This window comes from Cucurbita pepo, chromosome 18 (genome assembly GCF_057944985.1).
Source record: "Cucurbita pepo subsp. pepo isolate OVF chromosome 18, ASM5794498v1, whole genome shotgun sequence".
NCBI lineage: Eukaryota > Viridiplantae > Streptophyta > Magnoliopsida > Cucurbitales > Cucurbitaceae > Cucurbita > Cucurbita pepo.
In genome coordinates, this window is record NC_141815.1 from 11,213,421 (window position 1) to 11,730,323 (window position 516,903).

The following is a 516,903-nucleotide window of genomic DNA, read 5'->3' on the forward strand; positions in this document are numbered from 1 at the left end:
AGGAGGCTAAGCTCCGAAGGGGGTGGACATGAGACAATGTGTCAACAAGGACGTTGGGTTTCGAAGGGGGTACATTGAGAGGTCTCACATCGATTGGAAAAGGAAACGAGTGCCAGCGAAGACGCTGGGTCTCGAAAAGAGGGTGGATTGTGAGATCTCACATTGGTTAGAGAAGAGAACGAAACATTTTTTTTTATAAGGAAATAGAAACCTCTTCCTAGTAGACACGTTCTAAAAATTTGGAGAGGAAGTCGGAAAAAGAAAGCACATGGATATATATACATATGCATATTGAAAGGAGCCCTCAATGCTTACAAAACGGCTCCTTGAATTTGTCAAGTGCCTCATCCACCACTTGTTGAATTTTCCCATTATCCGATTATTAAAAATATCATCGTCCCATTATCCGATTATGTTAGGACATAGGTTTCCGAAACAAATAGTAGGGCCATTCTGTCCAATAAAAAATGTCATTGACCTGTCGGCAGTTGGAGCTTAATTTAAATATATGTTTTATTCTGTCTACCCCTATTTGGCTCTCACAATGTCCACCAACTATTATGACAGTATATTCAAACATTATATTGACTGAGTTACCCCCGCATGTTCATCCAAATTACATCTTTAATTATTCCTTTGCGTGCCCATATTTGTAATTTGACATTTCTTTGGTTTTTGCCAGGGACACAAATGCGTAACCTCCGGGTAATTTTAATCCTTTCTCACATATATGTTAATTTTTTATGTACTCTATCCATAAAATAAATGTTAAATGATAGAAAATATCAATAAATTTTGTAATTCGTTTTTTTTTATTCTAAAAGTTTCGTTAATTCATGTAAATTTTATAAAATTAAAACTATCTTTAAAATTACCAAATATATATATATATATATATATATATTAGTTTAATTTAAACAGCAAAAAAATATTTTTATTAATATATTCAAAAAATTGAAATCTCGACATCGAGGTTCAAAATCCTACCATTAAAGGACACAGATGTAAAATTTTATCCAAAAGTTCCATATGAATGGTTTTATGTCATCATACAAATTCATGTGAATGTATTTTTAAATGGGTAAGTATATTATTTCTTTTGTATTATATATAAATATTAAAGAATATTATTACAGTACGACAAAAATCATATTAGTTTGGTCATAAAACATGACTTTCATATATATATATATATATATCTAAGTCTATATAAAAATAAAAAATAAAAGGAAAAAAGCGTAGAAATTATTTAGAAATTTAAAACCAAATAAAGATTTAATTATTAAAAATTGTTTATTTGTTCTGGTTGGTTGTCCTATTCAAAATTCGCCCCTACACACGTGGAGGAAGGCACCAAAAATGGGGGTTGAAAAAACGCGGGTGAGATTAGGATCCCCCAATAACTCTACGAGCGCCCATCGCATCGACATTTGCCTCCTTTTCTTCCCACCACGCTCCCCCCCCCAATCTGTTCCTCTCCACTTGGTTGGATATTTCAAACTTGACTCTGTTTTTCCTTCAAGCAACAGCATCTGGCAAAGGTAGCACAGTAGCGAGGACCTGGATTAAGATATTGTTGTTTGAGAAAAGAGGAGAGAGGGGGGGCTTCTTTCCTTTTCCTTTCCCTTTCCCGACGGTGGAAACAGACCCATCTATCTCCTTTTACTTCAATTCAATCTTTTCCTCACTTTACACCAACTGATTGCGCATCGGGGGTTAGAAGCAGAGACGGGGATTGAGAGCTTCTGGTCCACCTTCATCATTTTTCCTATTACACCCAGTTTCTAATTTTTCTTCTTTTTTCCAATTTGGGTTCTATTCTTTTCGATGGTTTGCACGATGGGTCATCTGGTTTTTGGGTTTTGAGGGGCGTGTCGAAGAGGGGTGGAGGCCTGTTTGAGGTAAAGGAAGTTAGTGGGAGGAGGAATGACTTGGAGGAGAGTGTTGAAGTCTGTGCAGGCACTTTTGGCCCACGGTTTACTCTTCTGTTTCACGCTGTTGCTCGTTCTCAAGCTCGATCATTTCGTCTCTTACAGTTGGTGGTACTTTATTTACTTATTTGTTTCCTTCTTTGTTCTTCGATCTCTCTGTTCATCAAATTTTGTTTTTATTTTATGGGTCTTCATATTTTTCAGGTTCCATTGCGGTTCACTTGATTGTGGTTTTTTTTCCATTCCCCTCATTTTTAAATTAAACTATCGTGAAGTGGGGAAGGGCTAATGCGTCGTGTTAATTGTGGATTGTTTCTTTAATTCGTTGGGGGATATCAATTAGGAACATGAATTGCTAATCGGATATTTGGTATTAAGATACTGAGGTGATCGTAGAACATGGCAAGAGTTTTGAAAAATTGTGGAGATGGTTTGGCGATTGAGTTCAATGGTTGTCGGCGGGTGTGTAGTTGGTTCCTTTCTCTTGAAGTGAGGAATAAATTGAAACTTAGTCCAAAGTTTATTACTGTGTGATGCTTTGAATTGGCTTTTCATTCTCATCCGACAGTTCATACTGTTTCTTTTTTTACTTGAACAAGAAAGAAAGAAAAGAAGAAAGAAGGGGTCAATTTAGGCTCCTACCCTTCCACTGCGTAGCTTCGCTATTCTGTTCCACTCCCATCTATCCTGTTCGTATGATTTCTGTAGAGTAATTGTGTTCGAGGTTGTGGATGCGCTGCAATTCATTCTTTTCTAAAAACATATAGTTTCAATCTAGGAGTGCACTTGCAGCTAGAAATGTTGTAGACTGTAGGGTAATGAGTATAAGAGAAACCACTATGTCCTCTTTCTTTCCTTTGAAATTTTATAAAATTTGGTATGCAGGGTTATATTTTTTCCACTTTGGGTGTTTCATGTGGTTGTTGCTCGAGGAAGGTTCTCATTACCTGCCCCATCTCTTCCTCATAATCGTCATGTAAGTCACTAATGGCAAATGGATTTTCGTTGAGATTTACTCTGTTTGGTGTTTTCTTATTAGATGGTTTCTTTTATATGACATAAATCGTAAATCTGCCATGTGTCTCTGTTGAACAGTGGGCACCGTGCCATGCTGTTGTTGCGACACCTTTGCTTATAGCATTTGAGTTACTTCTTTGCATATACCTCGAGAGCCTATCTGGTATGCCATTGTTATGGATGTGTTTACATGTACATGCCAGTGTAGTTTTCATTTTCTTTATGCTGTTGATTTGAAATATGACACCTTCGAATGATTTGTAATTGTTTAAGAATGTTGGTGCATTATTTCCAGTGCAACGGTTTTTGTTCCCGAATTTTCAGTATTCGTCAGGGTATTGTTCTGTATGCTTATTGAGGCAATTCCATTTCTGCCAGTTTATGGTTTTGCTGCTGTGAACTTGAAGATTGTCTTTCTACCGTTGCTGGCATTTGAAATCATTATCTTAATAGATAATTTCAGGTACTTGTTTCTTGAAGTTTTCTCTGCATTAAATGTTGTATATATTGAGATATCTGATGCTTTAGTCTTTTAACAATTATCTTTATGGGTTGAATCCTTCTTGACCTTTGTACTTTTTAGATCCCACATTGGTTGAAGAGGGGAATGAAACATTCCTTATAAGGATGTGAAAACCTCTCCCTAGTAGACGCGTTTTAAAACTTTGAGGGGAAGCTCAGAAAGAAAAGCACAAATAGGACAATATCCGTTAACGGTGGGCCTTGGGCTGTTACAAATGGAATCAGAGCCAGGCACCGAACGGTGTGCCAGTAAGGATGTTGGGCGCCCAAGGGGGGTGAATTTTGAGATCCCACATTGGTTGGAGAGAGGAACGAAACACTCCTTATAAGGGTGTGGAAACCTCTCCCTCCCTAGTAGACACGTTTTAAAACTTTGAGGGGAAGCCCGGTGGGCTTGGGCTGTTGCATAAACTTTCTTATGTGGATTTGACATTTAAATTATTAATTTCTTTCCCCCATATGACCCAATATAATGATTGGTATGTCTGCTGTTGTGCTGGATCACCTTTGACCCTCACCAAATTATTGTTGAGACTTGGGACCATTTTGACGAAATTCACGTATTTTAGAAATAGGCTTCTGAATTTAAACCATTTTTTTTATTTATTTATTAACGGTGTTTTATTATAGAATATTGAATTTAGTAGCCATATTGTACATTCTTTCATTGAAGCTTGATTCCCATAACTTATGATTTCCTTCTCAGTTTTGTTTTCTGTCTTTGGCCTGACAATGTTATTTCCTAAATTATGATGTTAGGTTACGAGCTTCTATTTCTTACCAATTTATTGTGCGTTTCTCAGTGCCAAATATGATTAGATTGGGTAGTTGCCTCGTGATGTAAACACGTTTTATGCGTGAATAGTCTCCATTTGGCATTTCAAATAATCCTGCTCAAGAAGCTTGCCATGCTCTTAAGAAATGTGTTCGGATCTCACCCAAGTTAGTGTGAGTTGGTCTGACCTGCCGTTATCTTTTCAGAATGTGTAGGTCACTGATGCCTGGTGACGATGAAAGCATGAGTGACGAGGCAATATGGGAGACGCTGCCTGTAAGTCTCAATAGATTTTTATCAATGAACTTTTCACTGTGAGGCGATCCCTTATCTTAAATTAATATCTTAAGAATGCTAAAACACGTGGCCTATGGAAGTTTTTTGAGTTATATGTTCCCAAAAGAACTCAGCCTTCTGTATTTCTGAGCTGAGAGCTACAATCTTCTGGCTGCTAGAATTTGACGTCTTGTAGTCTTTGTTCTATAAACTGATCTCCCAAACTTGTTATTATATGGTTTGTTGTAATGTTAAACTGTTCATGTAAAAAGCTATTAAGTTATGATCATTTGCAATATTTTGATAACGTGAAGCGGGAAAACAGTAAACTGGCTCTAGTTTTGGTAGAGGACATAGATGTGGCTGAGTCTGGATGTTTTCATACAATTTGACAGTTATTAACTAACTTATGAGATAAAAACAATATCCATAAGAGTGTTGGATTATATGGTAACCAGTTTTCTAATAATACCAAGGATTGGGTTTGGCCCCAAGGATACTCTTGGGTTCAACTACTATGTGGTTTTTGAACTCCTTGTTGCCACCTTCACTATATGTCATGGATTCTCTTACTGGGTTTCTTACAATAGTCATCAATTTTCTTATTAAACATCGAGAAAGGTTGGAAATTCTTACTTATAGAAAGGCTACACCTATGTTCTAAAAAAAGCTAATTTTTGAGACAGAGATGACAATATCACGTGAATATAATCATCCGTGGAGTGTTTTTGGACAAAAAGATTGTTGTACTCTATTAGGCATTCGGATAAGTTTCTTGTGGGAGACGAGCTAATTTTCTTCTCTATTTCTGTAGCACTTTTGGGTTGCCATTTCAATGGTCTTCTTTGTGGCTGCTACAATATTTACTCTATTGAAGCTATGTGGTAAATTTTTTTTTATTATTATTTTGCTTCTCTTTCCCTATTCTTTATATATGAAACGTGACCCCAGTTAACTGCATCCAGTTCTGAAAATCACCACTGTTGTTTAGATCCAAGTTTTATTAACTACATTTTAGATGGCATCGTTCTTTTAGTTTGATTTTAAATCATATGTAGCTTAGATCTATTTAATTGTTAATATTCTAGATTCTTAAGATCAACCTTTGTTAACATGCTGTAGAAGACAACACAATTTTCAATCTTCAGAAGGATTAATTTTTTTTTTTTTTTTTTTTTTTTTTTGATAACTTGATGTTTACAAAAAAAAAAAAAAAAAAAAACTTCCCAATCTTCGATGAGGGAGGTATGACTATAGGAAGCAAAAATATTAGACAATTTACACCAAAATATAGCGTGGTAAATAACATTGTCGAAAAGTTTTGTATAAGTCTGTATCTTCTCTGTGAATACTCTTTGATCTCTCTCCTTCCACAGATTCCAAAATATATATCCATGATGAGATTTTTCCATAGTAAGGCTTTTGCATTCTTGAAAGGGTAGTATGTTAGAGCTACATCTAATAAATCCTTTACCTTCCTAGGAAAAGTGAGATGCCATCCGAAAATATTAAGAATCTGTCATGAAATTTTGAGTGTATGACGTGACTTTTGTGATACGTTGTCTTTCTTGCATAATTGGCACAAACTTGGGAATAGAGTCGTATAGGGTGTTTTTGACTTTACATGCTATTTTCCAAAAGAAAATTTTCACCTTTTTAGGGTAATTTCCTTTCCATATTGTCTTTGCTAGCATGGGGTTTATTGCTTCTACCTTTTCCCCTATGTCTATCCTCCAAGATTTTGTAGAGAAGATCCTGTTAGTGCTAGGAAGTAATGTCAATGAGTCTGCTTCTTTTAACAATACGACTGGGGCAATATCGAGACTTAATTTGGCTCAATACATTACCATTACGAAAAGAACAGGGGATAGTGGATCCCCTTGTTGAAGACCCCGTGAGTCATGGATCTTCCCTATTCCGTTGATGATGATGGAGAAGTTTGTGGATGAAATGCAACCTTTTATCCACCTTGCCATTTTGAGCCAAAGCCTTTTCCTACCAATCGACCTTGTCCAGGGCTTTTTCCAAGTCAAGTTTGATGACTACACTTTTATGTTTCGTTCTTTGCATTCATCTATAAGCTCATTTTCCATGAGGGATGCATCGAGAATCTGTCATCCCTCTACAAAAGTTGTTTGCTACCCAATAATAGTGAATGGGAGGACCCTCTTAAGATGTTCTGATATCACCCTTGCTATGATTTTGTATAGTCGGGTTGTGAGACATATGGAATCAAAGTTAGCGAGAATGCGGGCATCCATGTTTTTTGAGACTCAATAGATGTATGTTTCATTTAAGTTGTCATCGATCCCTCCATTCTAAAAAAAAATCTAGGAACACTCTCATGACATTAACTCTCGGTATGTTCCAACATTTTTTAAAAATTTCTAAGGTAAAACCATCCAGTCTTGGAATTTTGTCAGAGCCCAAGGCTGTATCGCCTTTTCTACCTCTTCTTCGGTGAAAGCAACGTTGAGGGAGGCTGCTTGCTGATGATCAATTAGGGTTTAGGGTTTAGGAAAGTACGAATGCTAGATTGTTCTTTTCTAAATATATACGTGACTGAAAACATTGAGCTTATCTTGTCAACTTATTTTCATCGTGTTAACTTTACAGGGAATGTTGGTGCTCTTGGCTGGTGGGACTTGTTTATAAATTTTGGGTAACATTCACGCGCCTTCCTGTGTTAGAATGTCCTGTTTCAGTATTATGCTTATGTCTACCATTATTGAATCAATATTGTGACGATGTATGACTTGTTTGCCAGCCCAATTTAATTCTATGCCTTCTTTTCCCTGAATACTTTGGTTGCAGCATTGCCGAGTGCTTTGCCTTCCTTGTATGTACAAAGTGGTCTAATCCAGCGATTCATAGAAATATTCAAACAAGAGAAAGTTGTTCATCATCAGCAGTAGTTAGATATCTAGACTGGAACAGTGGTCTAATAGCTTATTCAGAGCAGGATCAGCATCAAGACAGAATGTGTGGCCTTCAAGACATTGGAGGTCATATCATGAAAATTCCCATAATTGTTTTTCAAATCCTACTCTGCATGTATTTGGAGGTATGCTGCACGTTCAATGCACATCTCTTATGCACATGCACTTTCAACTTCTCTTTGCATTGGATCTACACCTTTAATAATCATGAACTTCGCATGTTATGAAATATCATTTCAACTAAGGGAAGTACTAGATTATCATCGCTATGCATGAAACGTTAAGAAAGATCGTCGGCTAAATGAAATGTTATGAAATATCACGAGCATTTTCCAATATTTGATCTAGTCATATCCGCATTTCAGGGAACGCCTGCGAGTGCAAAAGACCTGCCAATTCCTGTCCTTTTCTCGCCCCTTCTATTATTGCAAGGCGCCGCCGTTATTTATGCTATATCTAGGCTGTTAGAGAAGGCTGTACTTCTCTTAAGAGGCGGATCTAGCACAGCATTGTATTTCAGTTTTTCTACTAGGGCTCATGCCTGTTTGGAGTTCTTTCATCATGGTTCAAGGTGATATCCTTATTATGATTCTATTCCTTTCGTTTCCTTCCACGCCTTCTGAGGTTTTACCTCTTTAATGAAGATAATGTCATCAAGTCTACATGGTGTACTTGAAGCTTATAATATGCTTCATGAAATATGAACTTACTTGATATTGTGGAGACAGGCTATTGGGATGGTGGTCAATTGATGAAGGCAGTCGAGAGGAGCAGGCACGATTGTACCATGAGGGTGCCTCTGGGTCGGTAGTTTTTTTCCCCCTTGCAAATAGTTTTGTGAGAACACTACTACATAGATACACTACAAACTTGAACGCATATAACAACAATAATAAGAAACCCTGTGTCACTGTTTGGTTGGCATGCATTTATATCTTCTGTTGATACTTTGATGCCATCTTCGTTGATTTCTCTTGTTTTTGATTAGCTGTTAAGAAAAGTTCATGGTTTGCTGCAAAATTCGTAAGTCAAGATACTCAACCATCTTATTGGAGCCACATTCATGGCCTAGTTTGATGGAGTGCTTAAAAAAATGTTTTTAATGCAAACAATTGTTCATCAAGAATTCATATTTCTACTCGAATCATAATTCCTTATTTGTACAAACTAAGTGAAGCTGCAGACTTCCTTCCTTCTTGGCTCCGCTCATGCCGTGTTTAGATAAATTTAATTCTGATACGGTTTGTTCACTTGTCTGTCGTAAGTTTATACATACATTTACATTTTGCATCCTGTTTGACCTCAGGTACAACACTTTTAGTGGATATCCTCCCGAGATTGTGAAGAAGATGCCCAAGAAAGATCTTGCTGAGGAGGTGAGCGTAGTTATTGTATACGACAAGTTGTCGCGATGACCTTGTCGATGCTGCTACTAGTTTTATTTGGCCTGTGTTTGATGTTCTATGTCATACAGGTCTGGCGCCTTCAAGCTGCACTTGGGGAGCAGACAGAAATCACGAAATACAGCCAGCAGGAATATGAAAGACTTCAAAATGTAAATTCTCCCCTCTTTCTTGACAGATTTGAACAATCCAAGATAATGGCTGAATCGACATGTTTCTATCATACTTGCCAAGGCTTCCTTTTATTATTAACTGTTATTCATGTGATCTCATTCTATCTTCCCTCAACTGGCATATCATTATGTTGAACTCATTGGTCCACCCGATCCTTTTAACAGGAAAAGGTGTTATGTCGGGTTTGTTTCGAGGGAGAAATTAGCGTGGTTCTTCTTCCGTGTAGGCATCGCATACTATGCAGGTACAAAATACCCCATCTTATCCTATGCTATTGAATTACTGTTGTCCTGAGAAGGAGCTAAGCAAGCATATATATAATTACCTCTACTTGTGAATGAATATCATTGCAGTTCCTGCTCTGAGAAGTGTAAAAAGTGCCCAATATGTCGTGTTTCTATCGAAGAACGGTTACCGGTATACGATGTATAGATCCTTAACTAATCTAAAGGGGAATCAAAGTGCATCTTGAGAATGACAAATTGATAAGAGTTTTGGTGATAGTGAAGAACAGGAAGTGATGGGGTGGTTCATGACATTACTGATACAGGAAAGATACTCTTGGGTCTGCTTCAAATGTAAATAAGTGGTTTGTGTGAGGGTAATTAATTGATTAATGATATTAGAATACGGGTGAGTTGCTGTTGTTACTGTGTTACAATTCAGCTTGTTTTTCTTAATTCTCTCTGTATTCAATATTAACTTCTAACTCCAATTATAGTCCCAAAGTTGATCCTTTGATTTGAATTCTCTCTGTATTCTCTCTGTATTCAATGTTACAAAAAACTTTAAATTTCAAGTCGAGGCATTAGCGTTTTAGAAAGAAAGGACGTTGAGGCTTGACTAAGAATCTTGGTAAAGCTTTTGAAGCTTATTCTGCTACATTGGATCGTTAGGTTAGCAGGGTATCCCGATTTGGGGGTTTGAAGGTCTTGGCGTCATGACGAGGGTATCAAAGCCAAAGGTTTGGCCTAGCCATGAAAAAAAAAATTATAGGCTAGTGTCATCGAAGAGGCTGAGAGCAAACTTGTAGTGTGGACGCCATGTTACACAACTACAGGGACAAATTTCGAGCGATCAGGTTGCTTCTCTGGAGAAAGATGTTCTGGTTAGACGAACCAAAAGACATAAAGAATGCGGAACGTGAAGTGCAATTGAATCCATTTCGTGGACCAGTTTCAGGTAGAATGGAGGATTTCGGTTGTGGTCCAACATGATGAACTTGAATCAGACTGGGAGCGAAACACGGCTGGCACGGCTGGCCTACTAGATTGATACTGATTGAAAGTATGAAGTTATTAACGGATGCACTTTTTGATAATTTTATATATTTATCAAATTTAAATACTCATATTTTTGCTTTAATTTCGAAGATTTGAAAATTGATATTTAAAATGGGAAACTTTAGGGTGTAATTTAATAATTAGATATGTCGTCGGGATTAAAATAAAATATCTTTCTTTTTTCTTTCCCTAAAAGAAATGGGAAGAGAAAAGAACAAAGGACTCTGTTCTTTGATAATCAATCAATGGAGGTAAGAATTATGAATGTTTTCTTCCTGGAAGCGACTCATTTCTGCAACTTGGAGAACAAGATTGATTACCCGATTACATGTTACATCACGAACAACACTTCATAGTGCCCGCAGCCGAAGAACAACAATCTCACCCAAGGAATTTTACGCTCTCTACGATTAATCCGTAGATTTCATCAGTTCCAGCCCTGTTCCTTTGGCATTTCTCAGTGAATTCGGGAGTCCTTGGAGGAAGGAAGGTAGATGCTTCAATCCAATTCCCTTCCTCATTTCCCCTATTGAAGTCCAATCCGGATTTTAGATTTTCGGTTCTTTCTTCAACCAATTGTAGAGCCTCCGTATTCTCATGCACTCTCATAATTTCTGCTTGCTTTTGGACCTCTCTTCCCGCTATATTATTATGTTACATTTCTTCTTTTTTCGGTTGTTGTCATGACCCGTTTGTTCTTTTTCGTTCAGATACTTGTTTCTCGTCGATCCAGATTGGTTCAGGCTGGAATTTCGTTGTTACTGGGCTCGTCAGTTTAGGTAAATCGCGACCCACTTGTAGATAGATCTCTGCAAACTACTTTGTCGCGTTATTTTATTCTCGTTTCTATTATTTGTGGAAATCTCGTACCAAGGGTAATGTTAGCAGTGTAGCTCACTCGTGAAATTTTCATGTGTTTTCCGAAGATCATTTGGGTATCTAGGATCCGTTTCTTTTACTTCTTTTTCATGCCACTTTTCAGTGTTGCTAAAGGATTATAGTTTTTCGGCGTCTCCTTTAATCGGCATATAATGCAGGTTTTCCAGTACATTGTTTCGCGCTGATTTGATTCAGTACAAGTGTCCAAATGGACGAAAACACATGAATTATTAGGTTAGCTGTTCGGCCTGGATCTTGATTATTGGTTGAAATCTCTGAAATTTTGTGAGGGAAGTGGATAGTGATGAGTGAAGATTAGGGGGAATGGTCCTGGAACTGATGCAACAAAATGAGCAGGTCCCCTTCTTTTTCTGTGAAGTCTGAAGTTAATGTGAAGTTGGATCCAGAATCTCTCCAAAAATGGGTTGTGGCCTTTTGCATTATAAGGTTTGATCTTGAACAAGGTCAACTAATTGAGGAGTGCTACCCTCCAGACTGTCTTACACAAGATGAGGAACTTGAAGTTGCTTTTAGTTCATTTCCTGATTCAATTTCACAGCACCAGAATCGGTCGAGCATTCACGATTGTATATTCTTTTTCCGGGTTCGAAGGAAGGAAATTTCTCAACCAAGAAATGTTTCCTCTTCTGAGATAGCAGAAGTGGACGAGCTAAGATCAAAAAGCAGCGTTGCTAGAAGGTCTAAGTACATGTATGGTTTTGTTTTTAATAGGCAGAGACACGATGAGAGGTTGAGAAGAGGTGGAGAGCAGAAGTCTGTGGTAATTTTGTCTCATAATCCTTATTCTACTGTCTTCAAACCTCTGTTGCAAATCATGGGTCCATTATATTTTGACATTGGGAAGAAGGCTCTTGAGCATATTGCTGCTTTTGTTTCAATGTGGCCTGCTCCTGTACCTGGTAAACAAATGGAGCTTCCTATAGGAAATGCCTTGCTTAAAGCACACTTGCCACCTGCTCATAGTTTGCCAATGGATGGTGAGACATTTTCCGAAGAGTCTACGTCCTCTATGGCTCCTTTTCTTCCCAATAATCTGTCGGTTCCACAGGGTCTTTTCCATGATTCCGATCTCTTTGGTACGTTCCGGAGTCTTCTTTTGCAGCTCTGGCTGTTGTGGGAGTTGCAACTTATTGGTGAACCTATTCTTATCATTGCACCAACGCCTCCCCAGTGTTGTGAAGCTGTTGCTGGTCTTGTTAGTTTGGTTGCTCCTCTTCTTTGTAGTGTTGATTTTAGACCTTACTTCACTATTCATGACCCTGAGTTTTCATACTTAAACACACTTCAAGATGGAGCTACTTTCCCACCAATGGTTTTGGGGGTCACAAATCTCTTCTTCCTTAAATCCCTTCGTAATATTCCTCATATTGTCTCAGTTGGGACCCCTGCTGTTAGTCGGCTTGCCCAGACGTCCAGGTCCTCTTCTGGCAGCGTTTCTGGCGCTTCTGAAGGGCTTGGACTTCGGCAGCTATCCTTGAAAAAGTTCTCTCCGTCAAACTTTCTCAATGCTGTCAAGTTGAGGAGAGATGGTCCACTATGCCTTATGACAGAACATAAGGAAGCTATCTGGAGCACTTACCCTGCAGTAACGAAGCCAGACACGTCGATCTTGAATCGGCTTATTGATGCTGGCTTATCACCAAGGGTTGAGGAGTCTATGTCTGTCGTTAACAATGAGATACTGCGCCGGCACTTCCTGGAGCTTACAACCAACTTTTTGGCACCTTTTGGGCCATACTTCCGAACCACCACCCCTTCAGAAGGATCTTCTCCATTTGATGAGCCTTCTCGGCCCGAATTTAGTGCTGATGAATTTCTTGCCAGTCTATCGACAAGAGGACCGGGAAAATTTCTGGCCAAGCGAATGAGATCTAACTGGCTGGATTTGTACAGGTAATGTGGGTGTTATATTCATATTTCTATTGTATTCTTCTCTTTGGTTGGAAGTATTCATCACCCTTTAAGGATGGTTGTATTGAACTTTGTTATCATCATATCAAATGACCTGTTAAACTATTCCTTCCAGGCGGTTTCTCAAAGGACCAAACTTTATGCCTTGGTTTCAGAGAAGGCGTGCTGTTGCAGAACAAGAACAGCATAGACTTTGGAGGCAAGCGAGAATGAGTGCTGATGTACCTCGGCTTGTCTCTAAACTGCCTGAATTGGAAGTTGTCGATTTATTTAATGCTATTGAAAGACATCTTCTAAAAGAAATAGAGGTATTTCTCCCAACAATTCCTTCGTCACTATTTTGATTCCAAATACAGCTTTTTTGTTCTTTTGGAAGATTTTTTATACATTCTTTTGAAAGGTATAGAATGACTTCGATGAGGATAAGTTACTTTTTTGGTGGATTTCTGACCCCTATGAAAGATATTAGGACAATACGTGATGTTTTCATGTGATTTTAAAGAATATTTTGGGCTTGATGAACAATAGATGGTGATGAAGGCAGAACTTGTTGATATCATTGAATAATCTGTAGGAATGTGATATTGGGAACCATTTTAAAGGATAACATTTCTCCTTGTGTTACTATGCTTCATAGATGTGCAAGTTTTTTCTTCTAAATATTTAGTATATTGATTTGTTTGGTGGTTTATGTTTTCCTTCCCTTCATGTTTTTATACCTTGTGCTACTTTTTAGCTGATATTTCTTCTAGACTCTTACTGACCCAAGTGACTATGCGGCATATTTCATTTACAGCCTAGCATTTCTTGTTCTTGCTTTTCCAAAATCATTTCTTAGTGTTCTCTGTGGCACTGAGTAGACTTATAACCCGCAAATAGGTGTTCAGCAGATAAGTTTATGAGTCCATTGGAGATACTTCAATCAAAATTGTTGAGGAACTGAGGTCTAGGCTTCAATGTCATTCGAACTTTGGCAATGATTGAAGTTAGCTTACTGAGAAAAATAACGATAACTATGATTGAAATGCATGTTCGACGTCATAGCAAGTGACGTGTTATTTAGTATTTTTTTATATGAGAAATCAGGAATGAGATAGGTTAAAAGAAAAGGAGGAGGAGGAATGCCAAGTCCCAAGCCCACCTCTTTGAGCTTTCCTTTATAGGCTTCCCCTCATGCTTTTAAAATGCGTCTGCTAGGGAGAGGTTTTCACACTCTGATAAAGAATGTTTCGTTCCTCTGTGGGATATCACAAAAGAATACCAAAAACTCTTTCGATTTGTGCATTGATCATTTTAACGGTAGTGGTTGAAGAGGATCTATAATTTGCAATCGACACTGCAAGTTTGTTTTTTTTCTTGTTTGTAAGAGGTTGTGCAGGCATATATTGAATGTTTCAAACCCCATCTTCAGCTGCAGGAATCCAGGAGGGCTTATTCAGACTCTGCGGCAACTTGCCAGAAACTGAAAGGGGATCTGCTGACCGTTTTCAATGTGCTTCCTAAAGACATGCATCAGCTTTTGCTTCTTAATCCACAGAGGGCATCTCTTCTTTGCGGAAGCCCCGAATTAACTAAACTTCCAGGGCGGCCATTTGTACAAGTTGGTGTTAAATCACCAAGATAGTACTGAAATACACATGTTGTGAATCAAGTAGCCTCAGGCAAAAAGGGGTTTCTTCTGACATCTAGAGGCAGCCCTCGTTAGTTTGTACACTCCATCACTGGATGGGAGATTTTCTTCCCCCATTGTGGCTGCTGCAAATGTTTTAGGAAGTACCACTTTATATTTAAGATCCATCCTCATACAGTGTTGGGATGAATTATATGGCATATCATGGTGTTAAAAACATGTTTCTACAATCAAACAGATGGCCTAGGCTGGTAGATATGGCGGTGTCGTAACCTTTCAGTCATCCAATTTGACATCTACAGCCTACTGTGAACTTATGGATCATCAAAAATTTTTTCAGGAGATGATAGTTAGCTTTTCTTTTACTAGAGTTTCTAATTCTGTACCGTCTTCATCACTTCAAAGGGAGCATAATTTCAACCTGTAATATGTATATTATACTTTTGTACCGTTAAAGCAAATAGTTTCAGCTCCAAAATTCTGAGACAGTGGCAACAGATGTTAAACATCGTGGGATTTCTTTGAAGTGTTTTGAGTTTTTTAACAAATTTGAAAATCACTTCCCTCCCAAGAAAGTTAGCATACCAACTGAACTCAAGAATTTCATTGTATGCATGACTTGAATAACACCAAAAATACCACGCAGTCTGTAAACAACCACAAAAATTGACAGAAACTCCATAATAAGCAAAATTGATGCTTTCAAAACTCCATTCAATAACTCATCCAGTTCACGTATTCTGCCTTAGAACCAAATGTCTTGGACACACTAATCACTAGAATCACACAAATAGGGGAAAATGAAAACAGCCATTCTACATTCAACAATTGCAAATCGGAGAACTGGGACCTTGGCAGAGTCCCCCATCAACGCAACCTTCTAGCTTCCCTCTCAGACTCCAGCAGGGTAAGAATGTCTCCTTCCCTCACTGGTCCCTTGACATTCCTCATAATATAACGATTTTGATCATCGAGAAACTTGACTCTCACTTGAGTCACCTGCCCTCTTGATCCAGTTCTACCCATCACTTTCACCACCACAGCATGCTTGATCTGCGATTCCATTCCTACACAAAAGTACCAATAACAAATCTTACAATCCAAAAAAAAAAATTCCTTTACAATTACCCCTTCTAAAGACACCAATTGCTAGTTATACAGCTCCACTTCTCAACTTGAACAACCCAATGTTAAGGTATAGGAACGGGTAAACTAGTGAAAACAGAAAAGCTTATTGATGTCAGTCCAGAACAACCTAATGTAAAGTGTGGAAGAGAACAACCTAATGTTAAGTGTGGAAGAGACCAACTTTCAGAAACAATACTAATTACTTCAATATTTTCAACCAAGACATCGAGGAATATGCCTGCATAGCATAGCAAGGTTTTCAACTCGTAAACAGGCTCCTGCAAGACTAAGATCTGCAATGCTAAACAACCCCAATCTCAATAATTATCTGCCTAATACGAAACATATAGCAACATTACTACGATTCATCGTTCAATAATTACTCGAAAATCTTCTTCACGGTAAGAATTCTATCGTTTAAAATGAAATCATAAAAGCAACGACCGAAAGATTCACTCTAGTTAATGAAAACACTGACGACTAAAGAAAAACAAAAAAAAAAAAAAACAAAAAAAAAAACTGAAAAATAAATAGTCCTTTTTCAACCATCTCGTAACACGAACTGCAAATGCAGTGGACTCTGAACAGAACAAAGAACAAGAGAGATCAACACGGATCGAAGAATGAAGTCGATAGATACCTTAAACGAGGGAGGATGAGATCAGAGAAAACTACGAAGAATAGTAGACAAGCCGCCGGACTGCAGAATCGACCAATGCAAATGGGGAGGAGAAAAATGCGTATCATAACTAGGGCTTCTGATCGTGTGTGAAGACGGATATACCCCCATGACTTGTTAAGATGTGAGGGTTGTTTTGGTCATTTAACCTTTCGAAACCCTAGAGCTTGTTTGGATACGGTAAATTCCATCACATATAAATATATTACAAGATTGAACATATATTTTTTATTTAAGGTTTTTCATAAAGAAAATTAATAATTAGACAAGACATCAAGCTTCATCTTTTCCTTTTTTCTTTTTTCTTTTTTTTTAAAAAAAGATTTTTAAAGATACTACAAAATTGTAAATCAATTAATTGTGAATCAGTAGACTTTCTAGTTTATTGAAAAGACACAATGATGATAAAGAAAAAAAAAAAAAAAAAAAAAACTTACCATACTGATGTAGAATTTGGATCCAAACATTTGAATTCTTAGTTGTATATAGTTAAATTATGTTAAGGTTGACACCTTTTCTCGGTTGTATATAGTTAAATTATGTTCGGGTTGACACCTTTTCTCGATTAATGATCCAACTTCTTACCTCCATGCTCATGCACATATATACTCGTATCCTAATTAATAGGAAAATTTTGCCGCTCTTTCCGCATTTGAGACGTAATTAAATGATATCTTATCTTATTTCATCAATCTCACACTTTTCTTCATAGAAAAGTTCCAAGTTCGTAGTTGGAGTTCATATGGGGTGTTATTCAAACTTGAAGCTAGAGATTATTGGGGCGAGTTAGAAAAAGAAAAATACCTGCACGCTTCCGACGACGACGACGGTCGTGTGGCAAACTCTTGTTTCTTCTCCTTTTCTTTTCTCTTCTCTTCCTTCTGTAGGGAACTGCAAAAAGAGAGAAAGATTATGGTTTAATATGTGTTCTTTTTTAAGATTCTCACTACCTACTCCATGATTGATTGCTGATGTTTGACCATAAAGTCTCTCTCTCTCTCTCTCTCTCTCTCTCTCTCTCTCTCTCTCTAAAGCTTCTGGAAGTATGATTATTGATGGAGTATGGAAATGACAAAGAACATGTCACTTCAACTTCCAAAAAGTGGTCCTCTCTCAATTCATAGTTTCACCACTCACCACCTTCCCTTGCCCTACACCACATTCCACTTTTCTCTCTCCCTTTTATCTTTTGGCTCAAACCAGACTCGACTCTTCCCCAGAAAACTAAACACAATTTCCCCTCTGGTTTTAAATAACATCACTGCACCATGTCAACTGGATCAGCTACTACCTGGACTAAAGAAGAAGATAAAGCGTTTGAAAACGCCATAGCCACGCATTGGGCTGGAGAATTGGAAGGGAATAAGGCCTCAGAAGAGATGTGGGAAAACATTGCTTCAATGGTTCCAACCAAGAACATGGAAGACTTGAAGCAGCACTACCAAATGCTGGTGGAAGACGTCGGTGCTATTGAGTCCGGCCAAATTCCTATTCCCAACTATGATTCTGTTGCAGAAGAAGCAACTAAAGCCTCTACCAAGGCGAAGGATCATCGTCTTCATCCTCATGGAGCTACTGGTTCTGATAGTAATAAAATACCCAATTCTGGTCTTGGAAGTGGGTTTTCTGGGCTCTCCCACGATTCATCTGCCCATGCCACAAAGGGTGGATCCAGGTCTGAACAAGAAAGAAAGAAAGGGATCCCATGGACAGAGGAAGAACACAGGTTAGTGTATTTTCAACAACTTCAGCCATGGAATAATTACTTCGAAAACTGGGTCTTTTCATTGAGAGCTATATAATTTATCAATCAATTTAGATTTAAAAAGTAACAAATAAATAAATACCTTGTTCTTGTGTTCAGTTCTGCGCGAAATGAACTAGGAATGGCACCATCTTGCCTCCTCTATACGGAGATTCTGTGTGCACAACATAATTGAGAGAGATTCTTAACTATTGCTATTTTCAGGTTATTTCTACTGGGGCTAGACAAGTTTGGGAAAGGGGATTGGAGAAGCATTTCAAGAAACTTCGTTATATCCAGGACACCGACACAAGTGGCCAGTCATGCACAGAAATACTTCATACGATTGAACTCAATGAACAGAGATAGAAGAAGATCAAGTATTCATGATATAACCTCAGTTAATAATGCCGGTGGTGACGTCATGTCCCATCAATCTCCGATCACCGGCCACCAGACAAATGACCCTAACCAGAGTAATCCGCCGGCTTTGGGGCCACCAGGGAAGCACGGGCCTCAGCAGCATCTGCCTGGAATCGGCATGTACGGGGCACCTGTTGGACATCCAGTGGCGGCTCGTCCAGGGCACATGGCGTCGGCGGTTGGCACTCCAGTGATGCTTCCTCATGGAATCCATCCCCACCCTCCTTATGTCATGCCACTTGCTTATCCAATGGCACCTCCACCATTGCATCAATGATGATTCTTTTTTCCTTTTTCTAGTCAGATTTTTGGATTCATGGATCAAAATAAGAAATTTGAGGCATAACAAAGAGAAAAAGGTAAAGTTTACATTTCAACTTTTCCTTTCGCTTATGATCCATCAGGCCGTATGACGAGAATATACCAATATAACACAATAACGAGACCTGAAAAGTCGCCCTTTTTCAGCATTTCAAGGACGAATATATGAATATGAAATCCAATTTTCATTCACCCACGTTTATGACAGTACAACTGCGATGAAGTATGAGCATTAATCGAGAGCGCTAAGGATCCATTAACTAATAAAAATTCTGAATTTGACGCCACGATGGACATTCACCAACAAATTCAAGCCATAAAAAAAATTCTAAGGTAGTGGTGGAATGGGGTATATACTCGCATGATTTCAAACGCCCTGCCACAAGAAAATGCAGGGCATTGAATAGTGACAAACTCAAACAGCTTCAAATTTTGAAGGGCAAAGCCCAGTTGACAAAAAATTTCCCAAACTTCCGAGAGACTGCAGCATCAGATAATGTATCCCGCACCTGCAAAAACACTAATTTTATCAACACCATTTAGAATTTCTCTATACTCAATTTATTTATGTTAATCAAAATTTATAGGTTAATAAAATGGTAAAATATTGATAAAATAATATATCCTAAAAGTGCAAAAAAAAAAAAAAAAAAAAAAAAAAAAAAAAAAAAAAAAAAAAAAAAATCAGTTTATTAAGTTTTGATAGTGACAGGTCCATAACTTCATACTTGAGATCAAATATATATTAAGTTAAAATTTAGCCCATGAACATCTAGATTTGTGTTTATATTTTGGTAAAATTCTGAGCTTTTTTTACTTTTGTGTTTACATCTTATAGGCCATGAACATCTAGGTAATATGTATTTTAATAAATCTACTGATGTGGCTAAGCCACTTAAAACAGGAGATGAAAGTAGATCTGTTATGAAGTCTAGATCTCTGCTTCTCATACAAAAATTAAATAAGAAGAACAATCTTAATCATGATTCAGATGATGAAGAACAAATAAGGACCATAGGAACCACATCAATTTTGCCCTGGCAACCAAAGCAGCAGAGAAGAACCCATAAACCAAACACAATAAGCTAGACAACAATCAAACATAAATCATACACACAGAGTTACAAAGAATTTCATGAATTATCAACTGTCAAACAAACCTTTTCCTTTATCCAGATATACTATCCCTTCATCGTTATAGCTAAAGCATCTAAAGAAATAAAGTTCATGAAACAAGATTAAAGCCTATCATATACATGAACATGGGGTTTCTTCCAAAACTCCGCTTGACACTAATCAGCTTAGATTTACATTGGAAGTTCAAAGAAATCAATCATAAACCAATCACACAACAAAAACACAGGGCGTTTAGTCAATGAAAAATTTAGAAATGAGAAACATAATTCAAACCAATTCTTTCCCTTTCAGCCTACATTATTTTATTGCCAGATCCATTCTATACTCCGGTGACCTAATTTATATGGTTTGGGGAACGCTTAAATGGAATGTTTTAAGCAACAAGTTACAGATGGAGTGTTCTTATGAGGTCAATTTCTAAAGCCGATGCAAACAGCCTCCGAACTTCAATTTTAACTCTATAATCATAAAATCCAACCTGCGGGGCAGATAGGAAAAATGTACGACACTCACACTATGACGAGTCTTCAAGTTCTTTCATTTGCTCTTTCTTCTTTAGTTCGATTTCGTATTGTCTTAATCTTTCTTTCATCTTCTCCTGCATCAGCACCCAAAACAAATCAAAACAAAAACGAAAAGAAAGTAAAAGAAATCCACAATCATAGCCGCGAGCTCACCTTATAGCCAACTTCAACGCGATGCATTACATAGAAGCCAAGAACGCCGCCGACAATGGTACCGGCGATGATCCGCATATAAGCCCATGTACGGGAACTGCCCATCATTTTCCAAATTTCACAGCTCCCTTTCCCTTCTCAAATTGAGATCCTTTGGAAGTGTACTGCGGACAACAAACTGGTAAGATATGGATATGGAAATGGATATGATCCGGAAACCCGATTCGGTCTGATACTATTACTGGTTTTAGGGTTTATTTATTTATTTATATTTTTTTGAGTCCCAATAAAGATTTGAACCTCAGATACTGGTTTATTGAATTGAATTTCTTTTTTTTTTTTTTTTTTTTTTTTAAAAGAAAAGAAATTACAATCTATATAATCAAAACTTAACTTGTAAAACTATTTAAGCTTTCATTAATAACAATTTTCTTTTTCTTTTTCTTTTTTAAATTAAACTTATAAACATTACTTTTACAAATAAATTTCTTGGTTTTATTATCACAGACATTCAAATTTGTAAAAATAATTTATACAAAATAGTTGATAGTAAACTTTATTTGTTACAATTTAATATTCTATTAAATAAAATTTAATAATTGTTGATGCCATGTTTGAAAAAAGCAATATTAAAGGAAATTCTAAATTTAAAGTTTATGTAACTGTAAACGTAGTTTAAAATAGTTGGTATGAATGTCATCAAAGTACCCATCTAACTGTATTGTTGGGATGAAACTCGAACTTTCTCAGGATGATGAAAGTCACAAATCGACTAATTTAGGGAAAGATCATGGGTTTATGATCAAGGAATATTCTCTCTTGGGATGAGGCGAACTTTCTCAGGATGAACCAGTCAATTTTGTGCGAACTTTCTCAGGATGAACCAGTCAATTTTGTTGGATGATGAAAGTCTAAAATCGACTAATTTAGAGAAAGATCATCGACTAATTTAGAGAAAGATCATGCGTTTATGATCAAGGAATATTCTCTTAGTGAAAGATCATGCGTTTATGTTCAAGGAATATTCTCTCCATTGGGATTAGGCTTTTTGGGAAGCCCAAAGCAAAGTCATGAGAGTGTTCAAGGTAGACAATAGCATATTATTGTGGAAAGTAGTTGATTGATTCCTAACATGGTATCAGAGTCATGCCCTAAACTTAGTCGTGCTAATAGATAGGTAAATCCTCAAATATCGAACAAAGAACTCCAGAAGAAAAGGAGTCAAGCCTCCTCGAAGGTAGTAAAAAATGACTAAGACTTCAAAGGAGTCGAGCCTTGATTAAGGAGAGGCGTACTTTGTTCGAGGAGAGGTGTTAGATGATGAAAGTCCCGTATCGACTAATTTAGGGAATGATCATGGGTTTATAATCGAGGAATACTCTCTCCATTGAGAGCTTATGCTCAAAGTGGACAATATCATACTATTGTGGAGAGTCGTGTTCGTCTAACAAATTTTACAATTATGTTTCGCGGATAAACTTAAATACAAATTCAAGAGACTAAGATGACAGATGGGCAGAATATAAATACAACATAATCTAAGTCTCGAACTGGAGCTGTTGAATATAATGATCTATAACTGCTTCACCTATAGTTTACAAAGAATACCTGCATGTATTATTTCCAATTCTCTATCTAAATACAAATGAGCAGAGTTCATATGTATGTATTAAGGCAGTCCACCAATTCTTTGCACTTACTTTGATAACTATTTTGCTTTTAAGTCTGGACCCTCACTTACATGTAGTTATTGGCTATTGGTATTGCTTTCATCTGATGTTTTTGTAAAGGCAATTTCAGAAACCAAGGGTAAATGATCGCTGCCCACCTTCTGTAAAAGGAGGATCAAATTATGTTAGACTACGATGGTTATAAATTTTGTTTTCAAAATAATTATATTAAATTACAATAAGGTATTTTCAGTATGTTAGCGGAAAAATGAATGAAGAACACACTTAATGGACTATTAACTTTCAACTACCTCGCATGGAAGGCCGCCTGTTCTCAGAAGAATATCAATGGGAACGGTATCAACAACCCGTGTAGGAATAAGACCATCAGAGTACCTAAATGAAAGGCAATAAGGATTATCACATGAACAACAGCAGCAACATTACAAGTTAAAAACTACCAGCTTACCAAATATAGTCCACAGTTCCAAGAAACTTGGAGTGGTAGGAAGTAGCCAATGGTTCTCCAGTGGCTCCTCGTGTTGTAGTAGGACCCTGGATGATATATGATGTTTTGTTTAAAAAGGAGATCCTAATTTCAGGCTTTGAGGCAAGAAACCCGAATTAAAACAACTAACTAATAGCCAATAAAATATTGTATCTAACAACTCTGGAGGTTCAGATAAACCATACCTTCAGTGTAGCATATGAGCTGGTAAGCCTAAAGGGATTCCCCACCACTTGGGAGTCGGCACTTCCAGCAGCAACTTTCACCTCTTCTTCAGTCCAGAAACCTTTTGTTTGACTAAAAAGGAAGCCATACAAGTTAACTAAATAGACTTGAGTGGAACTAACAAAACATTAGTCTAGAAACATAATCTTGTATGTCATCAGCTGTATACGAGAAAATAATTAAAAATGTGAGAATGAAGCCATAAAATCCAATATATTATCCTGAATATTTTGTACCTTCCCAAGCAGAAAAAAGGTCTCCAGGATTCCTTTTTTACACCCAGAACTTCAGCAGGATGGCATCCTGATTGCCCGGATAACTCTCTTCGGTCATAGGACATGAAGTTTAGCTGTCAATGACATGCTAAATCAAACTACTAGATCCAACACTAAAACATATAATTACTAGAAGTAATACATTATTCTAGCGCATGAAAGACTATATTTAAGCAATCATGGATTAAAAGGTGCACCTCGGATGATGATAAGAACTTGTATATTGCACTCTGTCAACAAGCAGTAAAGGGTTAGACCTTCGTGTTAAAAGTAAAAATTTGAGAAACCAAATGATACCTAACTATAAGTAAAATTTTGGTATGAAACCTCTGGAGTACTATTGAAATCACCAGCAAGAACAAAAGGAAGATTGCTCCATTTCTCTGAAAGAATCTCTGCCCTCGACAACAGATAACGAATCTGCAATTTAGTCTCAAAACAAGAAAAATAAGAAAATCTTTCATTTGCTATCTATCATTGTCAAAGAACAGCTAAAAACTTGATGTGATTCAATATTGACATAACAAGCAAAACTGTCGAGTAAAATTCCTTTTCATAGCCTCCACTAATACGGCAACTTCTCTCTGCTTTATGCCAACACATAGGAAATCGTTACCCAAAAAAAAAGAAAAAAAAAAAAAAAAGGAAGAACTAACTAGATTCTAACAGAAAATAGCTCCCAAGTTCCTGCTTGAATATCAAGTCTTGAAGGAAATTATTTTAATCTAAGAAAGGCATAAATAAAATTTAAAACTTTTAGAACAGTATTTCATCGCCACTTTGAGGTTTGATCTTCATATTCCCAGTTCCATATGATGGTTTTTATTCCCCTTCAGTGTTTGGAAATAAAGAAACTAAATACAATTTGAAATCACAAAAGGAATGTGTGGAAACACTAGAGCGAATGGCATTAGCTTGAATGCAAGCATTTAATATGTCTAGAATGAAGATTCACAATCAAGGAGTATCGATATTGTTCTTATTTTGCTTGAGACTTACTTGACCTAATTTGACATCCCCCCTGCTTGGGTTGTAAAGCACGTGGATGTTACCAATCATTAATTTTCTTGATTTAGCTTTGGACATCTGCCTGCATATAGAAAAGTTATGTTTGGAAGTTGATCTAAAAGAAATTTAAATCTGCAATTTCAGGTGAATATCATAAGAAAACTGGAATACATGCTACCTCAAGTTGAGCTTTCTGAGAAAATTTAGAGCGGTATATACAATACTATATGAAATTGAATCTTCTTCGATAAATAATATTTCACGACACATTGATACTTCACAAATTACAAATGACGACAGCTCAAGCATACGGCCAGATGATAAGAAATTTTTACCTCTAGCACGGAAAGTTGAGCAACATTGTCACGAAGATTGAACCTCTTGAATTCGATGCTCTCTTCATCTATCAGTCGAAACCTTACCAAATGAATAATGGATGTTATATCATTTACATAAGCCTATAAAGTAATATACTTGAGATGTTTCATACTATATATATCATAAAAGCCATAGCTTCCTCACTTGTGAGCTTTCCAGAATATAGCACATCCATCAATAGCATCTCCAGTGCGTCTCTGCCATTTCAAATTATTCTTTAGCACCATATACAATAAGCAGCAAAAGTACATGGAGTACAAGTGGAGTTTGTAAGTCCCAAGTCAAAATATGGAGCAAGGTACAATCGTTAATCATGTGGGTAACACATTACTTTCACCTAATCATTCTAGTGGATGGAACGCATCAGATTCTGAAAATGAACACTAACCGTGTATGATCCAACATAGCCTGCTTTCTCCATGATTTCTGAAACATCAAAAAACTTGTCCACTTCCTAACAGCATTTGAAAAACAAGTACAATTTTCAGCTTTCATTACAGTAATCTGTAGGAGCGTGCAGAGACACGGAGATGGAGAAGAGAGAGAGACAGAGAGAAGAAAAAGCTCACCTGCAAGCAGATTATATCGGGGTTCCACATAAGAAGTTCCTCGCATATAACTCTCTTACGGTGGTTCCATTTCAAATACGGTAAAGGAACGTTGGTGTATAAACCTCTGTGTTTCCATGCATATCTTTCCGCCAATATGTTGTATGACACTACACTAAATTTTTCTGGAACATCAAATTGCATAAAAGAAATTATTGACATGCTAGATTTGAAATACAGATCTCCTTTCATAAAAAATAGCATTCCCTAATACATTTGACCACAACTAAAGCAAGTCAGCCAGGTGCTAATTCCATGAAATGCTATAGCCTTCTTGTGGTTCTACCCTATTTTATTCATCAATTACCATATTGAATTTCTAGAATCTATGTTGCATAATTGACAAAGGCTGACCACTACACTTCTTTCATGTTACTATAGTCCAATCCCTCTGAACCTCTCTCCTTGATCCTTCTAAATCTCTTTGTTTCTAATTCTAGACCAACTTTTCTTCTGATATTACTCTAATCACACATAAATAATGGGCTTATTTTTTAACTAAACAACGTAATTTATCAAGAAGAAGAATTACAAATGAACATAAGATAAGTTGCGCAAAACAAAAGGAGATTCTAGCCGATCAGATTAGATACCCGGAACCTCCATATTTGACAAGCATACCGCTATTCTTATCAATTTGAAAGATACATGTTCTTCGTCTAAACCTAACTCTCTTTGAAATGAAAACCTGAGAATTCCGGCCAATATCGTTTGAGTAGGAAGATATGCTAATTCTATAGCATGTGAAATCCTAAAATCCAAGATATTTGTTTTCAATAATTTAGGGATATTTGCAATGGAGTTAGCATTCCTCACTTATAAACCCATGATCATTCCCTAAATTAGTCGATGTGGGACTTCCATCATCCAACACCTCCCCTCGAACAAAGTGCGCCTCCCCTTAATCGAGGCTCGACTCCTTTGGAGTCTTAGTCATTTTTGACTGCCTTCGAGGAGGGGTTTGGCTCCTTTTCTTTAGGAGTTCTTTGTTCGATATTTGAGGATTTGAGGATTTACCAATCTATTGGCACGACTAAGTTTAGGGCATGGCTCTAATACCATGATAGACGAACACGACTCTCCACAATGGTATGATATTGTCCACTTTGAGCATAAGCTCTCATGGCTTTGCTTTGGGCTTCCCCAAAAGGCCTCATACCAATGGAGTTAACATTCCTCACTTATAAACTCATGATCATTCCCTAAATTATAGGTCATCCTGCCATTCAATCTAACACCAGCTATTAGCATAACGGTGATGATGCTTGGTTGTTACTTCACTAACATAACTTATACAATCACTGGAGGAATAACAAAGGTAATGAGTTCATTGAAACGCGGGAAGAGTATGCGAGAACGCCAGTAAGATCGTATTCATATGATTATATGAACAAGGAGTTAGTGATCCATCCTCATTGAGGAAACAAGAAATTCAATCCAAGAAAGAAACATTCGAAGTATATAGTACTAAATCAATCAGTGTTACTCGATTATCAATCCCGCCCTGCAAATAATGGCGAAATACCAAATAGCATCGCGTTTAAGGAGTTTCGAGACTTGAATAGATGTACCTTCAGAAGCGGAAGGTTGATCCGCCTCAATCCAATGGCGCACAATTTCAACACCTACGTTCAATTGCCTTGGGACGGAGGGGTTGTACCATCGACGGGTGTAAGAGCAACTAGTTGATTTCGGTAGTGACGATGTCGATGAAGCCTCGGCATCGTTGGAGCAGCAAAAGGAGGAGGACTTGCGAAAAAGAGAGTGGTGGCGCAAGAACGGGCAGAAGCTGAGGAAGGTAGTGGCCATGGAAGCGCGCCACAGCAACAGCCACAACGACGAAATATTTGGATGGATAACTCATTTCTTATAGCAGTTATTTCTTGTCCATAAATATACATTTAATAACGTAGCTCAATTATAGGTCATATTTAAAACTTGATGGTTGCCTTTCTCACATATGCAATTGTTGGATTAAAAAAGGATGGTTTTAAATATATTATTAATCATTTAAATAAAATAATTACTGCATCAAATCAATACAATAATGTATGATTTAAACATATTAATAATCATTAATATCAAATAATTAGTGCATCATTTTACTACTACCCGACTAGACACACAAAGTGTGGCTATGATACCAACTGTCACGATCCTACATTTTTTATTGTGCGGCATCATGATCTTGACACGCTCAAGACTAGTCTTAAGGAGAATTAAGATTTTTTGCCCTGGCTTTGTGGCAGTCGGACCTTAGGCGAGGTTCGTCTTTACCAATCGAACATTGCTTGTGCGGAATTCAAGCTTGTTCAACCACATACGCCGCCTACGCGTGCATGTTCAATCGTCTGCGACACATCCGACTTGCCTCTACACTAGGCCAAGTCATTCGACTCGACCTTACCTCTACTTGGGCCAAGGTCTCTCAATGCATGTTCAATCGTCTGCGACACATCCGACTTGCCTCAAAACTAGGCCAAGTCATTCAACTCGACCTTACCTTTGCTTGGGCCAAGGTCTCTCAATGCAACGCCGCATCTCATCTTGTCATCTCGATCCCCATCGACAGAATCCATATTTCTTGACGCCACCCCGAGTCTGGGGATGACGCCACCCCGTTCGAATTTAATGGTTAGCTTTTCCAGCACTACAATTGTTGATAGCTTTTTCCATCCTCCTATAAGTTTTGGAGTATTAAAACCGACGATTTAGATATATTATTAATCATCCGTACAAAACAGTTAGTACATCAAATTACTACTGACACATTAATCTCCAATCCAATTCAAATGCGTGTTTAGTAAATCTTAATATTAGTTAAACTAAGTCTCCAAAGAACATTTTGCAAAAATAAAAAATCTAATATACTAAAATTTTGGACTAAAAACGAAGTGTTTGATTCATAAGGCTTCAATAGTTCGATAGTTCATAGGCGTTGGCATTAATTGGATGCAATAGGTCATTGGCATTCATCCAGATATCTTGTCAACACTAATTTTGCCATCTTTTTAAAGGGCAAATGGCTTGTGTCACACAGTTGAAGACAACGTCGTACTATTGAAGCTAAGCTGCCTGAAAGGTCAGAAGTTCAAATATACAAATAAAACAGCCAATTATGTAAAAGATGGGAGTGAATTTCAAACCTATCTACTAGCATTGTATAACAAGGGATAGATGGCGTTTTATCCTGCACTGCAAACAAGTGACTGACTGGGGAGTTATACAATAATTTCTACAGAAGTTGCCTAATGAAATTAAAAGTTAATGACCTGTTGTCCCTGAGAAGAAACCTACATTCGGATCAAGCGTCCGGAACAGCTGGAATCATAGAAAAGAAAAAACATACAAATTTAGGATAAAATGAAACCTGCTAGTTTGAACCTTTGACAAAACAGCTAGCAAGATAATCTTTGTTCTTCCGTGGAGCAGGAAATGAACCTTTCGTAATTTATCATTTCCAAGGATGATATCTAACATCTACGGGCATTTTCTTTGAATATAGGAAGCCCCATGTTCTTCGTACCTGTTAGAAGCACACAATGGAAGTGGCTATATTAATGATACCAAAGCACGAGTTTAATATGATTTTTAATTGCTTGGAAGTGAAACCTATTAACATGAATATTTGAGCCTTACTCGGATTTGGAGAACCACATTTGCTGAAATGAACCAAGAGAGGCCAATATACTCCCTCCTATCCAGACGCTGCATTGGATTTTATCACCAGAATTCAGAAAGATAACATAGCAGGAAAGTAAAATATGCAAAAATATCACGGGACACAACAACTCCAATTGTTATTCTCATATTTTGAACAACTTTTCCTTGTAAAATTATCGGTACAACTATTCTGTTTAATCATCATAGCTATGGCACACTGAATCATTGACGTAGCATATACAAGAAGGTTGACCACTATTCCTATAACCATAAGAAACGAGGGGCATGATCATACCTGAATCTTCTTTCAGTTGCATTTCCACTCGCCAATACTTTAACCCTAGCAGCTTGAGGAGACTCCTACAAGTTCGGGAAAATTTTCGTCAGTGATTGTCTCAAACGTGTGCCCACCTCCCTCCCAATTCAAGTACACGGGAATCCCTACTCATTAATTGATATACCTCTAACAAATCTTTCTCAAGTCGTTCTTTGAGCTGTTGCATTGAAGCTGTTCCACCAGCAAGCTGGATAAGGTAGAAAAAGAGATCAAGTTAAGTGAAAGAAAATGACTGCAGTAACCACACTGGTTATGACGACGAATATGCAAAAAGAAGGCAAAAATAAGTTGAAAGGTTAGAGGAACGCTGCCCAGAATGAAAAGTCTTGTTTGCCACATTGAAATGTTTCAAATGCATGAGCCATACCAAAATAAGATGAACTGATTTTATCGTTTCTGGTCATTTAAAATAAAAAACAGACAGAAACAGAAACTAAAAAATGTGTAGCATTTTCGCCAACCAGATGCCTCAAAAAATGAATTAAAAAAATAATAAAAAGAGAGATAAATGAAACTAGAACACTGAACTATACCAGTATACTACTAAACAGTTCTCTGCGAATATCCACATCACACTTATTTATACTCTCGATTACCTGCAGAAATAAAAAGCATAGTTAAAAGTTATCTTCTTGACTAAAGATACATGATTTTACTTAATTAGTATAAAAACCCCTAAACAAATCCTTGAGCAGAGCCTAAAAATTTAAAGGATTAAGAATGTGGAAATAATTATCAAATTAAGTGAGATTAAAGCATTACACAAGTGTAAAAGTGTGCATAAAATCATGAAAGCTGAAGAACCAAAAATGGAACTAGTTTGATCCAACTTTTACGCTATATTTGGTTCTTCAATTTTCAAAAGTGCAACTATGTGAGAATTAAGAACTCTAGATTTAGTTCGGTTTACAGCTTATAAAGGATCAAACCAAGAATATTGATTTTTTTTCTTTTCTTCTTTTCTTCTTTTTTTTTTTTTTTTTTTGTTTTTTGCAGAATAGCCTCAATTAACATAAGGACAAAGAATGTTGGAAATTCTATTGTAGTTAGGAGTATGGATTCTTTTAAAAAGAATCTAAATTCCAAACAACTTGTTGAAAAAGAAAAAAGATACCAATTACTTGGTTCAAAATCCTTCGAAATTTGAATGCTTATTAGAAATTTAAGCTCAAAATAGGCAATGAAAAACTAACTCAATAGACCCAGAATTGGGAAAACCAAACCGATCATTTTAGTTAAACTGATTTTCAATAATACCTGGTTCATATAAATAGCAAACCAACCATCACTATTCAATTATTGGCTTAAGTCTACAATTAAACCAACCTATGCAAATATACCTCAGATAAAAGACATAACCAAACTCGATTTGTACTCGTGGTAGAACATAATTGATGTTTTAGAAATTAAAATGGGAGGAGCAACAATATAATGATGCTTATCAAATAATGAAAATATGGTAGTAAAAACACAAATATACCATATGTGGCAATCCCTGAACTGAGCGACCTGTCTCGGTGAAACTTTCCACCCCAGGAATAGTCTAGTAATAATGACATAAGAGAGCGTAAGAGCAAGAGGAGCAACAATATTAAGCAGCTATTCATTAATCTAAGGATCAAGATGACTGATGGCTCAAGAAAGGGCGTTGGTTAAGATAACACAAGTCGGATAGTTTTGAGTTATATACCTATTCTACATGCATAGGCAAGTATGAGATGAGACTTGTCAATCAAATAGTGAAATATTTTTTAAGAAAATATGAAATAAAAATGGGAAGATAAAAAATTGTCATTTTCCATTCATCCAATTATGATAGAAATTAATAAGCCGTTGATTTATTTGAACATAGAAGTGAAGGACGGAAGCATCATATAGGGTCTTTATAGGATCATCATTATGTAGCTTATAGCCATTATGCATTCCACTCGATCAATACTCAATTTCTGCAAACAATAGTAATAATTTCTGAGGTCACATAATCTGTATTTAATGGTGCTTTGAAGAACTTGTTGCTCTAAGCTCATAAAAAATGTGTATGCTGGACGGCCTACATTCAACATCAAATCAACATTCCATCCTCATAAAGATATGGAAATTAAGTCGCTCACCTGTGCCAACGAAGGGTTAAACAGAACATCGGGAATCTTGAATCTATCAGCCCCAATTTCAATTGTCCTGTTTCAAGCATGAAGGAGAACAAAATTACTTTCTAAAGAAGAAAAATAATAAAAATAAAGTACTGAGACTAGGAGAAGTTGCATTGCTAAGAACCAAAAGTTTGCAATGCAGGAAAAGGGGAAACCATAAGTGAAGGCAATAAAGCATCGACCTATGCTTGAAAATATAATCATCCAAAACCCTATTGAGCGACTTACTGGCCATCAGGAAGTTCATATGGCGTCATTGGGATATTTGAATATGCACTTTCTGCATAGATAGAAAAATAATACAAGACGAATTAGCACAAAACATGCAGAAGCCTATGAAATAAATATGATGCAAGAATGGTAAGCTGAAACTTAATATAAGATATCCCCTCAAGCTCAGAAGATTAAACTAGAACACTCCTTTAAAGAAAAAGATGACTAACAATATATGAAAGCTTATATATGAGATGTGCAACAATACGACAGACATGAGATGCTTCGCGGCAAAGATAAATGAATAGACAAAGTCAATAAACTCTAGTAACTAAAGAAAGTAAGGAAGGGCAAACCATCATAAGGAGTATCTGGTGCTCGACATACGCATTCTTTAATATCACTAGCAATTACCCTCTGTCATTCATAGAGCATCCGACTCAAAATTGAGCTAGCATTCAAGATAAGTGAGATTATTTATGATCAATAAAATACCTGTGAGTATAATTTGTAACTTTCAGTTGTATTAGGGAAATCAAGTTCCACAATCTACAACAGAGATAAATGAAATGTCAAAGAAATAATTACCAACAACAATTAAAAACAGTAAATAATAACTTGAAGTAAGATTTCTACAACAGAGATAAATGAAATGTCAAAGAAATAATTGCCACAATCCAAAGATTTCTATTATTTTATAAAATGAATAGTTCAAAGGTAATGCCTGAAATTCTCCTGGTCGTATTTCCTTTCTCTTGAAAGAGTATCTTGGCATTATCTGAGAGCATAAAGGAAGGTAAATTTCAGCGGTTATACACAGTAAATTAGGGATATACTTTATCTGATAATTTCATTGATAAATGAAATGGCCACCAAAGGTGGGTTACAAAATGGACTGCCATTGAAAACAAAATAGGGATATTATAGAATCAGAGTTATTGTCAACTGTACCTTGATACCTTTGCTCTCCAAACTTTTTAACAAACAATCAGTGAGATATTCTCCACCAACAGGAGAAGATACAACAGCCTGACATGAAAACATAAGTCTGAAACATTAATCCTTTGATTGTCCCATATTTTCATAACTAGAGCATAAGACACATAAATAAATAAACAATATTCAACCAAGATTATGCAAATCATTTTATCCACTTCAAAATACCTTTTGTAGAACATAGCCATCATGTACCGGGGCAACAGTTGTTGATCCACCACCACTGCATATATCAATCATTTAAAAGCCAATTGCTCATAAGTCGCTTACAGCCAGAAAGCTTTCCCACTCTAACGTTATCATATATAATAACTCAACCTAAATGGAGTGGATGTTTGGTTATCCAATTAAAATTCAACGTAATCTCTATTGAGAGATATAAATATCCCATTATTCTCGATAACCTTGAAAACTGAATCAACAAAAAACCCCTTAAATGTTCCACTGTTTGTTTTAAAAACTTGAACCAATTCCAGAATCAATTTGATTTTGATAGATAACTTTACCATACACTGAACCATTTTTTTCTTACGTTTTGAGGGGCGCTCTATCAAAATAATCAGCAAATAATTGAATTGATAAAAGAAATTCAAGAACTACTAAGAAGAAAATAACAGAGAAACTGATTAAATAAAACATGTAGTTTTAAAATAATAACAATAAATTCTGAAGAAATTTGATCACTGAAGTCATTTTTATGCAAGCAACTATTATTACTCTAGCCTTGGCCTCTGTTAGATTGAATGGCACGATGACCTATATGGGTCACGACCTCATGTATTTATAGATGCGTATAATGAAGATTACATTCCAAATCTATGATTTGGTAACAAACCATAAAATCATAGATTTGGTAACAAACCCTTCAAATCATAAACTAGTAAATCTTAGACTATTTTAGTATATACAGTTATGATCTATTTTAGGTTTAACACCCCCCCTCAATCTGGACGATGTACTACTAAGTTCAGATTGCGCCTAAAATAGCTAAAAGAAGGAGCTGGCAGTGGCTTTGTCATGATATCGGCGAGCTGATCCTTGGAAGATATGAGTCGAACATCAAGCTGACGAGTCGATACTCGTTCACGAACGAAGTGATAATCAACCTCAACATGCTTCGTCCGTCGATGAAAGATTGGATTGGCGGATAGGTAGGTGGCACCAATGTTGTCACACCATAGGCTAGGCGCTCGCGCTTGCGAGATCCCGAGCTCACGCAAGAGAACTTGGATCCAAATTAATTCGGCAGTGGCATCAGCAACCGCCTTATATTCGGCTTCCGTACTAGAACGAGAAACTGTCGATTGTTTCCTCGAACTCCAAGAGATAAGATTGCCACCAAAGAAGATCACATAGCCTCCAGTGCTTCGACGATCATCAGGATTCCCAGCCCAATCAGCATCTGAAAAGGCACTCAACAAATCAGTGCTGGACTTTGTAAGACACAAACCCATATCAATAGTGTCATGTAGATAACGGAGAATTCGTTTGACTGCCGCCCAATGTATAGAAGTCGGAGAGGACATGAACTGACACACTCTGTTGACACAGAAGGATATATCAGGACGTGTCAGAGACAAATATTGGAGAGCACCAACGACACTTCGATAGCGAGTAGTATCCTCAGGTGAGAGCTTTTCACCACCATTCAATAACAACTTCTCACTGGGAAGCATAGGTGTGGGCACACCTTTGGAGGTGAGCATATTGGTTCTGGCTAATAAATCTCGAATGTATTTATGTTGTGTCAGAATAAGTCCACTAGAAGTATGGCGGACCTCAATCCCAAGAAAATAACTCAAAATACCAAGATCCTTGACGGCAAAATCATCCTGAAGCTGTGTAAGAAGTTTCTCAGTAGCCGTAGAAGATGAGCTGATGATAATAATATCATCAACGTAGATGAGAATATACATCTGAATGCCCGTTTTGTTAAAAATAAAAAGAGAGACATCAGCCTTTGAAGGTGTAAAATCCAGCTGTAATAGTTTGGAGCTAAGGCGAGAAAACCAGGCACGCGGAGCTTGTTTAAGGCCATAAAGCGACTTATCCAGCTTGCAGAGATAACCAGGGTGTTGAGAATCCACAAATCCAGGGGGCTGCTTCATATAAACATCTTCATTAAGAAGGCCATGAAGAAAAGCATTTTGAATATCAATCTGCCGAATAGCCCAACCACGAGAAATAGCAAGAGATAATAAGAGCCGAATGGTAGTGGGCTTAACAACTGGACTAAAGGTATCATCATAATCGACGCCATACTGCTGTTTAAAACCTTTAGCAACCAGGCGTGCTTTGTAGCGATCAATAGAGCCATCTGGCTTTTGTTTGAGTTTGAAAACCCATTTGCAATCAATAACGTTAAGACCAGCACGAGGAGGAACTAAGTGCCATGTCTTATTTTTTTGAAGTGCCTGAAATTCATCATTCATTGCCTGACGCCAGAGGGGATGCTCCATAGCAGTAATATGTGAAGTAGGTTCAGAGGCAGAAGACCGAGCTACAAGATATGTTACTGTTCCATCTGTACGCACCTTGGGTTTCTTGATATTGTGCTTCAATCGAGTACCATACGGATGAGTAGTAGGTGCAGAATCCACATTTGAGGGGACGGCCGTATCAGCCGTTGTGAGGGGAGCAACCGATGCTACAGCAGTTGGTTGACCAACGGCCGAGGATTCGACCGGGCATTGCGCAATATCATCTGCTGGCGGAGAAGCCGATGCCTCAATCATTGGCGGAACAACCAACGCCGATTCGAATGGCAGCGACGCGGAGGATTGTTGCGGCAATTCCGAAGCTGATGTAGACACCAAATTTTCTGCATCCAAAGAGTTAGTAGGCCCAGACATATGCATGTGATCATTCTCCAAATTAGTACTGCTATTACCCAAATGCAAGGTGCACAAATCAGGGGCATTATGCGTCGACTGCATGATTGGGGAAGAATTAGGTGAGGCTCTCTTGAATGGAAAAACATTTTCATCAAATATGACATCTCTAGACATATAGACACGACCAGAATCGGTGTCAAGACACTTATACCCTTTATGTGAAGAACTGTAGCCTAGAAAGACACATTCCTTTGATCGAAAAGAGAGCTTTTGTTTGTTATAAGGACGAAGATGAGGCCAACAAGCACACCCAAAAATTTTTAATAAGGAGTAATTTGGTGGGGTATGAAAAAGAAGCTCTAAGGGGCATTTTTTATCGATGACACGAGTAGGAAGACGATTGATGAGATATGTGGCTGTAAGAAACGCGTCGTCCCAAAATTTAATAGGTACATGAGCATGAGCTAGAAGGGCTAGGCCAGTTTCAACAATATGACGATGCTTGCGTTCAGCAGACCCATTTTGTTGATGTGTGTGAGGGCACGAAACACGATGACCAATTCCAAGGGAACGAAAAAATGTGTTGTGAATTTTCTGATATTCCCCACCCCAATCAGATTGAACCCACTTGATTTTAGTATCTAGGAGGCGCTCAACATGAGCTTGGAATTGCAAAAATATACGAGGAGCTTCTGTACGATCATGCATCAAATAGATCCACGAAAATTTACTGAAATCATCAATGAAACTAATATAATATTTAAAACCCCCAACAGATGGAGGTGCAGGGCCCCAAACATCCGAAAAAATAAGTTCCAAAGGTGACGAAGACCTATGGGAAAAACTAGTATATGGTAATCGATGACTCTTTGCTAACTGACACGCATTACAAACTGACAAAGATGACTCACTAGCACACGAAATATTATTTAGACGCAAAATGGATTTTATTACTTGAGATGAAGGATGTCCAAGACGAGCATGCCATTGGGCGTGAGTAGTAGATCTGCTCACCAAGGCGTGCTTGAGATTATCGACATCGGATGGCTTAATAGGATAAAGACCAGATTCACACCTCCCATTTAGGAGACTTTTCCTCGACTGTCGATCCTTTATAGAAAAATGCCAAGGATGGAATTCAAAAAATACGTCATTATCACGAGAAAATTTATGAACAGAAAGAAGATGTTTGGAAATTTCAGGCACATGCAAAATATTACGCAACGCAAGAGGACGAGTAGCAGTATTAATTAGAGAATGACCAGTATGCAAAACACGCAAACCTGCTCCATTGCCGACTTGAACTTGTTCACCTCCATGATAACGTTCACGCACAGCGAGACGATCCAGGTCACTGGTGATATGGTCCGTAGCGCCTGTGTCGCTGTACCAATTTGGGTCAATCTTGTAAGAGGAAGTAGCCGCCAGTGCCGTAGGAGGAGCAGAAGAAGGTTCATCTTGATAGGACTCATCCATCCTATGCCAGCAGCGGATAGCAGTATGCCCCACTTTGCCGCAGATCTGGCAGGAAGGACGAGCAGAAGGGCCACGACGATCACCAGCAGGACGAGAGGGTGCATAACCTTGAGAACGACCACGACCGCGATCCCTACGCCCACGATTCTTCTGCTGACCACCACGACTAGCATAATTGGCAGAAGATCCAAGATTTAACTGAAGTTCAGCCTGGTGTTGTAGTTGGCGAGCTTCATACGTCATTAGATGTGCAAACACATCATCAAGGGTGAGGGCTTCACTCTTGGTAGTCATTGAGGTGACGAAGGGATCATAGTCAGGGCCAAGACCAGCGAGAAGATACGCGATCACATCATCATCCTGCAAGGCAGAGCCGGCGGCGGCCAGCTCGGTGGCTAGCCCTTTGATCTTGCAAAAATAATTTGCAGCAGATTGATCTCGTTTCTTGGACGTGGCAAGCTCAACACGAATCTGAGTAGTGCGAGCACGAGTTGACGATGAAAACATCCGCTGCAGGGTATCCCACGCCTCCTTGGACGTAGTAGCGGCAACCACATCATGAAGAATCTCCTCAGACATGGAGGAGAGAAGGCCGCTAAGGACTTGTTGATCCTGATCATACCACTGATTATAGGCCGGATTAGAGACCAGCTCAGCACCAGCAGCAGTTGAGGAAGGGATCAGCTTGGCAGGTGCAACATTGGTGCCATCGAGGTAGCCCATAAGCTTCGTACTCCGTAGGTAGGGGAGGAGCTGGGCACGCCATATGATGAAGTTGTTTTTGGTTAGACGAATTGTGACAACATGGTGTAGAGGGATTGGATATTGTTTAAGGCCAAAAGTCGCCATGGTAGTTGAGACGGTGTTGGAGATGGTGGATGGAGAGGAGGAAGAAGACATGGCGAGGAGTTTAAAAAATAAACCTTGGCTCTGATACCATGTTAGATTGAATGGCACGATGACCTATATGGGTCACGACCTCATGTATTTATAGATGCGTATAATGAAGATTACATTCCAAATCTATGATTTGGTAACAAACCATAAAATCATAGATTTGGTAACAAACCCTTCAAATCATAAACTAGTAAATCTTAGACTATTTTAGTATATACAGTTATGATCTATTTTAGGTTTAACAGCCTCCACAAGCTTCAAATCCAGTATAGTATCAGCTCATACCTGTCAACAACAAGTGATGTAGCACGACCTGATGCAAATGACGTGAGAACCTGGCGTTTAAAATTAATTGAGTGACTTTACAAAATCAGAGAGTGATCAATCTATGTGGACATGGACAACAAAGCAATAAAAAAAAAACAGTCTGAGCAGGGAAAACATACAGCATTTTTTGCCAAAAACAATGCAGGAACTTTGTACTTCTCGAACATAATCTCAGCCGTCCTGCCAGAATTTTTTTTTGAAATTGATGCAACTCAGCATAAATCCCAAAAGACACAGAAAAAGGAGCTCGTGTGTGACTGATTACCTTTCTCTCTGTTGTTGTGAATTAGAAGATGGTTCAGCAAGTAGCATGGGATGTTCTTGAGCATCAATCAGCAGACATTCCCTGAAAGGATTCAAAGAAAATCATAAAAGTTATTATGAAGTCCACGTAAATTCTAAAAGTTTTCCCACAGTGCCTTTCATTTAAATATGAAAAAATTGGCCACAAAAAAATTCTTCCAAAACTCTCTAGAGGATGTGACTGACGTCAGTAAACATATAATATGACAAAAATTCTTCCAACCATCAAGAAACAAAATTGCAATGGACAAAGAGGAGCATAACAAAAATTCCAAAAGAAATTATATCATGTCAGTAAGGCATGTGCAAATAATAACATTGATGCCATCCATTTACAAATTTCTTATATCTGTTAGGTATTTAAAACTTTTAAAAAAGAAGAAAAAGATTAAAACACAATAGAGTATGGCAGAGTTAACCCAAGTTTTGGTCTTGATAAGATGAACAAATTGGCAAACCCAAAAATCACATGAGCAAGTCAAATGCTGTACATACTTCATAGCATTTAGAGGCCTGAAAACAAAGGGTATTACAATGATTGTGTCAATTACCTGAATGCATGATCCCATATGCTATCGACCATATCCCAGTCAACAACAACTCCATCCTTTATAGGTGAAAGTACCTAATGAATAGAATAATTGATATAACTTTTTATTCTTTAGAAAATTTAGAATACGTACAGAAAGCTCCAAATAACTGTCAATGAAAGCAAACATACTTACCTCCATATTATCACGGCGGAACCCTAAAGCTTGAGAACCGACGTATAGTTTGCGTTTTCCCTTTCCTTTGTCAGTATCGAGACTTTTAGCATTACTTTTAGATTCTCCAGCAGATCCAGAATTCTTTTCAGTACTTGTGGTGTCATCAACATCCATTTCATCAATACATCCAACAACCTTAACAAACAAAGGTAAAGGGCTGAGACAGATGCAGCTTGATACCTTTAATCATTATAGCAGCGATAGCAGCCTACGACCAACATCATATAAACTGATCCATACATTGAAGTTTACATAGAAATAGTGCTGTGCACACTATCTCTCATATGGTCAATATATGGGCTTTCCTTCCCGTAAAATTATTCTACGACACTCCTTCTCATGTTCGGTTCAGTTGATGTCAATTAAAAGTAGAAAAAAATCATGAACTCCTCTATTACCGCAACCAGGAACCGAATTCACAACTATAACAGATACCAATCTCAAATTCTCCTGATAATAACGTAACATTGTTACACTAGCACAGGATTACATTGCTATCAGGTCTCCCAAACAAAGGAATATCCTAACACGAGAGTCTGAAATATGATGAAATTTTCAACTCATAAGAAGCCAAATCTTTTATTTCTTAATTAAGACTACCAATTACCAAAGTCAGAGAGGTAGGACTGGACTCTAAAACTCTCAGGTTTATTTACAGAACCTAGAAGACTTCAGAAATGACCACGAAAAAAGTCAATAGCACCATCAATACTAGAGTTAAGAAGTTGGAACTGAAAAGTGGTAGGCATTCCCATGTTCATAAAGAACCACATTGAGCACTTCACGTTTTCACTCGACATATAAACTGGGCGCAGGCATCGAATGCAGCTAGAAATTCTGAACAGAACACATCCAAAAGCTCAAAAACTTCAACGTTGCGAGCAGTTCAACAAATCTATCTCACTCTTACACAACAGTGGAGACACGAGTAGTTGATAAAATCAAGACCACGAGAATGTAGTAATAGGCATGAGTAGTTAATATATACAGAAGAAGCTAAATGCAGGAATACTTACGGAGGGGAAAACAGCCTTGGGAGCATCTTCTCCGGCATAACCAGCTTTGCAAGTGTGAGAACCAAGGTCAATAACTATAGCGGATACCTCATCTGTCGAAAAATGAACAATGTAAGGGAATTAACGCCGGACAGAATTCATGGACAAACGCAGAAGAAGAGGCCAGAAAATTGGGTATACTCACCACCACCATACATGGCCGAAGTATTCGGTAGAGGAATGAGAGTGATATTAGGGTTTTCGAGTCTTCCCCTAAAACCCAATTTTAGGGTTCGGGAACAGAGTACCGACTTCCGACGCCGAGCAAGATAGAACAACGACGAGATTTAAACCTCAACCAACAAATGATCACTATCTGCCTGCAATCGGCAACTCTTAAATAATAATACACGACGAGGAAGAAAAATGAAAATGCTTTTAAAACTAAACTTTCAGCACATAAATCCCACTTTACAATTAAACGCTATTTACAATAATAATAAAAAACAAAAAAAAAACAAACATAACGCCGTTGCCGGGGATCGAACCCGGGTCACCCGCGTGACAGGCGGGAATACTTACCACTATACTACAACGACTTCTTTGCTACCGTTAACAGAATTAATTAAATCTAATTTAAATAATAACTATTACTTTAAAAATGAAAAAGGAACAAAATTTGCGCCGTTGCCGGGGATCGAACCCGGGTCACCCGCGTGACAGGCGGGAATACTCACCACTATACTACAACGACTTGTTTGCTAATTTTAACAGAAAATAGTATCTAAAGCTATTTATAATAATAATTAAAAAAGGAAGGAACTCTAAAAATACGCCGTTGCCGGGGATCGAACCCGGGTCACCCGCGTGACAGGCGGGAATACTTACCACTATACTACAACGACTAACTGATAATTTTAACATATATAGTATATATTTTCAATTATTCAAGACTTTCTGCTACTATAATTGGTTCTATCCTTGGGCATCATGCAGTGGAGAAGACATGAGCCCAAAAGAAGGCATAGCTTGAGAGAAATAGGAAGATTTCATTCAAGGAATCAACATCATAAGCTTAAGTTAGAAGGGAAGATTTTATTACACTCCCCGTTACTGTTTGTATTCATATTTTTAACTTTATATAATCTAAGCTAACTCTTCAGGATTCATCCTCTCAACATCTTTGGCCGACTAACACTACTATCTAACACTCGGGCGCTTTCGATGTTTCCCGTTCCATAGGGTCCTTAAACTTAGCTTTCTTACTTAGCTCTTCAAAAGAGTCGACAACGTTTTGCAGCCTTGCAACAAATTCAATCAACAGGGAAGTAAACGTAGCTAACGACAATGCGCTCGCATTTTCGTATGTTTTCGATTCTTCTTCGTGGATTACTCCATTCGGTTTGTTTGAAACCTGTGCTGGCCATGACCCCAGTTTCTTGAACATTTTGTTCGTGGGGGGAAATGCAGCAGCTTGTACAGAGTTGATGTCTGATGGCATAGGGTCATTCCAAGTTTTAGGGACTGGGAAGGCCCTTAGATCAAGCACAGCTTCACTGAGGGACCTGTATTCATGAAACCTTGTTTCCTCATCGTCCAAGTTCAGCAATTCTTGGGACCGTCCTACGTCGTCGTCGTCGTGATGATTGCCAATTTCCCAGCTCTCTGAATTCACCAGAAGATAGGATTTTGCATCGATCTTCTTTTGCAGCTCTTCTGCAGCATCATGTACTTCAGAGAGTATGGTTGCTGAATCTAATGTCTCCATCTTCTTTAACTTGTTTCCAAGCTCATGCAAGACTTTAGCGCCTTCGTAGCTTACCCTCCGGAGCTCGTTTCCGAATACATGTCGTCTTTCAGCTGGAGCCTGCACATCCAATACCAATGGAGGGCAAAATAAAACTATAGCACACAACTATTGTTAATACAAACAAATGAAACTTCTGAAAAACAGAACTTTTCAATAACAAATTTGATAACTTCCCAAATGAACTTTTCAATAACAGTACCTGTATTTCTGATAGAATACATCCATGCAATCCCATGATAGCAAAGGCACAATGCCTCAGTGCACCAGCTACTTCAACATAGTTTTTCCATGGATATTTAAGCATTTTGTACCGACCGTGTGGCGGTTCCCAGATTGCAAATCCCATCTGTATTTGTGTTTGTTCTTATTTTTCTTGAATGTGAAGTAAAAAAAAACCAGCATAATGTCCATGAAACTCACCAGAGACTCCTCTTGACTCATAGATTCCATAGCTGACCTGTAGCCTTTGTACAAAGGATCATCAGAGGCTTGGTAGGTAAGGATTTTCGAAGGTATTCGCTCGTACTCGACACAATTAAGGTAGCTATCAACACATCCTAAATGAAGGGAAAGTAGCTAAGCAGAAACATTCGCAAGAGATTTGATATCATAAGTAAATTTTAGTAATGCAAGCAGCTAACCAACCTTCTAAGGATGCTGCAACGCCTGCAAAGTTTTTCACTACAAGATTGTGTAGATCCTCGCCAGCCCAAATGGGGTAAATGCATATGTTTACAACCAAACACACTCCAGCGCCAAGCGCAATGAGCAAGAATCTTGTGATGGCTGTATGGATAAAATCTCTAGTCCTATATCCCGACACCATTATGAAACAATACGTTAACAAGAAGACCCGAAATCCATATTCATAAGGCTTCATTGTGGGATATAGCTTAGCATAAGTAGCAAAGAATCCTGCAAACATCATAAAGCCACCAAATGAGAGATTGAAGCATAAAGTATACTCATGATATTGTCCACTTTCAGCATAAGCTCTCGTAGATTTACTTTTGGTTTCCCCAAAAGTCCTTGTACCAATGGAGATGTATTCCTTACTTACAAACCTGTGAAATTCTACACTGGTTGGAGAAGAGAACGAAACATTTTTTATAAGGGTGTGGAAATCTTCCTTAGCAGACCGTTTTAAAATTCTTGAGGGGAAGCCTGAAAGGTAAAGCCTAAAGAGGACAATATCTGCTAGGGGTGGGTCTGAGCCGTTACAGATTGTATCAGAGCCAGATATCGGGCGATGTGTCAACGAGGAGGTTGTTCCCCCAAAGGGGAGTAGACACAAGGCGATGTGCCAGTAACAATGCTGGGCCCCGAAGGAGGTGGATTTGGTGGGGGTCCCACAACACCGAGCGATGTGTCAGCGAGGAGGTTGTTCCCCCGAAGGGGGTCGACACGAGGCGATGTACCAGTAAGGATGCTAGGCCCCGAAGGGAGGTGGTTTTGGTGGGGTCCCACAACACCGAGCGATGTGCTAGCGAGGAGGCTGTTCCCCCAAAGGGGTAGACACGAGGTGGTGTGCCAGTGTAAGGATGCTGGGCCCCGAAGGGGTGGATTTGGTGGAGGTCCCACATCGATTGAAGAAAGGAACGAGTGCCAACGAGGACATTGGGCCCTGATGGGAGGTCAATTGTGAGATCCCACAATCCCACGTTAGGTTGGGGAGGAAAACAAAACACCCTTGATAAGGACGTGGAAACCATTCCCTAACGACCTTTCCCTAGGGGTGGGTCTGGCCATTACAAAACCCATGCTCTAGTGGACGTAGGAGTTCTCTCCCAATAATCATGATATCAATTATTAGAAAAACAGACCTATGATGAAGATACTGATAGCAACCACAAGCTCTTCCCACTCTCCAGCAAGAACTGATAATCCAGCCATTCCCAACGCAAGACCTGCAGCTGAAAGCGTGCCCAATCCACGGTTCAATCCTTTGCTTAGCGTTGCTCCTGCAGACAGAATCGTCATTTTGTTCCAATAAGCAAACAGATTGTGGCCGAAGGGCGCAAAGAATTACGTTTAGAGTACTCAACACAGCATCAAATTCAGAGCAGGAGATAGAACAAGAGGGAATAAATCAATTAATTTAAACTAAAACTAAGAACGCCAACGACATAAATCATTCAAACAAAATTCAGAGTACCAATGCTAAATTCAAAGACAACGACGACAGTAAGAATGGCCCAGACGGAGTAGCGGCTGAGCTCCTCAACGGGCTGCTTGAAGAAGATCAACAAAGAAATAAGCGTGAGAGCAAGAGCCATCTTGGCAGAGAAAACAATCTTCCTCGGGTCGGACACGCCCATCTGCCAAGACTTGTAAAGAACATCCTGAACGGAGCTCCATAGATTAGAGATTCTATACGGAACGGAACGAAAGGAGGAGCAAAAGGAAGGATTGTCCTGGAGAGTTCCATAGATTAGGTCAGGGAATTCCTTGGCCGAAAGAAGCCGCTCCCTCTTCTCGGCGAAGCTCTGCTTGAACGAACCATATTTGGCGACCTTCATTGAAAACCAAAGCTTTTGAAACGTCACAGAAATGAGAACTCAAATAGCAGAGTAAAGGTGGAAAGCGGTGATTCCCAGAAAAAGGGCTAGAAAGAGAGGACAAAAAAAATAAATAAAAAAAATAAAAAAAAAAAATTCTATAGTCGTGGGGTGCGTCAGACAAGCGCTCATGTTTTTGCTTTCAGCTTCACCAAAATGCCCCATTCGAGTTAATATTCCTCACTTATAAACCAATAATCATTCTCGAATTAGTATTCCTCACTTATAAACCATTAGCCTACCGCTTCCATCCTCTAACAGGTTCAACAGCTCCAAATTATTCTTTTAATTTTAAAAATACTTTACACGTTCGGAATTTTGTATTACCATAATTTTCTTGACATATTATAAAATTTTTAAAATTAATTTATCTATAAAGTTAGAATTAAATATTTTTACATAGACACAAAATTGAATAAAAAATTCTAAACCGTCGTAATTATTATTATAGATTTAGTTTTATAATTTCGAAACTATCTTAATATCAAATTTTAATTTTATATTTAATAGGTTTGAAAATTTTAATTTTTTAAAATGAATGGATGTATTAAATACAAATTTAAATATTTTGAATATAATAGATCATGATTTTTAAAAAAATAATTACTAATGTAGGTAGTTTTGAATATTAAATAATGGCAAGTGTGTGTGGTCAAATGACGTGTCTCTATTTTCTTTTTAAAATTATATTTTATATTTAATAAATTCATAAATTTTAATTTTTTTTAATCTAATATCACGTTGATAATATGGCACTCTCTCACAAGTATTGAGGGAGGGAAGAACAAGGAGTGTGTGGAATGGCACACAGGCTGCATGGTTCAACTCACTTAAACAGTGTCCATCCCTCTATTTCTATAGAGTCAAAATCTGTATTGTCTCTGCACCATGGCATCTCTTCCATATCTCCCATGCCTAACCTTGCTCTTTCTCCTGCACGTTACTTTACCGATTGCCGTTTCACAAGATCCGACTCTCTCGAGCCCCACCATAGCTCAATGCACCGCGAGTCTTCTTCCATTGGCATCGTGTGCGCCTTTCGTGCAAGGTATGGCATCGATGCCACCGATGACATGCTGTGGTAACCTGAAACAACTCTACACCAGTGTCCCCAGCTGCCTTTGCCTCTTGCTGAATGGCACTACCTTGAGTTCTTTCCCTATCAACACTACTAGAGCTACCCAGCTGCCTGATCTTTGCAGCCTTCAAGTTAACATCTCCACATGCTCAGGTATCACTATAATCCTGTCATCCTAAGGCCTGTTAAGTATCTCCTTCTACTTCGTTCTAACATTTATAACTCTCTGAATGGTCATTTGAAGCTCTCCTTGAGCCACCAAGTCCTCCCAGTTCTCATGTTTCTCCTAGAGTAAACACCAACACCACAATTACCAATGCTACGGTTCTAGGTATAGTTTTTGGTTCAGCTCTACTACAAGCACGACATGTTATACATTGTGACACTACTTTTATGGATTTCAGCTACTCCAGTGGGTCAACCAACGCCAAAACCTAGCATGGTGGGGTTAGGATTGGGCAGCATCAGTGCTAGTTTCAAGCCAAGGGCGGGAATTCAGCTCAAAGTAGTGATTGCTATGAAGACTTTTCTGTTTCTTCTAGTTCTTCATTGAAACCAATTATCTAAAATCTGTTTCAACATTATATGCTCTTCTTTATTAGATTCCCCGTAGGTTGTTTTGGTTCAATAACGTTGTTTCTCTTAGCAGCTGACAGAAAAATGGTTCCCTGTTTTCAGATAAGTCTTGTTCCTTTGTCTCCCTAAAACAGTCAGCCTAAGGAGAGAAATCTAAGTAAAAGGCCATAGCAGATAGACAGAATGAAGTAAATGAGAATGGCCTAAAAGAAGAACAATATGCTGACAAGAAAACTAAGACATGCAAAATCAAAATCTTTACTAGATTCAATAGAATAAGGTTTTCATAACATACCTAGAAAGCTTATGGCATTACAAATTGACACAGTATTCTTTGTTTCCTTTTCATTTCTTTAACTGGTTACGAGGATGATAATGGATTCAAGATGTGGGGTCTGTTTTTGATATCGAAATATCAAGATCATTCCAAACTAGGAGCCACCTCTGTTGGATTAGATTCAAAGACATCTGGGTTTGATGCCTCTGGTTCTTCTAATATCTCTTGAGTTTGAACTGATTCTTTGTATGCAGGCGTGTCCTTGAAATCAGTGGCTCCTTCGTTGTATGTAGTGACAGCAATCCCACATGCAATTACCTATTGTAATGATGAATGAATTAGTGAATCCATTTGCGAAAGGATAACAGAACATGAGCTATCTATTTTATCCTTTTCTAGAAAAACTACCCAAAAGAAAACATCTAATTGATGTTAGATCATGATTCTGTTCTTGTTATGTTGAAGAAAAGGCTGAGTTGCTGGTTAATTTAGTGTTTGGGCCTCGCTTATCTCAAATCTCATCTGTCAATTACAGAAGCAACTAGATTTCTGGAACTAAGTTATTAATCTGAATCTTTTGCTGAATGCTATCTAAGATTAGAACAGACAACAGAATCAATCAAATAATTATAGGACATGATTAAAGGTAGGGAATAATCGAACCGCGAAAGCGATGCCAAAGGCCCACAAGTACTCGAGGAAGAAGCCGAGGGGATCCCACTGCTGACCCTCCCAGAAATCAGGCTGGAGCCCAGGCAATTCTGGCAAATTCTCATCCACATCAAACGCTACACCGGCATTTTCAGCAATTTCGGCCATCCGATTTCGTTCATCTTCTTGTTGTTCTTCCTGTTCCTTGGTTGGCGTCGAGCTCCTCCGGTTCTTACTGTCGATTCGGCCAATTCGGAAGGAGGATTTCTTTGAATGAACGACATGGAGGGTGCGGGCTTCTTTAGACGGCGAAAAGAGCGCGTTGCGACGGAAAAGGAATTGGTTGGAAGGAGTTCTGGTGGAGGTTCTATAGAGAATTCCCCCGCCGGTGCCACAAGCGGCGCCGCCATTGGTTATGGTCAGAGCCATTTGAGTGGAGGAGAGTGAGCTCTGAACACCCAGAAAAATGGAGGAGGAGGATTGTGCGGATAAGGAGATAGAGAGGAATTTTTTTATAAAATAACATCATTTTTAATTTATATATTCTAGGATATTTGGGAGGCCAAAAGACTTTATTACCCCTTTTAAATAATTTCCTAAACTTATAAATCAGAAAAATCGAAAATGCATCATTTTTGGTTTCTGAACCAACCTGATTCATATTATTTATTAAAGAAATTACCAAATTAGTTCACTTTTATTCAAAATAAAATAAAATAAAAATAGAGAAGCTAATTTTTTTTATTAAAGAAAATTTTGACTAAATTGATTCGTTAAATTTGATTTGGTTCAATTCATCGAGCCAAATATTCAAAGACGAACATCGAAAATATTTGAAAAAATGGGAATATGGGATATGGTTTGCACATTATTTTCTGATATAGTTTGAAATATTTCAACTCATTTGGAACATTTGGTAGCAATCTAGTCATTCCAACTTGTGTTCTAATAATTAGTAATAAAAACGAAGCATTAACAAAATGGATCGAGTTTTATCAAAACACTCTGTCAAGGTATGTGATTCCGTCTTGCTGCATACTACAGTTGAAGAACAGTTGAAGAGGAGATCGAGCTAGCACCCAAATTTTGCTCTTTCTTTTTGTTAGCAGTGTGAAACATAGATGAATTCAAATTCTCTTTACTAGTTTGTTCCTCTGTTCTGAAAGAAATTCCACAAATTCCGTTTTCTTCTTGTCTGCTTTTTCAATTTCTCCGTCTCAAAAAAAATACAATTCGGTTGATAATTATAAACAAGGCATGGTCTCCGGTCGATACGCCAATTCCGTCGCCACGTCTGTATGATCGAACAATCCACCCAACACCACCACCTCTTCCTCCTGCTCTCGACTCCATTCCTTCTCACTCCTCAAATTCTCAAGCCAACAGTAATTCGGAACACTTTCATCCTCAAGCCCTAAAATTCCTTTCATACCGCCGCTACCTAAAAACTCCGCCGCGAAGTTAACGGCCTCGGTCTCCTCTTTCTCACCAGCCGGCGGAAGGCCTAATTCGACGTCCGACGCTTCCAGAAGGAATCCAAGTTCGGGCTGAACAGAAGGAACCGGCACCTGAATTTCCTTCTCGAAGCTTCTAATCACCGAGTCGAGATCTTGAATCTCCGACTCGCGATCTATGTAAGCATCGACGTCGTCGAGAATCTTCAGCAGGTCATCCTGAATTAAGTTTGCCTGAAACGAATCAAGGCCTGAAGAATCGATCGATTTTGCATCCGATGAAACGGAAGCAATCGGCGCATCATCCACATCCAAGTTAGCGGAATCAAGTCGGACGAACTTAGAGTTAGATCCGACAAAATTGAAGAGAGAATCATTGGATTCATCCCGTAGCCGCTTCCTGCTGTCAACACAGGCTTCCATTAGGAAGAAGAATGGCGCAGCGGAGAGTTAAAGGGAAAGAACTTTGGTTTGGGAATGGGAGAGGAAAACAGAGCTTGCGATCCCAATAGTTGCAGAGTTCGTGACGGAGAAATGGAGGGAAGTCGCGGGCATTAAATAGTGAGGAATTCGTATAATTCAAACGCACTTAGGCGCGTACAAATCCTTATCGCCTCGCTCCACGTCATTCTATATAAAAATAAATAAATTTAATTTTTGTTGTAGAAAAACTCTACTAAAAAAACTAAACCCCGTTTAAATAGAGTAAAAAGAAATTAAAAGAAAATAAATAAAATTAAAAAATAATTAAATTTAAACGGAGTATTTAAAGTCCGCTCCGAAATATGAGGTGGGCATGAAATTCACGACTTTTGAATCAATACCGGACCCACACATACGTATTTGCCACGTCATCCCACAAAAGAGTATCAGACGCGTGGCATCGGCAAGACGCCTTCGTTGGTCCTTTGTTGTCGTGGACACGTCTGCGGAAGACACGTACGCACTTACCACGTGATCGGATGTGTGAATCGTCAATTTTAGTACTTAAAATTTCCCCTCAAATCAGCGAGCTTCCACGTCAGTTCCAGATATTTTCATGAAAGGTTCAAAAAAATTAATTTAATTTAATTCAACCACTCATTCATTAAAATATTTCAATGATTTTCTAAAGAGTTTTCATTTACTAAATTTATTTATTAGTTTAAAAATTTTAAATCAATCTTAGCTTAACTTAATTGTTGTATTTTTGCTTATATAACGCTTATGGTTGTTATTTAATCAATTTTAAGTTTCATTAATTAATGTTATTAATTTATTTAAATAAAACACGTTCTTATTTTAAAAATAAAATAAAATAAATACTTTTATCGATATTACCATATTTAAAATATATTCATGATCTTTCGAAATTAACATTAAAAAGTTTGAAGATAATCTATAAAATGTCGATATAGGATTTTCGTCAAAGATAATAATAAAAATTTTAAAAATTTTGATACATTTAAAATACTATAAAAATTTTAATATATTTTTTGTTTTTTTGTTTTTTTAAAAGTATTTTAAAAATAAATGACAAAAAATTAAGAATATTTTAATTAATTTTTAAAAAATTTAATAACAAAGGGAGCTGGAATGAGTGGAAAATAGTACAATAAACGGAAGGAAACGACACAGTATAGGGGAAGGATGGGCCCACAGAAACATTAAGGCGTAGCAACATCACATGGGTGGGACCCAGTAAGGTATGTGGTGGGGTCCACTACACTCTCGTCCACTTGATCTTCTCGATTCGCGTGGGGCCCTTCCAATTCTCTACCGCCGGTTACACGCTACAAATACATCACCACAACTTTTCCTTTTCTTTTTCATTTTTCAAAATAATTAATTTTGAATAATTATGGTTGTGTTGTGACGTAATAATTTAGACGGTAACCAATTATTTTATTATCCACTTCCCACCCAACTTTCCGGTTGCCGGTACCCTATTATTATTTTCTCACCTTCCTTTATAATTTTAAATATATTTTAATTTTCCTTCATTCATCTTATTCTAACCGTCCAACGAATCACCTCGACTCCTCTCTTCTCGAAAATTTGTAAATTTCTTACCAATATACGGTCAACAATCTCTCGAGCACCAGTTTAGATTTGGTCTTATTAAAAAAAACAAAACGGAATACTTAATAATGTATATTTACAGATTAAGAACTAAGAGACTGTCTCTTTCATTTTAGGGTGACGGAACCTCTAGCCATTTTAATTAATTTATAATATTTTAGTTGACCTATTTACACCCGTTCCATTACTAAAACAACATCGAATGGTGGTTGCGTTCAAAATAGGAAATAATAACATTGAGGCCCACTGTCCACTAACGAGTTGGGTTTCAATTTTAAATAATATTTTTATTTATGTCATTTAACGTTTTTAAGGTATCGAATTCTTATAAGTTTCAAGCTTAAAAACGTCATATATTCGAATCGTTCACATTTTCGTGGGTTAAAAAATGATATATAAAAAATCGGCGATTCGACACGAACCACAAAATGAGAATCATGACATGTTTGATTCGAAAGGCCAAAAGCATTTTACTTTTCTTGTAAATGCCTATTATGTCCTCTAAGTTTTAACCCCTACCACTATAGCATGGACGGCAAAAACCATATATATATATAAAGTTATAAACGTAAAGGGTAAAAAAGTAATTTTGAGACTGAAACGAACATTGAAACTAACTCATAGGTTTAAGAACCGACATCGAAGACGATTGTAATTTTTCGGGTGGAAGATTTGATATAATGTGAAATTAAAGTTATTTATGATATTTAAATAAGAAAAAGTTACATATTTAGTGTAGGAATATTGATTTAGGTTGCATTTTTATTTTGGGTGAGTTTTGAAAATCAATAATTTTATAAGTAAAATTAGATGTCACATCAGACATAAAAATAAATTTGGGCCCATTGTGTTCTAAGCCCATCTTTCCATTTCTCTCTAAATTTCTCCATTTAATTTTACTAAATAAATAATTTCATTTAACTTAATTTTATTTCAACCACGCTATTACTTTTTCTCTTAAAAAAGAAAAATAAATAATTTCAATATTTTAATTAACTAAAACATGACTTCTTACCGACTAACGTCAATCATATTTCAAATCACCGAGATTTAATCTTCTTATCTGTAAATTGATCATAAATTTTCTGAGTCAATTAATCTTCTGATCGGCAAGTAGATCATGATTCGAGCAATTTTCTGAATCGATTGAATCTTCTGATCTATAAGTTGATCATGATTTGAATAGTTTTTTTAAGTCGATTTAATCTTTTGATCTATAAGCTGATCGTGATTCAAGCGATTTCTTGAGTAGATCGGGTTTCTTATCGATATGAAAATGGAAATATATATAAATATATATATATATATATTATTATTATTATTATAATATTGGTAATATTTTTACAATCCTAGGAAACAAATTAAAGAGAAAATTGAATTAAACTTGAAAAAGTTGTATATTTATGAGATCTTGATCACCGCCGATGATTCCGATCTTGACAGAAATTCTCGATCACCGGCCATCGCTCTCAACCGCCACCGCTATGTTCAAATCCAACCGCAATCCATTTTCCGCCACCACTTCCTTCCCCTTCCCACCCTGTTTCATCCGCGCCACATCGGTCTCCGCCTCTGCTCTCTTCACTCCCTTCTTTTCCTCCTCTTTCTCTTCCCGATCCGCCGCCGCAACAGCCACCTCCCTTAAACTCTTCGTCAACATCCCCTTTTCCACTCCAAAATATTCCGCCGCTCGCTTCATCCGCCGCAGTATCGAATAGAACTCCTCCACCTCCTCGTCGGTCGGCTCCTTCTCCGCCGCCGCCGCCGTCATCTCATCATTCTTGGTTTTCTTTTCACAGAATTTTCCGTCGTTCTCCGACTGGCACTTTCTCTTTTCCCTTACCATTTTCAAAATTTTCCTCGCCGGAAGAAGAAAAGAAGAATGAATTCGTGTTTGGAAGAAGGGGGGAAGGAGGTGGTCTTTTAATGTCGAATATAAAGAGTTACGAGCAAATAAATAAAATAAAATAAAATAAAATAAAATAAAATAAAATAAAAAAGAGGAAAATAAAAAGGAGAAATGATTCTTGGAGAAAATTTTGAAACCCGTAGAGTGGTGCTTTTTGGTAAAGCGTGTTAGTGCATGCAAAAAAAAAAAAAAAAAAAAAAAAAAAACCTGGTCTCCGACTGAAAGTTGACTTTTTTTTTTTCTAAGCATTTCAAATATTTATTTATTAAAAAATGTATATTAACGTGAAGATCTTAATTTTCTCTATACTTATTAAGTCAATTTTAATATTTAATTTAAATGATAAATATATATTTGAAAGGTAGTGGTAACATTACTATTATTATTATTATTTAAAGTTAAAATGAAACAAACCCTAAATTGGATGAATAATTTGAATCGATGATTTTAGGCCGTTGGATTTAGGGACTTGGCATATAGTGACGTCATAGGGATGCAAGTATCTGACGTCACTGGCAGAAAAGGAGGTGTCAGAACCTATCACGGATAAAGTGTGAAAATAAAACTTCCGTGACATTTTTTTTTATTTTTTAAATTTATATATTTGATTATAGTTTATAGCTTTTTAATATAATTATTTACATAAGAAAGAATCCGGTTCAAGATGATAATATATAATTTATTTAGTTAGAAATAAAAGGTGGGGGCTAATAATTTTTCCATGTTCAGAAACAGACAAATTAGGCTGACTTCGGACAGTGAGTCAGCTTTTTCTATTGTTTTGGAAAATAAAATATGAAGACCAAATGTGTTCTTTTTGGGCTATTTTATTTATGGGTTCCAAAAAAAAAAAGAAAAAAATCTATAATACATAAAATTTAATTTTTTTTTGTTGATATCATTGACTTTAACACAGTAAAAAGGCTAAATGGATGGATGTTATCAATAGTTAAAACCAAGTTCCTATCAACATAACAAATCCAAGGAGTTACACGACAATTTTTCAAGAACAAATCTGTATCTATGACGTTACTTGGAAGGTTCGACGCAGTTTCTTAAAGGATTGATATGCTATTTCCCCAGAATAATACAAGTAATTAGTCAAAAACTACAAAAAGGAAAGGAAAGGGAGAAGAAACAACCTCCATTCAACCAAAATTAAGGAGATGCTTCAAGCTGGTGCGGCTAATTAGTCAAGTCACATTGTCTTCGTCATCAAAAGCCAGTTCGCAAACAAGAGCAAGATGATCGCTGCCCCATTTCTGCATTGACATAACATAAACTTCGATAGAGAAAAAGAAAGAAAAAAAGATGATAAGATGAATGATCCTATTTTTTAAAGAAGGAAAAGAGATTTTGTATTAAACAATGAGGATTCCTGTTCTTGGTCGTATCTATCAACAAATTTGATGTATTTGAGGGGATAAGACCAAAGGAAGTCCTTAATTCTTTTTGGGGTTTTGCCTCCAAATTCTCTCCATCAGATTCTTAGGGATGATTTTATGACTCTTAATTCACAGTACAAGGAAATTTTGAAGCGAAAATAGCCAATAGACAGAACAATAAAGAGCCTGTCTAATGAAATCTTCCCTATCAGGAGAGTATCAATGATTTGAGTAAAAGCCTGACCCAATAAATCTCCTAATCTAAGATTCCACCCACACCCAGCTCTACAATGTAACAAAGTTGTCTTACATCTCGGCCGTGGTCCTATAAAAGTATTGGTTAACTCGTTGATCTCTCAAAGGTTTTATAAAAAAATTGGAGGAAAAGATGAGAAAAATAGGTAGAAATTTGAAAACTATAATAATGGTAATATATCTCGAGGCAAATCGAGAGTTGTCCTGATACGAACAAAACACGACTTAACGAAGAGATGTTTATACAATTACTGGTTACATTTCATAAGTACCTCATTAGGAAGTCCTCCAGTCCTTTTTAATGCATCAATAGGCAATGTTTCCAGAACCCTAACAGGGGCAAGTTTTTCTGAGTGCCTGCGATAATAATCAAAGCAAGTAACTAAAGTTCTTAAGGCCAAAGCATGACAAAAATTGCTTTCAACAGTAAAATCTGATACCATATATAATCGACAGTTCCCATAAAGTTGGAGTGGAATGAAGTTACTAAAGGTTCTCCATTAGCATCTCTTGTTTTACAACTTCCCTGAAAAATTTAACCGACTTGGATGAGAGAAAGCAAACGAAACTAAATAGCAGCAAATAACTCTGCCCTCTATTTCAAAAACGATATAAAGTTAATATCATGAGTTGAAAGCACAAAAACAAATCTTAAATAGTACCTTTTATTGTTACATATAAATCATATGATACTACGTATACATTTTTGTGACAAAAGGGAAAAACTTAACATAAATATTAAAAACTGCGCCGCCCTCTTTTTTCATATAAAAAACCTAAAGTTAGATTATTTTTATTTCACACTTCAAAATATTAGATTTCTTTGCAGCCAAAGCATCTTACTTTATTACAAAGCTTGACGGAACTAACCGTCCACTTATTTAACCCATCTTTATACTTTTGACTTTTCAGCCTTTACTTATTCCTCATAAGTTCCTTTCACACATAAAGCAGTCTCCGTACCCTACCATTTACAGTAACTGAAACAAATTTCCAAAGAATTTGTTACCTCCATGGCAGTGCAGTTTCGTCTGTATAACTTCTTTCAAATTCCTTTGGGGTGATTCTTTTTTGAATATTTAATTTGGATTCATCTCTGATCAATGGCATTAACCCTTTCTTTGAAAAGTCTAAACTTCATTCTTAAGTTACTAAATTCCATGTTTACATTGGTGATTTGCTTTTTAAAACGTACAAGTCAATGAAACTCATTCAAACACAATGCTAGTCAATCACCTCATTCTCCATTTTGACTTGTACCTTATGCACCGAGCTACACTAGATAAATAATGAGAATTTAAGAAGATTAAACATCTTACAGGAACCCCATAGTATGCACTGGAAAGCTTTAAATGGTGCTGAAGACAGGTAACGTTCTCGATACCAGATGCGATCCTTATTTCCTCACCACTCCATCTGAAGGACCTTGAGGCTGAAACATTGGACCTAGCAAACAAATGAAATAATACATAAATGGAAAGCTACAAATTAATCTCTACTCATATCTGCAACATGGTCCACCTTTTTTAAACACTTCATCGATCCTCTACAATTAACAGTAAAACATAATTTATGATGTCAATACCATGCATGATGTTCTGCTCCTAACAGTATGGGCGTTGTGTAGTACTTAAAACATGCAACGCTCAGTAGCATACTTACAGTAGATAGAAGTATCAGCTATAATTGATTGAGAAATTAGATTTCAAATAATTAAAAAATAAAAAAAAGAACAAGAACAAGAAGAAGGAAGATATTGTATTGAAGTTTAGTCATACCATTTTGTACCCTCACTACAAAATCTGAAGGCTCCGCGTGATGATGAAAAATCAAGCTGCCCTGAAATCTTTCTGCGGTCATGCAGTTGTATATCCAGCTGCTCAACCACCAAAAGAACTTGAAATGAAATTCCAACCATGGAAACACACAGAAGAGGAATTCGAGAAAATCATGTTCAACAATCCAGAAAAAGATAATAGATCATAAAAAATTACAAAGTAAAAGTGAACTGACCTCTGATGAAGCCAAAAACTGATATATTGCACTCTGATCATTTGAAAAAATGAAAGATACAAGACAAGATCAATGGCTAAAATGGTCGAAATTGCTACCAAGTATAATCAGGTGAATATATTTGTTGTCGTGGTAGAAGAATCCTCTCCAGTGAAAGAGAATTACCTTTGGTATGCTATTCAGATCCCCGGCCATAATAACAGGTATGTTTCCCCATCTTTGTGAGAGGCTATGAGCTTTTTCAAGAAACAGTCTGACCTATACGAGCATTATGTAATAAAATTAGTGTACTGAGATGCCTAACATTTTTTTCTTAAAGGACAATTCAAATAGATGATAAAAAATATTTTCTAACTACCTAACCATACCGGAAAAAGGAAAAAGGAAAAAAGAAAAGAAAAGAGAGAGGGAAATAGCCAGGAGATTGCAACTAATGCTAGGCTGATATGCAAGAAGATTCAGACAGAAACATAGTTGGCGCAAATCACATAAAATTATTAACCATGCAACAAAAACTACAAACGTTCAATGATTACAGTACTCGATACCTGCCCAAGCTTAATGTCTCCTCGATTTGGGTTGAAAAGAACGTGTATGTTCCCAATCACAAAGCTTCGACTACAGTTAATAAACACATGCACGAAGTTAAAGAAAGAACAAGTAGCGAGACTAAGATTATTATAATCAACAGCTTTTATCAAATATTATATAATTTCTAAACATGAAATACATGCAGAGGCCGTGAAAACAATATCCCAAGAAAATATTCCTCAAGATAATTTTTTTTATGTAAATTCAAAAAGCAAGAAAACGTTGCATGTAATTCTTTTTTTACTAAATCCATGAAATTTGTTTCTCATTTTCAAAAAAGAGATCAACGAAGAAATTTGACATATCATACCAGATAAAAACAAAATTACATAAATGCAGAATGTACCTTGTTTTGGACCTTGATTTAGATTTATTCATCTGTACAATTTAAGGAGTAATAGAAAATGTAAAACGTTCTAAAAATCCATAGATTGATAATAAATCATCAATTTGAAGTACATACGATGATCTTCATTATCAAGGAAATATGCCTAACATACAAATAAAAGATAAAAAATAAAAGGCAGCACTATTCTTCATGACTTGAAGTTGAAGGTAGCACAAATTAAGAAGAAATTGAAACTAAACATCTACTAAATTTACAAGAATGAAAAATACATTTGAAAATATATCTACCCAACCAATTAAAGAAGTTATGACCTTACTTGAATGGGATCTATTCTATAAGTTGTACAAGTACGTCCTTGTGTTCTAAGGAGACGACCAACTACAGAAGGTTATCCTTCCCAAAATATTTTCCCCTCCCCATAAAAAAAAATAAAAAAAAATAAAAAAATAAATTAAAAAAAAGGAAAAAAAAAGGAAAAAAAAAAAGAAAAGGAAACCTCCTAGCCATTCAAAGCATCCTATGATTAAGTGAATGATGGAAAATTTTGTACACAATTAACAGAATTAATACACGAAAACAATTGAAGTTATTAGTTTAGCACGGTAACTTCCCAAAAGAATAATAAATATAGCAGAATGATATAAATGAATTCTTTTATACCTTAAAAACACATAGTTTCCGAAAAGAATAATAAATATAGCAGAATGATATAAATGAATTCCTTTATACCTTAAAAACACATAGTTGAGCAACATTGTTACGTAGCCCAAAACTCTGGAACTCTATACTTTCTTGATGCAAAAGGGTAAACCTGTGACCAGAAGAAAGGCCTGTAAATGTGCTGAATCACTATTCACAGAGATACGGATAGTTAGGGGCAGCCTAATAGAGAAAGAAAAATCTGATTTGCGACAAATCTAACTGTCCAGTATGCTTATAATAGGAAAAATTTTCAATTCTGACATTACAAGCCCAATCAACATCTCTCATACATATCAACAGAGTTACAAGGTACCGAGTCAGTTAAAAAATTCAGGAGCTCATTCATCTATTCTGTGATCTTATAAATCAGCTACTACAATTCAAAGATACCAAGAAGGATGAGAGACCTTACAGTTTTTCGATCCAAAATAAAGCACACCCGTCATTTGCTTCACCAGTTCTAGCCTATAAAAGATCGCCACTAAGTTTTCTTGATGCAGTACAAATTATCCACAAGTATTCTATTGACAACTGACTTAACACAAAATATATCTCAAACACACCTTGTAAACACCTTTGTAGCCATAATTTTGGAAAAGTTCATCCAAATCATTAAAACGGTCAACCTCCTGCAGATATATAGTTCCATTTGCATGAGTAAGAAATTATTCTTAGCACCTATGAAATATCATGGTTAAAAGAGACTTGATAAACAATACGACCTCAAAAACAAGGGAGCATGAACAATTATTATTTAGTAACTACACGAATAAGAACGTGTCCCTCACCATTAACAGCAACTTGACCCTTCCTAATTTCTCATGTTTTCTATTTGATGCATAAAGTATTGCCCCTAAATTGGTAAGCAGGCTCACGCTGTATTGATTTGTATTTTATGCCTTCAGAGCCCCAGAAAACCAAGAGTAAACCTTAGAAGCCTTTAATATAATAGGTCCTTAGCTTGCCAAGTCTCTAAATTTTGATATCTAGTTTTGCTTTAACTACAACAAAAGCTAATACCTTCAGAAATTTTGCAATTTGAATCTAGTAGGAAAAGTATTATGAAATGTACAAATAAGAACGACAGTTGTAAGGCTGTATTTTATTATTGTAGGCATAAACTAAATCTATTTCTTATTAGATTACGTTTCTCATATTTCCCATTTCTATGAGCAACTACTGCAGTTGCAGAACCATAAAAGACATCAAAGGGTAACTAAACATCGTTTAAATTGTACAATGACATCAAGCTATGAAATTTTAATGAGCAAAGATATAACTGTGCGTCGGTGCCCCTTAAATGAAATTAGGGAACACGTGAGAAGGACAGGAAATGAGGGTTGACCGGTTTTAGAAAGGAAGGGTCTAACAAATTACCTGCAAGCATAAGATGCCTGCATTGTAAAATTTAATTGCATTGCATATAAGCTCTTTCCGGAAACTCCAATCCATGAATTTGGAAGGCACTCTATGATACAAATCTGGATGCTTCAATGCATTTTCCACTCCTAGTATATTATATGAAGCAACCATAATCTTATCTGAAATAAAGGCAATATATTGTTAGGTATGCAAAGGTAAAAACGGCAAAGTATGCAATGGCAATACCCGCACAAATGGAAATACCACTTACTGCCATCCTATATTCATTATTGTTATTTTTCTCCCTTTTCCTTCAGGTCTTTAACGGGAAATGGGGTGCGAAGAATGTTACTATCAAGTGCCTTTTGAAAGTCCTCCAAAACAAAGGGGGGAGAAAACTAACCATCTTGATGGTGAGAAGGTTTCTGGATTTCAGGGCCTGTCAACTAACGAAAGGAACCAGAATCTAAACTCCGAACGAATTCCAAGTTTCTCTAGGGTAATCAAAACAGACATCGGACTAGGTTAAGTAGCAGCTCTCTAAATATTTACCAAGGCCGCAGGACATCAAAAGCAGGTAGCATTTGGAATGCCCTAATTCTTCCCATGAAGGTATTCGAATATCATGAGCCGGATAAATTGGCTTCAACAATGAACATAGAACATGAGGTCCTAACTATATGCCTGTACAACATTCTGGCATAATAGATATCGTCGAGCAAGAGCCCCATAAGTGGAAGAAAACGTCAATCAGTTAATTCTAGATTAAACAATAACACCTTCGAAAAATTCTCACAGAACTGATTACAATCCATTACCTATAAATCTTGAGCAATCACGAGTAGAGTACACCCATCGACGATGACCATCCGACTCACTGGACCTCCTCTTCTCGTACTTTCGTGAAGTTCGAGAGGGAGAACGAACTGGCTTGGACCTTTTCGATGAAGGAAGCTTCTGAGGCTCGCTGGATGTTGGAATTGTGGTTTCTGAACTGAATGCAAATCTCCGCCTCTTCTTCCGGCCATCGTTGTGACCGCAGTGTGCCGTGTTCACCGAGCGTTCGCGCCTATTCTTCCCTGTTTTGGCGCGAACGTCCATGAGAGACTGTTCATCCCGGCTTTCTTCGATCATTATCCAACGTCACAGAAGCTGTCTCAACTTACACGGCGATCGTATTTAGCCTTTGCCCTCCGCTCTGCCTCAGATACACAAACTTACAAAATTAATTTAAGGTTAAATTACCATTTTAGTCAGCCAACTTTACCCTCCTTTAGAACCAACAAAATTAAAATAAAAAAGAAAAATATACATATTTTTTTATTATATATATATATATATTTTTACTTTGTTTGAAACGAGAAAAGTAAAAAAAAAGTTTAAGAAGTTTGTTAATATAAACTTTTAATTATGGTTTTGTAAATGGAATATCACAAAGGTTAAATTGGTAATTTAACTCTAAATTTATTAAATTCCATAAAATATAACTAATGATATGGGATTACCTAAAAGCTACGGAATTAGTTACATTAGGACTAGAATTAAAAGAAAAGATGTTGAACCGGTTTAGTGGGTCTCTTTGGGTTGATTGTGAGCATGTTAAGATCAAGATGCCACATAGTTAAAAAAGTACAACCATGACACCTGGTGCCTAATTGAGCGTTAGACACAGTTGGATGGATTTGGATAATGAGGGGGGTTGGTTTAAAGGCCAGTCAACCATGAATTTGATCGAGTCATGTGCTATTTCCGGGCTTTTTTTGAACTCTTTGGTGCATTCAACTACGATAATTTTCTCAAGTAATACCACTGGGATTCAAATCTCCAGTTGGACGAGTTCCTTTCGGAAAGCATTCGTAAGTGAACGAAAAGAAGGAAAGTTACACATTAGCCAGAGAGTTGTAAGTTGGAAGAGGTATTGGATGGCGGAAAATGATTGGGTAATAGCCACAAAGAGGAATGTATGGAGTGAGAAGGGAGGGAATTTTGAGGAGAGAAGAAAAAAAAGAAGCAGCACCACAAGAGGTCCCTGAAAGCGCAACAAAACGGGGACCATAATTCACCGCACCAACAGGGCCGACTCAATTATTGATCGCCTCGGTATAAAGACAAGCCATAATTGAGAGAGATTTGTGAAGTGATTTGGGAATGCATGGAATCCCCTGCAATGGACACCCCACCAATGAGATTCCAGGGAATAGGATGGCGTTGAAAACTCCAGCCAATCAACGCCCATAGACACCAATTTTGTAGGCCCCAAAAAGCGCAACATCCCCTCGTGACCCTCAGCCCCCACTTCGGGGTTAAAAGGCTTTAGTCCAGTCCACTGGCTACGCCAATAATTGACAAACCCCACTTCGGCTATGCTGCGAAGCGAGAGGAAGGCAGCGGCGGCGGCGGCGGCGGCGATGATGGGAGGGAGGACGGCGCGTGTATGCGATGCTTGTTTATGCAAAAGGGCGCATTGGTTTTGTGCGGCGGATGATGCTTTCCTTTGTCAAGCTTGTGATGTGTCGGTCCATTCAGCTAATCAGCTTGCGAGAAGACACGACCGAATTCGGTTGGAAACGGCGTCGTTGAAGTCCATTCATCAAGGTCAACCTCAATCTCAACCTCATCTCCCTCCATGGCTTAAGGGCTTTACTCGTAAGGCTAGAACTCCACGACCCAACAAACAAATTTCTTCAACTAAAGCTTCCGTTTTTTCTCTTGTTCCTGAGATTAGCAATGATGAAGGGTTCTCAATTGACGACAACGAAGACGAACACCGCCAATTTCATCATCATCATCATCATCATCATCATCAACAAGTTCCCGTGTTTGATCCATTATTCGACGACGAAAAATTCTCACTAACCCACGAATTGGACGATTTTGGAGATGGGTTTTTGCCGTCGGAGGTCGATCTTGCGGAATTCGTAGCGAACGTAGAGAATTTGTTAGTAGGACAAGGACAAGAACAAGAACAAGAACACGATCGAAGTACAATAGTTAAGGTCAAAGATGAAAAAGAAGAAGACGAAGAATTAGTACAAGATTGGAATTTTAAAGGGGAGGAAATTGAAGAGGAAGAGATCAATAAGGTGGAGGATGAAGTGAAGAAGAAGATCAAGAAGAAGAACATATTCTTGAGGCTAAATTACGATGCGATTATTACCGCTTGGGACACTCAATCTTCTCCATATACTACAAGAGATCGGCCGGAATTCGAGCTCGATGATTGTTGGGTAAAATTCTATCAACTTTCCTTCTTCAAAATTCATTCAAATGCACGAAAACAAAAACGATTCATAACCCTGATTCGATCAATGCGATCGAGTTTAGCTACTAAAAATGCTAACTTTTGGTTCGACCCATAAATTGATAGCAATTGGGTGTACTCGTGCAGGAGGAGGAATGGGGTTTGCATGAAAATGGAGATGGAGAGAGAGGAGGATGGAGAAACGATGGGGAAAGGGAGGCGAGAGTGTCGAGGTACAGAGAGAAGCGAAGAACACGGCTGTTTTCGAAGAAAATAAGGTACCAAGTGAGGAAGCTCAACGCTGAGAAGAGACCAAGAATGAAAGGTCGGTTTGTGAAGAGAACAGCAACACCATTGTGTTAATCTTTTTTGGAAGCTTTGGATTTTAGGGTATAAGAATGATTGTAACATAATAGTACTTTGATGGAACGAACTTGTTTAGATTACAAGTTCCTTTCTCTTTCTCTTTCTACAACAACTGTGAGGGAGTGACAATATTAAAAGGACCTCCTTCTCCTCTATCTGTTTCTATTTTTATTAATAAACTAAAACCAAACTTATTACTATGTCTAATTCTTATTTTCTTATTCTTTTTCTTTTTTCTTTCTAAGATATAAAGATATGAGACATTGAAGGAGGGGTTGAACCTCTAATCTTGTTGGGTTGAACCTCCGACTTTGTGGTTAACCGCCACATGCTTTAACCCACTGAGCCATTCTAGCCCATATAATTTTATAATTATGCCAATTAGGAGTGAATTAGAGGAAATTTTTTAACTACTATTGTTTTGGGGAACAGCTGGAGATCCAAAAATAGTAAAGGAAAAACAGAAATTAAATTAAGAAAAATAAAACTTGAGAAAGAAAAGGAAAGATAGAAAATTCCGAAATAAACGCTAGAAGGAGGGCTTGAACCTCCGACCTTGTGGTTAACAGCCACACGCTCTAACCAACTGAGCTATTCCAGCAGATAGCAATATCGATAACTTTTTAATAATAATATCTATAAATTAAAATATAATACAATAGAAAACGAACACAAGCGCTAGAAGGAGGGCTTGAACCTACGACCTTGCGGTTAACAGCCACACGCTCTAACCAACTGAGCTATTCCAGCAGATGCAATTTCATTAATTTTATATTTTAACTAATTATTTCACTCTGTAAACTGCTTGACCTTTAATACTGTAAATAATACAATAAGATTATAAAATAGCGCTAGAAGGAGGGCTTGAACCTCCGACCTTGTGGTTAACAGCCACACGCTCTAACCAACTGAGCTATTCCAGCGGCTTCGATGAAAATATCATAGAAAATTAGTTTTTTAAAAAATAGAAGACAGGATTAATATTTTTTAAATCCATATTTTCTCTAATAATAATTTTTCTAATTTTTTTTTTGTCCCTTTTCGAAATAGAAGAAATAAAATACAAATCAACACTATAATTTAAATTTTGAAAATATGAAGCATAAACTAAATTTAATTTGATATCAATATTTTAAAAACTTCGGTGATTTTGGCAAGTGAATAATGTATCATTATATTAACCATTCACGATTATTATTATAATAAAAGATAATTTTAAAAAAATTGAAATTTTATGATTATTATTTTAATAAAATTACAAAGTTGAATAATAAAAAAGTAAAATTTCAAAGTATTGAAAATTAATAAATATGAGAGGGTATTGTGTATAATTTAATCTGTGATTCAATATATTTGTGATTTTTTAGTAATACAAATTTGCTTTTGTACAATATTTCAAAATTCTCGAGAGCAAAATCATCTATCTCTCTTTACACGTCAGCATCCGACCGTGCCCAAACCCCAACGTAAGTTCCAACTCCACGCCACCACCCTGGCCCACCGAAGAAGCCTCCGCGGTGTCCACCGACAAGCACTCGGTATGTTCGCTGCCGCAGACCTTCTCCGGCGACACATGGCCCGCTAGATTGTCCAACTCAAACTTGAAACACCGGGGCTCCGATGAAATCCGGGTCGGTCCATCCACTACGAACTCGGGTAACATAACCGGTTCCTCCTTCGGCTTCGGCTTGCGCTTGAACCTCCGCCGCTTCTTTATCTCACTGAGACCGGAGCCTTGCTGTTTGGACACATGGCGGATGTCGCAGCCTTTCAAAGGTGGGCCCATGTGGGACGTCGCCATCTCGTAAGAAACCGGCGGAATCGGTGCGCCATTTAGAACGGCTTCCACGGCGTCCTGACACAGCTGCCAACTCCCGGACCACAACAATCCGGCCGACCCGAAGATCGGATTGACAATCCGGCCACACGCCTCGAACAGCAAAGATTTAAAAATAGCTGAAGGACCCACAAAACAAAAATCCAGTTATAAGTAATTGAAACAGAGTAATCGAAGACAGAGCAATCGAAAACAGAGAAACTGAGAGAGATAAGAAATGGGTAAGTAAAATACCAGGGCGGAGATGGTCGGGGCCGGCATTGATGAGGTTAAGGAGGCCAGCTCGGCCGTAGAATTTGGCGAGGAAGAAAGTAGCGTTGGCTTGGGATTGAGGGGTTTTGATCCATTGAAGACAGGGTCTGATGGAGCAGCTCTCACTGCAGCCTTTGCGAAGAACTCGGCATCCGTTGCAGCTCATACGCATGGCCGATGATTGGATTGCGAAGAAGAGAAAGAAAGTTGTGTCGTAATGGGGAAGGAAACGAGGGTGGGTTTTGTTTTTGTATTGATGGGCGCTAATGGTTTTCCAGTTTTGGTGACTCTCTGGTTTTGTTACCCATTGGGGAAGTGTCTGTTGACGGCTGCGAGTTCTCATCCAATTCCACTAATTATACTAAACAAATGGCTCAGAAAGGCGTAGAAGAACAAAGGGAGGAAAGCTGAGGGCGAGGAAGGAGCGCCCACAGTCTGAGACGAGGAGGAGACTTCAGATGCTAAATCCACACGCTTGCTTTTCCACGTTTCAATCAACTCAGACTTTTAGCATCTCGGCGGCGGCTATTCCCACCTTATCTTTATCCGCCTATTTACTTCCAATTTTATTTTATTTCATGGGATGCAATAGGGACAAAGAACGGTGACGAAGTACTAATCGGAGTAGGGCTAGACCCTCTTCATAGTAAAGATGTTTTAAACATATATAACGGATCAAAACGAACAATATAAGAACTGGTCAGAGTAAGGCCAAAACGAGTTTGTTAGAAATAGATTTTCACACCCTTATAAAAAATGTTTCGTTCTCCTTTCTAACTAAGGTGGAATCTCATAATCTAACCCCTTAGGGGCCAACAAGGACTCTTGCCTACCACTCACACTCAGTGTCAGTGTCCGGCTCTAATACCATTTGTAATCATTCAAGTCAACTGCTAATAGATATTGTCCTCTCTAAGGAAGCCCAAGAAAAACCTAAAGCCTATTTGGTTCCCAAGTCTATTAGAGGTTCCTAAAGTTCAAGGATCGAATATGTCCAAACTTGGTCCAAGGACTAAACTTCAGCCCCGTTAACATTTTGACTAATATAGATAAATGTAAGCATAGGAGCAAGAATGTTTAAAGATTTCGTTCGACGAGGAAATAGAATTTGGTCTTCTGAAAATGAAACGACAAATTTCATAGAAATTTTAACATGTTAGCTGTGAGATTGAGACTATCCATCAAGAATAAGACGAACAACAGCAGAAAAAAGAAGGAAAAGAAAGCGATGAAGCATTACAACATGTCGGATTCTTGGTTTATCACACTGCTGTCTAAACTCAAACTAAAAGACAAGTTTCACATTCAAGGTATTGGGAAATGGTTCCAAATCTGCGGCTCATATTTTATTCCCAGTTACCATCTTTTGAACTCTCAAAAACCATCATCATCCCATTTGCAGTAGAAAAAAATGGCCACCAACCCTCCATCCCTTTGTGGCCATATTTTCTAGTCCCTCCTACACCCTCATTTTATGCAAAATTATGAAAGTGACCCCCCAAATATGTTAATATTGAGAGTGCGAGGGTATAGAAGTAAAGAAAACATGAACAAACAGAAACAAAATTGAGAAAGTTCTCTTCTTTATTTCCTCGGATTAGATTGTCTAAAACATCATTAGTCACCTTAATTACAGAGACATCTCTTTGAGATTTGATGAACAGCAGCAACAACAACAACAAAAGGACTCAGCATGAACATCCATCATGCATTTGATTGACTCTTCTATATACAACTTTACACATTAGTGAAAAGAAAGAAAAAAAAACGCATCAGTTTCAACTCAATTCCCCTATCTCAAATCTCCTCCACTTAAAAAACCTAGGCTGCCTCCCTTTTGGTTAAGCCACAACAGAAATGCTGCAATTTCGGGCATCGCGGTCGAGACAGTCGAATCCTTCGATTCGGACTGCTGCAGGTCGATGCCCAAATTTCATACGGGTGCATCCACCTTTATGGGTTGATGGAGATGGGGGTTCTTCACAAAGTTGGTAGATATTGTTACCATTACCAAATTGCTCATCTTGGACTAAAGGGTTGGAAGTCCTACTTGGTGGAGACCCCCAAAAGAATGGGGGAGATGTTGCCAATTGGTGGCTTAAATTTTCACCAAAACTTTCCTATGATATAAAAAGAATCACATTTAAAAGTTTGTGTTGGTAGTAGTAACTCTTCAATCTTACACACGACAGAAATAAGTCATCAATCAAGATAAACACTGAGAGAGAGTAATTAAGAACCTTAGCGAGGATCATATCAAGAAATTCAGCTCCTGCTTTAGAATTTCCAGTCTTGGCATGGCTGCAAGGAAGCATATTCATATATCAGAAGTTTATTCTCAGAGATTCAAGTTCATATCCACATAATCAAAAGCAGAAAGGTCCTAATTCTAGCAAAAAGAAGTTTAAATTGGGATTAACAGACCCGATGGGCCATCTATGGGCAGTGATGGGGTCATTATCAGGAAGGGTTTGAAGAACCAAGCGGCGTGGCTTAGGACAAACCACAGATTCCATCCTCATCTCTTGGCAGGCAGCCATGGCGTTCTGCTCGTAAACCCACCTGTTCATTCTCTTTGATATTCCTCCTTACAACTTAAAGCTCTACAACAAACAAATAAACAAACACCTTTCAGGCAACTTAGATTTTTCAGCAAAGTGGATAGAAACAAATCCCATTTTGAACTCTCATTACGTGCAACTCAGGACTTCTTTTGATCTCTTAACAAATTAGAGAAGGACATCGATATGCACAACACAAAAGCTCAAAGACTCGATCAGCAACAACAACCCGCTAAAAGTTCGGGAGATCAACAATGGGGGAAAATTGAAATCGGTAGAAATGTAAACCTTATTCTCCCATTAATCCTCCTCTCCAGTGAAGGTTATTGTTCAATTAACATTCGAATCACGTCCCGAGGCTCTAAACAAGCAATCCGACCAAAATTTGAAAACTAAAAAACAAGCCTAAAATTCTTGAAGAATCGAGCAGAAAACAAGCAATCCAAACCGGAAAACAATCACCACCAGAAAATGTTGTTAAACAAATAGATAACCAACCAACACAGACACAGAGAGAAAGAGAAGATACCTGAAATGGCGGCTCCTCCGCGGAAAGAAACGTCTGGTGAAGGAAGAGGAGTAGAGAGAGAGAAGCAGAGAAGTTAGAGTTTCAGTGGTTAAGAGAGAGAGAGAGGAATTTGAAGAGAAATGGAGGAAGAGGAGTTGCAGAGGACTTTGAGTTCACTATTCATAGAACAGGGATGAAGATGATGGGTAGGTTGGGAATTGGAGATGAGACATTCTAATCTGCGCCAACGAGCATCAGATACTGTATTTTTCAACCGTTGATTTTCTCGTTAATTCACGATGTCGGATCTCCAGCCGTTCATTCAGTTCAGTGGGCCCCACTCTGGGAGATTTTTTGGCCACATGATTCCGGATGCCACGCATTTATTAATTTTAATTTGTAGATCTGCAACGTCAATTAAAATTAAAAATAAAAAATAAAAATAAAGAATAACACATGCTCTTTTTATTTTCCTGTTCTTTTTTTAAAAGAGAAATTATAACGCTAAGTCCAATAAACTGAGTGGTTTTTTTTTTTTTTTTTACAATAACTCCCATCTCTCCAAAATTAATTTAATTCAATATATATTTTGGAATTTTTTATTCTATTATTTAATAAATTAGGTTAAATTAGATTTAAATTCCAAAAACAAAACCTATAAAATAAACACTTTCTCATTATGGGCCCAAAAGTCCTCAAGCCCAGTCCAAGGTCAACGGTTGATCAGCCCAGCCCAGCCCAACCCAACCCAACCCATGAACCAACCCATCCAAGTCGAATTTGGATCTATCCGTTGAGTTAGGCCCAATCTAATATAACAATATTAAAATAAACAAAATTATAAAACTAATTCAGAATTAAAATATAAAACTTTATTCAATTCCATACAATTACATGATAACTATAAAATAATAATTAAAATGAATCCGTTATTAAAAACTTGGTCATTTTTATTCCCGCTAAAACCTATTTATTCTTGATCCTTCGAAATAAAAATAAACCCTAATTCAAAAGCTGCCCTGGTTGCTAGTTCGAATCTCGTCTTCTCGAGGGCCTAAGTATTTTTAACCTAAAATGGGAGATATCCACTTTTGGTCGAGAGTGATCTTAATGAGCTGGGAAGAAAAGAGGCGAGGAATCTCGTTGGAGTTTCCCATCCAAAATTCGAACTTTGCTCATTTTAGCCTCGCACCAATGGAGCTGTTCTTCGGTTAAGTCCGCGGTTCTTAGAACCCTAGAGACCACTCTTAGGTCTATAAGAGCCATCAAGATCTCCATTTCTTCCTCCACGGTGAGCTTCCTTTTCCTCAAGCACTTCCCAGCACGACGAAGGTCTTTAAGCTTTATCCTCTTCTAAACTCATAATTATAACAATTAATAAGAATCTTGAAGTTGTATGAAGTCATGTTTTTGGATGATTTGCTTACTTTTTGGTTAACTTTCTTCATGAGTTGGAGGAGAGTTGGATCAACAGCAGCCCTTTTCTTTCTCTTGAAAAATGAAGCTACGATCTCGCATGGTCTCTCTTTATCTGCTTTCAAGAAGTTCATGTATGTTCTTATTCCATCCTCCATGATCATTAGAAAAGATGGCGACGATATTCTTGACCCGTACCCGCCTCCTTCCTTTTCCTCCTCTTCTGAATCTTCAAAATTCACGATCAATACCGTTAGTACTTTGTTTTAAAAAAAAAACATATTATTTATGAATTTTTAGAAGTAGTATTAACCTACTTTAATCTTTATAACAAAGTTATTATATGTCGAACGTATCAACGAAAACCATTCATCTACATCTTATAAATCATTTCAATCTTTCAATTTTAAGGGTACCAAAAATGGTGGTACTAGGCGTTTCATCTATTGTGATATCCCACATTAGTTGGAAGGAGAACAAAACACCGGGTGTGGAAATTCCCCCCCCCCCCCCCCCCCTCAAGAAGGAAAGCGAAGGAGGACAATATCTGCTAGTGGTGGGCTTGGGCCATTACAAATGGTATCTGAGCCGGACACCAGATGATGTGTCAACCTTCTCGCTATTCCCCAAAGGGGTAGACACGAGGTGATGTGTCAGTAAGGACGCTAGCCCCAAAGGATGGATTTGGTCAGGATCCCACATCAAATAGAGAAAGGAACGAGTGCCAACGAGATTGCTGGGCCTCGAAGGGAGGTGGAGTGTGATGTCACACATTGGTTGGGAGGAGAACAAAACACCTTTAGGGGGTGGAAACCTTCCCTAGCAAACGCGTTTTAAAGCTTTGAGGGGAAGCCTAAAGAGAACAATATGTGCTAGTGGAGGGCTTTGGGCGTTACAAATGGTATCAAAGCTAGACAGTGGACTATGTGTTAGCCTCCCCGAAGTGGGGGTAGACACGAGGCGGTGGGCCAGTAAGGACGCTGGTCCCAAAGAGAGTGGATTTAGTCGGGGTCCCACATCGATTGGAGAAAGGAACGAGTGCCAGTGAGGACGCTGGCATCCTTTATAAGGGTGTGAAAACCTTCTTCTAGCAGACGCTAGACGCCAGACGCGTTTTAAAGGTTATGGGAGAAGCCCAAAAGAGAAAGCACAAAGATGACAATATTGGCTAGAGGTGGGCTTGAGCCGTTACATCTATATATATACGAACAACAAGAGTATTTTGGAATTTTAAACAAAATTGTACCTATAAATTCAGGGACTTGGAGCAAATTAGGAGCCAAGAGTCTCATACGAGCATAAATCTCAGGGCGACGGCCATGTTCATAAGGCTCATTCTCAACATAACGTTGAAGAAGAACTTGAAACTGTTGAAACTGTTGAGCAACTTTGCCAGGACATCCACCGTCCAAATCTCTCCTGCAACAACTCAATTTCTTGTTCACAAAATTCTTATAGTTCCAATTTAGAGCCTCCCATGTCAAGCAAATTTGTGCTACATAGGCAGCCTCCAGTTCATGATATGGGTTCTGCTTCACATCAGAAGCCTTCTTGTTCATGTTCATGCTCCCAAACTTATGAACAATCCTCTCTGATAGCGATCTTGGGCACACTTTAATTGACCTCAGTGACTCTGTGTCAAAAAATTTACTCCAAGATAGAATCTTTTGGTTACTTAAGGTGGAAGGAATTAAAGTATGAAATGGGTCAAAAAGTAAAGACCTGTTTCGTGAAGCTTTTGGGCTGTGATTCGATCAAGAAACATCATTTCTTCATCATATTTCTGGAAAACAGTGAAGGATTCCCATTTGGGGCAGCTTCTCCTTGAAGAGGAAGAGAGTGGATCTTCAGTTCCTGAGTGGTCTCTACCGTTTATTGAGCTTCTCCACTCTGATGAGCTCTTTGATGTTGATCCAATTGTGCATGAATCCCTAAATGCCAAATAATTTCCATTCTCATCTCTTCTTTTATCATCCTCCACCAAGATCTTTATCTTTCTCACGAGCTGCTCCGAGTCCTGCACCGACGTTACTTTCCAAGTTAATGTCGAAGATGGTTAGGAGGGAGTCCCACATTGGCTAATTTAAGGAACGGTCATTGATTTATAAGTAAGGAATATATCTTCACTAATATAAAACCGTTTGGAGAAACAAAAAACAAATATATTTTTTTACGACTAATAAGATAGTATGAGGCCTTTTGGGGAAACAAGAAGTAGACCCACGAGAGTTTATGTTTAAAGTGCACAATATCATACTATTGTAGAGAGTCGTGGTTTCTATCAGCTAAAAATGTTTGTTTACTAGTAAAAGAATAAGAAGTCATTTCAAACTCACTGTAAGTTCTTTTGGCATCGGGTCATCTTCATCGTTATCGTCTTCTCGTTGCAACGGTTGTGGGGACTCATAAACCGAGCTACTAGTTTTGATTTGAGCAAGTGGGTCAGAGGATTCCATGAGCCAAGGCTCCTCCAAATCTATGAACAACAACTCTTCTTCATCAGGAAGCTGGCTTTGCCACCGGCTCATCCTAGTTTCAGCTTCTTTATCAAGAAACGTTGTCCTTTCAACCTCGGTACCACCCGCTTCTTCTTCTTCCTCTTCCTCTTCCTTGTCGTCCTCGACCTCGTATCCATATTCGTATTCATTCCTGCAAAAAAAAAAAAGAAGAAATACATGAAGAAAAGAGAGATTAAGGGAGAAAAAGAAGGGTTTTTGGGCATGAATATGACCTTGGGAAGAGAGGAGAGCCAAGGAAGTGGAAGAATTTGAAGAGGAGAATAGAAGAGAAGGAGAAGAAGAAGAAGAGAAGGAAGAAGGAGGAAGAGAGATTGTAGAATAGCCTTAGAACACCTTCTTCTTCTTCTTCTTTAGACCAATAATATTGCATTTTGGATTATTGCTCTAAAATCACCTCCTAACAACACATACATACACATTTTATTATTATTATTATTATTATTATTATTATTATTATTATTATTATTATTATTATTATTATTATTTTATTAAAAAAAGAAAAAGATAAAAGAAAAAAGAAAGAAGAGTGAGATATACAAAGGAGAACGAGAGAAAGGAAGAATGTTTCCTTTGTCCATAATCCCATGTACGAAATGACGTATTTAACCCTTAAATGATCCCCTTTTGTGAAGGATGAGAGGGGTAGATTTGTAACTTGCCAAGTATATACTTTTAAAATAATATTGAACCCATTTTTACTTTACCATATATATATATATATAACTTAAGCCATACTCTCAATTTCCTTCCTCAACAAACTAATTGGAATCACTTGTAATTCAATGAATTTCATATATATATAAACTTAAACTAAAGTACACGCATTAGAACAAATGAAATAAGATGCCTTTTTCAAATAAATATCGAAATTTAAATAATTATAAAAATATAAGATAAGACTGCTAATATATCAGATATATCAGTTCGGTTAGTGTAAATTTAGTTTCCATTGTATTTTTAAGATGGGTAAAGACAAAAGATAGGGACAAAGAATATATTAGAGATTTTTATTTATTATTTATTTTTATAATTTTTTAGGCAGCTGCATGCTTGTCCTTACCTTTGCCTCTAAGGTTTCTTTTCTGAAATTTTAAGGAAGTGTTTTGGTTTAAAGTTGATGTTTAATAAAATATTTTATTTCAAAAAAAGTATTTATATTTATATTAAGATTGAAATTTAAAAAATAGTTAGAAGTTTATTTTATTTATATTTTATTGGAATTGCTCTCAAATTAATAAATAAATAAAAAAATATAAAATTATTGTTACCTTGTATTTAGCTAAATTTGTGAATTATAAGAAATTAGAATATATAGTAAGTATAAATAAGCATGTGGGTGAGTTTCTAGAAGGCTAAGAGATTTTAATTACGTAGTGTATTTAAAATTTAATCAAAATTGTAGTTAGGAAATTGGATTTTAATATTATTTATTATTTTTATTTTATACGCAGTCCTGTGGTTTGGTCACCCTTTTAACCACTCTTACTAAAATAATAACCTTAATATATATATAATCTTACGTTTTTACCGTTTCAAACTACTTTACATATAGAATGTTCTAACAATATTAAATTCTTTAATTATAAATTAAATGTAATCTAACTTTTTAATTACAAACCATTTCTTCCAACTCTAAATAATTACCATTTACTCCCTTTTAGCAAGAGTGGATAAGAACGGGCGTAGGTGGTTGAAACTTAGATCATTTGTAACAATTCAAGTTCACCGCTAGCTGATATTGTCGGTTAGTCGAAATTAAGCAATGGCATTATGGTAATTTTGTAAACGGTAGAAAACCCCATATTTCCATGCACATCTTTGTCAACGTGTTAGCTGTAATAAAGAAGATAAAAGAATCCAATTTCGTGTATATATATATATATATGTAGTTGTTGTTCTTCAAAATAATAGCTGATCTTAGGAGTTGTTGAATGGAGGAGGAAAATCTGCCACCTGGATTCAGATTCCATCCTACTGATGAAGAACTCATTTGTTATTATCTCAATTACAAGCTTTCTGATTCTTCTTTCACTTCTAAACCAATTGGGGTTGTGGATCTCAACAACAATGAGCCTTGGGATCTCCCTGGTAATCTCATGTTTTTTCGGGTTTATGTTTGTTAAGGGGTCGATATAATTAGATTGTTTTTACTGTAACTCATCAGCTAAAGCTTCGATGGGAGAGAAGGAGTGATACTTTTTCAGCTTGAGAGATCGGAAGTACCCGACTGGGCTTCGGACCAATCGAGCGACCGAGGCGGGTTATTGGAAGACGACGGGAAAAGATAAGGAGATCTTTCGCGATGGTGTTTTGGTGGGAATGAAGAAAACTCTCGTGTTTTATAAGGGAAGAGCTCCGAGAGGTGTGAAAAGTAACTGGGTTATGCATGAATACCGCTCACTAAACAACCATTTTTTCAAACGCTCGAAGGTAAGTTGTTTTTGTGAATATTTGATGATATTTAGTCCTCCGTTATGATACTATATTTGACTTTTTATTATAGACAAATTGTGATGTCCCACGTTGGTTGGGAAAGAGAACAAAACACTCTTTGTAAGGGTGTGGAAACCTTCCACTAGTAGATGCGTTTTAAATCCTTGAGGGGAAGCCCAAAAGAAAAAACCCAAATAGGACAACATCAGCTAATGGTGGGCCTGGGTTGTTTCAAATGGTATTAGAGCTAGACACCGAACGATAGGAAACCTTCCCCTAAGACGCGTTTTAAAGCCTTGAGGGGAAGCTCAAAAGAGAAAGTCCAAAGAGGACAATATCTACTAACAGTGGGCCAGGGTCGTTACACAAATATCTTGCATCCATTTATTACTCGGAGTTAGCTTCTTTTTTTTTTACTCTTTTTCAGGAAGAATGGGTAGTTTGCAGGGTGTTTGAGAAGCAAAACACAGGAAAGAAGGCAGAGCAGTTGTCATCATGTTGTGAGACAAACTCAAATATGAATGAATTTGGAGACATTGAGGTATCAAATTTCAGTAACTTCAGCAATATTTCAGCTCAAACATATGAAAACAATTGCATGGTTGATATGATGAACACGAATTGGGGTGCACCAGCAAATGAAGCAGCTTCTATCACTGCTCTTCCTTCACCTTCATCATGTCCACTTAATTCCAATCTTTCCATCAATTCTCTTCTTCTCAAGGCATTGCAAATTCCAGCCTTCCATCAAAGGGGTGTTGATGCTCGATTTGGAACTCACCATTTGAGCTGCTTCCAACCTTCTTCCTCTTCAAAAGTCTTTGAGTCTTCAACGCAGCAGCAACAGCAGGAGCAACCATTTAACTTGGACTCCCTATGGTGACAGAGAGATGACCCTCTCCTTAAACTTCCTAATATGTCAGTTTCAATAAGCCAAGTTTTAGGGATTAGTAGACCCTTTGTTTCAAATCAGATCTTAGATCGGTGGGAGAGGAGAACGAAACGCTTTTTTTTATAAGAGTGTGAAATCCTCTTCTTAGTAGACGTATTTTAAAATCATGAGGCTGGCGACAATACGTAACAGATCAAAGCGGACAAGATACTAATAATATATTGTCGCTGAAATTTAGTGCCTCTGAACTTACCGTTTACCAAGCAAATATAGTATCTCGATACATAAACAGTTGACTTATAAACCCTCCAAATTGAAGTTTCTTAAAAGTCAAAGTAACATGTGGTTCAAAAGAAAACCTAATTGTTTGACTTTGACTTTCATGTCACATTAACTTCACTTGCACGTGCGTACTGTCCCATATAGTCTAAAATGTTACCATCAATGTTCTTTTACTTTGTGTTATTACGAGCTAAATCAAATGCCGACATGATATCCTATTACAAAGATGATTAATCTTCTATCATTTCAAATTGACACGCTATGTTCGTACAATTTAGGATCATTTCATTCATTCAAACTAAAATCTACGATACAAAATTGCAAATCTCAAAAGATGTGCTTTTTCAACGTACAAAAAGAAAAGAAAAAAAAATTAGTTCTCAATAATTAAGAACAAACAAGTCAAACAACGAAGCTTTCAAAGTTTTGAGTCCCTCGAACCCAAATTGTGTAAGGATCCCACTTTATGATCCTGTTAAAAAAATCATTAAGGGGGCCTCCTATATTGACCTTCTTTACAAGCAAGGAATAACAGATACACAATAATTTATCAAAAGGAGCCATTTGGAAGTGGCACAGAACCAGATACTGGTTAGAACTTGGAAGAAAAAATTTGGATCATTGGCTGAATTGATACATGAATCTTGCACTTCACTTCAGCTGCAGAAGAGAGAAGGAAACAATGAAGCCTTGAGGAATCCGTTGCTCCATTGTTCCTGTTCTAACGAGAAAATGAGTGATTCACAGGGAAAAATAGATCACACCCATTTTGGCTTGAACTTGAAGCAAATTTCTGAGTGGTTCTTCTTATAAATTACCCAGCAGGCACAGTTTTGAAACCAGCTTTCATTGGAAAATGGCACGGTCGACTTCGGCAGATATCGGGTCTGGGGTTGGTGGTACGTTTTCCACATCGTTCAACCTGGTACGGCCCGAAATGAGGAGGTTCAACAGAGTTATGGATTGGACTTAGTTGAACTCTTTCATGGCAAGGGTAGAAGAAAGACGGGTCATTTCTGATTTGAGTGAAGAATCCTAGACTGAACAGTACTATAAAAGATAACGATGGATCTAAATATTTAGTAGTATTCTCACATTTACTTGGGAAAACCCGTTACCAGAATCATATAACCAGGGCTGTTCGCTCATTAAAGCGGTACGTGAGCTGGGTAGCACCTAATGTAATATCTTAAGCCACGAAACAACATGCTTTAAGGGAAAGAATAAGGTACCTGAAATATGCAATTGTAAATAAGAACACTCCATCTGTTCACAACTTGGAAATACTCTCCCAACCTAGTTCAGAGGATCATCGGTGCTTTCCGGAGTCGGAAAAATCAAAATCTTTATCTTCTTCGAACTCACTGTCTTCATCATTGCTATCTTCATCACTGTCATCGTCTGAAATTGCAGACAAAGATGCTTCCTCGTCCTACAGATCATCACACATATTTTGACTTTAAACTTCTATTCAATTTTTATACAGGGAACAGAGGAAATAGCAGTCAGAAACTCACTTGGAAAGATTCTGAGACAGGTCCATCCTGAGACGACCAGTTATTCTCATCATCTGAATCATCAGTGACACCCTATGATTGGCAATCAACAATTACCTCAAACAAAGAATCGGGCGATCCGTGACAATATCCATTTTTTTGTGGTGGGGTCGGTATGGGGAGCTAAGGCCACCCCTTTCCACTCGAACCCGACAACCCCACATATGCAGAGAACTCATACGAGACGCTCCTATAGTTTCTATCCTATGTAACATGGAAGAAAATGTTATGCAGAATTTGAGAAGTTTCAACTTACAATTTCTTTCTTCATTTCCTCTATGTTCTTCTCGAGTTCAGATATATGCTGACTGAGAGCCTACAAAGTTCCAGATAGATGATTCAAGGTGGACATCAGGGGTCAAGAACAGTAGATGATTAACACCAAAAAGATGGAAAAAAAATGAAACCTCATGACGCTGCATGGCAACCGAACGCTTCAATGCTTTTGCCTTCGTAAGCAAGTTTCTTGGCCTCAAGGCAATGGGTCGACGATAATTCTTTCCTCGATAGTAAATAAGGGTATATCCTTTTGGAACTCGATCAATCGAAACTAGTATCCCACCACTCTCATACTCTAACAATCTTGCTGTTTCTTCCACAAAAGCAAGTGTCTTTTGCTTGCTAATTAACTTAACCAGCTCCCTATGCTTCCAGTGTAAATGCATGTTTTCAACCACACCATCGAAGACACCACGAATGCCTGGAAAATCATGATTATTGTGTAAGAAAGAATATAGAAATTTAACTACATTTTCAAATTAATTTCACTCACCTATGGGTAAATATGCTGTCATTCGTAACCCAACTTTTCGAAACATGACCCGTTCCTCATCCGTTATTGTTTCCTGGTCATCATCAGGGCCAGAAAGAACCATGGACGCTTCAATTCTAGATAGCAATCTTTCTGCTCTAAGTTTCTTAGCTTGGGCCTAACCATCAAGTTATGAAAAGATCGAAGTTGAGTATTCTATGAGAAGATCAATATCAGCAATCGAACATTCTCGGACCAAATAAAAGAAGATAATACTTACAACGCCTAGCTTATGTTCAATTCGTCTGACAAGTTTTGCAGTTTTTGCTCTCGAGCTTTCTTCGATCATTTTTTCACGCTCTTCAGCAGATATTTCCCTTCCCCACCTGGACTGAGCCTCATAAAATTCAGCCAAGGTACCTGCAGGTGCCTGTCCATCATCGCTTGATGAAGTAGCCTCGACGACTTTACTTCGAGCTTTCTCTTCCAAGTCTTGAATCTGTTTTGTTAATTCCTGCCGTTCCACCAATGCTGCAGCTACACTTGTTGGGAGAAAATCCTTCCCACGATATACGACGATAAAATACTTGTTTCTCAATAGTAACATACCTCCTGTTAAATTCTGCAGCCATGTGAAAATGATATTAGTACAAGCAACAAATAACATGGCAGTTTGGTTCTAAACTTCTGCTTAAAAAGAAACTGCATTCATTATAGAAATATGAAACGCACCCTTATCTCCTCAGCCATGAGTTTATTATTGGTATTCTGTATACCTCTTTTAACAGCAATTTTAGCCACTAGGCTTTTCTCCCAAAGTTTAAGTATAGCAACAGCCAAGCCCTGATGGTTCCTGTTTCTCCCTGCATATACAGATTTGGAGGAAAAACATCACCAAATAGTATGTTCGTAACAGAATCATGCAGCAAAGTTAGAGGGCATTAGGAAATACCAAGAGCAAAATGACAAGGCAAGGATTTCGCAAGCTTCCTCATCTCAGTCATCTCTGCATTGGTAAGTCCCGACCGCATTCCGGTTGGGAGAAGCCTGAGAGGAGTTTTGTAACCGGGAATACTCGGAGGAAGCTGATCAGCATCAATAGGAAGCACTCCTGTGCCCCACCATTCAACAAAACGAGGACCTAAACCATCTAGGAGTTGGTTGTATTCAACCTCTTCCTCTGACATCTTGGCCGTATCTGGAGCTGAAGCCGCAACACTGCCACTCATTGTTGAAATGGCAGCAGAAGAAGCATCTGGGATGGATATCCCTTCCCTCTCCCTTGCAAGGGGCTTAGTTTTCGATGGCGCTTCATAGTTACTACCACGATAAACTACCATAACACTTCCAGACCTCCACAGAACCAATCCTCCAGTTCTTCGCTGGTCATCAGATCATTCAAGTATTTAACAAACACATAGTATACTAATAATGGAGTGCCAATAAGGAACTTTATTTAAAAAAGCTAATCAAGAACAAACCTCTACAATTTGGTGCGCTGTCTTCATGTCGTGTGCAAGCTCCTCGTGAAACTTAAGCCTTACAAGTTCCTCCTTCCTCCATTTCCCATGAATCTTCTCTAGCACTGCCTGTGTAATCCCCGCTTTCGGTATGTTAATCCGTTCTCTAATGAACATCCCCATTCCCCTCAGTCGCCTCAGCTCCTCATCTTCGATTGTCAATTCAGCTAATGTCGGAGGTTTCATCTTTCTCCTTTTCAACCCTCTTCCACCGCCCTCCTCTTCCGCCCTTTCCTCCTCTCTCTCCCATGGTAGAACCATTTCATCCAATATGGTATCCGGTCGAATCCATTCACGTTGAAGTAAATCCCCAAATCTTTCCTCCCCCGTCACCGGCATTGGCTCGAGAGAATCCAATTCGTTAGCCTCCTCTAACCCTAAATTTCGTAAGCGAAGCACAATTCGATCAACTGCACTCTCCCCTCCGTTCTTATCGAAGAATTGCGTCTGATTCTCCGCTCGATCAGTTCGATCATCTCGGGTCGTTTCGGCCAAATTCTTCTCGACTTTACGATCGTTACGAGAGCTCCCAGGAGGCCATTTGGAGATCCAAGAAGAAGAGGGTCCAGAATTGTGGGAGGTTTTAGGGATTCTCTTGCCGCTGTGCTCAGTGGGGGTTCTGAGAGAAGAAAAGGTCTTTAGAATCTGCAAAGACAAATTGGGGGTTGAAAGAAGAGTACGCGAGTGGGAGAAGAGTGGAAGTGAGTTCTTCAATGGCAGTTCCGATAGTTTGGTAGTCGCAAAAGCCATATCTGTAAGGTTAATCAACAACTGAGTCTGGAATGCATTGTTTCTTTGATTTCGTCAGCCATTGGAGGCAACCAAAGAAGCAGAAAGAAGAGGAAACCAAGCTTGAGGGTTGCAGAGTGGAGGAAGAGAAGCTTCAGCTGAGAGAAGAAGATGGATAAGATTTTTCTATAAAAGCCAGGATTTTTAATTCAAAAACTAAAATTATAATTTAAAATAATTTATACTATAGCATAAGAAAAGAAAATTGATATTAAGTTAATTTTTTTGTGAAAATTGTGAATTATCACAAATAATTTTATATATAATCAAATTTAATATATAAAATTTGAAAGATCGGTCACAATTGCACTCTTACAGCAACAGGAGAACGATTATGCAACATTTGTTCTAACACAATGAATAAGTCAGACGTGTGAATTTAGACTTCATGAACAATGTTGACGTATGCACAAGTCTTGGATCACGGTTGAGAGAGATCGTGAGATCCCACATTGGTAGGAAAGAGAATGAAGGATTCTTTGTAAGGGTATGAAAACTTCTCTCTAACAATATCGGGAAAAACCCCAAAAAAGATAATATCTGCCAAGGGTGGACTTGGGCTCTTACAGGAATGTTTTAGAAAACGTGCTTAAGAAAGCAATGTTATAGGCTATAACCAAATAAGCAACCACGACTTTAATAACATATAACTTGGATAGAACATAAAGTAAGAACGTATCCTTAAACTATACATGGCATCATACAAAGGCAGGCATCACTATGAACCAATCAATCTTACAAAACTATGTACCTATCTGAACTGGTCTCTATGGATAATCATAACTCAAGAATGCTTCAATTTCCAGAAGATCTCCGACTAATTGAAGGAGTATTAAGAATCTCCTGACCAAGCTCCTTAATCTTATTTATGAGAAGCGTTTGTTCAGTTTCAAGCTGTAGTATATACTCCTGCTGCACTTCCTCCAGGCTTTCTAGTTCACTCAACGTCGCCGAAACACCGTCGAGATTAGCCTCCTCGAATAAACTGCGAAACTTGCTGATTGTTTGCTTCATCTGTTTAAAATGGTGTATTTCAGGCATGAATCATGAAGTTTGAGCTTGAACATAAAGATGGGAAGAACAGTAAAATACATCACCTGACTTGAAACTTGATGTGCCTTGGTAACAGCAGATGATTCAGAATCTAAACTAAGCCTTTTCTGTTTCTGTGGATCAGGAACTTTTCTTGTGATATGGATGTGGATCTCTCCTCTTGTCACCCCTTGAAGAGGTATCCATTTGTCAGCCATTTGGTTCGGAGGCAATCTTTGATACTCAACAACACAGTCTCCAATGCTTGATGTGGGTAGTAAAGCATTATGATCCTTTACATACAGCACTAAAGGGCTCCCATTATCAGGGAACTCTAACGTCTGGTTCCAGTGAGGATTTAAAGTTTTGAACATAACCTGCTACACATATCATCATTGTAGTCAGAAGAGTTCATAACAGTTGCAAATAGTATATTTAGTTCGAGAACCTTTGTTCGTTTCTTCAAGTCTCCATAGTGCACTCTCACATAAGGGTCGCTTGTTCCTCCAATATCAGCAGCAACCAAATCTTTAGCTTCTATGATAACAAGTTCGATCCAACCATTATTTGAGCCTGTGTTTGAACCCTGAAAGCAGAAAAATATCCCCAAATAGGCTTACAAATTAAGTTAATTTAGCATATGCTGGTACCAGCTTTCATGGAGATTCTACTCCATAAGAAACTATGAGATCCCACATCGATGGGAGACGGTGGGCCTCAAAGGGGGTGGATTGTGAGTTCTTTATAAGGGTGTGGAAATCTCTCCCTAGCAGATGCGTTTTAAAAACCTTGAGGGGAAAGCCCAAAGAGGACAATATCTACTAGCGGTGAGCTTGGGCTGTTACGAATGGTATCAGAGCTAGGTTCCAGATGGTGTGTCAGTGAGAACACTGAGCTCCGAAGGGGGTGGACACCGAGCAATGTAATAGTGAGGATGCTGGGCCCCGAAGGGGGTGGACACCGGGCAGTATGCCAGTGAGGACGCTGGGCCAGTATGCCAGTGAGGACGCTGGGCCCCAAAGGGGGATGGACACCAGGCGGTATGCCAGCGAGAACACTGGACCTTGAAAGAGGGTGGATTGTGAGATCCTACATCGGTTGTAGACGCTGGATCTCGAAGGGGGTGGATTGTGAGATCCCACATTGGTTGGAGACACTGGGCCCCGAAGGGAGTGGATTGTGAGATCTCACGCCTCGAAGGGGGATGAATTGTGAGATCTCACATCGGTTGGGGATGCTGAACCCCGAAGGAGAGTGGATTGTGAGATCCCACATCAGTTGGAGAGAGAAACGAAACATTATTTATAAAGGTGTAGAAACCTCTCCCTAGCATACGCGTTTTAAAAACCTTGAGGGGAAGCCGGAAAGGAAAAGTAAAAAGGACAATATATTTTCAACAACAAGAATACAGAAACATCATGATGTGTTGTACTGAACCATACCCTTGATCCTTCATAGTCATCTGCCTTGAGTGCTTCTATCAGAAGCCTTAGTTCTCCAGAATTTACTTTCTCGAGGGGTACCCATACGTCCCTGACTGTTCCTTCAAGAAGTCCTTCCAAATTCACTCGGGCAGTACCTATGTTTTCATCACCAAATATATCTACGCCAAAGCATTTTATCTTGAGGTATTCACCACCTCCAATCTCATCAAATTCGAACTTTTGATTCCAATTAGGATTTACAGAAACAGCAGTTTTTGTTTTCTGGAGAGCCTGAAAGGAAGTCTGCTGAGTAAGTTTTCAACTATAAAGCTTATGTTATTGATCTAAGCTTCCTGTTCTTAAACTTGAATAGAAAAAGGGTATAAAGATTTACCTTCCCATATTCCAGTTTTACATATGACTCACTCTTAGCAGATTTATCCTTCAAACTAAGATCTTTTCCTTCTACAATGGTAATGGCAATTTTCCTTCCAGTTCTTGAAGGAAAGCTTGAGGACCCATTAACCGGCTGTTCAGGTCTAACATGAAGATTAAGCGAGCTATGTGAACCATCAGAAAATTGCCATTCTTTAGTAACAAGCTTCACTGTTAACTGCAAAATAGGTTAACGAAGTTTGAGATGGACATGAATGTAGTAAGCTAATGATCGAATTTTCAGGCACCAACATCATACCTCCCCACAACCAACGCCTTCAAACGGGACAACCATTTCAACCTCTTTTCCACAAAACTCAGCATGCTTTGCTATCACTTCAGAGTCAGATCCTATTGCCCAAAATGTTGTGGAATCATCAGCGGCATACTTCATCTGCTCAATAAGTAAAAGAATATGATTAGGTGATACTAAGATTGTGTTGAGGATCGTTGGGAGGGAGTCCCACATTGGCTAATTTAGGAAATAATCATGGGTTTATCAGTAAGGAATACATCTCCATTAGTACGACGCTTTTGGGGAAACCAAAAGCAAAGCCATGAGAGCTTATGCTCAAAGTGGACAATATCATACCATTGTGGAGAGTCGTGATTCCTAACAGATTGTTCATATCTTATGAGTAATGGTTTCAGGAGAGTACCTTTACTTCACAACTGGCTAGATAATCATACTTGACATGGCTTGGGTTAGATTCATAAAGATTGAACCGAAGAGTTCCTGTATCTTCATGCAAAATCATATTGAACGTTGAATTCCATACAGGGTTGGAGCCTGATCTTAGAGTAGTTTTCCTACTTAGCTCTTCAAGTTCCACCTCGACAAATGTCTGCAGTTCTTCCTCATCAGTTAAGTTTTCTTCTGGGGGACTATTCATATAAGTACTCAGAGGCTTTCTGGAAGAGGTGCCTCTTGAGTAATTCCTGGAAAGCTTACTGGCTGAGATGACTGTCACATATAATGTACCACTGACAGCCTTTTTACCCAGGTCAACTGCTGGCAATGAGAGACAGCGGCGTCGAGGTTCAACCATTGTCTTTACTATGATGTCTGTTAGAAGTTTAACCTGCAAAAGAATGGAGCAGATCAACGTGGCATGACCAAATAAATGCATTTCCCAATGAAAAGATTTTTTGGTTTCAGGAAGGGAATGAGAATTGAAATATTTTACCAGCCAAGAAGAGACACCAGGAAGCTCTGTTGCAGGTAACGACTGGCTACCGCCGCTTCCGAAAGCTACTCCTATTCTCACTTCTGGAGTGCAAACAAATGAATACAAAATGGCTCTCCCATCCAAGATTGGCCTAAAGAGAAGCTGCGTCAAGAAGGCCAGGTAACCAACAAACTCTTTGAAATTGCTCAATACTTAACAGAGATTGTATTCAAGTCAAGCAGATACATTTTAAGGGGTATAAGACAATTGAAGGAAAGAGGGATTAGGTAGCTACTTCACTTACATCACCCTTTATGTGAATGCTGTTGATAACAATCCGTGCAGTTCCAGTAAATGGCATGGCCAACTTGGCTTGCAACATGATACTTATTTCATTTGTGTCCCAATCAAAACCCAAACGCATGATTCTCTGAAAAAGCGTACACAAAGAATAATAAGTGCCTAGCTGTTGAGGCATTGGTTGACTGTTTGCAGGACAACAAAACTAACTCTATTGTTAAGGCAGCATGTGCTTCCATTTATGCATATGAACAAGCAAGTGGCCAAACATCAAGTGTTGTAATTAAAGCATATACATTAAACATTGGGAATTTTCCAATTTGATAGATGATGAGAGAAAAGGGAGAAGAAGAAACGGGTCTGAACATTTGGTCTATAGTAGGAGATGAATGTTCACCAAATAGGTTTCTTAGAAGATAATATATTCTAGCTAAGGTTGTGAGATCCCACATTGGTTGGAGAAAGGAACAAAGCATTCCTTATAAGGTTGCGAAAACCTCTCCCTAGTAGAAGCGTTCTAAAAACCTTGAGGGGAAGTCCAAAAGAGAAAGTCCAAAGAGAACAATATCTGTTAGCGGTGTGCCAACAAGGACGCTGGCCCCCAAGGGGGGTGAATTGTGAGATCTCACATCGGTTGGAGAGAAGAACAAAACATTTCTTATAAAGGTGTGGAAACATCTCCTTAACAGATGTGTTTTAAAACCGTGAAACTAACGACGATACGTAACGGCTAACGCGAACAATAACTACTAGCGGTGTACTTTGTGCTATTACAAAGGTTGACGAAGAAAACAAACCTGATTGCCAGATGTTGACCATTGAGTCCCACGAAGGCCCAAGCCAGGAGGACATGAACCTAGAGAAAAGGATGATAATTCTATTCTATCCTGCATGGATATAGTCAGCCTTCCTCAATATGGACATTCATGAGGCTAATCAACTCTATAAAAGAACATTACAGAACACAATAACAACTTACAATAAGTGTTGGCTTCCGGTGTTTCAATCGTTTCTGCAGGAAGCAATTTTGAGCATACTGAGTTCAGTTACAGCTAAATTCACCTCAGAAACAGCATAGCAGAAAAGGAGTTTCACCTCAACAATAGAAGAGAACTTTGAGGAAAGTTTTGGGTTGATATAGCTAGGCCAAATTTCAGTCAACAGCTTATTCAACCATTTACAGTGCTCCAGTGGTGTAGTGGGCTGAAAATTTGAGAGAGATAGAGAGAAGAAAATGACATAGAATTGATGAAAACCATCATCCCAATGGTAAAACAGTACAAGCAATGAAAACCATCAAGAATGTTACCGAGGTTTCCAATACAATTTTCTTCCATTTTTTGTTCAACTCCTCTACAACTAGTTGCCGTTGAAAATTCCCATACTGCAAACACAAAAAGAAGTACAAGATTCATCAGTTCCAGTTGATAATCAGATAAGGAATCGGCATTAAATCAAACGGGTAATGGGTTGCAAACATTATGAAGAGAAATCAAGTATAGAACTACCTGTAAGGTCGCCCACACGGCAATAGCTAGAGGGATCCAATTAGAGAAAGAAAAAACCCATTTCTCGAAAGCCCAAGCAAGCAAAAACAGAGGAGCCAAATATAGAAGAAAGGGCTTCTCCATAACAGCATGGCGCAAAAGCTCAAGGGTTTCCACAACGTTGGATCTAAACGGCTTCATTTTTGCACTCTTCCAGTGCACCAGCTAAACAACTGGAACAGAGCTTCATCCATAATTTTGGAAGGGCAGAGGAAGCATGAAAGTAGGCATGGGGAGATTCACCGATTGGTCCAGTATGGAATCAACGCAGATGGGCACAAAAACGTGGGGAGGACGATCGGGTTCAGGCATGGGAATCTGAGGGAAAAACGCATAGAATTGATGCAACACTCAACAAGAAAATGGAAAGATGGGGACTGGGATTAGAGCCCACGAATAAGGGAAGAGAGAGGGGAGAGAGAGGGGAGAGAGAGAGAGTCAACAGGAAGTCAACAGTAGAAAGCAGAGAATGAATTGGGGAATTCCGAAGAAAAAGCGCGAGTGTCTGTGTGTGGCTGTCACCGTAGCCGTAGGGAAGCTCGTTAAAAGTTATTTGTTTTATTAAAAAAATAAAGTTATATGAGAAATACTCAAAAACGTTTTCAAAGGAAGTAATTAATTAATCCTTTTAAAGTACTAATAACTATTAAAAAAATAAAGAGGAACGTGTACCTTTATTTTCAATTTATTAATTATGTTATGCTTTTCTTAATTTCATTCTAAGCATATAAATAATTCAATATTCCTAAAAAGGGTTTACTTGCTACACAAGTTTTATCCAAGGATATGCTAAAAATATATATAATTAATAACAAGTAGATGAGTAAATTATAAATTAAAAAAAAATTAATTTAAAAGATGAAGAAAAGGAATATTTTTAATATACAACTCCAGAAATGGATTGAGTTACTTTCCCTTGCAATTATTATTAAAAGTGAAAGTCAAATCAGGGGAATTTACACTCCTACCCTTCTAACAACCCAACGTGAAATGAAACCCAAAAATACAAATACAAATACAAATACAAATACAAATACAAATACAAATACAAATACAAATACAAATACAAATACAAATACAAATACTAATACAAATACTAATACAAATACTACGGCTTCTCTACATGCAAATTACAAACGAAGGATCATTTCATTTCAATTTCATTTCATTTCATTTCATTTCCCCTTCTTGTCTTCCTTTTCCCTGTCCAGGATTACAGGAGCTGCTGGAATGCTGAACCACCATTCCTTTACTCTTCTTGTCCATCTCTCTGTGCTTGCTTTTCTTGGGGGTGAGTACCTTGTAAATGCCTCCAAGAACACCATTAGAAGTATGTATTTTGTGGGAAGGAAGGCTAGAGTTAAGGCTATCACTAGCAGAGACACTGCAAACTTCAACGTCGCCTGATCGTTTCGAGGGTGGTGGAAGATGTTAAATCACATACATATCATACAGGTATTGGTAAGACACCAATGAAACAGATTCAAACCTGAGGGAAAATGGCGAGCAGCAGAGCGCGTAGCTTGAGGAGAACGATATTCCCGTCTTGGATCAACTGTTCCACTTGAGAAATCGTGTTCTGAACGGCTAAAAGCTGCTCCATTGCATTCATTGCTGGAGGGGCAACGACCTTAACTTCGTCGACCGGGGTACCTCCTTGGTTGAAAAGTCGTGTAACCATCATGAAAACTGCCATGAATGCAAGTAACAGAGCGATGGCATAGGGCAGCCAGTCCCTGTGAAAACAATGTCCAAGTTCATTATCTGACATTTTTCCATAGGAATGCTTCAACTTAACTTGAAGCTCAATGGTAAAGAAGAACATGCAAAGATCCCACGTCTTGGAGAGGAGAACGAAACATTCTTTATAAGGGTGTGGAAACCTCTCCCTAGCAGACACGTTTTAAAAACCTTGAGAGAAAGCCTAAAGAGGACAATATCTGCTAGCAGTGGGCTTGGGCTGTTACAAATGGTATTAGAGCCGGACACTCGGCATTGTGCCAGTGAGGAGACTGAGCCCCGAAGGGGGGTGGACATGAGGCGGTGTGCCATCAAAGACGCTAAGCCCCGAAGGAGGGTGGATTGGGGATCCCATATCAACTAGAGAAGGGAGCGAGTGCCAGTAAGGATGCTGGGCCCCGAAGGGAGGTGGATTGTGAGATCACCCATCGGGTTGGAGAGGAGAATGAAACATTTTTTATAAGAGTGCAGAAACCTCTTCCTGACAAACGCGTTTTAAAAACCTTGAGGAAAATCCCGAAAAGGAAAGCTCAAAGAGGACAATATCTGCTGTATTATAAATCAAATTCCAAACCATAATGATGGAACTGGCGACCAGACTTCATGGGATCTTACCTGCAGATTATGTAACTGGAGACCAAACAGAATGCCAAAGACTTCATAGGATCTTCCCATAGTGCCAAAGAAACAAGGTACATCCCAAGTTCACTCACTGGCAGCATTAATTCCTGCAGCACAACACAGCAAAGTAGATAATAGAGGCTAAGATTACTAAATAGCTACACAAGAATCCTCTAATAGGCAAGGCAAGACTAATACCTTCATCACTGCCAAATTCGTATCAATCCCATCTACTTTCGCTCCATCGACCGTCTCTCGAGCCATCACCACCTTTTCATAATTGTTTCTTGATTCCTTGACCGCTCTTTCCAAAGGGGTCATTTTTCCAACAGCAATCTCACCCACAACAAGCTCATTTTCGTTCGAATCGCTAAAAGCTGTTCCCATTCCAAATCCCAAGTGAGAAGCAACGTCGAGTGCTGAGATTGAATACATTCCCTTTTCGTGACTAGAATTGTTCGTCCGTTCATTCTCCTTCATTTCCGACATATTCGCAAGGGTTTCCAATATTAAGTCCCCACCTGGGAGCTGATCACAAAGATTAAACATGAGAAGCGACTCGCATCCAAGCGATGGTGTAGAACATATATCTTGAATGGCTTGTAAACGTAGAATTCCAAGTACAGCTTTTGAAAGTGCTTCACTCCTTTGAATTCCCTTGATCTGAAACTTGTTGATAAATCTATGAACATACAAAACCTCACGGATGATTGCCAACCAAAAATCTCGACGAGTATGGCCTTTAAGTTCAGGAAACTCGACCACTACTGGTTCAGATCTAAAAGAGTGCACACATTTACCCAACAAAGAAAATTGGTGAAAATCAAACTTAACAGCTCTTAATATTCTTATTGTTCATATACTAGACGTTTGCACCATTAACCCCAATCAATCCCAGCCCTGCCAACAAGAAAGGAATGATCTACTTACAAGGAAATGGATTTATATAGAACCGCCTTATCGAAAAGCCGGGTGCCCCATGGTCCAGTCAATTCAGGTTTGACAACCTGCTTCAGATCATCGCATAAGTCGTATCTTTTTGCCTTGTCAAATGACACGACACGAAGAGCTTCGAAGTAAAGTGCATGATCTGTCAGAACCAACCTACCTGCACACATGAAAAAATAAAGGTGAAATAGAGATGTAATGAGTAAACATGCACCAAGAGGAACAAAGAAATTACTGAAATCATTTCATGACTCACCAGGCCAGGTAGAAATTCCAACATGTTCAAGAACTGGTTGTGTGGTGACTGTTCCATCCACTTCTAAAATCTTTTCTTCTCTTAACGATCTTTCAGACAGAAGAAGGTTTGACTGTGATAGGTTTTTCATTTTTTTTATCACTCTATCAAGATGAACATGTAATATTAGACTGAAAGTACGAAACAAATAGATAATTTGATGTATACAGTTTCCTTCATCGGTACTGAAAGGAAAGGTACCTACTTTTCTAGCCCGCTCAGGTACTTGTCGTAAACAGAGAACTGAAGTCTAGCACCGGTTGATGAAGTCAGCGCCTCGAAAAGATTTTCACTAACAATCACGTTTGAAATTATGGGGACTGCTGGAGCGATTCGTGAGAAAGCCTCCACCCCAACTGATGCCTCTTCATCAATCTGTAATAAAGGTCAGCTACAGATGAATACTGAAAACACTAATATCAATAATTTCAAGAACAACAAAGACACATAATCTTCATATGCTCCATCTTCCATCATTTTACCGAAGGCGTGGAAGCAAGACATTATGGTCAATCAAATAAACATGCAGAAATGGGACAATATACGTGTCCGTTAATGAAACTATTCAGTCCGAGTCCGAGCATCGTATACTTAAGTGATTCTACGAGAATTTACAAAAGTAATATGAAGTAAAATGGTAAAGTAACCTGCATATTGGTGGGTCATCTCAGATAAAAGGAAAGTCAGTAGAACCAGAGATAAACCTCGGAGCGATTTAAAGGGCATTATCGATATGCAAACATCATAGGAAACTTGTAATTTTGGTACAAATGGGATCAAAAGAAGCATCTTAATGATCTAGTAACATTCATTTTCAAATTTCAACTATCTATATTTGAAGGATCAAGACATGTGCAAAACGTATAAAACCAAGAACTTACATCAAGTAAAGGCTGGCTAGAACTTGCTGGGGCTTCCCAAGCTATCATCATGTCGAAGGTCAAGCGTCGAAATTTTTTATCACCCAAATAGCCCGTATTTTGCGTACATAGTGCAAGTGCCCTGAAACAGCAATACTCTAGCAAGTTTCTTGCATAATTTGAGGTAAGCTTTAGTGAATCAATTGCCTCCGTATTAAAGCTTTGTTGAAGTTCGCTAGCAGAAACACCAAGAATTCTGTATATTTGACATTGTAATTGATTGAACATCAATTTATTTAAATCCTTGAACACTAATTTACTACAAGGACAACTGAAAGAACAAGACATGCTATTAAAAACTTACTTAGTACATCTCCGAACAACCACATTGGCAAATGGAGAGAGCTCGCTTAGCCAATTTCTCTGAGCAGAAGGAAACTTTTCAATCTCTTCGATTTCTTCATCAAAAAAGCTTCGCTTCCCTAACAACCATTTCAATGAACTGTCCCTAACAAGCCCCTCGAGCGTACTTTTGGTTTTGCTGAGCACAGCCATCTTATTCAAAATCTTGCAATATTGTCAAGCTGATAGACACCCATACCCAATTAAGCACCGTGCCAATCTCACACCTCCCCAAAGCAATATAGCAGGCGCCCAACACCTGATGAATTCACCCGACAATGTCACTTAAACAAGCAAAAGACTCCTACCTCGTACAGAACTAGTAACTATTACTGGATTTCAGCTAATTACCCCCAATTTAATAATCCAAACAACTGCTCTGTTCGTATCAAAAACGAAAATAAATCAAGCAGAGTAATTACACTCTTGAGGAATCGTTACCTGAACACTGTAGCGATACCCTTCAATTGATTAAACACACGAGCAGAGTATCAAATTTAGTCAGCTAGGCAAAAACCCACCGCGTATAAACTTCATCGAAAACCCAAAACCCAAAACCCAAATTCTATTAATCGATGACAACCATACCAAACAATAGCAGCTTCAAGGATTAGAACTTCGGAACCTTATCGCTCAAACGCAAGGGGTAACTCTCGTAATCCATATGCTACAAAACCTCGCATCACGAACCCCAAAGCATTTATCTACAGGCCCACAGCGCCGATTCGCCGGATTCTGGGGAATGAAGCGTGCTGACAGAGCAGCAAGAGTCGGTTCAATCAGTCGCCGATATCGCAAGGAACGTCAAATATTCTGTGATGGGTCGGGATCTTGATTCTTGCTGAAGATCAAGAAAATAAAATTGAAAAAGAAATTAAAATTCCAATCAGATGGGTGTGATTGTAGAGGGAGAATGATGAGCCTTCGTCACATATGGCATTATCAGCTTGATGCTTGCCGCGAACACTTTGGAGAGTGTCCTCCATCGATGGGTAAACCTTTGTTCAGATGCGGGCACGTACAACGTGAACAACGAGCGCTCTAATCTCTGATTGGCTAAAGCTTTTCCGAGTTGATCCATCTATCTACACCGCTTGATGGAATGACTTTTTAAAATACATAGGACTATTTTCTCAATTAAATTTCCAATTATACCCTTTTCATTTAACATTTATTTCCTTACTACAAATTCTCCGTATATGTTATGGGCCCAATTCGTATTGGGCCGGCCACATCGTTGCTATGGAAAAGCCCATTTGGGTTTTCAAGGCCCATATCTCAACTATCTTTGAAGCCCAATATGAAGATAAAATTAAAATATTTGAAATTGAAAAGAAAAGAGAGAATATTAGGTAAGCAATTGAACACAAGCTGACCCTCAAATCTTAGAAAATGGCTACAAAATGACACCAAACTTGACCACATTTGGACCCACTTCTCTTGCTTGTTCATGCATGTTCCAAATTAATGTAACCATCCCTGGGACGTAAGTAGAACCAACTGTAATAGATGAAATTAGTTTAAAAATGAAATTAAGGTACGACCCATATAATTAAAATATATAATAAGATTAAAATAAAACTTAATTTAAAAATATTTCTTGTTTTAGATTTAATTCTATTATTAAAAAAAAAAGGGGTATTTTCGTCTAATAATTTATTTATATATAAAAAAAAAATGGATATTTAAATTTAGTTATTGGATTTATTTTAGAAGTGTGTAATGATATTGGGTTTGGTTGGAAGAGGCCACCATTGCCCCATCTTTGGTTTGGGGCATCCACTGGCCCATTAAAAGCTGTCTCTCTCCCATTTTCATGGATTCATTGCATCTGCCTACACAAACACACACAAATTAAATTATAATTTTTTTTTAAATTAAAAAATTAAATCCCAATCATTCAAATATTGAATTGCCAACATCCAACCGATCTTTAAAACGATGTCGTTTTTTATTTCTTAAATTTTCAAAATTTTATTAAAATTTTCAAATAATTTTAATAAATAAATAAATAAATAAACAACAAATAATTATGAAAACTATTTTAAATTACGAGTATTTGTTGAACTGTCACAGTCTGCCCAACTGTTTGAGTGTACCAAACAGAATTTTGTCATTTCCCTTACCTATTTCTTTTACTGCTGATTTTATTTATTTTTTTAATTTTAATTATTATTTTCACTAATTTTAATTACACATCTTGTTTTTTGGTACGTTAAGGTCTAGTTTCATAACCATTTAAATAAATTATTTATTTTTATTTTTATTCTATAAATTGCGTAATAAATTAATATTATTTTATTATTGGAATTATAGAAATTCTATTATATGTACTTACTTATTCATCCATAATTGAATATTTGATTGGCATATATATGAAATAAATAAAAATTATTAAAAATAATAATAATGGGAGACAAAGTGAAAGATTTAAAGTTGGGAGGATGACAAGCAACTATAGTACAATTATTTAAAACATTATAATAGTATATGTCATGTGATTTCTTCATCAATTTTTTTTAATTAATTAATTAATTAATTAATATATTGGTTTACATTGGAAAAGTAAAGATTTATTAAAGTACATTTAGCTCGGCCGACTTTAGAATATTTTGATCAAAATCAGTGTGGGACAATACTCATGCATTTTGACCATCTCTATGCATTAACTATATAATATATATTCATGTGAATTATTATTATTTTTATCATTAAGATTCGTATAATTATGTATTTAAGACACGATTACTCTAAATTCCGATATCAATTTATTTAAAGGCGTTTTGAATCTTGGTTTAAAAGAAGCTCTACACTTGGACCTGTTAGATGGTTCCTCGTGTAAAGGGTATGCTTTGCCAAAAGTTTATGTTCAACCAATTTGTTGATTTTGAATTTATAATAAAATGACACGTCGACTAAAATTAATAATTTAATTGAACTATACTCATGTTGATATTAAATTTGTTATGTCATGTGGGATAGTGTGAGGTCTCACATCAATTGAGAATAAAATATTTCTTATGAGGGTGTAGAAACCTCTCCCTAGTTGACGTATTTTAAAATCTTGAGAGAGCTCTTATAAAATCTAAAGAAACAATATCTGCTAGGGGTGAGTTTAACTTCCATGTGCCAATATTATCATTGGTCATCATACTATAAATGGCCAAACACCACGCGAGTACAAGATTATGTGATCTTGATGACTAAGACTCAACTCGGATATCACATCGATAACCTCCAACGTCAAGATTCATGCATCAACGAAAACTCTGATTTAATCTCGACTATTATTACTTTAGTTCATGTCAAATTCTAAAAAGTGCTCTAAAATTATCCGATCATATTAGAATTCCAAAATTTTATTTTATTTATTATTATTATTATTTATTTATTTATTTATTTTGTATTAGGAATTTTTAATATTCTTTTCTAAACACTCCACTACCACTCTATTATCTTTTTTTTTTTTTGGTGGAAAGATTTTTAAACATAAAGAATAAAAGGAAAACTTTGAAAGCATTTTTTTTTTTCAAAAAAAAAAAAAAAAGAGTAAACTTTTTAGGGTCGTGAATAAAATTAAAAGATGATGTAACACACGTTGAATCGAAACCAACCACATCTAAATTAAAATGATTATCAATATACAAAATTATGGTCATGACAGACTTAAAAAAATCAATATTTTTTATACTAATAAGGTATAAATTTATTTTTAGTGGCTTAGTTATACGAGCTTCAAAGTTAAACATGTTACCTCCAAAGCAGCACGAGCGAAGATAAAATATGCTAAAACGAGTCGTGTTAGAATTAGTTTAAGTCAAATAGGTAATAGGATCATATCGCACGGAATCATCATGTGTCAAATCCTAAACATGGGTATTTATAATTATTGTTTCTTTGAAAAAACAAAACAAACAATAATTTGTACGCTCGAGATATTTGTACATGTACATTTTTTTCTTTCTTTCAACACAGTAGAATTATCCATTGGAATAAGCTCTTTCTATTAAGTACCTATTATAAATGGAGAACCAAATTTATCTATAAAATCATAAAAAGAAAAAAAAAAGCTGAAAAATGGATGATCTTCTAATGTTGACTTCCAGAAATAAAAGTCAAAGGGGCAAATTTGAGTGGAAGCAACCTATTCCTCCATATCCTTCTCTCATCAATCTCTCCAGTTCTTCTTTTGCTTCATGTGCCTTCGCTCTCTGCAACAATACCTACCATTATTATCAACCCGAGCATAGCACTGAATAGATAAGACATCAATTACCATCGTAATTTACCTGTAGTTTTGATATGGCATCGACCTCCAAGTTGAAGTCATACAAAGAGCTAGCTGCAGCCAGTTTCATAGACAGGAACTGAAATTAAACAAAAAAAAAAAAAAGGAACATTTAGTTTCAATCCCTTTTGTTCTTCGTTTATATGTATAATTTGAAGAACTCACCTCCACTTGATTCTGCAGAGATTGAACATAATTAATTATCTCATCCAACATGACTGCCATCCCCATGGTCTGTTATTCCATTAAACATTTAGTTTCAATCCCTTTTGTTCTTCTTAAAATTACCCACAAAAAGAAAGAACAAGATTCTTGAAAGAAAAAAAAAAAAGGAACTTTTTTGACAAGAATATGCTTAGGTTCTTGTTCTTACCTTGTAGCATCCTGGGACAATGTCTTTCAAGCATCTTAGTCGTTCATTGATTTTTCCTCTTCTCACCTGATTGATTGATTGATTGATTGATTGATAGCAATTGTTTTGATTATGATATACAAAGAAGAGGTATTTTTGCAGATGATTAGTAATGATTTGAGAGTTACCCTTTCAGCTAAACTGTGGCTATCAGTGGCTTGCCCTCTTCTGGCTCTAACATGAACCACTTCTCTTCTTGATTTCTCTTCTTCTTCTATCTCTGTTCTTTTCAGTCTCTTCCCTTTTCTTGAATTCTGTAAGAAAACAAAGGAAAGCTTCATTAACGCCATGGATTCAAATGAGTAGGAGGTGAAATGGATTGGTTTAGTTGGTGTACTTGTTTTGTGTTGAACCCTTTTTCAGAGAGTTGGGGAGTTGAGATTCCAGAGCTGCTTTCTGAAACATCCATGGATTTTCTCTTCTTGATGTCGTGGAATTCAGAGAGTGGTGGTGGGGGAGCAGTTTGGGAGGGAAAAAGTGGGAAGCTGGAGGTGGGTTCGGGCGGATTTGGTGGTGGAAACTGCGGTGGTGGTTGGTGGGGGAAGAAGGGGTCGCCGGAGAATGGGAAGAAGTTGGTGAAATTGGGAGGTGGGTTGGGTGGAACAGAGTAGGGAGGAGGGAGGAGGTGGAGATTAGGATCCTCCATTGAATGAGGGGAGATGAAGGTCTGGAAGTGGGGAGGGAAATCCGCCATTGATGGGAAGGAAGAAGAGATGGGTAAGGATTATATATAGAGGAGAAGAGAAGAGAAGAGAAGAGAAGAGGATTACAGGGATTGTAAGTTTGGAGTTGATATCAGGAAACTGTTACATCTAAGAGAATGAAAAGGAGAAGCATTTGGTGGGTGGCCACGTGGTGAGACCAGCTTCTATGGTTGTGTTCCCTAAGTGGACCCCACACCTCAGGAGATATAATCCAACAACAAATACGGGCCCACGTCATGCCCTTTAGTTTTTCCTCTCCCCCCTCCCCCCACACCCCATATATCCAAAAGCCTTTTTTTTTTCTTTTTCTTTTTTAATTTATTTAAAGTTGAGTCCTTTCAAAATCATTTCTAAAATTGTTCCCATTCATTTGGATGGATCGTAACTACCTAATCAACAGTTGTAATAAACTATCACTCACGTTCTTCTTCCTCTATAGCTACAATACTAATTTAGTTTCTGATCGGATTAAGACATTTTTAGACTTAACTCTGTTCTTGAACTTCTATTTTCTTTTTTAATCTAAACAAGTTGTTTTAGTAGTCACAAACAAGTAATAAAAATAAAAGGTTAATTATATATAATTAAGATTTACGACACAATTTCAATATATTTTTTTGAAAAATTACCTTATAAATAGTTGAAAATTATATTTAAGAGTTGTTATAGAATAATTCATAAAAAATAAAAATAAAATAAAATAAATAAATATATTTCTAAAATTAATAATAAATTTGGATAGAAATTCATGAATGAATGAAATTCATATAAAGTTTGAAATCAACTCAATCCAAATCCAAATCCAAATCAATTCATAACTCGATTCAAATCTAAGTCATATGAGTTGAGTAGGGTTGATCAGACTTTTTTGAACCCTCCTACTTTGAGACTACAAAACCAGCAAGAACAAAAATTAAAAGACAATACGTTTCATTTAGATAACGCGAACCATATAATATTTTATTCTAGAAATAAAGAATTGATTCCCAAACAAAATCATAGATTCTAAAGACATTTTCTTTATTCTAAAACAGCTTAATTTGCTCAAAATGAGCGGTCCTCAAACTTGGACATGCAAAGGTTTCAACTTTGATCTTTGGGTCACTATCTATGAATGGTTCTTGGGAGTAGAATGAATGAGAATAAAGGATCATTAATTTCACTGTAATTTCGTATTCAATTCAAACTTTAGTGTCTTCTAAACCTGTGGCTTCATGAACCAGCTGCTTGACTGCCCAACTTCACAACAAAAATGGTGGGAAACAGAGTAGAATGGGGATGAAAGTTATGGCTTACATATGGGTTGTGTGGCAAATCACAACTTTTAAAGAATAATTGAAATTTCTCCCTTTTGAATCAACCATAAGAAGTAATGAAGGGCAAATACGAAAGAAAAAAAGAAAAAAAAAGAATTGAATCTCTCTTTTGCCTAATGTATCCATATTAAGAAGGGGCATATAGCAATTCATGTATAGTGTGGCACCACTATTTGCAAATAGTGCTTTTGTAAAGGACTATTTGTTAAATAGTTGGGTTATAGGGTTAATTATGGGAAGGGCCTTGAATATATTGGAATGGTATGGTAAGGTGTGCTTGGATGAGCATTAAAGAGTTTTTGTTTGGTTTCTACCAATATGAAAATGAAATTGATGGGAATGGGTATGGTTTATGATTGAGATGTTTTGAGGGAATTAATTATTGTGGGTATCAATCCCAATTCCCAAATGATGATCCTTAATCAAACTTTAGGGAGTTTTGTGTGATTAAGGAAGGGATTATGCATGAGAAATGCATTAAATTTCATTAATGTTTCCTTAATATAAAATCAAATCAAATCTATGTGACAAATAGTTGCCTAATTTGTCTGCAAAAATTAAGTTTTAATGGCTGGAAAAAAACACTGCACCAACCCTTCACTTTCTCCAGAAGAAGAAACAGCTGTGGTTAGATTTAGTCGTTAAGTTTTAATGTCTGTTGATTCCGACCATAAACAACCACCACCATCCCATAATCTGTATGAGAATTAGGGTCAGAGTTCTAACAAACCTGTCTTCTGTGTTCGTATGGGCGCCCATGTCGATCAATCCACGAAGTAGAATCACAAAGCTTGTTCTTCACTAGCTCCATGTCGATCAATCCTCTTAGGATAGGCTGACACGAATCTCCTCACTAACTAATTCAAATATTTCATCTACCCTGCAATGTGAAAAACTCTTATTAACAAACTTCTATGCATACCACAACATGCCAGTTTTGGGCTCTTCAAATATATAAAGCCAACTGCTCAAAATTTTACCTGCTTTTCTCTATGTTTCAACTCGAGGGAAGGAAAAAAAAAACTTTAGTTCTTACCTTTTTGTGTGTATGTTCACGTCTGCAAGCCATGCAACAAGATAGACCTGTTTCAACTCGTCTTATTAGTGGTGTGATAACCAAAGGGCAAGTTTCTGCATGGCTAACGAATATTGAAATAGAAAAGAAAATGATCTTAGTTCCATGGATGAACTTCGGAAGGTGATAGGCGAAGGGCGAGTTTATGCATGTCTTATGAATATTAACTACTAAAGCACTGATGTGGATAGCAAAGAGTTCAAGACCTGCAAAACTTCTGGGTTTGGCTGATGGTTACGACTAACCATATGTGTATTGGATTCATGACCCTTCAAGGTTGGATGAAGCGGCATGCTAGTTTCCTCAGAGAGCAAGTTGCACAAACGCAAGTTGTCGAACTCCCCCGAGTAAAGCTCTTCTGACCAGACCAAGCTGTATTGTGAGGATCCAGAACTAATAGAAAGAAGTTCCATCAAAAGCTGCCGCTGCATCAACCAAGTAATAAAAGGAAAATTTATTGTACAAAGAATATCATGTTGACGAAGCCTCAAAGCAGGCAGCAAGTCATTCAATTACCTTCAGATTCAACTCCAACCCAAACATTTGAACAAGCTCCTCTGCCAATTTCTCTGAGTTCATTTTAAGGGGGAAAAACTCGTAATAAGTTCGTGTCAGATCCAAATTCTTTCCTACTGTCATCAAAATAAAGTACATTCGATAACAAAAGGCTTATTTTCATTCTTTCCTACTGTCATCTAAGTTTGCGTCAGATCCAAATTCTTTCCTACTGTCTTGAGAAAATTTCATTCATTGTGAACTCGAAGGGTTATAACTAATTTTCATTCATTACGAACTCAAAAGTGCAAGCCTGATTAATGAGGTCTTAGAAACTTCATACGCACCAAAGCAAGGGATTGTCAATGATGTAAATACGGAGATGCCACCACCATCTCCAGCATCCTCACTTTGATTGTCCTCAAAGCTAGTGGAAAATTGTATGAGCGTGCTACTACTTGTTCCCTTGAAATAACATCTCATCAATCTGCAAGTGTTGACCATCTGAACTACAACATCAACCTGCGAAAAGCTTTTGAAAACACATATGTTACAGAACATCGGTTGAGTAGAGAACCAGCAGAATTATGTGAAAGGAGACAGAAACTTCTAGCTTTTGGTTGCTCAAGTTATTATTGACATTAATATGATCAAACATATTTTGGTGGCTAATCCAATCTGTATAAATTTTTGGCTAAACAGAAGCTTCAACTCCATGTGAGTTACTCATTTCGGGGACGGGGAAAATAACTTTGGGTTATGCCCGACAACTTCCTCAGATTGGATAATGATCATATCAGTGTGAGAAGAAAATTAAGACAGTTTTTATAACGTAATGGTTTTGGCCTAATTTCTAATGGATTAACAGAAAAAAAAGGGGAAAAAAAAAAACCCTGTACCATGTCCTTGTATGAAGATAAGAGTTTACTTCGATAAAGTTCCTGAAACAAGATTGAATAGTACACAGCGTGTTAGTAAAAATCATGAAAGATTGTTTTCATCTCTCCATGCTTAAAAATCATGAATAAGCAATTGTCTAGAGCAAAGTTGGAACAGAAAACTCCTTGGTCTTTGACTCTTGTAGCATACTAAATCGCCAACAGACTAAAAAAATTAAGCTGATAGGAAGATCACAACGAGAAATTCAATTCCAAAATCAAACAGGCAAGGATTAATAAGCTCCGCCAAAGATTATGACATCCAGCAAACTATCAGCTAGTATAAAAAATCACCTGCTGCTTAGACAATTTTAAACAAGCTTTATTTCGTATATCAAGCATGTCGCTGAGAGAACCTAGCTCCATAGAAGGCATATACCTGAAAGTTAAACCACAAAACCAACAATAAAAATCCCAAACAAGCAAGACCTAGCAACCATGTTAGACCAGAGCAAATAGAGGAGTTTATGGAAGTACTTTTGTGATAGATAGGCATTGACAACAGATGTAGCATGAGATCGCCCGGTAGAAGAAGAAGAAGCCCATTGTTGTTTGAGTGAAGACAACTTCGACCACTGATTCCGAATGTTCCTTTGCGCTGATGGCCGCCATAGCCTTATTACCGAAGGAAGTAGAGGCGACGAGCTTGGTGTCGTAATGCTGCCAGATTTCGAAATAGCTCCTTTAGAAGGAGGCGTAGAGAAATGCTGAGCCTCCATGGCGATCAGGCTTTTTATCCGGTCGTCGAGGCAATTGAAGTGGCGGCCGGCGGAGGAAGACAGAATGCTGTTAACTTGGGGGAGCGAAGAAAAGAGAGGAAGCGGTTTATATATAATATAACATTTAATAAAATTAAAATTATAAATTAATAATAATATTTACCACTGTTTTGACTTCATTTACATTTTTAAAAAAATCAAAATTATTTAAATAACACTTTATATTCTCAAAATCTTATTAATATATATAAAAAAGAAATATGGAAACTATCCATTTAATATTTGATGGGTTCAGTTCGGTTCAACTGAACCAATCGCCTCCTTCACGCGGCCTGAAAATCCAACCCGGATAATAGACCGGAGCTGAATTCAGTTTGGTATAAGCTTAAGAACCGGATTCACCAAAGCAATCGTATCCAGCGAGTGGAAGAGGCTGAGTCGTCCAGACTCGAGAGTCAGTCAAGCGATGTCGACACAAGCGAATGATCCACGGCAGCCGTCGGCGGCGAAGCCTTTTGTTTCTCCGCCAGTGAATCCGCAAGATCTGCCAGTCGATTATTCCGGTTTCATTGCCGTAGTTTTCGGCATCGCAGGTGTCATGTTCAGGGTAATTCTGCTTATTTTCGAGCACTGATACGGTAGCTATGGCGATCTTACTTTTTACTCATGTGACTCTCTTGGTTTTGGTTGAAATTGGGCAGTACAAGCTTAGTTCGTGGTTGGCCATCATATTTTGTGCCCAATCGCTTGCGAATATGAGGAATATTGAGAATGATCTCAAGCAGATTTCCATGGCCATGATGTGAGTTTTCTTCCCCTCCCGATCTATATTTTCTGTTAGTTCATATGTATTATTTGTTAAATTTGGGTTGGTCTGAGATCTGAACATTCTAAATTCAGCCTTAGGTGGCCTTTTCCGCGCTTTGTAAATGCAACAATTAATATTTATTAGCTAGGGGATCGAACCAACATCCAAGAATATATAAGTTGAAGTAAGGATAGAAGAGATAGTATTTACAGTCTTTTACACTAGCAATATTGTTTTGTGATCTTTCTGATTCAGAAATGATTGCGTCCTCAACACTTGAGATTTAGGAACCTTGAATCTTAGTTACGGACTGGCATCTATCATTGTAGTTTTAGTTTACCTCATGTCAGCCTCAAAACGTTGTGTGCAAACAATGAACATTCTCCCTTGGCAAATTTCCATTGCCATTTTTATTTTTCCTTTGTATTCTTGCTTCTTATCCTTTCATTTATGCATGGATTTAGAGTCATAGATCATGTGACTTGTAAATTTTAATTAATCATCATAAAAATTACCTTTCTTGCGAACAGGAACCAGAGAATTGAAATAAGATTTGGATTAAGAACTTGCAAAATAAGAAATTGTTGTAAATTATCTCAAAGTAATCTGAGGAACTTGAACACCTCTCTCAAGCAAACTCAAGTTTAGATAACTACATAAATGTTGCCTTCACCTGCTTCCCATTCACTCTATTTATAACCACCTCTCATTAGCAAACTCCTTAGCTGATGATATCAATCTGTCCTTGGATCCTAATAACATTTCTAATATCTACCCTGTTTGTACTCCTGACGGTTACTTGGGAAAGAAAAATACAGCAGAGACTTAGTTATGAGTGTGTAATGAGAGTGCCATCTATTGGTTGTTCTTCCGTTGATTCAAAATGCCGTCCAACCTGAGTTGGGGTGAGTTGTGGCATGACGACTAAAATGCGCACGAGGTCAACTGACCTGTGAAACTGCATCTCTTAGTTTCTCCCTTTGATGATGGGTTAAGAACTTTAAGACAAATGACAGAGGGTAGCATGATTGTCTGTAATGTTAACTAATAGTTTGAGGACAATCAGGGCGGAATACAAAACTATAGAGGGTAGGTGATGTTCATAAAATTTTCTTCGGTAAAACTCAGTCTAGGCAGGTCATCTTGGGCTTTCAAATTGGTTTTCAAGTTTAAGCAGATCATCTTGAGTCACAACTAGCTTGAGTGATTTTTCTGTTAACATAGTCAACATTTTACTATGATTCATTAGCATCGGTTTATATCCATTTGTGGTTTTAACTCATCTTTGGTCTCAAATCCAGGTTTGCTATCATGGGATTAGTAACCAATTACTTGAGTCCTACGCGACCAGGAACGAAGAGTTAGACTCCTCGCTTAGAATGTTCACGACGTTTTTTCCTTTTTTTCTTTTACGTAATTTACTTTAGGAGCTTTTTAGGGTTGGTGACTGTTTTTATATTATGATGGAGAACGAACATAGGGACCAACTATATGTTTTTTTTAATTAATATCGGGTCAGTTTGCGTGCACCTTGACTATTTGATAAGTGATGTCGTAGTATCTAGATGAGCTTACTCCTCCCATCAAGAAGATACCCAGTGTGGAGCCAAGTGAGATGCTACAATAAATAGATTTTTCTTTAGCATTCATATTAACTCGAATCCCAAACGGGTGTTCAAAAGATTTAATGATTCAAAAAATTTCGTATGGAGGGGGGAGTGGGTTATCTAAGCTCGAGGTTGGTTTTGGTTAGATTTGTTTAGTTGATTTATGAGGTTGGAACTTGGATGATTTAATTCGAATTTATTATGAATTCAAAAGTATTGTTATGGAAGAATTACTTATAATATGTGTGACTCCTCTCAGCCTCATCTTGTTTGTCAATTCTCAATTCTTTTAGATTTTTATTAATGGAAAAAAATGAAAATAAAATTTCTCTTTTAAATAACAAGTTAGTAATTTAACTTAAATTAAATAATTAGAATTCATTCCGATCATAATTTTCATTATATATATGTAAAATGAAAAAAACTTGTGTATGGCAGCATATTGATAAAGCTTATTTATGGTCAGTTTTGTACATTGATCATATTTAATCTTGAGCCTAGACATAAAATTTATTATATGTTTTTAAATCTAAAAAATAACTTGTTTTTAATCCATGTAATTTTTTCAATAATCAAACTAGGACGTTTTTTTTATACTTTCCCAAATTCAACTAGGTGGGTAGAGGAATTTCACACATAAATGTAAAATATTTTAGTAATCTACTAGACACTTTTAAAAGTTTTATGGACGAAATGGATACCGACCTCTAAATTTCGTGACTAAACTTATAAAACCATTACTTCACATCTTTCTTTGAATTAATACGGGCTAAGCTTTGCTTAATTTGCTTCCATAACTTTCCAGTAAGTGAGGTCGTTCCTTTGACCATCTCTATTTTTCTTTTATGTTGACAACCTGAACATAATAAGATTGATCGGCTACAAAGTTAGAGAGTCAAAAGTTCGAGAATTAGAACTAAAAAGAAGGAAGGGAAGAATATAAATCACCTTGGCACGTGATCCTCTTAGTTGAGCCAACGCTACTTTGTTTATAAATTTGATTCAAACGTTGGCGATAAAATGGAGAATTGATCAAATGGTTAGATAAAAGATTGGGACTGAAATGAGTGGCTTTGTTGATGTGACCGATCATCGCTTGAAACTCTTCATAATCATACAAATCGCTCTTCTTTTTATCCCCATCTTTTGAGCCTCTTGATTGCTTTTCTTCCATACCAATTCCTTGCTTTCTTTTTCGATTTCTCAACCTCTTTATGGACAAATTATTATTATTATTATTATTATTATTTGTATTTCTTGTTAATAACGTAAGAACAATATACATTTTTATTGAAAATTTATTTATTTTCCTTTGTTTTCAACGTCACTATACCAAATCAAATATTTTTAGACGAAAACAAAAAATAGTAAGGCTATTAATTTCTTTTAAAGCTTTTCAAATTTAAAATAAATTTCATTTTTTATTATGCGATGTTTTTTAATGTTAATTTTTTTAAAAAAAATTTCAATAGGAAAAAGAAAAAAAGAGTTAAAAGTAAAAAAGAAAAGAAAAGTTTGATAGTGTTCAATGAAACAGTATCTGTGCTGTGTCTCTGCAAAAAGTGGATTTCCATTTCCAAGGAAGGAAGACGAAGCGTTATTCAAAGCTTAAATTCCTTGTCGATCATTCATGGCGTTCTGCAATGCAACAGCAACGCCCTCTCTCTCTCTCTCTCTTCACGTCGAACTCCTTCCGTTGCGTCTCAAATGAATAAACCCTTCGCAGTGCATTTCACGTTTCTTCCATCTTCTGCTTGATTAATTACAGGGCCGATTTCTGAGGTAAATCTCATTAATATTCAATTCCAAGCTTAATCTCTCAGAAATCTCCTTGCATTACTGCCTCATTTCTCTCATTTAATGACTCCCTTCATAGCTTTGATCCCACTCAAACCCTCCCCGCCCCCGCCCCTTGTTTTCGGCAACGCCCTGCATTTATGCCTCCATTTATGGTCTACAAACTGTAAGCTTACCCCTGCTTGCTTTCTTGCACTTTCTCTTTCTCCCTTAATAAAAGCCTTTTTCCTTGAGGCTTCGTTTCTAACAATTTCTTGCTGTACTTCTGAGATTACCCTAGTTTTCTAGAGGTGGGATTTGCATCTTTGAATGTTATTACACTTTCTTTCCATCTATACCAGGGTTGGTACATAGCCTTTGACCAATGGTTTTTTCCTCAATTTATTTTTGGGTTTACTTTTTTGCCTAACTAATATAATATTACCAATGGAATATATGGAAACAATGCTTAATTCTTGGCATGGTGTTTCCTTTCCTAACTTGGTAAAACTCATACAACTATGTCTGTCAATGTGTAATTCTCAACCAACTAGCAATTATAGATTTGTGAACTTTCTGTTCTTTTCCTTTATTATAGTTTGTTGTTTTCCACGATTCTTCAGGAAAACGAAAGGACTGCTCTGCTTCAACATGATTTTGGTGGTTTTCCTTGTTGGGTGGATTCCTACTTTTTCAAGATAAAATTACAATAATGATTTGAATCCCCTTGTTTGTTACTTCCTGCAGAGTTGCTTTCTCTAAACGTGTTGAATGTCCTCCCACAGCTTTTAAAATCTGACTTTGCTTCGCTTTGCTTTGCTTTGTGAAAGTTGCACAGGTACAGGCAGATCTTACTTACTTTCTTGGACTATTTAAGGAGGTTGTAGGCATCTTATTTTCTTATAGAAATTTGCTCTCATTTGTTTTGAAGACTCAGCTTCAGTGGGCCTCCTAACTTGACCATCTTATTCACTACTCAACATAACCCCTTCAAGTTTACAGAGGTACTGCATCTATCAGTTCTAGTTCTTAAGTGTGTGCATGTTTTTCTTCATAACTTGTTTCGAAATAGGTTAATATCTATAGCGTTTTGGATGTGTTTTCTGATTGCTATTTATCTAAAAAATGGATATGCATAAAGGGTTCTATTTGTTCATAACTTGCGGGTAGGATGTCACCAATATTGTAAGTTTATGCTCATTGTGCATAATCTCTTATTATATGCAATATGCATGAAGGATCTTGAAAATATATGACAGTTCTTGATTAATACCTGGGAAAAGAAAAGCTCTTTGGTTTGATTGTCTGTTCCTCCATTCAGGCTCCAACTGAGGAAAATGGTGAAGATCTGCTGCATTGGAGCTGGGTATGTCGGTGGGCCTACGATGGCAGTGATAGCATCAAAATGCCCCACAATTGAAGTAGTAGTTGTTGACATCTCTGTTTCCAAGATCTTAGCCTGGAATAGTGACCAACTCCCAATATATGAGCCCGGTCTTGATGATGTAGTGAAGCAGTGCAGAGGAAAGAACCTATTTTTCAGCACAGATGTTGAAAGGCACGTCTCAGAGGCTGACATAATCTTTGTTTCAGTCAATACTCCAACAAAAACTCGAGGCCTTGGAGCTGGCAAAGCTGCAGATCTCACATATTGGGAGAGTGCAGCCCGAATGATTGCCGATGTATCAAAATCAGATAAGATTGTTGTTGAAAAATCAACTGTTCCTGTAAAAACAGCAGAAGCAATAGAAAAGATTCTTATCCACAACAGCAAGGGAATCAAATATCAGATTCTCTCAAATCCAGAGTTCCTTGCTGAGGGTACTGCAATTAAAGATTTATTTAACCCCGACCGGGTTCTCATAGGAGGGAGAGAAACTCCGGATGGTCTCAAGGCAGTTCAAGCTTTGAAGAGTGTATATGCGCAGTGGGTGCCCGAAGAAAGAATTATCACCACCAATCTGTGGTCTGCAGAGCTATCAAAGTTAGCTGCCAATGCATTTTTGGCTCAAAGGATCTCATCTATCAACGCAATGTCAGCACTCTGTGAGGCTACTGGTGCAGATGTGTCACAGGTATCCCATGCCATTGGAACAGATACTAGAATCGGACCCAAGTTCCTCAATGCAAGTGTTGGTTTTGGTGGATCATGTTTTCAGAAAGACATTCTCAATTTGATTTATATTTGTGAATGCAATGGCTTGAATCAAGCTGCTAGCTACTGGAAACAAGTGATCAAGGTCAACGACTACCAAAAGAACCGATTCGTAAACCGGGTTGTCTCTTCAATGTTCAATACAGTTTCAGGCAAAAAGATAGCGATTCTCGGGTTTGCTTTCAAGAAGGATACAGGTGACACAAGGGAAACTCCTGCGATTAGTGTCTGCCAGGGACTTTTGGGGGACAAGGCAAAACTGAGTATATATGACCCACAAGTAACTGAGGATCAGGTTCTAAGGGACTTGTCTATGAACAAGTTTGATTGGGACCATCCAATCCACTTGCAGCCAGTGAGCCCAACTGCGGCAAAGGAAGTCAGTTTCGCTTGGGACCCCTATGAGGCAACTAAAGATGCTCATGCAGTCTGCATTCTTACTGAATGGGATGAATTCAAGACTCTTGATTTCCAAAGGATTTTTGAACAAATGCAGAAACCTGCATTTGTTTTTGATGGCAGAAATGTTGTTGATGTTCAAAAGCTGAGGGAGATTGGATTCATAGTCTATTCCATTGGAAAACCACTGGATCCATGGCTCAAGGATATGCCTGTTATGGCATAGAAGTCCCAATGATATAAAAAGATGGAGTCTAACCACCAAGAGAAAAGTTTGATGATTAGTTCTTTCTCTATTTTTCATTGCTTTTTCTTACCTGCAAGTTGATTCACATTTTTATAATTGTTTTCAGAACTAACCTCCACGGTTATATAAAATTTACTTCGTTTTAAAGGTTCTGCTATTTAATTGTTGATTAAGTTTTTGTGTTTGAGTATTTCGATCCTCTACCATATGATCGTTGATTTAAGTAGAAAGTTCAAAATTTTTTATTTTTTATTCATTGTATGAGAACATCATTTCACACCATTTTTCGGGTCAATAAACAGCATTAATGTTAGATGACCTCGAGTGTTCGAGTCAAGTCAGTCTCTGCTTATGTTCAACAGATTTGCATAGGATTAGTATTAGACTGGTGTAAAACCACGAGCTATATATTATCAAACTTAGATAGAATGACCAAGTCCACATTTTCAAGCACTGTCAATGGAGTTTAGTTCACCAGCTGGATTCCATGTTAAATTACAGAAAACAACAGTCTTTCGTAAGTTTTCTCCCCAAAAATGAGTAAAATCAACGCGTGGTGAATTCTTATAATGTAATGAATCACAATCATTAGAACGCACCAGAAATATGGGAGAGACTACAATAGAAACCTCACATGAAATGAAGAAATCCGAATCCACAGTTCCCGCGAAGTAGATATCTGTGATGCTGTAACATCGTATAGCATCATTATAACAGCATGGCTAGTTAATTCTTTTGAGTGTGTTGACATAGGTATAGCTGGAAAAGGTAACGAAGAGCTTCCTAAACCTGCCAAACAAAGAGTAGGGCAATTAAAGCAACAGGTAAAAGAGTTTACCAGCCAACCAAATCCAGATGTCCTTATGCATGGAATGGGAAGGGGAATGAAATAACCATGACGTGGAAAGCTCTCAAATGTGGAAACACAACTACGATAAGAGACTAATCTCAAATAAAATTCACAAAACAAACATACCAAACCCATTGGCTTGCGTGCTGTGCCATTGCGAGGAAGCTTTGCCGTGGGCGTTCATTTAACAAGCAATGCATCATTCCACTTGGGTGCTCTTTGGAAAACATACTAGATAACCAGATATCAAATGGACCACTATACTTGCGCAGTATATTGGTACTGACCTGAGAATAGCCAGGGAAAAGTAAACATAAGTTCATGGAAAAGGGAACACAAAAGTTGATCAAGTGTTAGAAGTACCAATTAGCTAGAGACTGGGACTCCAAAGACCCGAAGAAGATCGGTTACACAGACATGTCATTAGTAGACACTGGCATGCATGTGACACAAAGAGAGTCTAAAAGATGGTGCTAAGTTAGCTATACATAGGAACTCTGAAGACCTGAAGACAGATGGGTTGTAGACACAGACATGTTATCGATAGACGCTATGCCATGCATTGGTCGACAAAGGATGGTGATAAGTTATGGCACCGAATTTCCTTTGAAATTGTCACATATCAACAAGCCGAAAGTCATTTATGAGTTTAATCAATTTTAATAATTCATTGAGCCATAACTTGGCTTCCATCTCATTCCGTAGCCTCAACACAGATAAGGAAAGATTCCTGCTATTTAAGTACTAAAATATCTATAGAATTACGGATCCCTGAACAGCTGAACTTCTAGGCATTTACAAATGGAAATAGAAACTGAATGTGATGGCACAAGTCCGCCACTAGCAGATATTGTCTTCTTTGGGTTTTCTCTTTCGGGTTTCTCTTCAAGGTTTTTAAAACGCGTCTTTTAGAGAGAGGTTTCCACACCCTTATAAAGCGTGTTTCGTTCTCCTCCCCAACCGATGTGGGATCACACTCAACGTAGGAAGAACAAGAGTTCTGCAAGTGGGATCCTAAAATAATGAGTTAACCAACATAGAAACGTGATTGAATGAGAATCGAATATGTAGAAAAGGAAAACTTACTAGTTCCCATGCCTCAAAACTTTGTGGAGCCTTATTGTGCAAGAAACCTCTGTTTACAGCATTTGGAAAAAGAAAAGTAAAAGATTTTTTTTATTAGAGCGGAGGAGAAATACATCATTGATTATACTAGACATAGAGATGATAGTAAGAATTCTCTTTTAATTGACGTTAAGAAAATCAAAGTACAAAAGTTTAGAAGGCAGCCTACCGCACCCCATTGTGCACATCACGATGATTACAGTGACCGGAAACTCCATAGCTATCAAAAGTAATAATCTGTTAAAAGAAGTGAAAGAACTGAATGTAAGACATATCAGATAGAAACTGAAAAATATAGATAACCAAAATTGAATGCAGATATGATATCAGTATTGCACCAGTAACCAAAATTGAACAGATACCAAGATATTACCAAGTCAATCCCATGGCTTGATATTTCCTGTTCGATAATCTCTGCCAGCAATTTATGATCCCACACTTTGCCAAAACCATCCTGACGGCATCATTATATTGGATTACATTCTTCATATGATATGTCGAGAAGTGACAGTATAATCAAACTCAGCCAGACACTTTAAAAGTCACACCTGCAAATCTGGATGATCCAGGATCTTCACTTGATTGAGGGGAACCTAGATTTGAATAAAAACAAAAGCAGATTTCGATAAATAAAGATCAAAATATTATAGATATTATCTTCTCTTTTTTTTTTTCTTTTTTTTTTATAAAAAAAAATACCAGCTTTGTCAAACACCTTAAGAACTGTGGAAGCTTTGTATAGCTCTTCTCTTCTCATGGTTCCCATGCCATCTGCATTACCTATATGATAAATGAAGAAAAAAAAATAGAAAATAATTGGTCGTTTGGGAGCTATTTCAAAAAATATGTTCGAATAATTGGTTTTGAAGTTTGTTGTTATGGCTATGAATTACTTGTTTTCTAAGACAATTAGAGTTGTAATTTCTATGAAAAATCATGTGTTTATGGATAGCGATTTAAACATAAAATAATGTTATCATTTATAAGTGGTTTTAAATGTAAACAAAACAATTCTGTACACAAAAACACAAAAATGGTTTTGAAAGCAATCCCCCAAACAAGCCCTAAGTTGTGAAATTGGGATTCACACGATGAAAGTCAAGATTTTGATACATAAATCAATAAAAGAAAGAAGGCCAACAAGTGAACTGCTGAAGTGCAATACCAATTGACATGCATAAAATATAAAGTTTATGGCCCCTTGATGTAAGGAAGTTCATTGTTGGAGAAAAAAACCTGCAGGGGGTTGCAGAACCGCATCAGGAGGCGTAGATAAAAAGGTATAAATTGCATACATATTGAGTTATAAAGAAAAAAAAAAATAGAAACAAAATTGTACATTCTAATACAACTTGGTGAGCGACCAATTTTAAAGTACAAAATTGACAACTCCAGAAACTATTAAGGAACTAAGTACATTTGAACATAATGAGAACATCAACAACTGATATGATGGAGCCAATTCCAATGATATAATAGATCTTAACAAATATCAATTATTTCTAAACTCTTCTGGTTGTAGATATTTTTTTTTTTTGTTGAACAAACGTTCGCAGATTAAATTTTGAAGTCCGAGTTGAATATTTGATCTATGAGCAAATTAAATGCTGTTCTAATCTGAGCAAGTATAAATGGAAGAAGTAGTTAACATTAACATTATCAATTCAATTTTCAGCAAGGAGAACTGTAAGGACTTTTCTTTTCTATAGGTAACAAAGATTTTCATTCAGAACTCAAAATAAACAATGGGCAATAAGATAAAACCACTGCAAAAAAAATTCTGTCGTAGGAGCAAGATATAAACACAGCAAGCAAAATAAAGAATGGCAGCAAACAACTTACATAGACTCATCATCTGGATGGGCAATGACCAGCAAGATATTTCTCTTCTGAGGAGTGCCATCTATATGTCAAAGGATGACAGAGAACAGTATTTTAGTGTTAAAGAAGAAAGAAAATTTGAGAAAACAATCCGTGATGATCCACCATTTAAGAAAGCACTCCTGGAAGATGAAACTGATGCATGAAAAATTTTGCATAACGAAGCAATCCAAATTACAACGAAGGCAGTAATAACCAACAGCCAAGCCATCAAAGAACTCCCCTGAAATCATTTACAGACAAATATATGCATTATTAACTCGAGAATGCCAAAAGAGAACAAACAATAAGCAATAAAATCCATCAAATTCCATTTCCTGATTCTCAGAAGTCATATCCGAGTTAAAGAGCATGAGAAAAAGAAAGCTAATACGCAGTTGACATAAACAGATTTAACAACTTAGTTTCAGAGACGTAAAATTCATTGGAGACAGATTAGGGGAAATGAGCTAAATGCCCATAGAAAAACCTGATTCGAGAAAAATCACTCAAATAAGAAAACATTCGTTAAATTACTCTCTTTGATGAATACTCACTCTTTTCTTCGTCTCCTTCCCGGAAAATTTACGGAGCATACAGCATGAGCTTTCAGCGATTTCTGAAACTTCCGGCGAGAATTTCTCGACGATTTGCCGGGAATTTTCCGAAGTTTCTACTGGAGGAAGCTAGAAGAGTGTGAGATCGTGAAGGAGACGGTGTATTGCTTTGCGGGAACTGGAAACCAACTCCGGTGATGGGTGGGAAATTTAATATTTGGTGAAAAGAAAAAAATCCATTGTTTTACAGGAGTCGGCTAAATTTTTTAATTTTGTATTTAATAAATATTTAAATTTTAAAAATAATTTATTGCGTCCCTTTAATTTGCTATTCTTGATAATAATTTCGAATATTTTATATATTTTTGTAGTGATTTTCAATGCAATAAATAGTTATTCAGATTCTCTGTTCGGATAGACGGAGAAACTGGAAGCCGATTACAGGCTTACACCCGCGCAATTTGGTTCTGATCATCTTCTCCGTCTGATTTCAATTCAACGGCTTCGATCCTAAGATCGATCTTTATTTTAAGCATTTCTTTTAATATCCGCCTCGATTGTCTTCTCAAACTATTCACCTGGTCAAGGTTTTACAGAGAAATTCAATGATCTTCTTGTTCATTTATTATTATTTTCATCTCTGACCTGCAAGCCCATTTTGGCTGTTCTAATTTATTCTTTACGATCTTCGAGTTTCTGTTCATCAATCTCTACTATTTATCCTTCTGCAGCTGTTCAATTCAGGAATTTTGGTCAATACTGTCTTCTCCGAAGGAGGGATACCATTTTTGTTTGGTTCCAGTTTGGGTTAGTCGAAACTTCTTCGGCATCTCTGTTCATCGATGATCGAAGCTGCGGTCGTTTGATTGTTCAATTTCTCTGTAGAGGCACGGAGACGTATATCCGAGGTACGAAGTTTGAGAAGTTTTATGTTTCTTTTCACTTTTTTCGCGTTCAATTTATCTGAAATGTGACGGAAAATCACTTGATCAACGATGTGTGAGGAAGTAATGCATGATTTTATCGTATGCCAAGCTTTAAGGACAATGCGTCTCGCCATTAGAAGTCAAACCTGATACAAATTTATGAATGAAATGTAATACGAACCTTAAGAACACCTAGTTGGACGGTCTCCGCGACTTTCTAACAATTGCAGTAACACGCTATTAATTTTTGCTCATATTTAATAGGCAGCAAAAACCATTGGAAAGGTATAATAAACCAAAATCTTAGGTCTTAGTATAGTTGTGAAGTGCTTGACCCGTTCCAAATTCTGTGAAAGTGCTGCATTTCAGTTCTGCTATTTCTGATTGTTTATGTAACAGAAACGGATTTAAAAGGCTTGTCATCGGTATCATCCTTGTTCCTTTCTTGGAAGGCTGAGTTTTTCTCTTCTGCTGGCAACATGGGGTGCTATCCTAGCAAGGACGCAGATTCAAAGGCCAGCCGAGTTGCGCGATGGCAAGCTACTGGCATAGTGGCTTTGCGAGACTCAAAGTTGAAGGTTATCTTTGTTATTATTTTTCTATATGAATTTTATGTTATTCTTTTGCTGGGTTTGGCATCTTTTTATGCATATTCTATTTGAATTCGAGTCATCCATCGAATGGATACATGGCTTTCTTTGTAGGAGGTTATAGGTTACTATTGACTGTTTTTAAGATTTATTTTGCTCTATTACGACCATGTGCTTATTTCATAGTTATTTTTGTGTGACTCAATGTGGTGGAGCAGGTGAATTAGGAATGTACATAGCTAATGGAATCGTTCGAAATTATGAATTAGATTTTTCAGTTAGGAAGAAATCTCATCAAAGGAGTAAAATATATCTTACAAAACCGACGTACTAGGGGATTCCAAATAGTTCTTCCTGTTGGGACAATCAAAGAAAGATTACAGTTGCAAGTCCTGTATATGCATGTTCTTTTTGTTTGTATTTTTCAGAAAGATATTGACAAAGGTACCTTAATGCTCAACAGATAGGAGCCTGTAAATAGGGTCAAATAGGGTCATCTGGAAATTTTAGCCATATGTGGACCCTTGCTTTTCAATAACTTTTGACTATATTGATATTGATGGTATTTGGAGTGTTTGGATCCAGCTTTCGCTGCATAGAACAATTAGTCATTCTGAAAAGTACTATATGAATTGATGAATTCCAATAACTCGTGTCATTCTTTGGAAATGCTCGCACCATAGTCAGTTTTATTGGCCATATACTCACACATCTACTGATGTTGGAACAGACATTTCCTGATGAAGTTCTTGACCTGGACAGATCTGTCCGCACCCTTGATGTAACAAACAATAAAATAGGTGTGTCTTGCACTCTCCTTTCTTATGACTTCATGGTCGTGGTCACAATTATGCTTGAAAAGCTATTTTCTGACTGTAATCATCCTTGCATCTATTATCTAATTAAAATTGGCGGTAATGAGACTACTAATTACCAATGAATAAGAATTTCAATACTTGTATTAACTTATCTCTTCTAACTATTTTGCAGTTGATATTCCTATGGAAGTCTGCAAATTAACAAACATGCAGCGTCTGGTAAGGATTGTATTTCATTATTGCTCATCTGATGCATTATTGTTTTGCAAAAAAATTCATCAAAACACATATTTGTAGAGCTTGGTACTTCGCTCTCACTAGTTGAACATGGCATATAGAACCTTTGAATCCTCTCTTTCCTTTATCTTTTAGATTTATAAAATTGATTAGAAGTAGAAATAACAATTAAGATACTTTATCTCACATTTTTCATTTTCCTTTTCAGATATTGGCAGATAACCTTATTGAGCGTTTACCAATGAATTTGGGGAAGCTCCAATCTCTAAAAGTTATGATACTTGATGGAAATCACATTACCACATTACCCGATGAATGTAATTTTCTTATCTAATTTAACAAGAGATTAAAAAGGAATGCAAGAAGCGATAAACTTTTCTGCCCCACACTACTGCAACTTCTGTTAGTCTTTGTTACAAACTTCTGTAATACATTCCTAATGAATGTCAGTTCTTGTGTGTAGTGGGTCAGCTAGTAAGGCTTGAACGTTTAACTGTCTCCCGAAATTTGCTATCATCCTTACCTGAAACCATTGGAAGCTTGCGGAATGTAAGTGAATTTTATTCTCAGCATTTTAACTGATATACCTCCTCTGTAATCTTTTATTTGGTTGCATTTGCAGAGCACTTCAAGTTATGCTGTTTCTAACATTGAATCAAAGTATTGGATTAGTAACCTCTTTGTAGATCTAACAAGGTTCTACTCATGAGATTAATCTTTTGTTTTTGTGGGAAATGACACGCCCTTAACATGGGGTGAGACTGGGCAAAGTTTAATTATCTATCCAGGGGAAGCACTTCTATTGAAGCGTAATTCCCGAAGACCTTGAGATCTTGAAAGCCTCAACATCATAACACTTGTATTTATAGTGACGTTAACAGTAAACTTCATTGCATGTGGACCGAAATTGATGCTAGTGTCTATCAAAATTCAATTAGGAAGATAATGCTCTGAACTTTTTTTAAATGATATAATTCCACATTTAACCTTTTATTTTGATGTGGTAAAACTTGCGGATCATCAACTTTCAGGACTAATGCGTGGTTTGATGATGCAGTTATTGCTTATCAATGTATCAAACAACAAGTTAATGTCACTCCCAGAATCAGTAGGAAGTTGCTTCTCCCTTGAAGAATTGCAAGCGAATGGTACATGAAATTCTTGCCTGTCTTTTTACCAGGCAATGCCTATATACTACTTTGACAGTTATTTGGCAGAATGAATGATATGGAACTTTTAACATTTGCTCCCTTCTAGACGTGCAAAGATTTTATTAATTGAACAAATTATTGTTAGCTGGCCTCCTGCTACACTTTGGAGAATTATTCCAAGAAATTAGTGTATGACCGGCCATGTTCCGGCTTAGTTTTCTTTTTATGATTGCATGTTTGGAGACCTATAAGGTGTCCCCTAACTTGTAGTTTTGTAGCAAGGAATTAGGATTCTATTCAATGATCTGTTTACATTTGAACAAATTTTCAGACAATCTCATGGAAGGCCTTCCCTCCTCTTTGTGCAATCTGATTCACTTGAAGTCGTTGTGTTTAGACAATAACAATATCGGCCAGGTAGACTTTTTAAACTATTCGTCCATGATTTAACATCCTAAATTTACAGTTCTGATTGTAGTCGTGACCAAGTTGCTATTTAACATAAAATGAATATCTCCTTGAGTTTTTGAGATGTATCTGGAGGATTTTAGTCCTTGCTAGATATATTGAATTTTAGTCCATAACTTGCTAACCTGGAATTGAAATCCATATGCCGAGGATCTTGATTGTTGAGTTGAACGTAATGAGGAAAAACTAGTTCCTTAGATTGGAGATCTGTCGCTTGGTAGACTTATCCTCCAAATTTCTCATTACTGATAATCCAAGATCCATTTGCACAGCCGACTGATATATTGTCTGTTGCTACAAAATTGGGTCCCAAATTTGCATGCACAAAGTGCTCTTTCTCTACAATTTGGGCATAGTAGCCTTAGTAATTAGTGTTTCATCTAGCATAAATATATTTGATCTGTGGTATTGTATTTCTATTTCAGTTACCGTCAAACCTGTTGAAAGATTGCAAAGCATTGCAGAAGGTATCTTTGCATGGTAATCCAATTTTAATGGATCAATTTCAGCAGGTGTGGTCTACTTCTTAATCGCACTTCGTCATAATGAACCTTATTCAGAAAATAAGAGGAATATGCTTATTTATTAATATTGCTTGTTTCTCCCATGGACTGCCAGATGGAAGGATTCGAGGATTTTGAAGCAAGGAGAAAAAAGAAAATTGACAAACAAATTGATTCCAATGTCATGATTAGTTCCAAGGGCCTCGATGAGGGTGTCGACCTATAAAAACCATTGCACTGGCTTTATAAACAATTTGTAAGTTTCTCAACCTTTTGTATGAACACTTCAAAAGATTTCATTCCAATATTTTGAACCATAAAGAAATTCAATCGCTCTTTGTATAGTGCTAGTAGTTAGTATAGTACTAGTAGTATGTTGTAACAGTTCAAGCTGACCGATAGTAGATATTGTTCTCTTTGGACTTTTTCTTTTGAATTTCCCCTCAAGGTTTTTATAACGCATTTGCTAGGGGGAGATTTCCACTCTCATAAAAATTGTTTTGTTTTCCTCTCCAACCGATGTGAGATCTCACAATCTACCATCTTTCAAGGCCCAGTGTCCTCGCTGGCACTCATTCCCTTATCCAATTGATGTAGGACTTCCCAATCCACCCCCTTCGGGGCCCAGCGTCCTTGCTGGCATACTGTCTCGTGTCCACCCTCTTTTGAGACTCAACCTCCTTGTTGGCACATCGTTCGGAACCTAACTCTGATACTATTTATAACAGACAAAGTCCGCCGCTAGCAGATATTGTCCTCTTTGAGATTTTTCTTTGGGGATTTCCCTTTTGGACTTCCCCTCAAGGTTTTAAAACACGTTTGCTAAAGAGAGGTCTCCACACCCTTATAAAGAATGTTTTGTTCTCCTCTACAACCGATGTAGGGTCTCACATATACTGTAGCTATTGGTCTTTTAAAATGGCACGTAGAAATATATCGACTTGTTCCCTGCCTTCTCTTTTGCTACATCTGTCCTCTGAACTTGCTCATTTCAACTTTGACTGCTTCTGGACAGATTCATGGAGATGGGTTGCTTGTTTACTTGTTGGTTGGTTGCCGTAAATTCAAAATGGTGAAAGAATCTTGAGATGGTGACTTCAGACTGGAACTGGGACTATTGTGCAGTGTTTTTGCAGAATAAAATTTACACAGGACAGGACACCAACGCCAGCACAGTGGCATGTATAAAATCATAAGCCTTTCTATCTGTTTTTTTTTATTTAGATGCCTGATCATTGAGCAGCCTTGTATAAATTTGAAATCCAAATCTCAATACTATTTTGGGCCCAGGCCCAATGCGATATATTTACTCGAATTATTTTTCTTCGTACAATACATTATTTAGTTTAAAATAATAATAACAATAACAATTGCATGTGATTTAAAAATTAAAAAAATAAAATAAAAAATTTCATTGTCTTCTTATTCGCATAATTCTTTAAAATTATTAGTCTAATTTCAATGCGAATTATTGCTTTTCCGAATTGTTAATTTTAACTGATTTTTCTTTTTCAAATAAATACAAAATATTGAAATTGTAAATATCTGGATACAGTTTTCTCTCTTTTCTGTGGGTGTTACGATACAGTGGGTGAGAATTAATCATTTATTGTTAAGACTTTTGACGAATCTTTTTACGTCACTTTAAACTTTTCACAATAATGCCAAGCTTACTTTTTCATTTTTTCATTATTTATTTATTTTATGTACGATAAGTTAAAACCCATTGACCGAGATAGTGGTTTTTTCTATGAGTTGTGATGGGAATAGAGAAGAAGTTTTGATGCTCGGACCGTGAAAAATATTGAAAATAATTTTAGGATACGACATTGTTTATAGTCTAACTAATTAAAATATATGTCGATAGCTAGATAGTCAATTTTTCAATATAGACGTAGGAAATAAGTTAACGGCATATTAATCATTAAGTCGTGTAAGAAAAAAAAAAACGAATTTGTCATATAACTCAACAAAATTTATGTAATTTAAACTATCTAATATAAACACTACATTACCAAACAGTTAAACCTTTAAAGTGGCCCAAGACCAAAATTAATTAATTTAACCAAAATAAACTATCAAATCTATAATACAAAATTTATTTTATTTTAATAGAAGTAGTGGAATAAATAAAGGCACAAACTAATCATTATTAGGGGTAGGACTGGTATTTTAAAATCAATCACATGACAAATTAATAAAAAAATGATCATCAACCACCTCATTACCACCTCTCTCAATCTAGCATATATATATATATATATATATATATATATATATATATAACCATATAGTAATAGTCCCTTGAATATTTTGGTAATTTGTGGCAATTGAATGATAATAAAATTCTTAGAAAGAAAAACAAATAATTTAATACGGCCATTATTGCTCGTAGTTTAATATATTTATTTATTTCGTATATAACAATTAAAAAACTAAATTAATAATTGTAATTTATAAAATTAGTATTGAAAAGATTTAATTTACATTTTAGAAGAAAGTTTGTCACTTAGGGCCTTGAAGGATGCCACGTGTCGAGGATCCGTGAGGTTGGATTAAAATCCAAATCACTACCACGTTGTGCGATTGTATTTCACATATATAGCGATTTCATCCACGTTCAAGAGCCCCTAACAAAGCAGGGGCTTTATCCGTAATTCCATAAAGATTCGCGCCCCTTTTAGTTATATTCGATTTTTCGGATAACCTTCTTCAAAGAAAAACCAAACCCTAGTTTAGGTCATCGTCCATCGCCGCCGCCTCTTTCAATTCCCACCTTTTTATCCTTTTTTCGCTTCATCCGTCTCTATCCAACGCCTCGATCAGTTTTTCGTTATTAGATCTGGTTTTGTTTCGTCTTCCTCTACACATCGATCCCTATTTTTTCCGTTTCCGTCTTCTTTTTACGTTTCTCACCGTAGGTTTTCATCAAAGCACCGATCCTCGTGGTTAATCGGAGATCTGTCATCTCCGATTCTGGTTTTGGTTTTGTTTGTTTGTTTGTTTTTTTTTTTTTTTTTTTTTTGATTTTTTTAAAATTGTAAAATATTTTTTATCACCTGAGTGTCTTAGATCTGGAATTTTTTCGTTCTTCGTTTGGAGTCGTTTATTCCATCAATTTACCGGAAATCGCTGTTCCCGATTTGCTTGATTTCGCGCTTCCGGTGGATAAGCGAAATTTAGGGTTAGGGTTTCTGTGTATTAGGGATTTTATTTTATTTTGACCAAATTAAATTGGGGGTAATTCAAATTTCTCGGAATAACCGCAATTCTTCGGCCAATTACTGTATACCCGAGCTCCGTTTTTCCGATTTGTCTATTGCTTCGTTGGTTCGACGACTGTTCTGAGGTACAAAGCTAATAGCTCTTAATTTTTAGGGTTTCGGTTTTGATGTTTAATCGATGAATATATCTAACTATAATTTTTAATTTATTTCTCATCGTTCTTCAATTTTTGTCTTTTTAATAAAGCCAAGTCGGCCCCCCCTTTTTTAACGGCACATATTTACATTTATGTCCTTTCCCTTAGAATACTCTAAAACACGACCGAGTATTAAAGCAGGGCGTTGTTATATTGTGTTGGCATTGCTAGAAGGCTGGAACTAAACATTTGAAGTATTGATTACAGGATATTCTCACTATCACCAGTTTCCTCTAATTAATGATTGACTTCGAAAATATGGTCTCTTTCGGGTCTCGTGTTTCTTCGAGAATGCTTTTGAAGAATATTCTTTCCTTCGTATGTAGCATAAGACTAGCTAACCAAGCATGTTAGACACTCTTGTTTCTTATAAAGGGTCAAGTTTTCGTATTCTAGTCGTGGGATTGGCATGTCTTGTTTTAGAATTGACTTCAACATGCATGGGTCACTTCTCTTTAACTGATTATATGTTGTTTTGACTAAGCCCCTTCCTATTGTTATTCCTTCTCACCAAGAGGTTAATTTGTTTCGTTGATTCTAGAATGGAACATACTATTATCAATAGGATATGTTTGGAAGAGTGTGTCATACACACACATGCACCCCCGTCGTGATAGAGGATTGAAGGAGAGACTTCGAGGATTCTCTCTAAGAGATTTAACAAAGAGAAATTGTCTAATTCTACTAGTCTATGAATTTTTCCTGACCAATTACTCTATTTGAAGATTGACTGGTTATCTACTATATTTGGGAATTAAAAATGCTTTTGTTGGGAAGCATCAAAAGTATTTGATTAAGATCCTTTCAAGATTTGAGCATTGATTTTCCCTAGAATGCTTTTGGTTAAAAGAAATTGGGGAAGTGTGGAAGATACTGTGTTCTGCCCTTCTTACTTTATGATTGAAGTAATATTTGTTGTTCATGTTGGCTCGATCTGTTTCTTGATTTGTCGATGGGAGTTCTGAAATGTTTTTTCAATTATTTTTTTCCTCCTCAGATCACAATCGGTGCAGCTTTTAAAATGGTACAGAATCAGCCGTTTGATGATGGGGAATCAATGGAGATCTCTTCCAAGCACTTGAAACAAGTGGTTGAACAGAGTAACCAAATACTGTCATTTTCAGAATCTGTGATCCCTGAAGATACTCTACAGTATCATTATGCTCTAGGTGCGAGTTTGGCCATAATTATTATGTTGAAGTTTTTAACAGGGGTCTTAGACCAGTAGTTTGTAAAATTTGCTATCTTGCAGGATGGTAACATGGCAACTGCAGATTTTGTATTTCCATGATAATTGCTTCACTAAGATTAGCTGCAAAAGAGATTTTATGTGATTGTTTTCTATTTTGAGCTGTCTGAATAACTCTCATGGAAATTTCATTTTCCGTTGTCATTGTTAGGGGATGAATCTCAAAAGAATGACACAGAAATTGACGAAAAACATTCAAGTGCAGTTTTCTTAGAGCCGCACGGAAGTGACTTCGATACTAGCATTCCTGGCTGCATATCCTTCTCCTCTGGCGCGAACAACAGCAAGGCCCCTGAAGAGGGGTCCCCATCTAAATCTCCTCGACATTATTCTATTTCCTCAGATTTTTTTAACCCTGTAAATCATCAGCGAAGAATATTGACGTACTGTGAAGAAATATATTCTTTACTATTGGACCACCCTCCTCAAAAATCTGTTTCTATTGGTCCTGATCATCAAGCTATTGTACCACCTTGGAGATCACGGGATGTGGAGGTTATGTCATATGTGTCTGGATCAGATTCAAAGTCTTATCTTACAGGCGACGAATACGAGAAGAGGTTGATTGGCACCTGTGTTATTCCAATGCCGGATGTGGATTCACCCATCAGTTGTAGTCAAGAATTTGGGAGTGGAAGAGCAGCTTGCAGCTGTGAGGATGGTGGGTCCGTGGGATGTGTTAATATGCACATTGCAGAAGCAAGAGAGCAGCTTAAAAGTTCTATTGGACAAGAGAGATTTGTGGAGCTAGGGTTTACTGAAATGGGAGAGCAAGTAGCACAGAAATGGAGTGAAGAAGAAGAACGATTGTTTTATGAGGTTGTCTTTTCTAATCCAGTTTCAGTGGGAAAAAACTTCTGGGGTGATCTTTCGGTCGTGTTTGCTTCCAAATCTAAAAAGGAGATTGTTAGCTATTACTTCAACGTCTTTATGCTTCGGAGACGAGCAGAGCAGAATAGATGTGACTCATTAAACATTGATAGTGACAATGATGAGTGGCAAGGAACTGATGATTATGGTGATAATGAACCTGGAATGACAGAAGAAGATGATGATTCTGTTGTTGAATCACCACTACATGATGTTGGATCTGGTTTTAATCGTGGCAGGGAAGATGATTTGCAAGAGTACGACGAGGATATCGCTGATGAAAGATTTGATGATGATGAAAGTGGGGGAATTGGCAATTGTTTTAATAATTGCGGTTCCACTCCAACGCTTCCGAACAAAATTCCCTGCGACGAAAGGGGAGAACACGAAGTGCAAGATGATTCTTGCACGTCATCTGACACATGTCCTACAACTCAAGCACTTCCAGCCAAGACGGAGCATTGTGATCAATGGCTGGGTAGTTTTACGGGGCCAAACAATAGTGTTGGACTTGGACATGAGCCGTCAACAGTTCAGGAGCATTGTGATGCTAAGGTGTGGGACGTTGGATACTTGACTTGTTCGAAAAGTGAAGTTGACTTCTTACCAACTAGCAGTATGATAGAAGAAGTCTTTGGAGATGATTCGAGTCATTACAAGGCAATGGATGGAAAGAACTTGAGTTAGTTGCAGCCTGAGCTATCGTCATCATGAATGGTAAATTGGAATGGGAAAAAAAAAATTCCTTCTTTTTACCATCATGGGGTGAATCACCCAAAAATTTTCTCCTGCATATAAGTAGCGGTAGGGAGAGTTGCAATTTTTCTTTCTCATCAAGCTATAAGATGGACAGCTAGCTACCTTCCCTGTAAGGAGATGATATACTTGAAACACAATTGGTTTCCCTTCAAGATATCGTCGCTTGATCATAAATGAAAAGTAATGGACTCATGTTACCTCATGTGCAGAAGAAAAAGTGAGTTTTTGCTCATCCATTTTTTTATTAGCTCATTATCTGTATATAGCCGTGAACATGAATAATTGATACATAATGGTTAAAATATGTTGAAATTGCTTCGGGGACGTGTTTACCTAATAAACTAAGTTGTCAAGTATTATAGCAGGGGGCCTGTTGTTCATGTATTCATATTTGTCCTTTCCTCCTTAAATGATCCGACTGCAAAGGATCCAGTTCTGTGTAGATCATTGGCTCTTAGTGAACCAACCGTAATCATTTGCTTTCATTGAATCTGCATCTATGTTGTTTTTATCACCTATCTTGACTCTTCTTTTGGAACCCGTATTTCTTTTAGTGCCGAAAGTGACAGCAAACTATTTCATATTGGTTTGTGCATCATGTTAGTGCCATAAAGTTTCACAAAAGTTGTGCATAATTCATTATCTGTCATTGTTGGTTTCCGAGTGACTTGAATTTGCTTTATGAGTGGTTTATTTGCACTAAATATAGAAAAAACCCAAACCCAATGTGGATTTTTCCAAAGCATTTTTGGGAATCTAGAGGGAAAAAGCTGGGGTTATGGGTTTGGGTGGTGAAAAATAGGAGTCAAAGAGGTTGGGAAAGCAGCATAAAGGCAGTGGCAGGGAGCATCTTATCCTCCATTCTTGTTGATATGTAACAGCTAGGCTTTGTTAGAGAGACAGCGATTGCCCAGTCTTTGCTCTATAAAGGGTTCCACTTTTTTAAATTTGAGCCATCACTTTTTTTGGAGCTCCCCTCACTTCCAAGTCAAGTCCTTCCAGACATTAGCCCGCACCATATGCAAAAGATCCACATTATCATATCATCTTCTTCTTCATACGTGCTTCCAACTATCCCAATTCTCTTTTCTATCTTTTTTAAATCTCTGTAGCCTTCGGTCAAACTAATCACAATTTGTATTTGATAACCCGTACGAATCTCCCTAAAAAAATTTAAAAAGGGGCATCCCCGTGTCCCGTATCGATCCGTCCTATTCCTCTGTCTCCCTTCAACAAGCTTAGTTTATAGAAATCATCACCATTTGTTATCATTTTCCTTACAGCAGCAGAGAATCAAACTGGATTGGATGTGGTTGGCGAACAATGCACATGTTGCTTAAGATTAAACATAGACTATAGTTTATTTTATTCCAAAAGAAAGTTCGCGTAGTTATATTATATATTGTGGTGAATTGAAATGAATAGTTTGTGTCTGTCTGACACATTGTGGAGGAAAAAACAAAGGAGAAAATGGAAGGCAATTACAGACAAGTCACAGCTAAAAACCGTACCAAAGTGCTGGGAAGAAGGGAACAACCAAATGGAAGGTGCCCCTTAATCATAGTTCACATGTGATTAGCAATCCTAATCAATACATTTACCCTTTCCTTTCCCATTCATTAGCTTTGTGTTTAATCACCAACTTTGGCCGGCACCGCACCTCCTCTCTCCTTGGTTTGTTCTCCTTCTCTTTCCTTTCCTTTTTCTTTTGTGAAGAATCAATCAGTAAGATCCCATCAACCGAGAGGGAAACGAAGCATTTCTTATAATGGTGTGTAAACCTCCCAACAATTGACGACGAAAGATCGAAAGTGGCAGTGGGGTACGAAGGAAAAAGAAAAGAATGGGGCGGAAAATGAAGAAAGAAAGTAGAAAAGAATAAGGAGCAGATGAAAGTGGTAGATGTGGGAAATTCCTTAAGGAAGGAATAGTTTTTGAGTATGGCAGTTAGGTTTTGAGTAGGTTCCTCAACCATCATGGCCCCATGGGGATGATCGCCTTCACCAATCTCAGCCGTCAGATTTGGGGAAGCGTAGAACTCTCACTTAAATACACGTGCTGCTTTCTCTTCTCATCCATCTCTTGCATGGATTTCTCCTCTAAATATAGTCAAGCTTACACTCTAAAACAGACACACAAGCTCTCACAACACAACCTTCCTTACTTCATTTCCTTTGCTTTCTTCGTGTACCTATTATTAGTATCACAGGTTACTCATCACACCCAATTCCTTTAAACCTCTCTTACCTTCTTCTTTCTTCTTCAACAACTCTAAAGGGAAGGTTAGTAGATACAGATGTTTACTGGGTCTTCTTCTTTTCCACTTTTCATGCTTCGGATCTTGTTCTTGCTCCTCAATTCTTCAATTTCTGAGGTGGGTTCATTGATCTGTTCCTGTTTCAGCTAGGATTTTCTATGATCTGGGTTCTGTTTGTTTTTCTGTTTTCATTGGATCTTGTTTTTAGTGTTGAGAGATCAGGAACTGCCGCATCAATTCGAGCTCTTGGATTGATTTTGTTTCTTGTAAATGGAAGCTAATCTAGCCTCAAGACATGTTTGCAAGCTCTGTAATAAGAGCTTTGCTTGTGGGAGATCCTTGGGAGGGCATATGAGGTCTCATTTGACCAATAACTTAGTTGATTCTGATGAGAAACATAGCAGAACAAGCCTTCAATTTGCTGATTTCAGTGCTGGAAGCGTATCAAACATGGAGGAGGAGGAGGAGGTAGATTTGGAAGGTGGAAATCTAGCTGGGTTTGGTTATGGTCTTAGAAAGAATCCCAAAAAGACTCAGAAACTTGAGTTTTTAAGTGAAGAATCTTCACTCCAAGACAAGTTCTGCAGGGAATGTGGTAAAGGGTTTCAATCATGGAAGGCTCTGTTTGGTCACATGAAATGCCATTCTGAAAGAGTTGTTTCCAGTAGTCAAGAGCTGGAAGAACCAGATTCCCATATCACTGATGCTAAACAGAAGCTGGTGATGGATATCCAATCTGATAATGAAATTGAAGCTCCTAACAACAAGAGAAAGAGATCAAGAAGAAGAAGAACAGCCCAAATGGGCACGGAAAATTCAACGACCTCCTTCTCTTTTGCCACTGATTCCTCTGTTTTTGAAATCCAGCAAGAACAAGAAGTTGCCATCTCCTTGATGTTGCTTTCCATGGACGTGGGGAATTGGGTTGGCTTCAATTCTCCAGTTGAGTCCTCAGATAACAATTCAAAGTTTCTTGATACCCCATCTGCCGTTGAGAGCAAAACCTCTGTTTCCAATAAACTCAAGGTGAAGAAAATGGAGTCTGAAGTGAAGAAACCAGAGCAAAGTTGTTCTGCGTTTATGAACAAGGGAAAGATGATAGATCAAAGAGGTGGATCTAAATCTTTCCCCCCAAAAAATGACCAAAACCAAGCTAGATTCAGCTCTGATATGATCGCAAAATCCGGAAAGAAGACATTAGCAGAGTTTTGGGATTCAAAAATCTGCAAGAAACCCAAAAAGAGAAGCAAATTTGAGTGTGATATTTGCAATAAGATCTTCCACTCATATCAAGCACTTGGTGGGCATAGAGCAAGCCACAAGAAGCTAAAGGGTTGTTTCGTTGAGTCAGCCATGGAAGAATACGAAGAAGAAGAAATAGACAGCGAGCGCAGTGCAGAAATGGCGATTTCTGCATACCCAACAGCCGAAAACAAGCTTTCGAAAGGCCTCAACAATGGCGAAATGGGTTATCAGATTCCAAAAAAGAGCAGCAAACACAAATGCCCAATTTGCGAGAAAGTGTTCGCATCAGGTCAAGCACTTGGTGGGCATAAAAGATCTCATTTGATCAGTGGATTCAAAAACAGAGCAACAATTCAAATTCAAAAACAAGTCCCAGAAATCAGGAGGTTTCTGGACCTGAATCTTCCTCCTGAACCAGTCGAAATAGAAAACAAGAACCACAATTTAGCATCATTAAAGCACCCATGGTGGGCTGCAGCTAATGAACACAAGCACGAGGCTCTTGTGAATGTGGGATTTCATATCTAAATTGATAGAGACTTGAGAGATTGTATAGTGATCAATACTTTCTGGGTATCATTTCATTTCATTAATTCTTTTCATTTTGGTTGAAGATCTTGTTCTTGTTCTTCCTGTTCTTCCTGTTCTTCCTGTTCTTCTTGTTCTTGTGGTATAATAAAAAAGACAATTGGGTATCTGATCTCATTATTTTATCTTGGCATCAAAGAGAAATGAGTGATGCCTTGAAAAATGGGATTGGTATAAGAAAGCGATGAAGAGAGGATTAAAAGCAAGATTTAAGACGGCATGTGAGCTCAAAGTGGTTGTTTAGTCACCTACCCAAAACATCACAAACCCATCTCACTTTCTATACAAGTGCAAGTGGTGTTGCCATTAATATCATATACTATACTCTACTAAATGCCCCATTTTAATCTTTTTTTTAGAGAGATACAACTCCCACTCTACAAGAATAATTTCCTATTAACCTATAAATTTAACCCTTTTAACTTAGCCGAGACGTATTCAATTGGATAGATATGTCACATCAACTTCTCGTTACATGCGTCGGGTCTACTTATAATTCAACATTTAGGTTTGTGTTTATCCGATACTTGAAATTTTAATTTTGTCCTATAAGTCTTGTATTGTTTAATATTTTTTTAGAACTCACCGACCCACTAACACACAAAATTGAAAGCTTAAGACCCTCTGTTACTTTGCCTGTATTTGAATACGAGCTTTGTTCAACTGTGCCCACAAACCTATAAGCCCTCAAGGCAAGGCAAGGCAAAAAGTAAGAGGTGCTATGACTTTCTTTGATCTTGAACTCACTCCCGGACATGCTTCTTTTGTGTGCATAATTATCTTTAGCAATGCTTGTTTAGTACTGAGCTCTTTGAGGGCCTTTCTTTATCTATTCACGCTAAAAGGTAGTGTGTAGAATTAGACACAAAGTGATCCTCAGATGTCGAAATCAGCTATGTTCGATCTTCGGTTGAAATGGTGACTCACCAGCGACATTAAACACAAAATTAAAGCAGAAAAGTGAATTTACCATTTTCCACTATTTATTTTCCCTAATTTCACTTAATATCCGATTTGAGATCACTATTTTTGTTTTGTAGTGTTTATTGTATTGTGATTGTCCATGAGAAATAAAAAAATTAATAAAATTTATCAAGTTTATTTTGCATTATTTATTTACGAGGATGTTATATTCTATTATATAACATGGGTATTTTGAAAATAAAAAAAAATCAATATTTAATTTTTTAATGACATGAAAAAGTTAATAAGGTTTTTATTATGTTATTAATTTATTGAAATAAAAAAAATTAAAATAAATAGACTAAAATGGACGAGAGGGTGATTGTTTAAGCCCAAGGGAAGTTATGGCGGGAGGCCCAAGAATTTGGTGAGCTGAGCCCTTTGTGTTATCGGTTTCGTAGTCCACGATCCACGAACGCTATGCAAAATCTTCCCGGCGCGAGGCGAGGCGAGGCGAGGCGAGGCGAGGCGAGGCGACGAGTTCCATCGCAATCTCCACCGTGTTGGAGAGACTTGAGAATCAGAAGTTGGGAGTTCTAATTCTGATCCTAAACTGAATTTCTGCTTCGTTTTTCCTTCTATTCCTCCGTCCTGATGTTCCATCAGCAGCAGCACCCTGCTCCTCCTCCTTCCTCTTCTTCTTCTTCTTCCGTGCCTTTTTATTTCCCTCCTCAGCCTCACATTGTGAATGGTAATCCTTCTTCTTTCGCTCATTTTCCTCAGCCTGTTTTACCCCCCGGAGTCGCTTCCGAGCCGGTCCTGCATCCTCCCGGCACCGAACCTTATTCCAATTCCGCCATATTAACCTCGACCTATGTTGGATTGGAGGGCCAACCGCAATTTTATGCTGACCCAACTGTTGCTTCTCATAATTGGGTCGTTCCGCAGTCTGACCCCGCTGGATTTGTGAGTGTTTTTTTCTTTTCTTGTTCCTTATTTCTCTTGTTTCAATATTCTACGTGTCAATTTCCTTGTGTTTGGTGGTCTATCTTCTATTTAGTTTGGATTGTTTCAGGGTTTGTGGAGGCTGAGGTCCTTTTGTCTCTGTTATTTGATTCTTGTGTTCTTAGTGGGAAATTTGCGCGCACAAGACAGTGAATTGTTCTGCCGTATGAACTGGGTTCTCCCATCCCCACGCCATGGATTCCTTTTAAAATAAGCTTTGTTAGTAAGAAAGTGTGTGATACTAAATCATTTTGATGTTTCATTTTACATACTAAGTGGATGCTTTTGATATCTTTTTTCGAAGTACTTTTGAAAATTTAGTGTGAAAAGTGCTTTTTCGTGTTGATAAAAGTGATTTTGGCCATACCAATTCAATGTCTTTTCAAGCCTAGTCTATGTGATGATGTATCTTATTTATGCATATCATCTAAACTCTATTGCTTGAAAATTTTCTTAAGTTCTTTTGGGTCAGAGTCAAAAACTAAATTGAGCTTGGTCATGACTTAGACATCTGTCCTATGGTAATATGTTCAATTTTTCCATCCCCACGTTGTTTGAATTCAAAAAATTATTCTTAAACATAACATAAGTGATGATGGATCTTATTTTTGCGTCTACTATAAGCTCAATTGCATGAATGGAGATAACTTTTTTCTCACAACAAATTTTATGTGAGTGATGGCTTTATATTACAATCATCCTATGCATCAAGACTTCTCAGAAGTTCATGACGAAGATTTTTAAAAAAAAAAAATTTGTCTTTTTGTGTAGGCATTCATATCTTTGCTTGAGAATCAGATAGCTTCCACGAGTTCTAATTCTGTACTGGAAGGCAATTGGGCAACTCAATCCTTGGCACACAACGCAACTAGGACGAAACATGTGAAATCCAAGTTCACCCAGCCTGTGCGATGTGAAGTTTGCAAAATTAACTGCAACAGTAAAGATGTTTTTGATAAACATGTAATGGGGAAGAAACATAAGAAGAATTTGGAAGCACAAAACAGTTCCTTGACGGGAAGTACTTCCTCTGATAGGAACATATATATGCTAAACCAAACGGGCAGTGTCAGTGGTCAAGTGGCACAGGGGGCTCCGGATGTGCCTGCTGCTATTAAAGGTCTAAATACAAAGAAGCGAAAACTTACAGATAGCAGTACGAAAGCTGATTCTGCGAGGGTATGTACTGTATGCAACGTTGTTTGCAATAGTCAAGAGGTTTTTGATAAACATCTGAGTGGGAAAAAGCACGCAGCTCAGGTGAGTTACACTGGTGTTTTCGGCTAGTATAAACTGTGGTACTCTGGTCATCATTTGCATTTTCTTAGAGTTTTTTTCTTTCAATACCTGTTTACTTTTATTTATCCCTTGAATATAAATATGAATGCATTATCTAGTGGTAGAAAAAGCATGAAATAGAAATCATTGTCCATTTCCATGGGATTATTGGAAGGTTTGCTTTGTTTCTTTTGTGATCCTTATTTTTTAGACAAAAATGCAGTATTCTTCAATCAAACAACTTTCTATCCAGGGTTTTTTTTTCCAGATCTATAACATTGTCTTCCACTAGATAATTATTGATAGGATAAGCGTTAGTATATCGAAACAAAGGATTCAGAGAAGTATTTGGAAAAGCAAGGGGCGATGGGTATTGTTGAAAGTTTTTTGCCATATGTAAAAATAGATCCATATGTTGAATGGTACAAGGTGGTTGGGTTGTTTAATTTTAGTTTTTGTTCTTATTTCAATCTATTTATGTCTTTCTGGCTATTATTCACCACCTTGGCATATGTATAGGACACTTCTGTTGCATCCCTTTCATCATTGTAGTTGAAAGGTGTCTTCAATTAGGGGTCTTAGTTGTGAAACATCGTTCCTCTGTGCATCGAGTCAGCTCAGTGATGATGGTTGCTTCCTTAAGTGATCAAGACTACGTAGTTGTTTGGTGCATGGTACTCTACTGATCACAAATCTAATATGCTATACAATCAGAAGCTGCTGCTATTCTTCTAGTCATTGTCAAGTGAAAACCATGAGCTTTGGTGGGATTGGTTACTAAGTTAGAGCTGTTGCTTTCTGGTCATATATCTCTTTATTAAAACTTCAACTTTCCTGCTGAATAGGCTGTCTTAACATCCCAAAATCCCTATGCTGCTGCAATCCGGTCTCAATATGATGGCAGCTCGAAGAAGAAACCGAAAAAGAACAAGGTCGTTCAGTTTGCCTGGTGTGAGGTTTGCAAGATCAGCTGTAACAGCAATGAAATCTATGCCAAGCACCTATCAGGAAAGAAACACTTGAAGAACATAGAAAAAGCAGAAAAGGGATGGAGTGATGCAGGTGCTTCGAACGCTCTGCAATCGGCAACAGAGCCAATTATCGGGCCAACGGAAAACCCATCTACCAACAACCCAAGTAGTGATGATATACAGAAAACACAGAAGAGTTCAGCAGCTCAAACACCAGAAGATCTGGAGACGAAGAAACGCAAGATTGTGGAAAGTGGTACGGCTGCAGATTCTGTTAGAACCTGCAGCATTTGCAATGTGGTCTGCAATAGCCAGACAGTGTTTGATTCTCATCTGTCTGGCCAGAAACATGCTTCCATGATGAAGAAACAAGGTGTCTCTGGAATGTCAATGCTAGTTCCTCCTTTAGTAACTGCACTTCCTAACTAGTCTCGTCGGAAAAATCCATTCCGTTCTCGCACCAAATCACTGTGTATTTGTTTTCTGATGTTCCCATATGTTCTTCTCTGTGCTGTGTATTCTTCTACTCCGAGTTGTGGCGCTAAATCGTCGGTAGGGGGCCAGGGATATCATAGATTTCTAATTACAGACAGTGATTTTGCAGTTGTAAACTAAAGCATAGATCATGCTACTTGGAAATTATGACCAAGTCTCTAATTCCTTAAGAAATCATATTCGGTGAAACTTGATCTATCAATTATATATCTCCTTCCACTCTATCTTCTAGATGATTATACCCTCAACTTAAATTTCACCAATCACCTTCTTAAGCTTATGAAAGTTTTGTAAATATACAGTCTAGAACTGTAAACTTTGTTCAAATCAAGCTCCCGGATTATTGGATCGTTACGCTCGAACCTTAATTCTTGATACAAATGAATTATAATAAGAAATTATATTTGTATATTTTATGAAGTGGGTTAAATTTTAGGTAGTTTACTTTCATATTCTAATTTGGGTACACGTTTGGGGCATTCAAAAGTGTCGTCCTTTATATATTCCTAAAACCCTAAGCTGCCCAACTTGCCAGAAGTCTTATTTGCCACCAACTGGATAATGGAGGATTTTTTTGAAAAAAAATATATGTTTCTTCACGTTGGCTGACTTTTTTCTTGTTTGACTTTTATTGTGTTTGAACAAGTCAACTTTTGTAATTTAATCGATTTTAAATCCACTGAAATTTGTGCTTTGTTTACCTTCAATCATGTCAATACATATTTGACGGGATTTGATATGAATCGCATGATATTTATGTTTAAAAAAACTCACATTCGACTTAATCATGAATGGTTCAACAATGGCGGGAAATGGAATGAAGAAACGGCCATTTCTGGGAAGATTTTAAAATTTTATTGGATTCGTTGGATTTGTTTATTGATTCGAAGCGTTCCTCTACTTTCACGCCATTTTCCACAAGTCATTTTCTCAAACACTTCTTAATCCCCAAGTTGTTCCAATCCCGGCTGATCCTTTTGGCCCAGGTCTGCCTTTGACTCCTTCCCTCTTTCTATTCCCTTATTTCCTTCAAAACCCACCATAAGTCTTCGCTGATTCATCAATTTTTCTCTTGATCGTCTAGGTTCTTGCATTCTGAAGGTACCTGAACTCCCTTTCTCTCTGATTCTATCTGGGTTTTCTCTTGATTTCTGAATGATTGTGGGTTTCTCTGAAAATTTTCTTTTAATCGGCGAAGTCCCGCTCGCTTTCCATAGAAGCTGAACACTCGACGCTGTTTTTGCATTGATTCTTAGTCTATTTTTGGCCAAATCTTATGCGATTTTCGAACGGATGATTTCACCACTTCACCTATGCCTACTGGGTTTCTGAGAAAATTGAGCGAAATGTAAAGAAATGGGGTAATTCTAGTTCCATTATTGATTTATCTCAGCGATGAGTTTGGTTTATGGATAAATTTCGCCAGAAACTGTGTTTTCGATTGCAAACTGTTTGATTAAATGCCATGATTCCTGTGGAAATATGGTACCCTGTTTATGTTGTATTTGCCTGACTAACTTGATCGCAAACTGTTTGATTAATTGCCATGAGTTCTTATGCTGACTTGTGTAATTTGGATTCTTCTTTTTCATCGAATTCTTCAAAACCACAGCTGAATTCTGCGTTTACATTTCCAGAAATGTCACATTTTAGGAAATCCCCCATACGTTTTGCTAGGCACGGCTCATCCCAACCTGCTAATCCTGCTCGTTCCCCTTCACAACCAATTGATTCCAATGATAATTTAGACAAGAGGCAAAAACACAAGTCCTCAAGAATCACCTCTTCTCATCAAGCAACTGTAGCACCTAATCCTAGCTCCAACCTTTTCGATGATCATCTTGAGAAAGAGACCGATTCTTCTTCACATTCTTCATATTCATGGTCATCAAGAAACAGATACAAGAATGATTTCAGGGACTCTGGTGGGCTTCAGAGTCAGACAGTGGAGGAGTTGGAGAATTATGCTGCTTACAAGGCTGAGGAGACAACTAACGCAGTCAACAACTGCCTGAAGATTGCTGAAGATATGAGAGAAGATGCAACCAATACCTTAGTTGCTCTCCATCATCAGGGTGAGCAAATCACTCGCACCCACATGGTTACTGCCGATATCGACAACGACCTCAGTCGGGTACGTGGGATGAACGATTCATCTTCGAGAGTAATTTTGAAATAATCAAAATCCATGTCGAAACATGCCTTTAATCCTTACTTTGGAACTGCTGTGGCATTTCTAAGTCTTCAATTATGGATGCTTTTGGGTATTAATCAATGTTTAATGATGTTGATTTCAGGGTGAGAAACTTCTAGGAAGCTTAGGAGGAATATTCTCCAAGACTTGGAAGCCAAAGAAGGGTCGTCAGATAACAGGCCCCATTATCTTTGAAGGTAACATTTTCAAATTTGGGCACAAAAGGAAGATAAGAATGTTATGAATCACGAACCTTCACAATAGTATGATATTGTTCACTTTGAGCATAAGCTCTATGACTTTGTTTTGGGCTTCCCCAAAAGGCCTCATACTAATGGAGATATATTCCTTTACTTGTAAATCGATATGTTCCCCAAAATGCCTCGTTCTCTAAATTAGCCAATATGGGACTCCCTCCCAACCATTCTCAACAAAGAACGGGCCCATTTGGTTAGGTTTTTGGACATCACTAACTGATAGAACCAAGAAGGTTTCAACTTTCCCACTAATCAGATGGATTAGGTAGATAACCAATGTATTTTAATGAATAAATTTGATTTGATTTGGTTGCAGGCGATCAGGCTGTGATAAGCAAGGGCAACCATTTGGAGCAAAGGGAGAGGTTGGGGTTAAGTCGGGCACCCAACCCACGGTCCTCGCGCGCCCCACATCCTGAGCCAACCAACTCACTTCAGAAAGTTGAGGTTTGTCTATTTACAGAAAAAGGCACTTCAATTGGAAGCACTTTCCTCTAAGCATATTTGTTAATATTTAACAAGAGATTTTTGTAAACCAGGTGGAAAAGGTGAAACAAGAGGATGCTCTTTCAGATTTGAGCAATATATTGGGAGAGCTCAAAGGAATGGCTGTTGATATGGGAACTGAACTCGACAGGTGCGTTCTTATATTCTTAGAGAAAAACATCATGTCGTTCACGAATACAATTATATCTTCCGTTATTAAAAAAGAAATGAAATGAGAAACAAGAACCGAGAATGTTACTAAACGGGTTGAAATGCTAATTTTTCTTCCTCTGAGATCTAAACTCCCATGATGTGGTAGAGGGAGGATATTAGACCACTAAAAGCCTTTGTGGCACTAATGTTATACGAAAGTTATGGGTGAGAATTGGTTTGATGGTTCGGGAGAAACCTATTCCCATTCTCTGTTCCAAACATTTCTTAAAAGTAGATGACGAAGTTTTAAATGTTAATGGGACAAGACTCATCTTTGTTGAATCATTTTTATTTCTATTGAACTTGGTTGGGATCTATGTTACTATATTCCAGGCAAAATAAAGCTCTGGATAACTTGTTTGACGACGCGGACGAGATCACGGTTCGTGTTGATAATGCTAATCGGCGAGCACGGCACTTGCTTAGAAAGTAGATTTGAAATTTGTAAGGTCTCATCTGGTTTGGCATCAGCAAATATGATGGTATATGCTTGACTGACCGGCTTTAGCTTCTACCCTTTTGGTTCTCAGCGTCTTCCTGTCTGTCTGTCTGTCTTCATCCAAAAAGAAACATAAAATTTCCACTCTTCTTTGCTCAAAACAGTTGTCTGGTTGATGATGTAATTTGCACATAACTGCATGTTTTTCTTCTAAGTTTCTCTTATGGCTTATTTAAACTCTTTTGATGGATCCCAAACTGTTCATAGTTAATTTGGATATATACAAATATATTTATATATGAAAAGTTGGACAAGATTTGGGAAAGGTAGAGATAGATTTAATTGCCAATTTGAGATTGGTCCCCTCTTAGGCGTGCATAGAGACCTAGATAATATCCACTTGTATGATATTGTCCCATTCCCAGGAGGGGCTTCCTCAAGAGACCTCATACCAATGGAAAAAGTATTTTTTTTATTATAAACTCATGCCCATTCCCTAAATTAGCCGACATGGGACTCTCATTCAACAATTTCTAACTTTCATATCTATTTTACTTTAATGAGGTGTAAATTAGGAATATTTATCCACAAAAATAATTAATAGTTTAGAGATGATTATTACTCTTAATAAATTTCAAAAGAAAAACAGAAATAAATTAAAAATAAAAAATTAACAAAAATTGGGATCGCACCTCACGCATAGATGACAAATAAAAATAAAAAATAAAAAAAAATAAAAAATAAAAAAAGGGGGTATATATTGTGTGTCGCGGTGGAAATGAACAGAGGTTCCGGCACGACGGAGCACCGCCACATTTCGAGGATGACTGATCGTTTTCTGATGGCGAAAATCTTTTCATTTCAAAGGAAATTTGATTGAATTAATGAAAAGTTGTTTCATCATTCTCCTCCCTACTCTTCAATTCTTCGTCTTCTTCGGTTTCTCTGTCATATAATATAGATTTTTCCCAACGACATTTCCCTCCTTTCTTGTTTGTGTTCTCTATCTATTGCATAAATCAAAGCCCTTCAAGGTCCATACACATCCATTGAACTCAGTTTTATTCCAAACCTGCTTGATCATCCTCAGATTGGTCTTCTGCTTCTTGAGTCTTTGTCCATTCTCGGCCATTTTGCTCTGTTCCATCCTGAGAATCAACAAGTTCTTCGCTGGGGAAAGAGCCCTACCATACTCCACAAGGTTAGTATACTGCCAAACCGATCCCATCCCTAGTTTCATATTCGGATGAAATTCTTGTTATGGGTGTGAGCAGAGCAAGTCCGTTGTTCTGCAGGAACTAAGCATAGACATGCTGCTCTCGTTATTGAGATCCTGCAAAAATAATCCGCCAGTGTCAGCTGTGCAATCCAATTCAACACAAGAGAACGATGAACGATGAATCGAGTCTAGAAAACCTCAAATGGACGGAACCATTAGAGGCAGCCGCAATGTCAGCATAATTACAACTTTCCTTACTACTACTAGTAAAGGAGCTCTTCGAGCAAGGAGACATCCTGGTAAGAAGGCCGACCACTACATAAGCTGCTATCCATCCAGGAGAGAAGCAAGCTACCTTTCTTTGATCCATCTTTCCGGGCAGGGAAGAGAACGAAAATAGGCATTCATTAATTTTTTTAAAAGGTGCACAAAAATATGTAGAAAAAGAAATTGTTTGTGAACAGTATTTATTGCTTTTAATAAAATGAAGAATCTAGCGTTTATAAACTTTTTAAGAGGCTTTGGAACTAATACTTCGAAAATGTCCAGAATTCAGACCAATCAAGCAATTACATTAAATAGATCTAAGTTACAAGAACATGTTACAATTCTAATATGGGAACAAGCAAGCATCATTGACTTGCAAGTTCAAACAATGGGTAAGGTTGGAATTGAGCAACAAATTGGATCGTGCATGTGGTTACAACATACAGCACATATTTTCCAGCCGGTCAAGTCCGGCGGAATGCAATTGGCCGCTACTTCCTTTGGCGCATGTGTTGCAGCTGGGTTTGAGTCGCCGATTCGGACTGTAAAACACACACAAAACCCAACCATGGCAGACAAATATACAACAATGTGGAGCGACGAGAATTATTTTGCTGTTTGAAGAATGTAAACCAAAATATTTTGACCTCTAAGCTGCTGTGGACTCTTCGGGACCCTCTGTATTATTGTCCAAGCAGTCGTCTTTGGAGTAAGCACTTCCAGGAACCTTCACTAAGATTAGCTGTTCATCAAGTACATTCTCTTGCGCATCGTGCACTCGATTCTGTGATTTGTTTTGAGACTATCAGCTATCTTTTCACAAGGTTCCCTTTAATTTTATAAGGTAAATTTGTTAACTAAACTACGTAGAAAACTGATACAACAAGCACAAACCTGAATGTCGTTATCTATCCTTTCAGTATTTTCACTTTTCTTGATATCAGTGATAGTGTCTCTAAGTTGCTTCTTAGCTTTGAGCCGAACTAATCGTCGTTCAGCACGTTGCTCAGCGGTAACATCAAAATGACATCCCACACACAGGGTCCTCATATTCTCTAGCCTGCATTCACCTTCAGTGGTGAACATAACTCAGATTAATCACTCACCACTAATTCATATACCCAGTAAAACGACCAAATAGAAAACTGAGAATGCAAACTATTTAGTGCTTCAAATGGTTTGGTTATTATAAAACTATAGCATCCTGAAATTATTCCTGGGCTTGAAACATGGACATGCATGCATTTCAATTCTAGAAATGCCACTACATTATGGAGACATGAGTATAATTATCCATAATTCTCACCTTACTTTGACTACTGATATTGAGATATTTAAATGTACAGCTTGGAGATGAGCATGTTGGGAATTAGCCCATATTAGTCATACGCTGTATAATTTTGAAACCTAAAAAAAAGCGTAAATACGATATCTAATACATAAATTTCTAGGTAGAATGTTCCATACCTCCACCTCGGTAAACAGGAACAATGTGGTCAGCATGCCACGCGTTGCCCTCAGTTGGATTATTAACAATCTTTTCAAGCCTTCCAGACATGAAGAGATAACGTCAGAACTCAGAAAATAGAAACCACCCTTTGTTATTCACTGCATACTTGCCTACCAAATAATTTGAAACTATAGACTTACAAATTTTTCCGGCTTGCCAACTTAGGTGCTACTTTCTCAATATAATCGCGCCGCATCTCCACGGACAATGGTCTTATGTGCTTTACGAGCTTATGACAGTCCAAATGACAATTTGAGCAGACACCATGCTCCATTTGAAACAGTTCCTGGTAGTTCAAGCATTTGATAACAGATATAGCTAAACAAGAATCATATGAAAATAAAGGAAATGGCATACAGAAACTACTGAAATGAGATTAATGTCCAAAGATACTGGACTGAGCCCCAAAAAATCAGAACAAGAACCACCGAACCCAAACCACAAATGCAAAAGAGATATCAAATTTCAACAGTGAATGCTTTGGGAATTGAAAGGAGGAATTTCACGCATCTTGAGACTAGAGGCTTCAATAAGAGGAAAAAAATTGCTAGGCTTCAATCAAATTTCACGCATCTTGAGAATGGGGAATATTTTTGTGATTTTTTTGAAATAGTGATACTAAATTATCACTAAAAGAATCTTCAGCACCAATATCATCAATAACAGTTTTCATTAGCTGAAAAGTAGATTCCACACAATGGTAAATTATAAACTATACATTCCCCCTTTATATATGCATGACTGTAGATATTCAGAATTCAAAAAAAAATCATGATGAAAGTTGGACTTTAAAAAACAAAGACACGCACCACATATCATTATTTTGAGGTGCAATCTTTGTCGAGCCTCAACTCTAGCTTAAAAAAATTGGCTCGCCAAATCATCATTTAGAAAGTTTAACAAGATATAAAAGAATTCATATATCTTATTAGTTATTATCAGTTGGATGACCTAGCATAAGGGTTCTTGTGCAACTTGTCGTCAGGTCTCAACCCATGCGACTTGCACAAACACGTGTCTTACTAATAGTTTATTAGCATGCCAACAGACATTTTACTCCACTACTACATACACATGTTGAACTGTAAAACATTGATGGAAAAACATGAATGATTGATATTCTCACCCGACGGAGGGATGTGCTACTAATCCTAACGCGGTATTCTTCATAACAGCCAAGATTACAGAAAAGATCTTCAAAATATTCAGGTGTCTTTGCATTGATGCCCCTGAAAGTTGAGGAAACAATTGAAGTCTGATCAAAGAATTTACAACTTACAAAGATAAAGAAATGGACGTACTGGCATGGTGTTTGACAAAGTTTACAAAGAGGTTCATCTGTCAGTGTCCAACCCTGAGAATATTCTTTCTTTCTTTTTCCAGAGCCACAGCACAATTGGACCAGTTTCCATACAGCAGAAGATGGTAATGGTCGGCTAATGTCATCGATTGGTGTTGTCCGCCGCAAACTCTTACCCTTCAACACTCCCTGCATAGAGAGATGCAATTATAAATGTTGATATAGTCATGATGGACTCATCCCATTCTGAACTGAAGCATCCATACTTACTAGTTAGCTATAGGACATAAGAAAAAAACAATATCTTGCCCTATGACCACTTTGTACCAATTAAATCAAGGGTAGATATTAAGCACCTCATTATACTCGCATTGTATCATAAGTCCACAAATAAGAGGCATTGTAAAATAAATAAATGATAAATTAGCCATACCAATTGGCTAATTCCAAATTTATATCTAGCTCAACCGTTTAGTACCAATTAAATTAGGGGCTATATATTAGGCACTTCATTATACTCGTTGTATCATAAGTCCACAAGTAAGAGGCATTGTAAAAAGATATAAATGATAAATTAACTCTAAATTTAAACAGGATAAAAAAAATCAATAGTACGATATCTAGCCTTCTTATATAGGAGAAAGACTCGATGCATAAAAGTAAATAATCAGAATAAGAAAATATAATTAAGGATTACACCTAACATATTTGCAAATATAAGATGGAGTAGCTTATTTAAGCAAGCCAGACTACATGAAGGGAGTAGGCATACACTGAACTACATCTTGACCCAGGAAAAATCTTACTCAAATTAAAATCAACATACATCAGCGTTGTGGTTGATGCTTTCCTTCAAGTAGCACAGTTCAATATCCAAAGGAAGTTGCAGTGGTTTTCCATATAACTTTCTTTGCTCAATGGGTCTCAACTTACGCCATTCACTGAGAAATTCTTGAAGAGCTAGTTTGTAGAGTGTGGCGTCCAAATTGAAATCTGTTTTTTCACTGTCATCGACAGAACAGTCTATCAATTCAACTTCTTCTGGTCGAAAATTAAGGAATAGTGGCCTTGGTCGCAAGTCTATCCCAGGAATGCATCTATACAAGTGGACCCTTCCTGTATACTGACTAATCTGAAAATGAAGGTAGATCATTTTGCTATCAGTTGTCAACGCAAGATCCAATGCAGCAAGAATAAACTAGGGAAGCAGCAAATATGTTGGATATAACAGCTCTTGTCAAACCATTAAATGGAATGCTGAATCTGGTAATAAACTAATTTTTTTATCTGAGGATATAACTATTTCCAGTCAAATTTGACCGATCTACCACCATGAACATGATATTGGACACATCGAAGAGAATTAAAAATCAACTATGAGTCATTGTCATAAGGTCCTAAATGCAAAAATAGATCGACATGTCATTGTCAGCAACGTTTGATCTGTTTGAGAAGAATAGAACCACCAACCTATGGATTAATGCGTTTAAACAATCTCTACCAAGCCCACCTCAAGAGAAGCTTAAGATAATGTTAACCATGACTCTGATCCTAAATTTCACGGTTTCATTCTCCCTTTAACAATTATAATCTTGAGCCGGCTTTTTTTCTTTTTGTAATCTTCCTTGCTATGGATTTGACTTTCCTCCCCCTCTTTGTAGAATTTCTATATTCATTATTATCTCCGTGGCCAGGGTTTGACTTTAATCCCCTCCTTTTGTAAAATTTCATTATTACAATATTTGTTTCCCATTATTCATTAAATCACTGATCAACCTAAAAGCTTACGTCGATAGGTTAAAGTAAATCATATCAATCTTTAACACTCCCCCACACTCGTGGGTTGAACTTTTGTAGAAGGTCCAACAAGTAAAAATCAATATTAATTAGGGAGAAAATTACATTACTGGAGTTCAAACATAGGACCTTTTGCTCTGATACCATATTAAATCACCAATCTAACCCAAAAGCTGAAATTTAACTATATAGATGTGTTTAACAGTTTCCATACTCAAAGATGAGAGAGCACCCATGCATCATAGAATAGCAAACTTTTCTTAATGAAACTTCTGATGAAGAGAGTACATCCCCCCTTCTTTGGAAAGGCGTTTTAATGCTTAAATATCAACAAAGTTCTGAGCCGAGTAATCAATATGAAAGAACAAAAACTTGAGCAGTTTCACTTGTTGGCCAGAACACCCAGGTTATCTAAAAAAAATCAATTATTAAACACAACCGAAGTACCTCAAATCGCAGAACATGAACATGGTTCAAGGAACTTTTTTCAGGCTCAGTGATCAGATGGGGTTCACCATTATCAACTTTTGATGTCCCAGAACATAACTTCTCTTCCTGCATTCTGAAAGTCATTAAAACTCTACAGTGAAGATAAGACATACAAGTGTCTTGAGAATTCCTATCAGCATTCTACCTTCTCTGCTTGATCCTTTTCTCCACCTTGCTTTTCCAATGGAGGACAGGAAGAACTTTCAAGACTTCTATTGTCAACTGTAGTAAGATTCTCTTCTGATTTTTCCATCGAGAGAGAATCATTGTTCAGTTGCCCGGACAACATTTCACCCTGTACTAAGAAGGTATATTTAATATCTCAGAAATACGAACTCTGTTTACTTCCTATAGTTATACCTCCCTCATTGCAAATTGGGAAGGTCTTTTGTAAACATCATGGATTATACATCCCTCTTGTAAATTTCACTCATCAATGAAATTGTCTCTTATAAAAAAAAAAAAAAAAAAAAAAAAACGAACTCTGCAATAGAAGCTAAACTGAATATTGAAAATATGTGTTGAAATTTTGAAATTGAAACATGCAAGTAGGAAGCTTATTCCTCCTTTTACTCAATGACAAATTACCTTAATGGCTACTTGATCTGTTTGAGTTGTAATGTCGATGTCATCATTTTGGTCAGGTGGATAATCAGTCTTAGCATTCAACTCATCTTTTACTAAAACCTTAAAAGAGCCATTCAGCTCATCATTAACTTCAACCTCCAAAGAGCCATGGCCTTGAGCTCTCGCGATTTTTGAGGAGAGTTTAATGCATGTTGCTGAGTTCATCTGACTCTCAGAACTTGTACCACTTCTGCCACATGCTTCTAGATAAGAAACACGTTCTACCTGTTCATTATCATAAATGAAACTTCATAGCACATTTTAACTTATGATCAGATTGCTTAAAATAATAAATGAAAACAAAACCAGGAAAAGGGTTTATTCTATACCATTTTTCTTCTTTTCTTTTTTTTTTTTTTTTTTTTTTTTTTTTTTTTTTTTTTTTTACTTATGAAACTATTTCGTTGAATTGAAGGTAACAAAATAACAGAAGGGAGTCAAGAAAACACCGTCCAAGTGGCATATATAAACATGTTGGAGAGATTACAAGAAAGAAAGACATAAAGAAAGCAGAAAATAAAATAGAATTGCAAATGATGGCATCCGTGAAAATATTTCAATATAAAAATGTCAAGAAGATTGATAGGCTACATACTAATAAAAGCTTTTAACAAAACACTTGGATAATAGGTTCACTAAGAGCCCTTATCATATCAATGCCCCTTCCGCAACAGACCACACGTCCTACATGGTTGCCTTTATTCATATGATATGAGGCCAATCTCAGCGGGAAATTATAATTTCTCAAGGAGAAGGTTGAGAAAAGAAGGGTTTAGAAAAGAAAACAATGTCCTGAATTCAAAACATATATATGAAACATGATTCAACATATTATGTAAAAATATAACAATGTACCGCTATTTCTTGAATTGCATCATATTTTCCATCAGTAGTTGAGGTAACACGGCGCAAACTCTTGTTCAATTTTCGCCAATGAGACTCATCTATCGTATCCTGTGTAACATAAAATAATCAGCAAGAGTAGTTAATATGATTCTTGGGGAAAATCATTCACATATATTGAAAGCATAATGAAAACCTTAGCACAGAAAATGTATATGTTGACTGCCTTGGTCTGCCCTCGCCTGTGAGCTCTATCCTCGGCCTTCAGGTCAATCAAAACATAATGTCATGAGTAGTTGAGCGGAGACTTGTTTATCTTCTCCTTTACGAACTAGTGGAGACTCAAGAGACATGTTCATAGGTGAAACGTGACAGGTCAAGAGAGAGAGAGAGAGAGGAAGGTAGAGACGGGAGAGGGTTCATACATTATCTCCATTTTCTAGCACTTTCTAATGCTTATTTTATGTACGGTTTCTTACTTGTTCTCAAAAATAACAGTTGCCAAAGACATGGATATAAAAATGGGTTTGATGAAAGTAATTTTTCAGAGGTTAAGAAGAAGGATGAGTATCCAGACCTGAAGCATCAACGACGGTGACTGAGGCAATTCCAAAAACACAACATTTTGTGCTGAAGAGAAATCAAGTCCAACTCCACCAGCAGTAATACCTATGATAGCAATTTTAACCTGATGCATGGAGAAAATTATTGTGGCCAATATGAGCATGAAGTTAACCTGATGCATGAAGTTATCTTAGTTTATGTTTTATTTGATGATTAGAAATAAAATAAACTTTAGTTCAACATTTGTGTTCTACCGAAGACATTTTACTTTCTATGTATTTAAATTTTATGGACAATAGTAATTTTTCCGATTTCAAATTTATGGATTCCAACTGCAACCAAATGCAGTTTCAAGTTCAAGAAATACTCTATTTTCTTTTATCCTTGTTTTCAAGAAATTCAACTATTTCTATATGAAAGTTGCATCAATCCCCATTTGTTAGTTATTCTAACATTCAGCAATTGTTTCACACTGGCTATATGAGAAAAGCACGACAATGTAAACAATGAATGTGAAGGTTACACAAGAATAAGATCAAACCTCGGATGACGACTGGAATAACAGCACAGCTGATTGCCTGTCTCGAGCAAGAGTTGTGCCATCAATGCGAACAAACTGGATTCCCTTTTCACACATGAGTTCCTATGGGAAATCAAATGACGAAAGATTTAAACAGAAAAAAATAGAAGCCTGAAGACACAAGGTGTGCGCAAAAAATTGGTATGCCCCTAGTTGCCAATGTGAACTTACGCGTATGGTAAAGCAACTCAAAAAATTGAAGATGTGAATTTAATTGAAGCTGATGTCTTTATGCAAACTAGAAGAAGAAAAAAAGCATTTTCCGGAAGAAGTAACCACGTACAAACAAGAAATTAAAAGAAAGCTTCTGGAGCAACTACATCAATTCCATTCAGAAAAGCATAAACATATGGTAAAGCTCCATTTACAATATAGACCTCCTATAAACAACATCGTCAGTTCTCCATAAGTTGCACTTTACTGTCTAGTGAAACATCGTCCAATTTTGTGGTATTTGCAACCAAAAACTTGGAAAGAGAAAAAGGTCTGAATAACAAACGAGCAACATCACAGTAACAAAAATTTCATAGAAGAAATTAGAGAGAATCTCACTTGTACTCCATCGAGAACTTTATGATGATGAGCAAAAATGATCATCTTTTGGGAATCGGTCTTCAAATCCAAGTCCATCAAACCATCTGTTTCAGAAATAATTGGATGAATAGAAAACCATTCACGAAAACCAGATAGCTTTGCAACACCCAGTTCATGAAAGGAAAGTTTCCCAGTTCCGCAAGCTCCACCATCTGAAAAATCGTGGGAAAAAATCAATGAAAAAAGAGATGGGAAGTCCAAAAAGTAGCTGAAATGGTGCTCTTGCACAGTCTTTCATCTCTTCCACATCTCACTTTAGTATGTAGATATATATATATATATATATATATATATATATATATTTTTTTTTTTTTTTTTTAATTTATTTATTTATTTATTATTATTATTATTATTATTTTGTGTGGTCATACCCAAACTTTAGCTTCTTGGTGGACTAAGCATAAAAAGTCTTTTGTAATTACAGCTTGTCTATGATACAATCAAACAACAGAAAAAACAACCGAGTCCTGGTGATATATGATGATCCTTTTAAAATACTTTCAATAAACTATATTCCATGGTACAGTGAAAGTGAGTTACTCATTAGCTCATACAACAATTTTTACATACTAAAGCCACCAACATTGTCATTATATAATCGTTGACAAGAGAAATATCAGACAGCAGCCAGCCAAAAGAAGAGCAATGTCATCACAGATCTAAAAATATATAATATGATACCTGATACACGTAAATTTCAACCGGAAAAACAACTTTTAGTGCACACAGTTTTTTTCACTACAACACAGGTTGAATATCAAATATGACCAACAGGAATAATTTCTGTATTAACAAACTTAATTAAGACAAAGAAAAGCAACAAATAAAGAATAATTCATGCTTACCATCAGGTTCCTCTTCCCCCAAAATATCGTCTGTATTGTTTTCAGCAGCATTTCTATCCTGATCACCATTGATCACCTCCCTAGTAGCCGCCTTTGCTCCAACTATATCAGAACTTTTCAACAACAATCTTATGATCTGCCTGCGTTTGGGTGGTAGTTGAACCAATACATGCTCTTTCAAACGTCTTATCTACAATGGAAACAAATAAATTAACTAATCAAGAGAGGTGCTAAACAAATTAACAACCATTGTTCTTTAAAGCACAATTACTTTGTAGGGTTTAAGCATGAAGCGAACATAGAAATAAAATTAAATTTATTTATATTAAAGATATGGTATTATGGATAATTAGATATGAAAAATCAAAGAAAAGTTTTAGGCAACAAATTACCTATTTTTTCAAATTTTGTAATTATTAAAAACTGACAGAGGGTGCCTGCAATTATGGCCTATCTTTTAAAACAACACACACAGAAGCGAAGACTCTTAATTGCATAAAATTATCTAAGAAAATGGAAATAAAAATAATAGAAATTCTCCCATGGAGAAAGAAAAAATTCCTAGTGCAGAAACAAAAAGGGCTTTTACCAAGGGAGACAACTTATTTGCGGTTGCTGACTAAAAATCTTACTACGATAAGGATAATTTTTCTAATCTCAATCCCAATAAGCACAGTCCAGCATCCTCTATATTTGCCTAAATTTAAGATGATAATATTTTTGAGAGAAAATAACGATCCAGCAATATGACAAGTCTGTGTCCTCATACATAAGTAACAGAGAGAATGAGCGCACACCATAACAGTTTGCTTGAGCAGCACATTCAACTCATCTAATCGAATGCCTTTCGAGAAGTCCTGCAGCAGAAATTCCATTGAAGCTTAAACTTTGTAACCTTAAGATGAAACATAGAAATTCAATGTAAACAAAAGCCAGGACACGGTTGAAATATAAAACAATACTTCTGATCGCTGATGTTCTTGTTTTTCTTACTTCTTAGGCTAAGATTCACAAAAATACTGTATTATCCAAAAAGGACCAACCATTTTAGTTTTTCCTTTCTTTTTGAACCTTTCCCACTTCATTCACAATAATTTTTAGACAACACCACATGCAGATTCTTAACATTGAGAAATAGGAAGATAGAATGCTCTTCAACAAACATTCCAAATCCAACTAGTACCTTAAAAGTTTTCCCCTGAGAAGTACGAACAAATTTGACATCGCAGTAAGTTTTTGCAAACTCATACTTGGTCTTTCCCAGCAAACCAGGCCTACAGTAGATACACAATTGAGCACATGAACTACTGACATAATCAGATGATTAGAATATGTCATTCAATTCAGATCTAAGATGTAAAGGCTTAAGAGAGCTTGCCATAGCATGTCTATCTGATGAAAAATGTCATATGGCCTATGATCACCTAGGAAAAAAAGTGAGATGTTATAATGAATAGAAACTAAAAGGAAAAATATAAGATATAATATGATAAAAATATCCTGAATGAGAAAAGACATCATTTTCACAAGACCATAAAAGAATTCGCTTGGAGAAATCCATAATGCAACCTTGATAAAGAAGGAGTTCCAGATAGAAGAATAATATGCTGGACCTTTGTTGATAAATCAAGAACTGCCTTTATCTGAGCAAAAAAAGCAAGAGGTTACAACACATTTCCCTATGCAAGCATATTAGTCCTTTGTCTTAAATTAAAAACCACGATATATCATAAATGAAAAAAAAAACAATAGAGGACCACACACACACACACACATAAATGTCAAGGAAAAGGAACCCACTACAACAAAACAAGGCAATTACAAGAAGTGACTCCAATTATTACAAATCAAAACAACAAGAAATTACAGGTAACTTCTATATGCAACGCCCAATACACCTCTACACCCTTGAAGGTTCTCTTGCTTCTTCCTAGCCACACATATTAATCCATATTGCATGAATCTTCTGGGCCGAAAGAATGTAGCTTCCAAATCTACAGTGAAGGTGCTATACAACATACAACAGTGATTAAAGGAACTACACACAATGATGTAGCATAGGGATCTGTCCCCCTTTTACTTTTATAAAATAACAAATTATTGGAAATTTAAAAAATAATAATAATAATAATAATAATAATTTAAAACTACAGGTCTGGAAGAGGAGGAGAAATCCTCAATCTAAACCTTTTTTTTTAAAAAAAAAAGGGAAGTGGTAAAAGAAGAAAAGGAAAACTCACCTTCAAGAAGAATAAGTGCAATAATAATATAGTTATACCCTAATTTCTTCATAAAGCATTAGAAATGTGGTTCAAATTGACAGTATTGATCAGGACTTTAAGGGCTCCAATACAAAGTCATGAAAATCACAATATAGCCATTACAGAAATAAAAGCAGAAGCCCCAAAGAAATGATAAAAAAGGATCAAGAAGATCACCTTCAAGAAGAATGTGCCCAATAATACAGTATCACAACATTAATGACAAATGGATCTATAAAGTGATCCTCCTACCTGAGTCAAAGGAAGGGAACTAACTTGATATAATTGGAATACTAATAAATGAATAAAAGATTCTTCAAATAAGTACATTTCCAGAAACATATCTGAACACTATAGGAAAATTAATATGATTAAGCCATCTGTTTCACTGAAAATACCTCATTAGTTCCATCAGGAGTTATTTTGTTAGTTTGTTGCAAGTGAATCACTTCAAAATAAACCAGCAAATAATAGAAAGAAATTTCTACCGAAGTGAAAGAAAAAAATAGCATCCAACCAAAATATACTGAATATAATATGAACTTTTACCTCTTCTGATTCAGATGACTTCTTGGCACATCTTACGTGATGAGATTCATCAACAATCAATAAAGACCACTTCTGCTGAAGAATGCTCTTACATAAACGGTGAAGCATCGTATATGATATTACCACCACTTTCGGGAATTTTGATAAATGGCAAGGATTGTCCAGATGACCAAAAACTGGAAATAATAAATTGCTAAGTTGTAAAAAAAGACAATATTCACATTATACATGAACATTAGTAATGTGAAAACAAAACTTATTAAAGAAAATAAAAGAACCAATGGTTCGACCGCATTTTATTTTATTCTTTTTTTTTTTATATATATAAGAAACGTGAAACTTTTCATTTGAAAGGAAGGGATCATAAAAAAAAATGTTAGGGAGAGAGATGCGGCATCCCTTCCAAAAAGGAGGGAAATACCACGAATTCCTCCTATATAAATAAATTGTTAATGGTGTAGTAAAAAAAAAAAAAAAAAAACGTGCAACTAAAGGTTGTATACTGGACAGTCTCCAGAAAACTGCAGAAGCCATAGTAACGGTTTGATGACAATTCCAAACTATAAATTAAATTTTTAAATATATTAATGCCACCTAAAATTGAATTCAATCTATGTCTGAGAAATTATAGCTGCTGAGCGCAACCGATCTCTTAACATGCAATGATGGTAATAGTCTTATGCATATCTACAAGTACAACCATGGATCTCACTCTAAATTTTAAAAACATCAAACAATCTCTCATGTAAAGATATAGCTCATTTTGATATTTTATATTATATCAATAATGATCAATTGAACTTTTCAAATTAAACAAGGGGGAGTATCAAGAAACGAACTTTTCTAGCTTGACAAGATCAGTACTGTTAGAACAAAGGGTGTCAAATTATTTAACAGGAAAAAAGAAAAGATATACAAGAGTACAATACCAAGATGAATATCAGAAGGCAAACAAAATGGAAGCCAACGCTCTAGTTCTTCAGCCCAAGAAAAACGTAAAACAGCAGGGCAAACAACGAGCATTGAACCCTCTTCATCCATGAGGCAGCTAGCAATTGCAATAGCCTGTAGACAATCAAGCATACAGAGGTCGTTTATCTACCTTTGTGATAGCAGAGATGGTAGATGCACAAGATGCTACCTTGATTGAGATCAAAACTTCTAAAATATATGGATGGGCTTCGTAAATAAACAAAATTGATATCATGATTAGGCTATGTGCTACACACGGTTGTGAGCATGCGGTGTTAATGGAAATAGTTACAGCAAGAATGTAAAAGGATGCATGTCAGCACCGAGAAGTAAACAAGGAAGACCTGTTTGACCTTCCCTCAAAATCTCTTTCAAAGTTGTTTGAGAAAATCTGTATGTGTGTCCATGAGTACTCAAGCCAGCTTACACGTACCTCGATTATTCTCACAAAACAATTGCCAAACCTTACTACATTGGATTGTCAAATAGTTTCTTGGTTAAATGCGAATGTGAATGTGGGTGACTCAATTGGAAACCAGATAATCCATGCCGAGAAGAACTTTTAACAAATAGAATTATGTAATAGAAAAAAGGACATGCCAATAGCACCATCGACTGGAACTAATAGACAAAACTGTAGATAAGAAGTGCAGAAGTTCATTTGTATATAATTTAGTACCTGCAGTGTTTTCCCAAGACCCATTTCATCAGCTATCAAACATCGGCCACCCCTCTGCAAGCCAAATCTTACACCATCAAGTTGGAAAGGTAAGAGTCTATTCAGTAACCGATCAGGTAATTTCTGCATTAGTTCATCGACCTTCTCATCTGACAGATGCTCTGGCCTGCATGGCATCCATCGCCCTAAAGTAAATGAATGTGAAAGTCTCTCGACCACATTAAATGTAGTCCATGGTATCTCATAAACATCAATGTCCTTGGAGTTCTTTAAACATTTCAAAACAGGACAATAGTCCCTCAGCTTATAGACACAAGCCTTTCCTCCGCCTATAATTTGTGTGTAGTGAGAATGAGTGACCTGAGAGTATAACAAACGGATGTCAGAATTATTAAAAGAACTCAAACGTTCTAAACACAGATTGGTCAAAGATGTGATGTAATTAACTCGGACTTCATATGCAATCAGACTAGGAGCGAGAGAGAAATTTGCCGCTCATATTCCAAATATTGTCAAATGGGCAAATTTCAAGATTTCAAATTTGATGCTCTGCGATGTGATCCTTCAAATTCTACAGGTAGTGATTTCAAAGTTGGTGATATATTCATATAAAATAAAATTGAATGAAAATAAAGTCGAATGAACATTGTAAGGAGGGAGAGAATTAACAAAGAAAAAAATTTAGCATTCATCCTCTCTAAGATGAGCAGAGGAACTGGGTAAAACCGGATAAGCCACGTGATCAAGAAGGAAGAAAAAACATAGCTACTATAATCACAAGTTCCCCCGTTGAATACTAATTTAAATGAAAAACGCCTACAAAATCCAAACGTCATCACGTTTCTCCATTGAATTCTTATCTTCGAGACGTGCAAAACAAAGACGGTAATAAGAAAATTCCAGAAACTCATACATTGAATAAAAAGTCGCTCAATTTCCTGAAGCAATTCTCCTCTCCCGGGTAAGAGTATCCTTCCACGGCTTCCGGCGTGATCGAGAACGAATCAGGGGAGGAAATTTCCAGCCTTACTCGAAACCTTTCAGGCAAGTGGGTATTGTTACAGGATAATCTTTTCGAAGATTGGACTGCACTGGCAGCACTTAGCTCAGTGGAAAGCTTGCGACATTTGAAAAGCTTCCATGGGTCCTGGCGTTGTAGTTGGCCATTAGAAGATTCAACCAGTGCTTTGCGTTTGGCTATGGCAGCTAAACGGTTTGCTTCGGCTCGCTTTCGTTGCTCTTCAGTGATATCCATGCAGCAACACTGAGAGTGAATTGATTTAGGGTTCGAACGAAGACGAAGGTGAAGAATGGAGGAAATGCAATTTGAGTGACAAAAGCGCGGGCAACGACGGAAGGACGAACGAAGGAGAAAAATGCGCACGCGTGTCGTTTGGCGCCTGTTGGTACGCGCCTTAATTTTCCTATATTATTTCTTTTTTAAAAACGATTAGAGATGCTGACGGGGCTGGGACAGGTAAGCTTTCCGTTTCTATCCCATCAATTATTTCATTTCCAATTAAAAATATAATTTTTACGTTATTATTCTTTAAAATAGTTATTTTAAAATTCTAATTTTTAATATAATATTTATTAGAAAAAAAAAACTACTAAATTAATATTTTCATGAGTAATATTTAAATTTAATATTATTATACCGTCTTTATAAAATTATTTTTATACTAATTGGAGCGGAGACAAAGACAGAAACGAATAATATAATCTCGTCTCTGACCTCATTTATCAAACGGGAAAAATGTTTCCATTTTCTGTTTACATGGGAACCCTCTTCCCGTTTGGGGTAGGTTAGCGGAGATAAAGACAGAAACGAAGAATATAATCTCGTCTCTTACCTCGTTTATCAAATGGGAAAAATGTTTCCATTTTCTGATTACATGGTATCCCTCTTCCGTTTGGGGTGGGTTATCGCAGGGCTGGACATCTCTAGGAACGATTTTGATATTCACAGTTTTTTACTTGTGTCTATTTGTAATATTTTTTACTTGAATATCATAACATAAGTAGCTCGGTGCTCTTTAGGAGATATATGAAACCAAATGGATAAAAAGACCTTTCGTTGCTTGTTCCAACTAATTGAGCTCATTTGACTAAGTTGTAGCTTCCATACGTACATTCTCGCAAACGATCAATAGATACGAATGCTATAAAATTCAATATGTTTATTTTATAATATATGGGATTTGTTGCATGAATTTTCTAGGATACGTTCGGTTTCACTTTTTAAGGTTGCCCTCTTTTGAAATTCCAATCTCGAGAAAATGTCGTTACAACAACACAACAATACATCGGTCCCAAAGAGATAAGGATGACTAAGAAAAAACAAAACCGAGTTGGAGACAAGAAAATGATAGCTCGAACAAATGTTGGAAACTAGAACTCAAGGCAATTCTCAGTCACCAAAGAATGGAACAGTCTATTCCCAACATAATTTCAGTGCCTCCTTTTGCTCCGACGGGGAAAACTACTCCTCCAAATGGAACAAATGATGGGCCACATGCTCACACATGCTACTGTGTTCACTGCAATAATGCTGTTCATTGAGGTAAACAACAAATTCAGAAGAAAAAAACCAGTTTTTACCTTTAAAACTTGACAAGCTGTAATTTTTGTATCGAGTATTATTCATTCAAACGGAACTTTTAGTCGTTTTACGTGAGATTCCACATCGGTTGGTGAGTGGAATGAAACGTTTCTTATGAGGGTGTGGAAACTTTTACCTAGTAAACGCGTTTTAAAACCTTGAAGGAGAAGCCCGAAAGAGAAAGCTAAAAAAAAACATACACGCTAGTAGTGAGTTCGAGCTGCTACAAATACTATAAGATATGGAGGTGTGAAAATTTCCTTTATTTACCAACCATGAACAGCATTTGGTAAGCTGTTTATGTTGTGTGTTTCATGGGCTACAACGAGCGAGCATGGATTCGTGGCCACAGAAGTGTGTGTCCCCTGTGACGAATGTTTCTCTGTCTCCATCGCAATCCTGCAATCGGTTGAGTATCAATTTGTCGGCAGAAGAAAATGGAAGAGGCCCAAAATCATTCTTTCACAACAGCTTGCATTTGATTTGCTCAATTTCCACTCTCATCAACCAAACATTTATTGCCAGTTCTGCACCAACGTGCAGTTCTGATGGGGCTCCATGGTTAGTGTCTATCCACCAGTCATTAAAAAACGACCCTTGATCATAATGGATAAGTGCTTACAAAAAGAAGCATTTCAATTCAAAATACTTTTTACGTACAAAGACTTAGGAACTAGATCTCACATCGATTAGAGAGGATAACGAAACATTCTTTACAAGAGTGCTGAACATTTTCTCAGCAGACACGTCAACCTAAAAGGACAAGTCCAAAGAGAACAATATCAGTTAGTGATGGGCTTAGGCGGTTACTAATTGTATAAGAGTCAGGCACCAGACGGTGTGCCAACAAGGAGACTCAAAGGGGTGGACACCAGACGGTGTGTCAGCGAGGATGTTGGGTCCCAAAGAGAGGTGGATGGGGGGGTTTTACGTCAATTGGAGAGGGAAACGAGTGTCACCGAGGACGCTGGGCCTCAGAGGATAAGGATGTAGAAATCTCTCCATAGCAGACGCGTTTTAGAACTTTGAGGGGAAGCCCAAAAAGAAAAATCCAAAAAGAACAAGGACAATATCGATTAGAACGTGCTGGCACCCACCTGTACATATTTTTCCTTGCATAAACACCCCCTCGTGGGAAAGAAGGGTTGAGAAGAAGTTGAGAGTGGTCCATTGATTGGAACCCAAAGCTGAGAGAGACTTAAATTCCCTTACAATATTCTTTCTGCTATCTTGGTTTCATACTGTGACATCTCTCTATCATGTAACCATTATAAACATAGCTCACGACACACAGAACAGCAAGAGAAAGAGAAGAGAGCCTCAGAGTGGCTTCACCCTCAACCTCCTGATAGCCTAGCTTCTTCTGTCAATAGCAAAACAGTACATATTATTTAGCATGAACCAGTGGATAGTCCCAAAATGGAACCAATCACAACAACATGAAGATGCTAGCAGATCTTCCCATGTCCATTTCCCCCACAAAAACACTACTTTCAGCCACAATCTTGTCCCCATGTAAGCACTAATTGAATTAGCCAAGCTCATTTCTCTCTTTGTTTTTGTGTGTTTTTGGTCGTCATTTGCGAGAAACAAACTCATTTCTTGAGTTCTAGTACTTATGCTAAAACTACTCATTTAAAAAGTGCTTTCATACCCTCCATTGATGTCTTTTTGGGGTGAATTGGTGCAATATTTCAGGGCAAAGGACGGCCATGGGGAGGTGCTTCTTCAAATGGCTCCAACAAAGCACTCATGGGGCCAATCCGAAGACACCCTCGAGTCCCTAGTCCATAGTTCACTGTTGAGGAAACGGACACGATCCAACCCAGAAGGCAAAGATGAAGCTTTTATGAGTGGGGCTTTTTTAGAATCTCATAGGAGCTTCAAAGCCAAAAATTCCATCGAAGACTTAGCTCCAGATGATGGCTCGGTGATTCACAAGCTCCTTTGTTTAATAAACTTGTTTTGTTGTGCTACTTTGGTGCACTTTTAGTGGACATCACTGGCAGTTTATTTAGTTGTTTGTGGCGTTGAAATCAGGACGAACATAACACGAAGAGGAAAACAAGTGGGAGCTGTTCAATTAGACGAACTCAGTCTGAGAGAGTAAATGACTATGAAATGACTTTTTACTTCTGTAAATACTTGAAAAATTAACATAACAAGAAGATTTTAATCAATTTGAATACTGGGGAGTTGAAATCTTTTTTCCCTTTTTTTTTTTTTTTTTTTTTTGTAGAGACGAAGAGATCGGATAAACCAGAAGTTAAAAGATCTTCAAAAGTTGGTGCCAAATAGGAGTAAGGTGAGAAAATTCATATATATTTTTTTTAAGGATATTTGAAAAACTCGTATATAACTATAACCTAAACTCAAATTCAATCGGTTGGGGAGGAGAACGAAACACCTTTTATAAGGGTGTGAAAATCTCTTCCTAGCAGACGCTTGAGGGGAAGCCAGAAAGAGAAAACCCAAAAAGGACAATATCTACTAACAACGGTGGGTCTGAACTGGACAATATCTGCTAGCGGTGGATATGGGCTGTTACAGTCCCCGAGACTATAAAACATGTATTCCATGATTGTTTATAACAAGTTTTAAGAACGATAAATCCTATTCTCCAAGAGCTTCACTTGTACAGACTGATAAAAAGGGCTAAAAACTCTCCTTTTACAGACTGATAGAGCTTCACTTTTGGACGACACGATTCAATATTTGAAGCAACTTAAAGCACAAGTTCAGTTCATGTGCAGCATTAGATCAGATGTGCCACAGATGATCATACCTCTAGGAATGCAGCAGCAGCAGCTTCAAGTGTCACTGCTCGCAGCTCGTATGGGACTGCTTGACACTGCTTCAATGGCTCCCAGTTCCAGTTCCTTCCCTTGTGCTGCTGCATGTCCTCCGACTCTACTGCCTTCCATCATCTCATCAACAAAGCCAAAATCTAAACTTTCCACCTCTGCTTTCGTCCCTCCAACCGATCCTTTCTGCACTCTTCTGGCACAAGTAAGTCCAACACAAACTATATCTACATGAGCAACAAAATCCTAAAAAAGCAACCAAACAGATCAAACTACCAGTTTAGTTGGTTTTAGTAACACATCGATCAGAGTTCAAATTGTTGGGATAGTTGGTTATTCTAATAGCCTCAGCTCACTGCTACCGGACATTGTCCTATTTATGTTTTTCTTTTCGGGCTCTCCTCAAGATTTTTAAAACACGTATGCTAGGGAGAGGTTTTCACGCCCTTATAAAGAATGCTTAGTTCTCTTCTCCAACCGATGTGAGATCTCACAATTCACCACCTTGTTCGAGCCTCAGCGTCCTCAATGGCACAAAGCTCGGTGACTGGCTCTAATACCCTTTGTAATGGTCCAAGCCCAAAGTAGCAGATATTGTCTTGTTTGGATTTTTCCTTTCGAACTTTCCCTCAAAGTTTTTAAAACACGTCGATAAGAGAGAGATATCAACACTCTGATAAAGAATGCTTAGTTCCATTCGACGTGGGGGTGGTTCAATTTTCTAACTTTAAGAGTCAAGAGGGTTAAGAGTAAAATTTGGATGTTGAGCATCCTACATAAACTCCTAACATGAATAGAATGAATGTGCAGCCAACTATACTAGTTTAGTTTAGTTTTTTTTTTTTTTTTTTTTGGTATCGAAGTGCTGATTTTTTGTTGCTGCAGTCAATGGATATGGATTTGTACAGTAAAATGGTGACACTATATTGCCAAGAAGTGAACAGGACACCTCGGCAGGCAAGCAAATTAATGGAATCACAATGTGTAGAAGGGATCGAGGAGGATATGCATCAGAGCTAGCCAGAATAAGCTCCACCATTTGGTTGACTCCAACAAACACTAGTTTAGTTGAATACTTAGATATGCCTCAGTTCAACCAAATGTTCAAGGCTTTCTCTAGTAATTTTGGTCGATAGAAATGACACATTCTATTGTTCTTGTATTTTTTCCTTTGGAATTCCAAGGACAGTATGCGCAAGTCTAAAGTAAGTAAAAGCAGATGTAGAAAGCTAAAATTAAATCAACTGATGAGGATCTTACATTGGCTAATGGCTAATTAAGGAGAAGGTTGTCGCTATGAGATATTTTGAGAAAATTAAAGGTAAAATAATGAGAATTTAGATTTAAAGTGAACAATATCATACCAATATAAATTCGGTTCCATGCTCGTAGATTGGATCAACTCTAGAGCTTCCTCCAACAATCCCACTCGATCTGTGACCAGACCTTGGTGACAACATGCGCACAAAACACCTAGAAAGGTATCCTCATCTGGCTTGAAAATTTCCATCAACATCATAGAAAAAGCCTGCAAAGCTGCACCGCCTTGCCCATTCATGACATGTCCAGAAATCAAGACATGCCATGTATAGATGTTTTTCTCTCCAATTTTTTCAAAGACCTTCTCTGCTGTGGCCACATCTAGCATACATATCAGTAAGTGCTGTGCCCACAAACGCGTTCGGTCTCAAATTTTATTCTGATATGTAAATCCATAGATCCACTTTCCCTGATTTAAAGCTCCCAAATGAGAACAGCCCGATAGAACTACCACCCGGTTCTTTCACTCGGTTCAGTCCCAGCTGCCAGCATTCCTCTGAAAGCATTGATAGCTTCCATAAACTTTCTATTACGAGTATAACCAATAATCAGAGCATTCCAAGTAACCGAATTTCTCTTGGGCATTTTGTCGAACAGCTGATGAGCATTCCAAAACCATTCATCAACATTTAAGATGATAATGGATGTATTTATCCAGATAACGATTTAACACACTACTTTAATTACTTATAAGATTTGATTACATAAAAAAAAAAAAATATATATATATATATATATAATATATAAAAATTTACGAGTCACTTGGCACTAAGAAGTGTCATGAAGCAACTCTATTGGGGTGTGGACATTCGGGTAACGACTACAAGTGAAAAAGAGAAAAGAAAATTGTACCCGATCAAGAATGAACGTAAACTCGCAAGCTATGGAAGGTGTGAATAGGTATTTTGATCAGTGAAACAAAAAAGTTGTCCCACCACGATAGGTGGGTTGATTCCTCTCCATCTTCCATCTTTTACCCCACAATAAAAAAAACATATTTAACTTTGGATGAATTCTTCGCATCAAATCATGATCTATACGAGTCATATGGTTGTTATTGTTTTGTAATATAAGTAAGATTACCAAACATTAATACTTTTGGGTAAGTAGTTAAGCAATTTACCTAAGACATTTATTTTTAGAATATTAATTAATATTTTTTTCAGTTGAACTATACTTAAATTGATAGATACATTTTTTTTTTAATAATAAATAGATTTTTCTTAAAAGTCGATAACTTGATTTCTATTATTATTATTATCGATGCATATACATAAAAACAAATATATATTAAAATATAATTTTAATTAACCAACAATGGTCCCATTTTATTTTCAATATATATTAAATTTAATCCTTTGAAATTCAAGTTTATAAAAAAAAACTAGTTTAATACTAATTATAATTTTAATGTTAGAAAAAACACAATTATGTGAAGCTGTATCCATATTTTTTTTTAGAGGGAAAAGTAATAATAATTTTAAATTTATTTTTGCGTGGAAAATTGAAAAGGAGAATATTTAAAGAATAAGAGCGGTGTGAGTATGAGTAAACTGAGACAGATCTCCGTGCATATCGATATGAAGCAGAAACGAGTACAGAAACAGAAAAGCAGCGAAGGAAGGAAAGAGAAGGGCGCGAAGTTCATGGAAGCGCGCGCGCGAAAGCGGCGACAGGGTACTTGTTGGCATTTTTGACGAGCTTTGAGAGAGCGGCATGGCCCAAATCAAGGCCACACACATCGGCGAGACGCACCAAATAGAGTAACACATCAGACACCTCTTCTTCCAAATGCTCTCTCTCCGCCGCGCTCCAGTTTGGCAGCCCCCTCTCCACCTCCCCCTTCCACTGGAATATCTCCGATAGCTCTCCGACCTCACCAACCTGCAAGCAATTGCAATTCCATCATCATCAACAACAACAATAGCAACATGTAAGATTTTTCATATTCTATACTGATTGTGTTTGTTTTTAGGTCGAAATTGGTGATCGAGTTGTTAATTTCAATGTGTTTTTTTTTTGTTTGATTGATTACAAGTGCTAGGAGAAGGTTTCTTGGGCTGTGGTATTGTTCCCATCCTCGTACTCGAGCGAACTCTGCGAGCATGTCTCTGAGTTCCTGCAGTGAGACGTCTTTGGCGGTTTTCTCAGGTTCGTAAGAACGATTCTCCATTTCTCTCTCTCTTTGATCTGTTTTTATCTGCTTGTGGTTGTGAATGTGATCTCTGAGTTCGGTTGGGCCATAAATTTATAGAAGTCAGTTCAGAGAGAGAGAGAGAGAGAGAGACAGAGAGACAGGGGGAATTTGAGATGATAGTGGGAGGTGCACTTGAGGTGTTTGATAAAAAGATAAAACAGTAATTAAGGCATGTGAAGTGTGGGAAAGCATGTCTCCATCTTTCCATTCATCACTTCAAAGTTCAAATCACCTATCTGCTGCTGCAGCACCTCATGCCATGCCATGTCTCTCCACTTCTCTCCACCACAAAATACTTGCCCACTTCATTCAAGCTTTAGAATTTGAAGCTTCTTTGGACTTGTTTTCTTGAATTCAACAACTGAGAGGGAAGCTTCAAATCTTTGCGGTGCCATGCCATGTCTCTCCACTTCTCTCCACCACAAAATACTTGCCCACTTCATTCAAGCTTTAGAATTTGAAGCTTCTTTGGACTTGTTTTCTTGAATTCAACAACTGAGAGGGAAGCTTCAAATCTTTGCCACCTTGGTCGAAGACACGTCTTAACTAATTACTAGGCTTATTTAGCTTATTTAGCAAGCTTGTGTGACGACTTTGGATCCTAGTTCCTAGTTCATTTATTAATATGCAGTGGATTACTTTCAGTTAACTTTAGGTTATACGTCTTTTTGTTGGGCGAAAAATATTTTTTACTAAAAATGAAGAAGGCAAAAGATACCTTCAATTAGGGTAAAAAAACACTTGTGGGGCAATGTTTTCCTCTTGATTGATAGCATTTCATAGCGTTTCTAAACCCTCAAAGTCTCTTTGGTAATGTTCTGAAGAACGAAAAATGAAAAAGGAGAAATAAGGAATGCTACCAAACAATTGCTGAACTTATATAATGCTCTACGAGTTATTAAATGTTTAATCATGAGCATCTTTGTAGTTAAACGATGGTGTGTGAAGGTACAACTCGTTGAAAATATTTAATTACGGAGTTTGGAGAATTGGATTTTATGACTTCTGTGCGATTCAAGATCATGGGGGGCATTTGGATCTCTGTTTCGAAATTGGAAGTGTTTCATTTTCATTCCCTTCTCCCATCTATTTAAGTAATCTCTGTTTCGAAATTTGGGAAAGATCGGGAGAAAGGAGGAGGAAGAAGAAGAGGAGCGAGGAGAAAGACATGATCAGTAGACGGCGGTGGCACTGTCGTAACTAAACTGGAGGATATTGGTTTTTCGCAACTGTTATAATTTTAGGGATTTTCTTTTAATTTTAATCTCAACTTCAAAGATTATAGAGAAAGAGAAAGGAGTTGATGTGGAGAGTGAAGTGAGAGAAGTTGGAGGCGGAGGCACGTAATACAAATCCCGGAAATTGCGATTGAAGTCTAGAGAATTTATGAAAATCTTGAAGTTTGCAAGGGAAAGCAGACAAATTCTGTTTAAACACCCATTCTTTTCTTTCATTTCATCATCTTCTATCTCCCCAACCATGGCCTCTAGTTCTTCTCGTTTCCTTTTCTTTTATTCTTCTTTTCCACTTACTTTTCTGGGCCAATAATAACTAGTTGGAGTTTCAAAAAGGAGATTAATTCACGAAGTACTATTAACTATTAGGATATATACAAGTTTAAGTCTAACCTAACATCATTTAGACCTCTATTTAGCATCGAGGGTTTGAGTTAAATCAGTCTCATTAATATATATGTATATATTTTAACTTAGGATTAGTTTGTGAGTTTGTGACACCAACTAACGGTGGATAATCATATTTCTTAGAGGTACTAAATACAACTCCTCCTTGACCTGATCATCCTATTCGCTCCAAGAGCAGGTTGGGATCGTGGAACTCTCGTTCGAGGAGTAAGTAAGCATACAGTGAAGTATCATCAAAATGCACACTCCATCTCCGTCTATAGTCTTGTTCATTTCCCTATCCTTTACCGTCGAGTTGTTTCGTCCCCTAATCAAGTATAGTTTGCTACTGTTCGAGTTTGAAATTTCTGATTTTTTTCCTTTCTTAAAAGGCATCATAGCATTGCTAATTGTTGTTGATACAATAGTTTCACGAGCCATAATGATAGTTCTATAAAAAGGATTAGGAAATTCTGGAAAAGAAGATGGTGGGGGGCTTTATGCTCACCGTATGAAGTGCAATCAAAGCAGCTTACTAGCTGAGGGTTGCCTCAGGCCATGAAAGCTATTCAAATAGCTTGCTTTAAAGCATCTGATATTTTTGATTTCCCAGCTTCAAATTTTGCTTTAATAGAAGAAAAGAAAAATGAAAAGGAAAAGGGGAAAAAAAAATTTGTCGTAGAGAACAGAGTTAGATGTTAATGATTGCAATGCAGAAAAGGAAAGTGGAGATGAAAATGGACAACCAATTATTGCTTCTAGACTCATATAACATTTTTTATTTGTTATTTAACCTATCCATTAGAAATTCTACTCATAACTTCGAATTGTGGGTTGTGTGTCTTCTTTATTTTAAATATATATTTTACTACATAATGTATATAATTGTTAATTTTTTAAATTAAGGAAGAAAAAAACTCTAATTATTAAACGTGTTGGTGTTCGAGGGGGGATTGTTGGGAGTGAATCACACATTGGCTAATTTAGAGAATGATCATGTGTTTATAAGTAAAGGAATACATCTCCTTTGGTACGAGGCATTTTGGGGAAGCTCAAAGCAAAGTCATGAGAGCTTATGCTCAAAGTGGACACTATAGAGAGTCGTGATTCTTAACATGGTATCAGAGTCATGCCCTAAACTTAGCCATGACAATAGAATTTTCAAAATCGAACAAAGATTGTGAGCCTCTGAAGTGTCGAATAAAGGGTGTACTTTGTTCGAAGGGAGGATTGTTGGGACTGAGTCACACATTGGCTAATTTAGATAATGATCATGTGTTTATAAGTAAAGGAATACATCTCCATTGGGATGAGGCCTTTTGAGGAAGCGCAAAGTCATTAGAGCTTATACTCAAAGTGGACAATATCATACAATTGTGTAGAGTCGTGATTTCTAACAAAAGGAACCAATGAAGAGAGAAGAAAAATAAAAAAGAAAACTGTCCTTGTTGCACTATGTCATTCCATAATTAGTAATCTTACCGTATTTTTAATTTCTTTTTCTCAACTTTAGGATTTTTTTTTCTTTTTACTCGCATCACAACTACGATTCAACACAACAATGATTTACATATTTGATCTATATATTTCCCACTAAGTCTTAATGTATAAATAAAATAAAATAAAATAAAATAAAATCTCTATAAGAATAATTAATCTACCAAAGAATGCTACGGTAGAAATTAAAAAAAAAAAAACTTTTGAAACACTCTTGATATTGATATGCTCCACTATAAGTAGGATTGACAGTATTTGTGACATATATTTAAGTTTATAAACTTTTTTAATACTCTGAAATGGAATAAATGATGAAGATGTTGACGTTGTATATGTCTCTAATAATTTTGATCTATTACCTATTTTATTTAATATAATGATTAGTGGATAGGGCGTGTGCTAGAAATTCTCCCAAAGAAAAGTAAGGAAGGTTTTGTTTCCTAAGAAATTTGGACCAAAAAATCAATTTTAACAATAGTTTATTAATAAATTAGTTATTTTCCTTTATGAAATCATTAAAAAAAAAAAAAAAAAAGAGAAGTTTAATAAATCAGAATTAATTGGATGATTGTATGAGCCATTGTGAGTTAGAAACGTGGAAGCTGAGAGTTTACATCACTGAAGTTGGGGCCACAAAATGAAGGCATTAAAGTTCTGGGGGAAATGGCTTTCAATATTCTTCCGCAAATCAAGAATTGACACCAAAATCTATCTAAGATTTGGGATTTTTTTATTTTATTTATTTCTTCCATTACAAGACTTGTAGTTTTGTCCTGTCTGATTTAAGTGCAACATGATCTCCAACTTCCTGCAAAAATAATCCATTCTCCATCATTTCTATCCAATAACCACAATTTAACTATATACACACAAAGTTACTCCTACTCCTAACATTAATCTAATCAACACAGTGAGCTAGAGAGTATGAAGATTTAAACATTTCAACTTCTTTATTGTTAAAATACGCTCTCTTGAGAATTGTTGGGAGAGGAGTCCCACATCGGCTAATCAAGAGAGAGGTTGATCATGAGTTTATACGTAAGGAATACAACTCTATTAGTATGAGGCTTTTTTGAGGAAAAAAAATAAAGTCATCGGACCCGTATGCCTAAATTAGATAATATCATTACACTTTTTACATTCTATTAGCCAAATAGAAGGATTTGTTGCATTTTGTTCATGGGTCTCTACTTGAATGTTTGGAAAGCCCACCACAAGCAATCAAGCTTTAAATAATTGAACCAACAAAAGCAGAAACTGAGCTCATTTTCAGCCATCTTTTTCCCAACAAACCTGCTCTGCCCTGTTGTTCAAATGGCAGCCTCATCAACCAATTCTTTGTGAAAGACAGAGACTATTAAGAAACAAGCATTTTGGTTCCAGTCCAGATGTAATAAAGCTCTTTTATTCAATCAACTTGGGCCATAGGAGATGAGTTCATTATTCTTGTAAGGAAAGCAAAAAAACAAAACAGAGAGGAATTCTTTCTTCATTTTTTTTTTCTTCCAACATTTTGTGAATGATGAATGTTTTTGTTTACAAGATGAATGGTAATAAATTGAAGTGTGTAGGTATCAGTATTATCTTATGTCTATCAAACACTATGTAACAACCTAAGGTTATGCACATTTCTTCAATCAAAATCTTGATCAATGCATGGAGTAGGGGAGAACATCTGGCTGAATTCATCTCCCCCTCTTAACCCTATGATATTGATCAACATAGCTAGCACTTCCTTCATGTTCGGTCTCGCCCCTGGTGCTTCGTTTGTGCACCTCACCCCAATCTTCAGTAGCTCGCACATCTCGTCCGCCCCGTCGACGAGCCCCGACCCCAAAACTGCCACTGGTATCACTGCTCTACTCAACCCTTGTCTTCCATTTCCCATCACCCTTTTAGCCCATTCAACTAGACACTCTTCCCCTCCATCCAGTGCTCGTCTTGCCGTAGCAAGTTCCATTGCCAAAACTCCGAAACTATACACATCGCCCTTTGTTGTAGCTTTCCATGTCTGTCCATACTCGGGTGCTACATAACCAATGGTTCCAGCCACCATGGTACTCACATGGCTGTCTCCTACATCCATAATTCTAGCCAACCCGAAGTCTGTCACCCGTCCTCGACCGTCTTTATCAAGCAGAACATTACTTGCCTTCACATCACGATGCACAATAGAAGGAAAGCACTCGTGATGCAGAAATACCAATGCTCGTGCCACATCGATCGCAAGATCGATACGTCGCTGCCAGTTTAGTCTAAGTCTGTCTACTATAAGATCTTCCAAGCTCCCTCCTTCCATGTACTCATACACCAAAATCTTCTCCGACCCATCAAGACACCATCCGTAAAGTTGAACAAGGTTCGGGTGCGGCCAGTTGAAGCCATTTCCAGTAAGAATCTTCATTTCAGCTTGGAACTCTCTTTCACCTTCATTCCCTTCTCTCTGAAGCTTCTTCACTGCCACTTGCCTTCCATCAGGTAACATTCCTCTGTAAACTGTTCCATATCCTCCTTTACCAATCACCCTATCCTCTGAAAAGTTTCCTGTGGCTTTTAGAATATCAGCATACGTAAAGACCGTTTTGTCAAGTCGAATCACGGTTACCGAATCCGAAAACCACGGCGACGAGGTGGGAGAACTCGAGCCGAAGTCTTTCATATATTTTATATCGTCCAAGAGATATCCTCGTGATTCATCCGAGTTCCTCACCATTAAGAACACTATGAGAGAAAATGCACCAAATATTAGGAAAGCAAGGATCAATGATAAGGAAGCCAACATCCCAATTAGCGTCGAGTTCCTTTTGGATGATCCTGCCATTCTTGGGTTGGCAGGTGACTTCGGCGGTGTTATGTTGAAGAACGATGGTAGGCGCAAAAGAGGATTGCCAAGATATGAGTCCTTGTCAAACGTTGAGAATTGCCCACTTGGAATGACTTCACCAGTTATGAGAGGATTATATGAAATGTTGAATTTGTTAAGCTCATTCAAGTTCAAGAAACTTCTAGGGAACATGCCAGAGAAGTTGTTGTATGATAAATCAAGGTTCTGCAAGCACTTCAGGCCTCCGATCTCGGTCGGGATCTCGCCCGAAAAACGATTTTCCGAGACGTTTAGAACAACCAGTGGCAGATTCCCCAACTGTGGAGGGAGTTTCCCACTGAAATTGTTGCAACTCAAATGCAACATACTGAAGTTCTTCATCATTCCAATCTCATTTGGTATCTCACCACTGAACTGATTCCCAGTGAGCTGAACATAACCAGAGATTTGCAGTGTTCTAATTCTGCTGCAAAATGGGAAAAGGCCATACCCTTTCAACAATCTATCCCAAATGCTTCTACAACTCTTCCTTGTAAGAATTGTGTAAACAAATCTGAAAGGAGGGTAGTCTGCTGGTATCCATCTCTTCATAGCCAAGCACTCCCCCGATCCAGCAATGAACTTCTCGGTTCGTCGATTCATTTCGAATGTCGCCGTGGCGTTCTTTCCAATGTTCGAAAGCTCGGGCGGGATGCGTCCATGTAGCTTATTGTTCGCAAGATTCAGCCATAACAAGCTCGAGCAACTACCAAGCTCCCTGGGAATTTCACCAGTCAAGGAGTTGTTTGCCAGCATTAGCCACAAGAGTGAAGTCAATTTCCCAAAGCTACTTGGGATCGATCCATTTAAGTTGTTGAATGAGAGATCAAGAGCTTGAAGATTCAGCAAGTTCCCATATTCCGATGGAATCACTCCATTGAACTTGTTATATGCAAGAATCAAGAACTCTAAGCTCTTCATTTCAGAGATTTCTACAGGCAATGAACCTGAAAAGTTGTTGAAACTCAGATCCAAACGAGCAACTCTTGGGAGCTTAAGAATCCCAGAAGAATAAATCCCTCCGGTGTAAGAATTCCCATGAAGAACAAGGAATCTCACCTGTGTAAACCTCCCGAAGATTTCTTGAATGTCCCCTCCGAAATTGTTCTTGCTCAAATCGAGGAACACCAAGTTGTTCAAACTTAAGAGCGATTCAGGAATTTCCCGGGAAAAATTGTTCTTTCCCAGATATAAATTCTGCAAACCCGAAATTCGTCCGATTTCCGCCGGAATTTGCCCGGAAAATTGGTTCCCCCATAGATTCAAAGAAGACAAATTCCCACAATTAGAAACCTCCACTGGAACTCCGCCGGCAAATTTATTCTCTGACAGGTCCAACACCTCCAAATTACAAACCCCAGTAAATATCGCCGGCGATAGCTCGCCGGAAAGTTCATTCTCCGACGCTGAGAAAAAACGAGTCCTCGCCAACCCACCCCACAATCCACCATTGAATCTGTTGGAGCTCAAATCCACATGCTGCAAATTCCGGCATTCGTCAAAACAGTCATCCGTCCGACCAGTGAGATTATTACCGGAAACATTAAAGAACATCAAATTTCTGCAAATGCCCGGAAAATTCAACCGTATGTCTCCCCAAATCCGGTTGACCGACAAATCCAGAGTCTCGATATTGACCAACCCCGACAAGTTCAACTTGTCATCGATGATGTTGTGCGACAAATTCAACCGCCGGAGATTTCTGCAGTTGTTCAAGTCGCCGGGAATTAGACCAGAGAAAGTGTTTCTAGAGAGGTCGAGGTCCGTTAGCGCCGGAAAGGCAGAGAAATTATGAAAAATTGTGCCGGAAATATCTTCATTTGAAAGGTCAATTCCGGTCACTTGGGAATTGATTTGATTGCAGGATATTCCAGACCAAGAACAGGGCGAGTTCTGCAAATTCCAAAACGAATATTTTCCTCGTTTAATGGGATTATGTTTTTCTAAAAAGAATTTCAACTGTAACAAAACTTCTCTGTCTCTCTGCAATTCTTGTCCCTCGACAATTGTACCTAAAAAAAACAAATAAACATGATTGAATCCGACCAGACCCTCCTCGTAAACAACGCAAAATTACACACACAAGCCACACAAAAAAAAAAAAAAAAAAAAAAAAAAAAAAAACTTGTCTAGAATTTTAGATACCCAGATGAGAAAAACCAAAAGGGATTTGATTTTGTGGTGAATACCTGTGATTAAGATGAAGAAAGTGATAATTGGAAGACGCCATGAATGATTATCAGTGTCTTTCTCCTTCATACTATACTGTAATTTTGGTGTGTGTTCCTTGGGCAAATGGGCTGGAGAAATTTTCAGAGAGAAGCCATGAAAGCAGAAGAGAAGAAGCTAAATTTGGAGTAAAAAAGGAAGAAATGGGGAGAAAAGTAGAGAATGGTGAAACGTAAACGAATTGGCTTTGAAACCGCACGCAGCAGCAGCGCCCGCACAAGACCAAACAAAAGTTTGAAACTCAATTTAGAAAAAAAAAAAAAAAAAAAAAAAAAAAAAAATTGTTTGTGGAAAAATGTTGGAGGGTTTAGATGAGGAGGAGATAGCAGAAAAGAAAGGAAAGGAAAGGAAGTGAAAGAGGTTTGGTTTGGTTAGTTTAATGTTGGATGGTTGTTGGTGGGAAAGTGGGGGTGAGGGTCACAGGCAGGGGACGGTAGCGAGCCGCTTTGCTTGACCTTTTGCTTTCGTAGCAAAGTGTTTGACTCAACTATTTGCAACTTTGAATCTTTCATCAAAATTCTAAATCTTCCTTAATAATTTCTTTTGTTTTTTTCGTTTTATTTTTAATGAGTTTAATTAAATTCATTACTTATTATGATATATAATTATAAGAAATTAAGAGATATTAAAAGAATAATAATAATAATAAATTTAAAAAAAAAAAAAAAAAACAAAAACAAAAAATTTGAGCAAAGAAACAGGAAGGGATCAAAGTCTACAATGTTGTCTGGATGAAATCCTTTGATGGCAATTGGTCAAACCAAGAGTTGTTGGGTCTCTCTCTGCTGATGTTTTTTTTTTTTTTTTTTTTTTTTTTTTTTTTTTTTTTTGGAATTTATGGGTTAGGCTAAAATCACATTGCCCGTGCTTTCTTACGTACCATACAAATTAATATATATATATATATATATATATATATATATATATATTAAAGGAAAAAAGAGAGAAAAAAAAAAGAAAAAGGAAAAAGCAAGACAGTCAAAAATTGGATTCCATTTGTCAAATTTGGTGTGGTGGATATTGTGTTTTTCTTTTGTTTTTAGGGATAAATAATTATATTAAATAAATAAAGAAATTAGAGAATATTTAAGAATTTATTTGACATTTAAAAAAAAAAAGGATTGTTATTGGACACAAAATAAAAAATTCGGAATTTATTAGATAATTTTGTTAGCTCAAACCCTCATTAAACATTTTCTTTAAATTTTTTAAGAACTGAATAAACCTATAAAATCCAAAATTCATTATTTAGTTTATAATTTTTATTAATTTAGTTAGTTCGGATGGTTACTAGGTAATGGTCACAACTTTTTTATTGTCATAATTAAAGGGTGAAATATAATTAAAAATATGAATGTTAAAAGATATATTTTACCGAACTCTGTAAAAAAGTAAAAGTAAAAGTAAAAAAGATAAAATTTGAACGGAGCTAACTTATTGATGACTATTTAAAGTGCATGTATGAAGAGACGTAAATAAATGTAGCGGGAAATTTGGTTTAACTTTGCCTTCACCCTTCAATTAATGTAACCAAAATTGCATTTTCCTTCCATTGATTTACTTCCTTTATTGTCATTAATAGTTAACTAAATTACTATTTTTCTTGTAATGAGAAGAAATAAAAATTAGCTAAAGTTTTATCATTTTTTATTCATACCTAATTTTGGAATGTTTAGTTTATGGATAATGAGAAGAAATACTAAATAAACATACCTAATTTGATGTTGAATTATAGATTAAATTGAATTTTAATATATATATATAATCTCTAATAATATAACAACTTAAGTTTATCGCTAATAAATCTTGTCCGTTTTGGCTCATTGCATGTCGCCGTCAACTCCACAATTTTAATAGTTCATTTTCCTCTCAAACCGACTTGAAATCTCACAAATAACTAGTAAGTACAAATTTAAGATATTTTTTCTCTCTATGTGAAAGTGTAAAAAAATCGTAAGATAAAGGTTTTTTTCTCTTTACATGAAAGTGTAAAAAATCGTTAGATATAGGTTTTTATTCTCAACCACTTATGCCCGATTGTTTCTTCGAGGCAGCCTACTCCTGCTCAAAGTGCCTTGAATGATGTACACGAGATATTATCTGCTTTAGCCTGTTGCATATTGTAGTCAGCTTTACGGATTTAAAACGCGTTTACCAGGAAGAAATTTCCACGTTCTTATAATGAATGTTTTGTTTCCCTTTTCAACCAACGTAAGATCTCACAAATAACTACCAAGTATAAATTTAAGATATTACATCAAAGTGTGAAAAATCGTTAGATATAGGATTTTATTCTCAACCACTTATGTCCGATTGTTTATTCGAGGCAGCCTACTCTTGCTCAAGGTGCCTTGAATGCTGTGGATGATGCTTGTAATTTCTATATAGTCGATGAAGTCGAGTTATAAACGTCAATGATGTTATTTTGGCTTATTAACTCTTAAATGCATAACGTGAGAAAACGAGTTGATTATTCAAAAGGAAAGAAAAAGAAATAATAAAAATGATTGGGAAAGAGAAAAAAAAAAAAAAAAAAAAAATCACGTGTGCGTGAATTTAGAGCATTATTGCTGCGAGTCATGTTCCTCAAAATTAACAATAAAACAAAAAGCAAATCTCAATCTTAATTTTTCCTTTTCAAACACACAATTCCATTCAAGAATAATCTCCACCTATTGTCCCCCACGTGCGTCCTTTTTTTTTTTTTTTTTTTTCTAAATAATCACAATTTAATATATATTTTAATTTTTATTACAATAATAATAATCTCATTTTGTTAATTCAATATATATATATACGAAAATATACTCTTTATATTTGGTCATAATGAGAAAAAAAATGTTAATTAGAAAAGTACATGGGTGTACTTGCAAAATATAAAATCAAGTTTTATTTAAAGGCTTTTATTATTATTATTATTATTATTATTATTTAATTTTAGTTGTTGAAAAATTCACCTTTGCTTACAAGTTATTTTAAAAATTAGTTTACAATAAAATATGGCAGGCAGGTTTGATATTTAATGAGAATTATTTTAATTTATATATTTTTTTATTTGAATATTTCATTTTTTATTACAAAACTAGATTCAAGGCCTAATTTGGTAAAATTACAGGCTGGAAACCACAATTATGGTATTTAATAAGATTTTTTCCTTTTTTTTTTTTTTTTTTTTAATTTACAAAATGAATACACTGAAAAAAAAAAGGAAAAAATAAAATTTAAATAGAAGAAGTCTAATTTGTTAGATGTACCATTAATTATAGTAGAGATCTTTTTGAATAACTATTGAGATTGCAAAATTATGGTTGCACGTGGAGGTTCCATTTAGTATTATTTATTAAAATAATAATAATAATAATTTAAATTTTGTGTTGAAAAATATTATTGTGTGTTAAAGTGAATTCCATTAATGAAATAGAAGATGAAAATTGATGATGAAATTAAATGGTAACAGTTGGAAAGCACAGAACTGAATTATTATGGAAGCTTCAAAATCAATGATCCTTCGGCTTCCAACTTTTTTCCCTTTCTTTTCTTTTAATTAATAAAAATACACTTAAATTTTATTTTTTTATCTCATAAATACTCCGCTACTTTTAAAAGTTTTAATAATACTCTTACACTTTTAAAAATACTCTTACAATTAATTTTGGATACAAATTATAAATACATTTCACAAACAATTTTAAAAAATACCATTAAGTTTTCAAAATTTTATACATACCCTTAAATTTTTTCATAAAAAAGTAGATACTCTACGAGGTGTCAATAGATGATTTTAAGTTATATATTGACAATAAAAACTTTTTTTTCTTTAAAGGTGAGCCGTATTAAAGGTATTTGTTATACTTTTTTGAAATTTTAAAGGTATTATTGAATTTTTTTAAAGTTTAAGGGATATTTTTGTTAATTTAGCTTTTTATTTTTTAAAAAAATAAAAATAAATATACATAATAATAATTAGTGATTTAAACAATTGGATTGAGTTTTGAGTCGTTTGACCAAACCACTAATTTTGGAAAATAAAAATATCATTCAAAAGAAAAGACAATAAAATTTGCTCCTTTTTTCTCCATTTTCTCTCTTTCCAATCAATCAGTGTTCGCAACAAACCATACTCACTTTTCCAAAAGCAAATAGTTTAACCATTCAAGCAGGTTGGTGTTTTTTTTTTCCCCCAATTCAAGAAAACTAAAAAAAGAAAAGAAATTTGAAAAGATTTAGTTTCATCTACCTTGCATAATTCAGCTAATTGATGAGTATGATCGAGTTAGCTCGATGAACAAGACTACACTCATTACACATCAAAACATCAACTTTTTTTCGAATGTGTACCTATAATATACTCTAGATATGTGAAAAGTGTCATAATGATGCACAGCTATAATTTTAGTCTAAGAGTTCTACATATTATTCTAACAAAACAGTAATTTCAAGGTAGACTTGATGAGTGCGAAGCCAGAGAATTCAATACGAATCTGAATCTAGTGTACATAATTTTTCACTTTTCCTTTTTCTGATTTGATATTAATCAAAATGAACCGAATCAAAAGCAGAAACTCAAAATTTGGTGGATTAATTTTTAATTCCTACTTTGTTATTCCATAAAAAAAAGGGGGGGAGCTACATTAAGATTGGTACCTAAATTAAAGCAGTTTCAATAAGGTGGAAAGTTTTCTTCATTCACTAGATAACAACAAAAAGTAGATTGGTTACTTTGTTGTGATAGAATGGGAAAGTGGTAAAGGGAACACAACTTTGTCAAAATAGAAATAGTTATGTTGAATTGTAAAAGCCATGAGGTCTCAAGATTCAAACTCATAAAGCAAAGTGATAGAGATGCCGAGCACTATTAAAGTCTTTGGTGATTGGGCGTGGGACCTTCCCTTTATTTAACATGGACGTGTTTATCTATCATTTCAACCCAACCAATGGTCCAATGGGTCGAAACTGGTCCTGCCCCATTATCCACATTCTGGGCCATGTGGGCTTGATTATTGAAGTTTTATCATATAAATCCTATAGGGTATTATTCCTTTGGGTGCATTGGACAATACTATTGGCCTTTCCAGATATGTTTTTCCTCATATATAATGCTAAGGCATAGTAAAATTTCAAGTTAAGAGCTTATAATTTCAAGTTAAGAACCTTACCTAAAGGCTGGTACGTTGTGGAGCTGCCTTCATGCATGGGAGGCTTGAATTTTGGCGGTGCAGATACTTCCTTCATGGCAGCAAGAGCAGCCTTTCTCCTTTGTTTATGCTCTCGCCATTTTCTCAGCTGGTCTTCAACGGCTTCTTTTGCTTTCTCAGCCATCTCAGCCCTGGTGGCAGCCTGTTCTGCACGTGACCTGAACTCCCCAATTCTTATGCTTGCTGCTTCTAGTTCCTTCTTCAACTTTTCCAATTCATCCGTGCACTCCGAACCGATATGATGGGAAATTTTGTCTGCGGAGAGTTCAGAGGCTGAGTCAATATCCTTAATCGATGACTGATATTCCTCTAAAGTAATTGTCATGGTGGTACTTTCATTTCTTCTTTCATTGACTTCAGGATTCAAATCTTCTTCCATGCTTGAAGAGTTACTCTCAACAAGTGGCTTGGCAAGTATGGAGTTCTCAGTTTCTTCATAGGCCCCGAGTGGTTCCTGTTTTAGCTTTATGTTCTCCTTCTTCACTTCGACTGATTCTGCAGCCAAGTCCTGAACAGCAAGACAAAGACCAGATGTTACACTCTTGGCTTTGGCTTCAGCTGCTTCTGCAGCTGCAACTTTTGACCTTCCTTTATGAAGCTCAGATTTCAGCAATGCAATCTCAACCTCCGCATTAGCTTCCCTTTCTCTCATCTCATCCATTTCAAGTTTCGTCTTCTCCAACTGATTCTTAAGTGTTTCGATCTCGTCCTTGAATTTTTCGATTTCTTCATTTGTAAATTTCACTTCGTTTAATTGATTCCGATCCATCTCTATTTCTATTTGCTGGCTCATTTCTTCTAATTGCTTGTGCAACTCAACAACTTGCCTTTTAGCCAGCTCTAGCTCGGCCTCCTTCGCAGATAATGCAGCAGACTTCTCCTTCTCTGCTTCACTAGCAGCAAATTTTGACAAACGAATTGCTTCATTTAGTTCTGAAATGCGTCTTATGAGATCTACAGTAGTCTCCTTTTCCAAGTGGGCCTTATTTTCCAGCAACTCTATTTTTATAATACCCTTGACCTCTGATTCTCTAGAGGCAGCAAGTTCTGTTTCAATCCCAAGAAGCTCCTCTTGTCTGAGCTTCAACTCATTCTCGGCAGCCTGAAGTTTCTCTCGGAAATTTTCGGTCTCCAAGGATTGTTCAGTCATTTCATTCAGTTTTTGTTCAAGTTCACCCAGCAGAAATCTAGCTTCGCTGCATTCATTGACGTATTTATCTCTACCAGTTTCCGCAATTTTCAGCAACTCAGACAGTTCGTCGATGGCTTTCTGTTGTTGTTCCAGCTTGAGAAGAGCCTGCATGTATGCTGCATCCTTTGCTTCAAGTTGAACCTTGTAATTAGCCAAATCCTTTACTAACTCTTGAACCTCTCTTTCCTTCTCATACCCCTACACGATGATAAAAAGTAATAACAATAATACTGATAAAATTAAGATGATAAACGGTCGCTTGTAGTGCTTGGCAAGAGAATGTTTTATGAACCAAACTTGCCTAGAATCAATAGAATCAATAGAATCAATAGAATCAATAGAATCAATAGAATCAATAGAATCAATCTCATTTCTTTATCTATTAAGTATTATAAAACTTGATCAATATAAATAAACTACCAAAGAAATGAGAGTTTAAAAATTGATAAACACAATACAAAGAAACAAGATCATTCAAAAAATCAGTAGGAGCTTAAAAACAGAACAAATAAATAAACCATATCAAAATTCTATAGTTGTACTTCTGTCGCTTGTAAATAAATTCTCAAACCGTCTCATCTTACATTATTGGCTGTGAGCTTGTGTTTGTTCTGATCACCTATGGCACCAAATAGAGAGATACCGGCTTGTACAGAATCAATAGGTTTCGTATCAATCTCGCCCATATTTTCCATTTCCAGAACTCACCTGATCAAAACGAGATTCAATCTCGAGATTTTAGAATCATTCACAGAAGAATAATCAGAGAGAATCAAAACTATGAATGAAAAGTATATCGTTCAAACAACAAAACAGCAGGCAGAAACAACCGAAGATTTCGCGAGAAAACTATAGGTAAACCTCTCGGCCACGGAGATCAAAGAGAACATGCATGTCCTGATTTCCAAACATCCGAATGAATTACAATGATAAATGGAAATGAAATGCAAGTACCAGGAAGATTCAGTAGCCAAAATGTGATAGAAAGCAAGCTGGAAAGATAACACGAGGCAGCGCGGAGAACGATGGTAGATTTGGGGGGATTGTGCATCTTGTTATCGGAGGAAATAGTAATCTCCGTCTCGCATTCGGAGGTCCCAAGGCCAAGGCGATGGAGATCGTCAGAAACGAAGACGATGCAAGCGTTGGGAAGTGATTGTCGGACGAATATACAGATCGCTCGATGCATTTCCTCTATTCCGTATTCTTGACGCTTTGGTAAAGACAAATTGCAGGTTTCAGAACCCAATTTTCGGACAATTTTGTAAACGAATAATTGGCGGCAAAAAGATTATAAGATATTTATAGCTCTGTTTCTTTATCTTGCAATGTTAGCCACACAGAATGGACCTCCCAGCTCCCTCTTAAAATATATACGTGAAAAAGAAAAACAAAATGATTTTCAATGTACTGTTACATTTAGGGAGGGGCACCAAAAGTCAGACACGACAGGGCCCAATTTAGGAGCTCGTCCCAAAATAAGGACACCCTATATAGTCCATTTTTCTCCTTCCACCCACGTCCTCTAATTAGCACCTAATTTAATAAATTAGCACTAATACCCTTATTTATCCAACAAATTAAACTCTAACAAACATTTTTAAGTCAGATAATATGACGTTTATTTAAATGTATTGTTTAACAATACTCCTCATCCTATCATATTATATGGAATATTTTATTTATTATTATTTTTTCACAACTTCCTTTATTCCTCTATTATATATTTGTCCTCTTTCCCTCTCCCAAGTCTACCACTAGCATATATTATCTTTCATGAGTTCTTTTGGTTTTTCCTTATGGATTTTTCATCAACGTTCTAAAACACATCTATTCGAAAGAGATTTTCACGTCATTGTAAAAAATGTTTACATGAAGGGATCTCACAATCCACCCCACTTTGGGGCCCATCGTCCTCGCGGCACACTAACTCGTGTTTGACTCTAATACTATTTGTAGTAGCCCAAGTCTACCTCTAGTAAATATTTGAAATACCCATTTAATAAAAAATTTATTTATATGTTCAAAAAAAAATAATGTTGGTTTTTTTTTTACTTTTCATTTTACTTGAAAATACATATAAACTCTTTTGAAAAATTAAATTTATGAATCCTACTTTTTTTTTATTATATAGTTTTAATTTTTAAAACATTTTAAAATAAAAAGTAATAAAACAAAACAAATATATTGGTATAGTTAGTATTTGTTTATATCTATATTCCACATTTGCTATTTTTTTTATTTTTTTTAAAGAAAAATTCGTATATTTATTCTTCTAGTTTTAAAATCAATTTATTCGGATGAACCACATTGGGATGATTATGACGACGCAGGGGTCCTCACATGCCATGCACGGACTGGATGGACTCAATCATTCCATGGTCCCCACCGTACCTGATCACTTACTTTTCTCATCTAGCCGTCCATCATATTGACTTTCGTATTTTGACGTTGATCAGATGCCACGTCGATTACAGCAGGACCCACTTCTCCTTTCCCTTTCCTTTTCCCATAGTGCACGACACGTGATACGCACGTGGGTGTTTATTTATTTATTTATTATTATTTTTAAATAGTCGACTGACAATTTGACAATTATCTTAGCACGATGTGTTCACACGACCTCGCACGTGAAAGGCAATTCATTTATTTATTTCTACTTAAATCCTAATAATTCCATACATACTTCCTTTAATAATTTTGTTGCATTTTCTTTTGTAAAAAAGTAAAAATAATAAATAAAGTCTTTCAACTTTCCCAATATATTTAGCGTCCTATTTAATTGATTTAGAAATATTTAGTATACCTCTTTTCAATTTTTGTGCTTGATAGATTTTAATTACATTCACATTTTTCAAAATTATGTACTATTACATTCTCACCCTTCAATTTTACATTTAATAAATTTATAATTTTAAAATAATAGTGGAATAATAATTTTTAAAAAATTAATAACTTACTTAATTTCTAACCTTAATTTAATTTATTTAATTTTTTTAAGACCTATAAAATGCAAAATTTAAAATTTTGAAATATATTATAAAATATTTGAATTAATGGTGTAACAATGTTTTTTTAAATGTCAATTTTGTTCGTAAATACAAAAGGGTAAAAAAAGTTTATAAATATATTAAAATCTTGTGCCTATCATAATTATTAGCTCCAAATTTTAAGTACACATAGCACAACACATTATTATCACTATGATATAATCCTTCGGACCCATTACAAATTTTAATTTTAGTTGTATATATATATATTTTTTAATTATCTTTGTCTCGTTTCAATTATTTTATTATAGTTTTATATTTATTGAAAAATGTTATAATTAGTAGTTAAGTCCATTTTGAAACCACAATTTTTTTTTTTATAAAAAAATAATTTGAAGCTTTAGAACATTGAAAAAAGTAATTAACAAAAAAAAAAAAAGAAGTTAATAATGAATGGAAGACGTGGCCGTCTGCTGAATTTCTAAAAAAAAAAATAAAAAAGTTATTACCTAAAAAGTAAAACATTAAAATCATAATTATAAAGTCCATTTAAAATATATTTATTACAAAAGCCAAAATTCGAAACAGAATATATTGTTTTATTTGGATTGGTATATGGTTAAAATTTAATTTTGTGGTTAAATTTTTTTAATATTCAAGGATATATGAATATAATATTAATTGAGAAAGTATAAATCTCCCCGACAGTAACTATACAAACACAAGAAACAAAATTAAAAAACATGGTAAATTATTTAATCTTCCATTTGAAAACAATAAGAAACTAAAATTAATTTTTTTTATTTTTTTTTAATGTTATAGAGGTGCCACGTGGGAGCCACGTAGGGCGGGGAGATAGGTGGAGTGCCAGCGGTAAAAGCAAAAATTGTCGTAGTGGACGTTGAAGGGGTTAGCTGTGAGGGAAGGAAGGAGGAGAAGTATCCGGGTGTTTTATCCAGTCTAGTCTACGCGCCTCTTTCTCTCTCTCTTATTCTTTTCGCTCTTTCTTTCTGAATTCATATTTCCAAGTCCTTCCCATTTCTCTCGCCATTTTTTATTTTTTATTTTTACCCGGGTTTTTTGTTCTTGCTCCCTTCAATCTCTCTCTCTCTCTCTCTGCCCTACTGTCACTTCTCTCTACTCTTTCAATTCTCATTCCTAATTCTTCAACTTCTCTTCTTCCATTTTTTTTGTTTGTTTTGATTTTCATTATTTCGATTTTTCGTAGACCGACTTCGATTGTTTTTCTTTTTCATTTGGACTTTTTCCCCCACGGTTGGGGTTTAATTGCCGGGAAGTACTCGGGATTTTGTCTTTTTAGCTCGCTAATTTTCTCTCTGGTTTTGAATTGGTGGATTTTGTGCTGAATTTCGAAGGTTTTGGCTGTGATCGGACCTTTTAATTCTAAGATCTGTTCTGCTTCGGTGGTCAATTTTGATCTGGTTAGTGTTTTGTTCAGCTACGGGTTTGGATCAGATCGAGGAAGAAACAGCGCCATCCGATGGCGCTGTTCAGAAGGTTCTTTTACAGGAAGCCGCCGGATCGGCTTCTTGAAATCTCCGAGAGAGTCTATGGTAAGCTTCCTTACAATTTTTTTTTTTCCTCTCAATTTCGTGCTGTTTGTTCCTTTCATGCAGCTTCCCCAAATGCTAAGCTATTGCAGAATGTTAAACTCCCAGCATCATTTGTTTAATGTGCGTAGTTAGGCGATTACTTATTTTTCCAGCTGTATGCGAGCTCAATGCTCGACGTTAAATGATAATTTGGACAGTGCCGCAATAAACCTTTGAAGTTTAGGTTTAGCTGCTTCGTAATGCAATACTTCTGATGCAGACTATCTTGTGTACTTCATTCCTTCTGGATTTTATTTTTGCCCCCTACTTCTATGCTTTTCGACCTGAGTAGTTGTGGAATGTGATGGGAACCAGCCTCCCATCTCCGTTGACATGCTTTCTCTCTTCCTTGCACTCACTGCTCTTTATGCATTTCCTGTGTGATTCTTGTCGAATATGAGTTCAGTTGCCGCAGGACCTACTGATATATCAAACACTTTATTTAGATTAAGAATCTATAATAATTTCTACTTAAGAAGGGAAGATTCTAGACTTCAACTAAATGGTAGTGCTAGAGAAATGTACGGTCATAATGAGAATAGTTTTTTTTTTTTGGGATATGAGTTGAAAGAGAAACTAAATATAAGATATAATAAATGAAAATGACCTAGAGGAGCTGAATGAATGGCAAGCACACAGCTCAATAAGATCATTATGGATATTTTGATAGCAACTTGGAAGATGGTTTTTAGTGGTGGCACATGGTAACTTATCATGCTTATTGTTTGTGCTCAGTGTTTGATTGCTGCTTCTCCACGGAAGTGTTGGAAGAAGAAGAATATAAGGTCTACTTGGATGGCATTGTAGCACAGTTGCAGGGCCACTTTCCCGATGCCTCTTTCATGGTTTTCAACTTCAGAGAAGGTGATAAGCGTAGTCAAATTTCTGATGTACTGACTCAGTATGACATGACAGTTATGGACTATCCTCGGCAATATGAGGGGTGTCCTTTACTGTCATTGGAGATGGTTCACCACTTCCTTCGATCTAGTGAAAGCTGGTTGTCGGTGGAGGGTCAACAGAATGTTCTATTGATGCACTGTGAAAGAGGAGGATGGCCTGTTCTTGCATTCATGCTAGCTGGTCTTCTCTTGTATAGAAAACAATACAGTGGGGAGCAGAAGACCCTTGAAATGGTCTACAAGCAAGCTCCTAAGGAACTTCTCCATCTTTTGTCTCCTTTAAATCCTCAGCCTTCCCATCTGAGATACCTTCAATACATTTCCAGGAGAAATTTAGGTTCCGATTGGCCTCCATCAGATACACCTCTAGTTTTGGATTGTTTAATACTTAGAGTTCTACCTCTTTTTGACGGGGGAAAGGGATGTAGGCCTGTTGTGCGTGTTTATGGTCAAGACCCCTCAACACCAGCAAATAGAACTTCAAGGCTTTTATTTTCAACATCAATCAAAAGAAAACATATCCGCAACTACCTACAGGTAATGACTCAGCAACACAAACCTGAAAGCTGAAATTAACCAACATTTAAGTTTTCTTATTAATTGTTGCCACAGGCAGAGTGTATGCTGGTGAAAATTGATATTCATTGCCATGTCCAAGGAGACGTAGTTCTTGAATGCATCCATTTGGATGAAGATCTAGTGCACGAGGAGATGATGTTTAGAGTTATGTTTCACACAGCATTCGTAAGATCAAACATTATGATGCTGAACCGTGACGAAGTTGATGTTTTATGGGATGCAAAGGACCAGTTTCCTAAGGACTTCAGAGTTGAGGTAAGTTTTTGGTCTTCTTTTGTGAATGCACTTTGTGGAGTTATAAAAGTTAATGCATGATTGCATTTATGTCAGGCACTCTTTTTGGATGCTGATGCTGTTGTCCCCAGTCTCACCACAGCCTTAGACGATGAAGATGGTAATGAAACTGGAGCTGCTTCTCCTGAAGAATTTTTTGAGGTTGAAGAGATCTTCAGTAATGCAATGGATGGGCAGGAAGCAAAGGGGTCCAATGATCCTCAAGTGGTCAAGCATATCAACCATAACGAAGATTTGAAGGAGGACTTGGATCCTCCTGCATTCCAAGATTGTGCATCTGACGATGGAAATCATCTTAGGCATGATAAGAAATCAGATTTTGATGCAGTGAAGGACATTACTGTGGATGATGTGAGGTACAAACGGGATGAAAATATATATCCTGATCTTAATGTAGTTAAGGACATTGGTGTAGATGATGGGGATATGAATTCAAATTCCTTCATGGTTGCTGCTAATGTCCTGACCCATGTGGAAGCCCAGGGTTTGGTGGATGATGCATACGAGAAATTTGAAGATATAGAAGAAAAGGATGATGGTAGATATACAACTGAGAAATTTGAAAACAAGACTCTGCAGAAAAAGTTGAGTGCTGATGGTTCAGAATCTGAAAAATTGCAAAAACCGATTTCCAAGAAACAGCCTATTTCAAGTGCAGAACCGACCACTGATATGGGTTTAACTGAACAGAGAGTCGAACAACAAGAGGCTCAAGGGTTTTCTGCAAAACAAGCAAGGCCAAATATAGTTTCTAGGTGGATCCCACCTAACAAAGGCTCCTATATGAATTCTGTGCATGTTTCCTATCCGCCTTCAAGATATAACAGTGCCCCTGCTGCCACTCTCAGTTCCCTAGTTGCTACAGATGTGAATAATGACGTGGATTCTGTAAGGCCTTCATACTCTGCACTTGGGGAACTCGTGCTTGGCCCATCGTCTCCAGTTGAGTCGATAGAGGAGACATATTCTTCCTCTGAAACTTTAAAACCATCACACTGCGATCCACAACTTGAAGTACCTCCTCCCCCACTGCCCACAAAGCCTCCATCTCCATATTTTCCATCACCCCCCCGAGCAAATGCAATACCTCCTCCACCACCTCCACCACCTACTTCATTTCATCATATTGAGTCAACGTACTCTCCTCCACCACTTTCTGTGTCTTCAGCACCACCACCCCTAGTTAGCTCATCAAACACAGTGACTACCCCTTCCCCTTCCCCTCCCCCTCCTCCTCCCCCTCCCCCTCCATTCAGCAGGCAGAGTAGTGTTTTTCCCCATTCTTCTACACAACCATCATGGGAGCAAATATATTCTTCCGTTTCTATTGCAATGGTGGCTGGTTCTATACCGCCTCCACCTCCACCACCCCCACCCCCACCACCACCTTTCTCCTCTCTCTCTCTGGTTAGGCCATATACATCAAAGAATATTGTAAGTACTCCTCCAGCACCTGTTTTATCCCCTCCCCCACCTTCTGTGATGAATGAAACACTTGCTTCACCACCTCCACCATCCTCACCTGCTTCAGTATATGGTGATAAAGCGTCACCGACTCTAGCATCTACAGCACCCTCCCCTATTACTTCAGTTCATGGTGCTTCTCCACCCCCACCCCCACCCTCATCCTCACATATTAGTTCAGTTCATGGTGCTTCCTCGCCCCCGCCTTTAGCACCTCAAACAACCCCACCTATTACTATAGTGCATCGTCTGCCCCCGCCCCCACCCCCACCCCCACCCCCACCCCCACCCCCATTAATGTATGAGGCATTTCCTTCAGCATCTCTAATGAAAAGCACACCACCTCCACCACCTCCACCCCCACCCATGCATGGTGCATCTCCAACACTATCTTTATTAGGACCACCACCTCCTTCGATGCATGGGGCTTTTCCACCATTGCCTCCTCCACCACCTCCGCCTCCACCAATCCATGGGACTCCGTCACCATCACCACCCCCACCACCACCGCCTCCACCAATGCACGGGGCTCCTCCCCCACCACCACCTCCTCCATCAATGCATGGGGCTCCTCCACCACCACCACCTCCTCCACCAATGCACGGGGCTCCTCCACCACCACCACCTCCTCCACCAATGCACGGGGCTCCTCCACCACCACCACCTCCTCCACCAATGCACGGGGCTCCTCCACCACCACCACCTCCTCCACCAATGCACAGAGCTCCTCCACCACCACCACCTCCTCCACCAATGCACGGGGCTCCTCCTCCACCACCACCACCACCACCTCCACCAATGCATGGGACTCCTCCACCCCCGCCACCACCTCCTCCTATGTATGGGGCTCCTCCCCCACCACCACCTCCTCCAATGCATGGGGCCCCTCCCCCGCCGCCGCCACCACCCGGTGGAGGGAGAGCGCCTCCCCCGCCGCCGCCACCACCCGGTGGAGGGAGAGCCCCTCCCCCGCCGCCGCCACCACCCGGTGGAGGGAGAGCCCCTCCCCCGCCTCCACCACCACCCGGTGGAGGGAGAGCCCCTCCCCCGCCTCCACCACCACCCGGTGGTGGGAGAGCCCCACCCCCGCCTCCACCACCACCCGGTGGTGGGAGAGCCCCACCCCCGCCTCCACCACCACCCGGTGGTGGGAGAGCCCCACCCCCGCCTCCACCACCCGGTGGTGGGAGAGCCCCTCCACCGCCTCCCCCACCCGGTGGTGGGAGAGCCCCACCACCACCTCCCCCACCGGGTGGTGGTGGAGCCCCAGCACCCCCTCCCCCTCCGGGAGGTCGTGGAGCCCCACCCCCTCCTAGACCTCCTGGTGGTGGTGGACCTCCTCCACCTCCACCACTAGGTGCAAGAGGAGCAAACGCTCCACCTGACCCTAGAGGTTTGTCCTCTGGAAGAGGGCGTGGGCTATCACGCTCAACAGCTACAGCACCTCGAAGGTCCTCCTTAAAGCCCCTACATTGGAGCAAAGTAACGAGAGTTCTGCAAGGGAGCCTGTGGGAAGAACTGCAGAGATATGGAGAACCTCAAATGTATTCTGAATTTTCTTTTAATTTATCTTGCTTATTTGAATTTGAAAATCACTCTCTGCCTTACTATCAGTGCTTTAATAATATTTATGCTATTTGCGTCTTATTGGTGCTTCCTTTTTCTCCCGCCTCTTCAGTGCACCAGAGTTTGATGTGTCTGAGTTGGAGAGCCTCTTTTCTGCAAATGTTCCCAAACCTGCTGATGGAGGTAAATCTGGAGGGCGAAGGAAGTCTGTTGGATCCAAAAGTGACAAAGTTCACCTGGTAATTTTATCGATAGAGTCCTTTGTAGGAAGTCTCATTTTTATGATGGAAAGCACTTCAAGGATTAATATGTATATAATCTTCGTCTGTTGATTATTATTATAAATTATTTGAAACTCGATACAATTAACATTCAGAGTGAGAGTTTTTAATTTGTATTTGTGCGACTTGAAGAGCTGAACCCTGTGAAACAATAGAGAAATTAGTTCAAACCAATTTGTAACAGTAGGTCAAAATCTAGTATGACAAAGTATTGGAAAATTCAGTGAGTTTAGAAAACCAACACTTTGAGGAGTGACCTTAGTGAAATAAAGTGACCTGTGAAGTTTTCCATTCTCATATTTAAAACAATTATAACATCAATTTGAAGGTGCCTTCTGAGATTCTGCATTCCTTAACGAATTACATTTTATTATCTTCTAATATATTCTTTAAATGATGTTAAAAATTGTAATTTAGCTTGGGATAGAGGCTTTTTTTGATTGACATACTTTTCCGAAAGAGCAATGTGTTCATTTAGATGAGCATGTACAACGAGAAAAGAATAAGCATTAATTTTTTTTGGTGTATGCTACAGTGATTCAGTGAGTATGTTAGTTGGTATTATAGTAATTATCATGGTTTTATGAGTCTTTAGTCAATGTGATTTACACATATTCTCTCTCAAAACTCTCTGCATTAAGATAGGTTGCACGGTATCAGAGTCTAGGGCTGTTTAGGGTTTCTTGGGTTGTTTGGTTTTTTTTTTTCCTTCAAATGAGACTAAGATTTGCAATTTGATTTACCACTTTGGAACAATGGTGGCCCGCCCACCTCAAGAAGATGTTCCCCACACGGGCAATTGTGCCATTTTTGCAAGTCCTTGTATTCTTCGAAATAAAGCACGAGCATGGTTTGAATGAGAACTTTGGATTGATGAAAAGCACATAAGACCATTCTTTTATAAAGAGTTTAGAGTTATTCTGTTGGTTGTATAGGCATCTTATTACTATTGTTATTACTACTTTATAAAGAATTTAGAGTTACTTAGGGCTCCTATGTATATCATTGTGATAATTTCAACGAGAGAAGTTTGGATGTTGAATTATTTTCGCAACTATTTTTTGGCATAGAGGTGGTAGGATTGGTAAGCTTGGGTGTGTGCCATTGTAGGGATGCTTTGGGATGGAAGGAACCGTAGAATTCTTAATAGAATTTGTAAAGGGCTTGAGAGGCTATGAATGAGACTTGGTACTTTATTAGGTTAAGTGTGTCCATCTGGGCGGTCTGTGACAAATTTTTTTTTTGTAATTATCCATCAGGTCTTATTTGGCTGATTCGAAGCCATTTTTATAGTTTGCCTTCTTTTTGTGGGGTTTCCTTCTTTTTTTTTATGCCCTTGTATTCTTTCATTGAAAAATGAATGTTCGGTAGTTCGTTCGGTTTTTTAGGAAAGGGATTCTTTAATTTCAAAGGAAATATGCACTTCCTTGTTTGAGACAAGGAAGTTTGTAACGCTCTAATTAGCCTAATGCATGGACAACTTATTTAAGGATATTGAGGATTCTGGAAAGCCTGAACTATCTAGTCAAGATGTTGCGTATTCAATTAACATTATAGGTCAATACAATACATCACAATTTCCAGCTTGAAAGCTAGACCTTGTTTGTTGTTCAACTTTTTATAGGATTTTTGCTTAGGGTAATTTAGTTTAGTAGAGAAGTAAGAAGTAAAATGTACAATCATATGTGGGTGAAAAATCAAAATCAAGAGCTATGACATAATTTGTGTGTGAAGGTGTGTGGATACATTAACTTTAGACTGAGTTAGGTTTCAATATCACAATTCAGTCAAACTGCAAAGTGATAACCGAGCTCCTTTTATGATTAACTCCAATATGATATTTCATGAGTGAACCATGATTCATTATGTTAAACCACCAGATATGTAAAATCTGAACAACAGGTTGGGACATTGTTACTAAGGCTATAATTAAAGCATGTTTTAGGCTTGATTAACATATATACTCCACCATATGGGTTGTTGCCTATTTCTTGTAGAAATGAATACTGAAATTTTTTATTATGTACATGATTTTGTTTCTTTAAAACATGTTGAGTAAATGATAATTTTGAATATATTTATATTTTTTGTAGATTGACCTCAGAAGAGCTAATAACACTGAAATTATGCTCACCAAAGTAAAGATGCCTCTTCCTGATATGATGGTAAGTCAGACTTATTTCTTATTTTCAGTACATCTACGCGTCTACCGAAACCATGTATGTTTGAAACTGTCTGCTGCAAAGACATTGAATATTATACATGCTCAATACCATAATTTTGTTCTATATTCATGATGATTAAAGCCCCTGCAACAATTGAAGACTGGAGTGATTATAGTTTAAGGGAAAAAAATTGACTGACCCGCAACAGCTATTCCTATGTTTTACCATCACTATCTATCGTCGCCCTTTACCTTCCAAGGCTAGAAAAACGATCAGCAAGTCTATTGCAAGCTATAAAAGGTACTTGTGAACTTCAAGTTCAGACACACTAGGATGATCCATGTTCCTTGTCTGGAAACCACCAATCCTCATTAACTTGGAACTATAACACGATGAGAATGTATTGCAGTTCTAGTATGAATTTTAACAAAATGAAAAATTTTTGCATCTGAAAAACTGTAAGATTATTAGGTTTTTCTACTTCCAGATTACCAGGTTGAGCACATGGCGTAGTCTTAAGTTTAAATCTTGCTCTTGTTAACAGATGTCTGTTGAGAAGGATAACGCTATATTGGAGACACTGAGTTGATAAATACACTTTCTTTTCTCGTTTTACAGAAACTTGTTTTTAGCGTTAGTCATGTATTTTATTTATAATAGTGAACGTAATTGATGAAAATTCTTGCTTTTAATGTATGATATCTCAGGCTGCAGTGCTAGCTATGGACGAGTCAGTATTAGACGTTGATCAGGTGGAAAATCTCATAAAATTTTGTCCTACGAAGGAGGAGATGGAACTTCTTAAGGTGAATTTTTGAATACTTAGAATTAACGGCTGGTGGAAGAAATAAACTTGACTATGAGCACTTTTTCATAGTTTCTCAGAACACTAATAATTCTGTAGTCTCTTGTTTTGTATTTTTTATTTTTCTTCGTCCTTTTATTATTTTTGTTGACATGTTTATTGTTTATTATCTATCTAGGGATACACTGGTGATAAGGATAACCTTGGAAAGTGTGAACAGGTATTCTGTTTACTTTGTTGCACATAATAAATTACTTGATAAAGCCATGAAACCTGTTACACTAAGCGTTTCCGTGAATGAGTGATGCTTTAGAAAATTAGCTTGCTGTTGCATTTTCCTGATATTGATTTCTAATATTGTTCATTATGATTGACCACTGCCTGTCAAATAATTCATGTCATGTAGTAGGGTAAAAAATGACGTCTCTCATCTGGGGCTAGGGATGTTATCTGGATGGGGTTGTTATAGCTTCCTCCTCCCCATCCTTGCAAAATTTCCATTAAATTTTGTAGAGTTCGGGGGGTGGAGATTTCCATCTGGGAGTTCTTTCAGTATTGGGTTCCCCGTGGGGAATTATTTTTAAATTAAATGAACCAAGGAAAATTCCCATTAAAGAGATATTTCTTAAACCACCTAATAGAATCAAAATAATATTCCATGTTAAATCTCTAATTATCCGTACACACAGAATCAAAATAATATTCCATGTTCAACTATATTATATGTATAAGAAGAGGCAAATGGGCAGGAACGGGAAACATTTAGCTCATGGGGAATATTTTCCTCCACTCATTCCCGGGGGGGATTGGGGGAAGCACCCCTATGTGGGTCTCTTTCTCTCTTATTGTTTTTTTACGAGTTTGGTGAACTTCCCCTGTTTGATGTTGATAACCATTTTATTTCTAGTTTTCTGTTTTTGAAATTTATGCATGTTTTCTCTCCATGGTTGTACTAAGGTTTTCATCTTTTGTTTTTAGAAACTCTGGAATTCCTAGTCAAATTCTAAAAACAAAAACAAGTTTTTGAAAATTACTTTTTTTTTTTTTTTTTTGGTTTTCAAAACTTGCTTGGCTTTTGAAAACATTGGTAGTAAGTGGATAATAACCAAACAAAGAAACTTATAGGTGAAAGCAGGGTTTATAAGCTTAATTTTTAAAGCAAAAAACCGAAGACCTTTGATTATCAAATGGGGCCTTAAATTGCTGGTATTCACTTCTGCTTTAAGATTATTTGTTAATTGGATCCATTTGAATAGCTCACTTGCCTAACTTATTGCTTTGATTATCATAGGTAAAAAGTCATTTATTTATTTTGTCGTCTTTTGTATCAGTATTTTTTGGAGCTGATGAAAGTGCCTCGAGTAGAGTCAAAGTTGAGAGTGTTTTCCTTTAAGATTCAGTTCGGCTCTCAGGTTTGGTGGTATCTTCAATTCAAACTAATTTTGTTGTTTTAATATTTCTAGATTATTGAATTACATCTTTTAACTGGCATTTTTGTTTCCCTTCTCCAGATATCAGAATTTAAGAAGAGTTTAAATACTGTCAACTCTGCATGTGTCGAGGTTGTTACTGCTGAGAATAAAATTTTGCTGTAGTTTTGGTCTGTCACTTCAACCTTTCATGCTTCCACCCTTCTAAAATTAACTGTTACTGCTTTTTAGGTTAGGAATTCTGCCAAACTGAAGGAGATTATGAAGAAAATTCTTTATCTGGGGAATACACTGAATCAAGGAACAGCAAGGGGTAAGGCCTTAGTTACTTATTCGTATATGGGAAGTTCATCTCCATTCTCATCTATTTTGATACCTAGCTTGGAAGGAAATATGACTATAACTTGCATATAAATAGAAATATTTATTGAGTAATTCTTTCTGTGGTGTGGAATTAAATTTTTTTTTTGCAAGGATAAACTTGAGTTTGTTTTACAGTCTCGTGGGACAATGACTAAATGTACTAAAATAATGTTGTCGCTTATGTTACCATATGGTGTCATGCTATGATTTGTGCATTTATTTACTGATGAGTGGCCTAGTTGCTGATCCATACTATTTCTAAGCAACATGAAAACAGTCGAACTATTAAAAAAGACACTATTTTTACCTGCATCTTGCTGCTGCTCGATGGTATATGCAACTATGCTTCTTCTTCTTCTTTCTTTATTTTATTTTATTTACAATTTTATAGTTTATAATTTTAAAATTAAACTCATGACATGTTCAATGAATGGCTAATAAAGCTCAGACCTCATCCCAGTCTGGTTGAATGCTCACATGGTCCCATCTTATCATTTATCTGCCTAGAACTTATTGGCAATTTTGAAGAGGTTTATATATTGGATGTCTTAGACTTTGTCCATTCATTTGCTTGGTTTGTGTAATTGAAAAAACTATAAATTATGAACTTACAGGTTCTGCAGTTGGCTTCAAGTTGGACAGTCTTTTAAAGCTTGCTGATACACGTGCTTCTAATAATAAGATGACACTCATGCATTATCTTTGCAAGGTTTTTTAATCTGATCATCCCTTTGCTTTTCTCTTTCTATTGGGTTATTTATGTTTATTTCCTTCATGGTTGATTAGAGAAGTCACACGTGCATTATGCCTTCACATGTTACATGATATGTAGTTGTAGATATATTAGTGCATATCCAGCCTGTTCCTGTTCATAGTGAGAAATGTCTGTATAAGCACTGAAGCTGGTCTAATTAAGAAGCTGTATTTTTTTTTTCTTGGTCACTTTCATCAGTAGGAAAATAATTATAAAATAATTGCAGCGGAAAAGGAGAGGGAGAACCACAAAAAGTGAGAACTGTTAAAACCCTCATGGAGGATGTGGGCCAAAAGGGACAATAGACCGGTAGCCCCCACCCTTCCAAAAAAGATGTCTTCAGCAAAAAAAGCCATTTACTAAAAATTCCTCGAAGAGATATTTTCAAATGTGCCTTCCCAAATATTGATATGAGATGAAAATCTTCATAGGAACTTGCATTTGAGTTGATATATTAGAGCTTGGATATGTTCAATAAACCTCACTAAAACGGGATGGGTGGTTGTCTTGATAGACTTTTTTTGATGCAACACATTGTGTTAAAGAATGTGATACCTAAAAGCATGAAACTATCAGAATACCTGAAGAAGTTTTAGTATACTGCACTAGTGGGCCTTTGGTCATGCATGTTGTTCTGATGTAAGGAGATGATTTGAGTTATCAGATTTCGCGGTTTGAGTACTATGTTCATAGATCTTTTAATTAGTTTGCATCTCTGGAAGGAGATGAACCCTTCTATACTGAAGGTTGGTTTGCAATCTCAAATTTTTTAGGTCCTCGCTTCAAAGACACCAGCTCTTCTTAATTTTCATTTGGACCTGGGTAGCCTAGAGGCAGCAACCAAGGTACGATTCTTTGGTTTTTTCTTCAATGTTTGTTAGTTGGTTTATACTTTTGACATCTATACATATATATTTATAAGAAATATAAATTTTCATCAAGATAACGAAATACACAAAACATTCCAATAAATTTTTTATATGCACTCCAATTTCTGTGCTAGGAGAGTATAAACCTTTGAGAAACTCCAGAAAGAAACATTGCAAGTAATGGCCTCCCAATCTTCCCCCTGTTCCTTTGTCATTGAAGAGTTTCTTTGCCGATGTTCCTGAAGAATTTTATTCTCTTTGTTGCTCCTGAGGAATTTTCCTTTCCCTTCCATCCAAGCATGCAAAAATTGTTTAAATGGACCTTGGTTTTTGTTAACTTCATATTTTCTCTCTATGTAGATACAATTGAAGTCTTTAGCAGAAGAAATGCAAGCTATAATTAAGGGGTTAGAAAAGGTCAGGCAGGAGCTTGTTGCTTCTGAAAGTGATGGTCCAGTCTCTGAAATTTTTCGCAAGGTACATTGCTTTTTCATATGTTCTTCCCAAGAACTTTTTGGCACTTTTATTCTTCCATCAATTTTGCACTTTTTTGCCTTTTCATATATATCTGTTTCTTATAAAGAGGAACAAATAAATAACTTGATTCAATTTTCTTTGCATGGCAGTCGTTTACCTATGGAAAAATTTCCTGTAACATGCATATAGTCCTACATTCAATTACTTTGGAAGGATAATTCCAGTAAAACTGTGTTCTCAATTGTCACTTGAAAGAATTAATCATACATCAAAACGGCACTTTAATAATTTGTTTAATCATATGTTGATTGTGATATTGAACTTGACAATCATGTTTTTGAACTTTCTAGGTATTAGTAGATGTTATTAAATTTTGAAATAATCAGGATAAAAAAGCCAATTATTTGCAATCTCCACTGAATTTGAAGTATACTAGATCAGAAAAGAGAATTGGATTCACACAACTGATCAACATCTCACTTTTCACCCACAAATCTTCCAATTCAGAAAGATCCTCAAGCAAACATTTTGATGCAAACCGGGACCATACTTCAGCAATCTTTGACGTAATTTAAATAAGCAAAATAAATATCATGTGAAAAACTTGAGATCTTCACCAAGAAAAATCTTATTATGTAATCATGCATTTCTTTTCTTAATATTTGGTTTTGCTCAACAGCCCAAAACAAAAACGATAGTATCATTATTTTGAAGACTTGGTGAAATTTGATTTGGTACCCTGACAACCCTTTTCTGTACTTTATTGTCCTAAAATTAGACGCTGAAAGAATTTATTGCTATCGCTGAGACAGAGGTGGCATCAGTGACAAATCTATACTCTACTGTGGTAATTTTCTAGATCGCACTACTATTTTGAAATGATTAAATGATGTCAGGGAAAGAGAGCGATCTTATTTTTCATTCTGTTCTTTGGTGGACAGGGTAGAAACGCAGATGCACTTGCACTATATTTTGGTGAGGATCCAGCTCGTTGTCCATTTGAGCAGGGTACGCTATGATCCTTTTGGTTGTGCTATTATCTTCTTTCTACATGTTTACTTGTTTCGCATACTTGAATCAAAGTTAAGCCTCAGTTCTTCCAAATTTTTGTTCTCATTATTAGTTCCCCACCTAATAATTATTATCATGCGTGCTTATGGTCAATTTTTCTGGCTTGAAAAGCTGGGTCACTTTGTGTTGACTCTTTGGCTAGGAAATATTGCATAATGGGGTTTCTTTGTTTTGTTATGCAATGTTTTTTAATTTTCCCATTCCCTCCTTGTCTAGTTTTCATGAATATGGTTGGAAGAAGAGATGTAGAATCATGAACCTGAACTTGTCCGACAATGTTATTCTCGTTATATGCATGTTCTTGTTATGAACCTCAAAACTGTTTGAATCGTACAATTATGTATTGTTTAGGGAATATTGTTGTTGTTTCTTTCTATTCTTGCTGTTTGTGATATATACATGGTTAATTTTACACCAATTGGGCTGCAGTTACAGTGACATTATTGAACTTCATGAGATTATTTCGGAAAGCCCACGAAGAAAACTGCAAACAGGCCGAACTGGAAAGGAAAAAGGCGGAGAAAGAAGCTGAAATGGAGAAAGCCAAAGGAATTAGCCTTACGAAGAAGAGTGTGAAATAGGTGATATACTTGAGTTCTCCTTAGCACGGGAGATTGAGCTTTTGTCCTGCAATTGCAACTCGGTTGTCACCTTGGGGCCGAGGGGAAGCATGCTTTGTGACCAGCTTCAGAGAAAATCCAATTTGAGATACGTTCTGCAGTGCTAAAACCTCGATGAACATGGATAAACACATGGGCTGTTTATTTATGCCTGCAGAACTTCTGAGTTGGCCAAGTTGTTTATTTGTACATAGTTGACGTGCTGCTACCTGGACCAACAGAATCGTGTCCCAACTCAACCGGTCTTTCACACTTGAATAGACATATCAACCATGGAGATAACATTGGGTGCTGACCATCTTCGCCAATCAAAGGTATTCCATGTGCTGGTAGCTTCAATTCTGATTATGGGTTTGGCTCCTCCCGGCAGATTTTTTCAGAATAGTGTTTTCAATCCTAGATCAGTGTTTGGATTAAAGTAGGTGATCTGGTTTCGGCTTTGACAATGAATGCATGTGGCACAAAAGTTTTGGGCAGAGAATTTGCATCCTTGAAATCCAGCCGTAGCACGAAGCCATGTACAGAGCGAGCCTCTCTAACCATTCCATACATTAGAATGTAAATTTTTTTGTTGTTTGATGATGTATCATGAAAATAGTCGCTCCCTCTTATTTGTAGATTTTTTTTGACTCAAACCCGTCCTAGAGATGTTGTATAGCGCAGATTCAGAGAGTAATTAGAAGACGGGTTCTCCCACCACTGTAATTGTAATATAAATCGAAAATATAGGCCACGTTTGAAATCCTCTCGTTTCTCTCACCTTTATTCCTCCACATAAAAAGTTCACTCATTCATCTATTTTTTGTCCTGATTTTCCTCCAGGCGTTACCATAATGGGACATTCCTTGTTTGTCTTCGGTGGGAAATTTCAGACAAGGATTATCCACCACACAGCTCATCATTGAGAATCGGTTCAAGTGCCTGAAATTTTTTTGTGGATGTTGCATCACTTGGTTCAAGGTACTTGAGGAAATTCTCTTAGGTACTTGGTGCCCGTTAATAACGCTATTGAAATGGGCTTTGTAATTGGAAGATCAACTCCTCGTGGCATTAGAGATGTTTTAAAGGAGCACTAGATGTTATACGAAAACACTATTTTTTGGAGTTTCGAAGGGATCCAGAGAAGAGAATGAGGAATATATACGAAAACTGATTACATAATTTCTTATAGCATAATAATGTTTCAATATTTTCTCCATAAAATCTAAAATCTAAAATCTAAAAACAAACGAGCATGTAAACCCAAGTATACTATGAAGAAAACTAAAAGAGAACTTAATCCATATGGATATGCCCATCCCAATGTCCTGAAAGATTGGTTATTTACAACTTGAAAGTAATAGGAATTTGAATGCAGAGCTTAAAAGGCTAAAGAGCTGATTCCCAGTAATTCTAAGCAGCTAAACGAATCATATTTTTGCAAATATTCATGAGTTCCAGACTCCCTAGAGTAAAAATTAACAAGAGAGTCTGTTTCAATTCTCTCATGGAAGTTCTTCAAAACCCTTCAAATGCGGGCGACCTTCATTGTCCTTCTCAGCAACACTCATCCAAAGGCAAAAAGAGCTCTTGATTTCCGGACCCATCAGAGAACCCACTCTGCAACTTTTGAAGAACATGGTGTTAACAATGGCGTCCAGGACAACAAAAACCGAGTACAAATAGGCAACAAACATTCCTTCCAGCACCATGGAAGGCCCCAATCTCCCCCTGGAATGGTAATCTCGTACTATTCTGTATTGGAATAGAGCTTCAGTGACCGCCATTCCCAGATTGAAAGGCAGCGCCACCAATAGCGCCGTGGCGCTTCTCCCCTGAATCAAAACACACGCCTTAAGAATCGCCATGAATCCCCCATTCCTCTCCATGCCCGACAAAACCCATGCCAAATTGCATATTATGATGGCTTTGGCAATTGCTACTGAATACAGAAAAGCCCCAAAAACTGACACCAACAGGAGGCAATTGGGAGAAAAATACCCAAATCCCTCGAGGCAATTGAAGGCGAAAAATAGCATACAAAACACGGTAGCGTTTGCAGAGACGTAAACGCATACATTGCAGACATGGGTCAGAAGGAGGGGATTAAAAAGGGGTATAATGGATGAAAATGAAGGCACCGAATTGGGTTTCTGCTGATTGAGAGCTTGAATTACACAGGCTTTTGAGATCAACAGGAAAGTGAGAGAAAAGGGCAGAGAATAGATGGAGGAAACGATGGTTTGAGAGAGCTTTTGAATGAGAATGGAGAAGAATTTTGAAGAAGTGGGGAATCCAGCCGCATCAAATAGAGTCCTCAAGTGATCAAAAGTAAATGGAAGAAGAGAAGAAGAAGAAAGAAGAAGAGCTTGTGAAAGAAGAACAGAGATGGCATATGGAAATGCCAGAACAGCTACAATTGAGGTGAAGTACTGATAATTCTGAAGGAAACTGTAAATCGATCTTCTGACGAGCTTCCTTGGTTCCTCCATTGATTCAAAATGATGGGTTTTGGATTCTGGGTTTTGAATCAAATGGGCATCTAACAAGTTCGCTGATTTGTGGCTGTGCATTTTTCAGCATAAGAAGAAGTTATCGATTCTTCCATATCTAACAAACAAGCAAGAAAATGGAGAAAAAGTTACCTTCCTTTTTGAATTTGCTTGAGGCTTGAGGATTGGCTTTCATTTCACCCTCTTTGCTTGATGATGCAATTTCAGTTCCTCCTTTAAATTGCTTCTAATTCACTCCTTTCGCCATTTGTTTTATAATAGTCGCACGCAACCTTCCTTTTTCTAAGTCCATAAACAAATAATTTTCAATAATTATCATTTGGGAGAACTTTGAAAGCAAGGGATCCAGAGAGAGATTGATCACCTAATGCTTCATCTATCTATCAACCACAGCCTATAAGGTTATAATTAATTGCTTAATCAATCAACCATTCAATTACATTTATGAGTTCTTCTTCCAATACCCATTTTCATCCAATTTATGTGGTATTTATTTCAGTGTAGTTTCGAATTGGTTAACTAACAAAAACTACGACCCTTTGGGAAATTTAAAATGTTGTGTAGATAGTGTTATACTAGAATAGCAAATAAACAGGGAAATTTAAGTAAATCCACTGAAACCCCAGAAAGTGGCCCCCTGCAAAAAAATAATAGAGGAAAAAGCCATCGGCTCTGTCCATTTATTAAAGTGATTCCATAAATGGAGCCAAGACCGTAGCTAAACTCCAAGCAACTTCAACATTCCTTTCATTCTTATTTATTTATTTTTATTTTCATAAAACTTATATTCATTCATATTCATTATTAAAGGTGTTAATAGTTTTTTCTTTTTTGGTATTTTGGCTTTTAAAATGGAAGATGTATTTGTTAAAAGGATGTGAATGGCAAGCCTTTCTGACCTAAGCTTCCATGGCGGATGGTAGATGTAGATCTCAACTTATAAAAACAAACAAAATTTAAAAAAATAAAAAATAAAAGTTAGGCACTTTTTTTTATTTTTTTATTTTTTAATTTTGCTTAATTTTATTATCATTTATATGGATCTAGTTGATTACCAAACATGGGACAACCCCTTGGTTCCTTTTTTTCATATAAATTAATGTTTTATAATAAAGTTTTGGTATTTTATCGCCATCATGCTTCACTTTCCTAAAATTTGTTTGCAAAACTTATATTTTAAGATCTATTAACTTTCAACCGAATAAGGAATGAGAATAAAACTTTTCATTTTCTTTAATGATGTTTATTGAAATTTTAGAATTAAATAAAAAGTGAGTCTCACTTTCAAAAGATAAAATAAAAAAAGAAAAAAAATATCTAAATCTTAGTTCCCCATTTTAATTTCTTAAATTTAATTCGTTTATTGTTAATTTTTCTAATTTTTTTAATTAAAATGTTCAAATATAAAGTTTGGAAACATACTTGCAAGTATTTTGAGGCACAAAAAGGCATTACCTATGAATCCAACAGCCACCCAATTGTTTACATGTTGGGGAATGCCTGAATAAACACAAGAAGATTCATATACACAGAGGATGTGGAAGTGGCAGAAGATTCAAACTAGAGTGAAATAAGCAATGGAGAGAGGGAAACGAAATGCAGCAACCACGAGATCAATCGACTGAAATAAGCAAGAACGGAAAAACTAATGGCCACAAAGGAGTTGTGATGGAACCATAAAGAAGCTTAAGACAAAGGGTGCAATCAAAGTCAGCACTACCATGGTTCACATTCTCGGCATGCACTTAGTTTTTCATCCATGTATTCAAAATTTTAACTGGGCTAAATCATACCAAATATCCTAATATCCTTTAAACTTTAGAGTGTGTTTGTGATCTTAAACTTTAAAAAGTTACAAACTTAAGAGTGTGTTTGGGCTAAATCATGCACTTATACGGTTTCGGTGGTTTTAAGTTGTCGGCAGAAAAAGGACGATGAAATTGGGAATTACAGACAACAGGGAGTAGCGGGAGCCGGAGGATGGCACATCATTGATGCCGCCGAAACCTCCCCTTTCGGATTCTATTCTATCCATCTTTCTTTCTTTGTTATCCACATTTAGCCAAATGTTATGACAAATATGCCTGCCAATGTCTATTGGGATGCGATTTCCCGCCTCGGATACTATCCTTACCCTTACCCTATCAACTTTCCTCCACGAATGTCTCATCCGCAGGCCCTTTTCCAGGTGCAGCCTGGGGATTGTCTAACATTTAAACCATATAACAAGCTCGGTATACCCTTACATCAAAATATATTCTAAAAAGACCTACCAATCCAAACATAGTTCCCTAGATAAAACATCCATTGACTTATCTGAAGTTGAAATGAAAGTTCGATCTCACCTCTAATCCAATCCTACTGCTGGGGCGAAACAAATAAGACAAATAAATATATAAAATGATGGTGATGAAGCCTAGGACTTATTGATACTCCATTTCAATCACCTATATACTTCGCAAAGCAGGAGAGTGAGTGTGGGTGAGCATACTTCGGGAGATGGCTCTGTGACACAAGACTGTGTTTGGTAGATGGAAACTAGAGGAAATTTGTGTTTGACCCAAGTTCTGGCTCAAAAATGAAGTTGATTTTGATCCCAGTTATAACCTGAAGTAGAACATCAAAAAGAAACAAACACTTGAACTCACAATAGACTTGTTCCACACTTCTCCAAAATACAGATAAATGCAATCCCAGATCTTTTAACTGAACAACTGCAAGCATCTAACTTACGCTTCAAAATTCGACATATACCATGTCATTTTCAACAAGAAACTGCAGGAGGTCCAGCACTAGTGATACCGGTTGTTCGAAGCACACTCTCCTTACAAAGGATTCTGGCTTAGTAAATTCTAACTAAATCCTCAAGCTGCTCTTGCTTCACCAGAGATGCTGTTTTATTCTATGAAGGCTAAGGTTCGTTGCAAAGTGATTCTTTCGTTATCATATCCAACTTCTGCACTAGGATTCATGGGGAAAGATCTCATCACATCCAAAACCACTCACCAAATTGGATTTCCATTATTCACACCGATGAAATAGCCAAGAGTTACAACCCCATAGTAACCAAACTGGTGTCATGATGGTCATCGTTTAGGTCAAACATTGCAAAACCATACTGACATTCAGTTACCCAATGTATCAGGAATCAATCGGAAGAGCAAAAATTCATATACACTATTCTTCACTATTCTTGTAGGAACTTAAGGCCTAAGAATTGTGAGTGATTTTGAAAGATTTAAAATTACTTTTGACATGTCCAAAATCACTCCAAAGCAAGTCCTTAACCATTCAAAATCAATATCAGTAAGTTCAAAAATGATTTGAAGTATTTCAAAATCACTCTCAAACACTCCCAACATATGTAACTACAAATCCATATTCTCACAGCATTTAATGGTATCAGTTAAACAAGTGTCGGCCATTAGAACTTGAATCATAAGAGCCATACAATAGAGTTCTCCCTATTCTTCTTCCTTGGGAATTATAACATGCTGACCAGCTTTTCTCAGTAACATCAAGGTTCTGATCTAGGTTTGACCACATAAATTGATACCAATAGGATCAAGTCTAAATAAATAGCAAGAATAGTAACGTTTCAACTTCTCAAAATAAAAAAACAAAAAAACCGTGAAGAGAGGGAAATAAAGTACCTATACTCATTACTGAAACACTGTCCTTTTAAGTTAATGAAAGAATTAAACTCTATCCTCCTCAAAAGCAGGATTAGAACGACAAGGGAAGAAAGACGGACTTGGGTATGAACTGTTACCAGCCTTTATCTGCTGTGAAATGACGTATAACACCATCACCTACAGGTAAATCACACAACGAAGTAATTTGCTCACTTGGTTGGAGGAGCATTGTTCCGATGAAGAACGTGCCGCCGAATATCGTTTTGATCAACCAACTCCAATGGAGTGGCTGTCTCGTTCCTGATCCGCTTGATTTTGGGGCTCAAGAGGCCCCTATGCCCAAATCCATACAGCTTCAAAACTTGATTGTCGGCAAAATTGAAAGCCCTCTCCATGCTGCTCAAACACCTTTCCACTGGATAGTCTCCATAGCTACCACAAGGCTTGCAGCCCACAAAATGCGTCACGAAAGGCCACCTCTCGTCGCCCAATCCAGGGTGGTACTTCTCAATCATTTCCTCATACCTATCCACTAATCCAGCCCAGTAACCATGCAAATAGTATGAATTCTCTAGAAACACCTTATCCATCCACTGATCTTTCTGAGAAAGCAATAGATATATCAAAGCTGACTGATCATCAGCTTCAAATGCTGGCCTTCCCTTCAAGTATGCAGTCAAAATCTTGCCGGCCTCTTCCCGGATAGGACCCTTTGGTCCCATTGGAGCCCAAGCATCCAGCAAATCCAAAGACCACTGGCAATTCCGAAACAAAAAGCTTCCTGTGTTGAGTGCAATCCAGGACTTCTGGTCGAACATCAAATCAGGGTACCCGTGAACCACCAAATTATAGTTATCATATTTGTCCAGAGGAATTTCGAACACCATATCAGTAAATAATGCATCACTGTCCATCCACCAAATCCACTCCACCTCAGGGTGTGACAGCATCAATCGCCGGATCAACGGCAACTTGGCCCAATACCCAGCAAGTTCCTTGTCTAAATGAGCCAAATTGTATACTATTTCAATCCCATGAAGCCTGCAATAGTCAATCTTATTCTTGATTGCCTTCAACAAATAATGATCTCCAATTGCATTATCGCAGGGTTTTGGAGGCGAACCGGTAACAAGCAAGATCCTAGCTCTTTTATTAATATAATTGGGAAATTGTGGGTTCTGATCCAGCCAAACCTTTCTCTCCTGATTCCAGTTCGCAATCTTGGGACCGAGTGTGTAAGTGACATTAGGGTTGACTTCTGCCTCGGCAGGATCATCCGGGTCGTTGGGATCACTGTCAGATCGAATCTCGGCGAGGATCCGGTTGGTTTCTTCGATGATATTCTGGTTTACAGCGTCGGCCTCGGAGCTACCAAGGTTTCCGATGCCGATGGTGCCACGAAGAACAAGAATGGTGACGAAGCCACAGAGTATGGTAATCTTGATATTGTTGAAAGTCTTCTGGATCTGACGGCCACGGGGAATTCCGGGGAACGCACGGCTTCTCCTGCCATTGGCGGTGGCAGCAGTGGTGGGCAAACCATTCCCTCCACTTCCGGTTCTCTTTTGAGCTGAGATATTGTCTAGCCCCATGTTTCTTCTTCCTTCTCTGACTACAAAATTTTAACACTCGTATACAGAAAGATCTAAATCAATTGTTCTTGTTTCTATCTTGTTACCACGATTGGAACTATGGGTTATGAGGGAAATGGCCTACTTCCCTCTATCCAATAGCTCTCTCCACCTCCCCCACCTTGAATTCAAGTATGTCAGCTAGATCGGCGATCGAAGAGATGGAACCCAAAATGGGAAGAAACAGAAAGATAAACAATCATGGAGAGATGAGGGGTAGGAGAAGAAGAGAGCAGTAATGGATATAGACTAATGCCTAATGCTTAATGAGGGGTCGATTCACGGCGTTGATGGTTGAGGAACAGCTAAGAAGGAAAGAAGAGAGTTATCTCAGCAAACAGCACCGACTGTCTGTGGATTGAAGGGCCTTATTTTAATGATTCGATGTTTTAAGTTATTGAGGGGGAAAAAGAAAAACAAACAAACAAGCAAGCACCGGATTTGATGTAAATTATCATATGCATTTGTCTAATTTGTGATTGGGTCCATTGCTTCATAATAATTATTGGGATTTGTTTTTTTAAATTTAGGGAAAATCTCTACCCTGCCAGTATATCCATATTTTACGTATATTGTTTTAGAAAATATGGCTTTCATCCCTATTTTGTAAAAAAAAATGTCCAATTAATTTTCACACTAATTAAGGTTTATCCCTAATTTATGGTTATTTTTTCAACCAAAAAAATAAAAAAGAACTACTTAGCTTCTATAAACCTTCAACCTTCTATATATATATATGAAAATGAAATATGTAATTGACATTTTTTTATATAAATTTTTAATTTCTTCCTGAGGGCCCTTAACATTGATAAATATTCAATCTCTTGCCATAAATTGGAAATGGCACGTCAGTTTTTGAATTTTTATTTTAAATTTTTTAAAACAAATATAAACTATTTTAGGCCTTGAGTAATTATAAAACAGATTTTTCAATGATCGTGTAAAGGACTTGCTTTTTTTTTTTTTTTTTTTTTTTTTTTTGTTGTTGTTAAATTTAGTAAGTTCGGCGGATTCTTACATATTTATTTAATGAGAGAATGAGTTTAGTAGAAAATTTTTGGGTTTAATTCGGTAGAACTAAAAAAAAAAAAAAAAATTGTTGTTGTTTTTTTTTTTTTTTTCTGCCAAATTTTATTACAAAAATTTGTCCTTGCGGCTTGCTTCAAGTTCTGTCAAATGGCCTGGTTTGTACATATCCTAAGACAATTGACAATTTTTTCGGAAGACATAATTCTAATTGCGAAATTCCTTTTAAAAAAATGATACTTGTCTATGTATTTCTCTAAAAATAATTTTCCTTTTTCAGCTCTCCTAAAGTTTTTATTTAGTTCTTTTATGTGTTTTGTTTTTAATATTGATGAACTGATTTTTGGTTTAAATCAAAAAGGTAAAAAGGGAAAAAAAAAAAAAAAAAAACTAAGAATCAACCTCCTAACAAAAGTTTCATCGGTGGACTCATCAAAAGATCTTGATTCTAATCTACGCACCTCTATTGTTGCAACCAAAAAAATTCAAATAAACCAACCAACTAACTAGAGATTAACATAATTCAAAATTATAGAGGCAGGGATTAACTAGACAAAATCACACAACCTAGCTATAGATCCAACAACACTAGTCCTAGAGACTCTACATTTACATATACGATAAAAAGATGATCAAAATGGATTAACAAACAGGATTTCCCCAAATCAGTAGAGATTTGAACGATTCAACGAGAAACGTGCAATTAACTTATGGAGAATAAGTTACAAATGAAACAACTGACCTCTAGAAAATCGACAGCCTCAAGAACTTCAATTCCTGAATCCCTGAAATTGTAAATAATATAGAAATGTATCATTATTTTATTTCTCATGGAGCGATCCTCTATCAGACTTGAGATTCATAGCAATCAGTGAACGAACACTTTGGCATTTCAATTTCAAAATCAAACGTTATGTATAATAGCATGAAGAACACAAATAAAGAAAACTAAAGCACAAATTACCACTCGAATGAGAGCTACTTTCATGCTTGTTTCACTTCATCAACGGAACTATACCTCTTAATTCCCTAAACTACAACATACAGGCCACAGAACAATAATCGAATTTCAGAAAAAAAAAGTAATCGAAATTGCCGTTGTAGTGAGAATAGGGAAGTAGATAGGAAGAACAACAAGCTGATAAAATACGGCTACGAGAAAAAGAAACAGAGGCAGGGAGTAGGTTTTGATGGTCGACACCATTGAGAACATCGGCACAGACGATTTTGATGGAAATTTATCGTTCATTCACGAAATACAACTTAAATAGCCTCGGCCAAAAAGGAGGAGATGATGACTTACCGGAAAACAATCAGTTCCCCCGCCGCATAACAGTACGACTGAAGCAGTCACAGCGATCGAGAGCGCGCTTTTGTAAAGAAGCAGTGAAAATGATCTATAAACGCGAGCGCAAGTGTAACAGAAATTATCGTGTATATATATATATATATGAGCGACAATGTCGGCAATCTCGGTAACGGACTGGGCTGGCGGCCCAACTGAACTCTCTTCTTTTCTTTTTTCTTTTTTCAAAATTTTATTTATGGTAAATTAATATAAAAAAATAATCCTAAAATATATCCATTTTAAAATTTTTAATAATCTCTTAAGAAGTGTTATATTTTTTAATTAATATTATTTGAGACAAAATATTTTTTAAAACATTAAGTATATATATATTTTTAAAGAAACAGCAAAGTTGAAACAATCTCCCTCTTCTTCTTCTTCTTTGGGAACTACTTCGTCTCCCTTGGGAACTACTAGTATAAGATGGATGATGAAAGTCACATCGACTAATTTAGAGGATGACCATGAGTTTATAATCAAGAAATACTCCCTCCATGGTATGAGTTCTTTTCGGAAGCCCAAAGCAAAGCCACGAGGGCTTAAACGCAAAGTGGACAATATCATACCATTATGGAAGGTCGTGTTCATCTAACTATATCAAACTTCTCCACGTCTAACTTTGAATGTACACCATTGATATCAATATGGGCAACTCTAAGAAGATCAAAGCAAGAACAGGAAATTCTTAAGTTAACGAAAGAATTCCACTCTATCCTTCTCAAAACCAGTATCAGAATGACAAGAAAATGAAGCAAGACAGACTCGGGTATGAACAATTACCACCCTTTGATCTATCTTCTTTGAATTCACGTATAATAATACCATCACCTACAACAGGTAAAAGGTAAATGACACAAGGAAGAAGTTTGCTCACTTGGTTGGAGGAGCATTGTTCCGATGAAGAACGCGACGCCGAATATCGTTCTGATCAACCGACTCCAATGGAGTGGCTGTCTCGTTCCTGATCCGCTTGATTTTGGGGCTCAAGAGGCCCCTATGCCCAAATCCATACAGCTTCAGAACTTGATTGTCAGCAAAATTGAAAGCCCTCTCCATGCTGCTCAAACACTTTTCCACTGGATAGTCTCCATAGCTACCACAAGGCTTGCAGCCCACAAAATGCGTCACGAAAGGCCACCTCTCGTCGCCCAATCCAGGGTGGTACTTCTCAATCATTTCCTCATACCTATCCACTAATCCAGCCCAGTAACCATGCAAATAGTATGAATTCTCTAGAAACACCTTATCCATCCACTGATCTTTCTGAGAAAGCAACAAGTATATCAGAGCTGACTGATCATCGGCCTCAAACGCTGGCCTTCCCTTCAAGTATGCAGTCAAAATCTTGCCGGCCTCTTCCCGGATAGGACCCTTTGGTCCCATTGGAGCCCAAGCATCCAGCAAATCCAAAGACCACTGACAATTCCGAAACAAAAAGCTTCCTGTGTTGAGTGCAATCCAGGACTTCTGGTTGAACATCAAATCAGGGTATCCGTGAACCACCAAATTGTAGTTATCATATTTGTCCAGTGGAATCTCGAACACCATATCGGTAAATAACGCATCACTGTCCATCCACCAAATCCACTCCACCTCAGGGTGTGACAGCATCAATCGCCGGATCAACGGCAACTTGGCCCAATACCCAGCAAGTTCCTTGTCTAAATGAGCCAAATTGTATACTATTTCAATCCCATGAAGCCTGCAATAGTCAATCTTATTCTTGATTGCCTTCAACAAATAATGATCTCCAATTGCATTATCGCAGGGTTTTGGAGGCGAACCGGTAACAAGCAAGATCCTAGCTCTTTTATTAATATAATTGGGAAATTGTGGGTTCTGATCCAGCCAAACCTTTCTCTCCTGATTCCAGTTCGCAATCTTGGGACCGAGTGTGTAAGTGACATTAGGGTTGATTTCTGTCTCGGCAGGATCATCCGGGTCGTTGGGGTCACTGTCAGATCGAATCTCGGCGAGGATCCGGTTGGTTTCTTCGATAATATTCTGGTTTACAGCGTCGGCCTCGGAGCTACCAAGGTTGCCGATGCCGATGGTGCCACGAAGAACAAGAATGGTGACGAAGCCACAGAGTATGGTAATCTTGATATTGTTGAAAGTCTTCTGGATCTGACGGCCACGGGGAATTCCGGGGAACGCACGGCCTCTCCTGCCATTGGCGGTGGCAGCAGTGGTGGGCAAACTATTCCCTCCATTGCCAGCTCTCTTCTGAGCCGGTATATTGTCTAGTCCCATGTCTCTACTTCTGCTCTCTATCCAGTAATCAGAATTTGGAGCTATGGGTTATGAGATAAACAGCCTATTTTCCTGTATCCAGCAGCTCTCTCCACCTTCAACTCAGCTATGTGACCAGGAAAAGAAATCGAAGAGATGGAGCAGAACAAAGGAGGATCCGGGTAGGAGAAGAAAATAGCAGTAATGGGTAATGGTCAATTCATGGTGGAGATAGTTGGGGAGCAGCTAAGAAAGGAAGAAGAGGAGAAAGCGAAGGAGAAGGAGAAGGAGAGAGGCGTCTCAGCAATACCACCGACTGTGGAGTTGAAGTATTGAAGGATCTTCTTCGAATGATTCGAAGTACAATTCTTCCGACGCGTGATTGGATCCATTGTTTTTCTTAATTTTTATAACACAAATTCCTCCTTCCTACCTCCTTCCTCCCTCCTTTCTGTCAAATGGCGATTGTGCATATTAGTTGGACACCACCCTCAAATTGTTATTTAGCCGTCTTTTTTAATCAACCGTTCACACCTAGCTAATAGATATTGTCCTCTTTATACTTCATTTCTATACTTTTCCTCAAAGATTTTAAAACGTGTCTGTTATAGAGAAGTTTTCACACCCTTGTAACGAATGTTTAGTTCTCCTCTTCAACTGACGTGGGATCTCACAATCCACACCCTTAGAAGCTAGCATCCTCCCTAGCACACCACACGATGTTTGTTTCTAATACCATTTGTAACAGTTCAAGCCCACTGATAGAAAATATTGTCCTATTTTGTCTTTCCCTTCCAGACTTTCACTTAAGGTTTTAAAATGAGTTTGCTAGGGGAGAGATTTTCGACCCATACAAGGATGTATGGTTCTTTTCTTAATAAGGTAAAAATGGATAGATTTGGAAGGTTTGGTATTAAAAACGGAATATGTGAAGATTTGAAGGGAGAAAAGTTTGAATATAAAGCATATTACATTTCAGCACATTATGCATAGATATATCTCATGGAATCAATAAATTACTAGAGAAATCTTGAATAAGAAGGCCTATAGAATGATTTGAATTCAAGACAGATTCTTACTTTTCTTTCCCCTTGCCTTTGATTTGTCAGTTGCAGCTTTGTTCTGCTTCTCAGCTCTACTGGATTCTTCAAGACCTTGATTGTCAATCTTTCTTGTTGGCTTGAAAACCTTGGTGATTGAAGGATCCAAAACATCGCTTGAGCAGCGAAGCGTGAGGCCCATAGCCATGGCCTCCTCCCACAGTTGCCTCCCCATTTCAAAATCACCTCCCCTGCAGAGCTTCGGTATAAGCACATCATAAACTGGACCATAACCCCCCAGTGAGCTTCTCTTCATCTTCTCAAACAGCTCAAGTGCATACTTCTCACTCTCAACACCACACAGAATACCAATCAAATCATAGTAGAATTTTCGATCCGGGATCAGCCCCTCCTCAATCATCTCCTCCACAATTCTGCACCCTTTCCCAAATCTTCCAGACAGGAACAGCACTCTCGCCACAAGATAGTAGCTTATGCAATCGGGTCGACAACCGGTTCGCTTCATCGTCTCAAGGATTCTACATGATTCCTTCACTCTCCTGGCTCTGCCCAGACATGACAGCAGTATATTATAACTGATTGAATTGGGAGCAATGTTGTAGGATCTCATTTCCATCATCACATTCAAGGCTTCAGGCACGAGACCTGAAGGATTTTTCTTAAGATTCTGCTCGCAAAGGCACCTGAGGAAAGTGTTGAAGCTGAACAAATCTGGCATGGTTCCATCTGACTTCATTTCTTTGAGTATCCTTCTTGCTTCTTTAGTGTTCTTCTGAATGGACCATCCATATAGAAGGCTTCTATAGATGCAACTCATTGTGCCAGAGATCTTGTCCTTGTGGTGCAGGACTACCCCTTCTGCTCTTTTAGCATGCCCTTTTGCACAGAGAGCAGTGATAATAGCAGTCACAGTGAATTGGTCGTGTGGGCATTTGTACTTGTCCAAGTTCTTGAACAGACCTAGGGCTTCATCTTCTCTGCCCATTTTGACTAAAGCCTCAGCCACAAGACCGAAGGTCTGGCCATCCATTGCGCGGCGAGCTTTCTTGAGATCAGAAAGTAAAATATCAATGGCAGTGTAATCCTTCTTCTGAGCAAATAAGCGGATGGCATAATTGAAATCTTCATCTTCCAAATCGTGGTTTAATTTCTTGAGAGACCATGAGAAAAACCTAAGCAATCTTCTATTGGGAGCTTCATTTTTGCAAGAATCAATAACCTGGGTAACGAGTGAAGATGTCAAGGATACTGGGAACTTGTTCAGAGTGCCTTCCAATTCATCTAACCCTCCGATCGTGCATGAAACCACTTCACACAATTTTGACACAGAATCTCCGTTTCTTACGGTGGAATGAAGGGAACAAAAGCGATGCCCCGTACAGACGGATTGCACGAAGAAGCTAGCCCATTTTAACTTGAACAATGAGACGCATCGTCTCAGCGACATTTCATCGAACATCTGGCGTGCGTGCATTGCAATGTACAGAGGAAACATTACTCAAAGGAAAGGCAATTTCATTTCTCTGATATTGCTCCAGCCTCCCTGCTACCTTGCTTTCATAGCTGACCAATCTGACCATAAACCGCGTAACTTCTCGTAGTCGGTGTTCAGGGGATCAACTTACCTCAATTTCTTCGATCTTCACTACCATAAACCGAAGTCATTTAACTGTAAATGAGCCCCCCCCCGATTGAACGATGAAACTCGAGTATTTTGATTTGGATTTCGAATGCATTCTCTGATATAAATTTGTTGGGCTACTTCATTAATTTGGAATCGAAGCTGTTCCGATACTTCCAAGCCATGAAACTCGGTGGCAGGGGGCATTCGAAGTCAAACTTGTTCTTTAGTAAAGTGGTCGAGGGCATTCTGCCCCAAGACCAGGGTTCGAATCCTACAACCGTAACCTTTTCTTTTAAATTTTTTTTTTTAGAATTTACCTTATTGATCCCTAAGATAGAGAGATTTTTTCTAAAGATATAATAATAATCAAATAATTAAAGAAACAAGCATTTTATACAATCAAACAAAACAGACAAAGGGAAAAGGATGTTTTTTTTTTTTTCTTCTTTTTCTTAAAATAATGAAAGGGGATTTATTGACTATTTGAATGTTAGTCAGTGAACTATGTATAATAACGACATCAGAGCTAGTTCAATAATGGGACAACTTGATCTCCCATTTCTAGGAATGGATGATCAATTTTTTTGCTACCAATCTAATGCCTGCACTCTGTTGATAATCATATGTATCCAAGGAAATGAATGCATCTATGATGCCTCCTGGATTGATCAGGCTATCAAGCTCTACAGCGTCGAATTTACTGAATATCAGCCTTTGTGCACCGCCTGATGCTTCTTTTTGATACATCTCTGTAGCGTAAATCGCCATGTCTCCACTTACAGCAGTTGGAATGCTGTGAAAGAACAAATTTAATTCCATTACAAACTCATCAAGAAGAGGAAATTTATGAACTTACAGAGCAGATGACTCGATTCAAATGGCAAGAAACGGAAAAAAAAAATAATAAAAAAAAAATAATAATAAAAAAATAAAAATAAAAAAAGATTGAAGCAAGCAAGCATGCAGATCATATGTTGGACTAAACTTCCTCTGGTTTTGTTTTTCTGTTCCTTTTCCCTCATTTCATAGTTCAAATCTTTCATCAAAATGTTTGTAGATAAGATATATATAGTCAGTTTGCATGTCAAGCGATCAGGTGGAAGGAAGTATGACTTACTGTAATCTCATTGTCGGGTAGTTGAAATAGCCATTCTTTCTCATCACCACAGGCCTCCACTCAGAACCGCTGCCAGATTCGGAGAATAATCTCTGAGCCACGCCATCAGATGCTTCAAGAACCCTGCATAAACTTGGTGGTACATCAACCACAAAATTCAACCTTGGACGGCCAGCATAATCAGTGAATTTTGTGCTTATGCCAAATCGAACTCTCAGATTATTACAAAGAAGCTGTAAGCAGTCATCTTTGTGTGATAATTGTATTCTTTGACTCCCACGAAAAAATGGCACGAAAGATGCAGTGATGGACGAAACAGACACCTGATCAGGCTCCAAAAATTCAGTAGCAGCACTAAGACTTGTGGAAGTATTCTCTGTGGGAGATGCTTCAGTGGATACCGGGGCATGTTCTTCTTCCATGCTGGAATATGTTTCAAGCGATTCACCTGCTATTTGGTCACTGAGAGTGCCCATGTTAAAAGAATCTGATTCAGTTGCATCAGAGTCAGCCACCAGATTCGAGGCTCCATCCTCAGAGCTGCAAGTTACAAGGGATAATATCGGATGAGCTTCCCCTTGTTGATCTGTTAGAGATATGGGGCTACCACCAATCCTTGAACTTGACGAACGAGTATTACTATTTGCATTAATCCCCTGTGGGGATGATTTTGCAGCACTATTATTTGCATTAATCCCCTGTGGGGATGATTTTGCAGCACTATTATTTGCATTAATCCCCTGTGGGGATGATTTTGCAGCACGACGCCTAGTAACAGCATTTGGAGAAATCCAACTGTTCTCTGGGAAAACTTCGGGAAGACTTGATTCCTGTAACCAGACAACCGTTTTAATCTAACCCACCATACTTTTCTAACATAAAGTGGTCATTATAAGAGAGCTAATACAACTATGCTGATGTCAGATTAAGTTAACTTTAAAAAGAAAACGAAAGAAAAAAGCTACTACAAGAATGTATCCACATGGCAGGTAAGCAAAATGGAGATAAGTATTGTCAATTGATATAAAAACTTACAATGAAGCAACTGGAACCTATTGATGATCTAAATTCGAAAAGAAATGCAGAGCTACCAAGGGCATAGATCCAAGTGGTCAATATTCAGATAATGCAACAAAAATTCTTACCAGAAACAAGACAGTTGCACAATACTTCAGAACTTCGAGATTCATCCTGACATCATCCAAACTCCTGGAGAATCACACAGACAAAGTCAGATACAAAGAAAGCGATCCTTTGATTTATGTTCAAAATTGCTAGCAAGTTTGAAGAGTTGCCTGTGTGTTTGTTGTCCTATCCCGAAATAGGAAGCAAGAGTAGCCATCTACAGGGAGAAAAGGAACGTCGAAATCAAATAAATAAAAAGTTACCATAGCTTCTATAAATCAGAACATGTATGAAGATTCATTATATAAAGCAAGAATGTCGGGTTGAATTCAATAGAGGAGCTCAGTGCAAGGATCTGATGGGAAATATCATAGCAATAAGCCTATTCTCACCACTTTATGCATAATTTTTAGAATTCGAATCTCTCATCATTACAGTTCCTCCCCAAAAAGAGGTTTTTCCAACCCTTCGTTAGCATAAAATTTACCGGTGATATATTAAATTGGCACATATCCTAGTGCCAAATGTTAACTTGGTTTAAGTCTCATATTTAGAGAGGTCAATCCCAAAACTTCAATTATTTCTACAAATTCCTGCTTGACTTCTGAATGTTGAAATCTCTAAACAATTTTGCTGAAGGCACCATCCAATGGATACTAGTTTACAGGTTTCTTGGGATCCCCTGAAGTTTGCATGAACACAAGTAGAAACATAGCAAGCATGCAACAGAGAAAGAATTCTGTTACCTTCATGTCGCCAGCTCTCCTTCCAAACTTTTGAGTTAACAATGCCAATGAATCAATTGTACCTTTCGGCTCTGGTGCTGGCATACCAATTTCTGCAAAAGCCTCCCTTATGCGAGCACAATCAAATCTCAGTATGTTATGGCCTGCCCATATCCGCCCTACAGAACAGTATCACAGCAGAAAACTCAAACGCGGCCATATAATAAAATTAAAATAGAAGACGCATGGACCATTCAGAAAGGTAATCTAATTGAGATAAAACATTTTGCAGCTTGGTTTCAATTGGCGGGCAGTAGAGAATAATTAGAGAGTACCGTGAAGGATATCGTAAACCCTATCAGCAATTTGGGCGAAAGTAGGAGCAGAAATGACGGCATCTCTAGTAATTCCATTGCATCGCACAGATAAGGAGGAAATGAGGGAGAGATCAGAGGGTCGAACGAGAGTGGAATAGCTCTCCAACTCATCCAGCTTCCTAGGGCACACCAGAATGGCTCCAAACTCCAAAATGGAAAATCTCTGCCCTTGGCGGGTCGGAACGGTGGTCTCCACATCAAAGAAGGCAATCTCGGATCGGTCCCCCGTCGGACCCATGATTGAACAGAGAGAATTTTGAATCAAGAGAAGAGAAGTAGATTGGCGTTGAGATTGAAAAGTGGAAGGCGCGAAGAGGTGAAGTAATTATAAGGATAAGGACCGCCGTGGGTTTGGAGGTTGCTTCGCGAAGTGAACTTTCAACGATCGGGATCATCGGGCTGATTCTGAAGCCCATTTCAAATAACCCAACCACTTCCATGGGAAGGAGCTTATTTTATTTTATTTTATTTTATTTTATTTTATTTTTTAATGTTTTATTTTCAACTTATAATTTAGTCCAACTTCCACTAAAAATAAAACTAATTTAATTTCTCAATCTTTTTAATATATATATATATATATATATATTATTTTTTTATTTTTTATTTTTTATTTTTTATTTTTTATTTTTAATAATATTGAGTTTGATGGAATAGGGTACGGCAGGTATCTGATCCCAAGGATGGGAGTGGAAGACTGAGTAAGCCATTTCCTGAAAGACAAGTTATGTGCCTAAACTACCAACCCCTAACTTCCTCCTCATTCCCAAGTTTTCCCTCTCAATTTTTATTTATTTATTTTATTTTTTTTAAGAATTATTCAAAATAATTCTAAATTTTCAATTTTATTTCTACTAAAAATTGAAAAATAAAATAAAAAATGCAACTCAATTACGAGTCAACGAGAGACTGAAGTGCATGGGCCAAGTGAGTAGGAATGCAACTCAGTGGACCACTTGCCGAGCTTGATAGGTGGTGGTATCACACTTTTCTCAAATGAATCGTAGGTGTCACTCTTGTCTCATACGACTTTGTTTCGATGTCAGGATCTCTCTTTTTCTTTTTACTAATATGACCAATATATTTATGCTTTCTTTTTATATTATATTAAACACAATTTGCATGTGTGAAAAATGAAGCGATGTTGAGATGAAACGGTGTTTAAAATTTTTAAAAATCATATGAAATTATAAAGTTGGCCATTAATTTCTTATTTTTAATTTATAACATTTTAGAGTGGAAGAAGGCTTAGAAAAAAGTAAAGGATAAGATTGTCTTTTTATTTTTTAAATATGGAGCATACATTTAGATCACTCAGTTTATTTTTATATCATAATTAAACTAAATTAATATATTCATTCCGTCATAAACAACTCTATTTAATTAACTATATTTATGTTTTCCATTTACATATAAAATAAACTCTATTTAAATGGTAATTTATTTTCAACTGAAATAGAAATGTTGGATTTGTTTTACTTTTTCAGTAATAATCATCCAATATTTGGAGAGAGACAAAATTATCATCAATTCATAACAATTTAGTAAAATTAAAATAATGTATAAATAAAATAATTTTAGGTATTTCAAATAAAAATAAATATTTAATGTCATATACTTTATAATAAAATTCAAACAATATAAACTAACTTGTTTTTAGGGGAAAAACACGTCAAATTAATATAAACTTAAATCATAACGAAAAGACACTAATATATTATTTAATTATTTTAAATTTGTGTAAGACATTTTCATTAAAAAAATCTTACAAAACAAACATAATTATTTAAATATTTAAATATTTTCGAACAACCTAGTAAATTTTCCAACAAGACAAACATGTAAAAATATTAGACATATGTATTTTCAAACTTAGGAAAATAAATATGCTTCACAGCTATTATTTACTGTGCTTTGGGAGAATCACAGCTTCATTGCTTATGGGACTTGTATTGCACTTAGGATTCATATTTGGGTTCCTTTTCATACGTTGCTATCCATCAAAAGTAATTATTAATCGAATAAAATTATTAATTAATTATAATGTAAAGTATAGATGCATAAATAAATCGAGACTATAATTAAACTAAGATGATCTTGAAAATATGAAATTATAATTAAAAAAAAAATCTAAATTATTAATAGTTAAGATAGAAACCGACTGTTAAAGCATTAAGACAACGACTCTCTACATTGGAATGATACTGTATATTAATGTAATTACAGATTTTCTTTTGAAAACCCTACCACGTAATTGGAAGAAAAAATGTAAAAAAAGAAAAAACAGTATTTTTTATTAAAAGAAAATTGTAAAGAGTATTTGAGTATGGACGGGGCGACTTTCTTAGGAAAAAGACAGCTGGAATGTGGGAGCCACATAAAAACGCGGTGACGTGGCTGGTTACAGCCGACGGGAAGAAAAACGACGTATTTTGACGGCATGGTGGTGACGGCAGCAACGACCTGAACCTTCCTCCTCCAATTGGAGATGGGCGGGTAAAAGGAAAGTGGGCCCCGCTGATTGCGTGTGCACCCAAAGAAGGGGGTGTAATTGTAAATGGCCAAACTCCGTCAGATATCCAGGAGTGGTGGTGGACCCCACCTCCAATTCCTGAATGACGCTCCGCCGTTCGCGGTTTCCTTTTGCTTTATGCATCGGCGGAGTCGGAGTCGGAGTCGGAGTCGGAGTCGGAGTGGATGCATGAATTAGGACATGGTTGCGCCTTTAGAAATTGACAAAATACTCCTTACACTTTCAAATAATAATAATAATAATAATTTATTCAGACTATTTTTAGTTTGTTTCATGAATCTTTTTGTTCCTGAAAAATACATTAATTTGTTTTTTTTAAAATTTTAATATAAAAATTAAATCATAGAAATTCTCTAATTTTGTGAATGAGGTCGAGACAGGAATCCAAAATGGGAAATTTTAAATCTGAATTATAATTCTTCAAAATGGGAAATAAAGGCAATAATGGGAGATGGAGCCAACATTTCTATATTTACACGTCTCATTCTTTATTTATAATATTAAACTAAATAATTAAAAAAAAAATAAAAATTAATATAAAAACAAAAAACAGATTAGTTATCCACCGACTCAAATCTTTATTCATTTTCCCAAATATCCTCAAATCATAAATTCAACATAAAACCAACCCCACCTTCTAATTTAATTTTCATTCACCATACAATAATAATAATAATAGTAATATGTTTAATTTTCATACATTTTTTTTTTTTTGGTTTCTGATCATCTAGACAAGCACCCACATTCTCGAGCTAATCAAAATCCCAAAATTCCCATTTATTAGTTTTTTTTTTAATACTTCATCCTCAACCTGTCGTTCGTTTTCAGTAATTCCAGAAGTCGTCGAGGTCGATCGGCGCCATAGGAGCCGGCGGAGCTTCTTGAGAATTGTCTAATGGTCTGCGACCCATTTCATGATTGGGAAGAATCGATGATATTTCGTTGTTGACATCGGTGGTGAGGCACGTTTCTTGAGAGATACTGATTTTGTCCGTCTCTGGTTTGAATGATTCTCTAATGTTTCCGCCATTGACGTTCTGAATCAAAGCTCTGAGGAGTGATTGTTGCTCTTGCAAAAGAAGGGCGCTTGGGAATTGTAGATTTGGAGTCTGATTTGGCGGTGGAAACACTGAATTTGAATGTGGGTTTCTAGGAAACGAGTTGATTGAATTGGGAATAACAGAGAAAACAGAGGAATTGTAAGAAGAAGCCATTGGTTGGAGTTTTCTTTGAGAATCCATGGCGATGGAGAAGCAGGGCACGTTATTAGGCAATTGAACAGCGCATTTAGTTTCTCCATCAAATGAAAATGAATCCGTTAATGGAGGAAGATTCGAGTGACCAAACTCGTTCCCGGAGATGTCTACCTTTTTCCCAGTGGAGTTCTTCTCAAACACCCTGCAAATCACCCACTCATTCTGCAGAGAAAACAGAGTAAACGATGAGATAAACTAAAAACAGAGGAAGAAACAGAGAGTTATGAGGATGGAATTCATACCCTGGCAGCTTTGGGGAGGTTTAAAGCAGAGAGTTTACCCTCCAAACGATATTCATGCATAACCCAATTAGATTTCTCCCCTTTTGGAGCTCTTCCACGGTAAAAAACCAAGGTTTTCTTCATACCCACAAGAGATTTTCCTCTGTAAATGTCTTTATCTTTCCCTGTAGCTTTCCAGTAGCCAGCTTCAGTTGCTCTGTTGGTCCTCAATCCAGTTGGGTATTTTCTATCTCTCACACAGAAAAAATACCATTCTTTTTCTCCCATTTTCGCCTTCCCTGAAAACCCCAAATCATCAGAATCAAAAAGAACAAAGGAGAAAGAGTTGATAAAGAGAGATTATTACAAGGCAAATCCCAAGGCTCCGACTTGTTGAGATCAACATCCCCAATCGCCCTGCAAGAGAAGCTGCAATCCATGACCTTATGGAAGAGGTAATGAGAAATAAGCTCTTCATCAGTGGGATGAAACCGAAAGCCAGGCGGCAATTCCAAATGATCTTCTTGGTTAAGAACACCACCACCAGGAGCAGCAGCAGCAGCAGCAGCAGGCATGTTAGCAGGCATGTTAGAAGGCTTAGAAGTGTTCATTTCTGGGCAAGCTGCAGAGGTTTGAAGGTTTTAAAGGAGTTGAGTAAGAGAAAAACAAAACGCAAGAAGAGAAGAAGGGGAGGGAGAAAGAAACGGTTAAGAAAAAGGTGTGGAAAAAGGTAGGGAGGGAAAGGATGGATATTGTGTCATGGCAGCCAAAAAGGCAGAGTATGAAACAGAATGAGCCCTAAATAGTGGGTTTTTATGAGCAACACAAACGTGGTCTGTAAGCCAAACGCAGCTCCCTCGCCAGGTTTGTTAGTTTCAAGCCCCTTTCACTTTCCTTCTCCATTCATCCATCATCATTCAACAATTTCACTAACAAAAATAAATAAATAATACAACTCACTTCTTATTATTATTAATTTTATTCTTTTTCTCTCTAATCACAGCTCATCTCTCACAAGGACATTTCAGTCATTTCCCAACTCATAATTTTCTCTTTTTTCTATTAATCACTTAAGTTGACCTACTTATTAGATTAGACCAATAAATAAATAAATAAATAAAAAGATTTTGAAAGGATGAAGTTAAATTTTAGAATGGTCACCCACTTTAATATTAAAGTCAAATTACAAATGTGATCCCAATAATTTGGAGATAATTATTTCGTATTAAACTAAATAAATTTTACTTATTTTATTCACTCCCAACTAATACAATTAACTAAATAAATAAAAAAATATATATACGCTCGTTGTCACGTTAAATAAAATGTATTAATATCGTAACGACAACATTAAATAAAAAATTTATTAATATTAAAAGTTTTAATAAATAAATTTAGGTTGAATTAAGGAGAGAAAGGAAGATGCTTTTGAATGATGTATAGCATAGGCGGCCCCTAGGTTAATAGGTAGGATGAAGTATAGCCAATTGAAAATCAAACTTAATTCCTCGCGATGAAAACAAAACTATATGGTAGATGAATATGTATGACATATAATAAGGTACAAAATTATTTATTCAAACTATATACTTTTTTTTATTATTAATTATTCCTGGGACCATACTAAAATCATCCATCAAACCTAGTTTGTTTTACTAAAATAAAAAATTAGTATGAAATAAATATTGTTTCCTTTAATTATTGGACCTCATACCATAAATCATTTTCTTATTTTATTATAATATTCAGATTTCAAATACCATATATTAATTTTTTAAAAAAATAACAATGAAAATTTATTATTATTATTATTATTTGAATTTAATATTTTACAAAAGTTGAAATATTATGCAATGGTTCAAACATTTTGATTGTATTAAAATTTAAATGAAACAAAAAGATAAAAACTGAGAGAGGATAAGAGATTGTCAATCAAATCTGGTGCGCACGAGTGGGGGATATCCCATTGCAGAAATGGTCAAAGTCTTGATCTTCCACGTTCGACCATTGACCAGTCTACTTTTCTGCCCAATCAGAACGCTTCAAAGCGACAGCCGCATCATTACGTGGCACTGCCACCTTCCATAATTTTCTTTTTTACTTTTTTAATATTTTAAATATTAGAGTTTAGGTTTTCTTAATATTAATTTCAGTCTTTTATTATGTATTAACATAGAATTTTAGATTATTTTATTAAAATTAATAGTGAATTTTATAATATGTCTGTAATATCTTAATTAATTGAACTATGTTTTTCGTGTAAGATTTTTTTTGTTGAAATTGATATAAATGATTTAAAAAATATATAATATTTTTTGCTTAGAAGAAATGTAATGGGTAGCGTATGATCCATTTTCTAACATTTAAAATTATAATTCGATGTATTGATTAGTTTATTTCAAATAATATATGCATCGTTATCAAATCTAAAGAAATTGTTTGGTATACTTTTGTTTCATTATTCATCCAATAATTGGAGTGTTATTATGGTGGAGAAAAAGCAACACCCACCGTCCACGTGTCTCTTCTTAAGAAGCCAACTAAAACTCAAGTAGGAAGAATCGACAACTAGTCACATCTCCCCGTATATTTTGTGGCGTTTTAAATGTGGGGTATAGCCATAATTTCAGTGACCAGTCATACATCTCCGTATTCATTCAACAAGAACACACCTTAGTCAAACATAGCCATAACATAGAGCAGGACAACACAAAATCTATATTAAAGATGTTTGACTCACCAAGTTACTTCCACCTTGATTCCATCACGTGTTAGAATTACATATTTCTAATATTTTTATCTAACAATAACGATTAAATTCTCTTTTAACTCTGATAAACGATTGAATATGAGATCAGGTAAAATTATGTTTTTATTTATTTATTAAAGAAATATTATTTGGTTGTCAGCTGAGGTTATCAAATTGAATTGAGACAAAGGAATTGGAGTAGGCATATGATATTAGCAAAAGAAAACAATGATTAATATTATAAACAAAGTTAGGGTGGGGCATGTTTGATGGATTTCAAGCATGCAAACTTGGAAGGGAACAAGCATATGGCAGAATATGATTGGGTAAAATAAAGCTTATAAAAAAGAAGGGTATATTAAAATTAGGCAATAGTCGGCTTTCTTTGAAGCGTATATATATTATATATTAATTAACATTATCTCATATTATTTTGTTTCAAACATTGCCTAACTTGGGATGTTATTTCTTTCATAACACCACAATTATTTCAAATTGTTGGATGATGGAAGTCCCACATCGACTAATTTAGGGTGTGATCATGGGTTTATAAGTGAGGAATACTAACTCCATTGGTTTGAGGCCTTTTGGGGAAGCCCAAAGCAAAGCCATGAGAGCTTATGCTCAAAGTGGACAATATCATACCATTGTGGAGAGTCGTGTTCGTATTTTTTATTTTTGGAAGTTTGAAGATCTTGTATCTAATTCTCTTTAGAAGTATGTCTCTCGAAGCATTTCTTACCTCAAGGGAATGTATTGTAAGATCTCACATCGTTTGAGAGGGGAACAAAGTATTCCTTATAAGGATGTGAAAACTTATGCTTAGCAAATATGCTTTAAAATCGTGAGGTTGACGACGATACGTAACAAGCTAAAACGGACAATATCTACTAACGGTGACATGAAGTGTTACATATGATGAATTTGAACGAGATTTAGCTTGGAGGGAATTATTTAGCTTCAACTTCGAGAGTTCAAGAGATTAACAAAGAGGGATTTAGCAAAATATCATCGAATAATAATATGTATGAAAGATTGCAACTTTATGGGCTATATTCATTTGGGTTTGTGTAAGATGGTTTGAGAATTCCATACCAAAAGAAAAGAGAAGATGGGTTGCAATGGATTGGTAAGATGGTCAATTTTGTTCAACATTTTGGGCTAAACGAGTGTGTCTACCCAACATGGAAATAAAAACTGAGCTAAAGAATAGAGGATCATAAACTTCTGTGCTGACACGCCGGGATTTTGCAAGCCTTTGATTGAGCTTGCAGATCGAACACAATTGTTATGATCGTTCTCAACGGTGGAAAATCCAACTTGGCACGCTCTCTGTGCTCCCGAGTTGAGATCAAATTTCCACATTTTCAATTGCTCCTCCCCAAGTTCATTTGGAGTTCAGATCGAAAAACACCCACTGAAGCAATACCCAATGGTAGCTATTTTTCCAAGGAACAAAGATTTCTGTCTCTTTTCAAGCAATGCTCCGCCGTGAAAGACTTGAATCAAGTCCATGCTCGTACTATCCGGTCGGGTTTCGATCAGAATCTCTTCGTTCTTGGCAAACTCATTGAGTTTTGTGCGGTTTCGGCCCATGGCGACATGAATTACGCTGTTGCTGTTTTCAACCGAATCGAAAATCCAGATGGGTTTCTTTGGAATACAATGATAAGGGGATTTGGAAGAATTAGTAATCTGCCTAAAGCGTTTGAGTTCTACAAGCGAATGCTAGAGAAGGGAATAGCGGCAGACAATTTCACTTTTTCTTTCTTGCTAAAGATTTCTGGGCAGTTGGGGTCAATTATGTTGGGCAAGCAGTTACATGTCAATATTCTGAAACTTGGCCTCGATTCCCATGTGTATGTTAGGAACACGCTTATTCATATGTATGGCAGTTTAAAAGACGTCAAACTAGCACGCAACCTGTTTGATGAAATGCCCAAACCAGGTTTGGTAGCTTGGAATACAGTAATCGACTGTCATGTCTCTTGTGGGATGTACAACGAAGCACTTGCCTTGTTTCTTCAAATGTTGCAGAGTGGTGTAGAGCCTGACGAAGCCACACTGGTTGTGACGGTCTCAGCATGTTCTGCACTGGGTGCACTGGACTTTGGGAGGTGGGTTCATTCCCATGTGAAGCATAACGATAGAGGAAAGACTATTGCCGTTTTCAATTCATTGATCGACATGTACGCCAAGTGTGGAGCAGTTGAAGAGGCCCGTGAGATGTTTAATGCAACAAGTGGCAAGAACATAGTAACATGGAACACAATGATCATGGGATTAGCTACACACGGCGATGTAGAGGATGCACTGACATTATTCTCAAACATGTTAGCAGAGAAGATTGTGACTCCTGATGGCGTGACATTCTTGGGAGTATTATGTGCTTGTAACCATGGAGGAAAGGTGGAGGAAGGGAGGAGATATTTTGATCTAATGACCAAACACTGCAATATCCAACCCACAGTTAAGCATTATGGATCAATGGTGGACATTCTGGGACGAGCTGGGTTTGTAGAAGAAGCTTATCAGCTGATACGGAGTATGCCAATGGAGTGTAATGCTGTTATATGGAGAACATTACTTGCAGCCTGTCGGATGCATGGAAATGTTAAGCTCGGGGAGAGAGTGAGGAGCCATGTTCTTGAGATAGAGCCAGATCATAGTAGTGATTATGTTCTTCTTGCAAATATATATGCAAGCTCTGGTCAATGGAATGAAATGATGAAGGTCAGAAAATCAATGCAACGAAAAGGGGTGCAGAAACCAGAGCCTGGTAATAGTTTTTTGGAAATTAATCCATGCAGGAAGTTGGAGATGGACACTGTTGAGAATTATAACAATGCTGAAAGAAACGAAAGTTATATCTGAGTTTACAGTGTGCATTCGTTTGGAGTTCTTATTTAACAGGTAAGTCATCGCACCTGTGTCTTCTTCATTCATTTTATGTACTCTGTTACATTACAAACCATTGTTGAAAAGCAAAACATCGTAATATTGTCGAGGATTGTTGGAAGGGAGCTTATGCTCAAAGTGGACAATATCATACTAGTGTGGAGGTTCGTGATTCCTAACATGGTATCAGAGTCATGTCCTTAACTTAGCCATGTCAATAAAATCCTCAAATGTCGAACAAAGAAGTTGTGAGCTTCGAAGGTGTAGTAAAAAAGTGACGCAAGTCTCGAACAAAGGGTGTACTTTATTCGAGGGCTCCAGAGAAGAGAGTCTCACATCGACTAATTAAGAGGATGATTATGTTTATAAGTAAGGAATACATCTCTATTGGTGTGAGACCTTTTAAGAAAACCATGAGAGTTTATGTTCAAAATAGACAATATCATATCATTGGTGTGAGACCTTTTAAGAAAACCATGAGAGTTTATGTTCAAAATAGACAATATCATATCATTGTGAAAGTTCGTGATTCCTAACCAATATCACATCAAGATTTCAAAATGTTCTTCTCTTCATGCTACTACAAAGGGAGATCTAGGCAAGAGTTGTCTTGAACTTTAGGCAATTCAACCTATGTCAGCTTTTCCTTCTGTTCTTTCCACTCTTTGATATCTGCTTTTATCTTCTCTTGCACACTCGCACTAATCCTGGGTATGGTTCATATTTGAACAAACTTTGAACAACCTGAAACCAAACATCAGAAACAACAAAGTTGCTTCAATATCGACACTGACAAGTAACTCTCCGAATAACCAGAGAAGAAATACCTCAAAAAACACAAAGAATGGAATCATTAGAAAGGGTTGAGCAAGATTGTCAAACAAAGCCGGTGCTCGTTTCTATCAGAAAGATGAAATTAAATGGCTTAAGAATCATGAAGAGATTCATCAATTCACTGAGATGAAGTAACCTGTCTAACCTCAAATATTCCATGGCCTATAAACTGATTGGTCCAACAGAACAACTGAGCAGCCAGTACTATCTGATGGACAACAAAAATGAACAAAATTTTAGACAGACAAACTCTCGTTTGAAATGGCCCCAACTTGCTCCCACCAAGATGTCAAACTTTAACACATCAACCAAACTCCAACTAGATTATATCAGATTGAGCTGTTTTTCAACGCTTGCCACTAATCCCATTCAATTCACTCAACAAGAGGATTAGAGATCGAAGTGGGTAAGCTATAGGAAACAGATTGATTTACTGCAAACCAAGGCCCCATAAATTAAATTGGAGAGAAAGCGGGGAATTACCTTCCAGGTCTGAGAATAACCAAGTCTAAAGGCGAGTATGCTTGCTCCAACCCAACAAATCAAGCAAAGCAAAGCGGCCATGGACCCCGCTTTCTTATCGAAGGCCACATAAGATGCAGCATATATTAAGGTGAAAAGAAATCCGAAATTCAAGGCCAGGCCGTGGTCAAACCCACAAGGGGATTTGGGAATAGTGTAGAAAGATGGGGTGAAGTACAAATACTGAGGGTGGTAAAGAAAATTGGCCACACAAACAGAACATGAATGAAAATGTTGACTGGGTTGCTGTGATAAGCGCCATAGAAGGCGAAATGCCTCTCCAGATCAAACAAACCAGTCTTCCCCATAATTAAATTTTCCGGAAAAATAGACAAATAACCCCAACACGAAACGAAACGATTGCTAGAAAAGGTTCTCAGAAGAGGCGAGACGTGCAAGCTGAGGTGACTGGAGAGATTATGAGGGTTGGGAAAGGAATACTGTCCCCTAAGGCAATCCCATTGATTGGAGAAGATAAGCAGTTTAAAGTAGAGTAATTAGGTGGTACTTTTATAAATTGACAAAATTTGGGAATGATCCTTTCAGTCTATTTTACTTGGATCCTTTTTGTTTTTTGGACAAACAATTTACATAATTTTTCCATTATAATAAACGTTTCATATGTTTATGTTCTTCCAAAATTTTCAATTTTAATTTTTAGAGTTGAAATATGTTCCAAATCTTTTTTAGTCTATTAGAATAAATAAGGTAAATTGTCGTGACAACAGATATTGATTGGTATAAATTTGTCGGAACTTATAAATGATGTAACCAACAGAGCTAAAAACTTTTCAAAGGGATGTATCATCTACAAGGGTGGACAGAAATGGTTCCCTTATCCTATCTTCCTTCTTCGTGCACAAATAAGAATCCAAAATCCAGGTAATAGCGAACAGTTCCATCTTTTCATCTCCAATAATGGCCAAGGCTATTGCAGGATTCAGCATGATCAACCCAACACTGCATAGCTCAAATCTCCACCCACACAAATCAACCCTCATCCCACATCCCAAACTGGTATAGTGTCGTCTTTTTTCTTTCTGCCTCTAAACTCCATCCATTTAAACGTGCTCTATTTTTTACCATTATATTATGATTGTTGCAGCCTTCGAACTCTGGTATTTTCGGTCATCAACAACTGGTAAGTTCCTCTGATTTCCACATACAATGAAAGTAAAATTGATTGACGAATTCATTATACGGGAGTAATCAGAAATTCATGGGATTTTGTGGAATAAATAGATTGAAGATACAAAGCGCCAAAGAGGCTCTATGGGCAAGGTGAGTGCTTTCCCAGATTGGCAATTGATGGCAGTTCTAGTTGATCACTTGGACGGCCAAAGAGACCTTGTTACCCACAAATCTATTGTGCATCTTAGCGATGAAGCTATAAAGAATGTCTGTAAGTGCTTAATTAGGCTGACTTTTATGGACAATTATTATTGTAGACCGCAGACAGAATTAGGCCATTCAAATGAAAACTAACCTTCACTTCAACCATTGTTTAATATCAGACAGTCTTTACATCATGTTCACATGTTGGGGATGTCTGTTCTTTGGCTCCATGAAGGTACCATACATTCACTTTCAATGGGTTTGGGTTAAGCCAAATAGTTGAGTACTGAACAAGATAATGGCTACAGGATCCATATTATGACTCAGAGGTGTACAGGAAAGATGGAGGAGATGGAACAGGACATTGGGTCTATGAGAAGGTGAAGTTCTTTTGTTGGGACTTGAGATCTTTAACCATGACACCACGTTGAAGGTTTTGTCTTTGTAAATGTCTGATCTTGCAGCAAGAGGACATTGAAGAAGCAGCAAGAGCAGACCTTTGGCGGGAGGAGCTGATAGAGGAGATTGAGCAGAAGGTTGGAGGGCTTAGAGAGTTGGAAGAAGCTGGAAGGAAATAAGAGCTTAACAAGGGATATTGGCATCCATTTGTGTCATTAGTATAATATAGCATAAACCAGTCTGTGTATACATTAAAACACTTCAGTTACAGTAGCTGTTGGCAATATAGGGATTGTTTCAGTAAATTCTTAGTTCTTTCCTTGTAGAAAAGGGAAACAAACGTAAACCAGCAGAAACCATCCAAAAGGTAAAAAGTATCAGTTCTTCTACCATCAGAGGTAGTGACAATCTTGTATAAAAATCATCACTTATGGGTCTGATAATTGTTTTAGGTTCATAAACAATGAAAACTAAGGATAAGTGAGCATCAGAGAGATTCCCAAAAGACGATCATCATTCTCAAGCTGAGATCTGATGTCCCTGTCTGTTTCATCGTCACTTGCTCAATTCATCAACAGAAAACTGGAATCCATAACTAAGCAAACAAACAGTAAAAGTCTTGAAGAAAAAGCGAGGATAGCAATGAACTTGTTCATCAAGTGAACAATAAGTATATTTAAAACCATCACAGGCAAAGAGAATTGGAAAACTTCCTCCAGTGTGGAGACGACGAGAACAAATAAACAAACTTTGAAACCATTGGCGATAGATTCACAAGAAACATCAGAATCCAGAGCCACTGGGGCGAATGAGACTAGGGTTTACAGAACGAAGTTGTATTATAGATAAGGGCATCAGCACCAAGTGGCCGAAGGAAACGAAGATTTGTGTATGAAGGCTCCAGCCCAGTATGAAGGCCCATGATTTGGTTTGAACGGGCTGCTTGTTTTGTGATGGGCTTGAATGTGCTGATCAAATCAAATATTGGGTTAGGTTACTTCTCTGCCCAATGACTCAATAATTATAGTCCTTGCAGTTCTAAAACCCAGTAAAAAGTGATCATCTGATGCAGTGAAAGGTAAAGCAAGTAGTTTTGAATTCAAAATGGTGGGAGTAAAGGGCTCTGTTTGAAAAGTCGGATTGACAAGAGAAGAGTTGTAAAGAAATTGGCGGGATGGGAGGCGCGCATGCAGCATTCAAATATACCTTTAAATTTACTGCTAACTTTTTCGATGGACGTTGGGAGAGTTATTGGCAGACATTAAATGGGGTTCGTTTGTTGCTTAGGCTCTGTGTGCTTTCCATTTGAAAGAAAAACATATCTGAACAGAGAGAAAATGAAATGACCAAAACAAAAGGAGAGAAATAGAGAGAGAGAGAGAGAGAGAGGGTTTTTATGATATCGAGAAGAACAGTAAAGCAGGGCAGAGTACAAGCTGCTTGTGCAGTAAACAGAGCAAAATGCAGTTAGCACTGCAACAGCCACTCGCGGCAACGTGCCACTGGCGGAGCATCCCCATCTGCTTTGACAGATATGAAAAGGCGGGTGGAAGGCATGGCCTGGGAACTCGATGAACAAATGGATGGCCTAGGGGTCCCGCATAACATAGAATCCAATACAAAGTTAAAGGACTTAGTTGCTTATTTGTGGTTTCAATGCAAGCAGAAACACAGTGTACGTGGGCTGTTCATCCTTACATCATCCATGTGATTGCCAATACTGCAGCTTTCCAAACAATGTTCCAAACAGAGCATTAGGGTTTCACAAAAAGTTTGATGGGTTATTGTAAAGATTTGAATTTTGTGTGTTTTTGGGCATCCAGTGATGGAATGACACGAGAGGAACAGTAAAGTGAAAAAGGTGGATTCTTTTGATAGCTTGTTCACGAGGGTTATTCATGAAAGTAAATGAGGCGGCTTTTTGAATTTGGGGTATGGATTCACCATTTGTATGAACCTTAATTAATTTGCTTATTCATTCCGTCCAACTTTTTGGCTGTAAAGTGATGATTTTAAAAAGAAACAGAGGGAAAACAAGAACAAGTTACAGAGCATAATGATGTCCAAATTCAAACATTTCTTTTTCATCTTTTGAATTGATTTTGGCTCCACAAACCCAACATTCAACCCATTTAAACATTTGAATGGAGTCCTACTTAACCTTCCTTTTGGCTTTCCCATGCGTGAATGCTCCAAAGAGCACGCCTAAACAGGTGCAGCTAATGCTTTAGAACTAAGAAATGATAGCAAAATGCCCAAAAGAAGGTTAAAGAAACGGCAAAAAAAGAAGGGTTAAAGTCCTTTTAGGAGGAGAGGATAAGGAAGTGAAGGATCTGTCAATGGCATTAGTAGAGCAAAAGGGTATGGGTCTAGCAGCGCGCTTAAGAGGGTCTAACTGTTATTAAAGGCAAAAACAGATAACTTTTTGGGGTTCTAAACGTTATTAAATTCTTTGGAAGGTAGAATCGTTCACCAAATTTCTGGGGAAAAAGTGATACTCATTCAAAAAGATTTAGAAAACCACGTGATTTCATGAAAAGATGTTATTCCCCACCACAGAACAGACAGCAACTGTATGGACATGGCAGTTTGATGCCCCCACACGTCGGTTATTATCCCTGGCGTTGGCTAAAGCAATGGCCAAAGAATATTTCTCGCCTCTCCTTTTCTCTATATATGCCCCACCCTCCTCCCCTGGCCTCACCAAAGCAGCCCTTCTGCCTCCTCTGCCTCTTTTCTTTGTCTTAGGCAATTTCACAAACACATCGTAGACCTTCCAAACAGGTACGTTAATCTCTCTAATCCCCATCATTTTAAGGGTGTTTTAGATTCGTCTTCGTGAAATTTACTGTTTTTTTTTGCAGGCAAATGGCGTTTCTTGGATTAGTCTTGGTGGGTCTTCTTCTATCTTTGGGATGTGATTCTGTTCATGGCAACAATGGAGGAGGAGGTTGGACTAATGCCCACGCCACGTTCTACGGTGGGGGCGACGCTGCTGGTACAATGGGTATGTAAAAAGATTAAAACTTGCGCATTTTTATAGAAACCCTCGAGCTGAAGTTAACAACCACAGGCTTTTCTGATGTTTCTGTTGTTGTTGCAGGAGGGGCTTGTGGGTATGGAAACCTATACAGCCAGGGATATGGGACGAACACAGCAGCTCTGAGCACAGCCCTATTCAACAATGGACTGAGCTGTGGGGCTTGCTTCGAAATCAAGTGCGTAAATGACGCAAGATGGTGTCTTTCAAGCTCCATTGTGGTCACTGCCACCAACTTTTGTCCACCAAACAATGCGCTCCCCAACAACGCCGGTGGCTGGTGTAACCCTCCCCAGCACCATTTCGATCTCTCCCAGCCCGTCTTCCAGCAAATCGCCCATTACAAAGCCGGCATTGTCCCAGTGGCATACAGAAGGTACTAAATTTGTTTAACTCATCGCTAAAGTGAAAAAGAGACTAAGCAGATATACAAATGCAGGGTTTCTTGTCAGAAGAAAGGAGGCATCAGATTCACAATCAACGGCCATTCATACTTCAATTTAGTTCTTATAACCAACGTAGGGGGAGCTGGGGATGTTCATGGAGTGTGGATCAAAGGGTCGAAAACAGGGTGGGAAGCAATGTCAAGGAACTGGGGCCAGAACTGGCAGAGCAACTCGTATCTGGATGGACAAAGGCTATCGTTCAAAGTAACCACCGGCGATGGGCGGACGGTGATATCCAACGGCGTAGTGCCAGCTGGGTGGAGATTCGGTCAGACATTTAGTGGGCTGCAGTTCCCATGAGCCGGAAGGCAACGTCAGAAGAAAACAGAAGAGAGTTTATTTTCCTTGGTCTTTTTAAGAACCTTTTAGGAAGTTGTGCTAGAAATTTGCAGTGTTGGAGTGGGCACTGTTTTTAATGTGTCCTCTTTCTCCTTTTGCTTTGGTATTTAGTGTTTTAGAGGGAGTTTGTGGGTTTGGGTTAGGGTTTGGGGTTCTGCTGTGTGTTTTTAAGGCAATGGCAGTGTGAAAGATGGTGGCAGCGGTAGGCATTTGACACCCGCCACTTTGTTTCTGCGTTATAGCTTAGGACATGGGAGTGTGTGGGGTTTATAATATGTAGTTTAGTATTAGGTTGGTTAACTCAAGAGGCTGTATTAAGAGATGTCTGTAACTACAGCTCTTTTGATACCTATTATGTCTTAAGATATATGTAGTTTGCTTCTATGTTCTTATACATTCGGTGTTCTATTTTCATGGAGGAATGTTTTAAAGAAAAATGGTGAGGATTCCTCATCGATCAGAGATTAGAACAAAACGCTTTTTACAAGGGTGTTGAAACTAGCTACAAACACGGAAAAGTATTTGACTTTCAAACACCAAAAACTCTGTAGCTCGAGTTACAACAGCAAAGAATATAAGAACAACTCTCTGGAAGAACGCTGCAATGTCACGAACGTGCAGGGTAACACGGGTGCATTTGTTCATTTTTTTACTGAAAGGTGCATGACATCTCAAGGCCACAAATGCATTTGTTTCAAGCTCCCATGAAATCCTAACACCATTTAGGTTTAGTAATCAACTCAAGCCACTCCAAGTTTGGTACAAAAAAAGTGACACCTTTAGGAAATAAGCATATTACCAAAGTGGTCAATTTGAGGCCCAACTATGTTGCTACCCAATTTTAGGCCCAACTTTTAACCAAGCCCACTGGACCTCGCAAAGGCCCAGGTCAATTTAAGCGCATTTTTTTAAAAATTGTTTAAAGTGGAGATTTCTTCTGATTGGAGGGCCACTTGTCATAGTCCAATTGGCAAGGTCAAGATTCCACGTGGATATATTCCTCAATCGTATCTCTGGCAGGAGACCCGCCCACGTAGGAAAGGTGTGGCCCCACATTATCATTTATCAACCAATGGAAGCATAGAAACAGATTGAAGATATTACTCAAAGGATAAAGCGATAAGGCCCCGTCGTCCCCTTCGGGCAGTCCAGAACTCCCGACCAATTTCCAGCCGTTAGATCGTGAAAATCTCGTGAATGAACCCTCAGATCTGAAGAGCGAACAAGAACCACAAACTTAGCATGGAAGTGATGTTACAAAGGCCTCCAAATTACTCCCCCATTTCTTCCTCAATCTCCCCCACACAAAAGTAGATCGTTCAGGAGAGATGGCCACCGTCACTACTCAAGCTTCCGCCGCTGTTTTCCGGCCATGCGCCGCCCGATCGAGATTCCTTACTGGTTCTTCCGGCAAACTCCACCGTATGCTGTCGGTTAAACCAGTCGCTGCTTCGTCTTCTTCATCTTTCAAGGTTGAAGCCAAGAAGGGAGAGTGGTTGCCTGGTCTGCCATCTCCGGCATACTTAAATGGCAGGTAAAACCATACACTAAAAATCTACTCTTAACTTGCGTTACGAACTAGAAGTTATTGGAAAAATTGGGTTTTCTCCTAAGCCAATGATTAAACGAAATGCAGTCTTCCAGGGGACAATGGATTTGACCCACTGTCTCTAGCCGAGGACCCAGAGAACTTGAGGTGGTTCGTGCAGGCGGAGCTGGTGAACGGCCGGTGGGCTATGCTGGGTGTCGCCGGAATGCTTCTGCCGGAGGTTTTCACGAAGATCGGAATCATCAACGCTCCTCAATGGTACGACGCCGGAAAAGCAGAGTACTTCGCATCGTCTTCGACTCTGTTCGTGATCGAGTTCATCCTTTTCCATTACGTGGAAATCCGAAGGTGGCAGGACATCAAGAACCCCGGCAGCGTGAACCAAGACCCCATCTTCAAGCAATACAGTTTGCCGCCAAATGAAGTCGGTTACCCCGGTGGGATTTTCAACCCCCTCAATTTCGCTCCCACTCAGGAAGCCAAAGAGAAGGAACTAGCCAATGGTAAGCTCTTAGAACTAAACCTCTAGATATAAACTCCAGATTTGTCTTATGATATGAATTGGTGTTTATTTCTTGTACAGGGAGGCTTGCGATGTTGGCGTTTTTGGGGTTCATTGTGCAACACAACGTGACAGGGAAGGGGCCGTTTGAGAACCTTTTGCAGCACATTTCTGACCCATGGCACAACACCATTGTGCAGACGTTCAGTGGCAACTAGATTTGGTTTGTAGGAAGAGAAGGTTGGTGTGTTAAAAGTAAATGGTTGAGATTGTTTTGAGAGCTTGTTTTTGGAATGTGATATGAAACAACATAGTGGATCTCAGTGTACAGTGGTGGGAGGCTTCCCATGTAGCTTGGATGTTGTTTAAATGACATGATCCTTCCACTTATTACACATTCCATGAACATGAATTGCCTTTTGCAGCTTCATTCAGCCTTCAAACTCTAAATCATCAAAACTTTCTTATAATTCTAACGAGATAGTCTTTAACTAGTCAAGATATTATAAACATCTTACAAAAGATCGAAGAACGCGTCGCCCCTTTTTCGAACTTCAGCTTTGAAGTACACTGAAAGGATAAAAACTGTTCCTTAGCTGATTATCGTTGATTGTTTTTCTTGAACTTGGGATCTGCTGTTCTGGGCTGGATTAGTTGATGTCTGTTAATGCTTCAAGAGGGACCAATCAGATACAAAAATACCACGCTAACTGTCTTCCATATTTCATAACAGTTTAAATTATATATTTGGAGTAAGCTTTTGTTGCAGAAAAGGGAAAATGAACATTATTTCATGAAAGAATTCTCCCAAATTCATAATTTCACCACCTTCTTGACTATTTATCTTTTGATGGCTGTAAATCATGCAACCTTGGAAGTGATATTATATGGTCATTGTGTTTAAATAATCCATAGGTCGGGAAATGGATGTTCTTGAACTGTTTGCCAATGGTAGTGTACATCGTGAACAAGACTCAAGAAGGTGTAGAATTGTAACAGCCAAAGCCCACCATTAATAGATATTGTCTTGGCTCATTACATATCACCGTCAACCTCACGATTTTAAAACGTGTTTTCTAGGGAGAGGTTTTCACACCCTTATAAGGAATGTTTCATTACCTTCCCCAGCTAATGCGTGATCTCACAATCCACCATCTTGGAGGCTTAGCGTCTTTGCTGGCGCACTGTCGGGTGACTGGCTTTGATACCATTTGTACTAGCCTAAGCCCACCAGTAGTAGATATTGTTCGTTTTGGCTCATTACGTATTGCCGTCAGTCTCATGGTCTTAAAACCCATCTGCTAGGGAGATGTTTCCACACCCTTGTAAGGAATGTTTTTGTTACCCTCTCCAACCAATATGGGATCTCACAAGAACAAATGACCAATTGAGTTATTATAGTATAACCGGTAGGTAGAATCGATTCAAGTATGAGACGTGGAAACTTAACAAAAAAAGATTGAAATGTTCTTCTTATGCGAACAACAAGCTCATTGGCTGCATACAGTATCATGTAGAAGCGTTGCTTTATGCCTTCATGAGTGATCTGTGTAGAACCTATGATTGAAGGGTCAGAGTTCAAAAGGAAGTTCAACGTATTGGGAAGGAAAGATCAAAGAAGTGAAAGAAAAAGCATAAAATGGAAGTGAAAGAGGAAATTGGGAATACATTTGTAAAGTTAAAATTCTTAGCAATCCCACTATCAGAGAAATTGGATGTTCCTTTCTTCTTTTTCTTTGGATTATGGGGAAGTGATGCTTCACATCCACACTTCTTTCTTGTGGATGCTTTCTCAAACAACGGAATTTCTACCTACTTTGTTCGACCAAATGTCAGAGGAACACCAAAGAAACTGGGTCATTAAGTAACTTAGTGGATGGGATTCATTACTTTCACCCGTTCCAATCATTTCCATGTTGAGGATCCTTAGGAGGGAGTCTCACATTGGCTAATTAAGGGGATTATCACGAGTTTATAAGGAATACATTTCCATTGGTAAGAGGCCTTTTGGAGAAACAAAAAACAAAGTCACGAGAGCTTATGCTCAAAGTGGACAATATCACACCATTGTAGAAGTTCGTGGTTCCTAACATTTGATCTTTCTTTTCTAATTAATCAAGATTTCTTATGGGTACTAAACACTAACAGCTACTGCTACGATGTAGTTTGGCTATTAGGAGCATTTAGACTTCTAAAACAATCTATAATATGGCATAGAAAGCATAAGCAGAAAGACGTGTTATAGTGGGAAGTCGACTCTTAATCCCTGTGAGCTTTGGGCCATTTCTTCTGAACAAGTCAACTTTGGCTGAAAAGCCAATAATTTAGGGTGGAGATGGTGGGATTTCATGGAGTAAAAGCTTCTGACCATATTGATAAAAATAATCAGATTACATAAAAGAAAGGCCTTTCTTTTCAGATATTTGAAAGCATGCACTTGAGATGATAGTGGAAATAGCACTAATGGTTGGATTTTACTCCTCGCACAGTACAAATATAATACAAGTCACAGTGTAAAGTTGATAACCCATTCTTTGGGTTTAACTTTAGTGATTGAGACAGAGATTTCAAATTGTTTAACTGAAGATTGAAAAAAGAAAGAAAGAAAGAATAAAAGAAAACTGAAATGTAAGCAGAAAGCCATTTGAAATCTATGTTTCTTTCACTGAGTGAGAGTTTCAGTGCAAATGGACAACCAGGCTCACCAGAATTGAACAAACAGCAATAAATTCAATTGAACAAATAGCAATAAATCCGCTAACTTCCCTCAGAACTAAACCAAAGATAAGCTTATGGATGTGAAGCAATGGACGGTAGTTTTCACATGGGAGAGAAAACAGCAAAAGGAAAAATAGAGAAATATCAAGAGAAATCCCAAGAATGATTTGTGGCATTAGCTTCTGGGTCCTACAGCAGCTGATTTTCTGCATAATATGTGGTTTATATTTCATCCTACTAACAAAATATCTACATACTCCTTTGCTCATCAATCACGGACGACAATGACGTTTATCACTTCTGTTTAAGTGAAAATACTAGTTTTTGTGTGACATTTTGATCATCTAACATCTTTTCTTCCACAAAAGAGGGAGGCAAGGGAAAAGGATTTGGAAAAGGAGAACCCCAAGTTTATCACTTCAGATCAAGGGCCAGAAACCTTCCATCCAAGTTTGTATGTTTTACCAGTAGAAAGGGAAAAGAGTGGAAAAGAAAGGTGTTTCTGTGATCCAGTCTTTTGAAGGAAGTTTTTTTGGTTTTTTGTAGGGATTGAAGGGGAAAGGGACTTCGCTTTTCCTGTGTTATTTTTGGTTGGTCTGATATCTACTGAGGGTTCAAACTCAGACCTACCCTTCTAGGGAGCCTTTTTGGTGCTCACCAATTGACACTCTACTTTTGACATGCTTAGCTGTGTGGAATATTTCATCTTGTCCTGGCAGTTGGCATTATGTTGAGATATTGAAAGACATTTTCATCCTTTGACAGTGACAGATATGGGTCCTTCTGCTATATGGTTGTTTGTATATTTCCAGGTGAAAGATGACACTCATTTCTTTAGATCTTATCAATACAATGATTTGAAGTTTGGGTTTGGTTATCCAGCCAGGAGGAGAATGCAAAGGGACAGCCATCATCAAAATTGAAGCAAACTTTAACTGCATTTTATACATCTGAGAAACTTTTGCTGCAACTCTACTTCAGCTATATTCACATATGTAAAGATATGTACAGCAAAAGGATGGCTAGCAAACCCACAAACTCAAGACATTAAAAAAAGAAAGAGAAAAAAGAAGCAATGCCTGCTACTCTTTCTATAGAGACAACGATACCAGGATTCTTGAAAAACCGGATGGCTTCTTGGGCAGAAGAAGCTTGAGATTGATGCTTGTCTCCACTTCATGCTTTAGCTTCTGAAGTTACAGAGGTTTTTACAATGAACCTGAAAAATTAATTATACGGAGGAGGAAGGAAAGTGACCCCTAAGGCAGATTAAGGGAGAAAAAATCCAACTTCCCCTTATAAAGTGGACTAAAATTTTACATCACTAAAATACCATTCACGAATGCTCACGGAAAGTAAGAGATCTTGAGAACGCTGCAGGGTTGGCTTGCAAAACAGGAGATGATAACACTTCAGATACACTATTCTTTTGACCACCCTTTGATTGGAAGATCTTAGACAGATTAACAGCTTTGGTTGAATCATTCTTAATACCAAGTGTCTCCCATATCGAACTCTTAGCCGCTTCATTTGGATCATCAATCCTTAAAGTTTTGGGAACCAAAACAGATCCATTTTTCTGTTTTGGAGGTTCTTCCCTCCCAGAATTATCAGCCTGGAGTTTGTCACCATCTCTGGAATGCTTCCCTAGTATAGGAGAAATTGGACCAGAGTTTGGAGAACAGGGATGTGGAGAGAACCAAGGTACATTCCAAGCACCTGGAACGCTACAGCTCCAGTATGTCGCAGGATAGAATGATAAAGGAACTCCAGGAGGGCAGAAAGCCGGTGGAGGTAGTGGTGCATTCCATGTACAAGGCCAAGGAACACCGGGAAGATATGGGATTTGAGGGAAACCATTGATGTTCTGCATCTGTGGTTCTTGAGGGCACCTCCTAGCTCCTTCCTCCGTTGAACTTGACACAGTCACTGAAGATGCACTGGAACAATCATCGCCAGTTTCCCCACCCTTACAAGGTGCTTTAATTCCTTGGTCTTCGAGTCTATGAAATTCATTCCTAGTTCCATTCAAGACCGTTCTTTCCGGAGGATTGAGGACAGTGGCCATAGATTCACACACAGATGTGTTTGCACTAAAATTGAGGACTCGGCCATTGCTTTTGGATGGTAGGTGGTTGACCCCATTGGGAATATCCATTTGTGCAGCTTGAAGAGCCTCTGAGATTGTAATATGACGGTAATGTGAGGCAGAGTTCTTGTTCTTTCGGCGGCCAGCTCCAACAGGGACATTTCTCCTATTACCGCCTTCAGTCCAATATCTTTGACAGGCTTTGCAAAAATGGCGTGGCTGGTTGACATTATAATTATTGTAATAACAAAACTTGGTTTCCATGCTATTGCAGCGGGGACATGGAAGTATTTTGTCTGGCTTCTTCAATTTCTCTTTTGAGTTGGGTGCGTCATTTTGTTCCTTGTCTGGTTTGTCATTCTCATCCATTGATATCACTTCAGGATTCATGTGTGCCTCATTGGCCGTTTGTACACATGCAGAATCCTCCGAATCATGTAGAGTTTCTTCTTTTGCAGCTGAATTCTCAGTGGCTTTTCCTACATCCTAAAAATTGAAACAGTTTTTAATACTCTTTAGCTACTACAGATACCATATAACTTCAAAATTTATATATCAGAAATCAGTCATGTCAGCGAGAAAGCTCCACCTCACAAATCAATAGCAGATTAAGGACACTAGAGTTGGCAGTATAAGAACGTATAAGAATTAACAGTAATGATCTTTAGTTCACACTTCTTTTCAAATCCTGAGTATTGCCCCAATATTTTCTTCTTCTTTCTCTCTTTTGGGTTGGGGAGGTTGGTGTATACACTGGTTTATTATCAAAGTACAAAGTCAAACAGCTAACAAATTATGGATTCCACCGAAACCTGAGAAAAGCCATATAAATTTGAAGACAATAGAGAACATCTCACTACTAATTGCGAGGAATAGGATATTCCAAGGAAACGAGAAACAAGATGAATGACAATTTCAAGTTTATAGCTCGAACAATAAGAACAGTAGCTTGTTGAAACCATGCTAATTTTTGTTTTAAAGAGTGGAAAATCATCGATTTGCCGTTTCAAATGGGAAAAAAAAGGAACCTAAGACAAGATAGATTGATGCAGGGTTCGATCTTTGAATCCAAAAGAATTGCGGGTTCAATTTTCCCCCTTTGAACGTTCCTAATCTTCAAACATGAAAACCAAAATTAATATCAATTGGGACCCCCAAAATGCCAGATTAGGGTACTTAGCAACGAAAGAGTTCAAAATCTGCTTGAGAAGGCGTTTACAAACAACCAATCAAAAACCGGAAACAGTAAAATCTGAAGAACATCTAAACGGTCAACACGCGAACCGCCCTGTCAGAGTACCGTAATCACCAAATAGGAAAAAAACGGAAAGAGGGAAAAAGCAAAAGAAGAAGCTCAGAAGCACAAGCACTGGTACAAAATTGGGTAAAACAAACAGGAGGAATTCAGGTCTGAGTGTACAAAATGTTGATTAACTGAACTGTACCTTTTCTACTGCCTCATCTCGATTTTCTTTCTGAGAACTAGAATCCGAATCGTCACTTTCGATCAACGGAACTTCACAGTCCGCCGGAAGTTGAATCTCCATGCCGAAAATCTTAATCGCAGGGTCCTTAATTTCCAGCATTTTTTGAAGACGAAAAGAACAGGGAAAGGAAGAGAAAAGGAAACGAAAATCGAGAGAGAGAGAGAGAGAGAGAGAGAAAGGAATTGGATATTGGATGATATTGGATGATATTGGATATTGGAGGCAGTCTGGGCTGGCATTGGGCAACTCGGTCCTCGTTTTTGATCCGTTTAAGCAAGAGGTGGATGCCACGTCATCGTCCCATTTTCATTACCAGCCACAAGTTCCTTCGTATTCTGATTCTCGGTTGCACGCACATTTTGGTGCACCCTTCTCCCTTTTTTCTTTTATTCATTAAACTATTATATTATTTAATTTCTCCATTTTCCCCTTTTTTATATTCCCTTCCCTAATTATTTTTAAGTGTATTTTGACTAATTTTTTCCTCATATTTATTTTTTTAAAAAATCACCATCTATTTTTCGACGAATTAAAAGTACATAAATTTTGGATCAAATTATTGGAAAAAGAAAAGTAAAGAAATGAAAATAGTAAAAATTCCAACTTTTTATTTTCCGACGTGGCCCACGCATGGAAAAAGCTTCCCAACTTTTTCCCAAGTAGTTAAACTAATACGTCTAATCCTCCCTCCACGTCTTCAAAATTCGACACGTGGGACAAATCTACAGCTTTTACCTTTCACTGCACTTTGTCCCCGAGTTAAATTCTCTTTTACACAACGCGACACGTGTCCCACTAGTGATGGCTTTTAAATATACAAATTTATGCTATTGGACCACGTAAGAGTAATTAAAAAGCAATGCAAACAAAACCCTCTTTTGTCTTTCGGTGTAAAAAGAGTCAACAGTTTTTTAATTAAAAATAAAATTAAAATGAAATTAATTTAATAATAAAACATAAAACTAATTAACATGTCTACTTCATGGGTAAAGTTTTTCCAATTACATTATCTTAATAATAAGGACGGTCGCGTGGGCGGTTGGAGGATAATTAACCAAGTATTTATAATTAAAGACTCCTTAAGTTGACGTGGACTGGATTAAAACAATGTATTAAGGTATTGATTTAATGTTTAATGTTGGAGCATTAATTTGAGGGTGTGACACTTGGTATTAATGCTCATTATAATAAGCTCTACTTTTCTTGTTTAGAAAATATACCAAAAAAAATCTTCCTCGCTTCTTGTAATAATTTAATTTCTCATATCTTTACGCTTACGCCTTTGATGCAACTATTTTAATTGTAGACATTGTTTTAATTAAAAAAAACATTTATTATTTTATTGCATATTAGAAATTATAAAATAATACACGTGAGATCCTAGTTATTGGAATGGGGAACGAAACATTTGTTATAAGAGTGTGGAAACCTCTTCCTAGTAGACATATTTTAAAATCGTGAGGCTGACGGTCATATGTAACGGGTTGACTATGAGATTTCACATTGGATGGAGAGGAGAATGAAACATTACTTATAAGGGTGTGGAAATCTCTCTCTTGTACGTGCGTTTTAAAACCTTGAGGCTGGCGATAATATGTAACGGGCTGACTCTGAGATCTCACATTGGTTGAAGAGAGTAACGAAAAATTCCTTATAAGGGTGTGGAAACCTCCTCCTAATAGACACGTTTTAAAACTATGAGGCTGACGACGATACGTAACAGGCTGACTTGGAGAGGGGAACGAAGTATTCCTTATAATGGTATGAAACCTCTTTCTATACGTAACAGGGCAACTCTGAGATTTCACCTTGGTTGGAGAGGGGAACAAAGTATTCCTTATAATGGTATAGAAACCTCTTTCTAGAAGACACGTTTTAAAATCGTGACGACAGTACGACACAGGTCAATTGTGAGATCCCACATTAGTTGGAGAAGGGAACGTTTTAAAACCATGACAGAGATACGCAACGCGTCGACTGTGAGATCCCACACTAGTTGAAGAGGGAAACGAATCTTTCCTTATAAAGATATAAAAATGTTTCTCTAATAAGCGTATTTTAAAACTGCGAGGATGACGATGATACATAACAGGTCAAAGTATACCATATTTAATATAGATGAGCTTGAAGGATCATGACCCATGTCTAGAATTATCAAAAAAAAAAAAAAAAAAAAAAAAAATTTGGAGAGGTGTAGAATCTTGTTATTATTGCAAGCACCAATTTTTTACCATTGTTAGCCAATCAGAATCGAAACAAAAATCGCATAGTACAATGATAATAATAATAAAAAGAAGGCACAGAAGAAGTATTGGAAAAGTTCTTAAGACAAAGATCTGTAAACAAGAGAAAATTTTGAAGTCACTGTGGGGATGGAGAAATCAATGGAGAAGGAGATGGATCCGCCGCCGGAGCTGGGGCTGGATCCGCCTCAGCTTCAGGGGCTGGAGATGGAGCTCCGTTTTGATTAACTCTTGAAAACCCAAATTTCTTAATGAGTTCATTAGCAATCAACTCGTTAGCCTTGTCCGAAGGGTGATACTCATCCCAAAACACATATTTGCTTCTATCTTTGCACAGCACCGACGCCGGAATGCATGTAAGGGCCGGCCGGATCCTCCCAAATGAGCAACATGGCGATTCCGAGTTACTAAACCCTGCACAAAACAAACAATGTCCATTTCCTTTTAAAAATGTCGAACCGTTTGGTAATTCTGTTTGTTTCTTGTTTCTGTTTCTTGTTTTCCATACCATATTTGCCGGGGTTGCTAATAACGTCGGCGACAACATCATAAGCATCTCCGAATTTGTAGGTGGCATTTGGAAGCCTGGTGGCGAGGCCATCAAGAAGGCTACTGGCAGCTTTGTTGAAGCTGAGGGCCAAATTGTTGGTTCTGTCTTGGCAATCGCCGGATGAACTGAGTACCCTTTGCAGCGGAATGCAGCCCATTGGACCCAGCCCAAACGCCATCAATTGCCTTGCCCCCAAACTGTATAACAACTGCAAAACAAAAACCCATTACAAAACAGAGATTTTTAATTTGAAGTGGGTGTTTACTTTAGAAATTAAGAACCTTGAGTTGATCGCGAAGGGTTTCCATCAAGTAAGTGATGAATGTTTGATCGTTGTATTTCCAAGAATCGGAGTAAACGGGCATGAGATAATTGTTAATGAAATCGTTGCTTCCCAAAGCAACCACGTATCGAGCTTCTTCGAAGAACTCCTTGGCTTTTTCTTCCCCGATTTTGGCTTTGATCAGTTCTTGCGTCCCTCGAAAGAGCTGAATTTGTTTGTACAGACCAAACCGCTGAATCTGCAGGTTAATTCAATCTAAATCTTAATAAATTGCTTCTTTTAATTTGTTAATTTGGGTATGACTTCGAAACTCACGAAGTAGCCGCCAGTTTCGTTCAAGATTCCTCCACCCCCAGATGCGTAATTCACTCCATTTTCCAGAATTACATCTTCACTTAGCGAGGGATCGAGAAAAGCCGGTGGTCTGGGTAGACCCATTTCATCACCTGGGATAAAAAGATTGGAGATTAGTAAAAAAAGTAACCAATTAATGATATAATTAAAGGGGAGGGTGGGTTAATTAGGATACCGATAATGTCTGCAACAGTGCGGCCATTGCTGAACCTTCCATTAGGGAGTCCATTGCCAAAATCAATGCCGTACCAGGGCAGGTTTGCCTGAGCTAAGCTCCTTGAAAGGTACATATTATTTCCAACGTCGGAGAGTGAGTCGCCGAATATGAACTGCACCATCTTGGAGTGGCAGCTGGGAATGGCGGCGGCTGCTAAGAGGGTGAATAGCAGGAAACAGAGTGATGGTGCAGAGGATTTCATGGTTGATGAAGAAGGGTGAATTGGGCGTGGGCATGGTGGTCGATTGTGAAGGTTTTAAGAGAGGATAGGATGTTGTTGGGTTGATAAACAAACAATTGGTGATTCAAACCTACTGCAGCTACTTTGGTTTTTGAAAATTCTGGGCTCAGATGGTGACCTACTCGAGGTTGCTTCAACCGTGGGCTTAAGAATTATTAACATTCTTTCAAAAAGAACTTTAGAAGTGTTATCTCGCACCCGATTGCAATAACGCTATCGGCTAGTGTTGGGTTTGGACTATTATACTATTATGAGAGGTATTAAAGCTAGACACATAATCATGTGATACTAAGCTTTGGAGTGGGGTGAGATGCATTTTATAACGGTAATGGCAATGGACAAACACACAACATCCACTAACGAAACAGACAATATCTACTAGCGGTGGACTTAGACTCTTACAAAAGCATCAATTAAACAAACGCTTTTTGACGTTGTTGATGCTCGATGCACTCGTTTGGGGAGTCAAAAAAAAATGCAACAAAAAAGGTACCTTTTTATAATTCCACAGGAGATTTTTCTCACAAAACCAAAGGGTGGCGTATGCATTCATTGATGTGTAGATCGAAATGGGTTTATTTTATTTTTAGTCATAATAAAAGTGATATTTTTTAAACAATTTTGTTTTTATTGTTTTTTTTATGGAGGCAAGGACGGTAAGCCACGACACGTAGGTTCGTAGCTGAGGTGGCGTTAATTAATTGGCTGCATGAATGATATCTTTTCTCCCGTGGAAGAGCTACAAACAAAGCTAAAAGAGTGGAAACGTGGCACAATGCTAGTCGAATATTACCAATAATAATTAAAAATATTAAATATATGAAAAAGGGTATCCTAAGAATCTAGTACAATTATCCATTTCTAATATCCATCGTCCATTCTCTCCATCCAACGGCCAGCACACACTCATATCTCAAACCATATCCGTTAAATATATAAAAATCACGCAGCGCACTCCAACCGCCATTATTCCATTTCGAGCTTCACTCCCCTGCTCGACGAAATGGCCTCCGTAGCGCTCAAATCCTTCACCGGACTCCGTCAATCGTCGCCTGAGAAGCCCAATTTCGTCACTCAAACGAAGGCCACCTCGAACCCCCAATTTCGGCGTCGATTTTATGTTTCCGCGGCCAAAACTAGCCCTAAAATCGCCGGCCGCAACCTCAGAGTTGCGGTGGTTGGCGGCGGCCCTGCTGGAGGATCGGCTGCTGAAACTCTCGCCAAGGGTGGCGTTGAGACTTTCCTGTTCGAGCGGAAGCTCGACAACTGCAAGCCTTGCGGTGGGGCGATTCCGCTGTGCATGGTTGGTGAATTCGATCTCCCGTTGGATCTGATAGACCGCCGTGTCACGAAGATGAAGATGATCTCTCCATCGAACGTTGCCGTCGACATCGGCCAGACCTTGAAACCTCACGAGTACATTGGGATGGTTCGGCGAGAGGTTCTGGACGCGTATCTTCGCGAGCGAGCCGCTGAGAATGGAGCTAATGTGATTAATGGCTTAGTCATGAAATTGGACCTTCCGAAGGAACGAAATTCACCATATGTCCTTCACTACACTTCGTACGATGGAAAGAAAGGAGGCGTCGGAGAGAAGAAGACATTGGAGGTTGACGCCGTGATTGGTGCCGACGGAGCCAATTCTCGCGTCGCCAAGGCCATTGACGCCGGCGATTACGATTACGCCATCGCATTTCAGGTAAATCGATTTTAGGGTTAGGGTTTATTTAAGGAGAAATTACTGAGCGGCATTTTGTAGTATTTACTTGCCAAATAGAATGAACTGTGTTAAAGTAGAGTATTGGGGGTTTGCGATTGCAGGAGAGAATCAAAATCCCAGATGACAAAATGGTGTATTACGAGAATCTTGCAGAGATGTATGTAGGTGACGACGTTTCGCCGGATTTTTACGGGTGGGTGTTCCCAAAATGCGACCACGTCGCCGTCGGCACCGGCACCGTGACTCACAAGGCCGATATCAAGAAGTTTCAAATAGCCACACGAAACAGAGCGAAAGACAAGATCTCAGGGGGGAAAATCATCCGAGTTGAAGCACATCCAATCCCAGAGCACCCCCGTCCACGGAGGCTGGCCGGGAGAGTGGCACTGGTAGGCGATGCAGCCGGGTACGTGACAAAATGCTCTGGCGAAGGCATATATTTCGCAGCGAAGAGCGGGCGAATGTGTGCAGAAGCAATCGTGGAGGGGTCGGAAAACGGGAAGAGAATGGTGGAGGAATCAGACCTGAGGAAGTACTTGGAGAAGTGGGATAAAACATACTGGTCGACTTATAAGGTTCTGGATGTGCTGCAGAAGGTGTTTTACAGGTCGAATCCGGCGAGGGAAGCTTTTGTGGAGATGTGCGCGGACGAGTATGTGCAGAAGATGACGTTCGACAGTTACTTGTACAAGAGAGTGGTGCCTGGGAATCCATTGGAGGACTTGAAATTGGCTGTCAATACCATCGGAAGCTTGGTGAGAGCCAATGCTCTGAGCAGGGAGATGGACAAAGTCAGTTTATGAGATGACTGTGTCTAATTATAAGAAAAAACATAAATCTTTAGCTTCCCAAAGCACCCAGAGATCATCGTTTCATGTTAATGAATCCTCATGCTTCACTTTCGTGGAGTTGATTTCCTTTACTCAAATCTGTGTGCGCAATGAAAGAGACCATTGTTTTCAATATTAAGAGCCACCCTTCAATGGTGTTGAAAAGGCAATTTGTTAGAATAATTGAATTTGGTTCTATAAAGCATATGTAAGCAATTAAATCTTATTGGTTGACATTTAGGTTGCGTGTTAAGTAAGCCTTCCTACTTTTGATTCAAATTACTAATTTAATACAGAATTAGATCACAAATTGGCTACGAAGAACTATTATATGAAAAGGGATGCGAAAAGAATTAAGTAAACTAGAACTTAAACTGGGTATTAATTTATTCAGTGAGAGAGAGTGAGTGGGCAATCGGGAACGTTGAAGCGATGGAGAGAAGTAACGGCTGAGATTGGGGGATGAAAATGCTTGAAAAAGGGACAGGATTCGCATTACGGCGGTGTATTCGGTAGATAGTAAGAGAAAGAGAAACAGTATATATAAAGCTTGGGTATTCAAAAAGAAGTGCTACGCCCAAGGCTTTCAGGCGGAGATTTCTGCGACCCACAATTCCATTTTCGGGAAATACCCTTTTGAGCCTAATAAATCTCCGAGTACCCACTTTCCTCTCTTTCTGGGTTTCAAGGTTCCATTTCTCTTTCTCCTTTGTTTGTTTGTTTGTTTGTTTGTTTTTCACTTCCTCGGGAGTGAACTCTGTTTTGGGTGGAATGTTGATTCATTATTTATCATAGATCGATTTGTTTCTGTCTGTTGGTTTCAAATGCTATGGATCTGACTGACTATTGCGTGATTTTGTTTATACAATCGTTTCTGGAAGCTCACTTCTCTGTTTTTGAAGCTGGGTTTTGGATTAGGAACTCTTTTATCCTTTCATTTTGGAACATGAGCTAAAGGAAGGTAGTGGTTAGAAATTTTCACTTTTGTGGAGTTCTCTGTCTTGGTTCCCACCCACCCCCTAGAAGGGTAGATCTCAAACGATGTTTCCTAGGATTCAAACTTTACATTTATGTTGTTTGCGTAGAACGGTTCTTGTTTTCTTAGGATCTTTATTTTTCTGAAGGAATCATATGAACCCACTTGTTGAAATTGGAGCAGTTGTCTTAATTCTTCTTACTAGAGTTGAATATCTATTCTCCTGATTGCTGTACAAAAAAGATGAATTTACTTACCCTTCTCTTACCAGATTAGCATTTCTGATGGTTTTATATTGTTGGAGATTCACCAGATTATGGAAATGACTGACACTTCCCCTGCCTCCCCTTGATAGAACCAGATATGGCAGCAACATCGGCAGCTACTTTGTCCATTGGAGCAACTGCATCACTTAATACTAAACTCAACTCATTTTCCCAATCAAAGTCTGCAGGCTTGAGGGTCAATTCACGAGAGTCTCTTCCAAGCTTCTGCGGCCTCAAGGCAGCTTCGTTTCTTCATTGCGACTCGCAGTTATCTTTCCTAGGGAACCAGAGCAGTACCGCCCTATGGCGTCGTCTTGCTCCGTCAGCTCAAAGAGTGAACCAGAATGTTTATAAAAATCTTCAACCTCAAGCCTCTTACAAAGTTGCTGTTCTTGGAGCTGCTGGAGGTATTGGTCAGCCTCTGTCGCTTCTCATCAAGATGTCGCCGTTAATTTCGACCCTGAACCTTTATGATATTGCAAATGTCAAGGGTGTTGCTGCTGATATTAGCCACTGTAACACTCCCTCAAAAGTTCAGGCTTTCACTGGACCCTCTGAATTAGCCAATGCTTTAAAAGATGTAGATATTGTGGTCATACCTGCTGGGGTTCCAAGAAAGCCTGGTATGACTCGTGATGATCTCTTCAACATCAATGCTGGCATAGTGAAAACTTTGGTCGAGGCAGTTGCCGATAATTGTCCCGATGCATTCATTCATATCATTAGCAACCCTGTGAACTCAACTGTACCTATAGCAGCAGAAGTTCTAAAGCAGAAGGGCGTGTTTGATCCAAAGAAGCTTTTCGGGGTTACTACATTGGATGTCGTCCGGGCAAACACGTTCGTCGCTGAAAAGAAGAACCTTAAACTGATCGACGTTGATGTACCGGTTGTTGGGGGGCACGCGGGTATAACAATTCTTCCTTTGCTGTCAAAGACTCGACCTTCAGTGAGCTTTACAGATGAAGAAGTTCAAGCACTGACTGTTAGGATTCAAAATGCGGGAACTGAGGTTGTGGAAGCGAAGGCAGGGGCGGGATCTGCTACCCTTTCGATGGCATATGCTGCGGCGAGATTTGTCGAATCGTCTCTTCGTGCTTTGGATGGAGACAGTGATGTGTATGAGTGCACATTTGTGCAGTCTGATCTAACTGAGCTTCCCTTCTTTGCATCGAGAGTTAAGCTTGGGAGGAAAGGAATTGAAGCCTTTGTAACGTCTGATCTACAGGGTTTAACCGAGTACGAGGAGAAGGCTCTTGAAGCTCTAAAGCCAGAACTGAAGGCAAGCATTGAGAAGGGCATTGCTTTTACACAGAAGCCTTCAGTGGCTGCTTAAAACGACCTTGCTTTTCCGGAACATGCTTGGGGCGCAGCAGCATTGAATCCCAAGCACTTCCTTTTGTTTGGTTTTCATTTTACCCCGTCTGTCTGATGGAGAACTTCTTTTTGAGATATTAATTGCTGCTGTAGAATATCAAAAAAAGAATGTAGTCCGTTCAATAAGAGTTCCTAGTGATTGAAAATTTTGTAATAACATGGTTGGTAAGACTGTGCACCTCATCTTAAGACTCTTAAGATTGATTCTTTTTTGGGTTAATACCCAAATGATATAGAATCTGTTGGTTGGTAAAGTTCTTTCAAGAGAGAAGACCATTCACTGTTACTCCTTGTGTGTTACGAGCCCAAGTTCACCGCTAACAGATATTGTCTTTTTTAGCTTCCCCTAGAAGTTTTTAAAACACATATCGTTCTCCTCTCCAAATGATGTGGGATCTCACAATCTACCCTCCTCTCCAACTGACGTGGGATTTCACAATCTACCCTCATAGTAGCCAGTGAAGGAGAGATTTCTACACCCTACTTTATAAAATGTGCTTCGTTCTCTTCTCTAACTGATGTAAGATCTCGTAATTTTCATCGACCAAGTCACTTCCTAAACTTTAGTCAAGCAACTTATCTCCTAGTGTATGACTTGGGTTGCTCGTTTAGCTTCATCACAATCTGTCCCGGAAGCCTACAAAATGTGGTGAAAACTAGTAGCTTTGACATCATCATTCTCATGGAATTTAAGACAGCAATGAGTGGACAGAAATAGTGAATGAGAAATCGAAGAAGGAAGTTTGTAATTAGATTCATTGTCTAATAACTTAAAAGAGATTCAGTCGTTAACTCATTTTCAATTCCAACCCGAAACTCATCTGTAGAAGCAACTCAAGCTATTTTTTCCAACTTTCGATTCAACAGACAAAATCCAGATGATCAAAAGAGCTTAGTCGGACACCAACTTTCCATCCAACAGGCAACTGTCATCCAGTTTCTGTTGTAATATCATCCTCCCGCCTGTGACAACAACTCTCCCATCTTCAGAACGAGCCTGTGGCCATTAGAACAAGCTGCATGCTCTGGGGAATTTTTCCTTGTGGGTCAGTCTATATTCTGAGAATCTGAGAATGGACGGTGTTGCTACCAATAATCATTGCAGGAACACCGACCCTCTCGGAAATGATGGAACCGACTTCGGTCCCTAACAACCACTTTTCTGTTATAAACACTTGAGACATACTTAGCAAAGTTATGACAATCCATGCAAGTACGAAGATTGTTTGCCACTCTGATGGTTCTTCCTGGCGGGGTTGCAAGAACCCCAAAGGCTATGGCCAATTTCTCGCTATGGAAAGAAAGCGCATACCCCTTATCTTCTGCCTTCAAGTTGTGTAATTCAGATGATATTTCAGCTTCATAACCTGCAATCTTTAGCTGCTGGTTGATCTCATCCAGCTGCTTGTAGATCTTGTCCTTCATCGGATGCGAAATATCATCCACAGCAAACTCATGCACCACCCCATTCAGTTCTATTGTGGTGCAGCCGGGTGTAGTATAGATACCCCTTTCCTTCATGAATTTCCTCAATTCAGTTACCTTGTCCCAGTTCCCAGCTGAAGAATAAATGTTCAGCAGCAGCACATAATCACCTGCTTCTTGAGATTTGAGTTCAATCAAATGCTCAATTATGCGCTCCCCAAGGTTCGCATGACCGTGAATTCTGCAAGCTCCAAGAAGGGTCCTCCACATTGTCGCATCTGGATTCACCTCCATTGACATTACGAGCTGATAGGCTTGGTCGAACATTCCAGCACGACCCAAGAGATCAACCATACATCCATAATGATGGACGGTGGGAACTATCATGAACTCTTGTCTCATACGATCAAAAAACGCCATTCCTTCATCAACCAGGCCACAATGGCTACAAGCAGAAAGAACTGCAGTGAAAGTATGATCATCAGGCTCAACACCCTTCTTTTGCATTGCCCAAAACGCTTCAATAGCTTCTCTTCCGTGTCCATTCATTGATAACCCGGAAATCATCGCACTCCATGAAACAACATTTTTCTCAGGCATTTTATCAAACACTTCATAAGCCTTATCCACACGTCCACACCGCGAATACATGGATATCAGCGAATTGCACAAATTACTCTCTGTATTATAATCGTTCTGTTGAATATAACTATGAATCCTTTCGCCGAATTCCAATGCATTCAAGTCTGCACAGGCTTGGAGAAGAAGTAAACAGGTAACTTTATCAGGTTTGCAGAGATACGTTGGACTCTGCATGATCTCAAACAAACCCAAAGCATCCCTTGTTCGTTTATTTCGAGTTAGACACGAAATCAAAACGTTCCAAGCAACAACATCTCTTTGAGGAATTTCATCGAACAGTTTGCATGCATCCTCAAGTTTGCCACAATGAGAATACAAATCCATCATGGAGGTGAGCAAAAGACTATCCGATTGATGCCCATTTCTAAAGATCCTTGCGTGAATCTGAATCCCACTAAATAATGAAAGCATTCTTATACACGACTTAACGGCAAAGGAAGAAGACAAAGGATCAGCATGAACACCTTGCCTCTCCATATCTCTGTACATGTACAATCCCTCCAGAGGTGAACGGCTCAACGAGTAGGCTCTCAACAGCGTATTGTAATGAGAAACAAATGGGTTCGTCAGCTGAGAGAAGAATCTTCGCGAATAGCCCAATTCGCGAAAAGGCGCGGAAACGATGCGAGTCAAGAAGCGGAGGGAAACAATGGGGTCTTGAATGAAAGAAGTGCGGATCATGTGGGCATGGATTTGCAGCAATTGTGATTTGTGGGTGCATGACTTTATGAGAGAAATCAGCGGCTCTCTATCGAAGCGAAGCGTTGAGTTTTGTTCACGAAATTTGGAAGAAAGCAGAGAGATCGGAGAGTGAAGGAGTGAAGCGGTGGATGCGAAACGAGGAAGGCGAAGAGAATGAAGATGCCGATACGCCGAACAACGGCATCGCCGGAAGATCACAGTCATCTATCAATGGCCGCTGAATCGTTTTCGTTACGCTCGAGCGGCAATTCAGCAGTCGTTATATACTTATAATGCATTTAATTTATTTTATTTTTCATATTACGAATAATAAATTAAAAAAAATAGAGAAAATTAAATTCAAATTAAAATTTGTATTAAAGTCCTTTGCCTTTTCTTCTATGATCAAATGTTCATCAAACCCTACAACTTTACTGTGTTCGATCACAACGACCAATCAAATCCAACGAACATTAATGTTTTTTATTACATCAATGGGCTGCCAATACTCGACGAAAACGAGCAACCCATCAACAGATATTTTATTTCTTCATCGTCTTCGTCGTCCTCCTCCTCCTCCCCCTGTTCTTGATCATCTCTGCAAATCATTCCACCATTAATGGAGAAATACTGGGAGCCATTGTTGGTTCCTGAAAGCTTTCTTTTCTTGTAGTTGGCCTTGAAGCAGGCTTGTCTAAGCCTCTTTGTATTGTCCTCCAACTGCAAATCTGGTCTCTCCTCCATTAATTTCTTCTCATTCTCTAATATCTTCAATACATTGCTCAATTTATTCACTCCCTGATCTCCATCTTCCTTTTGAAGCTCCTGCATTCATTTCCCAACAAAAATTTGTCAAGAAAATCATAAACCTAAGTACAGCCTACTCGGCTCGATTCTTTTCTGGAGCCCTCGACTACAATACACTTTGTTTGACCACGAGGATTCTATTGGCATGACTAAGTTAAAAGCATATCTCTGATACAATGTTAGAAATCATGATTCTCGGCAAAAAGGCTCATACCAATAGAGATGTATTCGTTACCTATAAACTCATGATCATTCCTAAATTAGCTAGCCAAAGGACTTCGTCCCAACAATCCACAACAATCCACAACAACGTTAAACAAAATATTTAGAAAAAGACATGCCTTGACGTTCTTGATTAGGGTCTGCAGGCTCATGAGCTTCCTATGAGGCCATCTTCTTATACCCAATTCTCTGCATCTCTTCTTCAACAGAGTGAGTCCGACATTGAGCTGTTTTGCCGCCTGAGTTATGGGCATGTAGAAGTACTCCGATATTGCTTCTCTTGACAACGTTTTTGTTGATGCACTGCCACTGCCACTGCCATTGCTCGTTTCTCTGCAGCACTTTCTTTTGGCCTTCCTCATCATCGTCCCCTCGTTTCCCATCCCTCCATTACCATTTTCTCCGCCTCCTTCCTCAACCCCAAATGCTTCACTCTCCAATTCACTCCAAATCCCAACGCCCCCATCTTCTGCAAAATCAAAACTTTTCAATCTTTAAAAAAAATATGAACAATCACAAATGGGTATATCATGAATCAATCACCTGATATAAAACTGCTAATAGGATCTATGTCCTTGGGGTCGAAAAACGAGTCATTATTTGTGCAACTCTCAAGCAAAGGAACAACGTCAAAAAAGCTGTCCGGAAACCCAAAATTGCAGTTCCAATCCAACGCAGAATAATTGTCGGTTCTACATAGAGTTAAGTTAAATTATGATGAACAGAGAAAGAAATGGTTAATTATGAAATGAAATCAGAAGCTGTGAAACTTGCCTACAATGGAGAGGAGAAAGATGACATGATAAAGGAAAAGGGTCTTCAAAGGCCATGGCTTCACACTTCGGCCTCCAAGTGGCGCCCATTCGTCGCAATCGATCACCAAAACAGAGAGAAGAAGTGAAATATGGAAGGAAGGGAAGAAGAAGAGGCAGAAAATGGGGGATATATAATGCTCAGAAAATGGTACGATGAATTGGGGAAGGGAAGAATTGGAGAACGTGCGCCGCCAAAGGGGCATAAAAACCACAGTCCCCATGCATGAACAGATAGAGATATCATAATTTCTTATATGTTTATGATCATCAATTTTCATTTATTGCATTACGGTGTGTGCTTATGAGAGTTACAAGATTTTATAAACTAAAACAAAATATATATCAGTTTTGGATTGTTAATTAATGATGAACAGTAGTGGAATCTGAGCCGTGTTCTTGGCATTATTTATTTATTTATTTTCTTTTTTGTTGATAGAACACATAATAGTTAAGATAACCAATAGAAAGAAGGCACTAAAAATTTTTTATACTATGTATCATAGTAATTATCCTTTTTCAATTTGGGGACCAATAGAAAGAAGGCACTAAAAACATAAAAAAGAATGATTAACAAGAATCTAAGGCTTTTGAGGCGTCTTAACCATGTATGTCAGTCTGGGATTTAATCATTACAATTCCACTGACTGCAGTTTAGAGGACTGAGTTGGCTCATTGATGGATGTGGATGTTAGTTAAGGTAGATGGGATGGTGATTGTAATGGAATGTTAATGAAATGTAACGCATCGTCCTCATAAATCATTGGGGAATGTGGGTATTTAATCTAAACCCATCTCATTAATTGGGATTTGAGACAACTTAGTGAGGAACAGTTACATAACAACTTTAATTACGTTTTATTTCTTCAAACTGTTGCTTAATTATTTGGATTTATGAACCCCTATTTGTACTAAAATAGTGTTGAGTTTGAGATATTGTGCTCTACCAAACACATTCGGAGAAGAACAAAGCATTCTCCGGCCAACCATTTTGTTAGGGAGCAGACCATTTTGTTAGGGAATAGACGTGTTTTTTCCGGAGAGTCCAAACAAAAGACAATATTTGCCAATACTAGATTTGGCCTGTTACAGTGAGACTGGTTTATACATATGTTCGACTGGTTTATACATATGTTCTCGACCAAGAAATTAGAATTTGAATCTCTCTAACCGAATTTAAAAGAAGAAAAATATCATTAAATTAAAGAATCAAAGGAACCACTATTCAACTACAAAATTAATAAAGAATCTTAGATAATATTCAAGAGAAAGCATTTAAACAAATTATTCCTCGAACTCAAGGCCAAGGGCGACATTGGTTGGGATTTTCTGGGGAATTCTTTGCAGGAAGACGACTGGGTCCAATTGTGGTGAAACTCAAAAGAAGTTAGCAAAAACATCAGTTTCTCCACCTACCCCCTCCTCCTCCTCCTCTTCCACGGCCACCACCACCCCCGCCTCGTCCTCCACCGCCACCGCGGTGCTTGCCACCGCCGAATGCCTTGTTTGCATCAGATCTACCTTTGAGGTTTTCAGGAAGGGGAAGGATATGATCCACACACTTTCTGAAGCTGAAGTCATCAACAGACTCGTCCTCCCGAATGAGGAAGAAGCACTTGTTTTTCCAAATAGGATGGTTTCGAATTTGGAAAGAATGAATACCACACCCTATCTTTTTCTCTGGTTCTGCATGCCCCTTCTTCAGCAAATCCAGCAACATCATCTTCTCGTACTGCCACACAAACAAATATCAAATATTGAATCATCAACAGAATCAATGCCTCCACAATATGCAAACATGAATCAATTTATTATTCATCGTGTAAATTTGTTCAATTATAGATGTTTTAAATGACTCTTGGGGGATAAAATTAGTAGAATTTTTCACCTTAGAATGGCTGTTGACTAAACGAAAAACATGACCGAGAAGATAATACTGGGGGCCCTAAAGAAATACACTCTTTTTCTTTTAAATATTACTATTCAAACATAGAACAAGAATACAAACCTACAAAAGATATTACTAATGTTCCATTAAAGTTATAGTAAAGTAGGCTATAAATGTGAGGTCCCACATCATTTGGGAAGAAAAAACGAAGCATTCTTTATAAGAGTGCGTAAACCTCTTCCTAGTAGAGGCGTTTTAAAACCTAGAAGGGAAGCCCAAAAAAAGAGAAAGTCCAAAAGGACAATATTTGTAGTGGTGGACTTGGGCTGTTACAAATGGTATCAAAGCCAGACACCGGATGGTGTGCCAACAAGGACGCGGGGCTCTAAGGGAGGTGGGATTGTGAGATCCCACATCGGTTAGAGAGAGGAACGAAGCATTCCTTCTAAGAGTGTGGAAACCTATGAAAACTTTGAGGGGAAGCCTAAAGAGGACAATATCTATTAGCGATTGGTTTGGGCTGTTATACTAATGCTAAACGTAGACTTTAGTAGTACTAATATTTGCTACGGAATACAAATAATAACACCCAACTGCCTTTCAATTTAAGGACTTTTTTCATAACGATGCGATCACAGCCTGTACCGGGCATGAATACATGGATTTCTAAACACTAATTATTACTTCCCCTTTTGGACTGCAAAATTATACCATATAAGTACATGCTCAATAATTTGCTACATCACAGGATATGCCAGAAAGAAATCAATAAATAGATATAGCATATCCGTTCCTTCCACTAACATCAATCAAGAATAAGAAGGGAATCATAAAGAATAACAGCAAAACAATGCAAAAAAAAAAAAAAAAAAAAAGCAGCTAAAAGAAATTCTTCAATGAGCAAATAAGGTCAAGAGAGTAGATTCACAGATAGAAATAAACTTTATTCATCCATGGTGGAATTCTTTGATTGATTGTGTTAACATCTAAATCTGTAAATGGATTTTGAGCAGAACTGATACCAACCATCATTAATTTCATGAGAATATTGAAGAATGTCACCTCTCTGATTCTATTATGTACACAATTACAACAGTTTCTCAAACAAGTGACTAGAACAAAAAGTCCTGCTAAAATTGTTCACCATTCCTGAGGATCAAGATACCTAAATCTACACCTCCTTTTGCAATTCGTTTTCCCTTCAGACAGATGTAACTTTCACAAAATAAAATAATGATGATGATAAACCATAACAGCAATATTGGGGGAAAAGAAAATATTTCAATCAAGTTCCAGCTCTGCGTTCTAAAACTAACATAAAATTTCATAAGCATCATTCTCAACTCAACCTTTCAATTAACAAAACAGAGGACGATAGCAAATTAAAAAGAAGTCCATAATATGAAACCTGGTTCACGTTCAAGTAGGCAGGCCAGTGGTGGAGGAACTTATAGAAGTGATCAAACAATTCCCTCGACGATCGAAAGCTCTTAGGGCCTATAGTCACAGGACCGGGCTCCTCCTCTCCCTTCCCGTCTCCTTGCGCCTTCTCATCCCTTCCCTCTTCAACTGACTTCTCCATCTTCTGCTTCTTCGCCTCTTCGACGCTGCCATCGGCGCTTTCTTCGTCCCTCTCCCGCTTCGAATTTGCATCGCCATTAGTCACTTTTGCAGCCTCATTTGCTTCATCATTTGATCCTTTCGGCTCTGCTCCGGGCTCTGTGTTCTCCAATTCCATGTCTTCGGCGTTGGTCACCTCCTGATTGTTGCCAGCCGGTTGAGGGATTGTTTCTTCTGCCATTGTAACTTGCAAGTGTGCTCTGAAACTTCTAAACTTCGAAGTAAAAACCCTAAGAAAATAAAAGACAAGATTTTATATTCTTCCGTTCTTTAAATGGAAGGGCCGTTTAATTTTTATTAATTTTTGGATTATTTTTCCTTTTAGAATTAGGAAATCAAGTCAAAGAGATTTTGATATTGATGTTTAAAATATTGAAATAAATATGATTTAGTTTTTTTCTAAGTTTAAATTAGTTTAACAAAATAAATGGATTGAAAATTTTATCAAATAAATTTAAATCCAATAAAACAACTCAACCCAATAATAAAAAGAAAAAAGGCCTTTTATTTTAAATAAATTGAATATGAAATATTATTTAAATATTATAAAACCTACGAACAAAAGTTATATACAAATTTTAAATTTTTTATTTTTCATTATTTTTAATTATTTAAACGTAGTTCAACGAATGAGACGTGTATTATAATAATACTAATTTTATTTTTTAGTATAGGTTTATAAAACATGTTACAACGTGAGTTATTAAAATAAAATAGAAAATAGAAAATAAATAAATAAATATATATATAAACGATTCAAACTTGAATATTTCTTTATTAGGGTTTAGAGATGCATGTGTGACCCATTATCTTTGCATAGAAAAAATCTTTTAGAACAATTTAAAAGGCTTTTAAACAAACTCAACATCTAAATTGATTATCGGGTTTGTTTCTACCACCTGCAATGGCCTTAGTCGATTGAGTAATTCGTTCCTACACCGAAAGACTTTCAGACAAACTCATCATCTGAATTGATTGTCGAGTCATATGAACACCCTAAATTATTTCTTTTCTCAGTTAGAACATATTTTAGACGAAGACATGTCTCAATCGGGTTCCCTCTCTCTTTGTTTGTTTTAGAACAAATTTGTGTTGTGGGTAGAAAAGTGAAACCCAATATTGGGTTGATGAAAAGACGGTGGTGGTCTTGATTGATAAGCGAGGGAAGAGGCAACAACAGCGCCATATCCATATCCATATCCACCCCCCAAACAAACGCACACATTCAACACTAATGTAATGCAATGTGCACTTTAGAAATATAAAGCTTTTGAGTTCATTGGAATTGGAATTGGAATTGGAATTGGAATTGGAATTGGAATTGGAATAGGAATTGGGTACCAAAAGCATAAAGGAACTCCATTTTGCACACCAAACCAGGACGACTCCCATCTTTTTGCATTGGAACATCCTTGCTTAAGTTTATAGAATGCATAAAAACAGCAGAGGATGCATAACAACACTTCCAAAAAGATACTTGGCTTCCTCAGTATGCCCTTCCCCCTTCTCTTTTTGTTCAAACTTGGACAGAGTCTTCTAAAACACCCCTTTTCATTGCTCAATCTCTTCCTTTCCTTTCCTTTCCTTTCCTTTCCTTTCCTTTCCTTTGTTTTTACCTCTTTTTGCCCCAATCTCATACCCCGCAAACCCCATAATAAAGACATTAACTCCCACAGGGAAGGGAAGGGAAGGGAAGGCAAGGGAAGGGAAGGGAAGGGAAGGGAAGGGAAGGGAAGGGAAGGGAAGGGAAGGGAATGTCCCATACAGACACAATGGGTTTCTTGTTTTGCAGGAAAGTTTTGTTCTTTCTGTTTGTTCTTGCTGGTTTTGTGTTCAGTCTCCAGCCTCAAACCGCATCTGGGCTCGCCACCATTGATGTTGCTCTCAAATGGGTGGCCTTCAAATCCCCTGCTATCCACACCCACAAGGCTGATGATTCTGTGAAGAAGTTGAACATGAACGTGGCTCCCTCTCCCGCCATGAACTTCGACCCCAACCAATCCAACAAAAGAAGAGTCAAGAAAGGATCCGACCCCATTCACAACAGATGCTAGGTAGGTGTTAGCTACCATGGAGGAGGAAGCTGGGTTGGTTCAATTTCCATATAATATATATATATATATATATTATATAATTTTCTCTCTTGGGTTTGTTTAAATCAAATAGTTCTAAAGCTCAAACTCTTTTCCAACATATACAAGTAGAGACAGCAACCATTCACTATTTTTTTGGTTTCTTTGCGTTCTAGTTCTGAGTTATATACTTCCCCTGTTTTTTTCTTCAAATTTAGTGAATTATTTTCCATACCCGTTTTCTTTCCGTACAAAATTTGGACCATTTCTCCATTGGGCATGGAACCATAGCATCGTTCCAACTTTGAGCATAAGCTTTCATGGCTTTTGTAACGACTCAAGCAGATATTGTCCTCCTTAGGTTTGACTTCCCCTCAAAGCTTTAAAACGCGTATACTAGGGGAAGGTTTTCACGCCCTTATAAATGGTATCTTTTCTGTTCTCTCCCCCAACCAACGTGGGACATCACAACTTTGATTTGGGGGTTTATAATCAAATAATACTATCTCCATTAGAGTGAGCTTATGTTCAAAGTGGACAACATATACCATTGTGGAGACTTGTGTTCGCCCAGCATGGTATTAGAATCATGCTCTAAACTTAGTCATGTCAATAAAATTCTCAAATATCGAACAAATGACTCCAAAAGAAAAATAAGTCAAGGCTCCTCGAAGGCAAAGTAAAAAATGACTAAAACTCCAAAAGAAAAAGGAGTCGAGTTTAGACTAAGGGGAGACATACTTTATTTAAGGGGATGAGTTAGAGGGAAGTCCCACATGGCTAATTTAGGGAATGATCATGGGTTTATAATCAAATAATAGTATCTCCATTGGTACGATGCATTTTGGGGAAGCCCAAAGCGAAGCCATAAGAGTCTATACTCAAAGAGAACAATATCATACTATACGTACGTGTGGAGTTGGATTAACCTAGGCAGACCAGGAGAGGATTTTTAGGGTTTATTGTCTGTGTGGATTGAAAAGAGGTGGGCTAGTGATGTGGCCCGGCCCCAAACAGGTTCCTAATATTCAGGGATTGTATTAGAATTTACATTAAGAGGGGAGCCCAATGCCGAATTACTAATTAAATAACCCACGTGTTGTTTTCTTCAACAAAATGACGTGGCACTGGCGGCTCCTAAGACGGCCACCTTCAATTCCCACCCTCAATTATTCATCCTCCCTATTCCCTCCCCATATACGCTGCCGCCAACTGTTCATTTTTTTCCCTTTTAAAAAATTCAATTTACATTAAAATTTGTACATTATTATAATTTTGAATAATATATAGATTTTTAATGAAACTTTAGAAAACATAAAGGATATTTTAATTTTTTTTTTAATTCCAAGATAATTTTTAAATAAAATGGAAAATTTAAGGATATTATTTTATCAATATTCCCCAAAGATTCATTTTTATTCAAGAATTTTAAAATTTGTTCAATAAAATTCTTAGAATTTTTTTTTTTATTTTAAATAACATAAAAATTGACACGAGTTTTCGTGTAAAAATTAAAAAATTAAATATTACACTATTTACAACATAATTCACCAAAATTGACGTGCAACTTTGCAAAATCTAAGCATCGTAATTGAAACCTACCCCTACGAGAAATTTCGTATCATTTAACCTCTTAGTTATATATATTATCATCTTTTTTTCCAAATTTTGAAAATTTTAGGTTTAAAACTTCAAATTAAAAGGTAGAAATGTATGTACGACCCATGATTCAAGCATGATTCGATTAAAAAACGTGTATATCAGAGAATTTGTGTATTTTAAGGAGTTTGGGGGAAAATATGATTAGACGTATGAAATGTAATGTAATGTTTTGGTGGTGGAAAATCAAATAAAGATATAATAGATATTAATGAATTGATTGAATTTTGAGAACAGTGATCTTGGACATGATTGAACTATTAGTGGGGTTTTGATCATTTACAGCACCATTCAATCATGTCTTAACTTGTTTGGTTTCCCAGAAAATAATGAACAATATCAAACTTAAATTATGACTCGAACTATGAACAACAATATCAAATTTCATACCCAATTTTATGTTAGGGTAAAATCCTTGATCAAACAAACATTTTTGTTTCCCAATAATCCAAGTTTGTTACCGATTAGATTTACATGAAATGCAAACTAAAATTCAAAACAAGAACACAGAAATTTTATTTATAAGAACAAACCCTTTTAGTCAATTCGAAGATCGATGATGATGATGATGATGGTGATGATGATGATCCATTCGATTCGATCAATGATGATCGGAGTTTGTAGGAGAATACTCGAAAACAACTTCAGCATCCACCTCTCTTCTATGAAAATTCCGGTGGCAGCCACAAGCAGCACAGCTGAGAGCCTCCTCAGTCCCCTCCTCACCTCTGGCCATGAACTCACGGCAACCGTCCACCGCGAACCCACCAAGCTTCGCCGCGTGATTCTTCTGGCACTCGGCGTAGCGCACGACGGAGCCCGAACCAGACCGGTTTCCTCGCCCCCCAGACCCATCGGATTTCTTCACCACCACCACCCTTTTCTTCATGGCTTTTGAATCCCAGGGAGCTCTAAACCCACCAATCTTTGCTGAATTTGGGTATTGATCAAATCCTTACCCAAACCAAAAAAAAAAGCCTTCTTTTTTTGAAGCAACTGCCTAATATAACCCTAACCCTAAGAGAATTATTTATAAAAAGGGTTAGCTTAGTGGGCAGAGAGGCAATCTAATATGGAAAATTAGATTGACCCTTCACCAAATTAGATTGACACTCCTACACAATAGAACCCTAGTTTTTCTTGTTCTTGACACAATTGGTTTGGTTTGGTTTGGTTTGGTTTGGTTAACATTCTGTGGGTGTAGAGGTGTTTTATTGATTCAAATAATGCATCATCCACTGGTTGAGAGTCAAAGGAAGGAGGGAATGAACATAGAAGAGGCATCATTATGTTCACTTTAATTCCAATAAAAGAGATCAAAATGAGGTGCCTTTTAGGCCTAACATTATAATTAAGCGGTAATAATTAAGAATAGAGAATAGATGTGTAGCCCAAAGATGAGCTGGGGGATGCTATTTTTGAGTAACAAAAGGGGTCCGAATGACGCTCAAAAGCCAGCCTGCAATGGCTCCATTATCAACTCCATCACACTACCTAAGATTCCAATAATTAAAACTTCAACCCCTCTTCCTTCCCTTTTGCATCAAATCATCCCAAATAACATTAACATATTTCAACATCAATTAGATATGCCTTTACACCTCCTCCCTAATTATGACGATGGTGACGGCCTAAGCTCACCACTAGCAGATATTATCCTCTTTGGACTTTCTCCTGATCGACGTGGGATATGACAAAATTGAAACTACCCCACATTCTAATATGCCAAAATAATGATGGGTCTTCATCAAAGTTTTAATTTTTCTTTTTCTATGTATGGAATTCAAGATGAAATTGGTACCATTTTCATCCAAAACTTGTAAAAAAAAACTAATAAAAACCCATGGGAAATGGACAAAAAGAGAGAACAGTGGAGAGAAGGTGAGAGTTTGTTTGTGTACTTATAATTTGACATGTTATGCAAGTAAAGGGAGACAAAAACACATGGTTGTCCATTTTATTATGCTTTTTTCTTTTGGTGTTGAACAGATTTGAGCTTGTTCATTCTTCCTTGCCGATGATCACTTGAATCTCTATAACATAATATTACATAACAATCTCCAAGAATCAAGGACCGTGTTTAAGGTTTTACATGCTTCGGTTTTAAAGCCAATCAATCCACTCTTCCTCCTCATTCATTCATTCATTGCAGAAGAGAAGAGAGCTCTTAAGGCTTCAATCTTTGTCATGCATATAATTTTGTTTGTTTCTACCAACTTTCTCCTTCCATTATTCTTTATTCTTCTAAACATACAACTACACCCAATATTCCCCCTTTGTTCGAGTTTAAGATACAATTAGATGAACTATGCTCAAATTGGTATAGGTACACGGGTAGACAAACAAACAGCATCTTATGGTTATGGTTGGTTATAAAAGGAAAAGCCCAATGGGCCCATCAATAAATCCAAATGCCAGCACTTACAACCCTGTCTTCCTTCAGCTACAGCGACCGCTTTTGCTATCCGACAATTTGGGCCTCTCTCCTTGTTGGGCCCATTGTCCCCTCCCCTTTACTCATTACATCTCAATCTCTCTTTTCCTTCTCATCATTGAGAGGACCATACACCCACCCCCATCTTATTTCCTTCCTCATTTTTTGGGCCCATCTCAGCCACACTTATGTCCCTTTCCCTTTCCCCCGCTACTTTATTCTTAACCGAATTCCTCCACTACTACCTTCCACAGCCATCCAATATAAAATATATTTATATTAATATGGTGAAACAGATAATTGGACGGGGAATATAATCTCATTTCTGACTTCATTTAACAAATGGAAAAAAAAAATGTTCCTTATTCTCGTCTAAACTGGAAATTTCTACTCCATTCAAGATGGGTCCGTGCACGTAAAGTAGATATATCAAGGTCATGCGCGTAAAGTGAAATGTCGGTTTTTTTCTTTTTTTTTTTTTTCTTTTTGGGAAATGGGAAATGGGAAATGCCCCCATTGGATATTGGATACTTTTAGCACGTCATCTCACACCCTATAGTAGAGAAGAAAGTAGACCTACCTGGCTATGTTCCTGCCACGTGTGCATACCCATATATCCAAATGACCGAATTAACAACTGATTTGATTCTTGCCTGCCCACTTGCTAAAAGTCTCGAGGAATTTTTGTATCCAAGCCCCCACGTGGCGTTGCCTTCTGAAGTGGATTGTAATTCGAGTAAGCATTCTGGACCGGGCCTCAAATTCTGGTAAAACAGTGCAACCATGAACAGGTTTGGCCCATCTTCAGGCCCATAGTATTAGGCCCAATAAGGGGTGGGGAATAAAATAAAATAAGAAAATAGATTTAAATTGTAATTGATTAGTTTTAATTGAAAATTAATTATTGTAATTAAATCAAACATTTATTATAAACCTAAATTGACAGCTTGTTTGTTAGCGTGGCAAGGAACATTTCTAGTGGAATTAATTATGGCAACCAACTGTATGTTTCTTTCCACTAAATAAATCAAAAGAACAAAATAATAATAATAATAATAATTTCCAAGAATTTTTTAAGGAGGTTTTGAATAAATGACCTAACTCGAATCGTCTTTGACCTGACCTGACTCAATACCACACTCCAGAGACATTACAAAAGCAAAACACGATGTAACAAGATTTGAGTTGACGTTTAAGATAAGGTAATTTTTTTACACTCCCTTCTATCAAAAGAGAGCGCAATTCCTCACAAGAGTACACCTTACACACTACTTTACTCAAACTCTACTAACTTGAATGTCGGGGGTAGATAGTCGCAGAGAGTCGAGCCCTCTACGCTCATGTACAAAAAAGTCGTTTCTATTTTAAAACTTTACTTCTTATAAAATAAAGGAAACTGAGTGAAGTAAAGCACAGAAATTGATTCGAGGAAACCTTTGAATTGGAAGGGACACAATACACCAAACACCCTGGATTATAAGAACTTGGTTGAAGAAATGCTATCATAAGAACTAGTATAAAATGCAAACATATCATAGAAGAACTGAACTCCGGAGCTAAAATCTGGTTCCTCCCAAAACCAACTTTAAATAATAATCGATAAAACTTCAGCATCAAGTCAAAGAAAGTCAAAATTTCTTCAATTTTCTAAACCACCAACACAACTAATTTAGCTCTTTGATGCAAGCTTTTCCTTGGCCTTCTGGATCTTCAATACCTTCTTCACAATCTTTTGCTCTTCCACCAAAAAGGCACGAATGATCCTATCCCCAGCAAAACAAAGAAAGATTAGGAAAATGAACCAATCAAACGGATGAAATATTGAGCGATGAGAAAAAATGGGATGCAAACCTCTCTCTGACGGCACCGCCGGATAAAACGCCACCATATGCACGATTCACAGTCCTCCTGTTCCTAGCTAGTCTAGACCTCTTATACTCAGCTGGCCTCAAGTGAGGAATCTGCATGATCGCACATTTACCCGGATTAGCTAAGTCAGCCATATAAATTCAGAATTTTTCACCAGATTATATACAAAAAACCAAATACCCATCTCTTATTGACCAAATTTAAACTTAGAAGTCTGTCACTAAATCCAAAAAAACAACCAGCAACGTACATAGAAGATTCAAACATATGAATAACAAATGTATATGAATGTATCTACCAATATACAAAGAATGCATGTAATGAAGCACAAATTTACATGCATGCACCTGCCAATGTACATAAATTGCATGAAGTAAAGATAGACATGCTCGAGCAATAGAAAGGACACAAACAATTAGGCAATGAAAATGCAAGGATTTTAAATTTCTAATCGAATGATTATTCACAAGTTTTGCAGAACAAAATTTAGTTGTCGTTGCAATAGGAATATAAAATAAATGAAAGGATATTTTGCAGGAGCGTCATTAGGATGCAGTTTAAAATAATGAAGCGTAAACCCTTTCTGAATTAAGTTTAAGGCAGTAAAGGGTCCATCCGACAATAAAAGATAAGTATAGAACAGTGTTTTGTTTAAGAGGTAGATTTTGGACTGTATAGTATATCATTGATCGTTCTCGATGCCAACATATTGATTACTCATGAAACTTCCACTCATTAGAACGATCACGGCGTAAAAAATACCACGAGTCATTAAACTTCCACTCATTAGAACGCAGCCAGAAACGTAGTTAATTTATTTCCAAGGGCGTAAAAAAACTAAATTTGAACTTAGGCAAAAGGCTGGGCTCCTTATAAAATCTAGTAACTGGTGGAGTCTCGGCAGGGAAGATTTTGGTGCCCAACGACCAAGGAACAAGCATTTGTGGGGACTAGCCCACTTCCCATTACTCAAGAGAAAAATTCATTAAGGGAGGAATTGATAGGTGGCTGAAACGCCCAATGATCACAAAGAACCGAAATTTAGACACATGGATAAACTTTCAGTATCGAAAGACCAAAACTTTTCTCTAATGCACCACAAATGCGGCACGCGACTAAAAAAGGCTATCTGCGTCAGTTCTTATTTCCTCTTTCCTTATCTACTAAATAAGTCTCATAGGGATTTACAGCAAAGATCTAATCTACAAGGTGATAACATGGCCATCATGAAACAGCCAGCAACAATCAAAACATCGAGAAAATCAAAATGGAGAATGAACGAGTACATCAATAAGATACGTTATTTGTGAAATAACTACGAATAAGGGATAAAAATGGACAGAGAACAGTGATCGAAGACATACTCCCTGAATCCTTTTGCCGGTGACCGGGCATTTCGGTCCACTAGCTCTTTTCTTGGTGGTCTGGTACACAAGCTTCCCGCCTTCAAACAGAAGAATACAAGATGATAAGAGCAAGAACAATAAATGCGCAACAAAACAGAGACATAGAATGGAGTGGTATCAGAAAGTTACCTGGGGTTTTGACGACACGGTGCTGGTTAGACTTGGTAGCATAGCTATGGCGCTTGCGGTACGTAAGACGCTGAACCATCTTGGACGATTTTCCTCTCTTCCTCCCTCTGGGTGTCCTGTCCTGGTAAAGGAGGCTGCTGCAGAGATTTTACTAACCTTGGGAGAAGGAGATAAAAACACCAAGACGACCCCCGATGCCCTAGATCTAACGGCTCGTACATGTTCTCGTCGACGATTAAGTTTTAATCCCGTCCATTAAAAAATCAATTTTCTTTTTCTTTTTCAATTGGTTCGTATCTATTGGGCTGGGCCGTAGATTGGCCCACTATCCCAATGAATTCGCTCGGGTTAACTACCCGTTCTGGTGTGAACGTCGAAAATCCAAAATAGGCGATTGGAAATATATTATTAATTCCAAATATTTGTTATTATTTTTGGAAAGTGAGATATTTATTTTTTCTTTTTTCTTTTAATATTAAAAAATTAAAGGTACACATTCAAAGTTGTAGCTTTACTGTCAACCTGAGTATAGCTCAACAAACATGAAACATATATTGTTGATTAAGAGATAAGAAGTGAATCTCTCATGTCCAAAGTGGACCTGTGCTAGGTGAGTATGTTTGTTGCTCCTATCAATTAGCAATCAATGAAATCAAACGAGTGGTTTTTCTTTCTCGAGTTTCGAGTCAACCAAACTAGGTTACTCTGTTTTTCTTTGTATGCCTTCACCATGTATAGCATAAGAGAATACGTGTAAGATTACACATCGGTTGGAGAGGAGAACGAAGCATTCTTTTAATGATATAGAAATCTCTCCCTAACAGACACGTTTTAAAATCATGAGAGGAAGCCTTAAAAGAAAAATCCAAAAAAAGACAATATCGGTTCGCAGTGGAAATATGTTATTGTTGTGGGTGCGAGGGATGGAGGTGATGAAACATATGCGAGTGGAGATGACGTTAAGTTGGATGTGCAGGCTGGCCCCTAAAGGCAACAAGGCCTGTAATAAAGCAGGTAGCTACTAGCAGTGGGCAGGTTTGGAGGTTTGGAGGAGTGTTGGAGTTAGGAGAGGGGCAGGGATGATATGCTAGGAGGGCCCTCAGTATATCCAACATCGCTCCAAATAAAACCAAGCTCAATCAATCAAATGACGCAGACACAAAACTCGTATTTTGATACATTCCTTCCCCTTTACACCCACGCCACGCCATGCCACGCCACGCACGCCCCATCCTTCTTCACTTCACTACTCACAAGCATTCATGGCGTATACCGCTTACTTAATTAACTAATCTAATCAACTCTCTTCGCCCTCCTTTGAGTTTGTGTTTGAGTTGATTGATTGATTGATTAAGGGCAAACGTGTGGTTTATTTGTGGTGTGTTCTTTTCGGGATTCACGTTCCACTACTCCATCTCCTCACCAATTCCCATTCTCTTTCAAACCCAAACACCAAAAAAAAAGCTGCCTTTGTGTCATTCCTTTATCTTACTCAAAAACAACAAGGATATGGGCTACAAAACTCAGCTTTCTTTCTTTTCCTTTTCACTCTCAAACCAAAATCTTTCAACACAACACCCACCAAATTTGTATCTCACTTCAATCAAAAGTGAAATCCCAGATAAGATAGTGAGAATCTAGGTTCCCTTAACAACAAATCTTACTCACCAACCCATAAACCAGTTAACAAACTTATTTTGATTTCTCGAACCGAGAGATCCATGAATCGGGATCCCTTTTCCTTAAAAGTGTATGAAAATCTCTCCCCATTTTAGAACCGTGAAGCTGATGACAATACATAATGGGTCATAACAGACAATATCTTTTAGATGAAGTTGGGTTGAGTTAAGGACGCTGAGCCCTAAGGGGATAGATTGTGAGATCTCACATCATTGAAGAGAAGCGAGGATGTGCAAATCTCTCAATAGTAGACACGTTTTAAAATTGTGAGGCTGACGACGATATGAAATAGGTCAAAACAGACTCAAATCCGTAGCTTAACGAAGAGTTGTGGTTGGACGTTTGGTTATAAAAATCCAAACTTGAAAGAGATAGATTAGATGTTGTTAAATTGTTGGATCCTGCTTAGTTGGAGCGATGCGATTGGTTGACTCAACAATGCCTTGTTTGGATAAGATTTTTTATTTTCTCTGCTCCAACTTGCACGACATGCAAAAATAAATAAATAAATAAACAAATAAATAAAAAAGAAAAAGGAGGGACACTGACTTTTCCCCATTGGTAACAGTGAAAGCTACATCTCAGAATTCCAACTACTTTATCTTCTACCTCACAAAAAATAAACTTATTTTTATTCCAAATAATAATTATCCAAATTAAAATTAATTTTCCTCCTCATTTACTTATTTATTATTATATCCATGAAATTAAAGTTAAAAAATAAACATAATTAAGTTGGAGATATTTGATGTTTACGTAGAAAAATAATGTGTTGTCATGTCAAGCTCAAGACACTAAATTCTGTGTTTGGAGGCAAAGATTCCAACTGTCTCAAATAATAACATGTTGTTGTGGTTGTAACAGTCCACATCCCACCCAGCAATGCAATGCCATTGGAATCAACTGCAAATACAGCTATCATTTTGTTTCCCTTTTCTTCCATTATATTTATCCACACCCAAAAATTCCATCTTTTTCTTTTTAGCCCTCCGTCTCGTTTGATTTGAATTTGATTCGAGGTGTCGAGATATATATATAGATGGATAGATAAAATAGGAAAGTCATTCCATTAATGACTTCCCTCACGGGATTTGTTAGATGGTATATTGTGTCGAAAACGACGTTGGACCATATTTAAAGCAGTAGCAGTGGCATGTGAGTGTGCAATGAGATGGGGATGAGTCTGTTGAGAGAATTCATAAGCATGCAAAGTTGAATGAAGGTTGGTTAAAATGTGTTATAAGTGGAGGGTAAAAAAGGTAGATTGGGTAAGGGGAGGATGAAACAATGGGAGTTATTGGACTGGTTGAGCTGGTTTGAGTTGACCTGGACATGCTGCTGCTGCTGCTGATGATGCTGCTGAGTGGCATCAGAAGCAAAGTTTTGAAGCATAGTGTTGTTGGTTTGATGTCAGAAAAGGGTTGAGAGTGAGGCCAGAAATCGTGGGGTTTGGCCCCATCTCTCCTCTATTGCCTTACTTTTACTGCCTCCATTCACTATTAAAGCTGCAACCTCAAAAAAACCAAAAACTCCACATTTCTTAACCTTAACAACACATCTTTCATACTTTTCTGCAAACTAAACTCTTCACAAATTCTTCTTTTGGACCTTAAAGTATATATTCGTTTAACTAAAAAAAAAGAAAGAAGAACCCATTTAGATTTAGATACTCCGGTGTTTGAGTGAGTGTGTGAGATCTCACATTGGTTGGTTGGAGAGAATAACTAACCATTTCTTATAAGAGCGTGGAAACTTCTCCCTAATAGAAACCGTGAGACTGACGGGCATACGTAATGGGCCAAAGCAGACAATATCTACTAGCAGTGAGCTTGAGCTGTTACAAATGGTATTAGAGTCAGACACTAATCGGTATGCCAATGAGGACACTGCGGTCCAAGGGGGTGGATTGTGAGATCCCACATCGATTGGAGTGAGGAACGAGTGCCAGCGAGGACACTGGGCCTCAAAGGGGGGTGGATTGTGAGATCCCACATTGGTTGGAGTGAAGAATAAAGCATTTCTTATAAGAGTGTGGAAACCTCTTAAAACCATGAGGCTGACAACGATATGTAAAGAGGTAAAACGAACAATATCTACTAGTGGTGAGCTTAAACTGTTACAAATAGTATCAGAGCCAGACATCGAGTAGTGTGTCAGTGAGGACACTAGGCCCCAAGGGAGTGGACTGTGAGATCCCACATTAGTGAGGCCCCAAGGGAGTGGACTGTGAGATCCCACATTAGTTGGAGAGAGAGGAAACGAAACATTTCTTATAAGAATATTGAAACCTCTCCCTAACATATACATGTTAAAACCATGTGGCTGACGACGATATGTAAAGAGGTAAAATAAACAATATCTACTAATAGTAGACTTGAGCAGTTACAGAAACAGAAAGAGAGAGAGAAAGGTTTTCACTAAGTTTGAAGTAGAGAGCGAGAAAAAGTAGGAGGCATGGAAACAAAGAAGGATGAAGGATGTTATATATATAGAGAAACAGAAATGAATGATTGTGGCAATGACTAGAAACAGGAAAATATGAAAATGGAGAGTTTGAAGAAGAAGGCAAAGCTTGATGGGTTTGAACCAATTAATTTAAACAACAAAAGATTTGAAGAGTGATAGTGGTTTGGTTATGCAATGAGTACTACAAACTGGGTTGATAATCACTAAGATCTTAGCCAAATTAGAGGGTAAGCTGTCTCCTTCAATGCCATACATAAGTGGCAAGCGCATGTGGTCTCAGAAAGGGCAGCATTCTCTCATTTCTGGTCCACATTTCTTCCCCTAATAGGCCCCATTTCCTCTTTCTTTCTTCTTTTTTTTTTTTTTTTGCCTCTCTTTAAAATGAAAATTATTTCACAGTACACTGCCACCCATTAGATGCAGTCACATGCTTGAATAGACTCCATGTTTTTATCAGACCAGACCAACCCTAATAAAACCCTAAAAAAAAACCAAATTCAAATCCATGAAACCCTTCTGAGACCTATATATTTATTACCATTCATAATTTAAAAAGCACAAACTACACACACAGCTAAGTGGGTGATTCTGATTTGGAGTGTGAAAGAGAGCCATGTTGTGGCGCCCATTCAAGGTCCTTAAATGTTGGCAATTCAGTAACATGTAAACTAGATCATTTATTTGGTGCATACCCCAAGTGTTTTTACCATTTTTTTTTTTTTTTTATTTTTTATAAAAAAAGTACTGTTTCCTTCTCTCTGCAAATTGGATTGTATTTATCATTTTTACTATGCAAGTGATGAGAGACACTTTTGCTCCTTTCTTTTGGGGAAAAATATAAAAAAAAAAAAATAAATAAATAAAAGAGGATGGTGGAGAGCAAAAAGGACTTTATGTTGTTCATGGCCATTGATTGCTGCTAGATCATCCAAATACTTTCACTTTAAAAATCAATATAAACAGCTTGCTTTTTCAAATCCTGGTGGGTTAAAACAAATCAAACCACAATTACTTGTAATTTAGCTCTATATTACCACTTTCTCATGGTCAAAAGAAGCTGCTAATTCATTCATGATATCAGCACCAGCTTCCCCACTTTTGAGCAGTGATTGAACAAACAAAAAACCCTAACACTAACACAGTCCCTACTCTAACAAAAGAAAAGAAAAAATGATGTGGGGGTAACCCACGATCTGCTGTATCAAGGGACACCAAATTCCCCTGAATACTCAACCCATGATTTTGTCCCTTTTGCCATTTGAAACCCGTCTATTGCTAGCAGACATTGTCTCTTTAAAACACGTTTATTTTCACACCCTTTTAAATAACGGGGAAGGAAGTTTAGTTGTTTGAGTTGGGAGGGGAGGGGAGGGGAGGGTCCAGGGCATAGCCCACACTTGTCCTTCTGGATTGAATGATAAAAAGAAAGCACCTCACGTGGAGTCTGAACCAAAGGGGCTGTCTAACCACAATAAAAAGGCCTTAGCTCCTCCCTCCTCCCTCCTCCCTCCTCCGCCTCCTAATTCCATCTCTTCCCTGTATAATTTGGCGTGTCATCATAAAAGGGTTTTCAATTATTTAAAAAAAGAAAAAAGAAAAAAAAAGAAAAAAAAGAAAAAAAAAGGGTTTGCCTTTTAAACCTCCCCCTCCATATAATTCCCTCTCATTATCATCTTTGTTGCTTAAAACTTTCCCCTTCTGCGCCTTCTTCCCCTCCCTTATTATGCCCTTATCTTCTTCCTCTTCCCTCTAGATGTGTCCCCAAATTCACACACACACACCATTCATTTCATTAACCCCCTCCTTCACACTTCCTTCTTTCTTCCTTTCTTCAAACCCATAACCACTCACCCTCTCTTCCTTCATTCTCCTTCATTCTCCTTCATGCCATCATGGAAGGAGGTGATGACCTCCACCACCACAACAACCACCACCGTCCCACCTTCCCATTTCAATTGCTCGAGAAAAAAGACGACGACGCTGCCTCTTGCTCCACTTCTCCTTACCCTTCTCTCGCCATCTCTCCCGACCCCACCACCACCACCAACGCCACCGCCATCGTCTCCGTTGCAGAGCCTTCTTCCAAGAAGCCACCAGCCAAAAGAACCTCCACGAAAGACCGTCATACGAAAGTCGATGGTCGTGGTCGACGCATCCGAATGCCAGCCCTATGTGCAGCTAGGGTATTTCAACTCACCCGAGAATTGGGACATAAGTCCGACGGCGAAACCATCGAATGGCTCCTTCAACAAGCGGAGCCTGCCGTGATTGCCGCTACCGGAACTGGTACCATCCCGGCTAACTTCACATCCCTTAATATCTCATTACGTAGCTCCGGCTCCACCATGTCTGTCCCTTCGCAGCTTCGGTCATCTTCCTATTACAACCCTAATTTCTCCCTGCATCAACCACGCCGAACGCTCTTCCCGGGATTCGGCCTCTCATCGGAACCCTCCTCCACTGCTCTCCTCAATTTCCAGTCCACCAACATCGGTAACTCTCTACTCCAAGCCAAACCTGAACTCAGAGACAACACTACCTCTTCATTAGACCTCTCCGACGCAGCGGAGGAAATCAGCATAGGGCGGAAGAGAAGACCGTCCACGGAGCAGGAGTTGTCGTCGTCGTCGTCGTCGCAGCATCAAATGGGAGGGTATCTGCTACAATCAAGTGCCGGGTCGATTCCAGCGAGCCACGGAGGAGGTCAGGTTCCGGCGAATTTTTGGATGCTTACAAATACAAATAACCAAGTGATGGGGGGTGATCCTATATGGACGTTTCCATCGGTTAATAACAGCGGGTTGTACAGAGGGACGATGTCTAGTGGGTTACATTTCATGAACTTCCCAGCCCCAGTCGCGCTAGTGCCAGGTCAGCAATTTGGTTCCGGCGCCGGCGGAGGGAATCATAGTTCCAGTGAGGGACACTTGAATATACTCGCTGGTCTCAATCCGTATCGCTCGGTTTCCACCACCGGCATCATGGAACAACAGGGAAGTGGATCGCACTCACATCACGGCGGCGGTGGAGATGATCGCCATCATTCAACCAGCCACCACTCATAAACGGAAACGGAAACGGAAACGGAAACGGAAACGGTCGATTGGCGCTTCACCCACATGTGTGGTCGTTTGATGTGTTGAAACACACGTGAGGTTTGATTTTCCATTGAGAGAAAAAAAATAAAATAAAATAATAATAATAAAAAAACAGCAAAAAAAAAAAAAAAAAAAAAAAAAAATCGAGTTTCTTTGTTTCCTTGTTTTTTTTTTTTCTTTTTTTGGGCAAAATTAATTTTTTTTCGTGTGATTAATAAATATTGGAGGTTTTTTTTTTTTGAAGGGTTTGAGGAATGAAATAGAGAGAATATTCCTGTTGTTATTTATTGTAAGATTTGATTAATTTGCATGATAATGAGAGATTTAGAAATTAGATTAGGAATGAAACAGTGAGAATAAATGGATTAAGGTTATGTTAATTATGGAGATTAATATAAGTAAGCAAAAAAGGGGTATGTGGGGCCCTGTTCTTATCAGTTCCAGGTGTTGGCTCAGGTGGGTGGCTCCCACTGCCTGCTCTTTGCCTTAACCAATGTACAATGTCACTGACAAACAGGTGGATCATTCTCTCTTCTTTTTTTTCTTTTTTATTTATTTATTTATTTATATTTTGGTTTTTTAATTCGAAGCTGCTGAGGTGGAAATTAGGAAATTAGGAAATTTGGAGTCACCTTCTGGATGGGTCCCACCGGATCATTTATCTGTACCGTTCATTTCTGTGTGGGGCCCACTCCTTTTCTTTTACACATGATTGAGTCTGGTTTCCGTAGGGCCGGGAAGCAAAAAAGAAAATGGAATCTGCAGAGCTACAGCCTAAAACCATTTTTTTAATTTACTCTCTCTACTAATTATGTTCTTTTTTATTTTTTTTAATTAATTAATTAATTATATTATTATGTTACACGTAATATTTGTCGGCTTGTTTTTTGCGTCAGAACATAAGATTTTCCCTCTCTCTCTCTCTCTCTCTCTCTCTCTACTTTTAGGGGAAAAAAAGCCGCCAATATTTACATACAAAATTATTTTCTGTATTTATTGCTAATTTGAATGTTATTTAAAATATAAATTAAATAAAGTTGTTTGTATTAGGACAGGTGTCGAAAGAGGAAGGCATTTGAGGGGTTCGTCAAAATAGACGATACAAGGACTTAAATATTTTTGGTGATGTAATGAAGAGTGTGACAATAACATTTCGGAAATTAAATTAAGTGTTGGAATAGAATTGTCAGGATAAATTAGATGGGTCTCCATCCAACATATGAGGCACATGCATATGTGTGTTCATATGGTCCCAAACCCAAAATCAATACGAAAAAAATAACCCATAATTCTTCAAGGCACCATCCTCTTGGATTGAACGAAGTTAAGATCTAAGATGGCTTGAATCTTTACTTTTCCGTCACATCGATTTGAGAGCATAACAAAATATTTTTTATAAAAATGTGTAAATTGACGTTTTTTAAAATAAAACTTAAACGATTACAAATGGTATAGAATCACTGTACGTAGGCAACCATAGCTGGATTGGTCAGAAGAGAATAAAGAACCTTGAAAAGGCTCCGTTAAGCGTGACGGGGAGATGAGTTCATGGGCGTTTGGGCTGCGCATGTGTGGGTGGCACGCTCCTCGATGGACGCTCTATTGTTTCTTTTGTATGCGCCTTAATGCATTTCTGTTTATCCTCGTGTACGCCACACGTTGGGTTTCATCTTTTATTTTAACCATTTATACCAACTCCAAAATTATATCTTTTTACTACTTTTGTTTAAATATCATGTACATTTAATACTTCGAGTATAGTTTAGTCAACCCATACATGTATATTTATAAATTTCAACAACATAAAATGTGAGATCCCACAGACGTGAAATATTTCTTAAATTGTGGAAATCTCTTTCTAATAGACGCGTTCAATAGGTAATGAACTAAAACGGACAATATATGTTAGTGGTAGACAATAGATAGTATCAAAGTCAAACACTAAGAGGTTATCGATGAGGACATCGAACCCTCAAATGGGTGGATTGCGAGGTCTCACATCGGTTGAAGAGGGGAATGAAACATTCCGTAGAATGTAAAAACCTTTTCCTAGTAGACATGTTTTAAAGATAATATGTAACGAGCTAAAGCGGACAATTGATTAGGGTGTATTTTGATATTAGATGCATTAGTATTTATTAGTATTTATGGTAACATGAGTGTAGCTTGGTTATTGGGTTCAAATATGGGATGTTTAGATGTGTTGGAGTAAAAGATTAGGTTAAATGAAGTAGGTGAGGTGTGAATGAAGCATGGAAGAAGGCCAAGTCATAGGCCAGGCAAGCAAGCAGAGGTGCATGAAAATTGAGATGGAGAGGAAGCGACAAAATGGGAGCGTGTCGACCATGCTACCGGTAAGTCGCCGGCCACGTGCTCTCCATGGTCTAAAACCTCCCCGCCACACGCCCAGTTGAGATCAGGGTGTGCCAGCCCTAATTTCCCACCATTTTCCTCTATTTCTTTCTTTCATAATCTACCAGTTTCTCCCCTTTCTCCCTCTCCCTCTAGCAATTCCCCTGTTCCAAACATCGCCTGCTTCTTTGGTTCCTAGGTATTGTCTCCTGTTCATCCAATGATTCTCATGAATTTTTCTCTTCCTCCTACCTCTCTTATTGCGTATGATTTTTTTTTTCTATAATTTTCTTGTTGATTTGCCTCTTCTTTTATGTCGAATGTGGATTTTCCATGTCCATTCATGTGATCTTTTATGTCGAATGTGGATTTTCCATGTCCATTCATGTGATCTTTTATGTCGAAAAGGATTTGTTTGATCAGGCCTTAAGTTTAACATTGTTCATCTGGAAATTGGAACGTGTTTCTGGCTTTAAGCTGTTTGCTTCGATTGTTGAGATATATTCACGGCGAGTATTATAATTGCAGAAGTCTGTAGAAGATCATGGTTTCTGAAGTTCCTTCACAGCTGGTTGTCGAAACTGATGGTACAGTTGTGCCTTCGATATCTAGGTAACTCCTGATGATTCTTGATTGGAATATTTACATTGTCAATGTTCTTAATGTTTCAAATTATACTGCTTCTATTGTTGTATCAATCGTTTAAAGCAGCGAATTAGTAGTTGATTATGGCTATATAGAACAAAAAGATGGAGTTCATTTTGCAATAAGGTTTCAAACTAAATCATTTAGCAGCATTGAGGTTAAACTTTGAATAAGCTCTTTATGCAGGAATTGTCCTGGTAAGAAAAATAAGGTGAAAGTTCCTAAGAAAATTCACAAGGCTGAGAGGGAGAAGTTGAAGCGCGAGCATTTAAATGATCTCTTCCTTGACCTCGCAAATGCACTTGGTAATCTCTGTTTCTGTCAATTTATGATGATATTGCTTCACTGATTCGTTTAGTTTTTACCCTTTGGGGCAAATGTCTTTTTAAGGTGTACTCCTATTGTGACACATTGTCAGCTTTTCTCATGCTTGGAATGATGATCTGCAGAGCTGACAGAACCGAACAATGGAAAGGCAGCTATATTATGCGAAGCAAGTCGACTGCTCAAAGACTTGTTTGCTCAGATTGAGTGCCTCAGAAAGGAGCAGACATCGTTATTATCTGAATCCCGATATGTAAGGCTCTTAAAAGGAACTCATATCTAACTAGTTGGCTTGGTTTCTTTACCTACATGATGATAAATTGCATGAATTATTGCACAGGTCAACATTGAGAAGAATGAGCTGCGAGAAGAGACGTCTGATTTAGCATCTCAGATTGAGAAACTGCAAAGTGAGTTACAATCAAGAGCTGTACGTTCTAAACCAGACTTAAATATTCCCCCACCTGCAGAATTTCTGGAACGAGAAACAACAATATCAAATTTCTCAGGGGAATGCCTTGGATTGCCTGTTATGGAACCCACATTACAGCAAACACATGCCGTTTTTATCGTCCCCGTGCAGCCAGATCTCCCATCTTATCCAGCAACGGATGCAGCTCATGCCCCAACAATGCCTACCTCACATGTAAGCAAACCACATCCCAGATATCCAACGCCAGCCGACTCGTGGCCTGCTGGACTTCTCAAATTGTCACAAACAAACGAAGCAGGTAAAGAGGTTTTAGGCATTGGTTGCAAGAGCATTGCAGATATGGGAGAAAGAGGTTCTGACAGAAGTGAGAGCTGATTTTTTGTAGTGACCTCTTGTGTGTCTATAACTCAGGTGCCCTCAGTAGATGATTTTTGGTATAAGTTTAGAGTGACCAATGGATTCACCTGTGTTTTAGGAACTGTCTATTAGTAGGATGTTAGATTCGAGCAACGTTCGAAACATGGTCTGGTTTCTGGCTTTCTCCCACATCCTTAGATCGAATGGCATACTTTAGAATCTTTAGTTTTTGACCCTGAAACAAGTTATCTGTACCAAAGCTGGTAAGTTATGAAATAAAAGAAGATATTGGGATGATGTGAACAAAATTGCTGAGATCTTACGTTATCTCGGGGAATACGAGGCTGACCACCAGTTTCACTTTGTTCGGAGCTCTTGGAATTTTCCCAGTCAAGCTTAAACCACAAGCTTTTTGGGAATCTGAGACAAAAAAAGGCAATATTGTGAGTTCGAGAAGGCTTACTTTACCTCCCTTGTCACTATGTGGAAACTTTTACTCGATGGACCCTTTGCTTTCACCGCTCCCAAAGGACCAAACGAAGAACAGTTCTTAGCTTCTCAAGTATTCAAATATCGAGATTCAGTCATGTTTTTTGAAGTTATTTCATCTGTAAAGTGGTTGTATCAAACTTTGTAATAATAACATTCAAGTATGTTTTTTGAACATTCGTATGATCATTGCCACCACCAAATGTTTATTGAATTGTAATATTTTATATAGTTCTACCGTGGATAAGAGATTAAACCTTAGAAGGTAATTAGTATATCTATTTGTATGATAACTTCAAGTTAAAGCTAACATTCTTTCGTATTAAGTTTGTAACACTACACGTTGTGCATAAAGTAAACGGATAGATTAGATGGTGAGAGTTATACCAAACCTCCCATTGGTTTATCCGCTAATTTCTTTTGATCACTTCACTTCCAGCACTCGTCTAATGATTAGGCGCAGTCTTCCCAGACACTCTCTATCTCTCTCTCTCTCAGGATTAACGAAGTGGACTGAACGCGAGAGCTTTACGAGAAATCGATTAGGGTACTGGTCCACAATCATTCGACGGTAGCTGGTAAATTTTCCGAAATGGGATCTGGAGCGGCCAGTTTTTTCAAGGTCTTCCTAAAAAACTTCGATGTTCTTGCGGGGTATGTTTCTCTCCTCGTTCTTTATTTTGCCTCTCTGGGTTCTGATTACTCCATGTAAGGGATCATTTTTTCTTAGAGGGTTGACCTTGCCCTGGCAGACAAGAAAACTTCTGAGGAATAGACAAATGTTCTACCTGTTTTCAAAACGAAATGGCGGATTTTGTGAAAAGAGAGCTGCCCCAATGGTATCATAAGAGTACCCGTGTTCTCTGAAGAAAGATTCCCAAGTATTGTGATACTATTCTGGGTTGTGCCGCCAATTTGTGCTTGCCAGGGCTCCAGGTTAGGAGGATGGGTCCTAAAATATACTGTAGCCACTACTAGAAAGTTGATATCAACTCTGCTAACTCGGTCAATATCTGAAGTCTGCACGATGCAGTTGAGATGCTGCACTAAAACCTAAAGTAAAGTGTGCAGTTTCTTGCAATTACCTAAGCAATCTTTTACAATCCTGCCAATGAGTAGCAGTTGGGGCACTGAAAACTGACTTAGCTTCTTCACTTTAGATCTGAGGCCTTGTTGTTAGATATTGTAGGCTGTAGCCCACTAAACCTACCATGTAATAGTGAAGAATCTTTGAAAGGAACTCTCCGTCTAGCCCCGTTGGTATAAGACATGGTTTTGCTGTTGTCTTTCAGTTTTTGCTTATGGATCTTGAGTATATTTGGTCTGAGAAAGATAAAGAACATTCATCACTGCAGTGTAGCTCAAGACCAGGAATGTAGCTCACTGATCCAATACTTTTTAGAGCATTAGTCTTCTGAGTTCTGAAATGGTACCTTGAAACATAGCTTGTGAGATCCTAAAGCAATCAAACTAGGTTTTAGTTATGACCTTGACAATGGCCTTGTGTAGCTTACTCATAACACATGTGTCCTGTCAAGGGACTATGAAACCAGCTGGTTGTTTTGTTTCATATAAACAATCAAGCTTATTATTCAAAAGTAAACAAGACTCTCGTCGTAGAGGCTTCACAACAGGACTAATTATGTAAAATTAATTCACACCTGGAGTTTGTTAATCCCCTTTGGTAACCAAACAAGCATTGGATCTATTAACCGTTTGTCCCGTCGACATTCATTTTAACCTCAGACAACCAGCCAAAGAAACAGGAGGCTTTCCATATGCATACCTCAGCTATTTTCTTTCCCACTCAATTTAAACTATTTTCTGATTAAACCGGAAAATTCTCAACTTCATTCCTGGGTTTCATTTGCAGGCCTCTGGTGAGTCTTGTTTATCCTCTGTAAGTGGTTCTGCTTCTTTGTTTAACTTTCTATCCTTTTCATCAATGAAGCCTTTGGACTTAGTTGTAATCACAAAATTGTTGCTCTGATTTTTGGTAATTGGCAGATATGCATCAGTTAGAGCCATTGAAACAAAGTCTCATGTGGACGATCAGCAATGGCTTACTTACTGGATTCTGTATTCTATGCTCACCCTCTTTGAGCTTACATTTACAAAGGTTCTTGAATGGTAAATTTGCTTCTTTAGTTTAGAAATCACATATTGCTTGTTTTATCATGTCGTTCTGTGGTTTTCAATTTGTGAAAATAAAAGCATTCTCAAGTATATATGTGAGTTATTTTTTCTCATTATACTCATGTTAGCTAATTTGTTAGAGGTCATAAATTGAAATTTCAAATCATCCCATGTTGGTTGGAGAGGGGAAAACATTCCTTATAAGGGTGTGGAAACCTCTCCCTAATAGAGGTGTTTTAAAACCTTGAGGGGAAATCCGAAAGGAAAAGCCCAAAGAGGACAATGTTTGCTAGTGGTGGGTTTGGACTGTTACAAATGGTATTAGAGACGGGCACCGGGCGGTGTGCGGACGAGGACGTTGGGCCCCCAAGGGGGGTGGATTGTGAGATCCCACATTGGTTGGAAGGGAACAAAACATTCCTTAGAAGGGTGTGGAAACCTCTTCTTAGTAAATGCGCTTTAAAACCTTGAGGGAAATCCCGAAAGGGAAAGCTCAAAGAGGACAATATCTGCTGGTGGTGGACTTGGGTTGTTACAAATGGTATCAGAGGCAGGTGCCGGGCAGTGTGTTGTTGAGGACGTTGGGCCCCCAAGGGGGTGGATTGTGAGATCCCACATCAGTTGGAGAGAGATAAAGCATTTCTTATAAGGATGTGAAAATCTCTCCCTCGTAGACGCATTTTAAAACCTTAATGGAAAATCCAAAGAGGACAATATTTGCTAGTGGAAGGCTTGGCTATTACACATATGGTTATGATAATTTTCTTTCTGAACCAGACATATATTGGTTCTTTTTTGGTGTACTTTTGAAATGCTGGTATTCATATTTATTATTATTTGGTGCATCTAAATTTGAAGCTAGTTTGTTTTGTTATCTTGGGCATGCTCTGAATGCTTTTATTTAAGTCCATTTTGAAGATTATCTGGCTCTACTTGTTATGGTCTTTTACTTGTTTTAGTTTTGGCTGATGACTCTCAAGAAGGCCTCTGATGAATTTCCTTCCCCCCCTTAAATCTTTACAATAGGATCCCTATCTGGCCATATGCAAAGTTAATTTTGTCCTGCTGGTTGGTCATTCCATACTTTAGTGGTGCTGCATATGTGTACGATCATTTCGTGAGGCCTCTATTCATCAACAAACAGACAGTTAACATTTGGTATGTTCCAAAGATGAAGGACTTCTTCAGCAAGCCCGACGACATCCTAACTGCTGCCGAGAAGTACATCGCCGAAAATGGTACTGAAGACCTCCAAAATATCATCAACAGGGTATAATACACTCTCATGACTCAGACTCAGCTCTCAAATGGTTGCTCAAATTATGAATTAGTGATTGTATGAATGAATCAATGCAGGCGTACGCAAGCAACCCATCAATTAGTTTAACTGACTTGCTGATAGATACGAATTTCTTTTCATTTTGTTTCTGTAGGCTGATAAGGCTCGGACAAGTAATCGTTACATGAGCTATTCTGAGGACCTCAACCATGACCATGACCAGAACCACGAGTACTGGCACTAGTCTATATCAAGTGTTGGAGGGGGGCCGAAGAGGATAATGTTTTTGCTGCCATCAGTTGAGGCTGTGTGATAGAGTTTGTTTATATGCTTGTGGTAAAATGCTTTGTATTGTTCATATGAAACACTGAAAGATATAAATTTCTAACTGGATGGTTTATATTAGTATGACTTTTTGAGCTTTGATGTCCTTTTTTGTTCTGCTCCTCACATTTAACTTAAAGAGTGTTCATTCGCTTGGGTTGAGTATCTTTTTAGATCACTACAATTGTTTCAGTATTAATTATAAGAGTCTAAGTCTACTTCTAACAGATATTGTTCTCTTCAAATTTTTCCTTCCTAGCTTCTCTTAAAGCTTTTAAAACGTGTTTGTTAGAGAGAGGTTTCTTTATCCTGGTAGAGAGTGCTTCATTCTCTTCCCCAATTGATATGAGATCTCACAATCCACCCCTTCGAGATCTAGCGTCCTTACTGGCACTCATTCTACTCTCCAATCGACGTGAGATCTTACATTAAATTTGTTCTATCTAAATAACTCTAACTATAAAACGTTGGAGTGGGTTTCATTTTAGTTCATGTTATTTTTAAAGAAAAAAATAGCTTTTTTTTGGCATTTCATTTATAAATCTTTAATATTTACATTTTTTTTTTTTTACTTACATAAAAGTTAAAATTTATTAAAGATACATATAAAAAAAAGCACAGCAGCACAGCAGAAAGCTACCGTCAACAAATATTATTTGATTTAGTTCTCTATCAACCTCTAACTTTAAAACACATTTATTAGATAAATTTGTACGCTCTTATAAGAAATATTTCGACATCTAAAAAGAATATAACAATTATAATGCTATTTTAATAAAAGTTAAAAAAAAAAAAGAAGAGAAAAAATGAAACGTTACCTCTCTAGGTTAGTGGGTTTTTATCCCAACCCATTTGCACGTATTTGCAAAGAAACACGAAAAATGATTTGTTTTATAGGTTCAAGACACAAAAAAAGATGCCCTTCCTTTTAATTAATTAATTTATTTATTTATTTATTTATTTATTTATTTATTTAACTGTGTTCCCACGTGCAACTCTCTCTTCTTTCTAAGCCTCCCTTTCCACCGCCCACTTAAAAACATTAATTTTTAATCACACAAATCCTGTCTCAAAATCCCCAATTAATAACCCATCTTTTTATTTATATTAATCTCTAATTACCTCACTATACATACATATATACATATTTATATACTCTACTTCAAATTATATTATATGGTATAAACTATATTATATATCATTCTTTTTTCGGTGGTCTTTTCGAGTATACTTTTTGTTTCACCGAGAATTTTAATTAAAAAAAAAAAAGATAATGTTATTTTATTCATATTAATGAATTATATTTATTAATAATTTGAAATTTTAAATAAGGTATATTCCTATGAGTCCAAAATAATTTTGAGAGACAGGACAAATATAATATAATGTTTTGAGAGTAAGTAACATAATTAATAAAGCTTATTAAATTAAATTAAATTAAATTAAATTAAATTAAACCCTAAATCCTGACACACTCTTGGCTGTCCATTTGCATCCAATTCATGTGCCCCGGGATGCTTGCTGAGCCACTTCTATTCTATTTCTTCCTTTTATTTTTATTTATTTATTTTATTTTAACTCTAAAATCTGAAAATAAGATTTATGAGATATTTAATGTGATAAGATGTAGATGCTACTATATCTCTTTCTATTAAATATATAATATTACATTTTATTACTTTATAGTTGACTGGTCAACTAATTAATTATCAATTCACTCGCATACATCCAACACTACCCACTTTAATATAATATTATTATTATTATTATTATTTTCCAAAATACTATATATTATTTCTTCCAATATCTATGTTCAAGTTTCACATTTATTAAAATTAATTGCATTACACCAATCAAAAATTACCTATAAAATACCCTAATTCAATTCTTGTGGAATTTTTTCCTATTTAAAAAACTTTAATTTATTTTAAAATTTTGCTTCCTATGTCTCGAATATGGTATTTGTGTGCGAGTTCGGGAATAGGAAACCAACATATATGGTAGTAAAGAATTTCATACATACCCTTAACATGTTGACTCTCATATGCTCTTAGGTTACCTTATTGTATTAGCACACTGCCTATGACATAGTCTGACTTCAATCGGGCAACTGCAATACGTAGTCATCAATCATTGATTGCTTGTTCTCCTCAAAAGCTCTTTGACACTTTTCCGACTAGTGATCGGTCCGTACGTTCTTTAGTTTAGGAGATTTTGTAGTTGAACAACCCTGTTCGAGTAACTTACAATGAATCTTTGGTAATAGTTCACAAACCCTAAAAACGGTCTTAGCTCATTCTGTTTCCTGCCCATTTATCGTGGATGGAAAATCGTTCTGAATGTAATAAAAATTTAAAAATCGTGATATCATTTTAGATCCAATTTTTTCGTTTGAATTTAAAAGTATATAATATAAAAAAAAAAAAAAAAAAAAAAAGAGAAAACAAAAAAAAGGTGAGTTGATTCTGTGTGTAATCAGTGTGGAAAAGGGCATTTAAAAAGAGGTGAGGGGTGTGGTTTTTCCCATGCAATTTGTTTTTTGCAGTCTTCAAAACAAACCCCATTTCATTACTACCTCTAGTTGAGTGATCTACACACTTTGGTCTCATCTTTTTTAGTTCTTTTTTAGTGTTCTTCAGTTCATCACATATATATACACAAGATGTCAAGCAGAAGATCCAGATCTAGGCAATCAGGCGGTTCAAGGATCACCGATGACCAAATTAACGATCTCGTTTCCAAGTTGCAGCAACTTCTTCCCGAGATTCGCCACTCGCAATCCGATAAGGTGACACAAAAATAAAGCTTCTCTAATCTCTCGTCTTCTTCATACTCCATTCTATTCTGATACCATTTTAAATCGATAGGTTTCGGCAGCAAAAATATTGCAAGAGACGTGTAACTACATAAAGAACTTACACCGAGAAGTGGACGATCTAAGCGAGAGACTATCGGAGTTGTTGGCGTCGTCCGATACTGCTCAAGCTGCCATCATTAGAAACTTACTGATGCAATAGAGACAATGATATTTTCATATGACAAGACAAGAACACATGAAAGTAGCTTATTAGTTTTGAGGTTTTTGCTATGTCTGGTTTTCGACGTAGTTGCTGTTTTCAATGCTCTTTCAAAGACATACTCATTAAGCTCTTCTCAATCACGCCTTTATTATTATTCATCAATAAAAATTTATTCTCTCTTTTTTACTTTATTTTTATAAATAATAAAGTAATTCCGATAACATTTAACGAGGAGTTTTAGTTATCTATAAGTTTGTAAAACATAATGGAACGTCTGAACGTGTTTATCATTACACTGTATGGTGTATGATACTATGATTACACGGTGAGATCATCACGATCCATCACTACAGATGTGTACTATGATTATCGTCTACAATTGTCGAACAACGAACTATTTCATCCACTTGTTTATGTAAATTGCAACTTGATATATTCTCAAATAATGAAGAAAACTACCTATCGAGAAATGTTGGGAGTAGTCTTACACAGGCTAATCAAGGGAATAGGGTTCCAACCTCAACGGTTGGCAACTAAACACGAGGGTTGCGCTCGTTGCGGGACTTAACTCAACACCTTACGGCACGAGCTGACGACAGCCATGCACCACCTGTGTCCGCATTCCCGAAGGCACCCTCTCTTTCAAGAGGATTCGCGGCATGTCAAGCCTTGGTAAGGTTCTCCGCTTTGCATCGAATTAAACCACATGCTCCACCGCCCCGTCATTTCTTTTGAGTTTCATTCTTGCGAAGGTACTCTCCAGGCGGGATACTTAACGCGTTAGCTACAGCACTGTACGGGTCCATACGCACAGCGCCTAGTATCCATCGTTTACGGCTAGGACTACTAGGGTATCTAATCCCATTTGCTCCCCTAGCTTTCGTCTCTCAGTATCAGTGTCGGCCTAGCAGAGTGTTTTCGTCGTTGGCGTTCAAAAGTTTATAAGTAACGGATATATCTTCGTTGGTATGAGACGTTGATTTTATGCTCAAAATAGACACCATTGTATCATCGTGAGTCTATAATTCATAATCCTATGTAATAGTAAAAAAAAAAAAAAAAAAAAACAATAAATTTATCATCAAACAAGTTGAAAGACATTTGTTTGGGCATTTGAAATAATTTTTACCGGAGGGTAAAAAGAAAATTCACATATCTAAACACATGCTTTACAAAGTTGAAGAGGTGGGTCAGTTTTGCAATTACTTTGAAAATGAAGGGTATTTTTGAGAAAACGTTTTCCAGGGTAATGTCAAGAACAGCATATCATAGTATCGTGATTTGACCTCCTCCGGTACCGATTCTCACCCCCCGATTCAACATTTCCCTTCGCAATTCCTATTTTCTACGTGTTAATCACGAAATCGCTCCGATTGCAGACTCGTAAACTCTTGCCCAGGCACCAGAAGGGAAGAAGCAAGAACAAGGAGAAGGTTCCAGAAGCCAATCGAGAAGCGACATTCAAGAGTTACGGAGAGGCATTTTCATGCCAGCTTCCGCCAATTAATCAAACCCCTCTGGTATTAATGATCGGGAAATTCTTTGTGATTCAGATTTTATGCTCAATTTCTCAGACGATCAGCGTCTTCGTATGTCTCTCTTCGCTGAAACATTAATTTTTTTTATTTTTTTTTATTTGACAGAATTGTAGAAAGTGGGTTTGGAGTGAGGATGGTGTTGGTGTTGGCTTTGGGGGATTTACATATACCGCATAGAGCCCCTGACCTCCCCGAGAAGTTTAAGTCTATGCTTGTTCCTGGCAAGATCCAGCACATCATCTGCACTGGAAACCTTTGTATCAAAGTATGTTCAAATCAAATCTTCTTTCTGGATTTTTATCTTTCCAGCGACTTCTATTGTGGTACTTGGTGTCCTGAATTGTTCTTCTTTTCGGTCGCGGAATGTAATATCTTACTGGAACTTTTTATCTGCCTCTGTTGGTGCATCTGGAAGACCATTTAGAATCAACTTCCAATACATGTTAATTGACAGAAACACCATTAGACTATGTTTTGAATTACTAAATCCACTATTGTTTTCTATACGTTGTCGGGTTACATTGTGGCTTATGAACTCTAGGAAACGTGTATTAGATATATAAACTACGTAGACTAATGTGTCACCCCCTTAATTGTCGAACTCTAACTTTTCATGTCAATCTGTCATATCCTAGCATTGATTCTTCCCCATAGCATTAATCCTACTGATGATCCTACTTATTCTTGGGTCTGATTTCAAAATTTTTTTCTTCAATTAGTACGTAATTCTTCTGTTTTTTATTTGATGCTGACCATATCATATTTAAGTCTCCCAAGGATCCATCATCTAAGTAAGTGAAGAGGCTACTGTTAACATCCTTTTGTACCATTGGATTTGTTCAAGATTTGGATGACTTTCTAAGGGAATATGCAGTGAACTGCACAAGTATCTTAGTATTCTGTTATGGTGGTTGTAACAACACTAACCTAGGGTAGCAGTTCAGTCACCTGTTTATCTATTTATTGAAGTGCTTAGCTAACCAGCATTTAAGCTCACCCCAATCTTGTACTTGAACTGCAATAACCAAAGTTTCTCCATTGTGTGTACTGGACCCTTGGTTATTCTAGTTTTCCAACGAAATTTTTACAACTTTTAACAGTGAACTATGTTTAATATTTTCTCGTGCTTTAAGTCCAAATGTTAAGCTTAGTGATAACTCATAGAAGATCTTAGATGTAATGAAATAGAAAACTGTGGATTCAGAAGCCTATTTAGGGAAACTTGCTTGTACTATATATCTCATGGCCTCTATTTGGATCTCTGTTCATCATATATGAGTTCAGACTTTTGGGGATTTGATCATTTTGTTTAGCACCAACTTGCATATAATTTTGTTTAATTTATTCGTACAAGAAGTGGAGCTTTGTTGTTCAATTGGTTTATATTTCCTTGGGAGAAAAATTGTTTGATGGTACAAAGTTTTCTAATGATGTTTCCAGGAAGTTCACGACTACTTGAAAACTATTTGCCCTGATTTGCACATTACACGGGGTGAATATGATGAGGAGACTCGGTATCCCGAGACAAAAACTCTGACTATTGGACAATTTAAGTTGGGTCTGTGCCATGGGCATCAGGTATGGTTTGTTGCACTTTTTCATAATCATCATTCCGTATTTTTTGTTTAACAAATAACAAAATCCATGTTACTAGCCAAAAAATTATGTTTAGATTTTCACTATTGTGAGGGATCATTATGAATGGTTCGGATACAGTGCTTCTATTACTAATGGGATTGGCTTGAGATTCTGTTAGGTTTCCAAACGCAGAAAACATAAGAAAACACCAAAAACTAAAGTGTAAACAAGTAATGCAAGATCCCTTCCAAGCCCTAATTCACCCACCAAATGCTTAATACCCTCTATTTATAACGAAACTCGATATCCACCTCCCAAATTAATGTGTAACATACCCTTATAACATTCCTAGTTGCATTCCTAACACATTCCTGCTTTCTTCTTTCCGTATCTAGAATCATAAACTTAAGAGCCTGAATATTGCAACTTCTGATTCATTCTCTAGTAACCATGAACACAAAGTTGTTTTTCAACTAGGTTCAAACAAAACTTCTGCTCTACAGTATTTTCTGCCAGAAGTCAACATTAGCAAATAGGTGGTGTAACATTGTAGAATTCTGCCTACTCTTTGTGGTAGTTCACATCATGTCCATGAATTCTATTTGTTACTGGCTGGCTAGGTTATTCCATGGGGAGACCTAGACTCACTCGCCATGATGCAGAGGCAGTTAGACGTAGACATCCTTGTCACTGGTCATACCCATCAATTTACAGCTTACAAACATGAGGGAGGTGTGGTGATTAACCCTGGATCTGCAACAGGTGCATATAGCAGCATCACATATGATGTCAACCCGAGCTTTGTCCTCATGGACATCGATGGCCTTCGTGTTGTGGTCTACGTTTACGAACTGATCGACGGGGAGGTTAAGGTAGACAAGATTGATTTCAAGAAGACAACCACGCCAGCTCATTGACCGGAACAAATTGGCATTTATATAAAACATATGAAGTTATTTCTTTTCTGGAGTTGTGATGCATGTTAAACCATGCTTAATCATGCTGCAAAGATGCTGTTTCTGGGGTGATTGATCCCAGAAAAGAGTTTTAGGTCTTCTGTTCTGGCTCCTTGTGACTTTTTGTGATAGGTGATGAGGTTTGCACAGAAGTCCTTGGTTGTTCTTGTTGTTACCCTGCCTCCATTTCTCGGTTTTGAACTCAGTAAAAAATTGGTTTAATCCAGTGAATTCTGATGGAACTACGAGTTCAAATATCATTGTCATGTGTTTGTGGGATTAAATTGGGTATTATTCCCCTTCCTTAGATAAGACTGATTTGGGTATATCCAAATGTCTACATATCAAAATCTAGCGCCAGAATTATGACCCTTGGCTACTTAAGAAAACGAAAACGATGCCCTCCCAAAACGATTATTTTCATTGTCACCATACATCGGGACCCAGTCTTTCTAATCATCCCTATAGGTATTGGTCAACTCCGACTTATATATCGAGCCTACATTTAAACACTAGAGGTTGGGTTCTTGTTGTTTTTTTTTTCCTAATGAATTGATTTACTTAAAAAAATTCACCTTTCTATAATTTTTTTTTATGAAATATAGGGATCTTGAAGAAAAAATAAAAGGAATTTACAAATATTAAGAACTGTAAAGATAAAAAAAAGTAGTGAAACGAAAAGAATTTTATATTGAAACCATTCCATGTTAAGAGTAAAGAAAAAGTTGAAACAGGGCTCAAACTTAAGAATTGAAAAAACATGAATCCAAATCACAGCAGAAAAAGGGCCTCAGTCAGAATGAGTGGTGAACCTATAAACCATAGCATGCATGTAACTCTGCCCCGGGGTCACAATCTGCGACGGAAAGTTAGGATGGTTCACTGAATCCGGGAACCCCTGAGTCTCCAAGCACAGCCCTGCATATTCCTTATACACAGCACCATCTTTCCCCTTCACCTCTTTCAGCTGATTCCCAGTGTAAAACTGAACCCCCGGCTGGTTACTCCACAGCTCCATCTTCCTCCCCGACACATTCCCCCAAACCTCTGCCACCTTCTTGAAATGCTCGCTCCCTGTGTCGTCCACCACGTAGTTGATGTCGTATCCGCCGGGGACATTCTTAATCTGCGACCCGATCTCTCGTGGGGTTAAGAAATCAAAAGGGGTTCCTGCAACGGGGACGATTTCGCCGGTGGGAATGAGCTCGCCGTCGACGGGAGTAATCTTTGAGGCAAAGAGTTTGATTTTGTGTGACAGAATGTCGCCGCTCGAATGCCCGTCTAGGTTCCAGTAAGCATGTTGGGCAATGTTTACTGGGGTTGGTTTGTTTGAGGGCTTGGCTTCCATTTTTACTCCCAATTTGTTGGTATCGATCAACATGTAGGTTACTGACACCGGCAGATCGCCGGGAAACCCTTGTTCGCCATCGAAACTGTCGTGGGTGAATGTAATGTGGCTGTCGTTCTCATAACTCTCCACCTTCCATATCACATCTCCAAACCCTTTCTCCCCACCTTAACAGCCACAAAATCAAAATTATCAATGAATTTGATCGCAACACATAAAAATGTTGAAAGAAGAGGAAAATGAGAGAACAGAGACCATGGAGCAGGTTCTTTCCATCATTAGGAATGAGTTTATAAAAAACGCCATCGATACCAAACTGAGCTCCTCCGATTCTATTCGCCACACGTCCAACAATGTTCCCAAAGTAGGTTCGATCACTCTGCCAAAACAAGCAAAACAAAATCAACCCCTCCATTCATTTCCCTACAAGAAAATGACCCACAAAAGAACAGAATTGTCTCACTTTAAAGTCATCAACCGATGGGAAAGAAAGAACAACGTCGTCCAACTTCCCTACAACAAATCAAAAAAAACACAACAAAAAACATGAACAATATCATAAAGTTTGAATGCAATGAATGGTCTGAATCAGAACCCAACGAACCATTTTTATCAGGGAGGATAACAGAGAGAATGGTTGCACCATAATTGGTGAGCTTAATAGAAAAATCTCCCCTTCTCAATTCGTAAATGCCAACTTCGTTTCCATTAACAAACCCAATGGCTGCAAAAACTGTGAGAAGGATCAATGGGAGAAGTTTCGCCATTTTCCCTTCCTGTGTGTTCGAAGGGGAGAAATGATGTGCTGATTGGGTGAAACGAAGCTCTCAGGATGTTTATATACAGCGATTCATCCAATTTTGGATAAGTTTGTTGGTGATTTGCTGATTTTCTTTACTATTTTGTGGATTGAGATAGAAACTAAATCAAGTTTTGAGTCTTTGTTTCTATCTTTTTTCGATTCCAATCCAATCTGACCTATTCTTCCTGCTTTTTTTCCATCTGTTCTACCCATATACGTTGTTGTTGCCATAAATGAAACGGGTCTTACCTGATTTTGGATTAATTTCCCGAGTTTAATTAAACTGCATTTTAAGTTATTTATACAAAAGCTATTGTTCCAAACATGCCATTAATTTTTTTTTGGATTGTTTCACATCTTTCTTTCTAAATTCCATTTACTAATTTACCATAAATGTTATTGTTTAAACATCTATTATCAATATATTATGGATAAGAACTCCATATCATATATATAGATAAGATTTTAGGGTTTAAGATTGCAAATTTGTAGTAAAACCCTAATTGCTCATCTTATTTGGTTTCTATGCAAATCATTTATTTGAATGATTGATATATCATTTGAATTTTGTATCTAAAGATGAGAAAATGATTCATGGGCTCCTCCAGCGACCTTGATGAACACATCCTCTAATGTTGTCTCTGCATTCTCCACTGCTTGAAACACGTCTTCTCCTATTCGGACCTTGTGTTTAGGCACTTCGAATTTTTGAGTTTCTGAGATGTGGTAGATCTTGCTTTGTGCACTTCAAATAAAGTTACGAACAATCGTTACCTAGTGTAACAACTCAACCCCACCGCTGAAAAATATTATCCGTTTTTGCTCATTACGTATCAAAACGCGTCTTATAAGGAGAAATTCTCACACTCATATAAGGAATGTTTCGTTACTCTCTCCAACCCTATACCCTAACAACTAAGATCCTCATCGGACCAGAATGAAATAGTGCGGAGCCTCGTAGATTCTTCAGTCCTCCATAGAAGAGTAGGTGCTCTCTTCCTGTGAATTGTTCCCATAGCTTGTTGTTACCTAACGTGCAACCATTGGCTTCCCGGAGATCTCTCTCTTTGAGATCAACTTCACCGAAACGACGTCGTTTTTCCCTTTGTCCTGCTTTCAGTATGTGCATTGTATATTTTTAAATTTTATACTTATACTTCATAGTTGAATGTCTATTTTAAAGTATGGTTTGTTCTAAAAGAGTCCAAAATGACATGATTGGAACTTTGGTGCAAATAGGTGGGCCATGAGTGAGTGGGTTGCAGAGTGGGAGATGGGCCACACAACCTGAGGGGTCCGCATCCCAAGAGGTCAGTCCACTAGTCAAGCCCAGAGGAGGCCCATTAGACGGAGCTCATCTTCGCATCAACCGCAAAGCCACGGTTTCAATCTCAACGGCTTATAATTTTAAATTTGAAATTCGAATTTGTGAGCGTATGTTTTTTGACCTTTTCTCTTTAAGCATCAACAAGTCGCAGTGGGGCAGGTCAGGTAGCCGTTCGACACCTTCCTTTCTTCATCACCACCGTCCGTTTTCTTCTTTATTCCCGCGCCGCGGTTAGGAATTTTAATTCCTCTCTTAATCCTCCTCCACGTGTCATCATTAACGTTTTATAACCAGCGTTTACTCGAACATTTACACGTGTCGTTTCCACAGCGCGAGTACACACATGAAATATTTGAGTTTAAGATATGGATGACAGTTTCCTTACTTTCCCGCCTAATTCCTTTTTACTGTTTATTTCATTTTCTGAATTTGACTATAAATTCCCCATTCCAAGAGCTCCACTCACCGCAAGGATTTGTGTATACCAACTAGAATCATTGTCGTTTCAATCGGAGCGGGGGAGAGAGAGCGGAAAATTCGACTTTTCAATCCCAGATTAACAGAGCCATGGAAGAATCCATCAAGGAGCAGCAATCCACTCCACTTCCTGGTTTGATTTGCTGAATTTCCTTGTAAATTTCTATCTGTTTTTTCTAGTTTTCCTTTTTTTTTACTGAACTTTTGTGGTTTGAATGAGTTAGGAAATTCAGCGAGACCGAAGCTTCAGCGCTATACTTTGCGATCGGGGACCAAGTCGAAGGAGGAGAAGCCTCCTGTGCGTGAATTGTCGAATCCTCCTTCTTCTGCTTCAAGGAGGTGCTTTCTTCTGTTTACTTCTCTGATTTCTCATTGAGGATGTTTATCTGTTAATTGATTAGATATTTTGAAGCCTTCTGTGGATCATCACTTTTCAAATCTTTCTGTTGAGACGAATCTTCTGATTTTACTGTAATTTCCGTTGATCATGCTTGATTACACTCTCAAATAGCTGTTCTGAGATCATAATAAGAACTTCCCTCATTTATATACTCGTTTCTAATAGTTAGAATGAATGTTTGGAAGAGATTAAGAGAGAGAAGCTTACGTTTTTAATGAGTGGAAGGAACGTGAAATTTTTTCATAAGATTTAGAAATGCAACTTTACAGTAATCTGCTGAACCTGAATTATTACATGATCCAAGAAACAATCATAATTGCCTGTTTTATTTCCTTTTGTATTTGACGTTTTTTTTAAATTCTATTTGATTTGCCTTTTGGATATGTCATTGCTGTGGCCTGCATGCTAGTAGAACAATGTTTCATTTTGAATGTACTTTTTTTCCGTAGTAGTTTCCTTTTTTTGTCTACCTAAGTTCTTCACTCAGAGATATACATTGGAAATTGCGTAGTCTGAATTTTCTTTCCGTTTCTAGTTACTGTCTTCATCTTCAACAAAACTTTGTGCAGTATCTAACTGTTCTGTTCGTCATTAATTCCAAATTCTTCCCTGTTTAAAGCACTTGAGATTAATTGTTCTTTGATTCGAGTTCAGGGGAAGATCTGTGTCCAGTGTGAGTAAAAGTGTTGGAGTCCTTGATCTGTCTGCCAAGGACAAATATGCTAAACCACCAAGAAGGCTGTCTATTCCAACTAAAAATGTAAGCCCAACTCGAAAATTAGTTGGCAACATTACGCCAATATCAGAGGTCCGAAGGACTGCCAGAAGCCAGGGGAAAAGTGACACACCTGTTTCTGATGTTTCACGGTCAAGCAAGAAAAAATTCAACCTATTGTCTTCTACATCATATTGGCTATCACAGATCAAGCTCTCTGAAGCTGCTTCTAAGCATTCTGTGTCGCTTGGATTTTTTAAACTTGCATTGGAGGCAGGGTGCAAGGTAATAATTCCGTTTTCTTTAATTTTGCCTTGCTCTGTTTTGAGTCTGAAATTTTCGGATTACTGAAGTTGGCTCCTCTAGTAATTATGAAAGCTGTTCTTTTGGTTAACCCTTTATTAGTTCTTAAATTTTTCTTCGCTCTGTAATTATGAAATATAAAACCAGCCTCTTCATCGGATGCGTGAGGAACTAAAGTCCTACATAGATCGTTGCAACCTTGATGAAAGTGAACAAACGGTGAAAGATTTGCTTGAAAGCTACAATTCAGCCGAAGAAACAGAGCAACTGCAGGATTCTGAAACCTTTTCTCAGGGACCTGAATTGGGAACAAGGTCTTCAGATGAGGAAGTTCATAGCTCTTCATCCACAGTGGAGCCTAGGAAACTCAAACCAAAATCCTTGAACACCGATGTCACCAAAACTACTACCCCGGTCACTGGGGTCAAGCAGAGAAATCTTACTACAACACCCACGAATAGGGGATTTTGGAATAAAAATGCTGCCCCAAATTCAACTTCAGAGACAGCGAAAAGATCTGTGAAGAAACAGCCTCATAAGCCAAACAAGCAAGAACCCATTCAAGTAAAGGAAAAGGCCAAGAAACATGGAAAGAAACAGCTCAGCAACAAGGGTGAGTGCAAGAAAATCATTTTATTTTAATCATTTGCAACAATTTAACAGATTGATATTTTATATTTATCTGCAGCTCCAGGCAGCACGAGCCCTGAAGAAGATTCAGTGCAATCAAACAAAGAAAATTTGGTATTTCTTTTAACCTCAAGGTCCACAACACATCTTTAATCCAATTCGTCCCATCATGCATGATGAACTCTTGCCTTTTTTTCTCTCTCTTGTCCTTACAGGAGTCTCCACCAATTGAAGTGACATCGACAGAAGAAGTGATATGAAGAAGATTCTAGTGTTTTGTCCCTGTCTTAGTAGTTTGTGTGTGTTTTGAAGTAGGGTGATTTCTTTCAAGTACAGGAGAGATGAAGTGAAAGTGTCAGCCTGTGGTGTGTGCTTTCTTCTTGTCATAAACATAATAGTTTCTAAGTCGTGTCCTCTCTTGCTAGATACATATACAGGAGGTATTACTGTCATCAATTGTATTGAAATCTTTGATAGTTGATCCATTGTTTTTAAAGTGTTTCAGCTTGGAATTTATAGAATCAATGTGCTCTGATAATGATTTTAAACACTCTTAAATATATGCTTGTCCATGACATGCCTCTCACCCTTTTTCTATCTTCCCGAAGCCAACGATGTAGGCTTGCTTGATTTCTGAGATGATCTTGCAGCTGCTGGGGCATGGTGAAGTGTAAAGAATGAATAAAAGGACAAACTACCCTATAAAAATATTAAAAGGACAAACTGCCCAATTGTGTAACATCCCGAGTCACTCCTAGCAAATGTTATCTATTTTGATCAATTACTATCAGCCTCACGGTTCTAAAAATGTGTATGGTAGGAAGAAGTTTGATGTTGGATCTCACAGTCCACTTCCATGAAGCCTGGTAACTTGGTACATTGCATTGCTGGCTTGGTACATTGCATTGCTTGGTGTCTGGCTATTATACGAATGGGTTATTTCATTATGTTGAATATTTCATCATCCACGCATTTTCACTTGCCATTTTCTCTACTATCCCCAGGAGATGAGGAAGGACTCTTGGAGGTGGAGCATGATAATGATTTAGCTGCCTCAAACCCCATACTTCCTTGTTGAGAGCTTAAACTTGATGCACACACATTTCCCTGAGGTTCTTCAACATAGCTAGCCATTGGAGGAGCTGTCTTGCTCCCATTCCCGCCGCCGATGATCGAGCTCAGGGCAGCTGCCAATGCCGAATGGAAATTCGGGTCAGACGTAATCGCCTTAGTTGCTGCTGCAATCGTGTCCGGTAGAGGTGACGACAATGGCGGGGGCGGAGTTGAAGATTTGGAAAATTGTTGATGACCGGCTTGATTGGCATTGCCATAGCCATAGCCACTGTTAGTATTGTTCCAAGGCATGAAGCTGTATTGAGAAGAGCCAAAATCAAGAGGAAACTTTGGGGGATAATTAGTTGAGGGAGAGTTTGAAGTGAGGTCTAAAGTGATTGTGGGATGGTTGAGGGAAGAAGATAGCATTGAAGAGTTTGGCAAGTAGAATCCCTTTGAATTTGTGTTGTTAGAGAGATACGAGTTCAATCCATGGAGATTCGCCGCAGCGGTGGCGGTGGCAGCGGTGGCGAATGAAGAAGGGCCCGAGAGGAGCATCGAGGCGGCAGCAGAGGTGGTGGAAGCCATGGCCATGGCTGAAACAGGTAGAGGATGGTTGTGAGTTCCTTCATAGGTGGTGATTAGTATGGAAATATCATCAACACTCCTTTGCACCTGCACATTTTCATATATAAACACTCCTTTTTTATGAAATATATTTTAATTTTCGTTGGCGTGGATACGATAGCATACGAAAAACGATATTGTAGCTTATATTATTAAAAGTCTGTAACTTTTTATAGCGTTTTTTTTATAGCTATAATAAATGTTATAATAGAGTATGAAATTTAGAGTAAATTACCTGTTTCCTAACGGGACATGAGGGTGCACCTGTGCAACGATAATAAGCTCTAGGGCAAGGATTTCCTTTTGCCGTCTTCTGCCCGTATTTCCTCCATTGGCATCCATCGTTCATCTGCACCAACTGGAATCAAGGAATGAGAATAAAAATTTTACGACCCACTTCATCTCGTTGGATGATTGTTCATCGAAATTAAGAACGAGAATAAAACGTAAAACTCACTCTTAAGAATGTAGCGGTTTTTTAAAACATATGAACCAAATGAAAAGTTTAGCTGATGAACCAAAGACACGTGCAACTAAGTTTTAGGACGACTAACCGGGGCATCACACCGGGCTCTCACAGAAACCCTAGGTTTCTTGGGAGGATTGTGCCGAGAAAGTTTTTCTCCGGTGGGGGGCGCCGGCAAACCCAGAAAGCCCACGTTTTGAGGATCTGATTTTGTTGGTGAGGAAATGTTGTTGAACAATCTTCTTCCTAATGTGAGTGAAACCATTTGGTCCATTTCTTCAACCTCATGGTTACGTATGGCAATTGCAGTTGTTTGTGTTGACTTTTTTGGTTCTCTGAGTTGACCCATTTCATGGAGCTGGAGCTGCCTTTTCAGTGTCTCGTAATTCTTCATTGATTCATCCAAACGTTTCTTAAGTCTCTCGTTTTCTTCCCTTACTTCCCTCATTTCTGCTTTCGTCCTTTTCATTCTTTCTTCATCCTGTCCATTAAAAAAAAAAAACATGTTTTTTAGAACTAAACGACATGATACGATGTAACCCAATTATGGTAGTGGAAGCAGAAGTGAGATCGATTACGCTCACACTCACGTACCCACAAACAGAAATCAAACAAAGAGACAAAATGATTTATGTGGTTTAAAGAGAAGAAATTGTTATTGGATGATAATTACTGTAACCAAAGTGTTTATAAGTGTATTTTTTATACTTTTAAACTACAAAATCCCTCTTAAACAATGACTTCAACTAAATACAAAATACAAAATGACAATCACTTCGCATCTCAAAAATGTTAAACAGCATTTATATAGCATAAGAATACTCATGTTCATACATGAATATGAGTTATGAACGAAAAGGGTTATAAACTAAATAATGAAGCAAAAGGATTACAAAATTAGCACGCTCAACATATCAACACAAAAGATTCCATTATAGAGAAACTTGAAGCATGAAACATGAAATTTTGATTGGTTTTTACATGAAAAAACTCTTAATTACTTCTCCATGCTGGTCTATGCTTTTGAAATGGTTGAGATTGTTGGATCTATTACTTAAACGTAATCCTAATCATCATATGTTGACCAAATATTTGTTAAATACCAACATGCCTTATACCATTGCGTATTTCACTTCACAAACAAACTATCTTTCCATTTTTCTATTATTATTATTTCATTTATAAAACTATATACAAATATCTAATGTCGGAGTTGACTTTCATGCCGTCAATATCATTTTCAACCTTTCTATAATCAACAACCCACTTGTTGAATTACAAAATCACCCCTTCTTTATTTTTTATTTTTTTTTATTTATTTCCTCTTTTAATATAAATTCACTTCTATTAATTAACCTAAAAACAATAACACTAATTAATTAATTAATTAATTAATATACTTAACAAAAAAAAAAAAATTAAATTGCGGTTTAGTCAATATTCATTATCTAATTGAGTTTAGTTGACTAATTATGCTTCCATTAATAACCTTGGGCCAAGTATGAGGATATGGGCCTGCTACTTATTCATAATTTAGGCCCAATGGGATGAGAAAGCAGGCCGAAAGGCCCAATAAATTAAAGGACAGGGACGAAACTACCGTCGACCACAAGGTCATGGCCCGTGACAAAGGCTGAGTCATCAGATGCAAGGAAGAGCACAGCGTCAGCGACATGACTCGCCTTCAACGCTACACCTTCCAGCCTCGACATTCCTCTGTACGCTTTCTCGACGTCCTCCATTCCCATTCCCAGCGACCTACATGTCGCCGCCGTCGCTACCCCACTCGGCGACACGCAATTCACCCTTATTCCCTTCCCTCCAAGCTGCACGCTCGCCGATCGCACCAACCCTAACACTGCGTGCTTCGACATACAGTAGTCCGTCCTCCGTCTACTCCCCTTCGCTGCCGCCACACTCCCCGTGCACACGATGCTCCCTCTTACTCCCCCTTCAACCATCGCCCTAGCCGCGTGCTTCACGCACGCCGCCATCCCCTTCACGTTCACCTCGAACAGTTTGTCTGAGGCAGAGAGATCCAGGTCCAGGATTGTTTGGTCTTGGCTGCTTAATACTCCTGCGTTGCTGAACATCACGTCCAATTTTCCGTACTTTTTCACCGTTGATTCCACCATTGATTGCACTTGATTTTCGTCTGTTACGTCGCAGCGGATGTAGCTACACCTTTGGCTGCCGATTGATTCGGCGACTTGGCGTCCTCGGTCGTCTTGGATATCGGCGATTACGACTACTTTGACGCCGTTGTCGGCGAACAGACGTACGGTGGACTCGCCGATGCCGCTTGCTCCGCCGGTGACAATAGCTACCTTGCCTTCAAGTTTGAGAGGCCTGGACGTGGACTGCGACATTGTGAATGGTGATCTCTACCAGGTATTCCACGAAGGCTTGACTGAAGGGGGTGGGGGTTTATCTATAGTGTGTGATCCTAGCTTCTTAGACAACTCCAATTGACCTTCAGCCATGATTAAGATAATGTTGCATTACAGTAATAATTATACAAATAATTGCCATGAGTTGTAAAGATTGCTGCGATTTGACGGCCTTTCAATAACTTTTTCTTTTTCCAACTCTTTACCTCTTTGGATGCAATTTCTCGTTTTTCGGTTTTTTTTTTCTTCTTTCGTGTCAATAATAAATACACATGAAGAAAAAATCGTACTCACGGTGTGAAATTTCACATCGGTTGAAAAAGAGAACGAATTGAAGAAACTTTTCAATAATAGATCATTTGTAGCTTGAACCGAATGGTATCAAAGCCTAGAAGGGTGGCCCCAAAAGAGGTGGATCGTGAGATCCCGGTCGGTTTGAGAGAGAAACGAATGTGATATGTACTGAACCAAAATATAAATAGTAGAAACTTTTCACTAGTAGATCATTTGGCTTGAACTGAATGGTATCGAAGCCTAGGAGGATGGCCCCAAAGGAGGTGAAACTTTTCACTAGTAGATCATTTGGCTTGAACTGGATGGTATCAAAGCCTAGGAGGGTGGTCTCAAAGGAGGTGGATCGTGAGATTCCAATCGGTTGAGAGAGAAACGAATGTGATTTACTAAGCCAAAATAGGAATGGAATGTGATATGTACTAAAACCAAAATAGGAATGTGATATGTACTAAGCCAAAATATGAATGTAATATGTACTAAGCTAAGATAAGAATGAGATATGTACGGAGCCAAAATAGGAATGTGATATGTACTGAGCCAAAATAGTACAAGCGGATGTGATGTACCGGGTCGAATAAGATAGGAAGATGGCACCAAAGGAGATGGATTGTAAAATCTCAAATTGGTTGATTGGAGGAATACATGCAACCTGAAGACTTTGCCACATTTTGTTATGTACGACCGTGTCAATGCTTGCCGTTATTGTGGAGCGACTACATGATTCATCTTACAAGGTTGGCAGTCGATTGTGCATTTGGGATAGCACTGCACTTGTTGTTGCAGCACGTAAAGCCATCCCTCAGTCAAAAGAACCATCGCCAGAGGAAGAAGTCGGGGGAAGGCAAATAAGAAGGAAACCCAAAATCACAGGAACTGTCATCAATAGACTGAAGAAACTTCCATGAAACTCAACTCCCTCCCAACAACAACGTGGGTTGATGAAAACTATTTGAAGGGAACTTTGTTAGACCTCAAAGTTGCTTACATTCATGAATAATCCGAGTGAGACTCGGAGTAATCGCTCGGGCAGGGCGACATAACCTCTCGCTCTAGCAGCTGCAGTACTTGGTTCATTGTAGGCCGCATAGCCGGGTTGCCATTAGTGCACCTCGCCGCTATTTCGAGAATCGCTTCTAATGTTTCCACATCTGCATTCTTGCACCTATTATCCACTATGTTCTCCAATTGGTCTTCTCCTCTCAGGGTGTTCAACTATAAGGCCATGCTCATATTTAGAGGTTGAAAAAATGCAAGAACTTGAAAATGGTGCAGAGATTAGCTTACCCAACCAACAACATTTAGGCCCCTCTTTGAGAAAAATGCATCACTTGGTCTCTTCCCTGTTACAAGCTCCAGCAACAGCACTCCAAAGCTATAAACATCAGATTTCTCAGTTCCTATCCCACTTTGCAAGTATTCTGCTCAAGAACATTTAGTTATAATTTCAGAATTGAAGTTGAATCGCCATTGTTGCTTATAAGAACGATAGAGGAAATTGAACCTGGAGCCAGATAACCAAATGTGCCAGCAACGACTGTTGTGATATGGGAATCCCCATCAACCGAAAGCTTTGCAAGACCAAAGTCAGCTACGTGCGCCTCTAAGTTCTCATCAAGAAGAATGTTGCTGGATTTTATGTTGCAGTGCACAATCTTTGGACAGCAATCATGGTGCAAGTATGCCAGTCCTCGAGCGGTGCCGAGCGCTATGTTTAACCGAGCACTCCAATCCAAACACTTTCCAGCTCCATGTTCTGCAAATAATGAAAACATAAGATTACAACGAATTGAAAAGAACAATAAAGCTTCCACTTTCTAGAGTTTCATACTCAAGATATGACCTCTCCGATTTTGTTCCCCTCTCCCACCGATATAAAATCTCACAAATGATATCAAAGCTAAAGCGGTGTGCCAACGAGGACATTGAGCCCTCAAGGGATGGATTGTGATAGCCCATATCGATGGGTGCGGGGAACGAAGCATTCCTTAGAAGGATATGGAAACCTCTCCTTAACAGACGCATTAAACCTTTAAAAAAAAAAGTCTAAAGAGGATAATATCTATGGACCGGTCAAATAAGAAAATGATACCGTGCAAGAAATCATCCAAGCTACCCTCTGTCAGATAATCATATATCAGAAGCTTTGAAGAAGGAAGCCTGCAATAGCCACGCAATTTCACTAAGTTTATGTGTTTAATGCTTCCCAATATCTCCAATTCTCTTTCAACTACTTGCTCTGAACCATCCTGAGTCCTATCTATTTTCTTTACAGCAAATGTTCCACGATCATTCATGACCATCCGATACACAGTGCCTAACCCGCCCGAGCCAATAACATGTGTCTCATTAAGGCCCTCCAGCTTCTCTATGATCTCACATGTTGGATATGGAAGATTGCCATGGAATGTAATAAGCTTCTCACCTGCATTGTGTTGTGAGGGTTGTCAATTGCGTCATGTATTTTTGAGATAAAACTAGAAGAACCAGATTTGAATAAACCCAATAGCTCACTTGGTTCGTAGTTTCTTTGCTTCTTAACTTCCATGTAACTCTTTGCAGTTCGTTCTTTCTTTGACAGCAAACGAGTCCACATGAACACAATAAGTACGATCAACACGAACCCCGCTGTCGATATTGCACCAATCAACAGTCCCTTCAAGTAATGAGAGGATCGTTTTGCAGGAACTGTAACATAAAAAAAAAAAAACTAAATTAGTATCCCATTCTGTTGATGAAAACAAGGTCACTGATTCATCTGATTGCAATATGATTGTGGTAATAACTTCTTTAAAGTGAAATGAGAAATTGCCTGCAGCTTCATCACTTTCAGCATGTGGTAAGACGGCAGGAAATCCCAGTGAGGTCTGGCACGGCTTGTTCACTTGCCGGCCACAAAGACCTTGATTGTCAAGGAACCTGCCACATCAAGAAACCATCAACATGAAACCATCCACTTGCGTAGAGACCAAGCAGTATAATAATATTATCTCCTCCTAACACCCAACTTCTCTTTGGAATGCCATGAACAAGCCTACATGGCCACTTCGTTGATCCATTGCATACTCCTAAACCATGCTTGTATAAATCCTAAAACTAAATCCAAACCCATAACCTAATTGTGAGATCCCATGTCGGTTGGAGGGGGAAACAAAACATTTTTTTATAAGGGTGCAAATCCTCTCCCTAGCAGACACATTTTAAAGGCCAAAACGGATAATATCTGCTAGCGGTGAGCTTAGGCTATTACAGATGGTATCAAAGCCAAACATCGGGCGGTGTGCCAGCGAGGATGTTGGGTCTTCAAAGGGTGTGGATTGTGAGATCCCAAATCGGTTAGAGAGAGGATGTTAAGTCTTCAAAACATTCCTTATAAGGGTGTGAAAACCTCTTCCTAGTATACGCATTTTAAAACCGTGAGGCTGACGGTGATACGTAACGGGTCAAAGCAGATAATATTTGCTAGCGGTGAGTTTAGGCTGTTATAGATGGTGTCAGAGCAGACATTGGGAGGTGTGCTAGTGAGGACACTGAGCCCAATGGAGGTATATTGTGATATCTCACGTTGTTGGAGAGGGAAACAAAGCATTCCTTATAAAGGTGTGAAAATCTCTCCCTAGCAAACGCGTTTAAAATCATGAGACTGGCGGTGATATGTAATGGGCCAAAACGGACAATACCGGCTAGTAGTGAGCTTACACTAACCTAACATAATGGCAGGAAACTAGTTATTCCAAGTATTTGGCATAGACAAAGGATTTCAACATGTATATTAAAAGAGTGGGCCTTGAAAGTGTACGTACGAGTCATTCCCAAAGGTGCTAAGAACTCCAATATCTGGGATTTCTCCAAAGAAAAAGTTGGTAGATAAATTCCTGAAATGAGTACCAATTAGCAAGAACCACAAGAAGGATATAATACTTATACCAATATGAAGAACTGTAGGCATGGAAAGTTGACGTCAATGCAGCTTAAAAGATTACAACTTACAGATTGCGCAAGTGTGTGAGACGACCAATTGATGATGGTATGCTTCCCTTAAAGGAATTGCTTGATAGATCCCTACAGTTAAATACCAGTGATAAAAACTGAGTGGCAGAGGTAAAAGGTTTCCTACATGGCAAGGTAAGTATGGAGTTTCTTACAGTATGGCAAGGTAAGAAAGGTTTCCAATATTTGATGGAATGCCACCTTCAAGATAATTAGCCCTCAGGTACCTGAATCAAAATAATGTATGATCTCCTGAATATACAAAAATGGTGGAGGGAAGACGCTACTTACAGTGCTCTAAGTTCAGAACAATTAGCAAGTTCATTGGGGATGTATCCATGTAAGCCGTTTTGGTGGAGAGCCCTGATTTGACATGAGAAAGAAGAGACACTTAAGTGAAGTGTATTACTCGGTGATATCAAAATAGAGAAGTAAGGTGGTTGTAGAGATGCTTACAGTCTTTGCAATCTGCTAAGTTTACCAATGCTGGGAGATATAATCCCTCCTAGTTGCATGTATGGTAGATTACTGAAGACCCCACAAACAAACAAGCATACACAAAGATTATTAAATGAATGGTCAAAAGATGGGTTAAAAGGGAATGAAGTGACATACATTGAGCTGACACGAGAGTCCTGGGGATGGCAAGAGATACCAGTCCATTGGCAGGGAGATTCATCTGAAGGGCTCCAATTACTGAGAGCGTTCTTAGTGTCATTTAAACCACTTTTGATTTCCAACAATGTTAAACCTAAGACATACGACAAAGTGAAACCAAACCCCTTTGAGAAAAACATAAACCCAGAAGAAAACAGGGAAGAAGAGTAGGGATTACCATCTTCAGTGAGAGAAACAGAGCAGTGGCTTAAAAGGGTTGCTGCTACAACCATGGAGAAGACACAAATGAAGAGACCCATTTCGAATGACTTTCCCAACCCGTTTCAAAAAGTGAACTACGGATTATGAATCTCTTGCAGAAGGCAGTCACCGGAGCTCATTCGTTTTAGGCGAAGAACCAGCTTCAAAAATGGTTAAGACGCTTGACAATACAAAGCTTTATGATCTGACATTTACAGATGACGAGGGAAGACAAGTTTTTGAATGGGCATGGGAAATCGTGGGGAAAAGCAGTAGCTGTTTGTCCTAAGCTGAAATTTTTATTAAAAAGAAAGTCTTTGAGATTCAAAATTCATATTGAATGACGAGATATCTGTACTGTTCCATAATCTCTGGTCTTTTTTCTAAAGAACATGACTTTTTTAGCATTTACAAGTTACAACATCAGGGAAGTGTTCACTTTTGAAGTGGGATTATTTAGAGATATAATGGGAAAGGTGGCGTTGGGTGCGTTTGTTTCAAATCAGCTGACCGATTTGAACTTCTTAGTTGCTTAGCTAAACAGTGTTTATTCGGTTTCAGCCCAGATAACACAGCCCACTTTTCCCCTAAAAGCCAAGTCGTTCAAGTCCGTGCAGCCCAGCGGTAACACCTAGCAGCAGACTTCCCTTCCCCTCCCCGCTTTAAAACACGTATGCTAGGAGAAGATTTCCACACCCTTTAAAACACGTCTGCTAGGAGAAGATTTCCACACCCTTATAAATGGTGGTTTGTTCTCCTCCCCAACCAATGTGGGACATCACAATCCACTCCCTTTGGGGCCCAGCGTCCTCGCTGGTACTGTTTCCTTCCTCCCATCGATATGGGACGGCCCCCAAATCCACCCCCTCTGGGTCAGTGACCTTACTGGCACACCGCCTCGTGTCTACCCCTCTTCGGGGAGCAGCGAGAAGGCTGACACATAGTCCGGTGTCTGGCTCTGATACCATTAGTAACGCCCTAGATCCACCGTTAGCAGATATTGTCCTTTTTTGGGATTTTCCTTTCGGGCTTCCCCTCAAAGCTTTAAAACGCGTCTGCTAGGGGAAGGTTTCAGCGAATATGTTGGGCCCCTAAGAGAGTGGATTGTGAGATCACACGTCAATTAGAGAGGAGAACTAAACATTTCTTATAAGAATGTAAAAACCTTTTAAAATTATGAAATTGACAGCGATACTTCGACAATATCTAATAGCGACATCTCCGAATGCATTTATATAAGAATTGATAGCGTGTACAATGAAGAAAGCAAAAGGTTAGTGTTTTCCACGCCATTATGAGATCTCTGACTTTGTTGTCAATTATTTGAGATAGGATTGAACTGCGACGTCTCAAAGCTTTAGACTTTTTAAACGTTCCCACTGCTCACACTTCAATTTGTTGACCACTTTGTCTTTTGTTTTAACCCAATCACAGCACCTGGAGCCTCAAGAACGTCTCTTTGAGCACCTTTCTGCTATAACACCAAAATTACATTCAATATCATTCCTTATCACCCAAACTAATCTTTCAAATTTGGTTCCTTTAGACCAATACTGTTCTTCATATTGGGAAGGTGACCAAAATCTCTATTCATACGAGACTTATAAAATTCAAACCAAGAACGAAGTTATGTACCGGGAGAGGTAGTCAAAAGAAAGGAACAACACCTCTATTATATCATACCATTGTGGATACGTAGAATCCGTTCACGTGCTCATATTAATGAGTAAATAATATATCTCCAATTATAGAACTAGAAATCTAGTTGGATTGAGATGCTTTTACTTTTATCTGCATGCTGATTGAAAGGGATATTTTGTCACTTTCAAGTTGAATTTTATTTTCCATCCTTTGAAAAAAAACACTCTCATTTAATAAGCATACTATCTATAATGTGACTGGTTTTTAGTGATGGTTTCACATCAGTCTACTTTGGCCTCCTCTCCTCGTAAAAGTTTCATGCGAGATCCTACGTCATTTAGAGAGGGGAACGAAGCATTTCTTATAAAGGTGTGAAAACCTCTCCCTAACAGACGTATTTTAAAACCATGAGGCTGACAACGATACGTAACATACCAAAGCGGACAATATTTGTTGGAGGTGGGCTTAGACTATTACAAATTGTATCGGAGCTAGACACCAAGCGGTATACCAGCAAGGACGTTGAGCCCTCAAGGGGAATGGATCATTGTGGGATCCCACGTTGGTTGGAGATGGAAACGAAGTATTTCTTACAAGGGTGTGGAAATCTCTCCCTAGCAGATACGTTTTGTTATATCAGTTTCTCTGTTTGGGACCATCAACCTCTAGGAAATATGGCATTTTATGTGCTTCAGAAAACTGAGGCAGGCATTAATGAAGCCCCTCAACTCAAAATCTACAGTACAAATCATTAAGTTACAATCAGTTGAATGTGGTAATTGAATGGTCCATGCAACTGTTCTTACGGAAAACAACAGTGCTTCTTGTATGAGCTAAAAGCTGTCCCATTAATTCAGCACTTTTGAAACTTTGAGAGGCAATGGATTGGTGTGTGTGCAGGCCAGGAATAGCAGTTTCACAGCCTGTGCCTTCCTTCACTGTGAGGGGCTTTGGCATTAACTGGGATTCCTGCAAAACAGCACTTACAATAAGGACATTCAAACAACTTCATCTGATACCATTTTGAGCTAATATTAGTCTAACAACTTTGATAATCCTACACACATTTCACTTTCTCATTACATCTTTGTCCTTACTACTATTCAGGGAAGAACATATCACAAATCTTTGAAAGCTAACAAAAAGTAGTTATCTGGATCCAACACTTCATATGCTGATACACCACATTCAGAATTGACAACTTATCACCGATGCAATTCTGGAAGCGTACATGTGAGATCCTACGTCAGTTGAGGAGGAGAACAAAACATCATTTACAAGGATGTAGAAACCACCCCCTAGCAGATGCGTTTTAAAATCTTTGAGGGTGAGCTCAGAAGGGAAAGCCCAAAGAGGACAATATTTGTTAGCGGTGGGTTTGGTCTGTTACAAATGGTATCAAAGTCAGACACCAGGCAATGTGCTAGCAAAGAGGTTGAGCCTTGAACGGGGTGGACAAGAGGCGGTGTGCCAGCAAAGATGCTGGGCCCCAAAAGGGGTGGATTGGGGGGTCCCACATCGATTGGAGAAAGGAATTGGTCCCTAAGGAGTGGATTGTAAGATCCCACGTCGTTTGGAGAGGAGAATGAAACACCCTTTTTAAGGGGTGCCAGCGAGTACGATGGACCCCGAAGGAGATGGATCTTGAGATCCCACATCGGTTGGGAAGGAGAACGAAACACTTTTTATAAGGGTGTGGAAACCTCTCCCTAGTAGACGCGTTTTAAAAACACTATTGAGTTTACTTAATACAATTATTAAGTAAACTCAATAGTGGATCACAGTATAAAAGAAGTTGTGTCGAAGAGGGTAAGAAGAAGATCAGAGAGTGGTTCTGAGTGAGAGGCATGGAGAGAAATAATGAAGATATTCACAATCTTGATGAGGCTAAGGTGAATTATAAAGGAGTCAAGGCCTTGCCATTTGTAGTAGGTTGGTAACATAACTCAATTTGTTTGGTTTTGATACTTGTAATGCTAATTAGTACGTGGGTTTGTTGATTTAGGGAATGAAACTTTTGAGAAGCTGGGGACTACGGGCACTTCTTCAAACCTTTTGGTGTATTTGACAGATGTATTTCATATGAAAACCATCACTGCCACAACTCTTATGAACATTTTCCATGGCAGCACCAACTTTTCCACTTTGTTTGGAGCATTTCTTTGTGACACTTATGTTGGACGTTACAAGACCTTAGGATATGCCTCCATTGCTTCATTAATGGTACGCCTGCTGCTATTGTTTCACTTTCTCTTATAAAAAAACACATATAAGGATTGAATAATTTGGTTGCTTTCATGTCCCTGATCACTCGCACAGGGGATGGTTGTACTAACACTGACAGCAACAATTGAGAAGCTGCACCCACCAGATTGTGGAAAGGGCAGTGCCGCAGGCGGGGCTTGCCTAGAGCCAACGCCATGGCAGATAGCATTTCTGTTATTTGGATTGGGACTGCTCATAATCGGAGCTGGGGGTATCAGACCCTGCAACTTGGCGTTTGGAGCCGACCAATTCAATCCCAACACAGCCTCCGGGAAGTTGGGAATAAACAGCTTCTTCAACTGGTACTACTTCACCTTCACATTTGCCATGATCATATCTCTCACCATCATTGTGTATGTCCAAACTGAAGTCAGCTGGGCTTGGGGATTGGCCATTCCTGCGTTCCTCATGTTCCTGTCCTGTGCACTTTTCTGTTGAACACAACTCACTGTGGGAAACACTCGCACTCTTTATTAACATCAATCGAGAAGAGAATACAAGACACTCTAGAATACTTCTCCTTTTTATTGTTTTTGGATTTTTTTGGATGAATAACCTAGGTAGGGTGGAGGGGTATTTATACGGTAGCCTACGCAATCTAGACCTAACAAATCTGAATCTTTTTCCTAAAATATCTAGATCTCTTTCTCCTCAAATCTCGAGATATTTTTCCTAAATCTCTACTAAAATAAATATATGATGGGCTCGTACAATTATTGGGCTTGACTCTATTGGGCTAGTGATGATATTTCAACACTCCCCCTCAGCACTAGTCCTCATTCACTGCACCATGTTGAGCTGACAGCGAAAGCTCTCATGTTTGCCAGTATTCAGCGCTTTTGTAAACAGTCTTCCACTTGGTCATCTGTCTTGATCTGCTGCATCTCGATTTCTTCCTTTAGGGCCTTCTCTCTAATGAAATGGTAGTGCACCTCCACATGCTTTGTTCTAGCACGAAACACCAGATTTTCTGCTAGGCGAATCGCAGATTGGTTGTCGCAATGAAGTGGTATTGGATACTCAATTTTCTGGTGCCAATCTTCCATCAAAAGTTTTAACCATGTATTTTCCTGAGCTGCTCTATACTCTGCTTCTGTAGTTGATAATGATACTGTTGGTTGTCTCTTGCTACACCAAGAAATTGATCCTGAACCAAACTTGAACACATACCCAGTGGTTGGCCTCCAAGTATCATGGTCTCGTGCATAGTCAGCATCACTATATCCAGCTAGCTTCCAGTCTTCGCTTCTTTTGTATAAACGATCGTAATTGATTGTACCTTTGACATATCTCAAGGTTCGTCGAGACGCATCCAAATGAGCCTTCTTCGGATTTTGCATATATTGATCAATGACACCAACTTCATTTTCGAATTTCTTCGGTTGGTTCATGTAGAACTCTCTGTTTAACTCTCCATGCAAGAAAGCATTATTCATATCTATCTGCCATAATTTTCAATCTTTATTTACCGTAAGTACTGGAGGAACTTGTACGATAATGATCTTTGCCACTAGACTAAACGTTTCATCATAGTCTAGTCCATATTCTTTAGAGAACCCTGAATCTATAGTCTGAGCTTTGTATCTCACGATTGATCCATCCGGGGTACACATTATTTCGTAAGCCCACTTGCAAGAGATGAGTTTGGTATCTCTTGGTCTTGGCACTAACTCCCAAGTCTGATTTTGTTCCAGGGCTATAGTTTCTTCCTCCAATGCTTTCTACCAAGCTGAGTTTTGTGATGCTTCTTCATATGTCTCCGGCTCATTAACTTCGTCTTCTACTGCGTTGGCATACTCTGGATTTGCCTTTAGGATTATTTCTGAATGTCTGAGTTGTTGAGGTGTCATTTCATTTTCACTAGGCTCGCTTGGTTGAGTCACTTCTTGCTCACCAACACTACTGTCACTTGAATCTGTAGGCACATCAGCACTTAAGCAAATGTGTACAATTTGCTCCCCCGTCTTTTGTGGAAGAATCTCTTCAGTTTGCTCCTCTGTGTTCTGTAAAAGAAATTTCTTCAGTTTGCTCTTCTGTGCTCTGTAAAAGAATTTCTTCAGTTTGCTCCCCCGTGTTCTGTAGAAGAATTTCTTCAATTTGCTCAAGGCCTGATAATACATCCTTCTCTGAGGGCCACCCCTCTTCTATTGCACCGCTTTGATCGTCAATCATGTGGTTTAAGCATCATGAATCAATGATCCAGTCATCCTCATAATCGATATGCTCTTCCATTATTGCCATGAGTGTTAGCTCGTCTTCTACTATTGAACATAGTACCTCTGCATCCCATTCATCCTCTATCTTCTTTTTGGATATTACCACATTGCTTTCAACAGACTTTTTCCTAGACCAACAATCTCTAGACATGTGGCCCTTTTTCCCGCAATTATAGCAAATACCTCAAAATCTCTTTTCTTGGAAACTCTTGTTGTCGTTCTTATGAGCTCTCTCAGGTTGTGCAGTTCCTTGGTGGCTTCTTCTTTTGTCACCATTGTATCCACGTTTGGTAGAAGGCCTATTATTGCTCCGACTTTCACTTGTGTAGAGTGCTTCTTCTTCACCCTTCAATGTGATCCCTCCCATTTGTTTAGCCATGACTTCTTGGCTGGCTAACAAATTTTCGAACTCTATATGTCATGGTTGAGTGGGCCATCCTTGTACAGCAGTAATGAAGCTTCGATAGTCCGGTCGCAATCCGTGGATTATAATCCTCTTCATTTGAGATTCTACAATGGCGGACTTTGGGTCTAGTTCAGTAATCTCCCGACAGATCGATTTGACCTTGTGGAAGTACTGAGCAATTGTCATGTCATGTTGTGAAATTGACAACAACTCATTCTCCAGAAGTTGTAGCCTCGTATCGTTCTTCTTTGAGAACAACATCACAACGTGTCCCATGCTTCTTTCGGTGTCTTGTCGTCCCAAATATGTTCTAACATCTCTTCTTCGATTGTGGTCTTCAAGGCAAATATTGCTTTGCCTGCTTTGATTCTCCATTTGCGCAATGCGCCGTTAGAATCCTCCTCTGGTGGCGTAGTTTCACACCCGCCAACGATCTCCCAAAGATCTTGTCCTTGTAAATAGGACATCATGCATGTTGCCCACGTGTTGTAGTTGTTGTTGTTGAGTTTCTTGATTCCTCCAACGATTTGGAAATCACCCATCGTGTTGGCCATACCTCAGTAATACCAAACAAGCTCTTTCGACACAAGACTTGCAGAGTCACAGACTACTCACGACACAAAAGAAACTCACTCACTACTAATCTCAAGAAATCGTTTCTGATGTGGAAGATCAGACAGAGCTGCAACCACAGAGCATACTAATAATTCCAAGAGATTAGATAACCTACACTAACCTCGCTCTGATACCATGTTAGACGAACACGACTCTCCACAATGGTATGATATTGTCCACTTTGAGCATAAGCTCTCATGGCTTTGCTTTGGGTTTCCCCAAAAGGCCTCATACCAATGGAGTTAGTATTCCTCACTTATAAACCCATGATCATTCCCTAAATTAGTCGATGTGGGACTTCCATCATCCAACACCTCCCCTCGAACAAAGTGCGCCTCCCCTTAATCGAGGCTCGACTCCTTTGGAGTCTTAGTCATTTTTGACTGCCTTCGAGGAGGGGCTTGGCTCCTTTTCTTTAGGAGTTCTTTGTTCGATATTTGAGGATTTGAGGATTGGCACGACTAAGTTTAGGGCATGGCTCTGATACCAAATGTTGAACACAACTCACTGTGGGAAACACTCGCACTCTTTATTAACATCAATCGAGAAGAGAATACAAGACACTCTAGAATACTTCTCCTTTTTATTGTTTTTGGATTTTTTTGGATGAATAACCTAGGTAGGGTGGAGGGGTATTTATACGGTAGCCTACGCAATCTAGACCTAACAAATCTGAATCTTTTTCCTAAAATATCTAGATCTCTTTCTCCTCAAATCTCGAGATATTTTTCCTAAATCTCTACTAAAATAAATATATGATGGGCTCGTACAATTATTGGGCTTGACTCTATTGGGCTAGTGATGATATTTCAACATTTTCTTCATGGGTTCTTGGATTTACGTCAAATTGGAACCCGAAGGGAGTCCTTTCACCAGTGTGATGCGAGTCCTAGTGGCTGCTCTCAAGAAAAGGCGCCTGCCTTCGCCGGACCAGCAATGGCCATCTCTTTTTAACCACATTCCCTCAAACTCCATCAATTCCAAGCTTCCTTACACTGATCAATTCAGGTGGGTCTCCACTTTCAAAGTTTGAGTCTTTGGTTAAAAGACAATAACCCCTTTTTATTGCTTTCAGCTTCCTAAACAAGGCGGCAATCATAACCCCAGAAGACAAATTCAAGTCAGATGGCTCTGCAGACGATCCATGGACACTCTGCAGCACACAACAAGTGGAAGAAGTGAAATGCTTGGTGAGAGTGATACCAATATGGGGTGCAGCCATAATGTACCATGTCGCCACCACGCAGCAACAAACATACGTGGTCTTCCAAGCCCTCCAATCCGACAGGCGCTTGTTCTTCGGGAACACCCATTATTTCAAAATCCCAGCCGCCTCCTACACCATATTCACAATGATTGGCCTCACCATCTGGATCCCTTTCTACGACAGAATCGTAGTCCCTTCTCTGCGCCGAATCACCGCTAGAGAAGGCGGCATCACGCTCCTTCAAAAAATGGGGATTGGAATGGTCATTGCCATTGTAACCATGTTCATCTCAGCGTTAGTGGAGCAAAAGAGGAGGAATCTGGCCCTCACACAGCCCCTGTGCGAAGAAACAGGGAGAAGGGGTGCAATTTCCTCCATGTCTGCGCTCTGGTTGGTACCTCAACTGACGCTGATTGGGTTGTCCGAGGCGTTCACCGTGATTGCCCAAGTCGAATTTTACTACAAGGAGTTCCCTGAGAACATGAGGAGCATTGGGGGGTCGTTTTCTTTTGTGGGTCTTGCGCTGTCGAACTATTTGAGTGGGTTCATGGTGACGGTGGTGCACAGCCTCACCACCGGCAACTGGCTGCCGGAAGATCTGAACGAGGGGCGATTGGATTATTTCTATTTCATGGTATCGGGATTGGAAGCCGTGAACTTGGGGTACTTCGTGTTGTGTTCTAAGTGGTACAAGTACAAGGGGAGTGGAAGCCATGGCGTTGATGAGATGGACTTTGGGAAGACAGAATTTGAGAAAACTGTGGTTTATTGATTGATGACTGCGATTGTGTCGTTATTTGCAGCTTCCTTTCCTGTTTATGTTTATGAATGAATATTGATAATGTAACGTCAAATCGGATTTTGGCTGCGATTATGTTCTTATATGGACCTTCCTTCCTTCTCTTATATGAATGAACATCGTAATGTAATAACCTCCCCAACCACTAAATTTAAATTATAATCTCACGTCGGTTGAAAAGGATAAAGAAACATTTTTTTTATCTCTAGTATACGCGTTTCAAAAAGCGAATAATATATGCTAACAATGAGCGTGAAGTCTCACATTGGTTGGAGAGGAGAACGAAGCATTCATAGTAGACAAGTTTTAAAACTTTGAGGGAAAGCAGGGATATTGTGATGGACTTGAGCCATTACAAATGATATCAGAGTTAGACACTGCCAGTGAGGACTTAGAGTTCCCGATAGATTGTAAGATCTCACGTTGGTTTGAGAGAAAAAAAAAACGTTGATTATAAGGGTGTGAAAACCTCTACCCTAGTAGGTTTTAAAACTGGGAAGAGCTGTAATAGTTAAGCATTTATAGAAACTCCAACCTATCTCCAAGTCTGAAGCTAATAAATAAGCCTCAAATTATGAGTAACATTTTCCAAATTTCTTATGGAAAAAACTTCCTTAAATAATCTGTACGAACAATATTATCTCAATAATTTCATCTCTTTCTGTATTTAAATTAAATGCAATCCACTCATTTTGTCATTAAATCTTGACTTTATAGCTTTTTAAAGTAAATACGTATAATAAGAGGACTGCATTTTTTCTTTTCTTTTACTCTTTGTTTTACTACTTTAAAAAAAGGGTATGTGACGTAATTATGTCGTATTAACTTATCTTTACTAAAAAACAATTTTTTTATAATATGGTCGAAATATATTATGTGTTTTCATTTATGTGCACTAAACGTGTTTAAATTGATTATTGGTTCACCTTTTCTTAGTATCACAAATTTTGATCAATCAAGAAAGTATGTGGGGACGAATTGGTGAGAGGTCATCCTCGTCATTTTACTTTTTCTACTCTTAGACTATCGCATTATGCTCTCTTTCAATATATACCATCAATTATTGATCATATTCTAAAAATATGTACATGAATGAAATTGATATATATATATATTTTTTTTTTATATATATATTGCGCATCTTCACCTTTTGATTAGGTTCTAAGTTTTTTTTACGATAATTAATTTGTATGTTTTGTTCTTATAAACTTTAAAAAGTGATTAATTTAGATACCCGACCTTTAATATGGTAATTAGTAGTTTTTTTAAAATAAAAATTACCAAGTGTATAGCAAATTGGTAAGATGGAACATTCTAAATCTGAGGATTTGGATTCTATGTTGGTTGGATAGAGGAACCAAATTTTTTTTATAAGGGTGTGGAAACTTCTCCATTAAAACATTCCTTATATTCCAAATCAGATACAAAGAATGTTTCGATTTGATAGGAAAACAAAATATTCCTTATAAAGATGTAGAAACTTATCGATAGTAGACATGTTTTAAAACAATGAGGCTGACTACGATACTTAAGGGACCAAACTGGACAATATCTGCTAGCGGTGGGCTTGGACCGTTACAAATGGTATTAGAGTCAGTCACTGAGTGGGTTGCCATCAAGGACATTGCGCTATCAAGGAGAGTGGATTGTGAGATCCCACGACGTCGGTTGGTGAAGGGAACGAAACATTTCTTGTAAGGGTGTGGAAACCTCTCTCAAACAGACGCGTTTTAAAACCATGAGGCTGATGACGATACGTAATGAGCCAAAGCGGATAATATTTGCTAACGGTGGTCTTGGGCTATAACAAATAATATCAAAGTTAGACATCGAGTGGTGTGCCAGCGAGGATGTTGGCTCACAAGGGGGTGGATTGTGAGATGTGAGATCTCACGCGGGTGTGAAAATCTTTTCCTAGTAAACACGTTTTAAAACCGTAAGGCTGACTGTAACATGTAACATGCCGAATCGGACAATATCTCCAGGCGGTGGCCAAAATTCTAAATTAGAAGGTTGAAATGGTTGAATTAAAAGAAGATGACATAGAAGCTAGAATTAGATTTGCAACAAAGTAACAGTAGGGAGCAACCACCAATTAGAAGGTTGAAATTGTGTGTGTAAAAGTGAGTAGAGTGGGTTGGATTAGATCGGTGGCAGCAACCACCAATCAATCGTATCGACCGAAAATGTCCACATGTTATTGACAGAGTCGTGACCAAATTTTGTGGAAATGATCGGAGTTTGTCCTGAGGTTGGCAGTGGCCGCACTGTAGTGGCGTGGTCCAATTTCGCTACGCAAGCTGAGTCCTCTTGTTTAGGCCTTCATCCAGACAAGCAGTGTGAATTGCATTTCCTAAACGACACCATACCATTGAAGTAAGAGACCCCTGTTTTGTATTCTAATCACACTTCAACTTCATCCACAAAAATTGGGATAAATACCCCAAACTCAGCACTCCTTCCAAGCTGCAAAACACACACACAAACTCAAACAACATGGAGAAAAATGAAGCAGCAGCGCTTCCACAAAATGATGGTGGGGAGACCCAGAAACATTACAGAGGCTGGAAGGCCATGCCTTTTGTCATAGGTGAACTTCGGCTCTGTTCTGTTCTGCTCTGTTCTGTGTTCTGTTCTGTGTTCTGTTCTGTTCTGTTTCATGTCTTATGTTGTTTATGTTCTTTTTCCTACAGGGAATGAGACCTTTGAGAAGCTGGGAGCTATTGGAACCTTGGCGAACCTCTTGATTTATCTGACGTCGGTCTTCAACATGAAGAGCATAACAGCTGCAACACTACTCAATATCTTCAATGGCTGCACCAATTTGGTCACTTTGTTGGGAGCTTTCCTCTGTGATACTTACTTTGGGCGCTATAAGACCGTGGGGTTTTCAATTGTCGCTTCTTTCTTGGTACTTTCCAAGATATCCAAACGTTAATCCTTTTCCCATTTCCCATCTTCAAAATTTGTATCATTAACGTTTGTTTTCAATTCAAGGGGTTGCTTCTAATTCATTTCACAGCAGCATTCAAGAATTTGCATCCACCGCACTGTATAGCAGATGTGTGTAAAGGGCCAACAGCAGGGCAGATGACTTTCCTAATGGCTGGATTTGGGCTGATGATAATTGGAGCTGGTGGCATTCGACCATGTAATTTGGCGTTTGGAGCTGATCAGTTCAATCCAAATACAGAAGCTGGGAAGAAAGGAATCAACAGCTTTTTCAATTGGTATGTTTTCACCTACACTTTCGCGATGATGATATCACTGACAGTCATAGTTTACGTGCAAACGAACGTCAGCTGGGCTCTGGGATTGGGAATTCCAGCAGCTCTTATGCTCATTGCCTGTATACTCTTCTTCGTGGGCTCTAAAATCTACGTGAAATTGGAAGCCACTGGCAGTCCAATGACCAGCGTTGCACAAGTTTTAGTGGTTGCTATTAAGAAAAGAAAACTCAAGCAACCAGACCAACCATGGCTTTCCCTCTTTGACTACACAACTCCAGGCTCCATTAACTCAAAACTTTCCTATTCAGACCAATTCAGGTATAAAACCCTTAACCCTTTTTACGCTTAGAACATAACCTCACATAACTTGACTTAGAGTCGATTTGGAGTGACTTTTTAAAACACCCCGTGAAGTAATTGACAACACAAATGGGTGTTGGTGAACAGATTTCTGGACAAAGCAGCAATTATAACAGAAGAGGACCAAATAAAGGAGGATGGATCAGCAGCAGATCCATGGAGGCTTTGCAGTATGCAGCAAGTGGAAGAAGTGAAGTGTTTGATGAGAGTGCTACCAATATGGATGGCAGGAGTTCTATACTTTGTTGCTCAGTTACAACTACAAACTTATGCAGTATTTCAAGCCCTTCAGTCAAACAGGCGCCTAGGAAACATCACAATCCCAGCTGCATCCTACACAGTCTTCGCAATGCTAAGCCTCAGCTTTTGGCTCCCCATCTACGACAGAATCATAGTCCCTTTCCTTCAAAAAGTCACCAAAAAAGAAGGCGGAATCACCACTCTCCAAAGGCAAGGGATTGGCATTTTTTTGGCCATACTCACAATGCTTTTGTCTGCCATAGTTGAAGATCGAAGAAGAATCATTGCTCTTACAAAGCCAACAGTGGGAATTGAGCCACGAAAAGGGGCAATTTCGTCGATGTCAGCTTCGTGGCTGATTCCTCAGCTCTTATTATATGGGTTGTCTGATGGGTTTGGGGCAGTGAGCCAATTGGAGTTTTACTACAAGCAATTCCCAGAGAATATGAGGAGCATTGGAGGGTCAATGTTCTTTTGCGCCATGGCAGTTGCGAGCTATTTGAATGGGCTGTTGATAACAGTGGTTCATAGGATGAGCAGAGGATCCAAGTATGGAGATTGGTTGCCTGAGGATCTCAACAAGGGGAGATTGGATTACTTTTATTACTTCGTTGGTGGCATTGAGTTACTCAATTTGTGCTACTTTCTGGTTTGTGCAAAGTGGTATAAGTATAAAGAGGCTCCCCAAAATGCCTCTGAAATTCACTTGGCATCAAAACAACCAGAGAAAAATAGTGTTTAGTATACAAATATCTTCAGGGCTTAAGCAACGAGCTGACTAACCCTGTGTTTCATATGTAGACCTTAGAGGTCATAAATTATTAAGAGTGGCATGGCAGTGTAGGGTAAATCTTCCAAAACCAGGTGACTGTGGAGGGCCATCCTTGTCTGACATCGATCCACACAAAACAAGAAAATATGGAAAAAAGAATTTCGTAGCTTTGTTTTGGCTTTAGTTTGCCTTTTCAAGCTTCAACACCACAAACTTTGATGGGATAATCCACCAGAATATTACTAAGTGCGGGAATGGATTGAGCGAGACTTTCAAAATTTTACGCGTGATATGGTTCACTTTTGATATAATTCAAGTCGTCATTGCTTTGGTTTGATTTCACTCAAAAGATTACGTGTTAATAGAGATATTGTCCTCCATTGTATAGATGTAGGTTTTCCTTGTCGGACCAAAGTTCGCATTCCCAATAATTATTATTCTATTATCTAATGTCGAATCATTCTATAGTCTAGAGGTACCTTAACCAACTCAAACTGGCTCTAGAACATGCTCATATGAACATATTAATGCCGATTAGGTGGGTACACATTCAAACGTCGAATGCATTTAAAACCAAATTAAGATGAGTAGTTGAAAATAATTGAGGTTTATTGAGAAGTTAAGAATTCAACACGTTTGCCTTTTTCGATAATTTGATAGCCATTTTGTTGTAAAGTGACGAGGCCAGATTGTAGGCTGGATATCCTAGCCATATATAGAGTATGGACCCAATTCATCCTAAATGGTCAAACGTATCCATTTCAGATTGCTGTATGTGTTCCTCCATCTTTAGGGGTAGCAATAGAAATGGTGTCATTATCAACATTATCAAATCCAGCGAGCATACATGTTTAGTGTGATTGGTGGCCTCAACTTAGGGATTCATTATTCTTATCCTAGTTGTGCACTGTTAATAGTATTATTTGAGTCATTTCGAAATCTCCAAAGTTCTTTAGAGTTGGAGCAGGGAATTAAGATTTGTAGGTTGATCATAAATATTGATCGTTATGAATGTGTTCAACTCAAAAAAAAAAAAAAAAAATATGGCTATTCTAAAAGTTATAAGATCATTTTGCTTTTGAGCTCAAGAAACACAAAAATGCTTTCTCGAGTTAACTACGTGATGGAAAAGTTTCGGTAAATTAAGGACGGGTGGAGACAAGTGAATTAGGTATTCGTTAATAGATATTAGGACGATTTAGAATAATATTAAAAACGAAAAACTTTGTTGGGTTCGTACAGCAGTTTTCACTTTAGAACTAACGCAGTTGCCATAATTTACAGCTAGAGTTTTGTGTCACACTGTGTAAGCTTGCTGAATTGTATCAATGTCAAGTCCTTTCAGCCTCACCACTGATTCAACATGGCCTTTCAGGGTGTGTAGTTCCCTCAACCTGAAACAAATAGCCCAAGAAGAACACTGAGAAATGAAGCATATTGATGCAGAAGCTAAGCCCTTCTATTCTAAATATGAAATACATCCATCCTGAGAGGTTTATAATCGAACCATCTTGATGTTGTGCCTTGCAAAAGAAAAATGTATATCTAAAACAATTACTTCCTCAGGTTCGGTGCATACCTTGCAATTTCTGCTCTCCTTTTGGCTTCTTCAGCCATCTGATTGAGCTCAGTGAAATGGGTCCGGTCATGGAACATCTTGGCATCAGGTGCTTGCAATCCATGTAGTGTTCTTTGAGCATGAGCCCATTGGAGCTCCCGTTGTTCCTTCCCGAAGTCCTTTTGCCTCGTAAAGGCAATCTACATGCCAAGACACGACTTGATCACGACACAAGTAACAGGAAAATCACATGATGTAACTCAGCAGGGAGAGAGAAATACCCTTTGTTCAATAACAAGGTCCCAAGCCCTCCCACTCAAAACATATCGTATAAAGAACTTAATAAGATCAAGTGGGATGTAAAAGATGATGTTGTAAAGCCAGATTACACCAGCCCAACCCCATCCAATTCCTTCAATGGCAGCAAAGCTCCAGTTTGCATAAACAGCAATTAAAGTAGCAATCTGTTCAGGAAAAACCAGTTCAGTTCTAATCATAACCTTGGCAAACAAATTTCTGTACTGAAGTTTATTCGTAGTCCACTCACCAGCTGTGCAACCAGAAAAGCTGCAACCAGTAATAGTCCAGGACGTTCCACATAAGACCAACTTCGAGAGCGTGTAACAAATATAAGAGCCTGACTTATAGTGCTTACTTGCAGATAAATAGCGGAGGCAAGTTTCCTAATGTCATCGTGAGCAGTTTTCTCAAGAGTTGCCACCCCAAAGATTCGCTGAAAAAGAGCAAATAAATGGCTAAACAACCTCATAGAAGATCACTAGTTGTAAAAACAATTGACAACATAACACTACTGTTGGCTGTCAACACGAATCATAGAGTTCTAATGCAATTTTTCAATAACAAATGCAGCTATCTTACTGGAAAAAAGTCGGTCTTATAGGCTGCCCAAAAGAAGATGACAGTCATCATTGCCATGTAGCCGCCAAGTATAACGCCAGTTGTAAAAATTTCCGCCAGCTTCCAGCTATCAGGCAAAGGAGATGGTTTCACTCTGTCCTTAGATATAGTCATTATTGTACCTATTATCAAAGTTCCAACAATTAATCGAAGAATGTTCTTAGTTGTTAAAAGTATGACCTTGAAAAACATTTGCAATTTTCTCTACGACAAGCCAATTATCTTTTAAGAAATTCATACTCTAACCAGAAGCTGCAACAAGTAATATTTATAGCATTGAAGGAAATTGCTAGTTTCACACATCTTAACAAGGAGATATAAGTTGGTTGGAAACTTGCAGTGTTTACGACTTAACCTAAGAGGAGACTCACGATGGGGCTTATATGATGCTAATGGCAACATATTTTAGAAAAAAAGAAATAGAAGAGGAAGTACGAACCATCATTGAGAATGGCAATGATGAGCACCATAAAAGGTGGAAAGTCAAATTTCCATATGAGAGCCAGCAACATGAAACCAAGCTGTTGACAAGCAACATACAAGATGAAAACATTTCTAGACCATAATATCAGAAAACACTTGAATGAATATTAACAGAAAGAATATAGAGATGCCAGGAATTCGAATGTGAGCAGAACCATCATTTACTTACCACTATACGAATAGTGATTGAAACTGCATATATCTGCCACATACAGAAATTCAGTAAGTATATCATCAAATACCTCTTCCATCTTTTATATTAAAAAAAAAAAAAAAAAACAGAAGAAGAAGAAGAAGAAGATTACTACAATACAGTAATACATACTTGTAAAATTTGTGGAAGTGAAGTTGAAGCAACATCAATAGTAACTTTTCAAGCGAGAATGGAGAAAGCTAAACATGAGATACAAAATGATCTGCTTACAGTGTAATTTTTCATCCTCTGAAAGATTGCTCGGCTGGTCAAAACAGCACTAATGATAACACTCAAACCAGGCTCTGTGAGGACTATGTCTGAAGCACTACGAGCAGCATCGGTGGCATCAGCAACAGCAATGCCTATGTCTGCTTTTTTAAGGGCGGGGGCATCATTTACTCCATCGCCGGTCATACCACAGATATGTTTCCTTGCCTGCAGGCGCTTTACAATCTCATATTTGTGCTCTGGATTGAACAATAGCAATGACACAACAAGAGCATGTTACTTGTATGAATGTCATGACTTCAAGAACTATATATCTTAGAAATGAAGAAAACTCATTGGAAGATAGAAAATATACCAGGAAAAACACCAGCAAAGCCATCAGCTTTTTCTATCAGTTCATCAACAGGTAAAGCAGCAATAGACTCATCCTTGTCCTGACCTAATAAAGCAGATGAGGGATACATGTTGGTTCCCATCCCCAAGCGACGTCCTGTTTCCTTTCCAATAGCCAGCTGGTCACCTAAAAAGCAAAAACGGTCAGAAGCACATAAGCTAGGGCATACTACTCCCAGGTCCATGACAACGAACATAATAAACTAGTTAAACACGTTTTAGGATTTTTCTTAAATGGAGAAATCAACATATCCGTCGCCTAACATTTATATTGTGTTCCCCTCTTAGTCTTTCATTTATAGCTTTACTCTCAATCAAACAAATAGGTAATAGCCTGACGCTCCAACCAAGGTTAAATTGAAGGCATACAAAAAACAGAGGACAATGGCATCCAAGGTAAATCCATGCCTTAGATAAAAACTATATGCAAGCATATTTAACCCCAGTTCAGAGGTTATGATATTCAGTATATTCCCTACATTAACAGAATGGCTATAAAAAATATACGTACCAGTAATCATCTTCACATTCACTCCAAGGTTTAAGGCCCTCCTTATTGTCTCTGCACTATCATGCCTTGGTGGGTCAAACAGTGGCAGAAGGCCAACAAACTGCCATGGACCTCCAGCACTCTCCTTCCTACCATCTGGAACTTCCTGTGTGTATAAATGATAACAAAAACAGTAAAAATATAAGATAAAATTAAATTAATTACAAGTAACAGTCAACAATTGAGACACTAAATACCTGGTATGCGACAGCTAGAGAGCGTAAACCTCGTTCTGCAAACTTGTCTATCACAGCATGAACTTTGCGCTCAATCTCCGACTTATTGTGCGCAAGGTTCAAAATCTAGGATCATAATCAACAAGAAAACAGTATTGTGCGTTGAGACTAATCATTTTTCTCATTCTAATTGGAAAAAAAAGAAACATCAAAATAACCTAAAAGGCAGATATATACCTGCTCTGGTGCACCTTTGCTGACTCTATGCATTTTACCCTCATGGTCTATGTAAGTCAATGCAGTCCGCTTATCAGTAGGGTTAAATGGAAGGAAGTGTACTTCTTGAATACCGGCACGAGCCTTTCAGAAACAAGAAATAGACGAACATATTACACTCAAGAGTAGTTACATACGAAATGAATACTTGCAACAAAACATGTACAAGTCATTGAAACCTCTTTTGGGTCAGCAAGCATCCCAACAATAGCAGTATCAATAGCATCTTGATTCTCCATTCTTGATGCCCGGGCTGCCATTAGAACCACAGTATCCACATCCACTCCTTTAGCAAAAACCTAAAGTTTTCAAGTCAGATATCCCATTTTGAATGACCTAGTGTTAGTGGGATGAACGATATATAATTAAATACGTTGAACAAAACTACATTTCCTTACTGACCTCAACAAGATTTTTGTCGACAGTTAGCTTGTTTAATGTAAGTGTTCCAGTCTTATCACTGCAAAGCACATCCATACCTGCCATCTCTTCAATTGCAGTCATCCTCTTTGTGATAGCACCCTAAAAGTAGTTATTACAATATCTCGATTATTCATTTTTCATAGTTGAATTATACAAAACAGGAAATCTTGGAATCCTAGCGAACCTGCTGAGATAACCTATGAGAGCCAATAGCCATGGTCACAGAGAGGACTGTGGGCATGGCAATGGGAATTCCTCCAATCAGAAGCACGAGAAGATTGTCAATTCCAGGACGATATTCACGATCTTGAATTGGGTACATGACAATAATTTCTGTAATCATCCCCAAAGCAATTGAACATATGCAGAAGTTCCCGATTGCAGTTAAGACCTACAAGACAAGGAATGGGGGAAAATTAGGATTGGTTTCGGTATAATTCTAAAACTTCCTCAAAATGAACTGTAAAATATAATATAAATCATGTTATACTTGATAACAAAATCCTGCTGTTTTTGTAATGAAAGTCGTTCTTGAAAACTATCCTACCAAATAAGCTTCAACATAAAATATAAAAAATTAACTGCGTTGATTTATGTTTCTAAAGATGACTTCTAAACATACCCTTATTCAACACAAAAATAATCTAAATAAATAAAATAAATCTACACGGAATATAATTTACCAAAAGCCTTCTTTACCTTCTGGAAGTGTCCCACTTGATTAGTGGTGTCAACAAGGTGAGCTGCTTTGCCAAAGAAAGTATGAACACCAGTGGCAATGACCACCGCTTCAATCTCTCCCTGTTTACAAGTAGAACCAGAATATATGCCATCACCCGGACCTTTCGTAACAGGAAGAGACTCGCCTGTAAGAGCAGACTGCAAAATTCGAAGCCGAATTTAGAAAATTTAGTTTTTTGGGAAAATAATACCATAATGAAAAAAGTGTATACATTAAGTCAGCAAACATGATCTTACCTGATCAATTTTCAATGGGTCCCCTTCTAGAAGACGAGCATCAGCTGGAATTATATCCCCAAGTTTGATACTTATAATATCACCAGGAACTAAAACCGAAGCATCTTGCACACTCCACCTTCCATCTCGGAGAATCTTTTATCAACATACATCGGAAAGAACAAGATTAAATAAGACATATAATAATTTGTCGGAGGAGGAGGAGAAGTAGACCCATTACTTGGACATATGGTTGCACTACCGCTCGAAATAATAAAGGAATTAGAAATACCTTGGCTTGGGGAGCTAAGCTAGCCATTAGAGCAGCTGCAGCGTTACCGGCATTGTTTTCCTCAATAAAACTAATTGTTGAGTTGATAAGCAACAGGGCGACAATACCAACAAAATCTTGCCAGTCAGGAGGCTTTCCCTGCGCAAGAACGTATCATGTAATCTTTGTACAAGGAGAGAGATGGTAAATATCTTCCAAAAACATTCCAAGATGAGATATACTGAGAGAAATGAATGTTTAAACCAAAGAGATAAACACTTACTCCACCATTTGCGAGTGCAATGGCCATAATAGCAGCAGCTTCCATAACCCATGAGAGGGGATTCCACATAAACCCCAAAAACTTCAAGAATTTACTTTCCTTGAAAAATATCAGGATGAGAAGCAAAACGTGATTAGCACTTCAATTGCTACATAACAAGATAGTCAATATTAGAGGGGAGACATTGATTACCTTCTTCTCCTCAAGCTTGTTGTGACCAAAAATTACAAGCCGTTCCTCAGCAGCCGCTGTGGTAAGACCCTCTTTGCTACATCTCAGATTATCAAAAACCTCCTCGATGGGTATGTTTTCCTGCAATCACATGGTTCTGAAAGTGAGCGATAGGGAATTACTCCCAGATAATAACAAGGAATGGTGAATAAATTGTTTAGATCTGTTACCAAGTCCACAGTTTCCTTCAACACAGCCTCCAAAACCTCAGGCTTCTCGCCCTTTTCTTCCATTTTCCTTTGAAATTATAACCTCTATTCAAAATCACTAATTCACTCTGCCCACAAACATAAAATGGTCACCAGACACTTCAAACCAAACAACCGAATACAGGGCAAGAAAGTGTTTTCTAAAGTTACCTAAAGCAACAAAAGGACAGCAAACCAAGCTGGAAAAGTTAGCGAGAGTTTGAAGCCTATCAACGGTGAAGGTTTCTGGAGGAGAAAATGAGAAGTTTCCCACCAGCTTCCAAAAATCACAAATTTGCAGCAACAGAGAGCAACTGCATGTAGCGTTTAGAGCAGGAGTAGAATCAGTTGATTAAGATAATATTAAAGCACCCATTAAGTAAGCTTTATAGAAAGTCCAAAACTTCAAACCTTACCAGAACTCTAATGAAAAAAAAAAAAAATGTCATTAATATATCCACTCAATGTGGTCATTTTGATGCATTCATCTTCTCTTTTCCCTTTTTTATTCAAGTGGTAATTAAATTAGAGCATTTAATGAGAATTATTTAGAACTGATAAAATAGAAATGTGAGTTTAATATCAAACTTAAAAGGAAACTAAAGAGTACGAAATGAATATGTACTGGTCAACATTAACGGCAATTCTATTTGGTTCGCCCAAGAAAAATTATTGGAAGGATGAATATAATTTTACATTCACATGAAAATTCATTGTCTTTTTTTCTTTTCTTTTTTTCTTTTTAAGTATGAGCATGAAAATTTAAAACTCGAGTATATGTGAATTAAAATTCACAATTATTTTTTTAAAAATAAATAATACAAATGTTTTAATTTATATTTTTAATCTGCAGCAAATTCCCATTCCCCTTCGAAACTCGAAAAGGCATATTTCTCATTCTCAATAAACCCTACAATATTTTATCATTTTAGTTCGACCAGAGGTTTCGCGCCCTGCACAATATATTTTTTTATTAAAAAAAAAAGTTACCCCTACCCATTTCTGGATTGAAGTTTTATTTCAGATTTTAAAATACGACAATTAAAAATGCAAAGAAAAAAGGATTATGATAATAATAAAACACGAAAAGCAGAAGATATCTACGGAATTGAACTCAGAATTGATAACAGTTCAGAGTTGAAGCCCTCAACAAGAACTAAACAAGCAAGGCGCGAAGGAAGAAAATACCCACACTGCTATGTGAGACTCAAATCCGAATGCCAGATATTGATTTGCAGCAGCAATGGTGAGAAAGATTGAGATGCCTTCAGTTCCGGCTTCAGTATTTGTAGTCGAACACTCTGGTCCAGCTTTTCGCAGTTGAATCGCAGGAACTCGACCTAATCTCTCACCGGAAGAAGATGAACACACTCGATTCAGGCCCTAGTTTAGGCATCCACAGGATAAGAACTTCAATCCGGACAATCACTGAGTAAAGTAAACCAAAGGCATGCGACTGGTAAGGCAGAGAAGGAAGAAACTGAAAGTGGTTATGTTGCGTTAATGGAGGTAATGGAGGAGAGAGAGAGAGAGAGAGAGAGAGAGAGAGCACGCGCGCGGGAATGGACGAATATGGAGAACGTGAAGGGATAGAGAAGAGATGAGGTACGGTTGGGTGAGAAATAGAGAAAGGTGTGGAGTGAGGGGAGAAAGAGAATGAAGGGAAGAATGTAAAGATATGGCCAGTCGTGGGCTGAGTGAGATACAGAAAATGACATGTACGTAGGACTCTCTAGGCCACAGACAAAAGACAAAAGTGGACAATATGTGTTAGCGGTGAGCTTGAGCTATTACAAAAAGTATTGGATTAAAGTGGCTAATAACTAATGAATGTGTTTTTTTTTTTAAGAACACCGAAAACAAATATAATTATTTGATATTTTAATTAGGTACTAATTAGGTAATATATTAAATTAAGATGGTTGGGAAATAGGGAGATGTCATGCTTATATTGCAGTTTGGTCATCTAAGTCATGCATATTTATGGTTGTACCTACCCTTCTAATTCAACCACTATATTTATAAAATGGGATCATCATCTTTAATGTGTGACATTTTGCTTTCCCTAAGTTCATTTAATTATTATTTAAATAGAAAATTATAATAATTAAAAACCTACATAGATTTTATTAAAAATAAATAAATAAATATTGTAGAATTTAGAAGGAATAGATATGGATAAAGTTTCTTATAAATATTTAAAGTATCTTTTAATTAGCTTGGAAATGCGAAGGGGAAATTGATTCCAGTGGTCTGTGTGTATATCGAGGCAAATCTAAAGGCGTCCTCCAATTTCCAACGTAAACTTTAGGGCTCTTTTGAAAGGCCGCCCATACTCGGCGGTGGTGCTTGCATTATTACTGCTTTCCAGCTTCCTCTGTCCCTCTCGCTTCCTTTTCTTAATTTAAATATTAAATGCAAACAAATTAATTCCATTGTCAAAAACTCAAAAGGCCAACACGATATGGAGACATATTTATTATATACAGTCTATTAATAAAAAAAGTTAATTTAATAAAAAATACTATTTTGTCTCAAAATCTTCCATAAACTAAAAAATACATTCAATTTTAAAAATAATTTCATAATTGATGAAAGGTTGATATAAGGTTTTCATATATATATATATATATATATATATATATATATTAATAATTTTCTTGATTTTTTTTTATGAAGGGGTAATTTTTAAAAATAACACAAAGGGTAAGAGTAATTTTCAATTTTTAAAAAATATAATATTAATGAAACTCTTAAAAATTTAAAAGAATTTTTTAAACAAACTAATAATAACTATCATTGAAACTTGTCTGAAAGTATCAAATTTAAATGTATTTAATTAATTTATAACCATTTTTTAAATACAAATGATACAATTTCAATAATTATATATATTTTTTTTAAGAATACTGTATATTAAATTTAAAATAAAAGAAAGATATATGATAATTCAATAAAGCTGGATGGTTTGGACAAATGGTCAAAGACGTGTTGGACTGGGTATGACCTTGAAGTCAAAGACAGAATTGAGAAATTTAGGAAAATCCAATTCCAATTATTTATATAATACATACATATATATAATTCCACATTTCAAGTCGGTTGCAATTTGAACATTTAAGATGAAGTAAAATAATTTTGTTGAAATTAATATTTGCTATGGAAAGATATTGGATGTATTTTGTCTTAAATTTTGAACTGAGATTTCGAACCTAAATTATTAAATAGACATCAATTATCGTTCTACTAATAATTTGATATTTAACGTTTATAATTGTTAAACTAATAATTTTCATTATAATTTAAATAATATGTTTACTTTACCGATTAATATAATCTATATTCCACGGTTAAGATTTACAAATTTATTAAAATAAAATTGAAAAAGAAAACATCAAATGAAATTTAAAATCAATTACCCTGTTGAGCGTTATAGTTTATTAATTTTTCTAAATTATAAAATTTGAAAGTAAAACTGATATAAACAAATTCATTGAAAAGTATTATCTTAATCGAAAATGGCAATAAAAAGGAGAAGAATAAGGGAGAAAGAAAGGGCAAAAGAGTGGACCCCGGAGCCACGTGTTTGGATTTGATTTGGTAGGATAATGTGTCCGGTCGGAAAAACCATATAAAATATTAAGTAAGCGACAAATAAAACAGAGGATTTTCACGTGATGGCGCTAGGTTCCGTATCCAAACACGCATCTCCCGTACAAGACCGTGGTACCTGCTTCGCTAGCAACAAACGACAGCACGCGGTCCGTGATCCCGTTGGCCTTGGTTGGCGCGGCGCCGGCCTTTGCCTCCGCCAATCGAAAACATTCGCGCTTCACGAGCGTGAAATCCACGCCCTACTCTATTCATAATCTTCTTAAATTCTCTTACGAAATATATCTGTAAAAATATATTATACGTCAATATTTTTTTACCTAGAGATTTAAATTTAGCGGGTTAGGAATTGCGAATCTTCACAATAGTATGATATTGTTCACTTGGAGCATAAGCTCTTATGACTCTACTTTAGACTTCCCATAAGGCATGCCAATGGAGACATATTCCTCTCTTATAAACTCATAATCTTCCACTAAATTAACAAATGTAGACTCACTCCCAATAACCCGCAATGTAGCTTCCCTTGTAAACCCATAATCTTCAACTAAATTAACTCACATAACTCACTCCCAATAATCCTCAACATAGTTTCAATTTAGGTCTCGTAAGTTAAAATTAATAAATAAATTAAATAATGAAATGAGCTTGATTTTACATTTAATTGTGTGTGGGCTTATTTCACTCACTAATATTTATCATCCATTTGTTTTGTATGTATATTTATATTCAACTTGAGGGGCGTAAAACGATTTTCACGTAGGCTTAGCTTCTTCTAGCTAAATCAGTTATTTTCTGTCTGATCCTAAATTGGTCGTGTCATGTTAGATTGATCATGGACTTGTTGGACTCGCAATTGATTCAACTTAATTTAACTTTTCATTCTCCTATAACACGACTTATTCATTCATCATCGTTTATTTTGAAATCATTCTAAACCATCTTTAAAAAAATAAAAAAAAATAAAAAAAAAAAACCTTTTTGAATTTAACAAAAAGGGCATTGGAAACAACAAAATTAAGATATTTAGCATAAAAGGGGCATGAAAAATGGCGTAGTAGCCATAATGAATGGAGTTGGTGTGTTGTATGGCTTAAAAAAAGGGCAAAAGAAAGGTGATATGTTTGGTAATTGTTGGTGGTTTGTAGCATGCCAACCTGGGCTACTCCGCCATAAAGTGCGTTCTGATACAACCACACCTAATCCTTCCACCTTTACTAACGCCACACTTTATCTCTTTATCTTTTTCAAACATTTAAACTGTAAAGCTCACTGCTCCCTTCCCCCTAAATTATTCATAAAATTTAGGCTACCTAAACCCTAAGATTCTAATCTTACAATTATGGACACATTTAATTATATTTTATATTCTACCTATCCATTACTCCCATAAAAACTACGATCATATATGTATAATATTCGGTTTAAATACCCTTTCTAATCTCGAGTTCCTTTTTATTATAGTGTAAAATTTTATTTTGTGTAATATATATATTTCACATATTTTAATGTATGTTAAATACAAATTTCAATTTTATTGGATGAAATAATAATTATTATTTTTTTTTTTGAAGGCGTGACACAAATATAAAATATAAAAGTTGGAAAGTGAAACTTATAATTTTACTCAATTATTTGGAATCTTATCTTGAGAACCGTTTTCCTTTGTCATTGGACAAAAGTGCACAGTGCACGAACTTGGTTACTTTAATAAAGTAGATTGTAAATCTACCAAATATCAACAAATAATACATAAAAAAACGTTATTTTCTCACCAAAAGAAACTCCACCAATTAATACTTCTCGACGCTAATTATTTATAATTTTTTTTAAAATTATAACTCATTTCGAGTATAAAACTCTCGTGACTTTACTTTTAATTTTACTGTCAATATAAATAGTATTTCATATATCTTTTCTCTTAATTAGTCAACGTGGGACTCGTCCCAACAATCCATAATCCGATTAGGTCTTAGGATTAATCTAATAGAACCAACAAAATTAAGATAATGTCAAACAATGGAGTTCACATTAATTTGGGCTTTTTTTTTTTTTTTTTTCAATCATTTTTTTTATTTTCGGTTATTTTTCAAATTGGGCTCTACTTTTGGATACTCCAATTTCCCAAAAATGGGTCATGGGAGTTTTGGGCCCAAATTGGGCCGTAATTGAAATATGACGCAATATAGAATTTTAGAGATAATTAAAGCAAAATAGAAGGCCACTAGGGTTAAGACAAGATTAATGACGTAAATATCAAAATTACTCATAAAAAATATATTGCTAATAGTAATTAATCAATAAAATAAAATAAATAAATAAATTTATATTACGCATTAATTAGCTTTTAATACTCAAATTGAATAATTTACTTTAATACGTAAAATAAAAATAATTTAATAAAATATTAATAGCAAAATAATTAAAATAATTGAAGATATTCATTGTAAGTGTATTAGTTAAAATTTGTCAAACAATCATATTAACAATTAATTAAAAATAATTACGGGACCGCGTTTTTATGTGTCTCGTCCGGTCTGACCTCACAGTAATTACGTTGGGGGTGCAGACACCGAATAGAATCCTTGCCGAATGAAAAATCCCTTTCTCTTGTTTACTTAAAAATAACTCGCGTAAATTACTAACAGAGTTTTAATCCAGTGTCCGTGCACCTGACGTGAGGATCGTGAACACTGACACGTGTCACATGATCAAATTTTGTGAACAGCCGCGAACCACATCAGGGTTTACATTACGGCCTGACGCGCCCGCGCCCCCTATTTTCCGTCCAACTTCGTAGGAAAAAAGCTGGACAGGCTGAGGTGAAAAAAATGCGGAGATGGGTGAAGGTTCAGCCACCGCCCTCTCACTTCGCTCCTCAGCTCTAATCCATGGTTACCCATTCAAGTTTCAGGTTCTCTCTCTCTCTCTCTCTCTCTCTCTCTCTCTCTCTCTCTCTCTTAGCGCTCTCTTCTTCTGCAGAACGAGCTTATTTGCTTTCTACTTTTGCTTCGTTAATGGCTGCTCAGTACTATTTTAGGTCGTCTTTGGTCCCATTTTTGGATTTGGTTAGATTGGTTTGATTATGCTTTTTTAATTTGTGGTGGGAAGGGTTGGTTCATGTTTCAGTTTGTTCGTATTTGTTTTCGATGAAATTGAATTACGTCTGTTGAATTTTTATATTCCTAGGCTGAATTTTTATCGTCAATTAGTGGTTTTCTGAAGAACTCGTGACAGATCGTCAAGTAGTGATTATGTTGCGAGCAAAGCAGATTGACAGTGTTTCAAACCGGGACAGATCATTTTTTTTTTTTTTTTTTTTTTGTGGTGTTACGGGGTGATCTGTCGAACTCGCTCGATCAATTCAATTTAATCCATATGGTTAGGTTTGAGTTATCAATTAACTTAGGTTGGGATAGGTTCAAATAAAAAACTCAATGTAGGGTACTCTATAGATGGGTTGAGCCGAACTAATTCAAATTTATTTAATTTCATAATTATTTTTTTCTCTATTTGGAAGGTAGTTTTTCAAAATATATATTGAAATTAAGTGGTAAGTCTTGACTCAATATTTGGAAATAAACAATGACCCTAACAACTCGAACTAATCCAATCTAAATGTTTTCTAGTTAATTTAGGTATGATTTATTATTTAATAAGGTTGCTTAGGTTGAAAATTTTGTTTGGAAATAAATAATGAACTTAACAACCAATCCAATCCAAATATTTTATAGTTAAGTATGATTCATTATTTAATAAGGGTTACTTACGTTCAAAAAGAAGATTTACGACCTGTACAATTGGGTTGGGTCTAAAAAATGTTTCAACCTGACCAAACTCAACCCGTGAGCATCCTTTATTTTTCTTAGTAGATCACAATGTAATGCACACGGGTCTTCATGCACATGCCCTGAAGACGAAACTTGTGTTTCCCAGGGACAAAATGGTAGTAGTGAAATTCTGCCCTCACAAAAGCATGCACCTTGATAGCCAATAGTTCAGGAAGCTTTAACTGCAGAAAATGCATCAAAAGTAATTATGTCTCATGAAACTGACGATGTTGATCTCTCAGTTTCCATACAACAAGTTACAAACACCGGCCCCAATCTCCAGAGGGGAACAAAATGTATAAGGTATGCCAGTAGCCTTAGCTCTGTTTTGGATGATGAGTGCATTTCACCAAATATTGACACTCAGATTGTTAAGATGGGTACTATGGTTGTGAGCTTCTTCTCTGACTTTGTGAATTCTAAAGCCCCCTTATCTGACTATGATTGAACATTTAGCTCATTTAAAATTTGCATGGTTGATCTTGCCCGGTCCATTTCTTCTGTGAAACCTTAAAAATCAAACATCTAAGAAGAGAGAACATTCCTATAGATTTTAAGCCTCAAAGTAGTAGTAACCATCATGGTCCAAATTGCAAGGCTGAGCAATTCAATAATTATGTTAAAGGCTCAAAGCAAGTTCCAGAGGCTAGGATGCGAAAGTCAGTGGTATTTCATAATATCTCCTCAGAAAATTGTGATAAATTAAAGGACTATACCTAAGAGAACAAGAGTTTATTCAAACAGCTTTGGCCATAGGTTCCATAGTTCACAAAGTCTTCCAAGAATTTGAAAAAACTTGCAGATAATTTTAAAAGCTCAATAAGATGAAACCAATCGCTCCACTGTTTTTTAATGCCCCATATGTTATGGAAAGTGTTTTTTTGCGTATTGCAACAACTTGGCTCTGTTTCTGAAGAGGCTCTTGGAAAATTGAACGATTCAATAGATGCATACCAGGCCAACCAAATTCTGAAGTGGGTAGATTACCACTCTGTTGCTCTTGTTTTCTTTTTTTTTTTTTTTTTTTTTTAATTGATTAAAGCGCATGGCTAGGTTTAGACATGATGGACACACTTGTACTAGTATGATTGGCCTCCTTAGTCGTGCCAAACAGTTTGGTGCAATAAATAGACTGCTTTATCAAATGATCAAGGATGGGTGTCATGTCAGCGCAATGTTGTAACATGTAATTGTATAATTCATTGTTATGATTGTGCAAACTACTTGCAAGAAGCTGTTGATGTATTCAAACAAATGCAGGAAGCAGGGAGTGAACCTGATGGAGTCACCTACTGCACGCTCATTGACATTCATGCTAAATCTAGCATTCTTGATATTCCATGGGAATGTATGAGAGGATGCATGAGGCTGGCCTCACTCCGGATACATTTACTTACAGTGTTATGATCAACTGCTTGGGGAAGCTGGCCATTAGAAGTTGCATATAGGCTATACTATAGGATGGTTGATCAGGGTTGTGTTCCAAATTTGGTAACCTACAATATCATGATTGCTCTTCAAGCAAAAGCAAGGAATTACGACATCCAATAGTCGAGCTTTGAGCTAGATAAAATGACTTGCTGCATAGTTATGGAAGTATTAGTCCATTGTGATTTACTTGAAGAGGCAGAAGGTATATTTTTTTAGATGCAAAAAGAAGAACAGGGTCTTCTATGAACCTATTTATGGTATGGGAATGATATCATGCTATGCTTAATGCCGGTTTACAACCCAACGTGCCTACTTGCAGTTCCTTGCTTAGCGCTCTTCTAAGGGTACACCAACTATCAGATGCCTATTAGTTGTTACAATCAATGCTGACTATCTATACAAACTCATACCTTGCTTCTCAGTTGTTGCACTGAGGCGCAAATGAATGACATGGGATTCTGTTGTGAGCTCATGCAAGTCACTGATCACCCAACTCACACATTCCTTGGTCGAAATGTGCGAGATCACATGAACAATTTTTGGACCTTATGCTTCTTGCGGGTGTCTGCCCCTTCGGAATCGATATTGTGATTGAATGGGGATGGCGATGCAGGGTCGCGAGATCTTGTCTAGTGAGGCAGGCAGTCCAGGACACGCTTAGCATTTGTAGCTTACCTTTCTGGATGTTCTGGTGCGGTGTAGGGAGGTAGATGGTTGCACCAATCTTATGTGGAGAGGAGGCATTTGTTATAGCAATACCTCTTCTAACTCCATTCTAAACTTAATATTTACAGCCAAAATTCAGTTCCGTATGAATTGTATTTAAGATTACTTTTTGGATCAGTCAGATATGGGAAGAAATCTGTCCATATTCAAGTTGAAAGCACAAAAATTCAGTTAAAAGCTGTGGAGTTTGGCTATTTGCTAGTGATTATAAGGAAGGAGGTTTCAACTTTTCCAAAAGGAACTATTTTTTGATTTGTAGCAGACAAAATTTTGTCTTTTCCATCGTGGGCTACTTTTGCAAAAGATGGAAGACAACTTATCTTAATGTTGTTATTTTATTTATTTTCTTAAATTATGAAATTATTAACTATTTACTTTTTTTTCTACAGTTAATTTTATCAATTTTAGGGAAAAAAAAAAAAAAAAAAATTTCTATTAATTAAATTATAGTTAAAATGAAAATGTTTATATAATTAAATATAGTTAAATAAACAGGGAGCGACGGCAATGACAGAAGTGGTCATAATTTTGGCTGAAAATAATGCATAAATAATAATTTTGTTAGAATAATTATAAATAATATACTTGTGGTTTAAGACTTGTTAAGTCATAATTGAGAGTCTTAATCTTAATCAGAATCCCCAAAGAGTGCATATAAATACATTTCTCCGCCATTAGTCCACTTTTGATGAAATTGTTTTCTTTACTCTCTCTCCCTCTCCCTCTCCCTCCTCGAAGGGTATGTGTCTGTGCGTCCACAAAAACACACAGACCACTCTACTTGTTTCCCCGCCCAATCCATTTTGCGCCTTTTGATTTCTTTGACGATCCATCGTCTTCTCCGGTGACGGCAATCTCTCTGCATTATCCGCCACCGGAATCTGTACGTGTACGACTGTGTTCCCTTCCTACATCTTCTTCTACCTTCAATCTACGAGTTAGTTTCTTTTACTCATTCTTGTTATTCTTGGTGTCTTTGCTCATTCTTGTTATTCTTGATGTATCGGTAGACGCATGTGTAAACTTTTCTATATGCATGTCCATTGGATCACTATAGAGGTTCTTGATGGGGCGCAAGAAGAAAAACATTGATCCGCGTTCTAAACAATCTCCGTCGGTTCGTGGAGTCGCCGTTGATGCTTCGAGTTTACCAAACGCCGCCGACAAGAGTTCAATACCTGATAAGGCAAGTTGTAACAACCAAAGTAGGATCGAGTCGGTGTCTGTCAATGAATCGGATGGCTTCTCTTATTCCACAATTAAACTCGAATGCGAGCGGGCTCTTAACGTGCTTCGGCGCGGGAACCACTCTAAGGCACTTAGGCTTATGAAGGAGTTGAACTCCAAGATTAATAACTCTGTTCACTCTGCATTGATTCATCGGGTTCAAGGTACTATTTGTGTCAAACTAGCATCGGTTATTGAGGACGTGAATACGAAGCAGCGGCATTTGAAGAATGCAATTGAGTCTGCTCGCAAAGCAGTCGAGTTCTCACCAAACTCGATTGAGTTTTCCCATTTTTATGCAAATTTGCTTTACGAGGGTGCAAATGATGCTAAGGAGTACGAGGAGGTGGTGCAAGAGTGTGAGCGGGCCCTTGGCATTGAAAATCCAATCGATCCCGCTAAAGAAAGCTTGCAGGATGAAAAGGATCAGAAAATACCTACTGCAGAAGCGCGAATTACACACGTTCAGACTGAATTGAGGCATTTAGTTCAAAAATCAAACATATACTCGATATCATCTTGGATGAAGAACTTGGGTAATGGGGAGGAGAAATTTAGGTTGATTCCGATTAGAAAAGTGACAGAGGACCCAATGGAGGCAACGTTGGTTCAGGCTAAGAGGGCAAATGAAATCAAGAAGGCAACGAAAACGCCTGAGGAGCGAAGGAAGGAGATTGAAGTCCGTGTTGCTGCTGCAAGGCTGTTGCAACAGAAGTTTGAGTCGCCTCAAATGCAAAACGAAGGAGGTAAAGCTGATCGGACCCTGGATTCATCTTCAGGGTCTAGTACAAAAGTTGGTGAGCGGCGGAAACACGCCAATGTGCGGAAACATGGCTCTTCACGTGAAAGTAGGGATTGGGTTTATTCTTTTTGGAATTCCATGAGTACAGAATCAAAGAAAGAGTTGCTTAAGATCAAGATAAGTGATCTTAAGACTCATTTTAGTTCTTCAAAGGATACCTTGGCAAATGAAGTTATTTCAGAAGCTGTGTCCTTTTATGATGCCAATAAAACATGGAATTTTTTGGTGTGTTGCAAATGTGATGAGAAATTTGTGTATCCGGAATCCCATATGCATCATGTGCTTCAAGAGCACATGGGTAACCTTTTGCCGAAAATGCAATCTATCATGCCACAGAATGTTGACAATGATTGGAGTCAAATGCTTCTAAATTGCTCTTGGAAACCATTTGATGTTTCAGCTGCAGCTAAAATACTCATAGGTCAAACAAAATGCAATGACTCGGAGTTGGTTAAGGATATCGACTTACAGCATCACTCAGAATGTGAAGAGTCTCTCAAAGATGCATGTGGTTCATCTCCAGAGAAGCATAATCATGGGCATGGTTTAAATGAACTCAAGCTTTATGAAAAAATTAGCAACAGCGGATTTGCATTATCTGATAGTTTTCCAGTATCTGATGACTCTGAGCGAACAACGCTTCTTGAAAAAATTCATGCGGTATTTGAGTTACTTATTGGACATAAATGCCTTGCTGCAAGCCATCTAAACAAGGTGATACAATTTGCAATGGATGAGTTACAAGGCATTGTTTCTGGATCTCATTTTCTAAAGCGGGGTCTGGACCAAACACCTCTATGTATTTGCTTTCTGGGCGCTTCTCAGCTTGGAAAAATCCTCAAGTTCTTGCAAGAATTATCTCAGTCTTGTGGTATTGGTAGATACTCTGATAAAAGTACTGGTCAAGTTGAAGATCCAGAGAGTGATAAACAAGCTGTTGATGTCAAAGAGAAACTTGTTCTCAATGGAGATGCGTCACTTCTCCTCCTAAACGAGTGTTTTCTGTCGTCTGATATCCCTCATGCCAATGATCAGGTTGCAGCCACAGATCATATGCCTGCTGCAACTGTTAAAGATACTACTGCAAATGAGGTTCTTTCTGATGTCGATTCTTTCCTATCTTGGATATATGCAGATCCCTCTAATGGGGAACAGGTAGCATCATGGACAAAAACAAAGGAAGAAAAGACAAAACAACAATTGGAAATTTTTCAAATGCTTGAGAAGGAATTTTACCTTCTGCAGAACCTTTGTGAGAGAAAATGTGAGCATTTGAACTATGAGGAAGCGTTGCAGTCAGTAGAGGATCTCTTCTTTGAGGAGAGCAAGAAGGAGGAAGCTACGGCTGAATTTATCCCCAAGAGTTATGTGTCAGTCCTGAGGAAGCGAAGAGAGGAGCTTCTTGAGACTGAAAATAATGTGATGTATATCGGCAGTAGGTTTGAGTTAGATGTTGTAACTAATATTTTGAAAGAAGCTGAAGCTCTGAAGGTTAATCAATTTGGATATGAGGAAACTGTTGCCAATGTGCCTTCTCAGTCATGTGATCTGGAATCCGGTGAAGATGAAAATTGGAGGGCTAAGGGTTATTTGCATCAAGTTGATACTTGTATAGAAATTGCAATAAAGAGACAGAAAGAACAATTATCTATTGAGGTATGATTATCAATTATGGTTGCTTTACATATAGGTATTTGCTGTTTGCTCATTTTATTTGATCATGCAGGTTAGCAAAATCGATGCACGTATCATGCGGAATGTTTCTGGAATGCAAGAGATGGAACTTAAGCTCGAGCCTGTTTCAGCACATGATTATCAATCAGTATTGTTGCCTCTTGTGAACTCATACTTGAGGGTCTGTGTCAATTAGGTTAATGTTAACTAATATTCCTTGAGCCTTTTGGGACTAAATGATGGATTCAAATATCAAATTATAACATTCAGGCATATTTAGAAGATTTGGCTGAAAAAGATGCTACGAAGAAGTCTGATGCTGCAAGAGAGGCATTTTTAGCTGAACTGGCACTGGATTCAGAAAAAGGTATCAAAGGAGGAAGTGATAATTCGAGACATGCACATGAAAAGCCAAAGGAAAAGAAAAGGAGCAAGGAGTTTAGGAAATCCAAGGACTCTAAGGTTGTTTTGTCATTTTACCATTAGAAGTTTAGGTTCACGATTTTGTTGTTTTTGTAACTTAGTTGTTCCTGGTGAATAATGATATTTTAATAATTTTATTTCTGCAGGTGGTCAGTGGTCCTGAGCAGAATGTGTTTCATGATGGGGCTGTCGATGGAGTGTAAGTATTACTGTTGACTTCCCCACTCTCTGGGACCTATTAATCACTTTTAGGCATTTGTTTTATTATAAAATCATGAACGTCTGAAATCTTCTAGCTAATTTTCTGTTATTGGTGGATGGTTTGGTCAATAACTTGTTGCAGTCCCGTTCAAGTTTCACCTGATGGTGATGTGGCAAAGGTAGACGTTGCTGCTTTTGAGAACTCTGATGCTTTAAGACTACAGGAGGAAGAGCTTAGACGCAAAATTGAGCTGGAAGCAGATGAAAGAAGGCTAGAAGAGGCTCTGGAGTATCAAAGACGGGTTGAGAATGAGGCTAAACAAAAGCTTCTGGCTGAACTACAAAAGAAATCTGCCCAGACAAATCTAGAGGACAAAGTTGCTCTGGCAGAACATGATAATCCCATTGAACTCGTCCCCAGTGTTGAGGGTGCTGAAGAGCATTTTAAACCCTCTGTTGTGGTAAATGTTATTTTCTTCGTCATTCTTTTCCTTCTTGGTTATTTTAGTGAATTATGGAACTCCCTAGTTCTACATGTATCCAACATTCAAAGTTTAGAGAATACGTCAAGGATCTTATAAATTGCTATTTTAGGATCAATTGGCAGAAAGTGAATTGATTCCCGGCTTGTCTAGGAATTTTCCTGCAATGCCAAATGCTGTTTCAGGTGATTATAAGTTAGTGGTATACATTGATGGAAAGTTACTTGGCAGCAAGATGCTGTGGCTTTTAGTGTTGGGTTCATCATTCTCTTTTTCTTTAGCAGGTTCATACAATGCAGGAATTGTGGAGAATACCCCGCCGCCTTCTGATAGGAAGAAGGGGAGGAAAGGTAGACGACACAAGGTTGCAATCAAACGAGTTGATGGAAATCAGCCTCCACAATCTTATAATGATAATGTAGCCTTTGACAACCAATTGAATGAGCAAGTCAGAGATCATGACAATCTCGTAGTAGATAGTGGTGAGTGCATATTCTATGTTGAAAATCACTATTTATTTTCTCCGCATTGATAAATGGGGATTGTGAATGATGGATGTCCTGGGTTTTATCTCTTTTAAATGATTCATGCAGAATAATGCTGGGCGTGGAAGCATAAACCGTTAATAATCAAAATCCATTTTCAAAACTGATGAATTTTCATTGATCAAATGCCACAAGTTCTAATGTTCTGTTTTCTCCTTGACTTTTTCCCCTTAAGGTCTATTTGGAACGAAAGGTGTAGGTTATTCCCCTTAAGTACTAATTTGGAAAGAAAGATATGGGTTATTCCTCTTGAGGTTTAGTTTGGTATGAAAGATATAGGATTCCAATTTAAAGTAGTTTTTTCTGTCCCAAATTAAATTGCATTGAAAAAATAAAAAATTCCTTTTTTCAGGTCTATAGTCAATTTCTCCTTGCATGATATGTTTGTGCAAATTTGTATTCTCTTGCTCACTTATTGAAGATATTGAAACTACTAAACATTAAATTTTGCCATTTGTACTCGATCAATTGCATTCCTGTGCAAATCTGCGGCATGAAACCGCTGTTCATCATCTTTTTGTTTAGACTGGACTAGCATTATCTTGTACTCTGATTCAATCAGTTAATCCACTCTCTGAAGAAAATGGTACAAAGACTTTGGGACAACAACATGCGGAGGATGATGAGGAAAGATTTCAAGCTGACCTTAAGAAGGCTGTACGCCAGAGCCTTGGTTAGGTTCCCTTCATGTCTTTTTTTTTTTCCACTTTTAGTTGCACGCTTATGATTTTAATTTGGTTAATCTGTATTTGGCAGGAAACTATTAAAAAAGGCAAAAAAAAAAAATTTATGGGATACCTTTTTTTGACAATCTTTATCTGTATAGATTTGCTCCTTTTTATTTATTTATTTATTTATTTTATATTTATTATTATTATTATTATTATTATTTATATGTATTAGAGCTCCGTTGTCTCTCTAATATGCTTGATTAGTTGGAACCCTGGTTAATTAATTTTTTTATTATTTATTTCTTATTTTTAATTTTAAACTCTGTAAGTGTTTAGTCCCCGTCTCATGGTTATACTGAGTTCTTTGGATTCAGTATGCGTTTGTCTCAAAATGTCGCAATATAATTTTTTAATAACTAAAGAAAGCCATATAAAGTATTGTAACTTTTTCATTGTTAATCTTTAATCTGGTTTGATCTGGATGAATGATTAGATTTCTAGAGATTTCCTGCATTTATGGGCTCTTTGTTTCTGTTTCCTTTTTTGTATGGTAACTGCAATATTATCTGACTATATTTTTAATGTTTGCTCAGATGCATTTCAAGAACAGCAGGAATTGCCATTGATTACAAGTTCCAGTACACCATCGATCAGCTGTGGTGAAGTAGATGGTAATGATCTTCCATCAAATGAACTCAACGTAGAGAATGTGCAGGAAGCAGATGTATTTGGTACAGGACTTAAAAATGAAGTTGGTGAATATAATTGCTTTCTGAATGTGATTATTCAGGTGAGTGAATGACAGAAGAAGATTATATATCACTTCACTTTGCTAGATCTTTGTTCCTTTTTCTGCCTATGCAGTCTAAAAGGTTGTCATGTTCTATGTGAGCTCAGTCCTTATGGCATTTAAGACGGTTTCGAGAAGAGTTCCTGAGAAGATCTACGACTGAACATGTTCATGTTGGGGATCCTTGTGTTCTTTGTGCATTATATGAAATCCTTGCTGCCTTGAGCACGGCATCTGCAGATTCTAGAAGAGAAGCAGTCGCCCCCACTTCTTTGAGAATAGCTCTGAGCAATTTTTGTCCTGATAGTAATTTCTTCCAAGAGGTATTTTTGCATACCCCTGGTTTTTGACGCCTACATCTTTTAAAAAGAAAGAAAGAAAGAAAGCTATATTACTCTCTACTTGATTTTTTGTAGTGTTTATGAGAAAATCTACAACTAATTTTTGGCGGTTGTTCAGGGCCAGATGAATGATGCCTCTGAAGTGCTAGCAGTCATTTTTGATTGCCTACACAAGTCGTTGACTCGTAGTTCGGGTGTTTCTGATACAGAATCAGTGGAAAGCAATTGCATGGGGTCGTGGGACTGTGCAAGTGACACTTGTTTGGTTCATTCCATCTTTGGTATGGACATTTTTGAACGAATGAATTGCTATAGTTGTGGCCTGGAATCTAGACATCTGAAGTACACTTCCTTCTTTCACAATATAAATGCCCATGCCCTTCGAACAATGAAGGTAACAGAATCTGCCTTTCCCTAGCGTTGACGATCATTCATTTTGGAACGGTGTTCTTTTATATTGTTTCTCTTATTCAATTTTCTTCACTATCCAGGTTATGTGTACAGAAAGCTCCTTTGATGAACTTCTGAATGTTGTTGAAATGAATCATCAGCTAGCTTGTGATTTGGATGTTGGTGGCTGCGGAAAGCTCAATTACATTCATCGCTTTCTCTCTGCAGCACCACACGTGTTCACAACAGGTGATTTATATAATTTTTATCCGACTCCTACCACCCTACTTCCTCCTGCCCGTTACCCTTGATCTACTATTCATGATGTTTTACTTGTATGCAAATTTTTTATTGTAGTCTTGGGTTGGCAGAACACTTGTGAGAGTGCTGATGACATCACAGCGACATTAGCTGCTCTGAATACTGAAGTAGATATCAGTGTTCTTTATCGGGGTCTAGATCCAAATACTACCCATAATTTAGTATCAGTGGTATGTACTCTTCTTTCTTCATTCTTTGAGTGGTTTGGCGAATTTTCATGGGTATGTAGTGTTAATTTCTTATTCATCATGACCCGTGGAATTTGAGGTTACCTCATAGTCATTGATATTTAAAACATGTCGACCTGGGGTTTTGAGTATTCCTGGGCATTCATAGACACGATCACCTGGGTTTCTTACTATTATGCATGACACGATCACCATGGATTTTGTAGGTTTGCTATTATGGTCAACACTATCACTGTTTTGCCTACAGTCACGACAAGAAATGCTGGATAATGTACGATGATAAAACTGTTAAGGTAAGTTCTGACTTTCCTCTGCCTCTTTTTCTTTTTTGGGTGGTGTGTGTGTGGGGGGGTTGCTTTTTCTTTTTCCCTCTTTTTTCTCATATGACATTAACTGTGCTCATGCTAAGGTAATTGGCGGCTGGCCTGATGTTCTTACCATGTGCGAAAAAGGACACTTGCAACCTCAGGTTCTTTTCTTTGAAGCTGTAGATTAGCGATGTTTTGGAACTGTCTCCTTAGCCGTACTGGTGGAACGTGGTTTACATTTGATTTCTGTCTTGGCAAGGAGTCGTTTTAGAGAAGACTTGCCATATACATCCACAGAATTCAGACAGTACGTATAATATTGGTTTGTGAAGAAAATTTTGATCGGCTCATAGCATAGATCTTTGAGTTTTCTGATACAATCGACGAATTTTTTGGGAAGATCTGGCCCTCGAGGAGAAAAAATATTGTAAGTATGATAGATTTCTTCTAAATTGAGGGAGCCAGATGATTGGAGAGCCTAATGGTGAGATAGTAGAGATACCCAGGTTCCTGCCCTTGGAATTCCTTTTTGGCTTTGATCCTTTAAATAAGGAACGATATTAAATGGGGTGGTCTCTTGTTATATCTTACTTGAGAGGTGTCTTGGATGTTGTATAGTTCCAATTAAATGCGCTCAGGCCTCCCAGCTATTGTCACTCAAATATTTTGTAATCCAGATTTTGGTGATGAATATGAACCGATCTTCAGGTTCTTTATTCTGGATTATTTCAAGTTGCTGAAAAATAGAGTCTGTCAATGCATGGATGGTTTTATTTAATAACGTAAAAGCATTTTCATTGAGATATAATATATAAGCTTTTGGTTTTGTGGTTCAAAAATTTGCAAACCATGGATGGATGGTTTGCACACGACAAGCATGCCGTGTATTATTTCCATTTAATTTATTTATGTTTCACTCCAGACAAGCTCATCCTTCTACAATGTGCTTGGAAAGAATCGATCGATTATTCAATATCCAGTAGAATTACAATACCCTAGTATTATATGAACCGCAGCAGGGACATTTATGGTACAACCAGTGGAATGCTGCCATTCCACGCTTCTCACAGTCATTGCACAGTATGACCTGCAAATTTCATCTATGTATCAGTCCACATTTTGTTTTGGCTAAACGTTCAAAAGGCTTCAAAAATATCAATTATTAATTAAAGACGAACCTGAGTTTTCCCAGAATACTCATCTGGAATTTTCTCTTCAGCCAACAATGCATCCAGCATCTCAAAGTACACCTGCATGGCAAAGGGTAATTAAGTGGTTGAAGATAAAAGAGCTCAAAAACTAGCTACAATGCAATAATTTCTAAGCCATAGGTTGTAACCAACCTGCATGTCTCCCAGTGACTTGCTACAGATAGGGCAGGTATAATGTGTGTAGGTGTATTCCTATGGACAACAGAAGGTTATTAGTAAATTCATCGAGTGTTTCATCCTGTGCAAAGCTTCTGAGAGACAGAGGGTACCTGAAAACATGCTGAATGCATCAAATGGCCACATGGGAGGGACTTGACTGGAAGGGTGGAAGTGAAGATGTATTCGTGGCAAATAGGGCAGTTGTCTTCAAGGCACTTCTCTCTGCAAACATGAACTGAGAGTGCACGGGACATGCAGGCATTGCAGTTCATGCAATGGAAGTAGTCAATCCCCAATCCCTTTCCCACTCGGCACAGGTTGCAGTATGGACAATGGTAGATATCTCTATTCAACAAAAACTCAAAGCTTTAATGATCCAATGCCTAATTAGACAGCTAGAAAGGAGAAAAGATAATCACATGAATCACGTCATTAAGATAAACATACCTAGAATCGTCAAATAGTTTGCAGATCTTGCAGAAATATTTTCCCATTGACAAATTGCCACAAGAGACGGTTGAACATGTCTTGCCAATAGGCTGAACTACCAAGCAGTTCATGCACATCATCTTTGTGATGGATTTTCTATAGATGAATGTCAAAATGATAGAGTGTAAGGACCTCTTTAACTAACTAAAGAAATAAGAAGCAAACCGAGATCATGCAGGTCATTTAATTACCTATCCAACGAGTGATCGGTTGTCTCATCATGACAATGTATGCATGTGTGTAGTTGGTTGCAACATGGAGCTAGAAGCTTGCAGTTTCTTTTGTAATGTTTGCAACCAAATTCTTTCTTCAAAGAATCCTTATAGGATGGATACTGACCTGCAAATCCTTGGCTTTCCGTTGTAACGTTCGTCTCTAATTGGGTATGGTGCTTGGCATTCCAACGGCTGAGACGGTATCAAAATAGTGAACTTTGAGTCAAATTTCATCAGCAGGTAGAAAGCACAAAAGCTTATTGTAAATAGAGACCATGGGAGGGGAAGGGGGTACTCTCCTGCCAACCACTAATCGAAATTGAACGAGCACTTCTTACCAACCTCATTAGCAAATTCTGTATCATATAGGATTTAGTTTTGGGGTCTAAGGATGAGTCTCTCGAGACCCTTCTTATTGCTGCTTCCAGATCTTCTTGACTAATTGTAAGAAGGTGGTCATGTTGGATTGATTTCTCATGTTCTTCAGGTCGTTCTGTATCGATCATATGTTCTGTTATAACATCAGCATCCCTATCAACATCCCCATGAGAAACAAGTTTTGTGCATTCTTCAAATGTTTTGTTACGTTGGCTGCCATCAAAATCTTTTGTTTCATCATTCAAGTTGAATATTACCGCCTTCTCGACATCGGTTGCATGCCATTGACCTTCATTCTGTTCTGAGGTGATGGGTTCTCCAAAAACATTTCCTTCACATACATCAGTTACTTCCGTGGAAAGATATTTTGAGATGATTTCCAAGGGATCTGAAGTCAATGAGGGAGTAGTAGTTGCCACCTCAGCTGTCACTCTCTCATGGTCATAACCTTCCCACCACTCTCTTAACCATTCATTGAACATTGTATTCCTTGTAACCTTGTGGAACATAGACATCATGTCATGTTGATCAGAAGGTGTTAAATATGCCATTTGCCAAGGTATCATATCTTGCAATATTTCAGCTTTTGTTCTGCCAAATATTGCTCCAATGAGCTTTTCTTGCTCTTCGATTGAGAAGAATTCTCTGAACAAGGGCCAAAGCTCAATTTCTTCACGATCAACATGGTCAGAGAGCGACTTGTGCAGCGATTTGCACATATCATGGAGTTCCAGACAGAGCTGCCGGTGACCAAACATTTTCCTATCAGTATTGCCATAAAAAATCGAAGCGTGCAATTCAGACATTTCATTAAGAATGAGGGATATTGTACTGAATTGGTGTACTTCAAGTTTATGATCAATGGAGTAGGAGTAGCTAATATTTTGGAACTTTCCCTTCTTCTCCAATGCTGGAAAAGCAATCTGGTCCTCAGCATCCGTATGGATTTGGTATAAATATTTTACCAATTGGAACCGCCTGATAAACTCTGTCAAGATCCCAACATTTTCAACCATCTTAGCCGAACCAAGAACAAAGTAATCCAATTCTTTCTTGAGAGCTTTGTGGAAGAAGAAAATGAGGTCTATTGGTTTTGGCTGATTAGAAGCAGAATGTGGTCGTTCCTCATAAAGATGTTTAGTGTAAGGACATGGCACCTTCACTGTTCCTGGAAAATGTATCTGCAGATTGATTCCACTAGAATAAGATGTTCCATACACTGAAGCAGTGCAAGAACCATCAGGTGAAGAATGCGACATGAAACCCTTGTTCTTGTTGTTGGAAAGTAATCCAATTTCCTCAGAGTTTGAGCCCTTATGAGATTGAACATTTGAGCTCAAGGATAAAGTTCCAACAACTCCCTTCGTTTGATCCACCTGTCCATGCAACAAATAGCTTCTGGTTTGAAAAATTTTCTGCAATTCTTGTCCAAATTGTTCGACCGAAGTTTTGCCCGAGTAGCCAATTCGTAACCACTCATGTAAGAGGGCAACAAGCGCATTGTTGACCCGAAGATCTCCCTTCGATTTGGTGTGAAGTACAGATCTCATTTCTTCCTCAGATAAGTGAGTTGAAAACCAACCAACAATACACTTCAAGAGCCCAAGTGGCAAGGTGCGGAGGCTCATATACAGAAGCTGTTGCTGTATTTTATGGCTGCAGCTCCTTCTAATCACTGGAAGCACCTGACAAATAGCTATTAAGAGTCAAACGGCAATTAAAAGGCCTGCAGGTTATTCGTTTTTGAATCAAAACCGAGGGGAAGCCATTGATCAATGTTGTTCATTATCTCAGTAAAGTAAAAAAAACTGACGAAAGCAGAGTTCATACCTTCGTTTCTTGAAAAATGAACTGTTTGCTAACTCGTACAACAAACGACTCCATGTCCCAGCACAATTTTTCCAAAAAGCTGCTCAAAGGTATAGTGTCGTGGGCACCATGCTGCAGCAGCCGTTGTAAGGCTTCAATATGACTATCACTAAGAAATGCCTGTTCGGAGGAGATTAGGTATGCGTCGGAATATTGATTGAACACTGGACGAAAGAATTTCTCCAATGCCTTTCTGTGAACCAGAAATCCTCATAAGAAGAAACATTCAGAAATTCTAGGGCTGAATCTGATTGAGTATCGAGTGTTCGAAGGGAAGTTATAGTTACCGATAAAAAAGAATTACATCAGCCAGGAACCTTATTTGGACAACCAAGGAATCAAGATTAGAAAGAGCTGTTGACGAGCAGCTCTTGAGTTGGAATAGACATTTTAGAACTTCCTTCAGATCCTTCATAATGGCACCATGCCAGAGGTGGAGGCTATCGACGGGGCTCTGTCCACTGTCCTGAGATGAATGCACCTTCATACCTTCTGCTTCTACATCTCTACAAGGCGCCTCACTGTTGCCAAGCCAAGACATTATCACCTTCACAAAGAAACATTAGGTTTGTTATTACTGATGCTTTCGGTAGGGGCGACATGGAAAACCTAGCCAGCTCGCAGGCTATACCTCTTGCAGAAGTTTCTCGTTCGGCACTACATCTCGTAGGCAGATTACGACTTCCGATTGTTGCTCCGATGGAAGAAAAGACATCATCCATGGCAGAAGCTCCTCCAATAGTATCATCGGCACACTGCAAATGAATTGCCACACAAGTGACGCCTGTTCTCTTGCAGAGAACTGTTTCATCAGCAACGGAAAAACCTGGAAATGGACGGTCGTATATATCGATGAACGCCGACTACATTAAATTAGGTAGATGAACATAAAAGGAAGAGGAAGAGGAAGAGGAACTAAAAAAACCTGTTGTTCTTCTTTGATCATATGCTGGCAAATGGTGGTTTGAATTGTGCCCAAACAGAAAACCAGTTCCTGAAATGGCTTGGAGATATCTTTGTTCTCTGCATTGATTTCTTCACAGTGTTCAGAAATGGAGGCGAAGAGGCCATCTAAGCTTTCATGCTCCAGAGAATACGTGGAGATTACATTTTTTGTGTGTACATCAAGAGCTGGGAATACAACCTGCCATTTAATCATATCATAACAAATCGATATCGATTTATCATTGTTTATAATTAAGGAATACTATCTTCATTGCTATTAAGTTTGCCATTATACTCAAAGTGGACAATATGATCCTCTTTTAATTTTCTTTTTCTCAAACTTACCCAAATTATAAAAGCAAAAATGATTAATCATAATTTAATATTTCTTAGGGCTTAGGGTTTATATCGCTATCTATATTTTTTTGAAAAAAAAAAGGAATATATATAAATTATTGTAACATTATATAACCCTAAATCAAAATATTAAGGGATTATTTAATAATGATTTCATTTTTTATTTGCTATTTGAAAATGATTTTCTCTGAAACATTTACATTTCTAGCTAAAAATTTTATTTAAAAAATAAACAATTTTTAATTTTTTTTTTTAACTTCAATTTTGAAAATAATTTTAGAAAGGAGATAGAAAATAAAGAATTAGATAGATATTAAATATGACCTAAAATCTTCTATTAATGACAGTAATTTTTTGTGACCATTTTTTCTTTGTATCAATTAAAATTTTAAAATGATAACTAAATCAATTTGAACTAAAAAAGTACGGAAAATATTATTTTTAAGATATTAAAAAAAGTCTAATTTAAAAATTTGAACCTTAATCTTAATCCATAGTATATAATTTTATTACTAATAATGAGATTTATTCTGAATGGTTATATTAACTAAAAGATGGGACAAAAAGGTAATTTGATTTGTATTTTAAATAAGTATATAAAAATTTGTAGAATTAATATTTGGAGGAGTTATGGCGCATAGATTACCAACTATTTTAGTTTTTAAGTATCAACTAAATTTAAAATTATTAAATCATTTGATGTTTATTATTATTTTATCGCCTTAATCTTCCTCCACCTCGTTACATTGTTCCGACGTGGCTCCATTATATGTCCACATTATCATATTAACTCACATATTCAAACTTAAATTAATTAATATCTTATTCAATTAATTGCAACATATTTATCAAAATAATTACGTGGACTATACTTCAAAAAAAAAAAAAAAAAAAAAAACGATAAAAGTCAAAGTGGCGAATCCAGAAGAAATGAAATACAAAACATAACGCAAATTTTGGATCGCAGTTTTTATGAGTAACGAAACGATACGTATAAGTAATAGATGGAAACCCTTACCTCATCCTCGGCGGCGCAATGATACTTATAAGCAAGTTTCAGAAACTCAACTCTCCGGATCAACTCCGACACGAACTCCCGGCCATAACACCCACTCTCCGCCGCGGCCAACGTCACGCGCCGTAAATCCGCAAGCTCGGATCGCAGCGCTGTGTGGAATTTAATAAGCACTAGAACCGGAGCCTCGGCCAGCGGAAGATGTGAGAGTCCGGAATCGGAGTAGAAATCCTCGGGCGCTTCCGGCGTTTCATGATATTGATTTGCGTGGGAGGAGCGATCAAGAGAGGCGGCGGTGGCGCCGTCCATGCAAGGAAGATAAAGGTCCGGTAGGTCGGAGGGGGAATCCGACGCCCATGAAAGAAGAGGAAGAGAGATTTGGCATCCGGAAGGAGGGGAGGGGGTGAATGGGGGAGGTTTATGAAGGAATCTCCCTCGCAAAGTCTTCTCTCTCTCTCTGCAGTGGAACTAAAATTTTTTTAATGCCAGTTTTTGAGGTTTTTTAATTGGAGGCTTGATCGGTTCGAAAATGGATTGGTTGCCCACGGAAAGTGAGTGATGGAGACGTTGTACCTAACGCCCAACGGGCCAACCGCCAATTCCTTTTCATTTCCTTTCTCTCCCCCCTCGAGTACCAACTCGATTAGAGCCGACTTGCAATTGCGCAGCACTTACTTCACACTTCACAACAAGTGAGTTAAGTAAATTCATTATCGGCCAAGCAACGTAGGCTCGAGCCTCTGGTCTCAGTTCAAGAAGAAAGTTTTAGAAAACGGGAGCGCAAATATTTCGAAATTCATTCTCGCATCACCTACAGCTAAACGACGTATGCTCGAATCTCTAACCCCAGTTCAAGAAAAAAATTTTAGAAATCAGGGGCAGGAAAATTTCTAAAGAGAGTTTTGAAATCGAGATTTGAAATATTGAAATTGATGTTATATATGATGCAAGCAAAAAGACAACAACAATTGCTTACTTCATGTAACTATGAGTAGAAAAATGAAAAAAGAAAATAAAAACAATTGCTTACTTCATGTAACTATGAGTAGAAAAATGAAAAAAGAAAATAAAAGAGGAAAATATTGATAGCTAATTTTAAATATATATTAAATATACAATGAAAAAATAAATAGGAGAATTCAATCCCCAATTATTATTATTATTATTATTATTTTGTGAGAAATTTTGGCAAATGACTGCAAAAATAAATGAAAATTTGTGTAGGGATAAGATTAAAACAAGTGACGAGGGCGGAGACAAAAAAAAAAAAAAAAAAAAACCTTCCTCGTCTTCGCTTTATAAATCTCGCTAGTAAAAATTAAAATTATAAGGAATATATGGAAGGATTATTGGACTCAGAATACATACACCTACTATGTTATTTAATAATAAAACAACTCCAATTATATAGTATATAAAGATAGCCCAACTTTTCTTTTAAAAATAATACATACCCATTCGATTTCAAAATGGCCCAACGGAACAAATATGGATTAAAAAGAAAAAAAGAAATTCATAAATCTTAATTTTAAATAAATAAATTATTTCAATTATTCATCAAGACCTTAGTTAATTTATTTATACAACAAACCATATGCTTCAAGCTTCGGAATATATATTCAAAAAGAATTAAAGGGATTTTCAATGCATAACATAATTATATATATATATATATATATAAACCAAAATATTACTTTTTTTAAAATGCATCACTTTTATTTTTTGACTATTGACTTTTTTTAATTAGTATTTTACATTACATTTGAATCTGAACATCGTTTTGAATTTACATCAATTTTTATATTTAAACAAAAAAAATCAGATGTTTTATTATATATTTACATTTTTCCTTCAAATTTTATTGGGTCAATTACGTTTTTATTCTTTAAAATCTCACCGAATTTATTTGGCATATAAATTTTCTTTATCAGTTTTAAAATACAAACAATATGACGTCAAATTAAAAAGTAAACTTTGAATCTTTTTATTTGTGTTTTTTTTTTGTTAAAAAAAAAAAATATATTAAAATAAATCTTTTGTCCCTCCTCGCCCTTTCAGATCTTGGTCAAGGATTTAAAATTTTATAACTTATATATAATATGGTTTACAATAATAATTCATAGTTGTATTTCTAAATTATAATGTATTTTTAGGAAATTAAATGCCTATTAAAAATAAATTAAATGACAACTTCCATGTTCTCTTATATGAAAATAGGTTACATAATTGAACTATAGTTTTTAGTATATAAACTATGGTAAATTTATATATAAATAACTGTGCAATGTAATTAGGATAAACTTAATTAAAATTTTAAAGTTTTTTCCTTCTATTTCTAATATTTGGACAATAATAAATTTAAGGTCAACCCGACATTATATTTTTAGAAGAATTTGAGATTTTAATATATATATATATATATATGAAAAATATATAAATTTGAATGGGAGTTCTCTTCAAGTAACAAATGTAGCCAATTATTCAATGTTCAATTAATCATTTAAAAAATAAATTAATCTAATTAATCAGACATCTAATTTTGAAAGTGTGGAAAACCACGTGCGAGAGAAGCGCGTGGAGTACATGTTGTCAATCATTTGGGGTTTGTTTTGGACGTAGACTTTCTTTAAGGTAATTGATTTACAAAAATAATTAGAATAAACAAAAAAATGTCGGAGGAAAACTAAAAAGGGCTATGTTCATGCCGTCCGTACCTTGTCATCACGTGTGGTGGGGCCACGTCAGTGTTTGTCCAGATCTGATTGCGTGTGTCGGGATGGCCTCATACGTGCTTTGCTCGTGCCTCCACGTGCCTCGCCTCCCATTTTCATTTCTATAATCCCGTTTTTTGCTTACATTTAATCATGTTACTTCTCTAAAGTGTGCTCTCCTCACGTTTTATTCTTTAATATAAATAATAAACTTTTTATAACAGAATCAAATATAAATTTTAATGTTTTAATTAATTACTAATTAGATGGGGCTGCTGGCCCACCGGGTCGAGCCCATTTGTATGTCCAAGCCCGTTTTCGCCTCTACTTGGGCTCAATTGTGATAACTGGGCCTGACAAATGAAGACAAATGTCATACTCCGAGTCAGACTTTCCTCCAAGAATATGGGATGGGATCGATTTCACCAATTTTCCGACAAAAGTCAAAATAAAAAATTAAAAAAAAGACCAAACATGAGCCACACAATCAAATCAATTCCTGACCGAACACGTATACCGTCTACAACACTGAAATGCTTCTACTTTACAACGAAGAACGAGAGCCAGAAGAAGAACCCACCGCCGGAGATGGAAGCTTCGGGGTTTATGGCCAGTAAATGGATTGCAACGGCGTTTGCGATTTGGATCCAATGCAGCTGCGGTGCTGCCACCTTTAGCATCTACTCTTCGGCTCTCAAGTCCTCACAGGGCTACGACCAATCCACCCTTGGCACCGTTTCCGTTTTCAAGGACATCGGCACCAACGCCGGCATCATTTCTGGCTTTCTTTGCTCTGCCGTCACTTCCCCCTTCCCCCGCCGACCCTTTGTTGGGCCATGGATGGTGTACGCGGCGGGAGCGGTTCAGTGCTTCCTCGGATATATTTTCATGTGGGCCGCTGTCTCCGGACTGATCGATCGGCCGTCGGTTCCAGTGATGTGCTTCTTCATGTTGCTTGCTTCACATGCGCAAACGTTTTTCAGTACGGCGAATGTGGTAACTGGCGTGCACAATTTCAAGAACTATAGCGGCACGATTGTGGGCATCATGAAGGTACCAACCCAAACCCTTAGTTCTGAATCCTTCTTACCCTTGTCGTATTATTCAATACCGTAGAGTATCTACTTTCCAATTTATGCTCATAATTACCTGTAACCATTGGTTTTGTACTGTTTCCCCTGTTCTCCTCCCCCAACCCCTAACTAACATCTCCAGCTCACCTGAGATCTCACCATTCACCTACTCAGGATCGAGCGTCCTCACTGACACAGCTTAATTTAGCTTCCTCGCTTGTACATCGGCTGGTGTTTGGCTCTAATACCATTTGTAACATAATCTTTTGTTCTCCTTCTCAACTAACATGCGATCTCACAATTTAGCCTCACTGGTGCTCAACCTCATGTCTACCCCCTTCAAGATTTAGCCTCCTCACATGAGATCTCACAATTCACCCCTCCAGAACCAGCGAGCTGGTTCTCACTGGCACACAGTCTCATGTCTACCCTCTTCGGGCTTTGGCCTCCTCACATGGGGTTTCACAATCCACCCCTTCGGGAACCAGCGTACTCATTGGCACACAGTCTCATGTCTACACCTTCGGGATTTAGCCTCCTCACATGGGGATCTCACAATCCACCCCTTCGGGACCCAATGTCCTCACTGGCACATAGCCTCATGTCTACCCCTTCGGAATTTAGCCTCCTCACATGTGATCTCACAATCCACCCTTTGGAACTAGCGTTCTCACTAGCACACAGCTTCATATCTACTCCTTTGGGATTTAGCCTCATCGCTGGCACATCGCCCGGTGTTAGGCTCTGATACCATTTGTAACAGTTGAAGGAACGGTGTTAGGCTCTAATACTATTTGTGTTGAAGGAACTCTTTGAATGTGTGCGCTTTTTGTTGTTGTATAGGGATATCTTGGTCTAAGTGGAGCACTGGTAATCCAAGTTTATAACACGATTTGCAATGGAGAACCAAGCAATTTTCTCCTCTTGCTGGCGGTTTTGCCCACACTTCTTTCCATCATGTTCATGTGGTTTATCAGAATTGACAGAACAGAGTCTAAAAACGAGAGGAAGCATTTGGACTCATTGTCAGCGCATGCTGTGATAGTTGCTTTTTACCTAATGGCTGTCATCATTTTGGACAACACTTTCTCCCTTCCATCATCGACTCGTTCCTTCACATTCTCCATACTCCTAATTCTTCTTTCTGCTCCTCTTGGAATCGCCATTAATGCTCGGAGGGAGGACTTAAAAGGGACCGAAAAAACCCATGTTCTTAACAAATCTAAGTCAGTGGATACAGAGGATCTTGTTGAGTATCACGAGTTGCCCAGGGACGATGGCCAGATAATGGCTGTTGCAAGCTCTAGTACCCCACAAGCCATGAATGTGTTGGAAGCTTTATGCACTATAAACTTCTGGCTGTTGTTTACAGCCATGGTGTGTGGAATGGGTTCTGGATTAGCCACAATAAACAACATGACACAGCTTGGCCAGTCTCTTGGCTACACAGTAACAGAGACGAAGACATTTGTTTCCTTATGGAGTATATGGAACTTTCTTGGACGTTTTGGAGCTGGTTACGCCTCTGATTATCTTCTCCACTCATACGGCTGTGCCAGGCCATTGCTAATGGCGATCACTCTACTCATAATGAGCGGTGGGCACCTCGTGATCGCCTCAAGTTTCTCTGGAAATCTTTACGTGGGTTCAACTCTTGTTGGCATATGCTACGGCTCACAGTGGTCGCTCATGCCCTCAATTACTTCGGACATATTTGGGATAGAGCATATGGGGACTATTTTCAACGCCATAGCCACAGCCAGCCCTCTGGGGTCGTACGTTTTTTCTGTTAAAGTGATCGGTTACATCTACGACAGGGAAGCTGCCGGAGAACATGGGTCCTGCTCTGGCACACACTGTTTTGCGGTGTCTTTTCTAGTCATGGCCGTCGTGGCTTTCGTGGGATTTCTGGTAGCTGCTGCTCTCTTCTTTCGAACCAGGAGATTTTACGCTTTGCAAAGTAGAGCCGAACGTCTCAGTTGAAGTTACCAGAGAGAATGAGGATCATAAGATTGCTTATAGAATTAATTTTATAGAATTATGGAAGGAAATTTGCGGTGTATTTTGTCTAAGCTTTTACAATATTGTTATCTTATTGACCCCACATAATGTTTTTACCCATAAATTGAGTAAAAAATCTTAAATTTTTTAATTTTTAATGCTAAAATAACCACATTTATTTTAAATTTAGCTCTAATTTGATGAAAGTGATGATTTTTATAGGGTAAAAAAGTAATATATAATACGAGACCGATCAAAATTGGTTTCTTGTCCTAAAAGAAGTCGAAAAAGAAAGGAATCAGAACGGACAAGATTTTAATCTTTGATCCCACCGCTTGAAATGGCGGTTTTCTATCCCTTTTGGCAGAGTAATTCGCGGGCAATTACGGTATACTCCGAACTGGATCGAATCGGAAAATTCCCAATCGAAGATGATCCAGGCTGAATTGAAATCAACTTGAGATTGGAGTTTGTTAAGCCTCAAGCGACGACCAGAGAGAGGGCGGGGGGAAGAGGAAGTTGGCAAAGCATGTTCAATTCAATGGAACTGGAATCGGAGACTTCCAGGTGAAACATCTAATGAGTATCAACAGAAGCTAGCCTATGGATTCAATGCACTAGTAGGTCGTCGTTAATGATGGTGGTCGTGGGCCGTGGTTTGTTCCCTTGGCCGGTGTAATTCAGTGATTCTTGGGCTACTTTCTAACCTAGGCTTCCGTTGCTGGGGTCTCCCTTCGGCCGCCGGGTCTCGCTATGTGCCTTTCCATGTCGGTGGCTGCTCATGCTCAGAGCTTCTTCGACACGGCTAACGTTGTCACTGGCGTTCGGAATTTCCATAGTGGGAAGGTAAATCTTCCCGAGTTTGAAATTCAATTAACATGATTATGGGTAATTTATTTATCTTGAATACGTAATTAGGGCATTCAGCCCTAATTAGTGAATTATAGTTCTTCTTGTGGAGTGATTTGGTCTGGCTTAGAAAGCGCCATTACATTAAATCGCATTGATAGTAAAAACTGAGATTGACATGAACACACACACACACACACACTCATGTTCAAGTGACATCTTGAAGGACGATAAGGTTCAAGAAACGAGCAAGTAATTTTACCTTGGATAAATTTCTACAGAAAATCCTGCATCTGTTACTTTGGTCTAAATGTATGACCGAAAACTTTGTGCAAAATTTAGAAGTTGTGTAGGTTGTATAATGAACATTACAAAACTCGAACTCAATCTCAAAGAAAACTGGAGTCTCATTCCTTTCTTCCAAGTGGGATTCAGCATCACTGGTCCACTGCTTTCAGTAGTTTTTGCAGGGTCTTGTGTGAATCTGCAAATTGAAGCTCTAGCACTAGTGCCTCCTGTTCTTCCAACCTGCAATTATGCCTATCATACTCATCTATAGATTCATCAGCCAATTACTTTGGCAACTGAAATTTGCTTCTAATATATCATGCTTATAGAATTTTTTGTGTACACGATTGTAATACGAGAGACTACACCTTTATCGCGTCTGAGCCAATTTGTTTGTCAGTTCTCTTTAACTTTATAGACAGTAGAGTTTTCTAAGATGTCCACAAGGGGTGGGGATTCTGAGGAGGGATCCAGTAATTGGAAATGTCGAGTTATTCATGATTTAACTTGATACTACGGAGTTATCCATTTTCAAAATGATTATCGACCCGTTGCTGGAAGCTGGATAGATTTCAGGTGTGTATATTCTTGGTGCATCTTCATCTTTTTTGAGTTTCTGCATTAACTTTCTTATATCCTTATGAGGCCCCTTTTTCTGGAAGGTTTTAGTTGTATGTACTTCAAGGTGGTTGATCTATTGTTCTTGAGGTTTGCGAGAGTTACATTTTTACTCCAATCTGGTTGCCTCCTAAAACTCTACAGAAAGCAAAATCAAGTTTGTCTCTGCCAATGTCTGCAGCGCCCGTCAGTCCTACAACATATGCTGTCGAGAAGCAAGAACCAGCCAAAATGGATGACTCTTACATGGCTACGTGGAGGACATGAAAGCCTCTCGTTCACTTGATGGAGAACAGAGTTCAGGGTTGGCTATGTTCAACTTTTGTTCGCTGCTCGGTTCGTTCTTCGAGCCCTGCTTCTCCCTTCTCCCTCTCGCTCGATTTACTGTCGAGTTTATATAGTTGGCTACTATATTGCCTGATACTGTGAAAAGTTAGAGAAAAATGTGTTTATAATGTTTAGGTGTATGATTGCTGCACCAACAGTGTACAAAAGTTGCATTCAAATTCTATTTGTTTTCTACGGACGTATTGCATTCAGTGTTCATACATTATCCGCAAACAGACAAATGAAAAGAGTGAATGATTGACGGTCAAAATTACTCTGAGCCACAAAAAATAATGGGAAAAATGGAGAGAGACTAATAATAAAGCAGCTCCTATCACCAAATGCATAGATGTAAAAGTGAAACTCTGATTGCAGAGGTTTGTTCAAGCCAAATTTCATCGACGTTGATTGATCGAAGCCAACAGAGGTGGCCTTGTCAGTTCATCCTAAAAATGGCATTTCATCATTTCATTCTAACAAATGCATTTTAGAACCATGAGGCTGAAAGCGAGATGTAACGGGTCATAGCGGACATTACCCACTAGCGGTGGGTATAAGGAGTGTGAAAACCTCACTCTAACAGATGCGTTTTAGAACCATGAGACTGAAAGCGATATGTAACGGTCATAGCGGATAATATCTACTAACGGTAAGTTTGAGGTGGTACGCTCAATCTAAACTCGTGATTATGATGGGATTTGAAAGCAGATTCAAGGTGTGGGTATTGGGCTTTCATTTCTGTTCATGATGAAATCCCAAAATGATTGCAACCTGACTGCTACAGAGAGCCTCTACATTAAATTCCAACATAAAAGGAAGAATCTTCAAAACAAATATATTTAATTGATCTTGCTGAAGTAAATCCAGGATTTAGCATAAAGTTGACTCATTTAGATCAGCTGCTTTTTTGCTTAGAATGTTTCATTAAGCAGCTTAATTCCTTAATTAGCAATGTTAACTTTTAATACAGCAAAAACCCCTCAAAAGGGTAGAAGGTAAATATAGAAAAACCCAGAGAGCCATACACACCATTGAAATTGAAAATGATAATCAAGAGAAAAATGAAAGGGGTTTCTATTCCTTTTTGTTAAAACCAAACCCAAAGTTCTAAACTTTGTTGGATCAACAAGTTTGATGGGTGAAAAGAAAGGACATTCAAACAGTAACCCACCAATGGGATCACAAGGGTGGAGGCAGGGGAGAGGAAAACCCTAAAATTATCTTATTATTTCCCCCTTTCTTTTACATCCTTACAAGCCACAGCAAACATAAATGGTTGGGTAAGCATAAAAATTCGATCTTTATGATAGATTTATTAAAGGGGGTTGTTTGAAACACATGTTCAGGGAAAGGAATTTACTGATACGTTAAAAACAAATTCAAAGGCTCTCAAATCCAATTTCCAGGTAGTGTCCTTAGCCCTTCAATCTCTTTATTCCCCCCATCTTCCACAATTTCTGTTTCCTCTCCCCTTCTTCTGTGTTTGTTGTGTTGTTAAAATTTCCCCCATTTGGTTGTGGGGGGGAAAAGGCAAGGAAGAAAACAAACACGTTTAGCATAGAAATACAAAAACCTAACTCTTTTCCTTCAATGATGGTTTGGACCTTTGGTCCTCCATCTTCGTCTTTGCGCTTCTGGGTTCTCTGTTAACAATTAAAACTAACCCTTTTTGTTGTTTCTAATTCGTTTCTCTTTCAAATGCAAATATCCCCAACTGGGTTTCTTTTACATGTAATCTTCCTTCTTTAACTCGCTTTGTCGTTCGTGATCTCCCCGACTATGTCGCAAGATTCTTCTTCTCCTCCGATCCCTTGTGACCGATCCTCCCCTGAGCCACTTTCCCACATCGAAAACCCCAACCCCAGAACGGCTATTGCCGAGAACGAGCCCACGACCACGACCACAACGACCAACACTGAACAGCCAACCACGAGGAGGAACCGACCCTCTCGCGCTTGCACTATTCGTGCTGCCCAGCGGCTGTTGGCGGCTCAGTCAGTGGTCGAGCGGAAGCCGAAGCCTAAAAAGGAGCAGCAAAACGATGAGTCTCCAGAGCAGCAGCAATGCAGTAAGATCGTGACGCCGCTGATTGAGGAGCCTTCGCCCTCACAGTTGCCGCGTTGGAGCCTCCGGTCCAAGTGGGAACTGGCGTCAGTACTTAATTTCTTGCATGTAAGCTTCGGCGAGTTATGTCTTCATCACCAAATTTTGCATATTGCTGCGTTTATGACTTCAATTTCTCTTTTGTGAGCTGCAGGTCTTTAGGCCATTACTGAATATTCATAATGAGTTCACAGTGGAGGAGTTTGAGACGGCCTTGATTGCACCCAACGACACTTTGAGTGACATACACATTCCATTACTAAAGGTTCGAACTTGAATTTTAACTCCAATGTTTGTGCTGAGCTTGTACTTCTCTGATTGAAAAAAGAGTGTGCGTGAACCGTTCATGATGAAAATTAGTCTTTTGCAAGTGTTTTTACTAGACAGGGAATGCTATTGTTGGTTTTTCTTTTCGATGATCGATGTTTTGTTTGGTTAAAAACAACTTTTAACTGTTATATCGTCGATTGCTTTTATGCTAATGTATCGGCTTGGTTCGTAAAATGCTCTCGTGTGCCAGGTAAATCTTTTAATACTTTGAAACTGTTGGGTGGATATGTATTGTAGATGATTGGCCATCCCATTTTTTGTTGCTAGCCTTCTGATGTTTAGAGCTTTTCTAATTTTTTGGAAATCGAAAACTTAGAGCACCTGATGAATTAAACAATGTCGATTGATAACTTGCTCACCACAGTTTTAGTTTGTCAGGTGAATTAAGCTTTTCCCCTTCTTGTTGGCTGTTAGATGATATTTCAATATTTAGTTCTCAGAAATGAACTTTAGTTATTGAAGTAGGGCGCATGGCCCGTTTGCATGCTCAAAGCTCTTCTCTCGGATCATGTGTTCAAGGCCCTCACCATCAAAATGTAGTGTGAGTTCCCACATTGGTTGGAGAGGGAAACGAAGCATTCCTTATAAGGATGTGGAAACCTCTCCCTAGTGGACGCGTTTTAAAACCTTGAGGGAAAGCCCGGAAGGGAAAGTGCAAAGAGGACAATATCTGCTAGCGGTGGGCTTAGGCGGGAAAAAACTATACTTGGCTTGACCTCCTTGGGTGTCACATGTTTTCTTTGCTTAGCATCACGTTACTTCGATTTGAAAATTTTACCCTTTTGTTTTGTTCGTATAATTTGTTTTTCGGTAATCAATGGAATATTTTATCCTTAGATAAAGTTGCCACCACACCTCTATGTTAACCTTGTTATCTAATGCAGACTTAACTATGTTGCTAGTTCATTTGAAAATGTGTTTCTCTTGCTCTCAACAAGAGCTCCCTATAACTTTTACTCTGTTTTTCAGGCAATTCCTCCTATTACAAGAATGGCCCTCACTCGGGATACGTGGGTGACGGTGTTGTGCAGAAAATTACGGGACTGGTGGCACTGGGTATCTACCCTATTTTTCTTATTTAGCCATATATTCCTTTCTCGTGACCGTCGTAGAATACTATATTTCCAGCTTCCAATCTGAACCACAGTCCTTGGTCTATTATGCAGGTTGCTGAAGGGGATCTCCCTATCGTTGCTTCACACGGGTGAGTACTTACAGATTTCCTGTCCCATATACAATAATGTTCTTCATTTTCATGTGCCTAATCGTCGTGAGTGTTCAGTGTCGAAATAGAAGTTTATAAAACTCTTGATCCTGGGATGCGTGTGGTCATCTTGAAAGCGCTATGTGACATTCGAGTGGAGGTACTGTTGTTTTCTTAATAACATCAAATTTGTTATTCATTGCCTTTTTCTCTGAGCTTTCAAGTAATCAAGGTTTAAGGCATTGTTATTCATTTTTGCTCTATTGTTTGTCGCAGCAAGAAGATATCCGGAGCTACATCGAAAATTCATTAAAACATGGAGTTCAACTTTCAGCATTTCGCAAAGAACGAATCGGTGGAGATTCACATGGAACTTATTTCTGGTAATGTAGTTTTGTTTTAACCTCATCATATTGTGGCATGTTTTTTTTGACGGTATAAAAGATCCCGACTTTTTAAATGCGTTATTTTGTGTGTTGACCATGTGGCAATTGTTATTGCAGGTACGAAGATGATCCCATAATTGGTCATCGTTTGTACCGTGAGATTAGGAAAGTCGAGTTGAAAAAAGCCAAGAAAGGTTCACAGGTCCTCCCTTGTACAACATATCAGTGGGAATCTGTTGCAACCAGTTTTGATGAATTTCAAGATGTATCAGTGAGTCTCTAAACTTGATGAGTATCCATTACTCACTTGTTCTTTTTCCATCTTTTATTGGATGAGCTTTGTTCCTTACCTTTTCTGTTCTTGTGTATACCATTTAACGGTTGTTTTCTGGCCGCCGCGTCGTACCGAATCTTTGAACTCTGTAATCCAATAGCTTGTTAGAACTTCTTTCTATGAATGATGCTGCAGGAAAAGCTTTTCACGAGTAAAAATCGATCAGAGGCTTCACTTGGGAAAAAGTTGAAGATCGACATGCTTCCCGAGATCGAGAAAGTTCATAAGGTACTTGATCTGTTACGACTTACGCGTGCTGCATTTACTTGGTCTGGATGTGATTTTATCCTCAGATCCTTGCTTATTCTTGCTCAAGTGCTGCATTTACTTATTCTAACAGAGAAAAGAAAGGTTGCTGAAAAAACAGCATAGACAAGCTCTTCTCTTGGATAATTTTGCACTTGTCGACGGGCTTGGTCCAGGACGCTCACTTCGTGACAGAAAACCCGTCACTTATACTTTTGGTATGCAGATTTTAGTTCGGTCTTTGTTCTTTCGTTTTCGGGAAGTTTTTAGCTATTTTAGTTCGTGTTTTTTATACGCTTTTTCGATGAGAACTGAACAAGCAAACTCCTGATATGCTAATATCCCAGTACTCATTTTGCAGATGATTATGACCGATCAATCAATGAGGCTATCAAGACAACCAAGTATGGATTTAGTATCTTTCTCCTTTACTATGAGATCCTCATCTTCTCCCTAGGCCTTACAGTATCATCTTCGCTCTTGTGTCAGGCGTAAGCCACCATCTCCAGAACCTAATCACAGAAGAGAAGCTGCTGTAAATCTCGAACCTTCTGCGAACGGAAAATGGAGCAGTCCATCATTTGCGTCTCAAAACTTCAATTTCAGTGCACTATCTCCCAAGTCGCCTGATTATGACGACGTCGATGAAGACCATATGTCCGAACAGTTGGATCGCAGGTATAGAACATGGTAAACTTTGTGTTTCTGTTACCTTAAACTATTACCAGGTTCGTTCTAAGTTGTTGATTTTCCATTTAGCAATAGGCGAAGACAAAGGCCACAACGGTATTCAGAAAAGGATTATGTGGAAGCATTATCAGATAATGATGCAGATTTCGACAGTGATGATGACATAGTTGGTGAAGCTGTATACGACGAGGAGTATTTACGAAAACGCAAACAGAGGAGGAAGACATCGAGCAGTTCAGAAGGCGATGAGGAGTATCACTATGAAGAGGAAAACGAGGAAGAGGAGGAGGAAGAAGAAGAGGAATCGTTGAGCATTAGTGAAGATAGCGACCAGCCACGAAAAGTAAAAAAATTGTGGGGACGTACACGGAGGGAAACAAAGTTAAGGTCGTCTGGCGAGATTCAGTCCGGTCTTAGACGTAGTAGAAGGGCGACTCGAAGCAAAATAAATTATGGACAATATGATCTATCAGAATCAGAACCAGAGAATAATAAAGTTAAAAAGACCAATGCCAATGTGTCTGATGAGCACACAGATGCTAGTGAGAATGAGAATGAGAATGGGGATTATTCAGTTGAAAGTCGAGAGTCTGACAATGAGGACGAAGAAGAAGAAGAAGAAGAAGAAGAAGAAGAAGAAGACGACGACGACCAAGTAATGAAAGTCGATCAACCTGATGAAGTGTATGCAGAGAACATAGAGGAGAAAAATCCTCCTCCTGAAAAGTCGAACGGCCCAGATCAAGATGAAACCGATGGTGCATCAAAAAGACTTCTCGACCTAAACGAGCTTGCTCCCGGCTCTGGTTTCGACGATGCTCCAACCACAGAAACGAAAGATGATACAAATGAGTTCTAATACAAATGAGTTCTAATAAATTTTGTGGTAAGTGCCTGCAGAAGATATTAGCATCGGAGTTCCTTCTTCCTGAGGCCAATTGGAGCAGTCAGTCATCTTGGTGCAGTTAGTGCAGCAAGGAGCAAACGGATGATGATGATAAGATGATAGATTAGAGAGTCCATTTTTTTTAAGTAATATCCACATTCAATGAAAACCCAACAAAAGATGGAAGGTGCTTCTATACTTTTACCCATCATTGTACAATAACCTTTTGATTCATATTGTAACCCAAAGAGTTGGGTTTTAGATGTATTATGATACTCATTTTAAATCGCCCTCTACATATAATGGGTTGGATGGGTCTGCCGCTTATATCACTTGCAGATATTGCTTATATTATTACTTAGATGCAATGCACATGACTGAGTATTAAATACGAGCAATTAAAAGAATGGTTAACCGAATAGTTCACCTGATTCAAACCTGCTCGAAATATTCCAAGACACAGAAAGGTCATTATTTCTAGTTTCTTCTTAGACTCTGTTGTTGACGTAGATGATCCACACTTATCATACCTCCTAAACAATATCATTTCTTCCTCCCATTCCCTTTAAGGACCATTTTCAAACAACGTTTTTTAAGTCAAATTTCGCCCCTTGATTTCATATTTTTTTGACGTGTTTTCAAGGAGGAACGGATAAAATATGGTTAGAGTTCCTTGCTGTGACAAACTAAACCTCAAAAGGGGTCTCTGGACTGCAGAGGAAGATGCAAAGATACTCGCTTATGTATCGAAGCACGGGACGAGTAATTGGACCTCGGCTCCAAAGAAAGCAGGTTAACACTTGAACTTCTGATGATTTTGGTTCATTTTTTATACGTAGATGCTCCTGTGAACTTGGATACTGTGTTTGAGATGTTTCATAGGATTAAGGAGATGTGGGAAGAGTTGCAGACTTAGATGGACGAGTTACTTGAGGCCTGATCTTAAGCATCACAACTTTACACCACAAGAAGAGGAATTGATTATCAGGCTTCATGCAGCAATTGGTAGCAGGTACATTAGTAACAAGAAGGTGTTACTTAAGAGGTCTAATGACTGTTCTCACTATTTTGTGTTATTCTTGTGCGTGAGTGCAGATGGGCTATAATAGCTCAGCAGCTTCCTGGAAGAACGGATAATGATGTGAAGAATTACTGGAACACGAAGTTGCGAAAAAAGCTTTCTGAAATGGGAATCGATCCAGTTACGCACAAGCCATTCTCCCAAATCTTAGCCGATTATGGAAACATTGGTGGCCTCCCAAGATCCACCAATAGAATTGGGTCTCTTAATAGAGACTTGAGAACTTCACCCTATATGAAACCAGAACAACACTCAAATTCAGCTCAAGAACTCTTCAGAGGCATCGATGTCGTTATGTCGACACCGACGATGCTATTGCCAGAAACTGAACCATCGATAGACAAGTTCATGAATGGCAACGTTCACCAATTAAACACCAACCCTTCTTTGAATCTTCTGGCTCAGCTGCAAGCAATGCAGCTGGTGACAGAAGCCTCACATTGCACTTCTAATGAACCAATTCAACCCCATTTCAATACTCAAGGCTATTTACCATCTTCATCTTCTTCTTCCTCTACTACTACAGCTGGTGGTCGAAACTCTTCCTCAGCCTTTATCTGGCAGGATTTTCTTCTCGAAGACGCGTTCTTACCTTCCGAGCCTCGAGAACACGAAAGTGTAGCTGAGTTTCCGTTGAATCAAAATGCTTTCCAAACACAAAATGGAATATCAAAAGACGAGACGAACAAAGAGAAATCTGAGTACCAATACGATAGATTTGAAGCAATGCATTGCTTGACTGAAAACGATGATATTGAAGCTTCATCATCTACTGAAAACACATTCATAGAAACTTTGTTTCATCAAGAGGATAAGATTTTGTTGGACTTCCTCAATCTCTTAGATGAACCCCTTTACGACTAATTGTCATTTATTCAGTTTTTTTTCCGACATTCCCAACTAAATGAAAATTTAAAATATTTTCAATAATTTAGCTAATTTTACAAAAAGAACATGAACACAAACAATAATAACGGATCCTATAAATTGAAAGAAAATTGTGACATAGATTCACTTTTTTTTTTTTTTTTTTTTTTCCTTTTTGGAAATTTGTAAATTTGTAAATTTATGAAATTGGAGGGAGGGAGGGTCGTAAACGGAATCCGAGATTGAGCAACAAGAGCTCGAGAAGAATCCATGGTGGCCATTTCCCTTTACAGAGGGAACCTCCACAGGGTCTCCGATGTGCCTCGTCGCTGGCTTATGCCGATCCACAACATTTCTATTAGAGACTTCAAATCCCTTCTGCACCGTCGTTCAAAAGCCCTCTCTCGCCTCTTCGCCACCGCCTCTTCTTCTCCGGCTAAAGTTTCTACTTCCCCTAACTCTAATCCTAATTCGAATTCTTCAATTAAACCAGAAGGTGAAGGACTCAGAAATAATGTTAAGAAGAGGAAGAAGTCGGACATTGGCGATGGTTGTTTGGGAAAATCAGCCGAAGAATTTGATTGTGTGAATGGCCCGAGACCTTGTTTTGCCGAGCAAGGTTCTGATCCAGTGGAAAATGGTGGCGCGCATTCTAACAAGGAAAATCATGCTGTATTAGAAAACCCTAACAAAGAGGTATGGATTATGACCACCTCGATTAATTTTCAATTTTTGTTTTCCATTTCATTTTGTGTATGCTTCTGAGTTCCAAATTTTAGTGGTCGTATGACAGTTTTTTTGGCTCGTCCTGAATTTTGGCGCGGTTGTGTTCTTGTTGTTATTATCATTATTGTTCTACATGGTGAGTTAGTTTTGTTACATCTAAAATAAAGTGATTACCATTTAACGAGTCTTTGAGATATTTGGGAATGTTTTGAGATCACCATTGCTAACTGTATGCGAAGCTTGTAATGTTGTTGAGTGTTCTTGTTGGTATAAGAAAGTTGAGGTAGATGGAAGTAAAATCAAGAGCATTCTTGTTTTCTTTAACTGTGGCATTGAAGGAAGAGCTTCCGAGATTCTTGTCGATATAGGTCTCGTGCCTCGATACCAGCCTCGGGTTTCTTTCGTTTTACCTTCTCCATTATTGTGTGTCACTGTGTTAGGCAAATGAGGAGGATTTGTTAGATGTCGAGGAGAACAGGAAAAAGGAAGTTGAAGAGAAGCTAAAAGTTTTGAATGAGACAAAACATAATCTTGTGCAAGTGTTAAAACAGGTATGTTACTGATCCTTCCACCTTGCCCGTCCGCTACCAAAATCCCCTTAACTACCTATGGGATTGATAAGTGAAGTAGGTCATTTTCTTGGTGTTGGTTGACAGATCTTCCATGTGGAAGAGGAAGTAAAAAGGCGTAGGAGTTTGCAAGGGACAGAAATTCGCGCTTCTGCTCCTCCTCTTCAACTGGATGCCTCAGCCGATACGGGGTCGATGACCAGACCGCTTGCTCCTAGGGTAGCCACAGAAGTGAATGCTAATGGAGATACTGAAGGTGGAGAAGCTGATGATCTTTTGAACCAGAATGTTCTTTCTCGTCAGATGCTTCGGAACTGCAGTACGTCGCCTTCTTCAGAGTCTCCTCTTAGAAGGCCTGCCCACATACAACCTAATATGGTAATTGGTGTCACTATGACTTGCGTCCATTTCATTATAGCTTTATATGAGTTCATGATCAGTATCCTTGTTTTGTTGACTTTATGCCTCTGGAACGTAAGAATAATTTTTATTGATATTTTAGTTATTTGAATCACTGAACTTGCTCATACAAGATTTTATTTCTTTCTTTCTTGTGGGGGTGAGGGGTGGCCAGGTAAGAATGTACAATTCCCATGACTTATTACAATGTTAATAAGTAGAAAAAAAATATAATCAAAGGGCTCGGTTGGAGAGGACGTTGGGCCTCTAAGGTGGGTGGATTGTGAGATCTCACGTCGGTTGGAGAGGAGAACGAAACATTCTTTATAAGGGTTTGAAAACCTCTTCCTAGCAGACGCGTTTTAAAATCTTGAAGAGAAGCCCAAAAAGGAAAACCCAAAGAGGATAATATCTGCTAGCGGTGGGCTTGGACGGTTTATAGAGATGCTTTTGAATTCTCCTTAGGAAGAAGGGCAAAGTTTTAGAATAATAGATTTTTTAGAGAGATTGAGAGGTCGGGTGAGGAAGTTTGGTGTCTGCCACTCGGCTTTTTCTCGACCATGAGCTTGGTCGTGTTCTTTTGAATTGGGGTCATTTTCTGTAGTTAATCTGAGACTTTTTTTTTGCCTTGTTGGAGCTTGTTCTTTTATATGGCCGGTATGACATCAATAACATTTTTAGTACCTTTAGATTCATTATTAAACTTCTTTGGAATTCCTAATGATCTTTTACATTAAACTATCAGCTTCAGAGTTGTAGGCGATTCTTTGGTGGGTTGCATTCTGTGTCAGAGTCAAGATGTCTACCGAGAAAAAATGTATCACTCAAGTTTAAACCATACCATCTCCTCTATGCTTGATGTGAAAAATCAAGCCACATTCATCTGTTTTATCATTTTTCTAGTGAAGTAAAATTCCATCATGTGCAGGGCTCGCATCCATCCCGAACAAATTTTAGCGTTACTGGTAGTCCGTCGTGTTTACCTCCGGCCGGGCAATCTGGGCTTCCTCCAAACCTGCCCACACTATCTGTATCTGGAACCAACTACATTGCATCCTCACATTCTCCTGCAGCATCTGGGGGCACTTCAGTTCTCAGAGATGCTCGGCAGCCTAGCCCTTGGAATTAGAGGTCGTCTCTGTAATTCACATTGATGAGTTCGTTTTGATTCTCGACTTCCTGGTTCAGCAGAGCAAAGTGAGTTCTAAGACTAGTTTCATGATGTATAGTCGTTCTCTTGTGAAAATTAGGTTTGATGATCTACCCAGCTGCAAGTTTGCATTTGGGATAACTCGTAACATCTTCCCGCTGATGTTTTTGTATTTTTATCAAGTATATCACTCGTACAAAACTGTAAGGATGCTTCGCTCCTTCGGTTTTGACTTCTTGAACCTATTCTATTGGTAAAGCCCAAACTCACTTAGATGAAGGTCCTGAAGATCGCTCCATAAGATCAACCTAACCTAGTCTAACCTATTTAAACAGCCTATAGGTTTGACTTGGTCTGAAGTAAGAAGAAAGTAAGATAAAAGAGTTGACATTGTATATCCGAAAAATTTCAATAGGATTGGATGACCTTAGCCTCAAACATAGTTGTTCATGCTCAGTTTTACACTTGGTGGTGTTCTTTTGGAGTAATACTTAACTGATTATCACTGTATGAAAACTTTTGTTTTAGAATTCCTTCGTAATATCATCCTTTCCTCTGCATGCATGAAGTATAAAATATTATATTTTTTTTATGGAATTCCATTGTTTTTTTTTTTTTTTAATTTAAAAACTAAAATAGAACAATAAATTCAGTGGTCAATTTCGATAAGGGACTGTGTGTGCAGAAGCAGTTAAGTTAGATTGACCATCAACAGCGCCATATCTCACCCACACGACTACCCACCACCCTCTGCATTCCCAAGCTCTCAATCTCACAAATCCATGGCTTCTCACGAAACTTCCTCATCCATCGACCCCAACCGTAGAAACCATCCCGCCGCCGCCGCCTCCGTCGTCACTCTCGCCGCTGTCTCTCCCAACCCAACATCACCAAAACTAGATCCCATAACCCCTTTGTCGGACTCAGACAAGTTGTCAAAATCACATCCACCTTCCCCCAAAATGGTCGGCCCCAGAACAGTGCAAATGGTAGCCAAAAAACCCAACGAAGCCCCTCAGGAACACTCTACCACAGAGAAATTCAACGACTCTGAAGAGAAATTCGAACGCATGATCAACTGTATCACAGCCAAAGAAAGGGAAATGAAGCAGCTCCTAAAGGAACACGAACATCTCACTCGCAGGCTCTCTGTTTCTCTTTCTTCATCACGGAGTGGAAGAAGAAGAAGATCAATCTGTGGCTCACAGATTGAATTAGCAGACGTGTTTGCTAACAACGGTGTCAAAGTGGTTTCGGCCGATATGCCGCCGTTTATGCAGATCCACGCCGTCGATTGCGCTAGAAAGGCCCACGATAGTATGGAAAAGTTCACTTCCAAATCCCTTGCATTGACTCTCAAGAAGGTACACACGAATCGATTACCCAACTTCTTTTTAGAAAAAAGGTCATTTTGTTCAGAATGTTGATTTGGGTTGGCTGAATTTGGCAGGAATTCGATGGGGTTTACGGGCCGGCATGGCATTGTATTGTGGGGAAGAGTTTTGGGTCATTTGTGACACACTCAGTGGGTGGATTTCTCTACTTCTCCATGGCTCAAAAGCTTTACATTCTGCTCTTCAAAACCACTGTACAAAGAGCCAATTAGAAACACTCAATCGCTGATCATGTTTAGGCAGAGCAACAACTCTGTTCTTTTCTTGTTTCAACTCTGTTTAGTTATAATTTCGCCATTGATGTTCATAATCGAATTGAAGGTGATGGGTATGGCGATAATGGTGAATGGTGTGGAGTGGTAGCTGCAGTAAATGCAGATTGAGATTTGAGTATTGAGATACATTTACAGACGATAATGATTGCAGAGTCGAAGGCCCACATCATTCATTTTCTGGGTTTGGATTTATACTCTGTTCTTCAATGTTCGGACATAAGGATGTGCAGATGATAAGATTTCTTTTTCCTTTTTCTGGGGATATTTGTTCAATCCTTATTTACCACGTAATGGCTCCGATATTTACACGGACTTTCTTTGTCTACACTCATTATGAGTCGAATCTAAATTTCAAATTCTAATCGGTATATCGAGCATGAGACAGCGTTGGTAACTTTTTTTTATTGAAAAATGAAGTAAAAAATAAAGGAAAAGTTGATTGGAAGTGGTAGGTAAGGTGAGTTATAGAAGATTCCAAATTAATGGTTAATGATAGAGTGAGAGAGAATGGCAGGGTGGGGCTGTGGGAATAGTAACTTAAAAGAGTTATCTTTTCTGATAGCTCCTATTCATAGGGCTAACCTATGTCATCCCCACTGCCCATTCAAGGACTCTGACTGACTCATCATCAACCCCCACTCCCCACACCCTAACCCACCCATGGTTATCTAGTAACCTAAGCCTGGAATTGGGTTGGGCCTGTGGGAGTTTCAAAGTCCATTTGGGCCGAACTATGGGCTTGGGTCAGGCCCAAACAAACTGGGGAATCAATAAGATTAGGGTGACAAGTGGCAAAGCAGACAACACAGGGTGGATGTGGAAGGATGAGTGATGAATCAAAAGCTTGCATTTTTTTATAGCATCAAATTGGAAGTATCTATATGGAAGGCAAGTGCTAAACCAACTTTCTGAATTTGGTTTAAATTTTGAAGTATTTTATCATCTTATTTGGAAATGACAATGATTTTTGCTTTATTTGGCAACTTTACCTAAAATTCAATTTATACACTTTTTAATAAGCCTACCAAATACTTCAATTTCAAAGTTGATTGAGACACGTGCCAATTAATTATTGATACATCACAGGAAAATATTTCTTGAATAAACTTTATTCAGTAACTTCTTCAACCTAACAATTTAAAACATGTTTGGAAGGGATTATGAAATTATTAGAGTTTTCTACCGGAATACTTGTTTGTTGCTTCTAAGAGTCAAAGCTACTATAACCAACCCGACTTATTTTAACATGATTCTTCCTAAAAAGTCACCCAACATAGAATTTCTCTAAGTAAGCATACTTAACTTTAGAGTTTCTAAGATTGAACTACCAAAAAGGGATGTATATCTTATCGAGTTAGGTAGTAACTTCGATTCTTTTAAGTTTTTCTCAACAATACTGTTCTTAGGATCACTTTTTCCGAGGGAGAGAAAAAAGAGGAATTGGTCACTTTGGAAGGAAATGAAGATGAGGAAGGGAAGTGGGGTAAGAAACCATGTAAGGAAAGCTTAAAAGATCCTTTATGGGTATCAATTACTTGGGTATGGCTCAATGTTCATTTATGTGCTAACCAAGTTAGGCCTTGACAGTGCCCTTCGGCCTTAACTTTGCTGCACAATCCAATTTCATTTTCTCAACTTCAAGAGCTACAGACATAGCGTTAGGCAATTGATAGATAGTTCTCAGAGAGTTGGGAGCTATCTCAACACATATGTAGGGAGGAAAAAAGCAAAGTCTCGTCCCTGCTAGTTTTCTTTAGTAAAATGTGAAAGCACTGAGATGAAAAGGGTGGTTTGGTTGTCTAATCGCTTTCGGCCTCATAAAGCTTCGATCTTTTCACTCATCCTTTGGGTCAAACATTACAGGTGAGAAAGAGAGTATAGTGGCGCCACCGCTGCCAAAAAGATCCGCCTCTCTCTCTCTCTCTCTCTCTCTCTCTCTCTCTCTCTCTCTCTCTCTCGGACCCCGTCTGAAAAGGCTACTTCTTTCCCGCCCTTCACTTCCCCGGCCCCCCCAAACTGCTTCATAAATAATCTCTCAGCTACCTACACTTCCACTCGAATTGGGTATCTCTATCTTCAATTACAGGCTAGAAATCTCCTCGATTTCTTATTGGGTGTCCCAAATTGACATCTGATTTGGATACCTTGCGAATGGATCTTCCACTTGTTAACGAATCATCCTTCTCCGCTGCGAATCCTTCTGCTTACAGCTTAGCCGCGATTTGGCCTTTCGGTGGGGAGCAGGGCGGGAACGCATTGGGTCTCCGAATGGCTAGTTTGAGTCAGAATCTTGGTGGGTTTCCCGAGAGCTCCACGAATCGCGACGGATCAATGGAGGAATCGACTGTGACGGAGCAGAGTGGCGGTGGGAGAAAGAGGAAGGATGTGAGCTCTGAGGATGAATCTTCGAGAATGGTTTCCACCAGTAGTGCTAATCAATTGGTTAGTTTTCATTTCCACTTCTTGTTTTTCTTCCTCAAATCCCTTTTGCTCTCAATTTAGCTACGTTGACCCAATTTTGTCCTCCTTGGACAAATCTGTACACTGTTAGTTCGGTCTTTCACTTTTGAAAGGTGCCACTCTTTTTCTTTCTTTTTTGAAGGGGAGGAGCTCCCAAGGAAGAGAAAACAGCTAATAATCTTTATAAACCATTCTTGTTGCCCCTCTCTGCCAAGATTACCAAGAAACTTGCCCAAATGATGTATGCAGATATTTAAAACTTGGACTGCTGATCATATATCTCGACACTGGCTACCTGCATTAAAGCACTTTTGTCTTTGAATTCTAATAACTTGGCCTATTACTGACTTATTAATCAAGATAGTAACAGTATCACCACTCCATTTCATACAGAGTAACTCAAATGGTAAACGGATGAAAGTGGTGGCATCCAGACATGAAGGTGGTGGTATAAAAGCTGAAGTAGAACCTAGCTCAGCAGATGGTAAGAAGCTGGCCGAGCAAAGCCGGAAACCCGAACCACCAAAAGATTACATCCATGTCAGAGCGAGAAGGGGCCAAGCTACTGATAGCCATAGTTTAGCAGAAAGAGTAATGTACTTTTCTAAGTTATTTGGAATTCAAATATCTCAGACAGTTCTTAGCATTCTGTCTAACAGCTTCAAGTTTCTGGTGGAGATTTGGAATGTTTATCTATCAATTTTGCCTGTTTGTCTTACTATACCCATTTGTGCAGGCAAGAAGAGAGAAGATCAGTGAGAGAATGAAAATTTTGCAGGACTTGGTTCCCGGTTGTAACAAGGTACTCTTTATCTGTTACGTTGTCTGCAAGTATCCTGCAGTTCTTTAACAGAAGGGGGAAAAAAATGCTAAATCTAATTGATATAGAAGATGTAGAAGAGAAAGAGTAAATGTTACCGTCCAAATCTACGGCTAGCAGATATTGTCTTCTTTTGACTTTTTAAAACGTGTCTGCTAGAGAGAGGTTTCGACACCCTTATAAAAAAATAATTAGTTCCCCTCTCCAACCGACGTGGGATCTCACAGTAAATTTACTTCTAAACATGAACGATAGTTGCAACATAGCCATAACCGTTGTATCCAATAAGCTTTCCTTCAAATCTTTTACATCCTTCGTTCTTTCTATATCTGTAAAGTCAGAGGGATAAGAGGAGGTGAAAGCAGCAAATTGGGAGCTAAAGAGAAGGAAAGAAATGAGAACTGCAGTAGATGAAGAAAGCCACCGAGAGGAATTAATATAGAAAAAGGAAAACTAGAGAGACGTTCCCATTGGAGTGTTCTAAGAAAATTAAGAAAAGAACACCAGAACAAAGCTAATCTATCTATGAGTTTGGTTGCAGTCATTGAAAATCAAGTTCATATTATAATTTTTCTTTATTGGTATTTTCCTCCTGTTAGGTTATTGGAAAAGCACTTGTTCTTGATGAGATAATAAATTATGTCCAATCACTCCAACGTCAAGTCGAGGTACTTATTCTAATCATGGGTTCGTCCTTTCATTTCAGAACCTTTTCTCAATTTACTCTGACCTTTGAATATTTGGCTCAAATTTTTAGTTACTCTCCATGAAGCTTGAAGCTGTGAATTCCAGAATGAACTTAAGCTCAGCCATAGAAGTTTTTACCGCAAAAAATGTAAGTTTCATTTCATGTATCTAGAGAAAAACAATACAAAATGGAGTTCAATTAGTTGCCAATGGTGCAGTAAACGAAGGAAGAAAAAACAGATTCTTATTTCCTAAACTCTCTCTTCTAACGTTTCAGATGGTTAATCAACCATATGATGCAGTTGGAATATTATATGGTTCACAAGCGGCAAGAGATTATACCCAAGCTGCGCAACCGGAATGGTTGCATATGCAGATCGGTGGAAGCTTTGAAAGAACATCTTAGACCTCAATAGGCATCTTATAATCCAATGTCAAAATTGATTTTGCTTCCTCATTCAGTTCAGTAGATATAGATTTGTTTGATCATTTGGTATCAAATACTTGTACTATCGTCCCTTTGGGGACATCTGATATACTTGGAACGATCAAATACTTGAATTATCTGCAAAACTGAACCAACTTCCAATTTGTATCTTATTGACTGATAAATCTGTAGTGCAGTTGCACTGGAGTGAACATACTAAGCTTCCCTTTCTGCTCTTAATTTTGTTTGCTGCCATGAATAGATTTGATGAATCCAAGGCTCTACTCTCTCTATTATTTTGACATTTTACGGAACAACAGAAAGAAGGCAAGTATCATGAACAAATGAATCATATAAATATTAACGCATGACTACCTTCTAAACAGTAAATTAATTCACATTCAGGACTATGAATGAGATTATTGTGCATGGACATAACCAGGGACAGAAAAGTTTCAATATTCAATCAAATGGACAAACTGAGGACAGAACTAAGCAAACTTGGACTTTATGCTGTTGATAACACCATCATCGACTTGGAAGGTCTTGGTCAGAATTTCGAGAGGGATTGGAGGATTTGAAGCGAACAAAGTTCGAGAGACGATCACAGCCCCCGGCAACTGACTATTGAAAGCTGTGAGTAGAATGGCTTTGCTATGTCCAACATTATACTGGAAATGAACCAGTCCTCTGGGAATGATAAACATCTCCCCTTCAGTCAAAACCTTGTAATAGTACACATTACTTGTAGACACAAACCCAACAAGGACCTTCCCTTTAATAACGACAACGCTTTCAGAGGCACGAGGATGCGAATGAGGTGCGTTTATTCCTCCCCGAGCTAGGTCGACACGGTTCATGGATAGCCCAAGTGTATTGAGTCCAGGAAATGCAAGAACATTTCCTTGTGTGGCTCCAAAGCCAAAAGGATTATCCGTGTTGCCCTCTTTGCTCAGTCCATCAAAGAAGAAATCATCTGAAGTAACTTCAGAAACTGGCTTGCAAGGGAAGCCATTAAGGGATACAGTAGCATTTAAATCAGCAACACAGAAGTCCTGCAACGGATCGGGGTCGGCTGACAAAGAAGGATAAGGAAGAAGCAACAATATAATTAAGCAACCAAGCATGTTTACAGGTGAGCTTGTCAAGGCAAGCATGGTGGCCAAGCAGTTTAGTCTCAGAAAGATAGTTAGCTCAAGATTGCTAATGAAGGTGGTATAAGAGCGTTCATTACAGAGTCCTCTTAAATACTCATCCCGGATTGGTTGCCTTCTTGAAATCTCTTTTCTCAAGCAACTATCAACGGAAAAATTAATATGATAATGAACATATAAATCTGTTGGGGAGCCTTCCAAAGCTGACCTTACAAATAATAAAATCTTAAAACTAAGATTACAAAGCCTTAATCCAAAAAAATGGTGAGGGTTAGTTGGGTTTGGACAAGGATAAAGCGACATAAAGCCAAGCTTTTCATATATTTTCTTGGAGAAAGAAGAAAAACCTTAAAGAAGTAGGTGGTGGGGTTGATTCAGTCTCATATTCAAGAACCTTGAAGCATTGACCTGGTTAGATCCCAACTTCTTTTTTACTTCTCATTGTCCAATTTTCTTTCTTCCCCTTTTTCTATTATAACAGCCCAACCACTCCTAACGAAAAGACAAGGTCACTAGCTGACATAAGTGATTACAAAGAAAGAGTTGGTTTTGTTATGCAATGGCATAGAAAGAAGTCCCCAGGACTCGATACAATTAATAAAATTACATGTCATTCAGAGTAGTATCTCACTTTGATAGTCATGTCTGATTAATTGTATATTCAGAACTATTACTTCCTCATGATGGCATATCTGAAATAAGTGATTCAAAAAGAGAGGGGAAAGGCGTACATTTAATCATTTAACAGCTTCAAGGATTCCAAACTCCAGAATTTCAAGGATTTCATGAAGGAAGGCATTGTTAGAGATTGATTCTCGAGTCCAGTATCATACTTTCATTCTGCGAGGACATGACAAGTAGGAAGTAAGAAACCAAAGAAAAATTTGATGTCAAAACAATTCTTAGCCTTCTCAGATGACAGAAATTACTTGTCCAACCCAGCTGAGCTGATGGGAATCACACCAGAAGGTGATACAAGAACATCGACTAAAACATCGTTCGGAGTGAGTGGTATAAGTCCTTCATCCATTATCTGCACTGAATAGGACAGTGCAACTGCAAAATCATGCCAACTGGGCTAAGTGAAGTTGCAGGGAAACAAGGTGACGTGAAAGAGGAAACTATGGCGAGCTTAAACTAAAAAGAAGAGATATTACACACATACCAAGGAGGGGCTGCTTCCAATTCCGCACCTTTGCAAGTTCTTGGTAATTCTTAAGGAAGGTATCGTAATAACTGTTATTGTAACATTTGTAGGATAAGATTCATTTGCAGTGTATAATGTATAAGATTATACAGATTGAACAAACAAAGAGAAAAAAGATAGAGGGAGATATTTAACTACCAAGATTTGGGAGTCACTGTATCTAGTTTCAACTTCAAAAATCAGCTCTAAATGTGTTATAAGTTCAGTAATAACAGCAGCAGAAAGAAACCTCAAAAAGGCTAAATGCAAATACATACCCTCCCCCTCGGCCTAGGCGTCTTCCTGATTTATCAAATGCAAGTCCTGGCAGTAATCATCATCAACATATTAACAAGTGATTTCATGTTGCCTTATGACCTATAAATAAACCCTAAACGATCAACAAATTGATATAAATATCTCACCTGGTAAGAGGAATAAATCAATGGGGTCTTTTGTCAGCATAACTGCGATGTTTAAATATCAACTGCGTTACATTCAAGATGCAGAGATGGATTATGTCAAATCATTTCTCTGTTAAGAACAGACAAAAAGAAGGAAAAAGAGACCATATGGATAAGAATAATGTTTGGTTGATATCAATTATCATCATAAGAGTTCTGTTATAATACATGCCAAAGCAGACTCGTGTCTCAGCATTCCCCACCTTCGAGGAACAGCCATATATATATGGTGAACACCCTCCTTATTTTTTCTTTTCATCTCTCATTAACAACTATGTCTGACCAATTATTTTCTATCTTAAAACAGCCATGATTCATTTGGCATCGGTAGAATAACCCATTCCAGGAAAACTTAACAATGCTATAAAAGGAATTTGACAAAACAAGTTGAGGACTTTTGGGTATCAAAAAACATTAGAAGAATGAAACAACAGTTCCATGACCTGTTGTCAAGTTCGAAGAACATCCAGGGAAGTACCAGTGGTAATTTTTTTTTTTGGAGACAAGTATTTAAGAGGTACTGGTTTAAGGAATCTGTCAAAGATGCAAACCACCGAATGTTCAATTCTAGCTTACATCGAAGAAGTAATAGACCAATTGACCATCCAAGACAATAAGGAATGATCTGGCTTTTTGCTGGTGATAAACAAGAAATATTTTTGGTCCATGATGGTAAGGAAATAATTACCTAGAGCTATTTGGAATGCCATACTATTGCATTAGAGGAGACCGAGCCAAAAAAACAAAAATATTAGTAATGTTATGAAGATAAATGGCTTTAAAAGTTATTTTATGCAGGCACTATACACGAGTCTCGTGCATCTTTATCCCAGTGCAATATATATTAGATTGTAGATTAATCACAAAAATCACGAGTACCATCATAGAACTGGTGATGATAGTAAATGAAAGGCGAGAGACGGGGTGAAGTATACAGTTACCATCTTCACGTTCATTTCCATCACCATCCACTGGAGCTGGTTCTAAGATATTCATTGAATTTGCAATAAGATCATCCATACGTGAAATATTAAACATCCTCATGTGACTATTCTTGTCCTCCACACGCGGGACATATATCTTCTTCGAATAACCATCTTCAGATAAAAAGACAAATGTCAACATTTACAAAGCTAAATAAGATCATACTACAATCAATAACTTCCCCGAGTAAAACAGGAAAACATTATCTCATGTCGGGGTACCAAGATGACTACATCGAGTTCAAAACATTACTTATATTCATATCATGAGCAACAATTCCTCCCATATGTATTCTGCATTCAGATCAACAACGTCAAATAGTCTCTGTTTGAAATTGAAACCATTTCCAAGCATAACAGTTATATTCTCCTACACTAATTAGTTAAATTAATCTATGGCCTAGTTTAATAACTATTTGGTTTTTGAAAATTAAACTTAGTAACATGTTTTTGTTTTTCAAATTTGACTAAGAATTAAAATGATACCTTGAGAAATATGAAGAACATTGTAAACAAATTAAGTCAAATGGTTGCCAAATGGACCTAACTAATTGTGTTTAATTTATTTGATGTAAAACTTCAAATGTGAAATCTTTCATTGAGCTTTACTGTCTTAGTTGCCAAACGAATCCTTGAAACTTGGGTTATCTCATATGCATAAATGATTAAGCGGCTAATAAGTTTAAGAACACACCTTTTGGTGGATGTTGCAGAGTCTCTGATAATATTCTCGACGTATCGACTTCCCTTAACGCACTGCAACTCACGTAAGCACATAATCTCTGACTAGATTTAAACCACGGAGCTTCCAAAACGATATTCTGAATTGCATTGTCTGAGAAACAAGTATAGAGCCCGATGAACTATCATTTTCAGCAGGGGCGAAATTAATCGATGAAAATAAGTGAGTAATTGGTACCTTCCTGTGATCTGAGGGAGGGGTCCATGGCTTTGAGGGCCTTGCGAACGCTGGATCGAATAACCCGTTTCTGCTCGAATAAGGCCTTCAATTGCTCTTCATTCTCTGGTTTGATACCCTCGTTACGCGCCATTTTCGGGGACCTAGATGAGCAACGCGATAATGGACGAAGTGCTGGTTGGAAAGCTGTGGGTGGGAGACGATTGAACAGTGAACTAGCTGCAATGGGTAGTAGTTTATAGTTTCGGACCATCGGGGATTCGGAAATTGCCCGCCTTCTGGCTTTTGGGCTCCGACCCACGTGCACTCCGGCTGGACTTCGCGGGTTCGTCAATCTAGAAGCAGTGGCCGAATTTTGAAGTCCATGTACTGGTAAATTTGTCTTGTTTCCTTGTAGAAGCTGAGATTTAATCATCAAAAACAAAATGCTCCAGTTTCAAACAAGAACGAATTGCTTCTATTTGCCACAATTTGGACTCCTTCAAATCACAGGGATGTTATGCAAGGTTAATATTGTGCTGAATAAATAACAAGGGCACCCAACATTCAACAACATCAACATCATCAAAAAGTTCACTATGAGTTCCACGAATTCTTTCTTAATTTGAGTGTATATAAAATAATCAAGCGGGAGCGCCAAATCTATAGGCCTTCAACTGACCACACTAAAAGACACAAGATTGTGTATATCAAATTAAAATGAATAAGAACATATGTTTAGTCCTGCTGACATGACCTCACTAAGTTTCTAATCTACTGGACACTTGATGTTTGGATATAATTGAGTATAGGCATATTCATATTCTCTTATTCTACGGCAGCGAGGACAATTGCTTCCATTACTAATAAAACATACACCAAATTTATCTTTAAGCGCTTGTAAGTGGGACAGATAGATAAGAACCGTAAATACAAGTGCTTAAAAAAAAGTACATAAATATAAATCTAGGCTCACATTATGGTACTTAATAAATATACATAAAAAAAAAAAACAACAACAATTTAATTTATTTAAGTTGATAAAATAAAATAAATGTCCCGAACCAAACATCATAAATACACCGCTACTCTTTATTTGACATCTATGTTCAAATTCAAAGGTCTTCGTTAAGTTCATCACTCGATATGTACTAGCAAACATCGAAATATTATGTACCTGTCTATAGTGGCCACATCAAAATTATCCTGAATAGCAAAATCTTACATTTTTTTTAATATTTTTTATATTTATACTATATCTTCTTAAATATAATAAAATTATAAAAAGAAATGATAGATATATACACACGAGTTTTGCCCTTCATAAAGTGTTCGTTTAATTGAATATAATTTAATTAGTTGGAGTATTAATTTGTATTTGAAAAAAAGAAAAAGACAATTGAATTTAAAAAAAAAAAAATCGCTATTGTTATTTATTAGACCGGTTATTTCAATTATTGGCATGTGAATAAGGTATCCAAATATTAATTATATTATAAAGTATTAATAATTGAATACTGTAGCGTGACGCTTAAACCAATAATAAAAAAAAGGCAACGTCATATGATGTAAATATAATTATTTATAAGGAGACCGCAACACTATAGATTATAATTGGGCTGCCTTTGGGACCAAAAAAAAAAAAGAAAAAAAAATTTCAAAAATTTCAAGGAGATTTCAATAGCAGTGGGTCCGGACGCAGGAATTGATCCCAGTCGGATGCCACGTGGCATAGATTCTCTACGGCATTCGTTGTGTACCTAATGGTGGAGCCGTTGACTGAAGGGTAAACGGGAGATCAGACGGGTGAGATACTGGCTTCTACCCGGAGGCTGATCGAACCGGAAGGGCCCTTCCCAGGTACCCAATCCCAATCCTCTCTCCTCAGAAGAGCTCCACAGGGGGCGCCAAAAAAAATAGAAAGAGAAGAGAGAGAAAAACCAAAGCTTCTGTGTCAAAAAGAAGAGGGAAGAAGAAGAAGAAGAAGAGCAATAAAAATAATCGACAAAACACTGAGAGACGGATTAACGGGCGAAGTATTTGAAGAGCTTGAGCTGCGGTTCGGACTGGTTCTTGGGTCAAGCATGGAGCTTCAGAACACAGTGAAGGAAGCCCTAAACGCACTGTACCATCACCCTGACGATGCCTTCCGTATGCAGGCCGATCGGTGGCTTCAAGACTTCCAGCGCACTCTTGATGCCTGGCAGGTATTGGTTTCAATCACTTCATTGCTTTTTGGGCAATAGATTTCACTTGCTCGATTGGAAAAAGTGGTTGAGTGGACTTTGTGATTTGCGACTTTGATGATTGGTTTAGTGTTCTTTTGTTTATATCTCGCCTAATTCTATTCAAGAAGTAGAGTTTGGGGAGTTTTAGTTATCGTACACAATGCTTCATACGCGTCAGAGAGTAAATTCTGTTTAAGGGATGTGTACTTTTTTTTTCCCATTTTCTGCTATTAATCATTCACTTTGGAAGTTCTCCTATTTCCTTTTTTCTGTTCAACGCCACTTGCCTGCGGAGAACGTTGCCAAAAGTAACTCCATCAGACTTAAGAATGCGACTTCCCCCCCCCCCCCTGTCATTTGGTCTGTGAAAGTTTTTTTTTTTCGGGGGGGGGGGGGGAAAGAAACTGGGAATTCGACATACAGAATTGATCGATTTCTGAATAGGAATTATGAACAGATTTCACGCTTGAAAATGGTAAAAAACTCGTAGAATGAATTCAGTGGTATGTCATTCCATAAAAGATGCCATTGGGGATGTTATAATTTCAATTTTCTGGAGCTCATGCAACAAAGCACATGTATTGCAATTGCACTTTCCAAGCATCCAATTCACTTTATTGTCTCTGCCTAATTATTGAGGATAGAGGTAGGAAAGAATTCAATTGCTGTTCGCTTTCAGTAACAACTGTAGCATGGACAAATTTCCAGGAATAACTTAGATTGGATTTGGACAGGTTCACATTTGGGTATGGTTTCAAGTGTAGATCCACTAAAATGTACTAGTAAAGGGTGTATCTTAATGATGAGATTTGCATTTTCTTTTAAAGATGTTGAAGGAAAAGTCCTTGTAGGCTGTAACAATGCAAAATCTCTGCTTCATTCATTTTAATAGAATCATATTTGACAGACATGAATATTTATTTTTATATCCTCCAATACCTCAAATTTTTGTTAGCTGTCTGTTCTCCTCAAATTTGATCTTATTTGATTCAAAATAACATTGGTTCTCATACTAAAGATCTGTCATAAGTACTCTTCATTCTATATGAGTAGTTACTCCCCTTTGCATCAGCCTTATGAATATTAGTCACATCTTTATTTAGGAAAGTTAACGGTCTTTATTCTTTTAGGTTGCTGATAATTTACGAAATTTTTGTTAGCTGCCTTTTCTCCTCAAATTTGATCTTGTTAGATTCAATATAGCATTGATCCTCATACTAAGGATCTGTCATAAGTACTCTTCATTTGATACTAGCAGTTGCTGCCCTTTGCAGCAGCCTTATGAATATTATTCACATCTTTATTTAGGGAAGTTAACGGTCTTTATTCTCTTAGGTTGCTGATAATTTGCTTCACGAACCCACCAGCAATTTGGAAACTTTGATCTTTTGCTCTCAAACACTACGAAGCAAGGTATCTTTCTTTGATTTGTCATTGTTGATTACTGAATATTGGTTATTTGAAGTTATCTGTGTATGAGTTCCTTGGTAATGAAATAAAGGTCGTTTAAATGCATCATGATCAATTCTCTGAGTTCTTGTCTACTATTTATCTAATCCAGGTACAGAGAGATTTTGAAGAGCTGCCTTCAGAAGCTTTTAGGCCCTTGCGTGACTCATTAAATGTAAGAATCTCTTATTAAGTAGCTAAGCTCTCAGTCAACTTCATTATAATTGTGCAAAATATATGGTGCGTTGCCACAATATTTTTCAACCTGCTGATCTTGGTTGCCTTTTCCTTTTCAAGGTGTGGCTTTGCTTTCTTTTAGATATGGAATTTTTAATACTTGGACATCTGATCATATATCTATTGGTCTTACACTGATTTACCATGACAACAAATAATTTTTCGACTTCCTACTACATCCTCAAATCGTTTGTAGCCATGGACTTTTTTCCTTCTATAAAACTATTCTTTATAGTACTATCGCTTAATCTGCAACTGATGGAACTTGCATACTGCACGTGATATATATGCCACCACTTGATACAAATTTAAAAGTCTCTTAACATTACGTGGCTGTTTCTCAAATTTAGATTAGAGTGCTCATTAGTGGTAAAGGATTGAGGTTGTGTGCTACTGATATGGGTGGCTGTTTCTCTTATAAATTCTCACTTTACTATCTTGAAAGAACTTATTTTGGCATATATTTATGTAATTTGGGGGCCTAGTTGAAACGATTTACAAGAAAGCTAGTATCAGATATGTATACATATAGAAAAAAACCCACTTATCATTACATTCGCAGACAGGTGTATGTTGCTAGGCAACGTTGATCTTGATAACCTTTTTTTGTCACCAATCTGGGTTTTTGTTATTATTTTTTCCCCACTGGTTAACAAACATATTTAGGTTTCACTTGTTGGATGCAAGGACTTTTTTCGGTTAAATGGAGTTGGGTCTTAATTATCTTATTCAGATGATTTCCAGTTATACATTGTGATTGTGGGCTACTCTATGCTTTTGCTTCATAAAACACCAAAAGTTTTTGCCTATGTGGCCTTTAGCTTCATTGGCAACCTTTAAATTATGAATGATTATTATAAAAACCTCTAGCTTAATTTAATAACATGAAAATCATCTTGGGAGAGACCTTTGTTGATGAAAATGAAGTTTTCCCATAATAAGTAGGATGTTTTGGGAAATTCGTGACATCATTATTCGTGTGTTCTCCCAGTTGTGCTCTTGTAATTCTTTGACGTGGATTTGAGAGGAGGCCTCATTCTTTCATTTTTCCTCTTCTATCTGTTAGTATGTTCTTTTCTTGGAAATAACAAAGTTAGTTATGTAACACTTTTTTTTTTTTTGGTGTGGGTCACAGGCAGTAATAACCATTTTGCGTTACAGTTCCAATGGGATTTAAGTTTTCTGATAGTTTTTTTTTTCTTTTGTTTAAAATGTGTAATTTGACCTATTACATTTGTGTTCTACTAATTTTATATGCAGAATTTATTAAGAAAATTTCACAAGGGCCCACCTAAAGTCCGAACTCAGGTATTTTCCTTCCGAAAGTGCACAAGATTATTGAATGATTTTCCCCTCTGATTGGAAGGAAAGATTCAGGGTCAATTTTGGTTTCATAGATTAGCATAGCAGTGGCTGCATTAGCAGTACATGTTCCTGCTGATGACTGGGGAGAAGGTGGTATTGTAAATTGGCTCAGGAATGAGATGAACTCACATCCAGAGTATGTACCAGGATTTTTGGAGCTACTGACAGTTTTGCCTGAGGTATGAACTTGTGATATCTTTTCTTTAGTTTTGGAAATATATATTTTCTTCATTGATATTGAAAGGCACATTAACTATATTTCACCATGCTGGAAGAAATGCATTTTCAATTTTGGGGGCTTGAAAATTTTAACATACTTGGATTGAAATGTCCACTAAAGTATACAACTTGTGCTGATTATCACATAATTATCCAATAGGTGCAAGCAATTACATGAATTATGAAAGCTAACTGAATGAAATGCTTGAACCTTTGATTATATCAAATTTTCTATTGGATGTCACGTACCAGTAGCATAAAAGGCTATCGATTTTATAGAGTATGGAGAATTAAAACCTCGAACTTTTATTGGTCTGTGGTTTTAGATTATTTGATTACTATGACACAGATGGTTTCATATGCTAGAATATTATGAGACAATTCCAGCTATTAGGGGATCAGCCTGGAATATTCAATATCTTTCTCTGAACAAACATTAAAGTTTTGAAGGACTTTTAGGTACTTTTATGTGTGTATATCATAATTCCCAAAATGGTTAGTTAGTTTTTGTTTTGTGGCATGTTCCCATGTTTCTTCGGCACCCATCAATCAGGAAGTTTACAACTACAAGATCGCAGCTCGCCCGGATAGACGCCGTCAATTTGAAAAGGAACTCACATCCCAAATGGAAGTTACCCTTAATATCTTGACAGCTTGTTTGAATATTAATGAGCTGAAGGAGCAGGTGGGACTTTTTTAATCATAAGAATTGTGTCCTGTATCTGAAGTTTGGTTATTATGTCTTCTTACTCAAACAGAAGTTCCTCAATTTTTTTATTCGCTTGGGTTTTATGGATGTTTCAGGTGCTCGAGGCATTTTCTTCTTGGCTTCGATTAAAGCATGGGTATGCCTGTTCTTGACGTCACTATTTCTACATAATATATTAGATAGCACAAAAGATAGTTAGGAATGAAGTTCATTTATTTTTAAATGTGTATATGGTGCTACATGTGGGTATGTGAATTCGAAGTATGATGTGGGTATATTTTAGATCAGTTTTTTGTATCATGTAGAAGAGTGAAAGCAAATCACAAAGACTTGCCGCTTTGATTCTGGGATTGCATATGGAATTGGGTTAGGGATCTCATTTGTTGCTCCAATATTGATTACAGAGTTGTATGAAGTTTATGAAAAATAAATAATTCGCTGATCAACAAAATAATCTAGAATAACCTAATTTTAAATAGAATGACCTAGTTAACTGGGAGGAAGTAGCTGAACAGATTGGAACATAGCTCGAAGGAGCGAAGACTCATTTCTGAAGTGGTATTGGAGATTCCCATTGGGAGGAAGTTCTTTGTAGCATCAAGTACAGTGGTCTCATGGTAAACAACCCAGTGGTTGGCTCTCTTAAATCAAATATAAAAGTATCCTAAAGGGCGCTGGAAACCAATTACGAGACTTAATGATTTTGCAAAAAGAAATACCACTCTTAGGGTGGGTTCAAGCAAGAGTTAGCTCCTGGAATGATGTTTGGGCCCTTGACCCTCATTTATCCCTGAATTACTCAAATCTTTGCTATCCTGTAGCTCTAAAGAAGATTTGGTAGAAACTGCAGGGATATTATCAAAAACCTTTGGTGTCTTGAAACAGTCCGAGGAACTTTTCTGATCAGATTTGGAAGATTGGTTGAGAGTCATGAATTTATTCGTGGGTGTTCATCTCATGACCTCTAGAGTAGAAGATTTTGGCTCCATGATAGCTAGGATATATACTTTTTCCTGCAAATCTGTTTTTCTTCTTCTCTTTAGTGTGCTTCATAGTCTGCCGCTGGATCTTTTTATCGAAGTTTCTTTTTTGTTTTTTGTTTCTAAATGGACCATCATTAAAAGGGGGCTCAACACTAATGACAAAGTTCAAGAGAGACACCTTAATTGCCATCTACAACCAAACAATTGTATTGTTTGCAATTCTTATGGCAACAGTGCAGTCCATTTATTTTTGGAGTGTTCTCTTTCAATTTCTTGGATGGAAATCATTCAAATTATTCAAGATCGACATGGTTCTACCTTGTTTGGTATTGCTAACCATATCATCTCTCTTTATCGCCCTATTCTCGATAATAGTCCTCAATTCTCTGGATTAATGCTGTTAATGCAAGCATGACTTAGTGGTAAGACACCAATTACCATCCTGAAGGTTGTTGGTTTGATCCCCACCCTTGTAATTGTTGAAATAAAAAATTCTCAGGACAATGTAGTTGAAGCAATTTTGGGTTTATCTAGACTGTGAGAAGTTGAAGTACCATAGTCTTGAGCTATTTCAAATAGATTTTGGAAGAAGTGAGGTGATCATGTGAAGTTTTTAGTTTCCATGGTTGTCGTTTGATGAAGAGTTTTCATAATGTTCCCTTTATTTGTATGGCTATAAAATTGTCTCCCCCCCCCCCCCCCCCCCCAAAAAAAAAAAAAAAAAAAAAATTATGGCTATGAAAGAGATGTATTTGTAACCTTTTTTGCTTCATGAGTCCTAGTTCTCCCAGTTCTTCATCCTTTTTAATATAATTTTCTCTAATAGGAACAAATTTTGAAGACTTCTAATGGCCGATAGTTTATCTCTAAGTTCTAATTAGTTAACTGCTTCAAATTGGATCTTATTGATGTCTTATGATGAATGTCCTATCGAATACATTCTTAACTTCTTTCACCTTTGTTTTGGAGATGCCTTGTCCCCTACACCAGCCCTTTGTATTGACCTTTTTCTTCTACTAAAATTTGTTTGTTTCCAATGAAAATAAAAAATAAAAGTTCTGTTAGCTATTATCTTCATTCAGATTTCAGAATCTGCTTCTTTTGTCGTAGTCAGGGAAGAAAGTCAAACCTTACAATTTAATGGCTTAGTTGAACTGCTTCTGGTTTCAGGATCCCAGGATCTTTGCTTGCATCACATCCGTTAGTACTCACAGCTCTTGCAAGTTTAAATTCCGAGCTTCTCTCAGAGGCATCTGTAAACGGTATGGCTTTTGAAAGTGCCCTAAGTTTCTAGTTCATATGTTGTAAACTTCAGTCGATATTGCGACATCTGAAATTTGTTTTTCTATTTCCTGAGCTAATTTTTTTTTGGTGCAAATCAAGTAGTCGAATGTAGCGTTTGTGGTCCCATCACCCTTCCCTAACATTTGTGGACTGAGATGCGTGTGATTTTATAAAAGAAAAATGCTTTGCAAGCTTGGTGTAGTTGGAATGCTATTATTCCTTAGTTTAATGTTTATATGCTTCTTTGCTCTTGGAGAATGTAGTGGAGTCTTCTATGAACAGCTATCTTATAGCCAATTGGCATAGATTTTGTAATTCTCTGGATGGGGTTTCACACTTTTTTGTAATTTCATCATATCAACTAAAAGTTTTGCTTCCTATCAATGGGGGAGGGGAACTAAAGCTAACTTCAATAGCTACAAAGGAACGGAATTGCAGGATTATTGAGCCACATAGTCACGTTGGTGGATGTGATTTAAAACTACTACCTTCTTATGAGCTGCTCATTTAAATTAATTCGCGTATCCTACCTTTTGTATAGCAGTTGAGATGCACTGGAAGTTTTGGGTGCTCAATTGGTTTTTGTTTCTTTCTTTATGTTATCCTTTTGTATCTATTATTGCATTTCTAAAAACTTGATTCAATGAGTAACATCTATGTAAAAGGATAATTTTTTTTTTAATATCCATGAGTGTCTTGACCAGCTATGCATTGATGAAATTTTGTTCTTTGTTTCTTTTCTATACATATGAAGTGTGCATCTTTTGGCCCCTCAGTCGTACTCAACTAGACCTTTCTCTGTCTGCTAATAGCATGTTTCCCTTGTGTTGTTATTATATTTTGTTTTTGTTTATATAATTAATTAGATCCTTTGCATGTGTTTTACGTGTTTATTTGTTTGGAGCCCCATTCCCCCCGGTTACTTGTGAGCTTTTTGTTTGTATTCTCAAGATCATCTCTTTGGTTCTTCAAATAATTATTATAAATTTTTTCTTTGGCTTCCATTCTGCAGTTATTTCTGAACTGATACACTATTCAGCAGCTGGAAGCTTAAGTGACCTCCCAGTGCACATGCCCTTAATTCAAGTAATTGTCCCTCAAGTTATGAATTTGAAGGCACAACTTAGAGATTCTTCAAAGGTATTGATTCTCCATCTTTCGTTTCTCTATTTTTTGGTGTGAGAGAGTGTCCAGTTTCTGGTTTAAAGGCTAAGCCCCTAAGGTATATAGGACGATTAGAGTGTTGAGATCAATGAAATTTGTTCATTAGCTTTGTTCCTCATCTCTGCCTCATTGTTGGATCCTGTTGCACTTTGTATCATGATATCCGCGTTCTCTGTTTATATCCAACAAATGCTTTTCTCATTTCCTTCTCGATTTCTTTATTTGAAGTGAAATGGGTACTTCTTTCCTGCATTTCTTCTCATGGTGGAAATTTATAATTTTACGGTTATGGTTTGTTTGGCTTTTTATCTATTAAAGTAAACACCTCGTCTATACCTATAATGCTTTTCTAGAATCGAATTCCTTCCATGTTGTCTCCATGATTTTCTGTAGTTCTATATTGTTATACGATGAATCTCTTCTACTGAGCAGATAAGTAACATTTCAGTTTAACATTTTATTTCTAGGAATTAACTTTTAACATATATATTCAGCTGAGGAAGTTAGAACGTTTATTTATTTTATTTATGTTCTAGCACAATTTTCATTGTGAGAACTAAGAAAGAAGTGTCAGGGTCCAACACAACAAAGGTTGCTTTGAGTGACCTCACGAGGTGGAAAATGGGATAATCTACATATCGGAGGAAATTCAATGAAACAGTAATGCCCCTTTGGGTTTTGAATTTAATTTGCCTTTTCTTTATGTATTTTGTACAACAAAGTTGTCGGCCAGAAATAGAAGTTCAACTTTACTTGCCAATTCCTTTTTTTTTTTTTCTTTTCTAAAGCAAGAGACAATTTTTTATTGAATTAATGAAAAGAGACTAATGCTTGAAAAAATTATGCTTTATTTACCAATTCTCCTTCCTTTGTAATCATTTCCAGGTGTTTTTATGATCTATATACTATACAATTACCCATTTTTCATCACAAAATAGTGCGCTTCTTCTGTTTCTAGTTCTAAAATGTTAGCCCCTTCCTTTATTTTCATTAGTCTCCTAACCATGTGTAGCTACTGGTTGCTGCAGTTTATCTATTACTACTGTCAACTCACCTTGTTCGTATTTTAATTTCTGCATTCAGGATGAAGAAGATGTGAAGGCCATTGCTCGGTTATTTGCTGACATGGGTGATTCATATGTTGAATTGATTGCAACTGGTAACAAATTTAGTTACCCAGTTGAGGGTTCATTATTCTATAACATTCATGATATTCTTTTCTTAATTTGTTTTTCTTTTCATTATTTTTTTTTCTACTTTCTAGGTTCTGATGAATCGATGTTAATAGTCCATGCCCTACTAGAAGTTACTTCACACCCTGAATACGACATTGCCTCCATGACCTTTAACTTTTGGCATAGCCTTCAGTTGAACTTGACCAAAAGGTTATTTGTTCTTAGCCCTGTAATATAAACTATTTTTTCTTCTAGACAACAAACATTTCGACGTTTCTTTTAGACAACAAACATTTTGGACCATTTGTTAAAGTTAATTTTACTTACAGCAATTCTAATATTTCAGGGATGCATATATTTCTTTTGGCAATGATGCTTCCGTTGAGGCTGAGAGGAAAAGGAGGTTACAAATATTTTGTCCAGTTTATGAGTCACTCGTGTCCTTGGTAAATTTTCCACTTTCTTGATTATTAACCCAAATTCAGAACTTTTAAAGAAAAATTCTTAGTGCTTCTCTTGATGCAATATCATTCCCTTCATTGTAGTGTACCATAAGACCACCATTTTCTCATAAATGAAACGACTGTTATTACTCGGACATTTTGCCACAAAAAATTGCTGCTTGTACCTACTTTTTTCCGACAATATTTATTGTTTGCTAGAAAACCAGTAATTACAGCTGTATACGCTTGTTGGATTTATTAAGTGAATGATATATATCTGCATACATAAATTTTGTCTTGATTCTCTAGAAAAATTGTGTTCACAGGTTAGTTTCAGAGTCCAATACCCTAATGACTATCAAGACCTTTCTTATGAGGACCTCAAGGAGTTCAAGCAGACTAGATACGGTAGTGGCTTGCTTAGTTTGTTGAATACAATCGACCAAACATGACTAGTTTCTTTGTGATACAGTTTCTGTTATTAAGTGCAGATTTTTAGCAGATATTATTGCATTATAGTTTTACCAGGAAATCTTTTTTATTATATCTAATGGGACTTATGGAATTCTTATTTAATATAGAGTGCTAAATAACTCAGTTTCCCCAGTGCTCATTTTCCATGTAATTCAGTGAGGTGGTTACTGACAAAATGAAATATTTGTATTATATCCAGCTGTTGCAGATGTCTTAATTGATGCAGCATTGGTTTTAGGAGGTGATACGACTCTAAAACTTCTTTACGTGAAGCTTGTGGAGGTGTGGTATTTCTTGCAATCTCATTAGTTATTCTGCATCTAAATAAATTAATCACGCAGCATGTAAAAGAAATGTTTTTTTTTTCGATAGTAATCTTTTTTCCTTAGAGTTGCTTGTTCATTTATTTATGTCTTTTGTTTGTATCCTTAGCTGCCTTTTGTAGTTATATTAGTAGGTATTCTAACTGAAAATGAGGGGTCAGAAGAAAAGAATTTCCAAACCACTATGGGTTGGGTTGTCTTAGTAGGATCTATTTAAATAATAAAGGGCAAAGAAAATAGGTTCAAGTCATGGTGGCCACCTACTTATATCTTACAAGTTTCATTAGCATCAAATGTTGTAGGGTCAAATGATTGTTTGTGAAAATGGTTGAGGTAAAGTTTTGCAACCGTGATTCTTATAGACTTTGATTATTGCATTTGGTTGATGCATTTTCAAATATCATCATAGGCTGTTTCAAGCTGTGGAAATAGCGAACAAAGTGAATGGCGTCCAGCAGAGGCTGCTTTGTTTTGCATCCGAGCTATATCAAATTACGTTTCAGTTGGTGAGGCCGAAATAATGCCCCAGGTAAAATATCTTCCAAGTTTGTCCTGCCTCTACAATGATGACAATTTTATTATCTCACGCAGTTTACCCTCTCCTATTACATACTTCTTCATAAAGTTTCTTCTAAGAAGGAAAAGTTCTAAAACCTCTGTAGTTTCTCCTCCAAATAGTCAAGCAATACCATATTATTATTTTCCTCCTCCTCTTTTCTTTTGAAGAGAAACTGAGTTTCATGAAAGAAATGAAAAGGACCGCCCTCATTCTTGCCTCTATAGTGGCAGACTGTGACAGAAATCATACTCCGTGTTTGGAGAATGTGATCTCATATTCTTGCTAGAAAGTTGTTCATCGTTGAATTCTTGTTTTTCTTATGTTCTGCGTTGCCTATTGTCAGCCGATTCTCTTGTAATTTAGTCTGTTTTCTGTTTTATGTCTCATTCTTGAATTGCACTTGGCTTTTCCATTCTTCTCTCAGGTCATGGGTTTACTTCCAAAACTTCCAAAGCAAGCCCAACTACTTCAGACAGGTAACAGGATGCAATATGTTGCTTATTATGGTGTATTAAATGCTATTATGATATTCTTATTTCCAATGAAAGCGTCAATTTATTCGATGATCACTCACACACTGTTCTTGACTTATTTTGTCATGGTCAAGTCCTACTTACCACTTATATCAACGTCTTTGCAATTTCATAGTAGATGTTATTTGTTCAAGTGTACGTCATATATCTAACTTGGTTTATGAAGATAAATATTTATGCCTGGTTGAATCTTTTCAGTGTGCTACACTGTTGGAGCATACTCGAAGTGGCTTGATGCATCACCAAGTGGGCAGTCTATACTACCTTCAGTAATTGATATCCTCATGAATGGAATGAGCACATCCGAGGATTCTGCAGCTGCTGCAGCCCTAGCATTTAGACATATTTGTGCTGGTATAAAGTTTCTTTTCAAATTGCTTTCTTTTGAGTTCTGTATTTTTCTGGATCAAGTAAACTTAAGACTGTTTATGTTTCATTTTTGAATTATACGAGTAATCTTTGTAAACCAGCTTATTTACTAGTGGCATGTAAAGATAACTCATAACTTAGACTGCTTTACTTTCTGTCAGCAGTCTGCACATTTAGATTTTGGTTTTGATTTTGAAATTGTATACTTTTCACGAGCGTCAGCATGCTGTGGTTTTAGAAATACTATTCTATTTGGTTGCCGCTCCCATATCCTTAAATACACTGGTGAGAGATTGAAGGTTGCCTTTTTACCATGCAACTAATGGTTATTGGATGAGAACCACTCCCATTGATTTCTTTTTTGTTTAGCTTTGATGAATACCTTTGAGTTGCGTAGTCCTCAAAATCAGAAAAAGATCCTGAATTTTTACTGTCTCAAGCTTTGGCATTTCTATTCCATTTTATTAATTCATTTATATGACAAGTAGATTGTCGGAGAAAGCTTTGTGGATTTTTGGATGGTCTCTTTCATATATATAATATGACGGTCAATGGAGAAAGTAGTTTGAAGGTGACTGCTGAGGACTCATTGCACCTAGTGGAAGCATTAAGGTAAATGTCTTGATAACATTTTGAAGATGATCGGTTGAACGGGATTGTAAGTTTGGATAAAGGTTGACTTCTCCCTCTCTCTCTCTCTCTCTCTCTCTCTTTCTGCAGCATGGTTATCACCGAACTTGTGCCCGATCAAGCTAAGAGAGCACTGGAGGCATTGTGCTTGCCTGTTGTCGCTCCTCTGCAGGTTGTTTTTCTTTCACTTTCTGATTATTCGTTCATCCTCCTGACAGATTATAACAATTTTCAGTGTTAATAATCAGGAAATTGTCAATCAAGGCCTTGAAGTATTGAATAAGAAGCCTTCTAATGAGTTGACAGTCCATATTGATCGGTTTGCTTACATATTCAGGTGTGATAAATGTCCAACCTTTCTATCTCTGTTTCTTCCTAATACTCTTGTTTCTAAATCTATTAACGGCATCAACTTTAGATATGTAAATCACCCCGAAGCGGTTGCAGATGCAATACAGAGGCTTTGGCCACTTTTTAAAGCCATCTTCGACATGTAAGTATACTTTAATTTCATTAACTGCATATGATGTTCCTTACAAAATTTCTTGCTGGTTATATTTAATGATTTGATTGTAGCCGTGCTTGGGACATGCGGACAATGGAATCTCTTTGCCGATCGTGCAAATATGCTGTAAGTTCTCCGATTTTTTTTTTTTTTTTTTTTTTTTTTTTTTTTTTTTGTGGCTCATCATTATAAGCATGGTGGTTCGAAACTCAGCTGGAAAATAATGAAACTAAAAACGACCGACTTGGTTTAACTTGGATTGTATTGGCTATACTTCGACTGCATTGGCTATGATTCTGATAATATTTGTCATGTATTTTTAGGCACTTATTGATTGGAAATATTTATGCAAAGAAACAATTTATTCCGTTGAATATATTACTAGTTTACTTTCTGTAGGTGAGAACTTCCGGTAGATTTATGGGAATAACAATTGGAGCGATGTTGGAAGAAATTCAAGGTCTATATAAGCAGCACCATCAGCCTTGCTTTCTTTATCTGTCTAGTGAAGTTATAAAGGTTTGGGCCATATATCTCTCTTTGCTATGAAATTTCGATTTTCGTGTTCATTTAATTGCTAAAACTGCTGATTTTCCTTGCAGATTTTTGGTTCTGACCCATCTTGCGCAAGCTATCTCCAAAATTTGATTGAAGCACTATTCATGCACACAACACGTCTTCTCACAAATATTCAGGTAGGCTGCTGGTAGCTTATAGATGTTATCTTCCTCAAATTTGGCCCTATTTAAGTTGCTAAATGGTTGCCCCCTGCTTTTGTTTGGAAGGAATTTACTGCGAGGCCGGATATTGCCGATGACTGCTTTCTTCTAGCTTCAAGATGCATACGCTATTGCCCTCAACTATTTATTCCATCTTCAGTATTTCCAGCATTAATAGACTGTTCAATGATTGGAATCACAGTACAGCACAGGTATTATATACTTATCTTCCAGCCTTTGTTTTCATGAAGATGATCCTCATTGTCAAGGTTTTTATCTAACAACTATGATAATCATCTGTTATGTTGATGTGTTTATTTGCGTTATTCTGAATTACATTTCTATAGTTGTGATTCATATGGATTGACCCTTTTTCATTTTCTCTACAGGGAAGCCTCAAATTCAATATTAACCTTCTTGGCTGATGTTTTTGATCTTGCAAATTCAAGCAAAAGTGAACAGTATATATCTAGAAGGGATGCAATTATTATACCTCGAGGTCCCGTTCTCCTTCGAATTTTGATTGCAGCCTTGACTGGGGCACTGCCAAGTTCTCGATTAGAGCCGGTATTTTTATTTTCATGTGGATAATTGCTTACATGTTGAATTGCCGATGTCTAGCTACCTGTATTAGTCACAGTTCAATCTGCCATTCTCCATTGTCTGTTAAGAATCACATGTTGATGATTCCATCCCACTTTCCCAGGTGACATACACGCTATTAGCGTTAACTCGAGCTTATAAAGCGCAAGCGTTAGAATGGGCCAAGGAAAGTGTCTCATTGATTCCAGCAACGGCTGTTACTGAAAAAGAGCGGTCGAGATTTTTAAAAGCATTATCTGATGCAGCCTCAGGGTGCGACATAAATACGCTCGCTGTACCAATAGAAGAGCTATCAGACGTATGTCGACGAAATAGGAACGTTCAGGAGATAGTTCAAGGAGCTTTGAGGCCTCTTGAACTGAATGTACGGCCTGTATCATAGTGAGGGAAAAAATGGGAGGAGAGGTAGGGTGTGTGTTACAAAGAGGAGGGCCATTTTGCAACGGCCTCGTCTTGTTTCTTCCATATAGTTTGCTGCCTTGAGGTGTAATGCCGGTTGGTTGGTTTTATTCTTTTCTTCATCTCCATCTTCTCCTTTTACCCTTATTTTTCATTTGGTGTATCAATTAGCAGTCTCCAATTTTTAGGGAGAAATGTTCATTTTTTAAAATCTTCTTCAATGGTGGATGGGGGGGGTGGGGGTGTGATCAGAAACTGGTGGTGCTCATATGTTTGTATTGGTGATGAGCTGTGGGATGGGGGAGTGTTTTCTTTTTCAATATTGTCTCTCTTTGGATGTCATTTTTTTGGGGGGGTTTTAATTTGCTTCACACACTTGTAATTTATTACAATCAAAGAAAAGGAAACTTTGCTTCTTTTTTTTTTTTTTTTTTTTTTTTTTTTTGCCTTTTATGGATATATCAGAATCTAAGTCGAACAATAAAAGCATATACTCTTGGATATCAGAATATTTTAACAAGAGATTTTAGGCAACAAAATCTTTTTTTTATTTTTTTATTTTGACATTTTATATTTCATTCTATTAAATATTGATTCTTTCTTATCTATTTATTTTTTTAAAATGTCAATCCTTACCATTTATTTATTGACAATAACATGGGTTTGTTAACCTTTTTGGATTTTAAATATATTTTTACTTACTCTTCACCTTTTTTTTTTATAATTTTCAAATTTTAAAGTTATAATAATATTTATAATTTCAAAGTTTAGAGTTGTAATTTTCAAAATTTGGAGGTGGGAATTTCAAGATTTTTTAAAATATTTATTTAGTTAATGTACTTTTAATGGGTTATAATAGGTCATATTTTCGACATTTTTGTTTATAATTAATTATAAACTTTTTTAAATCATTGGTATCAAACTCAAAAAATTGAAATATATATATATAAAAGTGAATTCCATTACTAAAATGAGCCGCCACAATTAATAAATTGAATTGGAGTTTAACTTTTTGGCATTAGCTTCATATTTGTATAAATATTTATTATTAAAAGAATATATATTTGGCAAGTGAAAACGCAGGCAAGCAATAGTATTCTGATCCACATAATATTCAACTCCGTGCCTTGCACGTGACTATTTGAACAATTATTTTTCCTAATAAATATTTAATTGAAAAAAGAGTAATTAGTGTTTGGTTACCGGGAAAATGAGCGAGAAAATAAGTCCGATCCGTAAGCTTTTCAATATCAACCCTTCTTCATCAATTTCAACTCCCAAATTTATGGTCAAATAAACATCAATTCCCTATTCAGATTCCCTCCGTTTCTCTCCCTCCTCATTTCATCTCTTTCTTCCTCCTGTTCTTCTTCTTCTCCGAGCTTGCACTCCAATTCTGTTCCAGTTTCGATCTTCCTCCGCGCTCGCTTTTTCGATTTCGTAATCTTTTCGCTTTTCATCTGCAGTTTTTTTTTTTTTTTTTTTTTTCCCTTGTTTTTTCTCCAACGCATTTGATCTTATTCATTCTCGATCTATCTCCTTTTTTTACGATGTGATTCTTAAGTTCTCAGCCCGCCCAGAAGAAATTCACGGCTGGCTTTGCAAATTTGTCGATCTTATTCGCCTTCTCAAGGGTTCCATTCCTCGATCGGATTCTCTAGCCACAATGGTGTCCGCATCGAACCGTCACAAAAACATGCACTCCCTTCTTGTGGCCAGTCTCACGAAGCTAACCATCCCTTCTTCGTCTCCTTCTTCTTCTCCTCCTCCTCCTTCATCCACAGCCGACTTCGATTTCTCCGACGTTTTTGGCCCCACAAATCCCTCCTCGTCATGTTTTCCGGCGGACCCACAACACCACGAACAACAACCAGAGGTCATTCACAACAGATCTCACTCATTTGTGGGTCCATCTCCCCGGTTAACTCCTCCGTCTTCCCTTCCATTTTTCCGAGAAGTCGATCCACAGAGCGAGGAGGAAGAGGAGGAGGAAGAAGAAGATGACCTACAAATCTCGACTCAAAATGGCGCTCAAGAGGAGATGAAGGGAGCGGATGAGAGTGAAAGTGGTGGTGGTGGTGGAGAGAAGACACAGGGGAAGATTGGAGTTGCGGATTTTGATATTCTGCGAGTGGTGGGAAAAGGGGCGTTTGGGAAGGTATTTTTGGTGAGGAAGAAAGGGGATTGTAAAGGAAACGGCTCTAATAATGATGGGATTTATGCTATGAAGGTGATGAGGAAGGATACCATCATAAAGAAGAATCATGTGGACTATATGAAGGCTGAGAGAGATATTCTCACAAAAGTTGCTCATCCTTTCATTGTTCAGCTCCGCTACTCTTTCCAGGTCCTCAAATTTCTCCTTTCTCTTCATTCATTGCTTAAACTGATAGGATTGTATTAAGCTTAGACCAACTTCAGATGATAAATTATAGCTGTGTGAATTTGCCAAGTAGTTTATTGTTGATCATCCACTGCGTTCTGTGTTTGCAGACCAAATCAAAACTGTACTTGATTCTTGATTTCATAAATGGAGGGCATCTCTTTTTCCATCTGTACAGGCAGGGAATCTTCAGGTACCCTCCAATCTCAGTTAAAAAGCTTGTATTCTATTACCAATCATGATATTTTAGGAACTCCAATTGATATGGATCATGGGTCCTTTTTTATTAGTGAGGATCAGGCAAGGATCTATGCAGCCGAGATCGTATCGGCCGTTTCGCATCTTCACAGCTGTGGCATTGTGCACCGTGATCTGAAGCCGGAGAACATTCTTATGGATGCTGATGGGCATGTAATGTCAAGCAAGCTTGATTTGTACTAATGAGTTTTCTTCCTGTGTTCCTGAATCTTGAATGTTTATACAGGTAGTGCTTACAGATTTTGGACTGGCCAAGGAAATCGAGATATCGAGCCGGTCTAATTCGATGTGTGGAACAACAGAGTATATGGCTCCAGAGATCTTGCTTTCTAAAGGTCATAACAAAGATGCTGATTGGTGGAGCGTTGGAGTCCTCTTGTATGAAATGCTTAGTGGCCAGGTACATGAAATTCATTCATTCATTCATTCAATCGCAAGAGTTATAGGAATTTCAGTGAACCAGTAAAACTCGTTTCTTTTGTGACTATCTGAATTCAGTGATTCATTTTTACAATCTAATGCTTGTTTTCTTTATCCAAAACTGTCTTTGGTTGCTAAGCTTTAACAGTTCGTCGTTTTTACTGTTCTTTTTCACGATTTGCAGCCACCGTTCACGCACGCTAATAGAAAGAAGCTTCAAGAAAGAATAATCAAAGAGAAAGTGAAGCTTCCACCATACCTGAGCACAGAAGCTCACTCTCTCCTCAGAGGGGTAAACTTAGAGCTCCATTTTTATCTGTTGTCATCTTTATTTTTACGACAATCATGAACAGTAATGGGAATTGTTGTTGTTTGCAGCTGTTACAAAAGGAGCCTTCTACACGATTAGGCAGCGGACCCAACGGAGGGGACGAGATAAAAAAACATAAATGGTTTCGACCGGTGAACTGGAAGAAACTGGAATGTAGGGAGCTGCAACCGAAGTTCAAACCGGATGTAAATGGAAATGACTGCACAGCAAATTTCGATCATTGTTGGACAGCAATGCCTCCAGACGACTCACCAGCTCCGACGCCAACCGATGGTGGACACTTCCAGGGATATTCGTACGTTGCACCTAACCCTTGGCTTTCATCCTCTGGATAGAATGATGCTGACCATGGAGTTCTCACTATACTGGTAAATGCAATTGTACATCAGTACTATACTGCCATTAAATTATTGCTCATTCCACAGCTCAGTGACTTGCAATCCTTCAGATACTTTCAAATGTGTGTGTTGTTGAAATCTGACTTCTAGACTTCCAAGTTCTTTCCATGTCTCACCTGTGATCAAAAACGTATTGGATTGGAACTCAATTTCTTTGCAAATATTCTCTCTTTAGTGTTTCAATTCAAGTTGTTTTACACTTCTGGTCACTCGTTATCTATTCGAATTCATCACATATATATATATATGCCCCTTTAGTGTATAACTTGTGATCCATGTTTCTGATACCAATATGTTCAAAGAATGATGATATCTTTGTTTGCCCTCACATTGGTTAGTTTAAAAGTTTAAAGCCTTTCTTGGGTTCTTGCAAGTATTCAAACCTCTGGATGGTCTCTTATTATTATATTTTCCCATAGGTTCATTCTTTTTAGCATAGTAGTTCCCTCTTGGCAAGGTAAATTATTGAGAGATTTTCGAGCTTCTCGTCAAACACGTTTGCTAGGGAGAAGTTTTCACACCCTTTTAAAGGATGTTTCGTTTTTCTCTCTAACCGACTGGGATCTCACTCACCCGAATCAAATTAGATACTTTTCAATATAAATGAAAATGACATTTGTTAAGCATAGAAGGGGACAAAAGAAATCAAATTAGATACTTTTCAATATAAATGAAAATGACATTTGTTAAGCATAGAAGGGGACAAAAGAACAGCTGATGCACAATTGTTTGCATTCCTTCAAATGAGTGACTAATCTTTCACATATTATTTATTTCATTTTCATGATAGGCTCGGAACAATTTTTTTCTCAAAAAAAAGGTCATTAAAGCTAGAATTGAAAACTGTCGAAGATAAGAAGATAAGATTTTAAAAGTACAAAGAGATAGACATAGCACATGCAAAAAGAAGTTTCATAGGCTGTATAGGATTTGATAAGATTCAATACGGCTCTACTACCTATTACTTGAATGTCATTCATTCAAATCCTACAATTTTTCTTCTCTAAAAATATCCATCTTACCCCAAAATAAACAATCAATTATGGTTCATTCAATGGATTTAAACTAGGTTAAGAAGTATTGAGAAGTCTGGAAATGAAAAACTCCGAGTGTATTACATGAGTTTTTACATCCAATGAAGGCTGTGGACGATAAGACGAAGAGAACCCATACCACATATACAAATACACGGCCTCAGACACACAACACCCATAATGACCCATCACTGTGGATGTGGAGATCTTAGAGATTCCTTTCAAACGTTGACAAAAAAATTAATGGAAGATACAGAAACAGGGGAATTTTGCCTCCTCCCCCGCTTCTTTCACAGTATCGCAACCACCCATTTTATCCAACTTGGATATTCCATCCTTCAAACTACAAGCATACCCACAAGAGACCAGACCCACCAAAATACAGTCATTTCTAACAGAGAACAGTGTCATTATTCAGTCAGTATCAGCTACCGACAAGAACAGCAAATCATCAAGAATCTAGATAACATAGATGCCATCAAAAACATGGAGCAACCCCCTTTTTCCGGGTCTGCACTGGATAGGATCAGATTCAGTCACCTAATAACTTCTGTCGTCTATAGCCACGTTCCCTCTAATTGTCAATAACTTCTCCCCGGTCTGTAAATCATTAGGCTGCACTTATGATGCCCTCACCATTATTGAAACTTGGCATGGCCTGGAAAGTTGGGTGTCTTGATGAAGCCTCTCTCTGGTCAGATGTTAAGGAAAGGCGAAGAGACAAAGCTGATGACTCCATAGCTGGGTTTGAATTCAAGTTCAAACCAGTTGAGGTTGGATTTTGATTAGAGGGAAAGATGGAATCCTTGAGACCGAGCTTCAGTGATCCATCACTTTCTGTGTTCACTTCTCCAGGACCACACTTTTCCATCAGATTCTTGGTTAGAGTGGTGGCTAATGGTGCTGGCCCAAACGAAAATGGCAAAGTTTGCTCTACTGGAATTACATTGTGCTTAGAAATTTCAGGTGGGGGTGATGGAATAAAGGAATGGGATTGAGAGGCAATTTCTTGACGCTGCGCTGGCTCTTCAACCATTGGAGCAGCCGTGACCTAACACGAAAGGAAAAGAAAAATCAGAGTTAGCGTGAAAATCAAACTTTTCAGGGTTGGTAAGAGACAGATAGAGGTTATGAGATAGAAAAGTCATGTCTTTCATTGGTCAATTAAACAGCAGAAGCTAGACATATGGAAATCATTTAAGCAATTTGGTATTTTAAAGGTCAACGTTCGTCTCTAAGAAAATGCATACTAAAATAAATCTTAGATCCATCGTCATAGAGAGTAATTCGTCAATCGCCCAAATAATTAGTGAAGTTATCCAACCACCTAGTTGACTCCCAATCAACAACCAAGTTATGCTAGATCGTCGAAAAATTCAGGATCAGGAATCCTATATGAGTAATCAGATTTAACAATCAAACAAATGGAATATAGTAATTGAATGGCAAGCATTCGTAAATTACCGTGTCCGTCGTGATATCGAAAAGACTAGATCTACGGCGACGGCGATTTAGATTGCTCCGGCGAAGAAAGTATTTCTGAGCGTGGCTAGCGACCTGAGTTGGGGTGCGAGTCTTCACAAAGTTCCTAGAAATTCCTCTCCAATCCCCCTTCCCTACTTGTTGCAGTCCAACCAAAAATAGCTTGTGCTCTTCCTCAGTCCAAGGCACGCCTATTTTCCATTCACACAAGAAATTTGTCAACATAAACACAAAATCAGAGATACAGAAATTCAAAACGCAAACTCCACCATCTTTCCGTAAGCTCATCATAAAACAGAGTTACTCTAGTACTCAATTAACTAGATCGAAAATTTGAATCTAAAGAAACCATAGGAATCAGGGAAAAAGGAACCAGAAACCAGAAGAAATTGATACGAATCAACAAGAGAAGCAGAAATCAAAAGCGATCGGAGATCCGATGCCAATCGAACCTCGCTTGCGCTCACGCTCGCGGTTCCCCCGGGCGTTGGGAACAGCATCATCCGCAGAGGCATAACCAGCAGCAACATCATCTTTGTTATTAACGGAAACAAGGTCGTTCTTACTGTCGTTAGTGATTACATCAGCGACTTCATGAGGTTGCTCGTACTGCGACAGATTGTTCAAACTCACGCTCTTCCTCATCGAATCCACCACTACTCTCACACCAAACAGCATGATCTCACCAGGACCGCCGCCACAGGTCTCGGCGGCGGGGGATTCATTGACGACGGCAGCAGTGCTTCGCATGATCAAAAAGAGACGACAACGACGACAGTTTCGACGGCGAGAGGGTTTTCAGAAGTATACAAGTGAAGAAGGAAGCGTGTCGGATATGGAGGAGGAAGGTAACCGCAGAGAGAAGCATGTGTTTATATAGAGGCAGACCAAACAGATGAAGCTCAAGGTGCCACACGCGGCACGTGGAGGTCGGTGCAGACACGCCTCAGGATAAAACGTGGTAATTTTATTTTGACTAGATTAATAAAATAAAAAAAATGTCTAAAAAATCTCATTAAACTTTATATTTCAAAAATATTCATATTAATATAATTAAAAATATTTACATGAAAATTATCCCGCTACATTTCATAAATTATTTCTAAAATTTTTACAACTTAATTGTGATACTGATTACGATAATTTAAAGGTGGTTGAAAGTTTTTTTAAAAATTTAAAGGTGTGATCGAATATTAAGATAGGTTAGATATAAAATTTAAATTTTTAATATTATATTTAACAAATGGGTAGAGTAAACTTGCAATAAAGTAACTCATTTATCGATGAAAAGGAACTTCCAAGACATTGATGATAAAACCTTTTAAATATTTAATATATGTTAAATTAAATCTCATAACTCAATAATTAAATCCCCTAAGTTTACAACATCAAATTTATTGTATTTTTTTTTTTTTTAATTTAATCATAAGCCACAAAAAGCTTTAGGCATCTTATTGTTAACCACTCAATTCGATATTATTTGAATACAATTTCACGATATAAAAAGTTTAAAAAGAAAAATAATACACAAAATATTTAAATAAAATAAAATAAAAGATCCTCGATTCTCCCCTTTAAAAATTGAATCAAATTGATTCGTTGGATATTTATTAATATTATTATTATTATTGGATATTTTTTGGGGGTTATGAGAAGCCTAGGGAAAGTGTGGAGCGTGGGTGTGGGATTGGCATATTCGATTCAAATCAAATGGGAAAAAAGGGGATGAGAATAATATAAGTGAAATTGAAGGGCGAAGGGATGTGATGCATCGCATAATATGATAATGTTGTGTATGGTGGCCTCTGCTACGCCCTCCAATATGCTCACCCATCATTTTCATTCACTCCTCAAACTTTACCTTTTTTTTTTTTTTTTGGCTTCTTCTTCTTTCTCTAACCGAAATATATTCATTTTTTCGTTTTAAATTTCACCATTTTTGTATACGATACCTCGTCAAATTCTAACCTAAACTTTGATCTGTTGAGCAAATAGATGGATTTTGATTCAAAATTTTGAGTTTGAATGCGCGATTCAATATACTGTAAACTGAACTTCTACTTTCCACAATGGTATGATATTGTCCACTTTGAGCATAAGCTCTCATGGCTTTCCTTTAGGCTTCCCCAAAAGGTCTCGTATCAATAGGGTTAGTATTCCTCACTTATAAACCCGTGATCATTTCCTAAATTAGCCGATGTGGGACTTTCATCATCCAACAAGGAGAATCGAACCTTCTCTTATAAAAGTGTGAAAACACTCTTTAATATAAGTGTTTTTAAAGTGTGAGGCTAATGACAATACGTAAGAGGTTAAAGTGGACAATATTTTGACTTCACTGTTACAAATAGTATCAGAGTAAGACATTGAACGATATTGTTCCCAAGGGGATGGACTCACTAGCCAAATGGTATCAGAGCCAGATACACCAAGTGGGGTGCCAACGAAGATGTTGACGTCCAAGAGAGTGGATTGTGAGAACACAGGTCGATTCAAAAAGATAACGAAACATTCCTTTTTGCATACACGTTATTAATGTTATCTTCCTATCTGGCTAGGGCTCCGAGTGGGACCCTTAACCAACCCATCATTTTTTATGGGTCAATTGAAACCCACTAATTTCATTTATTATTTGTTTGTTAGGTCAAACGCAAGTTCCAATATTTAAAATATTAAAGTACAAAATAATTTAAATGTAAATAAAAGGAAAAAACCGAATATTTCCAATAAGATTCCAATCGAAGTTGTTGTTTTTTTAAATTTGGTAACATTTTTCTTGACATATATATAATTTCACGTGTAAATATTAATTATTTATAGAAAATAATTTTAAAAAAATGGCTATAATACTGTTTTTTTCTATTTTAATTTGGTATTTTCAAATGTCTAAATTTAATTACATATTTTTAATAAATCACCATTAAATTTTTAAAGGAAAAATCTATTACTTTCTCTATAAATTTTGAAATAAATTATCTAGTTTAAATATTTTATAATTGCATTATATATATATATATATATATATATAAAGTTTAATTTTTAAATAAGTAAAAATAGGAATCAGAAATAGTAATATGAATATTATAAGTTTATAATAATAATAATAATAATTATCTAATCTGCGAACTCCAATCCATCAACATTTGGTATCTCTTCACAAATCTCAAGGAGCTCTCTTTCAAATAAAATAAATTAAAGAAAGAAAAAAACCGAACTGAGAATAATAATTAATATTGCATATAGTGTCCTCATCTTATGTTTTACAGCTGGCACAATATTTAATTCTTCACCTCAATTATTCTAAATCCACACTCCAAATGTTGTACGTCTTCAAATTACTTTATTGTTTTAATTTTATATTTATAAGTTAAACTCCTTAATTTTATAAAGTTGGAATTAAATAAATAAATAAAAGAGTGGTACGAAATTAATGGAGTATAAAATTTCAAGTTTTTATTTTTTATTTTTTTATTTTTAAAAAGGAATTGAAGCGTTCTTTATATATAATATTAAATATTGATGACGTCTTTGTAGCTCGTTGGATTATAAATTAGTATCGAAAATATATAGTTTATATGGGTTGAAATATATTTAATTATTAAAATATTAAATTTTCCGTTTTAGTTCTTCTAACTAATATTGGTAATAAAAAACTAAAAATCAATCTAAATAATAAGTTCCGAACGAAAGGATCAAAGTAATATTTTATCTACCTTAATTATTTTAAAATTTCAGCTAACACGTGCGGTATTTCTCCCACGTGCTAATAAACTTTGACCACACCAACGATCCAACGGCTGGTGATGGAGCCAATCTCATGGCGCGCGTACGGCGCCAAAAAATATGAAAGAGACCGAATTGACGATTTTAGGGCTCCCTCAGGCACGTAATTATGTGATTCGATAAGGGTAATTTGGTAAAATCGTATAAGAGAAGGATTTTATTTGCCTCTCAAATTCTTCACTTCGTCTTCTGCATCTAAATTTCCGTCGTGAAATCTCTGGAAAAGTCTCAAGAGTGGGCGATTCCGAGGTATTTTTTCTGTTTATCTTTACATTAAAGAAAACATTGCTTGTTTCCTTCGCCTTTGATTCTTTTCCTCTATCCGGAATGTTTGATTCTGTTTGTCTTTTTCGTTTTCGAAGTTCAATCTTGTTGGTTAATGGATGTTTAGATATCGACGGCATTGGAGACGGTTTATGCGGAAGTATACCGCAATGTAGCAAAAGAAGCGGCGGCGCAGATAATGGTTTCGTGGACTAAAGGTATTCTGGTGTTGATTTTCGTGAAAATATTGTTCGGAGTTCCTTTTTCTTTCTTCTTTTACACCGTGCATTGCTTAGAAGAGATCGTTTGTTTAGCACCGATCATTGTGATCCTTGTGTTATACTCGACAATTTTTCTATTATAATTTACTCTATTACAGCTGTGCCGCTTAGTTTCAGTTAGTTTGCTACATTTTAAGCCAGTGAGAACATTCTTTTACAATTTATAAAATCAAATACTCTCAAGTTATTTAGTTAGTAAACGATTCTAATTCAAACCTTTAGTTCTGTCTTCCTTCAGCATTGTTTTCCTTTACGAGACGAACAACCGTAGAGTTGTAATTTTCTTCCATTGCAGGTTGGAGAAAGCGAGATGCGATAACTTTGGGCTCAGATTCGAGAAGCAGAAGTTGTAGCGAAGGTCAAAGATATTGGATAAGAGTTGCGAGAAATTCAGGATAGATTGGATAAAGTAATGAACAGGAATCAACATACGTAAATGAGAAAAATTAGCAGGACATATTGCTACTAAGAAAGACATGACATTACAGCCTCTGAACTCTCTTGTTTATGGTGAGTCCACGGTTATTTTAAGTGGTTCTCCTCTGGAACATCAGCTCATTTCTTGTGAAATGGACATGTCAGTTAAGTGCAAGCTTAAAAGCACCAGTGATACTGACTTTGCCTTCATTGAAAGAAGAGGCAAAGAATCAGAACCTTTAAAATGGATGCCTCGCATGAAATACATGAGAAGACCTAAGCGACATGACCAAACGTGTGTGTTGATAATAATTTGAAAGTGGTGCAGACAGATTATACTGTTATCAGAGTGACTTTTCAGAAAATGAAAAGAATACTGAAACATAGGATAAAATATTCTCTTCCAAACAGGTCATTTTTTTCAGTGGCTATCAGAATTATACGGAGTATCAGTCTTTCATTTCTCCAAAATTCCATTATTAACAGTGGAAAGCCACCAGATGATTCCTTCTTGATGATGATCACGATAATGATACTCAGAAGAACGGAACTAGAGAAGATAAAATTATCGACAGGATTTGCACAATACCTTCAACAGATGAAAAGTTGCATTTTCCATGGGAGATGAAAAGGCTGAAGCAATACATATACCTTCTGCTAAGAAGATTTCGGACGTATCGAAAATATGCAGGTGAAGGTAACAGTATTATGCCAGTTTCCAGAACATGGAGAAGTTACAGAAAAGAAGAGCTCTCCAAACTCCAAAGCATGTTCTTCACTAGTGAGGCCATGGACACACATCCTGCACCGGTTCTTCATTGATCTGGAATTCCGTTTGTAGACAACTCTAATCAACCTGGAGAGAGTTTACCAATCATGAATGAAATTGGTAGTCAGAAACATTGTTTAATTCCGTTAAATTTTAGTGTTCTATCGGAAAAGGATGAAGTGTTTGCAACACATGAAGATGCTGAAAGTGATATTGGAATGCATGCTTCTCAACAAATGACGATGTGGTCGTAGTTGAGTTGGACACGCGCAGCCCGGAAATTTTGTCCTTCAACCTTTTGACTCCGGCTTGCGGAAGTGATACCGAAACTGTTAAAGGCTTGTTATCTTAGTTTGAAAGGTCTGCTTCTGATTTGCATGATGACTCCCACAGGCAACCTATAAATATTTACGTTCTTAAGCACGCAATTTGTAGAAAGCACAAAGACTTGCCAGTTAATTCAGACGGTAATTCATCTCGTAACGAGAGCATTTAAAGAGGAATGAGGAGCAAAGGAATGGTTTTGAAGAGACTTAAAATTGAAGCTTCATGGTTGAATTATCTAAAGATAGTCGGCAACCAGCACATTTTGCACATCAGGTTGGTTATTTATCGTTTTTGAAAATTTATTGCGCCACTACAATTTATTACCTCAAAGCTATATATTGAGTTATTAATATAATATGAAACTTGATGTCGCTGGAAACCACTTGAATACTGAGCTGGAAATATGCTCTTCCTAATTGGGTGCCACGAATGGAATGAACTGTCCATTATCAGCACGATGAAACTTATGAGCCTTACAGACCATTTTGTTTTTACTTTGAGTCTCTAGTCAAATTATCTCAACACACTCTCGCACAAAAAATCTGTTGCTCATTAGATAATTTGGCCACGTTCGGACCTTTTCTTAAATTTATTCACCTCGTCGGATTATTTTGATCCATCATCATCATAAGTCAGCATTCCGTTCAATTTTTTGGGACAAAACTTGGTGGACACGCTCCAAAGTTGGATTTTGCTTAATTAGAAACATGCAACACTTGGGAATTAGAAACTCCAGGTTGTGAATTTATAGTGTCGCAGTGAATTCTAAATGGTCTTTTAATCATCGTGTTTAAATCTTGAAGGTAACTGTATTCAATAATTGTAGCTATCTGTAGCTGTTTCTCCCTTTTCTATCATTAGGACAGAGCTTTTTTTCCTCCCACCCCCCGAGTTTTTGAATCCGCAACGAGACCACCCTTCCAATCGCATTGCTAAATTATCCGTCAAATGGGGGTTGAAAACTTTCAAACTTCGTTTTCGATAGCTTGCTTACCTTCTTTATGTCTATCTTCCAATTCCGATGAGCGTGGGGACTTACATTGGAAAGGAAAAAGAGGACTTCTCTTGGAGGGTGGTGAGAAGTGGGAATGGCTACCCATATATAGTCAACTGGATTGAGTTTTAAAAAAAAAAGGTACTCAGCTTTTATTTATAGGTGGTTTAAAGTCATCTCATATTCTCATGCTTGTATGGGAAAGAGAGGTAGTGGACAACAAGAGAACCGAAGAAAGGAAGCAGTCATTGCCCTTGGTGGAAATTTTCGAAAACCAAAGGTCTAGTTGAAGATATTTCTTCTGTCAGACTTGATAAATGCATTAATAAATCTTTCTGGAAAAAATTATAGGTGGTTTTAGTAGCAGAGGTTTCAATACAGAAATTACTTAGTTCCGCTGTAGAACTCTAATCGGATGCTACGATTACTTAGTTCTAGGAGAAAACTGCTATATCCCAGAAAATTTGAACAGGAGGAATTTGAGGAAGTTGGAGATTAAGGAATTTTGCTGCATATTGGAGCTGTTAAAGGCTATGGTCCAAGGTGATATGAGGAGGTTATCTTTTATTAATTTACTTTTCTCAAGATTAACAGCTACCATTGCCTTGCTCCTCCAAAATCTAGCACTCTCAATTTGGAAAGGTGGGAGTGTTAAAGTTTTCTATTGGGCAATGTTTATTGACTCTTGAACGGCTACACAATGGAGGGACTATAAGGAAGTTGTCCATTAATGGCCTTACAATCAAGTGGTGCTTCTCTATATAGGAAAGTAGAGAAACACAAAGCCATTTACTAGTTTCTTCTCCTCCTTCAGCATAGGAAATCTCTTTTTCCTTTCGGTTGACTTATCTTGGGCTCTTTATTTCTCTGTTGAGGATAGTTTGATGTTGCTTCTGTGTGGAACCAACTTCAAATGAAAGACAGAGATTATATGGAGGAATGCCCTCAGAGCAATTACTAGGAGTTAATGGCTTGAAAGAAATTATTTGATTTACCATGATAGGTATAGATTCTATAAATTGGCAACATTTCAATGTTCCTCCTAGTTTTCCTATTCCCTTTTCAATTGTTCCTGTGACTAAATCTCCACTTTGTGATTAACTCTAATTAGGATGACTTTTTTTTTTTTTTTTGTAAATCCCTTATGGGGGAAGAAACTAATTATCCTTTTTTTTATCTAAACTTTTCTTTATTTTTTTCATCTCAGCCTTTTGGTTAACTTTTCTTTAACGTCTCTCTGCCTTTTCCCTCATTGTGTCCCTCTTTAAAGAATTGAAGATATAAACTGCCCACTATAGCTTTTTAGCTGTCAAAAGTGTAGTTTTCTTGTGTTAAGAAATTGGTAAAAGTTTTTGGGAATTTTTCTTTAGTTTCAGATTTGACGCCTTTGTGCAAGTAAGAAGACAAGAGTGCAAGATCACAGGTTAGAATTAGAGTGTATTTGACAATTCTTTTAAATTAGTGAAAGTTTCTTTTAACTAATTACTAATAGTACTCTTCATTTTTTTCATTACATTTGACTGTATAGTGAAAAATACATTTACAAGTTTTAATTCCTTAACAAGTATGAAAATAGTGCATTTAAAAATATTACTTTCATGTGTTAGAATAGAATCTTTTCATAGAACATCACGAAAGATGAAACTTAAGGAAGGTAATAATTTTTTATGAGTGGTCGAACTTTTCAGCCTAAAGTGAGCATCTTTCCCCCGTTTGGCGGCAAAGTTAGTGGCAGACCACAAGGCCTTCAAAATATTGTCCGTAGAGCATGCCTCTGCAATTGCCTTGTGTTCTTTTATTTCACGGATCATTGCTGCTCTCTTATTACAGAAATGGTGGTAAGTAGTTTTTACCTTTAATCATGCGTTATGGAAACTTTACTTTTTTGCTTTCTGACATCTCATTTTTTAACCCTGACTTGCAATTAGATGAATTTATAGACTTATAGTTACTTAAATTTTCTCTGACTTGTTTTTTTTATTATTATTTTTTTATTTGAATTGGAAATGGTTAGGATATTATTGTAGCGTAATGTAAAATTTTGATTGATAAGTTGCATACTTTAAATTGAATAGTTCAACTTGAAGGTGAAGAAACAATATAATTTTCTCTGAAATGTTATGGATCTAAAAATGCTGATCATGTGGCTGAGCTGTAGGATCTGAATATGAAGATTGGTTTCTTGTTTTTTTGCAGTAGGTTTCTTTAATATAGCGTATGTTAGTTAAAAACCTACGTATGAACCAGAGGTGTGAGGCCTTATCCCTATGCAACTGCCTTCCCATTATATTTCTGAAATGTTTATGAATTGGGTGCATTGCGTATCATGACAGAATAGCATTGTATTGACGAAGTCAGTCACTGTAGGCGAGAATAGGGAAGAAATGATTTGAACCAAGGTAAAATGGTAAGTTACATTTGATGTTCCTTCAAATTTTGGGTTAAAATTTAATAATTTTATATTATTTATATCTTGTGTGGATTTTCCCTCCTTTTTTCTCTAAAAATAAAAAAATAATAAAAAAAATAAAAAAATCTCTCACTATCTTTCATTCTCCCCAAAAACCTTTATATTAAACCATTTCTCCAAGCTCCGAAACGTAACTACTACCAGCATATTTTGAAATTTAGGGCCAAACAGAATTGTAATCAAATCCTCAACGCCATAGATTGTATTGTATAGGCTGCTTGTTGAAAAGGGTTATTTAATGTGGGGGGCGAATGCGAACCGAAAGGGAAAACTTTCGTGGGGGGAAATGAAACTTGTGAAGGAATCGCATATTGTTCGCGAATGTGAAAGAAATCATTTAAGAACTTTCTGACAGCTAGTTCTAGGCCAGATGGTTGGTAGTGCGGTACGGTACATAACTGGATAAGGATGGGAGAGGAAAGACATCCCAACTTTTTTTTAGGTTGGTTTTAAATGAAGACCTGAATATGTGTGCCATTCATTGATGGATTTGAGACACGGTTGTGGGTGAAACCATCTTTTAAGAGTTTTTTGGATTAATTTTTAATTGTTTACAAATATTGTTTTTCCACTCAAACATATTTTTTAAACACTAAAAAATAGAGACTTCAAACATAACCAACTTTAATTGTATTCCAGTATTACTAGAGTAACGATATACCGTCTGACATATTAGTATTCTAGTTTAATAATTAGAAATTTATATGCTGTGTTTGAATATAAGCGTTACAACTGTAAGTAATAATTAAAAAGGTTAGATATCTAATAATTGTAATTTTCACTGGCATCTAACGGTTGATATTACTTGGGGTTAAGATTTCGAATGATAGGTGGAAATGGGAAAAGCAGTACATCCTCTCATCTTTTCAGATCAGTTTGATGTGACACGACAAGTGCGGAAGACTTCAAACTCAAATTTTGTAATGTAAATGAATGTATGTAACGTGTACTATACTATTATGTGAATCTATAAAATTAGAGGGCGGAATTTGTGACTAAATATAAGCATGTATGCAAATACAAATTTGAAGAAATCGTAATCCATAGTGTCTTGATTAGATGTTGAGAGAATTAAAACTAAAATGATCAGAATGATTAAATGCATTATGACATTTGCTATTACCTTTTTCTTTATAGGTCTCGAATTACTCCACCATTATACTGTAATATAAAATTTTCAATGCACGTATAAAAGGCTAAAAATTATAGAAAAACATCATAATCATCACCCAGATATTTGTACTCTTTTTCACTTCAAGAAATGTTTCAACCAACTGAAGAGACCTCGTCACCCCCCGGAGAGTAAGTGTAAAGGGAAGTGAAAAGGCCTTGTCTTCTGGTTCCTATGTACATATCAATAATCACCCTCTCTATATTAGGATATTTGGCATTTCGGTAATATACTCCTTTTTTTTTTTTTTCCAATTTCAATCAAATTCCAAAAAAAAAAAGGTAATAAAAGAAAAAGGATAAACTTAACTTGACAGCTCACTCAAATTTTTTAGGACTTCTCACTGAAATTTTTCAGATCACTTGGTTTAGACATACCAGAGAATATTTTAAATCCAAAACGGAATTCATTACCTCATGGTAGTTGCTTTCTGCATCACTTGAGAGTTCCAAAGGAATGCTTTAGATTCCCATGGCAAAGGCATGAGAAAATCCATAGCAGTAAGCCTGTAACAAAAAAGAACAAAAATGGTTTGAAGTTTAGTAAATACTATATCCGGTCATCTCGCACAAGTGGCAAGCAGCCATGGTAAGGAGCTACACATGATGTGGGAAGGAAAGAAAAGATGGAAAAGAGCGAGCAAATTAAGTTCAGAAATTACTCTTTAGTACCTTCTGATCCAATTGTTCAAGGAAGTGCCGCATTTGAGACAACCCTGGGTTCACCTTGTCTCAAAGCCAATGGATTCACCATAAAGCCACCCCTTCGCTGGACCTGAAACCTATGGTTCTCTGGAGTCATAAATCCAGCATCCACATTAGCTCCATGGGGATCACCTGATCTGCTGCGCATTGGAGCCAATGGAGTTGCACCAATGGGAGTTGAGAACTTTGATGATGAGTGTCTGCCGTCTGCTCTTTTCCAGAACCTTGAGCTCAAAAAATCAGCTCCGGGTAGCAGGCAGCATGTAGTTGTGGGGGTGTTAGCATAAGACATCCTTCCACTTGATACAGCCAGATCATATGAGATCTCATCCAAGGCCCGTTCCAGACCATGCACACGCGTCTCCAAGGATCGCATTCCGTTTTGTGAACTCCCAATGAAGTTCTAAATGGTAGATAAGACAAAAACACAGGTGAGATAGATAAAATTTGAAGACTGTATCGCGACGAGTGATCAGTATATTGAACATTGCAAATAATCAAGCGCTAACAGTAACAGATAACGCAATTTTGAAGAGGGGCAGTAATTTGTAATTCAATAAAATAAATAAATACTTTCTGCAATATGCGTGACTGGCAGGAAATTGTAGTGATTTATAAACTGAGACAAGCAGCTGAAATAATAGTAGTCGAAATTATGATTTATCTCTAAAGCTTCGGTGGCAGGATGAGGTCAAACCATCTTGGAAGACTGGATCGTGTATGTACTCTAGAGTTCACATATCTCATATAGGAACAACCTTGTTCGATCCATGTACTATGTTGCTAGAAGATTTCATTTGGATTCCATGTTCTACGTGCTTGTTGCAGTCTATGTCGCTAGAAGATTTTGTTGCAGACTAAATGCCAATCTGATTATAGGAAGGGCACTAGAGTGTATTTGATATTCCAGTATTCTAATGGTTCTAATTTCCTAGGAGCGATCTATAATATTGAAGCATGCATTTGCGTCTGAAGATTTATCAACTTAACTGAGGACATGAATCAAGCATGAAGAAATGAAAATAAATTCAACTTCCAGACTAAGTGCAGTTTGATTTGGTACCAACCTGGAGGATATCTAGAAGACTCGATTGCTGCTTTTCTATTTGATTAAGCTGGTTACGGATCAAATGCAATTCTTCAGAGTCTTTGTGGTTCCTGTGCAGATCGTCGGTTGCATTACTTGCTACAACAGTCGACTCATGGCCCTCATCCGGACAAGGAACTACGCGAGATACAGACCTGAGCCCACCGAATTTAATCATCTTATCGTCAGAAATCTTATTGAAGAGTGCCCGTCTTGTTTCTGGTTTCGTAATCTTGGTGTTTTCACTAATCCTTCTATCCGGAATGTTTTCATCTCTTTCCTTCAGTTCTCCTGAGGGAGATTTCCTAGCAGAGACTTCTACTTTCCAGTCCAGACGCTTTTTACGCTCAACCTTTTGGAGCATTGACAAACTAGCTTTCTTGTCACCAGCGCTCAAAGGGCTTCTCCTTCTCGCTGTCATCGCAGGTGAGGCATCTGGCGGAGTAGACCTGCAAACTGAGCTGGCGTTCTTCCTCGGGGTAGGAGAGTCAAGACGAGCAGAAGAATTATTCTTGGATCCAGGTGGATAACGTCCATCACTTGCGATTTCTAAAACAGAATAAAATACCAAAATGGAAGAGATCACAAGGCTGTCAACAATTTCACCAGATAAGAAGGAAATTAGCAAAACATTCACTGAATATAATGACAAAACATGCTACCTTTCGAGGAAGCTTGGGAATAAGCTGGCGCAGACGCCTCATCCGAGAGATCAGGAATCTGCTTCCATGCCTCGAGCATCTGATTCATTACCTCCCGTACAGCCTTAACCTATAACACAATGGTTAGAAAAACAATATCAAATATCGGAAATCGATTCATATATTATATTCTTAAAACCATTAAAAACTGAAACCTTATCGAATCGCCTACTCTCGAACGTTTTCAAGCAACCAGCCTTGAACTCCGCCAGAGCATCCCTCTCCAAGACTGCTAGCTTACCGAGCGCCTCCGCGGCAGATTTTCTCGCCGCCCAATCCTCACTGCTAAGGAATGCAACCAAGCACGGGACAAAATTTTTCAGAGCTCCGTTACCGAAAGCTCCGTCAACTCCAATAACACTCCCGATCAATGTCAAGAGAGCCGGCTTTGCTTTGAAACTATCGCATTTCAAAAGCTTCTCGAACCTCGGCAAAAGCTTGCCGAGCTTAACCGGATCCGGATCCGGTGCAGCATCAATTGCCGAAGCCAAACACAGAGCCGCTCCGATCTGCGAATTAGAATCTTGCTCCGTGAAAAGCGAATCAGTTAAAGGCTTCAAAAACGTCGAAAACGGCGATTTGGTAACACTGGAAGCTAATGTCGCTACAGAGTTAACGCACGCGGATCGAACCGACGAATCAGGATCGCGGAACCGGCGTGTGATATTTGAGAGAATCTTCGAGAGGTATGGAGAAAGAGAATTTCCATGAGTCTCTGACAGAACAGCAAAGAGGCGAATGCATTGCTTCCTCACCAGCGATTTATCCGAAGCATCAGTGGAGTATATACATGAAAGGAAAACCGGTAAGGAATTCGCGTCAAGACTCTGAGCAATAGATTCAAGGTCGGATGCAGCAAGGGAGTAGGTATCTCGGTCGGAGAGCTTGGTGAGGCACGAGAGAATCCGAAGCTTCAAGCTCTGCGGCGCAGAGGCAGAGAGAGCCATGGCGAGAAGAACTGTAGTCGGAGGCAGAGTCAGAGCTGAGGCGGCGACGGCAACATTGCCGGAAGGAAATCGAACAACCAGTACAGAGTTTTCCCGCGGGGAGATAGGGAAGAAGATGAGAGAAAACTGGTTTAGTGTTTTAAACTGTTGAGAACTGTGAGGGAGATTATGCCGGTGATGAAAATAAAATTTATAGATCTCATATAAATAAATACATAAAATTAATCATCGCTTATACGCTGGTCCCCCTCATATCTACATTTATTTCTCTCCCAACCTTCCTTTTCTTTTTGCACTAAAATAAATAAATAAATAAAGGTGAGAAATTAGTAATAAATAAATAAATAAATAAAGGTAAAAAATAAGTAAATTCGGGGTGCGGGGAACATGTGAAGACCTGTAAAATTAAAAGGAAAAACTTCAATTGACCATAATTTTTAAGGACGCGTGTCACCCAACAATTGGCCCTTTGCATCACCCGCTGGCGACGACCAACCTACTTTAATCATTTCACTGTTTGCTTCATCCATAATTTTTCGGCGTAGTATTTATATAGTCTTGTGCGTATTAAATTTTCATTTGAAATAATTAAATAAATACTTAATTCAACCAAATAACAATTATTTTGTATTATTTATATGAATTATTTCAAATACATTCAATCTATCTTTAATCATACCTTATTATACGGCCAATACAATAATATTAATATCATTTCATTATTGTTTTTATTATTAAAAAAAAAATCATTAAATTACAAATCCAATCTGTATTTATTTGGTTTTAAAATTTTTATTTAGTTCATAGTTTTAATAAAAATTTATTATTATTTTCGTGTGAATTTAAAAATTTTACCTTTAACAAGCCATCTAATATCTACACAAATAAAAAAAAATATATATATATATATTTTGTAACGCCCCATATTCAGATACTGGACGTTTTGCATGGTTTTCATTATTTCTGCTAGCGGTGGATCTATGGTGTTTCAAATGGTATCAGAGCCAAACACCGGACAATGTGTCAGCCTTCTTGGGGGGGGGAGGGGGGGAGGGGGGTAAATACAAGACGGTGTGCTAGTAAGGACGCTGGGCCCAAAGGAGGGTGGATTTAGGGGCGATCCCACATCGATTGGATGAAAGAAAGAGTGCTAGCGATGACGCTGGGCCCAAAGATGGGTGGATTGTGATGTCCCACATTGGTTGGGGAGGAGAACAAATCACCCTTTACAAGGTGTGGAAACCTTCCCCTAGTAGACGCATTTTAAAGTCTCGAGGAGAAGCGCGAAAGGGAAAATCCAAAGAGGCCAATATCTGCGGGTGGGAATGTGCAAATATAAAAATTAAGAATGCTAAATATATTATTTGGATTAGAAATTAAACATTAATTTAAATTGGACAAAAATCTCATACAAATTGGATTTCCATTGCTTATATATAATAAAACTAAAAGGCTATCTTTTGTTTCCTTTTGGAGATGAAATGACTCAACTAAATAATATTTCTTATTATATTTTAAGTATGATAGCTTTTGTCACCATAATATCTCAAACTTATATAGTTTTTTTTTTATTATTATTTACATAAAATATAACATAAGCTTTAAAAACAAGGCTTCCGAATATCATATGTATAGGTTTAAAATTTTCATTTTTAAATATTTTGTCGAATAAAAATATAATAATAATATATAATTTCAATTACGTTAAAACATATTAATTTATTGAATTAATTAGTATGGAGATTTACAGTTTAAGCTAAAATGAAAGGAGTAAACCTATTAATGAAACTTAAAGAAAGCATAAAATTAATGGGTTAATTAAATTAATGAATTACAAATTACGAAAATGCCATTTGGGTTTTTTAGGAATTTTTTGCTTTCCATTTCTTACTCCCAATTGACTCCACCCATCTCTCATTTTGGTTTGCCTTTCACTATCATCCTAAAAAGGACAAGAAAATAATAATAAAATTAAAAAATATATACCAAAATTCTCGTTCTCTAATTATATAATTTCAACGTCATAGATCTCTTTTGAATAATAGACCTTTTTTAGATGCTAATGCTATGGATCGTGAAAGTCATACATTTAATAAATAATAATTTAGTTTCTATATTTTACGCACGTAGATTAATAAATTGATTAGTTATCATTTTTTTATAAGCTATAGTAAAATTATTATATACTAAAGTTAAAAAATAAAATTGTTACAATTTCGTGGTACGTTAAATTTAATTTTATTTATTTATTTATTACGAGAATGAACACGTTGCTCCATCCCGTTGGTAGGGAGGTGTGAATGTGTGATTTGGTAGGTGAGAAAATACTTCATTTGTTTTTCCCTTCCCTTCCTTGAAATGATTTTGAGGTTGGTACCACACCAAATGCTTTTCAATCTCATCTCCATCAATCATATTTATAAAATAAAATTTTAAAAATAAAACAAAATTTAATAACTCCACCTCTTAAATTTTATTAAAATTAAATAAATTATTATTATTATTTTCAAATAAGAAAAGACTATATTAACCCATATGTGAACTAATTTAAGATTTATTGAAAACAAAAAGACAGGGATAAAATTTAAAAAGGTAGGGACCAAAATTAATCATTTAATTTTCAATCACTCCAAATAAAAATGATAATTTGATTTTGATGCCTGATATATGAATGATAACATCGTATTTTTAATAATAGATATATAATAAGTTTTTTTTTTTAATTGTGAATTAAATTAAAAATTTAAAGGCTAAAATTGGAATTATATTAATTTGAGAAATATAATATTAAAAAAAAAATAGGGAAAATTTAAAATTAGGAGAGGGCATAATAGCAAATGCGACAGCCTTCTCATATAGTCTTCTCTGTCGGTTGAATGACCAAAAGAGTTTGAATATCATTTTCTATCTTACTTTTTATTTTTTAATTTATTGTTTAACTATTTTCTTTTAAAGTTTAAAATACTTTTTCTCTTCACCTTAATTTGAAAACTTTATAATATAATGATTCAATTTATATACTTTCAAATTTATAATAATATAATTTAATAATATTTTAAATTTAATAAGTATATTTATAAACTAGATATAAAATTTCACCTTTTTAATAATTAAGCCAAATCCATTAATTCAAAGTACTTTCTAAGGTAGAGATTAAAAGTATTTTTTTAACATTTAAATTATTAACTTAATTATTGTTGTTATGGAGGATTAGATGATTGAATCATCAAGATTATAATATAATTAAGGTAATGAAATTGAGGAAAATGTGGGTAAGAGTTGAGGGACAAGCTTTTATTAGTGTGAATATGAGACTACATCCAACCAAAGAGAGTTGTAGCTCACCTTAATTCCCTCTACATTTAATTTATTAATTTCCTAATTTATTGCCAACATTTTCACTATTTAATCGTACCTAATTATCACACAAATTTATATTCAATATTTTTAGTTTAATTGGGGTTTTTTTCTTGACCTTTAATAGTCTGGGTCGAGTACGTGGGTGGGGACAGAAACAGAGAATATAATCTTTGTCCCCGACCCCATTTATAACGGGAGAAATCTCCCCCACTCCTTCTCTCGTAGCTTGTTTAAACGAGGAATCTCTACCTTTGGTACGGGTGGGCACAACCTTACGAGCTAAATGAGTGTTTATGACTTACCAATAATATATATAATGGATTAAAAAAATAATAAGAATTGGAATATAAATTCATATTAACAGAATTTAAAATATAATGCGAGATTTATAATCCAAAATAATATTTCCAATTGGTTATGCTTCTAGATCTATTAATTGGATAAGTAATGTGTATATATATATTATATATAATTGGAGTAACATGATAGTATGGGACTTTTATAGAATTTGTTTCCGAAATTCGTCAGGTTCCCAGAATTTTAGGCCCACCTCGCCACGTGGAGGGCTCCACGTTTTAGCTTCCAGGTGTACCGTTGTCACCATTAATTTATTTTTAAAATAAAATATAAGAATTTTATTTTTTATTAATTGACCAAATTTTCTCTCCTTTTTTTTTTATAATTATTTTGTCATTTTTCCTCTCATATTCCAAAAAAACGCAATGCGAAGTAAAAAATGAATTATAATAATTCCAAACATGGTCTTTGGAAATGTAAAAATAAAAAACAAAAATCAAATATGAACAAATGATTAACCCCACGTTATTTATTTATTATAGAATATTTCTCAATATCAAATATTTTAATTGTCTATTTTATATGGTGTACAGTTACCTTCTTTATTTAGAATTAAATTGGAGTCCATAATTTCGATATACTAAATATTGTAGTTAGTAACAGCTCAAGTCCAAGTCCAACTCTTGCGTCTAGCAGATATTGTCTTTGTTAGCCTTTCTCTTTTATACTTCCTCTCAATGTTTTTCAAAACTTTAATAGGGAGAGATTTCCACACCTACTTCGTTCTACTCTCCTATCAAGATGGGATCTCACATCTATCCCCCTTGAAAATCCAATCGTGATATAATTTGTAACAGCACAGCACAAGTCCACCCCTAATAGATATTGTCCACTTTAGCCGGTTACAGAAAGCTAACCCAAATTTGTTTTTGCCTAACCCTACCCTTTCAGGAATAATAAATATTCACTTAATTGACAAATATATGGTACTTGAAAAAACAAAAATTAAAAGAAATACCCAATAAAACAAAAAGGAATACTTGACTTTTAAATGCTTTATGTATGGGCACCGGCCGAATTACAACCAACTAAAGGGGCCGGGGTTGTTAGGCCGAACTCCTCCGGCCCATTTAATGGCCCAACATATTAAACTCAACAAACGACACCGTTTTGTTCATCTCTTTGGGCTGGCTCCAGGCAGTACACGGATGCACGATGCCAATTGCCACGCCCGTTTAAAAGACCCCTTATTTGAAAGCCATTCTGAAAGGGCCATGGCTGGGTATGGCCGGAAATTTTGGGAAATGAGAGGGATATTTTGGTAACTTGGACGATATTTAAATGAAATCTCGGCCCTCTGTTTTTTGCTTATTCTGTGGAAAAGAGCGGACGAAGCAGAGGAGTTTCCGTTATCCATTTTTTCTCTCTCTCTCTCTCTCTCTTTCTCTCCCCCCTCGAAGATCTTCTCTCTCCCGGGAAATAAAAATATCCACACAAATTAGGGTTTCCTTGCGAATTTTGTTTCTTCAATTCGATTTCAACTCTTCCATCATGGTTACTGATTCGATCGCTAATGCTTCAATTTCTCTGGCCCCTAACGCCCGGGATTTGCCCCTGTCCAAGAAGAGGAGGGTGAGGACTCTCTCTCTCTTTTTGTTCAAACGTAAATCTTCTCATTTTTTCTTTTAATTTTAATGCCGGAGAGTTTTATTGTTTTTTTTTTTCTTTGATGATTACTGAATTTTCCCCCTAATTTGGTCGTAATTGTTTCGGCTGGGGATTTCAGGCTAGGAACTCCAAATTGAAGCAGTCCAAGCTTGACGTTCGTCGCGAGCAATGGCTTTCTCGAGGTATAACCACTAATTATGTTTCAATTTGTTGTTAATTGAATATATTGATGGAACGGACTTCATGCATGCGATAATTTGTATTTAATCGATTTGGGTTCACGAGTGATAGGTGCGATAAAGAACAAAAAATGGAGCGAAGAAGACAATCGGCTTGAGTCAGAGGTCGTCAAAACGGTGGAAGATGATAAACTTTCCTCCAAAAAAATAAATAGGAGGGAAATAGGAGAAGAGGACGACAGATCGGTCCACCATCACAGCGATTGTTCGGAGTCGCCGTCCAATAGCCCCCCTAGTATTGGAAGTAGTATCTTGGGTGGTAATGATTCGGGTCACCATTTTACTGGGAGTAGCAGTAGTAGTAGCTGCCGCAGCAGTTCTAGTGGTTGTCGCTCGGGGAGTATAACGGAGGAGGAGGAAGATGAAGGAGATGATGACTGCTTGGAAGATTGGGAGGCTTTTGCCGATACCCTAATCGCCACTGACAAGCAGCATGATCAATGCTCCGAGTCTTCCCCTAGGGGCGATGTTGTTTCTCAATTGGGTTCTTGCGAAGACAGCAGAAATGAGTTAGGCGTAGGAGATGGTGATTCGAGCATTGAGCATGGGAGAATTGCGCGGAGGGCTTCAATGAATGGCCGAGCATGGAGGCCTGATGATGCCGATCGTCCCCAGAGTTTGCCCACATTATCAAAACAGCTTAGTTTACCGAATACAGATCGGCGTTTTGGATGTGGAGGCGTCCCTTGGGCTTGTGGTGGTGTTGTGCCTGTACCTACATCTTGTCCAATTTGCTTTGAAGACTTGGACCTTACAGACTCAAACTTTTTACCTTGTCCCTGTGGATTCCGGCTATGCCTTTTCTGTCACAAGAGGATTCTTGAAGAGGATGGGCGTTGTCCTGGTTGCAGGAAGCCATATGATCGTGATCCTGCGGATAACGAGACAAACGAACACAGTGGCAGCCCGACGTTCCCATTGGCTCGTTCTTGTAGCATGATTTCAAGGTCTTAGGTAGTGTTCAGTTTCTGTGAGTTGTTAATGTACGTCTGCTCCACTTTTCTTTTCTTTTATTTTTCTGTCCTGCGTCTCTTGGGTACTATAGTAGTCTTGGGCTCTGATTTTCATAGTAATAGAAGTGGCATTTGGGTGTTGAAGTATGGTAATGAGATTGAGAACCTTTAAACTGAATTTCCTACAAGAGTGTGGTTCTTATCTTGTGGTACATTTGCCAATGTAGAGGACTTAATTCGTACTTGATATGTGAATAGATGAGATGGTATAGAAATAAATACATGGAATAATGATACAACGTTTGTCTGTTTTTCTTCACTTCCTTCTTTATTTGTATTTGCATATATTTCATAGGAATGCTGAAACTGTTCTATTTGTCGTCACCTTCCTCCTCATTCTTGTTGATCTTATGAGATTTAGTGTCATACTTGATTACTTCCTTGGAGTTATATAGCATAAAATGAAATGTGGAAATATTTGCAATACCTTCAGTTATGGTGTAGGAAACTATGATCCAAACTTGAAAGACAGCTATGCAGCTGGAAGTCTACTTGGATGAGTTGATTGTTGATGGGTTGTCTTAAGCTATCGGGGAGGAGAACGAAGCATTCTCGGAAATCTCTTTCTAGCAGATAGGGTTTGCTCAAAGAGACGATATTTGCTAACGATGGGCTTGAACTGTTACGTAAGCTATTCCAATTGCTGCGAACGAGGATTTTATCTGCTAGGCTTTTCTGTTCCAAATGGTTGCTCTGATGTGAATGTTTTGGCTCATTTTTCCTTTCTATAATATAATTTTCATGCTGTGTCTATATAAGGTTTATGTTCAACTTAAAATTGATTTCTAATTATCCCAATATCTTCTAGAGGGCTAAACGGCATTTGTCTCCATGAACAAGGCCTCTGCTCCTCAGCCCAGGTGGTCGGCAGTTTCTGTCGGAGATTACAAGGTTAGTTCTTATCTTCTTGAAAGCTCCGCCGTAAGTATAAAATTGGTGTCGAAATTGTTCCTGAACATATTCATTAAAAAGTTTAGTACAATTTTAGCACATTTTTTAGAGTAAGTTTCTAATTATTCATACAAACAGAAAGGATCCGGTTGGAACATTATTGTTTTATAAGTACAATGCCTTCATTAAGGTCGGACTACATCGAGTTAGTAGCATCCTCGGTATTCGCCATCCTCTCGATATCGTCCCTAATACAAGACTGTGATCTATGATGCTCAGGAAGTGTCTTCCACCACTCCATGAAAGTAGATTTCTTTAACAACATATCATTTTCAATCTCATTGACCCATCTCTTCATCTTCTTCTCCAACTCTAAGATTTCTCTTGAACATTCAGCGTACAGTTTGGTTCTGGTTTGGATACGAAGCTCCTCTACCTCTGCCCAAAGAGTCGATACTTCACTCGGCTCCGTCATCTTTTGATTATGTTCGAGCCATCTTTGTGTAAATCTGTAACGTTTTGGCCTTCCCTTTATCATATAAGGACCAGTATCATCATTCTTGGAGTGTCTATAGTAGTTAGCAATATCTAGAGGCTCATAGAGACAGCGAAACCTGGTTCCGATTTGTATCCATTCGTCCTGGCCCTCAAATTCATCCGGGAGCTCGTATCTTTTGAGCATTTCTACGATCTCGTCCCATATACCTGCTTGCTCAAGCCTCTTGATATTAGCTTGGAAGTCTTTCGGATCCTTCTGGAGTTTAAATGCATCATAATATCCCAAACCGTCAACCTTACATACATCTCTGTAATTTTCTTCTAGCCAATTCAATAGTTTCTCGATATCTTGTTTCTTTAGACTCATCCTTTCTTGATTTTTGATTTTCTGCTCTTCGTACGAGCCAGCTGCTCGAAGATTCAATAAAGCTCTCGAACTCTGTAATTTCACAGTCGAAACATAGAATTCACTTTCGATTACCCATGTGAGAGATAAATAGATAGATATAGAAGAGATTAGAGAACTTACTAGGCCAAGTTCATTCAAAGCTTGTGTTATCGGTGTGTTTCTGCCTGTTAAGGACAACGGGAGCTTATCCAATTCATCTAGACGAATAGCGTGCAGGAGCTCCAAGTTTTGTCGCATTTTAGATTCATACTCCCAATGGGCCTTCAAACTCTGATGAGCGATGTTATCACATTCGCTCTCAGAGCTCAACTGACAAGCGAAGAATAGTATTTGTAAAACAGCGTCTGGGTTGGTCACCACCACCACTTTCTCACTGTCAGTAAAGAAAATGTAAGTGCCAAAAGGGCTATAAGGACTCAATTTGACAAAGCTTTTCAAAGTGTCTAGCAAAAGGTTAGTGTTTCCCATAAGATGGCAGGCAGCATTGCTTGCCACAGCCGACGCATTCCTCATCACCGTCATGAAGAATTCGGTAGCTACATTCCCATTCGACGTAGACCCGAGCGATCGTGAGTTCAGGGAGGTGAGGATGGTTTGCAGATGTGGTTGCAAGGAAGGTAGAGGAGCTAGATGGACTCGTGGAACGATGTCGTATCTCGTGACGAAGTGTACGAAATGGATGGACCATTTCTCCCTATTGAGAGCATGGGAGAAAATGAAGTTACCCACAAGGGGCGATCCAAATGTGATGCATTTTGGAGGAGTGAAGTTTGTGTTTGAGTTTCTTTGCTGTTCTAACAGCCAAATGGTTGCAAGAATGGCTATCGGACCTCCGGCTGAGTGGCCGGTAAACACTACAGGCTTGTTCGCTTTGAGAACCTGATAAACAGAATCCGAGTTTCAACAGTTAAAAAGAAGCGAAGAATGCATAAAACGGAAGAACAGGACAAGGAATAAATTGGGGGAAATTCTGGGAAAAGTAACTTACGTCCTTGAGCTTCCCTAAAATGGCCTCAAATCGCCGGAAAAATGCGGAATTGACCTCGGCGTATTCATCGAGCCCGATGCTCCTGACGGAGGGGAAGAGCTGACGGTCGATCTTTGTCTCCCCGAAGGATGAATCGGAAGCAGAGAACCAGGCTTCCGGTGACCAAGATCCAGCGAAGCTGATGATGGAGAAATCTCGGGTTTTATCAAGGAGAAAGGGCTTATCAGCATGCTTGTGAGCTTTAACGGCGGCCGACCAGGCGTTTCCGATGAGCTCTTCCTTTAAACCAGTGGCGTCCTCCAGCCTCGAGTGAACCATTTTCTGCAGCTCCGATGGTGCTCTCCTCTCTGCTCTGCTGTGGTTTAGGTTGACGAAGACTCTGAGTGTTGGACTTCGGGTTGGGAATATAAGATAAATTATGGGATTCCCTGTTTACTGCTTGTCGTTTTTGTATCGCAAAAAGTAGTTTTGGATTGGGCGGCTTGTAAAGGAATCGATTAAACATCCACGAACTTTCCACCTTATTTCTCACACGTGACTTAGAAGAACATTTTAGTTCCAAAAAAGAAAAAGAATAATAATAATAAAAGACTCGAGACTAGAGAGAAACAACGAAAGCAAAATTGTCCTACTAACATACATATTTATTGGTGGTAAGGTTATTACAAATGACATTAAACTCAAATACGAGCAATGTGCGAGAAAATATTGGATCCTAAAAGGAGAAGATGTTGGGTTGGATCCTAAAAGGGTGAATTGTAAGATCCAACATTTGTTGGAGAGTAGAACAGAACGCCTCTGCCGCCTCGTAGAGACATTTTAAAATCTCAAGGTTGACAAACTATATATAATAGACCAAACCAAACAATATATACAAACTGTACTTCGACTATTACGTCATCATCCCAAAAATGAACAGGAAAGACGAAACGAGCAAAACCGGACATTATCTACTAGTAGTGTACTTGGATTGTTACGCCACTATCCCAAAAAAGGATAGGAAAGACATAACAGGTAAAAGAGGACAATGTTTCCTAGTAGTAGATTTAGACGTAACTGGACAAACCAAACCAAACAAATAATATCTAATGACGGTAGACTTAACTGAGCTAACCTCTTACGGGTTACCCAATAGGAAAGAGAAAATACAATCTCATTTCAAACCATAATAAACACAGCAAATGGGGATCTAAGCTCCCAAATAATCAACATTTACACAAAAAAAGAGTAACAAATAACTTTTACAACTTGAATTCCATGGTTACGTGAACTGGTCGCCATTGAGGAACCTTGGTTTCTTTGACGAACATGTGATTCGGTGCAGATACCCTTGGCAATGGTCGAAACCCACCATCGGCGGCGGCGGCGGCGGAGACCCAGGAGTCAAGAAGTGGTGATCATGATCATCAACACGAAGCTTCCTCTTATGACTCATCTTCTTCCCTCCATTTTCTCCTTCCATAATGAAGCAGTCTCTCAGTCGTTTCACATCAGACAATTTCACAGGCTTCACTATGAACTCCTCAGCCCCTTCCTTCAAGCAACTATCAAACAAAACCTTAAAACCCCTCCATTGAGTAACAAAACAAGAACACAGAGAAACAGGGGAAGTTCATACTTCTCTATTCGACCCATAATATTCTCCGATGACATTATCACAACAGGAATCTCCCGGAGAGCCGATGATTCCTGTTCATATCAATTCTCATCAGCACCCATTGATATAAACAACTCAATCAATCAACAACAACCAACCAACCTTGATCTTCTTCAGCAGTTCATATCCATTCATTTCAGGCATGGAATAATCTGTGATGATGAGATTCACCTTCAAATCCTGAAACCAACCCCACCATTAAACGCATAGTATAAATCATAAGCAAGCAAGTTAAAATTGCTTACACTAAACCGGACAGAATTGGTTTCCCCATCCAAACCCAGATATTGAAGAGCACTTCTCCCACTCTCAACAGCAGTCACTGCAAAAACCCCAAAATCAAACCAATCCAATCCAAAATCAATTCTCAAAACAAACCCATTATTCACCTTTACAAGACGAGATCTTCAGCAACCGCTCAATAACCTTCCGATCAACGAGGCTATCATCAACAGCAAGAACATGAATCTGGGTCAAACCACTCTGTTTCAAATCATCCTCAGAAACCCCAACAAGTTCGCCGGGAACCGCCGCCATGGCCGGAAAAGAGAGAGAAGAGAAAAGGGGTTTGATGAGAAAGAGGAGAGAAATGGGGTCATCTTATAAGGAAATGGGAAATGGTTGGTTTAATTAATGGGCGGAGTAAAAGCAGAGATTCGGAGGATCCAAAATTTCAGCGAGATCATAGTGGGAGAGGGTTTGTTAATTGTGATTTCATGATATTTGAGAGAGAGACAGCGAATCCAAATCCCGATGGCAGAGAAGATTAGAGAGCCACTTGTCAATTGTCGCCATGATCGGTCAAAACAGAGGGCGAAGGAAGCGAAGCAGAGTCAGAATCAAAGCGCTCTGCAGATTGTCCGTACGATCTCTACGATTTATTTCTTATGATATTATTATTTTTAATCCAGTTTTCATTTTCATTTGTAGTATAATTTTGTATTATTTAATTTAAAACAATTAAATTAGTGCAGAAGAAGCAAGGGTAAACGAAAATGGCGGCAGCTAAAGAGGAAAGCCGCCCAATGCAGCGGTGCAGAATCCAAAGAATGATACACTGTCAGGCGGCACCCCGGCGGTGATTCTTTATTCTCAATTCATTCATAAAAGAAAAAATAATAATAATAAAAAATAAAGATTAAAAAAAAAAAAAAATAATCATGTACTGTAAATGTATTTCAATTAAAAAAGATTATAGTTTAATTTAAGTTAATTTAATAAGCAAAAGATTTCAAAAGTCTCTAATTTAAATTTTCGTATTAATTTTAAATTATTTTGTTAATCTCGTATCAAATTAAATCTTTTATGATATTAATTAGAATTTTTAATTGATATATTGTGCGTAATAGAAAATTTTAAAATATTATTAAAAAATTGAATAGGTTTGACAGTCAAAGGACAAAACAGTCATTTCAGCGTAGCATGCACTAGTAATTTTGAAAAATCGAAAGCGCGCCTGTTGTGCTTTGAATCACGCTCCCTCTTCTCTCAACGGTTCTTCAAATCTTCTGTTTCAAATGATTCCCTCCCATTCTCAACTGCATATAATCTCTTCTTCTCCAATCTTCAATTCCATCGTATAGCTATGGCTAATCTTCTTCTATCGGATTCTTCTTCGAAAGCTTATAGCCGGAAGCAGAAATCCCTCGGTCTGCTCTGCTCCAAGTTCGAGCTCGTCTCTCTTTCCTTTAAATTTATCGATTAATTCATATACATCTCGCTTAATGTATCTTCTGGCTTGTAGTTTTTTGAGGTTGTATGATCGAGGTGATGTTCACTCAATCAGCCTCGACAATGCCGCCTCTCGGCTAGGTACGTATGTTCTTACTGCCTGTATTTTACTTTGGTAGTTGGCCGGTGCCTGAATTCAAGAATTTTTGCGACTTTCATTTGCAGGTGTTGAGAGGCGACGGATCTACGACATTGTCAACGTTTTAGAAAGTGTTGGAGTAAGGAATTGGTTGCTGTTGTTTGTTTGTTTGTTTATTTTCTTCGATGTACGTTTTTGTGTTTTTATTTTAGCAATTTTCGTATGATTACAGATTCTTTGTAGAAAGGCCAAGAATCAATATAGTTGGATAGGATTTTCTGGCATTCCCAAGGCACTACGGCAACTTAAGGTATCTGCATTGTTTTGTTAAGATTCATATTTAAGTCTTTTTTTGTTAATGGCCGTAGTTTTTTGTTACTCTCTGTAACAGGAAGAAGATATGAAGGGAAATAGCTTTGCCATAGCTGCGTATGATCACTCAAGAGTAGGTCGAATTGTCACTAAAACAGTCCTTTTTACTATTATAAAATTTGTTTTGGATTTCATAATCACAACTTTTTTTTTTTTTTTTGGGAATTAGTTGATAGATGAAGATGAAACATGTTCAGATCTCACTTCTGTGAGCCAAGAGTCAATCCCTATGATGTCTAAATCTTCAGCCTCAGTGAGATGTGGTACACTGCAAAGCTTTACTTCGATTCGATTCATCTATCATTTGGAACTGAGGATAGTCACTTTTTGGCAACAACATTTTTCTTATGATTACTGCAATTTTTGTTCCCAATTTTGAAATTTTGAAATTTTTAATTGCTTTTGCACTTTTTCTCTTTCATTTTCTTTTTCAAAGTGCATCAGAAAATCGGAGGGCTTGCACCGCTTACGAAATGTGTTTTTTTTTTCTTTCACTTTTCTTTCTTTCTAGTGGCGTCAGAAAACCGGAGGGAAAAATCTCTTGCACTTCTTACGCAGAATTTTGTCAAGCTCTTTGTCTGTTCTAACGTGAGTCAACTGGCAAGATGACACTTTTAATTCAGTGATTATGTTTGTTCTTTTGTGGAAATAATCTGAAAATTTGAAACTCTAAATGCAGGCACATCTGATTTCACTCGATGAAGCGGCAAAATTACTGCTAGGCGATGCACAAAGTGAATCCGTAATGAGAAGTATGAACCTCTACTGGTGAGAATTTTGAAATATTTTTTTGTTTTAACAGGGTAGGTTGTTAGCTAATTTCTTATTGTTCCTTCAACTTTGCAGGCAAAATCAGACGCCTTTACGATATTGCAAATGTGTTGGCTGCAATTCATCTTATTGAAAAGGTAAAGTGATCTGATCTAGTTCAACCCCTTGGCCAAATTTCTTTCTTTTCTGATAAAAACACACTTCCTAATCTACTTGTGAAAGAAATGACTGCATAATTTAAACTTTTGAACCTACAATTGACAGACGCAAACCGTTGATACCAGAAAGCCTGCATTCAGGTGGTTAGGATTTAGAGGTAAAGTTGAGAATTGTCGTGCAGGCAAGCCAATTCCATGTGGTTCAAAGAAAAGGACTTTTGGAACCGATATAACTAATATCAACTTGAAGAGAAACAAAGTGGTCAATTCATTTGATCTGAATAAGAGCCCCAATTCCCAGAAACATATGCATGTGCATCTTGAGGGTTGTAGAGTTGAAGTAGATTTGAACCAAAGTGGCAAATTTGAGCGCCATCCAAATTCTAAGAGCTTCATATTTGGACCCTTTTCTCCCATTGCTAGATTGGAAGTTAGAGCTTCTAAAAATGACGTGAAACGGTTTCGTCATAACTGGGTGAGCCTTGCCTCAACTTATCATCCTCAGTATCAGAACCAAGGTATGTTCCATTCTAATTTCTCTTTGAAGGACCTCATGTTGAGTGAACTACTAATTAGAAGACAATAATGAACATACCAGTAGCTCTCCTTCCTATGATTTTGCAGCTTTAAGAGAATTATTCTCTCATTACAAGGATGCCTGGAAGTTATGGTACTCTGAAACTGTGAACAGATCATCAATACAAATTCCTGAGGCATAAATCTTGTCACCCAACATCGATCAACCAACTATAGCATTGAAGTCATCCTTTTGATGATTGGTTTTTTTTGTAGCTTGGGATCCTTGTCAACCAACATCTATCAAGTATAGTATTCAAGTCGTTCTTTTGTTGAACTGAATTTTGGAGCATAGGGTTCTTGTATGATGCAGTGCACAGCTTGGCTGTGTCAACTCCGATCTCTGGAGGCCATCTACCATCACAAGATACCGCCTAGGAACCCCTAATGACTTGGAAAGTCTGTGTGGTTGATCAAGCTGAGCTTTCGAATAGCTAGTTTTTCTACGAATATGTAGTTTATTGTCTGTATTTTGCATAATTGAATCAATGTAAGCCAATTTCAAACAGATCTCAGTTAATAGAAGTCTCCAACTTTTGATGCCTCCACATCCGTTTCTCGAGTTGAACATGGGTTATACGAAACAAAAATATACCGACCCTTTTGTTTGGTTTGGTTTTTTCATAGAATTATCTCCTCTTGAACACTCATGTTGAGAGTCTTGTTTGGGAGTACAATGCTGTTTGTCACCACTACTTCGTCCTCAACCGCGACCGCTTCACCTAGACAATAGAACCGATGTTTGCCATGTTAGAACCACAGCCATGAAATACAGAAGCTTTTTTTTAAGAGAAAAAGTGAGGTAAAGGGTAAGACCTAAAATTGTAACTCCTCGCTTTGCATAGTAATCTCCATCAGCCTAGCAGTAGCATAAGAGTAGTATTCATGATATAGATGTTATCAGCTTCTTAATGGAGAAATTAAAACCCGAAAACAAAACAAGAAAGCACATATCTCGACTTGCCTGTACACGAGACCATCGACCAATGGAAGATTTCCACCCAACAATGGCGTGAATGACAACTGCATTATCCTGACGAGCCAAAAGAAAATAAGCTTCGAGTTGAAGTCCAAATTTTATTTACAAAAATAAATCCATACTTGAATTTCAACATCATCAAGGATGATACAGCTGATGAGCCTAGAACCAGCTCCAATTCGAGCATTAGCCGATATTGAGACATTAGGACCAATCTGCATAACGACAGACGAGAGGCCAACTTAAAAGTTTAATCTAAATGAAAGCAGAAAAATAACAAAATTAACTACAGGATTTGGAAGGTTACCTTGGCTGTTGGATGTACTTTAGCTGAAGGATGAATATAAACATCCCCAGTGATGATAGCGTTTTTCGTACCATCTCCACTTGCCAATAGGTCGGGGGAGGTTACCCGGTATTGGAGGAGATATAAGCCAGAGCATTTCAAGGACATTCTGCAAGATGTCACACAGAAAGATGTGCGTATATTTTTCAACGGATGCAAACGAATCTTATAAGAACGAATGTTTTGAAATCGACGTACGCAGGCGTTTTGATTTGTTCCCAGAAGTCCATAGTTTCATACGTATATAACTGTTTCTTCCCTGCAAGAGGCGATAGGATGTCTTGATCCAATCTTACATAGTCTTTCGGCAAGCTCCTGTTACACGAACTTTATATTATGAGTAACATATATTTTTATATGCAGCTTCGTACATACGGCTAGGTGGTCGTGCTGAATCTAAATAAAAATTTCAATATAAAGAGAAGGATTCAACCTTGTTGCTGCAGATTGGAGGGCTTCAAAGCTAGATAATCGACTTAAATTCGCTGCAAATTACATATAAGAGGTAAGTGAGAATGACTTAATTATAAAAAAAATTCACTGCTTTCGTGTAGTTGCCCCGATTACTCACCTCTCTCTTTCCGCTGCGTGGAAACACCTTGTATTGCAGAAAATATATCCGGTGTAAATATGTAGACACCGCAGTTTATAAGATCGCTCACCTGTTTTGGAAACAAAGGCAGGGGAAAACGATTGAAAACTCAACCTCGAGAGACATAGTGTTAGTGAAACTGATATGTTTTGATAGTTAGCATACAAAAGTTTCGGGTTTTTCGGCATAGTGAAGTAGTTCATTTGTCGTTGGATCGGCGACCAACTCTCCAAACTGGTGAGCTGCCTCAGCAGAAACCTAAAGACAGAATAAGGATAAAGGCCATCATTGAATATGAACAGATAACTTGTAATGGTAAGAGCTTGAGTGTGTTTACTTACTCTGATTACAAGGATTGTTCCCATCCCTCCATATCTTTTGTGAGCATCTGTACGACATTTAAAGGACGATCATATCGGTCGTAAAGACGTATTAGGGTGAGCGTTTCAACCGTTTCTTGGGTGAAAATCAATCTTAACTAATACGAGCACATGGGGGTCTGGGACAAAAAATTGGATCAAAAGAAAACAAGTAAAGCTACCTAGCATTTGCGGGAGTGGAAAACTCGAGCAAACGTCGCAATTCAGCAAGAAGATATGCGACTGGAAACAAGATCATAGAATCATTAGGAGGTCTGAAATGCATTGATGGATCATAATCCTAAGAACAAGGAAGAACAACTTGAGGGAAAAAAATGGACAAGAACAGGTGAGATTAAGAACCGGACTGTCTTCCATGATCAGATCTCTGAAGTGGAAAAGGCCACCGGCAGAACCATGAGGCTTCTGTTCCTTCAAATATCTAATGACCACCACAACAACATCATGGAAATTCAAGAACAAAAAACGAAGAGATTGACATAACTTAGTGTAGATTTTGAAGGGAAATGGGTACCTAATAGGGACTTTGAGTTCGTTAGAAATGGAAGATAAATACAGTGCAAATTCACGCTCCTCATAGAAGCCAATAAGAAAAATCTGGGCCAGGTTTGGAATCTGTAAAAACAAACAGTAATTGCAGGATCTTGATGAACAGAGATGGCCTCAGAGTAAGCATTCAGCAATGAAATGACAGCTTATTCCATTAGATTCGATGAACACATACCCTTTTACAAGCAGAAATTGGGTGATGCACCATCGGCTGTCCCGCCAAAGGAAAAAGGGGCTTCGGAATATTCAATGACAGTGGTCGAAATCTAGTTCCTGTTGATTACAATATGAACAAAGTATTCCAAGAATATGTTGTTTGAATCCAGATGATAAAGAACATTTTGATCATTGTAAAGGCCACAAGAAGCTTCCCTCCAAAACAAAATGGGAAGAAGTTAGGAATTCATATACCTTTAGTGGGGCCGCCGACCATGATCACAGCAACAACCTTCTCCTCTGCGCTCCCCATCGCCAATCGAAGTAAACCCAGATCCCTAAAACCCAATACCGCCGCCGACTGATCTCGACAACAAGAAAATGATATGGGAAATCCAAGTAAATTGATAATTTAGGTAAATATGCCCAACCCAGAAATGGTATTGTGAACAGAATCTCTGAATTCAGGGAGAAACACAAACAAACAAAGAACAGTGAAATCAAACGTTGTGAAATACAAGCCGTGGAGATTCGGGATTTGAATTAATGCAGTACTTCGCCAGATTCTTACGATATGTGGCCAAATTCCAGCCAGAACAATCAACTTTCCAACTCTTTGTTACTCTCTCTCTCTCTTCACTTTTGGAGGCAGCGTTTGTGCAAAAAGAGAGATTTGTGGACGCCAACCAGTGGAAATTAATGGCAGAGTTAGTGATATTGGGTTCCCCATCGTCAAGGATTGTGTTGGCCCACTTAAGTCAATGCCAATTTGACTCATCCTTGTGCATTTGTCGGTTGTAGGAAGGATCCAGGATTATTCCTCGCATCAATTTTACCGATTCCATGATTTTATCACACCCCCACCAAGAACTGTATATTATACGACAATTTTTCATACCGCATCAGGGTCTTCTTCATACTGCTCAACAAAACTTCGCCTGTAAGATTAAGCATCTGTAGATTTTCCTTTTTGTTTTTGAGTATTTGGGCTGTCTTAATTCGTTGCATTAGATGATTATGTTGTGAGTTTTTAGCATCGTTTCTTGAATAAAGAATGATGAGGGAAGAAATCATTGTGTTTGAGAAGAGGGAATGAAGGAGAAGATGAATATTATGAGAAGAGGGAATGAAGGAGAAGATGAATATTATAATAAACTTGACTGGATCTTTGCTCATCTTGAAGAATGTAATTATCAACTTTACCACCAATAATTGGAATGATTTGGTTAACAAATCTCTGATGATGTCTAAAGGGTAAATTTCTTTTTAGGAAAAAGGGGCAATGAGGATGAATATTGTATTGTAATTAAGTGTTATCAAATTTTATAATGATATAGTGGTTGATTATAATATAGGTTTTACATTATTTAGAGTTGAAGAACTCAGCCATGAACAATGTTGCATCTGGATTAAGATGCGATTATCATGAGATTTCAGCCAAGTTTGATGAACTTTCATGGTTAAATTTGAAGTTTGTGGAAAAAAGCATCTCAATTCTAAGGATTATCTCAGAATCTACAATACTTTACCTCAGAAGAAATCCTTGTTTCTTCTCATCTTTTCAAAGCCAAGATTTGAGTAATAGAGAAGACTGAAAAGAAAGTAAAAGATTTCAAACAATCTCAGATCACAATCCTTTTTGAGGCTACCAACAAGTGCATTTTCTATTGAGTTACAGTCTACTGTTTTCAAGTGATTCATCCAGTTCTTAAACACATCCTAAAACTGAACCAACCAGGAAACTCAGGGCGAAGCACTACACACTTGAGCAAGAGTTTCTTCCCCTACGTTATTCTTCCAAGTACACAAAGTTGATTGTCGCAGTGCTCTTATTATTCTGAACGGTTCTGCAACTTTTTGACGCAAGAGAGGCAGGCTCGTGCTGTGTTCTACAATTTAGAAGGAGACTTGTACCATCCCCATGGTTCATTGGAAACATACTCAGTAACCTGCTTTACAGTCAGATAATTGTCAAGTCCCCTGTTCATCCAACAAATCAAACACACAGTCAGTAAATCTGCTCATCCAATGTTTACATTTTTCAGCTAATGATTTTATTTGAAAATCGTGTTTCAATGCTCTATTTCAACATAAACCTATGTTGTAACTCCCAAACAAGTGCTTCACGGAGTAGTTTCTAGAACAACTTTCAGAATATAACCCTCAAATTTTCGTTTCTATATAGGAAAACTTATTTAAACGTAGTTTAAAATGCAAAATATACCATTCCCCTAGTTCTCGACCAAAGCCACTGCGTTTGTTGCCTCCCCATGGGGCTTGAGTGAAGCATGGTTGGGAGCAATTAACCCACACAATTCCTGCCTGTAAAGCCTGTAGGAGAAAGAAACAAGGAAGCACACATCGTTCAGAAATGCAGACATTATTCATTTGCATATACTATTACATAGGCGCTTGATGATTGCAACCCTCACCTTGGTTACACGCTCACACCTTTCTAAATCATTTGATATTACAGCAGCACCTAACCCATATCTGTGAGAAAGAGCAACTGAATGTCAGAACCCAGTTTCCAGCTTAAACCAAGCTGCGTAGAATTTTACTTACATTGTATCATTTGCTAACTCAATAGCTTCATCTTCAGAACTAAAGGTCTTCACACATAGAACAGGTCCGAAGACCTCTTCTCTCCATAGTTGCATGGAGGTTGTAACATTAGTAACGATGGCTGGTTCAACGAAGTATCCCTTCTTTAGGTGCTAAACATCGTAGTGACAAATTTTAATTAGTTACAAATAAACAAAAAGAAAAAAAAGTAAAAATCAAGTGTTACCTTAGGGCGAACTCCACCAAATAGAATCTTAGCACCTTCACGCTCAGCAGTTGAGACGAAGTTCAGAACTTTCTCATACTGAATTTTAGATTACCAAAAATTAGTTAAAGAATCAAACAGTAGCGCAAATATAATATTCTAAACCAGAATGAATTGCATAAGTTGCACTCTTTAACTTATCACTAACCTTGTATAAATATTCTTAGCAAAGCACATTTTGTAGGTTAAATCTATGAAACACATCAATACATGTACAAATATTCTTTAAAAACAATGTATCCCTACCACGTTCTGTCCTATTATTACCATATCCGTGTCCTATATTTTATATTGTGACAGCGGATTGCTTTTCTTTTCTGTCATAAAGAACCCAAAAAATAGAAACATATCCTTCCTTCTCTTACCTGTCCCGCACTAACAACAGGGCCAAGCCTGCAACCTTCTTCTAAAGGATCTGAAATCTTAATGTTCTGGCACCACTTCACGAGCCTATCCAAGAATTCATCAGCAATGTTTTCCTGGAATAGCAGAGAGAAAAGTTAAATATTTCTAAATTTAAAAAAATATATATATCATAAAAATGATCAGCTTATTAAATATTTCAGAAAATTACTCTACCAGTTGGCCTTAAAACACAATTATCCTAGGCCAACATCTTCTGTTTCATTAAACCCAGAAGATCCCACCAAAAGAAAAAAAAAAACATCTACATCCTTGACACAATTAAGGAGGAGAAAGTTCGTATATGATAGAAATAAAAAATATTTAATTGCATATCATCTAGGTTATTCTACATACATGTACAAGCAGGCGGGATGTGGCACTGCAAATCTGACCATTTGTCCAAAAGCAACCAAAAATCGTCCATTCGGCAGCTATAAATCATAGGAAAAGAAAATTAGTGAATAGTATCAAAATCAAGAACGGCATAGATCTGATACACAGATTACAAGGTAGCTCCCTTTTCACAAGGTAAATTTTTAATTAACCATGAAAAACTAAAGTTCATGATATGAAAATTGTGCTCTGAAGTTACTGACCCTTGTCAAGGTCGACATCATCAAAAACAACAATTGGACTTTTCCCACCAAGTTCCATGGTTACAGGCTGCCAAAGAAAACAGGTAAAGATAAAATAAATCAAATGGTGACATAGAACTTCTACTAAGCAAATGTAAATGTAAACTGTGCTGAAATTCAACCTTGACCAGTTGGGCAGCTGCTGTCATAATCTTGCTTCCAGTAGCACAACTCCCAGTAAATGCAATCTATCATCAATATTTTTTTATTAATTAGACAACATTTTATCTTTAACAATCAAAGTAGATGCCCAAAAGCAATAGCCATACCTTGTCAACGTGAGGATGAGATGCTAGAGGAGCACCAGCTTCAGGGCCAAATCCTGTCAGAATATTCAAAATACCAGATGGAAGACCAACATCTTTACAGATTGAACCCAGTTCCAAACAGGTGCTGCCCAAAAAAAAAAAAAAGAGGAAAGAAAAAGAAAACTCGTATGTAACAACATTAAAAAGAATACCACAAAATAAATCAAGTTCATACAATTAATAACCACTTACACAGATGCCAGTTCTGATGGCTTCAATATTGCAGCACACCCAGCAGCCAAGGCAGGTGCAACTTTCCATGCAGCCATCAATAGAGGATAGTTCCTTCAATGTAAAAGACAGATATCAGCGAAGTTCGTGCTTATCAAAAAATTAGAATGATATTGGTTCCTAAAGAGGAGGACAAGAGAGAACATAACCAGATCCGACCCTGGAGGTTAATAACTATTAACGTCCCAATGTATGCCTCTGGTTCAAATTAACAATAAAATGAGAACTGTGAAGCAGAGTTACTCAAGTTGGGTAACATATCCATGATCACAAGTATTCAACATCCCAGCATTTAGATACATGTTGAACCACATGTTAGACAATCCAACATTCAATCCTTGTTGTACATGTATCAAACACTTGTTGAATAGATATAACCCAGCGTTAAATCCTTTATACAATTATTTGTAGTAAAAAAATCAATCCAAGTAAAATATATATGTATATAAAAGAGAAAAACATCACATTTTGAGAGTGAAAAAATTCAGAAGAATGACTCTAACGAATAAGGAAAATTTTATATAAAAGAATTAGCACTTCAAACTATGACTTGACCCTTCTACATTATTGGTGAAGAAATTTTTAGAATATTTGATATCTTAAGGTTTAAGTTAATGACCAGTTGTTTGAACCTGGATTGAAGAGTCTTCGTCACCATGTTTGAAATCGACAGTTTCTTGGTTGAGTGACAAGAGTTGACCATGATTTATACAATGTTTAACAACAATAACTCTAATACATCCAATAAAATCGGAGAAGCTAAATAGCCGTGAAGAACCAAAAGAAGAAGTAGAAGATGGATCAACAAGTACCAGGGAGTAATCAACCCAACAACTCCAATGGGTTCTTTAAGAACATGGCTTTTGAATGTATCCATGGGAACGGAAACAGGAGCTTTTTGCTTAGCATCCAACCCTTCTGCAAGATCTGCATAGTAGTCGAAGCACCCAGCAACATCATCCTGTACAATATTAACAAACATTGACGGCAATGAAAATTGTTACAACCAACATATATCTTTAACTTCAAGAAACTGCCATACAATGTCCCATGCAGCTTCGTCCAGGGGTTTTCCACAGTCTATTGTTTCGAGCTTTGCTAGTTCCGATTTCCTCTCTGTTATCTGTGAGAAAAATAGCAAACAGGGTTCGGGATGGACGACAATAACACCATGAAGATAGAAATTAAAGTTGAAGATATATATAATATAACTTCCAAAGTAACTAAAACTACTTGATTCTTAAAATATAAATGCGACTCCAACAGAACTCCTGCAAGGCGATTAACAAGAAAGTAGCATTCCTAAGACGATACATAGACCTAAAGAAGGCTCTATCCAGATATCTAATTTTGCAATGAACTACGGCGGGAAGATGGATGGAATCATATTTCTCATGATCTATTGAATCGCATCAGAAATGAATCCATTGTTTTAAGCCACTAGAATCGTAAATAAGTAACAAAAGCATCAAAGATCCATAACCTCCGTCCGATAGTAAAACAGAGACCAGATCACAATCAAATAAGAGTAAAACATCCATATGACACACTCACCTTAGCAGCAATAGCACGCAAATACTTGGCACGAAGAGCTCCCGAAGCAGATGCCCAATCTTTGCCTTTATTCCTCGCAAGAGCTTTTCGGGCAGCATCAACTGCTAACTCTACATCTTCCGCAGTAGCCGCGGGAATAGATCCTGAAGCATAGTTGGTAATAACACAAACGTGAGATTCAACCACTTTTAAACCACCCAATCCTCGAACTAATTACTTCTTCCGTTCATCTCATCTACCGATCCGCACAAGGATTAGAAGTTGGGAAACAAAATTAAGGAACAGTCATAAACAGAGAAGTTGAGAAGAAGAGACCGATTGTTTCTTCAGTGGCGGGGTTGACGATGGGGATGCGTTTCTTGAGAACTGGTTCCCTCCACTCGCCATCGATGAATAGCTGCCGACTGGGAATAGAAATCGCCATTTCTGCAGAGCTCCTCTTTAGAGTAGTGGAAAAAGTAGTCGGATTGGAAATGAGTTCGACTTGGATCGATCAATATAAATACGAAATTTTCGGTATTTTTGGTCCGTATTGGATTTTTCTTCTGCAATTTTTTCTTTGAATTTTGCGAAACTTTCTGTCGATGGATTATTTTACCTCAGCCGAATCTGGAGATGATATCTCTGAAGATAATCAAATTATTGGGAAACTTAAATAAGAAAAATAAAATTTATGAAAATAAAAATACAAACAATCTCTTACGCCAAAGATATTATACATTATTTTATTATATACAAATCACGTTGTGAATAGGCTCATAATAAGCATTAAAGAGGCTCATAATAAGCATTAAAGATGTGTACTTTTTATTCAAAATAAATTTATATTTAATCCTAAATTTTGAAATTCCTACTTATAAAACTTAATTTTTTATAAAATTTATGAAAATTTGAATATTCAAATTTTAATTTAACGTAAAAAAATAATGATTCTAAAAAGTACTTTTCGAATTTCGTAAATATTCTTAAACTCTCCAAAAACTTATGGTATTTTCTAAACAATTTTAAAGATAATAGAATATCTTTTAAACTCTTTTGAAAGCTTAAACATAAATTTAAAACAAAATATTAATAATTTTTATCTAAATATTTTTAAGTTTTAAAGGTATTTTTGAAGCATTTAAAAGTTTTGGAAAAGAAAAATTAGATGGGATGCAAATTTGTCTCCTACAGTAGCAATTACTATAGTAGCAATTAATGCAATTAATGTATATATTTAAGTTTGAAGTATTTATATGTTTGTTTAAAGTATCAGTTTATGATAATATAAATACATATGCATCAATATTAAAATATATGCATTTTATAAAAACGTGCGAATAAAAAAAATAATACAGCTTTATTAAAAGCAAGAGCTAAAAGCAGGCCACACCACCCGTCCATGTGGCCCTTCAAAAAATGTCATAAATTAGTCCATTTAAATATAGATAGGACCATTATAATTTTAACATCAACTCTAAAATATTCAACTAAAAAAATCTATAAATTACTTAAAAAATAATTGACACTCTTAAATTTATTTAAATTTGAATAAAAATAGAATTGGGACTGAAAGCATAATCTATTTAAACGATTTAAATAATTAACTAAATCGAGTAAATAAGATAAAATATACACTAATTATTAAAATATATTTTTCAAAATATTACTCTATGTTTTTGTTTTTAAAAACATTATTATATGCAAGATTTTATTTTATCTAAGGTTGAGAAGAACCGGTGTTGAACTCGAATTTAATTTAATGAAAATTAATACATTTATAAATATTTTCTAAAAATTTCAAATAAATCTTGGATTTTTTATTCATAAATAAATAATTTTCAATTTTACAGGGCGAGATCTTCACCTTCACCTTTCATCTTCGTATGCTAATATGATTTCCAGTAATCATCAGAAGATGCGATTCTATCCCTGCTTTATATATGTTACTGATGCGGAATTCTCAGATTATAATCAAAATCAAACAATCGAATCTGAAGGAAGTACGAAATTTAACAGCGATAAACAATAACGGAATCAAAACAAGAGGAAAGAGACGAACAGAGATCAAATCATATTAACAAAAGAATAATCTATGGTGTATCTGTATCTATATATAACCAGCAGACGAAGAAATAGAAAAAACAAGATATACAGCTCAAAGATAAGCTATGGAGACGATGATGATAAGAGAAGGAAAACCAAAGAGCAAGAGAGGAGTAGAATACGAAGGATTTCTACTTCTTATGAGCGGTTTTGTTATATTTATCTTTGATCCATTGGAAGCCAAGAGAGGTTCCTTCTTTGACCTTTTTGACGCCATTGGAGGCCACAGCTTTGGTCTTCCCAAGGCCTTCGCCGACCTTCTGTTTATACTTAGTCGTAGTGTTTCCGCCGCCGCTCTTCTTCTTGTTCTCCGTGACTACGTCCTTCGAGTCGCTGTAATCCCACTGGTCCGCCCAATCGTACGAGCCGCTTCCCGCCATGGATTTGACTGATCGATTTGAGTGATTCTGGGTTTGAAAATCTCTGCTACAAAGAAATCTCGGAGAAAGAAGATGAAGAATCTGATAGCAAAGAGAAGAGAGAATCGAGATGAATCGACGAAAAGTGATGAGACGAAACAGGGTTATATAGGCACGGAGAATCCGATTCGAAGCCGAAGCGCGTGCCGTGTGGGTTGCGATTACAAGTCATACAAATTTTGCATTCCTACTGTGGAAATGGAATATCCAAATACTTACCCGCTAAAGTGAAAATTATTTTTTTAATTAATTTTGTAAATTGAATGGTTTGTTCTGAAAATGGTAATAAATATATTTTTTTTAGCTTTCTACCAAAATTGATGAACAATTCTATAGGTTTTTACTTTTAGGGGTGGTCCACGTGGGTCGACAATGGAGATTCGGGAAGGTTCTAAAGCATTAAGTCGTTAGCTAATTACCGCCAACCTTACCTCACAGTCGGTCACCGCCTACGCCATTAGAGTTCGGCTATTTCTTGGAAGCAGAGGCATGCTCTTTTCAGGCTTTTTAAACTTAAGGAATATGTATATCCTGGTCAAGCAAGGAAGGCCGGGAAAGTTTTGACTTCTCGATATTAACTAATTTAAATTTTGTCTTCTTTGAATTTTTCTAAATTTCTAATAATTTATAGGATTTGATCGTAGCCATTCAAATCACATGTGTTATGTTGATCCTGTAATCTCCCTCATTGTCAATATTAGTCTATTGAATCCTAAGTCCAAATAATATATTAGAATATATTTTATATAACCAGTAAACAGCTATGATTTTTTAACTTCTTTTCAAGATTTAGTTAATAGTATATATATATATATATATATATATATATCAGATTTGGTTGGTAGAATATTTTATCTTACTTTTTTTAGGACTTTCAATCTCACTACTATTTCTTGGCCTTTTAATTCCACTCGGGTTTCTTGAACTTTCAATCCACTGTTTCTCATTCTTAACATAATAGCAGAGCTTTATTCTTAACGCCCAAGTTGATATTGTCTTGATATCAGAGCTTCATTCTTAAGACCCAAGTCGATATTGTCCTCTTAGGACTTTCCCTCAAGGTTTTAAAATGAATCTGGGGGAGGTGTCCACTTTTGTACTTTCCCTTTCGAACTTCTCCTCAAGGTTAAAATAGAGAGAGGTGCCCACCTTTGGGCTTTCTCTTTTGTGCTTCCCCAAGGTTTAAAAACATGTCTATTAGGAAAAGGTGTCTACGGCTAGTAAATATTATCTTTTTTGAACTTTTCCTCGGGCTTCCTTTCAAGGTTTTAAAAGATTCCTATGAGAGAAAAGTTTCCACATCCTTACCATAAATGTTTCGCTTGTCTTTCCAACCGAGGTGACGGGTTATTTCAGTTTTTGCATTCCACTCATACTGTAACAATTTGAGATTAGTCAGCATACAATTGGTAGAATGGACTTGAATTGAACCCTGTTTTTCCTCCTCTTCATTGTGGGCGAGTTGCTTGGCGCGTTGTAGCCAAGGTCCGAGAAGAAATCCCTCGTGACAAGCCAATGATGTGCCTGTGTCTATATCATTGACAGGATCAAGGAAGTCCTGGCTCAAGCTGGCCATTCTTTGAGCATCATATAAGGGATATGCTTTGACAATTCTAAAGAACAATTCATTCGGGTTTTCGGCTCTAAACTATATTTAATTTAATCTATTTGGTGTCAATTGTCAGCTTTCCGCAGATGGAACATGAATACAACTGGCAACCAAGTAAATGGGTCTATCATATTTATAAATCATAATAAAATATTTGTACCTTGACATCAGCTTTGTTGCGTTGAAAAGCCATTTCAGAACACAAGATCGTAGACAACAGGATTCTGTTCTATTCCTTTCATGGACACTCCCATCCCGACCTTCAAATGAAAAATGAGCATTATGGAACGATTTACATACGTGACAAGGTATTGTAAGTGGTGTTAGATAATGAAAGTCCCACCTAGGCTAATTTAGGGAATGATCATGAGTTTATAAACAAAGAATACACTCTTTATTGGTTTGAGGCATTTTGGGGAAATCCAAAGCAAAGTCATGAGAGCTTACACTCAAAGTAGACAATATCATACCATTGTGGAGAGTCGTGTTCGTTTAACACGGTATTAGAGCGTCATGCCCTAAACTTAGTCGTGTAGATTGGTAAATCCTCGAATGTCGAACAAAGGACTCCAAAAGAAAAAAGAGTCAAGCCTCCTCAAAGGCAGTAAAAAATGACTAAAAGAAGGAGTCAAGCCTCCTCGAAGGCAAAAAAAAACAAGGAGTCAAGCCTAAGAAAAGGAGTCAAGCCTCCTAAAAAAGGAGGCTGTCAAGCTTCCTCCACGTCAGTAAAAAATGACTAAGACTCCAAAGGAGTCAAGCCTCGGATTAAGGGGAGACGTGCTTTATTCGAGGGGAGGTGTTGGATGATGAAAGTCCCACATCGGCTAATTTAGGGAATGATCATGGGTTTATAAACAAAGAATACATTTTTCATTTGTTTGAGGCCTTTTGGGGAAACCTAAAGCAAAGTCATGAGAGCTTATGCTCAAAGTCGACAATATTACCGTTGTGGAGAGTCGTGTTCGTTTAACATGGTATCAGAGCCATACCCTAAACTTAGTCGTGCAGATTGGTAAATCCTCCAGGTAAATCCTCCAAGCCTCCTCGAAGGCAGTAAAAAATGACTAAGACTCTCGAAAAGCCTCCTCGAAGGCAATGGTAAATCCTCCAAGCCTCCTCGAAGGCAGTAAAAAATGACTAAGACTCTCGAAAAGCCTCCTCGAAGGCAATGGTAAATCCTCCAAGCCTCCTCGAAGGCAGTAAAAAATGACTAAGACTCTCGAAAAGCCTCCTCGAAGGCAGTGGTAAATCCTCCAAGCCTCCTCGAAGGCAGTAAAAAATGACTAAGACTCTCGAAAAGCCTCCTCGAAGGCAGTGGTAAATCCTCCAAGCCTCCTCGAAGGCAGTAAAAAATGACTAAGACTCTCGAAAAGCCTCCTCGAAGGCAGTGGTAAATCCTCCAAGCCTCCTCGAAGGCAGTAAAAAATGACTAAGACTCTCGAAAAGCCTCCTCGAAGGCAGTGGTAAATCCTCCAAGCCTCCTCGAAGGCAGTAAAAAATGACTAAGACTCTCGAAAAGCCTCCTCGAAGGCAGTAAAAAATGACTAAGACTCTCGAAAAGGTAAATCCTCCAAGCCTCCTCGAAGGCAGTAAAAAATGACTAAGACTCTCGAAAAGCCTCCTCGAAGGCAGTAAAAAATGACTAAGACTCTCGAAGCAAGGCAGTGGTAAATCCTCCAAGCCTCCTCGAAGGCAGTAAAAAATGACTAAGACTCTCGAAGCAACTAAGACTCTCGAAGCAAGGCAGTGGTAAATCCTCAAAGCCTCCTCGAAGGCAGTAAAAAATGACTAAGACTCTCGAAGCAACTAAGACTCTCGAAGCAAGGCAGTGGTAAATCCTCAAAGCCTCCTCGAAGGCAGTAAAAAATGACTAAGACTCTCGAAGCAGTAAAAAAAATGACAAGGAGTAGGAGTAGTAAAAAAAGAAAAATGAGTTACTCTAGACTCTCGAAGGCAGTAAAAAAAAAATGACGAGTAGGAGTAGTAAAAAAAGAAAAATGAGTTAAGACGAAAAAGGAGTAGTAAAAAAAGAAAAATGAGTTAAGACGAAAAAGGAGTAGTAAAAAAAGAAAAATGAGTTAAGACTCTAAAAAGAAAAAGGAGTAGTAAAAAAAGAAAAATGAGTCAAACTCTCGAAGGCAGTAAAAAAAAAATGACGAGTAGGAGTAGTAAAAAAAGAAAAATGAGTTATGAGTTAAGACGAAAAAGGAGTAGTAAAAAAAGAAAAATGAGTTATGAGTTAAGACGAAAAAGGAGTAGTAAAAAAAGAAAAATGAGTTAAGACTCTAAAAAGAAAAAGGAGTAGTAAAAAAAGAAAAATGAGTCAAGCCTCCTCGAAGGCAGTAAAAAATGACTAAGACTCCAAAGGAGTCGAGCCTCGATTAAGGGGAGACGTGCTTTGTTCGAGCCTCGAGCAAAATGACTAAGACTCCATAGGAGTCGAGCCTCGATTAAGAGGAGACGTGCTTTGTTCGAGCCTCCTCGAAGGCAGTAAAAAATGACTAAGACTCCTTTCCAAAAAGAAAAAGAAGTCAAGTCTCCTCGAAAGGACTCCAAAGGAGTCGAGCAAACGTGCTTTGTTCGAGCCTCGAGCAAAATAACTAAGACTCCAAAGGAGTCGAGCCTCGATTAAGAGGAGACGTGCTTTGTTCGAGCCTCCTCGAAGGCAGTAAAAAATGACTAAGACTCCTTTCCAAAAAGAAAAAGGAGTCAAGTCTCCTCGAAAGGACTCCAAAGGAGTCGAGCAAAATGACTAAGACTCCAAAGGAGTCGAGCCTCGATTAAGGGGAGACGTAAAAAATTACTAAGACTCCAAAGAAGTCGAGCCTCGATTAAGGGAGACGTGTTTTGCTCGAGGGGAGGTGTTGGATGATAAAAGTCCCACATCGGCTAATGTAGGGAATGATCATGGGTTTATAAACAAAGAATACACTCTTCATTGATTTGAGGCCTTTTGGGGAAGCCCAAAGCAAAGCCATGAAAGCTTATGCTCAAAGTGGACAATATCATACCATTGTGGAGAGTCGTGTTCGTCTAACAAGTGACAGAGTGTCTAACAAGTGACAGAGTGGTCTAACAATCACGATCCACTGAGATACAATCCTTCGTTACTACGGTTTGTACAAGAAATTTAAAGAATGAGCAATACTAAATACCCTAATCTTCCAATTTGGCTTTTCAGTAATGAAAAGAAAAAAGGAAAGTGAATCAGTTCATCTCTTAAGAATTACAGAAATCCTTATACATTATATACTCAAAATCTAAGCTAAGGTACTGATGGATGAGAGAAAGAGAGCACCAAAAAATTATTGGTGTTAATATCAAATAATGGTAGATGATAAACTTACCACAGTCGAGTATGGACTGCAACGAGCTTTAATTGGTCCAGATGCTATTGAATCCAAAATGAAACAATCATGCACCTGCAAAAGGCAATTCATAGCACACAGCTAATGAAACAATCAATCAACTTAGTCTTAGCTGGGCATGAAACCTAAACCACTATACATGGTCCGAGACAAGACAACAGGATTAACGAGACATGCAGTTTTTCTTTGAAATTTTTGTAACACCCTAAAGTCAGATAAATTACTGTTCTAATCTGCAAGCTAAATGAAACTGCATCTCAAAATTTACTTGTTACTAGTATGCAGGAAATCATCTTGTAAAATTAAAACACGAAGAAAACATCGAACCGCAGATAATGACAGTATTTTTCCATAGAAATTACATTGAAAATGGCATAATTTGATAGTAGTTCATAGGAATGCGAATAATAATTTCATCACCTTTGAATACGAGGTTACAGGCCTGTTTTATCCCAACAATCGTGTGCACCACACCAGTGCTTTAGAGATCAGTGCAAGCCAGCTAAAATCCACTCCCGTTACCCCCAGCAATTCTGGTAAAAGGATGGAAATCGAGTTCAAGTCAAAAAGTATGATCGATTATAATTTCAATTTACGATCCTTCATTTACAAAATAACAAGAAGCATTGAGAAGCCTAATCCTATTTCAAAGGCCGATTAGATCGAGGTGAACACAATTAAAAAGAGAAGCGAAACGTTTCTACATACAAAATTTCAGCATCCATGTGTCTCCTGAACGCGCGATGATTACTGATCACTAAGCAAAATCCCCACTACATTTGTCCTCGAAACAATGAACGTTCAAAAACCGCGAGAAAGATGAACATTCAAAATAGAGACTAGAAGCAGACTACAAGTACACAAGAGTTCCTTCACTTCCTAAACTTCCCAGCATCGGACAAAGCTATACCGCTGCGCCATCTTCAAAGAAAAAAAATCCTCTGTACTGACACAGAAACATGTAAAAACCGACCAGCCAAGTTACTTAGAGACAGATTGAAAGTCAAAGCCGCAGCAACTTGGACAAGCGCAGGCGCCCTCTAGCGACCCTGAATTTCAAGAAGCAGCGAAATGAATCCAACTCCGATTGTGGACAAGGCGGGGAATAAGGAAACTGGCAGGAAATGAAAAACAGAGATCAGAAGTGGAAGTGGAAGTAGAACTATCGGCATGGTGGTTGGTGATGCCGAGGAATCCTGAAATGGCGATCGGTTTTGAAGAGTACTAGTGACTACTAGACAACGGCAATGGCGGGAGGTATCTCGACGAGAGTGGAAGAGCGCGCAAAATGGAAACGGGAAGTGGGCTGTGAGGGCCTCTTCATCGACATTGGACAGGGCCGTCGACTTGGGCTTTCGGTCCACGCTAATTCGACCAATAAAAAGATGACGTGGCAGGAAAGAGGACTCTAATGACGTGGCAAACTTGAAATTTTGTTAATTACATCCATTACTATAAAATCCAATTTAAGTTGAGCAAAGTTAGAAAAAATAACCCATCTGTACGAAACTAAGTTAAAATTCCTAATTACCCATCAATTCTTCCTAATAGGGACGGTAAGAATCCATTAATTACAGTGTTTACAACAAAAGAGCAAACCCTTGCCCAATAATCCAAACGCAGAACAACATTTCATCAAAACGGCATCGTATTGGCCGAGCTGGGAATCCTTCCACCTCCCATTCGGTACCCAGTCGAACTGAGTCCATCTCTCTCGAAACTCGACTCGCCGCCACGATCGCCGTCGTCATCCGATCTCCCTCTCGTCCTCATCCTCTCCAATATCTTCTTCGCCTTCTCCCTCGCCCTCTCGCTTCCTCTTTCAATAATCTCCCTCAAAACCTCCATTGCTCCGGCTTCCTTCGCCAATCCCTTGAATCTCATGCTTCCATAGCTCAGTGCGTACAATGCCGCAACGCAATTCTCGCGAGCCGATTCGGAGTCCAGCTCTTTCTCCCTCAGCATTCCGACCAAGAGCCCGACGGCATCGCCGTCCAGCATTGCTGATCTACCCTCCTGGCACACGGCGATGTTGCAGAGGATCAGCAACAGCCAGTTCGTCGAGTTTCTCGATTTCACCATGGAAAGAAGAGTCGTTACGGCGCCGAGTTTCACGAGCTTCACACGGTTGCTTTGTATCATTGTTAGGTTGTAGAGACATAGAGCGGAAACGTCTCGAGTTCGCTCGTTTTCCGATCGGAGTGCGTAGAGGAGCGGCGGCATTGCGCCGAGAAATCCGATCGCCATCCGATTTTCGTCCTCTAAGGCCAGACTAAAGAGCGCTTCGGCGGCGTGTTCTTGCGTTTCAGTATGTCCTCCTTTTAGCGCGTCGATTAAGTGTGGAACCAATCCTGACCGCGCAATCTTTAGTTTGTTTGGCTTTTCGAGGGAGAGATTTACCAGAGAGGCGACGGCGTTGATCTGTACTTTGGGGTATCTCGAGGTTACCAAAGAATGGAGAGATGAAAGAATCCGAGGCGTACAAAGCGAAACCCTAATATTCTCATCGGCTTTCGTGACTTTTCTTAGCGAAACAATACCTTCTTCTTGCTCAAACACATCGGGACTCTCGAGCTTCGCCAAGAATTTATTCTCTTCTTCCCCAATCGATGAATTCGTGCCTAAGGCTTGGATGAGCGCGTTGTTTTCCACATTTTCGGAGGAAGAAGACGAAAAGGAGTAACACACAGGTCGAATCGTGAATGGCAGAGGAGTTCCCGGACTTCCTCCGACGATAACAGATTCCTCGGAGGAGCTCGTGTAGAAATGTTCTGGACGGCGGCCATACTCCGTCGCGGCGTGCGAAAAATTCATCGATGGCAAATCTGATACTCCCTCCAATAAATCCCTATCCGACAAGTCCCTAATTCCGGTGTGAGGCTTCTCCTGCTCCATTAATGCACTAACACGCCTCTCAACGGAGCTGTAATCAGGCGCCTGAGGATTCCGAGCACCGGACTTCTCACACCAATGGAGAATCGTCTTCTTCATAGCCAAATTGGGAATCACAGTCGAGAAATCTGGCTTGGAACCATCCTCTAACACAGGGGAGAACCCCAAATTTCTGCAAACCTGCGCAGAAACACGCTCAAATGTCTGTCCAGAAGAGACGACAACTGGGTCTGCCATTAACGAACAAGAAACTGTACAGATGAACTCTTTAGGAGGCTCGTTCGATTCGACCCTAGATTTACGACGATGGAGGAAGGAGAATTTCCACCGGAAATTGCCATTTCCATTGCCACCCATACATACAGAACCACAAAAACAGAATTTCTGAAATCCAAAATTGAGCAAGAACCTAACTGGCATCCAATTATACAATGATTTGAGTAACGAAAAAAGAGAGAAGTAAGTGTACCGTGAGGAGAGGGTCGAGTGCGTTGCTTTAGGCCTCAAGTACAGTGGATCGCAGCTGGGTTTGTTTTAGTGGCTCTGATTTTTTTTATCGACTTTTTTCTTTTTATTTTATTACAATCTTTAATTTCTATTACCTTCTATTATATGTAAACATATGCAAATGGATAAATATTAAATAAAAGTTAATACACGACTAATAAAATTGGACTAAGATATTATATATTAAAATAAATATTATTGGGGAGGGACCCACCTTAGAGCAACTTAGTCTCGTCCTCTAGAGACAGCACAGGCAATGTCTACTTATTTCGGTTTGAGTTTTGGTTTGGGTTGGAATTATAACATACTTCCATTTCTTCCTGTTAGAATTATTTATAACCATGGGGTAGATTGAATAATTTATTACATATACAAAAATTACGTTAAAGTTATTTAGATAACTATTTTCATCTCATTTGAATATGAATAATATTAAAATGTATTTTTTAAATATAATTTATTACTTTCAAAGGTAAAAATAAACATTTTCCAAACGAAATTTATAAGTAGGAGACCATAAATTTTTTTCTTTTTTTAGAAAATATGACAGCAATGAGACCTGATGGAGTTGAATTCGAACCTTTTCTAGAGATATTTTTCATATCACATTTCCTATTTTATTATAATTTAGTTTAGTTAATTAGATAAAACATAAATATCTATTATATCCACACACAAAAAAAAGTTAACAGTATTCTAAAATAATTCAAAGTTTATATTGAAGAAAAAAATAAACTTAAACAAATAAAAAAAAAATTAAATCAAGATCCATGAATATCAATGAAATAGAGTTCATACAATTGGGCTAAATCATGAACAAAATTTTGAAGCAAAATATGTTTTTTTTTTTTTTTATATATTACAATATGTTCTTCAGATATTAATTTGAAGGTTTAAAAAAAAAAAAAAAAAAAAACTTACAAAACTCTTAGTTTAATTAAGGTAATTGGAAAAGTATAGAAAATGCCAAAAAAGAAAAAGGAAAAAAAAGATGAAAGGCCTTTTCTTAAATTCAACGAGAAAAATTCAAACGAGGACATCAATCTCGCCGCACATAATTTCAAAAAAGATTCTTCCATTATTATTATTTTATTTATGCTTTTCCATCACGGACCTTATCTCAAATTTCATGCATTAGATAGTTTCAATTTCATACGCCAAAAATAATAATTAATAATAATAATAAAAACAAATTACTCAAGCTCAACAAATTATTATTTTTAAAATTTATTATTCCATATAGTTTCCTATATTCAGTGAGTGATTTAAAAATAAGAAATTCCATGAATTTTTTTTAACAGAATTTCTATTTATATAGTTTTAAATTAAATCTCAACAATTATTAATTAATTAAGGAATATGCTCTCAATTATACTGAATTTTATTTTAACAAAATCATGTGTTTATCACATAAAATACTAAATTATCGGAGTTTTTTATTTAAATATATTTATACCTTTTAAAACATCAAAGTTCAAATATAAATACCCTAAAAACACAAAAATATGATTGATTATAAATTTAAAAAAATTAGCGAAATCAATTTAACTCCAAAACATAAAACAGCATACCAAATAAACACAGGCTCTCATAACACATTAAACAGGTCCTAATGAAAATTGTAGCGATTCAAAGAGGAAAAAAAATATAGAGTAATAGGATTAATGATGATAAATTGCTTGGAAGTGCAGAGAAAAGCTAACGGAAGGGAGAGAGAAAATAATGGAATTATACAGTAAGAAACAACGACACAACGCACAGAGAAAAGTAGAGGCTAGAGAGAGAGAGAAAGAGATGTAGGAGAACAAATAGTACAAATATTTATGAATCCTCAAAAAAAGAAGAAGAAGAAGAAGAGGAGGAGTTTTACTTGGAGGAGACGAAGAGCGGGATTCGATCGGACCATGAAGCTTGATTCCCCAGCGACGAGCAGTTGATGATGATGATGTAGTTGTTGGATTATATCGGAGAAAAAACCCTAGGTTTTTAGGGTTTGCTGTGATTTAGGGCTTTTTTGTGAAGATGCCTGGAGAGATGGAGAGAAGAAGAAGAAGAAGATGTAGGAAATGGAAGTAATCATAATTCATAATGGGCGAATACGGAAGAACGAGGCTGCGTGATGATTGGCAATGAGGAATTGGATTCAAATCGCCTCCCTCCTCCACCTACGCTCATCGCTCTCTCTCTCTCTAGAATGGGAAAAGGAGAGAAACAGAGAGGAGAGACGCTCTCTCTCTCTCTCTCTCTCTCTCTCTCTCTCTCTCTGATTTTCTCAAATGCCAATGATTCATTATCACAATAATAATACTTTACAGTTGTTAACCTCTTCTTCCATTTCTACCCTCCTTCCAAGTTCTAAATATTATCTTAAAAAAAAAAAAGGAAATTGATTTTGATTATACCTAATACAAGCGATATGTAATGAGTCGACTTGAATGGTTACAATTCTACTATGCTTCAACAATCAAGCTTTTTAAGCGAGAGAATCAAGCTTTTTAAGAAGTCGAGAGCATGTGAAAGGGTATGATTGACCAAAGAACGTGCACGTGTCTCTCCTCTTCTCACTTCGACCATCAAAATTAATTAAATGAGACAAAGAATGTAGTGAATACGTATCATACGTATCTTATTACAGGTTGTTATTACAAGTTGCATGTGAAAGGGTATTTTTTTTTTTTTATTTGCATTAAAAGTTGTTATTTTGATATAAATTAGAAGTCTTAAAACTGTTATTAAAAAAAAGTAAGGGTGACGTGGAAATTTGATATAAAGTTTTTATTGGTGATGGTCCCCACCGGCGATTACTAGTGATTCTGGCTTCATGCAGGCTTCGAACTGAGGACAAATTTTTGGAGTCAGCTCACCCTTGCGAGATCATGACCCTTTATCCCGGCCATTGTAGCACGTGTGTTGCCCACCAAATCCTTACCCCGGTCTTTACCTCTGGTAAATCTATTTCAAAACTGGGGATTCCATATCTCTAACTTCCATAGGCTGAATTTCCTACACCGAAATGGGAGACAAAGAACTTCCATAGACTGAATTTCCTACACCGAAATGGGAGACAAAGAGTTCCCCATCTCTCCAGCATCATCTAAGGCAGGCAGCTGTTGAATTAACTGAAGTGGGATCAGGTCGGTAAGGAAGTTAGGTCGGTAAGGAAGTTAGGTCGGTAAGGAAGTTAGGTCGGTAAGGAAGTTAGGTCGGTAAGGAAGTTAGGTCGGTAAGGAAGTTAGGTCGGTAAGGAAGTTAGTTAGTCTAATTGACAATTACCTTTTAAAATATTTACAAATATATAGTATTAACAAAATTAAAAAAGGGGACTAAAATTATATTTGCATGCTTCATCTTCCTCTTATTTCCATCAATAAACTATTTCCAAATGATTCTTACAAAAATAAAAATAAAAAATAAAAATAATAATAAAAAAAATTCCCTTAATTATAATAATAAAAAAAATTGTTTATGATGTGCCAAAATGCAATTACAGTTGGAAAATTTATATTTTCAAGTGCGGATTGAATTGAACACATCACATCTCCTCCTCACTTCTCCTTTCCCGCCAGTTTTCACCTCGCGAACGCTCATCTTCTCCATAGCTTTTGCAAAGTCCTTGAAGAACAGGTCCTGATTTCCCGCGTACATCTCCACAAACTTCTTCGTCCTTGGATCCTTTGCCAATGCATGTTCTGACTTCGAAAGCGCCAATCCTCTCAGCAGGTTCCGGTAGTACTGGTTGTCGAACTTCAACGGCGTTACGGCGTCGCTGTATGCCGATAATCCAGGATTCTTCTCGTAATCCGTGCAAGTCGTTTTCAAAGCCTCCGCCAACTTCGGATGAAGCTCTGGATCGGTTGGTGTTGTCTTGCTGAACTTGAAGAGCCGGTCGCCAAATTCCCCGCAATTTGAGTATCCGATTGTGCGTCCGCCGTACAGCGCTACCATTTCCTGAATCGTGAAGCCTTTCCCTGTGAATAGCTTGATCATCTCGTCAACTGTTTGGTTTGCAATCGGAATGTTTCCTTCCACGTCTGAAGATTTCGAGACGTGACTGTCTTCTCGCCCTAATTGAACGCCATACGACGGTCCACCTGTGATGGCGATGAGATCACGAGTCGCCTGTGCTAGTACGTCGGAGCAAGAGACGATCCCGGGGCAGGAAAGCTCCAAAGTAATCTTCGCTCGAGTGACGACGTCGAAGGCGTCTCCTGGAAGAGAGAGGTTGATTTCGGCTTCGCGCTCGGCGTGGTTGAAGACATTAGAGGAGATGAGAACAGAAGCATCGCAACCTCCAACCAAACAATCGTTAAAGAAGAGGCGCATAGTAGCGGCAGCGGTGATTGGACTAGCAGTCTGCTTATGAACGACGGCCTCGTGAACGATTCTCGCAAAATCGGGGCAAGTCTTCTGGTAATAATCGAGAGAAAGCTCTGATCGAACAGAGAAGGAAACAGAGAGCAAAATTACACAAAGGAAAGCGGCAAGAGGAAAGAAGGCCATGGCGGAAGAAGAAGGAGGCGGCTGAAAACCTGCTTCCTCTGAATAAGGAACAATTGAATAACGAGAAGGAAGCAATGATGGATTGGGGAAACAGAGAGGGGATGAAATAGGGGTGAAAATGGAGAGGTTTCAGGAGATTGGTTATGGAGGAGGCTGGTAATGGCCTCCGAGATCGAACGAACAGAGAACGTCCCATTGATGACTGAATCAAATCAAATCAATTACGGCGGATTATTCGTGTCGATCGACACAACAATTTCAGGTACTAATTTTAGGGTTTATGGTTCAATTGAGGGATCCAGGGTTGTGGTGGATTTAGATTAAAACATAAATTATTTTTTTAGCACGGATATTCAAATATTTTATTCTTATAAAAAAAAACGTAGAAACAAATTGAGTTTTTTTTTTTTTTTTTTGTACCTTTTAACTTTTAGATGCTTTCAAATTAACAATTATAGATATAAAATTACGATTGAAGTATCAAGAAATGCAATTAAAAATAAATGAAAATTTAAGAAATTAAGTAGGTTTTTGTTAATCTCTCATTTTAAGTACCATGTTATTCGGACAAGGTGTACGGATAACCCATTTGATAAGGCCCAAATGAAATGCGGCCCACTTTTTAAAACTTCACTTCTGTTTGCGTCATCTAAACAATCGATTTGATTATTAAAAAATAAAAACGTCTAAAAAATATTTTTAATTTTTAATTTTTTTAATTAAGCCTTAAATTTTCAAAAAAAATTTAAAAAATATCTTAGTTTCAAAGCTATTTTTAAACTTTGAAGAGTTTTATTAATATTTTTTACTTTTTAAATTTTTTAAAGATATTAGTAATATGTTTAAGAGTGCATTAATACCTTTATTTTTATAAAATAAAAAGTCATTTTCAATTATCTTTATTTTTAATGTTATTTTTCAAGTTTACGATTATATATATATTTTTTAATTTAAAGATGTTTTTAAAGTTTTTAAAGAAGGTTTGGAGTTTTTTAAATCCTTAGAAAGGTTTTGGGGTATTAATAAAATATTTGAAAATTTGTGAATACTTTTCAAATTTGAAATAATTTTTTAAACAAAATAGTAATAATTTTTATTAAAAGAATTTAAAAGTATTATTGAAATGGTTATTTAGATAAATTTAAAAGTGGAGAGATATTTTTATTAATTTAGAATATATATATAAAACTTTAGTTAAAAAAAGAGAAGGTTTTATTTGGGCATTGTGAAGTGGCAATTCATACAATTTTCTCAATTAGTTTCCTTTTATAACATATCATCTTGTTCAATTTGGAAGGTTTTTTCCTTTTCATAATCCACTCTTAAGGAAATATAGTTAACCAAATTATTCAATCCACGACAACCAAGTTTCTATGGGCGTCTTGATTTGAGCTGCGATTCGCTTCAGATCCCCAGCGCCATTGACTTCGTACCCCGATTCGATTCTATTCGATTCGCTTCTTCTGCCCGGAATTCTTATCCAGTCCATAGATTCCATACATGTTGCCCCGCAGGTCTTTCACATGGATTCTTCTGCTTTTCATCATCTTCTCCGCTCTCTTCAATCCTTCCAGCTCCAACAACTACTGGACTGCCAAGCGAATGCGTATGAGGGAAAAGGTCCGCCGGATGTAAGGCTCTCATCTTCATAATCTCCGTTGGCATTTTTAGTTCAATCGCGGTAGTTTCGTTTTTTGTTCCGGTCTATTGGATGCGGTTCTGACTTCATTATCGTTCTGTGGATCGGTGTTGTGTTGAGAAGCTCTAGCGTTTTGTGGTATAGGAGATAATTTGTTCAATTCTACGAAAATTCTAACTATAAAGTCTAATTTTGTCATGTCTGGAGAATTTTCAGTTTTTGTTTAGTTTGTTATGATGATGACTTAGACGTTTCTATGGAGCTCGTCATTCTTATCTGCATTTAGTCTTTTGTTTTCTGGAAATTGGACGCAGTACAGTGATGATATATTGTTGGGATCTTATTCAATCTAGGTCTTCAGGAAAATTATGACTAGATTTGTTGAACTTCTATCCGAGCCACATTGAGTGCATTATTTTGACCTCTAGTTACTGTGTCTTACTATTTATTCTTGGTGAGTTGCATAATCTTATTTTAGTGCACACCATTGTTCTTGCCTAAATTTCATCTGTTGTATTTGCTTAGATGATCCCTACGTTCACTAGCACGCAAAGTATCTGACAGTTGGCTTATTTTTATATGTTTTCAGGTTTTACCATGCATATGACAACTATATGACATATGCATTTCCAGTAAGTATTCTTGGTTACAGATTCATGTGCTCTGATCACATAGAAACCTATTGACTCTCCTATTTCTATCAGCATGATGAGCTAAAACCTCTTACGAAGACCTTCACCAACTCCCTCAGTGAGCTCGGTAATCTTAAGGTAATCAATATAATGTTAATATGGCTTTAGAGTGGTAATTGGTTGTGGGGAGTGCATTAACTGTGTAATTCTTCAATTTTCAGCTGGAACACTTACCACAAAATTATAATGGCTCTGCTCTTACACTCATCGAATCATTGTCTAGGTATGAATTGATTACTGCCAGAATTTATGGTTGTTTGGTTATTAGTTTCATAATGATCACATTTTTCTTTTTCAGCCTTGTAATTTTAGGCAACAACACTGAATTTCAAAAGGCGGTGCTTTGGCTTTCTGAAAATTTACGTTTTGATGTTGATGCACGGATAAATCTATTTGAGGTACCCAAGTCCTTAGATATCCCCAATCCCCAAAAAGATGAATGTGGTTGGCTCATCTCTAGAGTTAAAATGCTTGTCATGCTAAGAAAGAGCTAAAATGTTGTGGATGAAGGAGCAATATATGCATTTTTACTCTTGACCACAATTTTGTAGTGCAACATAAGAGTTCTTGGAGGACTTGTTTCTGCCCATGTTCTTGCAACTGATTCCACGAACCGATTGCCTAGACAAAGTTATAAGAATCAACTACTAGTTTTGGCCGAAGACTTAGGGAACCGCTTCCTACCTGCATTTAATACCCCCACAGGGTTGCCATATGCGTGGATTAACCTCAAGGTATTACCTATCATCTGCTTAGGTCCAAATCTAATTGTTTATAAATATTATGATATATTAAACTCCAAGCTATATGATCTTCATGGGATTTTGTATTCACTGGACCCTGTCTTCTTTTATTGAGCTAATTTTGCAGTCATTGAGAATTGAGATATGTCTCTGATGCCTTATAAGTCGTTTATGCTGTTTGCATATTGAACAATATTCTTGGTATAAGTTTCTAAATGATCATAACGAGAATAAGTGAATCTCCTTAGGTGTACTGAAGAAATTTTGCATCCAACAAGCCAGATCTTACCTTGCTTTGTTCCTTTTGTTCTTCTCAGCAGTTCTTTTTTTCATGGGGCGTGGGTGGGGTGGAGGTCAACTATTTGAATGATATTTTTAGTGCAGCTTAAACTCACTGTATGCATGGTACGCTTAGGGAGTCCGTAGATATTTTCAGAAGTTTTCTTTGCAGTTTTAAAATATATGAATACGTTTTTCTGGGTCATGGTTCCATTTTCTCTCTCTAAAGAGGAGTATATGACTCCACATCAATCCAAAATTCTGTGGGCAGCATGGAGTGATGGAGAATGAGACTACTGAAACAAGTTCTTCCGGGTGTGGTGAGCTCTTATCTTTTATTGTTAAGATAAGTATACGTGAAAATTTTATGGTCTGAATTGGATCAATTTTTATCTGGATATAGGTTCTTTAATTCTCGAAATGGGAGCATTATCGCGATTGACTGGTGACCCCAGGTTTGAATCTGCTGCTTTGCGTGCTCTTCGTAAGTTGTGGAGCATGCGCAGTTCATTGAATTTACTTGGAACTACATTGGATGTGGAAACAGGTGAATGGATTGAGTTCTCATCTGGAATTGGTGCTGGTAAGTCATTTGTTGTTGACAATACAGATTTTTACATGTTTTGGTAGAAGTAATCACATCTTCATTATTACTATATTTTTCTTCTTCGATAATTGTCTCCCACCTCTTATAAGGCGCTTCCATACTCTTGTAATATTAACTCAACGTCTATCAGGAAGAAAATCTGTTTTATGCAATTGAGCTCGGGGTAGAAATTATGTCTTGGAAGAGTAGAAACCTAATACTGATGTTGGATTCTTGTGGTTTCTTCAAGGGGTTGATTCATTCTATGAATATCTATTTAAGGCTCATGTACTTTTTGGAAAAGAAGAATTCTGGAGAATGTTCCACAGTGCTTACCTTGCTGTGCAGAAATATTTCAGACATGGCCCATGGTAGCGTGTACACTATTTTTATGATCATTTTAGTACGAACACATTTTCTTAAATTATACAAAACTATATTCATTTTTAGCCGTTTCTAAGCTACAACAATTGTAATTTTCAATGCACACCAACTTTTTTTTTTCTTTTTTTCTCCAAATAGATTTTAAATAATAACAAATAAAAACAATTCTAAAAATTATTCTTTAAGAACAAATTTTTAAAAGGTATATACAAAAAATTATTATCTTATTTTGGGCGGCTTACTTAAAATTATTTGGTAATGTAGGTATCATGAGGCCGATATGAGGACAGGGAGGGCAACCCATTGGCAGCTTACAAGCCTTCAAGCATTTTGGCCTGGCCTACAGGCTAGTTGCAGTAATCTTTGAAGTTTTAGTAAATGATACTCTACTCGAATATGACTGTTTGTCCATGACTCTCTGTTAGTAGGTTCTTGTTGGGGATATTCCGGCAGCTAATTCATCACACCGTGAGTTCTTTCATGTGTGGGAGAAATATGGAGTTCTACCGGAAAGGTATGCTGCTTGCAAATCTGTCCATTTAAACTATTCCATGTTTTGACCAGAACACAGAACTTTCGTTGTCAATTATCTTATTTTCTTTTTGCCAATTATCTTGTTTCAATCTATTAGAGTTCCAGTATTTTCCATGACAACCATTAATTCGTAAGTCTGGGATTTTAAATTGTTCAGGTATTTACTTGACTATCAGATGCTGCATCCCACTGAAAAGTATTATCCTCTCCGTCCAGAATTGGCAGAGTCAACTTTTTACTTATATCAAGCAACCAAAGGTTTTATTTTTCAAAAACTTCAACGTTGTATATTATAATTATTTCGTTTCACGTCGACTAAAAGTTTGAAGCTCTGCTGTAGCATAGTATTCTTGGAATGCTAGTTTCCTTATGTCTTATCCAACTATTAGTTATAAAGCTTAACTGCCTTACTCGGATTCCTTCCGTTTGGCTTTTGGAATTGTAGATCCATGGTACTTCGAAGTGGGTGAATCAATCATGAAGTCTCTTATCTTGTACACCAAAGTTGAAGGAGGATTTGCAAGTGTTAGAGATGTTACAACTATGCAGTTGGAAGATCATCAACATAGTTTTTTCCTCTCTGAAACGTATGATCTCTTTCTCTCTCTCTCCCAATTCTGTTATCCAGAAAATCAGCTTGGTCATCACACCATCCCTCTTTATGTAGGTGCAAATATTTATATCTTTTATTTGACGACTCGTTTCTGGTCGATCAAAATTACATCTTCACCACCGAGGGTCACCCCCTGCCAGTCCTAAGTTCTTGGCATGAACGACTGCCAGAGGTGTATGGCCTGACCAACGGGACATCTATCAAGGTATTACTCCCATTGTCTAGTCTTGATTTTCATTTACCCCCTCATCACAGGGAGCCTGTCAGCTGTTTGAAATATTATGCCCAGTAGAGTGGGAAAATTTAATGAAGAAAAAACTTGGAAGGAATATTTTAAAATGTGAAATGAATTGGTGGAGATGAAGTGCATTTATATCTGCAGGGTGAAAATTCATCAAGAAGGTCTAGTGCAATGTCTCTTCAAGTCTGCCCAGCTACCTCACTAAACACAGCTGGAGATGGTGACCAACAACTAGAGAGTGCTTGCCATATCCTTGATGCTCGAGCAGATCATAAATGTTTCAGCGATGAAGAATGTGGAGTCGATTCGACTACTTGCAGACGGCGATCGTGTAGCTCATCTGGTTATTGTGGTCATTGGTTGCGCTTATAACACAGAAGGTAATTATTTTCAATAAGATTCCAAACTTGGTTCGTCTTGCACCAACCGACGACATCGAGCCGAAAATGAACTTTGTAAGTAGTTGTTAAGTCCACACGAGATAACTCTTTTTCACCCCCAAAAAAGAAAAATTCTTGAATGTAGCTACTACAAAACAATATAGATATTATTATCTTAGTTGTTAGATGCAGGGATAGTCTAAAGTTGAATTTTTAGCGGGAGGGGATATGAACATCACGTTGTTCGTTGACTTGTATGAATGGCTTACGTGATTGGAACTAAAAGCCTTGGTTTAGAGCCGGGGGTAATTATGTCATTCTAAGCCTGAGAGTCGTGGCTTGAAAGTACAAAGGAAGATTCGTGGAAATGAGGCTGTCAACTTTAGTTGAGATTCACGCTCCTTTTTACATCTTTGCCCCCATGTACCACTCCTTCTTTTGAGTGTCAACTTTTTTGTTGGTGTGTCTGATTTTGATATAATTTGTAACAGGCTTAAGTTTACCGCTAAAAGATATTGTCTACTTTGGTATATTAATCGTCAGCCTCACGTTTTAAAACGCATCTGTTATGAGATGTTTAACAACTTCACGATTTTAAAATGCATATGTTAAAAAGAAGTTTCCACGTAAAGAATATTTTATTCCCCTCTATAACTTACGTGAGATCTCACGGTCGTAATTTAAAAAACGAGTATCTTCGCCACAGTGGACACATTGGAAAAGGTTTAAATATTACTTTAATATTTGTTTATTTCATTTTAATATTTGTGTTCTTTCAAAATAAAATAAAAAAGAGTCAAATTGGTATTTAAACCGTAAGGACTGTGGAGCGAATGAAAATGACGTGGAGAATGGCCCCACTTGAGAGGACATTATGGTATGTGGCAAAATTGGTAGAGGAAAGCGCGATGTTGCGAGCCGATGCAAGAAGGCATCCGAATGGTCCTTCAAAAAAGAAATTACGGTGGGCCCCATGTTTGCTGACATCAGCCTTCCCTCGACGCGGTTTGGCGGGCTATTCCGCCACCCACACGCTCTCGCTTTCTCTGACTGACACACACACTCCATTGCCTTCGTCTTTCTCTTCAACGGAAATATCTCCAACGTTCTTCTTCTTCTGCTACACTTCTACTCTTCTTCTTAGCGGCCGTACTCCGCCACAGCACCGGCTTCTTCTTTTGCAGTCCGGTCAAGTAAGTTTTGAGGGGGGAAAAAGACGACTTCGATTGAGTTTCAGGGCAAGGAGAACCCGAATTTGGATGGAGGCTAGGAGGGGGAAGGAAACGAACAAAGGGATTTTATGGTTTTTTTTGTGTAACTTCTTTTCCTGTTTTGGTTGATCGCAATTAGTTTGTGGGCTTGCATATGTTACCATATTTGTATATATCTTTTCTTCCGTCTTGCGCCGCATGTTAATCTTTTTAGTTTATTGCAATCTTTGCCAATACCATCGCATCGTCCTGTGTCTGTATGTCTTCCGCCCTCCTATGTTGTCGCAGAAAAGAAATCCAGATGATGGAGATGGTCCGGCGGATGGTGACAATCCCGATGATAAGCGTAGAAAATTCCGTTTCTGGAGGTACTACACGCTGCTTCTCGCTCTTTTACTCTTTTATTTCACTGTTTTGTGGGATTGTTCTTAAGTTTCCTTGTTGATTATGGGGGTTCTCTGTAATTTCTCCTTGAGTTTCATTGCCAATGCTAATTTATGTTTAGAATTGGAAGTAGGAACGTGGTGCGATCTGGCTTCTTTGGTTCAATTGAATTTTGGGAGAACTGTTTGTATGGTATCCTACATGAGTTGGTAAGCGAGCTGATGATTCATGTTTAAGTTCTTTTGGGTGGATTCTAGAGACTCTTCTGACGAGATTCCCCTAAAGAACAAAGTTGGCTTGAAGAAGCTGTCAGGCATGATCTTGTGGGAGTAGGTTGGACTCCCTCAGATTAGTTGCAACTTAGAGAAGAACTGGTTAACCCTTGGACAGGCTAATATAGACCAATCTCTAGACAGAAATGGTTGGGGGAGGCGGGGGATGGCATTTAATTTCTGGAGGAGGATCACTTGATTTTGATTAGTGAGGGCTCTCTTACCACCATTTTCTCGAAAAAGCACTTGATTATTTCGTCCCTTACTAGGTGAATCTCCTTCCATTTCCCAACTTTCATTTTTGGAGACCCCTCTTTGAATGGGAAGCCATGAATTTTTTCGCCACTATTTCTTGATAGTCTTCGGACATACCACATATGCCTCAATAAAACCAAACATGCTATCTAAGTTCTTGCTTTCCAGATTCGAATGCCAGACAGGTTCACCACCCGGCATTGGAAATTCCTTCATTACAAAGGGATATATAGAGTTTATCTCATTCCAAATTTTAGTTATTAATTTATGTGGACGCTCATGCTATCGAAGCGTTGTTCTCTCATAAATCTTTCTTTTCTCGTTTTTCTGCACGTTCTACCCTTCTCCTCTCCCGCCAAGCCCTAGAAAGACGAAAATTCTGAAGAAGGTTAAGTTTTTTTCTTGATGAATTGATTTGGATCCTCGGGCTATGCTTTGATGTATAAGAGGGCTTCAGAAGATTTGAATTTTATGGAGATGTCTTTGCTATAGTAATTGGGATACATTTCTCGAGACATTCGGTATTAGCTTGGCTCAAAGTAGATGTTTACTAGATATGATGGAAGAGGTGGCTAGGACTCTTCCTATCTTGATTATATTAAGGCAAAGTATGTTGCCAATAGTTCTTGGAACCTCAAGACCTTCCTTCAACCAGTATATTCTTGTTGTGGCCTTATGACTGCTATAAGAAAGCCTTTAGGAGTCTTGAATGTCCATTTCTTGTGTATGTATTGAATGCAATGTTATTTATTCATCAATGATTTTTTTTCTCTTTTTTTTTAAAAAAAATCTCATCACTTGATATGATGTTTTATCTTTGGTAATGTACAGTGTGATTCAGGATGCCCCATCATTGCAATCAATGCAACAGCTATTGGAGCCACTCATTCGTAAAGTGGTAAGCATGATCACTCCAGGAAATATGTTTAATGCATTGTTTTATCAATGGGAAATTGTTCCATTGCTGTTGAAAATGCATGATTGGACTGGATGTCTAAGCCCTTACCAAATCATTGAGGACGTTTTCCTATTTTTCTGGATAAAGAGAGGACCGTGTAAAATATAAGGTCCATGAATCCTCTAATGAAGCGTCAAAGCCTAAAACATAACAGGAAAAACTCAAGTGCTTTGGAAATGGATATCATAGGGATATGAAAACCTCTTTCTAATTCTAGAATGCTGACCTATTCGGTTATCTTCATCTCGAAACACTAATAATATACACCAAATAGAATTTTCAATTGGCACCAATGAAAGCTTTCCAGCAGAGGAGCAGGTTTCTTGTAATACCATTGGGATCGAACCCACCGATAAACTTTATTGTGGAAATCTTGCCTCCTTTGTATACGTTTCTCTCTGTTCATGGCATCATTTCAAAATTTCTGGTGTAACTTTTTTACCTTCTACCTTAGAAGTGGCAGTACTGAAAGTGCCTATGGAATTAGTTTAGTATACCTTTGTTGGAATAGGAAAATATCTGAAAGAACAAAGAATAGGACATTCTAAAAAGGAAAGAAAATTCTCTACCAAACAAACTAGGAAGGAAGAGAACTTGTATAGTCTGAACATTTTTTGCAACATAAGTAAATAATGTGGCTATTTTGATTTGACTTGTGATTATTAGGGTTCTTATATCTGTTGACCATTAAAATTTAAACCCTAAGAAAAGTTAAAATGAGGCAATTCCGAGAACGTGCTATTCTTGTGATTGACTGCTAATGAAATCCCTACAGTTCATGAATATTAAACACTTCTGTTATAAGGGTGGGGCTAAACCATTTGGATTGGCATGGTATAAATGACTACTTCATGGGAAACTTGAAATGAAGACAGACATTTTAAAGTGAATTAATGGGATAGGGAAATTGCATCAACAGTTCTGATTTGTTATGGTATTTATATGTTTTAATTCTATAAAAAAAATCCATAAAAATTGCATCAACAGTTAGTTGGAATTTTTAGCATTGTTGTAAGCTTGCTAGTTGTGTTCTCAGGTAAGGGAGGAGGTCGAATTGGCGCTCAGAAAGTACATTACTAGGGTGCAAAGGTAATCTTTTTTGTGATTTGTTTAATTTCTTAAGCATTGTCGACCCCACTTCTAAAAATAGTAATAGAGAGGACGTGAAAATAGATAATAAATCGCTAAACCCAAAATCGTCTATGTATGGATAATATATTAGAGGTATTGATGAAATATCGTGCATTTATGTAAAGGAATGATGGAAATGACGGTAAAGAAATCTGTTCTTCCGGGTCGAGATGCTTAAAATTGAAGTTTGTAACTGGTATGTCTCTCCCGGTATTTACCGGAGCTCGCATTGAAGGAAGAGATGGTTCCAACTTGACGGTGGCTTTGGTTGACACCATAAGTGGGGAAGTTGTTGACACTGGGCCTCAATCCTCAGCCAAAGTGGAAATTGTAGTCCTAGAGGGTGATTTTGAGGGTGGAGGTGATAATTATACTGTGGAGGAGTTTAAGAATAACATTGTAAGAGAGAGGGAAGGAAAGAAACCACTTCTTACAGGAGATACATTTGTGAGTCTCAAAGATGGCATTGGTATGGTAGGTGAGATTTCTTTCACTGACAATTCAAGCTGGACTCGATGCCGTCGGTTTAGGCTGGGTGCAAGAATTATAGACGATAATGTCGGAACAAGAGTACTGGAAGCAAAGACTGCATCGTTTGTGGTCAGGGATCACCGCGGAGAATGTGAGTACTTGGCTTTATTATATCGTATTTCTTTGTATTGACATATCAAATACAATTTGACCTCTGCCATTTGGTTTAGTGTACAAGAAGCACCACCCTCCATCTCTGGGGGATGAAGTATGGAGATTGCAGAAAATTAGCAAGGATGGAGTCTATCATAAGCGCCTTAGCCAAGAAAAAATCGAGACGGTGCAAGATTTCCTAACTCAGCTTTATGTACAACCTTCAAGGCTTCGTAATGTAAATACCTTTTCTCGTTTATCATCTATCTAAATGCTGTGAAAACGACAATACTTACACCTTTTTTTTGTTTTAAAATCAGATTTTTGGCCCTGGTATGTCTACTAAAATGTGGGAAGCTACAATTGAGCATGCACAGACATGTGTGCTCGATAAGAAGATTTACGTATACAAGCCTCGTGATTTGGAACAGAAAAGCGGAGTGGTATTTAATGTTGTAGGGCAAGTGATGGGGCTACTTTCAGATTACCAGTACGTTCCCAAAGATAAGCTATCTGAAGTTGAAAAGGCACTCATCTCCTGTCACCTCTAAATAGACATATACTGTACATTTTAGTTGCTTTACATTTTTTCAGCTGATTTAGTACATTCATTCTGAACACAGGCTGATGCTCACAACCTGGTTATCTCCGCATACGAACACTGGGAAGAAGTCGACTCTATTGACGATGAAAATTCTCTTGTAGGTGGCTCTTCTCACCCACTCAGTTTCCTTTACACCCCGAGCTCACCAATGGAGGATCATTCTTATGGTAGCAAGTACTTAGCTTCTCCAAAATTTAGTGGCTTTGATTTTACACCATCAAATGCATACACTTCTGAAATAATTTCATCGATGGGTTCTATTGGGAATTCGAGTGGCTTGGACGATCATGCTTTGCAGGGTTTTGATTCTATGGTTGTAAGATATGATCAGATGCCAAGTTCCCCAAACTTTGCCAACTCTTCTCTGATCTGTGATTCTGAGCCACTAAACTCATCTTTCTTTGATGTGGATCATCTGCAAGTTCTAGAATCTGATTTCCAATGTAGCTCGATTTTCGAATCACGTTCTACTCTTCAAGGTGGCTCCTCATCATGTGGTGCTCAAATGAGATGGACTAAAGTATATGGTGTGCTAAAGTGGTACTTTTTGTTGAGATTTGTAATTAGGCGAAACAAAAGCGTATCCGAGAGAAACAAAGGTGCTGTACAGGGTCGTGGAAAGGAAAAATTGGACTTTGGTTGAGACAGGAGAACACACAAGTTCGAGCGTAAAAAGACTACTAGCAGCACTTTCAATAGACTTATTGGAGAGTCCCATTGGCGTGCATCCAGTAGAAAGTCCAGGTTAAAACGTGTGCGTTTATAAAAAGATGCAAGGGGGTTGTTCTTGTGCAGTTTTTCCCAAGTGTCTTGGCTGTGCTATGTCTCTGACCCACAAGAATTTTCTGTCTGATCAAGTTTGTGTAGCAATTGTGGAGAGTATCAGAAGGTACCTGGTCTGGGTTGATGTTTGATCAGAATGGCCACAACACTTATGTATGCTTCTTTACGCTACTGTTTATACATTTCTGTACAAAACAAACTCTCTTTCAGCCTCTTTTTTAGGAAATGGAAGGGTTTTATTCCTAAGAATTTGGTGTCCTGAGGACATTCTCTTTTTCCTGTAAATGAGCAAATGCATACTCTTTCAATAAGAACAGATATTAAACTCAAAAGCATTGACTGCTTGGGGGCACTGAAGCAGTGGCCAGTTAGGTCAATGAGCGAATAAGTGCAGTTTTAAAGCAAGGCTTTGATTAACGAGGGCGAAGGAAATGCTTCTAGAGTCGACAAAGTTGAAGGTATAGTACCCTTGGTACGACCCTGTGTAGCACGACCCTTTTCGTATAGGAATGCACTCTTGTGTATCTTCACTTCTTGAGTTTAGAGGTGCCTCTTATATTTCTTTCTATATACCAACATAGAAAATCTTAAAAATTAGGTGTTAAAGATGTGAAAAAAAAATTAAAAATGAATAACAAAACGTAACATGTGAAAACATCGGTTAAGGACAAAATGGACATTTCACGTCCTCAAAGAGTCGTATTTGCGTTTTAAGATAAAGACCATCCTAAATCTAACGCTTAATTTTTTGGGCTATATGTGAAAATTACCCATTTTGACCTCACCGTATTTCTTATTAATCTCACTGTCACATATGCTCTCTTCTTCTTCTTTCTCGCATATTGTGGAACAATGGCGTTTTTGCTCACCAAAACCTCTCTTGCGTCTCACTTCCGATCTCAACCTCAGGTTCTTTCTCACTCAATCGCTTCTTTTTGTTTCTCTTTTTTAATCGTTTTTTCGTACTCTCGCTCAATCTTTTGAGTTTTTGGTTGACGGGTAGGTGGATCCTTCGTCACCCTCGCGCCGTGGATTCCACGTCGAACCAGGGACTCGTGAAAAGGCTGTAAGCATATCTAACTTCTTGTTATTTTCTATCTTTAATTGCCAGTGTAGTGGTCTATTCCATCGTTTGGACATTTAGTTCCTTATAGCTTACCGCTTCTCCTTAAGTTAATTGATATCTCGTATGATTGTCAATCTAGTTCATTTCGCTTTATCGTTGTTCAATCTTTCGACGCCATTATAGATGGAAGCTTTTCGAATCTGTTCAGATCAAACTGCTTGAACTCCAGTATTTAGGTCCATGAAATTAGAGGGAAGGTTTCCGTGTTGTTTTCTACACTAATCTGTTGCCATGCTATGCCATGAAACCCTGGTGAAATCTGTTAAGTTCCTTATATTGGTGTATAGTGCGGGTTTGCTTTGCATGCGTGTTCTCAAACTCCGCAAGTATAGTTTCCACTCCAATATTGAACTATTTTCGAAAATATTTATTACTTACATCTCACGAAGGACTTTCCAATATTGCATTTTGTTGATGCAGTTTAGTTGCTAAGTATGTGATTGCATTGAGTTTCACTATGTTGAAATCTGGCAGTTATTAGCTGAGGACCCTTCTCTAAGGCGGTTCAGATCACACAAGAAAGGTGTCTCTCGAATCAAAAAAATTGGAGATGTTCTGACAATCGTAGTTGTTGCAGGTATTAGTCTTTTTTTCATTAATAAAATACTTTTCTCTTTGTCCCGTGGGTCCTAGCTCTGCCATTTACCCTTATTAGCAACATTGATGTAAATTATGTGCGGTTGAATCTTTTGGATGATGTATGTTTCTATACCGATACAAGTTTGTCAAATTTTTACAAGCTTCTTAGAGGTGAAAATTGGCTTCATACACTTCGAATGAAAACAAGCATATGGCATATGCTTGTTTTTTTGGTTGATTCTTAGTAATACGTTAGATGAAAAGTATCTTAAACTTAGAAGGTAAAATAATGCCTACCGAAATGGAAGATTGGGGTAGAGGCTGTATTGTATGGTTTGTTTTTAGTCGTCTCACCGGGTATCAATGACTGCAAAAGAAGGAACTTGAGATTCAAAAGTAGAACAACGTGGTCTTTGTTCAAATAAACGCTAATGCTTAAGTTGATTGAAATTGTAGACCACCTCTGAACTCCATCATATTCACCAACTAAACAGGCAACTCTGTGTTTCCAGAGTTTGATACAACAATATTATTAGATTAGTTTTGTTTTTGGGGGTAAGGAATTGGACTTTCATTGATAAGAAATGGAAGAAAAAGAAAGGGAGCATTAAAAAAAACAGGCCACAAAAAAGGGAGGAGTCCCAACTAACTATAAAAAGAGCTCCGATCCAATAAAATCGAGCCAGGATCATAATTACAAAAGAGTCTGTTGATAGACACCCACAAAGAGGCTTAAATCGAGTTCCCTACCTCTCCTCACTGGATCTTCCAACCTCTCTAAAAATCCTATTATTTCCCTCAAGCCAAATACTCAAAACAGTAGCAAAAAAAGCTCTTTTGCCGCAACATAAGGCCATGCTCACGAAAGGGCGAACTCAAAAGGACTTCCTTAATCACAGAGAAACAAACTCTCCACACCGAAAGTCCTCAACCATCTAGTCTAAATAGACTGCGCAAAGTTAATAATGCTAGAGCCCTCATCCCCAAAAGAATTCATGTCTTTGTTTATATTCAACAAGGGCTAACAATGCTTCGCTATCATTCTAACTTCTCCCAAAATGATAATTCAAATTAGTTGAAAATGAACGTTTTACCTGTTAGTTCAGTGAAGGAGCAATCAATTTTGAGTTCTTCACATGTGCATTGGGCTATGTTAAGTGAATTGGCACGTTGCCAGGAAACGTAATTGATTTCTTTTCTTTTTATTTAAATTTCTACAATGTTACCATCATCTTTTTTTCTTTTTTTTTTTTTTTTTTTTTTTATTAAGAAACAAAACATTTATTATCGAAAGGGATATAGAAAAAGATGGGAGAGATGCGATTTATCCACACACCGAGTATCTGTCCAGCTTGGCCGCTGAAAACATCTTTGAACTTTATTATTGGTTCAATTCAGTGCCCTCTTACTTTAATTCAATGACCAAGAAGGACGGGCACTTGACTAGTCAGATTTGGAAGACGAGAACTCCTTGTACCCTAGTCTACAAGAACATCAACACTCAAAAAAGTATTTAAAAGGAAAATCCACTCTACGTGCTATACCCCCAAGCATGCCAAAACTAGTCTCTTCTATGAAGAGACCTTTGATAATGTTTTTAATTTTCCAGCTACTTTTCTCTAGCAGATTATTGGTTTCAGTTATGTAATATGTTCAACATAGAAGGGTGCTTCCAAAAGGATCCAATTATACTTCCTGAGATTATTTTGGTTTAGTGGTTAAGTGTTAAGCAAAGATTATTGGTAATGAAGGCTTCATGAGCTATCTGTGGGTCATTGGGTTATAAAGAAATGACAGAATTTCAAACCACATTCATAGAAATTCTAGAGAAATTTGAGAGAATGTAAGGCCACAGAGCCTCCCTTTGGTCGAAGTCTTACAAATGTTTTGATAATTTATCTTCTTTCTTCAAGAGGACTCTTTTTCTTCATCTCCTCATGCCTGATGGTGGGAAGAGTATCTCTGTGTATGTTTAGTTCCTTTGGAATGAAATTTTTTCGTCCCGAAGAAAAGAAAAACTTTAATCCTTGTCATTATATTTTTTTCAGGATGTTGCTATGAGATCTATGTGAAAGCAACCATGCGAGAAGAAGCTCGGCAGGCGAAGGCAGCTCGCGAAAGTACATGATGGAATTTGTATCCAGTGAACTATTAAAATGTCTCACAAAGGTTTTTAATGCTTTCAGCTAAATAAAGGTTTTGAAGCACCCAGTTCTATTTCCCCCATTTCTTGTAGGTTGGTTTTAATCATCAATAATTTTTCTTCTTTTACATGATACTTCAATTGGTATGCGAAACCGAGAAGGAACTTCCTTATTCACTCAAATTCCTGTGTGAAAGAGTTGTAGTGGCGCAGGCGTTGCGAGGCTCATGGTTGAGCACAACCGCTTTTTTCTAGAACCGTATACCTTGTCTCATAATCAGTGAACTTGTAGATCTTAGTTAGCTCATCATAAATAGATTAACCGACGAGTGATCTAGGCAGAAAATTCTCCACGGACGGGTAACATCTCGAGGTTTTGAAGCTTACATTGCCTGCTTTTACGCTTGAAATAGAACTTACATGGTGATGGTGAGGGATGGGATTTTTAATGTACCTTTAAAACTTCTGAAATTGCTTTATAGGTCAGTTTTTCTTTTTCATGTGGCTGAAATCGTTTGAAGAGAAGATGATTAACCCTGAAAATTTCACAATCCATCTGAATTTATTTTGAAATTTATCCAAAGGTTTATTTATTTATTATGAAATTATAGAATCTATAATATTTCATGCACAAAGTAGAGCAATGAACGTGGTAACGTAATTAATATGGATCCATAGTAACACAACACCCACGTGAAGGAAACTAAAAAAATAAATTGGAAAATACAAGTAAGATTGGCTGGTGTTTATTATTGACACGATTTGAAGTATAAATAATGCTTTTTATTTATTTGTTGGTATCATTATTTAAACGCATGCATATACCCAGTGGATTAGGTGGTTTTCTTTTATATTTTTGTAGTGTGGGGTTGATTTTTTTATATAATATTCATTATAAAACATTTAAAGCGAAAAAGAAAGGGAATAATTCGAATTTATTGTAGTCTTATTTATATTGGTGAGGACAACAAGGATGGTGGGTGGGACAGATCAATTCAATCCCTCTTCCAAGTCGGCGCCTAAAAAGGAGAATGAGAAAAGATGTAAAGCTAAATTGAAAAGAAAAAAAGAACCAACAAAACAATCACAGCATTGAAATTGTTCCATTTCCACTTCAAATGTTGTGTGAAGAAGAAAAAACAGTATAGAATGTAATTGTAAATGATTGAATAAAGGTTCGATCGCCTAACGTTTGAAAAAATAACTCATTCGGGATCGAATTTTCCCCTAAAGAAAAAGAGCTCGAGAATAGATATTGAATTTGACACAATTATTAGTTCGAAGACTTAGTGATACATCAAATCATGAATTCATACAAATTAAAATGTGTATAGTATTTCTTGTATATGCATTTCTTATCTGTCACACATTTGCTTATGCAAAGACATTGAATTTTTTTATTTATTATTTTTTTTTATTGAAAAAGTCTTCATCTTTCATCATTACTCTGCTTGATCTAACTATATTCTATATTTCATTCTACAGATCATCTTTCAGCTTTGTAACTGAGCCGACCATTTCCCATTAAAATAAACTTGGTTCTGTTACTTCCATGGCTGTGCTGAAACATATAACGTATATGGTCATAAAATTGCATTAAACCCAACATTAATCCACTTCTTGGGACATTATTTTCGCTTTATGTGATCAAATAAGGAAATGACACGTGGAAAATGAAGTAGTAGTTAATGGGTGTCTAGATGGGGAATTATGTTGGTCAAATTTTCAAATTGCTCATTACTGGAAATTTGTCAGCTTGTTTGAATGTGCCTGAGCTGTAATCTCTGACTCTAAGAGGGAAATTTGCCGGATACTTAGACGACATAAAAAGGAGGAAGGAAAGATCTTCTGCCTCTTCTTCTTCCCTTCCCTTCCCTTCTTCTCAGCTTGGCAGTTCAGTTCAGTTCTGTTCTGTTCTGTTCATATTCTTCCTTGAATCCTAAAGATTTTTTGAAGATGGCGTTTTTAGGGACAACCCAAAAGTGCAAGGCCTGTGACAAAACTGTTTACTTGGTTGATCAGCTCACTGCTGATAACAAAATCTACCACAAGGCCTGTTTCAGGTGCTACCATTGCAAGAGCACTCTAAAGGTAACTCTCTTGAATCTTACACACATATATTTCATTCTTATATGGATCTTCCTTTAGATAAGAGGCTTGTTGTAAATGGGCATAGATGCATGGCTGCTCAAGATATGCCTATTTCCAGATCCTATCCATCATATTCAGTATCTCAAACTGATATAAAATGATCGTATTTCCAATTCTATCTGCACTTTTGGCTAAAATTTTCATGTTGTAATAGTTAAATGATTCCCGTATCTCACAACTATCCGATTCCCACTTGAGTCTGTCTTTATATCTTTCCCAGGTCGAAACTTATTCGACAATGAATTTTGCTACCTTAGATTTTGTATGTGTTGAGATTCTGCTCGTTAGTGTACAAGGATCATAATTTACCTTTTAAGATCATAACCTTTTGATCGAAGAGATATTTCTTAATTAGTAGAGCTATGTTTATGTTAGCTTAGTGCCCATAGCTCGAACATCATCACCGGTACTGATTCTGTTTTTTTATGTCACTGCAGTTGTTCAATTACTCCTCCTTTGAAGGTGTATTATATTGCAAACCTCACTTTGATCAGTTGTTCAAGATGACTGGAAGCTTGGAAAAAAGTTTTGAAGGTAATTGGTTGTTGTTGAGTCTTTTTCCGCCTTCAATGACTTCTGCTTGTTTAGTCCATTATCTTCTTCTTTCTTCTCTTTAGGTACTCCAAGAACCATTAGAACAGACAGATCTACCAATCAGGTTTTTCTTTTCTTTATTCATTTTTTGGAAGCTTATCTGCTAAAATCAATACCTATGCTCTGATTCCTAACTACTAGTTGTTGTTATTAACATTTGAAAGGTCCAATCCAACAGCAAAGTGTCGAGTTTATTTGCTGGAACTCAAGATAAATGTGTTACTTGCAAGAAAACTGTTTATCCAATTGAGAAGGTAAATGGCCATTATACAGTTTAAAAGCCTCTAGTTTTTTACTTTCTTCCTGTGGCTATTCTATGAATCATTCACTCAAGTTGACATCACGTTTACAACCTAAACATTCAAATGCTAAAAGAGTACAAAACCTTCCTAATCACCTGTTTTTCTCGAGAGAGAATCAACTTTATCATGCAAAAGGAAGAGCTACAGTTCAAGAAATTTCCTAATAATACAACTCGAAACGGTATGACATTAGGAAGTTACAAACTAGGATAGTTGAATGTTGTCCTAAACTAGCTTTCTTTTCATCCCTTCGTGTTGCGTTGATTCAGACTCGAACCTAACCATCCCACTTTTGGAGATGACGGTCTCCTTGATCTAAGGCAATGGAATCTTTGAAGAACTTCTGAACCTTTTAATGGAGGATATAATGTGCTAACCAATCGAGTGAGGCTCAAATTGCGCTAAAACTAGTTGGCTTAATTTTAAGAGATGCTGTTTTCTTTTTCTTCCATCAGGTGGCAGTAGATAGTAAATCATACCACAGAGCTTGCTTCAGGTGCTCACATGGAGGATGTGTGATTAGCCCATCAAACTACATAGCACACGAACATCGACTGTACTGTAGGCATCATCACAACCAACTCTTCAAACAGAAGGGGAATTTCAGCCAACTTGACAAGCATGAAGAGATTAAAGGGAGTGACTGAGAACACACCAGTTGAGAAGAACTGGTTATCGGATGCAACTGTTATATTGTGCATGAGGAACAGATAAAGTTACATTTTTCGTCGATACTTGCGGGTTTGGGTTTGCTATTCTATAGAGTGTACTATAAGGAAAATTTGAGTTTCAATAATTTTTTTGAGTGTGAGCTGAAAACCTTCCATAAGCATGCAGAAATATGAGATGTACTGTTCTTCTATTCAATTGAGACTATAAGCTATTTTCATTTTTCCATCAACAAGTTTGTTTGTTTGTAGTTGTATGTGAAGTGAATGCTTTGTTTCAGATGATCATAACTTTAAATCACATTTAAACATGCAGAAAGAGGTACATATTCTTGTATCAGCACTTCCATAAAAGAAAGCTCCTTTCTGATCTTAGGGGATCTTGGATCTGGATAGAAAGCAAACAAGATCTTCTAAATTATGAGAGATATCTCAATTATTATTCTTATCTAACAGCTGGAGTCACTGAATGAGATTCAATGACTCACCAATGATATGCCTCCTAATCTGTGGAGCAGGAAGTTTTTCATAATTCATCGAGTATGTAAGGTGTTTTTGTTTTGTTTTATTCCCTTGATGTGATTTTCTTGGAAAAAAGAAGTTTTCAGAACTGAGGAATCTGATATGGCAGAAAAGGTAATAAAACCAAACCAGAGCTGGGATTGAACTGAACTCAATAAAGTTTGAGCTCAGATCTGCAGATCAGATGCATCCTAGAATTGGAGGAAAATGGTAGAAAAATATGAAATTTGAAAAGCTCAGCCATTCAAATATGCAGGTGAACTTTTCAATGGATTTATATGATAAAGAGAAAATGTTGGTTTGGGTGAGAACTGGCTTCCTTCATAGCTCTAATTTACAACTGCATTTTGATATGATCGATTGAGAATAAGAGATAAAGTGTGAGATCCCACATCAGTTGGGGTGAAGAACGAAGCATTTTTTATAAGGGCGTGAAAACTTTCCTCTAGTAGACGCGTTTCAAAACCTTGAGGGGAAGCCCAAAAAAGGTAATATTTGCTAGCGGTGGGTTTGAGCCGTTACATAAAGGTTATAAGGGAAAAGCCACCAAGCTTGCACAGAGAATCGTAGAAAATCTGTGTAAAACTATGATTGCTTGGAATCCAAGGACCCAGATGAACGCTCCTCCACCTACTAAGTGGAGATGATCTGCTGGTTGTTTCTATGATCAAAAAGCAATCTCTAAAGTGGAGCAATAACTTAGAAAATCTAAAAAGAAAACAAAAGCTATGAATCTTATGCTTTTCCTGCTATGGCCTGTAGCTCTGGCTTCTTTAAGGAAAAAAAAATGATAAAACTTCAAGCAACGATGCCTTGGGTATTGAACAAGATTCCTCTTATTTTAAAGTTCACCCAGAAAAAGATCAAGTTAATCATTGCATCAGAGGTCAAAAATATGCAAAAAAATGATGACAAATTTCCTTTTTCTTTTACATTGTTGGTGTTGAGTGCTGATCCATCGCATCCCAATTAGCCCTCAATTATCTTATTTCACTATAGCTACGCACGAGTGCACTGTCACATTGCACTATATCTTACTCATTTTGTCTTAAGGTTTTTGATTGCGTTCATGCATGGCAACTCTCACTTTCCTTTCTCCTTTTCAATTACGTCTCTACTTTACTTCTATAGAAAGCAGCAGAAAAAAAAAGCTTCAAAAGATTCTAAACTAGTTCAGAAGCCTCCCATTAATCTCGTAAAACAACAATCTAGGGCACTTTTTAGTACTCACTCGACCTTCATGCAAAAAAAAGAACTAAAGATATACATTCATGCTGAAGAACAGTAAGAACAGGTATGGAATTTGAAGAATACTTACTTCGGCTCCGTCTTTTTGCAGCTCATCCTGTGTTCAATCATAGTTTGGCATGCGACGAACTCTTCAGGATCGCCTTTTTCACATTTTCCGTCAAGATCCAAGTTAATCGCAATCTCCACAAGCTCTTAACAGAGTTCCATGATCCTTAGTGATCATGAATAGCACTGCGTCTAAATCGATCAACATCCTTCAGATTACTGAGCGATACAGGCGCAGGATTTTCAGCAGCCCTCGTAATCCTCCTATCTAGAGAGCACAGATTTTGGGGAAACAGAGACTGCAACTTCTTGAGAACAATCCTGAATGGTTGTTTCATCAATACGCTCTAATCTGAGTAAAATATTGTCATCCCAATCATCTTTTGAAACTATCGGACTTCCTAAATGATTCGCAGAAGCACATCAAGATAATATTTTTCATTCAATTTGTTAATGCCATTTATCTATGTAATTTAATTCTCATAAAATTTCTTACAACCCCACCAACTTGAACTAGTACATGTATACCGTATCGACTTTGAAGTTCAAATTTCTCGATCTTAGTAAGAAAGGGTGTCTCCTCACAAAGGGGACGTTGTGACCTGGTTTGAGAGTAGTGCGCTTAACGACCTCGACATGGGTATGCTATAAAACAAGGACAAGATCAGCCGAAGGGGAAGGAATTACTCGAGATTCATCCAACTTCGAACCCTACAAATAAATAAATAAATTTTTCGACTCTAAATTGCTACTGTGCTTTTCCATTCCCAATTAGCCCTTCAATGATCTAATTTCACTGCTCACATTGCACTGTATCCTCCTTGCATGGACGGTCTCTTTCTTCCTTTTCTGTATTTGTTGATTCAACTAATCTGGGTTTGAAAGAAGAACGAAGCATTTCTTACGACACATTTTAAAATCGTGAGGCTGATAACGATACATAACAGACTAAAAGCAGACAATATCGACTAGTGGTGGCTCGAACCCAACTAAGCTAACCCATTTGGTTAGTTCCAAGACAAAAAAATTATTGGAAAAGACATGATACCGTACAATGCTTAGCTAAGCTGAGATGACAGAGATTCAAATCAACATCATCTCAACTGTGTTCCTCCTGAGTTGTAAGCTTTGAAGCAAATGGTATGCTAAAGCAGATGAAACTATGAACAGATAAAACAGTAAATCAGAATGGTAAAAAAAAACTGAGCTCTGTTCTTTTGCTGAAGTCCCATATTTCATTACTGAAAATGACTTTGGATTTACAGAGATGTTTGAAGAATCTTAACTCCTTACACTATATAATATTACCCACCCTGCTTTCCCTTTCCTATGCACAGTTTCAAACAACTCTTTTACAGCCACCACTCTAATATCATTATCACCAACTTATACCACAATCTGTGCCACCCTGTCTCTCAATAGCATGTGGGAATAGGGAACATAAATGATTAGCTTCCACCTTCTGAGATGCTATGTAATGAAGGTTGCCATGTTCTTGATCGGGCCGTGGCCGAGGTTGTCGTCGATGTACTTGTCCTCGGTCCGTTGTTCTTCTCGTGTTTCGTCGCCTACAACAGTTATGCAGTTCGTTTGTCAAAGAACTTCCTTCAAAATTATGTTTTTTTGGGGTTAGAAATTCACCTGAACAGGATCTTGATCAGAGACAGATCTTCCAGCTGCTGCTGCATCGGAACGTCGGGGCGGATGTTCTTTCCTCCTCTCTGGCTTCTCTGCTGCTTCTAACTGGTTTTGTTTAACCTTTGCTTGTTTCTTTGCTGATAAGCCTCTCATAACCTCTGATACTCACAAACAAAATGAAGCCATTAATTCAAGTTAAGCCTATAAAATTAAGAGATTTCAAGAACTTTATGTGTTGGATATGATAAAACTGACCTTGAGAAGTGATGAGCCTGTAAACTTGGCCAAGAACAAGCATGTCAGCCGGGCGGAGAAGCTTGATTCGAGTTAAACGAACCGAATTACTGGTGGTTTCACTATTGTTATTACTTTCATTTGGAGTAAACATGGCAGTAGAGATGAGAAGAGCCACATAGTGACCAGGATTCATCTTCATAATCTCTCTAGCCGTCACAGGCCAATACAATTTGTCCACTTTCCCACCTGGGTGTTGTATCACAAGTGTTGCCGCATCAATGGCTTGGCAATTCCCCATCTCTCCGCCAGTCTCTCCGCTCTCTCTCTCTCTCTCTAATGGTAAGCAAGAGGGGAGGCTATGAAGAGAGGACCAATCTCTTTTTTATAGCCACAACAGACACTCATTCACCAGCAGCCTTAAATTCTTATCAGTTTAATACACCTTGGGGTAAAGAGGGGCAAGATTATCCAACAAGATATGAGGTGTTGAGCTATGATTGGGTGGGTGGAAGAACAGGGGATCTGGTTCCAAAGGTGAAATTACAGCTTCAACTCTTGATATGTACATTACATGATGAATACCACCACTTTGTAAATGGAAAAGAATAAATGAATATCAATAAATTTGAATGTCATACTCTCAAAGTAATGATTCCAACAGGACCACAAACAAGACAAAATTTTCCTCAGAAAATGTCAAACATTTCCTTGGATTACACAACTGGGAGTAGTTTTCAAGTAGCCCACAAGAAACAGAACAGAATTGGAGGTGAAAAATCTTGTGGGCACCTCAAAATCCAATCCATTAAACCATTTTCTTTCAAAAGGATACAACAAATCTTAATCCAGCAATAAGAGATGAGTTCATAAATTCCATAGCTCCAAGAATGAAACAGCCAAACAACCAAACAAACAAACCCTAAGCAACAGTATAATGAGTGGTGTCCCATCAAAGGGGGTTCTTCTTTTTCTTTAAAAACCATTTCCCTTTCGAAAAGGAAGTTTACCCTTTTCACTAAAGCTTCCATTTAACTCAGACTCACTGCCCGATAAGCTTCTTCTTGTTCTTCTTTTGGTTCTTCGACTACTTATAGGGTTTTCTTATACATTATAATCAGCAACCATTGTTGGGATTGTTTAATCGATCGGAATAAATGAAACCCTAATTTTATAATGGACGGAAAGAAGAAGAAATCGATTGAAAATAGAAAGCTTACCGATAATAATCAATCGTGAAGCGTAATAAGAGGATTTGCAAATGGCGTTTACAGAACACGTTTGTGCAACATCTTTGGCAGGCATTTGCCAATATCATTGTGGTTGTAAGATGTGACAGAAATAGTTGCCACGCTCTGGCTCTTGAATTTGGAGCCAAACTGTGTTCATTCAAAGAAAATTAAAAAAGTGTGTTCTTCAAGTGCTAGGAAGCCCTTCTTCCACGGTTAAATTGGGTAACAGATATTGTCACTCATTACGTATTGCTATCAGCCTATGATTTTAAAACGTTTCTATTAAATAAAGGTTTCCACGCATTTATAAGGAATGCTCCATTCTCCTCATAGAATCGAACCACAGTAACGTACCAACCCAAATTTCGAAACTTTAGTGACCTCCCAAAACCCACTAACCAAACACCTGGAGACCCAAAAGTTGGCATATTTAGGCACTGTTTTCATTGATATTGACCAACTTAACCCTATATCTTTGTACATATTTGAAAGCCAAAAGGGAAGAAATGAAGGATACCCAAGTAATTTCACTCCCAAATCTTATCTCAATGACTCACCACTCACCATATGCTTAAAGATGAGTTATTCCGTTGGTTTTAGGGTTTCATAGTAATGATAGAAGAGAATGTTGTTATCAGATTATTTGGCAATAATGCCTTCTTCTGCAAGAAAATGAAAAGGCATCTTCATTTCTTATCATCCTTTAGCTGCAACTCAAAAAGAAACATAAGACAAGTCTCATTCCACAGTTTAAGAGTTTAATTCAATGTTTTTTTGTTTTGTTTCGGAGTGTGACTCACGAGTAGAGGGAATCTTTTTATTTAGATGGAAAAATTGTTTCGATCTTAGAGATTTGATTGGTTAATTGAATTACGAAGAACGTGGTCTATTCAATCATATGATTGAAAAGATGATTAAAGTCATTAATCCAAGAATTAAAAAGCAAGCCCGTTGGACTTAATCTCGTCCATTAATTTCCAAAGCCTTTTCTTCTTTATTAGTTTCGAAATATAGGGGCTCGAGCTCGACATTAAGATGCTTAACCAAGAATTTGAACTTAGTCATGCTCAAAGTGTAATAGAGGTTTCCATACCCTAAAATTTCGTTCCTCTCTCCAACCGATGTGGGATCTCACAATCCATCTTTCGTGGGAGCCAGATTAACCCATTACGTATCGTGTTCAGGAGTCTCACAACTCAATTACCATTTGGGTCATTTTGGTTTAAAGTTGATTGGAAAATTTTGAAGGGTAGGGCAATGCAGCCTTGAATTATAGTTGATTTGTCAAAATGCACTCATTTCCAACCTTGAATAGCCCTCTCACCTAAAACTTTAAATGAGTTGCCTTAAATTTTTAGATGCTTCCTTTGTCTGGTCGCCTTCAATCTAAACCACTAGCACCTAAGAGATTGACACGAGATTGACACGTGCCTCGACCTCAAGAAAAGGAATATATGTCAATTACTATTAAACTATGCTCCGATGGCTACAAAAGGAAAAAAATAGAAGAGGCGTTTGTTTTTCCATGGACACTTTGAAACCGACCTCTTCGTTCGATGTACAAAACGACGCAACTAAATGAAGTTATAAATAAAGGTAATCGTATAGAGAAAAGAAGCTAACTTATACAGCTGGTACTGGCAATACGTTCCACAGACTCATTTGAATGAAGCAAGCAGGCAGCAGCATTTGACAGAAGACACCAACAACTCACACAGATGGGAAATATTTGTTCAGGTTGAAAGGCAGAGAGTAGAACTCTTCGCTTCTCGTATCGCCCTTGAACGATCGGAACTTGTCCCACCAGTGTTTGCCCCTGTCTTTCCTGATGGCGTCGCCCTTTTTATGCATTGTGTTATCTAGAAAATATGCCACGATTCCAGCGACGAATGGCTCGGAAGAGAACGGGACATTGATCATGTCGTTGAACTACAGAGCAATAGAACAGGCAACAATGTCAATGTCAATGTCATCAGAATTTACCATGAGGGGAGAAGAAATCATCAGAACTTACCCATCTTGCTTTTGTGTGGACTGGACCAAACCCATTAATGGCTGTGTACTCATTGAAGTATTGTGGCACAGAGAGTCCTAGGAAGATGGAGAATCCTAATATGAACTTAGTTCTGAAGCTGTTGAGGTTACAGAATTGTAGGTAGCTTAAACCTCCCATGCCTGCAAACAAAATCCATCATTTACCAACCAAGATCACTAAATTATTGTACTTCCAATTATCGAAGACGAACGCTTACCCACGTAAGCAAAGAAAAGACAGTACAGAGCTGCAACAATGGGGGCTGGAATGGATGCAAAGACTGCTCCAAATTTCCCTGCAAACCCACGGAGAATAAGAACAGATATACACGAGGATTGGTGCCTACTTCTAACTCGAGTTCGGACTAAAGAGTTCAACCGATATCTATCAGAAACTTACCGAGAATGGAGAAGAATATCATGAATCCAGCTGAAATCTGCACAACCCTTCGACTGCCAACTCGGGTTAACGCCAAGAGACCAGCATTTTCACTAAAATATAAAAAGTAAGAAAACCTTAAAAGGGACGAAGAACAATTTTTGTACTTGATCGAATTATTCTGCTAAAGGCAGCAAACGCTTACACGGACACCGACGATCCGTTCACCGTTCCAAACAGCCCAGAAAGCAGAATTCCAACTCCCTGAGGTCAGAAACGATTGCATAGATAAGTTGAAGGGGTCAGATGCAATAAGCTTTTCAATACACTACAAGCTAGCTACAGAGCTATGGCCATGACAAGACCCAGGCATAGTTAATAGCTCATGCCAAGGCTTAATAGTATCTCTTATACCCCTCACAGCCTGCTTTCAAGCCTTCAAAGGGAAAACTTTATAATTTAACACTTTTGTTGTCTCCTAGAGCTAGCTTATGATGGGCAAAGCGGAATAAGGCTCAATACTCGGTTATTAAAAAGTTACGGTCAGGTATGTGAATCATGATAATGATAGTGTTTGTGTCTGCTAGTTATGCAAACTAGTAGCGAACTCGAACATTGTGCTTGCAAAGTTCTTATTAAATCATCAACCTTTTTTTTCCGGGTGGCACAGACCTTGGGCAATATCAACACAAGAAAACAACTAAATGGATAAAATCATGGACCACCATGCAACTACGAGTCGCATATTTCATATTACATAGATAAGATAACTTTACAATACCTGCCAACCAACACCGCGACTGAGAATCGAGGGAGGCAACTGAGTCGCACTTGCATATCTGGACGTAGCAATAAAGGCACCAGAGGACTGCATTTGACATGGGGCAAGGGAGAAAGTGGGGATCACTTCAAGTTCACAAATGTATTGTCAATAATAACAAACTACTTTTCGATGGCATCGTTAACTTGAGAAACCAGAAACCAAGCAATTGCGAAGGAAACAGAAGGTGAAGAAATAAGAAAAAGAGCGACGTTGAAACAAGAAAAGAAAACAAACCTCTACTAAAGCAACAAATGATGCCATCATCATGGCAAAGGCTTCACCAGCATCAAATGAAGGTGCTCCCCATTGAAATGGATATGGAAGTCTTATCCTGCATATGTAAATTCCATGTTACTTAATGTAGATCCCATCATGAACCAGGATTAATGATATCCAATGAAAAATAAATGGGTTTGATAAAATATTTTGATTTTCGTTGATAATCTCTTCTAGTTGATCGACGAATACGTTGAATGTTCAAAAGGAATATACAAAACTGCGTCGAAGATCAGACGTTGAAACACAACAGGTAAAAGAAATGAAATAATGGAGAGGTAGGCCAAAAAGAGATTCCTTCAACATCCTAAGCTAGGATTGTGACTTCATGCTCACAATTTTGATCTTAGCAGGTCATAACTCACCATGGAGCGTTTTCTATAAGCCCCGAGCGGTCAGTACGGCAACTTGATTGTGTTTTAGACGGTGCACCTTTGTATGCCCCTCCTACTGTCAGTAGGAAAGCATAAATCCACACAAACACCACACAAAAAATGACTGCAAAACGATCAAATATGTGTTTTCCAGATTTGATCACTTGAGGCAAATACTGCACAAGAAGTATACATGATTATAGCGAAAGACGATCACAAAACAAATGATTTTCTTTGTAAAAGAAGAGGAATATAAAGAAAACACTGAATGTGTGTTGCTTGAAAGGAGTACCTGTGAAACAAAGACCAAAAGTATAAGCTCCGGCAGTCCAATCTCCACACATTTGGCAACCTATCATCCAAGCCAAATGTTAGACCCATTGTAGGGAAAAATTAATCAGATATTGTAGGCATGTCTAAGCATTGCGATTACGAGTATAATAACAATTCCTTTTAAGAAACACATGCACACGAAGACGCAGAGCGGGAATGGGAGAGACTTACCCCCGGGAAACCCAACTCAAAAAGTCCAAATCCAACTAGAGAAACCAAAGGGACAGCTGAAAGTGGACTAAGAAACCTGAAGAATGGAAGCAAAGTGAAATTCAAGCTTTGCAAAGTGGACGGGTCAATAAAATTGTGAAAGGCAATTCATAATGTGTCGCTAAAATAAACTCAATGTCACATGTAACAAGAATCTAACAATAGCTTAAGAACTTGTTCAAAAACAAAAAAATGAACACATCTAAGAACCGAGTTCTTGAGCCTCGAACATGCAAACTTAATGAATTGAGTACTTCATGCAGACACCTTGCATCAATCAATTTAACCAACAAATGTTATGCCATGAAAGCACTTGTAATGCAGCTATATGTTTGCAATTAACCAAAAAAACGTCAAGTTGTCATTATATCATTGCGTTATCCTTCATAAGGTAGACTCGACCCACCTTGCAACGTTACGCCACAGGCCACTAAAGCCCAAGACAATCTGAAGGGTTGAAGCAACAATGAGAGCACCCTGGATTGCCCGCATTGTCTTCTTGAATTTCTGAATATGCAAGCAAAGCAATGTCAACAGCCTCAAACGAAACACACAATTATAACTAATGAAGAACGCTTTCGTTAGTTAAAATTAGTCATTGATAGAGACAAATGAGCATTTCTAATAGCATGAATGACACAGTATTTGACATCCTACACTAGGCATTAATATCAATTCGCAAGAAGAATTTAGTTCACATTACATCAATAGGATCAGCCGTATCAGAAAACCGACCAGCAACGATGATCGAAATAGTGGTGGGTACAAAAGTATATGACCCTCCAATTACAGCTGGTAACCGAGTCCCAAAGAGCGATTGTAGCAAGGTATTCAAACCAGCAACAAAAAGCAAGGTTTGGACAACCTTTGCCTTCTCCTCCTACAAGAACAATGAGTTACAGTCACATGGTTGTAAGAACCTTCATAAAAAGGAATGTAATATAAAAGTTTCACTTGAGCCTTACAAATCCACCACCCATCTGAGGAACAAGAAAAGAAGGAATCAGAACCGTCGTGCCTAACATCACCAGATAATGTTGGAAACCAAGAAGTATAGCTTCAGCTGCATAAGGAAAAAAAACAAAGGAACAAATGGTGTTTATTCCCATTAGCGCAAAAGATGCGAACAAAGGAATGACTAGCTGCTTTATTCCCATGACAAATTTAGAAGATAATGCTATCAGAAGATCTGCCAGATTCGTTCACAGAGGTACAAATTTACTTTCCAAACAGCAGAATCTATCAAAATAAAGAGGAAAACGGCGGAGAATGAACATAAAAGAAAAGTTTCTATCAGCTATTAATACATAACACGGTGGTGAAGAATCAAGAAACTGCAAGAACTGAAAATAGCTAACCATACGGAAACCAATTAGTTTCAGAAGAATCGAACTCGAACTACGATCGTCTTGGGCAAAACAAGGCCAATGTTCTGAAAATAGAACTCAACTTGGAAAGCTTAGAGGAAAAAAGGGATGCAAAAAGAGACTCACGCCATGGAGGTGGACTAGTAATGCAGTAAGAAACGTTGGGTAGCTGATCCTTCGGTGGATGAGCTTGTGGCTCTTCTACTTTCGGTGCTGCACCTCCCGCCATGACTCACTTCACAACTTCCTCTGCTTGAAACAGTTCTTTCCCTCTGCCCCAGAAACAAAAAATTTTAGAACATGTACAACCAAACTCAAATCTAAGAAAAACCCATATCCCAAATCATCCAAAACAAAAACCCCAACTGATGAAAATGTCCTAATCTTAGAGTATAGCACACTAAAGTGAGAACAGAGGCAGAGAAAGCGGTAAAAAACATGAGGACCCAGAAGATTAAAACACTCACAAGCACCTCCACAAGAACACTAGGCGGGAATATTATAGATGGAACTCCACACAACAAAATAAATAGCACAAACACAATAGAGGGTAGCCCTTGGGTGGATTATTAAAACGAGGAAAACCCATGAGTCCCACTAATTTCCAAACCAAAAAATTGCAAGAAAGATGAGCAAAAGTAGCTTTTAACAACCTTTGAGAAGCAAAATCAAGTGGGAAAACGCTTAAAAGTCAATACAGCATTCACCCCACAGCCTAAAGTGTTCACTGAAAAAAGTAGAAAACAGAGGAAAGGGAAGAGAGGAAAACCCCGCAATAAATTTGAAGCAAAAGCACAGTCCAGAACAGCACCAGCAAAGCTCAAGAGATAGCTATGCTGTGAAGCGGGTATGAAAGATAGAATGATCTGATACACAAAAGAATCTCTGCATATACACTGGCGGGGATAGCTGCGAAGTTCCTTTTTCCAGATTCCCTCTCTAACTTTCTCTCTCAAGAATTATTTTTTATCATTAATTTTTCATTTTTTCCTAAACCCTTTTAGTTCAATTCTTTATTCCATTCTCTTAACATGAAATTTAGTAAATTTTCCATCTTAAACACAGCCATTACTGCAACTCCCTTCCTTCAATGTTCCCATTCAAAACACACATCTGATGCACCCGCACGCCATAAACAAATTTAATTCCTTAATTAACCCAAACGACGACGTTTGACCAATTAGGGTTTCATCAAAAGGAAAGAAATAAAACTTGTTGCCAATCGTTTCTCTACGCGATTCCCGAACAAGCAGAAAGAAGGCACGGAGCTTTGGCTTGAGTAATGCGTCAGTATACTGTGAAAAGACGGAAATACCCTTGATGGATGTAGACTCCTCCTGGCCCTGAACACAAATAATTGGAGGGGTAGTTTAGAGATTTTGAAGAGTGGCGATCACGTGCGAGCTGTAACAATGGAATATCGGGCGGGTGTAGACTAGGGGCGCTCCAATCCACAAAAGCCCGTTCAAAAGAAAGAACCGCCGACACAATTCCCACATCCCTATTATCACACAATTTTATAATTCATATATAAATAAATAAATAAACAAAATAAAAGTTGAATATTCTTTTTTATCTTTAATTATGTACCAAAAATTGAAAAAGAGGTTGGCATGAGTTTTTTTTTTTCCTTAATATTTGATTTTTTAATTATAATATGTATAATTAATTATTAAATTTTATTAAAACAATTTATTTGAGAATAATTATTAATATTCACGACTTTAATAAAATACATCAAATCTAATGTGTATTATTTATAATTATTTATTAATAAATAAGAATGAAATTAAAATTTAAGGAACATTATTGCTTTGTTAATAAATTATTATAATAATGTAAGATTTATAAATATATCATTGAATGTTATTTACTTCCGTGTATATTGACGTACCAAATATTTATAATTTAAATTTTATGTAATTTTACTAAAATCATTTATTTAAGGGTAATTATTAAAGTTTATTACAACTAAAGAATACGTGAATGAAAATTAAATTAGTTAAAATTATTTTAATAATACAATTTTATAAAAAGTAAAATAGTTTATTGTAATTAATTATCTAAAATAATGTAATAAAATTGTTAAAAAAATACTTTATTTATATAAAACATGCATTCTAATATTTTTATCAATTATTTTACCCATAATCTAATCCACGTCATCATTTTTTTTTCTTCCCTCGTGATGCAAGTGCCTTCTAGAGGATTAATTATTCATTTTTAAAAAAATGGTTGGTTTATGTTTAAAAGTAAAAAAAGACATGAAAAAATAATAAAATAAAATAATTTTATTAGCCACAAGAGAAAAGCCACGTATATTGACAATACAGCTGGCAATTGCCTTCAATTTTGGCTTTTTGTACACGCGCGTTGAACTTTCTTAACATGCTTTAGGCCGCACCCAATCTAAACCCTTCCATTTAGCTTCCTAAGTAAGTATATTTGGGATTTTTTTATTTTTTTATTTTTTTTATTTTTTTTATTTTTTAAAAGGTATATTTGGGACGAATCGAATGTTCCATACGTACATCACCCAATCTTATATTTTAATAAATAAGATGGTTTACGTTTACCTATGTTTTATTATTATTCTCTCAAAAATCATAAAACTTATGGTGCTTCTTTTATATAATTTTATCATTTTTCTTGTTAATAAAAGTATATTATAATTTTCTATATATTTTCGAATATTCACATTTATGATAGGACGAGTGAAAATAATGTTCCTTAAATAAATATATAAAATAAAAATATTTTTTTGAGTATAAAATATTTGATAGCGTATAAATTATAATACAAACATCAAATTTAAATACCAAAATAAAATTGGTTGAAAATAATAAATTATTCGATGAGTTTATTACAACGTGAGTAATAATTTTATTTATTTAACAATTATTAGATAACCATATATATATATATATTTTTTTTTTTCTTTCAATTTTTTTAATGATTATGAATCGTCTCAAAAACATAAAGATTTTAAAATTTCAGTGTTGGAGTTCAAATTAGAGATGAAATCATTAAGAACTAAAAAATAACAAATAAAAAGAAAGACTCATTAACTAGTAACTTCCAAAATAAAATGATGATTTGAAAACTTTAAATAAATATAAAATTCGTCCAATAAATTATATAATTGTATTTTTATATCATCAAGTTTAATTTTTTTTTCCTTTAAATAACTTTATAATTTATATATACTTTACCTACTTGTTGGCTTTTTTATTTTGTTTATTATTATTGTGGGCCACATGGGACACACCCTAAATTCGATTTATATTCTAATTATTTCAACTTATCTTACTTTGGGAACTTCGAATCATATCACATCTTAATGATGAGGATGAGATTTGCAAAAATTATTATTTCCTAATTACTTCATAGTTTGGGTCATCATGGATACGTGTTTATTTTAGGAAATTGGAGAATGATGAAATTTATTATTTAAATAGTATAATTGTTTGGTTATAAGAGTGTTGCCACGTGTCTGTTTTTTTTTAATACTATTTTTTATATATTATCACTCGTGGGTTAACATTTTTTGGTCGGGTTAACTCAATTAACCTGAAAAATAAGGTTACAACCCGACCCAATAACATTTAATGTTTGTTACTAATTTATGGTTTGTGAATAGTTGATACTTGAACTTTATGGTATTTTAATTATTAATGTAATATGTATTGTGGATAAGTATGATTTTTTAAATAATAATAAAAAAGAACTTACAACCCGACCCAAAGCGAGAATAGAGAATTGGATTGGATTGGGTTGGGTCAGGTCAGGTCAGGTGGTAAACTCTATTTGAGTTGCTCGGACCACCAACACAACCAACCGGATAGTAATTGGGCCTACATTAAAATGGGAAGGAAAGGCCAGCAGCCATGTCTGGCCCTCATTAGCCACGACTAACTGCCCGCCATTTTTTTTAAGGTCAGCCCAGAAAACAAAACCGAGCCCACTATGTAAAATAAAATAAAAAATTAATAAAAGAAAAAGGATAACCCTAAACTAGTTTCTAGAACAAAATAACTCTTCTTCTTCTTTTCGCGCCGTCTCCTCCTCCGTTTCAGCAGCTCAGTGTTGCCGCCGCCGCCGCCACTGCCACTGCCACCGTCGCTTTCTTTCTTTCGTGGCGCCGCAGCCTCCCTCTTTGCGATTTTGCTCTGATTTTCTTCTCCCTTGTAACTGGTATTTCTCAATCTCCATCCATGTCTTTCTTCCCACTCGAAAAACACAAATTTGAACTTGTCTAATGAAAGAAGGGAGGAGTTTTAACTTTTCTTATACGATTTTTTTTTTTTTTTATTTGATACAATATCCGATTAGCGGAAAATCGAGATGTGGTTTCAGAAATATGTAAAATCCACTATTTAATTTCAGAATTTACAACGAAGGGGGAAAATTGCACAAAAATTTTCTCCCTTATTGTCTCGCTGTTTATGCTATAGATATGGATATACAGATATAGTCTCACTGTTTTAGTCTTGCAATTCAAGCAGCATTGGTGCAGCCATGTTTTTGACTCGAGTGATTGGGAGAAGATTTCTGGCTGCTGCTAGATCAGAAACTTCTTCTGCCACAGCTGCTGCTTCTACAACTACGATGGGCTACAACCCGCTTGAGGAGTTTTTTGAGGCAGATAGAAGTCCAAATGACGACAAACCTGTTGTATATGGTATATTCATATATCGCCTTCAAACTTTGGTCTTCTTTATCAATCTATAAATTTGTAGTTTGGTTCCTTCATTTTGAAGAATTTGTCTCAAAATACTGTTCCTTTGGTGGGTATCTGGTTTGATATCGTGAAATACTGAAATTTGAACTTGAAGTCATGGATAGTCTACTTACTCATGGGAATGAATACAAATTGATCAGATTCAGCCACTGCACTAAAAGAAAATACCCTCCTTGTCGTGTATGGAGTTGGAATGCATCTTGATTCATACCGGTTACAGGTTACTTGGTCCAGTTCAAATAATTATTTACAGGCGGGGACTGTGGATTCTGATTGATTGATAAAACATCACAAATGTTATATGTTTTATGTTACTGGATTTTACATGATATAATAGATGAAAATGAGTAATTACAAATAACTATGCTGGACTGAGACCTACAGATTTCTCAACACCTGAGAGACACCAAAGTGCTCCAAAAAAAAAAAAAAAAAAAAGATTTAGTTTATCATAATTTCAATAGTATATGTTCTTCCTCCTTTGTTTTCTTTGATTACATGTTTTTTTTTTGTACAATTACCTGATTGGTTGCATAGTGAAAATAGGAGCAAGGACTTTAAATGGGTGTGGTTGGCATGATTATGTCTGATCTATCTGCATAGCTTCTATACCTGTCAGTGCTTTTTTATTGCTGAATCTGTGTTATGTGTGCCATGTGATCAGCCCTTGAAAATGTGCGTTTTCAGAATTTTTATAAATTGTTCTGTTATGGTTACTCGTATGATACTAATGTTACGTTAATGTTTTATCATTTTGTCTATTCGTGTGGTTACTCACTTTGAATAAATTTGTGGTACCGGAAAATGCTGCTCTTTGTCAAAGGATATTTTGTTTTAGGATACACATTTTTCTCATGTCATACAGACTTGACCTTTTGCCGAAGTTGTCATACACACACACACACACACATGCATGCATGTATGTATATGCCCTACTTCTTAGGAATAAAGGTCTCTTAAAAGTTCAAACAACCAAAAACGAAGTACGATGTAATAGAAAATTTATGAGATTTAGAGGGTCCTCCCTCTTGGTCACCGCCTATACTATATAGGAATGAAATATCCCTGAAGTTGTTCGGCCCTAATGTTGTAAGCTTGGATACTTGTGCGAGATCCAAATTCCCGTGGATAACCAAAGAATCCTCAAAGTTGTAGGATTAGAGATATTAGTATCTTATGAATTTTGCAATGTATATAATTTTGTAGGATTAGCTCATGGACAGACAGATTGTTCAGCTTGGAAATTTTCTTTAGTTTGTGACGATTGCAGTTTATAGTATAATTAAACAACCACGGGCCGAAGTACAAAACTCATATGTCTTGCAGAATGCGAGGGAGAAAAATCCCATTCATTAGAAGTTAGAAAAAGCTCTGATTCTTATGGCTGAAAGTTTGTGCCTTCTTGAAAAGACATTATTGAGATTCTAATTGCAATTCCTATGCTGTTAGGTCGAAGTTGGAAGGCTTCAGAACTTCGGCTCAAGTCTTGGGATGATCTTAATAAGCTATGGTATGTTCTGTTGAAGGAGAAAAATATGTTGATGACACAGCGCCAGATGCTTAATGCACAAAATCTAAGGTTTCCTAATCCAGAACGCATTCCCAAGGTAAAGTTGATTGAGATTTTGTATTATATTTAAATTGTAATATAAGTTCAATTTGCTTTCTCGCTGTATTTGTTTCTTTCTCCTGCTTCTTCAGTTGTGTGATCTCAGGGCTTGTGATGGTTCTCCTTTCACTACTTTTCTATTCTAATGTCGATGATGGTTGTCGGTGCTCGTAATTTAGGTGCGGAAGTCAATGTGCCGAATCAAGCAAGTACTTACCGAGAGAGCCATCGACGAACCAGATCCTCGGAGATCTGCAGAGATGAAGAGGATGGTAAACGCTCTGTGATTAGCGAATCGGTATTTCAAAATCAGCACTTGCATGCAGTGGAGCTTATCATCAAGGTGACAAAAGGAGGAAGTGTTAGCATGATAATGCACGTCCGATGCAACGCCTTATCATTCTGTAATCGAGGAAATATCATTAGAAGAAGCCTCGAAAATTGTTCGACGATTTCTAATAATGTTTTATCAACACTAATCAAAGTTTTGAAGATGTTTTTAATTGTGGCAAAGATTAAACAAGGGCCAAGTTTATTATTCTAGAATGTGTGTGTGTGTACTGATGCATTGGCTTTGATGAGATTCTGTGCAGCGACTGTCTTGCTTGCTTATTCCAATTCTATTCCCTACAAGAGGGGGCAGAGCCACATGATTGGATTAGACATGCTGCTGCTTTTTGATTAGCTTCTTGATCAAGACTGTTTATTCATGAGGGTGAACATAGACAGGGGACCCCCAACATCCTTTCTTTCAATCTTATTGCTCGAGTTAAAATGATGCCTGCCATGTGGCACGATCTCGTTGGAGGAAAAAAATCGATTACTGCTGTGTCACCCTTTAAAATAGTAATGTGTGTTGGAACAGCACGAGACAACCTTAACTTAGCCTCCCCCCTTCCCATAGGAGATATTACATTGATGGAGTTAGGTGACAGACGGGGGGTGGCGGGGGGGGGCCAAGCTTCACCGGCTGGGTAACCCAATCATCCCCGGAGGAGAAAATTCCCGAAACGGAAAGTGGGAAGTGGGGCCCAGAGATGACGAAAACAGGGCCGCGAAGGGCATTGGATTGAATGTCAGAGCCCCCAAAAACGCAGTTGTGTAATTAAAATGAAAAGTCAAAATTGAAAATAAAAAAATAAAAAATAAAAAGAAAGAGAAAAGAAAGAGAAAAGAAAGAAGAAACATTTTGGGGCACGTTCTACAAAATCACTTGGGGCCGTTGCATCACCGCCATGTTTATTTATCATTAACTCAGCCCGAACTGCCCAATCTACCCCGAACTGCCCGGTCTCGGTTCTCTACCAAGTTACCAAGTACACATTTCCTTTCTGCCGTCTGGCTCTTTCTTTCTCTTCTCCTACAACCCCCCACCCCCCCCTCTGTGTGTGCTTTCGATTTTCTCACTCTAGATTCTCGCACTCTTCTCTCTTTCTCTCTCTCTTTCTAGGTTGAAAGGCGGCTCGAAATCATTAATCATCTCTTTGCGTGTGGTTGGATCTGGACTTCAATTCGATCACTCTCTGTTAGATAAGGTAAACCCTAGAATTCGTACTCAATTGGTTCGCCGGTGGGATTTTCGGAAAATCCCTCTTGTCTTTATAGGGACATGATGCCTCGGCAGCGTTATGTATTGATCTAGGGTTTCTCGGTAAGCGGATAGCTTTGAATTGGCTTTCCTCTGTCGAATTAGGGTTAGGATTGATGGTACTCGTTCGGCGTGAAGGTGGGATCGAAACTGGAATTGGGGAAAATGCAAGGCTATGCATGGGCGTCGAGGTGAGGACTGGAAACGGACTCGGCACATGTGGACAGTCCCCACACGTGGTACCCAGATCGTAGAAGCAGATGGTTCTTCATCATCGTCTTCGTCTGCACTTAATTCGTTTTGCAAGGTAACGTTTTCTGTTTCTGTTTATCCTGATTGTTCTTTTTTTTAGATATTCCCTTCGTGCTTCAACTTCCTTTGTTCTTGTTTTATCTCATCCTTGGAAAAAAAAAAAAAAAAAAAAAAAAAGAAGAAAGAAAAAGAAGAAGCATTCGCTGTTGTAGGGGAATGGAAAGGTTTAAGAAATTATTTGTTGCGTCAATGTTTGAGGGAGGGATTGGTTTTAGTTCTTATGATGTTCATTGTTTCTCTATGGAGGAATTTAATGAAATGTCTCTAAAGCCTTGGACAAGGCCTTGAGAATTGTTTTTGTTGTAGAATATAAGCTTTTCTCTATCCTGTTGAGGAGCTTGGCGTTGGATGACCGGTCTGTAGGCTTCCCTAAAGGTCTCATATTTAGTTCAAAAGTTATATGGCTATCTTCTGCTTGGAATTACCAAATGCTACTACAGATTCTTTGTCTGTTAGAATGGGACGTCAATTCGTTGAGACTAGCCAATTAGCTTTTAATTATTTTTCCCATCAATGGATATTTTTCTTTTGAGTCATCTGTTTCAGGCTTGATAACTAGTCCCAAGGCGTGTTTGCTTCACCAGGGTGGGATGTTTACGAGATTTGCTTCAGGGTTTTTTTTTTTTTTAATTCCCTTGCTATTTTAAGTAATGGATGTGTTTATGGGGATTGACCTAGACATCTTTCTTGACTAGTTTGAATGAAGTAGAAATTCGATGTATCTCAACTGATTTCTTATTTTGGTCGTGTATTTGAGATATAAAAGCTTTGTTGTTGTTTATTCTTATGGAAAAACATTGTAGTTTTTATTTTTAAAAGGTAAGAATGCTTTTCCCCTCCTGGCTTTTTCCTGGAGTTATGAAGGAGTGCATCACGTTGTTTAATATCATATAGCTTAAGTCTTGCTTATCTGTGTTGTTCGTCATTTAAATTTTAATTTCTATTGACAGGCACTTATTTTTTGATGACTCACTATTCTGTACTCTCTTTGAACAGGGTGGACGTAGGATTAGTGTTGGTGATTGTGCTCTTTTCAAACCCCCTCAAGATTCCCCACCTTTTATTGGCATAATCCGGTGGTTAACGGCTGGTAAGGAGAATAAGTTAAAGTTAGGTGTGAATTGGCTTTATCGATCTTCTGAACTAAAGCTCGGCAAAGGCATCCTTTTGGAAGCTGCGCCAAACGAAGTCTTCTATTCCTTTCATAAGGATGAAATTCCTGCTGCATCTTTACTCCATCCGTGTAAAGTTGCATTTCTTCCAAAGGACGTTAAACTTTCATCAGGGATCTCGTCATTTGTGTGTCGGAGAGTGTATGACATAACAAATAAGTGTTTATGGTGGCTTACCGATCAGGATTATATTAATGTAAGTTCTTGATGCTTTAGTCATTTTCTCTCTTAAACGGTGTGATTTTTGGTTAATTTTATTTGTTTGTCAGGAACGTCAGGAAGAAGTAGATCAATTGCTATATAAGACAAGATTAGAAATGCATGCTTCAGTGCAATCTGGTGGCCGATCACCTAAGCCTACAAGTGGTCCAACATCAACATCTCAGTTAAAAGCTAATTCAGATAGTGTTCAAACCACTGCCTTTCCTTCTCACACAAAAGGCAAGAAAAGAGAAAGAAGTGACCAGGGATTAGAATCTGTTAAACGTGAGCGCATCATCAAAGCTGATGAAGGGGATTCTGCTAACTGCAGATTGGAAAATACGTTAAAGTCTGAGATTGCAAAAATTGCTGAAAAAGGAGGCTTAGTTGATTCTGAAGCTGTCGAGAAATTGGTGCAGCTTTTGCTGACTGATAGAAATGACAAAAAAATTGATTGGGCTTGCAGATCAGCACTTGCAGGTGTCATAGCTGCCACAGATAAGGTCGAGTGCCTTAGTCAATTTGTGCATCTTAAGGGTTTACTTGTACTTGATGAATGGCTCCAAGAGGTTCACAGGGGGAAAATTGGCAGTGGTGGTAGCCCCAAGGATAGCGATAAAGCAGTTGAGGAATTTCTCCTGGTTTTGCTTCGAGCCCTTGATAAACTACCTGTAAATCTTCCTGCTCTACAGATGTGCAATATTGGTAAGTCTGTGAATCATTTACGCTCACATAAGAATTTAGAAATTCAGAAGAAAGCAAGGAGCTTAGTGGACACATGGAAAAAACGCGTTGAAGCAGAAATGAACATTAATGATGCAAAGTCTGGTTCAAACCAAGCTGTTGCATGGAGTGCAAGGACTCGTCCATCTGAAGTTTCTCATGGAGGGAGGAATCAAGATGCATCCTCTGAAGTTGCCATGAAGAGCTCGGTTTCTCAGCTCACTACATCCAAATCTGTTTCAGTTAAGCTAGCTCAGGATGAGAGTGTTACAAGATCTGCATCTGCCTCTCCTGGTTCGATGAAACCAGTTTTATCACCTGCATCAGCAAGCATTAACTCGAAAGATGGATCTTCCAGAAATCCTGGTGTTTGTGGCGCTACTGATCTTGCTCAAACTATTGCCAAGGATGAAAAGAGTAGCAGTTCCAGCCAGTCCCACAATAATAGTCAATCTTGTTCTAGTGAACACGGTAAAAGTGGTGGCTTAGGGAAGGAGGATGCAAGAAGCTCTACTGCTGGTTCAATGAGCGTGAACAAGATCTCAGGTGGTGGATCTCGCCAGCGCAAGTCAGTTAATGGATTTCCTGGTTCTGTTCTCTCGGGGGCTCAACGAGATGTAGGATCTGGGAAAAGTTCTTTGCATAGAAACACAGTCTTAGAGAGATCATCACAATCTGGAATGACCTTTGAAAAGGCATGTGATGGACCTATTGTTGAGGGAAACAGTCCTAAATTGATAGTGAAGATCACCAATCGTGGCCGGAGTCCTGCACAGAGTGCTAGTGGAGGATCTTCTGAAGATCCTTCGATAATGAATACCAGGGCTTCTTCTCCTCCACTTTCAGAGAAGCTTGATCAATTTGATCACAGTAAGAGTGATACATGTCAACCTAATATTACTGGAGATGTGAATGCTGAGCCTTGGCAGAATAGTGATGTAAAGGATATGGTGACTGGGGCTGATGATGGCGATGGATCTCCTGCTGCTGTAAATGGTGAAGAGCGATGTAGGACTGCTGAGGATGTTAAAGTTCCAAAGGCAAATTCATCATCATTAGCAAATGATCAAAAGAATGGGAAGTTACATGAGGCTTCTTTTAGCTCTATGAATGCTTTAATTGAGAGTTGTATTAAATGCTCCGAAGCGAGTATGCCTACCTCTCTCACAGATAATGTTGGAATGAATTTACTCGCTAGTGTGGCAGCTGTTGAGATGTCAAAGTCTGATTTTGTTTTGCCTTCCGATACTCAAGGAAATATCACTACAGTTGACCGAAGAGGCAGTGATTGTAAAGTCAAAGCATCTTGTCCTGAAGAAGATGCTAGAGATAACATGCAGTCAAATGATGCTATGGTTGTTAATGAGCAGGGCGTGATCATTGGTTCCTTTGGAGCTAATGGGGATGGAAGTTCTGCTTCACATTCTGAAGAGAAACCTATTGGAGATCTAAATGGTCATTCAAAATCTTCTGGTGTAAATTTGCAACAAACGGCTGTGCCACTGGCAGATGGATGTATAAAAATGGACGAGGCTGGAGGCCCTGCCTCTCCTGCTAGGATACCAGAGAAGGGCTCTGAGATTGATGGGGCTAATCCAGTCAAGGACAGAAAGACATCTGATGTAGTAGATGAGGATAGCAGTCCAGAATCAAGACCAAAGCCAAGCAGTTCTTTTCCTGATGGTGGCATGGTCGTTGATGGTATCTCGAATCGGGAAGTTGAAATGAATGTTGTTGACAAGCCTTTGCATCGGTTCCAAGAAGCTGATAACAATACAGATAATAGAATGAATGGTGTTAGTACAGCAGACCAAAAGCCATCATCAAAGTCGAACAGTGATTCTGCTAAATTAAAGAATGATGAATTATTTCAGGCTTCAGGCTCTTCAAGTGATCTGGTTTCTATAAATGCAAGTGGGATGAGGGGCGAGAAGGATGATGAAACCAACGAATCAGCTGATGTCAAACAACTTGAAAAACATCAAAGTGATCGAGACTCTATGCCTTCGGAGTCCCGAGATTTAGGTGGTTTGTGTTCAGCTATCAACCATGAGGATGAGCAAGCAGAGGAGAATTTGGAATGTAACGAGGATAATGAGAAAAGTGGAGTACAAACACATCATGGGCAATCTATTATGTCTCTTGTTCAAGAAACTGAACAGCATCTGCCATCCAAGAGATCCAAATTAGCTGGTGTAGAAGCAGAAGAGGCAGAGGAGTCTATATCTACTGCTGCAGATCCTGGTTCCATGACTGCTGCGGGGGTATCAGATATGGATGCTAAGTTGGAATTTGATTTGAATGAAGGCTTTAATGTAGATGATGGAAAATGCAGTGAGCCAAGTAGCTTTACAACGTCTGGTTGTTTGACAACTGTTCAGTTAATTAGTCCGTTGCCCCTTCCTGTATCTAATGTGGTAAGCAACATTCCTGCTTCAATTACAGTTGCAGCTGCAGCAAAAAGACCTTTCGTTCCACCTGATGATCTATTGAGGAGCAAAGGGGAACTTGGTTGGAAAGGATCAGCTGCCACAAGTGCTTTTCGACCTGCTGAACCTAGAAAAGTTCTAGAAATGCCACTAGGTGTTGCAACCACTCCACTTGCTGATGCTGTGGCTAATAAAATTTCTCGACCTCCGTTGGATATTGATTTGAATGTGCCTGACGAAAGGATTCTTGAGGATATGAATGTCCAGATGTCTACTCAGGATGTGGCCTCTAAGTCTGACCTGGCTAATAATCGTGATCTGACACATGGTATTGGTGTCTCACATGCGCGTTGTTCTGGAGGACTAGATCTTGACTTGAACCGAATTGATGATGCTCCCGATCCAAGCAACTTCTCCTTGAACAACTGTCGTAGAATAGATGCTCCTCTTAATGTTAAATCATCGACTGTTCCTCTCAATGACAAGGTGAATTTTCGTAGGGACTTTGATTTAAATGGACCTATTGTTGATGAGACCCCTACTGAACCATCAATATTTCCTCAGCATGCTAGAGGCAGTATGCCATCCCAGCCTTCTGTTTCAGGTCTTTGGATGAACAGTCCAGAAATGGGAAATTTTCCATCATGGTTTCCTCCAGGGAATGCTTATTCAGCTGTTGCAATTCCATCGATTTTGCCTGAAAGAGCAGAACAGCCTTTTCCAGTTGTTGCAACAAATGGACCACCCAGGATTTTGGGACCCACAAGTGGTAGCAGTCCATATAACCCTGATGTCTTTAGAGGGCCAGTATTATCATCTTCTCCGGCTGTGCCATTTCCTTCTGCAGCTTTTCAGTATCCTGTCCTGTCTTTTGGAAACGGCTTTCCTCTACCGTCAGCCACGTTTTCAGGTAATGCAACAGCATATGGCGATTCATCATCTGGTAGCAGGCTTTGCTTCCCTGCAGTCCCCTCACAGTTCCTAGGTCCTCCTGGTACAGTATCAACCCCTTATCCAAGACCTTATGTTGTCAGTCACTCAGATGGCGGCCACAATACTAGTTCTGATAGTAGTAGAAAGTGGGGAAGACAAGGTTTAGATCTAAATGCTGGACCTCTAGTTGCAGACATGGAAGGAAGAGAGGAATCATCATCCTTTGTACCCAGGCAACCATCTGTTGCCAGTTCGCAGGCCACTACCGAGGAGCATATGCGGGTTTACCAGCCAACAATTGGCATAATGAAGAGAAAGGAACCAGAGGGAGGATGGGATGGGTACAAACAGTCGTCATGGTAGTATAACATCCTGTGGAGTCCTGAAAGCTGGTGAGTTCTTGTTTATATCTTATCACTTATGAATATAGGCTTCAATCCCCACCCCAGCTGAAAGACGGAGGATGGGTACATCATGTTGGCTTGTTTTTGCTATTTTAACATGGATATATTTGTATTCAACGGTTTCTTTTCTAATGTTAAAAATGTTAATTATATGTTTTTCAGTGCTGTGAGGATTGGCATTGAGCTGACTTCCCCTGGCTGTCATCTAACTTTGTGTGCTTTTCGGAGGAGGTGGTGAGTAGTATCTCATGTTCTTCATGGTCTCAAACCCCACACCTTTTCTCTGTATCAGTTGTAACTTAAAAAAAGAATGTCTGGGGCCTTCAAGCTTCTTGTCACTTGAATTGTTCTGGGTGGCTGCAGATAATTTCTTCTTTGTAGATATTTAACTGTGGAAAGCATGCACTATCTGTTCCCCAGACACTTGATAGTTGGTGCCGATACAGGTGTTCAGTGCATCGATTTAATATACTGTTGAACTCAAAACCTTTCCATCCTTTTTGCACCCATTTCACCAATATGAACCGGTGAATTGCTTTGAGCATATTTATAATTTCGTTTTTTCCCTTCAGGATCAAAGCAAGAGGGTGCATATGATTCTGACGCATGCATTTCAGTTCATTTAACTTGCCTCCCCTCTCTCTCTCTCTCATTTCTACATTCTGTCTTGCAAAATAATCAGTGTTCCTCATTTTTCATGCTGGAATCACTCTTTTAATTTTACATGGAGTTTCTGTAGTTACCTAATTTGTGCTGTTCTGCTCTCCTTATATAGGGATCGACCCTTCTCTTTACACAACGTTTTGGCAGAGTGGTTATCATTAGCTGACACTTTTTTTTTTCTTTTTTTTTTCTTTTTTTTTGGAGGAATTGTAAAAGCCTTCGAATTCCTGAAGTTCATATTTCCATGTAGAACCGTAAATTCCCCCCTACCCACACTGGCTTGAAGCCTCTTCACGTCATACCATCTTGTTTCATGGAATAGTATTGTTGCATGTGGACAGGTTTTGAGCAGCAGCAGGTTTATAAGGGAGTGAGCGAGTAGCCTACTTACTTGACTTACTATTTATTTAGGAGTATACTAAATGCCAAATGGAGAGAGAAACCATGAGTTTACGCCATTTATCCTTCCCCAAAATAATTGTATACAAAGGAGCAACTAAAAGAACGATAAAGAGAATTACAGCTACTGATATTACAAGCCAATTTTCTCCTAGCTTTGCTTCACTTTCCCCAAACAACCCTCTGTTGTTTTGCTATATAAGCTGCTCTCAACTTTGCCTTGTAGGGTTCCTTCCACAAAATACATTTCTGCGTCCAAAAAACCCAAGCATAAGTCGAACAGCCATATAAATGTACGTACTTGGGCTTAGAGGGACTGATAAGAAGATAAGAGAACTCACAGCAGACACCCACGCTGTGGCCTTTTCTTTTCTTTCTGTTTCTGTGGTGGCTTGATAACCATCCTTATTGCTGCATCAAACACTGCTTTCACATTCTGCAATACCAATTAAACAATCCAAGTCGAACCGCATGAACACTAATCCTAAGTTCTATGTTAATTATAATAGCTCACGAATTTGCAACATGTAAGGTAAAGAATGTTGTGAAGTGAGTACCTGCTGTGTTTTTGAGCTGCATTCGATGTAATATGTGGCACCAATTTGTTTACGGAGTTCCTCACCCTGATTTGATTGAACCATCAATATTAAGAGTTAAAATTCATCATAACCATGAGGTAAAAGCAAGCAGTGTAGTTTCCTACTCTCCCCTCCCAGCATATTGAACTAGGAAAACAATCACCTGCGAAGTGGTCACGGGCACCAATCCGGGATGATCAGCCAAATAGAATTTGTCCTCTCGAAGATCTAATCAACGAGAACTATCACAAGTTAATCCAAGAATGTTGCATTTAATTGATAGAATGTACGGTATGGAAACACAATAAATCATTTGCATCAATAACTTGAAGAATGAAGAGTAAGAGCTTTGTGATGGTAAGTGCATATGAAAATGAGTTTGGTGTCAAAAGGTATTAAACAATCAGCTAAAACAGAGCCAATGGAGCATAAAAGAGTATCTACCAAGAACCCAACTACCTCTCCTCTTTAAATGGCCGTGCTTAGCTGCACCTGCACCTGCACCTGCACCTGCGCCTACTATCTGAATTATTATTTGGCCCCCTCCAAACATTTTAACTCGTCTGCAAGTACATAGGCTGGTCCTCCTCTCAATAATTCAACCATTGAAAACATCACCTCTTTATAAATATCTACCCCATCCCACGAACAAACAACATCCTAACACTAGATCGAAGAGACGACAACGTTCTTCTCTGATTAAGTATCATTCCATTCGGAGGCCTGAACCAGGACCTTGGTCTAAACTCTAAACTCTAAACTCGCATCCAAAACCACAAGGGCCCGCCCTTCGGAAGGCATTCTAAACAAAGACAAGGGGGGGTTCTTGTCAATGACTTTCCTGTTTGCAAGCATGCCTACTTTAGTCAACCTCTTCTCAACTCCTACCTCCTTTTCAACAAATAAAGGAGATAAAATTTGCTTTGGTTATATCTAAATCTACTTCATTTCAACTACTTAGACTAAACAAAGGAAGTTTGAAACAAATGCACTAATATCAGAAAGAAGATGGCCTACCCAATTTGGTGCCAACCAACACCACCGGGACTCCAGGTGCATAATGTTGAAGCTCCGGAATCCACTAACCATGAGACATTCCAAGTTACAAACGTAAAAGATGATAGAGATTAGGAAAACAAAAGGCTTAGATTTAGTCACCTTCTTAAGTACATTTTCGTAGCTCGCCCGGCTAACCAGCGATAAGGCAAGGATGAAAACATCAGCTCCTCTGTAGCTCAATGGCCTTAACCTATTGTAATCTTCTTGACCTGTATGGCATTACAACCAAAGCCAAGTTTTAGAGTCTAAAATTCAAGGCTTCAATTAAAGCAAGCAACAAAGAGGGTGTACCGGCTGTATCCCATAGGCCTAAATTGACGGTGGTGCCTTCCACCACCACATTGGCACTGAAGTTATCAAACACCGTGGGTATGTAATCCTGATAACACACAATTGATTATGTTTTCTGTTGGAAAAAACACAGGCAATTATGATCATAACACCAAGGCAGGAGAGGAAGCAAGAACCATTTTGAATTAGAATACAAGAAAATAAAAGAAAGCCTCAAGAAGAAGAACTGCAGGGGAATTGGAATTGGAGCACAAAGTTGATTAGCAGTACAAGATTAGAAGATGAAACTACAGAACAAAAAGAACCCAGAAAGGAGATGAATGTTTTGATTAAAAGAAGAACAGAACATACAGTGGGGAATTTGTTATTGGTATAGCATATGAGCATGCAGGTCTTCCCCACAGCCCCATCTCCGACGGTGACGCACTTGATGAACCTTGAAGCACTGGAAGCCATTGAAGAAACCAAAACCCAGATGGGAACAACAAATTCGAGAGAGAGACAGAGAGATAAAGAAGAAGAGGAAAGGGAAAAAGGGTCGCAACAGAGAGAGAGAGAGAGAGAGAGCGGTAAATCACATGAATCTCACTTATTCACTCTCCCCTTCCTTCCCCGTTGTTTTCATCAACAACAGACACCCTTTTGGGTTTCATTACCCAATCAAAAGGCTTCTAGTTCCTACAAACAAACCCCATTATGCTTCTTCCACCTATGAGATAAGTTCAAATCTTGAAGGGTTTTTAGGTTTATAATTTTTTTTTTTTTTTTTTTTTTTTTTTTTTTTGAAAATTGTTTTACATCTCTTAATATATATATATATAAAAGTAGGGATGTGAGCTATTTTGTATTATTGGTATTAAAATTAATTTGAAGGCTAAAAAGGTGAGTCTACGAACAACTAATTTTCAAAATTATTGGGAACTTTCGGTTGAAGAAATAAGTAAAGATTAAGTAAACATAATAACTATGCCTCACCAGAATTAAAAGGAAAAAAATAATAATTTTTTGTAATAAAAAAAAAGGATTAATCATGCAAATGTGGCCCTTTGGATGAGTTGTGTTGCCAAAGTTTTGATTTTTGTTTTCATTTAAAATTATACCTTGGTCTGGGCTCCGCGGGAGAATTTTGGGCCAACTTCAAAACCCTAAATTGGTTGTGGAATATGGATCAATCAGATTCAGGCCCTTGGACTTGGAGGATTTCTTCAAGGATCAGCGGTGTTCATCCATGGATTTCAACCATTTCTGATCCTCATTAAGCAACCTCCCAAGTAGTCAGGTTCCGCCGCCGTGCTAGAGCCCATCCTCCTCTATTCTTCTTCTTATAGCCTCTGGGTCGGCGGTCGGCCGTCGATGATTGCATGTTTCGAAGTTGATCTGGCCGGAGAGCTGCCGATTCAAATAATCTCTTGCATTGGTTCAATGTAAAAGATCGACCTTCCTCTAAATATTAGAGACAAAAATTTGGGCTAAAGTTGGGCTGGAAATGATGGGCTTAAAATGTAAAATTGAAAAAGCAAATACTTTAATTCAAAATTTGGGAATAGTGCTTATGCGTTGCATAAATGATGGGCATCTTGCTTTATTCCATGGCATCATGGCTAACACATAATGTTGCCATAATGGGTAGAGATGGATGGAGGTTATGGTTGACAGTGAAGCCTTGGACGGCCATGCCAAAACCTGGATAGGCGGAAGCAAAAGGAAAGCCCCCACTTTCAAACTCCCAGAAAGCCGATGGGGTCCGAAATGGCAATGGTTTTGTTATGTTATGACAGTGAAACTGAGGCCATAACCCCACAAAGCAGAGGAACCTTTACCTTGCCTTGCCACGTAGTTGCCTCCTTTTTCCAACATCTGCACCGTCTCGATTCCTCCTCCCCCAATTTCATTCTCTTCTCTATAAATCTTCCCTTTCCCCCCTTCCTCATTTCCGGTCGGTTCACGGGACTCTCCGTTACCCACTTCAATTCAAGCATCGTCCTGTGAAACGGGCTTCCTTCTCTGCTTCTTCTAAGGTACGTTCATACCAATTTGTACATATGTTTACTCCACAGATCTTCACATTTCTTGCTCTTGATTCTTCTTCTTCTTCTTGCGTTGCTCAACTTATGAGCGGTTGCTGTTTTAAATGAGATCCTGCAAATTGGGTCTGTTAGTGGAGGATATGATCTAGCATTCTAGTTGCCCTTTGTCGTTGTGATTAGCATTCATACCCACCAGCCATTTCCTTGTCTGATCATATGCTGATCACCCACCAGGCCTTTTATATTTCATTTTATTAGCTCTCGGATTGATGTTTGCGCATGAACATCAGAAGCAGGTTTGTTTTGGATTGGAGATGCATCATTTTGAATGATATCAGATCCTTTTCTGCCATTTGTTGAAACTGGTTACTTACTTCCACTATGTCTCCAGATTTTCATGTGTAAACTTCCTAGCACATGGATGCCCTGTACTATTTATTGTTCATGAGGCAACCAAATCCATATGAACAAAGACCTGAAAATCTTGGATGGTTTCATTTGCTGTTCCTTTTGTTTCAAAGCATGTAGAAATATATAGAAATATGACTATCTGTATCAACTTTCCAGATCATAATGTTGCTAATACTTTGTCAAAAAGTTTTTAAATCTCTTTTTAATATAAAATCAGGCAAGTAGAACCTCGAGGTTTGTCTGTATTTGTGTATGGGATTGATTCACTGCTCGGGTTAGGCGAAAGCTCGGCCATAGCTGTTGAGGATTATTGGGAGTGAGTCCCACGTTGGTTAATTTAGTGGAAGATCATGGGTTTATAAGTGATGAATACTATCTCCATGGGTACGAGGCCTTTTGGGGAAGCCCAAAACAAAGCCATGAGAGCTTATGCTCAAAGTGGACAATATCGTACCATTGTGGAGAGTCGTGATTCCTAACAATAGCTGCCCCGTGTCTTTCACTTCATTCCCAGTAGTAACTTCTAATGTTCAAGCATATAAGTTTTGTGGCAGATTTTGGAAGTGCAGCTCGCTCGTTCACGATGTCATCTCCAAGCAAAAGGAGAGAAATGGATGTCATGAAATTGTAAGATAAATACCCTTGTTATTTATCAACATTTCCTATTCCTATTTGAGTCATTCGTTATTGTGGTTGTTCTATATGGTCTTTGTGGATGACTGTTTATGAGCCTTTCGACAACCAAGGAGACGCTATGTTGAATATGAAAATGATTTACTTACTAGTACTGCAATAGGTTAGAGGAAAGTAACACGTGTTAACGATGCTCACGAAGTTCTTCTATTCCACGTTTTACCTGCAAAAAGAATATCAAAGTTTTGTAGACAATCATATGAAGCTAGTTAAGTTCCATGGTGTGTGTTTATAGTCCTTGAACACAGTGATGATTGTAGTGAGCTGTAACCGAGAGTGACCATGGCAGCAAAAGTAGTGCTTGTCGTGTTGTTGCTATGCTAACTAGAAAACATATTGATCATGCTCGCCTAGAACTGGCCCAGCATTGTGGTGATTTCAATAGGTGCGCTATCTCTTACGTTACGTTGGCTTGTGTTGTCCAGGATGATGAGTGACTACAATGTGGAGATGATAAATGATGGACTAAATGAATTCAATGTGGACTTCCATGGTCCCAAACAAAGTATTGCTCGACTTTCACCTCTGTCCAATATGATGCATTTCGTAGTCGTTCTTGTTTGGCAGTCTAAACCGAATTCGTTTATGTTATTTGGAGTCTCCTGAAAATTTATCCTTGAAATGAGGTGTTTTTCCACTGCTTTCCTGTGTAATTCATGGACACTGTTTCACTTAAGAGGTGCAGCCTGTTCCTAGAGAGTATTAATCCATGAAGTAAGTTAAGTATCCTTGATTGATCCTTGCAGGCTTATACGAAACTGGCGTTTGGAAAATTCGTGTCGAGCTTCCTGATGCATATCCATATAAGTCTCCTTCGATCGGTTTCGTGAACAAGATCTTCCACCCAAATGTTGATGAACTGTAAGGAACTGTATTTTCCTTTTTAAACAAACCATCAAATGGTATCACCTATTATTCTTACCCAAGTATTTAACCTGCAGATCTGGTTCTGTGTGCTTGGATGTGATTAACCAGTCTTGGAGTCCGATGTTCGGTAACTACCCGTCGCCCCCATCCTCACTAAACCTCAGTATTTTGTGCTTATCTGTTCTGTACTGAGACTCATGGTTGTGTTGATTCTTACCTCTTTCTTTTGGGGTTTGCAGATCTTTTAAACGTTTTCGAGGTTTTTCTTCCTCAGCTTCTCCTTTATCCGAATCCTTCAGACCCGCTTAACGGCGACGCAGCATCGCTTATGATGAAGGATCGGAAACAGTATGATGAGAAAGTTAAAGGTAAATCTTTCTCACTGTGTTAACAAAACTTTGATGAATTTTAACTCAATTTCAATATCAACGTCCATGTGGGTACAGAGTACTGTGAACGATTCGCGAAGAAGGAGAATGACATTAAATGCACATCAGAAGACGAGAGTGAAGAGGATGAAATGAGCGATAACGAAAGTGGTTCAAGCGACGACGACGACGTTGCTGGACATGCCGATCCCTAACGGGAAGTGAAGGCAAGGCTAGGCATTATATGATATCAATGATTTCTTCTTCTCCATTTAGCAGCAGCTACTGAATTTCGATGTTCGGGTTTCTATGTTTTGACTGGTTTGTATGATTATAGTATCGAAAATGGCGAACGTAAGTGTTAGATTATTCGTAGATTTTCATTCAAATGTACGAGCAGACAGTCCAGTAGGGGACATAAAGATTAAAGCAGCAACCTTACAATACTTTTATCAGTTAATCAAATAGACTACATACGACATATATATACATATATATACACACACATATATATATACATACACACATATATATATATACACACACATATATATCTATAATTATTTGGTGTCTAAACTTTTTGAAAGTTAAAAAAATTGAACAAAATTTGAAGGCTAAATTTGTAATTTCACTTGTTAAATAAAAACTAATGTGAAAAAGAAAAAACAAAAAGGGAGGGAAGAAAGGAACGCTGGGCGCATCGACGGACACTCCCCCGAGTCCCGGCGTTTCTTCCTCCCAAGCATCACTTCACCATACCTGGCTCGCCATTAAATTTGTTGAAGGGCTTTCGGCGCGACCATCTTCCGGCAATGGCTCAGCCGGAGAGATCCACTTTAAGGGTCTCAAACGTTCCCGAATCCGCCGTAGCCGAAGACCTCTTGACCTTTCTCAAGTCCAAATTGGGTCCCGACTCCGTCTTCGCCATCGAAATCTTCACCGAGCGAAAGAACTGGAAATCGCGCGGCTCTGGTCGCGTACAGTTCACCACGCTCGAGGCCAAATCCAAAGCCCAGTCCCTCTCCGTTCAAAACAACCTCGTCTTCAACACCCACAACCTGAGATTCTCCGAGACCAACGATGACATTATTGTGAGGCCAATACACGCCAGAAACAGGACCGAGAACGGGGTTTTGCATGTGGGTTTTATGCTGAAAGAGGATCACATGAGTGTTTTGGAGTCTTGGGAAGGTGTAAAAGCTTGGATTATGCCGGAGAGGAGGAGGGTGGAGTTTTGGATATGGCGCGAAGACGAGTGCTATAAGCTTGAAGTGATGTTCGAGGAAATTCTCGAAACTACTGGATATTGTTTGGGAGATGAGAAATTGAACGCACTTCTCCTAAAGGTAAATTCCCACAATGACTATGGCGATGATTTGATTTGTATGCCCGCGTTTCACTAAATCTCACGATGAATCAAATTGTTGTTTGTTCTTGCAGCTCAAATATGCGCCGAGAATATATAAAAGGATTTCCGGATCAAACATGGCTTCCAAGTTCAGCAGCAGTCGCTACCGTCTATGCAAAGAAGAACATGATTATCTTTGGATTCGGACAACAGAGTTTTCTTCTCTGAGATCAATAGGTCAGTCCACTTCCTTTTGTTGGGAAGTTGAAGAAGATTTGCAGGCTTCAGATATCTTTTCTAGTTTCCCACTTTACAGGGAAACTCCAAAAGATATTACATTAGAGGATGGTGGAGAATTTTGCTCTACCTCAGAGGCTGTTCCTCTGATAAAATCTGGGTTAGTTTCTAATCTAGCTTATGAGCTTCAATATCAGCTCAATTCCTTAGTTCATATGCAGAAAATTAGCCTTGCTGCAGCCAGCAATGATCTGATTGAATTCCTTAGCACTTTAGGTACTGACACTGCGTTGAATATACTTCAAAGGTTACATCAGCTGAAGTTCATATGTTATGATCCCTTGTCGTTTCTAAAGACCCAATTACATGTTCTAAAAAGGAACTGCAAAGTTCTTCCTTCGTTGTCTCAAAAGAGGTTGTCGAATAATGTGATGAACTGCTATAGAGTCCTTGTTACACCATCAAGAATTTATTGTTTGGGACCTGAGCTTGAAACTTCTAATTATGTTGTGAAAAACTTTGCATCATATGCTTCTGATTTTATGAGGGTTACTTTTGTTGAAGAGGACTGGAGTAAGCTTCCTGCAGGTGCCGTTACCACGAGTATACAGCGTGGCTTACTCTCGAAACCTTATAGAACTGAAATCTATCACCGAATAGTTAGTATTCTTCGAAATGGAATTGTTATTGGAGCCAAAAGGTTTGAGTTCTTGGCCTTCTCAGCTAGTCAACTCCGATCGAACTCTGTTTGGATGTTTGCTTCGAGCGACAACTTGAAAGCAGAAGAAATTAGACAGTGGATGGGCTGCTTTGAAAAGATTCGTAGTATCTCCAAATGTGCAGCTAGGATGGGTCAATTGTTCAGTTCTTCCACTCAAACTCTTGTTGTTCCTACCCAAGATGTTGAGATTATACCCGATATCGAAGTGAATTCTGATGGTATTGACTACTGCTTCTCAGATGGTATCGGAAAAATTTCGCTTTCATTTGCAAGGCAAGTAGCTGATAAGTGTGGATTGACTCACATCCCTTCGGCATTTCAAATTCGATATGGTGGATACAAAGGTGTCATTGCTGTTGATCGTAATTCCTTTCGTAAACTATCTTTGCGTGATAGCATGCTTAAATTCGAATCGAAGAACAAGATGCTCAATGTTACCAAGTGCAGCGACTCCATGCCTTGCTATCTAAATCGAGAGATCGTTACTCTTTTGTCAACTTTGGGAGTGAAGGACGAAAGCTTCGAGGCACTGCAGCAAGAACAACTACATCTTTTAAGGAGAATGCTGACGGATAAAGTCGCTGCTTTGAACGTCTTGGAAAATCTGAACGGTGCTGATTCTAATAACATTCTGGTGCAGATGTTAAACCACGGGTACGAGCCTAATATTGAACCGTACCTCTCAATGATGCTTCAAGCACACTATTGGAACCTGTTTTCTGATTTAAGAAGTAGATGTAGAATATTTGTTCCAAAGGGCCGGATCCTCCTAGGCTGCTTGGATGAAACTGGTATATTAAACTATGGCCAAGTTTATGCCTGCATAACCTTGACAAAATTCGAGCTTCGGGACAGGAACCAGAACTACTTCCATAAGATAGACGAGACGAAATCTATATTGCTCGGGAAGGTAGTTGTTACAAAAAATCCATGTCTTCATCCAGGAGATGTAAGGGTTCTTGAAGCTATTTTCCATGTAGAACTAGAGGAGAAGGGATTGGTGGACTGTCTTATATTTCCTCAGAAAGGAGAAAGGTACACTTCTTTTGTAGGCTTCATAAACATAGCTAAAATTTATTCAATACTCTGCCACTGTTGAATCTTTTTTGCAGGCCACATACAAATGAATGTTCTGGTGGTGATCTTGATGGAGATTTATATTTCATAAGTTGGGACGAGAATCTGATTCCGCCCAAAACCGAAGCACCGATGGACTATACGGGACGGAGGCCACGTATAATGGATCACGATGTAACACTAGAGGTATATGAAATTTTCAAATATGCATATTATGCAATTTGAAATTCAAAACAGAAATTGATCCTCTGGTTTGTTGAATCATTGAAATTTTCAGGAAATTCAGAAGTTTTTTGTTGATTATATGATCAACGACACATTAGGTGCCATTTCGACTGCACATTTAGTTCATGCAGACCGTGAACCGAAAAAGGCCCTAAGCTCAAAATGTTTAGAACTGGCTGCACTGCACTCAATGGCAGTCGATTATGCAAAAACCGGAGCGCCAGCAGAGATGCCTCGAGTTTTAAAACCTAGGGAGTTTCCAGATTTTATGGAGAGATTTGATAAACCAATGTACAAATCCAATAATGTACTAGGAAAACTCTACAGGGCTGCGGTTAAGACGATGGAGCAAGAAAGGTCAAGACTTGTGTGGACAGAGGAGACTGCTGCAGCAATTTATGATCATGATCTTGAAGTGGATGGCTTCGAAGCTTTCCTTGAAACAGCTGAAAGTTTCAAAGTCATGTACATTGAAAAAATGAGCATTGTGATGAACTACTACGGGGCGGAGTATGAAGATGAGATATTGATGGGCGATCTTCGAAGTCGAGCATCATATCTGCAACGTGACAATCGCAAGTACGGCGATATGAAGGATCGGATCTTGCTTTCAGTTAAGTGTGTACGTAAGGAGGCCAAAGAATGGTTCGAGAATAGCTGCGCCCCACATGAACACAAGATGATGGCTTCTGCATGGTATCATGTAACTTATCACCCTTCTTACTTCAAACGAGATATGTTCTACTTTAGCTTCCCATGGATTGTACATGATGTTTTACTCAACATAAAGGCAATGAACTCCAAAAGACGTGAAGCAGAAAAGAACTTGTAGCCTTCCTGTTTGTAACCCAAACATATCATTAAGCTTCTATCTTTCTGAATCTAACAGCAATAACAATTTTCTTGGTCCTTTTTGTTTCCTTTGACCTCCCACGTTTTTCTTGGTCCTTTTTGTTTCCTTTGACCTCCCACGTTGACTAATTAAGGGGTTAATCATAGGTTTATAAATTCATCTCTAATGATACGAGATCTTTTAGGAAAACCAAAATCAAAATCATGAGAGTTTATGCTCAAGGTGGACAATATCATACTATTATGGAAGGTTGAGGTTCCTAACATGGTATCAAAGTCTATGTCTTTAACTTAGCTATGTCAATAGAATCCTCGAATGTCGGACAAATGGTGTACTTTATTCGATGACTCTAAAGAAGGGTCGAGACAATTCGAGAGGTTTGACATGCCACCTACATTTAAACTACAAACTTCAGCCACATCTGAAAACACCTTAAATCTGGTATTGTGCCTTCCACAAAAACCCAATCTCATTGCGGAACGGTGAAAAGGAGGGGAAGAAAGTGTCAAACATAGCCCACTATTCAATCCATACAACGACAATACATATACAAACATTATACAGCTTTTTATTACACCCACTTCAGACAAGCAAGTCCCCAAATCAATATTATTATATACTATGAGGACATAATTTATTCTTTTTGGGAAGAAAAAAAAAAACCCTGTAATTGCATTGTACACTGATCCCATTAGGAAGAAGGAGAAAGGAAACCCCAAAATTAATTGAAACGTATTTACTTTTGAGAGTAAAAAAAGAAGAAGAAATCTACTGGGGGAGGTGATGGGCCGACGATGTCACATGTCACCTAGCTCAATGTTGGATAATAACAGCACTAAACACGGCGTATTTTAGTAGAATCAACGCACCTTTACGCGACGGTAGATATATCCTTCCCAGTGGCTCCTCCGGTCTTCAACGGCGTCGGTATTGAAGCGTAACGAGCAGAGAAGTTCCGATACCGATTGAAGTCGTCATTATCGTCGTCCAATTCCCCAATCTGCCTCGAACCTTCATCAAAATTCATAGCGTAACTCAGGGGATCGTATTGAAATTTCCCAGGCCTACCAGCAGCAGCAGCACCACCACCACCACCACCGTTCCGATTCCGGTTAAATCGGCGAATGAAAGTCTTCCATCTCGGTCCAGCGACTATCTCAGACCACTCTCGGATCTTCAAAATAACCCTAACGCCTCGCGCCCACCAGCGCCCCTGGCTGTGAACCTGCGACGCCCTAATCCTCTCCCACCATGATGGCCCGACGGCGACCGCACGGCGAGATTCCAAGCACGATAACCGGAAACAGCCGCACCTGGTGGTCGGCAACAAAGAATTGGAATTATCCGCTTCACAAGGAGGAGGCTCTTCTGCATCTGGATACGCCATTATCGAACTGTACCGATGGGTTCTGTCAGCAGTCTTATACGCCACAATCAAAATGAAACTGAAACCAGCTTTGACCTGTGTGACCGGCCACTTCCGGTCACCAAAACGGATTTGAAGCGACTAACCGATCCAAATACCACCGGGAGTAACCATTCATTCGAGTTTATCTAGTGACGTTGGAGCGGTTGTTTGGAGGGAAGCGGGGATTCTAATCCGGTGTTCCAAAAGTAGGATAAAGGTGGGACCGATGCTTCGTTGTACCCAATCACTAAATCAAGATGGGTCCCACTTTTTAATCCGACATGTCGTCATCCATTTCGCACTGACTTGTCGTCCTTGCTAGCTGCTAGGTAGCTTACATTAACAACTTCGAGCGACAGGACGTTTTGTTGTTGTATGCATTGTATATTTCTTTTAAACATTTTGCATAAGTTATTTTCGAAAATGATTTCATTTCTAAAAAATATTATTGAATGTTTTTTTTTTTCTTCTCTATATATTCAAACAAATGGAAAATCTTACTTATTATATACAAACAAATCCTAAAAATTAATAAAAATGAAAAAATCTCGTAATTAAATAGTTTTTTTTTTACGAGAGAGATTAGGGACTAAATTTATAATTAAAAAATAAGAATAAAATCAGCTTAAAAAGAAAAGAAACGAAAGGTGAGAGACTTACTCAAAGCATCACCAACTTTGTGACTGTAGAATACACCTGGCAAGGGTCCCCACAGGCAGGCCTTGGAGCCTTTGTGTTGGGTTGAAACAATCAACAAGGAGAATACACCATCAACAAACAAATCATTGCATTCTTATTATAATAATTCAAACACTAAGTAATAATCACAAACACAAATAATGAACTTCAACTATGAAACAATTTGGTAGTTGTTCGGATTGTGACGAACGAATCCCCCGAGCGATGGAGAGGGCAAAGTCAATCGTCATTATTCATTTCCAACAGAAAATCGTGAAGAAACGAGAGGAAGTCGGGTTCTTCGATGAATGGGAAATTCAATGTCCCGCCAATTTTTGAGCAAAAATGAACCAAGGATTTCTTATATAGAAAAGAATGGTTACCTGAAAGAACAATGAATCCTTCATTGAACAAAAGAAAGGCTTTGTAAGAACATGAAACCCTTTATAAAAAGAATGATTGTTCTGTAAGAACTAAACCAGTTCGTCAATTGTACAAAGCTATGGCTAATTATAATTTGTATCTGAAACCTGTTCTTCACTATATCTGTCAAAAAGAAAAAAAGAAATAATAATAAATAAAGAAGAAAAACAACTTTATACCATTCCTAGGTTTCCAATGGCGATCTTGTTCTCTGCTACTCTCGAATCCGGGAGAAGGCGAAGAACGAGTATCGTGAAAGCAGTTATTTACACCACCAAACCAACTTAACTCTACCCAAGCAATTATCTTCCTGAATATGAATCCGTTGGCACCAGTGACTGTGGCAAAGAATCGGGTATAACCGAAACAAGCCCGACTCCGTAGAGGTTGGAATAAGAAAATCAAGTGAAACAAACCTTCCCAACGTGACAACTCTTGCTTAATGCACGTGCAAGGACGGATTGGATCTTCGGCATCAAACATCATCCTCGAACAAAACAGGAGTTTCAAAACTCGATCTCAGTTTACGGCTACTAGAACAGTTGGCCAGGCTTTGAAGCAAGGTCAAAACGTCTGCGGTATCGTCTAAATAGTATTTGGCTTTGCTAGGCTTTTGTCCCACAGTACAGGCAAATATCATCGGGGGCGTAGCAAGGGATAAGCTATAGCTTCTACTCAATATGCTCTCGAACATATCTTCATCGGATCGATCGTCTCCAATGCACATCACAAAGTCGGGTGCTTTATCAGAATTGACCATTGTGGAAAGAACTCTTTCAGCAACTAATCCTTTAGTCACACCCTGCAAACAATGACACAGTAGCAGTGATGACGACAATTGCTCAGCCTCCACGAGATGACAAGGAAAAGGTGAGCCGAAGCAGTAAATACCTGTGGTTTTACTTCGACGATCTGCTGGCCTCTTTTGACGACTACGGGTTCGTTAGCAAGGACGTTTTCAAGGTGGTCCAAGAGCTCCATGGCCTGACACGAACCAAAATAAGGATCGGCGTCTTGATAGTGCCATACCAAGGCACTATCCTTGGTCTCTATGTATGAACCATCGGTTGCCTCAGTGTATAGGTTCATCACAGGTTCTGCAATCCTTTTCCAGTCAAAGTTTTCAGCCAATGGACTAACTTCCCAATCAGAGTCCCTATTCCACCTACAAATAAATCAAGACCCCATATGAGAATCAAACCTGTTTGATTCGACTAAACGAAATAAGATTACATGACGAACAATGTAATTGGTAGGTTAAGTTTGATACCTCAAGTAGTACCCGTGTTCAGCGGCAATACCTAGATTCTTACACGAATCGAACCATGAACCGAGGGAAACTTTCCCCCTGCCACTAACAATGAACACGGTGTTCTTTGGATCCGTGCAAAGGTTGTTGATGATAGAAATGACTTCAGGTGATGGGGATTTGACCACCAAAGTTTCGGAAACCACAGTCCCATCATAATCCAAAAATATCGCTCTCCTAGAAGCGTTTCGATATGCAGAGCCAATATGTTCAATGGAAAGCTTCCTGAAACTTGGAGAAAGTGACAAAATTCTGAAACTTAAACCTAAACCAATGCCCCAGCAACGTTTGCTGTAGTGTTCTTGGCATGCTCGCTCCAAATCATGCAAGAAACTGCGAGCCCAGTAAGCAACATCGTGAGAGCTAACGTATCTGTAATGCTTTTCGTGCCTCAGTTGCTTCTCTAAAGCAGGCATGGTGACAGCTGCATAAAGTGCATCAGCTACAGCGTCAAAATCCCAGGGGTTTACCCTGACCGCACCACTTAGGGACGGTGAACAACCTATAAATTCCGACACGACAATCGTGCTGGTACGAGGTGAACTCGGGGAGACTTCCAAGACTTTATCCATTTTTGAAGTTCCCTGTCGACAAACAATGTACTCATATGGAACTAAGTTCATACCATCCCTGAGAGCATTTACAATGCAGCACTCCGCTGATACGTAATATGCAATCTTCTCGTGAGGAGGAATAGGATGATCAATCAAGATTACAGGTTGATAGCCCGGACAACCAAAAACCTTGTTAATCCTTTCGGTTATCTCATAAGTCTCCCTTTTTGCTTCTTGTACATCATTCCCATTGCTCCGTGCTGGATTTAGAATTTGCACCAGAACGACATTGCCTCGTAACTCTGGATGCTGGCTCAAGAGCTGCTCCATAGCTAGTAACTTCAGACCTATACCTTTAAATATGTCTATGTCATCAACACCAAGAATAAGTTTCTTTCCTTGGAGATTTTCTTTGATTTCCTTGACCTTGATTGAAGTCTGTGGTTGGTCTAATGCAAATTCAAGTCGACCCATATGAACCCCAACAGGCAAAATCTTGATGTATATTGTACGGCCAAAATACTCGAGCGTGAGATACCCTCGTTTAGATTCATACTCCAAACCAAGCAGTCTACTACAACAAGATAGGAAGTGGCGAGCGTAATCAAATGTATGGAAACCTATTAGGTCTGCATTAAGTAATGCTCTCAGAATCTCATCTCTAACAGGAAGAGTTCGGTATATTTCCGATGAAGGAAACGGACTATGAAGGAAGAATCCGAGCTTGATTCGACTGTAGCGTTTTCTCAAAAAAGTAGGGAGAACCATAAGGTGGTAGTCATGAATCCAGACATAATCTTTTTCTAGATTGATTACCTCCATAACTTTATCGGCAAACCTTTTGTTAGCCGAAAGATACGCTAGCCAAAGACGTCGATCAAAGCGGGATCCATGGTAAGGGGAAATCGGCATCATGTAATGAAAAAGTGGCCACAAATGTTGCTTACAGAATCCATGATAGAACTGTTTCTGAAGGTGCGTAGGAATGAAAGTCGGTGCACAGTTAAATTCCTCCAACAGTTTCTGAGAAATCTCGTCTTGCTCCCGGACATCAACATCGACCTTTAAAGACCCGACATATATAACATCTACATCAGGTGAGAATCCATCCTTCAGCTGAAGCAGAAGCGAATCCTCGTCAAAACTGAAGCTCCATTGCCCGGAATCTGTATCCTTCTTAGCATGAAGAGGAAGAAAATTTGCAACTATAATTTTTCTCCCTTGGCCCTTCGACGAGGAAACCTCCGAATCCTTATCGGAAAATATCCCGGAAGCAGTCAACACCCGTGGAACGGTTCTTGGTGTAGGAGGAAAATCCAACATATCCGAAGACGATAGCTCTAACAAACTCAAGCAAGAACTTGACAGCATGGCAGTAAACAATCAGATCGTTCCAATCGATTGATTACCGATCGACGTTACAAACACAGAATAATGAACAAAGTACTCCTGATTACCTACCAAGAACCTGAAGGAAAACAAAAATGTAGGAAAATCTCAAACCTTCATTGTTCTCTTCATGGTTGAAACAAAGAAGTCTCCTATATCTACTCATAACCACAGCCAGACAACTACGAAGATTAGCCTATTAAACGTGTCTCATTTCAAGTTTTGAATCAATTGTAAAAGCACGAAATCAAGAACTTAACAACTCCATTATATTATCGTCTAAACAGCTCAACTAAACAGAAGAGATTATGGAAACCCTCTTGATATTTGAAGGGCTAACCATAAGAATCAATCCTCAAAAGGGCCAATTAGAATGCAGGAAGATCCAGAGGGGGGAAAAAAACGGATAAAGAACAAAAAAAATTGGTCGTTATCTGATCCAACTTTTTATAAATCTAAACCGACAAGATGAATTTAAAATTGAAACACAAGATAAGGACAAATGTCAAATGGAAATGCAGTTATCCTTATCCTTAAGTTACTGAAATGTTGGGTAAACGAAAGCATATAATAATTGCAATTCACTTTCTTGTAATCGCTTTTAGGTTGAACAATAAACAAATCCCAAATGTTGGATTTCCAGATCATCCATCCATTCATTCATTCATTCATTCATTCATTCATTCATTCATTCATTCATTCATTCATTCATCTGTTTGTTTCCTTAAGAAGAGAGAAATCCAGGTAATGAAGAAAACGAAAAGAAGAACAGAACAGAGTACCTGAATGGAATGGAATGAAAACAACACCACCTCTGGATTGATGATTCCGTAGACGATGGAGAAGAAGAGAAGCAAGGAAGAACGGGGAAAAGGGTGTGGGTAGGTGGAGGAGAGAAAGGGAATGGATTGAATCTAATTTGGAGGGGTTTCAGGGAAGCGGAAGAGAGGGAAGAGACGCGGCATTACAGAGAGAAGGAAGGAATAAGGAGGGGGAGAGGGAGGAGGAGGAGGACGGGTTTGGAAAGTGAAATTCATGAGAGGGTTAGGTTGGAAAGTTGGAGAAGATTTGAGAGAGATTTTGTGGGTAAGAAGAAAAAATGGAAATGGATAAAAGGGAATTAATGAAAAATATTTTATTTTATTTTATTTTATTTTATTTTATTTTATTTATTCATTTAGAGGTTCCGTTTGGGGATTTTTGTCAAAATGCATTTGTTTGTTCAACCAAGGAAGGTGGGTTTAAAGGATTCAGATTTAGACCCACAAAGTCAATAAAGAGATGAAGACCAACACAACCACCCTCTCCTACTTCCACAAATGCCCTCCCTTTCCCTTTTAATTACCATTATATCCTTTTTTTTCTTTTTTATTATTTATTCTCAAACTATAAATATTCGTTTCCATCTAAAAAAAATATTTTAATCCAAACCAACCCAATTCACGAACACATTGCTTATAAATTTTAAATATGTAAACAATGGGAAGTAGCTTAAAACATACATTAATTTTAAATGTACGTTTGGGCATTAATGTTTATTTTATTGCTTTAAAAAACAAAAATTATTTTATTTTATTTTTACTTTTTGTTTCAATTGAATCCATTAATAAAATGGGCATACAAGAATTTAAAATTAATATTTTTTTATGGGTCAAATTTTTTAAATAATAAGTCACTACCCATTCTTATGGAATAAGCAAGTTTTTAATTTTATGGATAAGCATTTAATTTAATGGATAAGTATTGGGTTTTTTTGGTCAAAATAAAATTTATAATAATGTTAATAAATAATCCAAATATTTAGATGCATACAGATAACTGTATTTATAATATATACAAGCAAATTAGAAAAATAAATCACTTTTATTTATAAATTATTATTATTATTATTATTATTTTTTTTTTTTAAATAAAGTAGTCAAAAAATGCGGGAAATTGCGTTCACATTAGGGAGGAAGTTGCCGGGGAAAAGGGGAAATGAGTGAGATGGAAAAAAGACCGAAATGAGTCTCTTTTAATTTTTTCAATAAAGTTTGAATTTTCCTTTTTTTCTTTTTTTAAATTAATTAATTAATTAATTAATTAATTAAAAATTATTTATTTTAAATATTTAAATTATTTATTTCTTTTGATCATATCCTTCCAATGCTTGACCTCTGTTTGTTTCCCAAGAAAATAATATTAAAATTCTTCTGTTCAAACCTTCAAACAAAGACCTGCCTAACCTTAATCCCTTTATTTCAACTTTTTTTTTTTTTAAATAATTATAATTACCCATTTAGATACGTTAAGTTAAATATATTATTTAATTCTCAATATTCCTCCCGTGTTGAAACATTATATATTTAAACGTTTTAAAGGTTTTTGACTGATTTTGTCATTTATATATTTATTTTTTAAATTAATAAATTCACCAAGCTTAATGGATCCCACTGACACTAAACATGATTTTATCCATAATGTCGTATATATTTTAAATAAATTTAAATTTAAAAAAAAAAAAAAAGGGAAATGAGCTGGCAGGCGATTATGATGAGGTGGATGCAGCTCGTGAAATTTAAAAAAAAAAAAAAGAAAGATTTAGGTTGCCGGTAGCCAAACACGAGGCTACCCCAGTTTTCAGATTTAATTAATTTGGTTGGGAGGCGGCACGCGGCCGCTCGACCACGCGCATCCCACGCCATTTTACCAAACTATCCCTTTCATTCATAGTAATGATAGTAATCCTTCTCTCTTCACATGCATGGTTGAATAAATATGAAGACTTAGAGACTACGAATTC

At 37.7% G+C, this 516,903-nt stretch overlaps 100 protein-coding genes, 3 long non-coding RNA genes, 5 other non-coding genes and 6 pseudogenes across 178 annotated transcripts; 51 read left to right on the forward strand and 63 right to left on the reverse strand.

Annotated features, from left to right (window-relative positions):
- The first annotated feature begins 1,407 nt into the window (after positions 1-1,407).
- On the forward strand, positions 1,408-9,784 carry LOC111780451 (Transmembrane Fragile-X-F-associated protein). 2 transcript variants are annotated; one of them, XM_023660870.2, is made up of 14 exons: positions 1,408-2,042; positions 2,817-2,907; positions 3,027-3,111; positions 3,327-3,411; positions 4,452-4,521; positions 5,336-5,405; positions 7,138-7,183; positions 7,336-7,585; positions 7,826-8,031; positions 8,189-8,263; positions 8,767-8,836; positions 8,935-9,015; positions 9,202-9,281; positions 9,391-9,784. In XM_023660870.2, the coding sequence occupies exons 1-14, from the start codon at positions 1,927-1,929 to the stop codon at positions 9,467-9,469; spliced, it is 1,404 nt and encodes a 467-aa protein (XP_023516638.1). In that variant the 5' UTR covers positions 1,408-1,926; the 3' UTR covers positions 9,470-9,784. The 2 variants fall into 2 exon arrangements, with proteins under 2 accessions (XP_023516638.1, XP_023516639.1); XM_023660871.2 differs by lacking the exons at positions 1,408-2,042; positions 2,817-2,907 and having other exon boundaries at positions 3,244-3,411.
- A 712-nt stretch (positions 9,785-10,496) lies between these two features.
- Positions 10,497-15,126, forward strand: LOC111780450 (polarity axis stabilization protein). Its single transcript, XM_023660869.2, has 5 exons — positions 10,497-10,810; positions 11,031-11,099; positions 11,358-13,113; positions 13,247-13,439; positions 14,543-15,126. Exons 3-5 carry the CDS (start codon positions 11,549-11,551, stop codon positions 14,753-14,755), a joined length of 1,971 nt encoding a protein of 656 aa, XP_023516637.2. The 5' UTR covers positions 10,497-10,810; positions 11,031-11,099; positions 11,358-11,548; the 3' UTR covers positions 14,756-15,126.
- A 319-nt stretch (positions 15,127-15,445) lies between these two features.
- Positions 15,446-17,475, reverse strand: LOC111780453 (small ribosomal subunit protein eS28z/eS28y). Of its 2 annotated transcripts, none has more exons than XM_087119695.1 (2): positions 17,373-17,475; positions 15,446-15,828 (listed from the first exon to the last, which is right to left on the reverse strand). In XM_087119695.1, the coding sequence occupies exon 2, from the start codon at positions 15,824-15,826 to the stop codon at positions 15,629-15,631; it is 198 nt and encodes a 65-aa protein (XP_086975821.1). In that variant the 5' UTR covers positions 15,827-15,828; positions 17,373-17,475; the 3' UTR covers positions 15,446-15,628. The 2 variants fall into 2 exon arrangements, with proteins under 2 accessions (XP_086975821.1, XP_023516641.1); XM_023660873.2 differs by lacking the exon at positions 17,373-17,475 and adding an exon at positions 16,530-16,688.
- A 148-nt stretch (positions 17,476-17,623) lies between these two features.
- On the forward strand, positions 17,624-19,248 carry LOC111780452 (transcription factor MYBS1-like). The gene is made up of 2 exons (XM_023660872.2): positions 17,624-18,294; positions 18,538-19,248. Exons 1-2 carry the CDS (start codon positions 17,837-17,839, stop codon positions 19,010-19,012), a joined length of 933 nt encoding a protein of 310 aa, XP_023516640.1. The 5' UTR covers positions 17,624-17,836; the 3' UTR covers positions 19,013-19,248.
- On the reverse strand, positions 19,223-21,107 carry LOC111780454 (ATP-dependent helicase/nuclease subunit). Of its 2 annotated transcripts, none has more exons than XM_023660875.2 (3): positions 20,871-21,107; positions 20,707-20,791; positions 19,223-19,576 (listed from the first exon to the last, which is right to left on the reverse strand). In XM_023660875.2, exons 1-2 carry the CDS (start codon positions 20,976-20,978, stop codon positions 20,708-20,710), a joined length of 192 nt encoding a protein of 63 aa, XP_023516643.1. In that variant the 5' UTR covers positions 20,979-21,107; the 3' UTR covers positions 19,223-19,576; position 20,707. The 2 variants fall into 2 exon arrangements, with proteins under 2 accessions (XP_023516643.1, XP_023516642.1); XM_023660874.2 differs by having other exon boundaries at positions 19,223-19,565; positions 20,871-21,091.
- Positions 21,108-22,409: 1,302 nt separating this feature from the next.
- LOC111779665 (DNAse I-like superfamily protein) lies at positions 22,410-27,401 on the reverse strand. The gene is made up of 13 exons (XM_023659770.2): positions 27,114-27,401; positions 25,504-25,667; positions 25,323-25,388; positions 25,079-25,131; positions 24,892-24,973; positions 24,548-24,634; positions 23,876-23,968; positions 23,746-23,778; positions 23,510-23,622; positions 23,234-23,345; positions 23,010-23,095; positions 22,852-22,936; positions 22,410-22,701 (listed from the first exon to the last, which is right to left on the reverse strand). The coding sequence occupies exons 1-13, from the start codon at positions 27,349-27,351 to the stop codon at positions 22,618-22,620; spliced, it is 1,296 nt and encodes a 431-aa protein (XP_023515538.1). The 5' UTR covers positions 27,352-27,401; the 3' UTR covers positions 22,410-22,617.
- A 1,275-nt stretch (positions 27,402-28,676) lies between these two features.
- On the reverse strand, positions 28,677-40,939 carry ARP4A (actin-related proteins 4A). 2 transcript variants are annotated; one of them, XM_023660968.2, is made up of 21 exons: positions 40,706-40,939; positions 40,522-40,613; positions 39,464-39,640; positions 39,290-39,363; positions 38,701-38,781; positions 38,555-38,615; positions 38,394-38,443; positions 33,070-33,124; positions 32,857-32,934; positions 32,630-32,683; positions 32,401-32,454; positions 32,262-32,322; positions 31,921-31,972; positions 31,654-31,720; positions 31,023-31,085; positions 30,076-30,138; positions 29,667-29,729; positions 29,501-29,565; positions 29,182-29,250; positions 28,984-29,068; positions 28,677-28,863 (listed from the first exon to the last, which is right to left on the reverse strand). In XM_023660968.2, the coding sequence occupies exons 1-20, from the start codon at positions 40,716-40,718 to the stop codon at positions 29,023-29,025; spliced, it is 1,338 nt and encodes a 445-aa protein (XP_023516736.1). In that variant the 5' UTR covers positions 40,719-40,939; the 3' UTR covers positions 28,677-28,863; positions 28,984-29,022. The 2 variants fall into 2 exon arrangements, with proteins under 2 accessions (XP_023516736.1, XP_023516735.1); XM_023660967.2 differs by having other exon boundaries at positions 28,677-29,068.
- On the reverse strand, positions 37,441-37,580 carry LOC147787369 (small nucleolar RNA Z247). Its single transcript, XR_015414188.1, has one exon. It is a non-coding gene; the product is annotated as a small nucleolar RNA Z247 (small nucleolar RNA).
- Positions 40,940-41,575: 636 nt separating the features above from the next.
- On the reverse strand, positions 41,576-44,907 carry LOC111779596 (aluminum-activated malate transporter 9). Its single transcript, XM_023659672.2, has 6 exons — positions 44,466-44,907; positions 44,134-44,271; positions 42,956-43,225; positions 42,731-42,867; positions 42,510-42,656; positions 41,576-42,367 (listed from the first exon to the last, which is right to left on the reverse strand). The coding sequence occupies exons 1-6, from the start codon at positions 44,827-44,829 to the stop codon at positions 41,705-41,707; spliced, it is 1,719 nt and encodes a 572-aa protein (XP_023515440.2). The 5' UTR covers positions 44,830-44,907; the 3' UTR covers positions 41,576-41,704.
- A 605-nt stretch (positions 44,908-45,512) lies between these two features.
- Positions 45,513-46,628, forward strand: LOC111779545 (Bifunctional inhibitor/lipid-transfer protein/seed storage 2S albumin superfamily protein). The gene is made up of 3 exons (XM_023659605.2): positions 45,513-46,099; positions 46,191-46,277; positions 46,351-46,628. Exons 1-3 carry the CDS (start codon positions 45,757-45,759, stop codon positions 46,497-46,499), a joined length of 579 nt encoding a protein of 192 aa, XP_023515373.2. The 5' UTR covers positions 45,513-45,756; the 3' UTR covers positions 46,500-46,628.
- Positions 46,629-46,764: 136 nt separating this feature from the next.
- LOC111779544 (AT-rich interactive domain protein) lies at positions 46,765-47,960 on the reverse strand. The gene is made up of 2 exons (XM_023659603.2): positions 47,463-47,960; positions 46,765-47,117 (listed from the first exon to the last, which is right to left on the reverse strand). Exons 1-2 carry the CDS (start codon positions 47,877-47,879, stop codon positions 46,944-46,946), a joined length of 591 nt encoding a protein of 196 aa, XP_023515371.1. The 5' UTR covers positions 47,880-47,960; the 3' UTR covers positions 46,765-46,943.
- Positions 47,961-48,422: 462 nt separating this feature from the next.
- LOC111780554 (uncharacterized) lies at positions 48,423-49,449 on the reverse strand. The gene has a single exon (XM_023660981.2). It carries the CDS (start codon positions 49,325-49,327, stop codon positions 48,695-48,697), a length of 633 nt encoding a protein of 210 aa, XP_023516749.2. The 5' UTR covers positions 49,328-49,449; the 3' UTR covers positions 48,423-48,694.
- A 2,787-nt stretch (positions 49,450-52,236) lies between these two features.
- Positions 52,237-60,736, reverse strand: LOC111780083 (DNAse I-like superfamily protein). The gene is made up of 14 exons (XM_023660361.2): positions 60,350-60,736; positions 59,547-59,710; positions 58,733-58,798; positions 58,582-58,634; positions 58,197-58,278; positions 57,465-57,496; positions 57,076-57,145; positions 56,693-56,785; positions 56,528-56,560; positions 56,293-56,390; positions 55,834-55,960; positions 54,955-55,040; positions 54,787-54,871; positions 52,237-54,136 (listed from the first exon to the last, which is right to left on the reverse strand). Exons 1-14 carry the CDS (start codon positions 60,663-60,665, stop codon positions 54,068-54,070), a joined length of 1,374 nt encoding a protein of 457 aa, XP_023516129.2. The 5' UTR covers positions 60,666-60,736; the 3' UTR covers positions 52,237-54,067.
- A 1,143-nt stretch (positions 60,737-61,879) lies between these two features.
- On the forward strand, positions 61,880-63,338 carry BBX16 (B-box type zinc finger protein with CCT domain-containing protein). The gene is made up of 2 exons (XM_023660362.2): positions 61,880-62,758; positions 62,920-63,338. Exons 1-2 carry the CDS (start codon positions 61,895-61,897, stop codon positions 63,133-63,135), a joined length of 1,080 nt encoding a protein of 359 aa, XP_023516130.2. The 5' UTR covers positions 61,880-61,894; the 3' UTR covers positions 63,136-63,338.
- Positions 63,339-63,665: 327 nt separating this feature from the next.
- TRNAN-GUU (transfer RNA asparagine (anticodon GUU)) lies at positions 63,666-63,739 on the reverse strand. Its single transcript has one exon. It is a non-coding gene; the product is annotated as a tRNA-Asn (tRNA).
- A 75-nt stretch (positions 63,740-63,814) lies between these two features.
- On the reverse strand, positions 63,815-63,888 carry TRNAN-GUU (transfer RNA asparagine (anticodon GUU)). Its single transcript has one exon. It is a non-coding gene; the product is annotated as a tRNA-Asn (tRNA).
- Positions 63,889-63,987: 99 nt separating this feature from the next.
- Positions 63,988-64,061, reverse strand: TRNAN-GUU (transfer RNA asparagine (anticodon GUU)). The gene has a single exon. It is a non-coding gene; the product is annotated as a tRNA-Asn (tRNA).
- A 398-nt stretch (positions 64,062-64,459) lies between these two features.
- On the reverse strand, positions 64,460-66,654 carry LOC147787370 (LOB domain-containing protein 41-like). Its single transcript, XM_087119639.1, has 2 exons — positions 65,210-66,654; positions 64,460-65,094 (listed from the first exon to the last, which is right to left on the reverse strand). Exons 1-2 carry the CDS (start codon positions 65,568-65,570, stop codon positions 64,559-64,561), a joined length of 897 nt encoding a protein of 298 aa, XP_086975765.1. The 5' UTR covers positions 65,571-66,654; the 3' UTR covers positions 64,460-64,558.
- Positions 66,655-66,793: 139 nt separating this feature from the next.
- Positions 66,794-68,520, reverse strand: LOC111779622 (uncharacterized). Its single transcript, XM_023659707.2, has 4 exons — positions 68,318-68,520; positions 67,652-67,830; positions 67,468-67,528; positions 66,794-67,347 (listed from the first exon to the last, which is right to left on the reverse strand). The coding sequence occupies exons 2-4, from the start codon at positions 67,795-67,797 to the stop codon at positions 67,069-67,071; spliced, it is 486 nt and encodes a 161-aa protein (XP_023515475.2). The 5' UTR covers positions 67,798-67,830; positions 68,318-68,520; the 3' UTR covers positions 66,794-67,068.
- Positions 68,521-69,146: 626 nt separating this feature from the next.
- LOC111779623 (DNA ligase (DUF1666)) lies at positions 69,147-72,628 on the reverse strand. Its single transcript, XM_023659708.2, has 6 exons — positions 72,444-72,628; positions 72,049-72,361; positions 71,435-71,729; positions 70,959-71,345; positions 69,724-69,941; positions 69,147-69,649 (listed from the first exon to the last, which is right to left on the reverse strand). Exons 1-6 carry the CDS (start codon positions 72,599-72,601, stop codon positions 69,404-69,406), a joined length of 1,617 nt encoding a protein of 538 aa, XP_023515476.2. The 5' UTR covers positions 72,602-72,628; the 3' UTR covers positions 69,147-69,403.
- A 1,518-nt stretch (positions 72,629-74,146) lies between these two features.
- Positions 74,147-75,814, forward strand: LOC111780558 (NAC domain-containing protein 100-like; annotated as a pseudogene). Its single transcript, XR_015413821.1, has 3 exons — positions 74,147-74,319; positions 74,396-74,661; positions 75,092-75,814. The product of XR_015413821.1 is annotated as an NAC domain-containing protein 100-like (transcript).
- Positions 75,815-76,904: 1,090 nt separating this feature from the next.
- On the reverse strand, positions 76,905-80,596 carry LOC111779625 (CRM-domain containing factor CFM3, chloroplastic/mitochondrial). Its single transcript, XM_023659709.2, is given in 10 exon segments — positions 76,905-77,161; positions 77,163-77,270; positions 77,356-77,427; positions 77,651-77,710; positions 77,802-78,094; positions 78,167-78,323; positions 78,426-78,767; positions 78,878-79,008; positions 79,098-79,527; positions 79,627-80,596. Coding segments are annotated over 10 exon segments (2,409 nt in total). The 5' UTR covers positions 80,416-80,596; the 3' UTR covers positions 76,905-77,134.
- A 479-nt stretch (positions 80,597-81,075) lies between these two features.
- Positions 81,076-86,847, reverse strand: LOC111780160 (synaptotagmin-5). Of its 2 annotated transcripts, none has more exons than XM_023660482.2 (14): positions 86,323-86,847; positions 86,124-86,198; positions 85,910-86,017; positions 85,794-85,826; positions 85,612-85,701; positions 84,819-84,944; positions 84,533-84,676; positions 84,005-84,427; positions 83,605-83,739; positions 83,305-83,523; positions 82,929-83,201; positions 81,935-82,072; positions 81,552-81,866; positions 81,076-81,468 (listed from the first exon to the last, which is right to left on the reverse strand). In XM_023660482.2, the coding sequence occupies exons 1-14, from the start codon at positions 86,500-86,502 to the stop codon at positions 81,250-81,252; spliced, it is 2,478 nt and encodes an 825-aa protein (XP_023516250.2). In that variant the 5' UTR covers positions 86,503-86,847; the 3' UTR covers positions 81,076-81,249. The 2 variants fall into 2 exon arrangements, with proteins under 2 accessions (XP_023516250.2, XP_023516251.2); XM_023660483.2 differs by having other exon boundaries at positions 81,552-81,863; positions 86,323-86,845.
- Positions 86,848-87,258: 411 nt separating this feature from the next.
- On the reverse strand, positions 87,259-92,193 carry LOC111780036 (uncharacterized). Of its 3 annotated transcripts, none has more exons than XM_023660296.2 (10): positions 91,853-92,193; positions 91,190-91,486; positions 90,847-91,081; positions 90,171-90,340; positions 89,927-90,069; positions 89,653-89,830; positions 88,921-89,500; positions 88,717-88,829; positions 87,851-88,097; positions 87,259-87,764 (listed from the first exon to the last, which is right to left on the reverse strand). In XM_023660296.2, exons 2-10 carry the CDS (start codon positions 91,378-91,380, stop codon positions 87,537-87,539), a joined length of 2,085 nt encoding a protein of 694 aa, XP_023516064.1. In that variant the 5' UTR covers positions 91,381-91,486; positions 91,853-92,193; the 3' UTR covers positions 87,259-87,536. The 3 variants fall into 3 exon arrangements, with proteins under 3 accessions (XP_023516064.1, XP_023516063.1, XP_023516062.1); XM_023660295.2 differs by having other exon boundaries at positions 91,816-92,193; XM_023660294.2 differs by having other exon boundaries at positions 91,669-92,193.
- Positions 92,194-95,084: 2,891 nt separating this feature from the next.
- On the reverse strand, positions 95,085-96,873 carry LOC111780297 (transcription factor BEE 3). Its single transcript, XM_023660661.2, has 6 exons — positions 96,265-96,873; positions 96,056-96,181; positions 95,889-95,954; positions 95,681-95,749; positions 95,517-95,594; positions 95,085-95,438 (listed from the first exon to the last, which is right to left on the reverse strand). The coding sequence occupies exons 1-6, from the start codon at positions 96,619-96,621 to the stop codon at positions 95,343-95,345; spliced, it is 792 nt and encodes a 263-aa protein (XP_023516429.1). The 5' UTR covers positions 96,622-96,873; the 3' UTR covers positions 95,085-95,342.
- Positions 96,874-96,923: 50 nt separating this feature from the next.
- On the reverse strand, positions 96,924-101,274 carry LOC111779653 (uncharacterized). Of its 6 annotated transcripts, none has more exons than XM_023659752.2 (8): positions 100,933-101,273; positions 100,750-100,834; positions 100,417-100,458; positions 99,865-100,039; positions 99,539-99,591; positions 99,229-99,447; positions 98,984-99,030; positions 96,924-98,827 (listed from the first exon to the last, which is right to left on the reverse strand). In XM_023659752.2, exons 1-8 carry the CDS (start codon positions 101,172-101,174, stop codon positions 98,773-98,775), a joined length of 918 nt encoding a protein of 305 aa, XP_023515520.1. In that variant the 5' UTR covers positions 101,175-101,273; the 3' UTR covers positions 96,924-98,772. The 6 variants fall into 6 exon arrangements, 3 of the variants coding, with proteins under 3 accessions (XP_023515520.1, XP_086975894.1, XP_086975895.1); XM_087119768.1 differs by having other exon boundaries at positions 99,539-99,654; XR_015413866.1 differs by having other exon boundaries at positions 98,811-98,827; positions 98,984-99,086; positions 99,539-99,654; positions 100,933-101,274.
- A 300-nt stretch (positions 101,275-101,574) lies between these two features.
- On the forward strand, positions 101,575-103,829 carry LOC111779618 (asterix-like protein). The gene is made up of 3 exons (XM_023659703.2): positions 101,575-101,781; positions 101,876-101,976; positions 103,284-103,829. The coding sequence occupies exons 1-3, from the start codon at positions 101,641-101,643 to the stop codon at positions 103,345-103,347; spliced, it is 306 nt and encodes a 101-aa protein (XP_023515471.1). The 5' UTR covers positions 101,575-101,640; the 3' UTR covers positions 103,348-103,829.
- Positions 103,830-105,104: 1,275 nt separating this feature from the next.
- LOC111779942 (UDP-glucose 6-dehydrogenase 1) lies at positions 105,105-108,313 on the forward strand. Of its 7 annotated transcripts, XM_087119514.1 has the most exons (5): positions 105,105-105,371; positions 105,989-106,025; positions 106,113-106,203; positions 106,297-106,369; positions 106,687-108,313. In XM_087119514.1, the coding sequence occupies exon 5, from the start codon at positions 106,703-106,705 to the stop codon at positions 108,143-108,145; it is 1,443 nt and encodes a 480-aa protein (XP_086975640.1). In that variant the 5' UTR covers positions 105,105-105,371; positions 105,989-106,025; positions 106,113-106,203; positions 106,297-106,369; positions 106,687-106,702; the 3' UTR covers positions 108,146-108,313. The 7 variants fall into 7 exon arrangements, with proteins under 7 accessions (XP_086975640.1, XP_023515916.1, XP_023515922.1 ...); XM_023660148.2 differs by adding an exon at positions 105,466-105,552 and having other exon boundaries at positions 105,989-106,369; XM_023660154.2 differs by lacking the exon at positions 105,989-106,025 and adding an exon at positions 105,466-105,552 and having other exon boundaries at positions 106,196-106,369.
- A 233-nt stretch (positions 108,314-108,546) lies between these two features.
- LOC111779943 (N-acetylglucosaminylphosphatidylinositol de-N-acetylase family protein) lies at positions 108,547-112,766 on the reverse strand. Its single transcript, XM_023660157.2, has 11 exons — positions 112,559-112,766; positions 112,128-112,245; positions 111,984-112,044; positions 111,307-111,377; positions 110,857-110,921; positions 110,690-110,734; positions 110,515-110,595; positions 110,311-110,378; positions 110,103-110,151; positions 109,143-109,303; positions 108,547-108,955 (listed from the first exon to the last, which is right to left on the reverse strand). Exons 1-11 carry the CDS (start codon positions 112,595-112,597, stop codon positions 108,889-108,891), a joined length of 825 nt encoding a protein of 274 aa, XP_023515925.1. The 5' UTR covers positions 112,598-112,766; the 3' UTR covers positions 108,547-108,888.
- A 164-nt stretch (positions 112,767-112,930) lies between these two features.
- On the forward strand, positions 112,931-118,566 carry LOC111779945 (Leucine-rich repeat (LRR) family protein). 3 transcript variants are annotated; one of them, XM_023660162.2, is made up of 12 exons: positions 112,931-113,145; positions 113,290-113,466; positions 113,937-114,062; positions 114,805-114,874; positions 115,065-115,111; positions 115,338-115,446; positions 115,593-115,678; positions 116,187-116,277; positions 116,612-116,697; positions 117,174-117,260; positions 117,367-117,507; positions 118,267-118,566. In XM_023660162.2, the coding sequence occupies exons 3-11, from the start codon at positions 113,964-113,966 to the stop codon at positions 117,475-117,477; spliced, it is 786 nt and encodes a 261-aa protein (XP_023515930.1). In that variant the 5' UTR covers positions 112,931-113,145; positions 113,290-113,466; positions 113,937-113,963; the 3' UTR covers positions 117,478-117,507; positions 118,267-118,566. The 3 variants fall into 3 exon arrangements, with proteins under 3 accessions (XP_023515930.1, XP_023515929.1, XP_086975641.1); XM_023660161.2 differs by having other exon boundaries at positions 112,932-113,145; positions 113,884-114,062; XM_087119515.1 differs by lacking the exon at positions 112,931-113,145 and having other exon boundaries at positions 113,152-113,466; positions 113,884-114,062.
- A 1,312-nt stretch (positions 118,567-119,878) lies between these two features.
- On the forward strand, positions 119,879-123,874 carry LOC111780073 (uncharacterized). Its single transcript, XM_023660349.2, has 3 exons — positions 119,879-120,600; positions 121,670-121,841; positions 122,073-123,874. The coding sequence occupies exons 2-3, from the start codon at positions 121,694-121,696 to the stop codon at positions 123,476-123,478; spliced, it is 1,554 nt and encodes a 517-aa protein (XP_023516117.1). The 5' UTR covers positions 119,879-120,600; positions 121,670-121,693; the 3' UTR covers positions 123,479-123,874.
- A 1,261-nt stretch (positions 123,875-125,135) lies between these two features.
- Positions 125,136-127,665, forward strand: LOC111779579 (uncharacterized). The gene is made up of 2 exons (XM_023659644.2): positions 125,136-125,924; positions 126,016-127,665. Exon 2 carries the CDS (start codon positions 126,078-126,080, stop codon positions 127,578-127,580), a length of 1,503 nt encoding a protein of 500 aa, XP_023515412.2. The 5' UTR covers positions 125,136-125,924; positions 126,016-126,077; the 3' UTR covers positions 127,581-127,665.
- A 1,457-nt stretch (positions 127,666-129,122) lies between these two features.
- Positions 129,123-132,481, forward strand: LOC111780652 (uncharacterized). Its single transcript, XM_023661116.2, has 3 exons — positions 129,123-129,509; positions 130,320-130,808; positions 131,672-132,481. The coding sequence occupies exons 1-3, from the start codon at positions 129,198-129,200 to the stop codon at positions 132,224-132,226; spliced, it is 1,356 nt and encodes a 451-aa protein (XP_023516884.1). The 5' UTR covers positions 129,123-129,197; the 3' UTR covers positions 132,227-132,481.
- A 600-nt stretch (positions 132,482-133,081) lies between these two features.
- Positions 133,082-136,131, forward strand: LOC111780367 (putative SNAP25 homologous protein SNAP30). 3 transcript variants are annotated; one of them, XM_023660746.2, is made up of 6 exons: positions 133,082-133,393; positions 133,905-134,426; positions 134,590-134,683; positions 135,060-135,190; positions 135,283-135,380; positions 135,776-136,131. In XM_023660746.2, the coding sequence occupies exons 2-6, from the start codon at positions 133,932-133,934 to the stop codon at positions 135,873-135,875; spliced, it is 918 nt and encodes a 305-aa protein (XP_023516514.1). In that variant the 5' UTR covers positions 133,082-133,393; positions 133,905-133,931; the 3' UTR covers positions 135,876-136,131. The 3 variants fall into 3 exon arrangements, with proteins under 3 accessions (XP_023516514.1, XP_086975662.1, XP_023516516.1); XM_087119536.1 differs by having other exon boundaries at positions 133,083-133,393; positions 133,930-134,426; XM_023660748.2 differs by lacking the exon at positions 133,082-133,393 and adding an exon at positions 133,433-133,653 and having other exon boundaries at positions 133,930-134,426.
- Positions 136,132-137,550: 1,419 nt separating this feature from the next.
- Positions 137,551-152,343, reverse strand: LOC111780438 (SNF2 domain-containing protein / helicase domain-containing protein / HNH endonuclease domain-containing protein). Of its 4 annotated transcripts, XM_087119534.1 has the most exons (25): positions 151,891-152,342; positions 151,119-151,337; positions 150,978-151,031; positions 150,256-150,391; positions 149,327-149,502; positions 148,086-148,159; positions 147,895-147,930; positions 147,700-147,790; positions 147,314-147,373; positions 146,517-146,706; positions 145,630-145,823; positions 145,039-145,140; positions 144,511-144,621; positions 144,130-144,195; positions 143,946-144,044; positions 143,052-143,315; positions 142,609-142,758; positions 142,422-142,529; positions 141,004-141,309; positions 140,179-140,366; positions 140,004-140,106; positions 139,018-139,163; positions 138,835-138,914; positions 138,262-138,437; positions 137,551-138,151 (listed from the first exon to the last, which is right to left on the reverse strand). In XM_087119534.1, exons 1-25 carry the CDS (start codon positions 152,230-152,232, stop codon positions 138,017-138,019), a joined length of 3,606 nt encoding a protein of 1,201 aa, XP_086975660.1. In that variant the 5' UTR covers positions 152,233-152,342; the 3' UTR covers positions 137,551-138,016. The 4 variants fall into 4 exon arrangements, with proteins under 4 accessions (XP_086975660.1, XP_086975661.1, XP_023516624.1 ...); XM_087119535.1 differs by having other exon boundaries at positions 145,630-145,715; positions 150,978-151,337; positions 151,891-152,343; XM_023660856.2 differs by having other exon boundaries at positions 150,978-151,337.
- A 1,521-nt stretch (positions 152,344-153,864) lies between these two features.
- LOC111779735 (transcription factor UNE10) lies at positions 153,865-157,545 on the forward strand. The gene is made up of 6 exons (XM_087119523.1): positions 153,865-155,094; positions 155,278-155,510; positions 155,618-155,685; positions 155,819-155,884; positions 156,256-156,588; positions 157,269-157,545. The coding sequence occupies exons 1-6, from the start codon at positions 154,976-154,978 to the stop codon at positions 157,401-157,403; spliced, it is 954 nt and encodes a 317-aa protein (XP_086975649.1). The 5' UTR covers positions 153,865-154,975; the 3' UTR covers positions 157,404-157,545.
- LOC147787371 (uncharacterized) lies at positions 156,441-158,723 on the reverse strand. The gene is made up of 3 exons (XR_015413653.1): positions 158,556-158,723; positions 157,748-158,300; positions 156,441-156,579 (listed from the first exon to the last, which is right to left on the reverse strand). It is a non-coding gene; the product is annotated as an uncharacterized LOC147787371 (long non-coding RNA).
- A 523-nt stretch (positions 158,724-159,246) lies between these two features.
- LOC111779721 (uncharacterized) lies at positions 159,247-159,876 on the reverse strand. Its single transcript, XM_023659842.2, has 2 exons — positions 159,739-159,876; positions 159,247-159,587 (listed from the first exon to the last, which is right to left on the reverse strand). The coding sequence occupies exons 1-2, from the start codon at positions 159,874-159,876 to the stop codon at positions 159,348-159,350; spliced, it is 378 nt and encodes a 125-aa protein (XP_023515610.1). The 3' UTR covers positions 159,247-159,347.
- LOC111779722 (uncharacterized) lies at positions 159,495-162,849 on the forward strand. Of its 2 annotated transcripts, XR_002812726.2 has the most exons (3): positions 159,495-159,636; positions 159,742-159,854; positions 161,667-162,849. It is a non-coding gene; the product is annotated as an uncharacterized LOC111779722 (long non-coding RNA). The 2 variants fall into 2 exon arrangements; XR_015413652.1 differs by lacking the exon at positions 161,667-162,849 and having other exon boundaries at positions 159,742-160,810.
- A 1,643-nt stretch (positions 162,850-164,492) lies between these two features.
- Positions 164,493-168,384, reverse strand: LOC111780588 (Leucine-rich repeat protein kinase family protein). The gene is made up of 2 exons (XM_023661023.2): positions 168,072-168,384; positions 164,493-167,894 (listed from the first exon to the last, which is right to left on the reverse strand). The coding sequence occupies exons 1-2, from the start codon at positions 168,139-168,141 to the stop codon at positions 164,653-164,655; spliced, it is 3,312 nt and encodes a 1,103-aa protein (XP_023516791.1). The 5' UTR covers positions 168,142-168,384; the 3' UTR covers positions 164,493-164,652.
- A 4,101-nt stretch (positions 168,385-172,485) lies between these two features.
- LOC111779728 (uncharacterized) lies at positions 172,486-175,774 on the reverse strand. Its single transcript, XM_023659849.2, has 3 exons — positions 175,453-175,774; positions 175,083-175,206; positions 172,486-174,696 (listed from the first exon to the last, which is right to left on the reverse strand). Exons 2-3 carry the CDS (start codon positions 175,191-175,193, stop codon positions 173,242-173,244), a joined length of 1,566 nt encoding a protein of 521 aa, XP_023515617.1. The 5' UTR covers positions 175,194-175,206; positions 175,453-175,774; the 3' UTR covers positions 172,486-173,241.
- A 2,649-nt stretch (positions 175,775-178,423) lies between these two features.
- LOC111780176 (actin binding protein) lies at positions 178,424-193,486 on the forward strand. 3 transcript variants are annotated; one of them, XM_023660502.2, is made up of 17 exons: positions 178,426-179,062; positions 179,837-180,540; positions 180,616-180,837; positions 180,913-183,884; positions 184,019-184,145; positions 186,281-186,352; positions 187,060-187,158; positions 187,336-187,377; positions 188,489-188,569; positions 188,669-188,719; positions 188,819-188,900; positions 189,565-189,659; positions 190,478-190,549; positions 190,934-191,050; positions 191,829-191,897; positions 191,997-192,058; positions 192,551-192,692. In XM_023660502.2, exons 1-16 carry the CDS (start codon positions 178,990-178,992, stop codon positions 192,027-192,029), a joined length of 4,911 nt encoding a protein of 1,636 aa, XP_023516270.2. In that variant the 5' UTR covers positions 178,426-178,989; the 3' UTR covers positions 192,030-192,058; positions 192,551-192,692. The 3 variants fall into 3 exon arrangements, 2 of the variants coding, with proteins under 2 accessions (XP_023516270.2, XP_023516269.2); XM_023660501.2 differs by having other exon boundaries at positions 178,427-179,062; positions 191,992-192,058; positions 192,551-193,486; XR_002812811.2 differs by lacking the exons at positions 189,565-189,659; positions 190,478-190,549; positions 190,934-191,050; ... (1 more) ...; positions 191,997-192,058; positions 192,551-192,692 and having other exon boundaries at positions 178,424-179,062; positions 188,489-188,577; positions 188,819-188,902.
- Positions 193,487-193,880: 394 nt separating this feature from the next.
- On the reverse strand, positions 193,881-202,924 carry LOC111780178 (uncharacterized). 2 transcript variants are annotated; one of them, XM_023660507.2, is made up of 5 exons: positions 202,829-202,924; positions 202,268-202,310; positions 196,689-196,733; positions 195,366-195,515; positions 193,881-195,285 (listed from the first exon to the last, which is right to left on the reverse strand). In XM_023660507.2, the coding sequence occupies exon 5, from the start codon at positions 195,210-195,212 to the stop codon at positions 194,226-194,228; it is 987 nt and encodes a 328-aa protein (XP_023516275.1). In that variant the 5' UTR covers positions 195,213-195,285; positions 195,366-195,515; positions 196,689-196,733; positions 202,268-202,310; positions 202,829-202,924; the 3' UTR covers positions 193,881-194,225. The 2 variants fall into 2 exon arrangements, with proteins under 2 accessions (XP_023516275.1, XP_023516273.1); XM_023660505.2 differs by having other exon boundaries at positions 193,881-195,515.
- LOC111780177 (putative xyloglucan 6-xylosyltransferase 5) lies at positions 198,783-202,927 on the reverse strand. The gene is made up of 3 exons (XM_087119509.1): positions 202,829-202,927; positions 202,268-202,310; positions 198,783-200,850 (listed from the first exon to the last, which is right to left on the reverse strand). Exon 3 carries the CDS (start codon positions 200,458-200,460, stop codon positions 199,078-199,080), a length of 1,383 nt encoding a protein of 460 aa, XP_086975635.1. The 5' UTR covers positions 200,461-200,850; positions 202,268-202,310; positions 202,829-202,927; the 3' UTR covers positions 198,783-199,077.
- Positions 202,928-203,536: 609 nt separating this feature from the next.
- LOC111780308 (putative xyloglucan 6-xylosyltransferase 5 pseudogene) lies at positions 203,537-205,867 on the reverse strand (annotated as a pseudogene).
- A 173-nt stretch (positions 205,868-206,040) lies between these two features.
- On the reverse strand, positions 206,041-208,114 carry LOC111780307 (Pentatricopeptide repeat (PPR) superfamily protein). Its single transcript, XM_023660679.2, has one exon. It carries the CDS (start codon positions 207,659-207,661, stop codon positions 206,168-206,170), a length of 1,494 nt encoding a protein of 497 aa, XP_023516447.1. The 5' UTR covers positions 207,662-208,114; the 3' UTR covers positions 206,041-206,167.
- Positions 208,115-208,248: 134 nt separating this feature from the next.
- LOC111779543 (protein NEN1) lies at positions 208,249-211,508 on the reverse strand. Its single transcript, XM_023659601.2, has 6 exons — positions 211,093-211,508; positions 210,779-210,936; positions 210,203-210,249; positions 210,053-210,116; positions 208,908-209,737; positions 208,249-208,583 (listed from the first exon to the last, which is right to left on the reverse strand). The coding sequence occupies exons 1-6, from the start codon at positions 211,370-211,372 to the stop codon at positions 208,352-208,354; spliced, it is 1,611 nt and encodes a 536-aa protein (XP_023515369.1). The 5' UTR covers positions 211,373-211,508; the 3' UTR covers positions 208,249-208,351.
- Positions 211,509-214,221: 2,713 nt separating this feature from the next.
- LOC111779621 (NAC domain-containing protein 100) lies at positions 214,222-215,932 on the reverse strand. Its single transcript, XM_023659706.2, has 3 exons — positions 215,512-215,932; positions 215,166-215,443; positions 214,222-215,085 (listed from the first exon to the last, which is right to left on the reverse strand). Exons 1-3 carry the CDS (start codon positions 215,753-215,755, stop codon positions 214,492-214,494), a joined length of 1,116 nt encoding a protein of 371 aa, XP_023515474.1. The 5' UTR covers positions 215,756-215,932; the 3' UTR covers positions 214,222-214,491.
- Positions 215,933-218,940: 3,008 nt separating this feature from the next.
- Positions 218,941-223,058, forward strand: LOC111780243 (pentatricopeptide repeat-containing protein At4g21065). Its single transcript, XM_023660594.2, has 2 exons — positions 218,941-220,806; positions 222,926-223,058. The coding sequence occupies exon 1, from the start codon at positions 219,184-219,186 to the stop codon at positions 220,765-220,767; it is 1,584 nt and encodes a 527-aa protein (XP_023516362.1). The 5' UTR covers positions 218,941-219,183; the 3' UTR covers positions 220,768-220,806; positions 222,926-223,058.
- LOC111780244 (2-hydroxy-palmitic acid dioxygenase MPO1-like) lies at positions 221,275-222,455 on the reverse strand (annotated as a pseudogene). The gene is made up of 4 exons (XR_015413754.1): positions 222,109-222,455; positions 221,771-221,833; positions 221,619-221,690; positions 221,275-221,535 (listed from the first exon to the last, which is right to left on the reverse strand). The product of XR_015413754.1 is annotated as a 2-hydroxy-palmitic acid dioxygenase MPO1-like (transcript).
- On the forward strand, positions 222,925-224,186 carry LOC111780245 (photosynthetic NDH subunit of subcomplex B 4, chloroplastic). The gene is made up of 6 exons (XM_023660595.2): positions 222,925-223,164; positions 223,253-223,288; positions 223,390-223,549; positions 223,662-223,717; positions 223,791-223,862; positions 223,947-224,186. The coding sequence occupies exons 1-6, from the start codon at positions 223,066-223,068 to the stop codon at positions 224,058-224,060; spliced, it is 537 nt and encodes a 178-aa protein (XP_023516363.1). The 5' UTR covers positions 222,925-223,065; the 3' UTR covers positions 224,061-224,186.
- A 176-nt stretch (positions 224,187-224,362) lies between these two features.
- Positions 224,363-224,447, reverse strand: LOC111780760 (small nucleolar RNA R44/J54/Z268 family). Its single transcript, XR_002812904.1, has one exon. It is a non-coding gene; the product is annotated as a small nucleolar RNA R44/J54/Z268 family (small nucleolar RNA).
- A 2,058-nt stretch (positions 224,448-226,505) lies between these two features.
- LOC111780143 (expansin-A1) lies at positions 226,506-228,120 on the forward strand. The gene is made up of 4 exons (XM_023660452.2): positions 226,506-226,665; positions 226,746-226,888; positions 226,985-227,297; positions 227,361-228,120. Exons 2-4 carry the CDS (start codon positions 226,750-226,752, stop codon positions 227,665-227,667), a joined length of 759 nt encoding a protein of 252 aa, XP_023516220.1. The 5' UTR covers positions 226,506-226,665; positions 226,746-226,749; the 3' UTR covers positions 227,668-228,120.
- Positions 228,121-228,868: 748 nt separating this feature from the next.
- Positions 228,869-230,152, forward strand: LOC111780142 (chlorophyll a-b binding protein P4, chloroplastic). The gene is made up of 3 exons (XM_023660451.2): positions 228,869-229,240; positions 229,343-229,758; positions 229,839-230,152. The coding sequence occupies exons 1-3, from the start codon at positions 229,035-229,037 to the stop codon at positions 229,973-229,975; spliced, it is 759 nt and encodes a 252-aa protein (XP_023516219.1). The 5' UTR covers positions 228,869-229,034; the 3' UTR covers positions 229,976-230,152.
- A 3,242-nt stretch (positions 230,153-233,394) lies between these two features.
- Positions 233,395-236,278, reverse strand: LOC111780211 (cyclic dof factor 1). The gene is made up of 2 exons (XM_023660545.2): positions 236,010-236,278; positions 233,395-235,050 (listed from the first exon to the last, which is right to left on the reverse strand). Exons 1-2 carry the CDS (start codon positions 236,148-236,150, stop codon positions 233,812-233,814), a joined length of 1,380 nt encoding a protein of 459 aa, XP_023516313.2. The 5' UTR covers positions 236,151-236,278; the 3' UTR covers positions 233,395-233,811.
- A 1,965-nt stretch (positions 236,279-238,243) lies between these two features.
- Positions 238,244-240,108, reverse strand: LOC111780305 (GDSL-like Lipase/Acylhydrolase superfamily protein). The gene is made up of 5 exons (XM_023660676.2): positions 239,657-240,108; positions 239,443-239,573; positions 239,126-239,365; positions 238,803-239,052; positions 238,244-238,708 (listed from the first exon to the last, which is right to left on the reverse strand). Exons 1-5 carry the CDS (start codon positions 239,898-239,900, stop codon positions 238,413-238,415), a joined length of 1,161 nt encoding a protein of 386 aa, XP_023516444.2. The 5' UTR covers positions 239,901-240,108; the 3' UTR covers positions 238,244-238,412.
- Positions 240,109-240,887: 779 nt separating this feature from the next.
- Positions 240,888-242,622, forward strand: LOC111779576 (geranylgeranyl diphosphate reductase, chloroplastic). Its single transcript, XM_023659639.2, has 2 exons — positions 240,888-241,638; positions 241,761-242,622. Exons 1-2 carry the CDS (start codon positions 240,943-240,945, stop codon positions 242,460-242,462), a joined length of 1,398 nt encoding a protein of 465 aa, XP_023515407.2. The 5' UTR covers positions 240,888-240,942; the 3' UTR covers positions 242,463-242,622.
- A 309-nt stretch (positions 242,623-242,931) lies between these two features.
- LOC111779577 (malate dehydrogenase, chloroplastic) lies at positions 242,932-245,394 on the forward strand. 4 transcript variants are annotated; one of them, XM_023659641.2, is made up of 2 exons: positions 242,932-243,178; positions 243,737-245,394. In XM_023659641.2, the coding sequence occupies exon 2, from the start codon at positions 243,829-243,831 to the stop codon at positions 245,065-245,067; it is 1,239 nt and encodes a 412-aa protein (XP_023515409.2). In that variant the 5' UTR covers positions 242,932-243,178; positions 243,737-243,828; the 3' UTR covers positions 245,068-245,394. The 4 variants fall into 4 exon arrangements, with proteins under 4 accessions (XP_023515409.2, XP_023515410.2, XP_023515408.2 ...); XM_023659642.2 differs by having other exon boundaries at positions 243,779-245,394; XM_023659640.2 differs by having other exon boundaries at positions 243,821-245,394.
- Positions 245,395-245,843: 449 nt separating this feature from the next.
- LOC111779575 (Pentatricopeptide repeat (PPR) superfamily protein) lies at positions 245,844-248,171 on the reverse strand. The gene has a single exon (XM_023659638.2). It carries the CDS (start codon positions 248,079-248,081, stop codon positions 246,195-246,197), a length of 1,887 nt encoding a protein of 628 aa, XP_023515406.2. The 5' UTR covers positions 248,082-248,171; the 3' UTR covers positions 245,844-246,194.
- A 39-nt stretch (positions 248,172-248,210) lies between these two features.
- Positions 248,211-249,748, reverse strand: LOC111780559 (protein RKD2-like). The gene is made up of 4 exons (XM_087119505.1): positions 249,660-249,748; positions 249,429-249,577; positions 248,975-249,354; positions 248,211-248,669 (listed from the first exon to the last, which is right to left on the reverse strand). Exons 1-4 carry the CDS (start codon positions 249,746-249,748, stop codon positions 248,343-248,345), a joined length of 945 nt encoding a protein of 314 aa, XP_086975631.1. The 3' UTR covers positions 248,211-248,342.
- Positions 249,749-250,872: 1,124 nt separating this feature from the next.
- On the reverse strand, positions 250,873-253,449 carry LOC111779676 (uncharacterized). The gene is made up of 2 exons (XM_023659783.2): positions 252,994-253,449; positions 250,873-251,429 (listed from the first exon to the last, which is right to left on the reverse strand). The coding sequence occupies exons 1-2, from the start codon at positions 253,384-253,386 to the stop codon at positions 251,097-251,099; spliced, it is 726 nt and encodes a 241-aa protein (XP_023515551.2). The 5' UTR covers positions 253,387-253,449; the 3' UTR covers positions 250,873-251,096.
- Positions 253,450-257,301: 3,852 nt separating this feature from the next.
- On the reverse strand, positions 257,302-258,123 carry LOC111780433 (mini zinc finger protein 3). Its single transcript, XM_023660847.2, has one exon. The coding sequence runs from the start codon at positions 257,823-257,825 to the stop codon at positions 257,538-257,540; it is 288 nt and encodes a 95-aa protein (XP_023516615.1). The 5' UTR covers positions 257,826-258,123; the 3' UTR covers positions 257,302-257,537.
- Positions 258,124-260,844: 2,721 nt separating this feature from the next.
- LOC111779568 (large ribosomal subunit protein eL34) lies at positions 260,845-262,934 on the reverse strand. Its single transcript, XM_023659629.2, has 4 exons — positions 262,775-262,934; positions 262,604-262,683; positions 261,222-261,331; positions 260,845-261,133 (listed from the first exon to the last, which is right to left on the reverse strand). Exons 1-4 carry the CDS (start codon positions 262,851-262,853, stop codon positions 261,040-261,042), a joined length of 363 nt encoding a protein of 120 aa, XP_023515397.1. The 5' UTR covers positions 262,854-262,934; the 3' UTR covers positions 260,845-261,039.
- A 5,606-nt stretch (positions 262,935-268,540) lies between these two features.
- LOC111780046 (transcription factor TCP15 pseudogene) lies at positions 268,541-270,931 on the forward strand (annotated as a pseudogene).
- Positions 270,932-272,255: 1,324 nt separating this feature from the next.
- On the forward strand, positions 272,256-274,832 carry LOC111780047 (transcription factor bHLH47). Of its 2 annotated transcripts, none has more exons than XM_087119633.1 (5): positions 272,256-272,569; positions 272,899-272,982; positions 273,190-273,320; positions 273,465-273,592; positions 273,680-274,832. In XM_087119633.1, exons 2-5 carry the CDS (start codon positions 272,915-272,917, stop codon positions 274,145-274,147), a joined length of 795 nt encoding a protein of 264 aa, XP_086975759.1. In that variant the 5' UTR covers positions 272,256-272,569; positions 272,899-272,914; the 3' UTR covers positions 274,148-274,832. The 2 variants fall into 2 exon arrangements, with proteins under 2 accessions (XP_086975759.1, XP_023516075.2); XM_023660307.2 differs by having other exon boundaries at positions 272,259-272,569; positions 273,202-273,320.
- A 167-nt stretch (positions 274,833-274,999) lies between these two features.
- Positions 275,000-278,452, forward strand: LOC111780048 (HVA22-like protein a). 2 transcript variants are annotated; one of them, XM_023660309.2, is made up of 5 exons: positions 275,007-275,272; positions 276,492-276,518; positions 276,626-276,748; positions 277,781-278,024; positions 278,188-278,452. In XM_023660309.2, exons 1-5 carry the CDS (start codon positions 275,211-275,213, stop codon positions 278,275-278,277), a joined length of 546 nt encoding a protein of 181 aa, XP_023516077.2. In that variant the 5' UTR covers positions 275,007-275,210; the 3' UTR covers positions 278,278-278,452. The 2 variants fall into 2 exon arrangements, with proteins under 2 accessions (XP_086975760.1, XP_023516077.2); XM_087119634.1 differs by lacking the exon at positions 276,492-276,518 and having other exon boundaries at positions 275,000-275,272.
- Positions 278,453-280,903: 2,451 nt separating this feature from the next.
- Positions 280,904-281,549, forward strand: LOC111780691 (transcription factor PRE3-like). The gene is made up of 2 exons (XM_023661162.2): positions 280,904-281,145; positions 281,225-281,549. The coding sequence occupies exons 1-2, from the start codon at positions 281,020-281,022 to the stop codon at positions 281,372-281,374; spliced, it is 276 nt and encodes a 91-aa protein (XP_023516930.2). The 5' UTR covers positions 280,904-281,019; the 3' UTR covers positions 281,375-281,549.
- Positions 281,550-282,659: 1,110 nt separating this feature from the next.
- On the forward strand, positions 282,660-285,691 carry LOC147787372 (vacuolar protein sorting-associated protein 29-like). Its single transcript, XM_023659907.2, has 4 exons — positions 282,660-282,897; positions 283,021-283,180; positions 284,356-284,493; positions 285,114-285,691. The coding sequence occupies exons 2-4, from the start codon at positions 283,049-283,051 to the stop codon at positions 285,408-285,410; spliced, it is 567 nt and encodes a 188-aa protein (XP_023515675.1). The 5' UTR covers positions 282,660-282,897; positions 283,021-283,048; the 3' UTR covers positions 285,411-285,691.
- A 428-nt stretch (positions 285,692-286,119) lies between these two features.
- On the reverse strand, positions 286,120-287,692 carry LOC111779771 (Galactose mutarotase-like superfamily protein). Its single transcript, XM_023659908.2, has 4 exons — positions 287,402-287,692; positions 287,261-287,310; positions 287,053-287,176; positions 286,120-286,964 (listed from the first exon to the last, which is right to left on the reverse strand). The coding sequence occupies exons 1-4, from the start codon at positions 287,562-287,564 to the stop codon at positions 286,240-286,242; spliced, it is 1,062 nt and encodes a 353-aa protein (XP_023515676.2). The 5' UTR covers positions 287,565-287,692; the 3' UTR covers positions 286,120-286,239.
- A 1,187-nt stretch (positions 287,693-288,879) lies between these two features.
- Positions 288,880-291,989, forward strand: LOC111779770 (uncharacterized). 2 transcript variants are annotated; one of them, XM_087119383.1, is made up of 6 exons: positions 288,880-289,536; positions 289,637-289,742; positions 290,458-290,803; positions 290,969-291,434; positions 291,510-291,565; positions 291,667-291,989. In XM_087119383.1, exons 1-6 carry the CDS (start codon positions 289,494-289,496, stop codon positions 291,709-291,711), a joined length of 1,062 nt encoding a protein of 353 aa, XP_086975509.1. In that variant the 5' UTR covers positions 288,880-289,493; the 3' UTR covers positions 291,712-291,989. The 2 variants fall into 2 exon arrangements, with proteins under 2 accessions (XP_086975509.1, XP_023515673.2); XM_023659905.2 differs by having other exon boundaries at positions 288,889-289,536; positions 289,628-289,742.
- Positions 291,990-292,205: 216 nt separating this feature from the next.
- LOC111779769 (WRKY transcription factor 72A) lies at positions 292,206-295,414 on the reverse strand. 3 transcript variants are annotated; one of them, XM_023659903.2, is made up of 4 exons: positions 295,198-295,414; positions 293,686-294,078; positions 293,367-293,480; positions 292,206-293,179 (listed from the first exon to the last, which is right to left on the reverse strand). In XM_023659903.2, exons 1-4 carry the CDS (start codon positions 295,270-295,272, stop codon positions 292,427-292,429), a joined length of 1,335 nt encoding a protein of 444 aa, XP_023515671.2. In that variant the 5' UTR covers positions 295,273-295,414; the 3' UTR covers positions 292,206-292,426. The 3 variants fall into 3 exon arrangements, with proteins under 3 accessions (XP_023515671.2, XP_023515670.2, XP_023515672.2); XM_023659902.2 differs by having other exon boundaries at positions 293,367-293,489; XM_023659904.2 differs by having other exon boundaries at positions 293,367-293,489; positions 295,087-295,222.
- LOC111780560 ((+)-cis,cis-nepetalactol synthase NEPS3-like) lies at positions 295,356-295,966 on the reverse strand. Its single transcript, XM_023660985.2, has 2 exons — positions 295,474-295,966; positions 295,356-295,423 (listed from the first exon to the last, which is right to left on the reverse strand). The coding sequence occupies exons 1-2, from the start codon at positions 295,964-295,966 to the stop codon at positions 295,356-295,358; spliced, it is 561 nt and encodes a 186-aa protein (XP_023516753.2).
- An 815-nt stretch (positions 295,967-296,781) lies between these two features.
- LOC111779772 (LRR receptor-like serine/threonine-protein kinase FEI 2) lies at positions 296,782-301,458 on the reverse strand. Its single transcript, XM_023659909.2, has 13 exons — positions 301,104-301,458; positions 300,884-301,019; positions 300,725-300,796; positions 300,560-300,631; positions 300,424-300,495; positions 300,269-300,340; positions 300,082-300,153; positions 299,091-299,197; positions 298,793-298,966; positions 298,371-298,703; positions 297,783-298,034; positions 297,566-297,699; positions 296,782-297,493 (listed from the first exon to the last, which is right to left on the reverse strand). The coding sequence occupies exons 1-13, from the start codon at positions 301,183-301,185 to the stop codon at positions 297,269-297,271; spliced, it is 1,803 nt and encodes a 600-aa protein (XP_023515677.2). The 5' UTR covers positions 301,186-301,458; the 3' UTR covers positions 296,782-297,268.
- A 2,296-nt stretch (positions 301,459-303,754) lies between these two features.
- On the forward strand, positions 303,755-310,350 carry LOC111779773 (protein NRT1/ PTR FAMILY 2.10). Its single transcript, XM_023659910.2, has 5 exons — positions 303,755-304,699; positions 304,773-304,990; positions 305,087-305,459; positions 309,085-309,277; positions 309,345-310,350. The coding sequence occupies exons 1-5, from the start codon at positions 304,615-304,617 to the stop codon at positions 310,246-310,248; spliced, it is 1,773 nt and encodes a 590-aa protein (XP_023515678.2). The 5' UTR covers positions 303,755-304,614; the 3' UTR covers positions 310,249-310,350.
- Positions 310,351-312,463: 2,113 nt separating this feature from the next.
- LOC111780078 (protein NRT1/ PTR FAMILY 2.11) lies at positions 312,464-315,155 on the forward strand. Its single transcript, XM_023660354.2, has 4 exons — positions 312,464-312,865; positions 312,969-313,186; positions 313,273-313,823; positions 313,953-315,155. The coding sequence occupies exons 1-4, from the start codon at positions 312,772-312,774 to the stop codon at positions 314,845-314,847; spliced, it is 1,758 nt and encodes a 585-aa protein (XP_023516122.2). The 5' UTR covers positions 312,464-312,771; the 3' UTR covers positions 314,848-315,155.
- An 877-nt stretch (positions 315,156-316,032) lies between these two features.
- On the reverse strand, positions 316,033-323,644 carry LOC111779937 (ATPase 11, plasma membrane-type). Of its 2 annotated transcripts, none has more exons than XM_023660141.2 (23): positions 323,201-323,644; positions 322,180-322,322; positions 321,991-322,097; positions 321,782-321,901; positions 321,590-321,688; positions 321,328-321,465; positions 321,057-321,191; positions 320,778-320,957; positions 320,263-320,469; positions 320,058-320,177; positions 319,835-319,954; positions 319,617-319,739; positions 319,401-319,505; positions 319,165-319,309; positions 318,616-318,780; positions 318,261-318,499; positions 318,006-318,038; positions 317,793-317,874; positions 317,315-317,475; positions 316,983-317,168; positions 316,717-316,899; positions 316,457-316,635; positions 316,033-316,271 (listed from the first exon to the last, which is right to left on the reverse strand). In XM_023660141.2, the coding sequence occupies exons 3-23, from the start codon at positions 322,051-322,053 to the stop codon at positions 316,175-316,177; spliced, it is 2,880 nt and encodes a 959-aa protein (XP_023515909.2). In that variant the 5' UTR covers positions 322,054-322,097; positions 322,180-322,322; positions 323,201-323,644; the 3' UTR covers positions 316,033-316,174. The 2 variants fall into 2 exon arrangements, with proteins under 2 accessions (XP_023515909.2, XP_086975859.1); XM_087119733.1 differs by having other exon boundaries at positions 323,197-323,644.
- Positions 323,645-328,308: 4,664 nt separating this feature from the next.
- Positions 328,309-331,983, forward strand: LOC111780561 (uncharacterized; annotated as a pseudogene). The gene is made up of 3 exons (XR_015413590.1): positions 328,309-328,534; positions 329,693-329,753; positions 330,711-331,983. The product of XR_015413590.1 is annotated as an uncharacterized LOC111780561 (transcript).
- Positions 331,984-332,264: 281 nt separating this feature from the next.
- LOC111779748 (uncharacterized) lies at positions 332,265-340,696 on the forward strand. Of its 4 annotated transcripts, none has more exons than XM_087119555.1 (16): positions 332,279-332,544; positions 332,665-335,292; positions 335,363-335,491; positions 335,581-335,772; positions 335,880-335,932; positions 336,077-336,395; positions 336,529-336,601; positions 336,701-336,898; positions 337,542-337,634; positions 338,226-338,422; positions 338,530-338,745; positions 338,882-339,157; positions 339,255-339,402; positions 339,511-339,644; positions 339,869-339,955; positions 340,072-340,696. In XM_087119555.1, exons 1-16 carry the CDS (start codon positions 332,296-332,298, stop codon positions 340,156-340,158), a joined length of 5,079 nt encoding a protein of 1,692 aa, XP_086975681.1. In that variant the 5' UTR covers positions 332,279-332,295; the 3' UTR covers positions 340,159-340,696. The 4 variants fall into 4 exon arrangements, with proteins under 4 accessions (XP_086975683.1, XP_086975681.1, XP_023515638.2 ...); XM_023659870.2 differs by having other exon boundaries at positions 332,280-332,544; positions 337,524-337,634; XM_087119556.1 differs by having other exon boundaries at positions 332,280-335,292; positions 337,524-337,634.
- A 218-nt stretch (positions 340,697-340,914) lies between these two features.
- On the reverse strand, positions 340,915-347,056 carry LOC111779749 (zinc finger protein BRUTUS-like At1g74770). The gene is made up of 12 exons (XM_023659872.2): positions 346,612-347,056; positions 345,217-345,435; positions 344,923-345,117; positions 344,579-344,838; positions 344,253-344,484; positions 342,387-344,107; positions 342,021-342,236; positions 341,788-341,925; positions 341,451-341,685; positions 341,314-341,373; positions 341,149-341,220; positions 340,915-341,057 (listed from the first exon to the last, which is right to left on the reverse strand). The coding sequence occupies exons 1-12, from the start codon at positions 346,915-346,917 to the stop codon at positions 340,956-340,958; spliced, it is 3,756 nt and encodes a 1,251-aa protein (XP_023515640.2). The 5' UTR covers positions 346,918-347,056; the 3' UTR covers positions 340,915-340,955.
- A 2,756-nt stretch (positions 347,057-349,812) lies between these two features.
- On the forward strand, positions 349,813-354,674 carry LOC111780273 (protein NUCLEAR FUSION DEFECTIVE 4-like). 6 transcript variants are annotated; one of them, XM_087119740.1, is made up of 5 exons: positions 349,813-350,372; positions 351,236-353,239; positions 353,931-354,106; positions 354,193-354,238; positions 354,330-354,674. In XM_087119740.1, the coding sequence occupies exons 1-2, from the start codon at positions 349,908-349,910 to the stop codon at positions 352,373-352,375; spliced, it is 1,605 nt and encodes a 534-aa protein (XP_086975866.1). In that variant the 5' UTR covers positions 349,813-349,907; the 3' UTR covers positions 352,376-353,239; positions 353,931-354,106; positions 354,193-354,238; positions 354,330-354,674. The 6 variants fall into 6 exon arrangements, with proteins under 6 accessions (XP_086975866.1, XP_086975867.1, XP_086975864.1 ...); XM_087119741.1 differs by having other exon boundaries at positions 354,200-354,238; XM_087119738.1 differs by having other exon boundaries at positions 354,193-354,674.
- Positions 354,675-355,633: 959 nt separating this feature from the next.
- LOC111780274 (DDT domain-containing protein DDR4) lies at positions 355,634-360,986 on the forward strand. Of its 2 annotated transcripts, none has more exons than XM_023660629.2 (12): positions 355,634-356,647; positions 356,733-356,843; positions 357,878-357,964; positions 358,075-358,112; positions 358,191-358,272; positions 358,389-358,495; positions 358,616-358,769; positions 358,968-359,060; positions 359,173-359,296; positions 359,440-359,482; positions 359,568-359,756; positions 359,844-360,986. In XM_023660629.2, exons 1-12 carry the CDS (start codon positions 356,255-356,257, stop codon positions 360,625-360,627), a joined length of 2,205 nt encoding a protein of 734 aa, XP_023516397.2. In that variant the 5' UTR covers positions 355,634-356,254; the 3' UTR covers positions 360,628-360,986. The 2 variants fall into 2 exon arrangements, with proteins under 2 accessions (XP_023516397.2, XP_023516394.2); XM_023660626.2 differs by having other exon boundaries at positions 355,640-356,647; positions 359,838-360,986.
- A 235-nt stretch (positions 360,987-361,221) lies between these two features.
- On the forward strand, positions 361,222-362,605 carry LOC111780275 (transcription factor MYB41-like). The gene is made up of 3 exons (XM_023660630.2): positions 361,222-361,446; positions 361,537-361,666; positions 361,750-362,605. Exons 1-3 carry the CDS (start codon positions 361,314-361,316, stop codon positions 362,597-362,599), a joined length of 1,113 nt encoding a protein of 370 aa, XP_023516398.2. The 5' UTR covers positions 361,222-361,313; the 3' UTR covers positions 362,600-362,605.
- A 170-nt stretch (positions 362,606-362,775) lies between these two features.
- LOC111780276 (uncharacterized) lies at positions 362,776-365,662 on the forward strand. The gene is made up of 5 exons (XM_023660631.2): positions 362,776-363,298; positions 363,769-363,879; positions 363,985-364,275; positions 365,042-365,113; positions 365,225-365,662. Exons 1-5 carry the CDS (start codon positions 362,873-362,875, stop codon positions 365,423-365,425), a joined length of 1,101 nt encoding a protein of 366 aa, XP_023516399.2. The 5' UTR covers positions 362,776-362,872; the 3' UTR covers positions 365,426-365,662.
- Positions 365,663-365,805: 143 nt separating this feature from the next.
- Positions 365,806-367,307, forward strand: LOC111780277 (uncharacterized). The gene is made up of 2 exons (XM_023660633.2): positions 365,806-366,810; positions 366,897-367,307. The coding sequence occupies exons 1-2, from the start codon at positions 366,229-366,231 to the stop codon at positions 367,050-367,052; spliced, it is 738 nt and encodes a 245-aa protein (XP_023516401.1). The 5' UTR covers positions 365,806-366,228; the 3' UTR covers positions 367,053-367,307.
- A 1,572-nt stretch (positions 367,308-368,879) lies between these two features.
- Positions 368,880-371,723, forward strand: LOC111780280 (transcription factor bHLH79). The gene is made up of 6 exons (XM_087119674.1): positions 368,880-369,557; positions 369,969-370,166; positions 370,312-370,377; positions 370,995-371,063; positions 371,153-371,230; positions 371,360-371,723. The coding sequence occupies exons 1-6, from the start codon at positions 369,267-369,269 to the stop codon at positions 371,486-371,488; spliced, it is 831 nt and encodes a 276-aa protein (XP_086975800.1). The 5' UTR covers positions 368,880-369,266; the 3' UTR covers positions 371,489-371,723.
- Positions 371,724-371,841: 118 nt separating this feature from the next.
- Positions 371,842-373,617, reverse strand: LOC111780281 (germin-like protein subfamily T member 2). The gene is made up of 3 exons (XM_023660638.2): positions 373,593-373,617; positions 373,395-373,503; positions 371,842-372,584 (listed from the first exon to the last, which is right to left on the reverse strand). The coding sequence occupies exons 2-3, from the start codon at positions 373,402-373,404 to the stop codon at positions 372,001-372,003; spliced, it is 594 nt and encodes a 197-aa protein (XP_023516406.1). The 5' UTR covers positions 373,405-373,503; positions 373,593-373,617; the 3' UTR covers positions 371,842-372,000.
- Positions 373,231-376,787, reverse strand: LOC111780278 (5-formyltetrahydrofolate cyclo-ligase, mitochondrial). Of its 2 annotated transcripts, XM_023660635.2 has the most exons (8): positions 376,216-376,777; positions 375,991-376,131; positions 375,255-375,410; positions 374,275-374,316; positions 374,128-374,173; positions 373,829-373,899; positions 373,593-373,719; positions 373,231-373,503 (listed from the first exon to the last, which is right to left on the reverse strand). In XM_023660635.2, the coding sequence occupies exons 1-8, from the start codon at positions 376,628-376,630 to the stop codon at positions 373,491-373,493; spliced, it is 1,011 nt and encodes a 336-aa protein (XP_023516403.2). In that variant the 5' UTR covers positions 376,631-376,777; the 3' UTR covers positions 373,231-373,490. The 2 variants fall into 2 exon arrangements, 1 of the variants encoding a protein (XP_023516403.2); XR_002812827.2 differs by lacking the exon at positions 373,231-373,503 and having other exon boundaries at positions 373,678-373,719; positions 374,009-374,173; positions 375,249-375,410; positions 376,216-376,787.
- A 1,066-nt stretch (positions 376,788-377,853) lies between these two features.
- On the forward strand, positions 377,854-392,991 carry LOC111780185 (transportin MOS14). The gene is made up of 27 exons (XM_087119784.1): positions 377,854-378,401; positions 379,758-379,835; positions 379,984-380,046; positions 381,369-381,416; positions 381,506-381,652; positions 382,246-382,377; positions 382,497-382,537; positions 384,555-384,646; positions 385,681-385,808; positions 386,916-386,991; positions 387,097-387,217; positions 387,354-387,453; positions 387,777-387,858; positions 388,124-388,206; positions 388,657-388,776; positions 389,231-389,282; positions 389,538-389,693; positions 390,197-390,320; positions 390,429-390,510; positions 390,587-390,675; positions 390,757-390,831; positions 390,915-390,969; positions 391,243-391,362; positions 391,446-391,538; positions 391,629-391,774; positions 391,952-392,129; positions 392,269-392,991. The coding sequence occupies exons 1-27, from the start codon at positions 378,279-378,281 to the stop codon at positions 392,545-392,547; spliced, it is 2,883 nt and encodes a 960-aa protein (XP_086975910.1). The 5' UTR covers positions 377,854-378,278; the 3' UTR covers positions 392,548-392,991.
- Positions 392,992-393,781: 790 nt separating this feature from the next.
- Positions 393,782-396,537, forward strand: LOC111780217 (serine/threonine-protein kinase AtPK2/AtPK19). The gene is made up of 6 exons (XM_023660549.2): positions 393,782-394,911; positions 395,058-395,140; positions 395,238-395,358; positions 395,432-395,605; positions 395,810-395,917; positions 396,004-396,537. The coding sequence occupies exons 1-6, from the start codon at positions 394,231-394,233 to the stop codon at positions 396,289-396,291; spliced, it is 1,455 nt and encodes a 484-aa protein (XP_023516317.2). The 5' UTR covers positions 393,782-394,230; the 3' UTR covers positions 396,292-396,537.
- Positions 396,538-397,450: 913 nt separating this feature from the next.
- Positions 397,451-399,726, reverse strand: LOC111780213 (transcription factor MYB1R1). The gene is made up of 3 exons (XM_023660546.2): positions 399,323-399,726; positions 398,853-399,061; positions 397,451-398,439 (listed from the first exon to the last, which is right to left on the reverse strand). Exons 1-3 carry the CDS (start codon positions 399,618-399,620, stop codon positions 397,999-398,001), a joined length of 948 nt encoding a protein of 315 aa, XP_023516314.2. The 5' UTR covers positions 399,621-399,726; the 3' UTR covers positions 397,451-397,998.
- Positions 399,727-402,848: 3,122 nt separating this feature from the next.
- On the forward strand, positions 402,849-409,248 carry LOC111780189 (uncharacterized). 8 transcript variants are annotated; one of them, XR_002812813.2, is made up of 7 exons: positions 402,849-402,902; positions 403,045-403,135; positions 403,494-404,984; positions 407,076-407,128; positions 407,394-407,543; positions 408,039-408,112; positions 408,992-409,248. It is a non-coding gene; the product is annotated as an uncharacterized LOC111780189 (long non-coding RNA). The 8 variants fall into 8 exon arrangements; XR_015413588.1 differs by having other exon boundaries at positions 408,044-408,112; XR_015413585.1 differs by having other exon boundaries at positions 407,394-408,112.
- Positions 409,249-409,394: 146 nt separating this feature from the next.
- On the reverse strand, positions 409,395-412,958 carry LOC111780188 (TORTIFOLIA1-like protein 3). The gene is made up of 5 exons (XM_023660521.2): positions 411,994-412,958; positions 411,800-411,908; positions 411,118-411,686; positions 410,018-410,453; positions 409,395-409,852 (listed from the first exon to the last, which is right to left on the reverse strand). The coding sequence occupies exons 1-4, from the start codon at positions 412,783-412,785 to the stop codon at positions 410,034-410,036; spliced, it is 1,890 nt and encodes a 629-aa protein (XP_023516289.1). The 5' UTR covers positions 412,786-412,958; the 3' UTR covers positions 409,395-409,852; positions 410,018-410,033.
- A 4,845-nt stretch (positions 412,959-417,803) lies between these two features.
- LOC111780152 (uncharacterized) lies at positions 417,804-419,601 on the forward strand. Its single transcript, XM_023660469.2, has 3 exons — positions 417,804-418,074; positions 418,229-418,292; positions 418,402-419,601. Exons 1-3 carry the CDS (start codon positions 417,994-417,996, stop codon positions 419,301-419,303), a joined length of 1,047 nt encoding a protein of 348 aa, XP_023516237.1. The 5' UTR covers positions 417,804-417,993; the 3' UTR covers positions 419,304-419,601.
- A 694-nt stretch (positions 419,602-420,295) lies between these two features.
- On the reverse strand, positions 420,296-422,466 carry LOC111780150 (protein EDS1L). Its single transcript, XM_023660467.2, has 3 exons — positions 422,149-422,466; positions 421,281-422,039; positions 420,296-421,190 (listed from the first exon to the last, which is right to left on the reverse strand). The coding sequence occupies exons 1-3, from the start codon at positions 422,464-422,466 to the stop codon at positions 420,450-420,452; spliced, it is 1,818 nt and encodes a 605-aa protein (XP_023516235.2). The 3' UTR covers positions 420,296-420,449.
- Positions 422,467-423,283: 817 nt separating this feature from the next.
- RR5 (response regulator 5) lies at positions 423,284-424,676 on the reverse strand. Of its 2 annotated transcripts, none has more exons than XM_023660473.2 (5): positions 424,195-424,670; positions 424,051-424,127; positions 423,908-423,985; positions 423,767-423,837; positions 423,284-423,692 (listed from the first exon to the last, which is right to left on the reverse strand). In XM_023660473.2, exons 1-5 carry the CDS (start codon positions 424,340-424,342, stop codon positions 423,410-423,412), a joined length of 657 nt encoding a protein of 218 aa, XP_023516241.1. In that variant the 5' UTR covers positions 424,343-424,670; the 3' UTR covers positions 423,284-423,409. The 2 variants fall into 2 exon arrangements, with proteins under 2 accessions (XP_023516241.1, XP_086975499.1); XM_087119373.1 differs by having other exon boundaries at positions 423,515-423,682; positions 424,195-424,676.
- A 500-nt stretch (positions 424,677-425,176) lies between these two features.
- LOC111780154 (E2F transcription factor-like E2FE) lies at positions 425,177-429,318 on the forward strand. 3 transcript variants are annotated; one of them, XM_087119371.1, is made up of 11 exons: positions 425,228-425,470; positions 425,550-425,617; positions 425,702-425,754; positions 425,848-425,925; positions 426,007-426,060; positions 426,157-426,250; positions 426,499-426,575; positions 426,667-426,739; positions 426,834-426,895; positions 427,023-427,434; positions 427,518-428,040. In XM_087119371.1, the coding sequence occupies exons 1-11, from the start codon at positions 425,391-425,393 to the stop codon at positions 427,544-427,546; spliced, it is 1,080 nt and encodes a 359-aa protein (XP_086975497.1). In that variant the 5' UTR covers positions 425,228-425,390; the 3' UTR covers positions 427,547-428,040. The 3 variants fall into 3 exon arrangements, with proteins under 3 accessions (XP_086975498.1, XP_086975497.1, XP_023516240.1); XM_023660472.2 differs by having other exon boundaries at positions 425,250-425,470; positions 427,541-428,040; XM_087119372.1 differs by lacking the exons at positions 427,023-427,434; positions 427,518-428,040 and adding an exon at positions 429,181-429,318 and having other exon boundaries at positions 425,177-425,470.
- On the reverse strand, positions 427,931-431,307 carry LOC111780153 (uncharacterized). The gene is made up of 15 exons (XM_087119370.1): positions 430,750-431,307; positions 430,514-430,611; positions 430,304-430,404; positions 430,132-430,210; positions 429,951-430,011; positions 429,751-429,797; positions 429,575-429,667; positions 429,389-429,479; positions 429,251-429,302; positions 429,016-429,132; positions 428,779-428,926; positions 428,594-428,686; positions 428,457-428,525; positions 428,309-428,351; positions 427,931-428,214 (listed from the first exon to the last, which is right to left on the reverse strand). Exons 1-15 carry the CDS (start codon positions 430,805-430,807, stop codon positions 428,114-428,116), a joined length of 1,251 nt encoding a protein of 416 aa, XP_086975496.1. The 5' UTR covers positions 430,808-431,307; the 3' UTR covers positions 427,931-428,113.
- Positions 431,308-432,086: 779 nt separating this feature from the next.
- On the reverse strand, positions 432,087-437,088 carry LOC111780151 (aminoaldehyde dehydrogenase 2, peroxisomal). The gene is made up of 15 exons (XM_023660468.2): positions 436,773-437,088; positions 436,458-436,600; positions 435,946-436,026; positions 435,716-435,864; positions 434,865-434,957; positions 434,634-434,757; positions 434,487-434,552; positions 434,326-434,392; positions 434,084-434,160; positions 433,690-433,803; positions 433,286-433,363; positions 433,060-433,211; positions 432,927-432,987; positions 432,719-432,825; positions 432,087-432,474 (listed from the first exon to the last, which is right to left on the reverse strand). The coding sequence occupies exons 1-15, from the start codon at positions 436,879-436,881 to the stop codon at positions 432,384-432,386; spliced, it is 1,512 nt and encodes a 503-aa protein (XP_023516236.1). The 5' UTR covers positions 436,882-437,088; the 3' UTR covers positions 432,087-432,383.
- Positions 437,089-438,489: 1,401 nt separating this feature from the next.
- LOC111780400 (CDP-diacylglycerol-glycerol-3-phosphate 3-phosphatidyltransferase) lies at positions 438,490-439,104 on the reverse strand. Its single transcript, XM_023660782.2, has one exon. It carries the CDS (start codon positions 438,920-438,922, stop codon positions 438,674-438,676), a length of 249 nt encoding a protein of 82 aa, XP_023516550.2. The 5' UTR covers positions 438,923-439,104; the 3' UTR covers positions 438,490-438,673.
- Positions 439,105-445,438: 6,334 nt separating this feature from the next.
- On the reverse strand, positions 445,439-449,621 carry LOC111780711 (U-box domain-containing protein 38). Of its 3 annotated transcripts, none has more exons than XM_023661188.2 (2): positions 447,300-449,621; positions 445,439-447,010 (listed from the first exon to the last, which is right to left on the reverse strand). In XM_023661188.2, exon 2 carries the CDS (start codon positions 446,927-446,929, stop codon positions 445,574-445,576), a length of 1,356 nt encoding a protein of 451 aa, XP_023516956.1. In that variant the 5' UTR covers positions 446,930-447,010; positions 447,300-449,621; the 3' UTR covers positions 445,439-445,573. The 3 variants fall into 3 exon arrangements, with proteins under 3 accessions (XP_023516956.1, XP_086975495.1, XP_023516955.1); XM_087119369.1 differs by having other exon boundaries at positions 449,208-449,620; XM_023661187.2 differs by having other exon boundaries at positions 445,439-449,621.
- A 1,045-nt stretch (positions 449,622-450,666) lies between these two features.
- Positions 450,667-451,837, reverse strand: LOC111780201 (peroxidase 41 pseudogene; annotated as a pseudogene).
- Positions 451,838-451,958: 121 nt separating this feature from the next.
- On the forward strand, positions 451,959-458,336 carry LOC111780200 (Glycosyl hydrolase family 47 protein). 3 transcript variants are annotated; one of them, XM_087119548.1, is made up of 16 exons: positions 451,959-452,099; positions 453,246-453,468; positions 454,066-454,108; positions 454,181-454,246; positions 454,330-454,391; positions 454,467-454,566; positions 454,720-454,902; positions 455,462-455,510; positions 455,594-455,773; positions 456,027-456,147; positions 456,425-456,506; positions 456,589-456,674; positions 456,852-456,952; positions 457,140-457,281; positions 457,362-457,512; positions 457,690-458,336. In XM_087119548.1, exons 2-16 carry the CDS (start codon positions 453,338-453,340, stop codon positions 457,918-457,920), a joined length of 1,728 nt encoding a protein of 575 aa, XP_086975674.1. In that variant the 5' UTR covers positions 451,959-452,099; positions 453,246-453,337; the 3' UTR covers positions 457,921-458,336. The 3 variants fall into 3 exon arrangements, with proteins under 3 accessions (XP_086975674.1, XP_086975673.1, XP_023516302.1); XM_087119547.1 differs by having other exon boundaries at positions 451,963-452,099; positions 453,135-453,468; XM_023660534.2 differs by lacking the exon at positions 451,959-452,099 and having other exon boundaries at positions 453,096-453,468.
- A 580-nt stretch (positions 458,337-458,916) lies between these two features.
- Positions 458,917-464,482, forward strand: LOC111779929 (calmodulin-binding protein 60 A). Its single transcript, XM_023660131.2, has 7 exons — positions 458,917-459,507; positions 460,882-460,948; positions 462,045-462,097; positions 462,265-462,761; positions 462,841-463,001; positions 463,084-463,290; positions 463,387-464,482. The coding sequence occupies exons 1-7, from the start codon at positions 459,338-459,340 to the stop codon at positions 464,008-464,010; spliced, it is 1,779 nt and encodes a 592-aa protein (XP_023515899.1). The 5' UTR covers positions 458,917-459,337; the 3' UTR covers positions 464,011-464,482.
- Positions 464,483-464,902: 420 nt separating this feature from the next.
- LOC111779930 (succinate dehydrogenase subunit 7B, mitochondrial) lies at positions 464,903-468,076 on the forward strand. Its single transcript, XM_023660133.2, has 4 exons — positions 464,903-465,059; positions 465,154-465,216; positions 465,751-465,853; positions 467,904-468,076. Exons 1-4 carry the CDS (start codon positions 465,003-465,005, stop codon positions 467,981-467,983), a joined length of 303 nt encoding a protein of 100 aa, XP_023515901.1. The 5' UTR covers positions 464,903-465,002; the 3' UTR covers positions 467,984-468,076.
- Positions 468,077-469,711: 1,635 nt separating this feature from the next.
- LOC111780228 (LIM domain-containing protein WLIM1) lies at positions 469,712-471,964 on the forward strand. The gene is given in 6 exon segments (XM_023660569.2): positions 469,712-470,089; positions 470,587-470,683; positions 470,767-470,807; positions 470,908-470,997; positions 471,501-471,677; positions 471,679-471,964. Coding segments are annotated over 6 exon segments (621 nt in total). The 5' UTR covers positions 469,712-469,954; the 3' UTR covers positions 471,760-471,964.
- A 2,759-nt stretch (positions 471,965-474,723) lies between these two features.
- On the reverse strand, positions 474,724-475,943 carry LOC111780227 (uncharacterized). The gene is made up of 3 exons (XM_023660567.2): positions 475,425-475,943; positions 475,173-475,327; positions 474,724-475,099 (listed from the first exon to the last, which is right to left on the reverse strand). Exons 1-3 carry the CDS (start codon positions 475,702-475,704, stop codon positions 474,980-474,982), a joined length of 555 nt encoding a protein of 184 aa, XP_023516335.1. The 5' UTR covers positions 475,705-475,943; the 3' UTR covers positions 474,724-474,979.
- Positions 475,944-478,073: 2,130 nt separating this feature from the next.
- On the reverse strand, positions 478,074-483,545 carry LOC111780224 (nucleobase-ascorbate transporter 6). 3 transcript variants are annotated; one of them, XM_023660563.2, is made up of 15 exons: positions 483,085-483,545; positions 482,558-482,703; positions 482,030-482,127; positions 481,768-481,944; positions 481,471-481,571; positions 481,026-481,101; positions 480,814-480,873; positions 480,513-480,697; positions 480,106-480,202; positions 479,830-479,916; positions 479,254-479,312; positions 479,070-479,161; positions 478,888-478,965; positions 478,650-478,810; positions 478,074-478,564 (listed from the first exon to the last, which is right to left on the reverse strand). In XM_023660563.2, the coding sequence occupies exons 2-15, from the start codon at positions 482,658-482,660 to the stop codon at positions 478,346-478,348; spliced, it is 1,593 nt and encodes a 530-aa protein (XP_023516331.1). In that variant the 5' UTR covers positions 482,661-482,703; positions 483,085-483,545; the 3' UTR covers positions 478,074-478,345. The 3 variants fall into 3 exon arrangements, with proteins under 3 accessions (XP_023516331.1, XP_023516329.1, XP_023516330.1); XM_023660561.2 differs by having other exon boundaries at positions 483,201-483,543; XM_023660562.2 differs by lacking the exon at positions 483,085-483,545 and adding an exon at positions 482,899-483,054.
- Positions 483,546-486,455: 2,910 nt separating this feature from the next.
- Positions 486,456-489,327, forward strand: LOC111780230 (ribosomal protein L29 family protein). Of its 2 annotated transcripts, none has more exons than XM_087119612.1 (4): positions 486,456-486,625; positions 486,937-487,112; positions 488,622-488,779; positions 488,961-489,327. In XM_087119612.1, exons 2-4 carry the CDS (start codon positions 486,950-486,952, stop codon positions 489,066-489,068), a joined length of 429 nt encoding a protein of 142 aa, XP_086975738.1. In that variant the 5' UTR covers positions 486,456-486,625; positions 486,937-486,949; the 3' UTR covers positions 489,069-489,327. The 2 variants fall into 2 exon arrangements, with proteins under 2 accessions (XP_086975738.1, XP_023516339.1); XM_023660571.2 differs by having other exon boundaries at positions 486,458-486,625; positions 486,948-487,112.
- A 794-nt stretch (positions 489,328-490,121) lies between these two features.
- LOC111780220 (uncharacterized) lies at positions 490,122-497,290 on the forward strand. Of its 3 annotated transcripts, none has more exons than XR_015413707.1 (5): positions 490,122-490,676; positions 491,678-492,049; positions 492,123-496,531; positions 496,706-496,989; positions 497,116-497,290. XR_015413707.1 is itself a non-coding variant. In XM_023660558.2 (5 exons), exons 1-4 carry the CDS (start codon positions 490,545-490,547, stop codon positions 496,500-496,502), a joined length of 4,806 nt encoding a protein of 1,601 aa, XP_023516326.2. In that variant the 5' UTR covers positions 490,122-490,544; the 3' UTR covers positions 496,503-496,531; positions 496,706-497,035. The 3 variants fall into 3 exon arrangements, 2 of the variants coding, with proteins under 2 accessions (XP_023516326.2, XP_086975737.1); XM_023660558.2 differs by lacking the exon at positions 497,116-497,290 and having other exon boundaries at positions 492,123-495,692; positions 495,771-496,531; positions 496,706-497,035; XM_087119611.1 differs by lacking the exon at positions 497,116-497,290 and having other exon boundaries at positions 496,706-497,035.
- A 348-nt stretch (positions 497,291-497,638) lies between these two features.
- LOC111780225 (rac-like GTP-binding protein ARAC8) lies at positions 497,639-500,273 on the reverse strand. The gene is made up of 8 exons (XM_023660565.2): positions 499,885-500,273; positions 499,534-499,621; positions 499,342-499,451; positions 499,201-499,264; positions 498,347-498,411; positions 498,163-498,228; positions 497,947-498,041; positions 497,639-497,854 (listed from the first exon to the last, which is right to left on the reverse strand). The coding sequence occupies exons 1-8, from the start codon at positions 499,987-499,989 to the stop codon at positions 497,815-497,817; spliced, it is 633 nt and encodes a 210-aa protein (XP_023516333.1). The 5' UTR covers positions 499,990-500,273; the 3' UTR covers positions 497,639-497,814.
- Positions 500,274-501,180: 907 nt separating this feature from the next.
- On the forward strand, positions 501,181-504,378 carry LOC111780226 (ubiquitin-conjugating enzyme E2 5). The gene is made up of 7 exons (XM_023660566.2): positions 501,181-501,551; positions 502,526-502,598; positions 503,090-503,169; positions 503,411-503,525; positions 503,606-503,658; positions 503,771-503,899; positions 503,978-504,378. The coding sequence occupies exons 2-7, from the start codon at positions 502,555-502,557 to the stop codon at positions 504,112-504,114; spliced, it is 558 nt and encodes a 185-aa protein (XP_023516334.2). The 5' UTR covers positions 501,181-501,551; positions 502,526-502,554; the 3' UTR covers positions 504,115-504,378.
- A 171-nt stretch (positions 504,379-504,549) lies between these two features.
- Positions 504,550-508,427, forward strand: RDR2 (RNA-dependent RNA polymerase 2). Its single transcript, XM_023660559.2, has 4 exons — positions 504,550-505,245; positions 505,340-507,240; positions 507,318-507,468; positions 507,560-508,427. The coding sequence occupies exons 1-4, from the start codon at positions 504,712-504,714 to the stop codon at positions 508,337-508,339; spliced, it is 3,366 nt and encodes a 1,121-aa protein (XP_023516327.2). The 5' UTR covers positions 504,550-504,711; the 3' UTR covers positions 508,340-508,427.
- Positions 508,428-508,863: 436 nt separating this feature from the next.
- Positions 508,864-510,198, reverse strand: LOC111780229 (uncharacterized). The gene has a single exon (XM_023660570.2). The coding sequence runs from the start codon at positions 509,745-509,747 to the stop codon at positions 509,232-509,234; it is 516 nt and encodes a 171-aa protein (XP_023516338.2). The 5' UTR covers positions 509,748-510,198; the 3' UTR covers positions 508,864-509,231.
- A 671-nt stretch (positions 510,199-510,869) lies between these two features.
- On the reverse strand, positions 510,870-515,165 carry LOC111780223 (putative alpha,alpha-trehalose-phosphate synthase [UDP-forming] 9). Its single transcript, XM_023660560.2, has 4 exons — positions 514,904-515,165; positions 512,140-514,200; positions 511,761-512,034; positions 510,870-511,671 (listed from the first exon to the last, which is right to left on the reverse strand). Exons 2-4 carry the CDS (start codon positions 514,101-514,103, stop codon positions 511,345-511,347), a joined length of 2,565 nt encoding a protein of 854 aa, XP_023516328.2. The 5' UTR covers positions 514,104-514,200; positions 514,904-515,165; the 3' UTR covers positions 510,870-511,344.
- Positions 515,166-516,903: the final 1,738 nt, after the last annotated feature.

What these genes read in the sequence shown, in the direction of transcription:
- LOC111780691 (XM_023661162.2), top strand. Translation starts at nt 281,020, where the DNA reads ATGTCAAGCAGAAGATCCAGATCTAGGCAATCAGGCGGTTCAAGGATC. An exon ending in GCCACTCGCAATCCGATAAG is followed by an intron (nt 281,146 to 281,224) that starts GTGACACAAAAA and finishes TTAAATCGATAG; the next exon opens with GTTTCGGCAGCAAAAATATT.
- LOC111780177 (XM_087119509.1), bottom strand. Translation starts at nt 200,460, where the DNA reads ATGGGGCTAGACAATATCTCAGCTCAAAAGAGAACCGGAAGTGGAGGG.
- LOC111780154 (XM_023660472.2), top strand. Translation starts at nt 425,391, where the DNA reads ATGGCTAATCTTCTTCTATCGGATTCTTCTTCGAAAGCTTATAGCCGG. An exon ending in CTCGGTCTGCTCTGCTCCAA is followed by an intron (nt 425,471 to 425,549) that starts GTTCGAGCTCGT and finishes TCTGGCTTGTAG; the next exon opens with TTTTTTGAGGTTGTATGATC. An exon ending in AAGTGAATCCGTAATGAGAA is followed by an intron (nt 426,740 to 426,833) that starts GTATGAACCTCT and finishes TCAACTTTGCAG; the next exon opens with GCAAAATCAGACGCCTTTAC.
- LOC111780307 (XM_023660679.2), bottom strand. Translation starts at nt 207,661, where the DNA reads ATGTTTCCTCTGTACATTGCAATGCACGCACGCCAGATGTTCGATGAA.
- LOC111779544 (XM_023659603.2), bottom strand. Translation starts at nt 47,879, where the DNA reads ATGGCTCTGACCATAACCAATGGCGGCGCCGCTTGTGGCACCGGCGGG. An exon ending in CCTTTGGCATCGCTTTCGCG is followed by an intron (nt 47,118 to 47,462) that starts GTTCGATTATTC and finishes TCATTACAATAG; the next exon opens with GTAATTGCATGTGGGATTGC.
- RR5 (XM_023660473.2), bottom strand. Translation starts at nt 424,342, where the DNA reads ATGGCGGCGGTTCCCGGCGAACTTGTTGGGGTTTCTGAGGATGATTTG. An exon ending in GAAGATCTCGTCTTGTAAAG is followed by an intron (nt 424,128 to 424,194) that starts GTGAATAATGGG and finishes GGGTTTTTGCAG; the next exon opens with TGACTGCTGTTGAGAGTGGG. An exon ending in AACTGCTGAAGAAGATCAAG is followed by an intron (nt 423,838 to 423,907) that starts GTTGGTTGGTTG and finishes TGATATGAACAG; the next exon opens with GAATCATCGGCTCTCCGGGA.
- LOC111779769 (XM_023659902.2), bottom strand. Translation starts at nt 295,272, where the DNA reads ATGTCGCTGACGCTGTGCTCTTCCTTGCATCTGATGACTCAGCCTTTG. An exon ending in GAGCCCGGTGTGATGCCCCG is followed by an intron (nt 293,490 to 293,685) that starts GTTAGTCGTCCT and finishes CCTTGATTCCAG; the next exon opens with TTGGTGCAGATGAACGATGG. An exon ending in CATGTCCCGTTAGGAAACAG is followed by an intron (nt 293,180 to 293,366) that starts GTAATTTACTCT and finishes GAAAATGTGCAG; the next exon opens with GTGCAAAGGAGTGTTGATGA.
- LOC111780400 (XM_023660782.2), bottom strand. Translation starts at nt 438,922, where the DNA reads ATGGCGGGAAGCGGCTCGTACGATTGGGCGGACCAGTGGGATTACAGC.
- ARP4A (XM_023660968.2), bottom strand. An exon ending in TATGAACTTCCTGATGGCCA is followed by an intron (nt 31,721 to 31,920) that starts GTAAGTCGCTCA and finishes TGCTTGAAACAG; the next exon opens with GACAATTGAAATTGGGGCTG. An exon ending in TTAACCCTTCGTTGGCACAG is followed by an intron (nt 31,086 to 31,653) that starts GTGAGCGACTTA and finishes CATTATTACTAG; the next exon opens with ACTATTCCTGGGGTGGAAAG.
- LOC111780152 (XM_023660469.2), top strand. Translation starts at nt 417,994, where the DNA reads ATGGTTACTGATTCGATCGCTAATGCTTCAATTTCTCTGGCCCCTAAC. An exon ending in CCCTGTCCAAGAAGAGGAGG is followed by an intron (nt 418,075 to 418,228) that starts GTGAGGACTCTC and finishes TGGGGATTTCAG; the next exon opens with GCTAGGAACTCCAAATTGAA. An exon ending in CGAGCAATGGCTTTCTCGAG is followed by an intron (nt 418,293 to 418,401) that starts GTATAACCACTA and finishes CACGAGTGATAG; the next exon opens with GTGCGATAAAGAACAAAAAA.
- LOC111780452 (XM_023660872.2), top strand. Translation starts at nt 17,837, where the DNA reads ATGTCAACTGGATCAGCTACTACCTGGACTAAAGAAGAAGATAAAGCG. An exon ending in TGGACAGAGGAAGAACACAG is followed by an intron (nt 18,295 to 18,537) that starts GTTAGTGTATTT and finishes TGCTATTTTCAG; the next exon opens with GTTATTTCTACTGGGGCTAG.
- LOC111779930 (XM_023660133.2), top strand. Translation starts at nt 465,003, where the DNA reads ATGGCGTTTTTGCTCACCAAAACCTCTCTTGCGTCTCACTTCCGATCT. An exon ending in CAGGGACTCGTGAAAAGGCT is followed by an intron (nt 465,217 to 465,750) that starts GTAAGCATATCT and finishes GAAATCTGGCAG; the next exon opens with TTATTAGCTGAGGACCCTTC. An exon ending in GACAATCGTAGTTGTTGCAG is followed by an intron (nt 465,854 to 467,903) that starts GTATTAGTCTTT and finishes TATTTTTTTCAG; the next exon opens with GATGTTGCTATGAGATCTAT.
- LOC111780275 (XM_023660630.2), top strand. Translation starts at nt 361,314, where the DNA reads ATGGTTAGAGTTCCTTGCTGTGACAAACTAAACCTCAAAAGGGGTCTC. An exon ending in CTCGGCTCCAAAGAAAGCAG is followed by an intron (nt 361,447 to 361,536) that starts GTTAACACTTGA and finishes GATGTTTCATAG; the next exon opens with GATTAAGGAGATGTGGGAAG. An exon ending in CATGCAGCAATTGGTAGCAG is followed by an intron (nt 361,667 to 361,749) that starts GTACATTAGTAA and finishes GCGTGAGTGCAG; the next exon opens with ATGGGCTATAATAGCTCAGC.
- LOC111780280 (XM_087119674.1), top strand. Translation starts at nt 369,267, where the DNA reads ATGGATCTTCCACTTGTTAACGAATCATCCTTCTCCGCTGCGAATCCT. An exon ending in CCAGTAGTGCTAATCAATTG is followed by an intron (nt 369,558 to 369,968) that starts GTTAGTTTTCAT and finishes CATTTCATACAG; the next exon opens with AGTAACTCAAATGGTAAACG. An exon ending in GCCATAGTTTAGCAGAAAGA is followed by an intron (nt 370,167 to 370,311) that starts GTAATGTACTTT and finishes CCATTTGTGCAG; the next exon opens with GCAAGAAGAGAGAAGATCAG.
- LOC111779575 (XM_023659638.2), bottom strand. Translation starts at nt 248,081, where the DNA reads ATGACTGTGATCTTCCGGCGATGCCGTTGTTCGGCGTATCGGCATCTT.
- RDR2 (XM_023660559.2), top strand. Translation starts at nt 504,712, where the DNA reads ATGGCTCAGCCGGAGAGATCCACTTTAAGGGTCTCAAACGTTCCCGAA. An exon ending in TGAACGCACTTCTCCTAAAG is followed by an intron (nt 505,246 to 505,339) that starts GTAAATTCCCAC and finishes TTGTTCTTGCAG; the next exon opens with CTCAAATATGCGCCGAGAAT. An exon ending in TTTCCTCAGAAAGGAGAAAG is followed by an intron (nt 507,241 to 507,317) that starts GTACACTTCTTT and finishes TCTTTTTTGCAG; the next exon opens with GCCACATACAAATGAATGTT.
- LOC111780453 (XM_087119695.1), bottom strand. Translation starts at nt 15,826, where the DNA reads ATGGAATCGCAGATCAAGCATGCTGTGGTGGTGAAAGTGATGGGTAGA.
- LOC111780178 (XM_023660505.2), bottom strand. Translation starts at nt 195,293, where the DNA reads ATGCACAGCCACAAATCAGCGAACTTGTTAGATGCCCATTTGATTCAA.
- LOC111779618 (XM_023659703.2), top strand. Translation starts at nt 101,641, where the DNA reads ATGTCGACACAAGCGAATGATCCACGGCAGCCGTCGGCGGCGAAGCCT. An exon ending in TCGCAGGTGTCATGTTCAGG is followed by an intron (nt 101,782 to 101,875) that starts GTAATTCTGCTT and finishes GAAATTGGGCAG; the next exon opens with TACAAGCTTAGTTCGTGGTT. An exon ending in CAGATTTCCATGGCCATGAT is followed by an intron (nt 101,977 to 103,283) that starts GTGAGTTTTCTT and finishes TCTCAAATCCAG; the next exon opens with GTTTGCTATCATGGGATTAG.
- LOC111780230 (XM_087119612.1), top strand. Translation starts at nt 486,950, where the DNA reads ATGTTTTTGACTCGAGTGATTGGGAGAAGATTTCTGGCTGCTGCTAGA. An exon ending in CGACAAACCTGTTGTATATG is followed by an intron (nt 487,113 to 488,621) that starts GTATATTCATAT and finishes CTATGCTGTTAG; the next exon opens with GTCGAAGTTGGAAGGCTTCA. An exon ending in ATCCAGAACGCATTCCCAAG is followed by an intron (nt 488,780 to 488,960) that starts GTAAAGTTGATT and finishes CTCGTAATTTAG; the next exon opens with GTGCGGAAGTCAATGTGCCG.
- LOC111779665 (XM_023659770.2), bottom strand. Translation starts at nt 27,351, where the DNA reads ATGGCCACTACCTTCCTCAGCTTCTGCCCGTTCTTGCGCCACCACTCT. An exon ending in GCTATGTTGGATCATACACG is followed by an intron (nt 25,132 to 25,322) that starts GTTAGTGTTCAT and finishes TTGAAATGGCAG; the next exon opens with AGACGCACTGGAGATGCTAT. An exon ending in CAGGCGGCCTTCCATGCGAG is followed by an intron (nt 22,702 to 22,851) that starts GTAGTTGAAAGT and finishes CTCCTTTTACAG; the next exon opens with AAGGTGGGCAGCGATCATTT.
- LOC111780143 (XM_023660452.2), top strand. Translation starts at nt 226,750, where the DNA reads ATGGCGTTTCTTGGATTAGTCTTGGTGGGTCTTCTTCTATCTTTGGGA. An exon ending in CGACGCTGCTGGTACAATGG is followed by an intron (nt 226,889 to 226,984) that starts GTATGTAAAAAG and finishes TTGTTGTTGCAG; the next exon opens with GAGGGGCTTGTGGGTATGGA. An exon ending in GTCCCAGTGGCATACAGAAG is followed by an intron (nt 227,298 to 227,360) that starts GTACTAAATTTG and finishes ATACAAATGCAG; the next exon opens with GGTTTCTTGTCAGAAGAAAG.
- LOC111780176 (XM_023660501.2), top strand. Translation starts at nt 178,990, where the DNA reads ATGGCGCTGTTCAGAAGGTTCTTTTACAGGAAGCCGCCGGATCGGCTT. An exon ending in AAAGTGACAAAGTTCACCTG is followed by an intron (nt 184,146 to 186,280) that starts GTAATTTTATCG and finishes TATTTTTTGTAG; the next exon opens with ATTGACCTCAGAAGAGCTAA. An exon ending in TCTCTGAAATTTTTCGCAAG is followed by an intron (nt 191,051 to 191,828) that starts GTACATTGCTTT and finishes TCCTAAAATTAG; the next exon opens with ACGCTGAAAGAATTTATTGC.
- LOC147787372 (XM_023659907.2), top strand. Translation starts at nt 283,049, where the DNA reads ATGGTGTTGGTGTTGGCTTTGGGGGATTTACATATACCGCATAGAGCC. An exon ending in CTGGAAACCTTTGTATCAAA is followed by an intron (nt 283,181 to 284,355) that starts GTATGTTCAAAT and finishes TGATGTTTCCAG; the next exon opens with GAAGTTCACGACTACTTGAA. An exon ending in GTCTGTGCCATGGGCATCAG is followed by an intron (nt 284,494 to 285,113) that starts GTATGGTTTGTT and finishes CTGGCTGGCTAG; the next exon opens with GTTATTCCATGGGGAGACCT.
- LOC111779937 (XM_023660141.2), bottom strand. Translation starts at nt 322,053, where the DNA reads ATGGAAGAAAAGGGCGAGAAGCCTGAGGTTTTGGAGGCTGTGTTGAAG. An exon ending in CTTTGCTGGTGTTTTTCCTG is followed by an intron (nt 318,500 to 318,615) that starts GTATATTTTCTA and finishes TGTTCAATCCAG; the next exon opens with AGCACAAATATGAGATTGTA. An exon ending in CTTTTCTGGTTGCACAGCTG is followed by an intron (nt 316,900 to 316,982) that starts GTGAGTGGACTA and finishes TTTCCTGAACAG; the next exon opens with ATTGCTACTTTAATTGCTGT.
- LOC111779770 (XM_023659905.2), top strand. Translation starts at nt 289,494, where the DNA reads ATGGAAGAATCCATCAAGGAGCAGCAATCCACTCCACTTCCTG. An exon ending in GCAATCCACTCCACTTCCTG is followed by an intron (nt 289,537 to 289,627) that starts GTTTGATTTGCT and finishes TGAATGAGTTAG; the next exon opens with GAAATTCAGCGAGACCGAAG. An exon ending in CCTTCTTCTGCTTCAAGGAG is followed by an intron (nt 289,743 to 290,457) that starts GTGCTTTCTTCT and finishes ATTCGAGTTCAG; the next exon opens with GGGAAGATCTGTGTCCAGTG.
- LOC111780278 (XM_023660635.2), bottom strand. Translation starts at nt 376,630, where the DNA reads ATGATTAAATCTCAGCTTCTACAAGGAAACAAGACAAATTTACCAGTA. An exon ending in TGATTTATTCCTCTTACCAG is followed by an intron (nt 374,174 to 374,274) that starts GTGAGATATTTA and finishes GATTACTGCCAG; the next exon opens with GACTTGCATTTGATAAATCA. An exon ending in TTGGAAGCAGCCCCTCCTTG is followed by an intron (nt 373,720 to 373,828) that starts GTATGTGTGTAA and finishes ATGATTTTGCAG; the next exon opens with TTGCACTGTCCTATTCAGTG.
- LOC111780078 (XM_023660354.2), top strand. Translation starts at nt 312,772, where the DNA reads ATGGAGAAAAATGAAGCAGCAGCGCTTCCACAAAATGATGGTGGGGAG. An exon ending in GGCCATGCCTTTTGTCATAG is followed by an intron (nt 312,866 to 312,968) that starts GTGAACTTCGGC and finishes TTTTTCCTACAG; the next exon opens with GGAATGAGACCTTTGAGAAG. An exon ending in CAATTGTCGCTTCTTTCTTG is followed by an intron (nt 313,187 to 313,272) that starts GTACTTTCCAAG and finishes TTTCAATTCAAG; the next exon opens with GGGTTGCTTCTAATTCATTT.
- LOC111779596 (XM_023659672.2), bottom strand. Translation starts at nt 44,829, where the DNA reads ATGAAGGTCGCCAAATATGGTTCGTTCAAGCAGAGCTTCGCCGAGAAG. An exon ending in TGTCTTTGAATTTAGCATTG is followed by an intron (nt 44,272 to 44,465) that starts GTACTCTGAATT and finishes TTCTGTCTGCAG; the next exon opens with GAGCAACGCTAAGCAAAGGA. An exon ending in TATCAGTATCTTCATCATAG is followed by an intron (nt 43,226 to 44,133) that starts GTCTGTTTTTCT and finishes TGATGTTTGCAG; the next exon opens with GATTCTTTGCTACTTATGCT.
- LOC111780652 (XM_023661116.2), top strand. Translation starts at nt 129,198, where the DNA reads ATGTTCCATCAGCAGCAGCACCCTGCTCCTCCTCCTTCCTCTTCTTCT. An exon ending in AGTCTGACCCCGCTGGATTT is followed by an intron (nt 129,510 to 130,319) that starts GTGAGTGTTTTT and finishes CTTTTTGTGTAG; the next exon opens with GCATTCATATCTTTGCTTGA. An exon ending in GGAAAAAGCACGCAGCTCAG is followed by an intron (nt 130,809 to 131,671) that starts GTGAGTTACACT and finishes CCTGCTGAATAG; the next exon opens with GCTGTCTTAACATCCCAAAA.
- LOC111780588 (XM_023661023.2), bottom strand. Translation starts at nt 168,141, where the DNA reads ATGAAGGAGAAAGACACTGATAATCATTCATGGCGTCTTCCAATTATC. An exon ending in TTTCTTCATCTTAATCACAG is followed by an intron (nt 167,895 to 168,071) that starts GTATTCACCACA and finishes TGTTTTTTTTAG; the next exon opens with GTACAATTGTCGAGGGACAA.
- LOC111780073 (XM_023660349.2), top strand. Translation starts at nt 121,694, where the DNA reads ATGGTACAGAATCAGCCGTTTGATGATGGGGAATCAATGGAGATCTCT. An exon ending in ACAGTATCATTATGCTCTAG is followed by an intron (nt 121,842 to 122,072) that starts GTGCGAGTTTGG and finishes TGTCATTGTTAG; the next exon opens with GGGATGAATCTCAAAAGAAT.
- LOC111779929 (XM_023660131.2), top strand. Translation starts at nt 459,338, where the DNA reads ATGTTAATCTTTTTAGTTTATTGCAATCTTTGCCAATACCATCGCATC. An exon ending in AGAAAATTCCGTTTCTGGAG is followed by an intron (nt 459,508 to 460,881) that starts GTACTACACGCT and finishes GGTAATGTACAG; the next exon opens with TGTGATTCAGGATGCCCCAT. An exon ending in TACATTACTAGGGTGCAAAG is followed by an intron (nt 462,098 to 462,264) that starts GTAATCTTTTTT and finishes ATTTATGTAAAG; the next exon opens with GAATGATGGAAATGACGGTA.
- LOC111779543 (XM_023659601.2), bottom strand. Translation starts at nt 211,372, where the DNA reads ATGGGTCCGACGGGGGACCGATCCGAGATTGCCTTCTTTGATGTGGAG. An exon ending in GGTTTACGATATCCTTCACG is followed by an intron (nt 210,937 to 211,092) that starts GTACTCTCTAAT and finishes ACTGTTCTGTAG; the next exon opens with GGCGGATATGGGCAGGCCAT. An exon ending in TACCCGACAATGAGATTACA is followed by an intron (nt 208,584 to 208,907) that starts GTAAGTCATACT and finishes GTTCTTTCACAG; the next exon opens with CATTCCAACTGCTGTAAGTG.
- LOC111780083 (XM_023660361.2), bottom strand. Translation starts at nt 60,665, where the DNA reads ATGATCGAAGAAAGCCGGGATGAACAGTCTCTCATGGACGTTCGCGCC. An exon ending in TGATTGCTCAAGATTTATAG is followed by an intron (nt 59,711 to 60,349) that starts GTAATGGATTGT and finishes CCTTTATTTCAG; the next exon opens with ATAAGATTATGGTTGCTTCA. An exon ending in CTGGAGGACTTCCTAATGAG is followed by an intron (nt 54,137 to 54,786) that starts GTACTTATGAAA and finishes ATGTCAATGCAG; the next exon opens with AAATGGGGCAGCGATCATCT.
- LOC111780220 (XM_087119611.1), top strand. Translation starts at nt 490,545, where the DNA reads ATGCATGGGCGTCGAGGTGAGGACTGGAAACGGACTCGGCACATGTGG. An exon ending in CACTTAATTCGTTTTGCAAG is followed by an intron (nt 490,677 to 491,677) that starts GTAACGTTTTCT and finishes CTCTTTGAACAG; the next exon opens with GGTGGACGTAGGATTAGTGT. An exon ending in CCGATCAGGATTATATTAAT is followed by an intron (nt 492,050 to 492,122) that starts GTAAGTTCTTGA and finishes TTTGTTTGTCAG; the next exon opens with GAACGTCAGGAAGAAGTAGA.
- LOC111780277 (XM_023660633.2), top strand. Translation starts at nt 366,229, where the DNA reads ATGGCTTCTCACGAAACTTCCTCATCCATCGACCCCAACCGTAGAAAC. An exon ending in TTGCATTGACTCTCAAGAAG is followed by an intron (nt 366,811 to 366,896) that starts GTACACACGAAT and finishes TGAATTTGGCAG; the next exon opens with GAATTCGATGGGGTTTACGG.
- LOC111780226 (XM_023660566.2), top strand. Translation starts at nt 502,555, where the DNA reads ATGTCATCTCCAAGCAAAAGGAGAGAAATGGATGTCATGAAATT. An exon ending in CTTCCATGGTCCCAAACAAA is followed by an intron (nt 503,170 to 503,410) that starts GTATTGCTCGAC and finishes TGATCCTTGCAG; the next exon opens with GCTTATACGAAACTGGCGTT. An exon ending in GTATGATGAGAAAGTTAAAG is followed by an intron (nt 503,900 to 503,977) that starts GTAAATCTTTCT and finishes ATGTGGGTACAG; the next exon opens with AGTACTGTGAACGATTCGCG.
- LOC111780225 (XM_023660565.2), bottom strand. Translation starts at nt 499,989, where the DNA reads ATGGCTTCCAGTGCTTCAAGGTTCATCAAGTGCGTCACCGTCGGAGAT. An exon ending in CCAATAACAAATTCCCCACT is followed by an intron (nt 499,622 to 499,884) that starts GTATGTTCTGTT and finishes GTGTGTTATCAG; the next exon opens with GATTACATACCCACGGTGTT. An exon ending in ACGAAAATGTACTTAAGAAG is followed by an intron (nt 499,265 to 499,341) that starts GTGACTAAATCT and finishes TCTCATGGTTAG; the next exon opens with TGGATTCCGGAGCTTCAACA.
- LOC111779771 (XM_023659908.2), bottom strand. Translation starts at nt 287,564, where the DNA reads ATGGCGAAACTTCTCCCATTGATCCTTCTCACAGTTTTTGCAGCCATT. An exon ending in CATCGGTTGATGACTTTAAA is followed by an intron (nt 287,177 to 287,260) that starts GTGAGACAATTC and finishes TTGTTTTGGCAG; the next exon opens with AGTGATCGAACCTACTTTGG. An exon ending in TGGAAAGAACCTGCTCCATG is followed by an intron (nt 286,965 to 287,052) that starts GTCTCTGTTCTC and finishes GTGGCTGTTAAG; the next exon opens with GTGGGGAGAAAGGGTTTGGA.
- LOC111779568 (XM_023659629.2), bottom strand. Translation starts at nt 262,853, where the DNA reads ATGGTTCAGCGTCTTACGTACCGCAAGCGCCATAGCTATGCTACCAAG. An exon ending in CCGTGTCGTCAAAACCCCAG is followed by an intron (nt 262,684 to 262,774) that starts GTAACTTTCTGA and finishes TTCTGTTTGAAG; the next exon opens with GCGGGAAGCTTGTGTACCAG. An exon ending in GGCGGTGCCGTCAGAGAGAG is followed by an intron (nt 261,134 to 261,221) that starts GTTTGCATCCCA and finishes TGCTGGGGATAG; the next exon opens with GATCATTCGTGCCTTTTTGG.
- LOC111779623 (XM_023659708.2), bottom strand. Translation starts at nt 72,601, where the DNA reads ATGCAATATTATTGGTCTAAAGAAGAAGAAGAAGAAGGTGTTCTAAGG. An exon ending in CCAAGTCCCTGAATTTATAG is followed by an intron (nt 69,942 to 70,958) that starts GTACAATTTTGT and finishes TGAATTTTGAAG; the next exon opens with ATTCAGAAGAGGAGGAAAAG. An exon ending in TGAAGAAAGTTAACCAAAAA is followed by an intron (nt 69,650 to 69,723) that starts GTAAGCAAATCA and finishes TTATGAGTTTAG; the next exon opens with AAGAGGATAAAGCTTAAAGA.
- LOC111780273 (XM_087119738.1), top strand. Translation starts at nt 349,908, where the DNA reads ATGGAAGCTTCGGGGTTTATGGCCAGTAAATGGATTGCAACGGCGTTT. An exon ending in CGATTGTGGGCATCATGAAG is followed by an intron (nt 350,373 to 351,235) that starts GTACCAACCCAA and finishes GTTGTTGTATAG; the next exon opens with GGATATCTTGGTCTAAGTGG.
- LOC111780451 (XM_023660870.2), top strand. Translation starts at nt 1,927, where the DNA reads ATGACTTGGAGGAGAGTGTTGAAGTCTGTGCAGGCACTTTTGGCCCAC. An exon ending in TTCGTCTCTTACAGTTGGTG is followed by an intron (nt 2,043 to 2,816) that starts GTACTTTATTTA and finishes TTTGGTATGCAG; the next exon opens with GGTTATATTTTTTCCACTTT. An exon ending in CAATATGGGAGACGCTGCCT is followed by an intron (nt 4,522 to 5,335) that starts GTAAGTCTCAAT and finishes CTATTTCTGTAG; the next exon opens with CACTTTTGGGTTGCCATTTC.
- LOC111780153 (XM_087119370.1), bottom strand. Translation starts at nt 430,807, where the DNA reads ATGGGGAGCGCAGAGGAGAAGGTTGTTGCTGTGATCATGGTCGGCGGC. An exon ending in GAACAATCCTTGTAATCAGA is followed by an intron (nt 429,668 to 429,750) that starts GTAAGTAAACAC and finishes TTCTGTCTTTAG; the next exon opens with GTTTCTGCTGAGGCAGCTCA. An exon ending in CTCCAATCTGCAGCAACAAG is followed by an intron (nt 429,133 to 429,250) that starts GTTGAATCCTTC and finishes TTCGTGTAACAG; the next exon opens with GAGCTTGCCGAAAGACTATG.
- LOC111780211 (XM_023660545.2), bottom strand. Translation starts at nt 236,150, where the DNA reads ATGCTGGAAATTAAGGACCCTGCGATTAAGATTTTCGGCATGGAGATT. An exon ending in GAGATGAGGCAGTAGAAAAG is followed by an intron (nt 235,051 to 236,009) that starts GTACAGTTCAGT and finishes TTCAATTTTTAG; the next exon opens with GATGTAGGAAAAGCCACTGA.
- LOC111780223 (XM_023660560.2), bottom strand. Translation starts at nt 514,103, where the DNA reads ATGCTGTCAAGTTCTTGCTTGAGTTTGTTAGAGCTATCGTCTTCGGAT. An exon ending in GAACACGGGTACTACTTGAG is followed by an intron (nt 512,035 to 512,139) that starts GTATCAAACTTA and finishes ATTTATTTGTAG; the next exon opens with GTGGAATAGGGACTCTGATT. An exon ending in TCGTCGAAGTAAAACCACAG is followed by an intron (nt 511,672 to 511,760) that starts GTATTTACTGCT and finishes CATTGTTTGCAG; the next exon opens with GGTGTGACTAAAGGATTAGT.
- LOC111780433 (XM_023660847.2), bottom strand. Translation starts at nt 257,825, where the DNA reads ATGAAGAAAAGGGTGGTGGTGGTGAAGAAATCCGATGGGTCTGGGGGG.
- LOC111780200 (XM_087119548.1), top strand. Translation starts at nt 453,338, where the DNA reads ATGTTGCCCCGCAGGTCTTTCACATGGATTCTTCTGCTTTTCATCATC. An exon ending in GTGAGCTCGGTAATCTTAAG is followed by an intron (nt 454,247 to 454,329) that starts GTAATCAATATA and finishes TTCAATTTTCAG; the next exon opens with CTGGAACACTTACCACAAAA. An exon ending in TATGGAGTTCTACCGGAAAG is followed by an intron (nt 456,675 to 456,851) that starts GTATGCTGCTTG and finishes TAAATTGTTCAG; the next exon opens with GTATTTACTTGACTATCAGA.
- LOC111779749 (XM_023659872.2), bottom strand. Translation starts at nt 346,917, where the DNA reads ATGGACGGCGCCACCGCCGCCTCTCTTGATCGCTCCTCCCACGCAAAT. An exon ending in ATACAGAATTTGCTAATGAG is followed by an intron (nt 342,237 to 342,386) that starts GTTGGTAAGAAG and finishes ATACCGTCTCAG; the next exon opens with CCGTTGGAATGCCAAGCACC. An exon ending in ACCGATCACTCGTTGGATAG is followed by an intron (nt 341,926 to 342,020) that starts GTAATTAAATGA and finishes ATTCATCTATAG; the next exon opens with AAAATCCATCACAAAGATGA.
- LOC111779622 (XM_023659707.2), bottom strand. Translation starts at nt 67,797, where the DNA reads ATGAACAGGTGGGTTTACGAGCAGAACGCCATGGCTGCCTGCCAAGAG. An exon ending in GCCCATAGATGGCCCATCGG is followed by an intron (nt 67,529 to 67,651) that starts GTCTGTTAATCC and finishes GCTTCCTTGCAG; the next exon opens with CCATGCCAAGACTGGAAATT. An exon ending in TTGATATGATCCTCGCTAAG is followed by an intron (nt 67,348 to 67,467) that starts GTTCTTAATTAC and finishes TTTATATCATAG; the next exon opens with GAAAGTTTTGGTGAAAATTT.
- LOC111779577 (XM_023659641.2), top strand. Translation starts at nt 243,829, where the DNA reads ATGGCAGCAACATCGGCAGCTACTTTGTCCATTGGAGCAACTGCATCA.
- LOC111780276 (XM_023660631.2), top strand. Translation starts at nt 362,873, where the DNA reads ATGGTGGCCATTTCCCTTTACAGAGGGAACCTCCACAGGGTCTCCGAT. An exon ending in TAGAAAACCCTAACAAAGAG is followed by an intron (nt 363,299 to 363,768) that starts GTATGGATTATG and finishes TCACTGTGTTAG; the next exon opens with GCAAATGAGGAGGATTTGTT. An exon ending in CCCACATACAACCTAATATG is followed by an intron (nt 364,276 to 365,041) that starts GTAATTGGTGTC and finishes TTAAACTATCAG; the next exon opens with CTTCAGAGTTGTAGGCGATT.
- LOC111779653 (XM_087119768.1), bottom strand. Translation starts at nt 101,174, where the DNA reads ATGGAGGCTCAGCATTTCTCTACGCCTCCTTCTAAAGGAGCTATTTCG. An exon ending in TATCTTCATACAAGGACATG is followed by an intron (nt 100,040 to 100,416) that starts GTACAGGGTTTT and finishes AGCTTTTCGCAG; the next exon opens with GTTGATGTTGTAGTTCAGAT. An exon ending in CAAACCCAGAAGTTTTGCAG is followed by an intron (nt 99,031 to 99,228) that starts GTCTTGAACTCT and finishes GAGTTGAAACAG; the next exon opens with GTCTATCTTGTTGCATGGCT.
- BBX16 (XM_023660362.2), top strand. Translation starts at nt 61,895, where the DNA reads ATGCTGCGAAGCGAGAGGAAGGCAGCGGCGGCGGCGGCGGCGGCGATG. An exon ending in TCGAGCTCGATGATTGTTGG is followed by an intron (nt 62,759 to 62,919) that starts GTAAAATTCTAT and finishes GTACTCGTGCAG; the next exon opens with GAGGAGGAATGGGGTTTGCA.
- LOC111780151 (XM_023660468.2), bottom strand. Translation starts at nt 436,881, where the DNA reads ATGGCGATTTCTATTCCCAGTCGGCAGCTATTCATCGATGGCGAGTGG. An exon ending in CCATCAGAACTGGCATCTGT is followed by an intron (nt 434,758 to 434,864) that starts GTAAGTGGTTAT and finishes TTTTTTGGGCAG; the next exon opens with CACCTGTTTGGAACTGGGTT. An exon ending in TGATGTCGACCTTGACAAGG is followed by an intron (nt 434,161 to 434,325) that starts GTCAGTAACTTC and finishes TATGATTTATAG; the next exon opens with CTGCCGAATGGACGATTTTT.
- LOC111780454 (XM_023660875.2), bottom strand. Translation starts at nt 20,978, where the DNA reads ATGATGGGCAGTTCCCGTACATGGGCTTATATGCGGATCATCGCCGGT. An exon ending in GCGTTGAAGTTGGCTATAAG is followed by an intron (nt 20,792 to 20,870) that starts GTGAGCTCGCGG and finishes GTGCTGATGCAG; the next exon opens with GAGAAGATGAAAGAAAGATT.
- LOC111780224 (XM_023660563.2), bottom strand. Translation starts at nt 482,660, where the DNA reads ATGGCGGGAGGTGCAGCACCGAAAGTAGAAGAGCCACAAGCTCATCCA. An exon ending in TTGAGTTGGGTTTCCCGGGG is followed by an intron (nt 480,874 to 481,025) that starts GTAAGTCTCTCC and finishes CTTGGATGATAG; the next exon opens with GTTGCCAAATGTGTGGAGAT. An exon ending in CATTTGTTGCTTTAGTAGAG is followed by an intron (nt 479,917 to 480,105) that starts GTTTGTTTTCTT and finishes TGTCAAATGCAG; the next exon opens with TCCTCTGGTGCCTTTATTGC.
- LOC111779748 (XM_023659870.2), top strand. Translation starts at nt 332,296, where the DNA reads ATGAAATTGTTTTCTTTACTCTCTCTCCCTCTCCCTCTCCCTCCTCGA. An exon ending in AAGAACAATTATCTATTGAG is followed by an intron (nt 335,293 to 335,362) that starts GTATGATTATCA and finishes TTGATCATGCAG; the next exon opens with GTTAGCAAAATCGATGCACG. An exon ending in GATGGGGCTGTCGATGGAGT is followed by an intron (nt 335,933 to 336,076) that starts GTAAGTATTACT and finishes AACTTGTTGCAG; the next exon opens with TCCCGTTCAAGTTTCACCTG.
- LOC111779721 (XM_023659842.2), bottom strand. Translation starts at nt 159,876, where the DNA reads ATGGAGAATCGTTCTTACGAACCTGAGAAAACCGCCAAAGACGTCTCA. An exon ending in GAAACCTTCTCCTAGCACTT is followed by an intron (nt 159,588 to 159,738) that starts GTAATCAATCAA and finishes AATTGCTTGCAG; the next exon opens with GTTGGTGAGGTCGGAGAGCT.
- LOC111780213 (XM_023660546.2), bottom strand. Translation starts at nt 399,620, where the DNA reads ATGCGAAGCACTGCTGCCGTCGTCAATGAATCCCCCGCCGCCGAGACC. An exon ending in CGAGCGTGAGCGCAAGCGAG is followed by an intron (nt 399,062 to 399,322) that starts GTTCGATTGGCA and finishes AATGGAAAATAG; the next exon opens with GCGTGCCTTGGACTGAGGAA. An exon ending in TCGATATCACGACGGACACG is followed by an intron (nt 398,440 to 398,852) that starts GTAATTTACGAA and finishes CTTTCGTGTTAG; the next exon opens with GTCACGGCTGCTCCAATGGT.
- LOC111779945 (XM_023660162.2), top strand. Translation starts at nt 113,964, where the DNA reads ATGGGGTGCTATCCTAGCAAGGACGCAGATTCAAAGGCCAGCCGAGTT. An exon ending in TGCGAGACTCAAAGTTGAAG is followed by an intron (nt 114,063 to 114,804) that starts GTTATCTTTGTT and finishes ATGTTGGAACAG; the next exon opens with ACATTTCCTGATGAAGTTCT. An exon ending in CCATTGGAAGCTTGCGGAAT is followed by an intron (nt 115,679 to 116,186) that starts GTAAGTGAATTT and finishes TTGATGATGCAG; the next exon opens with TTATTGCTTATCAATGTATC.
- LOC111779579 (XM_023659644.2), top strand. Translation starts at nt 126,078, where the DNA reads ATGGAAGCTAATCTAGCCTCAAGACATGTTTGCAAGCTCTGTAATAAG.
- LOC111780711 (XM_023661187.2), bottom strand. Translation starts at nt 447,250, where the DNA reads ATGCCAGTTAGGTTCTTGCTCAATTTTGGATTTCAGAAATTCTGTTTT.
- LOC111779773 (XM_023659910.2), top strand. Translation starts at nt 304,615, where the DNA reads ATGGAGAGAAATAATGAAGATATTCACAATCTTGATGAGGCTAAGGTG. An exon ending in CCTCCATTGCTTCATTAATG is followed by an intron (nt 304,991 to 305,086) that starts GTACGCCTGCTG and finishes TCACTCGCACAG; the next exon opens with GGGATGGTTGTACTAACACT. An exon ending in CCTTACACTGATCAATTCAG is followed by an intron (nt 309,278 to 309,344) that starts GTGGGTCTCCAC and finishes TATTGCTTTCAG; the next exon opens with CTTCCTAAACAAGGCGGCAA.
- LOC111780367 (XM_023660746.2), top strand. Translation starts at nt 133,932, where the DNA reads ATGTCACATTTTAGGAAATCCCCCATACGTTTTGCTAGGCACGGCTCA. An exon ending in TCGACAACGACCTCAGTCGG is followed by an intron (nt 134,427 to 134,589) that starts GTACGTGGGATG and finishes TGTTGATTTCAG; the next exon opens with GGTGAGAAACTTCTAGGAAG. An exon ending in AGGCCCCATTATCTTTGAAG is followed by an intron (nt 134,684 to 135,059) that starts GTAACATTTTCA and finishes ATTTGGTTGCAG; the next exon opens with GCGATCAGGCTGTGATAAGC.
- LOC111780142 (XM_023660451.2), top strand. Translation starts at nt 229,035, where the DNA reads ATGGCCACCGTCACTACTCAAGCTTCCGCCGCTGTTTTCCGGCCATGC. An exon ending in CCGGCATACTTAAATGGCAG is followed by an intron (nt 229,241 to 229,342) that starts GTAAAACCATAC and finishes AACGAAATGCAG; the next exon opens with TCTTCCAGGGGACAATGGAT. An exon ending in AGAGAAGGAACTAGCCAATG is followed by an intron (nt 229,759 to 229,838) that starts GTAAGCTCTTAG and finishes TTTCTTGTACAG; the next exon opens with GGAGGCTTGCGATGTTGGCG.
- LOC111780274 (XM_023660626.2), top strand. Translation starts at nt 356,255, where the DNA reads ATGTCGCAAGATTCTTCTTCTCCTCCGATCCCTTGTGACCGATCCTCC. An exon ending in CCTATCGTTGCTTCACACGG is followed by an intron (nt 358,113 to 358,190) that starts GTGAGTACTTAC and finishes GTGAGTGTTCAG; the next exon opens with TGTCGAAATAGAAGTTTATA. An exon ending in GAGGCTATCAAGACAACCAA is followed by an intron (nt 359,483 to 359,567) that starts GTATGGATTTAG and finishes CTCTTGTGTCAG; the next exon opens with GCGTAAGCCACCATCTCCAG.
- LOC111779728 (XM_023659849.2), bottom strand. Translation starts at nt 175,193, where the DNA reads ATGGAAAATATGGGCGAGATTGATACGAAACCTATTGATTCTGTACAA. An exon ending in ACAAGCTCACAGCCAATAAT is followed by an intron (nt 174,697 to 175,082) that starts GTAAGATGAGAC and finishes ATCATCGTGTAG; the next exon opens with GGGTATGAGAAGGAAAGAGA.
- LOC111779943 (XM_023660157.2), bottom strand. Translation starts at nt 112,597, where the DNA reads ATGCTCCGTAAATTTTCCGGGAAGGAGACGAAGAAAAGA. An exon ending in TATTTTATGCATGTCAATTG is followed by an intron (nt 110,922 to 111,306) that starts GTATTGCACTTC and finishes TTTATCATATAG; the next exon opens with GTAATGCAGATGGCATGGGA. An exon ending in TGGATCATCCAGATTTGCAG is followed by an intron (nt 110,596 to 110,689) that starts GTGTGACTTTTA and finishes TGATGCCGTCAG; the next exon opens with GATGGTTTTGGCAAAGTGTG.
- LOC111780047 (XM_087119633.1), top strand. Translation starts at nt 272,915, where the DNA reads ATGGTTTCTGAAGTTCCTTCACAGCTGGTTGTCGAAACTGATGGTACA. An exon ending in TGACCTCGCAAATGCACTTG is followed by an intron (nt 273,321 to 273,464) that starts GTAATCTCTGTT and finishes GATGATCTGCAG; the next exon opens with AGCTGACAGAACCGAACAAT. An exon ending in TATTATCTGAATCCCGATAT is followed by an intron (nt 273,593 to 273,679) that starts GTAAGGCTCTTA and finishes ATTATTGCACAG; the next exon opens with GTCAACATTGAGAAGAATGA.
- LOC111780559 (XM_087119505.1), bottom strand. Translation starts at nt 249,748, where the DNA reads ATGGGCGCCACTTGGAGGCCGAAGTGTGAAGCCATGGCCTTTGAAGAC. An exon ending in TATTAGCAGTTTTATATCAG is followed by an intron (nt 249,355 to 249,428) that starts GTGATTGATTCA and finishes TTGATTTTGCAG; the next exon opens with AAGATGGGGGCGTTGGGATT. An exon ending in TTCTAAATATTTTGTTTAAC is followed by an intron (nt 248,670 to 248,974) that starts GTTGTTGTGGAT and finishes GAGCTTCAAAAG; the next exon opens with GAAGATGGAGATCAGGGAGT.
- LOC111780036 (XM_023660296.2), bottom strand. Translation starts at nt 91,380, where the DNA reads ATGGCTGTGCTCAGCAAAACCAAAAGTACGCTCGAGGGGCTTGTTAGG. An exon ending in CGAATTTGGCAGTGATGAAG is followed by an intron (nt 88,830 to 88,920) that starts GTATTAGTCTTG and finishes GTTGTGCTGCAG; the next exon opens with GAATTAATGCTGCCAGTGAG. An exon ending in TCCAGTTACATAATCTGCAG is followed by an intron (nt 88,098 to 88,716) that starts GTAAGATCCCAT and finishes TTGTTTTCACAG; the next exon opens with GGACTGGCTGCCCTATGCCA.
- LOC147787370 (XM_087119639.1), bottom strand. Translation starts at nt 65,570, where the DNA reads ATGAGAACTCGCAGCCGTCAACAGACACTTCCCCAATGGGTAACAAAA. An exon ending in CCCCGACCATCTCCGCCCTG is followed by an intron (nt 65,095 to 65,209) that starts GTATTTTACTTA and finishes TGGGTCCTTCAG; the next exon opens with CTATTTTTAAATCTTTGCTG.
- LOC111780048 (XM_023660309.2), top strand. Translation starts at nt 275,211, where the DNA reads ATGGGATCTGGAGCGGCCAGTTTTTTCAAGGTCTTCCTAAAAAACTTC. An exon ending in GTGAGTCTTGTTTATCCTCT is followed by an intron (nt 276,519 to 276,625) that starts GTAAGTGGTTCT and finishes GGTAATTGGCAG; the next exon opens with ATATGCATCAGTTAGAGCCA. An exon ending in TTTACAAAGGTTCTTGAATG is followed by an intron (nt 276,749 to 277,780) that starts GTAAATTTGCTT and finishes TCTTTACAATAG; the next exon opens with GATCCCTATCTGGCCATATG.
- LOC111780188 (XM_023660521.2), bottom strand. Translation starts at nt 412,785, where the DNA reads ATGGCTCTCTCTGCCTCTGCGCCGCAGAGCTTGAAGCTTCGGATTCTC. An exon ending in TTCCCAAGCTTCCTCGAAAG is followed by an intron (nt 411,687 to 411,799) that starts GTAGCATGTTTT and finishes ATTCTGTTTTAG; the next exon opens with AAATCGCAAGTGATGGACGT. An exon ending in GTCTTCTAGATATCCTCCAG is followed by an intron (nt 410,454 to 411,117) that starts GTTGGTACCAAA and finishes TCTACCATTTAG; the next exon opens with AACTTCATTGGGAGTTCACA.
- LOC111779735 (XM_087119523.1), top strand. Translation starts at nt 154,976, where the DNA reads ATGAACCAGTGGATAGTCCCAAAATGGAACCAATCACAACAACATGAA. An exon ending in TGGTGCCAAATAGGAGTAAG is followed by an intron (nt 155,885 to 156,255) that starts GTGAGAAAATTC and finishes CTCCTTTTACAG; the next exon opens with ACTGATAGAGCTTCACTTTT. An exon ending in TCTGCACTCTTCTGGCACAA is followed by an intron (nt 156,589 to 157,268) that starts GTAAGTCCAACA and finishes TTGTTGCTGCAG; the next exon opens with TCAATGGATATGGATTTGTA.
- LOC111779621 (XM_023659706.2), bottom strand. Translation starts at nt 215,755, where the DNA reads ATGAACACTTCTAAGCCTTCTAACATGCCTGCTAACATGCCTGCTGCT. An exon ending in GGAGCCTTGGGATTTGCCTT is followed by an intron (nt 215,444 to 215,511) that starts GTAATAATCTCT and finishes TGGGGTTTTCAG; the next exon opens with GGAAGGCGAAAATGGGAGAA. An exon ending in ACCTCCCCAAAGCTGCCAGG is followed by an intron (nt 215,086 to 215,165) that starts GTATGAATTCCA and finishes TTTTCTCTGCAG; the next exon opens with AATGAGTGGGTGATTTGCAG.
- LOC111780450 (XM_023660869.2), top strand. Translation starts at nt 11,549, where the DNA reads ATGAGCAGGTCCCCTTCTTTTTCTGTGAAGTCTGAAGTTAATGTGAAG. An exon ending in AACTGGCTGGATTTGTACAG is followed by an intron (nt 13,114 to 13,246) that starts GTAATGTGGGTG and finishes TATTCCTTCCAG; the next exon opens with GCGGTTTCTCAAAGGACCAA. An exon ending in ATCTTCTAAAAGAAATAGAG is followed by an intron (nt 13,440 to 14,542) that starts GTATTTCTCCCA and finishes CCCCATCTTCAG; the next exon opens with CTGCAGGAATCCAGGAGGGC.
- LOC111779676 (XM_023659783.2), bottom strand. Translation starts at nt 253,386, where the DNA reads ATGGCAGAAGAAACAATCCCTCAACCGGCTGGCAACAATCAGGAGGTG. An exon ending in CCTACTTGAACGTGAACCAG is followed by an intron (nt 251,430 to 252,993) that starts GTTTCATATTAT and finishes TTTGTGTGGCAG; the next exon opens with TACGAGAAGATGATGTTGCT.
- LOC111779942 (XM_023660148.2), top strand. Translation starts at nt 106,703, where the DNA reads ATGGTGAAGATCTGCTGCATTGGAGCTGGGTATGTCGGTGGGCCTACG.
- LOC111780297 (XM_023660661.2), bottom strand. Translation starts at nt 96,621, where the DNA reads ATGGCGGATTTCCCTCCCCACTTCCAGACCTTCATCTCCCCTCATTCA. An exon ending in GCCACAGTTTAGCTGAAAGG is followed by an intron (nt 95,955 to 96,055) that starts GTAACTCTCAAA and finishes TCAATCAATCAG; the next exon opens with GTGAGAAGAGGAAAAATCAA. An exon ending in ATGCCATATCAAAACTACAG is followed by an intron (nt 95,439 to 95,516) that starts GTAAATTACGAT and finishes GTATTGTTGCAG; the next exon opens with AGAGCGAAGGCACATGAAGC.
- LOC111780438 (XM_087119533.1), bottom strand. Translation starts at nt 152,232, where the DNA reads ATGGATATCACTGAAGAGCAACGAAAGCGAGCCGAAGCAAACCGTTTA. An exon ending in AAGTTCTCGATGGAGTACAA is followed by an intron (nt 145,141 to 145,629) that starts GTGAGATTCTCT and finishes GATTTCCCATAG; the next exon opens with GAACTCATGTGTGAAAAGGG. An exon ending in ATGCAATTCAAGAAATAGCG is followed by an intron (nt 143,316 to 143,945) that starts GTACATTGTTAT and finishes GATAATGAACAG; the next exon opens with GTAGAACGTGTTTCTTATCT.
- LOC111780160 (XM_023660482.2), bottom strand. Translation starts at nt 86,502, where the DNA reads ATGAAGCCGTTTAGATCCAACGTTGTGGAAACCCTTGAGCTTTTGCGC. An exon ending in AGTTCTCTTCTATTGTTGAG is followed by an intron (nt 85,827 to 85,909) that starts GTGAAACTCCTT and finishes TGCTTCCTGCAG; the next exon opens with AAACGATTGAAACACCGGAA. An exon ending in ACCGGAAGCCAACACTTATT is followed by an intron (nt 85,702 to 85,793) that starts GTAAGTTGTTAT and finishes ATATCCATGCAG; the next exon opens with GATAGAATAGAATTATCATC.
- LOC111779545 (XM_023659605.2), top strand. Translation starts at nt 45,757, where the DNA reads ATGGCATCTCTTCCATATCTCCCATGCCTAACCTTGCTCTTTCTCCTG. An exon ending in TAACATCTCCACATGCTCAG is followed by an intron (nt 46,100 to 46,190) that starts GTATCACTATAA and finishes GGTCATTTGAAG; the next exon opens with CTCTCCTTGAGCCACCAAGT. An exon ending in TACCAATGCTACGGTTCTAG is followed by an intron (nt 46,278 to 46,350) that starts GTATAGTTTTTG and finishes TATGGATTTCAG; the next exon opens with CTACTCCAGTGGGTCAACCA.
- LOC111780305 (XM_023660676.2), bottom strand. Translation starts at nt 239,900, where the DNA reads ATGAAATCCTCTGCACCATCACTCTGTTTCCTGCTATTCACCCTCTTA. An exon ending in CACTGTTGCAGACATTATCG is followed by an intron (nt 239,574 to 239,656) that starts GTATCCTAATTA and finishes TTTTTATCCCAG; the next exon opens with GTGATGAAATGGGTCTACCC. An exon ending in CCCTTCGCGATCAACTCAAG is followed by an intron (nt 239,053 to 239,125) that starts GTTCTTAATTTC and finishes TTTGTTTTGCAG; the next exon opens with TTGTTATACAGTTTGGGGGC.
- LOC111780554 (XM_023660981.2), bottom strand. Translation starts at nt 49,327, where the DNA reads ATGGAAGCCTGTGTTGACAGCAGGAAGCGGCTACGGGATGAATCCAAT.
- LOC111780245 (XM_023660595.2), top strand. Translation starts at nt 223,066, where the DNA reads ATGGCCAAGGCTATTGCAGGATTCAGCATGATCAACCCAACACTGCAT. An exon ending in TCATCCCACATCCCAAACTG is followed by an intron (nt 223,165 to 223,252) that starts GTATAGTGTCGT and finishes TGATTGTTGCAG; the next exon opens with CCTTCGAACTCTGGTATTTT. An exon ending in TGAAGCTATAAAGAATGTCT is followed by an intron (nt 223,550 to 223,661) that starts GTAAGTGCTTAA and finishes GTTTAATATCAG; the next exon opens with ACAGTCTTTACATCATGTTC.
- LOC111779576 (XM_023659639.2), top strand. Translation starts at nt 240,943, where the DNA reads ATGGCCTCCGTAGCGCTCAAATCCTTCACCGGACTCCGTCAATCGTCG. An exon ending in ATTACGCCATCGCATTTCAG is followed by an intron (nt 241,639 to 241,760) that starts GTAAATCGATTT and finishes TTGCGATTGCAG; the next exon opens with GAGAGAATCAAAATCCCAGA.
- LOC111780243 (XM_023660594.2), top strand. Translation starts at nt 219,184, where the DNA reads ATGATCGTTCTCAACGGTGGAAAATCCAACTTGGCACGCTCTCTGTGC.
- LOC111779772 (XM_023659909.2), bottom strand. Translation starts at nt 301,185, where the DNA reads ATGGGTCTCTTCATTTGTGTCTTCTCCATGGTTGTAGCAGCAACCCTT. An exon ending in TGAAAGTGATGAAGCTGCAG is followed by an intron (nt 298,967 to 299,090) that starts GCAATTTCTCAT and finishes TTTATGTTACAG; the next exon opens with TTCCTGCAAAACGATCCTCT. An exon ending in GCCTAAATGTTGTTGGTTGG is followed by an intron (nt 297,494 to 297,565) that starts GTAAGCTAATCT and finishes ATGGCCTTATAG; the next exon opens with TTGAACACCCTGAGAGGAGA.
- LOC111780227 (XM_023660567.2), bottom strand. Translation starts at nt 475,704, where the DNA reads ATGGGGAATTGCCAAGCCATTGATGCGGCAACACTTGTGATACAACAC. An exon ending in CAGGCTCATCACTTCTCAAG is followed by an intron (nt 475,328 to 475,424) that starts GTCAGTTTTATC and finishes TGTGAGTATCAG; the next exon opens with AGGTTATGAGAGGCTTATCA. An exon ending in CTGATCAAGATCCTGTTCAG is followed by an intron (nt 475,100 to 475,172) that starts GTGAATTTCTAA and finishes TAACTGTTGTAG; the next exon opens with GCGACGAAACACGAGAAGAA.
- LOC111780150 (XM_023660467.2), bottom strand. Translation starts at nt 422,466, where the DNA reads ATGGTTCACTCGAGGCTGGAGGACGCCACTGGTTTAAAGGAAGAGCTC. An exon ending in TTTTAGGGAAGCTCAAGGAC is followed by an intron (nt 422,040 to 422,148) that starts GTAAGTTACTTT and finishes TCTGTTTATCAG; the next exon opens with GTTCTCAAAGCGAACAAGCC. An exon ending in CTTTGAATGAACTTGGCCTA is followed by an intron (nt 421,191 to 421,280) that starts GTAAGTTCTCTA and finishes GTGAAATTACAG; the next exon opens with AGTTCGAGAGCTTTATTGAA.
- LOC111780217 (XM_023660549.2), top strand. Translation starts at nt 394,231, where the DNA reads ATGGTGTCCGCATCGAACCGTCACAAAAACATGCACTCCCTTCTTGTG. An exon ending in TTATGGATGCTGATGGGCAT is followed by an intron (nt 395,359 to 395,431) that starts GTAATGTCAAGC and finishes ATGTTTATACAG; the next exon opens with GTAGTGCTTACAGATTTTGG. An exon ending in ATGAAATGCTTAGTGGCCAG is followed by an intron (nt 395,606 to 395,809) that starts GTACATGAAATT and finishes CACGATTTGCAG; the next exon opens with CCACCGTTCACGCACGCTAA.
- LOC111780560 (XM_023660985.2), bottom strand. Translation starts at nt 295,966, where the DNA reads ATGTCGCAGTCCACGTCCAGGCCTCTCAAACTTGAAGGCAAGGTAGCT. An exon ending in TAGACGGAGGACGGACTACT is followed by an intron (nt 295,424 to 295,473) that starts GTATGTCGAAGC and finishes GCGAGCGTGCAG; the next exon opens with CTTGGAGGGAAGGGAATAAG.
- LOC111780229 (XM_023660570.2), bottom strand. Translation starts at nt 509,747, where the DNA reads ATGGCGTATCCAGATGCAGAAGAGCCTCCTCCTTGTGAAGCGGATAAT.
- LOC111780185 (XM_087119784.1), top strand. Translation starts at nt 378,279, where the DNA reads ATGGAGCTTCAGAACACAGTGAAGGAAGCCCTAAACGCACTGTACCAT. An exon ending in CCTTGCGTGACTCATTAAAT is followed by an intron (nt 380,047 to 381,368) that starts GTAAGAATCTCT and finishes TTTTATATGCAG; the next exon opens with AATTTATTAAGAAAATTTCA. An exon ending in CACCTAAAGTCCGAACTCAG is followed by an intron (nt 381,417 to 381,505) that starts GTATTTTCCTTC and finishes TTGGTTTCATAG; the next exon opens with ATTAGCATAGCAGTGGCTGC.